Raw genomic sequence first — 576716 nt, 5'->3', positions numbered from 1 at the left:
TTTGTAATTTGCGTTTAATAATCATACCAGGAGGTACATACAAAGGCAGAGGAGACATGAGACACAGCAACCCAGCCAGCCTCCCTCCCCCTCCTGCTCCCTCTGCCTCACGGCCTTTCAGTGGAAATTAGGGGAGGCCTAAAAGAGACATCTCATTTCATGTGTGGGGTGGGACAGCACTAGCACCAAAGCACAGCGGCCCAGTGCTCCCTGTGAGGTAGGGTCAGTGCTGTATGCTGGGAGCCAGAATGGGAAATGGCTCCCTGGATCTGTGTTAAGCAGACATGAGGATTTATGGGCCAAGGAATTGGCTTGTACCCAGTGGATCTGTCTAAATGCCGAGGAGCAAAGGTCACTCTGTCTGATACAGACCGTGTGATTTTATTTGAAATTGAACTGAAATGGGCTCCCTTTTGTAACCTTCAATGGGCCTCGTTGGAGCCTTTGTTATCGTTTTTGCCCTCCTTGGTGTATTGCCTCTGAGGTCTTGGAATATAAGCAGTCCCTAGAAAACATGTATAACCCCATAAATGTCCCCTTTATAATTTCCCAACAGCTACTCCTTCCGACAACTGGCTAGTGAACACTATCCATGGGCCGGGTGCAGTGCTGAATGCCATAAAGTTTGGTGTATGCAGTGCAGCTGTAGCTGTGTCAGTCCCAGATCTGAAGAAGAGCTCTGTGTGGCTTGAAAGCTTGTCTCTTGAACAGAAGTTGGCCCAGTAAAAGATATTACCTCACCCACCTGGTCTCTCCAAAGTTTGGTAGCAAGACGTGGAGGTGGCAGAGAAGGGGTTAACCCTTTCTGTCTGGCTAGAGGGCAGAGCCCTGCTCCTGCTCTGTCCTGAGTCGGGTTTGCAGAGTAGCAGGACTGGGCCATTCACCCTGGGTACACTGTAAGAGATGTTTGGGGCTGATTCTGACTGTAAGCCCCAGGGAGAATCAGAGAATCATGGAAGATTAGTGTCGGAAGGGACCTCAAAAGGTCATCTAGTCCAACCCCCTGCTCAAAGCAGAACTAACCCGAACTAAATCACCCCAGCCAGGGCTTTGTCAAGCCAGGCCTTAAAAACCTCTAAGGATGGAGATTCCACCACCTCCCTAGGTAACCCATTCCAGTGCTTCACCACCTTCCTAGTGAAAAAGTTTTTACTAATATCCAACCTAGACCCCCCCTGCCCCTGCAACTTGAGACCATTGCTCCTTGTTCTGTCATCTGCCACCGCTGAGAACAGCCTAGCTCCATCCTCCCTGGAACCTCCTTTCCCTTTCAGGTATTTGAAGGCCGCTATCAAATATCACCTCACTCTTTTCTGCAGACTAAATAAGCACAGTTCCCTCAGCCTCTCCTCATGAGTCATGTGCCCCAACCCTCTAATCATTTTCATTGTCTTCTGCTGGACTTTCTCCAAATTGTCCACATCCTTCCTGTAGTGGAGGGCCCAAAACTGGACACAATATTCACGTGGCCTCACCAGTGCTGAAGACTGGAGCAAAGAGGAGAGAGGATCCTGTGCCTCCCTGGACCTTGACTGCAATAAGCTCTGCTCTTTTTGCTTTGAGCTTTGGCTAAGTGATGCCTTGTTTGGCCCTAAAAGGGACAAGACGTTCCCTCCACTTCCACTTTCCCTCTTACACTAAAGCCCTACGAAGATGTTTAATCCTGTGCTCAGGGTAGCCTGTGTCATTGCCACAGGAGGGTCAGTAGATGTGGTCGTTTGCCATGTATGGTTAGTAGGGGGCTGAAATTGAGGCTACTGAAAGGTTGGTATGAGGAGCCCTGCAGGTTGAGAGGTGTTTGGGAACCTTCAGCTGGTCTTATTGGCCACTTAACTGAGCAATCAAATGTCTCGGTTCCAGAGAGTGTTACCTTGTGTAAAGTGGCCCTGGATTGTTCCCCTGAGCTGCTAGATCCAGCCCTGGCAGCACAGTCCCTTGGGGTGGCTTGAGGCTTCCTGTACCTCCAGCTTCATCTCTGGAGTGACCAGCATCCACCTATGCACCCCTGCTGTCTGTGGGGCAGCATGGTCTAGCAGAGAGGACCCGAGAGAGGGAGCTGAAACTTGGGTTCTAACCCTAGTTCTGCCACTGACTCACTGTGTGGCTTCTTCTTTCTGTGCCTCGGTTGCCCTATCCCATCTCTAAAATGGAGCAACTATGCTGGTTTCTTCTATGGAAGAACACACATATATTATGGGGCAGTTGGAACTCACCCATACCTAAACCATGCCCACGAGATAGCCAGAATCCTTGCCCATCTCTCATCACAGAGCATCCAGAACCCATCTGTATCTTGGGGCTTCCTTGGGGTTAACTTAAAACAAAACCAGGTCTGAGGGAGACCTGCTTGAGTAAGAGCAGTCCATCCCTTCCTTGGACAGAGGAACATGCTGTCCCCAGACCCTTTGAGCAAATTCTTGGTGGTTCTGTTGTTCTCTGTTGTTGTTCCATTGGAAGGGCCAGGGTTCTGAATAGGAGGGAGCCAATTTTAGGGGAATGGCACACTCTGTCTCTTTCTCACTGGGGTCACCCTGTATCACACCAGGCCTGGTTCAAAGATCAGTGGATCCCTTGCCACCAGTTATCGGAACAGAAGAGATACAACTCCCCAACCCTTGTACTGCAGCTCCCTGCACACTTCACCCTGACCCTGTTGTATTCCCCTTTCCCCTGCATCCGCCACCCCTTCCTTCAGCCACTGTTGGCAGCTCATGATTTCACAGTTCTTGCCTGTGGCCAGGAAGAGCAGCATCTGTTGACTACATCTGGAGCTGCCATCCTGATTCCCATGGAGCCCAAGGGGTCTCTGTTAGAAGGACAGAGCTGCTGCTGTGAGAGCAGGGATTTGGGGTGGGGTAGAGATGTGCCTTGACTCTTAATTTCCAGAGGCTATTACAGTGAATGGTCCTTTTTGAATTTAAAATGCCAACATCTGGATATTTCCTTAACCTAGAGAATGCAGGTGAAATGTGACATTCTTTGGGTGACACATTGTTCCAAGGATTGGCAGGAAACACCCCCAGATGCATGAAGACTTGCAGGGAAGAGACCCTGGAAGAGATTATGAAAAACTGAATCCTCTACCACGTGGAGAGGGGCCAGGCACCTGTATAGCTATACGCAGACCCCACCTCACGGCAACCATCTTTCTGCCTGAGAGAGACTGTGAACAAGTCAGACTTTGTAAGCAAGCAACGTAGCTGCTTAATAGGCCAGAAGGGCCAATGTGGAGTACTATGAGGCAGTCTATCCTCTTCCTTCCAGCCTACATCCCTCGTGGGAGAGACACTGTACGCATCACACTGGGCCAGTCCCATCCGTTGTTCTTGCCATCTTTTCAGTGGGGCACAATTCTTGGAGTAAGGGACTGGGAATCATATTCCTAGGTTCTCTTTTCGTTTTCTTGCTGGGTGACTTTGGATCACTGCTCTCTGTGCCTTAAATTCCCCATCGATAAAATAGGAAGAATGATACTGATCCACTGCTAGGGGCCTGAGAAAGTTAGTGAGTGTCTGAAGAGTGCTTTGAGATCCTTGGGTGGAAGGTGCTATAGGTGGGCAAAGGATGGATCCCACAGCTTGCTGGGCCTCTTGCCCGAACACAGCTTTCACGTCCAGACTTGTGAACACAGAAAAATCATCCAACATCCTACAGGAGCGGAGGGTAGTCATCGCAAACAATGGGAAGAAACAGGGATGCCTATGCAAGATTTTGTGATGATATTAGTTCAAAGGAGCACATTAATGTGAGACCTCAAAACAGGGTCCCTCTGAGCCCATCTCTGGAGGCTACCTAGTGGGAATTAAAGACTCCAGGGCCTATGCGGAAATGTATCACAGAACGTGCTCTCCTGCTCTATAAAACCAGGTGTGATATCCCAGATGCAGAATGGCTGCCCTATTTGCCTGAATAGTATCCTCCTCTCTGAACCTCCTGCTACTGGGATCCATCTTGCTGCTGGGTGAAGGATGTTGAGACGTCCTGAATGTGACGTTCCCTCTCTGCCTCCTGGCCTCTGCATTTCTCCCCTTCATTTGTATTTGCATGAAATCAAGATCCATGTTTCCCTTTGGAGTCTGGCCTGCTTTGCTGGTTGCTGGGGAGAGGGTTGTGAAGAGTCTCATGTCGGGGGGAGTGAGCTGGCTGGGCAAGTGAAAGGAAGGAAACACAGATCCAGGTTTCATGCAAAAGTCCCTACCTGTAAGAACAAACAAACTAGGAACAGAAAGGCAGGCTAAAAGGACAGAAGCAGGATGGATTCTAGAGAGGAGAGGCTTGAAAGTTTTCCTGGGAACATTAGTGGGGGATCAAGGTGGCCTGAGCCTCTTGGCCAGGAAGAAGTAGGGACACAGAATCCTCTTGTCTATTAGCAGCATGTTCCCCATTGGCAGAGGAGCCACCTATTTATTAATTATTTGGATTGCAGTAGCGCTCACTGCCTCCGTACTTGCCAGACACAGCAAGACCCAGCCCCTGCCCTGGAGAGTGAGGCGGGGTGGGGGAAAGGATGCCATGTACAGCCGGAGGGCTCAGGAGGAGAAGAGGCACACAGCTCAGTAGTGAGAAGGCATTTATTTGGTTTTGCTTTTTTAAATTAACCACACTGACCTCCCCTCCCTCAGTCATTCAACCTGCTCATCTCCTCTCCGCACCCAAATCCTCACCTCCAGTGCCAGTGGGTCTACCCCTCCCTCTCCATACATGCAATGAAAACACACAGAATTTGGGGAAGAGGTGGATCTTGAAGAGGAATTTAAAGGAGCCTTGACTTGCTTTGGTAACCCTTTCAAAGATGCTGCCATGGACCTGATGTCTGGCTTTGCTGTGGTTGCGGTTTCCTTTGTGCCTTGTGGCCAAAGCTCATTTTTGTCTACAGGCTAAGATTAATCTGTGGTTTATTATGAGGTGAGAGAGAGACAGTATATCAGCAATGTACCCCCTCACTTCCATACATCGATCTCCCTCACACACATCCCCATCAATAAACACCCACCTCCGCCTCATCCTGGTACATTCATACACACACCTGTGCCCCTGGTACTTTCATATACATATGCATGCTTCATTCCCTTCTTTTCTCTTCTCTCCTCCTCCCATCTGTTTGCTGTATAACTCCTTGCTAAGTAACTTTCGCTCTGCAGCCCCCAGGGCTGGGTGCAGGGTCTTGCCCCCTCCTCTTTTCCAACAGTCCGGTGGGCTTTTGAACATGTGTTTCTGGGAGGCAGACACCAGCTGGCTGTGGGAGACATTTGCATATTCAGCGAAAAACTCCTGAGCTGAGCTGGGGATGTCTGGAGGAGCCTGTGGCAGGATGGAGGGGACAGGGAGGCTTTGGATAGCTAAAGGTCAAGTGGAACAGATTTCCAAAGGAATGGACAGATGGTGAAAGGAGAGGAGAGGTGGGGAGTGAATTCAAACTTTTTACATCAAATAAATAAATAGCTACATGTAAAAAGAGAATAAATGACCAATGAGCCAAGGGGCCTGACAGTCATGGTTCTTATTGGCAGCTTCCTTCATATCTCTTGTGTGTGGGCTGAGAGGAGGACTTCCCCCCCCAGTCACCACACCCACATCTGGGGAACAGGTGGGCTGGCTAGAGCTGCTGTGGGGAGAGCAGAGGGAGGGTCAGGTGAGGTTTTCTCAGCAGGATTTGTCTTATCACAGCGAGTGGCACTTGAACTCCCCCTCACAACAATGTGAAGTGGAAGAAATTCACCCACTAAGCCTGAAGTTAAATGGGGCCTCCCCATTGTGATTCTGGTAAGATCTCTAGTCAGCCCCCTGTCTCTTGTAATCCACCCTAACCTTTCCCTCATACTCAGTGCCCTCTGCTAGCAGGGGCAGCGTGGAAGAGATCCAGCCTATCTGATTTGCTCCTACTGAGGGGTGTGTCTTGCACCTCTCCCATCAGTGGAAGAGTTGCTCTTGGGTGATGTACCTACTCCTGGATCAGACTGTTCTGATTATTTTAGGGCAGCACCACGGCAGAGTTACCAACAGCTACCAGCAGAAAATTATTACAGCCCCCACATGAGAAAATAGCAACTTCAGTGGAAGGGAATGAAGATCCCAGACTCCAAAGGATGAAAGACCAAACCTGGTAGAGGGTATAAATTCCTTGAAGAGACTGCTGCTCAGAGTGGGATGAAGAAAAAGGGGGTGAAAATGAGCCATGGAAAATTAGGCTGAATATCAAGAAACATTTCCTCAGGATGAGATCTACAGGGCTATGGAATGCTCTCGTTGGTGATGCCTCGGTGTTGGGGACTGGAATGGGCAAAGTTTTGGGGAACAGACTAAGGAACCATCCCCAGAAGCTGACACAGGATTAACCTGAGGGCATTTGATGAGGCATTTCCATCTCTATCCTTTAAGCTTTGAAGAAGCAAACGGTGATCCTTGGGAGTGGAGTCAGAATAGGTCAGATTAATGTTGTGTCTGCAGAAAGGATCTGAACTCTCCCTTTGACAGGATCTGGCATGGTCCATGTCTCCATGTCTCTTCCTCAGCGCTCAGTGCCTTCCACTGCTGCCTATCTACTTTCCTGCTGCTACCTGTCCATAGCAATGCAGTGCAGGTATAACAAATAGAGTATAAAAACCCTACCTACCATATGCACATACCACCTAGAGCTAACAAGCTCTCCCCAGCCCCAAGCTGTCCATATTACATAACTGATTCCTTACTTTATATAGCTATTTAGGGAAGGGACTGTATGTAGGTGTGTTTTGTACAGCATCCAGCACAATGCCTCTCCCCACCTTGACTGCTATCACAACACAAATAGTCTCCCTTCTCCACTCCTTTCACCCTAATTGCCCACTTCCCACCCCCCAGTTGTTTTAAATTCATTTACCTGGACTTAAAAAAAACAATGTTTCTGTTTCTTGGTGACGTTAAGACATGACATATGAGAGAAACTGCATATCCCTATATTTAAGAGACTCCTGTATCCCTTTCCACTATCTCCACCCTTTCCCATTTTTATTGGGGACACTTGTTCCATCTCCACTTATGTTTAGATGGGGGGGAGGGGGCAGAGAATATACTTTATAAGGAATATTTAAGTCACATTTTAGGGTGCTAGGGAGAAAAATACACTTCGTAAATAAGAATTGCCATGTCAGGTGAGACAACAGACCCACCTAGTGCTAGTGTCCTGTCTCTGACAGTGGCCAATACATCAGGCATCAGAAGAAGGTGCAAGATCCTCTGTAATGGATAATTTTGGAGTAAGCTTCCCAAAGCAGAAACTTCTTCCTCACCACCACCAGTGGCTGCCTTATGCTCTGAAGCAAGAGGGTTCATAAATTATATGTTTTCTTTTAAATCTTCTCTGTTGTACCTGTGGATGTTCTCCTTATCCATACAAGTGTGTGATCTTTTCTGAAAGCCTGCTGAACTCTCGATGTATTGTCAGAGACTCCCAAAGATTAATTATGTGGTGTAAATACATGTTACCTTCCAGTTTCATTGCATATCCTTTTTTCTTGTATTATGAGAGAGGGTAAATAAAAATGCCCACTTTTTTATCATTTAGTAATGTGTTTGTTTATTTTTGGCTGTTGCTCATTTGTTGGTTTTTTTTATGCTAGTGCCCCAGTGTATCAAGTGTTTTCCAGAGAGAGAAAAGGGCACATTCACAGTTTGGAGGAGCTCAGAGGTCATGTGGAACATATCATTAGAATGATCAAGGTGATGGTTGGCTAAATCTAGGGGAAAGAAGCTTAATTTAATACAATTTTTAAAAATATTTCCCCCTTCAGGATAAATCAGGTAGATTCCTCATAAGCAACACAAGTGGGTCTTGAAGGTAGCAGAAGGAGAGCCAGTGCAGAGATTCAAAGATGTAGGTGGGGGATCAAAATGACATGCAAATATGTGTGCATTCATTCCTGTATTCATTACCTTGCATTAGTCAGCCTTGAATTTCACCTGCCATGATGCTGCCATTTACCTACCTTTGTCAGATGCCTCTCAAGCTCCTCTGTGTCACTGATCTTGATTTGCTTAAATATGGGTTATCTGTCTATCTTGCCTCACTGTTTACCTTGCAATTATTAACAAACATATTAAATACTGGTTTCAGTATAACATCATCAGACACCCCACTTTTCCCCTTTTGAAGATTGACCATTTATTCCTATTCTTTGATTTGTCTCAGAGTTTCTAATCCATGAAAGAAATTAATCCTGTGATGATTTAGTTTCTTAATAATCTCTGGAAAGGGACTTTGTAAAAAGCTTTTGAAAATCCAAGTGACTGTCATCTGGTTTTCTTTTCTTCACTATTTTGCGGAAGTGCTCAAAGAATTGTAGTAGATTAGGGAGGCATGATTTTCTTTTACAAAGCCCTACTGACTTGGCCCTAAATTCCACCCCTCTCTCCTATTCCAATTCAGCACCTCCGGTCTCTAGATTCTCAATGTGGGCTCTAATGTCCATGAGCTAATTACACTAGGGTACATATGTATACCACTTGGCACAGGGCAAATAGTTCTCTCTGTGCATTCTGCTATGCCTTCTGCACTCTGTGCAATAAATTCACTAGCCATCTCCCTCATGACTAATTAAGCTACTGCAGCTTCCATAGTTAAATAAGTTTTTTTTTTTTTACTCTGTGAGTGGATATTAGGCTGAAATAGGTTTTATCTTCAAGTTAGAAGTGCAGGCATTTTAGTTTCTTGAACAGACTTTGTTCAATAGCTCCACAATTAATTCAGCTGTCACCCAGTCACTAATAGTCCCATCTACTCCAAATTCACCTATGATCTCTCAACTCCCTTTATATTCTATCTAAATATCAGTGTGCTGAGCATATGAGAAATCTGCAGATAGGACATTGTCTTCTAATTTCTGTAAGGTACTAACCATGCCTATAACACTGAAGAAATAATAATAGTGATTAGAGTTGCTTGAATCCTAAACAGACTGAATTCCAAATATATTTTCAGATAAAGATGTCGAGTTTAGCCGTGGGATCCTATTATTTGTCATTTTGCAAGTATTCAGATGTCTGCCAGGGACTTTGTGAGAAAGTTTGCAAATCCACACAGATTCCTGACTTATAGCAGGAATGGTTCCTCCTTCAAATACCTGTGTTGTTTTGTTATTCACTGGTTCAAAAGCTTTGTCATCTCATCAGGAAGCAGAAACAAAGCCATGTGATTTAGGTGACCTGTGTGGCTGTTAAAAAGCTGCTATATTCACCCCAGAGGTAACTGCATTTCCACAGTGGGTGTATCATTTGGAAGGTGCTTTGGGATGCTTTTGGATGAAGGGGGCTATAGAAATGTAAGTTGTTCTTATTCCTCAACTGCTAGGGTTTAGTCAGGTATGTCAGTCAATCTGAATGTATCTACATTAGGCTGAATGCTGCCCTCAATTACATCCATAAGACCCTATTGACCTTAGTCAGGGGAAAAGAGAGCAGAATATGATTCCTACGCTTTGTATGTCAGTCTTCTTTTCTCATCCAAAAATGAACCCAGCTCCCCAAAACTATGCATTGCTCATAGGCTATAAGAAATCTGTCTAGTTCCCAATTTGACCCCCTGATTTCCTATCCCATAGCAGCTGCCACATGGCCAGCTCATATTTGTTTTATGAATCCCGTTTCCATGCATGTTTTTTGTCTGAGCTAGAATGGTTCCATAACCTTGTGGGACAAGGACATCAGCCTTGCTGCCAGTGCACATGCTCACTCACGCGCTCCTTCCCCCTCCCCCCTTACTCCCCAGTCCCCTTAGAAAATAAAACATTTCAGCAGAATGGCTGCCCCAATGGAAAGCTCCCTCTCCTGCCAGGGGCTTGCTGGCACTTGGACTAGCTTAGGAAAAAGAGACTGAAGGTAGAAGAGCTGCTCCTATTTGATTTACGTGTGCTGGCTGGGCACCGGGAGGGAAGACTGAGCAGAAGGAGGGTACTTAAGGAGATGCTAATTAAGTGATTATGCCTCATGCTGCCAAGGGGAGTTAAATAAGGAAGGAGAGCAATGAGGCCTCCTCTTCTCCAGGCCAGTTGGAGCCCTCTGGCTCCCAGCAATATTCTAGGTTTGAGAGCAGAAGTGCAGATATACCTGCCTGCTTTCCTACTCATGTACCTACCGATGTGCCCAGCTGTTTTTGTCACAGGTGCAGGGAGTGGCATGAAGTGGCATGAGCTTTTGCCTATCGATGCTCCCCTCAGACACATCTGCAGGTCTCATTTCACACCCAGATGTTTTATGTGGTTTCTCTGCTGCTATCTGTCTGTCTGAATTTAGAAACTCTTCTCTTGGCACTCCCTGGCATCAGGACCTACCTTGGGGGGGTGAGGGGGGGGGGGTTGTCAGAGAGTTTGGGAGGCAGGAGTTGTCAGATTCTAGAGTCTAGATTTGAAGCTATCTAGCCTCTGTTCTGTGCTTGTGCATGGGGTGTATGTATAGTCCTATCTGAATTTGTCTTTACCCACAATATCTACTTTAGTTTCCCTATTATCTTTATAGTGGACACAACCCTCTTTGTGGGCATAAATAGGCAGTGAGAGACCCAGTCAGTCGCCTGGTTCATAGCCACGAAACAGCCTGAATTGGGGCCCTTGAGTTTGGGGATGAATCCAGTAAGGACCAAAACTCTACTTAACTGTTCATCAAACCACATAGCCTCTTATAGTTGTGTCCTACCTGCCAAAAGTCTCAGGGTTGTGTAGAGGTGACGGGAAGCTGTACATGCCTTTTGGAGTGACTTTCCCGAGCCAGAAACTTTCTGTCCCTCTCTCCCGCCTCTAACCCTGTGAAGCTGGTTATCAATCAAATTCTCTTTCCAGTGAGACACAAGCTTTTCATTCAGGAATTAAAAATTGAGATAAATTAAAAACTAAGCTAACCACATGGCCCCCAGCACTGACAGTTAACACCCGCCCCCCACACACACACGTGCCAAACTCTAGCACCACCTTGTTATCATTGTGGTCTTTGAAGGTGAGCATAGACCAGAGTCAGCCAGAGAAGCGGCAGGATCTATACCAGCTTCACTCACATACAGTAGCTCTGCTGAGGCCCCTCAGACCTTCAGCTTTCTTTGCTTCAGCCACTGCTGGGGTCCTCCTGCTCCTGTGTCTTCATCTCCTGGCGGAGTGACAGGCTGGTTCTTTAGATAGTCTGGGGATCATCCCTCAGTTTTCTTTGGCTCAGAAAAAAGTGAGATTATTGCACTATTCAGAGCAACTCGGAGGTTACTTTGTGGCTGTGCAGGAAATGCAGTGGGGAAGGAGAGGCAGACACCCTCCAGCATCACTAGAGGTCTCTCTTTATCTGTGTGTGCTTGTCTGGAGGGCAATGGGAGAAAAATACACTCCCTTGGAATAACTTCTCCACCTGGCACTTGACATGTCACAGCCTCCCGGGTGTAGGAGCCTAGCTCCCCACTACCAGATGGACTCTCAAGGCTCAGTGAGCCAGGAGAGAATGTCTCAACCTGAGATTCTTATTCTGTATATACTTTCTTCATAATACCAAACACTTCTCTAGCAGCTTACAACACTAACAGCGCCTAGCAATAGGGAAGGATCATTATCCTTATTTTCCAGTTTGGGAAACTGAGGCATAAAGAGGGGAAGTGACCTGCCCAAGGCTGCAGTGAGAGCCAGTATCAGAGATAGTTAGAATTTAGGCTTTCCTGGCTCCCAGTCCTGTGCTCAGACTTAACTTCTCAGTCCTTCTACCTGTGCAATTACTGCATATCGGTTGGCTGCCAAATCCTCCTTCCTTGTGCCCTTTCTGCCTGTCCAGTACAGAAAGCACATCTTTGTGCTGGTGCAAATCAGAGACCTAGCTTCCAACACCTCACAGCTGAAGGAGGGGGAGCTGCACAACTGAAGCTGAGTACTACTATCTCCCCCACTTGTCCCGCTTCCATGCAATAATAGCCATCCAGCTCCCTGGGCAAACCATTCCTCTGCGGGCTGCCTGAGGACGGAAGTTGACCAAGAGAGCTGGGAGTGGGGATGGGTGGGAAACCATTTCCTGTGCATTTCATTAAGGGCACTGCAAAGACCCTCCCTCCAGCATCTTCCCTGCAATGAGTGGTGACAGGCAATGAGCCATGCTGGTTCCCCTTGAAATGAAATCCCTGAGCCCAGTATTCTGTATGGTGGATACCAACTGTCTCAACAAGGTGTGGGGGTGAAGTTTGCTCCTGTACTGTGACCACTGTGCACAGTCCGTGCTGTGGCAAAGCAGTCCTAAAGTGCCTTCTGGGGAATATCCCTTGCAGAGGGGGCCTCTCCAGCAGGCTGTCCCCGGCTGCCGAGATGGCCCATAAAAAGTGCTGCAGCCAGAGCACATGTTAGGACAATTCCTAAGGCTACTGTAACCTGTGCTGAGGTTGAACTGACCCCCCGCAGCCCTGGGATCGGGAGGCATATTACTTCCCACCTCGTTCCCTCTGCTGGGCTCAGTGCCAGAAAGCAGAGGTGAATTGGGCTCTCTCCAGGAGCTGCTGGGCCTGTCTCTCAGCTAATGTTCTCTGCATGCACAACTAAAAGCCATGGGAGACAGTACCGAGGTGCTTCGGCACTGCAGCCTCTCCCAGTGCTCAGCCTCTCGTACAGGAATCCCCCTTCCGCGCCCTCCTCCTGCTTTTGTGTGTGAAATTTAGCTGCTCATTAAAATTAAGAACTGATAGAACCATGCAGAATACAAGCAGGAGCTGTGGCATGTCTTCCCATAGAGCTCTGCCAGCACACCTCAAACCCTCTGCCTGCGGCATCTCCTGCAGCCCCAGCTCCACAAGGCTCTGCCAGTGGACCTCTGTCCAGCTCTGCAGCATCTCCTGCTATTCCAGCCATAGCCACCAACCCAATCCCAGAGCTCTGCCAAGTACCTCAGTCCCGGCTTGCAGTACTCCCTAGCAGAGACACATTCAGATGAGATATATAGATCTGCAGATCAAGCTCTTGGAGAAGGAGGGGGACTTTGGATGTACAGAGTTTGGATCCATTGCACAAAGGGTGCTGGGACCCACCATGGGAGCTGGAGAGGAGGAGGCAGCGTTGGCATGGAGTCAGGACTGCCATCATCATCATCTTGCTCAGAGGGCAGGGGATGGAACTCTCTGATGTGGTGTGGGAGGGCTTTTAGCTTTTTGGGGGCCCTTTGGCTGAATTAGATCCTGACCCCATTTAGTTTGAACCTACCACTGCCCCCTGCTATCCCCGCCCCAGGGCCTCTCCTGAGCAGAGAAGCTGACAATCAGGATATGACGTGTGATTTTTTGGGATGTGAATAAACCAAGCCGAGCCAGCAGTTCTCGCGTGATCCACTCAGGCTTTAAAGCCAGTGGTCTCCAGAGATGAAAGGCAGTTCACTAACCCATTGCTTCACCCTCCCATCCAGCCCTGCTCCCTCCACAATCTCCTTCGCTGCATCGTGAGCAGATGCTGTTCTGCACAGACCCAGGGAAACCCTGAGGATAATATTCTTAGAACTGGTGCCAGGTGGCAGTATCTCAAGGGTGAGATACACCCAGCACATGTTCATCTCCTGACCTGACTCTTCTTGGTAAGGCTTCACCGGGGGCTCCTCCAGGCCATGTAAGAATTGAATTACCTTTGCCCTAACTTTGCTTCCGTCATTGCCCACATATCTGGCCTACCTCGCAACCGGAGAGGGCCCTCCCTACGAGGAGCCCTGTGAAATCAGACAAGAGTGAAGTGCTCCCAGATCTGTGGGGGTTCTTGAGGGAACAGCACAGGGTGTGCCGGCAGCAAGGGTGGCAGAAAGCCAGTGTGATCGATTGAAGAAGATGAGGTCATTGCTTGGCTGAGAGGTGACATGCAGTGGCTGTGACAGGCGCCCCATGTCTGTGCTCTGACCTTGCCTTTTCACTTAAATGGGGAAGATGGAGGGGTCCAGGATGAGACTTGTCACATCTCTGCAGTCCATAGTGAAGTGGGGAGAACCTGGTGGTGGAGTCTTCTGAGACGGCAGCAGAATGGTGGCGAGTTCAGGGACGGTGGCATACATCCCCAACCCGTGACTTCCTCTTAGATGCCCTCTTCAGACAGTTTGCTTTTGAGGCAGCTCCCGAAAGAGGACAGAATCTGCTTCCAGTGTAATGTGGTTCTCCTTCCAGGATTGTGTGTCTGTCAGGGCAGCAGTAACGTCACCCCAAGAATCCACCGTCTTCTAAATAAACACTGAGAAATTAACCCGAGGAGGAGGCAGAGGAAGGAAGCCTCCTCCGCGCTCAGTGTTCTTGATCAACTACTCAGTTACATGCCTCCAGACAAAGGGCTTCTATTGACTGTATCCCTACAGCCAGAGCCCTTCAAAATCCATCAGTATTTGTTCTGAAAGCACCACGAGGATGTGTTGCTGAGCATGAGACAGTCTCTCTCCACCAGCTACTGAGCATCTGGCCTGTGCACAAACCCATACCAAAATGTACTTGACTACAAAGCTTGTGGTTTATCTCAAGCACATGGGGTGAAAGGCATAGTCAGAATATTAATTATGATGCAATGATCCTCCTGGCCCCAGCCCTTGAGCTGGGCTGAATCTAGTGATTTTGAAATGTGGATAATTTCTCCCACCCACCCAGCAAATTTGTTGTGAGCTGAAAGCCAAGGAGCATTTGATCTCAGGGCTCCCTAAGTGAAAGGTCAGGGCATTAACCCTTTGCAACATTACGGCCTGTTCCAAAAAACCTGGATACACAAATGATCCATGGTCGATTACCGGAAACATGGGGGTCAGTGAGATGTGTTCTGGGCTAGTCCAGGGGATGGAGAATCTGTTCCATGCACCAAGAAATTGCCTTCAGCTTCATTCATTTCATGAAAATGTTAAGACGTGATGTGTTCTTCGTTCATGCGTATTTATGTGGCTACGCATATAAAGGAGTGTGTGTATGAATTGAGCCATGCATCGTGCTAGATCAATGGTACAGGTATTGGAATGATGGCTGTGTGCACTCCCTAAAATGCAGGGAAGCCCAGAGTGTCCCAGTAGATGTTGGACTTTCTCGTGGTGAGATCGTGAGCATTTATTAATGAATACTTGTAAATTGTTCTAAGATCCTCAGATGGCAGGATTGTTGCCCTTATTACTTATTCTTTTGGGGACGAATTCCAAAGTCTTTATTTAGTTTTTGCCCAGTCCCGACTCAGAGGGAGTAAATATTAAGGACCTCAGGTTTTGGTGCATTATTATTATTATTAATATTTGTGATGAGTTGGACCTTTAAATCTCTCTGGCTCCAGGATGCTACTGGTTTGATATTTCAAGGGTGCTGAGCAGTGACAATTGATTTCAGTGGGATTTGTGGATGCTCAGCACTACTGACAGTCTGGTCATGCATGTTTTTGTTCTGGCTATACTGTATTTCTGTCTGTCCATGCATACATGTATGTGCATCTATCTGTGTGCATGTCTGCCTTTTTCTGTGTGCATGCGTATGTGCATGCATATCTGTGCATGCATGTCTGACTGCACATGTGGCCATGATTTCTGTCTGTGGGGAGCCGTGCCATGGCCATGAGTAGTTTGGAGCTGAGCTGCCGTGTTACACTGGTAATTACAGCAGATAAACTGCTCTGCTTGAGAGCTGCTGTCCCCAACTGGCTGCGAGGCAGGTGGCCCAGCTCCACTGCTGAAGTCTATTCATTTTAATAAGAGGGACACCCTGTGTTATTAAGAAGAGTGTTTATTACTGTCACTGTGTGCTGACAGCAGCTTCCATCATCGTTAAATGGCAGATGGGGGGGAGGAGGGTAGGGAGCTGCGTGCTCCAGTCTCAAAGGCTAAGACCCAGCTGGCAAGGAGGCAGGAGGCGTGGGGCTTTCCTGTGCAGGCCTAGAAGTGAAACAGTTCTGCTGAGTAGAGGGTCCCTTTCAGGGAGCAGAGTTGGCATGGGGAGGTTCTGGTGGAAACCACAAGAAGGCAGCCTTATTCAAACTCATTTCCTCTAGGCGCTGGGCAAGTGGTTTGGCCAGTGAGGCCCAAGCTGGCCAAGACATTCCTTGCGCTGGATTTGGACCTGATTGCTAAGTACCCATCTGCACAGGGGCTTTGCTGTGGTTAGGGGATTGGAGGTGACATGATGCGGAATGGGAGCTTGTTTGGGTGGGTGGGTTTGGCTCCTTCAGGTGAAGCCTCTATGGCCTTTCTGACACCCCTGACTACAGCTGGGCCTGGCCAGAGAGCCAGTGTCAGTTCTCCACCCATCAGCCTTTGTGAGAATGCTGAGCTGTTCTGTGTTGTGCTCGCTTCACCGCCCAGATTGCAGGGCCTCCCACGCTTTCCCTGTTGATCTTGATGGTCATAGAAACCTCTGCAGAAGTTGCAGTGAAATCAGGACCTGACTGAAATAGGCTACAGCCTGAGAGGACTTCACAAACCGCACCCCACCCACCCTGTTCCCTGCTTAAGAGTGCTTCTGGTTTTAACAAACTGCCGGTTGTCACAAGTGGCATGTCTAGGGCTGATCAGAAGATCAGCACAACACAAATCAGCATCACACAATTTACCATGCTAGCATTTTTCTACATGGGTGAGGCCCAGGATTAGAATAGCAGGGGCTGCTGCATGTCAGAGCGAGGTGCATCAGCAGAGCTGTAGGGAGATCGAGGAACCAGAAGAGCAGGGGGTGCTATAATCTAAGTAGGATGGCGGCGCATTGGTAGAGCTGTGTGAGGGGAGGTTTCCACAGCCCCTGTCTCTCCTAGGTGCTCTCAGCTTCTCAGTTTCATGATAAACCGTTGTTTTCAGACCCTGATACCGTTATGAAATATCCAGAATGGAAACTCTGCTGCTCACTGAGGTGGGGGGCTTTTATTGTTTTCAGTCAGATACCAAAGGACTGCACCTGAGAACTGGAGAGGGCTGCCTGTTGCCCTACACCTCACAGCCCTTGGGAAAGTCACCAGGTTTTCAGGCTTTCATCCAAAGAACCAAAGTTTCAGTATAGTTTTTATTTTTGGAGCAATTTAAAGGAAATAATGGTTTAAAAATTCCCCATGTTCCTCCCAGCTGCTTCCTTCCTCAGTTTCTCCTGCTTCCCTCTTGAACCCTCTCCTTCCCCTTCCTGTAGCCCACATCTCTTCACCCATTTCATCCTGAGCATTTGGGTTCTTTCTTCTCTCACTTTGGCTTTGATGGTTCCATGAGGAAGGGGTTACAATATTACTGGGTGCATCCCATGGCCACCCCAAAAGACAGATCTAATATAGAATCATAGGACTGGAAGGGATCTCAAGAGATCTTCTAGTCCAGTCTCCGGCACTCAAGGCAGGACTAAGTATTTTCCTGATAAATGTTTATCTAACCTGCTCTTAAAAATCTCTAATGACGGAGATTCCATCACCTCTTTAGGCAATTTATTCCAGTGCCCAACTATCCTGACAGTTGGGAAGTTTTTCCTAATGTCCAACCTAAACCGTCCTTGCCGCAGTTTAAGCCCACTGCTGCTTGTTCTATCCTCAGAAGTGAGTGAGAACAATTTTTTTCCCTCCTCCTTGTAACAATCTTATGTACTCGAAAACTGTTATCATGTCCCCTCTCAGTCTTTTCTTCTCCAGACTAAACCAACCCAATTTTTTCAATTTTCCCTCAGAGGTCATGTTTTCTAGACCTTTAATCATCTTCTCTGGACTTTCTCCAATTTGCCTAAATCTTTCCTGAAATGGGGCACCCAGAACTGGACACACTACTCCAATTGAGGCCTAATCAGCGTGGAGTAGAGCGGAAGAATTACTTCTTGTGTCTTGCTTACAACATTCCTGCTAACCCATCCCAGAACGATGTTTGCTTTTTTTTTGCAACAGTGTGACACTGTTGACCATATTTAGCTTGTGATCCATTCAGAGCCCCAGATCCCTTTCCGCAGTACTGCTTCCTAGGCAGTCATTTCCCATGTTGCATGTGTGCAACTGATTCTTCCTTCCTAAGTGGAGCACTTTGCATTTGTCCTTATACCTAGCACGTTCCTCTCCTCTGCACCTATGGAGGAAGGACAGCCTGCAGGGACAGGGGTGAGTTCCAATACCCCGATCTTATTGCTCACACCTTAGAAGCAAATGCCATAGCATACTGGAGTAATGCCTTTTCCTCCCTGCTACTGGAGTAACAACCATCTCCCCACCTTGCTGCCATTGGGGGAACAGCTCTGTCCCCATAGCTAGCAACAGTGTAATCTGAAGGGGCTTGAACCATTTATTACTGAAAATTATGATTGTCTTTATCTTCATAAAGGCAACTGCTGACTGACACAGCATGTGATTTACTCTAACTGGCAAGAGTTCAGGAAAGTGAGGGGGTGCATTGGCAGAAAAGGGTTGTGGGCTAGACAGGCTTGAAGAGATCAGAGTGTTGGCATGGCTCTCAGTGCTGGGGGATGCACAGAGCAGGAGGCTGAGAGGTCGCAGTAGTGCCAGTGGGGAAGTCTGAGCCCTGCGCTAAGGGAGAGTGCAGACAGGTTGTGGTCTTCAGATGGAAGAGTCCTGCCCTCCCTCGATCCTACAGTGAAGCTGAGAGTTGGCAGCCAAGGGCCTGACTCAACTCCCTTGTTCTGCATGTCTTGGTGCCCTGGATTAATGACAGAAGTTTCTGCTGGTCATATGCATCTGGTCTCTGAGCTGGGGACTGCCCCCCTGGTTGCTCTGCTGGCCCTAACCCTCCTCATTGGGCCTCTCCAACCATGCACGACATTAAGGCTCCTCTAGGTTTTTGCAGGTTTTGCAAGGTTGATTGGGACCAGCGCGAGTCACACTAGGCCACTTCCTCATCACCATAACTCTGGACTGAATAACAAGAGGCCAAGAATCTGCTAACGCAGGCCCCGGCAGAGCGCCCCATCATTCTCTTTTATTCGCCCCAGAGATTTATGCTGCTTACCTCCCTTCCCTTTGTCCACCAGCCGGGTCCTATAAGTCATGTCCCCAGCCTGACAGGTCACATGGCTTGTGCTGCTGCTCTGTCAGAATGAGTGATGCTGGGGGGTGATTAAAAGAGAGGAGGGGTGAGAGGTCAGCAGCAGCCGGCATGATGGGAGTGTGGAATGTAATTATCACTCCTGTGACATACTGCTGGGGGTTTTCATGGATCAACACATGGGCTGAAGTGTGGAAGGAAGCTGGGGGGGGGCAGCAGATGGACATAAGGAAATAGCAGAGGGCATGGTGGCTTTCATATGCAAGCTTGTGGGAGAGATCTGAGTGTAACCCCTCTCCCAAGACTCCTGAAGACTCCATAGGGCAGGATGGAGAGAGTGGGCACTAGGGATTCCCTGGAATCTCGGTTTCTTGACAGCACTTGCCATCAGATGCAGACAGGAGGCATAGCTCTATTTTGACAGGCTTCTGAAATGCAGTGTCCACATTTAAAGTGTTGGGCAGACCTTGACTTAGACCGCTGGCCACCAACCTCTCTGAACACGGGTGCAGGCGTGGAGAGGTTTCATCTGTTGCACTTGAACACTTGACAGGACCACTGTTTAGAAAAGAGAAATTAAAATGTTTAAAAATGAGAAAATTGGGTGCTGCACAGGGGGTTTGCAGGCTGACCCGTGGCTGGGGCCTCCCCAGGCTCTGCAATGTGTTGTCCTGCTCACGGTATCTGTATACACTAGAATCTTGTGCACAGAGCCGCTTGGGTAGAACAGTTCTGTCTCTTAGATGAGCTAGGTGGTCTGCATCTTTGGGTCCCCAGGAAGGGCAGTGTATCAAAGAGTGAAAGGGTTGTGTTTGAGTCCTTCTGACACTCTCTCTGTACATGAATCATTAGTAAGGGCTTCTCTAATATTTATCTCCAAGATGTTCCTTTTGGAGACGCAGGAGGTCTCACTTATGCCTCTGCCTTGAAAAGGCTTTTTTGCCTTCTGCAGATAGGGAGGAGACAGTTTCACCTCTTATGAATACAGTTTATATGATATAATAAACTTTGTGCTCAGGTCTTTGAGTACAGAATCTCTGTTGCTATGAGTAAAAACAATGGCATACCTGGACAGGAGCAAGGACTGAAGAAAAAGTGTGTGAAGTGAGGCTGAGGGAGCGAAATATATCTCTGGTCTAGAAAAGAGAAGTCCTGGGCAGGACAGGATTATAGTCTAGAAGTACCTGTTTGGGAACCATATAGATAAAGGAGAGGAGTTAGTCTTTGGTGATGGACAGATGAGGAGCATGGTGCTAAGGGAGGGAAAGGTAAAGATGAAATTAGGGAAAATGCCTTTGCAATAAGAATGGTTTGTGTCCTGGAATGTGGTCAGGTCCCCAGTGCTGCTGAGATTCAGATGGAGAGTAGAGAAGCATTGGTAGGAATGGTGCAGGGAGGAGCCTTTCAGAGGCTTCCAGAGGGTGACCCAGGCAGTCTTTTTCTTTCTGTCAAACTCATCTGTGGCACCCTGTAAAAACCTACAAGTCAGTCAGTCTCAATGGGCTCAGTTTGTACTCTCCTGGTTTCCAGCCCTTAAATGTGAATTTTTGAATTTCTTGTTTTCTATTTCCATTATTGTAGGTAGGCTTCTGTATTGTAGGTAGCAACAGGACGAGCAGTGGCGGAGGGGCGAGCGGGGGAGAAGAGGAGGGACACAAGGCCGAGCGGGGGGGGGGGAGGGAAGGGGGGAGGGAGAGGAGCAATGCAGCGAGAAGCGGGCCAGGCAGGGCCTGGAGCCTGAGTGGAGTGTGGGCAGGGCTGCGGGCGGAAGAGGCCCAGGCCCTTTTAAATTGCCTGGCCCCTGGGCAATTGCCCCCTTAGGCCCTGATGGTACCTTCCCCCATGAGCCATGCACTCTTTGGCTTTGGCCTGGAATCTAAGGCACCAGAAACTGTAATTTTGTGTCCCAATAATGCTTCAGCTTTTGGGCAATGTGATTCAGTGCCAAAGAGCAATCGCCATGAGCACAGATGCTAAAGAGACAATGTCAAGTGCTTGCTTTGTGGGACTCTATAAAACTGTAATAAACCTGAGAGAAGCTGGAGGGGGGGGGGGAGAGAGAATCACATTTCTCTGCCTGTTTCTTCAGAAAAGAAGCGCCAACTAGTGGAGACAGGAGAGAGAGAAACAGAAAATGGATAGAAAATAGGTGATCAAGAGTGAGATGAAGAGAAAGTCACCTGAGTGGAGGAAAGAGAGCTGGGTGAATACTCCAAAGCATTTTCTGCAAATATTAATTCCAATAAGAAGTTTAATTCTTTTCCCCTGAATTCCTTTCCCATAAATATTCTAGCTAAGCAGCTACTGGCAGGAATGTTTGCCGACATAATGAATTTTAAGTAAGTGTCAGGCTTCACTAAAAGGGAATCTTAAACTTGTAAACATGAGCATTTACACCAGAAACATTCTTCTAGGTAGGAGATATTCATCCTAAGAGGCCACAGACACTATACCATGTCACCTATGCACGACCAATCAAAACTAGCCAACTCAGTTTAAATTTCAGATATCTGATGCTCGCAACAAACTTCTCTTGGACAATCTCCAGGCCCAGATTCATTCTTTGAAGCTTTTTGGTGAATTCCAAATAACAAACTAATTCAAAAAAATTCTAAGCTGCTCATGAACAGCTTGTGAGAAGATAAACAGGTGAAATCCAGCAAATAGAGCATTTGCTAAGAACTATCTGCTCAGCGCTAGAAGATAAGGCTTTCAAGGGGAGAGGCTAGCTGGCGGAAATGGTTAGCAATATACTACTTAAGGATGTAAGGGGGGTGTGGATTTACTAAACACAGGCAATGGAGATTGGGGATGGGAGATGATGAGACGTGGTAAAAAGAGAGGGATAGGATCAAAATAGGCAGGGAGCATGAGAGCAACAGACAGAAGTGGGAGATAAGAGAGGAGTGGGGGGATTTGGAGGGAGGGGGAGAAAGCAAGCGAGGAGAAGACAGCGTGACTGCGTCTGATCTACACTGACGAGTACCAATGTTAACTGTCACCTCTCATCTCCAAACTAAATCACACCTGGAATTGGAGGCAGCGAGGAGCTGATAGAGTCAGCCTCAGAGAGCCGACAAGTCAATCAGAGCGGAGATGCTTGGAGAGACACCAGCTTTATAGGGCTCCGTGCCTTTATTCATCCTGGGATTTACACCTGTCAACTTCCCAGCAGGGAAGCAATGGAACTCACTTCGACACCACTTAAAATGGGACAACGGAGCCAGGTCTCTCTGGGACACAGACGTTACCACAATCATCCTGTGCTTTTCTCTTCCTCTGAGTTCACGTTTTATATTACAGGGAGCTCAGCTTCCTTAGCCAGAGAACCCAAAGGTTCCTGGATATCTTCCTGGAGCTGGGGAGTGAGGGAGAGGACTGCTCAGGTCTTAAACCCTGCAGAATTATTCTCAGCACAGCGGAAGTGCCCCAGATCAAAATTCTGAAGCAGAGAACTGAGTAGCTCCATGCTCTTCCTTGTTACTTATCAGAAATTCAGTGTGAGGTTAACCACTAATCTCACTGGCCTAAAGAAGGCATTGGGTTCTAGGTAGGCTGCATGAGCCCCTCCCATCCTACCATATACCATCTTACTTCCCGGGGTTGTCTTGTTAATTTATTAGAGGAGGTCAGTAAATGTCAGACTGAAAGACCAACCCCCTCCCAAATTCCTGCAGTTATTCATAAAGACCCTCCTTCCCTTTTAAAGGAGCCCCTAGATCAGAACTCTCCCTGCTGGCTAAGTCCTGGGTACCAAAGCTGGTGATACAGGCATTGAGCAGCCTGATCTCTTAATCCAGCTGTGTGTATTCATTTGAAACTGAAAGCAGCTCTTTTTTGTCGTCTGCTTCTCAGCATTAACTTCTCTTTGATGTAATTCATGCTTCCGATGCTCTCTCCCTTCATGGGGAAGATTAGTGTGAAATTGGCCTGCTCCTCCAGAGACTGCAGTGTTAAGCCTGCAACGCTTGGTCCTTATTGGAAATACTTAACCCGCATCGGGGGAGGCTGGCGGGGGAGGGGAGGGAGAGTGTAAGATTCCCATCCTTGACTCCACAAGGGTTTACTCCCAGTCTTCTTTTTGCTGGTTGGAGAGGGGAGAGAAGGAAATGGGAGCATGATCCTAGTGATGGAGGCATCCCGACATTATGGATATTTATTTATTTCGTAGATAATTTATTAATAGTATTTATTTCTTTATAGAAGGCATGGTATTTTAGAGAACAAATAAAGATGGTATCCCCAACCCCAAAGAGCATAACATCTCACTTAGAATGAAAACAGGAGAAGATGACAACACATGGGAGGGACTTTGTGGGAGAATGAGGTGAAAAGAAGCTCATAGTGTCTTGTCATCATGAGAGTTACAGAGTTTGTGGTGATGTGAGGGTTAATTGATCATGTTTTTGATAAGCCTCCTTAGAGAAGAGATTTTTGAGAGGGATTCGGAGATGGAGGCATGGCAGACAGAGTCAGGAAGGGAGTTCCAAACAGGCCTCTGCCTAGTATCCCCTTCCGGACTGTCAGTCATATCTCTACCTTCCCCTCCTCTAAGCTCCTTCTCAAAACTCATGTCATCAGGGAGGCCTATAAACTAAAGAGACTTTATCTGTGAACATCACATCACCATGAATTGCATGATTTTCAGGGTCATGTACAATTCACCCAAGAGACCATATGATCTTTCTCTTCTGTTCAAGTTTGTAAACTATGCCCATCATGGTGGTTTCTGAATACCTGTTTCCACCCTCATACTTCAATGCAGGGAAGTAGAGATCACTACTTCAGCAGATGCCTTCACTATTCTCCCATGAGGCATGTGATCATACAGCTGTCCAGTGGTTGTGACTGACAATTTTCTGAAGCAGAAAAATAGGTGTCAGGAAGTGTCAGGAATGAACTCTAGATTAAATTCCAAATTAATCTAGATTAGATTAAATGTAACTCCAACAGTGGCTCTTCCATGCCTTCCTCCTTGATTCAAACAAGGAGGTCATAAGGAACCCTCTTCCCCATGACTCTCAGAGACCTATATCACAATTGTCTGCTTTCTTCATTCATCTATGATCTCCACTTTCGCCTTTTTATCCCAGTCTGGGACTGGTGTTAATCTCTCTCCTGTATCTCTAGTCTCTGCTTTTGCCCCTTTACCCCCATCTGCCCATATTCTCTTATTCCCCCATTACTCCCTCAGTCACTGCTCCGCCTCCACCACCCACTCCCTCCTTTTCTGGCCCTGTTCTCTGCTATTCCCCCACATCTCCCCCAGTCTCAGCTCCCCTCACTAGCCCTTGTCTCCACTCTTCCTCTCCTTCCCTCCCATTTAGACCCTTGTTTCTGCTATTTTCTTCCTTGCCCCCTCCTCCCCCCCAGTCCTGGTCTTTTGCCCTCCTCTCACACACGCTCAGTGACATTATTCCCGGAAGGGCCTTGAGCACCTCCCTTGGTTTAGCCTTGTGCTTCCTCTTGCTCGGACGACCCCCTCCCTCTCTCAGGTCCGCAAATCACTCCTTCCCGTGTCAGCCAGCAAATTGGTTTATCCTCCCCCCATCCTGGCTTTCATTACTTCGCCGAAATGAAGCGATATCTCCTCGGTGGAGGCTTCCCGTCGCCGCAGCCGGTACCCAAATCATGAGAGCTGGCATAATAAATGAAGACAAAGTGCCGGCGGCCTGGGCCATCTCTCCCACTGCGCCACCAGCCGCTGCCAGCTTCATTATTCGCTTAAGTTGCCGGAGAAAATTACTTAACCCTGACCCGTGTATTAGGGGCCTGTATTAATGCTGCGACAGGCGTCTCTTACAGCAAAGAACAATTTATTAGAGCCGAAACAGGCTGCTTTTCTCTGTCATTTTTCCAATCTGAGCTTTGAACACACATCATTAAACTTGTCTGACTCTCTCCCTTGCTCCATCATTCCTTTTTTATTTTTTTAAACAGAAAACGCTGTAGAGAATGGAAATTGTTCTGAACCCACTAACCACGTGCCTCGGACTTTGCCCCCTTCACTCCCCACCATGTTCCCCTCCCCCTCCTGAATCTCCATCTTTCTCTGTCTAGTTCGCTCTCATTCCCCTTTCTTTGTAGCTTCCTTTCCTATTCTGAAATTCGCTCTTATTTTTTCATTTACTCCCTATCTCTCTGTTTGCTTGTCTGTCTGTCTCTCTCTTTAATTCACATGTTCTCTGTCTCTCTCTCTTACTCTGCCTAATTCCCCTTCTTTCTTTCTTTCTTTCTTTCTTTCTTCACAGGGTTGAAGCCTAGGGGAGAGATTCTGAGAACTGCACTCTCTCTGTTTCTTGTAAGTTCAGAGTCCTTCTCCATGTTTTTGCTCTCTAGGACACACAGATGTACCTGGAGATGATCATAGCATTTAGGAGTTGGCCTGTGAACTTTTTTTTTTTTTTTTTTTTTTTGGCATTCCCCCTCCATTTTGTTTCTTAAAAAAATTCTACATAACCAATTCCTTTGCATCTAGATCATGCCACTGTGCACAGAAGCAGCCTGATAAATGTGGGGAGACTCAGTGAGAGAATTATTGGGGGGGGGCCCCAAACTTAAGTAATGGGTGAGGGGAATCTTCTGATTACCCCCTATCTCCTCTATTGCAAGGAGAGTGCAGGCCAGCTGTTTGTGCTGGGGTCTGTACATAAAAAAATTCAAGGGAGGATTTTCCTAATAAGCAATTGAGCCTGGGGTCTGTTGAGCTCCATCCACCAAAGGATTTCTGTATAGTTTGGTGAGTTTTAATTATTTCTTCTCTTTTTCTCCAGTTATTTCTTATAGAATTCAGAGTAATCAGTGATAATATTATAACATAAAGGCTAGAAATGACCCTCATGTCCCTTTCCCTTAAACTCAGAGAGAGAATGCCGAGATACCACAGTGATAGATGCACTATAAATAGGCAGGCTGAGAGATTAGGTACATGATGTTGACCAAGGAAGTACAATAAAATAAAGAAGCACAGATCACTTTAATTCACTAGCCTGAAAGTTGTGTGTATTTGCTTGCGGATCACCCAGCAACACTTTTTTTATTCCCTTTTTCCATGCACCATTCTATCCATCTCCAGGCCATTTCCTTTATCTGTCTGTCTAGCTAACTGGTTTTATGTAGCACCCATCACTGTAATATTTACATTCTGTCTTCTCTCCTTTTGCTTTGTCTTTTTGAAGTTCTCTCCTTTCTTTGAACAGCAGCAACCCCTTTCCTCTCCTCTCCTTTCTCATTCACCTGCTTGCTTTCTCCTATGTTACATTCTCCCACCCCTTGCCTCTCTCCTCCAGTTCTGTCCCTCACATTCTCATCTTTCTTTCCCTCTTGTTCTCCTCAGATTCCAGTCATTCTTCCCATCTGTCTTTCAGTCTCTCCAATAATAATTAGCCCTTGTATAGTGCTTTACAAAAGTTAACTGATTAACACTCACAAACCCATGTGAGGTCTCTAATTAAGAATCATCCACATGAGGCAGAGAGGTTAAGGCCAAAGTTTTCAAAAGTGTCCACTTATTTTGATGCCTGGTTTGGAAACCTTGGGCCTGATATTTTCCCATTTGAAGGCAATTGAAGCTGTGAGTGCATAGCAATGGCTCACGTAGGGCACCCAAAAACTAAGGAAGCCAGAATCTGTGGCCACTTCTGAAAATTTAACTATATGTGACATGGCCAAGGTCACAGATGAAGTAAGTGTCAGAGCTGGAATTAGAATGATGTACTTATTCCACTGGACCATCTTGTCTTTCATACTATTGCACTCCCTCTCATCCCCCTTTTGTGGCCAGAGGCCACACTTTCTGTTTAGCCGAGGAGCTGGGAGGGAGCCTGTGGTGGCCTTAATACCATGACTGGCATCTCAGTGCTACAAATTAGTGTGGGGTCTCACTGGTCATTGATTGACCTGTGACAATAGGATTGCAAAATCCGGCCCTGAGGTCCTAGGGAGACAGGGACATGACTGACTTGTGACTCAAAAAAAAAAACCCCAAAATCACTGTGACCAACTTTCTTCCCCAATGATCCATTTACATTTTCTAGGTGATTCCTACAAGGAAATGGGCAAGCAACTTACTTCTTTAAGTTTAAATACACAAGGCCCCCAAAATCTGATTGGGGGCCCAGATGTGAAGAATTCATAGGACCCTCAGGCTCCCTTTGGGGCTCATACTGTTTGCTCACAGGGTGTTTTTCTCACCTTCATATTTTGGTGTAATTGTTTTGTGCAGACAGTTGAATTAAGGGAATTGGCAAGTTGCCATGGATCAAATAGGCCATGGAGACTGAACTCCTCTTCAAACTCAGGTGACAATGGCCTAGAACTTAGAGACGGCCTGTGCTCTTGGGGGTCCCGTTGTCAACTCATGACTAGGTCACTTATTTCTACTTTTGCAAGTCTCTGTGACCCCCCACTGTCGATGAGGCCCCCCCATCCTGGCTTTTTATGGTCCATTCTTATATCTGAATGAGTGGAGAGGTTGCTACAGTTCAACAAGTGATTGTGGGCATGTGAGATGTGGTTAAAGAGGTTGGCATTGTCTCTTTTGGGTGGGGCCGCTCATGTTACTTTGTACAGGGCTCTGCTGAACACAGGGCATGTCCATGAATATACTATGACCCTGAGCACTTTTGTCTGGCTCCGTTCTTCTGCATGATTAAAATGAAAAGCAGCCCATCGGTCTTCCAAAAATATTAATGTATTTACATTTGCTGTATATGAATGTCATACTGGATTGATAGCGCTGGAGTCTGAAGATGCTACTCAGACAAATGTCCCCTCGTCCTGTCAGTGTGCTCGGAGGGAAAAGAGGGGAATTCAGCCTCTGTGGCCTGTTCAATCTGTGGCTCTTCAGCTGAAACAATGGCTTCTCCGCTATAACCTTTCCTTTTCGACGTGGCCTTTGCTACCGGGGTTCCTGCCTTTCGTGGTGTATTGGAACCTGTGACAAAATTGTGATCTATCACTTTAAATGCTATGGGGTTTTCCCGGTCCTGCTTGCAGGCAAGTGGTTCTGTAAAGAAATGTCTGAGCTGGCTTATCAGCAGTTTCAAGACAACAAGTCTAAAGTAAAGTGGGGTCATGCATCTCTGGTTTAGGGAGAAGCCTGCTTCATCTCTCTGTTGTATCACTCTGAATTCTAAGAAATAAAGTCGGGTTATGTTGCAATCTTCCAGCTAAAGTATTTCATGGGTTTTTTTATATAATTTCTTTGTATGCTGTGAAACATAACACCTTTGTCATCTCAAGACTGGACTACTGCAATGTGCTCTGGTTAGGGCTACATCATATCCATTTGGGAGTTAAAGCTAGTACCTGAGCAAACCATCTTGTTGTGAGCATATTATGCCAGTGCTTTGTAATCTGCAATGGCTTTCTGTTTGCTTCTGTGTGGAGTTAATGTTTTAGTTTTGACCTATAAAGCCCTGATTGACCAGGGACCTTCCTATCTGCGACATGTCTCTCCCCTGTAGTATACTACAGCAGAGATGCTCATTCCAGAACCTCCCTCAATAATAGCAGAGAGGTGCTGCTGGCAGGGCATTTTCCACGAGGGCTCTTTCCTTTAGAATGCACTCACTTTGTTTGAAATAGCCCCAATTTGTTGACCTTCCAGGCTTTTGGAGAGGGAAATGATGTCATCAGTAGTGCCATATTAAGTGTCGGGATTAGATTTATAAATGAGGATATTTGACGCCAAACCCAGCAACTGACTCCATCAGCAATGGTTGGGTTTCAGCAGCTTTCTTGTTATGGGCATATTATTAGGATGGAAGAGCAATGAATTCTGAAGCATGTTTGCCAAGGAATAACAGTGCACGGCTGGTGATCATGTGGTCGCCAAAAACTTAAAAACATAAGAACAGCTATTCTGAGTCAGCCCAATGGTCCATGTAGCCCAGTATCCTATCTTCCTGTAGTGGCCAGTGCCAGATGCTTTAGAGGGAGTGAAAAGAACAGGGCAATTTATCATCCAACCCCAGCTTCTAGCAGTCAGAGGTTTAGGGAAACCCAGAGCATGGGGTTGTATCCCTGACCATCTTGGCTAATTTTTATCTCTTTTTTTTTTTTTAAACCAGTTATACTTCTGCCCTTCAGAACATTCCCTGGCAATGAGTTTCACAGGCTGACTGTGTGTTGTGTGGAAAAAATACTTCCTTACATTTTGTTTTAAACCTGCTGTCTGTTAATTTCATTGGGTGACCCTTGGTTCATGTGTTATGTGAAGGGGTAGATAACACTTCCTTATTCACTTTCTTCACACCATTAATGATTTTATAGACCTCTATCACAGTGTTTCTGAAATAGTGTTCCTTGGAACCCTGGGGTTCCGCGGGCTGAGTTGAAGGGTTCTGCGAAAAATCGGAACTGCGCCACCGAAATGAACAGAAATCATGCGCCGCCGAACAGCTGTCAGCGCGCCGCCAAAAAGCCGCGAGCGTGCCGCCGAACAGCTGTGATTGTGCCGCCAAACAGCTGATCGCGCCGCGGAAAACAGCTTAGAGAGCGCGCTGCCGAAACCAGCCTACATCGCGCTGCCGAAAAGGGGAAGATTTCCTGGACTTGTCAGCAGAGGGTATGGCATGGCCGCGCAATGGTGCCGTGGGGAAATATAATTGAGAAACACTGCTCTATCATATTGCCCTTAAATCATCTCTCTTCCAAGATGAACAGTCCCAGTTTTTTAATCTCTCCTCATATCCAGAAACTTTTCCATATCCCTAATCATTTTTGTTGACCTTCTCTGTACTTTTTCCAATTTTAATTTATCTTTTTTGAGATGGAGTGACCAGAATTGCACATAGTAGTCAAGGTGTGAGTGTACCATGGATTTATATAGCGGCATTATGATATTTTCTTTCTTATTATCTATCTCTTTCCTAGTGGTTCCTAATATTCTGTTAATTCTTTTGACTGCTGTTGCACATTGAGCAGATGTTTTCAGAGAAGTATCCACAATGATTCCAAGATATCATTCTTGAGTAGTAACAGCTAATTTAGACCCCATCATTTTGTATATATTCAATTATAATTATGTTTTGCAATGTGAATTACTTTGCCTTTATCAACCTTGATTTTCATCTGCCATTTTCTTGCCTAGTCTCTCAGGTTTGTGATATCCCTTTGTAACTATTCGCAGTCTGCTTTGGACTTAACTATCTTGAGTAATTTTGTATCATCTGCAAACTTTGCCACCTAACTGTTTACCCCTTTTTCCAGATCATTTATGAATATGTTGAACAGTACTGGTCCCAGTACTGATCCTTAGGGGACCCCTCTATTTATGCCTCTTCACTGTGAAAACTGACTATTTATTCCTGCCCTTTGTTTCCTATCTTTTCAACTGTTACTGATCCATGAAAAGACCTTCCCTCTTATCCCATGACTGCTTACTTTGCTTAAGAGCCTTTGGTGAGAGACCTTGTCAAAGACTTTCTGAAAGTCCAAGTACTCTACATCCACTGGATCACCCTTGTCCACATGCTTATTGACACCCTCAGGGAATTTTAAAAGATTGGTGAGGCATGATTTCCCTTTACAAAAACCATGTTGACTCTTCCCCAGTGTTTATCTATGTCTGATAATTCTGTATTTTAATATAGCTTCAATCAATTTGCCTGGTATTAAGTTGGGTTTACTCGCCTGTAATTGCAAGGATTGCCTCTGGAGCCTTTTTTAAAAATCAGCAGCACATTAGCTATCTCCCAATCATCTGGTTCAGAGGCTGATTTAAGTAACAGGTTACATATTGTGGCATGCTCTGCAATTTCAGTTAGTAGTTCTGCAATTTCATATTTGAGTTCCTTCAGAACTCTTAGGTAAAGACCATCTGGTCCTGGTGACTTATTATGGTTTAATTTATCAGTTTGTTCCAAAATTTCCTCTAATGACATCTCAATCAGGAACAGTTCCTCAGATTTGTCACCCAAAAAGAATGGCTCAGGTGTGGGAATCTTCCTCACATCCTCTGCAGTGAAGATTGATGCAAATAATTCATTTAATTCTCCACAATGGCCTTGTCTTCCTTGAGTGCACCTTTAGCACCTCGATTGTCCAGTGGCCCCACTGATTGATTGATTGTTCAGCAGGCTTTCTGCTTCTGATGTACTTAAAAAAATTGTTGCTGTTAGTTTTTGTGTCTTTTGCTAGTTGCTTTTCAAATTCTTTTTTGGCCTGCCTAATTATAGTTTTACAGTTGACTTGCCAGACTTTATGTTCCTTTCTATTTTCCTCAGCAGTATTTGACTTCCAATTTTTAAAGGACGTCTTTTTGTTTCTAACTGCCTCTTTTACCCAGTTTAGCCATGGTGGTGTTTTTTTTGTCCCCTTACTATTTTTTTTATTTGGGGTATACATATAGTTTAACCTTTTATTATAGTGTTTTTGAAAAGTTTCCATGCAGCTTGCAGGCATTTCACTTTTGTGACTGTTTCTTTTAATTTCCATTTAACTAGCCTCCTCATTTTTGTGTAGTTTCCCTTTTTTGAAGTTAAATGCTATTGTGGTGGATTTCTTTGGCATTTTCTCCCCTACAAGGATGTTAAATTTAATTACATTATGGTTGTTATTATTGAGTGATTCAGTTATATTCACCTTTTGGACCAGATCCTGTGCACCATTTAGGACTAAATCAAGAATTGCCACTCTCCTTGTGGGTTCCAGGACAAGCTGCTCCCAGAAGCCGTCATTAACTGTGTCTAGAAATTTTATCTCTGCATCCTGTCCTTAGATGATATGTTCCCAGTCAATATGGAGATAGTTGAAGTCCCCCATTATTATTGGGTTTTCTGGTTTTGTAGCCTCTCTAATCTCCCTGAGCATTTCACAATCAGTGTCACCATCCTGGTCAGTAGTACATTTCTACTGCTATACTCTTTATTATTCAAGCATGAAATTTCTGTCCATAGAAATTCTATGGTAGTGTTTGATTCATTTAAGATTTTTACTATATTTGACTCTGTGCTTTCTTTCACTTTTTATGGTGCCACTCCCCTACCAGCATGACCTTCTCTCTCATTCCTATATATTTTGTAAGCTGGTACTATCATGTCCCATTGATTATCATGGTTCCACCAAGTTTCTGTGATACCTATTATATCAATATCCTTATTTAATACCAAGAACTTAAATTCACCCATCTTAGTATTTAGACTTCTTGGTGCTTTGGTGTCATGAGTGCCAATGATGGACATAAACTGAATATCCACCAGACCACTTTAAAGGCCTAGCTAGAGGTTGATCTGAAAGGAGGTTATGTCCATTTGGGATTTGCCACGATGATGATGGTGATGATGTTACTTGAGGATTGACATTTAGGGAGGAGAATAGTTCTTACTATGTATTTATGCTGGGTGATTTCTGTAGTTATTGCTATATTTTGTGGAATTGCTGCTGTTTTTTCTATTTATACTGATTGTTTTTAAATGATTGCTAGGGCAACTAGAATATGAGAGGTATCTTTCACGAGTTCATATATATCTAAATAAATAAACAAGGGGGGACAATAAGTGGTAGTTTTACTAGGATTTTGTGTGTGTGTGAGAGGAGACATTGATGGAGTTAGGAAGAAACTTCTTTTGTGGGAAAGTTACTGCATAATTATTCATTAGCATCAGGTACTGTCCATTGCTAGGGACTAGGGTTGTTGACTAGATGGGGGTACTGATACAAACAGGTGTTGTAATTACTACGTTCCTATCCACTGAGAACTGAACTGAGAAGCCACCAAATTTAGAAAAGACATTAAATTAAATAAAAGTGATGATGCTTTCTTGTATTATCTATATGCTGTATGTCGGAAGCTCAATGTTCATTTTATTTCCCTCCAGTGTTGTTGTAATGTACATGTGCATTGGCTGAGTTTCTAAGGTTGCTCAGTCTTCTGAAAGGACAGGAAGATATTTCTTGCAGTGGCAGGAATCAAGGAGATTTTCTGGCTCCTTGTCAGAGAAGGAGTAGGTGTGAGCTGAGTGTCCTATGGGGGAAGTCAGTGCCTGAGGGACGGAGGTTTCAGGGCAAGGGGGTACGTGGTATATCAAGTGTCTCATGAGGAAGGAGAATGCATCGAGGGCTGAATGTCTCAAAGATAGGGGCCGACAGGGGGCCCCTTCTCAGCTGTGTGAGCGTGTGTGTGCTGGGGGTGGGGGGAGATCTTGTGGAAGAGAGCTAAGTATTTCATAGCAAGAGGGGTGCAGGGTGGAGCAGAAACTGGAGTGGCTAATCACACAAGACAGGCATATCTTTATGGAGAGAGCAGGCAGCCTGTGGTTTTCTTCTCTTCCCACTCTATGATTTGAAAGTTTCTGGGGTGGGATGGACATGGGATAGGGGTCTCCCCCAAAGCTCCCAGCTGGAGCAGAGCGGAGCCTCATGTGTTCTCCCTGTACTTTTATTTAGTTTCGATGACTTGAGTGGAGAGTATGTGTTTTTCAGTAGTTGCTAAGGAGCCAGCCTGTGAGAAAAGCTCTGCATGGCCATATATGAGAGACCCAGACAGGTGGGGGGAAGCCCCCGGTGTTGCTGTGCAGTGCCACTTGTGGTCATCAGGAGAAAGGCATTGAAGGGGTTCACATCTAAGCCATCTGCAGCGTGAAAGCCCTACTAGTTAACACAAGGTAAAACAAGTGCCCTCCCCTCCTCCCCCCACCAGCCATAAACACATAACCCCCTATACACACATATAATGATAATAATAACAACACTAAATTACATAATAATAATAAAAAATTACTCTTACCTGAGTAAGAAGGTAAGCCTACCTGGTGCAGCCGCCACCGCATGCCCCGTGTGGCCCTGCCCCTTCCCATCCCTCATGGACTGAGGGTAATGGAGGCGGGTTGGCCGGGACTGCTGCACGCCCCCACCAGTGCGGGGCTGCTCCTCTCTGGCCAGGTGCCCAGCCAGTGCGGGGCTGAGGGTGGCTGGAGTGGAGTTCGGGGCTGCTCCTCCACTCTGGCCGGCACGGATTTTGGGGAGGGCTGCACCAGGCCGGTGTGGAGCTTGTGGGGGGGCTGCTTTTCCACTCCAGCTGGCATGGAGCTTGAGGTCTAAATGACCTCAATATTACTGAAGCCCCATGGACTCCCTGGAATCTTTGGCGCCCCCCCAAGGGGGTCCTGCCCCCCAGTTTGGGAACCATTGCTGTAGGTCCCATATCCCCTCAATCTTATTGGCGAAGCCTACCCCGGGTTAGATAGCAGTAGGATGGAGAGCTAGGGATCTGATCCCTTTCAGAGTCCAGGAGGGTGTGAGGTCTGACTGGGTAAGAGATGGAGAGGGGTTGGGACTGACTGGTTTCAGGTACTTGCAAACCAGGCAACCTCCTCCTATACCATTTGTGAGGCACTTGGGATGGATTCTTTCAGTCTCCCATTTCTGCAGCTCTCCCAGCAGCGTCTTCTCAGGCCTTCCCAGCTCACCTCCACTGAGGCTTTGGGCAGTTAGTTCTGAGAGGAGAGCGGGGGGTGACTGAGGCGAGGGTGAGAGCGAATACAGTGGTTGGTGTGGCAGCTTTTCTGCTGGGAGTCCCTCCCGAGTTCCTGCCCACTCTCCTGCTCAGCCTGATAGCTCTTCCAAGTTCTCTAATCACCTTTCTGCTGTAATGAGCCTCTCATGCTGCTGATGGAAATCAGGGTATTTGGTTATGAAAGGGACACTGTTAATAACACGATCTCTCTCTCCCCACTCCATCCCCCTCCTTCCCCCCCCCCAGCTCTCCACACAATTCTCTCAATGAACGATAGGCAGAAATTAATTTTTCCCCCGGACTGAAACAGTTGCCGGGCGGAGGATTGTCAGCTCAGCTCCCGATAGGGACCTTTCCCAGCAGGGCCCAGAGAAAGGAGGAGAGACTGAGGCGATAAGCAGGGCCCTATCAGCAACCACAGGACACCGTAATACAAATGTTATCCTTAGAAATGTACTTAAAGAGGATATGTTTATAATTCGAAGGGGATTGTCGAGCCGCTCCCCTCCCCCTCCCAGCAGCTTTATGCTGCTGCCTCTTCCTTGCCTTGAAGCTCTCTGATGCCTACAAAGGACTTAGTGGTGGTGGCGGCCCCAGACGATCATGTCCCGTTGCTCCCCTGGCTCTGGTGCAGGGGAGGTTGGGGACATGCAGGCACAGTCCTCCTGGAAACTGCCAAAGAAGCTTCATCACCCCACCACCTGCCAATCAACGAAGGCCAGCTAAGGGGGAACAGAGTGCTAGCGGGATCTGCTCAAGGAGGAGGGACTTGCAGTTGATCCAGGGTCTAGTTCAGTCTCATGCAAAGGGATTGGAACCAGTTTAGTACGTTGTGTTGGGGAAAAGTGGTGGCAAGGATGACTTGTGTCCCATCTACTACATGGGGGCAGGGGAACGGAGGACAGGATATAGGCTGGCCCAGAAGGCAGGAGCCAGTTGGGTTCAATCCAGGGGCAGAATCCAGGCTTGTCTGGTTCAAGGGAGCATGTTCCAGTAAAACTTACAGGTCAGGGTACTCGCTCTGAGGGGAGGGGTCCAGTCTGGGTGCCCATATAGATATTTATTGTCCATGTAATAAATCTCTATGGACAAGGAGTAAGAGGGCAGCTTCTGTCAGAGCTCTAGCTGGGGGCCCAGGCTCAAACAACTGGTGCCAGGCAGAGGGGCCTGGCCCTGCTGTCAGTTAGACAATCAAGGCATTCTGTCGATGCCATCTTAAAAAGTCTCTCTCTTTGCCCCCAAATGTTGCCTTTTCCTGTAAGGACCATGTTTGCAAAGCCAGGGGACAGCCCAGTGTGACACATGCCATCAGATTCATGTAACACGGCCAGACCAATGGGCCGGGCTTTTCCAACAAGACGCTTGCAACCTGACAACCCAAGCCTCTTCTTCAGAAACTCCTCCAAGAAGGGAAAAGCTTCCCTTTCAGAAGAGAAAAGCTACAGTGTTGCCTTGTCCACTGAGCACTCCTTCACTCCCTCTCCCTTTCAACCCTGTCCTTCTCAATACCCAGGAAAGATTAACTCCTCTCCGCGTGGCAGAGAAAGTTATTATCATTAATGAAGAATTAAAAGAGAGCGATTAATAAAGAGCCCTTATCTGGTAGCGAGGAGGAGGCTGGACAATGGGAGGAAGATGGAGAAAATGAAAAACAATAAATATGAAGCGTAAAAGGAGACGAGCGCTGCTCCCACTTGTTAGATCGCAGCTGCATCTCCTGAGGGGGGAAGGCTCCAAATTGCTAATTACTGCCTCTGAAAAGACCTCGCTCTGATATGTTTGCCGCTGAAAGGCTCCCATTAATGAAGCAGCAATGATGCCGTTTCCCTTTGACTTGCCTTCAATTCCCTCTCTGAGCTTCCTCCCAAGCCGGGAACAATGAGGCCCTGGGAGCTGGCGGCTCCCACAGGCCTTGCAGAGACTAGGCCGGGGGCAGTGGAGTGAGGGGAGCCGAGCCGTCTGTGAAATATGGAGGGGGGAGATAAGGCAAAGACAGAGGAAAGAGGCTCACTCCCAGGAGCCCAGGGAAAATTTGCAGTTATTATGAAGGAGATGAGACAGATTAAAAGCCCTTGTGTTCTGCGCTGCCCTTTTATTTAGTGGCTTCATCTCCGAGATGAAAGAAGTTGGAAATGACTTTCTCCGCATTTTGCTGCAAGAAGCTTCACGGCACATTTTTTGACTTTATTCCTCCCTTTGTCTCTTGTCCCCTTTCCCTCTCTTTCCTTTAAGCCCTGGAAGGTTTTGCTGAGAAGCATCAAGGGGCCTTGCAGCACATTCACTAGGATAGAGTGATAACCCCTCTTCCCCACCTGTCTGATCACCTAGGACTGGACCACCCTGTATACTCAGTGGAAAGCTTGCTGGGCATATGGATAGAATGACTTGGCTGTCACGATCCAATGGTGCTCTCCCTCTTGCTCACCTTGGCAACACCCCCAGCAATTAATGCCCTCTCTTCCTGGCCCACTCCCAACAATATTGCTGCTAACAAAGGTGGAAGGGGGATGTTAAAGCAAATCTATTCCTGGATTGTATAAAATATTTGCACACACTGAGTCCAGAAAATGGTACCCGTTCTGCCAGGATAATAGTACTAAGCATGAATCTGTATAGCACATCACAAACGTTAATAGATGAAGGCTCCCAATGGCCCTGGAAGGGGGGATGTTAATATATCATTATTCTCCCCCTTCTCAGATGGGGAAACTAAGACATAGAGAGGTTAAGAAATTTGCCAGGAATATGGATGGAATCAAGGCACAACTGGGATTAAAACTCTTGGCTCCTAGCCCTGTACACAGTTCTTCTCACTCTCTGCAGAGGTACTTGGTAAAGCAGTACAGACCTATTGCAAGCTGACCAGCAAATAGGTTATGCCAGCAGGCTCTGCTCTAGTCTGCCCACTTCTTATTCCCACTTTTCCTGCTTTCCTCTGTACATTGCCAGCCTTGTTCCTGCTCCCAGGCAAACACCCAGATCAGCTCCTGCTATCACTGTTTCTTTCCCCTGCAAACTGCACCAAAATCTGCCATCCTTACTCAGGCAAAACTCCACTGACTCCAACTGGAACCTGCTCTGAGTGATGCTTCAGGATTTGGCCTGCTATAGCTAAAATGTATGCCCCTAATTAAATAGTTTGTTCATGAAGAGAGTGACAGTGAAATACTTTGGGGAAAAGGTACATGGAATAGAAAACATAGGAGAAACTACAGAAAGCATCTGCTATAGACTTAAACACCCCCAGGACATATGAACATAGGAATGGCTACACAATTGTCTGTCTAAATCCAGCATCCCATCTGTAACAGCAGCCAAGACCAGATACTTCAGAGGAAGGTGCAAGAAACTCTGAAGGGGATACTTTAACTACCTGAAAGGGGGTTCCAGGGAGAATGGAGCTAGGCTGTTCTCAATGGTGGTAGATGACAGACCAAGGTGCAATGGTCTCAAGTTGCAGTGGGGGAGGTCTAGGCTGGATATTGGGAAAAAGCTGTTTCACAAGGAGGGTGGTGAAGCACTGGAATGGGTTACCTAGGGAGGTGGTGGAATCTCCATCTTTAGAGGTTTTTAAGCTGCGGCTTGACAAAGCCCTGGCTGGGATGATTTAGCTGAGGTTAGTCCTGCTTTGAGCAAGGGGTTGGACTAGATGACCTCCTGAGGCCCCTTCCAACCCTAACGTTCTATGATTCTATGCTTCTACTTATGGAATAACCTGCCCTAAGGGATATTACTTCTGAAATAGGGTAGGTGGGTTGAATCAATAACTAAAACATGGACTTGATAGTGATTTACTATAAAAACAATCGTTCTTCAACAAGAAAAAGAAGGTAAAGAGCCTCACTATTAGGAAGTAATGAAAACTTTGTCACTGAAATGACTGCTGAAAAACAAGTAAGGGAATACTTAGGAAAATGGCTTGTATAGAAATCAGAGAGTCTAGATGACATTCATCCTGTGGTGGTGTGGGAATCAGCTAACAAACTCAATGAACTACCTGAACTTTCTGGAACATCATAAAAAACTAGGGAAGGTGCCAGAGGACTTTTTAAAAAAGCAAATGTAGTGTAATTCTTTAAAAAAAAAAAAAAGTGATCCTGACAATTACCACTCCTTGAGTCTAACTTTTGTTCCTGGTAAAATAATGGAATAAATAGTAAGAGAAGAGAAAAGTGTAAACCTCTAGAGGATAACAGAACTATGAGCAATAAGAAGCAGCATAGATTTATAAAGAACAAATCATGTCAGTCAAACCTGATTACTTTCTCTGATTAAATTTACAAAATTAATAGATGAAGAGAATGCCACAGATGTAATATATCTGGACTTAAGCAAAGCATTTGATACAGTGCCTTGTAAAACGTTACTTGAAAAATGAATTGATATTGGCTTGAATATTAGCACTGCCACATGGATTAAAAACCAGCAGACAGACTGTAAACAAAAGGGAATACAAAATGGCAAAGAACTGGGTTGTGGGGGTGCGGCAGTGGTGCTGGAGCAATTTTTATAGTCATGGTGCTAAAGGTGGAAACTGTGTGTTGGGTTGTTATTACTACTTCAAGGTCCAGCACCTATGTAGTTAAGCTTGCTTTTATTTAATGTCTTTATTGATGATCTGGATGAGAGGAAATTTAAGGAAATTTGCAGATGATACTAAATTGGGAGGAGCTGCAAACCCTAATGAGAAGAGAGAAAACTAATACTAAGCATCTGAGGTTAGAAATATGGGCAGGAAACAACAAAATTAAGTTTGACTTGGATATATGTAGCCAGAAATAGAATTTAGGAGTACTGGTGCCCAACTCACAAGCTGCATGTTTCCCATGATTAAAAACAAAAGAAAACAAACAACAAACGAATAAGCACCTGGTGCAAGCTGTGAACACAGAGCCTCCATTAGCAGCTAATGATCTGTAGAAACAGGAGCTGAAACTCCAGCAATGGGACCTACCGAAGCACAAATCTTCAGAAAATCAATACAGGAATGTCAGGCCTTCAATAGGGAAGATGTAACTTTCATTCAAACTGGGGCCAGAGGTCAGACAAGCTAGTTGCTGATATTTCCATAAATAAGAACTTCATAAACAGCTTATGGTGACTGATAATATACACCCACTAAATCAGAAGATGACTGAAGATTAGACACTGTGTCATGCACTGGGAGATACAGGCCGTTTCCCAGCTGGGTTTGAGAACCTACATATGCAGCCACTGTTCCTCTGACAACCCTGGATAAGGGTGGGGTACAGGACAGCCAATTAGAAGAGGTCAAAATAAAAGCTAATTGGCCCACTCTGGGGGAGGAGCAGTGGCTCTCCCTGAATGTGACCTAAGAAGTATGCCACTCCATAACAGCTGTAGATATTGATCTAATATGCCCAGCTTCCAGGCAATGTTGGGACAAGTGCTGTGGCATGAAAGTGTACTAAATGGTTGTAAGGAATGAGCTAGTGGATAGACAAATGTCAAACCAGTGGTGAAAGAGTTATTTCCATCTCATAACCTTCAACCACAGAATCACAGAACAAATCAATGTCCTACCTATACTGGAGAACCTCCAGGATCCAGCATTTTTCTCTGCCTTTCAGATTCTGTAATACTATACTCCAGCTGAGACTGCTGGATGCAGCTCCACCCAGTTTGTCTCCATTGTCAGCCTGGGTAGGGGGAGTAGTTCTGTCCCACTCCAATAGAGTAAAGACCCAATCCTGCACCCCTGAAGTTAGTGGAAAGACACTCATTCACTTTGTTGGGCATTGGATTGGTCTCTAAATGCATTGTCTCCACACTGCTTTGAAGGGAGTAAGGAAGGAGGGAGAAGTTTTGTTTAGGGTGCTCCAAAGAATAAATTAAAGAGTGAGGGGGTGAAATTAAGAAAAGGAAAATTTAGGCTGTACAGGAAAAGACATTTCCCAACAGTGAGGTTTATTTGGATGACTAGGCTGGGAGTTTTATGCTTTCCTCTGAAGCATCTGGTATTGGTCACTGTTTGAGACAGAACAGCAGATTAGACAAGCCACTTATCTGACCAGTCTGGCAATTCCTGTGTTAGTTCTCAAGGGAAATGGTAGAAGCCTCTCACTTGGAATATTTAAATCTGGACTGGACAAAATCCTGGAAAAATTAATATAGGGAACAATCCTACAGTGGTTTCCAAAGGAAGAGCTAGATGTTTTCTAGTAAATGCCAAAATGAACACAGGCCATGCAACATTATCTCTGCCCCATGTGCTTATGCAGTGTAATGCAGTGTGACGGGATCTACAGGCCCCACACTGAACCAGGACTGAGAATACAGCAATACAGGGCTAGGGAGGCATTGCCTCTCAACAGGTGCAGGGCATGATCCTATTGGAGGAACAGTTTAAAAGGACACTGGTAGCCCAGAAAAAGGGGTAGGGGGTGGGGAAGGAGTGGCATATGGCATCAGGAAGCAAGGCTGATGTTGTGGCAGGAGTGGCAGCAGCTTTATGATGGCAGCTGTAGCAGCAGGGACTCACTAGGCTCTCTCCCTTCCTCTGGGAGCTGAAAGCCCTAAAAGAGATTGACTGAACAGGCCCATCAGAGACTGGAGAGAGACTGCTAAGCAAGTGACCATGCGCCCAAACTGAGCAGCTCCAGTGTGGTAGGAAGTGACCCAAAGGAAAACATCATTTGGAGTAGTTCAATAACTGGGCTAGGTGTTTTGACAAATCCCTACGGCCCTGTGGTGGGACCTGGTGGTGTGGGTCTCCCTATTTTCTCTCTTCCCTGCTCCACTGTAGTGACAGAACCTTTGGGGAAGCGATTGGACTATGTGGGATGACTGTGGTCCCAGCCTTGGCCCTCTCTGGGATGAAACGGCTGGCAGAAGATATAAGGCCATGAGCTGAACATTAGACCAGCCTTCCATGTTATATGCAGTCTGTAATTACATGATCACATGGTATTTTTTTCCCTGCAGGACCCCATTCATTCAGTGTACAGGTTAGATAGTGAATGAGGCAGGAGTGTGTGGAGGTTGAATGGTGCGCATGGGACCATAATGTTGAGGGCATCTGCCTTACTGTACTGTACTATCTTACATGTGCATTGAACGGGGCAGATAAAATAGTCCATGGACATGTAGTTGAATGCTGTATGGTAATATGTAAACCATTTGAGCTTTGCCACTCCCTGACTTTTGAGTGCTGCACTCTCCCATGTAATGTAGTGTTCTTTTAACAGTTTTTTGGTATGTAACATATATTTGCAATACTGCTTTGGGAGGTAGCCACTGCCTGTTGTATGGGGGTGCCATCTCTATATATAGACAATGACAACTGGGCAGAGAGGACATACCTCCATTCAGTGGTGTGAAGGCTGATGCAATCCCATTTGTCCACATCAGGCCAAACACTACACTATGTAGATGTAGCATCCCCTGGGGGCAGGTCCTAGATGGGTCACATCCACCTCTGATAGAGATCCAAGGTCTCAATCACTTCAGTAACACTCACAAATTTTGTCATGCCAGCAAAGATTTTGGCTGGTCTCTGGCTTGCCTATCACCTTATCCTACGACGAGCTCCCTGGGATAGGAGGTGTACAGAGGCAAGGCTGGGGCTCAACAAATAATCTCAGCAGGGTAAAAATCCCACCCAACACTAGCTGTGCTTAAAGAGAGGTCCTTAGCTAGGGCTCTTGATGGGGGGGACACATGATAGAAAGCCCCCGAGCTCACTGCCTTCTTGTGAGGGAAGAAGGCAGTGGGTCCAGTTCCCTGGGCGCATGGACAGGCTGGGCTGGGAGCAGCTGGGAGCTTTGCAGGCTCACAGAAGAGGGTAAGACCACCAAGCCCACCGCTCTCTGTTTTGGCAGCACAAGAGAGAGGCCGAAGGGAACAGAGAACAGAGCGCGGCGCAAGCATCGCCCTGCCGCTCTGGGCTGCACAGACTAGAGCCCAGCCCTCCCTAAGCATGCGCGTGCACGCGGCTCGCTCTTCCGGGCCGGGGCCGTTCATTATTATTCATGCCCGCTCTCCTTTGCGGGGCGGAAGTGCGCGCGCGCGCTGAGGGGGGGGGGAGAGGCGCTGTGCGGGGCGGAAGTGGCCGTCGCGACCGGAAGTGCCTTTCCGAAAGGAGGAGGAGGAGGACCTCAGACGGGAAGCCGAGGCGAGGGCGAGGCGGCGGGCGCTGGGTGAGTGAGACCCGCCTAGGCCCAGCCCGGCGAGGGTCAGGGGGCGGCACGGTGGGTTTGTGCGAGAGCCTGACATGGGGGGCAGGGCTGTGGGGCCCAGGCAGGGAGGGCGCCGTGGGCTGGTTCCGGGCCGAAAGGTGACGGCCTGGGGCGGCGGGGGCGCGGCCTGGGCGGGTAGCCGAGGAAATGGAACCCGAGGCCCGTGGCGCCGGGCTGTGCTGGGGTCTGGTGACGCGGGATTTTACCTACTTCTCCTGGGCTAGAAGGGTGCCCAGAGCTTCCGTCCGTGCATGTTTCGCTGGGGCATCTCAGCGCCCAGGTCCTGACCCCACCTGCGGGAGGGCAACGCGAGGCTCAGTATCTTCTATTTCCTGAGGCAGCTCTGCCCTCAGTGGACCCAGATCTGTTGTAAACATAACCCGAAGACCCTTCCAGTTTTCTGTGCTTGGGGTCCAGCTGTTTGTTGCTGCGGTTAGGAAGTGTAGGCATCTGACCAGGGGTGGATAACAACAGGATCTTATTTTTGTAGCATCTCGCTCCAAAGTGCATTAGACCGACCACACGCTGTGTATGGAATGAGCAGTCGTCTGTGGGGTGGGACATCACAGCTGTTCGACAGTGCACAGCAACACTACACAGCCCTTTTGGGTTAGATGAAGAAGATTCGCATATGGAACTGAAATGGCTGAGGGGATGTAACAAGCTAGACTAATTACACAGATTGACATTTGGTCAAGACTCCAGGGGTTAACAACCTGATTTTTGTTCCCCCACTTCTTCCCCCCCCCCCCCCCCCCCCAAAAAAAAAAAAAAAAAAAAGCACCATGGAATCTTTATGACTGCAGTGGTATGGGACTTAGCTTTATTCTTCTTTGGAAAGACTGATCCTCAAGCAGCATAGAATCTTTAATATACCGTTGTGCCATTGGTCTGAGACAAGCATGCCACTTATTAAATCACTCATAGTACCTACCTGACTGTTAGAGGTCTCCCATTCATGTACTGAGCAGGCCAAATCCTGTTTTTTGCTTATAACAGCTGATGGTATGACATCACATGGTGTTCTGAATGCAGGCCATCTCACTGTTAGGCTGGATGCTGGGACATAGTGCTTCAAAGAAGAAAATGCAGTCTTATGTCCCTGTCAGGCATGAACTTGTCCCTAATTGCTATAGCATGAGGAACTTTTTGCTGCCTTGGCTGGGAAAGGGAAGGGGAAATGGTAGCCCTATTTTTAAAGGGAAGAGTGAGCTGCAGCACAAGGAGTTTGCATTAATCCTATTGCACAGGTCCCAGGTGAGTGTCTAACCAGATGCTGGTGTGAAGAAGACTCTAGTTTATGTTGGTCTAGTGACATGCTGTTACAGTGACATTGGTGGCTGATGCTAATGGTTTGTTTTCGTGTTTGGCAGACGTTGCCCATGGATGAGCTGGTGCATGACTTGGCCTCGGCCTTGGAGCAGACCTCAGAACAAAACAAGCTGGATGAGCTGTGGGAAGAGATGGCCTTGAGTCCACGGCAGCAGCGGCGGCAACTTCGCAAGAGGAGGGGGCGTAAGCGGCGCTCAGACTTCACGCACCAGGCGGAGCATGCTTGCTGCTACAGCGAGGCTTCGGAGTCGAGCCTGGATGAGCCCATTAAAGACTGTCGTGAGGTGTTGACTGCCAACTTCAGTGACTCTGATGACATGGCTGTGGCCAAACGCCACCCAGCTCTGAGTGCCACCCTAAAGAGCAAGCAGCATTCTTGGCATGAGTCGGACTCCTTCACAGAGAATGGGCCCTGCCGGCCCCTCAGGCGTCGCCGGAAGGTGAAACGTGTGACCTCAGAGGTAGCTGCTAGCCTCCAGCAGAAACTCAAGGTGTCAGAGTGGAACTATGAGAGGGGCTATAGGTTCAAGTCAGCCAAGAAGCAGCGTCTATCACGCTGGAAGGAGAATGCCCCTTGGACTTCATCCAGCCATGGCCTGTGTGAGTCAGCAGAGAACAGGCCCTTCTTCAGTAAAGGGGGGAGAAAGGAGAGGATGGAGTGTGAAGCGGACGAACAAAAACAGGGCTCTGATGAAAACATGTCTGAATGGTGAGCTCTGTAGGCCTTTCCTTCCCCCCACCAGACTCAGATTATCAACTTCCTTTACAGCTGGTGGCAAAGACTGTGCCCTGCTTTAGGTAGTTCTCGCTCAAACAAAGATGCTCCTTTTCCCTTAAAGATAAAAGAAGAAGAAAATCCCCAAACCTTTCCCAAGGTGCAAACCCTTCCCCGCAGTCTTCGCAAGCAACCCTTTGGTGCTAAACCAATTTGCATGTTGTACTCATGACCCAGTAATGCTGACAAACTGGTGCATCTCCACGTGTATGGTCTCAGCTGAAGGTTGGTGAGAGGGGTGGAATTAGAGGGAGAAATATGCATCACTCCTCCCTTTAGAACACCTCTGGCAGCAATGAGGGATCATTCCTTTGCCTCTCTTGCACTAAATACAGTGCTTCCGTACTAGAAGCAGCAGAGTGAAACTGGGTATGCTTATATCACTTTCACTCTTGTATGGATACTCCTTCTGATACCACTGAAGTGGTTTATACAGCTGCAGCTAGGGCATATTCTGAGGAATGTGTGAAAACTAGAGAGGGAGGAGAGAAAACAGTCAGGAGTATAGCCATAAATAGGCAAAGGTGATTGACAAAGCAAGTAGGACCAGAAAGCAGCATTGGTGATCTAGTGGCTGTTGTACATCAGTTTGGAATTGAACTGGGTTCCTCACTTCTCCTGCCAACAGAGATTGGGAGTACTGCAAAAGTAGCACACTCAGCCACTAGGGGAATAAATGCCTTGTATCATTCAGCGTTGACTTTCCCCACCCCCTCCTCCCTGGTTTAGCAAGGGCTAGCATCTCAGTGGAGCTAGAACACTTAGCACTTATATCACTTTCTAGAAACCTCATTTGCTTATGGTCTGATCCAAAGCTCAATGAATTTAATGGAAAGACTGCCATTGACTTAATAAGCTCTGGATCAGGACCTTATTGAGGAAGCAGTTTTGATGGATTACCAGTGGGGCTACATTCAGTCTTATACTGGAGAAAGGTTTGTTCCCATATCATGTCTTCAAAGTGGAATGCGCGGGATGAAGAATTTTGGAATATCCTCCCACACACTTACACAGTGGGATAGGAAACATCCCACATAATAGTGGAGGAGATGGAAACTGAAACGAAGAGGGGGAAGGAAAGATAGGTAGGAACATGGTGAGGGAGCGCAAATGATTGATCTAAAAGTGGTATGAGAGGGGAACCAAAGCCTGATCTCCAAAAGGAAGGGGAAACAAATGGATTAATTTAAGGGAGACCTTTGTGGTTTTTGGCTACCAGTGCAATGGTGGTTTAGTTGCAAAGGCACTTAAAAGTAAAACCTCTCCACCCAGTCTCCCTTTTAATGTTTTGGAATTCTCCCACACAGTGGGGCACTGATAAACAATAAATGGAGGCCCTGAACTTCTTACTTATTTAGCTAAGATGTATGCTGTCTGAATTGTCTGCTTAATGTGATTTACATAGTGCAGATCAAATCTGCATAGTCCAAAGGCCGCCTGAGACCATCCTTGAGTAACATACATGCTGCCTCAAATTCATGGATGACCTGCTGTCTGTCTAATCTTCCACACAGAATAATATCTAATAATAACTACTTTTGTGTCACTCAGTTTCAAATTGGATGTTGTACTAAGTTTACCAGCCAGTGATGAGGTGAGCCCCTCTTTCATCTTGCTGTATTCTGGGCTCATAGAATAACCAGTTACTTCCCCAGTTTGTAGTTTAGTTCCTTTTGAAAGGCAGCAGGTTTGGTGACAGCCTGTAGTGGCAGTCATGAGCCTGGCTGAACTGATGTATTAGAGGCTGATCTCTCAGGAAAGAAAAAATCCCCTTCTCCTGGAAGGCAAGTGACAGAGACAGAGTATTCAGCCTCCCCCTCCTTCTCTAGCCCGGGCTGACCTTCTGCAGCCCCTTGGTGCTTCTTGTTTTCTTATTTTTATAGAAAATCAATATCCCTCCTGACACAAACAATAGCTCAGGAGCAGGAATAAATGTCGGAAAGCTGAGATCTCTGTCCATCACCTCTCACTTTAACTCCCCCAAACTATTTAATTATAAGCGTGCTTTGCTCCAGGTGTTTGCGACAGTGAAATTGCTAAATGAGGACCATTTTAACCAAAGATTGGGTGATCAATAACACTCTATAGCAGTAGCTTGTCCGATCAATAGCATTCATTATTTCATGGTTAAGGTAAGTAGCCTTCTTTGCAAGTGGAGGTCATTAATCAGTGCTTACTGGACCTGAGGAAAGGCTTGTGTAGAGGATACTCTGTTTTCCGGGCCTGAAATATAAAAGGGGTGTAGGTAAGGATATCTTTCCATGAACCTTTGTGCTCATACAGCAAGTAGAATGCTGGGAGTAGTATGTATCTATAAAGCACTGCAGGGTTTTCCAATACTTCTAGGCACCTTGCTACGCCATTACTTTGATTAGGAACTTGGTTTAATAATCCTTTTCCTTTCTCATATTTCCTGGTCTTGTGCCTTAACTACTGTGCTTTTCTCATACAGCATGTAGGGGATGGATGGCAAAAACTTTATAAGAGGGTGGCCTAGAACTTGGTGTTAACTTGTGTGCGAGAATGTGGGAGGATCTGCAACCTTTTTCATTTGTATGTTTAAAACTACCCACTGAAAAATAGACTAATGCATTGATGAAGGTTCAGACTTTCAGGTATCCAGTGTAATGCAGTCTTAGCTAGTTTACATAACAGGTTTTTAAAAAAGGCAATAATGTGCTTCACAGCATGTGGTTATAGTGAGTACTTGCAGTTCATTGGGGATTAGGCGACACTCAGTGTCCCTTTGCCTTGTGCCCCATAAAGTTCCCTGCGTATACTGGTGTCTGGTATAACCACACACTGTGCTGTGTGATGTTGCTTCTCTAGGGATGCATGGAGGTCTTGTCTAACCACACTGTTGAGATTGTTTCAGATGCTGAGTTACAGCTAGAATTCACTTCTCCCATAAGGCCCAGATACTTTGTGGGGGGAGGGGAGGTAAGGAGGAAAGGGGTGTTGCTTTTGCTGAGAGATCTCAGAACAATGGAGGTATTGGATAATATGTCCTAGAAATGGTCGAATGAGCATGTAATTTTGCTGCACAATATTCAACTCTTTCAAGCCTGTTTACAGACAGTTAACAGTTTTCTACTCCAATTATTTTCCTGATAAATTCCTTGGTTTGAGAGTAAACTGTCTCCTGGAGCAGCTGCAGTGGCCAAGTTTAATCAGTGTAACTAACTGGTGGTTACTTACAGCAGCAGGCTCTTTTGTACTAGTGTATTTGGATAAGTAGTTAGGGAGTTGAGGCCTGGTTTTGACCTAAAACTTTGGTCTACCTACCTGTGTTGTTTTGGGGTGTGAAAAATTTCATGTCCTGCCCAATATAGTTAGGTCGACCTAACCCCTGCTGTAGATGCAAATAGGCTGGGAAGAATTCTTTCCATCAACCTAGGTACTGCCTCTCCTGGGCGTGAATTTACTACAACAACAGAAAATCCCCCCCTCCTCCCTTCTGTCACTGTAGTAAGTGTCTATGCTACAGTGATGCAGCTGTGGTGATGTAATGCTAAAAGTGTAGATGTACCCTTACAGTCCCTTATCCACCCAAAGAAAGGAGAAGGAATTGAAGAGAAAGCACTTATTTTCCTATGTGACCTTGTTGGAAAATGGGAGTCTTAAAAGAAAAAGTTGTGATACGGTTGTCAGTGGCCATCGGGTGACCCATGAAGGACATGAAATTAAGCATTTAGCTTAATTTCTGTTGCCTAGTCGTTATCAGAGAGGGAATAGCTGTAGAATGTGTCATCATTATGGTTGTTAGATTTGGTGCCCTGGCCTAATCCCATTTTGGATAATTACGTTCTGATAACCTAAAATTTCCCTTTTAACTGGATACATTCCTAAACTGTGTAATGTTGTAGTGAGCTGTCAGATAGCTGTCATGTTCTATGCCAGAGGCAGTCATGTCAGTGATGAATTGATTCCCATTTTATATGGTACATAAAGTATGTTTGGGGTCCTTTTGGGATGAAAGGTACTAGCAAAATGTAAGAGATTATTGTTGCATACCCATCAGGAGTTAACTGCGTATGTTCTTTGCAGTGAAACCAGCAGCGTATGCAGCAGCAGTGACACTGGCCTCTTCACCAATGACGAAGGCCGCCAAGGTAATCACTGTCTCGTGATTTCCCTCCTGTGCAGTTTGGGAATTTCTCTTCTACTATGCTTGTAAATGCAAATTCAAGGCAGTGAAGAACTAGTGATTGGAGGGGATCAGGATGGGATATGTGAGGAGGGCTAGTGGCTGGGGAAAGGGCTAGGAGTCTGAGGAATTGGCTCAGATCACAAAGGTGTTCTATGTGATTTCAGTAAAAAACATGGTTTTCTTATAGAAATACTGTGATAGTTATCAGATGTATAAAATCCAATGAAGGAAAGTGTGATTAAGGCAATATGTACGTTATTGGGTACTTGGGGACGACTACTCAGACTTCGCTGTTTAGTTTCAATGAGGTTGTCAGAATTCCATATCAAAAGAGGTCAATTGTTTGTATATTATTTGTATTATATTAGTGCTCACCGTCTGCTTGTCACTTTCCATCCATACAGAAACATACTGCTCCAAAGAATTCACAGTCTAAGATGACAAGCAACATATCAAGCCGGGTGGGGGTGCCACAACCAAAATATATGTATTGGGCAGGGGAGAGGCAGTTCTCAGAAGTTTGTGAACTCTCTCTTTTCAACTGAAGGCACAGGGTGTTGGTGTTGAATTTGTAACATAAACATTCTTTGTCCGAGATGATGATTAGGTATTGGATTTAAATTGATGTCAACCAAAGAAACAAACATAAATGTTTAAGCAGTGATTAAATATCCCTTCCCCTGTCGGTTGCTCAGGTTCCAGTCTCTTGAATCTTGTGATGTCATAATTTCATTAGTTCTCCAGTCTTTGACTATGTTTACATTGGAAAATGCATTATGTTAGAAAATGTGTTAATTGTGTTTTGGCTAACGTCAAATATGGCATAATACCTACTGTAGACAGGGACAGTTGTGTTAAAAATTACTTTTTTAAAATATGACTGTCTCTGTCAACACTAGTTGCCATGTCGTGTTTGACGTCATGTTAGCTAAAACATGTTAACGCATTTTCTAATGTTGCATTTTCCCAGGGTAGACAAAGCCTTAAATGATCAGGTGCCGTTTACATTCTAATGTGAAAAACAAACAAGGAAAAAATACTCTTTTTGGACAAACTCCTTCCAGAACTTATCAATCACAAAGAAGCAAAAGAAATGGCACCTTTAAATCTGATGTTTTGGCCCAATCCCAACTTAGTTAATTACATCCTGCTTCCCTAAATTTCCCATGTAGTTTCAACTGGATAAAGATTTCTTCCCTTTTTGTCCTTTAACTATTATGTTGTTGGAACAGTTGGAATTTTCTACCCCAGCGGCAGCTGCATTTCATTGGTGGAAGAGTGATCCCTGTGTATAGTTTGAATATAAGTTTATAAAATGCTTTGGGATCTTTCATGGTGAAAGGCACTGTAGGGCCAGCGGATGCTGATCTTTAGTGTCTGTCTAATGAAGCAAGTGGCTTTAAGGAAACTGCTTGAGATATGAGTTACTGAACCTATGCTTTAGTGTCCAAAGTAGCTGACATTTGTAGACCCATGATCTGTTTTCCAGTGTTTAGGGGAACAGTCCCTATTTATTTTTTTAACATAAGTTGGATGTAAATCTCCGAATCCATTTCTGAAGCCTCTGTCTAGAATATATATAACAAATATATATAAAAGCAAACATGAATGAATGAAATATTCTGATTCCAGGCCAAGGCCTGCTATTGTGGGTAGTTTCTAGGGCTGATTTTGCGGTCTGGGCTGCTTGCTTCATTTGCCGATTGGTTTTCCGAGTGGATGCAGGACTGGCTTATTGTCTCAGGATGATGTCTGGAGCTAGTGCTGCACTGAGCTGCCTGCTTTTTCTCTGCCTGCTCACCTGTTACTTTCCTGAGGAGAATTCCAGCCAGGCAGCTTTAATGGAATATTGTCTGGTGTAGTTCAGTTACCAGGACACTGTTGTGTTAATTACGCTATTTCTGCTTTATGGAGACTTTTGTGGTGGTTTAAGTTGTTGCTACCTCAGGCATGAGTGGTTTGTGGTCTTGACAAGTCCTGAGGAGTTTTCATAGAGTCAGATGTATGGCACAGGTAACACTCATTGACCCTTTCTGTGCTGTAAGCCACCAGCCATACCTAATGAAGCTGTGTGCTTTTTCTTGAAACTTCTATCCTCAGAGTGTGGCTTGTTCCCTCCGCCTGATGTACAGATTGGTAGCGTGTGCAGCATTTGCTCCCCTCTCCCATAAAAGAGACCTCAGAATGCAGGTAGCCCATAATACTTGTACCAGGCCACTACACTTTCACCTCCCCCGCAGTAATTACATTGGAGAAAGAGCTGCACCTGTACACAGCACTGAAATAATGGTAGAGCAGCCACAATAGAGCAACAAACCTGCCTCGGTCTCCTAAGCATGTCACTAAAGGGGCCTCATCCAACAGAGGGGCCTTCACACTGGGTGGTGCTACTTTCAGTGGAAAATGCTGCTTATGCCACTGTAGATTGAGCACAAGAATGATTGGAGCACTTGTTGAATTCCCCATAATTACCATACTATCAATGAAATGTAACACAAAAACAGCACTATAAAATGTCGGCGTAACTTCCAATGATCTTCAAGTAACTTTGGTGTTTTTGGATGTGGAACTTGTAACATTTTGAGAGCCCTCATAGGGATGTTGGAGTAACTCTGTGCTACTTCTCTAGGGGATGACGAGCAGAGTGATTGGTTCTATGAGGGAGAATGTGTCCCAGGATTCACTGTCCCCAACCTCTTGCCCAAGTGGGGAGCTGATCACCGGTCTGAGGTGGAGCGAATGGACTCTGGCATGGACAAACTCTCGGACTCTACATTCCTTTTGCCCTCACGACCTGCTCAGAGGGGTGAGCTCCACAGGGATTGGGATGGGGTCAGACGTGTGTGTGTGAACCTTCAGATGGCAGAGAGAGCAGATTTCATTAACAGAGAGGATCAGCTTTAGCTGATATTAAAGTTGACCTGTTTATAGATCTTTAAAATATGCTTGCTTCGGATTATTTTGTTGTGCCCTATCTTTAGAATGGTGTGATGTGGACACTCTGCATGTACCACTACAGTAAATGGAATTTTGATATTGTATTTGCTGTTATCTGTTAAACAAACAGAAGTCTAAATTAAAGATAGCTGCACCATCCACAAGAGGATGCTATGAAATGGTGTGTCATCCTTCATTTCAGCTGCCTAAGTTCTTTGGTCTCCTTTTTATAATATATAGATTTTTATCTGTAGCTCTTTGGTAAGTCTTATCATTATGCAGGAACTAAGTCACAGAAATTCTGATATGTCCAAGGTGTCACAGAGCCGAGCTGAGTGTAAACCCAGGTCTCATGACACTGAATCCCATACTCTTCTAAACACTGGACCACAAGGCCTCTCATCACTGTTTTGCCAGGAGCAGCCGCCTGCCTTCAGTACTCAGCCTTTTCCTTTTTTTGGTTTTCAGGGTTTCATGCCCGTCTGAACCGCCTTCCAGGAGCTGCTGCCCGCTGTCTCAGAAAGGGACGTAGAAGGCTCGTTGGCAAGGTATTGTCTCCTCCAAGAGGGTAATTCTGTGTGTACTGTGCTGGTCAGTCTGGAGCTACTGCTCTAAGACAGTAGGTGGATTATTTTCTGCAGAAGGACCCTGTGTGAATCTCTGTTTTGTGTACTACTTGCTTTGAAAAATAAGTTTGGTTGTCAGCCTGCTGTTAAGACTCTATAGACAAGTGAATTTTAAAAGAATATTTGAATGGAAGGGATAGTCGGTGCCAAAAGTAGAATGGAAGAAGGTGCGAAGATGAGTTGGGGGGAGGGGGAGGATACAAAGGGAGCTATTTGGCAGGAAATTTGACAGAGCATAGGGGAAAGTAACAGCAGTAATGTATCTAGGAGAGCTGTGCAGATTTAGAGTCTGAGAAGCAAGGACTGGGAGCTTAAACTTGATGTTAAAGGTGAAGAGAAGCCAGAGTTTTGAAAAGGGAAGCACCATGATCTGATTGGCATCTGAGAATAATTATTTTAGTGGCATCATTTTGGATGGCTGAAGGGACAGGAGGTCAGAGAGAAAGTTCCAATAATGAATGCAAGAAATGCCCAAAACCCTTGACCAGGATTACAGCAGTTGGGATGGACAGAAAAGAACATATCTTACATGGTGTTACAAAAGAAGAGAGGGTTTACCACAAGCCTGGTTGTGGTAGGGAGGAGAAAGCCACGTCATTGTTGGGACGGTGGGGAGGAAAGCAAAGCTATCAACCATGATGGAGTAAGGAGGCTTTTGGGGATGAAGGAAGGTGAGGGATTGGGTGTTTATTGGTGGGACTTATGCTTGGAGACTAGTTTTTATTCACTGGTGAAAGTCTAGTTTCCCTGCTAGCCTCCTGCCTAAGGATTGGGTGAAAGGGTAAGACATCCCAGCTGCAGAGAGGAAGCCTCTTCTTCCTCCCACTATGAGATGATAGCATCTCCCGTGATGTAGGTATGAATAAAGTGCAGTTCCTCTCCCTTCTCTATCAGTCACAATCAACAGCTCCTGTTCTTCCCTTCTTCTGCCCATTCACCTTTAGTGGTAGCCAGTATTTAAAATAAGAGTCCCCAGCTGGTGTGAAATCTTCTTTGAGCAGGGCTCTTCAGGCCATCTGCAAGGGTTTGGGCCTGTTGAAGACACCCCTAATGATCCCAAATGAGAAGGATAATATTTACTTGTTTAATTCATCTTCATCACCTTAAAGGGATCTTTGTCATTTCCAGCGGAGGTCACTGCTCCCCCTCCCCCATCTCTCTCTAAATTGTAATCATAAATAATGAGTTTCATTCAGAGCTCCCCGCCAGCGAGCTGCTAATTACCCAAAGTACGGCTTGTAATTTACACAGTAATAAACCGTAAATTTAAACATTACGGCACTTTAAGTTAATAATTTTCCTGCTGTAACAAATAGCCCATTTTTTTTCACCCCTACTGCTGCCACTGCCTCCCCTAAACCTCATGTTCGTTTGTGCCCAGGCAGTTTGGCATAAGCTCTGCAAAGTCTGACCTGTGAAGGCTTCTCCTCCCTCTCCCCCTCCCCCCATATCTGGAGCCTCTCCCCCCTGTTTTCCCAGAGTGAATTTGTTATGGCCAATTGCTATATGAAGATGAACAGCCTGATATTTAGAGCCTCCTGTGTGAATATGTACAGGCAACGAGCATGCACTTGTGAGAACCAAGCTCCCAAAGCAATTCCTCCCTTCTGGGATGTGCTTTTACTCAACAGCTGCAGGTGTCTTTACTAAATCTACTGTTTTCTGACAGTCCAGGCTCTCACTCTGAGCTCTTCAATTCCCCCCCTGTGCTGGTGAAATTCTTCCCCCCCCTCCCCCCCTCCCATTTTTTCTTTGTAATGCAGGCTGGCTTCAGTTTCATGAGAAAGAGGAGCTGAAGGTTCCACTTACTGGGAAGAGTAGGAACTCCTTGTCACCTGAGCTGAGTCTGCTGCCCACCTCACCCAGCAGCCTGGGGTAACTGTTTACAGGATCCCTGTGTCCCTGAGTGGATTCACAGTCCTCTCTGCCAGGGTCAGAGGGGTTATTCTGGGAAAACAGGAGCTTGAATATATTTGTGGGCTTTTTACCAAAGCTACTGGTGTCAATGCTGTCTGCTTCTTGGAGAAGGAGGGAAATGTCTCACATGAAGCTTTTGCCTATTTTTGTGTTTCAGGAGACCAGCATGAGCACCCTGGGCACTGAGAGGATGGGCCACATTGTTAGTGACCCACGTCAAAAAGAGTAAGGACCTGTCTGCTGCTGATTATGATCTAGCACTTTGAATAGGTGAAGGGGTGGGGGAACTGTGCAATACCTCGAGACTGCCCCTTTCCATCTGCTCATTGGGAGTGGACAGTGTGAGAACAAAATAACCTGTGGATTGGGAGATAGTTGGGTCCCAAACTGACTTGTTCCTCCCTTCCATCCTATTTGCATTTGCTCATATTCCTCCATTATAGGTCTGCCTAAGTATATGGCATCTGCTCACTATCCCTTTAATTACATTGAACCTTCCTCCTCCTTTGTCCGTTACAACATGCACTTGCAAAATCCATCAGTCCCCAGCACAGCCTGGAGAACGCTCTGTGATCATTGAATATCACTATGTACGGAGGAGCGCCATGGGAACAGAGCTGGGCAGCAGAAGTGGTGCTGACAGTACAGCAGCCAGTTTGCCTTCCTCATAGATGAAATGTTCTGTATTTCCCTCCCAGCTCCTCCTCATAACCATAATCAGTACCATGGATGATCAGGGTGGGTATCCCTGGAACTGCCACTGGTGGTTTGATAGGTAGGATGGCTCTTCCTGATCATGCTGCATTGGATCCAGTCTTCAGCGGCTATTGGCACCCAGATTCACTTCCTGCCTCCTTCGCTCCCTGTGTCTGAAACTTGTCATTTTTATTATGAGTCCTGTCAATGTTTAATCTCTCTCCCTTCTCTCTCCATCTGTTTTTTTCTCCCCTTCTCTCTATTCTTCCTAATCCTTTCCCTCCCTCCTTGCTCCTTCCTTTCTCTGTCTCCCCTTCCATCTTTCCTCCCTCTAGTTTCTGGTTACCATCGACAGGGAAGAGAGACCGCAACCAGGTAAGATGGCTCTGCTCTGCCCTTTTTTATTTTCTTATTTGGTTTCTTTCTCTCTAGAAAGAACAAAGTGCTGGCTTCTGATTTCCCCCACATTGTGGCCTGTGCACATGAGGTAAGGCAGCCCCAGCCCTTCATCATCTCACTCTGACATCTTCTAGGCTTCTAGCACATCCCACATGCCAGGCTGTTTGTACTGAGTAGCTCCCTAAGACCTCTGTCTTCTCCTGGAATCATCTGTCAATTGGGTTGTTTAACTTCCTCCCTGACAGTGAGTGGAGGGAGGGTCTCTTTGGCAGTAGGAACTCTGGCCTTGTAGAATTCACTGCAAGCCCCATGAATGGGATTTGTTCTCCTTTTAAGCCCTTCACTTTCATCCTGTTGGATCATGCTTTTCCTTGGTGGTCCTGCAGAGGAAGGAAAGCAGGTGGCTTGATTGTAGTTAAATAGCAACTAGATCAGGGACGTACTGGAAAGTGATGGGGAGGGAGAATAGTCACCCCTCTGCTCTCCATCACACCAACATAAGTTCACACTGTTAAATCTTCTCCAATAAGTGTATTATGTAGGTTAGATTCAGTGACAATTGGCTCATCTAACCAAAACAGAAGAGCCAGGTCTCTATGACTTTGCCAAGGCAAAGGGCTTCCTCAGGAGTACCAGTACTGTGTGGTTCTTCATAGCAATAGTGATGCCTCCTGTCCAGTGGTAAGAAACTCATTTTGTTTCACAGACACTGATGTTGAATGCCCCTTGTTTTTGAAATCAGGTTTTAGTTTTACTGTCTCAGGTGGCTCTGAGTGAGCATTCCATGTCTCCAGAGTGGTAGAACTACTGGTGAGTCCATAGTGTTAATGTCACTCCTCCCTCCCCTGCCTGTAAGAACTGCTCTCTCACATTCAAAATACTAGTGCTCTGAGTGAGTGTCAGCAGAGAGCCATGGAAAGGGCTCTTCTTATGATGAACTTAATAGCTACAAGTGATCATTGGAGGTTCCTCCCCACAGTACAGCTGTAATGTTGTTTGTCTGACAAGAGAATAATAGTCCATTTAAAGGAGAAGCTGTCTGATAATTGATGCTTCAGAGATTATAGCATCTCTCTAACCTATATCAAGCCCTTTGTTTATAAAAGATGGCACTGAGTTCTAGATTTCTGAGTGGTGGTGATAACCAAGGTCCTGAAGGATTATTAATTTATCCTTAATATCAGGAGCAAGAGAGCCTTGTTCTTTGAATAACGTCCCTATGGGTGCTCCATTTGAGGAGTACATGCGCTCTATGTGTCTTTAATCAGAGATTTTCAGCAGCAGTGCCCGTGTGGTCCATGCAGGCACCCTAGCTATCCTCATGCCCTATACCAAGGGTATATGGGTCTGTGACGAATGAGCCACCCTCAGTTCCTCTAGCAGAAAGCAAAGCTGCTACATGAGCTTCAGTTCACATCTTCTCAAGACACCGTGCTTTAGAGCACACCTCTAGGGCAGATGCTGCCTTTGGTTCTGCAGTTCTGCAAACAGTTCTAGATTGGGTTCTAAAGCTCTTACTTCCTTCAGTGGCTACTGATTGGGAGACACCTCAAGTGGAGCAACCATGGGGACACTACTCAAAGAAGAAGATGTTACTCATCTTGTAAAATATCTGGAGTTCTTGGAGGTGTGTCCCTATTGGTGCTCCACTACCTACCTTACTTCCTCTCTGCTTCAGCATCTTGTCTCTGAGACTTTTCAGTAGAGAAGGATCTGGTGGCAGTTTGGTTGTCACGGCCCTGTATGCCCTGGGTATGGGGCATTAAGATAGTAAGGGCACATGCCCAGAGCAAACAGGCACTGCTGCCAAAAATCTCTCGAAGGCACATGCATGCCTTTTGTGGAGACCCATGGGGGGCACATCTTAAAGAACTCCAGTTACTGTATGAGGTAAGTCACCTCTCCTTATTTTGGAATAGAGTGCCAGAGATGTATATAGCACCTCTGCCATGTTCATTGGCCAAACTGGACTGTCACTACGCAAAAGAATAAATGGACACAAATCAGACATAAAAAATGTTAACATCCATAAACCAGTCGGAGAGCACTTTAATCTCCCAGGACACTGTAGCTGACTTGAAAGTTGCTATACTTCTACAAAAAAACTTCAAAAACAGCCTTCAAAGAGAAACTGCAGAACTGGAACTCATATGCAAACTCGACACAATTAAACTGGGTCTAAATAGGGACTTGGAATGGTTATCTCATTACAAGAAGTAATTGTCACTGTTCACACATTCTTACCTCCTAATCAATGGTTGTAAATAGGCCTCAACTATTCTAACTGAATGGACTTTGCTCATACCTAACTTCCTCGTTGTTCCTTACCCTTAGATGTATATATATACTTCCTATCTGATTTCTATTCCTTACATCTGACGAAGTGGGTTACAGCCCACGAAAGCTTATGCCTGTAGAAATTAAATTTTATTCTTTAAAATGCTGCAGGACTCTCATTATAGCACTTTATAATGCACCTAGAAATGGGTTCCCTGTCCTGAAGAGCTTTCAGTCTAAGTTGAGAACAAATAGGAGGAGGAGATAATGATGGTGCATGTGGTCACTTGGGAGGTTAATGCCAGCATCCAGAGGGTAACTAGCAGGATGAATTCTGCAGTCTGTTTACAAAATGAATAAACATTGCTCCATGTTGTCATGTGGTTGATTGATGATTATTCATCCCTCCCTTAAAAAGAATAAAAAGATTTCCAGGGCTGTATCCTTCAAGATAAGCTGCCCTAAGTAGGGTTGATGGCTTCTAGGCTGTTCCAGTGTCTTCAGTGTGAACGAAGATCTTGGACTAGTCTAAAGACCAGAAGGAGAGGGTTGAACATCCCTGTCTCTGAAATTGATTTAAAAAAGATCCCTGATGTGAGAGACCCAACTGGGGGGAAGAGGGGAGAACAGTGGGGAATTCTCTTTGAACTGAGTCTTGAAATTGAGCTTTCAGGAGCATGGTTAGTCTTCTTGTAATGAATCTGCTCCATTGATCCAAGTGTCCAACATGAGGAGTAATTTTCTTAGCATCTTTACTTGTATTTAGGGAAGTGACCTCTATCCCTAGACCAAGGGCATGGGCAGGAAGCTCTCCCTGGAGGAGATGTACTCTGGTCATGGAGTGAAGCAGTTCCATACAAAGCTCTCTGAATATGCCCTTATTTATCCTGACACTTGCGTGCTGAGCCTGAGGAGCAGCACCGCAGTGGGGTTGTCACCTTGAAAGAGGGTAGTGGAGGGCACAAAATCAGATATCACTTGGCTCCATTATTTGATGATGTGTTGGAGAGAGTCTCTGAATTCCACATGAGCAGATGTAGGGAGTGGATTTGAGCAGCTGCAGCTGGAGAGTGTTCCTTTAAACACCCTGCTTAAATAATCTCTCTTGACTTTCCAGTTCAATCCGTTATCTCCTTTGTACTCTCTGGATGTTCTTGCTGATGCCTCCCACCGAAGATGCTCACCAGCACACTGCACTGCCAGGTAATTCCCTTGCTTTGCTCCTATTACAGGGATTGTCTTATTTCCTTTTCTTGGGCATATGTTTGGTTCTGTCAGTACTAGCAAGCCTGGAGGTTAATGCTCTTGGAAACTTGGGTTTCAATCCTGATAAAGTGTCCACATGCAATGAGTTTGGTCTCCACTCAGTGGCCAGTGAACATGTAGAGTAGTGAGCAATAGGGTGCTGGGGGACAGAACATGGTCTGGGTTTGAAATACTACCTGGACCTCTGCCACACAGTGCCCAGCAATACCAAGCTAGTGGGTTGCTATGGATCATATGCATATAGATGGCCATATTGTTGACTATTATTAGAATTGGAAACGAAACTGCAAAGAAGGTGGTGATAGTGTGATCCTGATCAGCCTTAAGATCCCTGAGTATTTAAAGTGGGTGCCCTGAACAGATAGCAGACTTGGAGGTAAACTGAGATGACTTTGTGACTGGTGATATCTCTGTGCTGTGGCATTATGATGAGAGACTTGGGTCAGGAATGACCAAGAATTCAGGCATGTTTGAGTTGGCATTGTTGTATTCAAGGGGCAAAGGTCATGTGCTGTACAAGTGCCTTCTGCCTGCCAGTGCTAAATCTGATCAAAATGCTGGCCTCTTAGAGGTCACTCTAGCACTCACAGCATTCGTGGCTGTTGAAGTGTAATGCACCTTTGTGCCCTTCTTACTGTGCATGGATGAAGCCTGACCAGGAGCTCTGCTTATGTTCTTAAAGAAGGATTTATTCTGAAGGAACTCTCCATACTTAAAGCTTCAGTTTCTTTTCAACTTGTTAATTAGTAAATAGAGCATGAAAAATATACTGGGGTTGTTTGTCTAAATGAAGGCTTGGCATCTTCCCAGCTCAGCCTCTCCTCCCACTGGCTTCTGCAGGGAATTTGTGATGTCGCACCATGATGTCATGCATGCGGGTCTGTGACTTCTGCATAGAACACAGCAGCTGGAGGAGCAGTGGCAGAATAAGAGTAAAAAGAATCCAAGGGATTACCAACCAGCAAACCTGCTCCTCTCAATGCTTTCACCTTCAAATTTGCCCCAGTATGGCAGAGTTGCACCCTTGTAAACTCCACCATGATGCTTGGAGCTGCATCTCTCCACAGTGTAGTGAGCAGATCCCTTCTGGTACACTGAGCATATATACAATGCTGAACAAGGGTTTTCTGAAGCAAATATGACCCTTGGGGTTTCTCATTTCTCCTACATAACTAATTTAGTAACCAATGGATGGGTGTGCGTGTATCCTGAGCCCTCTTCTTCGGAAACTGCTGCCCTATTTCGAAGAATAAACCTGGTGTCCTGGCCAAACTTTAATCCTGCTAATTGCCTCCTCTCTCAGTTCCTTCTGTAGCTTCAAGCAGATGCTGCATTTTTTTTACCCCTTCTTCTAATCTGTGGAGATGTGTTGTCAAGTACTGATAAACAAAGTGGTCTGTTCACCCCAAAGGTGGCTGTATTTCAGGGGCCTGCAAAGTGGATGAAGTGGTTCGAGTATATAGTGTGAAAAGTGCTTAAGAATTCTTTGGGATGAAAGATACAGTAGAAATGAAAATGCACTGGGCAGCCCCATGTACCTGGGTAAGACTGAACTCTTTAGTGGAAGGTGCTTTACTATACCTAAAGGTGTTGCTAAAAGTATAAAAATGCCAGCACATTTTCACAAACTCATAGAAATATTCCCACAACAAACAGTTGCTCTTTAAAGCCAAGTTCTCCTTTAACCCCTTACAGAGTCACCAAACAGGTCCATAAAGAACCTTCCTAAATCCTGTCAGGAGGGTCAGATAGTCCTGGGAACCTACTCATCCACTGCTCTTGTTATCAATATCTCCCAGTGTTCCAGGCTTGGAACCAGCTGATGATGTTAGTTCATACTTTTGTAAGCTCTAAATAACCCGCTTCTCTTCTTACACAGGCTTCATCTATGTATCTATTTGTCAAATGATGGTGGGAAAACATGGGGCATAGGAAGAAAGGTTAAAGATCATTTGATGTCTGGTTAGAAGTGAGCCTATCTTGAGGGTTTTGTAGGGATATACAGGATGCTCATTTTCAGCTCGGTGCTCACTGTGCCACTTAAAGTTGCTTCCCTCTACTCGATTTCTTATCTTTTACAACTGCAAGCTGCCTTTGGAAAGTCTTTTGCAAGGGTATCTGATAGAAGCACAGTTATCAGGTGGAGTTTGTCCTCTCTTCCCTCGTGGAAATGTTTTCTTTGCATCTCTGGTGGTTTCAGATGCAGTTGGTCTGGCAGTGCAGTGCAGTGAGTGTTTTGGAACCTAGTGCTTCATTTAAACAGAGCTGCTGGCCAGAATGCTGAGTGCAGAGCTATGGGCATGTAAGAAGGGCTTTTCAGTGTCAAGGAGAAGGTTCTGTGTGGAGGGTTTCTTGGGAAGATGCAGTTGAAAGGCTGCATAAATTGTACCATGACAAGATTTCCTTTCTTGCTTTATGTCTGCGATGAGGAGAGATTTTGTTCAAAGTGTCTGGGCAGCACTGGGAATTTCACACCCATCATTAGAAGCGGTTTTCTGTGTGTGTGGTGACTCTGTTATCATTAGTGGTATAATTTTATTTTGCAAAGCGAGGAGAGTTTTCTGCTTTCTTGCAGCTCTCCCCAGGGATAGCTGGTGTATTAATTTGCTGTATTGCCTCCTGGCTGTTCCCAGGCTGTTTTTCCTCTTCATCATGGAATTTTTAATGGCCCTGCTGCCTCTCGGGAGGTGTGCAAGGAAAAGTACCTCGGGGATCACTTCCCTTTTTTCACATGCCTATAATTACTCTCCTTTAAGAGCACAAAAGCGTTTACTAATCATGGCTTGTCTGTTAAGGTTTCCACTTGACAATGCAGCCTTTTAGCGGCAAGTGAGCAGAGGCTTGCATGGACAACCCAAGTATCCTATTCCCCCTCCCCTTCTCCTCCATCCCTTCCCTCTCAACCTATTTTTCTAGGCTGCCCCTAGAAACTGTATGGAGTAGTAGTGCTGAGCAGCTGCTGACTTGCTTCTCAAGCCTGGTTGGATACTGCAAATGGGCTAGGTTTGTAGAGGCTCAAGCAGAACCCTCAATTAGACATTAAAATGTTCCATGGCTCTGTCATTGGGAAGGTGCTTCTTGTTTGTTTTTGGCCTATTAGTCTGGTAGCATGATCTTCCCCTAGGGGGAGTCTGAGAATTTCAAAGCAGATTCAAGGCTCTGTTCCCCTTCCCTCTGGACCTTGGAGTCTGAATTATGGGTGGAGGGAAGACTGATTGCCTCCATTGCCATTTGTTGGCATTTGTTCCAAAATGAGTCTGGGGGTAGAAACTTATTTATTGTCCTTTCTGGAGGTCAGAAGAAGAAGGGAGGGATGATGTCTCCAGAGACATAGGGCATTTAGATTGAGTGTGGGGTGGGGGTACGAGGAACCTAAGTTAGGGAGACATCTGAGTTGTGCACCTGAATCCCCATTGGAAAGGGGGAAATGAGGCAGAGGGATCCCCTTTCTTTCCCATTTGGGATCTTTACTTGGGACACTGGAAGAAAGGCAGTTCACTTGTATGGCATCACACACAGTTCTCAGTAAAGAGTGGGATTTGCTACATCTTTACCAGTCCTTTCTTGGTGACTATGCTGCCATTGCATGAAGGTTAAGTGAGGAGTATAGTAAATGACCCATGAGGTTCACATGATTTCATAAGTCAACAATCTTACGGTAATTTCGGAACCTAAAAATGTGTTTCTTTAGGACCCGTGGGGACTCGGGGTGGCAGAAGAGGAGATGCTGCTGTGCAAAAGAAATGTGTGCACCGTGATGTGATAGCAAGAGACCATTGCATCCATAGGAGCTGTGTGTACTGATTGGATGAGCACCTTATAATGATTTACATATGTGATGTGCAGATCAGACTTCGGTGCCCAGCTGGTTGTGTCATTTCAAAGAGGAGGAGGAACTCTGCTCTCACTATCAATTTTTAACTTTGAAGCCACCATAAACAGCCTCAGGTTTTACCTCAGGGCTTAGAAAAGGAACCTTTTATTTGACCTGTTTGCTGATAATGCAGCAACACAACAGCAATAGCTGGGCTGTGTGTGTTGCTTTAGTAGCAGTAGCCTTGCTAGAAGGCTCTCTCTGAACATTTACTTTAACATGCGGTGATAGTAGCCCTTATTTGGAAGATGTTAGATTCATGGCCACTCCTAAAGCTCACAGTAACTTTCACTAGTCAGCAGGGAAACAGGGCAGTGTGGGGTTTTAGTGAGAGACTCGCATCTTGTTTGTTGTATGCACTCCAGCTTCCAAGAAAATTCTAGATTGGGCATCGTAATCAAAAAGAGCCCAGTTGTGAGGTCCTTTTGTGTGCCAGTGGGAATGCTTTACAGCAGCTATTGATCTGAAGAGCACTTCTTCTTGATTAAATTTTACTGTTTTTTTAAACCAAGTGTGCCAATCTGGCATGGCGAGTGCTCTGGAATGCCTGTGGTACCATCTTGTTTTCTGCAGTTGTGATGCTTTTGAGCCAATGTCTTGGGAAATTGGACATCAGTTTACAATCCAGGCTTAGCTTTAGTGACTGAGTTGTTTCAGTGGGCTAAATGAAATGAACATGGTGTTTCTCAGTCTACTTCTTATAGACAGATATCCCACATCACAAAAACTATCATTGCAATTGGTATGAATTGACCCCCTTCATAGAGAAGGAAAGGACTAAACTCCCCTCTTCATCCGAGTGATCATTTCTCCAGTTCAGGCTTGCTATACCTTGGTGGGGCAAAGGGGAGGAGGAGCTTGTGTTGTGCTGATCTTGGGATAAAATAGAGGATTTCAGGATCCCAGGCTGTCATTCACACTATTTATTAAAAAATACCCCACCAAAACAAAAATGCATCTAAGCAGGTGATGGCACAGTTAAACCATTCTGGGACACAGTAGACATAACAGCAAAACCTAACCTGCTGTCCATCAAATGTTCTTCCCTTTCTCCAGGCAGAACTTTATGCAGAGTTGTACACTCTGGCTTAATACATTAAGAACAAGGACAGCAGAGAACCAAATGCTCAAGAGAACTCCCCATCTTGTAGTAAAAGTACTGCTGTCTGTGGATAACCATAGATTTTTCACATAGGAATATATTCTTGCTATACCCACGTAGTTTCTCATCCATTCACTGTTGGTGATGAGAGGTTGACAGAGGAGTTGCCACATTTTTAGAGAGACAAGGTCGGTGAGGTAATATCTTTTTTTGGACCAACTTCTGTTGTTGAGAGACAGAAGCTTTTGAGCTTACACCTTTCTCAGGGTGGAATTTCACAGTTCTTCTACTCTAAGATAGGGTCCCTGGACTACAGCCTTCTGTGTACCTCCCATGATTGCTCAGCAGGCTCTACGGTGATTGGACCCTGCACGGCTATCCTTTGGGGCTCTATCCAGCAGATAATGACTAAACAGCCTTCTCCAAAACACAATATTCCAGCATGCTGTTAAAGAGATGATTTTAACACAAAAATAATCTATATACCTTTCTAGCTTACCTGAGTTTAGGCCCAACTCACTCAGATCCTCCCACATGGCCTGCCTCTGTCTCTGTCTGCTCCCATTGAGCAGCTCCTGACAACTCATTCTCATCCCTTCTCTTTGTAACTGTTTAGTGTCCTTCTGATCTTTAGGTTGCAGCCTTGGCAGGACAGCTGTATCTCCTGGCTGGAGCCTGTGCTATGGCCCCAGCTTTTGAATAGTCTGGGAGGTCCCCTTCAGTGCGCCAGACCCGTTAATGGTCCCACTGTTCCTCCAGAGTAAGCCACATGTCTTCACCATCTCCTTAGATTTAATCTCTGGGCCTTCAACACTCCTGCTTCACCCCGTGAGCTCTGTTCAGCAAGTCCCACTGAGACAGACCCCTAAAGGAGATTTGTACACTCTCTTAGGGAGCAATGCATTTCTGCAAGCATCTTCACTGACACTCAATGTTGTCAAACTGTCGGTTTTATTAGTCAACTGGAACACAGCACAGGAAGTCCTTGGTTATCATAGAGAAATGAAGGTTAAAACATAGTCCATTCTGGGTAGCCAGAGCCCAGCCAAGCTGTAATGAATCCCATTGTTCAAGCTCTGTCTGTCCCTGCATCTCACCTCCCTTGTCAGACTCCCCAGCATATGCTTAATTTCCACCTTGTCATCTCACTCCCCTCTCCCCCCAACCCCCGCTGCCTTTGTTCTCCAGCTGAGAAAATGCTTTTCAGCCTTCCTGCTGAGAGGTGGGGCAATCTCTGGTAGGTTTCTAGGTTGCTAGGTTTCAGTGTCCCAGGGATTAAATTTGCCATTGTCTTCATGGATTCTCCACTGATATGTGGATGGCCTCAGCCAGTCTCTTTCCAATGACCCACTTAGTCCCAGACAGCTAGGTGCCATTCACACCCATGTCTTACCTTTTCCCCCACACTAGGTAACAGTGCAGCGTATAGGGGAAACTGAGGCATACATAGGCTTCATACAAACATTACAAAAAAATTCCAAATGTGTAACAGCCTGTAAGTAGGATCTTTCAGGTTAATGGCTCAACCTGGTCTTCTGCTGTGTTTGGCAGGAGGTGACTTATCTGTACCAATTGATTGGCCTTCCTGTTTGCTTTTCTATGCATTCAGCTCCAATATAGCTACCCTGTAAACCTCTCCTTACAACAATCAGACAATCATATGAAATATATGGTATTTGAAGATTAATACAGAGCAACGCCACATCCTTCATAAGATGTCCTCTACATGCCTGCACTTTCTGTGCCATCCTAATGCACTTAAGGGGACAGATGCGCCCTACTATCCCAAAGTACGCCCCTGTATGCAGATTTACAGTGCCCCTATAGTGCATTGAGCATTTGAAATTGACACTTTCACCACCAGGTCAATCAAAGTTAGTGAGCAATCAGTAGGCTCCTGATTTAACTGACTGAGTGTGGGTGATCAGTAAGGGATAAACTTGAATAAAATACATATTATGGGATGATTTATGACCCCTGAGCCTTTGTAGTAGCAGTAGGGCTGCTGGACGCAGCATAGTTGATACTCAGATCTGACTAGGAAGCTTCTCTGCCTTTTGTTTTCACTACAGTTAGGGACTCTGAAACTTTCTTGCCCTCCATTTTTTTGTTTCTATTTCTTTGTAATTGTACCAAGATGCAGTTGGGATGTGAGCACAAACATGGGAGCTCCTGTATTCTAATCCAATTATAGCTTCCTTCAGTGGCCTGTGGCAAATCACTTGACATCTTTGCCTCAGTGGGGAAGATCATGCCCATCTCCTTCCTAGGAGTCTTGTGGGGATTAACTGGTTAATGTTGGTAGAGAGTTATAAAGTTGAAAAGGCTATAGAAGAGCTAGTTACTTATATAAACAAACTAGATGAGTTTATTTTGTAAATCATCTGGCTAGTAATCTCGTCCTCCGCTCCTTACTTTAAGAAAGAAGCAAAATAAAAATCTTGGGCTACAATTGGTTGTTTTTATCTGTTCTAGCTGTTTAGATGCTCAGAAACCCATGCCACAATTGTCAAATCTTGTGTGCAGTTACCATGAACGTGTGTGCAAATCAGATATTTGAGTGACTAGGGATCACGTATTTGTCCAGCTGTCCTTCCATGTGCACCAATACCCCATTTGCATGTGCTCACACACTAATTGTGTGAGCACATCTGAAACCTGTCCCATAAATCCAGATTTTCTGTAGACTTCTGTTTCCTGTACATACTCATGCAAATACTTGAGCCTGATCTGCACTTGCAAAACTGAGGGCATTTGAAAATTTGGTCTTTAGTGGAAGCTGACTTCCAGGCTTTAAAATAAAATCATCCCATTGGTAAAATGTCTTAGTATCTCCTCTGTGATAGATTTCATGTTGTACATAATGACCCCAGCTGCTTTTAAACTTTAATTGAGGATACAGAATGACAGATTTTGTTCCGCTGTGCTTTTTTATTCTTCAGTGTTCATGAATTTGAGACTCAACTGTCAAGAGCTAGGGATATTTCTACAGTTAGTAGCACACCCTGGTTAGCCCTGTGCTCTGAGTTCCCCACACTGTTGTGCTGATGCAGTTCAGGAGTGAAGTGTAGTATCCAGTCCTGGATTTCTATGAGCTCAGATTCTCAAATTGTGTGAACACATTATGAGCAAACATATTTCTAAATGAACAAACACTCAGTTGGAAATATGAAAGCATGAAACTCATTTCCTTGGTGACATACAAAAGACTGGAACCCATGACTCTAAGGGTGAAAAGCATAGTTATTAAACCACAAGAAAAAACAGTTATAGAAATACCAGCCATAAAAGTATGAGGATTAGAGAGAAATGGAAGTTTTTCTTCTATCTTAGGTACTTACTAGGCCCCTATTGTTGTGGTATCTGAACGCCTTGCAATCTTTTCTTCTCAACACTGCTGTGAGATAGGAAATGCTATTATTTCTATTGTACAGACAGGGAACTGAGGCACAGGGAGATTTAGGATGACTATACTACCCCACAGTTTGTATTATGGGGGGGTGTGGATAGCAGTGCACACCAAAGTGCTACACTCTAACTTCCCGTGTGCATGCTGTGGCTGTGAACTAAAATGTTCCTAATTTGCATTAACATAGTCCTTTGCATCAGTGGTTCTCAACCTTTTTGGGGTCAGGACCCATTAGTAAATGTTAATGTCCTGTTGTGACCTGGTAAATAGTCTGGGGGTGGAGACCATGTGGTGGCTTCGGTTGAGTCCTGCCTGGCACTCTCACCCCAGTGGTGGCTCCTGCAACTCCTGTGTTGTGGGGCTGTCTGGCTTGGCACTCAGCCCTGGGTGTTGTAACCTTCAGGGTTGCAGTGCTGCTCAGGTTTGGGCCTGCCCCCTCACTGGACCAAATTTGTGTGAGTGGAGTTATGACCTAGCTCATGGGGTTGCAGTGCCACTCACTCAAATTTGGCCTACCCGGACTCCTGTCGTCATGACAGCTGGGCCAAACTTAAGTGGGGCTGGGGCTCCAGAGGTTTCAATGCCTGGAGCAGGGAGGCGAGCCCAGCCTGCCCTGTGGGACAGGAGCCACAGGACCTGCCATGTGGACCTTTGAAACGTTACGTCGACCCAATTTTGGATTCTGACCCACGGGATGAGAAACCCTGCTCTATGTTATTGCCAGTTAGGAACCTTTTAGTTTACACCCGCAGCATCCAAATGGGGGAGCACTTTGCTATTTACGCCACTTCAGTCCGAACTGTGGGGCAGTGTAGACAAACCCTAAGTGATATAGGAAGTCTGTGGCAGAGCAGGAACTTGAATTCAATTTCACTGTTAAGTTATTTTTTCATATTCATTCGGGATGGTTTTGGGTGGGTCTCCTTGAACTACTGATGAGAATTTATTTTCTGAATTAAACTCCTTGATATTTCTTCTTATGAACAGAGGTCAGAGTAGGTGGGATAAACTAGGTGCCAGTATTCTGTTCAAGCTTCATCCACAATCCCAGGTCCACCATGCTCCACAATAGTAGAATGTTTCTTCTAAAGTGGCAAGCAGTTAAATTGGTGTCATTGAAACCATTGTCATTAGGCTTCAGAGTTAACCCTAGCTCATCTGGATGGGCAGTTCACGCTTTTAAACTGTTTCAACCTTTGCATTTGCTTAGTAAGGCTTTATTAGATATATGTACTAGCATAGACCAGGCTCTGGTGTTTTAAGTACAGTTGCATAGCACAGTGTTGAAAACACAGGAGCTGCACCAGCATAAGTACTAATGTATCTGTGCCAGAAAAGTAGTCTAGGCACACCCTAAGATAACTTTCCAAATGTGATCTCAATGCAGGGCTATTTTCATAACAGTTAAGGGCAAGAAAGCTTGCCTAACTTTTTAATAAAATCTTAAATTCTGCAGAAGGTGATAGCCCTTCCCCACTCCAGAAATGCTGATATTATATCCACTAAGAACATGCTCAGTCCTATCCCTGCCTATGCAATGATTTTATTATCTATGTCAGAGTCTTTGAAGAGCCTATATTTTCGGAAAATTTAATTGTTGCCCCAGCTCATGTCCTGGATCTGGTGTCTGAGTTTTAGACTGAAACAGAAAGGTTTGACCATAGGCTGTGAATGCAGTGGGGTATGTGAATGAGTTGTTGTTGCTTCTGGAGGCTGTCCCTTTACCTAGGCTGTAAGCAGATGGACAGGCGCTGGCAAGGGAGTGTTGAAGGCTTAGTGGTTGGTGTCTTTTTCCGAGAAGATATTAGGACAATCTTTTTAATATTTCAATTTCCTCCCCCTTTACAGACATACAAATATACATCTGGGACCACCCTGCTCAAGGGATATCAAGAGGAAACGAAAGCCAGCAGCAGCTGCAACCTCTTTTTCCAGCACTACTTCAGGTAACTTGATTTAACTCTAACAGCCGTATGTATGCACCGTCACTTGTCCTGAGGGGACAGTTCAGCATAGGTAAAGCACTCGGGCCAAGATTTTCAAAAGTGGTATTGATATTGAGTGCTTCAGTTTTTGGATCCCCCAGCTTGTGATGCCTTAAAGGGCCTTGATTTTTTTCAGGAAGCCTGAAGCATTCACCCTCTGAAAACCATGCCTTTTGAAGGTATTTTAAATTGGGCACCCAAAAATCACTAGTCACTTTAAAATCTTGACTTGGAGGCCTAAGGTAGGAGTTCCTAAATTGAGGACAGGGGGAAGACTGTCTGAAAATAGCACAGTATTTGCAGAAATACTATGGATTAAAGTTAAATGAAACGCAAGTAAGAAAGTGGTAGCGAGTTATGGCTATAAGTGGCTTGCATTTTGCACAGTAACAAAAAGAGTGGCCTAATGAATATATAAAGGTGCACCCATGGTGAGTTAGTATCATTCACATTGCAGGGTCTTGTAGTGGGAATATTCTGTGCTGCTGTAGCACAAGCCGTTATTTCCACTGTTCTAAAATTAAGCTTTGAAACCCCATAACTACCAGGAGGTGTGAGCCCCTGTACTTCTCATGTCCCTTTCACAATGGCTGGTATGAATTGGTGTTTTGCTTTGCTCTCTCAAGGAGGTCTCTGGATCCTTTGCTGCAAGAGTCTAATTCTTGCTAAGGTTAATGGTACCAATATGGATACTGAGTGATAAGCCAACTCCACGTGGAGGCATTTTCCACTGCACGTGGTAATGGCCCCTGTTCCCTTTCTTGCTCCAGGAATGTAACATCTAGAATATTGCATTTTTTCCAGGTAGATGATACCTCGGTAGTGACTATTTTTCAGGGTTTTGAAGGTGACTCAGGTGTGAGATGGGTGTAAGTTTGAGGATCAGATTGATTTTTTGGAGAGTGGGAAGGTACCTGTCTAGAGTGAGTCCACTCTTGGAAACTTTTTAATCCCAACATTTCATTTCCATGTGACCCTGTTCCTCCTGCTAGCTTGTGACTAAATTGTTGTGTCAGGAATCGGCAGCAAGGAGGTGGGCAGCCAAGGGTGAAGTGATTACAGATCCGGGAAACAAGGTCTGGGCAAGACCAGAGGAACTACCAGTGGATGAGTGGAATCATGTTGGGGCCTTTTCTGGGGATTGTGGGAGATTAAGAATAAAGGAACTGGAACTGGAAATCATGCAGTCAGTGCAGTTCAGGTTATATGTCTGTTCTCTGTGCCATCCAGAGGGGTCTCTGTGCTTGTTTCAAAGAGATGGAAAAGTGTGTAGCAGGTAAGCAAATGAAGAGTGTCAGTTTGCTTCTTCCTGGCAAAAGTCTATTTGCTAGTATTAATTCTTGGATTTGGCAGCTCCATTGGTGGCCTTGTATGTTATATGAGGATAATTTGATTCTTGTTGTGGAAGGGGTTATAGAAATGTATCTGAATAGCTAATTACGATCATTCTTGGGGGTATATAGAGTTCTTGATAGAAATTCTTGTCCCATCATTATTTCCTCTCTTTTGTCCTGCTGATTTCCAGGGTTCTTCCCATTCAGAATGCAATTTCTGTGGTGGATTGCTGCTGTTTCTATAGACTGAGCTTCCATTTCTGTGTCTGCTTTCATCAAGATAGATCCCAAAAAGGTTTTAAACAATTAAATCCAGCCTTGTGTTTATAAGATAATACAATGAGCCAATCACAGACTGACTCCCTCCCTCACGCACTCTCACTAGTTACTAAAATACTATTAACCAGGGTTTCCCCTTGCTTGGGTTAGTTTCTTCTCACTTTCTCTCACTGCAGATGTCTGTTCTCTTTGAGAATCCTATTCCTGCAATGAAAGATAAAGTGCTGGGGTGAATTAGAATTCAGGCCCATAAATGAGAATAGGGAACAGGCACATGTACAGAATGCTGGACTTCTCCTTTAAATAGCTCCTTGGCTGTGTCCAACTGCTCTCGTCTCACTTGTTGACCAGGTCCTGCTTCACTGAGCTCCTTTTTTGCAACCTGAGTGCCCCACGGAGGTGAAGGACACAGCCTGAGCTGGCTCCATCAGTCAGCAGAACAAATGGGCTTGCTCTGTCTAACATCGGGCCATCTCGGATTCCACCTCTTTTATAGAGATGAGTGATGAAGAGGGGCTTGTTCCGCTTTGCAGCTGTATTAATACACATCAGGGGCCAGCTCCTGGCACTAAATCACGCTACTGCATACATCTGTTATCGGACTCCTCACCAGCATGATGAACAAGACTGCAGATAGAGGCTTCCTCGTGTCATTCTTTATAGGATTTTCCTAAAAGAATAAATAGCTCAAATCTCTGCCAACACTCTCCCCTGTCATTGTGATGAATTTAGCTTCTTTCTTAAACATGCAGCTACAAATCTTCCCCCGTCGCACCCTCCCCCATCCACAGAAAGTTTTAAGTTGAATTTGACTGAATTCAGCTGATGTTGTTAAAAGCTGTGTGAGATGCGCAAACTCCCTTCCAGTGTCAGGAATGAAAGGAGAGACCTGGGACTCCATTTGTTTGGTAACCTAACAGGCTAGCTAAATTAGTTACCCCTTCTCTCCACACGCCTTTGCACCCCGATAAATATGGTCTGGTACTGCTTGTTCTGTCAGAGAGACCGTGCCTGGATGCATCCAAAAAGCTAAGGGGAGCATCCAAATCTAAATTGCATTCTCAGAGCAGGAAACCTCCAGTAACAGCACTGCTGCCTGAGGCCAACTGGACTAGTGACTGCTGCTAAAATAGATGTCACTGGAGAAGAGATATTTGGGCATTTTCCCCAGATCTATTGAGAACTAACAGCATGAAGGAATTCAGAAGGAGACTTCAGTGCCTCAGGAAGTGACTCTTATCTTCAGAAATGTGCTGGACAGTCCTTTTAACTCAGTTGCTCAGAGAGGCTGGGACTCAAAGCCGGCACTTTTCAGCTAGATAGCAGAGCAGCAGATGGGACATCTGTCATGTTTATAAAACACTTTCTGACTAGAGCGGGTAGCCATAGAAGTGAGGAAATGTTCATATTGCAGTGCATCAGACTGGATGTCCCAAGTGATCTTCTGTAATCTGGCTGAATGCAAAAAGGATGTGAACAATTCTCTTCTGTTGTGAATATTTATTTAAGTATTGACTGTGTACTTGGTGCTGTACAAAACACAGAAGCAGAAGGAAACTGTGATTGTCCTGAGAGACTTACTAATGAAATAATGTATCATGTAGTTAATTCCTCTAAACAATTCATCCTGTCAAGTTCTGTTAATGGCGACTGATTGACTCAGGAGATGGAGATTTTGAATGGGATATGGAATATTTTACTCTAAATTGCTAGCTGCAGTCCATCCAGACATTAGGTGACTGTTGAGGTTAAGTATGGAGTTTGACCTGTTCCAGTCTGGGCCAACTTGAAGAAGTATTTGGTTTAGGAGATTGCAAATGGATTTCAATCTAGTCTTGTCTTGCTCCATCTATGTAGCTTGTTGTGATACACTATCTAACTTACTGGGTCCATGCAGAGGTTCACAGTGCATTTGCTGTATCTGTACCATTCTCTATATCAACACCAGAACATCACTGCCTTTCCTTTGTGGCTCTTACCTTATAGAGCTCACGTGACGACTCCATCCGGTCCCTCATGCTAAAAGAGATGCACTTGCTTGGGATGCATTGTTCAAAGCTTATTTTCACCTTCTGTGGTGCTGATTAAATTATCCTCTTTCATCCAAGCTATGCAACATGAATTTTAAAACAAAACCTGCAGATTAAATGCTCTGGGTCAGGATTGCTCAACTTGGAGGTCAAAAACCGGTATCAGGGTTGTGACATTGTTTCCCTACCCATATTGCTAAATGGGAGAGGGTCCCAGTATGGAAAAGGGTGAGACCCACTGCTCTAGATCTTCTGGTAGCCACTAGAATAACATACAAAAATCTGTGATTTGTGCTTATGTTGCTATGAGGTTGCCAGTTTTAATTTTTTTCTCCTGTCCTCTGCCTCCACATTCTCCTTTTCTCCCTATTGTTTTGTGTTCCAGCAGCGTTACCTGTCCACATGGATGCAGCAGACTCATCCCTGCCAGCGACACTGTCCCAGAGGTCCCAGAGCTCTGACTGGATGGGCAGAACCCAGGCAGCAGAGAAATCCACTACTGTTGCCTCAGCTACTTTCTTTAAAACACCTCAAGAGAAGGGCTCTGGATACAGTTAGATGAAGGTGTCTTTACTCAGAGCTGGTTGGGTTTATGAAATGTTGGACTTCAAAGTGCATCAGCACCGAACGTCTCATTTGGCAATAACCATCTCGTCAGTGTTGGTGCATGATGCGTACTGTCATCCAGACTGAGCTGTGTGCCCCACACATCCCCAAATCATGTTAGTGAATCTGTGTAAAAAGTAACTGGTGATGTTGGGGCTGCAGCTTTTTTTAAATGTTCCTCCTATTGCTGTGAGTACTTACTACGCATTCATCTCCTGCCTCAGCGCCTGTTAGGATCTACTGGGATGTGTACAGAGCCTTGTGGGTTTGCAGGTGTTGGTCTTTGTTATGAAGCTGGTCACCAGTTGGGAATCTCGTTTATTGCAAATGGCTGAATATAACAGGATAAAGCCTTACTGCAGCTCTGGGGAGGCAAGAATCTGTCTTTGGCAAGCGTAAGGACAGAAACAAAGGCTAGCTAGGATCTCTGGTCAGGAGGAGGAGGAGGAGGGGAATAGAGAAGGCAAACAAGGTTTGAAATGTGGGACTTGAATTCTGTATTAGGAAAATGCCCACAGGCCTCTCACTAAGGGACTTGGGAGTCAAGATGTTGTTTCTAATGAAGCGAATGTGGTGCTTGTCTTGTCAGGAATTGCCAGTGGCTCACTATCGGCATGGTCCTTCAGTGCTTTTTGTCCTTGCTTGTTTGCAGTGTGTTTAGTCTTACCCTGTGATTTGCAGTATTTTTTCCTTATTCCCCCTCCTCTCCAGTTGTCCTGCTAGACTAGGGGTTGGCAGAACTAATTAGGTAAAATATGCAGACTGGAGTTATGAGTGCAAGCTTTGATCAAGTTGCCCTAAAATATCCTCTGAGAAGTCTTTGTTGGGGAGATGATAGAGAGGAAATATTGGAATACCATCCAGCTTCAGAAGCTACTGTAAGCAACCCCCAGGACACTTGAAATTGAAGTCCATGTGCCACTGTGTACTAAAAGCCATTTAGAGTATTATCTGAGTTCAAAGCTCTCTGTACAGATTGGACCAATTCCCCTGTCTCACGTTCTCCCTGTCTTCCTCAATGGTTAATGTTCTGAAGTATATATAAGTGGGGTTCCCCCCTGCCTCCAGAGTGTACATGGGTGGGGGTCTCCCTCTGTTACAGATTCTGCTCTGTTCTGTGGTATATATGGGAGGGGTTTGCCTTCTCCACCTTTCCTTACATCCCTAATTGCATTCGCTTTGCAGTATATCTGGGAAGGGTTCCTTTTCCCCCACAACCCTTTCCCTTTATCCCTGATTGCCCTTCACTGTGCAGTATTGATGAGAGAAAATCTCTCCTGATTTCTCTGTGTCTCTAGTCATACTCTGCTTATTTCTCTGTCTCTTGGATGACCTATCTACAGCTTCACTCTGGGCTACATATTTAGATGTGCCTGAGTAGTGTGTACAAATGGAACCATGACATGATCGCTTGGCAACTTCAGTAGCCTTATGAGCTCTTGAGTGTTTTCAAATACGTGGTCCTTGTCAGTGAAAACCTACTGCTTGGCTGAGTAGGTGGAGTTCCAGACAGGACCATCCATTTAAATGCAAAAATAAATTTTCAACATAGGGGCACAACTTGCACCCCTAGATGTAGATTATGGATTTGCATGTTTCACTTGCTTTGCTCTCTATGAACTGTAACTCAAATCATCGAGGGATAGATTTGAGTATGAGCCTGTCAGACAATGTTTTAATTGTTTTTAAGATTTTCTTTGTATTAAAATTTTAAAATTATATGGTGAGCCATGAAAACCCATAATATAACACAAAAAATAAGTTAGAAAATCAAACAAAACATTCTAGAACAATTTAAATCATGACTGATGAATAGTTACTTTAGACACATTGTCCATATCTTATCCACTAATACTCTTGGGAAGAGATTCTAATTGGATTTATGTTTTGTGTCCCAAGGAAACTCTCAGCTCTACCCCCATAAATTCCTCTGAAAAAATCTCATGCATTTTCCTGATGCATGTTGAAATTTCTTAGAGGGAAAGCTTTGTTATCCTGGTGCAGTAGCACAGAGGTCAAAGGCTAGTTTGGATTATCTGTGAGCAATTACAAAGGATTTGAGAAGAAAGAAGTGTTCATGAAATTAGTGTCATTATATTCTTATTTTTGTGCTTTGTACGGCACCAAGCTCATCTTTAGCACTTAACAAGTAATAAAAACAGTCCCTGCCGTGAAGAGCCTGCAATCTAAAATCTATACAGAGATGTGACACACCGGGAAAACATGATGAGGGCATAACTTGACTTTTTTATTATTATTTCACTCCTTGTGGGCAAAACAGGAAATAAGCTCCCTCCGAAGCTAATTTGCTTCTTGGTTACAAAGGCTGTTGTTTCAATGGAGAGATGAAAGGATATGGTAGACAATATGTATTTAATGCCAGGGTGAGCACAGGTATGGGACGTGTATTAAAGAGTGAAGGGCTGTGAGCGTTGGGGAGCTGAGAGTAGGTAATGTCACTCCTATTTCCTGCATTTGTTGATAATCCAATTGTGGGTTGCAGCTGCACCAGGTTCGCTGTGCAGTTGTCCCATGGTCCCTTATTTCAGTAGTATTAGGCACCTCAGTTCTATAAAAATCTTTCTTTCCTTGGGCAGTTGTATTCATCATTTTAAAGCACAAACCTAAAGTATGTCCTGGCTGCCTCATGAAAGAGAATTAGGCCAAGGGCCTATTGTGGTACTTGGTTGTCTCTTGGAAGAAGCTCAGATACTCCAGCAATGGGTGCCATTAGAAGAATTTAAACAGGAAGCCTATTCTAACTAAATACACTCTGAAATTGTAGACTTCTTTGAGTTTACTTCCACTGTTAGAGTGGAGACTATGTATCTATGTAATTCATAGATTCCAAGGCCAGAAGGGACCATTGTGATCATCTGATCTAGCCTCCTGTATAACAAAGGCCATAGAATTTCCTCAGAATAATTCCTAGAGCTGATCTATTTGAACAACATCCACTTTTGATTTTAAAATTGTCAATGATAGAGATTCCACTTTTGTAAATTGTTCCAGTGGTTAATTATTAACTCTTAAAAATTTACACCATATCACCTTATTTCTAGTCTGAATTTGTCTAGCTTCAGCTTCTAGCCAGTGGATCATGTTATACCTTTTTTGCAAGATTCAAGGAGCCCATTAAATGTTTGTTCCCCATGTAGATAATTAGACTGTAATCAAGTCATCCCTTAACCTTCTCTTCGTTAAGCTTACTAGATTGAGCTGCTTGAGACTTTCACTATAGGACATGTTTTCCTGTGCTTTTAATCATTCTCATGACTCTTGTCTGAGCCCTCCAGTTTATCAACATCCTTCTTGAATTGTGGACACTGGAACTGGACACACAGTATTCCAGCAGCGGTTGCATCAGTGTCAAATACAGAGGTAAAATGACCTCTTATTACTTAACAGTTTTCTGTTTATGCATCCTAAGATAATAATAGCATTACATTGGCCACAGTATCCCATTGGGAGCTCATGTTCAGCTGATTATCCAGCATGACCCCCCCCCAATCTTTTTCAGAGTAGCTGCTTCCCAGGAGAGAGTCCCACATCCTGTAAGTATGGCTGCCTTTTGTTCTAGATCTTTCCATTTAACCATATTAAAATGCATATTGTTTGTATGCGCCCAGTTTATCAAGTAATCCAGATTGGTGGAGTGATAAATAATGAAGACGACAGCAATTTGTGTCATCTGCAAACTTTATCAGTGATAAAAATGTTAAATAGCATAAGATGAAGAACTGTTCCCAGTGGAACCCCATTGGAAACACACCTTCTTGATGAAGATTCTCCATTTACAATTACAGTTTGAGACTTGTAAATTAGCCAGGTTTTAATCCATTTAATGAGTGCCATGTTAATTTTATATAGTACTACCAGTACATATTGATGTTACACAGAATCATAAACGTCAGAGATGGAAAAATTCTATTAAAACAGTGCTTCTCATCTTTTTCCGTACTGTGATCCCATGTTACAGCAGAAAACATTTAGTGATCTTCCTTCTAACCTTAGCAAAAGAAAACATGGTCATAATCCCCAAAACCTGTTTGCAACACCCACATTGAGAAACCATGTATTAAAATAGCACGTCTCTTTCACTGGTAATGCAGGATTTTTCCCTACAAAAACATTTTGGAGTGCTTTGTCCAGTTTAGCTTTAAATATATCCCTAGAGAAAGACCCTTCACAGCTTCTCTTGGTTGCAAATCTATTAATCAGCCTCATACATCTCACTAAGAGTTTTCCTAACCATCAGCTTAAATTTTCCCCATCTTAAATTCATCTCATTATTCCTGGTTCTATTCACTTGTATCACCCTACATAATTCCTCTCCCTTCTTGGTGCTAGTACCATTCACCACTAGTAGATTGTCATATGGAATCAGTAGCCTCATCTGAGGGGCCCAGGCTGCAACAAAGTTCTCTGAGGGCGGGGTGGAAAAAAATTATTCTCAGATTGTCCTGTTGATGTTAACAGAGCGACTCGTCTAAGTAAGGACTCTGGGATCACACTCCTTTAGATTGTAAGCTCCTCAGGGAAGGGTACTGACCTGTGTTCTTTTGTCTCCAAAAGATTGAGCCATACCTATGGCACTATTGAAATAATAACCATAGCAGATGCCTCCTTTGTAGGTAGCATCTCCTGCATTGGGATGTTTCCAAAAGGGCTGAAGGTCTCAACAATGTGAGTTCCTGCCACTGCCCTCCCTTCCCCACTTGTAGGCTAGAATCCAATTATGGGCTAGCCAGGTTCTGGGCAGGGGTTGCTGATTTTGTAGGAGATTCCACAAGCTTAGTTTGGGACAAGTGTGTTACATCTGTGCTGTAACTCCAGAAATTGGAGTGTTATGTGATTTTGTTTTTGTAAAAACCCTTTTAGAGATCAATAGCTTGCTTCAGATGTTAAATAAAGATTTTCAGTGTTTCTGTGATCCAGCTGATTTGTTTTGTTTCTCTTTCTCTGGGGCAGGTGTTCTCTTTCCTCCCCCTCAGAAATATAGTTTATTGTATGTCCAGGTTCCTTGTCCTCCTCCAATGAATGCTTTTTGTGGGAGGAAGGGTTCAAAGGTTTTTTTTAGAAGCAAGTGTCAGTAAAATAATAAAACGAGGAAACTTTCTGCAGTGCTGTGATCCTGCTTCCAGGGCAGCAGGAGCTGACCTCCTCCTCAGGCAGTTGGAGCTGAGTCCCAGCATTAGCCTAAGGCCTAGTCTACACTTAAAATGTAAATGGACATAGCTGTGATGCTTAGGGGTGTGAAAAATCCACACCCCTGAGCGCCATAGCTCTGCTGACCTATCTCATGTAGACACGGCTATGTCGATGAAAAATTGCTTCCATTGACCTAGCTATCATCGCTTGAGGAGGTGGTGCTCCTACAATGACAGAAAAACCTCTTCCATCCCCCCTGAAGGCTGAATCTACCCTATGGGGTTAGGCTGACAGCTATGGTGCCATAGCCTAGACATAGCCTTAGCTGCATCACTTTAACTCTGTTGGTAGTGATAAAATGATACAACTCTCAATGTGGATGTAGTTTTACTGGTATAAAGGTGCTTTTACCTGTATAGCTAATCCCTGTATAGGAAGGGGAATAACTATTGGTATGTCACCTTTATAGCAATATAAAGCTATCCACACTGGGGACTGTACCAGTATAATTTATTTCAATAAAAATTGACACCACTAACTGATATGGCTATACTGATAAACCTTTCAGTTGTAGACCAGGCCTTAGTGAAGCAGGAGCTCAAAAGATCAGAGTCTGTGTGTCTTTGAAGGGACCAGGAACACAGTTATGACTCGGGGGAATCGAGAGCTCAGCGCCAAGTCCCAGTGTTACACTTAGAAGGAGTTAGGTGACTGGAGGCATCTGGAAAGATGTGGGAGCTCCAGGAGCTGAATCTGGGCACAAATTTTTAGAGGGCTGAAAGAGCAGTTTGAACTGTAAAAACACAGCTTTACTGAACTAAGGAAAAGTCTGAAGGAGACCGAGCCTGGGGTAGTTTATAATGAAATCTGTAATGATTAAAGGAACTTCTTATCTGAGGATACTCTTGCACCTGTTCCATGGGCCCACACCAGCCTCACTGGGGCTTTAACCTTCAGTCCCCAACTTCAGATCTCTTTCCTTTTTCTTTGAACACTTGGGGTTATTTTATTTTGGTTTGGTTTTTTTTTTTTTTTTGGTCCCTTTGGAAATAAAGCTTAATTTAACCATAATGACCAGAGTCGGATGATGGATGTGAGTGGAAGAGAATTCTACAGCTGGGAGGAGCACATAGCTAAAACTTCAAAGCTAAAGGTCTTGAAATGATAGTCACTAGAAAACCACCATGAGCTGGTCTCACAGTCGTAATTGTGGAGAACAAGGAGGCCTCTTATTTAGAAAGGGGCAAGACCACTTGAAGTCTAGAAGAAGTGTCATCCTGCAACCAGTGTCTTATTGATATAGGTACTTGATGCCCCCATTGTATCTGAGTAGCTTAAGTACTGTGCAATTGATCAGTCAGTGAAAACTTTTTGGAGGTAGACGTTCTGAATGTTTGGTTAGCATGAGGAGGAGAGAATTTTGGCTGCTGTCTGGAAAATACGTGGACCACAAGCCCAGCTCTGCAGTAGTTCTGTCCTGTCACAGGAGGTACTATGTACGGTCAGCTGTGATGCACAGAGCAGAATTACAGATGTTTTTTCAGGACGATAGAACAGAAACTTAAAAAGAGAGAGTGAAGCATGGTAAAAGGGAATCAGGTATTACAAAGATACCAGAAGGTTTCCAGCTTAGTTAAGGACAGCCAGAAGAATGTGAAAAAGCTAAAGTAACCATTATAGCTGTCAAGCGATTAAAATAATTAATCATGATTAATTGCGCTGTTAATAATAGAATACCATTTATTTAAATATTTTTGGATGTTGTCTACATTTTCAAAAATACTGATTTCAATTACAACACAATATAAAGTGTACAGTGCTTACTTTTTTATTACAAATATCTGCACTGTAAAAAAGAAACAATAGTATTTCAATTCACCTTATACAAGTATTGTTGTGCAATCTCTTTATCACGAAAGTTGAACTTAAAAATGTAGAATTCTATTAAAAAAACCCAACCTGCACTCAAAAATAAAACAATGTAAAACTTTAGACCTACAAGTCCACTCAGTCCTACTACTTGTTCAGCCAATCACTAAGACAAACAAGTTTGTTTACACTTATGGGAAATAATGCTGCCTGCTTCTTATTTACAATGTCACCTGAAAGTGAGAACAGGTGTTGTAGAGGGCAAAGCAGGCTCTCTTCTTTCCTCGTGCCACCTGTTGACAGATGTTCCAGCACAGCAGTGGTCTGCCCCTTCATTGACTCAGGGCTGGTCTACACTGGCAGCAACGGTCAATGGGAAATACACAAGCTACATAACATAGCTTGCGTATCTCCCGGTTACGTACTTACGTTCACATACTGTGGCGGTTTCATGGCACTGCATCGATGGGAGACACCCTCCTGTCGATGCAGCTTTACTCCTTTCGGGAGGTGGACTGGGTGGACCAGATTGTGCTCTCCGTTCAATTGAGCGGGTCTACACAGACTCGTTCAATCGATGCTGCTGCATCAATGCCTGCCACCGTGGCAGTGAAGAAGACGTACCCTTAGCCCTCCAGCTAAGCCATGAATTGTGTCCACCCCTTTCAGGGTATACAAAGAGGATAACCTTAGTGTCATAAAAGGGGTTCCAGGCCACACTGGGCCAAGTTCCCAGAGTCATGACCCTCTAGATCAGTGGTTCTCAAATGGGGTTCCGCGGAACCCTAGCGGAAGGGTTCCGCGAAGAAGCTGTACTGTGCCGCCGAATGTTAAAAAAAAAAAATCTGGTGTCACCGAGCAGCTGTTCGCATGCTGCCAAACAGCTGATGGGGCCGCCGAAAACGGCCCTGAGAGCACGCCGCCAAAAAGAGGAAGATTTCCCTGACTTTTCGGTGGACGGTATGGCATGGGCGGGCAAGGGTTCTGAGGGTATGGCATGTGTGCGCAAGGGTTCCATAGGGGGAAAGAAATTGAGAAACACTGCTCTAGATTAGAGTCTTCCTAGTCCATATTTCTCTGTATCTGGTGTAGGCTTTTTGCTGTCAGTCCATCTGGGAGTTGGTAGGGGAACTCAGGTCCACCTTCTCCACCAGGTTCTAATCCAGGGCCATGTGGTGGGCAGCAAAGTCCTGCACCCCTAATAGGCTGTGCTGCTTCTCCCCTGGATTGCTCCCCACCAGTCTCCACTCACAGAAGGGCAAAGCAAAGACATATAAGCAAAATAAATCAAAGGATAAATCCCCAGACTTTGCAGGTATCCAGAGTCCTTTTTCCCTCAGCAGGTCAGGTAAGTTCTTGATGGTCCGGGGCCCCAGGCTGCTGGCCCTGCCATAACACTCCCTCTGAGGAGCTAAGGGTGTAGGTCTGCTCACCTTCCCTGACTGAAATTACTTTGCTCACCCATTCTCACCTCCTACTCAATGGTCGTCATTAGGTCTTAAGTACCGGACTCCACCTCCCCCATTGTTCTCAATGCACCTGGATATCCATAAGATACCTCTGTGTTACCTATTTTCTGTATTACTGCATCTGAAGAAAAGAGCTGAAGTCTCTCGAAAGCTTATGCCTGCAAATATTAAATTTGTTAGTCTTTAAAGTGCCACAGAACTCTTGTTGTTTTTGCTATTGAATTGCTTTGCTCCCCCTTTAAACTCCTCCTCCAGTGCATGCATACCTTGCAAGTGGGGCTGCCTAGGCCCAAAGTAGCTTTTTAACCCCTTCTTTTCCAGTGCAGGATTTGTACACCTCATCCTATCTCTTCATCTATTAATACAGTAAAACACACATAATGAAACAGAATTACTGCAATTCCCTGAGGCACCAGGAAGGATCAACACCCAGTTTTGCTAGGTGCTGTACCAAATGCAGACTAAAAGAACAGCTTCTGCCTTGGAGTGTTTACAGTTTATTAAAGGGTGAAGAAGGTATAAAGACAGAAGTGGGGAAAAGAAACGAAAGGGGCACTATGGCCGGTGTCACTGAATTATTGATTATTATAACTGAATGATTGTAGTATGTGCAGAGATGCACCTTACCAGCGCTTTGAACGAAGATGACACTGAGGCAATTGTCTGCTATCCTCCCAGCAACAGATGATCATGCCATCATGGACATTACTGACCCATGTACGCAGTGGATATGTGATAAAAAAGGAAATTGCCACAAGGGCAGCTAGAGATTTGGTTGGGTGCCACTAGTTTAGCCTTTTGTCCCTGGGCCTCTTACCCCCAGAGATGTAGGTACTTAAAATGGGGGAAGATAGGTGCCTCAAAACTATAATGGAATTATATGAGCTGGAAGGGGCCTGGCATTCGGTGCTTGAGGTATGGACAAAACTTGTTATAGGGGGACTGTCAAATGCGCAATGTTAACACCTGCCCCCAGTGTCACTGTGTCCTTGTATCTTTAATTTTGTCTCCTTTTTTGTTCCAGCTTAACTGTTTGGTCTGGGAGGCATATTGCCTTTGTATCACTGAGCATCTGTTTTTTTGTTTTTTTTAAAAAGGCCTCAGTGAGAGAATTAAAAAACTCAATCTGTTTACTTTAGTATTGAGGTTTAGAGGTGCCTAGATTACTGTATAGAAGTTCTTTCTTAGGGAGAAAAGGCTGCGTACTAACAGTCTCTCTAATCTAGCAGAGAAAGACATTACAAGAACCAATGGCTGGAAGTCAAAGCCAGACAAATTCCAGTTCTGAATTAGGCACAGTTTTTTAACAAGTGATGTTAATTAACCAATGGAACAACCTACCTCGGAAGTGGTGGATTCTCAGTCTCTTGATGTCTTCATATCTAGACTGGATGCCTTTCTTGAAGGTACACTTTAGTCTAATCCATGTTATTGGGCTCAACACAGGGGTAACTGGGTGAAATTTCATGATCTGCTTCATGACTAGATGGTCGAATAGTCCCTTTTGGCTTTCGAATGTCTGAAGGAGGTTGGCTTTTATCTTTCCATTCTGTTGGTGTTTGAGGGAAGAGAGCCAATGGAAAGTGGGTAGTGTTACACTTATTGGCAGTATAATCTGGGCAAAAAATCCAGAAGATCTGTGAAATGACTGAAGATGCTATTGTGTTGCCAAAGGGCTGCAAGCATGGAATCAGCAGTTGGTGAGACAAGGAAAGAGGCAAGAATTTTGCTCATGCAAATAAACATTCACCTTACGGGGGCGGGGGGTGGTACATACCCCACTTATATGTAACCCCACAGGACTGAAGACAGTGTGGCAATGTGGGACTGATATGCAATCTTGAGGCACCCAACTATTCCCCAGGTTAAAGATTCCTTCACAGTTAGGATGTCCCCCTCTTCCTGCTACACATAAATGCTGCAAGAATCCCTCTTGGTTCTATGCAGTATCTGTCAGTGTTGAGTCAACTTCATTAGTTCTTTAGCTCAGTTTTATAGTCTGTGCAGTTATTCCCTTGGGACCAAAGGAAGTAGGGACTCTCTGGGCTTGCTTGGCAGGATACCAGATAAAATAAAGTACTTATAGCTTCCTTGAATTTCAGCACCCATAATCGGGAATTGATTCCACTTCCCCTGATATGTCATGAGGGAAGATGCCTCCTCCATAGAAGTGCCCCACTAGTGGCCCCTGGTTTGATATGGAAAGGGAAGGGGCAGGTTTCTTCCTATGGAAGATCTCTGCTGCACCAAGCTTCTGAGAGATGATACGGAGAAAGAGAATGTTGTTCCCACTGGTAATGTGTTCTCTAATAGTGAAAGGGCAATGACCAGCTTTAAAATGCACCAAACTGCATCTTCTTGCATGTTTCAAAACACATGTAAAATTCCTGCATTGATGGGACAGTGCCTTATGCCACATGTCAACTGTCCCAAATCACAGGTCTTCAAAATGACACTGACATCTAGTGCTAGCAGCTGTCTTTGTTGCCCGGAATGGTGTATTCTAGTCCTCTGTATTGGAAGCTCTGCTATTAATACCATGAGCTGAGGCCATCTGCACTGAGCTGGCCCTTGAGCAGACCTAAAGTCTAGGAATTCCCACTTTCTCCTTGGTTGCAACACAGACTAAGCCAAAAGAAGGAAATGCTAGAAGAAACCTGATCATTCATCTGTCATGGATCTATCTAGAGAGAGCCCTGGGCCGGTTTCCCCCTCAGAAACCTTTATGGGGCCACTGTGTAGATATCACAAGTGATTTGTGAGGTCATGGAATTTCCCTAATAACAGAGCTTGGATTTCAGACTGCTGGGACTCTTTTTTTTTTGTTTGTTTGTTTGGTAAGGTTGTAAATAAGGAAAACTCTTGTTTGTGTCCCTTGGTGTAAAAACATGCTGTGTTCTCTCTGAGCCAGGCACCCATAGAATCTTTGTTTGGACTGTAGAAACCAGAAATAAAAGCAATATACTAAATAAAGAGTTTTATGTGATGTAACACAAACTGAGACCTGCAATGGAATAGGGAGGTTGACTGACATCTGAATGAACTCACGCAATCAGATCGCAATTACATGCATCTTTCCTTGCCTATCCACTTTCTCCTTATAGGTACGCATAATTAATAATAAAAGACAACTCAACTGAAAAGTCTGCAGGGGAGGTTACTCTTCTTTCACCATTCAAAGCACAACTTCTTGACTCCAAAAGGAGGGGTTTCCTGGGCCCACCCCCACTTTATTATGCCTATACCATTGCTCCTTATTTCACAGTGACCTTATCATTTGCTGGCTTGCCATGAATTCATTTCCTCGTTCGTGTTATGTATCCAGTTTAGAATTTGAAATGTGAAATCCAAGTGGCTCTCAAGTAGCCATTCACCCGAATCACCATGTTAAATCTGGCCCAAGTCAACAAGGGCCTTATCTGAAATCAGCTGGTCGTGTCATGTCAGTGTTTACTGGATATGCGCTTATTTCACCAAAACTAGTATCACCGTGAGCACTGAATAACTTGGTCTTCAGCAATTTCAGCAGCGAACACAAGATTCAAATGGCCATCGAGATTAAATTCCTCTCCCACACATGACGATGGTGTCTCAAAGTCAAGATTGAGCACATCTCTGTGGGGAGCCTTGTAGGAAACTCCCCTGTGCATCAACTGCTGTAGGTATAAATTATAAAACTTCAGATCTCAGATTGAACTAGCGCTTCTGAATAGCACAAAAATCATTAAGCACTTTACAAAAATGAGAAATATACTTTGAATAATATGATGTGTTCTTTCTGAAACTGAATCGATTAAAAAAGCTTCTGATATTTTTGTTTCTATCTGCAAACTGCACATCTTGTAAACAGGATGAGCAGCAGAGAAACAGCGTGGGTGTGACAGTGAAGTGGTCCTGAGGGAATGCATTGGCTAGAATGGGGCTTGCTGAGATTGCAGCATTCCTGCAGGGTACTTTTCTTAAGAATCCTATTTCTAAGAGTCCTTGTAAATTAAGAATTTCTCAGTTCATTTGTACTCAGTGGCTTGGGATGAACATTGGACATTCTTTTCTTGGCAAACAAAAAGAGAGAGCTAACTCTTAAAGCAATACATTCCTACATCGGGATTGGCTAGACTTGACAAATATTATAAATGAGGTGACAATAAAAGTATACTGTCAAACTTATAAAAATAAGTGATAGCTTGTTCCACCTCCCGCCCCCACATGTACTTCTATTTCTGAACGTTGACAGTGAAGTGTCTTGTTTGACAAACAGAGGTTTTCTTTAAATATAGAAGCAGCTTAGTGTGATCCACTTTATTTACTTTGGTTTTAAACCGGAAGCATTGAGGATGTCAGCTGGGTTGTGTTAACTGCTCTTAGAATAATGTTTAAATAGTTTGTGGCAGAGCCAGCAGTAGAGATGTCCTCACATTTTTGTGTGGGCCACAAAAATGGTGGCTTTCATTTATGTTTCGACATTTATCAACATCTTTTATAAATCATGTATTTTAATTATAAAATGCACCTATTATCACCTCTAGGCTCATGTGCACAACTAACAACATACATACAAATTGACCCAATGCCAACTCAAGGACTCAACACTTCCATTTAAACAGATTGGTATGTTAGATCCAGAGCAGTGTCAGGATACGCCACACCAGAGTCTAGCAATTTCACACTAGAGGCAAATAGTTCACAATAACTCTCTAGAGAGGGTTTCTAAATACCATAAATGGCAGTCAGCGAGTTAGCCAGCATTGGATATAAAAGTGATATTTCTAAAGGCAAGAACAAGAGCAGATCTCTTTAGGTATAGGTATTTGGAATGTGCAAATCACAAACATTTGACAGTTGTGAAGGCCAAGACTATAACAGAGCTCAAAAAAGAACTAGGTAAGTTCATGGAGGGTAGGTCCATCAATGGCTATTAGCCAGGATAGGCAGGGATTGCTGTTTAGAAGAGGCTGGGAATGGCCGACGGGATGGATCACTTGATTGCCTGTTCTGTTCATTCCATCTGAAGCACCTGGCATTGGCCACTGTCGGAAGATAGAATACTGGGCTAGATGGACCATTGGTCTGACCCAGTATGGCCATTCTTATGTTTGTATTTTAAAATAAAGTTACAGATTGGAAAGCCCCACCAAGGTAGGAGTCCTCTAGTTTCTTCTTACCTGGGGACCATGCATTTGTCCCCTACAATCTATTCCCTAGAGTTTTCTCGAGTCCAGTTTTACCATATGTTTCTCAACTTCTGGGGCCGGCATCACTTCCTATGGGAAAATTTAAAAGTCTCCCTTTCCCTCCCATCTGACCAAATCTAGGAATTAAGTGCCTTTAATACCAAGAACTACATGGTGAACTTCCTGGAAGTGAGACCAGTGCAGTGATGCAAAGGATACACAGAACCACAGCAAAAAAAACCCTTCCCTGTTAGCTCACCAAATCTAATTCCCTGCCAGTACAGGATTAAGATGTTTTAGGTGGAGCTGGCAGTGACACCTTTAGTTAAGATTGCCCAACACTTTCCATTATAAGAACCTGCCTTCAGTTGCTTATAATTTTTACTTTTACTGTTCACACTAAAATTTTCCATGCCAGATGTCTACCTCAGACTGATATTTTCTGGAAAGTTTCAGCAAGAATGGTTGAGCCATTTCCAAAGATGAGGTTAAGGGAAAATACTAAGTATTTTTGCCAGTAGTAAAACAATTCTTAGAATTGTTCCAGTGAGATGTTTTAGCATCTCCATGTATTGGAGCAGGGCCTTGAAATTTATCAGGAAGGTTGCCTTAGGGTCTTGCAAATACTTCTTTCTGTAAATATTCACACATTTGGCTTCTGAAAAAAATTGCTGCATGCACATGTTCCAGAGAGATTTGTTGGAGGCTGGCAGCTAAATTATTTGAAGATTTCATCTGCACTGAAACGTGCTCTAAAGCAGGGTGGCTGGGACTGAGCAGACCTTTACTTTTAATTACTCTTTCTAGCTGCCAGTATGGTGCCAGAAGCAGACCTGAGGAGAGAGTAGAAGTAGTTTGACTCTAATGCAGAGGAGTAGGGAGAAGAGGAGAAACGGGGCAGGCTGGGGAGGTATAGGGGCAGATGGGACAGGATGCAGAGGGAGGGGTCTATAATCACTAGGGAACACTTGCCTTCAGAACCTGGAACAGAACTCAGAGCTCCTTGTCAACTCTACACTTCTGTGATTCTTGAGTTCCAACATTCCTCTGATGTCTAGCAACCTATGGCAAAATGAGCCTTTCATCTCACTGTAGCAGCTGGGCCTCACAGAGGATAACTGCTGACTCAAATGGTAGATTGAAAGGTTCCAACACTGCACATGACCCACGCAGGGGTCAGTGTGATTCTGCATGACTGTCTTTTCAGTTTCCTTAAAAAACTTAAGAAATTACATTAAAAGAACATTAAGGCTACAAAGTCCAAGCACTGAAAAGTTGGGAAATGACAAATTAATGTTGCCTGTGTTGCTTTAATTTAGTCCCTTTGTGTGTATGTTATAATACAGCTTGTAATTTAATCACATCATATTTTTTCCATGGGACACCTGCTTCGTTCAGTACAGAGGGTGGATGGTGCTCACTGAACGACAGCTATTCAGTATTTCTTGTCCTCTTCATTAATCAGTATACAGTCCCATGCCTTATTTACTGCACACTATCCAAACCTTACTCTGAATAAAGAATTATTAATTTCCTGTGGCAGTCATCGTTAGAGTATCTGACTGCTTCACAAACGTTAATTAATTTATCTTCAGAAAAAACCCTGTGAGTTAAGGTGCTATTGTTATCCCCATTATATAGATGGGAGACTGAGGCACAAAAATATTAAAGCCAAAATTGTCAAATGTCTACTAATTTTGGGAGCCCAACCTGAGACACCGACGGCCTGATTTTTTTTCAGAGCATTTAGCATTTTTATAACCCTTTATATGGTTTGACTTCAGTTTCAGCTGTGAGTGATCAGCATTTCTGCAAATCGGACCACAGCATCTCAAATTGGGTACCAAGAAAATGAGGACCATCCAGTGGCCACCTATCAAAATTTTGGTTTAAGTGACTTGTCCAGCATCACATAGGAATTTTGTGGCACAGGCAGGGATAGAATCCAATTTCCACGTGAGCATTCAATTGCCTTAACCATGAGACTCCTTTTTTCTTCCGGCAGCCCCTGCCTCATTCACTACACACCCTCCAACTTCTGCAACAAATGAGGCAGGGTTCTACAGACAATAAATAGTCTCCTTCATTACACAACTCTGATTCGTCTCAGACCAAGTCCATTCTGTGTACTGAATGAGGCAGGAGTCTTGTGGAAAAATAGTATATGAGATCATACTTAAAGAGTATATCATAATACACGCACAAAGGGACTGAATTAAGGTTGCCAATTTTACAATTTAACCGTAAGTCTGGCATTTCCTAATTCTGAGCGCTTGTTTTTGCAACTATAACATTCTTTTAACATGGGGTTTTTTGTTACTGATTGTTTGGTGGTGGTTTTTTTTTTTTGGAGGTTTTTTTTTTTTGTATATATACATTTCTACATGTTGGGATTTCTTTACAGGTAATTTTGACCTCCTAAAAATGTTAATATTCCCTGGAAATAATGCTACATTTCCCTGAATTTCTGAAGAATTGAAAGCTGAGAAGCAGCCTAAATGCACAATATCAGAGACAATTTGCTGTTTAAACAGTTTGGCTGCTACTGAACCAGGAGAGGAAGAGTCGGTGAGTGTAATACTGCTAAGAGTGGATATATATCTATATCTATATATTTAGCGACACACCAGAGGCAGTGCCAGATTAATATTTTCTTGGTCTGGGCCAACACTCATTGTCATCCCGTCTCTCTTCCTCTGCAGAGCAAGCAGTAAAGCAGTATGGCTTTTTTTTTTTTTTTTTTTGCAATACAGAAAAACTCAGTTGGTATTTAACAAATAATAGACTGCCTACAGGCACCAAATTTAGCAAACAGACAAAACAAGAATCTGCATGAATATTTTGGGGACAGGGCCCAAGGGATCAGAGAGCAACCAGGAAAACACAGCAAAACACATGATTGAGTCACACAAAAAAGAAAGTGGAAAAGTACTATGGAAAATCATCTAAGTGTTTTGTTAACTTCCCACTCATTGTCCCATTCCCCCCTTTTGCCCTTCAACTCTTGGCCTATCGTAAGAACTGATAGACAGTTTTTAAAAATAAATAGTCTCCAGAGATTTTACGTGTCATGTCAGATACAGGTGTGAAGGATCAGTTTACAGTGCACCCTAAAATTTCTGATGAAAACTGACAATTCAATTCAGAAATGAAATATCAAAATATTTAGATGTTTACATCTAGCACCTGGATGTAGAGCAGATGCCCAGTGTCCCCCAGCTGTGCTCTACAATACATTGGGCCTGACTGTCTCCTGCCTCACTGTGTCGTCATTTATACCTGTGCTAAGTGGGTATAAGGCAGCACCCTTCTGATTGGGTAGCATTTTGCACTCACTCAGCCCAGGTGTAAATGATGGTACAAGACACATGGGAGTCGAGTCAGATTGTTTTTCAACCATGCTATTCACTGATTCTTATCTTACACCACTGTGAATCTGAAGTCCATGGAGTTACAGCTGTGTAAATCTAATGAGGAGCACAGAAGCCGGAAGAGGAGACTGTGGTAACTGAGGCTGTTTTGAGTGTTAGAGCGGAAGGGGATAGAAATGGGGAGAAGTGAGAAAAGTGCTTAGATAGGTTGTGAAGGAAGAGGAGATAGGGGGAGGAGAGGTGAAAGGAGTTGGAAATAACTTCAGGGTTGCTAGCCAGAATAAAGGGGAGGGATAGTGGAGTTGTCAGTTGTGATGGACAAAGGGGGAAGTAGAGTCTGTATAACTGAGGAGCCTGTACACACTCTGCCCTGCCCCTCCAGGAGTCCCTGGGGGGGAGGGGACAGGGGGAACGTGTGTAGAGGCTCCTCACACAGTTGTACAGTTGCTGAGGGAGAGCAGAGTCCATCCGTCAGTTAATGATAGTATAGCATCTGAAAGTATAAAACGTTATGTCCATGCTTGCTATTATGATGATGCCATAATGACTGCTGCAGTCCCTACCACTTCTGGCTCCTGCCCTTGGGGGCCACAGGAGAGGCTGCACTCAGAGCTGGCCAAGTTCTGCCCTTTCTGAGAGCAGATGTTCAGCCATCCAAACAGGTCAGGAAATGATTTGACAGGACCTGCAAGGGCTCGATTCAGTTTGGAAACCAAGTGAGTGGCAGATGCTGAGCAAGGCTTCCGTACCTGGCGCCTGTGTGAGTCGGGTCACTTGTCTGCTTGGAGCTATGTGGAGAAGCTATTCTTAGATGAGATGTAAAATTGAAATTAGTTGATTTTACCTCTTGGGGCCTGGATACCATCTCCTGCCACTTCCTTCCTGCTCCTTCCTTTCATCGAGGGGGAAGCATTAACTGGGAATAATCAATGCAGCTTCCTGGAGAGCTGTGTGAGTAAAAGGCCTGTCACGTTTCTCTGGTTAGTGGAACAGACATGGAGTGGGTGTCAGGAGGCCAGGTTCCTCTCCTGCCAGATGCCCATGCCCTGATAGGTCACAAACTATCCACAGACTTCACTGATACGCACCAAGCCTCCATTGTGTGTGGCCTTCAAGATTCTGAAAAGGCTGGGGCCTTGCTCTCCTCTGCGCTCTAGAGCAGGTTGATCACTGAGAGCCGCACTGATATCCTATGGTCTATCAGATAAAACTGGACAGCCCCCAAGCAAGAATAAACATGAATGCCAACCTCTATACTTTCCTAGGAGCTTGTATTGCCATTCCTTTCCTTTCCTTTCCTTTCCTTTCCCTTCTCTTGCCGCCCCCGCCCCCCTTATCCTGTGACTGTTCCTCCTCACTCACTGAAATCTCTGTGAACTTTTCCTCTATGGAAATCAGCCACACCTGTGAGGGGTTCTAATTGTCCCAGATGTTTTGGATAAGCACTCTCTTTCTCAGCCCTGAGCTGATTGGATGCAGCAAGCTGAGCCCTGCCACCATCAAAATTTTCCTGCTTCAATTATCACTCTGCTAGCCCAAAAGGGGATAAGCCTCTTTACCTCTGTCCAAGTGCTGCTTGGATTTTCTCGGTCTTTCCGTCTCTCACGGTGGCTACCCCTTTCATGCTTTCCCTTCATTCACAGTCAGGCCTGGCTGTTTAGAAGTAATCATTGTCAGCATTTGTCATTAATCTGTTTTCATTTTTATTTATTTAAAAAATAAAAGAAAGAGGGAGAGTGAGAAAGAAGGAAGCAGGAGCAGCAGCAAGGCGATTGCAGATGAATAATGAAAAGATTCATCACAGCCATACTGGGATATATATATTTTTTGCAGCCAAGCGAGACAGATTCCCATCACAGCTCGGGGACTCGTTCCACACAGCCACTCATCTTTCATGCAGGGGGAAGGGAAAGATGGAGACAGTATCATTATGGATGTAACTGGGCTCTGAAGTGACTGGTCAAGGTTGCTGCTTCAATCGCAACCCAAGCTGCTTGTGGGAATTTCCTCTACACTGTGTTGTTCCTTGGCAAAGTGGCTGCCTTTTGCAGCAGATTTTCTCTTGCAAGAGAGTGGCTGGAAGTTTGTTGGCAGGGGAGCTATTACATGGAGAACTTTCTCTGAATTCTCAGTTTGTTAGAGAAGGGTGAGATCTTGGATGATGGAGTAAAGAACAGTAAGCTTGCTTCCTTTGTTTCTTAAAGGTTGGCTAGCACATTAGGATATGCACAGGGCACTTCCCTCCACTTCTCGTATCTTATCTCCACCCCACATGTCCACTTTGCCAGTGATGCCAACCTCAGCAACACCATCTGTCCCTTTTTCCAATAAACATCTTTGTGCTCCCGCCCCCCCCCACCTCCCAGCATCTTCTATAGATGAAAAGCCCTCCCTGGGCTTCTTCTCATTTGTATCTCTCCTGAAGACATGCATCTTACAAGGCACTACAATAGAATGGCCGAAGGGTCTGTAAGGATAGGCACAGGTGGTTCTAGACCTTCCTCTGACTGAGGCTTTAAGACTCAGACTCTGGGGTTCATGTTTGGATCAGGGGTCTGCCACCTTGAAGGGACAGAGTAAAATCACCTTTGATTCGGAGCCCCCTGAATTGGGGAACTGGCAGCTTTTAGTAGCAGGGTCATCCTCTGTTGGTGAGTCCAATCCTGCTAGGCTTTAGAGGCTTTCCTACTCCTGAGAACAAGTTCCAGTGTATGAATCTATTGGTGGCAAGATGTCTTTGGGGCCGAGGCCTTCATCAGATGCTGCTCCCAAGCAGGAAATTGGTGATGGTGGGATGCCCTTGGTGCTGGAGGCTCTTGGTGCTAGAGGACTCTGTTGCTGCTGGGCTGATTGTGGATCCATCTCCCCTGTTAAGCCCGTCCTTTCTGGAGGCAATGGTTCTGCTTTCGTCCACCCTTAAATACAAGGGCAAAAAAACCTGGAGGGGGTCTGGTGTCCTGAATCCTGCACTGCAGCAGGAGAAATTGAACCTCCACAGATCCAGGGTGTATCCAAGAATATCAGAGGCATGGATTCCACCGGTCAGGTTCAAAAGCATCTCCATCTTTCTTGTGCCACTGATTTCGAGGCCTCCAGGAGAGTTGTCATCTTTAGAGCGTGTATCAGTCCCTCAGTGCTGGTACAGGTCTGTTTGCCTGAGAGTGCCCACTCCTCTGCACAAGGATTGAGTGTGTGTATTCCTCCAGAACTGGAGAGGAAGGTTCACTCCTGCTTTGGACTCTCTCTTCTAGGGAGTGCCTGGTCTGGCTTTAGAGCCATCCAGGATGGGTTTACAGGCTAATCTAGATAACTCTCAAAGGACGGGAGCTTCAGATTTCTTTACTCATCCTACTCCTTGATCTTTGGTGGGTTCTAGGCTAATTTAAGGGCCCAAGAGCTGGTTGTATCTTTCTGTTTGAGAAAGAGGCAATTAAGATTAAGTTCTTAGGACGTTCTGTTCTTTAGGTACTGTGGGGAGCCATATCATCAGTTATCACATCTTTGTGCAACAGCAATTCCAGTTGTTGGATCAGATGCTACTTCGGTTAGAGTACCTGAAGAGCTGAAGAAGGCAGCAAAGGACTTTGCCATAGAGGGCTGCATGATTGCCAGCTCTAAGGCTATTTCAACGTATCTAGAGGAAGAAGAGCTCAGCTTCATTCTTCTTTGGGTTCCAGACTCTTCATCTAGTACTCTCTATTCTCCTCTCCAGAATACCCAGCCTTGACAACAGCAGAGAAACCAGGGTAAAGAAAAATACTTCTTCCACTGCCCATCTCTTTTTTTCATCTGCCAAGCAGATGTGACATGTCCCTTGGAAGCTTAGATCTAGTGTGTTTCTATTACTTTGTCCTCCTTACCTTTCTTTCAGAAACAGTTTGGTCCATTCCCTTGTGGCATAGAGCGGAATTACAACAGATTGTTGGGTGTTGGAAATAATTTTGTTTGCATGTGCAATCCATTTCCACTCTCTGCCTCCTCCCGGTCCTCCATTCCCATCCCTTCTCAGTGATCCCTCTTGCTGCAGAAACGGATTCTCTGTTGAAGATGGGAGTTATCAAAGTGCCCCAGCAATCCAGAGGGAAGTGCTTCTATACAAGGCACCCATCACAGAGATCAAATCACTTGGTTTCTTTGTCTCCTTAATGTGAAGGATCACTTAGGTGTTCATTCCCCCCTCTTCATAGTTCAGTGAACTTTCAAATGTATTCTTCTGAAGGGTGCCCCCAGATAAAGCTCATTAGTCTGGAGGATAAGGTTCCATACTGATTCCTCCCTTGCTGGTGGTTGCTATTAAGCAAATGATCTCTTCCTGCTGCAACTTCCCTTACAAATGAATAGCCTGTTGAATCTTGGTGTGAGGTGTTGGCCTCTTTCCTTTGTCCAGAGAAACTTTATTTATCTACTCTCTCAACATGCTTGGTTTAAACACCTTTTGGTCATAGACTTTAAAGCATAATATCAGTGAGTATGCATAATTTCACATACAGCATAACATACATACATAACATTTTACAATGATATTAGTGACCAATGTGGTGGTAGTTTTCAAATGATATCTCACAAGGCATATTTTGAACAGAAATCATTTCAGTAGTGTGTAGGGAGTGAATACAGGGGTGCCTAGGGTCACAAAGAAATCCCTGAAAATGATATGAGCTATGTTTTTTCAGTCCCTGAGACTATGGATAGACTGCGGAAAGCCAGGCCTGTTACTGACTGAGAGGGTATCCTGTTTCTGACAAGACCAGATAGTTCCAAGAAGGTGTAAACTCCCTGTATGGATAAATATGCACCAACACATCTATGGGGGAGAAGCTTCCTTCCAATCCCAAAGAGTTAGTGGTTAGCTTATGAGGTCTTGCTCATGCCAAGTGCCATCTCCCCAACCACTCTACTTAGGTGACCTCTTTAGCAGTACATGTGATATGTTTGAGTTGCTTTTTCTGGGCTCAAAGTTACCAAGATTCTGTCCATGAAATAGTCACCTACTGCTCTGCAGAGATTTGGCCTAAGTATCTGGCCTTAAATCTCTGAGTCTGTATTCAGGGCTTCCATTATTTGGCCTCTATTCCATTCCCTTCCCTTCCCTCCTCCTTCTCCACCCTAGAGTAAAAATCCGAAGGTAGATGAAGGGGTGTTTTATTACTATTTTGGTGTGTTCTACAATAAAGTAGCATTTCCTGGATCCTGCTCTGCTCCCTTTTGCTAGTGCGGGTCCCAGAACTACCATACAAGATTAAATATGAAAGAAGAGAAGACCAATTCTCCAGCATAGGGGCATTGCTAAAATATTTCATCTTTAAATAATGAAGCTAGATTTTCTCCAGCCTTGATCAGTCTCTAAAATATTGCAGGTGATAAAATTATTGCTCCTGCTGAAGGCCTGCGCTACAGCATATAATCTTCTGCTGGAGCTTTCTCCTCCCAGCCGTGCAGGCTCTTCTCAATTGGAAATATTTAACACCCTATTAGTTTCTGATGTGTTCTTTAATATATTGGTGATTTCAGTGTTCCCTGCGGGGCCTCAAATTATGAGGATATAACTGGATGCAGGTTTGCATTAACCTGTACTGAAATGCTTCAGTCCATGTGATGCATATTAGAACTGCCACAATGTGAGTTTGCATGGAAACTTGCTTAGATTTCTGTTGGTGGTGGCTACTGTAGTGTTAAACATCTGAGACAGCAAGGGCTGTGTGAGGAGGATTCATTCAACAATCCAAAGAAAAACGATACTCAGTATTTGAGCTTTAACAAATGTTCTTTGTATTATACAGAACAATTCATGAGCCAGTATGGTGCCTTGAGCTGCTATGGCCTCATCATAAACCTTACCTCTGTATTACACTAATTCCCAGAGGCCCCAGACAGGATTGGAATCTCATTGTGCTGGATGCTGCACATGCATAAAATAACAGACCGTCCCAGCCCAACGGAATTTAGAATCTAAATAGGAACAAGATGTGTTGTGGGTGGAGAACACAACGGATGGAGGTGGGAAAAAACTTGGGTGATAGTGATAGGAACATGTGGTTGCATAGATTACAAAGCCTGCATTTAATTCTTTTTTTTGTTGTGTTTAATAATGAGATAACTGAAAAAGAGAGTGCTGAATTACTAATAGGCCACTTGTCTAGCCACTGTCATTGGGATAACATGGTAGAGGTGGTTCTTAGAAGAGATTTGAAGGAGGACAGAGTATTGGCTATGCAAATTGATTTGGGGAGGGCATGCAGCAAGGAAGAAGGTGTGAAGGTACTTGTGGGAGAAGTGTACATGTAAATGATGTTGGCTGCCATTGTTGGTGGAGTGAAGAAGATGGATCATAATGAGGGGAGATTAGAGGCAGATAAGCGGTGTGGAGATATACTGTGAAGGGTCTTGACTAAAAATGTGTGTTTGTTGCAGGGGAGAAAGGAAAACCCTGGAGGAGGGGATGTGACATGGTAAAAGGAACAGATTGTAGTCTTCTGAATAGACCTTTGGGAGCAAGGATGCAGAAGACGAGACCAGAGTGGAGGAGGTTGCAATAATTGAGATGCAAGAGGAAGAGGGCATGGGTGAGATGTTGATAGTCTGGGTGCAGAGAAAAGGCTGAATCTTGGAGATATTAGGAAGGAAAATATGGCATGATTTAGATACAGGGTGAATGAACTGTAGCTTCAGCCTATATGGGTTTCCTTCTCAGAAGCCGGATTACATTGGTGATGTCCTGCCTGCCCTTTCTCTGCTGAGGGCAATGTGCAGCTGACGCGGGACAGCAGCAGTTTGTCCCTCTCCTGAATCATCTTCTCTTCAGTGTGCTCTTTCTCGACTCCTGCTTGGGGGAGCAGGAGGAGACCTGGATAACAGGTTTGATGCACTTGTAAAATCCATGGCCCTTAAGACAGACATTTTGCTGGTAACAGTTGTAGGCTGTTGGGCATCGTCCTGCCCTTTATCATCTCACTGCCTTCCTGTTTTGTGCTTCCAATGTGCCTGGGCAACACACATGCTGTTCATGGGGGGATATTTTTCCCCCAAAGTGCCCCTGTAAAACCAATAAAGCAGGCTCCTTATTTATTTCCCCTTAGCCTCTGTGACAGAACTGGGTACAATATGCCCAGATTATACATCAGATGGTTTCTCCTGATGCTGATGCTGAAAACGATAGCTGGGACTTGAGAATCCAGCTGGGCTCTCTGCCTTTTATGTTAACTCAGAGAATAAAGATTCTATAATAGGAAGTTGACTGCTGATTTTTTCAGTAGTTGCAGGGGAGAATCAAATTCAGCTTGCTCAGCCATAGCTGTTTAGGGGCAACAGAGGTAACAATGTGTTGGTAAAGTCAAGAAGTGTGAAGTGGTGATGCCTGGGGATCAGAGAAGGGGCTAAGAAGAAGTTAAACTCAGGACTGCCATGTAAATAACCCCCACTCTCATGACAGAAGTTTCTTGTGTCCCAAGAGACAGCTGCGTTTAGTAATTAACCATCTCTTCCCTCCCTAAAGCAGCACCTGCTGGTATTCCCTTGGTTAAGGGCCTAGTGGTGGTTCTGGTTTCATGGGCTTTAGAGCTAGCTGAGTCTACTTTGCATTGGTCTAAGTTAATGTTGCAAACAATAGTGAAATCAGTTTAGCTGTTATCAACTTATGCAGTAATGCTGGCTAGCAGTGACAATTGAGCCAGTCCATAGAAATTACAGGTCCCAGCCTATAATGCCCCATCTTGAACTGAGTGGCCTCACCTGAAAACAAGATGGAGCATTGCAATTCTCGGACCTGTAGTCCTTATGGATTACACTTTCATATAGTGGCTGCCCCCTGCTCCACTTGGGCAGAACATTCTCACCATGCAAGTGTCCCAGACAAGGTACCAATGAAGAAAACTTAAGATATTTAAAAAATGAATGCACAACATTTAAAAGTAGTATTAGCATTTACATTTGCAAAATGGAGAGGGGAAGAAATGTAGCTGTTTCCCCACAATTGGTATTAATGGGAGTCGCTCCAGTTTCTTCCCCATCTTTTTATTACAATTCCTTAAAAGCCACGTTAATTGGATCTGTCCTTCTGTCTGAGAAGGATTAGAGATGCTTCAGAAATCACCAGAGGGATTAGCCAGAAAGAGGCCGTATATGGTTGGGATAAAGTCCCTGCCTCAGTGGATCCCTTTGCTCAATGGTTCTTAATCAGGGGAACTTATACCCCAGGGGATATGCAGAGGTCTTCCAGGGGGAACATCAACTCATCTAGATATTTGCTTAGTGTTTTACAACAGCCTGCATAAAAAGCACTAGTGAAGTCAGGACGAACTAAAATTTCATACCGACAATGACTTGTTTATACTGCCCTATATACCATACACTGAAATGAAAGTACAGTATTTATATTCCAGTGGATTTATTTTATAATTATATGGTAAAAATGAGAAAGTAAGCAATTTTTCAGGAATACCATGCTGTGACACTTTTGTATTTTTATGTCTGATTTTGTAAGCAAGTAGTTTTTAAGTGTGGTGACACTTGGGGGTATTCAAGATAAATTGGACTCCTGGAAGGGGTACAGTAGTCTGGGAAGTTTAAAAGCCACTGCCCTTGTTCACTTCTGCCCCAAGGAGCAAGGGATAGACTCCAGTCCTGAACTCTGCCCTCTAGACTGCCACTCCAGCCTTATATATTTTTCTTCAATGTAGGTTTTTTGGGCTGCTCTTGTAACAAAGTAGGGCCATCAGTGCACAGACACACAGTTGCCAGGGACAACAGAACCTGGGACCTTCAACACTCAAAGCCCCAGCCGCAGCCCCAGCCCCAGCCCTTGGAGCTAAATGAGTAACTCCCTTTTGCTGGTTGTTATCCTCACTGGGGCTAAAAAGTAGCAGGAGACATGATTCTGTGCATCAAGCCCATGTGTTTCTTTTCTTGTATTCTGCTGCACTGAGGAGGTCAATTCTGCAGGGGCCCCTGACTGGCCTCCTTGTTGGCAGTCTCATTTGAAAGGGCAAGATCTGAATAGGCTATGGAAACTGAACTCCAGGACAGGGCTGAGGCCTGTGGGTGGGGGTGGTATTGCTCTAGGTGTGTGTGCTAGATCTGATCTGGGGAGAAACAGAATTTCAATCTGGAATCTTTCACCAGCAAAAAATTTGCATGAAAACTAAAGAGGTTTTCTTTGCATCTTCTCTTCTGATTTAACTGGCACTCTTCCCAAATGAGGCTGGACTTGTCGCTAGGGCCCAGGACCGGAGGCTGGGATGAGCATGTGTGCACAAGGCATGCTGGTGTGTCCTCTGTCAGTTTCCATATTTCCGTGGTTCCCTCAGGTGTGTGGCTGGAGGGGTGGGAGAGCTGAGCTACTCGGTTTGACCTTGTGTTTTGTTTTGTTTTTTATTCTCTTTGCACGTGCCCCTAATTGATCTTGAGAAGAAGGGACAGTTAAAGAAGACGTTAAGGTGAAATGAAGCCATAACTGCGCCTGGAGACTTTTATTAAGTGTGGCAAAGTTCCCCGGGCAGCGTTGAAATTGTTTATTGATTTTGGTATGGCTGGGTGCTCTGGAGTAATCGCCCGCAGAACTGCGAGAGAGAGAGAGAGAGAGGGAGAGAGAGCATGAACTCCTGCTTCGTTTGGTCTCAGCTGTCTCCAGCACCTGGCTGCTCCCTCCTTTTCTGGGGTTTGCCTCTTTAACCTGTAAATAAACAGCCACAGCTGTCCCTAGTTAACTCTTGTGGTGTCCACCTCCTAACAGTGGGGGCTTGGTGCTACTTGATCGTGCTAATCCCACTGCCTGTGAATTGCCTTAAAAAGGGGCAAGGGGATGATTTTTGAAACATGGACAGACTTTGTTGTTGTTGCTTCAGTTGCCCTTCTGATTGGCTTTTGTCGAGAAGAATCCTGTGAAAGCCAGCTGAGTTCTTCCATTGTGAGTCTAGTTAACTGATGGAGGGGTCAGCTCTGTGACAGGGCAGATGGAAAACATGCTGCATATTTCATCATTAGCTTCAACAGGAAAGTCCTGGGCTAGTATTAAATTCCACCACTACTTCTTCCCTGCCTTCTTGCTCTTATCTGCTACCCTTCTGCATGGTAGCACTACAGCTGTGGCTGTTGTGGTGGTGGTGGGGGGCAGGGATGTGGCTGAGCAGCTGTCCATGGTACTGAAACCAAGGCACCTCTATGGTGGGTGCTCCAAGACCAGCAGACCCTCGGTCTTTCTCCGCCCTTCCCCCCTCACCCTCCTTGAGATGTCTTTAGTTTGGGGTGTGCTGCCTGGAGCATCAGATGCAGGACTAGGACTTCGTTCCTGGCAAGGAACCATGCTGCAGCCAGCTCATCATCCTTGTGCAAAAAAGAACTCCACATCCCTGTTATTGCAGTGGGGTACTCCACATCGCTGTCCTGGGGGAAGACAGCTCACATTCGGCTCACATAGAGGATATTGCATGCCACTGTCCTCACACTAATGATGCTTCACACCACCTTCATTGTATGATGACTATTTAGCTCTTTTGTCATTGCATGAGGGGTTTTACAGTATTGTGCTCAGACTAAAGAACTATCCCATGCATCTTTAACCATCTTCCTTCAGCTTTGATTAGGAAGGGAGGAGAGAGGGCAGGGTCCAGAAGGCACTTGAGTTTAGATTATTCCCCACATCCTCTGACTGAACCCAAGAAATATGCTGCAGTACCCCATCTCTCTGCAGGCAGAGTCCAGTTAATAAATGGAGAGGAATGGAGAGAGCTTTTTCTTCCTTCCCTTCATTCAGAGTTTTTATTCCCACTTGACCCTCCTGATGACATACATTGTCTTAGTCTCTTTCCCTCCTACCATGAGTTGATATCAGACCTCTTAGAATGGTGTGGACATTAGGTGAGAGCCATTCAGGTATACGTTTCTATGGGGAGAGGCAAATGGAACAAATCTCAAGTCTTGACCCTTCCCTGAGCAGTTCACTTGTAGGACTTCCTCTAGAACCTGCAAAGTTTTAGTACAATTATCCTATGAAACCAGGGGTGTTAAGAAAAGATGAGACAGACTGAGACACGTTCCTAGTAATCTGGACTCTCATCTGAGGAGAGGAATGGGATCCTGAAGCCAGAGGAAAGCTGAGACCCTTGAACTTCAAGTTTTATGTGCCATAAACCAAAGATTACAGGAATAAGTGTAGACCTTGTAAGGGTTGTAGGAATCTAATTTATATTCTTGATATCCAGTACATTTCTTTATACAAAAACAAGGGGGCTGTGTAATCAAAAAACTTTGTTCAATTAAAACTGTTTGCTACAGTAAGTAACATAAATGTTAGAAAAAATATATACCAAGTATTTTACAACAAATACAACCCCTAAGATTTAAAAAGTATGGCAATAGGATATAGCAATGTAGATAATTATTTGAATACCTTTAGACAATTCTTTGACAAAAATGACATGTGAACATTAGCATTAGAAACTCCAATAACAATCTTAACTCTGATTCTTTTTATCTTTTTGTTCTTGTGTAATACAATTGTTCAAAAGTTTATCTAATAAGTATGCTACAAAGACAATGAATACTTTTAATGTTGGCACATCTACATTTTGGCTTGAGAGTGTGCACGCGGTAAGGGGATTTGCATCTATATATACATTATCTTAACTTGTTATTGACATATTTTTTAATGGGTAGGGGCTTTTAAGTACAAAGCTTTTGTAAATATTACGGCATTGCAGTGCCAGATTTCATCAGGATTCCCCAAGGTTTTTGGTGAAATTTCCTGAAAGCCACCAGTTTTTCACTGGTACTTTAAAATAAGTGCATGTATATAATACATAATGTTAGTAATTGGCAGCACTGAAATTTTTTGAATGGATTAAAGGGATTTAGTCACTCCCTGTTTAAAAAATCTTCCCAAGTGTATCTCATCTAGTTTTGGTTAAAACTACAAAAAGTCCTTATAGCCCTGGTGAACCAACTGCCAACGCCTGCTGTTGATTTGTACCAAGACTAATTCTTACTTCTCTTGTTGCATGTACCAGGGATTCTGTAGCCTCCACCTGGGGAAGAACAGGCTGGTTTTAAATTCCTCAGTCCAACACCTCAGTCTGAAAGAGTTATTTTTAACCTATCCTGACCCCTGTTTGAACAAGAATAAAATAGGGATTGGGCAGAATATGACACAAATCAATAGGTTATCCCAACAGATGTGATCTTTGGTGCCAGTGTGGCTTGGACACTTGCTGCAGTAACAAAGATAAATGGTGATTTGTTAACGTTGTTATCTGGGGACTGGGTGACTCAGTGGATCAGGCTTTAATCACTGGGTCTCTGAGCTCTGAACACAGAGATGAAATCACAGCCTGATAGTGGGAAGAGAAGAAAGGTCCAGAGGGTTGTGTGTCTTTGGTTCAGTGCTAATCACACGGCTTGGCACAAAACAAACTACTACAGTCATTCAAAATAGAAAAGTCTCTCTGGTTCCAGCCCTTTCCAACAGGAATTGAATGCAGTATACCCTTCCCATTGCATCCCATCCCAGCCTCTCCCAGCAGGAAACAGGATAGGAATTGTAGCTGTAGGGAGCTCCCAACTACTCCAATCCCAGTCCCCCAGTTGCTTTTAGGGAATGGTATAGCAGGAGCACTGGTGGTGCTTTGCTAGCCTGTTTCTCCAAACAGGAGGCACACTTGAAAGAATTTGTAGTAGCTGTCAAGGTAAGGGAACTTAGATTGCTGCTTTATCAAATTTTTTGAAAGCAGCTTCCCATCTATTTTCTGGGAAGGGTGAAACTTGGTTTCTGTGGCTGTCTTCAGCCTTGATCAGTTTTGGAAGGAAAGATGGCAGAGTTATTCGAAGGAGCTGAGTTATAGGGAACAACAGGATTATCTGGAACAGCAATGAGCCAGTAATGTCCCCAGATCTCCACTCACCCTTGTTGTGCCCCTAACAGCCTCACCAGGTAGCCAGCTTTTAATAAGCCCTTGAAGGTGGACGGTCAGCCACCTTGACAGTGCATGCCCCAGCAAGCATATTACACATGGTGTGCTCCTCTCCACATGCTGCTCAGGGTGTGGAGGACCAAGGCTTTCTTGAGCATTTTCAAGATAAAGGAGGAAGAACGTCCACCTCTGTCCCTCTTCTTATTCCTCTTCCTAGTAAACCAAAGAAAAGATGTGGGGCAGTCTCCCAGTTCCAGGCAGTGACGTACACCAACATCCTTGCACTGGGGCGAAAGGAATAGAGTAACAATACTGAGCACTTCTACAGCATGATACGTGTTCGGAACCCTCTCCATCATTCATGGGCCTGCCCAGTGGCTCATGTGGGCCATGGCACTCACCCCTGCACAGTCCCTTTCATGCTTCCCTGCAGCCCTGCTGGATTCTTATGCACCTAGCATGGACCAAGCAGACTTTTGCCTGCAATGACTACTCCTGGACCCTGGGGTTGTTGTGGGGCAGGATATGAAGGCAGACAGGTGGCCTCTCTTCCTGCCTCCTTTCAGCTGCTCTCTAACCCCCTGCTGGTTCACGGGTGACAGTAGGGTCCCCTCTTCCAGGATGGCCTCTTTGAGCTGGCTGTCCAGGTGCTCAGCACGCACTGCCCACTGTCCTGTTGTATGGGCTCAGCATCTTCCTGCACGTCTCTGTTTTCTGCACGTTTCTGTTTTCTCACCCGTGAGGTGGAGGAGGGAGAGGCTGTCTCAGTCAGTGCTCTGCTAGCTGCGGAGGTGAGAGGCCAGTGGGGGCAGGACTAGGACAGAGGCTGGACTGGGGTGTAGGATAGCAGGGCTGGAGGGGGCAGACACAGAACGTGGGTGTCTGAATGGAGGGGCAGGGCTTAAATTCTCATAGAGTGTTTCCCAGAGCCCCCCACTTCCCTGTCCCATGGGAGGCGCTGGGGCTCAGGGCTTCTACCCCACAGTTTGAAAATATTTACCAGAGCTCCGCTCCAGGCAGTTCCAGCCGAATTTACAGCAGGGGTGGGAGTTGGGGCTAATGGGGAGCAGGGACAGAATGAGGGGAGGGGTGGCACATGGATTCCAGTCTGGGAGGAGAGACTTTGGGGTGTGGGAGCAAGTGTCCCTCCATTACAGACAGGCAGGACTTGGGAAAGTGGCCCGGGGAGAGTGGCGGGTGGGTTTCACTCTGCCTCAGGCTTGTTCAGGATTTATTGATTTCCTTTTTTGGGGTTTATTCTTAGCAATTTTTAAGTTTTACGTATATGCCCCAAAATTGGGGGTTTTCGGGGCTGTCTCTTTGTATATACTGTGATGAGCCATCTCTTCGTAATATTTCCTAGTGCAGTGGTGCACACGCTTTTCCAGTCTCCCCCTCCCCCCCACCCCATTAAAGGAATCTGTCTGCACCCCCACTCCATTACTGCACAGCCAAGGCTCCCTCAGCAGCAGGCAGCTTCTACCTTGCAGCGAGGCTGTACTGATAGGGCAGGGCCAGTATTTGCCCTTCTGCCCCTCCCCCCCAGGGGTTTTCAGGGTGGGGAAAGGTATGTTGATGGTCTCTTGGGGCGGAGCCAGTGCTGGGTATGGAGGCTGCCGGGAGTGGATATCGGCACAGCACACTGACCCACAAGCTGGATGGCCTGCTGAGATGAGTCAGGGGGTGGACTTGGAGGCAGTGCTCCTCTCCCCTCCTCCCCCAGTGGGCTGGCCTGGGCCCTGCTGTACATTGCTGCTCCTTTTTCCCGAACGTTCCTCCTCGCCCCCCTAGGGGGGCATGCCCCACAGTTTGCACAGCACTCTCCTAGTTCACTTTAATGCAGTACTGTGTCAAACAGCACAACATTAATGTGTCCTAGGAACCCTTAATGTGCACCAGAAGGGTCTACACAGCGGGGGTTAGTTAAACAGAAATAAAGCTCTTTGATGAGGCAGAGCTGATGTTTGATTTTGCTTGTTTGAAGCCCCTTACCCTTTACATCCAGCTCTATATTATGTATTTCTGGCTGCCCATCACTTAGAGATCTGCTTTCATTCCTGGGCATCTGTCCTGTCTGTCTCTTTCCTTCCTTAAGAAGGAAGCAAAACTTTATTCCAACCAAAAACATTTCATTACTGTCAAATGGATGCATTCACCCTGCCCTCTGCCTTGAGATAAACTCAGACCAAGACAAATAGGTCTCTTTTTTGCAGGTCTCTGCGTGCGTCTTTGGCCAGAGAATCCTGGAGCATCTGTCTCATTCTTCTCAAGATATATCTGTCAGCGTTGTGATTATTGATCAACAGTGTGCTTAAACGGAGCAATTGTAACCGAAGCTGCAGAGTTCCTTTGGATGTTGAGAGCTCTCTGCAGCTACTTCCTTCTTGCAAGAAATCTGGAAAGATAATTCCATCCTCAGCCCTGGGATTGGGGAGATAAGGGTGAGAGGAAAAGAGGTGGCTGGCTTGAGGGCAAGAGGGCAAGTTTCATCTGAGTGTCGGATGTTGCTTTGTTTTGTCAGCTCACCTGTCAGTGCAAGGGCCTCAGGTGAGCACTGCAGCCCTACCTGAAAGTAGCATTTCTCCTCTCTGATTTCACACAAGGCCAGGAGTGATTTGGTACTGCCTGCCCCCTCTAACCCGTACTTGGGAATGAGGGTGCTTTCCAGCAGGGTCATCCCTGGGCAGAGTAAATGCAGTCACCCTACTCCACAGGCATCCCTGCCCTCCAGCTGTCAGACCAAGCAAATATTTTCAATCTTAGTTGTCTTCAAAGATTTTTAAGTAGAAAAGCCCAGCTTCTCAAGCTCTACCTTTCTGTCCTCATTTCCAGTCTTTGCAGTAAGTGACACCAGGCTCCCTCCTCCAAGAGGTATGTGACAGGAGGTATTTTTTCCTGTCCCAAGTTGTATGGTAGGGATGGCGGGGTTAGGGTTTTGATTTCATGGAGGTATATAATAGGAAACTGAGATGGAAAAGAGTGATTAGGATATAAGGGGTGGGTGGAAGTGGAATGCACAAGCACATAGAGGGTCATGGCATCATAAGAAATGAACACCAGATATCAGTAAAGAACAAACCAAGCCAGGCACCAGATCACTTTTCGTTGCTGTTGACTAGTGGTTGAAAGGAGCAGGGGGTTGATGCTGTAGATGCATCTGAATTTTGTGAAACATTCGATACTGTTTTATAAAATCCTATTCTCATAATTAATTCAGATTAGAATGGATGGGAGCATGGGGACTGAGAAGTGGCCAAAAGTAATGGTGATCCTAAAAGAATCACAGGAATTAGTGATGAAAAGACCTGGTCCTCTAGCCCATCTCTACCATTGAAAGACTGTGATGGTAACATATTGAGTAGCAGGGAGGTGGCCAGTGAGGTGGGGCAGGGATTAGCGTTAGTCTTGGTGTGATTAATTCTCTTCATTAGTGATCTGGAAGAGGAGGTAAACAGTCCATTGATTAAATCTGCAGATGATACTAAATTGGGAGTGTTCCAAACAGCACTGGGGAGAGAGCAATAAGGCAAAGAGATTTAGAGATTAGAAACGTGGGCAGGACCTAAAACTACATTCAACATGGACAAATACAAGCTGGAGAAAATCAAGCTGAAACACAGATATTTTAATGTGGGGAGAAGCCTAAATCATAATGGCTGGTGAAAGAGACCTAGAGATGATAGAGAACAGCAAATGAGTTAAGAGCCTGCAATGTGACAAGGCTGGAAAACTTGGCTTTATGCTCACTGGAGAAAATGAGCCTAATCCAGTGCTCACTGAAGTCAATGGAGACTCCCCTTGGCTCTGATGAGTTTTGGATGGGCCTGTAGTGTCTAAAAGGAGATCTGGCTGAAGAGAATGGGGATAGGAGAAGGAAGACATTTCTGTCAGTTAATGTGGCTGGCAACCCAAAACCTAGGAGAAACAAACTAAATGGGGAAACTACTTATGAAAACAGAATTGAATCAGCAGCAGGTATGTTCCTCATTGGACGTAATAAATAATGGCTGTGCTGTGCCTTTCTTCAGTCCCTTCCATCCAAGGATCTCAGAAGAGCTGCTGTACAAATGTGGATGGTGTGATCCTCACAACCCCTTTGGGAGAAAGGTTTGTAATGAACCCTTGTGTGGTGATGGGAGAAACTGAGGCATCGAGAAATGACTTAGCTGATACCACTGATCTATTATATGACGGAGCTAGAATTCGGACTCTGATTCCTAGTCCCCTGCTCTAACCATTAGAGATGTTGCCTCCCACATTCTCTAATATTTTGCCCAGTTTAGTGTTAAATATCCTAAGATGAGTGACAGGGCTCCATGGCCTTCCACCAGGCAATGATTCCACCACCTGATCCATCTCGCTGTCAGGGAGTTTATCCTGAAATTCAGCCTAAAGTCTTCCTTTTTTTCTTTTCATCCCATTACTATAAGCTACACCCTTTCATACTACCCTAAATCCCTGGACTTTTCCTCCCTTAGCACACCTGGGGTGCATGGAAATGTCACCTTTTCGTACCAGTGGCTCATAACAGGCTGATCTGAGTGGGGTCCTTGGCATTTTTAAAATCCATTCCTCAGTTACAGGTCTTCCTTCCTCTGCTGGCCAGCCAAGTTTAACAGGTGGTTCAGCGACGCAGTGCTGTACTGCTCTGCATTGAGGCCTTGCAAGGAGAGGGGCAGTGACGCCAGCAGGGGTGCTGGGGTCATGAATGCAGTCCTCACGCAGTCTTCAGCGTACTTAGTTGTGGGTTTACTGATGAAAGGGGTAGATGTGAACACACTTGTACTATGCATTGCAGGGTGTCTTGATCTAACCTGCTGTAATTGTCCCCCTTCTGAGTGAAATAGTATGCATGCAAAGAAAGAGTTAAAGGTAAAATACATGAAAGCTTGTCACATAGTTAATATTAACCTGGAAGGTACTGGCCTAGAACTGCTTTAAAAATGAGCTCTGCATTACATCCTAATGGTAAATACTGTATACAGGAGGGCCAGCCACCAAAGTATGGAGCAGGCTATTGCTGGAATGTTTGAGAGGGACTATGACACTGAGTCTTGGGGAACCTCTGAAGTACAGTAGTCAGGTTTCAAGAAGGGTGGGTGGTGTGTGTGGGGGAGAAGGGCACCCATCTCTAGAGGTCAGGGGAGGGTAATGAGGAAAGGAATTTTATCACTTTTCCTTGATGGCTTTTTGTGCCCTGCAGTGCTTTCTGCCTGACCTCTGCAAGCTGAGTTCATATGGCCAGCTCGCTGCTACTGCCTCTGGATAACAAGGCAGGCTTATCTCACTGTGCTCGGCCACAGGTGAGGACTCCACAGGCAATCTCCTCATCCACAGAAGCAGAGGGAGGGAGGTTAAGTCAAACAGGGTGCAGAAGAGGTATAGTGAAAGGGAAGCCCTGCATTTCATCTCCCCCCAACCAAAAGATCTAAAATAAATTTAGGGAGATAGGAAAGGTCAGCTCAGTTCACACCAGTTATCCATCTACTTCAATATCATATCTCCAGTGGTGGCCTGTATCAGATGCTTCAAAATGGTCAGTTCTGGAATAATCAGCCCAAAAGGGGAGTTTCTTCTACACCTGTCAGTTAGTGGTTGACTTGTGGGCTCTGGAGCATCTAATGTAGCTGTAGCATATTCTCATTCTCATACAAGAACATCCAGAGTTTTAATAAGCTAATGTTAAAAACAAACATTTTGGGTGTGATGCAAAACGTCACATATCAGAGTTTAAGACAATCTCCAGCTTTTAGGGGTAGAATGAGATTTTTTGGGAGGGAGGGACACATCTGCCTTCTGTGGCAGGGGGGTTGCACCTTCCGCTGATGCATCAGATTCTGGCCACTGTCAGAGACAGGATACTGGACTGAATGGTGCAGGCTTCTAATTCAGTATGAAAATTCCTATGTTCCATTATGCATATGAGTGATTTTTTTTTTCAAATCCTGCTAAATTTGTGGCCTCAGTATTATATTGTGGCAGTGAGCGCCACAGGTCAATTATGCCTTGTGTAAAATTGCTTTTTCCACTCCCCATTTTAAAGTTTGTTCCTTTCAGAATCATTGACTGTCTCCTTGTTCTTGTATTGAGAGAGGGCAAAAGGTAGTCTGTCCAAGCCTCCAGTCATTTTCACTACCCGTCTCTGGACCCCTATTTCTGCTATGTCTTCTCTCAAACAGGGTGGCCAGGACTGAAGGGTTTTCCTCCAACCAGTTTCTCAGAGAGTTGGTGGGAGTTTAGCACTGAGGGATTTCTAAGGGGCTGGTTTTGTGGGACCTGAGAGGTCTTTGTGGGGCCTGTTTCTCTGGGAGTTGAGAACTGATGCACTTTCATGTCTCACATCATTTAACTTTAGTCTTTTCCCTTCGTTCTTGTGTTTCTGGTTCCCTTGCAGCACCCAGCCTTACAATGCTGCTGCTATTCTCTGCTGTCGGGCGCATGCTTCCCAGGTGCTTATATCCTCTGAGTCCTGCCTCTGAGGCCAGCCCCTTGATGACAGCTGCCTGGCTGGCCATCAAAGGCTTCATTTAGAGCTGGCCACAGAGCAGACAGAAGGCTGCAGTGTTAGACTCCGAAATCTGACACACCGTGGCCTAGCCAGTTTTCAGTGGTTCCTTGACAGCCTTTCAGCTCATGTCTGTCAGCCACCCTGCCAGGCACACAAGTTCACTTCCATCTTGGGGGAAGGAGAGAGAGAAAAGATATTTCACCGACTGCTGGGCACGTGGGGGGATGTAGTGAGATAAGGAAGGAGCACAAAGGCAGCTGAAATCCCCCAGCGGATATTGCGTTGCTGGCCAGACTGACAGGTTAAAAATACAGCTGGGACAAGTTTCCTCCTCCCTGCTCCCTCCTTCCCAGAGAGGTGCTTAGTGAGAACAGAGCTGCATCCAAATGGATCTTAGCCTAAATAACAGTGTTCAATCCAGCTCAGTCAGAGCCTGATGTGAGAACAGCTCAGAGGAGTTTGTTTCTGACTTTCTCCTGGGATCTATCAGATAAATGTTTTGTTTTTTTTTTTAAATCGTGGCAAACGAATGCTCTTGAATGAATAGAAACAGTGAAGAGTCTAGGGGTGAAATTTTAGCATTTTTCAAATCCATTGTAGTGAAGAGAGCCCCTGGCACCAGTTCAGATCCTTGTGTAGGAAGCTGTTTGCAAAGCACAAAGTTCACTCACAGCCAAAACCCATCAGTTTGCTCCCAGAGCTCAGGATGGCAAAACTCCTCTTAAGTGACTAGCCCACAAATAGCCTAAAATAATAATGTCCTGCATTTCCATTCCATCTTTTAACCCAAAACTCTTCAGAAACATAATGTATAAGCTATAGGGATCACTTCAGTCACCACTGAAATGCTGCCATCTCTGGTGTGAAAAGGGGGCAGCTGTTTAGCAGCCATGTAGAAATGACAACAATAAACAATAGACAACAATAAATTAGACAATAAACAGACAACAATAAACTAGAACCAACACCCTGTATTTTATGAAGAGTGCCACAGGATCTTTAATGGCCATGAGCAATCGAAAGCTCAGTCTTACATCTCATCGAAAAAACTATCTCTAGCAGGGTACCACCAGCACCAGTAGCTAAATACTGATTCAGAGATTTACCAGTGACACTTCCTGCAGGACCCTGAGGCTATGTCTACATTATGAGCTAGCAGTGTGATTTCCCCTGCTTAGCTGTGCTGAGTACAGACCTGTCTGAAACTGGTGGGTACGTATTCATCATGGCCAAGTCATGCTTCCACTGTTCCTAACTGTGCTACTGTGGCAATGCTATTTATATTCGTGCTAGCTCGATGAGAGCTGGTGTGAGTATGTATACATGAACAGGGGGATTGTACCCCTAACTCAAAGTGTAGATGTAGCCTGAGTTTTGCTTGAAAGTTTCTCATCCTAAACTTCATCCAGCCTAGCTTTGTTCATGACCTGTTATGTTAGCAACAAAAAGAAGGTCAGGGAAAGTGTGGGCCCCTTACAGAATGGGGGAGGCAACCTAGTGACAGATGATGTGGAAAAAGCTGAAGTACTCAATGCTTTTTTTGCCTTTGTCTTCACAGACTACTGCACTGGGCAGCACAGAATGAGGAGGAGGTGAGCAGCACTCAGTGCTGAAAGAACAGGTTCAGGACTATTTAGAAAGACTAGACATACACAAGTCCATGGGGCTGGATGCAGTGCATCTGAGGGTGCTGAGGGAGTTGGCTGGTGTGATTGCAGAGCCATTGGCCATTATCTTTGAAAACTTGTGGCGACTGGGGGAGGTCCTGGATGATTGGCCCATCTTCAAAAAAGGGAAAAAGGAGGAACCGGGGAATTACAGCCTGGTCAGCCTCACCTCAGTCCCCAGAAAAATCATGGAGCAGGTCCTCAAGGAATCCATTTTGAGGCACTTGGAAGAGAAAAAGGTGATCAGGAACAGTCAACATGGATTCACCAAGGGCAAGTCATGCCCAACCAACCCAATTGCCTTGTATGATGAGATGACTGGCTCTGTGGATGTGGGGAAAGCGGTGGATGTGATATACCTTGACTTTAGCAAAGCTTTTGATACAGTCTCCCACAGTATTTTTATCAGCAAGCTAAAGAAGTATAGGTTGGATGAAGGGACTATAAAATGGATAGAAAGCTGACTGGATCATCGGGCTCAATGGGTAGTGATCAACAGCTTGATGTCTAGTTGGCAGCTGATAACAAGTGGAGTGCCCCAGGGGTCAGTGCTGGGGCCGGTTTTGTTCAACATCTTCGGCAATGATCTGGAGAATGGGGTGGATTGTACCCTCAGCAAGTTTGCAGTTGACACTAAGATGCGGGGAGTGGTAGATACACTGGAGGGTAGGGATAGGATACAGAGTGACCTAGACAAATTAGAGGATTGGGCCAAAAGAATCTAATGAGATTCAACAAGGACAAGTTCAGAGTCCTACACTTAGGATGGAAGACTCCCATGCACTGCTACAGACTGGGGACTGACTGGCTAGGCAGCAGTTCTGCAGAAAAGGACCTGGGGATTACAGTGAACAAGAAGCTGGATATGAGTCAGTGTGCCCTGGTTGCCAAGAAGGCTAATAGCATATTGGGCTGCATTAGTAGGAGCATTGCCAGCAGATTGAGGGAAGTGATTATTTCCCTCTATTTGGCATTGGTGAGGCCGCATTTTGAGTATTGTGTCCAGTTTTGGGCTCCCCACTCCAGGAAGGATGTGGACAAATTGGAGAGAGTCCAGCGAAGGGCAGTGAAAATGATTAGGGAGATGGGGCATATGACTTATGAGGAGAGGTTGAGGAACTGTGCTTGTTTAGTTTGCAGAAGAGAAGAATGAGGGGGGATTTGAGAGCAGCCTTTAACTACCTGAAAGGGGGTTCCAGAGAGGATGGCGCTAGGCTGTTCTTAGTGGTAGTAGATGATAGAACAAGGAGCAATGGTCTCAAGTTGCAGTGGGGGAGGTCTAGGTTGAATATTAGTGAAAACTTTTTCACTAGGAGGGTGTTGAAGCACTGGAATGGGTTACCTAGGGAGGTGGTGAAATCTCCATCTTTAGAGGTTTTTAAGGTGCAGCATGACAAAGCCCTGGCTGGGATGATTTAGTTGCAGTTGGTACCTGCTTTAAGCAGGGATTTGAACTAGATGACTTTCTGAGATCCCTTTGAACCCTAAACATCTATGATTCTGTGATCTCTTGTGAGATTACAGTACAGGGTGGCTTGGCTGGAAGTTCATTGCCTAGTGTAGATTTTTCACCCTGAGAAGGATGTGATTACTTATTCACGACTTATTTATTTGGGGAATGATGAACAGCATAGGCAGCCTTTTGTTCTTCAAGTGCCGGTCCTTATATAGATTCCATACATGGGTATGTGGGTGTGCATGTGCGCCATGCAACAGAGCCTGGAATGTTTGTAGTAGTCTCCGTCAACCCACGTGCTGTGCGTGGTCCTCATGGTTGTATCCAAGGTCTTATGAGGCTGCGTGTGTCGACACCCCCTCAGTTCTTTCTTACTGCTGCATGGCCAGAGTCAGAACACCTCTCTTCTCACTTCAAAATCTGCATAGATAGAAAAAAAAATAAAAAGAGTTGATTCATAGTTGTATTGTACATACATTTGTTAGTTAGAAAGTTCTTAGTATAGTTAATCAATGTTGTCAGAGTACAATCAGGAGTCCCACCCATTCCAGTGGAATATGCCCTGACAGGTCAGGTTCAAGAACTGTGTTTCTTTCCTGCATTCCTTCTCGGTCAGCAATGAACATCAACACTGCCTCTACTGTTTGGGTGAGGCTCACGTTGTCGCTAGGTGTTCAGTCGGTTGCTCCTTCGCGGAATTGCAAGGTCAGAGATTTGAGACCGCGAAAACACCTCATGGAAGAGGCAATGTGTCTGCACGCACACTCCACAGTGGTTCTGATGGACCTGCCGGAATGCCTGGCCGAATTGATGGTGCTTTTTTGCCTCCCCAGTACATCACTGGTAGTACTGGCAACTTTGACAAAACCTCATAAGACCCATAAGAAGCATGGGCATGGGCACAAAGGGGACTCACCAAGCCAAGCAGCCCCCAAGCACAGCATTCCCTCCCCAAGCTGGAATACCAAGGTGCCTGTCCCAAAGAGATCTAAGACAAACAGGAAAACCAAGCATTTGGACAAACCACAGTTGGCAAGCACAACCAATGTGCCACTGGTCCCCTGTCCACTCCACCAGGTCCGTTAGGCTCCTTCTGGCTGGTGCCAAGCACACCCCCATTGTCCCACACGCTGGGCAAGCTGTCACCACTGACGCCGACAGCAGAGTTGTTTGAACCGATGGAGAGCTCTCTAACTCAGTCTGGAGTACTGGCAATAGAACAGCCTCTTTCCCCAGCAGATGGACCCCACTGCTCCTACAGGCACCACCCCAGCCAAGACCTAGAGACCCAACACATGTTATTTCAGCACCACCAGCTCCACCAGTACCAATGGCTCCACCCATCCTGGAACAATACTCAGACTTGGAGTGGTCATCAGATCCGGGACTGTCATTCTTCCCAGTGCACAGCTCATGGTACTGTCACCAGGTGTACCAATTGTATGGGCCCTCAGCTAAGCAAGGGCTTCATTACCTGGGCAGCCTACCACCACATCAGGGCCACCAGGCCTGGCCCTATTGGCACTACTGGGATCCATACTGTGACCAAGAAGCACCACCACCTCCGTATGGGCCTCCTGAATTCACTCCATCAGTCTATGAGGACCCACATGGCACCACTATGCCCCTGGAGCTGACGGAACTGATGGGACCGCTTGTACTGACTGGAGCGTCATCATCTCCAGATAAGGCACTTATTCCTCCCGCCTTCTCTCTACCTCATGACCTAGGGCAATACCAGGATCTGCTATAACAATGGCCAAGGCCCTTAGCCTCTCGGCAGAGGCTGTAAATGATCCCCAGAATGAGTTTCTGGCAAATCATACTTACAGGGTGGTTTTTGTCTCCCTGTATATGTCCTGTACGCCCTTCCACCTCTCCCAGCCTGCTACTCCTAGTCCTCCTCTCCCACTTGTCTCCCCATTTCCCTGCCCAATTCTTAAACTATGGCACTTGGTAACATTGCTTCTTGTACAGGTTTTGAGACTGCATAACACTCCTTATTCCAGGCATTCCTGCACATGCGTAACAGCCAAACTGTTCCACCCAAACACCTGAGATTGATCTTGAACTCTTCCTTCTCCCTCCCGCCCGCCCCCCATCCCACTGGCCTGCTCTGCAGAGGCTTATTACTCTATTCTGCGCGTAGCAGTACCTGTTTCAATCCCTGCAGGGAGGTTAATAGAGACCTACAGACTTGGTTGCCTTTGGCTTTTATAAAATAAAAACACAAACAGCACATAAGGAACATTCATTACTGAGCCCTGGGCCTTCGGCTGCTCATTGAATACACATCCCCCACCCCCAGCATCTCTCTCTCTCCCTCTCTTTTTTAATATGTTTTTTTTTAATTTGTTTTGATGAATGAGTGACAACCCTGACACCCGATTCGCTGAGATTAATAGAAACGACACAATATTTACGTCGCGCCGACGAGCAATTATCCTGCCATCTATCTTTGAGATTATCTTTCTGATTGAAAACTACTCATCCGTGTAATCGGAATTATTTGGAATTAGAAGGGAATTTATGGCTCCTCTCTCTCCCTCCTGTATGCCTCTGTTTCCATCTTGCTCTCTTCCCCCTCCTTTAAATGCGTTTTTGTTCTCCTTCCATCCTTCCCTTGGCCTCTTCTCCAGTCATTGTGGCTGGACCGTCATGTGGCACTTGAGCTAAAGGCTTCCCTGCACAAGGATGCCTGAGTGTTGTGATGCAAAGCAGGCGCAGCCTAGGTCAGCGAGAGAAGGCAGCCAGGGAAGCACTGGTGTGATAGGAGGAAGACAGAAAGGGTGGTGCAGGGGTTGGACCTCAGTGGGTGGAAATTGCAGTAGCAGAGAGGGAAGATGAGTGAGGTGGCACGTGGGTGTTAGAGAGGCCAGACTACATGAGCTGTTCTCAGGCTGGAGTTGGGGTGACTGCACAGGCAGTACCAGGATGGTGGGAATAGTGTTACTTCTCCCCTCCCCCCCCATGTGGCTATTGCTGTCTTTTCTTTCTGTTTCTATGGTGCGTCACACCTTAGTATCTAAGGATTGGCCCAGCTTATTGAGTGATAAATGATCCTCCCTTGATTTCTGATCTGAGTGTCTAACTCAAAATGATTCTCCATCTCATTGTGAATGCTTGAGACATTCAGTGCTATGTAGAGTCTCCTGTCTGGAGTGAACCTGTGTGGTGGGGCCATTTTGCAGTCTCTGCTGAGATCCTTGGCTCCTGGAGAGGGCTAATGTGATCTGGTGGCCTGTAGTGTATGTGCTGGGCTCTGGCAGCCTCTGGTCTGTTCTGGTGGCCTCCGGTACAATCCCATATATTGGTTAGAAATGGCATTTAGAAATTATTGTGCCTATGTTTTCTGTAGCACCAACAAAAGCCTTTCTATGTCAATAAGACTAGTGGGAATCCACAGTGAGTAACTGGATCTAAGTCCCACAGCTGGGGTTTCCCTCACCTTTGCTTTGTCTGCTTTTGTTTTCTTTTGTGGGTTGACATATAAAGGAGGTAATTGGCCTGTACTGTTTGTCTATGGCCATCACCAGAGTTGGAAGACATGACTGTTCTTCTCCTGGGTGAATCCAGGATGGGACATCTGAATTTCTCATATGTTCCCTCTCTCCTCTTCAATCCCATCATTCAGTGTAATCTTCAAAGAAGCTCTTCCTACCTCTGCCAGTGAAAATTGAGAGTGATCACTCCTATTAAATGATGGCATAGCCTGTAGCAAAAGTAAACACTATAGTGCAGTCTGCTTGGAGAACAGCATCTTGTTCTCCTCTAATCTCCGTGCATGGCCCAACACAGCAGCTTGTCTTTAAGGTAGGAAGAAGAAGCCTAGAATAGCAGGTAAAAAATCCTAGAGTACCTGAGAAATTTGCCAGTGGTTACGTACTATATGGTCATATCAGTAGCAAGTTTTCCCTGGTGTGATTGAAATAATGGCCAATCACTGTGCAGTCTGGGATGGATAAATCCATTCTCAGACTTTCCTTCACTGAAGTTGTTTCACAGCAGTGATGCTCATCACCTTATGGTCCCTGCTCCCTCAGCCTTCTGCAAATCTTCTGAGCTTCTATGATAAATGAAGTCTGAGGGATGGAATTTGTGCTTTTGGGCTGGGCTCATATGAGCAGTGTCTCTGTGACTGATGGGTGATGTCGTGTTGGAAACCAGTTCCCTGAATCTAGTGTGCAGTGGCACTGTCTTTACATGGCTGGCATGTTATGGGAGCTCTCGATAAACCATACAAAGCCTTCAGATTCTGTAATTAGTTTTGGTAGGGAGCTTCTGCAGGGAAGTTGCGTGGCTGTGCTTTTGGGGTGACCATGGAGGCTATGGTCATTGAAGTCTCTGCACAGATCTTTCCCCCCTCCCCCACCACATGTGAGTGTATGACTTTAAGAAGTCCTGTGTTTTGCTGAGCTCTCCTCCCCACTCCAAACATTTCATTATTTTCAGTGATCCTGTGGAAGTCGTTGTTTAGGCTCTGCCCAAATTCCGGTGTCCTGAATAGAAGAGAGGGCTCCCAGCTTCTACATTTTTTGAAGCCTCCTTTTCAGCTGCTCTCTCCTTGCATATTCCAGCCTCGTGCATCCTGCTCCCCATTCCTCTTGGCTTCAGTCGCTTACAGGGAAAGGGATCAGGAAGAATCAAATTAATTCTGCATGTAGCGTCACTGACTTCAGAGAGTGATGATTCCGCTCACTGTCCCTACAACAACTGGAGTTGTTTACCCTTCACCCACCTCTTCTGCTAATAATTCTTGGCACTTCCATTGTGCATTCAGTCTAGCTCTGAAAGTGCTTTTCATTGATAGGTCAAAATCATTACTGCCCAGTTGACAGACAGGGACACTAAGGCACAGAGCAATGATAGGATTTGCTCAGGGTGGCAAAGCCAAGTATCTTGTGCAAAACCTGTGTCTTGTGACTGCCACTCCTGGGCTGCAGCCACTAAATCTCTCTGATTCCTAACTGGCACCTAGACTGTATTGGTCAGACAGAGCCTGGACTTGGGTTCTCTGAGGCCCAACCGGACCTTGGACCTGGGCTCTCCGCAGCACAAAAGAAAAATCTGTTTCCGCTCTTGAGCCACTGTGGAGTTTTTTAAAAGACTACTATAATTTCCAGTCCCCCTCGTCTCCCACCTTTCAGTCCAGGATAAATAGTGACCCCACTGAGGTGAATGAAGAGGGTTTCTTAGCTTGCCCCTGAATCAGTGGATGAGGTGATGGTTTAAACTGTGGGCATCAAGCTTTACCAAGCCAAAGGCTGCATTTGTAACTTACTACAGCCCCAATGCCACACCTTGCAACATCAGGGCCAGTCAGATCTGCTAACTCCTCTGACTTCGCAGAGCCCATGGCTCAGGAGTCTGCACTAGCACATCTGATTGCTTGATGCCTTCATTAGCATAAAATGAAGCAGCTTGAATCCACTCCTTGTACTCTTCTTCAATACTGACGTGTAGGTCTCAGACCCTTCATGTCCTAGAATGCAACACTCCATCTTAAAGGTGACCTGCAAAGACTGGGGGAGGGGAGGGAAAGGGGTTGTACCATTTGCATCTTTATGATGACTGAAGGTATGAAAGGTGGGTTTTGTTTTCTTTTTTTAAACACACACACAGACTGGAGAGTTTTGTTTTCTGTTTGTTGCTTATATTAGGGATTCATGTGTTGTCAGACCTTGTTTTCCTGGAAGACTCTAGGGACAGTTGGAGTGCTGGTAGGATTATGACAATCCTGCATAGATTCCAGGGCCAGAAGGAACCCTTGTGATCATCTAGTCTGAGCTAGCTGTCTAACACAGGCCATAAAGCAGATCTTTTAGACAAACCTCCATTCTTGATTTTAAAATTGTCGGTGATGGGGAATCCACCACGACCCTTGATAAATTGTTCCAATGGTTAATTACGCTCACTGTTAAAAATTTACGCCTTATGTCCAGTCTGAATTTGTCTAGTTTCAGCTTCCAGCCACTGGATCGTGTTTATATCTTTCTGTGCTAGATTGAAGACACCATTATGAAATATTTTTTCCCCAGACTTACAGACTGTAGTCAAGTCACCCCTTAACATTCTCTTTGTTAAGCTAAATAGACTGAGCTCTTTAAGTCCATCGCTATAAGGTATGTTTCCTTATCCTTTGTGACAGGGCCAGACCTGACGGCTACAGGAGGGTGCTTCTCTCCTCTTCTCCCCCCCCCAAAAAAGGGTACAAATGCTTTATTTCAAAACAGAAGCATCTGGCTTCCCCTCCCCACATGCGGCCTCCTCTGGAAGGCATATATATTAGCCCCAGGCTCAACAATTCCTTGTTCCCTGGGTAATTCAGCCAGGGTTACTCCAGGTCAGTTAGGTCACCTGAAGCCAATTAAGGAGCTTGCCACAGCAGTTAAAGCCTCCATTTCAGGCAGACAGGGGCAGCTGAAAGGGAGTTGAGAGAAGGAGCGGCGGTAGCGGCAGCGCTTGATGCTATTGCTGCTGCCGCTGCCGCAGCCACAACAGCACCAAGGTACGGGATTTGGGGAGAGGCCTGTCTGGGCGGGGCTGAGGGTCTTGGCCCAGAAGCCTGAAGGAGGACCCGGCCACTCAGACAACTGAACGAAGAAGTTGAGGTGGGGGAACCTTTCCCAAACAGGGGAGGATCACAGAGATGGAGAGACTCAAGGCGAGGAAGGTGGAAAAACCCTCCTCCCTGGTTCCAGGAAGTGGACCACAAGCAAGGGAGCCATGGATAGGTGACCCAGGAAAAGTAGTAGTTTTCATGGTTTGAGTAGTTTGAGGCTACTCCTCGCAGGGTCCCTGGGTTGGGGCCTGAGGTAGTGGGCGGGACCGAGCCCTCCCACCCCCGCTCCCATCCAGCCACAGCACCGGCATAGCCGAAGAGAGCGCAGGACCTGCGGGGGCAGAACAGGCCTCCTCGCCACACCTTTTAATCATTCTCATGGCTCTTCTCTGAGCCCTCTCCAATTTATCAATATCCTTGAATTGTGGACACTGAACTGAATGCAGTATTCCAGCACTGGTTGCGCCAGTGCCAAATTCAGAGGTAAAATAACCTCTCTACTCCTACTGTTCCTCTGTTTGTGCATTAGCCCTTTTGGCTACAGTGTTGCACTGGGAGCTCATGTTCAGATGAACATCCACCGTGATCCCCAGATCTTTTTCGGAGTCACTGCTTCCCAGGATAGAGTCCCCCATCAAGTAAGTATGGCCTGCATCCTTTGTTCCTCATTGTATACATTTCCATTTAGTCATCTTAAAGTATATATTGTTTGCTTGCACCAGTTTACCAAGTGATCAAGATCACTCTGTATCGGTGTCCTGTCCTCTGTATTTACCACTCCTCCAATTTTTGTCATCTGCAAAGTTTCAGTGATAATTTCCTGTTTTAATCCAAGTCATTGATAAAAATGTTAAACAGTGTAAGGTGAAGAACCGATCCTGGTGAGACCCTCACTGGAAACACACCCATGCAGCTTCGCGTCAGTCTTGTCCAAAAACAGGCCTGACTTGTCAAAGGGGAGGTCCTGAATCAACTGCTGCACCTCCTGGGAGAGCCCTGAGGATTGCAGCCACGAGCACTGCCTCATGGTAATGGCAGAGGCCATGGCCCTGCTCGCCGAGTCTGCAGTGTCACTGGCGGTTTGAAGCGCCGCCCCAGCCACTGTGATCCCCTCGTCAAGGACCATGGTGAAGTCCACTGTCTGGTCTTGGGGCAACGCCTCAGCAAACCTCCTGAGGGAGTCCCAGAGGTTAAAGTTATACCTGCCCATCAGGGCCTGGTGGTTTGCAATTCTAAACTGCAGTGCCACAGTCGAATAAACCTGTCTCCCAAACAAGTCCAGTTTTTTGTTGCCTTGTTTTTGGAAGTGTACCCTTGATACCCCTGTCTGTCCCGCTGGTTGGCCACATCCACCACCAGGGTTCCCAGGGCCAGGTGGGTAAAGAGGAACTAAAACCCTTCACCCGGGATGTAGTATTTTTTCTCCGCCCCCTTAGACGTAGGAGCAACTGAGGCCGGGGTTTGCCACAGGGCCTTTTAAGGACCCTGTTGTGAATTGGTAGGGCTACCCTTGATGGGCCCTCTGCCCCCAGCACACTGAAGAGGGTATCCTCTTCCTCTGCTAGTTCCTTAACCTCAAGGTTCAAGTTAGAGGCCACCCTCTTAAGCAGCTCCTGGTGCATCCTGAAATCTCTCAGTGGCACCCTGTGGTCCCTGGAGGCTGCTTCATCTGGGGAGGAGGAGGACAACTGCTGCCTCTCATCCCCTTGGCGATGGGTCCCCGTGGAGGATCCCTCCCCTGGGTCCGATTCCTCGTCTGAGGAATGGCCCTTGCGATTCTTATCTGGTGAGGGGGGCACTGACTGGACCCCTGATGATGCGACGGACACTGTCCCTTGTCCCATTTGCACCTCCCATGGGCCCCAATAAGGCCATTGCCATTGACCCTGGGGCCAACCTGGAGCTGGCATCGGCACCGGCTGAGGAGCCTCGTGGAGGCGTCGGCTGGTCCCCCGAGAGTCCTTGCTTTTCCAGGATCCCAAGCCATTGGAGCGGTGGCGCCGAGCTCGCCTCTGGCCCTTGGTGCTGCTCCGTGCTGGGGACCGACCTTTCGACGACTCCGAGGTGCCGGACGAGGATCGCCTCCGCCTCCTCGAATGGTGCCGACGAGAGGAGGCTTGCCCTGAAGAGCTCGATGAGGATGCCCGCTGCCTCAGCACCAATGACTTCCGGCGTCACTTGTCTCTAGGGGAACAGGAGTGGTGCTGCTGGGAGCCTCGCGGTGCTGAACCTGACTCCGAAGACCAAGATCTGCATCACGCCAGGGTGGGCGAGCCCTTTGGTGCTGGGCTCCCCACCGGTGACCGGGTCCGGTGCCGCCTGGTCATGGAAGAACAGCTCAGTACCAGGTGTGGTAACCGGTGTGTTGCTCACCAGTGTTTATCAGTGTAGGCTGCGTGCATGTGTCCCTGTGTAGATGCTGTCCCAGCTTTGGCCAGGAAACTGAGACGGCTCTCACGATCGAATGAGTCGACACAACCACAGATTAGCTGAGCAACGAAGGCACCCAGGCCAGGTTTATTGCAGGAGGCACAATGAGAAATGACTTACAGAGTATCTCTGGGTCAGTTTCATATTGGCGGCGTTACAATGGTCTTGGCCCAATGGCGGGACTTTCCGTTATCCCCTAGACCGGACACCGGTATTTCCTCTGACACCCTCTTTTACACACTGTTACATACACTTCCGTTCTGCCCCCTTTGACATAGGTAATTGCCACCCTCTTGATGTAGTCTAATACCACCTTTTTCCGTTGATTGGCTGATTTGGGCACCGCCACTTCATGTATCATTTCTATCCATAAAAGTGTCATTTCAGAGAGTTAGTATCTTGGTACCTCCTATACCTGCTACATATTTTAGTAGTATTTTTGCAGTCTTACAATCTTGCAGTATCAGCACTTTCCTGTACCAGTTTCAGTTAAATATAAGGGGTCACTCAAGTTCTGTTCACTCGGCTTTTTCCATTTAGGCCTTAGCCTGTTTTACAGGCCTTAAGCTCTCACTTCTTACTACACCAGGGACTATGAGCGTGAACTGTCCCTGTGCCGCAAGGTGGCCCTCAAGTGGTGCTGCCTTGTCCGCGTTGCTTCCGGCATCAGGGACTGACTTCGGTGCTGCGGGGAGGATCGGCTCGATGAGTTAGACTCAGAGCTGCTGAGAGGGGAGCCTCCATGGTCTACCCTCGGTGACCATCTGGCGGGAGACTCTTCCACCCTTGCCGGGGGTCTCAAACAGCCTTTGGGGGGACCCAGCACAGGCTTGCCCCAGGACACTGGCCCTCTCTCCCTCGGCAGAGGGGGGGCGGAAACGTAGGCAAGGCCATCAGGGCTCTTGCCGCTTCACAAGCCTCTGGTGTCGATGGCACCTGCAGGGACACTCCCCCACTCACAGGAGTCGAGGGAGGCTCCCTGCTCAGAGATGCAAGCTCTATGGGCCGTGGCTGGTGCACCTCCGCACTCAACCCCGCCTGTACTGATGGTGCAGGGGAGTGTGTGCTCTCCGTGCGCTGCCTCGTCTTTTTCTTCAGCACTGGAGATGCCTCTCTGCGCCAGGTAGACTCCGGTGCCGGTGGTGTGCTCTGCACCGAGGAAACGCTCGGCGCCGAGGTGGATCGAGGCGGCTTGGAGGCCAGGCAGAGTGCCGCTTCCATCAGGATGGCTTTCAGCCTAATGTCCTGATCTTTCTGGGTCCTTGGCTTGAAAGCCTTACAAATTTTGCATTTTTCCCTCCGGTGCTGCTCTCCCAGCACTTGAGGCAGCGATCGTGAGGGTCACTAAGCAGAAAAGCCTTGCCACAAGAGGCGCAAGGCTTAAAGCCAGGTGACCTGGGCATGGCCCGGCCACCTTAAGCCCTTGAGGGCTTCTATTCTATCACTAAATTACTCTACTTAACAGTACTTAACACTTAACTAACTATGCAACAACAACAAAGTTCAACAAGGGGAATGGTACTTGTGAGAAGCAAGAGATGTTCCAGCAACCATCACGGGCGGAAAGGAGGAACTGAGGGGCTATAGGGTCAGCAGTGCCTCATATACCACAGCATGTGTGCGGGACTCCAGGGAGCACCAGAGCCGACTCTACAGGGTCTGCTGAGGGGAAAAACGTTCAAGGGCCACGCTTCGCTCCCTGGGCCTGTATATGCCCCAGGCTTCTAGGCAGCAGTCGCAGCCCCAGGCCCAACAACAACCTAGGCCACCACCTAGGCCCTTTCAGCCCAATAGGGGCAGGGACAGAAACAGGGTTCGGAAGTTGAAATCGGCCTCCTAGCTCGTCCCCAGCCTCCCAGCAAGGGCCCCCCAAGGGCTTGGGCAATAAGAGGGGGCAGTTTTGATGGTGCACCGGAGGGTGGCACTTCTACCGTCTCCCTGGATCCGCCCTGTCCTTTCTTGGACAGACCAAGGCCCTTCTACAGGGAATGGGCAAACATTACATCAGACCGTTGGGTCCTCGGAATAGTTCTCCGGGGATATGCCCTCCAATTCACATCTTCCCCCCTCCCTCCCCCTCCCGTCCCTCTTCAGGGACCCTTCTCTCGAGCAACTCCTCTTGCAGGTGGTAGTCATCCTCCTCGATCTGGGGGCAGTGGAGATGGTCCCCAAAAATGAAAAAGGGAGAGGATTCTATTCCAGGTATTTCCTCATCCCCAAGGCGAAGGGGGGTCTGAGATCCATATTAGACCTGCGCCAGCTAAACAAATACATCAGGCGACTCAGGTTTCACATGGTCTCCCTGGCCTCCATTATCCCTGCTTTGGATCCAGGAGATTGGTATGCCACCCTTGACCTGAAGGATGCATACTTCCATGTATCTATCCTTCCCAGCCACAGGCGCTTCCTTCGATTTACGGTGGCTGGTTCCCATTACCAGTTTGCAGCCCTGCCCTTTGGCCTCTCGTCGGCCCCCAGGGTATTCACCAAGTGTATGGCGGTAGTGGCTGCCCACCTGAGGCACAGAGGTGTGCAGATTTTCCCCTACCTGGACGACTGGCTAATCAAGGGCAGGTCCAGGTCCCACGTACAGGACAGTGTGACCCTCACCTGTGCCACATGCAGCAGGTTGGGTCTGCTCATAAATGAGCAGAAATCGACTCTATCCCCGGTGCAGCGCATAGAGTTCATTGGGGCCACCCTGGACACTTCCCAGGCCAGAGCCTTCCTCCCGCAACTTGGGTTCGAGGCTATGGCTGTGATTATTGCCCAGCTGCACTGGTGCCCCGCGACAATAGCCAGGCACTGCCTACAGCTGTTAGGACACATGGCAGCCTGCACATATGTAGTGCGGCTAGCTTGCCTCAAACTCAGGCCGCTATAGGCATGGTTGGCCTCAGCGTATGTGCCGAGCAGACACCCCTTGAACAGAGTGGTCATGGTGCCCCCCATCAGTCCTAGCTTTCCTGAACTGGTGGAGGACCTCTGAAGCAGTGTTGAGGGGCGTCCCTTTCAGGGATCTGGCCCCGTCGGTAACCCTAATTTCTGATGCCTTGGATGTGGGGTGGGGAGCCCACATCAGCACCAACCTGGGCGCTTGGGCTCTGGACGGGGGAGGAGAGGTGTCTGCACATAAATGTAAAAGCTCAGTGCCATCAGACTGGCATGTAAGGTGTTCCTCAGGTTCCTGACAGGCAGGGTGGTACAAGTGCTGACGGACAACACCGCAACCATGTTTTATATCAACAGGAAAGGGCATGCACGCTCCTTGGCCCTCTGCCAGGAAGCCATTCACCTGTGGGACTTCGCAGTGAGGCATGACTTTCACTTGTCTGCTTCTCACCTCCTGGGGGTGAGGAACGACGAGGCGGATTGCCTCAGCAGGTCGTTTCTACCCACCACGACTGGTCGTTGCACCTGGAGGTAGTGACTTCCATCTTCCGCAAGTGGGTGTTCCCCAACTGGGCTTGTTCGCGTTGTCCTGGAACAAGAAGTGCCCAAGGTTTTGCTTGCTCCAGGGTCGCGAGCCGGGCTCGATAGCTGACGCATTCCTCATCGAATGGAAGGGGACCCTCATGTACGCATTTTCCCCCCCCCCCCATTCCGCTCCTGCCCAAGGTCCTCTTGAAAATCAAGAGGGACAGGGCAGATGTGATATTCATCGCCCTGGCCTGGCCGAGACAGCATTGGTTCAGCATGCTGATGGACCTGTCGATCGCCCCATCCATGGAGCTCCCAAGATGACACGACCTACTTTCCCAGGACCAGGGTTGCCTGCTCCAACCGGACCTGGACTCCCTGCACCTCATAGCCTGGAGGCTCTGTGGCTGACGGAGGGGGAGAGATCCTGCTCGGCGCAGGTCCAACAAGTTCTGCTGGACAGCAGAAAACCTTCAACACAGGTTGTGTATCGGGCTAAGTGGAGGCGGTTTACCTGCTGGGTGGAATCCCGGGATATCCCGCCGAGCCTCTCACTCCAGGATCGCCTGGATAGGAATCTGCTCCAGCTGAAGCTCCAGGGTCTGGCACTGGCCTCCCTGAAGGTCCACCTGGCGGCCATCTCGGCATTCCATCAGCTGATGGAGGGGAGATCCCTGTTCTCCCACCCCATATCAGTCAGGTTCCTTAAGGCGGTGGAGAGGCTTTATCGTGCGTCCATGATCTGGTGCCTCCCTGGGATCTCAATCTGGTCCTCTCTAGACTTACGGGGTCCCCTTTGAGCCTCGTTCTCTCATGGAAGGTAGCCTTCCTGGTAGCCATTACCTCGGCTAGGAGGGTTTCCGAGATTAGAGCTTTGACCTCGGAGCCCCCCTATACCGTATTCTATAAGGATAAGGTGCAGTTGAGATCTCACCCAGCCTTCCTGACCAAGGTGGTCTCCCAGTTGCATTATAACCAAGATATTTTCCTCCCTGTGTTTTTTCCCAAACCACACGGTTTGGAGGAGTGGAGATGGCACTTGCTGGACGTGAGACGAGCCCTGGCCTACTACATTGACAGGACAAAGCCGTTCTGGAAATCGACGCAGCTCTTTGTTGCAGTGGCGGACTGGATGAAAGGCTCACCTGTCTCCACTCAGCACATCTCCGCGTGGATCACCTCCTGCATCAAGTGCTGCTATGAGCAGGCGAATGTGCCACTTTCAGATGTCATCACAGTGCACTTAACCAGAGCTCAGGCCTCATCTGTGGCCTTCCTGGAGAGGGTGCCCCTGCAGGACATCTGCAAAGCCGCCACCTGGTCGTTGGTGCATACCTTCACATCCCACTACGACATTATCCAGCAGGCAAGAGAGGACGCGGGATTCAAAAGAGCAGTGCTGAGGGCAGCTCACCGGTAACTCCTACCTACCTCCAAGGTATTGTTTTTAATCACCTATATTGGAATGGACATGAGCAATCACTCAAAGTAGAAAACAGGGTTACTTACCAGTAACTGTTGTTCTTCGAGATGTATTGCTCATATCCATTCCAATATAGGTGGGTGCACGCCACTGTGCACGGGTTCCTGGAACTTTTTCCCCTCAGCAGACCCCGTAGGGTCGGCTTTGGTGCCCCCTGGAGCCCCGCGCACATGCCACGGTATATGAGGCACTGCCGACCCTATGGCCCCTCAGTCCCTTCTTTCTGCCAACTCCGGCAGCGGGGTGGGGGTGGGTTGTGGAATGGACATGAGCAACACATTTTGAAGAACAACAGTTACTGGTAAGTAACCCTGTTTTACCATTAATGCCATGCTACTAGAACCTGATTAACAGAGAGGGGAAGTGATCTTTATTCACACAGCTAAAACTTTTTGGGTTTCGGGTGCTTTTGGTTAGTAACTTTTTATCTCAAATGCACTATGAATCATTGAGAAAAAAATTCCCTTTGCTAAGTATTCGACACCCAGTGCAACCAGGGAAGGACAGAGTTGACATTCTAGATATTTCAAAGGTAGAGGTTGAGATTTTTTTTTAAAGGAAACCTTTCAGAATGTTTTTATCCATTATAAATAAACAAACAGTTGCAAAAGCACTCTTCCCCACCCCTGTTTTGTTTAGTTTTTCTTTGCAGGTCACCATTTAGATGAGTGATTATAGCTTGGTTCTTGACAGATAAAAGGCTTTTCAGTTCACAAAACCCACAGACACCATCTCGACCACCCTGACCATGACTGATTGCCATCCCCACTCTCATATCTACCTGAAAACGCTTATTCTATAGCTCCAGGTGCATAGCTAGTGCTATGAGTATAGCGAATTATTTTAGTTATATTGAAAGGACGAATGGGGGGGGGGGGGGAGACTTTTTGAAACTGTGCCCAGTCCTCTGATCAGAAATGGCTGGGCCTGAAATGGAGACAGTGCAGAGGACATCACTGAATCAATCTGAGCAGCTGAGATATTTAAAATGGATCTAGGAGCATCTCTATCCTTTGGAACTGAGAACTTGGGATGGGACCCCATTCAGGTGAGCCCTAATAGGGGGAGAGAAGGGAAGCTATGTGGCTGCTTGAACAAGAGTCAAATACAGAAGATGACACACAGCTGGGCACTGAAGTAATTTAGCCTGAATTTCTTTACAAAGAGGTAGAAGTCAGACTAACAAGGCCTTAGGAGCCAGGGCAATGTAAACAGTTAATAATGGAATAAGACAGGAATTTGATAGAGAAATGTGCTGTGAGGTACAATTGTTAACTCAGCATGAAAGACGTGGGCTCAGATGGGAATCCCAGTTCCTTCTGCCCAGAAATTCCCTATATTGTTGTTAATTAGCATGGAAATATTTTCCTAGCTGCAGAAAGTATTGTTGAATTGCCAGTGGGATATTGGGAGTGGTTAGTCTATCAAGTAATTATTAATTAGGTTACTTCCCATTGCTGTTGACATGCTAGGGGATGATTGTGGGTCAAAATAAAAGGAGGGGGGAAGAGAGGGACTGGGGGAGGAAAGGGTGGTAGCATGGGATAAAAAGACTGGGGAGAACAGGGTATGGCAGGCTGAAGTGAGAGAGCTGAATTAAAAAAAGGCTCCTTGTGCACCAGGATGAGAAAAGCAGAATGAGAAACAAGATGCAAGCTAAGTCAAAAAGGAAAACTTCTAGGAAATCTAAATCACACCAGAATTGGCTGAACACAAATACTCAAGGGAATTGCTAATCCCATGGTGTTATGACTATTTCATGCCTTGCACCCTGTCTAGTCAGTTACACCTGAGCAAAGTGAGCACAAAACACTCCCGGTATCAGAAAGTGGTGTTTTATACTCACCTTACACATGTGTAAGGCAGAGGAGAATCTGGACATAAACTGCCCTGGACACAGGCTACCTTCCTTTGCTGACTGGTTCTTATATCTTCACTTGCCTTTTGAAATGGGAGCTAAATCTGCTTGGATTAGTAATATTAACTGGAACTTTCACCATAGCTCCCTGTATATCCTTGGTGGAAGTGCAGTCAAACGCTTCCCTATGGTTTCTGTCTCTGTGCTTTCAGTCACAACACTACACTGAGAATGGGGGATAGAGGACTATTTTCTCTCCCTTTCTAGCAATGGAAGAAAGTCACAAAATATAGTATCTGACGAAGTGGGTTTCTGCCCACGAAAGCTTATGCCCAAATAAATTAGTTAGTCTTTAAGGTACCACAGGACTCTCGTTGTTTTACAAAATATAGTGTTACACAGTGTACCAGCCCTGTTTATACTAATAAAAATGATTCCTGACCTAAACATGAGGATCGGGGTAGGAAAAGAAGCACAAAGAGGACCAGGAATGAGGAAGAGATGAAAAATGTCTCTGGCAACATGAGCTAGAATAAGTCAGGAATCTAGTCACAGAGGAGAAAGAAAACTGAGCAAGTGGGTTACCTAAAAATATCAATGCAGGCTCCCTCACAGACTGAGGACATTTGTGCAATTCACAGAAGGTATGTTCACGTGTTTTTAATACAAAGAAATAGCATCAGTGATGCCTTATAAAGTACCAGCACAGTAAAGTGTTATCTTGAAGTGTGGCGCAACAGAACACAGCTGCCATCAGTGTCTTCCTCAAGGAAACTTGTTGGGTGAGAAGATGGATTGTGAGCACACAAGGGACCCCCCCGCCATTCTCTTTGGAGTAAAAAAGTGTACAAGGGGGGGAAATCTTCTAGTTTGCACCTTTTCATCCCTTCAAAACCGTGTGAGTCTGCTAAGTGAGCAACAGCCAGCAGAGGTGGTTTGAGGTGGAAAGTCTCATATAAAAGAGGTAAAGTTTACCAAAATGCTGCGAAAGCACCTTCATTTATGGTTCCAACAGATAATCTGTAACCCCAGCAGATGTAACCTGAGATGCAAAAGATTGTTATGCATAGTACAGACATCTTGGCAGCTGATGTCATCAGCAAAAGCAGCTAGGCAGACTGAATGAGTGGAGAAGATGCATATGTAAGCAAGGTCTGAATGAGCCCTCCCCCACCAAGCTGGCTGGAGGGAGGGAAACAGGCATCAGGACCAGACTGTATTTGCATGAGCACACCACCCTGGTTAGGTGCTCAGCATGATGAGACTGCTTTGCCCAGATGATGCCTTTGGCTGGTGTTGGGTTGCAAATCACTCTAGTGTTAAATGCAATGGTAATGAGATGCCATTACTGTATGAGCAAAGGGCAGTAGAACTGTGCTTAGCCTGTTCTGATTGAAGGGTCATTATCATCTGAACTGAACTGGCTAAGCAAGGGGCTCTGTTGCCAGAGCCCTGTCAAGGTGGATGGGGGTGGGGACAGGTATTACTGCCTGGAAGTGTGGGTGCTGCCTAAGTAGTTGAAATCCCCCATCATTATTGAGTTTTTTTTATTTTTGTAGCCTCTCTAATCTCCCTGAGCAATTCACAGTCACTATCCCCATCCTGGTCAGGTGGTCGGTAGTATATCCCTATTGCTATGTTCTTATTATTCAAGCATGGAATTACTATCCATACAGATTTTATGGTACAGTTTGGCTCATTTAAGATTTTTATTTCATTTGACACTACGCTGTCTTTCACATTTAGGGCCACTTCCCCACCAGTACAACCTATTCCGTCCGGCCTAATATATTTTGTATCCTGGTATTAATGTGTCCTATTGATTATCCTCATTTCACCAAGTTTCTGTGATGTCTATTATATCAATAACCTCAGTAAACACTCAAGTTCACCCATTTTAGTATTTAGACTTCTAGCATTTGTAAATGAGCCCTTTAAAATTGTCACTTTTTAGCTGTCTGCCATTATGTGAATGGGACTCTTTCATTTGACTGTTTCTCATCAGATCCTACCTGTATTTTATCATCTTCCATCCTCACCTCCTTACAAGAATATAGAGAATCTCCATTACTAGATCCTCCCCTAAGGGATGTCTCTATCCAAACCGCATACTCCTCCGTACCTGTCGACTTTCCCCAGCCCTTATTTTAAAAACTGTTCTATGACCTTTTTTAATTTTACATGCCAGCAGTCCGGTTCCATTTAGATTTTAGGTGGAGCCCACCTTTACTGTATAGGCTCTCTTTTTCCTAAAGGCTCCCCAGTTCCTATTAAATCTAAACTCTTCCTCTGTACACCATTGTCTCATCCACACATTAAGACCCTGCAATTATGCCTGTCTAACTGGCCACTGGAAGCATTCCAGAGAATGCTATCATGGAAGTCCTGGATCATTAATGGAGATCATTAATGGAGTTATAAGAAAGGGATTATATTTCATTTCCCAAAGGCCTGTTTGTCAGAAATGCCTTGATGGATTAACCGCAATATTTAATCTTTTTAAAAATAATCTGACTAGAGATTGCAAATACAAAACTTCAGGTAGAAAGGATTTTTTCTAGAGAAAAACTGAAAACTAGGCTTAGAATTGCAAAAGTCTATACTCGATTGTATCCTCTTCTACCTGTTATGATATCTGCCTTTTTAGAGCTGGTCCACACACAATTTTTGTTTCACTTTAACTCTATTGTTTTAAAAACCAATATAGTTTGATTGGTTCAACCTGCAGTGTGGATGCAGTTATATCCATATAAAAGGTGCTTATACTAGCATAGCTTCTTTACAGGAATAAGCTGTACTCATATATGCATGTTTATCCATATTAGGATATTGAACTGCTTGAACTATATCAAAATAGCTGAAATAATTACATTGGTACAAAAACTGTGTGTAGACCTGGCCTTAAATTGTGAGTTCTTTGCAGCAGAGACTGTATCTTCGTAGGTGTAGGTACATTGCCTAGCATAAAGGGGCTCTGAGCCTGACCGGGGCCTCTGGCGATATATCTACACTGCGTTAAAAGACCCATAGTATGACCCCGACTGGCCTCACGGGGCTCAAGCTGCAGGGCTATAAAATTGCAGTTTACATTTTGTTTGGGCTCGGGTTAGAGCTTGGGCACTGGGACCCTCCCCCCCACGCAGGGTCTTGTCTGCACTATTTTTAGTCCTTTCACCTGAGCTCCATGAGCCCAAGTCAGCTGACCTGGGTGCTGAGACTAAGGGCTCTGAGCTTTTTATTACAGGGTAGACAAATTCCTTGGGTGTTATCATACAGTAACTATTATATAATAAGGGAAAGGGAATGACAGATGTAGCTAGGAGTCTTGGTAGTGCATCTATAATTAGTAGTAGTAACAATGTTAATCTACAAAGGACTTGTAAACATGAAGCGATTACTAGGAGATAAACATTAACTACATAATCACCTGTGTTATGTCAAGACCTTAATGATATTTTTTTTTTGTCAGGGAAGTTCCTTACTTTTTACTTGATCATAATACTCAAAAATGGCTGAATGATTTTTTTTTTTTTTTTTTTGTAAATTTTATTACGTAGAACACTGTGAGGTTGTCCATCACTGTGGCTCATTTTACACTGTTTAAAATGGGAGCACATAACTTTATCCAGATACAAAGAAGAAATGCATCATGGTCCCCCACAGCATCACAACGTTTAAAGACCATGATAGAGGGGGGGAAAACAAATTAAAGCCCACCATTGCTGGAAAGAGAGACATCTTCTAGCTACGGCCAAATCTGGGCTCAATTGTATTTCCAGCATGACAGAATTCCAGAGGCCACGGCTTGCTACTGAGAAGGATTTGCTTGAGCTTCACTCTAAGGCAAGAGATGTAAAGTACTTCTCAAGGACATTCTGGTGGGACAAGGGAGAGGAGGTGTCTTGGATAACCTGAGCTTAGATTATTTAGAGCTTTGTGGATGAGAACCAATGTCTTGCATTTTACCTGGAAATGGACTGGCAGCCAGTGAGAGACTGTAAGGAAGGTTTATTTTCTAAAAATAAACTTTAAAAAAAATTTTTTTAAGAAAAAGACATGGAAAGGGCCTTAAGTTTTGTAAGAACCTGTTTTGATCCAAAAAATTAAATTTTGAAAAATTTGACTAAGCAACATCCTTCTAAATTGTACATGACAAACAGACACCTACCCATGATTTAAAAAAAAACAAAAAAACCCAGACATAATGCTACAGGTTTAGTGCATGCTACCCTTAGGAGAGTGTACAAATACCTTCATCTGGTTTCTCCTCTCACTGAGACCCTCACCTGTTTTTATATTCTTGTGTCTTTCCCTGTCAGTGATGCGTGAAGCAGAAATATAGGCCCTTGTCAAGAAGATGGAGCAGAAGCTCAGTGTTGGAGCATGATGTCTGTGGATGTCACCTAAACAAACCAAGAGGGCTGAGATCTAGCTGAAGAGGGCAGGTTGAAGGTTGGGAACAAGTGAAGGTGACGATGGTCCTGCCATTCTGAAAGAAGCAGCCATGGCAATGGAGGAATAAATGGAGGAATTAGTCTGTGATGTACAAATCCTTAGTGAAAATGACTGTCCAAAAAAATGGATATATGGGGAATGTCAGCTGGGTGAGAACAAGAAGTCAGGCTTTGCTCACATACATATGTTTAATTTGGAGACACCGTTTGCAACACTGGATCTCACAGAGCGAAGCTGCCAGGCCATAGTGGCCTTAATTGCATGTGCAGGCTGAAATGGAGCCTTTCAGAAGATACATGTGATATACTCATGGTTCCCTTACTGATTGCTGTTGGTTGTCCATAGTCTTCTACTGATTTCTCTCCAGCACCACACACACACTTTTTTTTTTTTTTTTTTTGGGCAACTAAATCAATTTCACATTGTGGCCTTTAGCGAAGAAATAGGAATAGCATTATTCTCTATTAAATAGCTGTATGGAGAGAGCATTCTTTATGCCACTGAATCACAAACAAATTACATATTTGCTTAAGGTCTTTCTTTGAGAAGATATTGGCTCTCTTTTTTTCGTTTTAAACTTTTACCAGTTGTTTATGGTCCTATTCTTAACTGTTAATCTATCCCATCTCACTTCCCCTTCCTGTGCTTCAGTTTCCTCATTTGTAAAACAGCGATAATAAAAAGGGCCTAAGTTGTAGGGATGAGTAAAACTGAATCCATGAATTTTTGTGAAGAGCTTTGAGATCCTCATTCAGAAGGTGCTAGAGAAAGGTTGCTATATTAATTCTGTACATGCCTTTTAAAAGTTGTGTACAAGTCCCTTGGAGAATTGCCTCGTGTTCAGTGTGCCAGGGGAGAAGCTGTTTTGATTATCTGGGATCTTAAACCAATAGTCTTACTTCCTCTGGAATAGGCAGTCCTAGCTGGAACATGTGCATATGCATGCATGCACTGTGAGAATGACAGTGACACCTTGCTGGAGGGAGGGACTGGCAAACAGCTGAACCTTACCTTTAAACAGCAACAAGGCTATGGGCAAAAGCAATGGGAGGGACTGGTTATTCCAGGCTGGGATGGACTCAGCAGCAGAAAGAGTGCTGGAAAAAGTGACAAGAGACAGCAATGCAGCTAAAAAGAAAGAATCTGCCACTGAAACAAAAATCCTGCAATAAGCTTCCTAGGAGAGCTGTTTGCACAGGACTTTGGGTAAATTCACTTTAGAACTTTGCACTGTTAATGCTAGCAGATCTATGGTCTTTTGAAAGGGGGAAGATACAGCTGGCTATAGGCTTTGCTTTTACCACATTAGTGTTTCATTTGTGTGAGAATATGTGTGTCAAGTTCAGCTGTAGCTACCATCACCTAGTAGGCAGGGATCGCTACAGGGTCCTATTATCTTCCCTTCAATACCCTCAAACAATTAGGGTTCAGTTCAGCCCATCTGAGAGAGGCAGTCCCAGCATATCCTCACCTGTACACTAAACATGTTTTTTTGACAGTATCCAGTGCAGCTCTGTCTCTGTGGATTTGTGATACCTGTGGTGCTTTCTTTACCTGCTCTTGGCTTTAAGTTCCCTTTAACCAAGGTACAGGTGGTGAAAGGTAAACAGAACCCAGACAATGGCATGGGCAGCACATGCAACTTCCTAAGAGTCTGTGTGTGCTAAGCAAGTACGTGCTGCAGCTATTACCTTGTTTAGGATAAGCTCTCTTCTGGGTATCCAAGACCATGCATGACATGATAGAAAAGGGAGGTGCTTCTTGTTTACCAACCACATGGCAACTGCAGTGTGGACTCCCCCTAGGAATTTCCTATGCGCTTCCCCCATAGCAAATGCACTATGATCAGATTTAAACAAAGGTTTTGTTTAATGTGGATGAAAGATTTCACATGTGAATGGTTTCTTTGGGGGCAGGACTGCAATAACAAAGAATGCTAGAGATCTGGAGCGGAGTGCAGTGGTAGAGCTGTTTGAGGGACTCCAAGGCTGATTGAGATGAACTGGCAGAGCTGGAGTGTGGGAGGTACTCAAGCATCAGGACTGAAGCAGCAAAGGGTGCTGGAAGGATTGAGACACTAACAGAATTTGTGCAGGGAGATGGAAATCACTTCACTCACAACTGAAATGCAACCACCTCTAGGTTGGTGCATAAAAGCTGTTTACCCACTCACAGCAACCCTACACAAACATCTGGAAAAGGAAATACTATATAGAGCTGAAAATGCAAGTGGGAGTTTTCGGGAGGTAGAATTTATTTCCTGAAATAAAATCAGGCCAAGACACCAAGGTCAACACCTTAGTTGTTTGTAAAATGGGATCTTAAATACCAAAAAAATCAACTGGTTTGACTTATATCTCATCCAAGGACCAGCAGCTCAGAAGCACAGTTCCTCTGATGCCATGCTGAGATCATCGCTCACTTCAGCCTTGGAGGGAAGAGTGGCCTTTATTCAATCATTAACACCACTTCTTGTTCTGGGTGTTCTTTGGAGGACTCCCGGTACTGACTGGCAGGCTTGGCCCTGCTTGGTATGGGAGGTTGGGCAGTATCAGTTAGAGGAGGTCTGGGTGTGAATGCTTTCTTTGCCATATTGTTGGCCTTCAAGAAGAGAAAAATGCTCACTGTATGGAATATAGGATTCTCCTTTTCTTTAGTGAAATGCACTGAGTGTGACACTTCCTTGATTTTGATTAGGAGAGTGCAGCTTTAGCTCTGGATCAGAGACCCGAGAGAGGCTCTGCCTGGGAGGAAAGGGAGGATAATGGGAAGTTAGTGACTTTCCTAAGAGATGGGGCAGGGCAGGAAATTCTTGGCACTGGTTTAGAGGTGAGCTTTGTGCCCTTTGGCCTTCACAACAGACCTGCTTTAGATTCTTTCCTTTTCTTCTTTTGAATCCCAGGGAATTTGCGCTGGCGACTTCTCTCCTTCCATGGGTTCATCTGGTTATCACTGATCAGGGAGCTTGTCCTTTACATGGATAATGACTACGGAATTGGGCTCTCCCCAGGCAGACTTCAGAAAGCAGGTAAGGAATGTTGAGTCTCATTTATCTATTGATTTTCAAGCTTTGTGGAGCTGGGGGACTCCTCCTTTAACTGTTTATTCCTTTATTAATTAGAAATGGTGTTTGCAGCCAAGGAATGCCTGCTCTAGACCTCTCGTAGAAGGCGGATTTCATCCATTCCCTGTTGCTCTTTGCTTTTGGATCTCTTAAAAGTGACTGTGATTTTTTTTTTAAGAGTGTTTGTAGAGTGTGCAGGGAGGATCATTTTTATTTAAGTATAAACACCCAAGTTTGAATTTGGAAGTTTATTTTAATCTCTCAGGTGGGCTGAACCAAAGTCCAGATCAAAGGACCTTCATACTTTTTGGAAGTTTGGATCTGGAGCCAAATGTAATGGCTGGGCCCATCTGTGATTATGTTGTTTTTTGTTCTGATTGAGAACAGATTCCCTTAGAGCATGTCTAACAAAGAAAGCCAGACAAGGATACCACCATGTCCCTGGCTTTTCAGCTCCTCCTTTGACACTAGTACTGGTTTAAATCTCTTTATCTTCATCCACCTTCTGCTATCAAAGTTAGTATGGATATTATTACAATAGGTGTTTGCTATACAACTCTCTCTCCCTCCCCCTGCCCCCAAGGTTATTGAGAACATGAAACAGCATCCCTTGTCTCAAGCTGACCTTATATGAATCTGAAACATACCAGCAGGCTATTAAGTGCACAGTTAATGCTCTGTCTGCACAGTTACGTACTTGTTGTCGGTGCTATAAAATAAAAAACAAGTGTGGTAGGTGCTTTAAAAAAATACATAGACGTTGTTTTCCGTACATGATGGCAGGTGCCTTCCCCAAAGGAACAAACCTAGGGAGTTCACATTTAAAAAATCATGTAAACTCACTAACTTTTGTATGCAGAGGCAATGCTACAGAATTAAGTTTTTAGGAGGGATATTTAAATATATTGCAGTATATGATTGTCCTGCAGCTAATAAGCTTTAGGTAGAGCCTTATACATTTTATTTCTGTATAAATTAAAATGAATGTCCACTCCACTTAGTCTCTGAATACACGCCACTTAAGTACTAACGTAAGTACACTATACTGTGAGTACCTAACTGTGGGTCACTAATGTAATATTGGTGAATTCAACGGTAAATAAATTGATGATTGTATTGGTTGTGCCTGATCCACTCTTATTAAAGTCAATGGCAAAACTGCCATTGGACAGCCACAGTTAAAAATATTTGAGAATTAATCAAATAAATTGAAACTAAAAAAGGAATAAAAGTCAAAACTCCACTGAACCAATGGTGTTACTTTCTCTAGTGATATAAAGGACATTGCAAGATGCAAGACCACCTCATGATTCTAGAACTTGGAAAAGTGGTGGACACAGAGTTAAATGCATTTTATTCAGAAGATTTTTGCCCAATTGACTCTCTCTTTTTCATGCGCGTGCACACACACACATTTACACTTTTACCGCCCTTTCTCCCAAGCCTTTCACCCTTGAGCAGAAGTCAAGCCCTGGAAATTTCATCTACACCAATAATAGTTTGGGGCATTTATGAGCCTGTGAAGCAGGGGTTTACAGAGGAATCTGCTTTCAGCTTTAACTACAGTAGGTACTAATGACAGGCACCTTTTAATAACAATGCAACTGCAAATAACCAGTGAGAGAGATTGCTCAGCTACAGTCCCAGTTTTCCAGGATGCAATACTCCAGAAATACTGAGCATTTGAAGGAAAAAATATTAAACCTTTAGCCGGTCTACAAATAGCTTGTTTTAAAATACGTTTTAAGGTGATTTTTGCAATCTTCTGGCCTCCTTTCTGCAATGTGGTGTGGTGGGCATGAAGTCTCATGACCTCTCCTGTAGAATTCTTGTATTTTTGCCAGCAAGCTAAAGAAGTATGGGTTGGATGAATGGACTTTAAGGTGGATAGAAAGCTGGGTAGATCATCAGGCTCAACAGGTAGTGATCAACAGCTCAAAGTCTAGTTGGCAGCCAGTAACAAACGTAGTGTTCCAGGGGTCGGTCCTGTGGCCAGTTTTGTTCAGCATCTTCATTAATGATCTGGAAGATGAAGTGGATTGCACCCTCAGCAAGTTTGCAGTTGATGATAAACTGTGGGGGAGTGGTAGATACGCTGGAGGGTAGGGATAGGATACAGAGTGACCTAGACAAATTAGAGGATTGGGCCAAAAAAAATCTGAGGTTCAACAAGGACAAGTGCAGAGTCCTGCACTTAGGACAGAAGAATCCTATGCACTGCTACAGACTGGGGACCGACTGGCTAGGCATCAGTTCTGCAGAAAAGGACCTGGGGGTTACAGTGGACAAGAAGCCAGATATGAGTCAACGGTGTGCCCTTATTGCCAAGAAGGCTAACGACATATTGGGCTGCATTAGTAGAAGCATTGTTAGCAGATCAAGGGAAGTAATTATTCCCCTCAATTCGGCACTGGTGAGGCCACATTTGGAGTATTGTGTCTAGTTTTGGGCTCCCCTCTACAGGAAGCTGTGGACAAATTGGAGAGAGTCTCATGAAGGGCAACGAAAATGATTAGGGAGATGGGGTACGTGACTTATGAGGAGAGGTTGAGGGAACTGGGTTTGTTTAATCTGCAGAAGAAAAGGGTGAAGGGGGATTTGATAGCAGCCTTCAACTGCCTGAAGAGGGGTTCCAGGGAGGATGGAGTTAGGCTGTTCTCAGTGGTGGCAGATGGCAGAACAAGGAGCAATAGTCACAAGTTGCAGGGGGGCAGGAGGTCTAGGTTGGATATTAGTAAAATATTTTTCACTAGGAGGGTGGTGAAGCACTGAAATGGGTTGCTGAGGGAGGTGGTGGAATCTCCATCCTTAGTGGTTTTTAAGGCCTGGCTTGACAAAGCCATGGCTGGGATGATTCAATTGGGGTTGGTCCTGCTTTGAGCAGAGGGTTGGACTAGATGGCCTCCTGAGGTCCTTTCCAACCCTAATCTATGATTCTATAATTTTTTCCCCTATCCATGCATCTCTTTGAGACTGCCTGAAATCTCCTGGAATGAAGAGGTGCTTCCACAAAGGAGTTGACTGAGATAGGGCCATGAGAATGCTGTGTAAAGAATCTGCTTTAGGCTAAGGAGAGAGTCTCTTCTGGACCTCTGACTTCTCTATCTCCCAAAGTGTCACAACTAAATTCATGTGCTCTAGTTAAAGAGGAGATGAAGATTCAAAGAATTCTGGGCTCTGTTCAAGGCTATGCCACTGTGATGCTGAGAGAGTTTGCACAAATCTCGTATCTTTGTGCCTCGGATTCCCCCTTCCCAATATAGCATGGGGATAATAATACTGACCGACCTTGCATGGGGCTTAATTAAATAATGTTTGTAAAGGGTTTGGAGATAGGTGATATGGAAGGGCAAAGAATGAATTGGTGGCATTTATACTGACTCAATTCAGAATGCATTCAACTATACATATACTAAGGTCAAACTTTTCAAAAATGGCTACTGGATTTGGGTACCTCAGTGTTTGGGGAGTCTATCTTTGATGCACCTTGGCCTGATTTTCAGAAGTATTCAGCACTCAAAATTCCAGTTGAATTCTGTAACAGGGTGGCCTGCCCCCCTTTAAGGACCAGAGGGCTTGGGGACAGTCAGCCTTATTCAGTTAGTCCTGCCCTGTTATATCTCTCAGGATTGGATTTAAGAGGAAGGCAGCCCAGAAGTGTGTGTGGGAGGGGGAGGTTGGAGGGGAAAGCGGACCAGACACATTATCCTGTGGTGGGCAAGGAGTCTCGGTGGACACAAGAGGCAATCAGAGACTATAGCCTGTCTGAAATCCTGAGAAGAGAAAGTGTGCGCCAACCTGGGGGTGGTGAGAGTGAAACCCAGAAACTTGGTCAATGTTGATACAGTTTGAAGCTGGGACTAGCCTGCAAAGAAGGAAGCTAGCAGCTGAGCCTAGCTGGGCTGAAGATTTGATTATTTTGCTATTTTCTGTTGGACTTCAAGTGCAGGACTCTGAGGGCCTGGAGGGGGTTGGACTCTGTTAGATGGATTAGCTGGAGGCCCAGATCACTCCATTGGCCAGAGTGGGCCAGAGAAGACACTGGGAAAACTGAGGCAGAGCTGCCACAATACCACTTCCACCCACAAAGGAGTAGGTTGGGGTGGCACCCCGTGACAGTCAGTGGGAGCCAAGTACTCAACATCTTTTAAAAATCTGACCCCCAGGTCTCTCCCTTTTGGCACCCAAAATTAGAGCACACTCATTAAAATATGGTTGTATTTTTAATGACATTCAAGATTCGTTGTCCCTTCCGGTAGATATTGACCTGGGCTTGGTGTTCATCTCCGCAAAAGTCAAGAGGCCAAATTCAGCTGAAAGGCATGGGTGCATCTCCATTGAAATCAGTGGCACTATACTGGGGCTGAATCTGGCACACTGTTTGTTTATCATAGGATGATGGTAATGCTTAGTACAGAACTTCTCATCCATAGATATCAAAGTGCATACAAAGGAAGTTCAGCATCATCATCTCTGTCTTACAGATGGGGAAACTGAAGCACTGAGGTCAACTAGCACAAATTCACACAAGGCAGTGGCGCAGCTAGAAACAGAACCCAGATGTCCTGCCTCCAGCTCACTGCTTTGTCCACTAGACCACGCTGCAAGAATTAGAATATTAGGGAAATGATGTAACATAATTCTTACTTCATGAAAAACATGAAGGCTAAGTCATGCCCTCTTTATTCAAGGAAAAGGCCCATTGACTCCAAAGAATGCATTGCCTGTGTTGGGACTGAAGGATTTGGCCTTAAAATAGGAAAAACGCTGTCAGTTATTTACATGAGTAATCACCTGATGTAACCTGAAACTTGATCCATGCTGATGTATATCTCCGAGGCTTATTTTGGGAAATCTCCCACCATTGTACTAGCACTGGTGCAACTCTATGGAAATAGTGTAGGTGGGACACTAGTTTTTGAACATCATATTGCCTAACCCTGCTCAGAGCAAGTCTAGATAACATGGTGGTAAAAGTTTGAGTTCTGGTACCTTGTTTGCAACACCAGAGATGAACTGGTTCTTGTTATCACATTGGGGGAGATCCCCAAAATGTCCAGTGTAGAGGTCATTTTGCCCTCAGCTTTTCCTTCTGCTCTCTGTATCCCCCAATACTCAGCTGCAGTTACCATTCATTGGGCCGTACCTTTGAGTCCAATTGGTATGGAGAGCTACAAATTCTCCATGGAGGTCATTATTGATGCTAAGTCAGAGAAGGCTTTTAAAGTATAGTGCAAACAGCCACTTCCTACAAAAGCTTGAGACTTCAGCCAATCTGCTGTTGAGACTGATTTGGGAGCTAGTAGAAGTGTGAGAGGGAAAAACTCTGTTAAGTCCCATCTAGACCATCCCTATGCTTACCTATGGAGGCCAGGGCAAGATCGCTTGCTATAGTCTCACCCCATTCCTTGGAAGACAATTTCATCATCACTGGGAGGTTTTTCCAAATACTCAAATGATCAAACCCCCCTCCCAATTCCCCAAAGTTTAGTAACTAGTTACTCTGTGCTAACAGTCAACAGGGAATGCCTTGGTCTGGTCCTGATGTTAGCTGTCAGGGGGTGTCCTGATCAGATGGTTCATGTAGAATAGTAACTTTATTTTCATTGCAGAGTCCCTGGGGAGGCTGTCTAACCTTGCATATACTAACCCAGGAATCAGTCCCAGTGTATTCTGTAGTAGGAATGCAAAGTTTCAGGGAAAGAGTTTGGAATAAAACACACAATTCAGAACTGTACTCTGACTCCTCTGGTGTCCCCAGCTCACACTTTTTTTTTTTTTTCAACTTTAAGGTGTAAAAGAATCAAATCCAAGTCAGCATCTGTGCTTTTCCTTTTCTTCTGGTGCAGCGAATTTCTGTTCACTTGCTTTGCATGCCCGAAGTTGCTGTAATGCTGCTGTGGGGAGCTAATTGCTGTGCACTTTTTTTCCCCCTGTGCCCACGGGTGACTGTGGGGGACTCCTCCCTGGGTGTAGTGCAGAGGTGAAAGCCCAGCTTTTGCTGCTTTGCTTCAGACCTGTGATGTGTGTGTGGGTTTTTTTTTTTTTTTTTTTTGTCAGCTGCCTGTTATATCAATCACAGAGCTGGGATCTATTTATAGGTTGGGACTCGGAGTACTGTGTCCTAGTCACAAAGAGACGCAGAGGGGACTGTCGGCTGGTGCAGGCAGAACCAAAAGATATTTAATCAGCAATTAGAAACACCTGAGGGCAAGGGAAATTCTACTCCAGCCCTGAGCTTCATCTCTCAACCTGCAGCATGTAAGTACCTCACTTCTACCTTATATTGTATTTTGGATCCAAATGTCTCCCTGCACTAATTCTTTTATCTGGGCTTAAAATTATGGCAGCACCTCGATGTGGTTATAATATTTTTTTTCTATTTTCACACTGTCAAAGGAAGGTCAGAGTGACCCACAAGCAGGCCGGATGATTTCAGAACTTCATGTAAATCAGTCACTTTAACTATTCGGGTATTGGGGTTTTTTTCTTCTTAAAACAAACCAATGAAAGTTTGAACAGAATGGGATTGTTTTGGGAATGGAAATAGTCAGCTTTGCTGGTATTCTGAAAAGGCCACTGTATAATGTAACTCTGCTTAAGGGCTTGCCAAGGACAGGTGATCTTTCCCCAATGCTGGTATAAAAACTGCATACTTGGAAACTTGAGCAACCAATTACTAAAAGAACCAAACAACCCTTCTCCCAACACCCCTCCCCTCCAACCTCTCCCCCCTCCCCCTCCCCCCTGCCAGTTTTGGCTCACACCTTCTCTAGCACACACATGAAAATGAAATTTTGTTCTACTGAATGCGTTTGGCATTGAGCAGCTGATGTTTGTCTAGTTTTAAAGGTCCCCAAACAACTTAATTTCTAAAGCCTCTGCAGTGACAATAGAGGGGTATAGGACTTTGAGAAGTCTGCATAGTGATGATCAAAGGAGGAACTCATTGTGTCTGATTGATAATGAGGTGTTTGCTTTAAGGCATTCAAAATGCAAAATAACTTGTACAATGGTATGTATTTTGGTGTGGTTTCTGTTAAAGGAAAAAGGAGGAGGAGCTTTAATTAAAGGTTTAGAAATGAATCAAAGTAGTTTTTATTCATTATGTACATTTTTTTTTCCCCAAAACACTGAAATAATGTGTCTTGTTTCTTATTTTGGGCTCAAAGATTTGGCATTTTTGACTGTTTAGTTTTAATTTTATTTAAAGGATAGAACAATCTTTATTACAAATATGTGGCTTCTTTGAAATTTCTTCCATTTATAATGTCTCCCAGGAAAAAAACGGTCAAGATTATGATTTTTGGTTTTCCATGTATGGTGCATTTTTGGTTATATACTTTGGGAACAATGTATATTCTGGCAACTTTTGTTAGGAGGAATATTTTAACATTTTGAAAGCAATCAAAAATTGTTTAGTTTGAAATAATTGTGACTGAACAATGAAAATTTAAACAGAACAATGAGAGCTGCCTTTTGATTCAAGTATCAAGTACTAAGAAATAAACGATAGATGTTGTGGTGGGATTAACTGAGGGAAGGTGACAGACAGGCCAGATCTCATCATGTAGTAATATGTGGCTTTTTATTCAATGCTAATTTTACAATTCCCAAAGTCTTTGACTTGTGAGTGTATTTTTGTTTTCTTTTGGAACTTATTCCAAATTGTTTCTTGCAAAGTTTTTTAATCCTCCATGTAGTGACCTAAACTAATGAATTGGCATTGTGGATACGAAGGCACAGCTAGCTGGACAACATTGATAAACATGTTGATTTCTCCATAGTTTAGTAATGTTTAAAATGATCATTGCAACTCAAAGCTTCCGCCGAAAACGCAGACCAAATAGAATTCCCAGACAGACAATGCTCACTATATAAAGCTTTAGTTTTGACTGGTAAGATATTTTTCACTTTCTATTGCTCTTTAATTTTTTTTTTAAGCAACTTTTCGTTAAACCTTCTTATTCTTTGTTTGGCATGATGTTACATGTATCGTTTCGCTGTACATTTTCCGTTATAGTTGAATTATTCAAATGAGAGAGCAGAAATGGAAGAAATCAAAATTGTTGATTGTTAGTTAAACAAAGAAAGTACTGTGCAGCTGGTGTTGATCCTTTTTAAATTTTAAAAAAGCAACCTCTTTCTCCACCATGCACACAACAAAAATCCAACGTGCCTATGTTTAGGAGTGACAGCAAATATCCATGATTTAACAGCTTCTGCAGAGATCACAACATTCCTGAGCAATTATTCCCAATAAACCCTCTCTCTCTAGTCTTAAGGATTTTTAATATTTATTGGATGTGTCCATGAAACTGCTGGACTTTGCCCTTTCACTACAGTGGATCTTTTCCTGTGTAATCTGCAGAATCTTTGTTTTATTCTTGCATTTGGAAAAATTATCAAGCGCCTGCTGCCCTGTAGTTTGTAGATCAATAGGTTATGGGACATCTTCTTTCTCTTTTATCTCTATGCATGGTTAGATAAATGATTGGAAAAAACTTCGATGCATTGTGTGGAAGAAAGAAGCCTGTTATTATTTAGTTTCTGCTTCACTAACTATTAAATTTATGTGGACTAAGCACCCATAAAGCTCTTCTCCTCCAAACTGATTCCTTAAATGTAATTTGTCATGGTGCTCTGATTTTTTTGAGGAATGAAAAATCCTGCTCATTCCACCCTTTTCTGTTTATTTCTTTGACTGCAAAGTAATTGACACATACACAACAACAAAAAAGAGAATGCATACTTCCTGGGACTTTTGAATAAAACCTGTGCTAAATGGTCTGTACAAGTGTTGAAATGCGGCATACGCAGGTATGTACTTGTAAATCTCTGCGAATAGGGAATAGACACCTGAGGGAAAACACTGTCCGTAATAAAACAATTCTATGCTGTTAGGGTCCTTCCAAATAGCCCCATGGACAAAAGCCAGCAGCCAGTTAATAAAGATTATATAGCTATCGTTCTCTGTCTCCCTCCTTTTATCTTTTCACCTGTACATCTGTCCTTCTATTTCTCATCTCTCTATTTTTACATTTTATTATGCTCATGCTTGCTCTCCCGCTTTCTCTCTTTCTTTCCTGAAAACACATTTCTATCTGGCACAGAAAATAAACTCAGATTGCGGGTAGTTATGTTAATCTAATTCAATCCTCTGTGGGTTAGGAGTGAAATTCTAATAGTGGAGCTGTTGAGGGCTTTTTTGTTAATGGCTTGGGGATTACATTGAGTTAAAGGCTCATTTCCTAATCAAACAGAGAGGGAGAGAGTGACTCCGAATATTTATGAGTCTCCCAGTGCGAGTTAAACATTGAACTCCAAAAGGAGGATTTCAGAGCCACAGAAAGAGTTAAAACCCCTTAGGGCTGCTATGGGGAAAAAAATGAAATCAGTTAAGCCATCAGCATTTTCAACTGCTGTACAACTTCAATTCTGTAAGAAAAAATAATCATCTCACAAAGCTAAAATGGAAACTGTAGTGAGCTATTTAAAACAAAGTCAAGTGATGCTTCAGAACAGCTCTCCTGTAGGTAGGCAAAATACATGGAGTGCACGCAGAGGCCTAATAGAAACGCCAAATAAATTCTCCTCTAACATATAGTTGGGTGAGGGCGGGTGTCTGTGAGAAGGGACAAAGCTGCCTTTTTATCCATTTCCAGAAGACTCAATTGAATGTTTTAATGGATTAGTTTTGGTCCCATTTGTCTCTCTGCCAACCCTTTATTTTTAAAAAATGTGGATTGGTCAACTCCTAACTTGTGCCACCTTTACAGGCAGATTTGCCAGTGCGCCCCTTTCAGACAAGCAGGAGTCTTGGGTGGTATAGTATAGTTAAGGAATCAGTCTCTGGGATGATGGGTTCTGTACAAATACTTAGACAGAATCTCCTCCCACTGAAGAGAATAGAAAATAGTCCTGGAAAAAAGGAAAGAAGAGCACTGGCCTAAATTGGGTTTGAAAAAACCAAACCTGCAAAGATTGAGGGTATAAGAAATGAGCTGGTGCTGTGATCATCCTTCTTTGCTCCCTAATGCAGGGGTCTTTTAGCAGCAAGTGTGCTGCTTGGCACTGACTACCAAGTCACTTCCCCTCTCTATGCCTCCGTTTCCCTAGCTATAAAATAGGGATAATGATGCTGATCCATTATGAGAGATAGGTAGATGAAACCCCTTATTATATACATGTTTGTCCTATGACAAGCAGATAGATGTTGGGCTATGTTCAGCCCTGGTATAACTCTCTTGACCTCAGTGGAGTTGTGCCCACTTGTATGAGGTCTGAATTTGGCCTATTGCCTTTTGTTAAAATGAACCTCAAGCTTTATTAATCCAAGAGGTAAATGTTGACAAAAGTGAAGCCCATGTCGGTATCATAGTATTGGCACCCAGGGCAGATCATCTACAAAGTATTCCCTTTGCAACTTCGAGGCTGATTTTTCTGGCCAAGCTGTGCCCTGTAAAGTCTTACATATTCTTCTGTTCTCCCCATCACAGTCTCCTTGCTTCATGGCTGGTGCAGGGAGAGCTTCCCCCTTCTGTTTCAATCTATTTTAATCCCTGCCTGACAGTTTCTGTAAATGTGGGGGTTTACCCAGGTATCCTTTAGCCAAAATTTTCCCTCCTTTTCTCCCTCCACTGCTTTGTAGCATTCTGTGGATGGCTTTCTGCCCTCCACCCCAGAGATGGCTGCATTTCAGGGAAGTGTGTATGTATGCAGTTTGTGAAGAATTTAGGAATATGTATTGCCTTTCACCCTTAAGTGCTTCACAAAATACATACACGGCTCCACTGAAACCTTTACGGAACACACAGTGGCAGGCTTTGTGTGCCATATATGCTAGACTATTTTAAAAACAATTTTTGGGCCTTTTAAAAATAATTCTCCATATGTAAAGCCAAGTACTGTATTACCATGAGTCCCACTGTACCTGATTAAGAGGAAGTCATAACAGTAGGAAAATGTCACAATTTAACAGTCTGAAATCTCAAGCACTAGAAGAAAGCAGTGTGTGCCTCACTGTGTATCCCCTTCCAATGGGATACAACTCCTGTTTGGTTAAACATCATCCTCTGGATGCAGAACAGACCCTGGTTAGGCATCTTCTGAATCTCACATGTATCAGAGGAAAGTTTAATTGGCTCTTTATTTTCATTCATTAGGGGAGTTGCTGCCATTTCCCTTCCCTCGACTACTTGATCAACAGCTGTGAAAGCTACAGTCCAGGTATTTCATTGAGGAACTATGTGATGCTCTCAAAGCCAGGAGAGTGATACTCAAGATGAGAAGAACTTGACAAGCATTAGGGCCTGGACAGATACCCTGGCCCAGTAAAGCAGCCTCCCCTTTTCTGTTTGATCTTAATCCTCATTTCCTGCTGAGTCAACAAAACCCTCAGTCATCTCCTTCTCCAGATATGAATCCACAGGGCTCTTGAACTCTTTTATATTCTAGTTGCTTTCCCTTGTAGCTTTACATTGCACTTTTGCTCCCCTTGGAGAGTAGTTTCTTACCCATTTCCTTCCAGTTTCTCCCTTGTTGGAAGTGTTCCCATTGTCTAATCCTTTTAGCCAGGACCTCCTGAGTTCTAATACCATCTCTGGTACTGTCTCCCTTTTCAGCCTTTGAGTCCTTTCACTTCTGTGATCTAGTTTGCCCATCTATAAAATGGGGTTAATACTCTCCTACCTCCCAGGAAGGGTGTAAGGATGAACAAGGGCTTTGGATGTGTAACGCCCCATAGAAATGCTCAGCGTTGTTGTTATACTCTGAGTTCTCCCATACGTTCTGCCCATTATAACTTTTATCCCATTTTGTGTGGTGCAGAACACATGCTTTTTCCTCTCTGCCTGACCTTTTTTTCTTCCCACCTCCTCCCTTGCCACCTGGCAGTAAGCCTCAATTTTGGGTCTTTCTTTCTGAAGTGGCCCTGGTGCTGTGCCTTGCTGTAATGCTCACCCACTCCAGCTGTTGCTCCTGATGTCGTCTTTTATGGCATGTCAGCAGGAATTTTGGGAATGTCAGAGCAACAGTCGGACATAGGAGGGGATCTGAAACTATGGTTTCTCTGACGAAGTTAAATAGCAGCAATTTGAGAGCCTAGGCATCTCCTGGGGAATCAGGACCGGCTGAGGGAATTGATTACTTTGGCTTATTGATCCTTCAGGAAATAGTCAGTACTGAAGTGACAGTGGTGTTCTTACAACTTTAGGGGATTTCATACCAAAACCATCCTTCTGTTTGCTGAGATCAGTGAGGAGAAAGTGCTGCTTCTCTGCTGGCTCTCCCTAGGGATTCGTCTGTCTTTTTGTGAGGAAGCCTCACAGGTGAAATGTGAGTGCTTATAAAGTGAGGGGGAGGGGGGGAGAGCAAGGCATAGTAAATGATGGGCTGTGAAAGGTTGTCTCCCACAGCTTTGCTGAAGCATCTCAGTCCTTGTTCACACCCTGCACTGCCAGTGTGCTCCAGTTTTGACTTGCAGCCACCCCAGGTGCTCCTCCACCCAATTGCCTTTCATTTATAACCTAAAACAAGAGCTGGATTCTTGTCTTTAGAGTTGAAAGGCCATGCACTGATCATTGTACCCCTTTCTCCGCTATTCTCTCTTCTGTGTATGCACATGTACTGTCACCTTGTACCCCCTTTATGTATGAATGTTCTGCCAGGATTATAAAGAAACTCACTCAGATCTGACACAGCTGCCCATGGCTACATTGGAAGGTTGTATGTGCTATTTGCAGAGACGCTGAGTATTGCAGAATCCTGTACAAAAACTACTGCGTGCTTTAATTCAAAGTAAGATGCTTTTGTACTTTGTCATACCAACAGTTCAGTATACATTTTAAAAAAATCAATGTAATTGCCCTACATATTATATCTCTGTACTTCGCTGATTTTACAGTGTTGCCAGTTCTTCCGTATTGTTGCAATATTTGTTGTTTTACTTAAAGCCCCAACTCCTGGAGACAAGTGATTATGGTAAAATCTGTTTTTATTTAAAAAAAAAAAAATAGCTGTCGTTGTGGAGAAAAGCTTGAAAACCTGAATCTTAAAGGCTCAAACACCAAACGGCAACCCTCCCCAACATCTATTTAAAAAAATCTCATGCCAGTCTTGTGACTTTTTTTGGGGGGAGGCAGCAGCTTATGATATTTTGAATGTTTGGAGCTGGCAATACTGCATTTCTTAGAACACATGTTATAACCATGGTGCAGTGCTATGTTAAGCAATGAATGAGAAACACTGCTTGCTCCTTTGTATATTTAAAGATTCCTGTCTCATGGCTGAGGCCATTGGCACAAACCACAACGATTGATGTCATCATGTTTTTATTTATTTATTTATTCTTTTATATCAGGATCGGGGTCCCATTGCCCAGGGGACTGCACAAAGTCGTAATAAAAGACAGGGTCGAGGGTCTTACATTCTGATTTTAAGAGGAGACACAACCAGAGGGTACAATAAACGAAGAGCAGGAACAAGCGAAGGCCGATGAGGGGAACAGTGACAGGAAGACATGGTTATGTAGAATCACCTAGTTATTTTATTTCTAGTTCCTTTAGCACCTCTGCTCTTTGTGCTAAGAAAAGCGCTTTGCATGTTCTCTGTGTCCTTGTCCTGAACGCTTTCATGTGTCAACCCTGTTTTCCTATGCATCAGTGCTGCCTTTCCCCTTATTAACATCTCTGGCGAGAGTAGTACATAGGCCACCCCTTCGTATGCTAATAGCGGAATTACATGCACGTGGGATGTGCTGTTACACACAGTTGCAACACATTCATTCTAGGGCAAAGCCTTATCTCTACACTGGATTTTCTATACCGGTATAGTTAAAGCAGTGTACCTGCATCAGTGAAAACTCTTAGTAGAGATGTGCTGCAGCAGTAAAACAGTGACAGGGCCCCAGAGTGGGAATGGTGATGGTTATGCACAGACTGAGGTTTAAGCTGACTACACTTGTTCTCTCCCTGTGTCTTTTTTCTCCCCCCCCTAACAGCATGGGCTGAATCTATATGAGCTGTTGTAATGGTGTTTGGAGGGCACATGTATCCTGGAGGCCCCTCTATTGACATGTAGCCAGTTACTTACAGAAATGGCTCAGAAGCATGAAGGTGGTATGTTACAGCATCTCTGTTGAATCTCTGTCTGTTCCCAAGTGTGGGTTACATGGCAGCCATGGGCTTGCTTCAGTGAAAAATGTCCTGCTTCCACATTGCACCAGGCCACAGAAGGTTTGAAATTGAGGATTCAGTCACTTGATAGTTTTTCATCCTGTGGTCCAGGGGTACTGCTTTGCTGAATCACTCATCAGTGGAGGAATGTTGAATTAGCTGTGAACTACACAGTGTCAGCCAAGTGAGCCCTTATCCCTGGGAGGATCTTTCTTCCCTGTAACTTCAGGCATTACCTTCTGTTGCACGTTTCCTGCATGCAGGTGCCAGAGGGTGATGTGATTGTAAGTGACTCCTGCCTTGGTGGTGAAGCATAAAGATGTTCCTTTTAGCTGTAGCCCCACCCAGCGATCCCTTGCCACATGGAGGGGAAGTGGGATTCGAGGAGGGCAGATGAGCACAAGAGGTTCCACTCTTAAGAAGAGGAGACCCAGTAGGAGAGAAGTTGAAGACCATGAACATTCACAGCATCAGTGTTCACAGGAAGCAACCTCTTCCCCCCCCACGCCCTTTAGCATTTAGTGACTGCCTGTCTCTGTGTTGAAGATAGTTGCTCAGGGTCATGTGGTTTCCTCTTCCCCAGTGTAGCCAGCTGCCTTATTGCTATTAGCCTGTGTAAACTCAGAAGCTGAGTTCCTGCTCTTTTGCTGCTTACCATACATCTTCTGTAAAACAGGAGTGTCTTGGGGCAGCTGAAAAAATTTACCTTCACAGCCAAGGATTCAGCTGTGTGGTAAGAAGGTACCACTTCTATACTCCTTTTGGGGGCTGGAGTAGGAGGGGGAAGGGATGCCTGTTCTATACCCTCTTGGGGGATGGGGAAGAATAGTGGTGCTTCTGTGGCTATGAGGGGCAGCCAGGGTAGAGCTAGGAGGCATCTTTGTGAATGTGAAGGTCCCTCTCCTCCTTGTGGGGCAGGGCAGTCAGGATTGTGTTTCCACACTGTTCTCACCCCCTCCAAGTGTCACTCCACAAAAATGACATTGCTGAGGCTGCTGCATGGATCAGGTACCAGTGAGCCACTTTTCCAGTTTGTAGCATTTTTCAAGGTGGTCCTTCTGGGAGGGACATCACAGATCTGCTGCACTACACAGCAGGGTGTGGAGCGTTTTCCCAAATACTTGTGAGCTGTAAGCACCTAATTCTGCTACAGCCCTGGCCTTCGCTGTCCTCATCCCCTGCTGAGTGTGTGCATCAATAGCCCCATCTCTGACACTGGCTGAGCTCTTCATCTTCATCTTCAAATTGCTTTACAGACAGTGAGGGATGGGGGTGGTAAGTGTCAGCACAATAGCATACCCCCTCTCACTTCCTGGGACACCATAGGAGCTCCGCTGGGTCTTCCCTTTGTTGTTTTGTCGATAGAGCTAGAAACCAGCTGTGCTCCATGGTGTCCTACCTGTTTGATGCTGCACCTTTCTGCTTGGGAGTTAATGCTGCTTTCCCCAGGGTTGCTTATTATGTAGCTATAGGGTAGACTTGGCCACTGACAGCATGGCTTCTGAAGGAGGAGCTGGGTTGGACTGGGGTTGGCCAAGGTGAGAGAAGGGCTAGATGATAACTGCTCAATCTTCCAGGCTTTTCTGTCTGGATTATGGAGCTCAGGCCACAGGTTCTGTTCTGGATCTCGACTACTAAGACATTCGTCCTCCTTGATTGTTTGTTACACTCACCTTGTCTTGTTTCACATTTGGATTGTAAGCTCTCTAGCACTGGGACATTCTCTCTCTCTCTCTCTCTCCTTATGTGTCTGTACCAGTGGTTCTCAACCTATTTATCATTGTGGGCCATATATGCAATTTTCTGTCTGTTACGTGGGCTGCATCTACACAATATACATGTTACATGTATGACCCTGAGGATGTCACATGGGCCACAGTTGTGTGCTGATTGAGTCGAAAGTGGCCTGTGGGCCATGGTTGAGAACCACTGGTATGTACAGTGCTTAGCAGAGCTGGGCCCTGATCCTGATTGGAATAAAAAGCAGAATCTCTAATGGTGTGTGATCTCCTGTTTGGAGTTCTCAAAGACCTGATACGGCCATGGCAGGTCGGGAGTGGTAGGCGGACACACTACTATTTATTCTCCATAGCAGGCCACATCACAAATGTCTCCTTTTTACTGAGCCCAGCTGAAATGTAGGGTAAATATGAATAACTGCTGATTGTTGTAAAAACACACGTTTTTTAAAAGAGAAAGTGTTCTACGGGCATCTCTTAAAATGGAGCCAAATGGGAGTTTGTGCTGCTGCTTTCCAGTTCATCTGGGAGCTGCTGCATCTCTGTTAAAGGCACGTTTCTGAGAAGAGAGACCCCAAGCTGTTACTTTGTCAGTAGAAGCTTATTTCTGGAATGCAGCAGTATTTCACCTGTCTTGGAAACTTACAACACAAGCTCAGCTTCCTCCCTGTCTTGCTTGTATCTGTAGTGTTGTCCCAATACCTGGGGATAACCTGCTCCCAAATAACGAAGTCGAGGCAGGAGCAGATGGCTCTAGGATGGATGGTAACCTGCCTCCTTAAATCATCAGAACACCTTCACAAAGGGTCTTTGAAACTATTGATTGTAGGAGCAGTGAGTAAAAGAAGCCCTTTTCCAGTTTTCCAACTACTAATCTCTGGGGCATTGAAAACTGGACTAGACAAAACACTGTTACCTACTGAACATTTTCTAGTCTTGTATTGGAGGGGAGATGGAACTGGTTGATGCAATGGGTATTTTCCCATCTCTAACTCCTCTTGACTTTCCAAGTGTCTAAAAGTATGACAGTCAGAAGATGATCTGCTCTCACTCACCCTTATTAACAGGAAAATCTGAAGGATGAAGAGTTTGGCTTGATCTCTTCTGCTTTGAGAATTTCTGGGGAAAAAAGCCAGTACAGAATTGCTATGCTGAAACTCAAGGCAAGGAGACCAGAGACAAAGGAGGTTGTGGCTGTCAAGGAAGTGGAAGAGCATGGCTCTCTACCACGGTCCTAGGAGTTGGAGTTAAGAGGAAGAGAGGGATTTTAGAGTTATTACAGAGGGAGAAGTGATGGGATTTGACAAGAGCAAGATAAATCAGAGAGGGGTCACAGAACAGCAGTGTGGGTCAACTTGGGTGACAGGCAGGGCCGGGCAGTTGTTAGCAGCAATAGAGAAGGATCAAATGATAAGTTTTATATTCTTCATATGTTAGGCCAAACTCATCCTTGGCAAAATTCCACTGTAGTTATTGGGTTTAAATCAAGGGATGAGTTTTGCCCATTGGATGTAAGATGGTAGAGGGACATCCAGAACTTGTGAAATAACTGGAAAGGCAAGGACTCTCTTCTATGGGTGTGTCTACACTGCAGTCAGAGGTCTGATTTCAGCTTGTGGAGACATACCTGTGCCAACTTTAATCTAGCCAGCCTGGCTAAAAACAGCAGTGGAGACGGGCAGCGGAATCAGGGGAATAGTGCCCCTGCAATGGGAATATTGTGGGGGTCCTGCTCCCACATATACACATGCATGCCTGGAGGGGGGGGGGGAGAGCTGAGATGAGAGTGGGACCCGGAGGGGCTGCTGCGGGGCCTGGGATTGGGCTGGGGAATGGGGAAAGAGCCCAGAGGAGCTGTAACAGGCCTGTAAGTAGATAGGACCCCTAGAACTGTCCTCTTTAGTCTGGAGTTGCTGCCCAAATTTTTCCTCCTCCTCCCACTGCCAAGTTTCAGTACCTCCTCTCACTCCTTCGCCACCTCCCCCCAAGTGAAGATATGGTGGCCCAGACTTGACCTTGGGCTGTAGAAGCCTGCCCAAAATGGTGACATGCTCTCATTTCTAGCCCATGACACCCAGGACTATGGAGCCCCAGTCCCAGCTTGGGGCCTTTGAGTGCTACCATAATAAAAATATTAACTATTATAATAAGAAAGGTGAGAGTGGACAGATGGGAGAAGTTCTGGCCCAGAGAGGCAGGGATATGGAATTAACTGATTTACAGCTAGGGTCCTATGATAAAGCTGATGTTAATCTTCTGATAACTAAAAGGAAAAAAATCATGATAATTTTTTATTCTTAGTGGTAAAGTCACATTGACAACTGGAACGTGTTCTGAAAAGTTTGAGTAAACAGAGATTAAAAGCAGCTCTTTAAAAATGTTTTGCAGAGTCTCACCAGCCCAACGACATCACAAAATTCAAAACATGGATGAATTTTACTGACCAGTCTCATTGTTTTTTATCCATGTACTGCACAGCATTTAGCACTGTGATATCCAAATGCTTTAGAAATGCTGATAGATTAGACAGATATTCTCATTGGCATAAACAGGCAATTTTCCAGGGCAGAGATGGCAATTTCTTAAATATTTCACTATTACATGAAAACTAGACATGATTCTTCATAATTGAAGCTGATGGAAAAATAAAAGAGAGGATGGATAATATATTCTCCAACAGCCCTTGTCGTCGGTGAATCCTTTAACTGACTGAAGCCAAGATTCTGTATGGCTTGTACACATTGCACGCTCTCAGATGAGTGCTTTCTATAACAATTTCAAAGTGACAAAATGAATATAAATTCATAGGATTTTTTTTTTTTTTTTTTAAAGGCCAGAAGGGACCATTGTGGTACTTTAGACTGACCTCCTGCATCACACAGGCCATAGAATTTCATCCAGTAATTCCTGTATAACTTCTGGTTGTGCTAGAGCATATCTTCTGAAAAGGCATTTCATTTTGATTTAAAGACTCCAAGGATATGCCTACACTTTGAGCTGGGGCTGTGATTCCCAGCTCAAGGCGACATACTGATGCTACCTCTCATCAAGCTAGCGTGCTAAAAATAGTGTAGCCATGGCAGTGCAACTGGTGTGAAAGGCTAGCCACCCCGAATACCTGCATGGGGTCTTGGATGGGTACATACTCAGGGCAGCTAGAATGTCCTGCCATTTATGCTTTCATGGTTACATACTGTTTTTAGCACACTAGCTTGATGAGAGCTAGTGGTGATGTCTTCTTGAGCTGGGAATCACACCCCCAGCTCGAAACACAGACATACCTCAAATAATGGCGAATCCAGCATGTCCCTAGGTAAATTGTTCTAATGGTTAATTACCTTCCCTATAAAAAAAGCCTTTTTCTGTTAAAGTGCCCTCTACTATCAGCAATCTTTCCCCCATGTAGGTACTTATAGACGGTGATTAAGTCACCTCTTAGCCTTCTCTTTGATAAGCTAAATTGATTGAGTGTCTTAAATCTCTCACTGAATGGTGTTGGCTTCCAGCAAGTGTTGGCATGGTAAATGCCACTCTTTCCCCTTCATCCAATAATCTAGTGACCTCTTCATTCCTTTTTTGTCTAAAATGTGTCTTCAGTTACCTACACAAAAGAAGAAAAAATGTTTTAAAAATGGGCAGTACCCCAAATAAGAAAGCAGTTGAAGTTACTGACAGCTGTGCACTAATGAACCACATAATTTATAAAAGCCAAGAAATTGATTTTTTACCATCCAGCTTCTGCTTGCACCCTCATTCCTGCATCCTAGCGGTGATGCATGCTACCGTCATGTTGCCATGCAGAGAAAGTAAGTGTGTGCGCACGTGTGTGCACACTCACGGGGGGGGAGGGGAGGAGAGTAACTTTCTTTGGTACTGCATTAGGGCTAGTCAAAAACTCACTGTGTGTGTATGCACATTAATGACATCTATTGACCACCCTCCATTGCAGGCTCACTTACATTCATAATTTTATCATAAATTGACACTGTTATTCCTCTCTCTTTCTTAAATTACAGTTCATTAAGAGAGCAATTGTAAATATTCTACTAAAAAGCTGTCAGCTGATAAACATATTAAACTGATAGCGTTTCACATGTAACTGTGTCCTTTTAAAAGAAAACACTTAGGTCCTGAAATCAAAGTAGCCAAAATAATACATTTAAATGAACTGCATGCGTCAGATGTGTGGCTGTTGTGATGAAATATGCCTTTTTTTTGTACTTTCTTTGAATAATGTGGTTCTGTTTATGATGTGGCAGCATAAGATTTATAGAAACTGATTTTCAGTTGCAGGTAAATTGGCGTAATTCCACTAAAGTCAATGGAGCTACGCTGAGTTATACCAGTTTAGGATCCGTCCCTTTGTTTCCTATTCATTTCTTTGCCTTTAAGTGCTTAGGTTTTGTACATGATATAGATAACTACATTGGTGTCGACCTTAACTGTTTAATGGAGTTTTTTTCTTTCTTTTGAAATATGCATACACGTAGGGGAAATATTCCACTCGCAGATGGATAGGCGGAAAGCAGTAAAGAACTGAAAGGATCTTATGGTAGCAATGATAGTGTGTGGCAAATTGGATCTGAGCTGGCACTAAAAAAAATGTGTGTCAGTGTTGGGTCTTTGAATGGGATTTGTTTGAGTGCACAGAAGCAGCACGTCATGGAGCCAGTGATGTAAAGTATAGCTCTGGTGAGACTTCTAGTCTGTGCACTACAATAGCAGCAAGATAGAGGAATCTTGGAGGGTAGTTAAAGAACAAAAATTATAAGAGAACTGGAGGGATTGCTCTATGAGGAAAGATCAAAGCATTAAATATGTAGAGCTTGGCTAAATGATGACTAAGGGGGAAATGTGAAAACTACCTACAGCTATTTGAAGGATATAAATGCTAGAGCTGAGCAAACAGTGGGGGAAAACAGTCTGTGAATTTGAAAGTGGATTTTCAGTTCAACCATGTTTCTGACCTCTTTATGGTCATGTTCTGGTGCACTCAAGCCTTAGTGAATGAATTTTCACAAAAGACATTTATTTTAGCTCAAATGCTTGAATATTTGCAACAGTGAACTTTTAAACAAAATGCTTGCATTGTGTTTAGTTACATAAGTCACCTAATTGGGTCTAGTTTCTTTTACCAGGTGATTCATGAAATAACCAACAGAGCAAAAATTACTGCTATGATAGTTAAATATACAATTTTAAAATTGTGCTCTTGGTTAGTTGCATATGTGTTGTGGTATTGGTTTTGTAGTTGGATTGAATGGCTTTACATAACTGACAAACACAGAATGAGTTGCAAATATTTCAATCAACTTTTCACAAATCATCTAAAACCAAGAATTACTGACGAAATTTACCAATACTTTAGCATAACAAATAAAGAGGTGGCGATAGTCTGTTCTTTTGCTGACAGGCTGTTTTTTATTATAGACTAGTATTTTTTTTTATTTTTAACCATTGTCAAACTGATTAGAACAGAAAGCACTTGCTTTCTATCTATAATGATATTGCTATAGATGGTATATAAGAAGGGGTGTGTGTGTAATAAAAGGGACAACTTCACAATCTGTTCACAGACAATTCACAAACCAATAGAGGAGACATTATTTGTCACATTATTCCTTTAGCTTTAGCAATCACCAAGCAATCACCAAACTGTTGTTCATGGTCCAAGAAGCTTTAACTTACAGAATTGGGGTAACATTTAAGAGAAGGAAAATTCAGGCAGAATACTAGGAAAATTTCTTATTAGCGGTGAAGTAACATCCAGATAGAAGACCTATTTTCCATTTAAAATTAAATTGGATAAAACATTGGAAAACTAGCTGTAGGGTCCAGGGCTATATTGGGCAAGTGTCGGATGAATTATACCCGTGGCTCTCAACCTTTCCAGACTACTGTACCCCTTTCAGGAGTCTGATTTATCTTGCATACCCCCAAGTTTCACCTCACTTAAAAACTGCTTGCTTACAAAATCAGACATAAAATACAGAAGTGTCACAGTATATATTGTCACTATTATTGAAAAATTGCTTACTTTTTCATTTTTACCATATCATTAAAAGGTAATCAATTGGAATATAAATATTGTACTTACATTTCAGCATATAGTATATAGAACAGTATAAACAAGTCATTGTCTATACGTAATTTTAGTTTGTACTGACTTTGCTAGTGCTTTTTATGTAGCCTGTTGTAAAACCCGTCGACGGGTATGCATTTCCTGTCGGTGCAGCGCAGTGGAGACGACGCACTAAACAGAAGTTATGAAGTCGACAGGAGTTACACAAGCGGCTCTGTGTAGCTTGCATAACTCTCGTCGACTGCTGCTGAATTTCGCCAGCAGCATAGACCAGGCCTACATGTATTTCCCAGTTAATACAGGATTGATGTGTGCTGTCCAGCAAGTGATAGAAATACACATTGAGCCATGTAGATGCACATTTCAAGGAAATGCACTTCTGGAGCTGACCTGTGTGTGTGTGTGTGTGTGTGTGTGTGTGTGTGGCATGCACACACTGTATACAGAAACTACAGGCTTTGACCTATGCAAACACACATCAAATTATAGCCTCCCATAAACAAATTAGCATGCTTTAAAAGGTGAAAAGCGCTATAAAATTGTCTCATCTGTTGTTTATAGTGTGAGTAGAGGATGCATAACATTGCAGAGAAGCTCACATTCCTCTCTCTCCCTCTCGAAATGGACGTGTGCACCGTCCATTTCACCATTGTTCCTGCCAGCCCGGTCCCAGCAGGGGTTCCCTAATTAGCAATCTCTTCATTTCCAATCAAAGCACAAAGCGACCCCAAAAGCCTCTCTTTATGAGGGAGCTGAGCAGCGGCTGGGGACATGGAGTGGGATAATTGCCTTCGCCACTGGCAGCGGTAAGCAGCCTGGCTAATTCATTATTGTAATAACTTTGCTTGTCCTTGGGGAAGGGGGGGGAGGGGGCTAGGGTGGGGAGGACTGAGCCTGGCTGTGCTAGCTGAGGACAGGGGGAAAGGGAAGTCCAGCCATGGGTCAGGGAGGATGAAAACAATTGGCTGGGGAGAGAAGACTATTCCGGATGGGTTTTCTGTCCTCTAGCTTCCTAAGTAATGTCAGGAAATGATTAATTTGTGGCATGATGGCCAGTACTCACTGAGGTACAGTGTTATCAGAACCCCCTGAACTCGGCCCTTTGTAGCACTCACAGAGATCGCCACCCTAAACCGTATACAGCTTGAGTGGGGTGAGGATGCTGCGGAACCAGTTCTGATGGGAGAAAGGTCAGGAGATGCCTCTGAGCTCTGATAGGAACCTCAGGTGTTGAGACAGAACTAGACTGACTGACCTGCCCGCCTCCAGCTGTTTGTGGCACTCACCTAATCATAAGAATAAGTCTCTGCTCGTGTCAGGAAATCATCCTCCATTCTTCTCCAAAGGACACAGGACCTGGCTTGAGATGAGTTGCACACAGTGATGGGTTTTTTTAATCTTATCTATGATTTTTCTAGACTGTCTTTCACCATATTGTCTGTGACACCTCCTGTGGGCCACAACTTTGTCTTCAACGTACTGTGCCAACTTACAGTAGATACTGAGGGTCTGGTCCAATATGTAAAAAGTGAGCATCCGAGATGTGAACTCCAGGAGTGCAAACACCAGCCTTTTGCTGCAGGAGGCGCTATAGGCAATGGTACAGGAGTGGATGGCTGTGGGGAGCTGCCTTCTGTTGCATGAAGGACTTTCTCTCGTGTGTAGCCCTGCACAGTCAGTTGGGTGAGTTTTTTGACTTCCTAATGAAGCTTTAATTAGTGGCCCCTACTACAAACAGGATACTAGGGTTGATGGACCAGTGGCTTGAGCATGTATGGCAAATCCTGTCTTCCCCTAGGCCCTCTGATCCTTCCCTTTTACTCTTCCATGTGCCCTTCTATGCCAATGCCCAGCAATTGCGTGAGTAGCAAGGAATACACAATATTTATTGCTTTTATGACTCCTTCCTACTCACTCCCAGCTATTATTGTTTGTAGTATGGTAGTGCCTAGGGGCCCCAGTGAAGGATCAGGGCCTCATTGTGCCAGGCAATATACAAACAGACAGCCTCTACCCTGAAGCATTTACAGTCTAAGTAGAAACCAGGAGTGGCCGAACTGTGGCTCAGGAGCCACATGTGGCTCTTTTACAGTTAAAATGTGGTTCGCGGAGCCTTCTACACCCCACCCATTCTCTGCCTACCAGACTGGGGTGGGGAATTCGGGACTTCAGCCCCATGTCAGGGTGGTGGGACTCGGGGATTCTGCCATGCGGGAAGCACCTGCCGGGGCTTGGGGCTTCTGCCCTATGGGGCGTGCCTGCCAGGGCTTCAGCACTGCAGGGAGGGGGGTCTCGGAGCTTCTGCCCCATGGGAGGCACCTGCCAGGGCTCGGGGTTTCAGCAGGCATGCCCCGTGGGGCAGAAGCCCCAAGCCCCGCCACAGGGCTGGAGCCCTGAGGCCCGGTAGGTGCGCCCCAGCTCTCAAACTTCTGAAGATTATTGTATGCAGCTCAGAGAGTCAGTAAGTTTCACCATCCCTGAGCTAAACTATTGATCTGGGGAAAGGTGTCCCCTGGATTGGCCAAAGATGCTGGAGAGTGAATAGGCATTTGGCCAATCCACCCAATACACAGATTTTCCTGCATCAATAGCCAGCCCATTCCTGCACGAGCTGCTAGGTGTGTTGGTGGTGGGATGTACTGGCTGGGATCTAGCAGAAGACACCATCTCTGATGTCTCTGCTTATAGTATGTGCAGTTAGCCTCTTTGAGGCTGCTTTGCCTGCAGTTCCTGCCTGTTAAAATGAAAGCCATGGTAGCTCAATGAGTCTGGCAGATCTCAGACCTTAGTAAAGAGCAAAGCCCCTCCACTCTGTACTGGGAGAGGATGGAGATGGTGCTTATGGCTGAGAGGAAAGTATCTGCCTTTTGATTTCTGTGACCAGTGCACTTGTCTTGTCAGCCTTGTGCTGAGTGTTACCTAACAGTACGGATGACCTTGCTCAGGGAGTGGTAGGTTCAGAAGGTCCCATGGGCACGTACAATGAGCTGTGCCATCTCCAAACATCCCAGTACTGCTTGCTCAGCACTATGCAACCTGTAACTCCCATCCATTCAAAGATTGTTACGGCTACTCGTTTCCTATCCCCTCACTCTCTAGCTGTCGGGACTGAAGTATGGCCCCCAAAAGAAGGACATGGTCCTATATAGTAGAAACAGTAATGGGAGAATTGCACGGCTCTCACTACTTACGTTATCAGTGAACTGCAGGATAGATTAGCAGCACGCATGGATGCGACAAGTCAGCGTGGTTCCCAAATGAGCTAGCAATGAGAAGTGTCTCCATTCCTGATTCTCTAGGACCTTCCTTCTTTGCGAAGTGTCCTCTCCCTTCTTTAACTGAGGTTGACTTTCTCCATCAGCCAGACCTTTGAGAGCATACATAGCGATACAAATTAGTGGGATGAGCATTGTCTAGTGGTTAGAGCAAAAGACTAGGATTCAGGGCTCTGTTCTGCCACTGACTTGGTGTCTGACCTTGGGCAAGTCAATTCTTTCCTTGTGCCTTTCTTTCTTTGTAAAATGGGGATAATCTTGACCCACCTTCCAGGAGGATTATGAGGCTTGGTGGCCATGAAGCTCTTTGGGATCCTTTGGAAGATGAGTTAGACAGAGGCAATGTGAGATGTAAGAAGATATTTTGGATAAAGCCCAGTGGTGCAGCCTGACTGGATGCCAGGATGTTGGTAAATCTGGCCGAGAACTGATGAACAGAATCAATTTGGGCTGTTTGGAGTCTCAAGCTTCTCTTCCCCTTGCTTTAATCTTAGAGCCTAAACTGTTGCATTGTTAACAATCGCTTGTGAAGAGGCTGGAAATTGTCGCAACGGGCAGGAGAGGGAATATTAATGATCCAATTTCCAGGTGGGTTCCACTCCAAGGCCTTGCCAGGCGATGTGCATTTTTAATCATAACAAACCAGAATGAGAAGGAGTCATTTACAGTGAGGCAGCCCTGTGTGTGAAGCTGCAGAGTGTGATGTCATCTCACACCTCTGCCTGCAGCAGAGGAGACTGCGCTCACAGGGGCTGCTGTACAGGGTCTGGGATGGAGCACTTTCCAGGAGGAACCTGACAGCCCAAACTGGGGCAGGCCTATCACAAAAATGACACTACAATCCAAACTGGACCAGACACGTAACAGAAAGGGGATCTTTAATAGGAAAGGATCCCTGGGAAGAAACTTGGAAGAACCTTGGACCAGACTGAACCTCTGGGCAGAACCAGAGGGTCCCTTGATTTAGATTGCAGCCCTGGCCACTGTCTGGGGTCCCAAATTGGACCTGATCTGAAATGTGCAGAGCCATGAACCAGAACAGGCCCTCTCCCAGCAACCATATAGGACCAAGAATCATAAGTCCTCACCTCTTCCCCAACAATGAATGGAACAGAATCCAGAGTGAGCCAGCTCTCAAATTCCATGTCCTTCAGGAGCCCTTTCATCATGCTGGAGACCCTTGTTGCGCTCTCTGCCAGACCAGGGACCATCATGCTGCTTTGATGGAGGTCACGCCAGGCCCTTCCCAGCTCTGTCCACATAATTCCGGGAGAGTGGCTTCTCTGGGTTTCAGAGAGCACTAATTTTCAGGCTAACTCAACTACCCAGCAGGAACTTGCCCCATGACCAGTTTGTTTGACCCTTTCATTCCTAGAGGGGCAAGAATACTGAGGGAGTATAGGAGAGCCTTTGAGATTCCCTCCCCCTTCCACCAGGTGACTGAGCACTACCATTCTCCTTCCAGCCACAGAGGACTAGAATGGTTTTTCCTTTGGAGCCCACCATCATGTGCCTTGGGTGGCCAGAGGGAGTTGCTGTTGAGTGAGGTGGGCCATGCGCTGCACAGGACTTAAGTGCTCTCTTTCTGCTGGCTTAGCAATAGGGCTCACAGTTTTGTTCTTGGTGCATGTGTTTGTCAGAGGAGTTGTACATTCCCACTTGTCTGCTAGTGTTTTGGTGTCTGTATGCCAGGCCAGCGTCCCCTGGGATATCCTTTATTTTATCTTCCTACTGGGCTCCCATTCTGTCATTCTGCATGCTTCCATGTTCCCCGCTACATGCTCTTGCATGGGCTTACTGAGCATAAGCACCTTTTTCTCTGGGGTTAAATAGCTGGTAAATCTTGGCCACCTAGGACTTCAATTCAGTGGCTACATCATCCTTTGACCGCCCATCATAAGTGGGGACAGAACTTAGACCTTTCTGCTCCAAAAGCACAGGCCCTACCTCTGCAGCGAAAAAGGAATCTCCTTAGCTGTACCAGTGCAGGGTTTATGACACACACTGAAGCAGCGGCTATCATTCCATCCAGCAGAGGGCATTGTTATCATATAGACGCTTTCCAACACATTAAACACTTCTGTGGTTCAGAGGTTTCTCTAAGAAGGAGCACCCTTCTACTTCACTTCCACGCACCCACAGTTCTCCAGGTAGTAACAGGCCTTAACTCACACATCACGCTGGATGCTGAAAGCTGCCACTTTGTTGCCACTTCTTCATGCTAGTGGATCCAAGGCAGGGAGGAGGGTAATTGGTGTGTGCGTGTGTGCGCACGCCTCATGTGTCATTACTTGCTGAGTATGTGGCAGGGGAAAGAAAAATGGAAAGGGTAGTTGGGTTTTGACGTCCCTATGCCTCTACTTATTAATGAGCTGGTCCCAGGGAAGCAGCAGATGAGACAAGGTGGGGAGAGGAGAAAGTGATCTGGATAAGTGAAGAGGGCTGCTCTTCTGGTCATCATTCCTCTAAGCCACAACATGGATGGTCTTAGCTGGTGTGGTCCCTGCTGACCTAGTCAATCCCTTTTCTATGAGCTGGGGGCTAGAATCCTGTGCTACTCTGCTTCCTGCACAAAAGCCCTTTCTTTAGGAAAATGAAGTCCCGGAGGAGCCCTGGTATCTGCAAAAGCAGAACCTGGCAAAGCCACATGCGCCTGCCACTGTGCCAGGGGAAATGCCAGCAGCTAAAGCTTATAGAATTCTCTTCTGCTTTTGAATAAATGTTATAGCATTCACGTGAGAACTGCTTCCACCTGAGCAGAAAGTGAATGCACTGAAATGGCTGGGGCAAGGAGGTGCCCTGTAATATAACCACTACAGACACTGCCTCTGCCACGAGGGGCCTGGTTTGAGATGAGGTCAGGGTTTATACATGCTGTGTTCACACAGTGGGCCTATCCCTGAAACGGGCATCCCTTTACTTGGCTAAGCTGGCTCAGAGCCACCTTCACACCCAACCACCATTCTGCCTCCTACACAAAACACTTTGGGTTGAGGTGCTGAAAACCTACATTTCAAAACATTTGTGTGTGTGTGTGTGTGTGTGTGTGTGTGTGTGTGTGTGTGTCTAAAGGTGGGTAGATACTATGAGAAGACAAGCTTCCCCCTTTTAACAGGTGGATCTGATTAGAAAGAATGAGATGAACTGTTTTGAGTCCATATAGCTGCCAACCAGATGTGATTTTATGATCACTTTTTAAGCAAGATGGATACAGCTTGCTGAGTAGGCAGGCATTTATAATTGTCACCCAGGCAAATCTATTTACAACAGCTCTGTGTGTGTGTGTGTGTGTGTGTGTGTGTGTGTGTGTGTGTGTGTGTGTGTGTGTGTGTGTGTGTGTGTGTGTGTGTGTGTGTGTGTGTGTGTGTGTGTGGAGGGTATGCCTGTGTTTGTGCATGCTTGTGTATGCCTCTATTTCCATACTCTAGCTGCTTGCCTCTGATTTAAGGGCAGGTTTTATTCCCCAGCTGCCTCAGGGCTCCTCTTTTCTGATTGCATTAAACTCTCTGTAATTCTCCCCTCATTAATGATTGGCATATTTTTACCTCTCACTAAAGGAGCTTGGAGGCAACTCCCGAGGGGCTCTGCTCTCCAAATGAAACAATTTCATCCTGCTCCAGAAACACATTAAAAAGGGTTTGTCAGGATCTTATCGCTAGTTAAGGAAAGCTAATCAAATTACTTCTGTTTATTAGCTGCTGCAGCAATGTGTCATTCCATCAAGTACAGGTACTGGGACAGGCTGGGACTGTGCTGAGAACTCCCCACAGCCGCTGCCCCTGCCTTCAACCTCACAGTGCCTCCTGCTGGGCCTCAAATAGCTGTGAGCTCCTCCGAGCCCCGTGGTTCCCAACCTCTGGCCTGGGCCTGCGTGGGCTTTCAAAGTGGCCTGCTGCTCTCCTCCTCCTGGCTGCAAAAGGGAGCCATTGCCTAAGGCCCTAGGGCCAGGCGGAGCTCCCCCGGCTCCCCTCCCCCACTCCAGCAGAGAGCAAAGTGCTCTGCATGCGTCCCTAGGCTCTGGGATCCCTGCTGGACCCAAAGGGAGGGGAGCACTGATCTCCCATCCCCCTGGCAGCAGAAGGGAGCCACTGCCTAGGGACCCAGGTGGAGCACACGGGGCTACAGGATGCCAAGGGGATGGGAGATCAATGAAGAGGGAGGCAGCCTCCTTGCTAAACTTCTTCCATCTGGCTGTAGTGGGTGAGGAGGGGCCTGCTGGTGGAGACTGGTGGCCCTTCAGGGTTGTAAAAATGATATCAGTGGCCCTCAAGCCAAAAAGGTTGGGAACCAAATAGCCAGTGCTCCTGCCTCATATATCTTACAGCACCTCCTGTTGGAAGAGCAGGGATTAGAGTAGCTGAGAGCTTTGCACTCTCATCACTCCAGTTTCCTACTTCCGTGTTAGACCACCACTAGAGTCACTTATTTTGTCGTTTCTGTTCAAGATGTTCCCAGGTTTAGAGTATCGGGGAGAGACGTGGGGCAAGGTTGAGGTGGGTTGACAGAGCTCTGAGTGAGGAGCCCAGAACTAGAATAGCAGGGAGTGCTGCAGGTCAGGAGTGAGGGGTTTTGGCAGAGCTGTATGAACAGGAATAGCAGAGGTTACTATATTGCCAACCTCTAGCATTCAAAACCCAAGAGTCAGGCCTTGAAAGGTCACAAATGGGATAAAAATCATGAGATTTTTTTTTCAGAATAATAAAATTTTGTGTTCTATTTCTTTGTCTTCTGCCTCTTTGCACTATTAAGTATCACGTTTTCAAGCTTTTCTCTGCAACCAGGAAGTCTAGAAATTTACTTAAAAATATGAAAGCAGAAATTCTTGCATAATTGCATGAGTCTAGGAGCTTGTGTTTTAAGAAACCCTTCAAGTATTGTGAGATTTACAATAAAATCACAAGAGTTAGCCACACTGATGGGATACCCAAGATTGGCAGAACACGAGAGATGAATATGAAAGAATTCAGACTCCTACATATGCCCCACATGTTGTACACTCTTCTTTCTTTCTCTCTGTCATATGCACATACTCAGTACATTTGCACTTGTAACCAAATATATACACATGCACATTCTTGTATACAAATATTTCCTCCTCCTAGTGAGAGTGCACGGACGTACACACACACTCGTACCCCAAAATGCACATTTCTACATAAACCCCATGCACATGAGTTAAAACATCAAGAAAATACAAAACAACTTGAATTCACATTTTCTTATGATCTGGAAGCTGGGAGCAGTTTTTGCAACACACTTTACCTGGCTGCGCAAATGTTTTGAGCAAGCAGGCTAATTTTCAAGTGAAAAGGGGCCCATTTCCTTGTAAAAATGGCCCTGCATTAAAAAATAAACATGAAAATAGCCATTTTGCTGAGATGTGTGCATCAGTATAGTAGGGTAGAATTAATGATGATCATTTTGAATGGAAGAATTCACCATTTCATTCAATTCCATATGCCCAAAACACACTGAAATGGTAAAAATTATGCGCAAAACTTCCTCAAAAACTGCAGTTCACACACTTGTAATATAGACCTATGCCCTTGCCCATATATGTACGCATATACACACACACTCTGCCACTTGTGCATGCTCCTAGGTGTTGCTTTCTCACACATGCATGCACACAGGTTTTCCAGCTGAGTGCACTGAAGTTAAAGATGTTCCCATGCCCTGGCACTGTGGACACTGATGTTCTTGGCTTGGGTAGGTGAGGGAAGTGCAGATGACCGGCTGTTATAACTCAGGTTGAATTCACTAAAGGGTCTTACGAGTTGATCCTGAAGTGCTGCCAGTCAATGGGGCTCCATGTGCTGTTTAATAAGGTTATTGGAGACTCTTTCCCCATCAGCCTGTGCAGTAAGCCATGCTCCGGCATCCTCATTATACGGCGCAGTTCAAAAGGCAGCATGGAGTGGTCCGTCACGTTCCACAAAAGGCCGCATCGATTGGTCTGTCGGCGTGTTTCCTGGGGTCCTTTATATCTCTCTGCCTCGTCGTCCGTAATGAAGAGGCCAAGCACTGGGAGAGTCCCAGACTCCTGGCTGCTGGGATTTCTTCATCTTCTCATCAGGATTTTAATTAGACATGTCCGAGAGGGCGGGCGGGCAGGTGGGAGCTTTATCAGGCAGGAAAAAGACAGCAGCCCCCGGAGCATCTGCTTAGCAAAGGAGAAGGCCTTTTTCAGAAATCCTGGGAAAATCATGCCCCTTTTGCCATGCTGCTTTCCTGCCCATCTGGCTCCATTAGAAGGGCTGTGTGGCTTGGCAGATGGATATGGGAGATGGTAAGCGGCGGAGGGTCAGGTACCCAGGGAAGGATAACTACAAGTTATATTAGAGGGAAATAAAGGAAAGAATTCTTCCTGCCTCACTGCACAATAGCATTTAAAATAGGGCCCTGCCATTGTTATTCTGCCTGACATGAGGGGGGACCACATGCCTGCACTGCCTTGGAGGGGTCTGCTGGCTCCCGATTCACTTTAAGATTTGATGCAAACTCACTTTCTTTGGTTTTAAACCCTTCCAACTGACTTTGCAGGCCTATCTGCTGCTTTCCCTGCTACTCCTTTTCATTCAGCATAAACCTCTTCTCTGTCCCTTCCTATATATACTCTCTACTGCCAGTATGAGAGCCTTCTCCTCTGCAGCTGCTGACATCTAGAACAGGCTCCCTGCAGCCCTCCCTTATCTCCTCTCCATCTGTTTTTAAGTCCCATTTGCAGATGTCTTTTTTTCTCTCTGGTGTTTGGATCCCTCTCTCCCTCCAGCTGGTATTTCTTCTCTAACTCTGTAACATTTTGGTTTTCTGGATTGTCCTGTTCATTTGCTTTGTGTAATTACATCCTGACCTGTTGGTGTTGTCTCAGGGCCCAGATCTTCCAGTTTCATTGTGCTGAGCCAGACCTACCTTATGTACCTGGTGGTGCTGCTGTCTGGCTCCTCCAGCCCCAGAATGCAAGGTCAGCATGTATGGAACAATCCCAATGTGCCAGGTTAAATTGAGAACAGTGACAGTGTCTGTCTGAGCCACTTGTTGATGAGAGGCTCGGCTGAATCGCACCCGTTTGGAGCCATCTGATTGTTCTGAAAAACGTGCCACAGGCTCTGCTCCATTTGGATCCAATACAAGGCAGCCTAATGGTTGCAAGGGATCAAAATACTGCTGCCTTTTCCACACAGAGTGCAGTCTGTGCCAGGGCAGGCTTCCCATTGACCCAGACAGACCCCAGCTGATCTGCGCAGAGCAGAGCCTGAAGGATGTGCCCAGGATCAGCAAGGACTCAGTAATTGGGCTGTTGTTCTTTCATTTTGCTACGCAGTAGCAAGCAGATTATAGAGCCCACACGCTATAGATTTCCTGTCATCCCTCATGAATCAAGCTCAACTGTCTTATTTACTGTCAGCCAGCGCCTGTGAATAACATCACCCGGGGATACACTCTCACGCACTTGTGCAAACACACAGTACAGAGTGGTCAGATGCACCTTTGAGTTGTAATCCCCCTGTTCTCTCTCTCTCCCTTTCATAATGTCTTCCTCACAAGACTTTATCAAAGAGAACAGCTCCTTTTTCCCCCATCTGTATGAAATGGCCACTAACTTGCCTGTGACCAGGGCAAGTATTATAATGTTAAAAGCAAAATCTGTGATATCACAATAACATTGAGATCTAGATTGTAATTGCATGAAAGCCAGAGAATACAATTAAACTTCCTCCAGCCATTTTATCCCTGCCCCTGTGTGCCTGACCATTCCCAGACTTGCCATCCATGCAGCTACATATGACTTCATATTTCCTGGGAGCAACATTTCTTATGAAAACTGGTACGTTTTCATTGCTCATCAGAAAGGAAGGATGGAATTGTGGCTAAAGTAATTGTGGAAGTAAGGACTGTAGGCCTATTCTCAGGCTGTGCCCAGGGCTGGTGCTAGATATTTTGCTGATCTAGGCACTACTGTGATACAAATAATAGAGAATGATATTGACCCCCTAAAAGGGCTGCAAGGGTTTTCTTGAAAGTTTCTCAAAAATTCAACTCCAGGCTGCAAACAAACGTGAGAAATCTGATCCCAAGGGAGAATTGTTTTGGGAAGTGTCACCATCTCACCTATGACTATAATGGGAATGGAGAGCGCATACTGGCAAGAATAAATAAAAATGGCAAAATCTACTATCAACATTGCAGAATAGCGAGAAGGAAGTAGATAAGTAAACATTAACTGCGGATTAGCCTTGTGTGAGAGGAATTTATTCCAGCCAGAAATTGAGTTGAGGACCTTGTGCATCCAAAAGTGGTAGGACTATGTAGAGCTACAGGGGAGTCTGCTTCAGCTCTCATTAGTGGTCCTGTTGGTTGCAATTCCCTTTCCTATTACATGTGTTTTGTGCTGTGGTGATAGGTTTTGAAGACCTGAAGAAGGTCGACTTGTAGTCTCAGGATTTGTTGGTTCTTGTTGGGCAGATTAATAACTAGATAATTGAAATCTTGCACTGAAAATTGTATATGCTTACCTATTGAACTGGTGAGTCTGGGATAGGCACTAGATACATTAATATAGGTATATTAAATAAACAAGTAGTGGAGCCTGTAAGCTGGCATGTAGTACCTGAAGAACGCATATTTTACACACTCCTTTTTCCCTTGAAGGTCTGCTGTACAAATACTGACCAGGTCAAACACTGCTAAGTCTTACAAACTTTTAAACTATCCAACTACTGCACCTTCAACTGCAGCTTCTGTAAGTTATTTTTCTCAGGAGGCACTTATAGTTTGGGCTACTAGCACTGCCTTTTACTAAGGTTCCCCAGCACTTATCTTTATAAGACCCTATTTTCAGTGGCTTATAACTTTTGCCAACCAAATTCTTTGGCTGAAATTTTCCATGCTGGGTGCCTGCCTCAGGCTGAATATTTTTGAAAAAAACTCCACCAAAACAGTTGTTGTTTTTGCGAACAAAGCTAGGGAAAAATACATATTTTTGCTGCTGTTAAATATTCTGGCAATCTCTTCTTTGAAAAGCTCTATTTCCCCAATGCTTTGCAGCAGGGACTTGAAATTCGGCAGAGTTGGCCTTTGTGTCAGGTATGTGCTTTGTGCCATCCCCAGGGAAATTTGCCCAAATCTCACCAAGTTAGCTGCCTTTGAAAAAGTTTAGTTAGTACCTGCTCGGTAGACATGTCTTAGATTTACAGCCGCTAAATTCCCCAAAGATTCTGACTGTTCAGGGCTGAAAAAAACTTTCTTTGCAACTGCAGCTCTGGGCTCCTGTGGTGTGTGCTTAGTTCTGGTACCTGAACTAAGAACAGGGAACCTATCTTTCCTGTGCCTTCTATGAGCCCCGTTGCTGTTACCAGACAATGCGAAGAAGGAAACTGCCTGAATGCAGAGTCCAATAGGGGGCATTTGGGGGTGTGAGAGAATAGTTTGGTAGGTGGCAGTAGGTGGTAGGTAGCTGGTAGGTGGCAGTGATTAGGACTGGAGGCTGGCAGGCGGGACAGAGAAATTGGGACTAGGAGTTGGGGGGTGAGGAGAAGAACTGGGACTGTCAGAGCAAAGACACAGTATGTGATCGTGTAAATAAAGACTACCATAATCATAAAGCTGCATAGGCAACCTTAATTCTGGTAGTTTGTAACTTTTGTGTGCTTGACTTTGCAACCTTAATAATATAAAATAATGTTCTTTTAGTGTGTGTGTGTGTAATAGTACATAATTGAGTTTAATAGCTTAGGTGCTTTCTCTGCTTAGGTGTCTAAGAATTACGTTGCTCCCAATCTACTCCATTAGAATATGTGTTGCTGTTTCATGTAGTTGCATATCAGCTACTTGCATACCGCCAAATGCTAAGACCCTAACTCACAAGTCACACCATTGATGTACTACGCTGTGTGAGTAAGGGTGGCAGAATAAGGTTCGTAATTTGGCGACATGCAAACAGAATTGAGTACCACACATTGCTGCTTTTAAGAGGGTAATTACTCTTAATGAATTATTAGGGATACTTATGAGCTTTTGTTATAATAAAAATAGTTGTAACTGCATGCAGCAAAATGCAAGACCAATGAATGTCACTGGGACATATGAAAACCTGGAGATATGACCTAAAAATCTTCACTGTCATGTGGAGAAAAGTCTGGCAAACATTAATTTTCTTGGCGAGAATGCAGAACTGTTTAGCACTGAAAATGCCTAACTTTGTGTAATTGCATCTCTGCTTACTCGTTATGTATTTATTCAGGGATATTTGTCTCATAGATGTATATTGTAATAATAAAAGATAAAATAGATTAAAATCTATTGATGGAGGTGTCTTATACTGTGCTGATCATTGATTGAATCTAGCCTTTGCCGCTTTATGGTAGTTAACTTTAGTGTAGTGTTTGTGGTATTTCCTACACTTGCAATGGAGAATGTTGTCAATAGGCAGAAAGTGGAACTATTACAAGTAGAAAATATCAATATTTGAATTGTGCCCTCTTCCATTTGATTCTGTAGGTGATGTCAATTGTAAATGTTCTAGGCATCTTCTGTAAAAGGCACTCCTCCTGTGTCCTTCCTTCTCCCCTTCCATTGCTCATTGTCTTATGACTAACTTAGATTGTGTCATAGTTTAATAAGAACAGGAGCCTGTTAGCTATTATGTGTCTGTAAAGCACTAAGCACAATTCTAGGACTTAACTAGAGCTGCTTACATTTTTTAACATCAACTGGTCAATTTTTGGAAAGGGCAAGTTGCTATATGTGCTGAGTATCATTATTACTGAATGATAGAAAATGCTCTCTTCCCTCTCATACTTGTGGATAAATCAAATATGACTAAATTGATTTTTTTTTAATGTTCCTTAAAAATTTCTTGAGCACAGGAAATTCCAGGTTAACAGGCAGTTTTCTGAGAATGTCATAAGAAACTGAAAAGCCAAGTTAATTATGATGCCATTTGGAGATGCCATTTCCCTTGTTACTTGCATCATAACTGTGATATGGTAATGAATTCTGGTTGCTAGAGTGCATGATGACCAAACCAGTAGCTCTTCATCTCTGGAACAATGGGTTGAAACCTGGATTTGTCACACAAGAAATGAGTTTGGGAGTCTTTTGCTAATCGCAAACAGACCAGGGCCAAAGTTTTTGATAAACGTTTTTTGGTTAAAAAATGCTGTTTTAGAAACAGAATACGTTTTGTGAATTCATGTCAATTTCATCAAATTGTGTTGGTCAGAAAAAAAAATCAGAAAAAATTGAAATGTTTTGTTTCAACAGCTTTGGAATGAAACATTTCAATGTTTTGGTTCAAAATGAATTTTGTTTTAAGATTTTCTTTGGTTTTTATTTCATTTTATTAAAACATATTAAAATGGGTGAAATAGAAACAATACTATTTGATTTTTGTTTACGTAAAGTGTTTTGCAAACAAACTGAAAAATCCACTGTTTGTCCAGCCCTAATCTGAAGTGTCCTTATTACAAAATCATCACACTGGCTTCTGTAAATGGCACTCCGTTCTGGAGAGCCCTGGGACTGTTGCAGCTAGGGAGGATTGTGGTGCATTGGCAGAACTGCCTGTGGAAAGCTTGCATAATATCTGCCTGCACTGTGCTTGGGTCTCCCTTTTGTAACCTGCGACTCCCTCTCTTGTTAAAAATTCCCTTAAAGCCTTTTCCCCACTTCTCCTCCTTTCATCACTCGCACGTTATTTTCTTAAACTCGAAATAAATGAAAAGGTTCATTCAAGTTCTTCCTCAGGATAGAGTGTGAGGCGAAGGGAATAGAAATAGTGGTGCCAAGATGCTCCGTAAGTTAAAAGCTGCCGCTGAGCAGGAACTCTGGTGAGCGTCCCTGCAGGCAGGCAGACAGCTAGGCAGGGCATGATACTAACAAAGGAGAGAGGAAATAAACAGCAAAAAAATCTGTTCCTGAATTTGGTCTGATGGAAAGGAAAAGAAGTGAATGTCTTTGGGTGGGAACCACCACCCCACACTGGAGCATGAAATCTACAAGTTCCCTGAGGGATAAATAAAACCTGTTAATCAAAATAGTGTAGGGCCAGATCCTCAGCTGGTACAAATCAGTGTAGCTCCATTGACTTGAAAGAGCAATGCTGCTTCCCAGTGACTCAGGGTCTTGACCAGAATTTCTTGCCATTCTTTAGGGTCTTCCATGTATCGCTCTCAAAACATTTACAAACATAATCATCTTCCCCCTTCCTCTCCTACCTCCTCACAATAGGAAGCAGGTCAGTATTATCTTTCATTTTACAGATGGGGAAACTGAGGCACAAAGGAGACTGACTTGTTCAGGGGTCCTGACTGCCAGTGCTATCTCTAACCACTAGACCTGCTACCTTCCTTAATGAGCTACGGTTTTGGAAATGAGTGGCAGAACTCTCCATACCAGGGAAAGACGGCAAAGGCAAAAAGTTAATAAAGATGTGGGCACAAAATGCACGGTTGGGTCAGCACAGTGGACATAGCTTATTTTACACACACAAAGCTACACTTTCTGTACTGGCAAACCTGGTCACATCTGTCTTGAAATATTGCCCTCTGGCATCTCCCCCACTGTGGGGCACCCTGCCTTCTGGAGAACAGCATGGAGCGGGTAGACTAAGCCAATGCAATAGCTGCAGGGGACGAAGCGTTTCCTTGCCTCCATCCAGTTCCCTGTGGCAGCGTGGACATAAGGTTGGGCCTTGGGCATTGTGAAAACTGCATGTGCTCGGAGGCTGAGAGTCTTGCTCTTTACAGATCTGTCAAGCGGAAGATGTTTGTTTGCTGCTCTGGATCCAGGACCTAGGTGAAAAGAATAAAAGTGATTTTAACCTCCATTATGAGGAAATCGTCTGACTGAGAAGGAAACAGAGGACAAATGGGAACTTATGTTGGGGGGGCGGAGCGGGGACTTGATGGAAGGGGAGATACACAGGTTTGGATTCATTTATTATTAATCTTCTAATTTTTCTCTGCTCAGATTCCACAGCTGTTGGAAATAAAGATTTTTTTTTTTTGACTGTCTCAGTGAATCCGTGACATGGGATCGCTCTCTGTGTCATTTACTGTGTCTTTGAGATGGGCAGCGCCCTCTAGTGGTCAAAGATATCCCAACACCTCCTGTGTCTGGCCGCCACAGTCCTAGCAGGCAGGGTTTGGGCTGTGTTGAATGGAGGCTGCAGAGAGGCTCAGGTTAATTCCAGCTCGCTTTCAGGTCGCTGCTGTGAAAGCCGCAGCGCCTGGAGGAGAGGGAACAGAATCGGCCGGGGATGAAGGAGGGAAATGGAAGTTTGAGGAATACATTCGCTCCTTCTTTCTCAGACTTTTGGGCCTCTGAATTTGGAGCCGGCCCCTTTTCAAACCTCTCTGCCCCCTTGGAAATGGACGTTAGCCGCTGTGTGCTGTCTGTGCCACTTAGTCTGGCAGCAGCTCCTGTCCAATGCCCCCATAATCGATCGCAGTGGACACACAATTCCAGTTCAGTTTATGCTCGTCCCAGAAACTGCCTCCCGACATCCATTGCAAATGAGCACCAGAATCCAGTTTGGGTCCTCTTCTAAGGGAGCGCTGCATCCCAAATCTATCCTCTTCCTCCTCCCTCCCCCAAGGGCACCAATGTCCATTCCACAGCTCTCACCAACCCAGGCTTGGTTCTTTTCCTTCTCCCAAATGCCAGGGTCTGTACAGTCCATTGCAGGGAATGCAGGAATTCAAATCAGGTTTCCCTTCTCCTTCCCCTAAGTGGATTAACAGGTTGAGGGGATGTCTCTGCCTGCCTGACTCAATTTTCATTAGCTAACGTTTCACCAGCCGCAGTCACATCCTGGGCTGGATGGTTATGTTTTATAGGAGCAGATTCTGGCCCAGCCTCCATGCTAGCAAAGGGCATTGGTCCCCCTCTGAAGATTTTCTTGATAGCTGGGTTCTATAACCATTCCTAGGGTGGGGCCAGGGCCCCCAGGGACCATTCCCCAGAGGAGGAGCCACTCTACCTTCTTGTAATAGATTTTCCCTGTAAGAACTAATTCCTGCAAGACTCTGCTGGCTTGGTCTGGTACTTGGCCCCTTATTGCTCACAGTGACATGCTGATGTCATTGGAGACAGGAAAGTTTTCCTGATTTTTAGTGGTGGTTTTCTTGCTGATGCTCTAGGCTCTGATTATTAGGCTGTTACTTTTGGGCACCATTTCTCCAGCAAGTGTTTCTACTGTCGATTCTAATGTGGTGACTTCCACCCTATTGTGAGAAAGTGACTGCCTCTGCATGTGCTCTTCCCTACCCATCCCCTAGCTAATGCTGCCGTGTGGCTATGGTTATATCAGTGCAGCTGTCTTGTATGGACACTCCTATTTTGGTTTACCAGTGCCTTATATCAACTGAACTGATTTCAGTTCCTTACCAATTTGAGCTAAGGGCTTATCTGCATGAGTAGGTTGCACCAATGTAACTTAAACTGATTTTAATCTAATATAGTTGAACAGTGCAAACCCTTGTGTGGACACTCTTAGTTCCGTTTGAGTGGATTATTTTGGTTTATTAAGTCAGTTCTTACGTAAGCATGGTTTAAACTGAAATAAGAGTGTTCATATTGCCTTTTGTACCAGTTTAACTCATCCGTTTAAAATTGCACGTTACACTATACTGGTTCAAGCCTGTCTACATGAGAAAGTTGAGTGTCAGGAGAGTGACAAGGGACAGGAGCTTGGCTAATACTAAGTCCCACTGAAAGGCTACCAACCTGCTGCTGATCACTGTAGGTATCACAGCCCCTCCAGGGCAGAAGTCTCAGCCATTGTCGGGGGAGACTATACTCATTGGGGTGGTCAGAGGAACTGACAACAGTAAAGCCTCCTGGTTGTTAAATGGATGTTGCTGGGTGCAGTTTGGTCTGATTACATTTCTGCAAAAGTGAGGCTTTATAAACCTTAAGTCTAATATGAATGTTGTTGTGATCTTTTAAAAATTCCAACGGACAGAGTTTTTTAAACGAACATTCAGCTTCTGTTTTTACAACCCAAACATTGCAGCAAGGTGTTAGTGCATGGGAACCTGAACAGGTTAACTAGAAAATGGCCAGAAGCAAAAGCAAAGCTCTCTGTTTCTCTGTCCATCTGGAGAGAAAAACAAGAAGTAAACAAACAGCCTGACTGGAAACAGGATTTTAAAAAATTATTTAGGATTTTATAATCTAAAACCGTGTTAGTAAGAAAGATAAGGGATCAACCGAATATCCCTAACAATGTGTTTTAAACTACAAAATCTAATAACCCTCTCCCGCCTAGGAACTGGGAATGGGCTTGTTATGGCCATTTCCAAACCCACAGGTCGTGGTATTCAAGGCAGCGAGACTGTGGTGTTTCCGAGAATGAGCCTTGATTCTTCAGCACTCTAAGCTCAGCAGGGCAGGGACTGTCTCTGTATTGGTCTCTTGTCCAGTCCTGAGCAGGCTGTCATCATATAATGATGAGCACAAAGTGAGAAACAAGATTTATGTTCAGACAAAAACCCTGAAGATTTGGCTGGTCACTTCAGAAATCAATGGGAAGCAAAGGGATACCCCTTTGAAAGTATGAATAGAACAGATCTAATTGGATGTTGCCTCTGATTGAAATGGGGGGAGCTGCTGAAAGGTTTGTCTTCCCTTCCCCTTTCCCGTCACATTCCCTCTTGTGGCAGGCACAGAATTCTTTTTACTTCATTTCTCCCATCCAGTTCATTACTGTAATGAGATTGGGGGAGAAGCCCTGTTCCTTGAGGGCTCTGTGCGGGTGATTCCAAGATTCGTGGAGTCATTAGGACTCTTGGAGTTCATCAGACTCTCTACGCCCATCTTGGATCACCAGGTTTGATGATGATGATATCATCTCTTTCCTTTGGTGCTTTCCTTTTCAAGGCATTCCAAATATCCAAACTATCGAGATGATTTTGCCCATCATTGAAATGAAGGCAGCTCTGGAGTGGAATGCAATGACTTTTAACAGCACACGGCAACACTATACAATAGTTCAAGACAGGAAGTGAAGAAGAATGTTGTATCCAATGAAAAGTGCTGGTGAAACTTAGGGAGGCAGAAGACAATCACCAAGATTGAACAAGATGAGCTTTCCGCCCATCCTCATTTATTTTCCAGGTGTGTGTCTGACGTAGTAATTCACAGCCTTCCCCTTCTTCCTCAGTGCACTGGTATCTCCTTGCTAATGACTATAGGCAGCCATAAAGCAGGACAGCATAGTATATCCCGCTCACTGCTATGTTCAGGTCTCGGAATCTGATTGGCCAAGTCCAGCCTGGTGGCTGTTTTGAATCTCTGCTCCACTCTAGCACACCTCCCAATGGGAAATTCTGATGAAAACACCCATGCTGCATGATATTCTCAGAACCATGGTACATCCATGTCCCTGTGACTCTGCGGATGACATCAGAGCCAGATCGCCATGGGAATGCTGCATCCCTAAGACTCTGGTAGAGACATCAGAACTGTGTTGCTGTGGGGATTTTTGTATGTCTCTGTAGCTCTTTTTTTAAAAGTGAATTTATCAGTTTTGTGAAGGGTGCTGTGCCGGATATAAGCAGGAACTTGCTCAACTTAGGAAATAACTCTTCCTTAGCTGTTGATTTGGAGAAAGGGTAAGAAATTGCACCAACAATTTCAAAGTTTTCAGGGCAAGTGGAACTCCCAGTCCGTTTATTTATCTTTTTCCCTAGTGTTCCCAAATGTACCTTCCTGAGCAAACTTGTACCCTTGCCCTGACATTTTGGTACACATGACAAAATCTGGGCTATTTAAATATGGGTTGGATCTGGACAATGACCCGACCTGCTTTCTAAGCAGTAGGATCTGGTAGCTGATAGCTCCCTGAGTTGCTTTGCCAACTGTGGACTGATTTGAGTGTGTGTCAGGTCATCTTCCTCTTCTTGGAGTTCCCTCCATCACACATCTATTAAACACTTGTCAAGTCCCTGGAGACGCTTGCTCTGTATTTGAAGGGAAGCAGCTAAACCACAAGCAGAGAGAAAAGCCCTTATACTCCAGTACAGTTGCTCTAAAGGAACTTAATTGAAAGCTAGTCAGAGCCTGCTGGGCATGATGGGTGCCCAGAGCCCCAAGTGTGCTTCATCCCTCAGGAGGCCTGTTTGATGCTTTCAGTGTCCTTTGCTGCTTTCTCCCTAAGACTCTCGCACAGTCTATATCACATGGACACTCTGGACATGAATTGTGTTAACTTTCCTGAGACCCTAGCCTAGGAAAACCTCTGGAGGATTCCAAGCAACTCCCCATCCCTCCTAAACCTTCCCAAGTGGAAATGCTTGACCCTGGGGGAAAAGGAACTCCATAAATAAATAATCCCCTCTGTCTCTCCTGATCAGCCCAAGGACTTATGATTGCTCCTGGGTGCCTGAATTGCTTTGTTTCAAATGGCTTTTAAAGCAATTTTACCCTTCTCTGATGATCCAGCTCCTTCTCCTCTTGGAAGAGCACTTTGCTTCATTGAGGAGAGTGTTTTGGATCTTGTCAGCTGTTTTAACCTAGGTGTGGCTTTTTGGATGTGCGGGGAGGGTGAATATTTAATCAATTAAACCTTTCACTGCTGCTGGATCCTGTGTCTGCCTCACAACCCCTATCAATTTCCTATGGAAACTGGTAAGTAAAGTTGTGACTGGTAAATGCTTACGTTGACTATACACAGTGCTCCGCTTAATACTGAAGTTCACAGTACTGCCTCCCTCCCCATGTGTCCTGACCACTGCCAGTGGCCTAAATTCCCTAAATTCCTGAGCACGCCCCTTGTCTGTATGTGTTCAGTGTCCCCTTTTGGTTTCATTGAAGTTGGCATCCCAGCAGTGCATTTGCCAACCACCAAAGGAAATGTTTCCAGTAATGTTGGCTTAGCCCAGTAGCACCCAGGGAATGCAGAACCCTGGTGCCATGTCTCTCTTCCCTGGATATTGTAGCATGTAGCTAATTGTCACCCATCGTGCGAGAAACTTGCGGGGCACATCTGAGGCACTCAAGCACCTCACAAATATTTAATTAATCCATGCAGTGCTCTCTGATGGAAATGTCGTACACACTTTGTTGCTGGAGAGACTAAGGCACTGAGAAGTTAAATTATTTGTCCCAGGCCACACAGTGAGTTAATGGCAGATTTGAGAATAGAACCAAGGAGTCCAGCTCCTGGCTCTAATGATGAGACAACAAAAAATGTTTGTTTGAGTGGGCCTGCTCAGCTGAAATAATAACAATGCCTAGCTGTTATATAGCATTCTGCATCAGTAGATCTCAAAGTGCTTTACAAAGGAAGGCAGCATCATTAGCCCCATTTTACAGATGGGAAAACTGAAGCACAGAGAGGTGACATGATTTGCCCAGTCATCCAGCAGGCCAGTGGTAAATCTGGGAGAAGACCCAAGTCTCCTGAGGTCAATCCACGGTGCTATCCACTAGGCCACACTGAGTAAGCATTTGATAACGGACTAAAAAGCAGTTATTACTAGTATCTTATATTAATGTTATGTACTGTGTGTGTAAAATATGATATAGGTCACAGGAAGAAATGGTCCCTGCCTCAAAGAATTTGTAGTCTAATCCCAAGGAGTGTCTTCATTGGCTGCATTGGAATACAGGCAGTCTAGGTCGAGGTATGTTCCAGTAGAATGCATGTGCTCTGCTTCTAAATGTACTCTTTCTGTCCATGTAGGAAGAGTACACCTGTTATGCTGCTGAATGTGCTATCTTCAGATAGAACTCCCTTGCTGGGCTCTGTAGTACACCCCGTGTTGTGCTGCCGTATTGGGGGAATAGATGTGTTGTGCTTCCTGCCTGGTGAAATACCCCATATTGTGCTGTGAAATGATGCCAATGCATCTGGGTAGAATGCAGCTAACATGCTGCTGATTATAAAACAAAATGAGCTGAGCAGATTCTGCACTTTGGTCGTTAGCCCTGGTGCTATTGTGGCCACTGACCAAAACTTTTATTCTAACTGCTCAGCTTTGCTGATAAGATTAATGAGCCCTCCTGTGAAATGATCACTGACACTGAAAGGCAGGGTTTTCTCAGGGCGTTCCTGCCCAAGGATTTTTCCCTGGATGTACAGTCAGGAATCTCCAAGTCACCACAACGGGACTAGTTTGCCAAATCATAATTACATTTGAGGAGGTAATAAGTGACTCAACAAATCGTTTCTCTTCCATGCTGCTTATCCCCCCAGCTCTCTGAGCTCACAAGAAAGAGAGGGCTTACCAAAGAGAAGTGATGGCCACATGTTGTGGTGCTTCCCAGATCACTGTAGAAGCACCTGGTGATACCTTACACTTGGCTGGTGACCCATCCTTCTCTGCGGGGCTGCTGAATGTGCTAGCTATAGAACAACCTAACATTCATCACCCTACTGTGATAAGCATGTTATAAATGCCTAGACAGAGTCTATTGATTTCAGCTGAACATTAATATTTGATGGAAACACAGTGGGTACAGTAGAGGAAAGGCCAGGAGAGAGTTAATAGTCATTGATCATCACTGGGATAAAGGATTAATATCTTCCAAGAAAAATATGTCCCATATGAAAATGAACTAGAAGGGCAAAAATGGGCCATTCCACTGAAAGCACTAAGGAGGCCTGTGAGATGTACTGCTGGGATATTACAGCACCAAAGCTGCCCTGATAATAGACTAGATTGAGATTGCATTTTAATATAATCATTAAGATAAATGTGATTCTGTTCTAATAAAGCAAAGAGAATGATACTGGGGGGCGGGGAAGAGAGCTCCTAGTGAAGTCCCACTCCTGTTTGCTGAACTCCACATTGTCCATCTCATACTGTCAGAGCTTAGCCTTCTCTTTCTACAGTGGGAAAGCAACAGATCAGCATTAAAGTTTGTTGGCAGCTCTGCTTGGGGACTGGAGTAACAGAGAAAGCTGCTCATGACAGGGGTGCACTGGCAGAGCTGTAGGAAGAAAGCTTGTTTTACACTATGTCTGACTATAGCCAGAGCATTTAATCTCTTATTGTTATGAACTAGAATCTTTTGAGGCTTGGAGAAGTGGATTGGGATGCTGATCCTGGGGCAGCGTCACTTTGTTTCAACTTCTAGCCTGTTCTCAGCTGACCAGAACAGGTGTTCTGGAATTAAACTAGTTGTGCTTGTGCCATGCTGCTGAGTGTATTGATTACAAACATCACCCTGGAATCTCAGGCTTGGTTGATATGAGCCTTTGCACTTCCTTACTGTCGGTGAGCTCTCCAAGGTTTGGTCTCATGGGAGAGTGAATGGGAAAAGACAAAAGATCCTGGTGTTGGACACCTGACATAGATTGCAACTCATGTAAGCTGAAGAGCAATCTTCATACCCTTTTCCTATATCTTCAGAGGGCCCTAGGTTGACTGTAAGAGATCTCCAAACAGGACACTTCTTCATAATTGTCTTCTCTGGTAATTTTCATAATGCAATCAAGAGTGTGGTACCTATTCTGGGAACCAAACTGCTCATGATTGGCACATACTTTGTTTGATGTTGTCATAGAATATTTACTGAGTCGTCATACAGCCTGTGACCCTGCAGCCCCCTTGTTGTTGTTCCAGAGAAAGGGAGCCCATAGCGACTTGAGTTTTTTGCAGTCAGAAACATTGAAACTTGAAAAATTTTCCCTCCCTCTTCCCCATTCATCTGTCGATGGGAATTGGGGTGTGTTCCCTTGAGGATAGCAGCTACAGAGTGTTCCACTTCCTCAGGGCCCTTTGACTTTCTACATCAGACCTGTTAACATATCCCCTGCAGCGCATGTGGCAGTGACTTTTTAACTCTTTCCTTGCAACATAGCTGCAAATAACTATTACTCCTCTTGGCAACAAGCAGGCACTTCTTTTGGTCAGTTTAGTCGAGAGCCTGGCATCATAAATATTAGGTTCCTGAGGCCATTTTCTTTTAGACTAGTTAGGGTGCTGCTAAAGACAGAAACCTCCCCTGAACCAAGAGAATGAATGAGCATCCTGTTAACCTTCTCCCATCTCCCCTGAGCTTCCATTGCGGCCCTTTGCCTCTAACCCTTTGAACCATCATGCTGAAATAACAGAGCTGTAGGTGGCTAGATGTTGCCTGGCTCTATCTGCCGTCTGATTGGGTGAACCATCAGTCTGGGGAGGCTGTGCTTATGATGTCTCAGTGCTTTGTAATGGCAGTCTTGGTGACATCCCAAGTGAAGATATATCAAGGCCCCTTGATCCATTTCCTTTCCTTCCCTGCAGCTGAGCAAATGATGCTGGTGCTGCTGTCTGGACTCGGAGCAGTGTCTCAGAGGTCACAGGTGGAGAAGGCTCTGTCACAGCTCTGCAGGGATTTTGAGATAGGATGGGGAGAAGGGGAAGCATACTAATAGAAAATGTGTAACTGTCAGTTTGAATAAGATCACTCACCATTTAATGTCTCAGTCGTGTCCTGTCCTGCCAGAGCAGCCTCCTAAAGGGCTGAGTGTAATACAGTAAATGGGGGGAATCACAGGGGAGAAGATCACCAATAGGCCAAAGTTTAGAGCCAGACCACAGCTCTCATCTTAGCTTTGCCTGTGTAAAAGATCCATCTCTTTGCCTTTCTAGCTGGCTAGCTTTCTTTGTGGATGGCAGGTTGCTGTCTGCTGTAGTTTGAATGGACTTATGCAAAGATCTGCTAAAGAAATAGGCTGCTAAAAATACGATCAGAAATGCTGTGAAGTTCTGTTAAGTATTTCTGGACAAAAAATTCCATATCAAATGCCCCAACAAAGGCAATGATGTAGGAGGGAGCTGATCTTTCAAATCCTTCTTTTAGGTTTCCTTCCCCCTACCCCCACCCATTCTCTTTTAAAACCTCTTTCAGAGCTGGAAAATAAAGCCTCCTTCCCAGCTACCTTTTATTTTTTTTCCATTTGTCAAAATACTTCTTGCTCACCTCCTGCCCTGACCCCCTGTTTTGAATTCAGCAGAAGCTGACGTGCCTCTTTTTGGGATGCTTTTTTTGTACATACACTTGAATCAGGAGTGTCAGCTGGCACATGCACTGCTTTGGAAATAGAAATTGTCCTGCAATTAGTACTACAAACCCAAAAGCAGGAATAAAAAGGCAAAAATAGCATTGGCCCTACAAAAATAGGGACTCTTGTTTAGATTGCCTTCTGATTTCTCTGTGACCAGGAGTGGTTATTTTTATTTTATTTCAAGGCTGCTTAACACTTTTGTATCTAAGCAGGAGAGGGAAAAAAATCAGAACCTGATGACTATTCCCCCTCCCAATTCTACTAGCCTTAAGATAGGTCATATTTTTGAGGAGCAGAATTCTGCAGCTACAGCTGAGGACCAGGAATCAAGACACTTGGGCAAATCACTTAACCTCTCAGCACTTTGGCTTTCCCATCTATAGAAAGGTCAGCGTTCTCGTTCCCAATCTTGCAGGAGTCTGAGAGCTAACTAATGTTTGTGACACAAGTAGATTTTTGGATGAAAAGTTCTATATAAGTACATAATAATGGTAATGAACTGATTGGTGTACATATTACCATTAAAAAAAACACCCCCAGTAATAAAGAGTTAAGGTAAAGTGCAAATCCCACTGACACAAACCCTCCAAACCAAGGAGAGTATAATGAATTTGCACACACACACATTCTCCCTCCTACACATCACCATCCCCATCCTAAATGCACAGCACACACCATTCCCACTCATTGTCTCTACAGTAAACATGCAGCCTTAACTACAAGCATGGTAACAATGCATTTGGGATGGATGCAATTAACCAGTAAGGTTAATGATTTTGCTTGAGGAAAGGTCTTTATGAGGCTTGGTTCCTGTTAGGAAATTGTCTTTGAAGTGGCAGATAAACAGTTCGTACTGTGCAATATGTGTTCTCTGTGATCCATGCATAAAGTGTTTTACAAGGACAGTGATAGAGAAAGCAGAGTGGAGTAGGCCGTTTTCACTCTTTGGGAAAGGGTCGCAGTTGGGGATAGCTGATTGCTGCAGAAGGTGATAGAGTGGGAGTGGTGTACTCCTGCCAACAGCAAAGAGAGACTCCCCTTTAGCTCAAGTGGTTAGGACCTATGTTCAGGGCAAGAGGATCTAATTTTACCCACGCTGTCCCTGTGAAGTTGAGTGATCATGTTGTACACATGTGAGATCTGTGTAGCCCTGGTAGGCCATGTATTTATTACAATATTATTGTCATTGAATCATAGAAATGTAGGGCTGGAAGGGATCTCAAGAAGTCATCTAGTCCATCCTCCTGTGCTGATGCAGGATTAAGTAAACCTAGACCATCCTTTACAAGTGTTTGTCTAACCTGTTCTTAAAACACTCCAATGGTGGGGATTCCACACCCTTCCTAAGTAACTTGTTCCAGATAACCTGTTTGACAGTAGCATAAAAGAATTGTTTATCACATCAGAATGCTATATTTCAGGGGTGGCCAAATTTACTGTCCCCCCGAGACCCTCCTCCCCGTTGGGCAGAATCCTCTAGTCCCACCACCCTGCCGCAGGGCAGAAGCTCCGAGCTCTCCACCACAGTCTGGTAGGCAGAGAATCAGGGGGTGCATAGAGGGCTCCGTGAGCCGCACAACTGTAAAAGAGCCATATACGGCTCACGAACCACAGTTTGGCCACCCCTGCTATATTCTGCACCTTACTGGTGTCTCAGACACGTAGACATGTGCACATAAGTTACTATGCTCAGCTTTCCGAAGTTTTGCATCTCATATTTTCTGTGCAGATGCCACCTTACTGACTTTCCCGTGAGAATATCATGGGAGATCATACTGGAGACTTCTAGATTTTATTTTTGATGTGTTCCATCTGTTTGCATTCCCCTTATCCACAAAAAAACACATAATTTTATCAAAGAGGGAAATCAGGTTTGCTTGGCATGATTTGTAGGTTGCTGCTATATTAGACCAAATTAAATTTCTGTCATTCAATCAGTCAGCTTACTGGAAAGTTGACCATTATTCCATGATAAAAGTTAAAAAAGTAAAAATTAATCCATCAAAAAATAGCTTAGTCATTAAAGGACAGAAAATAAATCTCAAGAAAATCTCAGTGCACCAGCTCTCAGAAAGCTGGTAAAAGTACTGAAGATCTGTCATGATGTGAATTTGCTGGGTTTTTTTTCTGGGCAGGGAAACTGGCTGGCTCAGAGGATTGATATCAAACTATAGAATTATTTACCTATAGGACACTGACTCCACTCCATCCTATGAGTGAATGAAAGTCATTACCATCTGATAACTGTTGGTGGGCCATGTGTGATATTAACTGGAAAGAAACAAATCCAGATGCCCACATCATGAAAACCATCCCCATGCGTAGTGGCTCACTTGTTAGTATTCCCGGCAGAGTGGCCAAGGACTGATTGGGTGGTATTGTAACTGGATTTCTGTCTCTCTTCTAGAGGTGATCATCTCAGAGCAGGGTTAAGACAGGCTGACAAACCTAGCTTGTGCGCATAGAGGAAGCTTGCTCTGTGGCTGTCCCTGCTGAATCTGCCCTGGGGATAAACAGAGAATTTCAGCTTGGGTTGCCAATCCAGCACCTTTCACCAACCTCCATATTTATTTAGTGACTCCTTTATAAAGAACTTTTGACATGTCCCCAGGTGTTGTTTTCCTCTGTGAGGAGAGGAAGCCCAGCTGGCGGTTTTAGAAGCTAGAAAAGCTTTGTGAGCACTGTCAGATGTTGACTTTGTGAAAGCAAAATGAAGCTTCTTCTTTAGCTCCACGGAGAGCTTCTAGGGTTTGTGGCCTCTTCCCTAGAGACTTCAAGATAGCAGAGCCCATAGTGGCCATCCCTTCAGATTCCTGAGGAGGGGGGCAGGGCTCCACTCAGTAGCTAAATTTTAGCTACTCCAGATGCATGGAAACTGTCATTTGTCCATTTGCATCAGGTCTAAAGTGATTATAATTTTTGCACCAATAATGGGTCTGTCCAGCCACTTCTCAAATTCTCATCTCATCTTTGCCTGGGCAGTTCTCTGTCAGCAGGAGCCCATTAGCTGAGCTCAAAGCCCCATTGTGTTACTGATGTCGGTTAATTAGACCACAGAGAGCCTGTGCCAGCCAATTGGATGGCTCCCTGGCTGGTTCCCCTAGGCCTTGATAAAAGTTAAGACACAAAATGAAAACTTCAGCTACTGGGAAAGCAGCAGCTGCCTGAAAGGCCAGTCACCAACCGGACTGCTCATTGGCTGAAGCAGCACGCAATATGGCTGCTCACTAAACCAATCAGGATGCAGCAGGTGAGCAGTAGTCCACAATGGGAGACTCGGCTTCAGATGAAAAAGACCAGTCAGAAGCTTCAACCACCCTTGAAGCAATCTTGTCCATTCTGAGATTAGATAAAGGCCCCTCCAAGCTCCCTATCACAGGGCATATTCCAACATTACCCATATGCACTTCCTCCAACCCCTCCCATCATCCATTACTAACTGTGCAACATTGGGAATCGTCTTCAAGGGGAAACTGGATAGCCTCCTGCTTCTACTTCATCAGCAGCAGTTACTGAACAGTCTGCTCCATGCTCTGACCTCCAGGCATCCTGGTATTTACTCTCCACCTCTCCACTCAGGTCTCTTCCTTTGAGGCTCGCTAGATTGCCTGCCCCTCCATTCTGGTATAGTGGACCCCGGTAATCCTCCTGCTGGGCCCCACTGATCTGCGACTTTAAAATATTAAGGCATTCCAGAATGTGCTTGGTTTTGTGAAATCCTGTGGTAACATCCCTTTTCCCCTTCCAATAGGACCTGCTAATCCCATGGGCATAGAGGAATCTCTCACACAGTGTACTTCAGTGTTTTGCAGTCCTGTGGTGTACTCTAGGTCATATGCTCTACCACTTGAAAACAAGACTCATCAGAGAGGTTTCCGGTCTCCTGGACAACAGTGGAGAGAACAGGTAGCTCGTTCGACCTCAGAACAAGAAGGAGACTCACCAAAGCAGATGGCAGGCCATTGCATCTCTTTAAAATAGACCACATACCAGGTCAGGGACTTGGGTGGAGGATTGCAAGAAGTCTGGAGAAGGATGGTTAGGAGCACAAAGGTTTGGATCAATGTGTAAACATATCCATGCTGAATCACCATACCTTTTGCAATTCACCTATCATTGACAGTAGTGTCATATGCAACCATTGGATAAAATAATTAATTTTCCAACAATCATTTGGTCTAATAAAATTTAAGTACCACATAATAGAAAATTCTCAGAGGATCCAGGCTTCTGGCCTTGGAAATGAAACCTAAGCTTCACTTCTTCATTTATGTAGCAGTAAGAAAAGTTGATCTCTGATACTATACAATGTATTTTATTCTTTATTCTTCATCCTTTACTGCATTGTAGGAGCATACTGTACGATTTGCTGTAGTGGACCAGACAGTCTATATAGCTCAGTATCCCATCTCTGGCAGTGATAGGCCAAAACCTGATGTTCAGAGAACGGCCTGAACACCGCTCAATGCATATGGAATAAGAGGATAAAATCTACAGACAATCCCCTTACATTAGTAAGCATGAGATTTGATTTTCTCTTATCTCATTGTTTTGGACTATAAGAGTTGCAAATGCTATTAATGGTCAGAAAGTCCCAAAAATCCAGCTACATATTTTGGCCTCCTGCAGCAGCAAGTTCCACAAGTTAACAATATACTGCAGTATATACAATAGTATTTAATTTATTTTGTTTTACACTTATTGAATGTCCTGTTATTATATTGGGAAACGGGTAAAGCAGGGAACTATGGGCTTTCATGAGTGGAACCTTTATTAACCAAATTTCACTTATTTGAAAATCCTCATTATCCAAAACAGGGTTTTTTTCCCAGATCCCTTTTACTTACATGCTAAAGTCTTGGTGAACTGCAGAATTCAGACATAAGGATTTAGGTGCTTAAATCTTTATATGCTGAAGTATCACTTGTGTGCATAAAGATCATAGATGCATGTATGCATGTAAATGTTTATTCCAGTTCATATAAATCCTATGTCTCAGAATGGTCTATAATCTGAATGTAGTGGTGTTGTAGCCATGTTTGGCCCAGGATGTTAGAGAGATAAGGTGAGTGAGGTAATATATTTTATTGGACCAACTTCTATTGATGAGAGACAAGTTTTTGAGATCATACAGCTCTTCCATAATCTGAATGAATTTCATGTCACTTGTTATATTCTGCTGTAAGCATGTCATGCTCTCCAACATCTCAGTCGAGTCCCCTCTCTCTTCTCTTTTCCAAACTGAATCATCCTCACTTTTGCAATCTCTTTTTATATGTAAGTCCCAACGTATTATACCTCTAACCAGTCTTATCACTTTACTTTGACTTTTTAGTCTGTTTTATCTTAGGGTGAGTTGGTCAAAATCAAACACATGTCTCCAGGTGAAGGCACACTGTTATATGGTATTTTGATCACATTGGGGCAGATCCTCACCTGAGGTAGCTGTACTGACTTAATGTGGACTTCATTGGAGCGATGCTGATTTGTACCAGCTGAGGATTGGCCCATTATTTTATTCTTTCTTCAGTATCCTGCAAATACTGAGCCCATCAGCTTATATGAGAAATTTAGACTACTTTAGTCAATGTTCATTGCTGCATACTTAACTAAGTCAAATTTCACTTGCCATCGTGCTCTGTAGTCCTGCTTATTTGAAGAGTTCCAATCTGCTTAGTGCTTTACTTGGTGTATTACACCATAGCCTGCAGTTATGGACTCAGATTTAAATGCTGTGTTTTATAATGAAGCACGCTCCTGTTAGCCCTAACTTGGATTTTTTTTCCCTGGCACAGGAGAACAAGAGATTCTGCTGTCTGCAGATATATATTTTTTCCCCTTAAAAAATCTCTATTTTTCTTGATTATTTATTAAATTAATTTTGATTTCATTGAGTAGCAAAACTCCAAAGATTAAAAAAAAGTCGAAAGCAAGGCAGAGAGAAGTAAAAATAAGATTTGCATGTGTCTGGTTTGGAACATGGAAGATAGCAACAAATAAATAGATCCTGTATTACAACTTTGTACAAGAGGGACTGCCAGTGTGGGTCTGTATAGTGGGATCGTGTCTGAGAACTTGTGACTTTGTGTGAAAACAACGTGGTGTCGGAGTTAGGAGATCCCATTGATTCTAATGGTAGCCAATAAATGTGTGCAGAGCGTTGAAAATGTCTGTATGTGTGAGATGGAATGTATGTGATTGATAGTTTGAGACGGTTTGTGAGCACTTCTCTTTGAATGTATCAGTGTATTCTGGTGCGTTAACCTCTCAAGGTGTTTATGTGTACCTTTGGATGAGAGTTAAAGGGTTTGTAGCTGTAATGCATGCATTTATCCAGAAATGCATGCAATTACCCTGAAAGTCTGATTCTGATCTCACTTACACAGGTTATCAATCGTAGATGATTAGGGATGGAAGGAACCTCAGGAGGTCATCTTGTCCAACCCCCTGCTCAAAGCAGGACTAACCCCAACTAAATCATCCCAGCCACGGCTTTGTCAAGCCGGGCCTTTAAAAGCCTTTAAAGATGGAGATTCCATGGATTTCATTGAAGTTATTTCTGATTTATATTGGTATGCATTCAGAATCAAGCTCTATTCCTTTGTATGAAAAGGGTACATATGTATATTTCAGAATGAATGATTGTGTGTTTATTTGAGGGTTTGTATATGAAGGTCTGCATATATTAGAGTCTGTGTGTGTACTTGAGTGGGCTCTGTCACTGTGTCTATATATTGACGCGTGCCCAGCACTGAGCTGCGTATACGCATACCAGCATGCATGTATATCTGTTTAGCTGTGTGTGTATTTGTACAGATCTACAAATGGAGTGATGTGTTTGCACGTGACAGTGCATGTGTCTGTGTGCATAGATGTGTGTGAACTTGCATGAGTGCATGTCTAGGTGTGCATGTAGACTGCTGTGTGAATGTATTTGATAGTGTGTCTTGGTATGCACATGCACTGAAGTACATGTGTGGATGTGCATGTAGATTATAATAATATGTAAAGCACCTTTCACTTTAAGGTCCAAGTGATTTATGAACACTAAATGTATTTCATGACCAGCTCCTTCTGGAGGTACGGTGAGTTGGTAGGTAAGAGCCTGAAGTGGTGTGTGTGTGTGTGTGCACGCACACATACGGAGAGAGTCAACATGTCATGATGGTTTACATTTTAAGACTGAATCACGTGACAGTAATTAAGATTACTGTTATCATCGGTGTTTCTAAGGCATCTATCACTGTGATATTTGACTAACAGACATCATATCTTGGTGAGTACCAGTAAATCCAAGAAGTTCTGTCTCCCACATGTATTCAGACTGGTAGACACACACATTTGTATCAGCTCAAGTGAGACACTATTGCCATGACAAGCTATCCAAGTACTGCCAAAGTGTAAATAGAGAAAGACCCCCTCAGATTTCTGCTGGGGGTGGTTAAGGTCCACCCATTATCCGGCTACACATTGTTTTTGGGAGTTGATGCCCTGTGTCTGTTAGTAGTGTCCATTCGGGATTTGGTGTCATGCTGCTACTTAGCATGATATCCTCTCTGCTGTCTCTCTCCTTTCTCCCAGGGTCAGGGACAGTTTTTCCTCATAGCTTTCAGATGAAAAGCCTTTTGTGATTCCTGAAATCTTGAGGCAATGATCAAGATTTGCGTATACACAAGGTTTTGTTGCTGACCTCAAAGTGTTCCCCCGGCAGACACTTTAACAGTGACAGGCATTCAGAGGAACGTGCAGGCTGTGTCTGGAAACAAACAAACAAACAAAACAAAGGAGACCCACCAGCCAAGAGGTCCTGTCTCACTCAGTCCTGCCGCCAGTGGAATTCACATTGTAGAGGGCAAGGGGGACTGTAAGGACTGAAGGTCACTCACTGTCCCCCTGGTTTTGCCTAGCCAACTGTGGGATCACAAGCCCTATGGCTGTGTGATCAGCATTCTCTGCCTCTGATGCTATTAGCCCATGTGTGGGTATGTTAGTCTATTGAAGTCTCACTTGCTTATCCCTCCTCCCACCTTCCTCCTTCTCACCCCCCTCCGTGCCCAGTTCTGCTCTGTCACTTCAAGTCCAGCCCCTGAGTGGTAACCAATAGCAGCACTGCCATATTCATCAGTCTCTCAGTCTTAAAGCTACAGTGGGGTTAGTGGGATCTAAATCTCTTGTGCCTGTGTCTTCTCAGCTGTCTCCCTTCACTCTGCCTGCTTCAGTGTGTCTGGATGCGTGTGAGTGTGTGGATGTGCATATGTCTGTCTCTCTTTCTCTTACACCCTCTTTAATTGTCTCCTCTTTTTCTCCCACCCCCTTTCTTTCCTTCCTTGTCCCTTTGCTTGCAGTCTGGTCCCCTTTCTGTGGCTCCCTTTTTTCCCCTTCATTGTAATTTAGTTGCTTTTCTCTGCCATCTGGGAATGCTAAAACTGGACTGATGGACATTTCCGAACTTTGCATCTCAGACCCTCTCAGCTACCACAACCAGTAGGTGCCCTGTTTGTTTGGTTGGTTTGGTTTTGCCTGTGCTGGAAATGACAGGCTGGCACTGGTGCCAAGTGTGAGCCTGAGTATTATCTGACTTTGAGTTGGGAATGGGGAAATCAGTTTTTACTTTAGGTTCCTTTATTCCCCCCTTGAGAAGAAATTCTTCCACAGGTTTCCTATCTTTTGGACAAAGTACGTGGAGATGGGTAGGGGATTGTGTGTGCGAGATATCAATGTTTGGCTCCTGTCGGCGGCTTGGAGGGAAGCAAATCTCCATTTAGAACAGATGCAGACCAGAAAGTCATCTTAGGTGAAAGGAAAATCTCTCTAAGGAAACCTCTCCTCAGTTTGATTTGAGTTTAGTTTGTGCCAGTTTATTAATTTCCTCCTTGTAACTTCTTCCTTTAATTCTTCATCTCTGGGGAACACAGACTGATAAAACAGAAAATCTACAATGCACATTCTGCTTTCACAGATTTACTTTCTGTTTGTGCTCAGTACTATGCGCAATTTTTATTAGATGAACTAGTGGGTGGGTGTAACTAGATATATATACTGTCCGCACAAAGTAGATACATTAAAACACAGATATTGTACTGGCTTCACTTAGTTTAAAAAAAAGGCAAAAGCTTCCTCTGTGGAAAGCCAGCCTTCCTAGGCTTGTTCAGGGCAGCCAGTGCCGGGAAAGAGTGGAGGAGAGCTACTGAGCAGGCATCCCAAGCTGAACTGATGACAGATTCCTCGGCACCTGCTGGTGTTCTCATTCTTTGTGTTATGTCGGAACGTGCTTGGCAATGCTTTGTGTAAAATCACTTTAGCAAGTAAGTTGGATTTGATCCTTTTCGGGGAAGTTGGGAGACTGGTCAGAATCCTCTTGCTATTTGTGTTCAGTCCACTAGTACAATTCCTTTTTAAGTATGTTTCTGCTCTCCGATAAATCTCTCTCTAAGATGAGTGTCCTTTTGTGTATTTGCATATTAGTCCGTGTGTCACCTACAAGGGCTCCAGGGTGTCACCAGAGATGGAAGTAGTGTCACTTGGACTGATTCATTATTTGCTTAATAACTGCATCCTAGTTAGCATGAATTAAGAGAATTTAAAAAAAATTTGTCTTTTACCCTGATCTTCTCATTACAGCTCTCATCTCTCTCACATCATTTGACCTCTCTCCCCCTCTCCTTAACTTGTGCTCATTCCTTCAGTCCTTACCTTTGTTCCTCCTTCTCTTACTCCTTTGCTTCCAACAATGCTGTTACAATGAGATTTATTATTTTAAATAAAAATTAAGCCCTATGGCTTTTGTGACTGGTGCTTCACTTGTGGCTGTTACACTTTGAATTAAAAATAAATACATAGATTCGCAAAGGAAAAGTGGACTGCATCCCATTAGGTGTTTTTAATATAAAGTCGAAGTTTTAAAAGTGCACCGTAACCTCCATGAAAAATAGTGTGATCGTAGCTTGATAATTATCAACTGTCATGTCTGCTCTTGTTAACTTTTTCCTATTCATCCCTTCTACTTGTTGAATCCGGAAAAGCAATCCAGACAACACAAAAACAATAGAAGTAAATCACTCATTTGATTATTGTTAGTACCTTTTGCTACTTAATGGTCTCCCTGGACAGCCCCTGACAACAGTGTTTCCAATGCACTTCACCAGTGCTTGTGCCTGCCTTAACTTTGTCTTCTGATTAGATAAATGAAAGTAGCTAGAGAATATGCCAATGAGAGACCCATGGCTTCAAAATGGGCTACGGGTGCTACTCTTTGGTGGTGACAAACTCTCAGAATGATATCTATTTCCTTTTTCCTGAGCTTGCCTGGCTTCTAAGCTTATCTACAATTATTGGTTTTTTGGGGATGTGGGGTGGAGAGGAGGGAACTAAACTGGAAGAAATTAAAAAAAAAAACCTATTTTAAAAAAATTAAAGAAAAGTTAAAAGAGCACAAGCCATGGGGCAAGTGCTATTGAAGCCATGGCTTGACTTTCTCCAGATTCTGGATTAGAGGAGAGGGAATGTGTAACAAGCCTTAAAGATAATGTGTATAAATAAAAATGTATACAATGGCTAGGTTCTGCTTTGGTTTACACCCTGGTGTAACTGAGATCAGATTTCAGTGGGGTTGTGTGCATATAAGTCAGGGCAGAATTTGGCCCAATATACGTCCAGTGTGTGTAAATAGTACAAGTGCACTGTGTGGCAAGTGTACATTGTGAATGCAGGAGTATATATGTACATACGGCATATTGTAGTGTGTGTGTGTGTATGCTTATATCTATGTCTACTTGCGTAGCGTACTATCCTACATACAGTGACTTACTACTCTCAATAGTGGTTATGGAAATAATGTTGATAGTTTATTTTCTGTCAAAATTTGTTTGCAACATTTTTGGCAAATTGAACTTTAAATTGAATGTGAACTTTAAAATATTGAAAGCTGCTCCTTTATATTTTATATATTATATATGTATTTTAATAGAGATAAAATGTGTGTGTGTGGGAGGGGAGATAAGTGGGCATGGCACCTTGGGTGATCCATACAACACCCACAAGTTGTAGCTTACATAGTAGAGAGAGAGAGAGAGAGAGGAAAACTGTGACCCCTCCACTTTGGAGTCCAGGGAAAGATCTAAATGACACAAGTTCCAAATCCAGGATGAGTCCAGACAAGAACTAACTGAGCAGAGGAATTCAGCTCTTCTAATCCAACTCCATTATACTTTGAATTTCACCTTCCTTGAGCAGTAAAAGTTCCCTTTTCCTCTGCCTATGTGTGTGTCCTGACCTGCGAAATGACACAGGGACTCAGGGAGGATTCTGGTCATTGGTATGCGTTGTTTCCTGCAGTGCAGGATCTTGCAATGACTGTGAGAAAACACTTGTTCCTAATTTTGTGTGTGTGAGTGGTTGCTGCCTCCATGTACTGGTGTTTGGGAAAGTTCTTCTGTCTGTGGCAGGTGAAGCAGCTCTAAGGAGGAACCTTTTGCAAGGGTAGGATTAGCAAACTATAAAAGCTAACGATTTGAGTCGGCAGTTTATCTTGTAGGTCGGGGCAGGTGGAGTGAGCATATTTAGACTATCCTTACGATATCTATCTGAAGTACAGTGTGTATATATGTACATATGCATATTTAATGTATACAATATGCATACATATATAGGTGTATATATAAAATGCCTATGTTGTATCTCTGCTGTATGTAAACATAAGACTTTTTCATAAAACAGTAAAATCTGGCATTTTATCCTTTAATTTTAATTTCACTGTCCCAGATGAGAGAAGAGGTTCTTTTTCTGTTTTGTTTTAGTTACTGCCTGAGACGTTGATAGGACTGTAGAAAAATGTCATTGCCATTTCTAATTAATATCCTGTAAAGAGAATGACCAAGGTGTGTGTGTGTGTGTGTGTGTGTGTGATTGCATCCTACTAGATGTTATGTGCCTCAATATTTTTCTTTTGATGTAAAAGAGAGACACAAATCATTGCCCAATGATGATTATGAAAATTATTTTGCAATCAGCAAAAAAAGATAAAAAGGAATAAAGTATCTGTATGACCGTAGAAAAACAGATACAAAGAGATACTGTACTAGAATTGTGATCCAATGAAAGGACAAATTCAGGAACCTGAGAAAGAATTATGAAATCTGTTGTTTTGTTGATTCTAATTTACAGATTGTGGAAATGGGACTTTGTTTCTTGTAACCTCTGATATCTTCATAGTCTGTGAACAGAAGGAAATTGGTGTTAGAGGCTGACTGTAGCTGTGTACTCTGAGCACTTCTGAAGGTCTGCAATAAGCCCTGGTTGGGATGATATAGCTGTCCTGCTTTGAGCAGGGTTGGACTAGATGACCTCTGCCCTTCCAATAAGGAGTTCTATGATTCTATAAGGGTTTTTTTGGTTTTGGTATTATTTTACTATCAGAATAAATTGAGAAGTGTCTGTAGTGAAAAGGACTTAGTAACTGAGTTCCCTGAGCAGGTTTCCCATCACAGGATGGGATCCTGCTTTACTAAGCTTATCAAGAATCTGGCTGGCACTGGAATTTGGGAAATTATTTTATAGGATTTTTATTAACATCCCCTCCTCCTCCCAACTTCCACCTTTTTTTAAAAAAAATACTTTAATCATATTAATTATTGAGAGATATGGAAAGATCAATTTATTATAGAAAACCTAACCAAACAGAAATCTTTTCATTGTATTGATTTGAAGTAATCAATAAATATTGCATTTAGTCCAAGAGGGAAAAGACTTTGGAGGGATTGCATTCAGAGAAAGTTGCTGTGACAGAGATTTCATATCCCAGTCCCTTCTTCTCAGAGAGAACATTGCTCATACCTCTTGCCCCAACTCAGTGACTCCCAGCCCCATTTCTGCTGCATTACCTATGCCTGATTCCCATTGTTTTTAATTTCACGCTTCCCGAAATATCTTATGCTCTTTGAATAATTTTAGCCCATTAAGGAGCTTTGTGTGTAACACCAACAACTCTCTCCTAAAGACTTCATCTTTTGGGAGGATGGAAACTCTCCAAAGAAATGCAGTAAGGAAGAGGAGGGGAAAAGGGATAGATCTAAACCCAGCCGCACCTTATGGTCTCTATGGACTTTATTGGGAAACCTCTTCAAAGCATGTAAAATGTTTAGGATGCATTTAATTAGAGAAAGAAATAGAAATAGTGAAAGAAGAAGATGGCGTATGCTGGATATAAGAGCTGAATCCCTGCTCCCAAATTTTGTCCATTCTGTTCTGCGTCTGTCGATCCAGAAGTCGGGCAGTGCTAATGCCAACCAAATTGTGTGTGTGTGACTCTGTTGTAGACCTATGCAACTGGGCAAATTCTCTCCAGCAAGTCCATCTGTGTATCTCCTATAGTTATTTAACTTAATTTGGCAGCTGGGGAACACATAAGAGTTTTTTACATTTATTTTTAGTTTGTATGTGTAGGTAGGTAGGTCTAGCATCTGTGCAGTGCCTAGCAGCATGAGGTCACAAAACTTGACTAGGGTTCCTAGGCACCACCATCAAATAAATAATAATAATAATCAGAGGTTTCATAAGTAGCCATGAAGCTATCGGCCAGCTGTTTGTCTGAAGAGGCTGGTTGACAATGAAAACAGCAGCAGCAATCATATTTGTGTATTTTTTTGAGAGCAGGAAAAATCTTGCTCTATTTCTGCCCTCCAGGACTGGTTGCATTTAAGCAATAGGCGAGGTGATCTGCATGTGCAATTTGTGTGTTCTTTTGAGTTTGCAATGTGTTCTGACATCTGCAGGTGGAAATGTAACAAAACATACTTCTTTTTTATTAATAATAATAAATACTGAGTTGGAGAAATCTTAGGCAACTTCTGTGGAATTTATTGTTGAGGACCTAAATTTCAGTAAGTTCTTCTCTTACTATCAATTTCTGTACTTGTCATGTCACTTCTCTGTAAAACTCTGCCCTGCCTCTTCAGAGTATTAGAGATGCCCACAAACTGACCCTTGCAGCTGAAGCACAGTCTACTTTGTTGGTCATGCAGAGCTTGAGCGCCCTGCTTCTGGAAGCGACTGTCCGTGAGGAGAAACATGCCTGCTTGAGGTGGAACGCTCTGTACAATAATATATTTGTCATGTTTGTAATTGCAAATGTAATTAGCAAACAAGCTGGGGGATAGAGGACTTGAAACTTTCACTGCACATCATTCGACCCTGTGCTGGCTGGACAGGAGCTCGTGTATTGTTAACCCTCACCATTACTGCATACTGCTCCTTTCTGTCTTGCTGGGTTTACTGCTGCTAAATTTTCTTTTCCGTAAGTCTGACTTTGCTTTGACCGTGTGTGTGTGTAATTTATTTTATTGCAATTGCAAATGATTAAGGTCGTTTCACTGATATTTTCTATTCCCTACTACTGCTGACACCCGCTGGAAAGCATTCTGTGATGCCCTTTACGAAGAGCACTGTGTACAAACAAGTACTAGCACATTGCTCTGTTCAGTGCATTCCGATCACCGCAGGCAATGTTCCCATTCACTGCCCTCTTACACTTCGCAAAGGCAACTTGTGAAAAGCAGGTGGCAAGCTGTTATCACACAACCTGTGTTGGCTTTGTATCCCTGCTGAGCTGAATTTTTCTTGCTCTCCTCTTCTAAAAAGGGACCCTACTCAGCTCCGTTTCTTTCTATTGTGGGGTGGGGGGGGGGGGGGGAAGAGAGTACAGGAAATCTAATGCCATTTTTTGGGATCCCAGAAAATCCCACTCTAATCGTCCTTATTCTGACTTTGTCAGTCTGCAAAGAATATTCTTGGCCCATGAGGATGTTCTGAACAATAGAGCCACAATCCATTCAGAAGAGTCACTAACTTGTGTGTGTGGGGAAGAGTGTCCTTTGCTTTCTCATGCAAATTCTTTCATTAGTTTCTTTTCTGCCCCTTTCTGTGCTGGGGATTTAAGTTGCAGTAACATTCCATGACAGAACTGTTTTTGTTTTGTTTTTTAGTGTGAAAGGGAATGGATTGAGCATAGAGAGAGGCGGCCTGTCTTGTCCGATTCTGCACTGCCGGTGAGGTGTTCATTTCTAGGGCATCTCCCTGATTTTATGGGGGGTGGGAGAAAAGGGAAACCTGTTGGCAAGAACCCTTATCTCAGAGTCCTGACTTTCCTTTTCTGTCCAAGGAAATTATGTCCAATTTACCAATTTGTCCATTTTAACTCTCAAACACTTTCTTTAACATAAGAAAACTAGGCCATAGGATGGGTTAGAGAGAGCCAGGTACTTTAAATTGGATAACCTATGAAAGAGTCTCTTTTCAAAGTGCTGTTCATTCTGAACTGATTGTGCATTATTAAAATAACTGATTTATTTTTCTCCTTTTCTCCCAGTTTTTTCCCACATACATATAGTTTCACAAAGCATTATTTTTGAATTCCTTCTGTTTTTCTCCTGGCACTTTAAACTTCCCTTCAGTAATAATAAGCCTCAATCGCTGGTGATGGAGCCGTCACCGTGATCAGTACCAGTGAGTGTATTGTCTCTGCTCTTTTACTCAAGAGAGAGGTCAAAAGAACAACCTTAAAAAATGTTTAATTCTGTGATTACAATTTTTAATTTTGGAGATGATCATTTTAAAAGCATCTAGTTTTTTCTCCTCCGTAAAGATGTGGAGAAAAGTAAAGGACAGAAATATCGTTTTCTATCGATTGCTGCCAATAAATAAACATTTTTAAAATGTCTTTTAAATGTGAGGCAAAAACAATTAGAAAACATCCTTCCACTGATCTTCATATCAGTTCATAGAATTTAAATAATTAAACACACAAAAATAAGGACAACAAATAATTTTGCTTCACCTGATTTTATTTTTTAAAAGTTTTCCTTGCATTTTTTTTATTCATTCAATCTGTTTTAAAATATCAACAGCATTGTTTTGTTTGCTTGTATTTTAAAAAAATTCTTTATTGGATTTTTGCAGACCTAGAATTACAACAGTTAAGAACATAACCTTGTGACATTGAGTTTAGGGGCTCATATTATAACTGCTACTACACTATTGATATCTGGGGTTAGTCCAAATTTTTTTAAAGTGTGTGTGTGTATTCATACTTTGTCTGCTTTTTATTTTTAAAAATGATCCTTGAATGAAAGACTGTTTCTGAGAATTACCTTTGTCTTTCATTTGCTCCTCGTTTCTGAATTGGGTCTGATTTGTCTGATTTTTATTTTTTTTAACTGTCTAAAAAGGCAGGGGGAGGAAAAGGTGAGATGAATCTTTTTACAACCCTCAAGATTGCAGTCCCTCTCCAGACCCTTTTCAGCCTCTCTGGGCATTGCCCTACTACTCTCCCCACCCCTCTGACTTGCTGCTTCATTCAGCCTCTCAAATGTTTCTGTTTTTCTGCCGTTTCATTTTTGATTATTGGGAGGGAGTGGGGGAGCGGGCGCTGCGCTGTAGTGAGATGCTGGGCAGCTACTCGTGTGAAACCAAAGACCTTAATGCCTGTTGCCTGACACTCTTTAGCAGTCAGTTTGGTTATCGGATTCATCTGTAGTGCAAAGGTATCAGAAGGGAGCAAGGCACTCTGTACGCCTAACTGGATTATTAAGCAGTGACTTCCAGGCAATTGACTGTTGCCTGCAATGCAGTCTAACCTGGGACCAGGGACAGGGAGAGGAAGCACAGCCGTCTGATACAGTCAAAACTCACTTTCAATCCCTGTACCGGGGGTGGGCTGGGGGGGGGGGGGGGCATTTCAGCTTTAGAAAATATTTTACTTTCACTCCTTGTGGGCTTTTTTTGTCTTAATAGATCACAGCAAATGTGACCTTTTGAAAATGATGGTGATTCTACCTTATACAAATGATACCAGACAGTCGCCCATAGAATAATTGATGGAAATTGTGCTATTGCACCTTACACACTACACAGACTTAAAATGAGTAAATATGAGAAATTTTTTTGTTTTACTGTCACATACGTGTGTGTGTGTGTGTGTGTGTGTGTGTGTGTGTGTGTGTGTGTGTGTGTGTGTGTGTGTGTGAGAGAGAGAGAGAGAGAAAGAAAGAGAGACCTCAAGAAGAGCTCTGTGTAAGCTCAAAACCTTGTTTCTCTTGCCAACAGAAGTTGGTCTATTAAAATAATACCTCTCCCACCTTGTCTTTCTAATATCTTGGGACCAATATGGATACAACGGCATTGCATGTAATATATTATACATAAACAAGCACACATACCGTGTGCGTGTGTGTGTGTACTTCTCTATAAAACATGTACATATACTGTATATGTGAATATCTGTGTATATGTATTCTCTGATTGTAGTGTGTGTGAATACTGTCTAGGTATGTGTATATTTATACAGTATGTGTATGTAAAGTATATATAAAAAATACTTACCTTCCTCACAGGAGTGTTCTTCGGCTTAATTAATTAATGTTTCTAAAGCTTTTGAGATCCTTGATAAAAAGCGTTCTAGAAGTAAAAAGTAATTTTATGGTATCTAGATACACTGTACATAACATCTGTATTTATAGATTTTTGTTGTCTGAATTAGAGCAGATATAATTAGATAGTAGATAATAAGATTAGATATCATTGGATAGCTAAATGTGGTTAGATATTTTGTTTATAGATTCCCTCCACATCAGGGTTTCTGATTTTAAAGAAATGCAGTGATATTATCGTCTGTTAAAATGCAAGAAAGGATGAAAAGACAGATGTGCAAAATATGGAGCAAACCACAAAATACTTTTTGGATAAAGCTGGGGACTTGTGCCGAAGCCGGAAAAGTCAGTACTTTGGTGTTTTTCTTTGGGTTTAATCTTTGGCTACTGTGAGAACTTTTATTTTGTTTGGGGGAGAATTTTAAACATGGTGCTTATGGGAAGGCACAAAATGTAACATGCTTCCTACTGTGGAATCCGTCGCTTTTGAAAGAGTTATTTGGCGAAGGAATAATTCAAGTCACCCTGTCAAAGCAAACAGCATTTCTGACCATCCTGTTATAACTGCTAGAAGCCGCTTGTGATATAAATGAGAATTATTTGCTTTTGGTTCCAGTGATTACAGTTAAGAGGCCCTAAACAGTGCTCATTTCTCCCATTCCAATACAGATCCTGATTTCCCTAACATCCTTCATTTTTCCTCCATGTATATTTGTGTATATATACTCATTTTTTCCTTGAAATTTTCACCTAAGATGTTTATGAAAAAAATAGACACAACCTCTCTTTAATTGTTGGTTGAAGGGAAAAAAACCCTGCTTTTGGCTGTTCTGCTCTGTCGATGCAGAGCTCCTTTGCCTCAATCTGTGGAAAATGTTATAGATTCAATTTCCCTGTTGGACCAAGAGTTAAAAATTAATTCATGAATAATAAAAACCAATCAGTCTTGTTGAGTTTAAGGATTAGAAGAAAGGTTTTTGTACAGAAGCAGTTATATATCTTGGTGCTGATGTCGTTGAACTATTAAATATTGTCCTGGGCCGAGCTAGTTACCTGATAAAGGTACTTGATTTGCAAGTAGGATTGTTATCGTGATAATTAGCTGGATCCAAATTTCCAGCCTGCTGCCCACTCTCCTGAACCCTACAGGAGATCACTAGCTGGGAAGGGTCTATTTTTTCAAGAGCAAAGTTTTGAAGATGATGGACTAGGGAAAGTATGAATTGAATGAATTAAGAAAGGTCAAGTGGCTGGTGTCTATTACAATTATTTGTAAAGCCTGGGATTTTCAACAACCCTATTGGATTTAAGCATCCAAATCCCCTTGAACTTCAGTTAAGTTCCCACAGTGTGCTGTGCTCTGTACAATACACAGCTGTCAAGGCAATCCCTGCCCCGGGAAGTTTACAGTCCAGTAAACAGGCATAGAAAGAATAGACAAATTGGCAAAGTCAGAGAAAGGAGTTACTTTCCATAGTCCACCACCTTCAAAACTTTGCTCTTGAAAAGTGGAGCCTCCCCAGCTGGCGATTTCCTATAGCGTGCAGGTGGATGGGCAGCAGGCTGGAGATTTGGATCCAGTTAATTTATTTGCTTCAGGAAGACTAGAAAGGAAATATCTGTTTTATTTTTCAAAGGTTGGGTTCTAGGTTTGGGGAGAGTTTCTTTGCTGTTGAAAATAACTGATAAAGAGCAATGCATGCACACTTATTTTCCCAGAGCAGAGTCTTGCTGTGGTGGGGGTTGGGTGGGGGGTAATTGCATGTCTTGTGGGATTGTGTTGGAGCTCAATGCAAGAGTGAATAAGGCAGGCCAGGTACAGAAGCACCACATTGTCTTTGCACACCAAAAAGCGATTCACCCATAATCAGTTGAGAAGACATGCTTATGTGGGGGAAGACGGAAGACATGACCGCAGCCTTGGATAAGGCAGAGCAAAGGGACAGAAGCAGTTTAAGCTCTTCAAAAAGTCTGTCCCTGGAAGAGCTGTTCAAGATTAAATAGCACTTTGAGCTAAAAATGACTGTTCTGTTAACAGGAGTTTGAGACTACGCAATCACAACTATGGCTTCAAATAGCCACAGCACTTTCTGCTTTGGGAGGTCAGTATGGAAAAACTGCCATTGCAGAACATTTCTGAGGTTATGGGATCTGTCAGTCACCAGTTTGAATCTGAAGGAGACTTGATGTTAAATATGGGGAATAGGAGAGAGACCTGAGAAAGTCGTGTCATTTTTCTGAAACAAGAATGAATTTGCATCCCTTACTGGGAGACTGGTCAATGCCTATCATCTTTGCCTTAACCTGCCTTAAAATAGCTCTGACCATTACTCCAATCCATACATCAGATGAGAAAAAACAGAACTCTACAGCCCCCTGCAGGACTTGGCTGACGCTGTGTTGACACATAACTGACGAGTGTGGGTTCAGGGTTGACGAATTACTGAGAAGGGTTACAATCACAAATTACTTTTTACAAATGTAATCCTGGGAAATAATCAAATTACTTTGTGGTCTGAAAAGTAAATGCGGATTTCTTTCAGCCACTTGTCTTGGCAGTTCTTTAATTCCTGTCTCAAGCACAGAATCAGATGTTAGAGATGGAACTATTGGGCCATCCAGCCCATCTTCCAAGGCCAATGCAGCATTCTGTCCTACAGTGCATTTTCCAATGTTCTATCTAACCTGGCTGTAAGTGTCACAACTGAGGAGGCTTTCATCCCTTCCGTTTGGGGATGATTCAACAGCCTAAGGAGCACTCTCAGTAGAGAATACTTTTTCCTAATATTCAACATAAAAGTTTTCCTTCTTAATTTAATTCCATTCCTCCTGATTGTATCCTCTGCTATCATATTAAGCAATTTCTCTCCATCCTTGCCGTTTACTCTCTTCAAATATTTGTATACTGTTATCCCTGTAGTCATCTGTTGATCTCTCTTCATAAGTGAGTCCAGACAACCACCTGATCACTTTTGGGTGCTGAAAGCTCCATCCAGTTTTGTCAGTATCACTGTGATGAAATGATGCCCAGAAATTAACACAGTATTATAGGTAATATTACAACAGACCTATGTAGAGAATTTTCACTTCCCTGCTTCATGACATTGTAAGGCAATGCCCCTGGGTGAATGGTTGGCAGTGGCAATAAAACACAGGACTTCAGGATCTGAATTACTTAACTAGAAGACCCAGTTCTGTTTGCTCAGTGTCTGTAACAGGCTCTTTGTTGTCCAGACATTAAAGGGGGACTGAGAGGTTCATTGTGTAAGTTTGGTATACACATTCCCCATGACTTTTCCAAAATGCCATTCCGTGGAATAGGAAGTTTGTTAGCTAATCCCCTATCTGTCTTAGAATACATTTTGTCCAGAACAATTGATGAATGTATATTCGTAAGTATTCTTTTACCTTTTTATTAATAGCTGGTTTACCAGGGTGCTTCTTACTTCCAAAATGTTTGTTCCTCTTCTCTTTCCCTTTCTCGTTGAAGGTAGATTTTGAAAAACAGTAAACTAAACATTTTTGGCTTGCCACTAATCTAATCCCCCTTTTCAATCATTAATGGTCCTACTTCCCCCAAGTACTTCTACCATGGGGAATGATGCCCTGAATGTCATGATGAACCGTCTTAGTATGTAACTCTCATATAACACCAGTGTTAGGTATCAAAGCCCTAGTGTAACTCTTTCATGATGGACCATCAGACTAGACAAAAGAGCCTCAAGCTCAAGAAGGAATCTTTGGTGCCTTCTGAGATGGAAGGCCATACTAAATGACAGTGACATACAGTGATTCAAACACTTTTCCCCACAGAGAAGTAATCTAATTCGTACTTCACAACTTCTAGGAGAGACTAATGTGTAATTGATTCCATTTTACATCCAGTAATGAGTAATTTGTAATAGATTACTGCACGTTCTCAAAGTAACTAACAACCATGAGATGCTGTCAGTGCTACTATAGAAGGATGTTGTTGATAAGAATGTAAATGGGAGACTAAGAGGAGACGTCAGCAAATGAAGACACCATCTTCAAGTCTTTTGAGTTCTGCTCTAAGGACTAGCTTATGTCTGAAGAGGCTTTGGGCTGATTCTCATTTTCACTGGTGTAAATGAGGAGTTACTCAATTGAAATCAGTAGTTTCACCAATGTAAAACTGATGTGAGATCAATATTAGGCCATTCAGCTCCATATCATGGTAGGGAAAGATACACCTGGAATTGTTTAGAAAGATCTCCGTGAGAAGCAGACTAATGCTCTCACGGTATGGGGAAGACAGCAACTAGCATTCTACACTCTGCAAAACTCTGCCAGGTGCTCTTATTGACTCAGATCACCAGCTGCTTCTTTCAGAGTTCAGGTTTCATGCTTCTAATGCATGAAATGATTCCTTCAAGCCTTTGAGAATAATTTGGAGTATGTTGGAGGAAGCTACAGAGTGGTAATTGGGGATGAATTTGATGCATTGCTGAAATTTATAGAGGACAAAATGCCAAATGAGGTGTGAGAGGAGACAAAGTGTGAACTCACTGAAGTTGCAAAGAATATTATTGGGATAAAAACATGGCAGAGAGGAATAAAACAGAGCTCAGATAAAGCATTACGTCATGTGGAGAATCCCTGAGAGCTCCAGGCAGGAAGGTGCTCTGATGAGAGAGTGAGGAAGAAATCCATGTAGAGAGAGCTGACCCATGCAAAGGCTGTTGAAAGGGGATAACAAGTCATCTCTTTGTGGGAAGCTTCAATGAAAGAGGGACCTAACTCCAGGCTTCAAGCTCATGGTGGGATATATAATGTCACCAAACCGAGCAACAGTAAAGCCCTCACAACAGCACATGAAATCAAGAAAAAGTGGAAGAAGGATGATAAGAACCTCTGCCCCAAGCAAGCCCGATATCCCCAACTAGGGAGGAAATCCACAAGAACTCTCTGGTCCCTCAAAGTCTGAAACGGGCAACGTGTGAACAAGATCCACAAAGACAAAGTTAGGACGAGATGACAGCTCTGCTGCTGAAAAAGGGGTTAGTGCTTTACACAAGATTCACTGAGTCCACAAGGAAGCTGGCGAAGGCTGGATGACTGATACCAGGTAACAATCACTTCCTCCCCCCTCCTCCCACCCCTCCTTCCTCAGACAGGTGGTCTGAAGGAGAGCAGGAGTTACAGGACAACGCCACACATTTCTCATGTGAGCAGTATCCTCTGGCTGGTCACTCTAGGTACAATGTTTGAAGATGGAATGTGAACTGGAGGCAGAACCAGCAAGGGCAGAACCAAGGTCAGGGAGCCTGGGATCAGACCTGGAACCTAGACATAATGATTGAAAAAACAAAGGACATGAACCCAGTCATTGTGACTGTCTTATTCATGTAACCAGGGTATCTGGTTTTCGGTTGAAGCTGATAATCTCTGACAAACTCCCCATATTTCAGATTAGATTTTATAAAATACACACTAAAAACACCCAGGCTAGGGGCAGTTCATTCCAAGGAAAGGTGAGGTTTTGAATTTTTGTATATAGTGAGTTGGGGGGGAGGCGGAGGAGGAGGCGGGAAGGATTTTTTAAAATGCATATTAAAAAAACCTACTTTCACAAAAAACGAGTCAAGATTTCCCTAAAAATAATCATTCTGATCCAACAAAAATAACAGCACTAACCTTCATCCTATCCATCTCACAAGGAATTTCAATCCAATACATCATGTACAGCTGTGAGCCACTCTGCTGAAAATGGGCTTTCCTTCAGGTTTGAGGAACATGTCACAGTGAGAAAGTGGCAGCCAGGTCAGTGCGAGGCTTAGCACTGCAGAGAGGTTTCGCCACATCAATTAAGCTTTCATACAGTGCCCTTTATGCTTGATGACTCTGATGGTGCCAGCCCATTTGTGAAAGCAGTGGCTGCTACCTGCAACCTTCTTGATGAGCGACATTGGCAGCTGGACCTATGAGCAGCCAAAGGTGAATTGTACCTGAGAGAGCTGGTGAGACTTGGGAAGCAGGATAGTTCAAAGAGCAGAAGAGCCGTGGAACCACTGACAATGGAAAGAGATATACTGTCTGACTTCATGGAGCCTGAGGAATCGGGTCTATCCTCACCAGATCAGAAGGTTTAGTTCATCATGTTTTAGTGTTCTTTAAATTGGAGAGGACACACTTGCTGGAAGCTGATAGAAGCCCTGTATTGCACTGATGCTCCAGAGAAGTGGGAGGGAACAGGAACCATGTCCCAGTATGAGACTTAATGGGAACTGATGGGAGGCGGAGCACATGGCCTGCTGAGTCCTGGTTTGGCACTTGGAGGGAGCAGGCGCTCAGAACCATCCCTTTTTATCATTTTTGCCACTGAGATGGACAAAATAAAAATAGCCACAAGAGAACAGGTGGGGAGGAAAACTTACAATGAATCAATCCTAGAGAGAGCAACTTGATTAGCTTATCTGAGGGTTTTCTTTGACCTGCTCAGTGGACTCTCACTGACTCTTGTTGTGGCTTTAATTCTCTGTGCTCTGACCTAGTGCATAACCGTGCTTTGTGGGATTACTGAGCCCTCCAGTTGTTTCATTGCTTTTCACAGTGGTGAATAGCGGTAGCCAGCCTCGCTCTCACCTGGCCTTGTTGTTGATTTGAGATATTTTATACTGAAAACAGGGGGTGAGGTGAGAGCAGAACACGACAAAGATCCTCCCTGCTTAAAGGGTCATTAAAAGTGCCAGGCTGATTTGTGTTCTGGCCATTTACATTTGCAAAGGTGCTTGTCACAGGGCATGTGGACCTGTGCTGTAGGGTATGGGGGTTCTGTGATGAGTATTAATCTGCATATGTGTTTGATGAATGCTTTGTTTCATATCTTTGTGTTGGTGTTTAATTTAAATGTAGGAGTAGGCATGCTTGTGTACATACGGTGAGTAGTGGCATAGGTATCTCTTTGTTAGCGTTTAATGGATTTGAGTGCAGCAGTGCACATGTGTATTGTTTCATGCTTGTGAATGTGTCTTGTGCACACTTGCACTTCTCATGTCTTAAAAGAATTATATGTGGACAAGCATCAAGCACAAGTTACAGATGAGACCTCCTCAGTGTGGCCCTGCTATCTCAGTCCATGGAGGTGCTCCCAGCTCCATGCAGTTCCTATTATCTTGGCCAGAGGGAAGGCTCCTTTTGGGCTCGCCTGGTAAAGTTAGCACCTAAGGAGGCCCTGACTGCAGTGTGAATTGCAGTAATGTGCAGATGCTCCTGCTTGGGGACTCAGTCATCAAATGGGAAACTCGGGAACCAGAGGCGTCCATTTCATTGTCTGGACCCAGGCAGGAGATAGAATAGAATCATGGAATTATTTATTCTGTAGTGCCTACAAATGAGCTGAGTACTTCATAGACATAGGATGAGATAGGTGCTTGCTCCTCAGAGCTTACAATCTTAAAGGACAAAGAGCAAAGGAGGGATGGAGGAAAGGGAAATAGCAGCCTAGAAATTAGAGAAGGAAAAGCCTTCTGGGGTCCCATCCAGGCCATTTTGCTACCAGAGCAGGATTGTTCCCTACAGCACCTTTTCTAGAGTTTTGCTGTGCCTGGATTTAAAGGTGCAGAGTGATTAGGGCTCCCTGTGCTTTGTCTGCCTGTGTGCGAGCTCTGAGTAAGCAATAAATAGCTGTGCATGTGAATGAAAGAGCAAGGCACTCTTACTCCATGGGGAGTGAGGGATGAGGTGGCAATATGCACCCACAAGCCACTCTAGGTCCCTTTCCAATGTGGTATTCTCCTCAGCTGGGTGTGTATTTTGACATTTGTTCATCATTCTGAACGTGAGGGGACAGCCTCTGCTACCGACAGCACAGCTTCCAGAATGGAGTTAATATCGTTCTGTGATCAAAGGTCCAGTTAGTCTCCAAGAGACACCAACCAGCAGCACTCAGAAAAATTAACAACAATAAAAGTGCATTATAAAATTCATCAATCTTTTTATTTCCTGCATTGAAACGATGCTGCTCAGGGCACTCTGGTTACACAGAGGTCAGCACTTTCATTAGACCCCTCCTTCCCCAGCACATACACCCTTTCCCAGAGGTGCAGTAGAACTTTTCTATAGAACTGGGTGCAGGTGGAAGCTTGGCACAGGTGCATGGGGCCAGGAGTGATTGTTTAGTTCAAGATGTAGTGAAGAATCAGGCTGTTAGATCTGAGTGAAAATATTATACATTTCCCCGGTGTCAGTGCAGGCCATTTCTGATTTTAAAAATGAAATATGGCAGCTAATTAATCTAGATCACAGCTTAATCGCCTGTGGTGGGTTTTTAAAAAAACATTTTTTTGTGAATTTAGTGCTCATGAAAGTGAGGAACTGATATCATTGGGCAGACCAAGGCACAGTGTGGGCTAGCTACCTCCCCCCTGCCTCTGCCAGTGCACTTCCGTCCTGACCTGCATCAGCTTCTGCTGTTCAAAGCCTGAGCCCCAGGGCCCAAATCTATTTTTTTGGGGCCCAGTGCAAACTTGTAACACGGGCCCCCTCCCACACACACACCACAATCCCTCATCCCATATATACAATCTCATGAGCCATGAAAAATGTTTTCCTCATGGTAATGGGGCTCCGGGTCCTGGTAAAGTGTACCTTTTCCCCCCATATGTGGGGGTCCTGCTGAGCCCATCCCCATTTTATTAATGCACCCTAAACCTAGTGTGCAGCACACTTCCACAGTTCTGCCAATGAACTCTGGTCCAGGTCTGCAGCACCCCTGTACTTCATTAATCTAGTAATGAAGATTCCAAAGCACGGACTGATATTTGTGCAGATTTACGGAAAGAGGTTGTTGGCAAATATCCATGTACATATTTGTATTATGGTAGCACCCAGACGCCTCCTACCAGGACTGGGGCTCCGTTGTGCGGCATGCTGTTCAAACACATGGTCCGAGATGGTACCTGCCCTGCAGAGCTTACAATCTAAAACAAGAAGGAATTGACATAGAAAAGGGGAGCAGGTTGGAGCACAGATATCAAGTGACCGGGTGCCTGATAAGTGCACATCTTGTGAGATCCATTCTTTCCTCAGAGGACATCCCAAGTGTAAGTATGTGACGGAGTCCTCAGGAACAATGCTCTGGATCTGCTCTGGACGCAGCCAGTCAGGACTCTGGTGCTTCGGAGTTTGCCCTTAGGTCCCCACACACCAGCGCAGCCGCCTCCTGACTGTGACCTCAGAGGGTTCAGCACCCTTGTTCCATCCTAACTCCTCTGTGCGACCCCCTGGATGGAAAGGGCCAGGCACCCCACCTTGCAGTCAGACGCGATTCACAACCAGCATAGAAGTCAGAAGGTTTTATTAGTTCTCAGGATTACATCATAGACAGACTTTGTTAGCAGCTTAACTAGTAGTTACAGCAGCGACCAACTGTGGGGGTTCAGAGCCACAGAGAGATTAAGTCACCTGCCCAAGATCACACAGGAAACCTTCAATATTCTTGAAGGTCAAATTTTTTGCCATTTCTTCTCTAAAAATTTTGTCCTCAGGCTAAATTAATGACTTTTGGTGAGAAGGCACTAAGCAGCAAGTGAGAGTTTTGCACAGAAGTAACATCAGTGGGAGACTCCTGGGTAGGAGACAAATAAGGAACAAAGGGAAAAGAATCCTTCCATTAGGCCAGTAAGTGTGAACTCAGCTTCATGAATAATAACTTTATGGGTGGAGGTTGTGTTGCTATCTTCTGCTCTTACCTCTTAAGCAGCTTCCCTGGATGAAGAAAACAAAAGAGAATATTTGTTGGAATGAAAAGTCATTGGATTCCTTTCACTCCAGGATTGCTAGATGCCTTTTCTCACTAATTTTCATAGAATCATGGAAGTTAGAGCTGGAAAAGCCAAATAAGTTCCATCTAGTCCACCAGCACCCCAAGTCTATTCACTAGGGCTTAGCCCAGTCTTGTTTTTCTCTCCTCCTCTAACCTGGACAAGGTTTGAGTGACAATTCACTGAGCTTCAAAAATCAAATGTTCAAGATAAATGCTAACTAGCCATTGCCTTGACAAAGCAATTTCAGAGACGGAAACCCAGACTCCTCCCCATGGGACTGCATTAAAATGAAACAGTTTACTGTATGCCCCCAGGTTTCCTGGCAGGCCTGTTTTGTAAGAATTAATAACATGTAATGCTAAAGACCATATAAATATTACTGTTCTTCCTCCTCTTAAACACCCAACAGACTTGAGATACTATGAAGGTGGAGGCTGTACAGTAGTACAAGTAGTTTGTAGACAGATGGAATCGGGTCAGAAGATGGAAAAGAGAGAGATCATGAATAACACACGTCCTTACCTGAAGCCATCATAAATGACTTTTAGTACCCTTGGCTGCGCTTGGGTGTTTGCAGCTCTGCCTGTTACAATACAGCTAGGCTACAGTGAAACTGCTCTGTTCCACAAAGCTGTGAACTCTGAATTCTTTCCATTTCTCATGTACCCTGACCTTTTCAAACCATTTCATGAGACAGCCACATGACCCTCACTTGAGTCAATGGGAGAGTCCTGGCTCAAACATTGCCCAGCAAAATCTACCCCACTAGGGCTGTGTTTTCAGGCTTATTCTAGTCTGTCTGGTTCCCAGTCACTATAGTGAGATGCAGCTCTCTTCACCAATCAGAACTCTACTTGTACGGTAACCATCCACTATTCAAATCCATGCACTCTGATTAGCTGCTGTCCTCAGGGCTCACCTTCCATGTGCCCTCAACAAACAGCCACCTCATCATCTTGTTTCATCCAGATGTTTCTTATTCTGTCAATATTTTTATCCCCATGATGTCTTAAAAGCTTTCAGTCTTTAGACAGGCAAGTATAATCAGCTAATATAAAGGATATCAAGCACTATTGCTAAGTTTTATTAGTATATTGACAACAACATGTTAATACAAAGTTATTGGCTTTGGATTTTATTTAGCCTTATGATACAGCTATTACCTCGCAAAATGGAAGCACTTGTGTTATCAACTCAATAAGCAATACATTTTAAAGAAAAAAATTGGCAGAATGTGGTGTTCATATGATTGCAATAACTTTGTATGTACCACACAGTGCCAGTCAAGGTTTTCAAAATCACTCTACAAATTAAACACACATACAGGAATCAATTCACCCTCTACAGAAATGTAGCTACCTCTGAGGCAGAACACAGCAGCTATTTTATAGTGCACATCAACGCTGCACAACAATTTAAGATAGGAAGCGAAGAAGAATCTTGTGTCCAGTTGTATCTGCAGCAGAACATAAGGAGGGAGAATGTAATTACCCCAGTTGGAATTTGGTCAGGACACTGGTATTAATGCACCAACTGACTAATACCCCAATACAATGGGATACTTAAGGACACAGTAGTCCGAACCTTAGCTTCACATATCACATGAAAGACAAAGGCCTCTTGCTCAACCCTCAATAGCAGCACTCTGCTGTGGTTCAACTTTTTGAGAATGAAGATCTTCTGATTCACAGCACCACTTCTTGCACCACCCTGAAGTTTTCCTTGCAGGCCTCCCACTCAATACTAATCTGGCTGGACTCTGCATCTTAGATCAGGCAAAACCATAACCCATGGAAAGGATGACTGCAAGCTTAAGGATGGAGCAAATTATTTGTTTTTAATGATGGAACCATCATTGAACAATCCTATAGAATTTAATAGAAAATGATCCCCTTTCTGTATGATGTTTTTAAACCACCATACAGAATTTAATAGAGAACTTCTTATCACGTTGCCCTGCCCATCTTTTCTAGTCTATAGACTATGCCAGCGCTCTCCACCAATTTGTTGGCCCCTCACATAAATGTCTATGGCTTCTCCACACTGCTACTTTGTGACAAAGAGGAGATGCCCCAATGTTTCCTCCAAGTGCTGTGTGCGCACCTCAGCTTACCCGTGTGTTACTCATGTATTCTCTTCATACGTTATTCGTGTATTTTGGTGATGGGACTTGGTGTGTGATCATTGCAGAAACCACTAGAGGGTGGATGGGCCTTCCCCAGCCACACATATGCAGACCAAGGGCAGACCCCCCTCTGACCTATTGGGTCAAACCAGCTACAATAGGTTGTAACACCTTGCCCCAGAAAGAGACAAAGGACTGGGGAGGAGCTGGGGGGGGGGGGAGGGTCTGTCTGTTGGCTGGGAAGAGAGGGAGTAACCCCTGAGGGGTCGAGGGCAGTGGAAAATGAGGGTCATAATATTTCCTTTTTCCTATCATTTGTTTGTCTTCCTACATAGATTGTCCCTGCCCTAATAAGTACAATCTATTAGTAGGAGTATGTACCGTGCCTAGCACAGTGGGGCATCAAGGCACATCTGTCTCAATACTACTAATAATAATGATGATGCTTTTAATAAGAGACCTTTCTGCTCCATCCATAATCCTATAAATCAGATTGTTTTTCATTCCTGTTTTGTTAAGATTAGAGTTCCCAGATATGGATCCTGTGAAGGTTGGGCTCTGTAGCCTCAGGAATGCATTTCTGAATTCAAGGGGATAGCTTTCACATTGTAAACCTGCACATGTGCTATCTTGTCAGAGAAAATTTGGGCCAAAAAACAGAAGCTGCCCCTGCTTCTCTGAAAATGTCTTTGCAAGTATGGCCTGTATTTGAGTGTGTAATCCCGCCTCCCTCCTCCCACATGCACTGAGTCACTTGCACATGGAAGCACCTGATTTACACATCATATGACAAGGTGCAGACATGTCACAGTTTTTAAAAATACGTTCCTATCCTTTCCCTTCCTGCTAGTAGCTATACTAAAAATAACCAGGACCCTAGACTAAACTCTGTATGAACCTATGACTAGGACTGGAAGGGTGCAAACCCTTTTGGGATTGTTTGTTTCTTAAAGTTCTGGACAAATCTGTAGATCGAAGGAGCTATCAGACAATTTTTTTAAATTCAAGAAGCTGCTGGTCAGTTAACTATTATTATTATTTTGTGTTATGGTTACAATCTACTGGTCCTAAGCAGGATATAGGCCCTAAGGCACTGGGTGTTGCACAGACATAAGAGTCAGTCCCTGCTCCTGAGGCTTAGTCTACACTAGCAACTTATGTTGGTATATCTACGTCACTCGGGGTGTGGAAAATCCTGTGGTTATACCTACCTAACTCCTGGTGTAAACAGCACTATGTCAACAGGAGGGCTTGTCCCGTTAACACTGCTACCGCTTCTTGGGGAGGTGGAGTACTTCAGTTGCACCACTGCAGTCATTTAAATGTAGAGAGCCCTTGGAGTTTACAATCTAATATAACACAAGATCCAACAAAAGTATGTAACAGACAAAAAGGGGGAGGATAAGGATAATGATATGAACACACACTACATGGAAGGGTGGGTTTCATAGCACAGAGTAAAGTGACAGAGCTCAGTGCAGGCTGATGTCTTGCCAACTCCTGTGAGTTTTTTGATAGTCTTGCAATATTTGGTATCTTTTCTTAAAGCCCCAGCTCCTGGAGTCAATTTTGTGAGAATCTCCACTTTCATTTAAAAAAATAACTAAGGGCTGGCAGCGGCAGTTGATGGGAGATATGCAAGCTATATAACGTAGCTTGCGTATTTCCTGTCGACGTACTTACGTTGACGCACCGCGGTGTTTTCACGGCGCTGCATTGATGGGAGACGCCCTCCCTCCCGTTGACTCTGCCTTCCACCTTTCAGTGAAGTGGACTAATTGAGTCGACCGGAGAGTGCTCTCTGATCAATTGAGCAGTCTACACAGACCCATTCAATCGATGCCACTGCATTGATGCCTGCTGCCACAGTTGTGTAGACATACCCTAACTCTCTAGCTCTCATGAATGCAGAGAAAAGTTTGAAAACATGTCTCGAGAAACCCCTAAAGGCTCAGAAACAGAAAGGCAAATAAAAAGAGTGTCATGTTTATCATTATTTAAAATCTCATGATTTTGGGGAGCCTGATTCATGATTTTTGAATGCTTGAGTTGCCAGTAGTGAGGTGGTGTGGTATGGTATGGGACAGATCTGAGATGGGGAGTAACGGGTTAAAGTAACAGAGTGGGGTACTGAGTGAGTACTGCCGGACAGGCCTGAGCTGTGGGAGAAGCCCTGTGGGAGGGATATGTGCTGCACTCATCCAGAATTCCATTGACCCAAAGCCACTGGCTGCATTAACCATCTGTAACTAGAAAGCGGGAGGTGACTCTGCCAACGTTAGGCTCTTCATTGGCCCAAGCATTCAGGTGATGCATGAAGTGCTCCAAAAAGATTCTTGTGCTTGGCTGGGAGATTGAGAAGGCTGAAATCCCAAGAGTCAGTCCAGGATCTGCCCCTCCCAGGCAGGAGGGCAGCATGTTGCCTTCGTGCCCCAAACAGACTACTCCTTGCTCTTCCCCAGCTCTGGAATTGACTCTTCATTTTCTCTTGAGCTCTCCTCATGCGTGGGGTACATTCCTGGAAGAACTTTGCCTGTGACACAGCAGATGAACAAGCTCAGACTTAAGTCACCTCTCCTCCCTGGGATCAATACAGTGTTGGCGTGTGATGCTGGGGCTGGCATCACCTGCTCCTTTCAGGTCTGGCATTGATTAGCGGCAGCCTGCAAATAGAACGAGAGCGGTAATGCTGTGTGACCTCAGTAACCCCTCCTCTGGAGCCTGCTGGAGCCAAGGGGCTTCTCACTGCCATGGCAGCCAATAGAACCATTTCATTAGTCTGGAAAGGTTAATTGCATTGAAAACTGGCATCGTCCTCAGCGCGTGACCATCATAAAACTACACAGCAATGCAAGGGCTGGAACCTTCCCAGGGAAGGGGGAGCCCAGCTGAGCTCTGAGCATGAACCAGCTCCACCCAACTGCACTTCCAAACAGACTTAGTCAGACCCCAAATTGTCCCCTCTCATCTCCATTCCATTCCTCCTCCTGCTGCCCTTCCCCCTCTTCACTTCTGCTTTCCCTTTGTCTCCCATCCCTCTCTTGTCTGTCAGAGTGCATCCTGCTTTGGGGAGGTGTGTGTGTGGGGAGGAGGTCCTCAGTCGATGAATGCTAGTCCCCTGTTACGTATCAGTCTGTAGAGCGAGGTGGCCAAAGTGCAGATTGCTGGTCATGTGCAGCCTGCCGAATCCTGTCACACAGCTTAGAGCTGCTCAAATGGTTAATGCAGGTGTGTGGCCAATAGGGCTTACAGGTTACCCATAGCCGCTCAGCTCAAGATGGAACATTGCAGGCTGGGATCTGTAGTCTCTGTGAGCCGCAACTCTGTGCTTGTGATAAGGCAATTGCATTCTTCATACCAGTTAGGTGCAGAGCTCAGGCTTCTGGCAAGTTGTTGCTACAGCCCTGGGCTGGGCGTAGTTTGGGTTCCCCCTGCTGCAAAATGCCATATTTACATCTTGCATCCTTCCCAGTTCATATTACAGTCACCACCTATGCTGCAAACAATAGGACAAGATGATTTTTTTAAGAATGCCCTTCATCTCAGGCATGTTATTAAACATATAAAATAAAAATTATATATTTTGCAAGATGAAAATTCCTTCCAGAGAGAATTGTTAATTAATCTGCCCTGGGAAGCATGGATATTTGTTTACATGTCTGTCAGCTGTTGGTTAGAGGATCATATTTTGTGATCAGGATATTTTATGGGCCTTTTCTTCTATAAAAAGATTATGTGAAAAGAGCCGCCCAAATAAATCCAAAGTCTCAGGGAATTAAAAATAAAAAAAACAAAAAACTTCTCCAACCATTGGAATCCCCAAAGGCTTTGAGGATGTAGTCAGTATGTTTTCTAGTAGCCAACGAGAGTTCTTTTTGATGGAGGATGGTCTTGTTCTTAAGACATAGGGCTTGGAGTGGAGACGGGGGTTCTATTTCCTGTGTGACCTTGGGCAAATGCTTTCACCTCTCTGTGCCTCAGTTTCCTGACCTCTGTAATGAGGATAGGTCACTATCTGATTGATTGATTGATTGATCTTGTGTTTTGAGGTGTGATGCATAAATGTTTATAAAGTGCTTTGAGATCCTCCAGTGGAAGGTGCTAGAAAAGTGCAAAGGATTGTTGATCTGTTTAGAACAGTGAGCTTGGCACACCAGAGACTTCAGCGCAATCATGGATCGAGGTGCCTGGGCAATAGCGGGGCTATTTTCTCTCTAGCTTTAGCTATTTATATAAACTCTCCTCTTTTCCTTCTCTTTGCCTCCCCTTCCTAGTTTACATCCACTTGAGCTTTCCCACCTAACAGGAACTTCCCTCATCTCTCCGCATTTCTTCTGTGCCGCTTCTAACAATGCAGAACATAGACTGCAAGTGAGAAACATATTATTTAAAATACGAGGATTTCCACTCCTGGGCTGTGGGAGCGTAGAAGATGGGTATGTGGTGAGATGAAGTGTAAGGGCTGCCACTTTTTAAACAGCGCCCTCTGTGGTAGACTGTCACATCCTGAGGCTAGGATGCATGCACTGTGGCATCATGACTCAGTGTTGTGGTGTCCTGAAGTAGCCAGCGCCACATCAGATTTATTGTCTTGTAAGCGGCCACTGGACAGCTCTTTTGAAATTGAATCTCCCCGCCAGCCAGAAGCAGGATGGTTGATTCTCTGGGCTGCCTGCCTCCTGGAGATGCAGCAGTGTTGGAATTCAGCTGCCAGAGCTACAAGGATCCCCACTTTATTAGTTTCAGCCCCCTTCCTGGCACATATTAAGGCTCAGTAATTCCCAGGTCCCCATTGTTCTCCATCATGAAGAGGCGAATATGGCATGCAGGGACATCCTGCAGCAGCTTGAAAGGGAAGGAAGAGAAGAAAGAAAGAGAAATAGAAAGAAGAAAGAGCAAAGTGGAGGTCTGAAGGATGAAAACAAGAGAGAAGGATGGGGGGGACATCTTGTCAGTGTCAGGAGGGTTGTGTTTGTATTTTGAAATGCTGTTCCCATGTGCACTGGGCTTTCAGTGGGAAGGGCACAACAACGAGCTCTCTCTTTAATACAGTGTGTGTTTTATCTCCACGCACTTCTTGCAGACTTAGTTTAAAGATCTCAGCTCAATACCATTAGTGTATCTCTGCTGAAGGCCCTTTATAAAATTGATTAGAAAGTGGGCTTTTGCATGTGTGTGTGGGGGCTCTAATCTGATTTGAGTCCGAGATGGTATCTTTAATTCAGTGCATAGCAGCAACTAACTCACGAACTTCACCGAGAGTCAGGGCCCCTAATTTGGTTTGAGAATACATTAGCAAAACGAGCTCAGAAGGCCCCTTTTGGGAGGGGGTGCCGTAGCGGGATGGGGGATGGAATAACTTGATGGAGAAGAGTCGTGGATTTAACTAAGATCCTGGGCATGATATTCCTGCAGTGGTTCCCAGGGAAAAAAAAAAACAAAAAAAAGAGAGCAAGGCTGATTGATTGCTAGGCTTGCATAAATCATGGAGAACAAAGTGAACCTCAAAGCAGGCTTAACCCCTTCCACTCAAGGCAAACAAAGGCCTAAAGAGCTGTTCATTCAGCACTGTTTCCTCCTTCCACGCTCTTTTCCATCTGCATAGGTGCCCCAAACTGTCGCAATTGGTGTAGAATTGAAGCTACATGGCTGCAGTGACATATGATCCACAATGTCAAAACCCTTTGGGCTGTTCTGATCCAAAAAATCCAGCCAGGCCATTGCGGTTTTCCCTGTCATTCCCAACAACAAGGTACCCAAGACCCATTTCACTCAGTTAAGTAAGCCGGTGCTGTGGGATAACCAACTTAGGGGGGAAACTGACTGGCCATATGGTGACATTCTTGCACATGATAACTGCTTTATTGCTGACCTTTACTTTTAAATTGATTATTCATTGATTGTATGTGCCAGGGACTGTGTAACATTGCATACGTCCCAAAACCTATATTTCAGTTAAAGAGGGAAAAGGAAGTAAGCTTGATTATTCCCTTTCCCTTAAAAAAAAAAATCATGTTAATTTGAAAAATAAAATGTGTGCAATACGTAGGAAAGCAATTAAGTATTAAATTCTATAAGGTGATATAAAAATACCTAAGACAGACAAAAGTAAATATTTAATTTGAAAAGTTAATTACTAAACTATTAAATATAAAACCTATGGTATATTAATTTAGTTTAATAGCTGAGGTTTTACATACACAGGATATCAGGAAATTCCAAGTTCTGCTTCCTTTGGTAACCATACCGCAGTCCCCTTGCAATTAGATGATATTTTGCATTGCTAGGAGTGGTGATAACTTTAATGTTTTAGGGCCCCATGCCTAGCTGTTGTAAATCAGCCTAACTGCATTGACTTCAAGGGAGCAATGCCAATTCACACCAAGTGAGGATCTGGCCCTCAATGTGGCATAGGTGCCAAATTTTTGAACATAAGTGTCTAAATTATGCCTGCAAAATATTCACAGGCGAATGCATACAAGCATATGTATGCACAAAGATGTGTGCGCATAATGGCGCAAGCAGCTACATATTTGTGTGCAGCTAAGTCTGTTTTCATTTTTTAAACAAATAAGCATGTTTTCTGTGTAAACTGCATGTTCATGCAGGCACGGGCATTTTTTATGGGTGCAATTTAGGTGACTGTTTGAAAATATGGCCCTCTCTGTGCAATGTGTTGATTTTACACTTGTTTTGGGAAGTGTAATATTGAATTTTCTGACCTGAGTGCATGTAAAAGCTTAACCATAATGTTCCCCCTAGCCTATTTTCTTGCATTTGGATCCCTGGATTAAAAAAACAAAGATCAGAGCTATCATTGAGGGCATGGCACATTCAGTGACATTGCTCTTGTAGTTTGGAAAAGCCCTTTTCTCTGTGCTACTTGGAGATTACCTTTTGTGGGGACAGAGACTGATCTGCTATTTAAAAATGAGGGAAGTCCAAAAGTGATCCCTCAAAATCAGGAAGCTTCCTTGATACCTTGGGATGATCAGACTGTGGGATGTACCACTGTCACTTGAATAGAAACTGGATATGCTGCTTGATTCAAACATATCCAGCCCTGGCCACCATATTATTTAGCCTGACCCAAGTAACTCCATGCCCTCTGAATTGTATCCCCATATGATTAGTTGATTTCCCTGTTTTTACCTTTCCTGACAAACTGCTGAGGTCAGCTATTTTAGTTCAATTGCTTTGCTCCAATGCTCTTGAGTTCTATCCCAGCCTCCCTATCCAGTCAGCACTGCAGTGCAGAGAAATAATCCAATTTTACTTGATTATTAATAATTACTCTCTGCTGCTATTTTTTGAGTTGATTGATTAGAATAAACACTGATCCAGTGGGATACATATTTATCCCCTCCTCCACCCTCCCCTTCACTTCCATCCTCCCTGATCTTCAGGGGATAGAGACCCCACAGGCAGCGGGAGGGAAAAGTGGGCTACAGAGATATTTTAATATTTGGGCGAGACAGATGGAGGGTTCTTTCAACCCGACATAGTCTGAAACTCTATATAGCAGTTCGGCAGGATTGGAGGAACTTTAAAGCATTTGCAGATTTGCCAGAAACATAAACATCTCAGCTAACTTGCACACACAAAAATAGGAAAATTAACACTGATGGGACTAGCTGTTTGTGCTGGGTCAGAAGCAGCCACACCCAGGATTGCAACCCAATCCTCATAGCTCTCTTGCTGACCCGTTCTATGCTGTTTCAAAAGCTGTACCTTCACACGGGTTCACAGTAGGTGACTAGAGGAGAGCAATGCTGTAGTTGGTAACTCAGCAGTCTAAACAGGTGATTCACTAGGTAGCTGGTGTGACCTGCAATTTTTCTACTGAATAGTTGTTGTCACTGCATACTGGGATGCTCTCTTGTCAAGTGGCTGGTGATCTGCTCTGGTTAATTCATGTCTTCTTAGCTTGGTGAGTCACTTAAGTTACTTTTGTTTGAGGATATTGCTGTTTTTTGGGGGGGAGAAAGTTGCTTGGACGTGGACTGAATTTTCTGCATCTGAAAAGGCAGGACACTTCTCGAGGTATTTGTATGCTTGTTATGAATCCAAGTAAATAAAGGAGTTATTCATAAAGGGATCCTTTTAGGGTGGCTGTTGCTGCTGAAGATTTCTTATAAAGTGGTCTGCACAGAGCGGGTTAACTTGCTGAAGGCTAGCAAGAAATGGTCTCCCTGAGGTCATTGTGCTACTGGTTATCACCGAAGGACTGGGATATGTTAATTGACACACTGCTTCCAGTGATACTCAAAGGAGTCGTACTGTAGACACCCAGTTGGGTATCTAGTACCCTCAGCAATCCATGCAGCATGACTGACAATACAGTTTGTGAGCAATGTTTATTAGCACTACTAGTGACTTCTGAGAATGTCATATCATTGTGACAGGTCTGCTCACCTTCTTTCTTTCCTTCCTTCGAACAGCCTTGCCTTTGACCTAGGTACCTATTTCGAGAAGAGCTGGTTCAGCTCAGGCAGGGCAGGCAGGTAGACCTCCAGCACAGGGAGATAGACCTTGGAAATCTGACCCTCCAACCTAAGGGCACTGAGTGGCACTAGTTTTTACCATATCCATCCACATACATGTGTCCTGTATCCTCCAGTCCAATTCCCATTGTAGTCAATGAAATTCTCACTATTGATCTTTAATGGGAGCTGGATCGGGACCTAATACAGATGTGGGTATTTCTCTTACCTTATTTCGGATGGAATTTCAGTGGAGCTATAAACCATTTGGGTGTGATTTAAGTGGCAGATAGGATGTTGCTTATCACTTGAAACTGTTCTTCCGCAGCAGACTGTAAAATTCACTACACCTTCTGTGGCTCACATTAGAGCTACAGAAGCTGTGCTCCCTATCACGAATGGATGAGGAAGAAGTTCCATTCAAGCTCATATCAAAGGGAATAAAAGGTTCAGGTCACATTTTGCAAATCAGTATGAAGTCAGGATTCCTGAACCGCTGACCGGATACCAGCACTGAGTTCATCTTGTAGCAGGAGAATTGGTGTAAAGCTTACATGGTGCCATATGGAGAAACAGACCAGGATTTCTCCGTGAGTACTCAGCTTTCCAAACAGGTTGTTTGGTTGTAGCTGCACGATGCCCCCGACGTGTGGATAGTCCCTACAAGACTCTGAGTAATATAGGGTGACCATTACACATGAGTTAACAGCAGAGTATCCACTCCACTTTTGAATTTTCATGGTTCCTCTTTTAGCCTTAGAGCTTTTAAGGTTATTTCAATGTAGTTTGCATGTCTCTCTCCTTCTTCATCATTAGCCTCTCTATTTATATGGATAAGTGTCAAATAAAGGCCCTTTCCATATGCAATACATATGTAAAGAGGGAAACATGAAATGCTGAATCTTCTGTACTGCAGATCAGGACAGAACAAGGCAGGATTTGGATGCAGGACATGTCACAGGTAGATGAAGTTGGGATTAGAGCTGTGCAATTAATGGATTTTGCAGTTCACTGACAGTTCCGAAATATTGGGGGGAGAGGGGGAAAATCTTTTCAGGTTGATCCGAAAACTAATTGTTTTTAGTGATTTTAAAAAAAAGAATCACTTCAGGTCAAACTAAAAGTTTTGTTTGACCCAAAATGAAAGATTCGTTTAAATTCTGAGCAATTATTTAAAAATAAAATGGAAGGAAATTCCAAAAAGGAGAGTCCTTTCAACACAAAAAATCAAAATAATTTGTTTAGAAAATGTTAAAACAAAACATTTTGATTTCTTTGGCATTTTTTCCCCCTCTAGACTAACAATTTGGCAAAACTGACACAAAGCCATGAGCTAAATCAGCTGGAAGGAAGAATTTAATTAGAAAAATGTGACTGATTGTTGGGAATTGTTTAAGAACACTTTAGAAGATGCTCAAAAAAGCCACAATTGAAGAAGGCTGTATTGACAGGAAGAAAACTAATGTTGTGCCAATTTTAAAAAGAGTAAACAGAATGACCCAGGTAATTCTAGCCTAGGCCTGTTAGTCAGACATTGATCCCAGGCAAAATAATGGAGCACCTGATATGGGACTCAATTAATAAAGAATTAAAGGAGGGTAATATCATTAATGCCAATCAACATGGGTTTATGGAAAATGGATCCTGTTGAACTAACTTGATAGCTTTTTTTTATGAGATTACAAGCTTGGTTGATAAAAGTAATAGTGTTGATATAACAGACTTCTGTAAGGCATTTGACTTGGTATAGCATGACATTTTGATTAAAAAGTACTAGAATGATATAAAATTAACATGGCACACATGAAATATATTAAAAGATGGCTAACTGATAGGTTTCAAAACTTAACTATAAATGAGAAATCATTCAGCAGGTGTGTTTCTAGTGGTAGCCCACAGGTATCGGTTCTTGGCCCTACACTATTTAACATTTTTATCAGTGATCAAAGAGAACATAAAATCACTTCTGATGAAATTTGCAGATGACATAAAAATTGGGGGAATGGTAAACAATGGAGGACCAGTCACTGATACAGAGCAATCTGGATTGCTTGGTAAATTGGGCATAAGCAAATAATATGCATTTTAATACAGCTAAATGGAAATGTATGCATCTAGCAATAAAGAATGTAGGGCCTGCAGATGGGGGACTGTCTCCTGGGAAGCCATGGCTCTGAAAAAGATGTTGGTGTTGTGATGGACACTCGGCTGAACATGAACTCCCAACATGATGCTGTGGCCAAAAGGGCTAATGCCATTCTTGGATGCATAAACAGGGGAATATTTAGTAGGAGTAGAGGTTATTTTACCTCTCTATTTGGCAATGGTATGACTGCTGCTGGAATATTGTGTCCACTTCTGAGGGCTGCAGTTCAAGAAGCATGTTAATATATTGGAGAGGGTTCAGAGAAGAGCCACAAAAATGATTCAAGGATTAGAAAATATGCCTTATAGTGATAGACTCAAGGAGCTCAGTCTATTTATCTTAACAAAGAGAAGGTTAAAAGGTGACTTGATTACAGTCTATAAGTACTTACATGGGGAACAAATATTTAATAATGGGCTCTTCAGTCTACCAGAGAAAGGTATAACATGATCCAACGGCTAAAAGTTAAAGCTTAACAAATTCAGACTGGAAATAAGACATATATTTTTTAAGGGAAAATAATCACTGGAAGAATTTACCAAGGGTCGTGGTGGATTCTCCATTACTTAATTTTTAAATCAAGATTCTATCAAGAAGATATGCTCTAGGAATTACTTTGGGGAAGTTCTGTGGCCTGTGCTAGATGGGAGGTGAGACCAGATGAGCACAATAGCTCCTATGAATTTATAAAAGTCAATAAATGTTTGTGTCACCAAATCTACATTTTTTACCAAAAACGTTTTGTCTGAAAAATTTTGCCCAGCTCTAGTTGGGATGTAACAAAAGGAAGGATTGTATGGAGATGGGGGTCAGGAGATGGCTGGAGTTGGAAATGGGACCCAGAGAGATGGAGATAGTGTTAGAGTAATAAAGTTCTTGAGTCACAGGGAAGTGAGTTTAGTGTTCAGTGAGATGGGGGGGGGGGGGGGGGGACGGGCCACGGGCAGGTAGACGGAACACAGAGTTGGTAGGAATGATGCTAATACTCATTGTAACATGTTTGCAAAGTACATGTAAGGCTTCTGTTTGTCAAGGTTTATTAATTTCATTTTTTGGGGTTTATTTTTTAGCAATTTTTGAGTTTTATGTAGATGTCCAAAATTGGGGTTTTTCAGGGTTTTCTCTTCGTATATACTGTAATGAGTCATCTCTTTGTAATGTTCTCTAGTGCTCTTTAATGTAGTATGTTTCAAACAGTGCTATGTTAAAATGCCCTTGGGAACCTTTAGTGAGCACCAGCAGGATCTGCATGGACCCAGAAATGTGCAACATGTTAGTGTACTTTAGAAGTCACTCCCTGTTGTTCATATTACTGCTCCGTGTAGACGAGCCCTTGGATACAAGTAACCATTTCTGGATTTCACTGTTCTTTGTATCAGGATGTTTTATCAGTGTTTATTGGTAATAACCTAAAATCAGAAGCCTGACGTATATGTTGTGTTCCTCTCTGGTGTCTAGTTCACATAGAAGAAACCAGTTTACTACTGTCAGCTAGTGGAGTTACTCCTTCAGTTGAAATGGCAGAGATCTGTGCTTTGATGCTGAAGGAATGGGTTCAAATCGACACTCTGTGGAAGAGGTCATGATGTGAGCACTTAGATCAAATCTAGCCATCATTTTTAAAATACCCATTCTCATAATATCTACATGCTTCATAGCTTCCAAGCCCTGTACGAATATTAAGTGATTAACTGTGACCATATTCCTGGGAGATGGGTCAGTTCAGGAAATTGAGGCACAGGGTGTTGGAATGACTTGCCAAAGTCTGTAGAGGAGGGTGTCGGAGTTGGAATAAGAATTTGGGACTTCCTGGCTCAGAGTCCAGTGCTCAGTATCCTGTACCATGCTGCCTCGCTGTGGTGGTGGTGGTGATCAAGAGAGAGTGAGCTGAGGTATGCAATGGGTCTCAAGGGCATGCATGGGGTTAGGGAATACAGTGTGTTGGAGGAAGAAAAGCTTAGGGTGCAGAATGAGTCACACAGAGTCTGTTTGCAATAGATTGATGAGTCAGTAGAGGAGAGTCAAAGAGAGAATAAGACAGTATTAGGGTATGCATCTCTGAGGAGACAAGGCTTAAGAGTTTAGAACAGATTGGAAGGAGATGGGGCTGGGATACAGGCTTAGTCTCAAGAAGTCAGAGTTGGGCTATAGATCAGGTCAAAGATAGCTGGAGGTGGGCTAGACACTGTAGATGAGGCCAGAGGGTGTGGAGTTATAGATTCTCTGTCTTTACACATCACATTGATCTCATTCCAGTGTGTTATGCTGAGAGTTTCATTTATGTAATGTGGATGTTTTATATGGATTTGTTTATTTTTAATCTTTAGGTGGCCAGCAGTTTCCCACTTTGTCAGACAGGTAGACGCTTAGTTGGGCTGGGCTAGGAGGCAGAGTTCAGATCTGGTTAAATATTTTTGCAAAATGGCCCTTAGAAATTCATAACCTCCATAAAAATGGCAAATTCAAATATTCTGGACTGAGTCGGAAGCAGAATATATGGGGCCTGATTCTCCATCGCCCTGTACCTTGTGTTGCCATTTATGCAAAGTGGGTGTAAAATACTATGGCAGTATTACACACCATTTTTAAATGCATATAAATGACTACGTAAGGAGCCAGCTGAAGATATCAGCCTTGTTGTGATTTTGACTCTCCATAGCCAAATGTAGAATCCTGACTGAAGAGATGAGGTTAAATGTTTTATATTGCAAGCTTGTTTGCGCGTGCGTGTGTGAGAGAGACAGAGAATGCCTAGGGGGTAGTCCACAGAGCATGTTTCATGCTCCTCTGGTGTTGTGAAAAGTAGCAGTCTGTCAGCCAGTTAGGGCATGTAGGAGATGTTCTTGTGGCAGAGGAATGCTCCTCTTGCAGTGAGCATATTTATTACTTAACTCACTGTGAGAACCGCTTCTGTGCTATAAGAGGAGTGGTCTTCCATCCCTCCACTTGGGAAAACATCCCTGTGGCATTGAGGGATACGTTATCTAGTTGGTGCCAGAGGGAAGGCTCTTTCAACATCAGGGGACAACACGGCACTGGACAGAAGCTTTGTGTGGCAGATCCAACTGAGCAGCTGTAGGTCTCTGCAGAAAGAACTGTTTTGAAAACAAGAGGCAGCCATGTGATCAGAAAGTCCTGTTCCAGAGAAGGTTGTTGTTGAAAAAAACCCAATATAAGGCATCCCTTCTGTGAGGGAGCTCAGGGCTGACCCCCACATACACTCTCCCTTTGTGTGTTTTTATGAACAGCCTGTGTTAGTTTGGGGTTGGTATTTTTAGTTGTCATTACATTTTATTTGCATTTGATTTTTTAAAAAATAAGGGAAGATGTAAAAGAAAGTACTGGAGAAAGTGGATACTGACGCCTGCCATTTGCCAGGAATATGAAACTTTTGGAATCCTGACCCATGTTATATGATTTTAGCCAGGAAATAAAGATCAGTCTTTTACTAGCACTTCTATGGGCCATGCTGTTACTATGCCACCCTCAGAACTAGCCATGTTTTCTCATCTCTTCAAGGTTGCAGTCAGGAGTTAAGAGGATTCACCTCCCTCAAACTTGAGTGCAATGGCCTGTTTGTTAAGCCCCAAAATAGCCAGGAGAAAAATAATATCTTGGAAGCCACCACATCTGCCACTGATTGGTTTTCAGTTCACACTGCCAGCCTGCAATCACAAATTGATTTCCAATTCCCATATCGCTGAATTCTTGCATGCCTTAAACCTGGTGAGCTGAGTCCCGTCTGCAAGGTGGACCTTCAGAACCAGCCATTCAAGGGCTAGAGGAGACTTAGCCCCTGGAGATCTCCAGCTGGCAAATGCCTGACAAATTCTTGATGTAAATATGTTCATGCTCTGCTTATCCCTATCCCGTCTCCAGTCCCCCATATGCTTTCCTTTCTGCACGTGTCTGTTCCCCTTCAGCCCAGGACTGTCTGTCCATCTCCCTTTCTTTCTATGCACCTAATGGAGGGTGTTAATCCTGTTAGGTGCTTGCAGCAGGCGCTGCCGCGTTTGCTCGCAGCGCCTGTGCCAGGTCGAGTGTCATTGCCAGCAGCGCTCTTGGCGGGATGAAGGTTGCATTAGTGAACAGTAATTGAAATGCAAAATAACATTTTGATCGAGCGAGCAGGCTGTTTATTTATCAGATCAATAGCCAAAATGCCCCATCTGGAGAAGTCAGCGTGATAATAAGTGATAGCATTCCAAGGGCAAACGGAACGCGCGCAGCAGGGAGGACATGCCGTTAGGGTGGGCTGGGCTGTCTCTGAAACATGCTCCCCTATGGCTCCCCTTCTCCTTTCCCTGTAGAGGGCAGTCCCTGTCCTATCAGCAGCCACTCAGAGCTGCACCTTCTCTTTTTTGCCTCTCAGGAGACAGAACAAACATCTCTTAAATATCAGATCCAATGTAGTGCGGACATATGGAAAATCATGTGAGACATTTTCCCTTTCATGTCCCGGTAGACACAGGACTCTGACTCAGGGTGCTGCTCACAGATATTGTGGCCCTGGTAGGCAGCGATTTTCTTCTTTAGTTAGTACATTTTGTCCATTGTAAAGCTCTGTGTACAATTACGGTGCTATACAAATATTAAATCATAATTGGGTAATGCAAGGACACCTCACCAGGGTATCCAGGCACATGTACAGAGGAAGAGGGAGGAGAGTGTGTGTGTGTGTGTGTGTGAGATACATTTATAGTATACATGCCTGGTATACACATACCACATATACATATGCACGCACGCACACACGTAACATTACACACACCTCTCCCTCAGCACATCTGTATAATGTGGCCTGGATTCCATGGTGATGGATTAATTACAAATTCCTAATTATGATTTAATATTTATATCACATCAGTATATTCTATTTAGATATGCACATATAAGTATAGAATCTGATTTGTTACAGATTATTTTCTATCTGTTTCCTTCTCTTTCATTTATTTGGCTGACACGAAGTCAGATCAGTTGTTTTATTTGCTTCATGGAGCTGCCAAATGTTAAGAAAATCCGCCCAAATCTCTTTTTTTTTCTTTCTGTGCCCCTCCTGGCCTGAAGACCCAGCTGAGAACCACCTTCTCCCATATACCCTCAATGAAGTCCACCTGACAGACAGTGCCTACCCCAGGCAAGTACACAGTGGAAGTCTGTATCTGCCATATAAGCAGATGCAAATCTCCTCCTCCCTGGATTGCTGACGGCCTGTCCATCTGTGTTATTCTGTCTCTTTGTTCGCTTTTGTTTGTCTGTTAGCAGAAACATTGAAAAAGGAGAGCAGGAAGTGAAACTGACATTGAAGTAGTTGTGAGTTTGATGCGTTTCTCTTGAGTCGCTGAGGAAGAGCACAAGGCAGAGTGACAAATTCCAGGGAGGGGAGAGAGGATTCCAGCTTCTCAGTTGAAAGGATTGCTTTGATATTTTCACATTTGATTATTTTTATTTTCCATCCAGTGATGTCATGTATTTTGGGAAGGCACAGGGGGTAATTTAATGTTTGTTTTGTTTGGGATGGTTTTTGTGTGTGTTGGTGCTCACAGAAGTGAAAGGCACCTAGAACTGGTTAAAAACGAAGGCATGATGTAGGCATTTGCTGTGCATTTTTCCTTCATTCCACTGTCCCAAAGTACCTGAGACCTGGCTTTGGAGCCCCTTACTGTTCCAATCCAGGGTGCCACACAGGTCTGCTGATGAGCCTGATGAGCCTGCAGACCCATTCCAGTCCTGGACTCCATATTCTGTATAGATATGGACACAGACATGTATAGATGAAAAACAGTTACATAGATTAGATATAACACAAGTATAACTTGTAAAGCTCTGCAGAATCCTTTGAGATGAAAGATTCTCTATACATGTAATAAATTATCACTATAATAAAAGGACCTGTTCATTGCAAGGGTGAACTTTCATCAGTACCCTTAGTGGACTCTTACTAGCTGGGAACTTTGTCAATAACTTGGCATTCTCAGTACCAGATTATATAGTGTAAAAAGTGAAAAAAGGTAAAATGCTCCTGTCGTTCTTAGTGATACTTTCTGAACATCCAGTTTTGGCAGCTGGAATTAAAGGTATGTCTGTTTCATAGTCAGAAGATATTTCTACTCTTTTTTAAAATTTTTATTCTTCTAATCTTGGTATAATTTATATTTTAGGGGCCTGGAATATTGAAAATCTATTACATTCTTTCTGACGGTTTCCCAAGAGACTGAGTCTTTCATTGTCATTGGCCACTTCAAACTCGGTGACAAGGTGACTGCCCCATATCGCAGTTCTGCCAACATCCCTGTGATTCCTCAGTCAAACAGTGAGAAACACTTGCTGTATTTATGAGTGTACAGAGGAGAGAATGAATGCATGCTCCATAAAATTCCAGATTATGGAATTATTTAATAGAACAACAGTTTATCCTGACCTATGGCTCCTTCTCATCTCTTTGATCAGTCAGGCAAGAGTGCATTGCATGGTGTGACTGAATTTGGGCTAGGCTTGAGTGCAATGGAAGCTTCTTTGTCAGTATGAAGGAGGAGTGGATAGACAGACAGTTTGGAAAACTGGATGAATGAGGTGGATTTAAAATGAATTAGGGTTCAAAACTCAGACTGAAATTTGGGTCCAATGTAAATGGCTACTTCATGTAATAATGACGTGTGTGTTAAGGGAACTGTTGGATATCTACCAAAGGTAGGTTTTTAAAGGTTGAATAAAATTGCATTGGAAACCTTGGGGATATCTTACATTTGTGGCTGAAAAAAGGGCTGTATGTTAACAGTGGCCTCTGGTACACATAAGTACATTGGGTGTTTTAGGGGCATTCCACATTCCTCTCTAACTTTCAGTGTTGCTTGTGAGATTGAGAGACTGAGAGAGAGGGTGAAAGCCAGACACAGAGCAGGTAGGGGCCATGCAAGTGTACTTCACACAACTCTGCCAGTGGATCTCAGGCTTGGTCTACACTTACCAGGCGATTTGGCGTCAGTCAACGGGAGTTATGCAAACTACACAAAGTAGCTTGCGTAACTTCCGTCGACCGCTGTGCTTCTCTTCTGCTCACCGTCTTCACTGCACTGCGACCTGTCAATGCAGCGCTATGCCACTTGAGGAGGTGGTTTTAGTAGGTCGGCTTCTTGGTCGATTGAGCGGGTCTACACTGACCGCTCAATCGATCCAGATAAGTCGATCTGACGGCGGCGACTTTGCCACCGTCAGTGTAGATATACCCTCAGTCCTTATCTGTAATACCACCCCCACCTTCCACTTCTTTTCTAGACCTGGATTCACCCCACAGTCCTAAAGCTATACTTTAGCAGCATTTACTTTTCCTCCATTTCTGTCCCTGCAACTATGCCATCACTGTAGCATCCCTGCTTTCGTTCCTAATTCCCTACACCATTCTGCCAACAGCCCAGGAGTTCTGTGGAAGCCAGGCTATGCCAACACCTATACCCATGTTCACACACTCACCCTACTTTTGTGCCCTCTCAGATTTATTAATGCCTCCAGGAAAGTCAGAGATAAAAAGGCCTGATTGAAAAGCACTAATTGCCCATCGTTATTTTCCATACCATAATTTATGTGGAATGGGATTTCAATCACTTGTCCAGATCAGGCTGGTTTTGACTAATCTTTCTAATGATGGAGCTGCTTAATTATAGATTTCTCCAGGAGCTCTGGGTGGAGTCTAGGCCCAGCAGCTTGCCCCTTACTGGTTGAATTCCTCAGCTGGGTGGGGAGAGAAGATAGAGATGGGGTCTCTTGCTCCTGCTCTGGATTTTGGGAGGGTTTAATGGAGGGAAACTAAGAATGAAAAGAAAAAGAAATTGAACAACAAACCAAAGCCAGGGAATCCCCAAGCACGGTGAAGGTGAAGAAGAGGAGTGCTGGGTGGGGTTTCATAGAGTCATAGAACATCAGGGTTGGAAGGGACCTCAGGAGATTATCTAGTCCAACCCCCTGTTCAAAGCAGGACCAACCCCAACTAATCCATCCCAGCCAGGGCTTGTCAAGCTGCATCTTAAACACCTCTAAGGATGGAGAATCCACCACCTCCCTAGGTAACCCATTCCAGTGCTTCACCACCCTCCTAGTGAAAAAACTTTTTCTAACATCCAACCTAGATCTCCCCAGGCTTCCAATCCGACTATGTCTAAATAAAGCCAGAATCCATTTTTCAGCAAATAACTATTTAGAAGTTAATGCTCTGATCCCTTTTCACCTTTGTTTCGGGTTGTGTCCCTGATTTCTCTATTTTGTGTGGTATCTTTCATCCCAACTCCTCACCCAACCACTTCATGGCATTAAATAATCCCCTATGTGCTACTGTTCAACATGAAGCATAGGCAAGGCTGAGGAGAGATGCTTTCAAGGAAGACCTGAAATGTGACAAAGTCGGTGATGAGATAGGGAGGAACAAGAAGGCTGGTCCAGACTGAAAGACGTTGCAAAGGAGGAGGCTTTCTCCCGGACGGTGCTAAGATGGCACTGAGGGAAGGAGTGCTAGATGAGCTGAGGTAGCAAGGCAGAATGCTGAAATTAATGGGACCCCAAGGAAGTTGCTGGAGAATGCCATGTTTGCCTTGCTTTGCACAGCTGAGAATGTTGGAGCAGAATTCTGCACATGCCGGAGTTGAAAGGTTCCATTTTATTCTGTTAGGTTCTTATACAGCATTTATTACCATAGTATCCGAAGGACATTGGAAAGGACACTTCAGATACCAACGTGAAAAATATCTTGTAAATACCATAGATAAATAGGTTGTAGAGAAGGAGATTCCAAGAGGCAGAGCAAGAAGAGATGAAGGTCTGGCTGAGAATTTCAGCAGGGGCTGACCTGAGGCCTGGGGCATTACGTGAGCAATATTGTGGAGGTGCTGTGGTTAGATTTGTAGATTAGGAATGGTAGCAGAAGTTGCAGTGTAGTGAGAAACAGGCGGGCTGGAGATATGAAAAACAGGATTTTAGGAAAAAGATTGGGGTCTTTTTGGATAAATGATGATTGGCAAGTCAGTCTTGGTCTTTATTTTGTTGGGATTTCACCACTTGCTCTCTGTTAAAAGCATTAGCTCACATAATAAAGCAATTCACTTTGGAGGAAGTGCTTGCAATGCGCCAGAGGACAAAGTACCATCAGAAGTCGACTTGTTAATAAGAGAGTGAACTGATAATATGTGTCACAGCTCTAGATTAATTGTCTTAATTCATCTGTATAATTCTTCTTACAGTTTACAAACAAGAGAGTCCTCTTAAAGGTGAAGAGAAATTATGAGGAGGAGGATCTGGGGGGATAAAGGCTAGCAGGAAAACCAGAATGTCTCCTCATCTCAAAAAGTCTCTTGTTTTTTTAAAGACATCCAGACAGCTTGTGGGGCAGCTTTTGGCAGTGTGATCAGACATGGGCTACAGAGGGCTATGGATGTGTAGCTGGGATCTAGTTACATAGTGGATCACAGGAATAAAACGTTTCCTGGGCTGTACACAAGTGAATGTTATTTGTGCAAGACCCTGAATTTGAGCATCTATTCACCCATTTCCCAACTTGCAAGGAAGTGTGGATTTAAGCCTCTCCCTCTCCCCATGCCAGGAATCGATCTGTTCGATCCATGTGCAAGAACTGGGTCTCAGCCAACATCCCATATCAATAGACCTAATATAACCCAGTTCTCCTGTGGCCACCAGTGAGACTGTTCCCTGGAGACCTGTCTCAAGATAGACTTCTCAGGCTTGATGATTTTTACCCCAAATCAGGGCAAATTTAGCAGCCTTCTGCTGTGCTTTGTGTTTGAGCCCATAACAGATATCTGGTATTTGTGAGAGTACAAAAACTCCATGTAAAGACAAACCCCTGCAACCTGAAACCACAGGGATTTGCACTATTCTAGAGAAGAGGCGCAAGAGTCTCAGGACAAATAGAAACCCAGATAATCCGAAGGGAGGAGCTGCTGAGAAGCTGGAAAGAGCCTTAGAAAAGCATCTATAGTACAGGCTAAAAATATATATACATCAAATTTAAGTTTGTGACTCTCTTGGCCTTTAAAGCAATATAAGAAAAGTGCTAGAGTTTAAAAAAACCCAAGCTCCACATGCTGGAAACTCAAGAACTTCACAGTTAAGATCCAACTTCCAACACCATCTCTAACTTTGCCCCAAACCCTGCCCACTTATAGCCCAGAAGGTCTTCCCTGCTGCCCTACAAAACTGAAGTTTGCCCTGCTGAATGTATGAATTCCAACAGGATGCTCTTTAGTCGTATGGATGGGTTAACCTACACCCGCCATTCCAGCCTATGCCAGCTGCAGCAGGATCTCTACTATATAGTGGTAAAGTATCCAGGGCAGATCCTAGAAGCCTTGAGATTCAGACCTTGCACTGAGAAGGGCAATCAGATTTGTCAGGAGGTGATTCTCTGCCTTCTGCCAGTGCAACATGCAGGGCTCATAATGAGTGGTCAGAGGAAAAGGGAGGACTCTAGGTGTATCTGCCCTTCAGATAACATTGTCGTTTATTGGCAGACCTGAGAGAATGGAGTGCATGTGGCAATTACGAGCTGTCCAAGGTGATAAGATGCTGTCAAACAGGGTCTACACTCATGGCAGTTTTCCTCTCACCTTCCTTGCTCTCCATGACGTGAGCACTTTGCATATGCAGTCCAAAATCACATTGGCCATTGTTGCAGCCACATCACAATGCAGACTCCTTTCTGAACTGTGGCTGACTCTCTCCCCTTGGTCTCTCTCAGATATTCATCATCGATGAATGATGGATAGATGGATAGATTTCAAAGCCAGAAGGGACCATTATGATCATCTAGTCTGAGCGCCTGCAAACACAGGCCATAGAACTGCCCCAAAATAATTCCTAGAGCAGATCTTTTAGAAAAACATTGAATCTTGATTTAAAAATTGCCAGTGATAGAGAATCTACCACAACCCCTGAGGTGTTCCAGTGGTTAGTTACTTTCCTGGTTAAAAATGTACACCTTATTTCCAGTCTGAAATTGTCTAGCTTCAATTTCTAGCCATTGGATCGTGTGATACCTTTTTGTGCTAGATTGGAGAGCCCATTATTAAATATTGTTCCCTGTGTAGGTACTTATAGACTACAAATCAAATCACCCCTTAGCATGCTCTTTGTTAAGCAAAAGAGATTGAGCTCCTTGTATCTATTGCTATCATTCTCGTGGCTCTTCTCTGATCTGTCTCCAATTTATCAACATCCTTCTTGAATTGGGGACACCAGAACTGGACACACATTCCAGCAGCGGTCACAACAGTGCCAAATACAGAAGTAAAATAACCTCTTTACCCCTACTCAATATTCCCTTGCTTATGCATTCAAGGATTGCATAAGCCTTTCTGTGATAGCTGACATTCAGCTGATTATCCACCAGGACCCCCAAATCTTTTTCAGAATCACAGCTTCCTTGTGAGTAGAGCCTACATTCTTTGTTCCTAGATGTATACATTTCCATTTAACCGCATCAAAATGCATATTGTTTGCTTGCACACAGCTTACCAAGCGATCCTGATTGCTCTTTATCAGTGATCAGGCCTCTTCATAATTTACCACTCCAATTTTTATGTCACCTGCAAACTTTATCATAAGTGATTTTAGAACCGTTCTCCTTCAGATCATTGATAACAATGTTAAATAGTTTAGGGCCAAGAACTGATTCCTGCTGGAAACACATCCCCTTATGATGATTTCTCATTTACAATTATGTTCTGAAAACCAATTAGCCATCTTTTAATGCATTTCATGTGTGCCATACTAGTTTTATATTGTTCCAGTCTTTTAATCAAAATGTTATGCTGTATCAAGTCAAACGCCTTACGGAAGTCTAAATATTTTACATCACCATAATTATCTTTATCAACCAAATTTGTAATCTCATTTGAAAAAAAGATATCAGGTTAGTTTGACAGGGTCTATTTTCTATAAATCCAAGTTGACTGGCATTAATTATATTCTTGCTTCTGGGATTCAGATTCCTTTTCCCCCTCAAGTGTAGTTACTACTCATTTCCGAGCAGAATTTCATTTTGTTTTTTCTTGCTCATGTTAATCTCTCTAGGTCTGTTTGGATTATTTCTCTGTCCTCATGAGCATTTGCAACTCCTCTCAGACTAGCATCATCTGCAAATTTAGTAATGTTGAGGATTTTTTTCGTTATAAATCTGTTAGATTCTGTTAACATAGCTTTGAAAAGCAGCCACAACATCCTGAACCGTATCATTGTATATTAACTACATTTTTGCCTGAGAATTTCTTTATTTTTTACTAAGGTTGGAAAAAAGTATTTTTTCCTACTTGTATGTCTCACAAATGCCTGGACAGACTTTGGTTCAGTGCAGTTTCTGTTTAGTTGGTGGGGCTTGTGAGGCTGAAATTCTGCAGCCTTTGCTGGTGGAGTTTAAAACTTCTGTGCTGCTGTAAATGTGCTTTTCAGCTGGGTCACAAGTTGGTATGATCTGAACAGAATTATAGTGGAGGCCTCATAGACCTTCACCAGAAGAGCCTGTAACCCCTCTGAACACTTCACTTCGCCTCAGTTTGAGTCTTCACTAACGTGGTAAATTCCACGACCATAGCCAAAGGGCATGTGGACGTTAGAAGCTCTACTGGTATGTTGCTTGCAGGGGTTAGAAACTTTATGGCAGATTTTAGAGATTAAAAGAATCAAGATTTCACATAATTTAGAATCCAGATCCCACAGAGGGAACCAATGAAAAGGCCCCTTTTGGGCTTGTTGTTTTGCCAGAGAATCCAGAACAGAGAGAACTCTTCAAGTAGGCAGTACTCCTGACACCCCCACTGAGAGAACATTCCTTCCACTTCTCCCAGCCCCAGAAACATCTGCAATTTCTTATGGGAAATGATTCAGCGTTTGTCCCTTTTAACCAGGATTTAAATCCCGGTATTGGAAATCTTGACCACTTTGGGTCCGTTTATACATGACTTGGGCATGACCCAGGCCTGCTGATGGGCCTGGTCTATAGGTCAGAACTTCCAACAACTATGTGCTGCTCCCTTACGGGAAGTTGGAGTCTAGTGTTAGGCTTGGATGATGAGATGCCACTGCCTCTTCCCTGTTCACTTGTCCATGTGGTGACGACTCAGCCATTGCTTCCTGTAGTCTCCAACCAAGCCCCTGCCCTCTTGGGATAGAGTACAGCTGGCAGGCGGTGAAGAGTTGGGGTCAGCTTCTTGGTCGTGCTCCCATCAGTTTGTGCTGCTCAGATAGCAGAAAGTAGTTGGATTCTGTCCAAAAGTAGCTGACAGAAAATCCTGCTGGTGGATAGGAGCTCCCCTTTATTATGAAGCCAGCTATTGTGCCAGCTGTCTCACAGTGGCATAGGGTTTGTGCCGGGAGGCAGGGATATATCTCTGTTCCACTCATCCTCCACTGGCCCAAGAAAGTGTGTGTTACTGGAGATTATAAGATGTTGACCTTCTGCAGCAAGAAATCTGGTATCCCACAGCTGTGTGCGCGGGAGCAGGGGCGGAAATGGTGACCTCTTGCAGACATTACCGTGAATGATGTGTCAAAATTTGTGTGGGAGCTTTACCTGTATGTTTCCTGAGCTTCTGCCATTTACATACAGTATTACTTTTGAACTAGAAAATTCTGTTATGAGTGTGTTAAACGGAAGTATTCACTACCTTAATTTTATAGAGATTAATACTTTGCCATTCTCTAACACTCTCTGTCCAACAGCCTTTCCAGCGCCTAACATTGCTGATGTTCTTAAGAGTGTGTTGAGCTATTAGCAATCCAGCCATTTCAGGGAAGAGGGGGAGGATGAAAGGCAGGGGAAAAGCTAGTGGAGAACTGGAAGAACTCATAACTGCCATTCCATTAATATAACATCACTGCCTAGGAAGATAAGGCAACAAATATTAATGGTTGATATCTGTAAGCTTCTAGAGCCCTCATCTAAACCTGTGCAGCTCCATCTGAAGTCAACGGGATTTGTGCATGCATGTCTGAGGGCAGGATTGGACGTGTAGAGGCTAACAGCATCATGAGCAATAAACAACAATGGGTTTATGAAACGAGTACAACAAACAACAACCTTTCGTGATACAATTAGATAATTAGTGGGCAAAGGCAATAGGGTGGATAGACTGTCTTTGATTTTACATAGGCTTTTGACAAGGAGCCATGCAAGATCTTATTAGGGAAATTAGATCAAATTGGTTTGGATGCAAATCCTGTGAAATGGATTGCAGGCTGATTGACAGGCTGTAAAGAGAGGGGTGAGAGAGGTTCTTTATCACGCCAAGGCTGAAATGTCCAAAAGGTCCTGCAGGAGTCAGTGTTGGGTCCATTTTTCTTTAAAAACATCACAAGTGACCTGGAAGAGTATATGAAAGGCACACATCATATTCAGACAGTCCCCAAGCTGGAAGGTCCTGGAAACAAGTACCAATCAAGTGAAGGATAGAGAGAAAAACACCAAGCTGAGTTAGCGGAGTTTGATACAATGGATGGAAATTAGAAACATGAGGCTGAGAATGGCAGAGAATCCCCAAATCAAGTGTTAATGGGAGCAAGGTGGCTAAAGCTGTTCTCTTCAGAAAGACTAGGGTGGTTACCATGTGATAGGAGCCTGCAATGAGATCCAACAGCTAGAAAAGACTATGCTGTACTGCTCCATATATATCAAGGCCTCATGGGCAAGGAAGGAGATAGTCCCTGTCCATACAACCCTGGCACAATAAGTTCTGCACACAGTTTTAGGCACCTCGCTACAGGAAAGACATAGGCAAGTTGGAGAGAATCCAGAGAAGGGCAACAGAGATGCTAATAGGATTAGAGGGAATGACCTGTGATGAGGAAAGGTGAAAAGAACGAAATGTTTAGAACCTCTAAGCCTGTTACATAGCACAGAAATAGTAACAGAGCTTCCGTGCCAGCTCGGAGAGAATTGGATCAAGTCTCTCTCCTTTTACATTCCCAATAAGGTAACCAGAGCCAAGCAAATGGCTGCTGGGCACTTTGTGAGCTTCTTGCAGGACAGGTGGAAACGTTTTGCAGTTATTTCTGCAGCTCAGTATGTTGCCCAGTTGTGTTGACTTTCCCAAAACTTTCCTCATTTTGTGCATTTTGCTGCCATCACTTTGGGTCAGTTTAAAAATAACAAACACGCATGGTCAACAAAGGGATTTTTTGTTAGGAGTGTTCCTGGAACCTATGGAAGGCCAGAATTTGTCCGGCTTTGCTCAGCACACGGAGCTTCTTGGGAGACCCCAGAACAGTGTTAACCCTTGGCTGTGATGGGATGCACAAATTGTGCCATAGAGCAGAAAATAAAAATATAGGCTCACTGATGAACAAAGATGTACTGATTGCCAGTTCTGTTCCTTAATGGGATGTGAAATCTTTTACTTTAGGTCACTGATTCAAATCTGGCCTGGTCAGTAATCACTAGTCATTACTTATTACCATCTATTGGCTAGTCGGTGTTCCACGTGAAATGGGTTGGGAAGGCTTCAGTCTAGTCCCTAGAGGACTGGTGTCAATATCTCTGAAACCACCATCACAGGTGGCTCTATATGACTCCCATGTGTTGGTCTCAGCACTGAGTCAGAGGACTGAACTGGGCCAAGGAGACAGCTCCCCTCACACTACTCCAGCACAAGAAGAGGGCACATTGATGGGTCAGCATGCAGGGAAGCCCATTGTGCTTCTATTCATGGCCTGCCTATGCTGGAGATAAATTCAGGCCTTCAGTCTCCACAGTTGTCAGTCCTTTAAATACACGTTTGACTATAAGGGATTATGATTTTGAGAAGTGGCTGCAAACTAAGTCACCTCTGGTCTGGGTTGCGATTGGCCCAGACATGGGTGTTCCTAGATGAAACCTCACTTAAAAGCCATTTTTAATAAACAAAGATTTAGTATGGGAATAAAGTAGAAGATGCTTCCAGAAATGTTCCTGAATCTCAGCCCGAGAGAATGTATCTGGATTTTCCTGAACCACTAAGTGGGGACCACACTAGTTACTGTTCCCATAACCACCCCTAACAGTCACAACTCTGTGCCTTCTAATAGGGGTTTGCTTTATATTTTTTAAAGCTACAGTATCAGGGTATTTTCCAACTGTTTCATTAGCCCTTGATGCTGTCCATCTTCCATTGGGGGTGTCTGTTGCCTGCCCATGAAGTATGCTAGCCTGGTTGTATTTCATTTCTGTGATTGGTTTATATTCTCCCAGATCCTTAATTTATCCATTTTCAATATCCTTTTCCCAAGTCATTTAGGTCCAATTTACCTTTTGCTCTCTCTCCCCTTCCCCTTGATCACATGAATTCCAGGCTTCTTAAAGGAAAGAGGCCAGGATTCTAATTCACCTGTTTGAATGTGGAAATGTGGTTCACATTCCAATCTGATCTTTTTTGTAATCCCTGACATAGCGTGGGGACCTTGGACCGATGCTGTGCATATAGGCCTCTGTCCAGTGTTGTGACACAGCCTGTTCTCACCTGTGAGCTCCTTTGTGCAATAAATGGCCACCAATATTGTTTTATGGTGGCTCTGCCTTCCATTGTGACCCTAATCTGATGTTATTGTGCCAACATCTCTTTAGATCAGGGCTGCATCTGGACTCTTTAGGCAGTGGTGGTCAGATAGAGTGAAGCCGGCAGCCTTCAGCCATGTGACCACAGCTTTCATCTTTAATACAGAGATGTGGCCATGGAGGCTAGAGGTGGGTCTCTGTGTGCAAAGCTATGTTTTGACCAAAACAGCCAGGCAGTATTGCGTGCTGAGATCTGTAGTTGCTGTAACTGCACCTCTCTATTAAAGATGAATGCAGCTGCAGTCAGCTAAATTTTTGCAAACTGTTGGTGGATCTTAGTCCATTGTAGCCCTCTGCTGCATGACACTTAGGTTGTCCTTAACTCTTCAGATCTTGTCTCTGAGTGGGACCAGGAGTTGGGCTCCTCTTTAGTAACCCTAGTAACCATAAGGTCAGGGATAGGAGATGCCCTGCCCACACTCTTGAGGTCAGCAGTCTCAATAAGTAACAGAGAGTTGTTGGCAGATCTAGTCTGTGGGGAAGTATGAAGCCAAACATATTGGGTTAAACAGAGAGTAGAGGAGAGAAAATTAGAAGAGTCTTGGATAGAATGACGTTATGAAGATACAGGCTCGTGACGCTGCTGCATCTGCAGTGTGTAGCTGCACATCTGCAAATACACAGACACGATGCACATATAATATATATATATATATATATATATATATATATATATATATATAGGAATAAATACACACCCACTCATGCATACTCTAATTTTTGTACATGAGAGAAGCTCTGTCCTGTTGTCTCTGATGGGTTTGACCTGACAGCAGGATGGTGGTGCATTTACCAGGTAAATGGGTTGAAATTAAAAACAGATTGATAGAATACCTAGATGATCAGGGTATGGCAATCAAGAATCAGTAGAGTTTTCATGAAGGAAAACCATGTATCACTGATCAATTAGAATTCTTTGGGCATGTCAACAAAATAGTGCATACAGGAAAACCAGTTGTTATCATTTAATTGGATTTTCAAAAAGCTTTTGACAAATTCCTTCATGAGAGGGGAAACTCAATAGTCCTGGGATGAGAAGTTAAGTACTAGTATGGATTAAAAAGTGTCTAAGAGGCAGAAAACAAAGGGTAAGAATAACTGGTTGATTTCAGCGTGGCAAAGGAAGGTTAACAGTGGGGGTTCATACTTGGATTGTTTAAAGGGGAGAGCAGCGATGTGGCAAAATTTGCATATGACACAAAGTTAGTTATTTAGATTATTCAGGACCAGAGAAGACTGATGAACTCCATAGGGTCCTAACAAAGCTGGGTAAATGGGCAGCACAATGGCAGATGAAATTCATTGTTGACAAATGTAGGATAATGTATGTTGGAAGGAATAATTCAATTTTTCATACACGTTGATGAATGTAGACATAAATCTTGGTGGGCATGAGTAAACTTGCAAATAGCTTGATTTGAGTGCAAGGTTAAATTGTAAACAAGGGTATGACACGCTGTATGCTGGAAACGGCATTTTTGGGCTATTTGAGATAAGTGGGAACACCCTGAATTGATAAACTTGAAATGTAGGTCAGATGAAGACATAAAGTGATAGGTCCTTACTTGACCTGTATGAGGGCCAAACCAATGAGATCAAGAAAATGGACGCTAGTAGCAAGGAAAATGTATATAAACTGTTGTGTGTGTGTGTGTGACATGATTTGGAATTGTGGTATCACCCTGTATCTAGACCCCCTGTGGCTGGCCCTGGCCATCATGGGCAGAGGCTACATGCCTAACAAAGTGACTTGAGTGATGAGGGGGAGTTGAACTGAGTTTTTGGATCCCAGAGATCTGGATGAAGTGTCCTTCCAGAACTATGAGGTGTTCTGGATAAACTGAGTGGAAAAGGTCTTGGAGGGAATCCCAACAGTGGGATTATAAATTAACTGTAATAACTCCAAAAAAAGACTTAAGCATCATTGTGGACAACTCAGTGAAAGTCTCTGCTCAATATATAGCAATGGTTTAAAAAAAACCCAAACAACGGTAGGAGGTATAAGAAATAACACTGAAAATATTATGATGTCAGTATATGAATTTGAGTCCCATTGTTACCTAGAACACTGGGCCAGATCCTCAGGTGGAGAATTGATTTCAAGGTAGTTATGCTGATTTACATCAGCTGAGGATCTGTTCCATTGCATTCAGTTCTAGTCACCCTATCTAAAAACAGATAGAGTAGAAATGGAGGCGGTTCAGAGGTGGCTGATGAGACCGATGGAAGGCCTGGTAAGACTTATGTATGAGGAAAGATTGAAAAGATAGTGAGGAGATGAATTAGTGGGGACAGGACAAAAGTACACCAAGTAATGAATGGCATAGCAAAGGTAGATAGGGCACTCTTCTTCACCCTCTCATAGCACAAGAATAAAGGGGCTATCAGTGACACTGAAAGGCAGCAAATTTAATACTGAAAAAAGGAAATACTTTTTCACAAAGTGCTTAATTAACCTGTGGAACTCACTGTCACAAGACATCATTGAGGCCAACAGTTTAGTGGGATTCAAATAAAGATTATATATATATATATATATATATATATATATATATATATATATATATGTGGATAATGAAAATATCCATAGTTACTATAGATGAGGATTTAAAAATAAATAAATAAATAAAAGATTTATATCTCTTCCAAACTGTTCTGCTTCTGGGAATAAGCCAATCTCTAATCGATGACAATTAGGGACAAACCTTGCCAATGGACAGGTTAGTCCAGAAATGCCCACATCACGATTTCTTGCACTCTCATCTGATGCATCTGGTACTGGTCCCTGTAAGAGACAGGACCCTGGACTAGATGGAGCACTAGTCTCATCTGATATGGCAATTCCTGTGCATCTTTCAGCAAAAAGTCCCTGCCATTAAAATGAGAAGATATGAGGGAATTGGAGGAGGTTTTTAGAAACTGCCATGTGTCATCTTCTGAAGTGTCTCTTCTAGAGAGGATTCCTAGGTGTTTAACCAAAGAAAAAAGTGGGCACAATAACACACTTTACTTTATTGCAAGGGAATTTACAAACTGAGGGAGTCCTCTCTTGCTCATGCCCTAGTATGGAATCTGCTAGTAAACTCTGTTTGCCTAGAGCAATGGCAGGGAATCCCAGATTGACAGATCCTGCATCTTGTCTGATACCACTACAGACCTGCTGAGTTCAGGATCTTTACCTGTCCTCCATCGTAGCGACCTCTTGCTCTGGATGGACTAAACCCAGCTGGCACCAATAATAACATTGCTGCTTCAACAGATTGTTCACTGAAATGTGGGATTGTCTGAAAAGGTGACATACAAAAAATACCATGGTGCTTGCCCATTGCTTGGGTCAGAGGAGAGTAGAGAGGCAGCTCTTAACAAATAGGATTGATGTCCTTTAGGAAGTCAAATGGAGTGGTTTGAACTAGATCAAAGGTGGGAATGGGATGGACTTTGTGGTGACTGCACCATGCCTGATATTTCTATGGACTGATAGGTTTCTGGGCTCTCTTCCTGCAGGCTGCTTGGCAGAATGTCCACAGAGGAGCGGCATCTCACCTCCAGCTGCGGATCCTTCATCAAGACTGAGCCGTCCAGCCCATCTTCCGGCATTGATGCCATCAGCCATCACAGTCCCAGCGGCTCCTCTGACGCTAGTGGTGGCTATGGCATCGCCATGGGTGGCCACCCTAATGGCCTGGACTCGCCACCCATGTTCAGCGTTGCGGGGATTGGTGGCGGGTCCTGCCGTAAGCGCTATGACGACTGTGCCAGCGCCATCATGGAGGACTCGCCCACCAAGTGCGAGTACATGCTCAATGCCATCCCCAAGAGGCTGTGCCTGGTGTGCGGGGACATTGCGTCTGGCTATCACTATGGTGTGGCTTCCTGCGAGGCGTGCAAAGCCTTCTTCAAAAGAACAATTCAAGGTACAGTACGGTGGGAGAGGGAGCTCAAACATTCACGCTGTGGGTGGTTGGGTGTCTGTGGTTGCTTCGTACTCCCGTGTCACTTTAGAGGAGAGAAGGAAAAACAACAGAAATACATATAACCTACTCTCTGCTCCCCAGCAAAGCCTCCTCCACCACCCCTGCCAAACAAAACTGGATGTCAACCCAAACCCCTTATACCTTGTGATCATGGGAAGCTTTGCTAGGTTCCCAGCCTGGCGTCAGCATCATGACACATGGCAAAGCTGTTTTTAAAATGTTGCTGTAGGAAATGTAATGCCAGGGAGTTCTCCAGTTTTGCAGGGAAGAGGCAGCATCCCACCCCACTCTTTGAGTGACCTACTGATGTGTGGCTGGCAGGGGGAGGGTATTGGTTTGGCACAGGCTCACCTGGAGAGCAGATGCCCTGCCTGTTGAGGGCATCCGGAGTAGGCTGGGTGCTTGTTAGTAATGTGATGTACCTTGAGGGGAAAATGACATTACTCCAAGAAAAGAGGTTTTCACACAAACCTGTCAATCCTAATTTGCATCAGTAAGTTCAGAAACACCGTAGGCCTCATGGAGATGCCGTACAGCGCACACGGATGTGGAGACATGCTAGTGCCCTTCCCTTCTCAGCAGCACAGCATATAGTCCTGAAGATTTAGGCTGAAATTTTCAGATGCCTCGAGGGGTTGGGCACCCAATTTCTTTTGTCTCAATTGAAGTTGCAAATTTCTTAAGTGGTTTTGAGAATTTCAGCTTTGGCATTTCAGCATAAACAGCAAAGCGTGCGCCACAATCGCCAAATATGTGCATGCTTGCAGACACAGAGACACAAACATATAGCCAGTTATACCTGCATGCGTACCTACATGTGCACACATACATACACCTATTATACACACCTCACCCCCCCACACACACAGAGGTACACACAAGAATTGTACATACATGCAGGAGCAGTGACACATATTAACAAAGGCACATGTGTATACATGTACACTGATGTACCATGCAAATACAGACAACTGCACACATGCTTACAGGCAGGCTGGATACACACAGATACCTGCATGTCCATTCATACACGTGCACCAGTGTAAGCACACATGCACAGGTACGCTGTGCATACATTCCCCTTTCCCTCCAATTGCAAAGATGAACGGCATCATTTGCCACGCAATGGAAAATGTATTGAATTTACCCCAAAGACTCCCTTGACTCCTATGAAATGAATTAAATGTGTGTGGGGGAAGGGCACTTGTTTTATTTGTACTCAGTGATTGGTTCCCTCATACCTAATTACACCCTATTGCTGGGGATGCTGGAATCTGGAGTGGACAAAGCAGTGCAGGGAACAATAATCCTCCATGGGTCTCTGTGGATAGACTGTTTCCATCTCTAATCTCCCCGATTCCAAGCATGTCTCCTTACTGTTACACTCCATGGATATAAACACTCTCCACTGCCCCAGCCAAACATGCCCCCTCTCACTCTGCCTGGCTCGTCCTCTCTCATTACGCCATATAGAAAACGTACCACTGTAGAATGCCCAGCTGTTCGTATGCAATATTTCTGTGTCTTGTCATTGCAGAGTTGCCATGGGTTGAATATGACCTTTTACCTCCACTCTCACTTGTCAGCGCTGAGAGTTGTCCCTCTCATGATCCATTCTTGGTAGTTCAGTTCTGAACATTTGGGCAGCCAGTGCTAAACAAGGGACACAGGTTAATGCTCTAGGGGAGTAAAAGGTTAACCCTGTAGGGGAGCCGCAGTGGGGAACCAGCGGAGAAGGCAGTCTTCATCTTACCCTGGTAAACTACAAGACAAAATAGATCAGGAGAGATGGAGAAAGACCCAGCAGCTGTGGAGAGTTCAGCAAGAATCAGAGAGAGAAAGTGAAGGGGGAAGAGACACAGTAATCAGAGACTCCACCAGCCTGTGTCAGTTGTCAGCTGATTTCATTCTACAGCACAGAGAGACCCCCTGGAGTGCAGCAGCCTAGCTCACTGCTCCCTAATTGATTGCCTGTTAACATGTAACAGATGGGGAGAAGGAATAAGGGGGGATTTCTCTCACCCTGTCATCAGCCCATCTCAAGCAGCTTCACCTCCCTGTCTTCACCGGCCGGCCTGGCAGTTAGGGCACCAAAATTCCCTTATTCATCTGAGCCGCAGAGCTCGATCGGATGCAGTTGAGACCGAGGCTTTTATTCCATCGTGAAGATAAGGGGCAGAGGCAGAGAAGGGGATCAGGTAGAAAGTGGGGCCTAGGTTCCTGTTTGGGAGCCAGGGCAACATGCAGATTGCAGGCTCAAACAAGGCATTGTTGCAGGACATGAGAGCTCACTTTCCTTTTGAGCAAGTGTGACTTGCCCTACGTACAGGGCAGTAGGAGGAAGGAGATAGCGAGAGAGAGAGAGAGAGAGAGAGAGATCAGTAGCAACAGCAAACAGACAACAGGTTTCCAAAAGCCTTTCATCCTGCAGGTTTATTTCATCCACTAGGTTTGATAACAAATGAGGGAATTTAAATCACCATCCAGCCTTCTTAACATATGTGTGTCTGTGTGCACGTGTGTGATGTATGTTTTGGTCTAACCTACTACGTCGCCTGCTAGCACAGATCATCTTTTCTGTGGCTGTGATGTCAGAGTGAGGTGCTGTCTGGTAGTTCAAGCACAGAATTGGGACTGGGGATGCAGATAGCACAGTGATGTGCATGGTAAAAGAATCTAGATAGACAGATACTGTAAGTAGATTCTATTCTCAATTCTGACACTTGACCCCCCTATGGCCTTGGACAAATCACTTCAGCCTTCTATGACTTAGTTTCCCAATCTGCAAAATTAATTACTTCATTACAAGCATTTCTAACCTGTCTGCTTTACACACTTTACATGGGGGAGTGAAAATACCAAAAGGCTACTGTACTGTGCTCTGCGTGGTGCTACATCCTGATTCCTCTGAACAGTGAGATTTAGTGCAGAATGTGGCCTCTGATTGCAAAGCAGAGTTTCATGCTGAGAGCACATGACACTGGCGCTCTCTAGTTGCACTGACTCCCTGTTGATTTCAGAGCGGAGTTGAAAGCTGCAGACCCCTAAATGGTTTGGGACTGGATTACTTGTGATACCTTCTCTCCCCGTATGATACTGCCACAGCTGTGATCAGACGAGATGCCCAAGCTGAAGATCCCTTGATTTAAAAGACTGGCAGAGCGTTTTCTGTGAAAGCTTTGGAACACCCTTCTCCCTCCTAAACACATTGCAAAGTCCATCTCTTTCAGGCTTGGGCAGGTGATGGGCTGAGGGATAGGAAGGGCAAGGCTCGTGGCTATGGGGTTATCATCAGAGAGCTGGTCAGGAATTTCCCATCTGAATGATTTTTCCAACAGAAAATGCAGTTTACCTCAAACAAAATTTTCCTACAAAAATATTTTGTTTTGCTGGAAATTTATTTTTTCCATTGGGAAAATCTAAATGAAATCTTTCATTTAGGGTAACAAAATATTAAACTGAACTTCCCAATCAGTGCATTGCCAAATAGGAACTGTAGTTCAGGTCCTCATCCTCTCATGTGAGCTGGGCTCCCCAAAGATCTACATGTCCAATAATGGAACACAGATTTCCCTCTGACTGAGTTGTGTGGTGCATCATGGGAGCAACATGACTGTGGGTGCATTGTGGGAGATGTAGTCCAGCCACATAACCTGGCACATAGGGGAATATGGGGGTATTAGACTCTCAGACTACAGCTTGCATGAGGCAGTGGGCCACGGTTAGAATATGCAGTTTATTATTGAGCTGACTCAAAGCCTTTTGGGTGAGTTCGATAAACTGAAATGAAACATGTTGAAATGCCTGAATTTGGAAAACAAGATGGAAATTCCAAATTTTGCTCAGCTTGAGTCATTAATGTATTAGTTTGAGCTTGCATTTTGATATGTTTGATTTTTTTTCAAACAATAAAAAACGTAGGGTTCTGGATAGGCAATAAAGCAAATATAAATTGTTATGTTCCCCTACCCATGAAATCAGTGTGTATTGTACTCTGGGCCTCCTACCCTGAAATCTAGCCAGAGTACTAAATGACAAGACATACCAGAACCTACAGCTAGTGAAGACTGAGACAAAGAGATGCATTTCACATTATATTTTACTTGATCAGGCACATCTCTGAAAGTGAATTCCAGAGAGGAGAGTCCACTCGTCTGAACACCCTGGCCTTGGATCCTGTAAGCATCAGCCTCAGGATAAATATCTGAATATAGCTGCTAGGGCAGGACATAGCAGGACAGACAATTTCTGGGGAAAAAAAGTTGGGCTTTACACCAGTTAGGGCTTCAAATGTGGATAATGCTAATTACCTGTCTCACAGGGGTGGTAACAAAGTGCTTGTAACATCCATGGCCCTCTTGGGCTCTGTGGTTGTTGCTATGCTGCTCAGAGTGGCCCCCTGGGAACTTCATAGCAGCATCAGGGATAGAATCCAGATCCTCCCATTCCAAAAATCCAAGACATTGGTATGTGAGCGAAAGGAAAATTTCTTCTAACAGTTGGCAGTATAGGGTTTATGACACACAATTGAGCAGTTCTGCTTCCATCCCATAGAGAGCAGTGGTATGTGTGCATACGCATGCACACGCTAGCCCTCTTGTAGTCTTATCCCCAGAGATGTATATGTTCTTTCTCGGCTGCAAGGTCACATGTGAGAAACAGGATTTTTTTCTGAAAGCTCAGATAAACCTTTACGTTACAATTGATAAAATTGCAATGTGCTCATGAACTAATGTCGGCTATGCAGTGATTTGCTGAGTTATATCTGATGTCACAGTCCCTCCACTCATAATGAGATGTTCACAGCTGCCTTGAAATCAGACAGTATCTCAGATCTACCCCTGGTTTTCCTTTTTCTTTGAGAACCAGAATCATGCAGAATGGTTCCATGCAGAAGGATATCTTCCATGGCACTTTACTAAAAATGTATTTTCCTTGTTAAAATCCTGTGAGAGCATTAAAATATAAACAAAGCAGAGAAGTGCTGGTGACTCAAGCTTTGCATCTGTGGTTACTGTCATCAGGCACCCTTGATGGTGTCATCAGCCTTGCAAGTCACAGTTCTCTGTTTAGAATCTCACCCTTCCCTGCCATGAAACCTGGACAAAATAAATTCTTGGTTAACCAAAGTCCTACTGCTCATCATCATCTGCTTTTTCAAAATCTCATTGTCCCAAAGCTATGCCCACACACCCTCTTGTGTTTGCCAAGATTTTCAAAAATAGGATCTAAACTTTAGGTTCCTAAATCCATATTTAGGCACCTAATAAGTGGCAGCTGGGAACTGTAATGTGCTCAGCACTTTTGAAAATCAGGCCACTTATTTGGATGCCTAAATATGAATTTAGGAGACTAATTTCAGGCTCCTATTTTTGAAAATTATGGTTAACGAGTATATTCGCTCTCTCTCACACTCTCTCTCACCTCACTTGAATATGGCTGAAGGGATTTCCCTCAGATTTTCACAAAATATTCCCACTTGGGCTGGGACCAGAATATAAAGTTTCAGCCCAAACAAGGAATGTAGCAGAAAATTATGATGTGTAAAAACTGGAGGTTAACATGGAATCAACGCTTCAAACTGTTACTTGCACATAGTATCAGCGTTAATGTAAATCTGAGCGAGTTACTGGGAAGAGGGCACCACTGAATGACAGCTTTACTGGGACAGGGTGCCATTGGATCATCTACAGGCTTTTTTGTGGTGGACGACCTTGATTGATCCAAGTGAACAAGTTCAGGAACCAAACTAGAACCCGACATAAAAAGTAATCAGGTAAAACACTGATGGCAGTGGGAATGACAGTGTCACCTGAGTTATTTGCTTGTTGAATAGTCCAGTTTTCTTCCCACTGGACTGTCCAAATTTTGGGAAATCAGGGAGTTAGCCTGTATGGCTTTGTGCAGTCCCGATCATGCAGAGCTGCTAACCTGTAGATGCAGTATTCTGTGTTTGACATGTTGCTCTTTGAAGAAAATAATTTGTTTGACAAAGGAATCTCTTCAATGTAGGCCCTTTTGCAGGTATTTCTGATTAAAGAAAGAAAATGAGAGGAAGTTTCTCTAATGTTATGAGAAATGGAATAAAGGAAGAACAAGTGTTGTGATCCAAAATGGACGTCAGACTGATCCTGATGGGAAATCCTCTTCCCTCTTACCATACCCCATGGGGGGAGAGCAGGTTAGATAAACGCCTGTCAGGGAAGTCTGGATAATACTTAGTCCTGCCTTGAGTGCAGGAGACTATACTAGAAGATCGCTTAAGGTCCCTTCCAATCCTATGCTTTTATGGGACCGAAAGAGTGGCATCATGCCACATAGTGAGTCTATGTCAGAGCCAGGAACTGAACCAGAGTCCTGCTCTAATCACTAGACAACACTGCCTCTTCGATTCGTAAGTCATTTCTGATGTGAATAATGTGCAGATCCCACTAGATTTGTTTGGATCAGAGGTAAATACTGGTCTAAAGTGAGGAAAGCCGGTGAGGGACAGTTCAGAACATAGTTTCTTCGGAGCTTAGATTAACCCATCTTTTACTCTTTCCTTCTGGCTCATATAATATTGAACACACATGGTGTGTACACAGACTCATCACAGATTCATACGCATGCACATACAGATTCACATGCAGGAACAAACACGCACCCCTGCAGCTGTTCATTGACACGCACAGCCTCCTCCGCTGGCTGTCGCAGAGAATCGAGTTCTTTTAGCCTTCTTTCCCCAGCGCACCCAGCCTGTGGTGACTGAGCTGGCAGCGTGACTGCCAGCCAGCGGGAGGCTGCTGGAATTCCGATGAGTTAATCTCATCACTTTATCACAGGGCACTTACAGAAATTACAAGCCAGCGCTAGCAGCTCAGCTGTGCTGGCAGCTGGCCCCAGGACCCATAAAAGAAATTGAGAGGGGGAAAAAAAAAGTCAAAGAACTTTGCTTAAGTTTTGAAGACAGTTGCTTTTTTTGGATGAGTTTTGCTTGGCTAACACTGACTGCGTCTTTCTCTCCTCTGTGGTGTCCTCCTCACTTCCCCCAAAAAGGAAGAGCTGTGTCAGGCAAAGGTATCTTCCTCTGCTGTAGTACTCTGTCCTGTTTGCAGCAGATAACACATTTTGGGCCGAGTGATATTTGGTGTAATTCCACAGAAGTAAATCGCGTTTTACACCAGGATGAATTGGTGTGAAGAGACATAGTGGGCCTGATTCTCCATTGGCTAGCACATTTGCACCTGTACAAAGTGAGTATAAAATACTGTTTTGGTTTGATACTTTGCACCGGTGTAGATGACAACACAAGGTTTTCGGCAGGGAAGAAAGGGGCACAGAAGCATGGACAGAATTAAAAGGGAAGCCAGGAACTGAAGGATCCGCTATGGAAAGGACCAATGCATTCCCGTCCTGAAGGGTCGGTCTGAGAGAGAAACAGCTTTCTTTTGCTGTGCTGTGGCTGTTGTACTGATGGTTTGGAGCCACCGGCTCTTGCATGTAGACTAGCATTTACAGACTGGTGCTCTGCCTGACCGTGTCAGAGCTTACTCAGGACACCTGCATGGGACAGTCCCGGTTTCATGCATGACAATTGGCTCCTCAAAGTGGGGGTGATATGAAGCAGTGGGTTCTTTGCCTTAATCCATCTGTGATGACCTTGAGCTGCAACGTGATGAGCCCTTGCCAGCCACTGATGCAAAGGTGTAAGGACGCACAACCTTTGATGTAAGGATGCACAACCCTCATAGCGCATAGTGCAGTGCTGCTGCATCATGAGGTGATGCTGAAATCCCATAAAACTATGGTGCTGTGGGCCTCTTAGCAGGGGGCGGGGGGCTTCTTTGCGGGAGTTTGGGGTCTTGCTTGTGAAAAAGAGGCTTGGAAAATAGGAAAGCCTCCAAAAGAATGAATCTCCCACATTCTTCTCCTTTGCGGTGTCACTGCTGCATTTCGTCATATGTAGGACACAGCAGCTGTACAACCCTGAGGGCAGGGGCTCTGCTCTCTCTGGCCTGTGGCTCACTGGATGTACAGGAACAGGAGTGGGAGTTCATTTATTACCTTGGGACCAAGCCTGAATCTCAATTTCCAGCTCTTAGAGATATTTGATACTTAGCTGTCTATTGAAATTCAGGTGCTGTACAATGCTGAGGTATAGATTGAATGGAAGTGGCTCATACAGCTCTCTCTGCTTCCGCACAGTGTCTGTGTCTCAGATCCAACTGTGCGATGGCAGGGCTGCGGACACACAGAAGGGCAATGGCTGAGAATTTAACACTGACGCTGGAGATCACTGTCAGGGTGCAGGTCTTATGAGACATGAATCTGAAGGAGAAAGCTCTACATACTGCATGTAGACAGCAGGTCTTTGTGCCATTGGGGCTTACACTGCTCCTGGCCCCATGTCACCAAACTACAGCTGAAATTCTCCCATGCAGCATTGTCAGATAAACAGCTGGTGGAGCCTTCAGTTTTAATTTCCCTTCTCTGCTCATCTTTAGCACTTTTCAACTCAGGTTTTCAATGGGCTTTACAGGTGTTGGTTTAACTAAACTTCACCCCCCCCTGCCCCAGCCACATGTGATAGGTGGGTATTAGAGCATTCCCATTATACAGAGGGTGAAGGGACTTGTCAAAGGTCACACAAGTCCACTGCAAAACTAGGAACAGAACCCAGGAGTCCTAACTCCCAGTCTTCTGGTCCAACCCCACTAAATCAAACTCTCCCTCCCTGATGTGGTTATCGAATCCAGGAGTCATGACTCCCTGGCCCCTCTGCTCTAACACTCAATCAATACTCCTTCCCAGGGCTACGAATGGAGCCCAGGAGTTCTAAATCTCAATTTCCGCTCTAGCCTACCGGAGCAAACTCCCCCCCAAAACTGAGTATAGAGCCTGGGAGTCCTGATGCAAAGCTGCCTGCCTTAACCACTAGACCCGCCTTCCTTAGATACATTACTGCTGTCGATATATCACTATCAAGCTTAGATTTCCAACCCCTTCTCTTCACCCCTTATATCTTCTGTAGAGTGGCTGGCAAGAGGTGAGAGAGCCCCGTTTGTTACTGTCTGCAACAGTAGAGTTAAAAAAATTGTTCTGCAACACTGTGATCTGGCATTGTCACACTTACATCCTCATGTCAGACCATTGTATCCATGTCAGATGTTGCATTCTTGCCTCATGATAGTGTACCATGTGGCCGGAAATAAATTTGGGATGCTTTCTTTGCCCTTGGGCCTTGCAAGTGGTGAACCAGACCCCCTGGCTGTTGGAGTGGGAGGTGATTCTAAAAGAAGGTGAACCTGGAAACATGGGGGCTCTGCGTGCTGAGTTAAAGGGCTAGGGGTAGGAACTGATGGAGTCAATGAGAGGCAATGTCCCTCAAATGCAGTAAGAAGCCTCCACCCGTCTTTGAAGCAGAGTCCTCAGGAGAGGGCCCTGTTTGTAGCAATACCAGGTTTTGTTTTCATTAAGAAACCGGAGTCTCTGGCCAGGTTTGCTGAGAGCCGTGCGCCTTTTGCCAAGTCCAGTGGCCAGGTTTTGGGAGATCTGGGTTCAGTTTATAATTTCCAAGGGAAACCATTGGCAATGTGTTTCTCCTTGTGATTTTGACCCCAAAGCAGGAAAAATTCAGTACTTTTGGATGAATTTGACTTTGTGTTTGGGGTTCATTTGAATGCCAAATAAATTCAAAGTCAAGATCAGGGACACCAGTGCTACATACAATGCCACAAGAAAGGTTTGCATTATCCTTCCATTCACCAAACCTGGGATATTCCCCAGGAACGTCCCACTCCAGACTGAGCACTTCCCTGCCCCTGCCACCCCCATTGTAATGTGCCAGATCATAAATCCTGGGAGTTGGCCTGTGAGAGACAGTGAAGAGGAAAGTCCCTTCCCCTGCTCCTCAGAAACAAAAGGGGGGAAAGATCAGCAAGAGTCCCAAAGCCCTGAGGGAAATGCAATCATCATGTGAAAGGCTGAGACTAGGACAACAAACAGAACCGTCTCCATGGGCTGAGCTCCCAGTGACAAGGTCAGAGGCAGTGCTAGCCCACTGGGGGCCCTAACCAGGAATAATTCCCATCCCACCCCCCCAACACTTACTAAAAAAGAGAATAGGAGGCTCCCTTTAGCTACTCAGGGCCACAAGCAATTGCTTAGTCTGCTTATGCCTACTACTTGCTCTGGACAGGGCTATAAATAGTAAGGGATATGTGCCAGTAGCAATGCAAGGTGTGTTGGTTAGACTGGTAAGCAGTGCATCTCAGAGACACTACATGGCTGAAGGCCCAGCTCCCACAGTCTGTCCTCCAGCTGGGCTTCTACTCTAACTCCACCTGCAAGTATGGCTTTTTATTTAATGTTTTCATTTTGCTTTTCTAACAAAGGAGCCCAGCCCATGTGGTGACCCTCTACCATTCTCACCAGTGGAGTCTTCATTGACCGGTCACAGTCCCCTAGTGTGTGAATGAATGAATGGACGGCACGCAGGTGGACAGTATTACCCAGTGCAGGCAGGAGGCATGGTACTCTGACCGTGATAGTGATTCCTGCTGTTAGAGGGAACAAGGCCTCCTGAGTGACCATCTCTGTGTTTGATTGCAGGGAACATTGAATACAGCTGCCCAGCCACCAATGAGTGTGAGATCACGAAACGGAGGCGCAAGTCCTGTCAGGCCTGTCGCTTCATGAAATGCCTCAAAGTGGGGATGCTGAAAGAAGGTAAGAGAGAAAGTACTAGGGACTCGGGACCACTCCTGCCTCTAGGTCTAGGCCAGGCCTTGTAGCAGCCTCAAGATTGACTGCACGGAGGCCCTTCCTGGCTTTCCCAAGTGCAGCCCTTACAAAGAACTCAGGAGGGACAGTGATCTGTTTCTGCTAAGTGGGAAGATGCAGCTCTTTGAGGGTTAGTTTCACTCTCCAAAGGGCAGTGTCCTTATAATATTCTGTATGGAGCTGCAAGTCTGGCAATCAGCCACAGCCTACCCCATGAGAGTGTACATTCTGCTTGTAAAGGAACCCCCACTTGGGGCACATGTGCCCCCAGCTGACTCGGCTGTGTCACTGTAGCAGTACCTGTACAACTGGAGGGGAGAGGGAATTATGACTGTTAATAATGACTAGGCTGGGTTGTTTTCAGGGGAGGTGCAGCTGGCGTGCAGATGTGTCCCAAAGCGCAGGGAGGGTCTGACAGCTATTCCATCCCGAGGGAAGGCTTTAAGAAAGTGGTGGGGGAGAGACCTTTTCCCTGAGCAGGTGCGTCCCTCTGCCCTGCATGCTCAGCTTCCCTCGTCTCTCTCAACCTATTGAACTGCGCAGTGTTCTCTGAACAGCACTTGGCTCCTTTCTTGTGTTGCTCTTTCCCTTCATCTTCATCCATTCAAGGGGAGCTACTGGGAATTCAGTGGCAATTAAACACATTCTTATGGATTGACTTTAAAGCTTCATTTCCCTGAGTTCCCTTTGGGAGAGAAGGGGAGGGAGAGGCATTGTTTGTAACTCTCTGCATTGCTGTACCTGGGAAAGCACAGTGGCTTCAGCCTAACCACAGTGAATGGCAATCGTCTGCGCAGGTCCAGTATGCATGAGCCAAGGATGCCAGCACACTGCTCGCTTCCAGCCACGCCATCTTATCAGCCAGTGATGAATTGTAAACTCTTGCCAGGAGGTTGTGTTGCTTTGCTCTGAGGTGCTGCTCATCTCTTGGGAGAAAGGCTGAGGGCAGCCAGTGCTGTTAGGAATGTAGATTAGATTTTAAACCCTTGCCTGTTCTTTGATGGATGTGTAATGTCTGTGGCTAGATGTCTTCCTACCATAGCTCTCCAGTTACTGACTTTGTGAGGGTGTGACCAGCATACGGTTTGACCTTTCATGGCCTTGCCTTAGAAGGTGATGGAGTCTGAAGGGTCTATCAGTCTAAGAGGATTTTACCTACTTTTGGTGTAGGGGTTGAGTCCCCTGATACCTGGTCCTCTGCATTCAGTATTGCAGAGTATGAAGTATCCTCTGGTCTCTTGTGCTACTTCATGTTATTGACACTTATTTAGTCTCATGTCTTATAATAACAAACAGCTTAGGGGGCAGAGTTTCTTACTGTTCTTCTTATAGGGACTGGAACTGCATCATTAGAGTCAATGGGAGTTTTGCTACTGACATCCGTGGATCTATGACTGGGCCGATAATATTTTAGATTTAGATATATAAAATAAAGGTAGCTCAACAGTAATATAATGTATGTGTGTATAATAATATACACTAGGGAGGAGGAGACTGGTTGAGTGATCTGAAAACAGATCTGGTATCCAGGACTCCTGGTTTCTACTCCTAGTTTTGACACAGACCTGCTGGGAACGTTGGGGCATTCTCTTCCACTCCGTTCATCAGTTTCCCCATCTATAAAATGAGGATCCTACTGACTTGCTTTGCAGGGGGATTGTGTGGATTGATTAGTTAACTTATGTAAGGCCCTGTGGTAATACAATGTATTATTATACAGAATTCAGTCAATACATATTTTTAAAAGCAAAATCCAAAAAGGGAAGAAAATGGTTTTATGGTACTTGGTCTCCACAGAGTCAGGAGTTTTTGGAAAGAGCAATCTATAATTGTTTGACTTTCTGCTCAAAAATACAGAATTGACAGGGGATTTTAAATTATAAAAGGTTCATTGGTCGTTCCCATCTCTGATTGCCGTGATTCTATTAGATCATCCACTCCATCTCCCAGCCAGTGCAGGATTGTTCCCTTCTGTACATTTTCTAGTGCTTTGACCAGTCTAGTTTTTAAAGTCCCAAGTGATAGGGCTTCCCTGGGGAGACTGCTCTGCGCTCTCAAAGAGCTCACTGTGACCAAGTGTATCCAGAAAATCAATCTAAGTTTCCTTCCTTTTAACAATTTCATCTAATTACTCCTGGTTCTCCCCACTCCCTCATAGCACACCAAGTAACACCTCTCTCTCCCCTTTCAAAAGACTGTGAACATGTTTCTCCACCCAGCTGCCAGGAAATCAGGTACTAGAGACTACAGATCGTCTAATGGCTAAAGCAAAAGGCCAGGGAATCAGGATCCTGGGGTTCTATTCTTTGATGCCGCTTGGGCTAGTTATTTACTGTAACGGTTCAGTGTAAAGACACTGACCTTCCTCGCAGGAGGGGTGGGAGGCGGCATTGGTTGATATTTAGGTGCTTTGAAATCTTTGGGCAGTAGGTACTAGCAAAGGGGAAAGAATTATTTTTAATTTAATGTATTGTATTACATATTTATACCCACCTACCTGTTGGGAGTTTGGGTTAAGCCTTAACCTCAAAGAGAGGGTTTGTCTGGGGACAATACAGATGACACAAACAAAGCTGGTAACAATTCCGAGCCTGCTCCTACTCCTCTTGGGCTCCATGGCATGATTTCTGTGGGAGCAGGCTCAGGTCTCCATTGGAATTTGTGGGTATGAGCAAGAGTACACATGCTCCTCCCACTTCCACCCCGCATCACGTGAAGACAGAAGGATCCAGTAGGATGCATTGATATGCCTGTGCCCCTTTAAGACCCAGCAAGACTATCTCTCGGGTTTGTTATGGTAGAAAGTGAATGAGAAACAGGCAGGAAAGGAGCCGAGCGAGAGATCAATAGGTGTCTCAGATATCCGGCCACTTTCTTTAAGAGAGCTCTGATCAATGTGCTGCAACACAGGCACTGGAGCTTTGACATCTCAGGTTCTCCCAGCGTGGGAGACTTGCTAGAGCGAGTACAGCCTGGGCAGAACATACTGCAGAGCGCATCTGGCTCCTGTCTCTAAAGCATTTGCTTTTTTGGCTTTCTCGCCTGTGACTCTCACTGTCTCTTTCCATCTAGAGCTTACCCCAGTTAGCGCTCATTGGCCTCCTTTTGGCGGTCTCAGCAGAGAGGCCCAGGGCCTGTGTGGACCTGAAATTCCACCTAACCACCAGAGCTGGTGCCGCTAGAGAAAGGCACGTCGCCTGGGAAATCTGTGCTATTTGTTCTGTGTCCCTACCTGACTGACATCGGGACAGTGGTTGGGAACCTTTCACCATCTCCATCATGCTCCCCTGTGCAGGGCCAGGCACAATCCTGGTCCATGTGTTCCCACTGTGTAAAGGCTGGGAAATCTAGAGCTAACTGGTACAGATTCCTGTGTGCCCCACACAGGACAGTGGAACTGAGCCTGTGAAGGGAGAGCACATGCTGCATCTTGCAGAGAGGGGTTGCTCTGATCTGTGCGCCCCCATCAGCATTGTCTGTCAGACCCACAATTGCTGGAGTGTAGCTCCTCCTTATCCCATTCCAACACAGGCAATGGTTAAAGCTACACTCCTGCCCTAAGTGCTTATACTTTGCTACCTTCTGATCATGGATTTGAGGATCTCTGGAGTGCTGCAGATATGACTCTTCTAATCCCTGTCTATGCCGTCTCAGTGGTGGGGAGAATAAGCCTTTTGCCACTCATCCCTCAGTCAGTTGTTGCATTTCTCTTTTCTAATAGTTTTTCAGTCATGCTTCTGGTTTCTTTGCCTAAAAGTGGCGTGGGTTGTAATTTCAGACAAGGAGGGGTTTGTGTAAATAGGTTCAGAGAAAGGGGGATTGGTTCCAGATGGAAGCTGGTTGGATAAGGTCTTCCAGCCCAACTTCTCCATCTTTCTGACACTGCACTGAGGTCATCATGCTGTGTTTGTTACCTCATAGAGTATTGCTATGGAAATGAGTGTGGTTTTCCCTGAAGGAGCCAACAGGAGAAGAGGATGCCAATCCTTTGTTTAAACACAAACAGCGTGAGCAGTTACCAGACATGGGAAGGGGGATGATGTATGACCAGTCAGAAGCAGCTGGATGTTAAGTTCCCCCTGGGAAAATCCTTCTTTGAGGGGAAAGGGAGTGGGAGGGGGCCTGTTTACTGGGATGACTGGAAGCCTCACCACAGACAAGTGAGCAAAGTGAAGGAGAGGAGAGACATTGCCAGAAGTACTGAGGTCACAATAAAGACACCCTCCAGCCCCACACTGGGCAAGATCACACGCAGCTTTTTGAGCAAAAGTGGCCCTAGGGGTTCTTTGACACAAGCCTTTCCTTCCTCCTTGTGTGGGCATTCGGCCCTTTGTGGTATCCTGCTGAGGCCTTTCCCCACAGGGAATGCTTGCCTTGTTCATGAAGCTGCGTACACCGCAGGCGGCTACCACTGCTCACAGTTTTGCGTCGGCGCCTCTTCTTCCCTTTGCAGCTTGGCACACTCCTGGCACGCTACCAAGGCTCAACCCAGTCAGTCACTTTTTGCTTTGGAAGAGAAACTGTTTAATCTTCTCAAAGCTCCGTCCTTTCAGCACCTGCTCCCTCGATACTGCTTTCAGCTCCACTGCAGAGGACTGCAGTTCTGCAGCAGCATTTCACAGGTCTAACAGGAACTAGAGCAAATCTGAAGGGGAAAAGGCTCTGAAGTCAGGGGTGCCAGATTCCCTCACACAGCACATGGGTGTCATCATGTGTGTGCATGTGTGGGGCAGGGGTCACTAAAGTGCATAACCCTCTCATAATCCTGCCATGCTGTTCTGGCTGGCTGGCTATGGAGACCACCACCTGCATTCTTGCTGTTTTCTTTCTCAAGTGAAGCAGTAAGAATGTGTTTTATGTTGCTGAGACTCCTCTCCTTTGAGTCCCCACTCACTATACGGACTGGGAGCAAATCTCTGAAATAAGCCAGTGGCCCCCATCCAGTTCCTAGTGGACTGGCAAAACCTGCCATTACAGTCGGTACTAATTGGCTCCTGCACTGGCACTTTCAGCAAAGAGGCTAAATATTGATTGAGCTATGGAGCTAGGATTCCTCTCATTCTAGAGATGGCCCCAGAAGGCCATGGGTGGGGATTAGCACCATCACTGCTCATGCTGTACCCATTATTCTGTGGTTAAATAGAGGCGCTTTGCTCTCCACAGATGTTAATTACATACATTTCACCAGCCTCAAATTTGCTAAAAACACTGGGTGTACAGGGCTGAGAGTGAGTTGCTCAGGAGGGCAGTTTCTGAAGCTGCTAGTTCAGGAAGAATGATTCCATAAAAGGGTCTGAAATCTGTTCCAACTAACCTCCTACCAGCATGGGGTTTATCAGATGCCCCTTCTAATCTGGTGCTTCCAGGGCCACTGCAGAAATCTATATGCTGTCTCACCTGGCAGGTATAGTATGAAGGAAACGTTCCCCTCAGGCAAAGGACTGTTCAGCTATTCCATAAAACAGACTACAACTTAAAATTTTCCCAGATTTTCCAGCATTTTACCCATAAAGGTAATAATGGCAGGAATGGGAATTTCCATCTTAGGGCAAGAGCTGTACCTCTGTGAAGATTCTCCACACTTAGAATGTCTGGAAAGGAAAGTGCTCTTCCTGCAGTGCTATTGGTGTAGAAAAGTATTTGGATTCGGAGGATTCCCCCAGTGACTGTGCAACTTGTGTTTGTTAGTGAGATGGGATGAGGTAAGGCTAACAAATGCAAAAAAGGTTCTTTTCATAGAGGAAAGAAGAGGCTGGAGCAGGAGCCGGAGCAGAAGTGGGACCCTCATCAACAATAAGAGACTCACAGAAGACTCTCTGACATGGCAGGAAGGGGATATGATTTATTTCCTCTCTACAGATGTCCATTCTTCCAAGAACCAGAGAGTTCACGGTGTAGGAATCCCAGATACTGAGATTCCAGAATGAGCCCTTCCTTTGTTACCTTTTGCTACTTGTCACGCTAGTGCATTTCCAAAGGACATGATAGAAAGAATTTGGATGCGCTGTTGAATGTTAACATATTTTCTGTTTCAAATCCCACAAGCTCTTGGACGCCTGTGTGGCTAATCTAATCTGTTTGTGGTGCACTCATCACCTGAGTACCAACACTGTGGGCCAGATAATGAAATGAACTGTGAATGGGAAATAAACAGTGACCACAGAATTCACCCAACTATCCTTTTTTGTTAACTGAGTGCATTCCCAGCACATTTCCAAGTGCTATGGGAATGTCTCAGTCCTAGAACCTTCCAACCTTATACCAACTCGATCTTTGTCTTTTGCAAGCCTCTGCCTATCAGTGTGTTTGGGAGAGATCACTGTTCCATTCTAGCAAGCTGAAGACCTGAGATTCAACAGGGAAATCAAATTCACCGGTTACCCTATACAACTGTCCCTTGCAACTTGACCTTTCTTTTTGTGAACCCAGTCTGTGAGCTGTGAAGTCCTGTAGACAATTGCACTTTACTCAGGTTTAGCCTCAATTCTGCTTTATCCCCTCAACCAACTGCACACAGTGGCAGGTACCTCCCAGTGTTTGTAACAGAAATTAATTCACTTCTCACCCGTGGCCAACTCTGGTTTCTCGGGATGTGAACAGAATATGGTGATCTGGTAACTAAACAGGAGATGGGCAGGCACCAGTAATCTCAATCCACTTCCATTTAATGACCCCAGATTCATTCTGCACAAAACCTCAGCAAGCTGGATAAACAGTAGAGCTCGCTTTCAGCAGAGTAACCAAATCTGGGGTGTCTCTTTTCCGTTTAAATTTCAGAACCTCTCAGTAGAGAAAAGTGTTTCCAGAAACCGCCCTCCTCCACCTCCTGCCCCCACCCTTATTTTCAGACCATGTGTTTCCTAAATGATATTTGATTTCAGTGAAAGCTCAGCTGAAATCCATGCGATATGCTTGGGCTCTCTCTGTGCTTCCTGGGAAGGATGAGGACTCCTCCGGGGATTCTGGGTAATTGGGTTAGTGGCCAGCTCATGTCAGGAAATTAAAAGGCAGCCCCGATCAGGTTGCTGCTGCATGGGATTTAATGGTTTTGTATTTATAGAGTATTCTGCCTCTAGCCTAGGCTAGAAATATCCCTTTTCTGAGCATCCAAATGAAGAAAGAGGATGAAAACAAATTTTCTTTCTCTAAAATACCCCTGTGTTTAAAAACAGACAAATAAACTCTATGCCCTTTAGAGCAGGAGCCATGTGCAGTAACACTTTAATATCTGTCATCCACACCGTCTACCTACCATTTTAGGGATATAGAATTTGCCATATTGGAGCACACCATTGGTCCATCCAATATCCTGCCTGTTGGCATATCTGAGCAGACTGTTGGGTTACCTAGTCTATTTTCCCCCACTCTGTCTGGGTCATTGAGCTGTCTAGTTTGGTATCTAGCTTGCTGCCATATTGGATTGGACATTGCCACCATTAAACCTGGTGTCCTGCCTCTACTACTAGTGTATAGCTCTAGTTTCAGAAAAAGAGCTTCAGGTCTGCACCAGGCACCCCACAAGGAGCATTTATTTTATGGGCCTTTGGAGTGTTTAATACACGTAAGTCCCATTTCCCCCCATCTGCTCTGACCACATCAGGAGGGATTCTAATCAGTACTTCCATAAAATGGACATTGGGAAAGGAGAAATCTGACATGCTGGTGAAGGTCCCAGCTGTGCACAGATGTCCAAGTCCAAACCCAGGTGGTTACATGTTGTTAGCCAACTCTAACCCTGTAACTAAAACCCTTTTATGAAAACAAAAGTGCAGTTCAAGCAGGGGTAGGATTGTGCTAGATACCTGCTCTTCTTAGCCAGTTAAAGGCACGGGGGTAAAATTTTCAAAAGTGCCTAACTTCCATTTTCAAAACACTCCAAAGCCTGTGTCCCATTTTCTTTCAAAATGTGTAAGGCCCAGATTTTTAAAGGAACTTGGTGCCTAAGTCCAACATTAGCTGCCACTGACATTTTCAAAGCTGTTGCCAAATCCCCTAGGCGTCTGAGTCCCTAGGCTAAGATCCCACCAGTCAGCGTTTGCAAAGCTGCCTAAGTGCTGATGCCATCCCAGTGGCTAACAAGCTGTTTGGAGCCTTCACTCAAGCCAAACCCCATAGCTAGGTTCTCAGACTCAGGGGGAATGCCCATCTTGCATCAGGGTATGATCCCAGGGGCATGTGCAGAGCATGCCTGACACCTGTTACAGCCACCACTCCAGGAGGCCAGAGGTAGGCCACCAATAGGTGGTGGGGAAGCTGGGGGCATAGGCAAATGCAGGATGAGCAAGAGTGAGGTATTGAGTGAGAGCAAGAGAGAGAAAGCAACAGATGTTTTTGGCTTCTAGGGTAGGGAGTACTGTGAGAGTAGGAGGCTAAGAGGCCTGGGTCAGCACTCTGTTCACTGCGGCGCCAGTGGGTGGGGCAGATCTGAAAGCCTAAGAAAGCCATTAGGCAGTGCCTACAAAGAGGCACAGGAAGGCAGTGGAAAAGGGGCAGTATGGGGAGGAGAGGGATTGTTTTTCTCTACCTGTTACAGGAGCTGGGTCCCATGGGACTTCTAGGCCAGAGCTGTATATGTTGTGAAGGTGTTGGGAACCCACCGTGTAAATAAATTGCACAAGGTGTTTAAGCAGCACAACGGTCGCTGAGTAGTTCGTGGACTGCAGTGGAGGCAAGAGCTTGAAGGCCCTAATACAAGTACCTGTACCTCAGCAGCTCACCTGGCTCAGGTACCTACTGCCAGGAGCTGGTGGGTGGCTGAGGATCCCAAGTGGAAGGAGGCTTATTGGCCAGGCACACCAGCTCAGCCACTTAGGGGGCCTAAACTTCTCTCCTCTCCCCACCCCCTCTTCTTGGCATTTTACTCCTGACTAGCTTAGGCAGGTCCCCATTCAGCTGGCTGACTTCTGAAAAGCCCTTCCTTAGGTACTTAAATCTCCCCCTGAATTGTGTGGGGAGCCTGGGCACCTCGCTCAGGACTGAAGATGCCACCTGGAGGTTAGGCAGTGCAATGCTGAGGGCAGCAATGACTAGGTACTTGAAGGATCCAGGCCAAAAATCTCTTTTGAAAATGGGATTTAGGTTCCTAAGTCATTTGGAAGCTGCTGAAAAAATTATCCTTGATCTTTAGTGTCGTTCCTCCCAATATACCTGAGCTATGCACGTTCTGATATCTGCTACTGTACACAGACATCTTGCCGTCTGCAATTTCCTCTTCTGAGGCATTCATTCCCTTCCTCCGTGGTGCGTGCTACCCTGAGGCATGCGTTATCTAGCAGAACCACACACCTTATGATTAGCATTTATAGTATAGTAGCACACAGAGGGTCCAGTCGTGATCAGGGCCCAGTTGTGCTAGGTGCTGTGAAAAGCCTAGAAAGAAAGACAGACTCCCTGCCCCGATGTGCTTACAATTTAAGAAGGCAGATGCCATATAAAGGTTGGAGGGGAGAGGGTTACAATCAAATATAGATTATTTGTATAGGCAAAGATATATTTGCATATGAGAGAGAGCGAGCGCGCATGCGTAAGGGGCAGTGAGGAATAAGCTGCAGCGATGTCTGCGTGAGAAGCTGACAATTGTACAGCTGAAGCTGGCATCAGCGGAGGAGGTGAAAGGTGATCCTGCAAGGTGCCTGCTCATACTCGATACTGCCTGCCTCAGGGCAAGGAGGCCCAGCAGATTGTGTGCTTATACCACGTATTGCAAGCCTAGGGGGCAACAACAGCATGTTCCTAGTGTTCCTAGGCATGTGATATCCAGTGTGACTGTCCACCTTTCCATGCATCACTGCGCTAGACCTGCAGCATGTGGCGGCTGAGCGTGCTGCTGTTGACATATAAACAAACACATGGACAACAGGGCACCAACTGCTCTTTCAGCAGGTGGGGGCTAGGCCAAGCTCGTCCTCCAAGACCCTTTATGCCTGCAGTGTCCTGTCGCAGTCAGTGCAGCCTACTCACTCTGTACTGCTTGACCAAGTAACCTTTCACCCACCACCCTGCCTCTAATTTTGGTGGCTGCTGACCAGTAAATATAGTGAGCCAAAATCAACTCTGTTCCACTGGTGCAACCTCACTGAGTCCAGGCAGCCTTTGCCCCAGCACACCTGGGCAGCAGCAGAGGAGAATTCTTACCCACTGGTCAGATGACTCAACTGATTTATTCCCAGGAACAGGGAACTATAATCAGAGTTAATTAGGTGCAGTAGGCATGTGCCTAGGGGCACCTAAACAGTGGCGGATGATTGCACGGGCCAATGGAACTCTGACCCCGCCTCCTGCTCCTCCTCCTCCTCTCTCCTGGGGTCCCGCCGCTCTGCTCCTCCTCTTCCCCCTGCGACCCTACCCTTCTCCAGGCCAGAAGCTGGTGCCCCAGAGTGAACATATTCCCCAGCCCCTCCCCTCCCCTCCCAACCAAACCCTGCGCAAAGCTGTCCCAGCCAGCCCCTCTCCTCTGTCCCCCCCTTCCCCAATGCCGAAAACACACAGGTCAGGTGGTGGCGGGAGGGCATTGAAGATGCTGTGCTTAGGGCTGTGTGAGGCGTAAATCCGGCCCTCACTATAACCCAGCCTGCAGTGTGGCTGCCACCTGCCCTGATCTGGACTGTCCTATGGCTCTTGGAGCAGATGCTTGGCCAATACCACTGCACCAGGTGCATTTCAGCATGGCTCTTGTCAGCAAAGGCAGGATTTCACCCGCTAGACTGATAGCATAACCAGAAATGGCAACAGCTTATATGGGGAGAGATACAGAGGGGAGATGACAGAAGCAAGGGGCAGAGGCAAACTGCTCTGTGAGATGATCATTTAGAGCTCAGACTGATTGTTGTATTTCTGTTTCATGGGTGGTTGGTGGGGCAGAGGGTGTTTGATTATTTATCTGTTTGTTGCCACGTGATTGTGTGTGGAAGAGGGAGCGAATGGGGGCAGGAGAGGACGTTCGCTGGATCAAAATATCTGTCAAAAATTCCTTTGCGCGCTCCTTCTATGTGCTGCCCAGCCAACCAGAAGATAAAGCCAGATGCTAGTTGGTGGCCCGGAAGCACTCCACACTGCTCGGGAGGGGGGTGCAAAGGTGGCCCTGGGGCACTCCCAGTCTTTGCTAAGCTGCACCCCAGCCAGGTGTCCCTCTGCAGTCTGAGGGCTGCTCTCTGCTGTGCTCGCTGCTTTTGCCGCACCCCCCCCCCCCCCAAGAGGCCATGCCAGCAGGGGCTCATTGATGGGAAGAGCTGCACCAGATCCTCCAGGGGCTGGGTAAGGCAGCTTTAGGCAGCTGTACCAAGTTGCCCTAATACAGCCAAGAATAATGGGTATCAATGTCGGGAACTTTTTCCCATGGTGCCTTCTACACCTGGAACCTTAGACCCATAGAAGATAGAGCTGGAAGAGCCTTATTAGGGCCCATCCTGTCCACTCCCCTCCCCATGGGCCAATGAAGGGTTTTTCTCGGCAGTACATTTTTTTTAACTGTTGTGTCAAGTCTAATTACGATATCCTTCTTCGCCAGTGTCCTCTTTAAAACACTTCTCTTGTGGCCGCGCTCTGCACCCCAGCACATCCCACTGTCACGTTCACCTGTGGGTAAAGGCAAAACACACAGCAAATGGTCGAAGGAAAAGCACAGCAGTACGCCTTGGGAACAATGCTTCCCCAGGAGCGCTTCCCCTTCTTCTCTGGTTACCACTGCCCGACTACAGCCCTTGCAGCCTCCATTGTCTGTGATTAGTTGTCTAATTTAGACTGCAAGCTGCTTAGGCCAGGGACCTTCCACTTATCTCCCTGCAGAGTGCCACACACAGCTGTGGCATTGTACGAATAACAGTGGTAGAGGTGCACTGGAGTAGAAACTGTACCTCAGATTCCAGTTAGCCTGGGAAAGCAGGCTCTGGGCTCTGCATCCAGGGAACAGCCATGCTGGTGAGAACACTAGGACATCACTTCCTGGCCTACACATTCCTCTTAGTGCTCCATTTAATTGTGTTCTTTTCAGTCTAGGTACCAATCATCTCATCAGACCCACTTGGCTTAACGCTGCCGTTAGCCCTTCTGGCTGGGATAGATCTCTCTGTTACTATCAATTCATGAGCATGTGATAGGACTCTATAGAAAGTGATGTGAGGCTAGTAATTCGATGCGACAGCTGATATTGGCCTAGGCTGCATTTCCCATTGGCCAGAGCTCAGCTTCTCAGAGCTTTTAAGAGTATTTTTAGTCCCCAGAATATAAAAGAGAAACTAAACCTGATTTCCTGTGCTGCTGCATCTGCACACTCGGCTATTTTTACTTCCGACAGACTAGGCGTGGGTCCAGCTTTTAAAAAAAACACTGGAATTATTTTACTTCCATTAAGAAAAAAACCCAAAAGCCTGATGTTATCAAGTCAGCGAGGGGACATCTGATCCCGAACTCGTCAGGCAGATGTCTCTCCGAGGGGCACGTCAGAGAATTGCAGGGAGCTTGAACAGATCAGCAGATTGGCTCTCGCACTGCAGCGGCTTGGCACTGGCATCAGCTCCCGGAACATGAGTGGCACCGACAGGCTGGTTAGAAAACTGACAGCCCTAACCTGGGCAGAATGCTGGGTTGAAAAGGGCCAGGCAAACACACAATCCAGGGCCTTCACTTTCCTCCATTGTGGGACCCACTTTGAGCTAGGGTAGGTAGGCGGAACTAATACCATACACCTCAAATCAAAGAAAGCCAGACAAATGTGGCAGACGCTGTGGGCAGAAGGGAGTCTCCAGATATGTCGGCAAACACGTCGGTTTCCCTCAGAGGTGACAGGACTGGCGTGTGGCACTCCCTTGTTACAGCACAAGTGGATCTGTGGGATTGTTTCCATTTTTAGCACAGAAAGCTTTCCTGTCAGAAGGAACATCTGCCCTAAAACTGGTATAGCCCAGGCAGGCTTCTCCCAAACTTTTCCATGCCAGTGTATCTTGCACCTCATGTGGAGGGACTCCCATAGGTGTGAGGAAGGAATTTGATTTCTGAAACCCATTCTGTCTGTGTCTCTCTGCTGAAGCTGCCAACATGGAGGCTGGCAAGTGCCAGGTGAGAGTGGTGATTTAATGATGCGTAGTACACCTGTCCTGCTAGGAACTGGCCTGTGGCGGCCCCTGTGCAAAGTGAGTTGGCACATTATATAGCAGCTGGAGGGTAACACATTTCCATTGCTCCCATCCTGGGATGAGTTGAAGGCAGCAAATAATGCAGAGGTGTGTCCACTAAAGGCTTGGCTGCATCCCACAAAGTATCTTCATACCAGGTGTCACACCCTGCAGTTCAACCTCAAAGGAGTTAAGCAGAATATTTAATCACTGTGATTTAGGATTGACATCTGTCTGTATCTTTCAAGGCCCTGCACACCTGATGTTCTGGCATGTGTATGCCACTCATCTCACTTTGTTCCCCACACCCTGCTTGTTCTACTCATGCCTGACAATTTGTCTCCCTTTATGTTTTTCTCCCATTCTCATTTCCTCTGCCTTCTGCCGGGCTACTCCAGGCTTGGCACTGCCTCTCTAGCACCACCCATCCTGCTTTGGGCTTGCCACTGCCTCTCTGACTGCACCCAGGGCTGCTCCAGGCCTGGCACTGCTTCTCTGACCCTACCCACCACACTTCCACTCTTTTTCTCATGTCTCTCTTGGAAACCCATTCTAATGCTCTTCCTCTCTCAACCTCACTCCCTTGTAAGAGGCATTAACAAAATCAGACAATAAACAAAACAAAACAAACTGCAAAGTAACAAAACCCAGGGATCTGAAAAGTGCAGGAGAGAAGCGTTCTTGTTATCAGCTCTGCCCCTTCCTGTGTCTGTATTGGGAGTTTTTAGCCTGTAAGCTCTCTGGGGCAGGGTTCTTCTCTTGTTATTTGTCTCTCAGGTATCTTGCATGCTACACCCAGGATAAATAAGAAGGTACATAACAAATGAATTGAAATGCATTTAGCTGCTTGTCACTCCTAGAAATTGCTCTCATTAGTGATTGGGAAATGGCTGAGACGTTTTGCATGTGGGTCGGTCTATGCACTGTCTCTTTAAGGCTAAGGCTGCTGCTGCTGAGGCAGAACAATGGTTGTGACCTTATTTAAAGTGTTTGCCTCAAGGAGTGTCACACAGGATGGGGAACAAGAGGAAAATACAGTCTCGGTCAAAATTAACAAGCCAAAGTCCTTGGATGGAGAGGCCTGTATCCACTCAGCCAGGGAAGGAGGGATGGAGGGTAAATCTCCTTGTGTCTCTTTCTTATCTCTTTTAATGCACTTAAGTCTTCTGTGTCCCTGTAATCTGATTGAGGATCCGTAATACCTCTGCAACCTGTACAGCCATTCCACCAGCCAAATGCTGGGGACGATGCGCCTGTCTGCGTGTCTCCTTGGTAAAAGCAAAGCAACTCCCTCCTCTGTTTTTTTCCTTTCGCTTCATCAAAATGTGCAGAGAGTGCACTCTGGGGAATTGCAGATTGGTACCTAGCTTCCTCTACTAAGCGGATAGGTGATTCCACCCTCTAATATCATATCTGCCCATCAGCACATTGAAGAAACAGGAGCTGTGAGCCTCCTCTAGTAAGGGGGAATGGGAAACTGTGGTTCCTTTAGAAAGACCTGCTTGGGGCAGGCAACTCACTGTCCTATTCGTGATGCTTGTCACTTTCACAGCCTTTCCCCCATTCTCCTGCTGACTCAACGCTTTCTGGGGAGGCATTTTTTCCTCATTGACTAACTTGAGGCGCTGCTCATTCAGCACAGCAGGTGGTGGCCTCATGGGTTCCTGTCTTTTGAAATCAGAACACATTTATCTCCATAGAGAAGTCACAGGATAGAAGCCAGTCTTGGGGTCTGCTGGCTAATATAGAACTCTGGGTTTGTACTCATACAAGTTTGCCATTCCTCCTGGGTCTCCTTAATAGAGGCTCCCTGGGGCCAAATTCTGCTGCTTTCTTTTTCTCTTTTCTCCCTGGAACATGATGGGATTTCAGAGGAGGCGCCTTCCAGCCAGGCTCCCTGGTGCTGAGAAGGGACATAAAAAACACTGGGTAAAATTTTCAGAGATGCCCCTGTGATGTAGGAGCCAGGTCCCGTTGATTCTCTGTGAGTTCAGTGAGTCTCTTCACTGGATCAGTGACCAGCTTAGAAAATGTGCTAGTTGCAGCAAATTCCCTCAATTTGCTCGGACTCCACACATTTAACTTCCTGGGCTTTCTTCTGTCTGTCTGTCTAGCCATCTATCCTCCCACCCCCTGCTCAGCACTGGCACCTGAGCCCCTGAATACCCTGACTTTACTTACTGGAAAAAATACTATTTGAACTCATTGCGGCTGATTGGCTCCTGCCTTGCACTTTGGGTAAGATTCTCCAGTCCACATAGGCTGCTTTGTGCTATATAAGTTTGCACCATGTAAGCAGCACAGAATGGCCTTAAAAGAGAGATGCATCAGTGGAACTCTCTGTTGGTTGAAAGCTCTGCTGCCACCTACACCAGTCAGCTCCAACACCCTATGCACAAAGAGGGAAGGGATGTATTGGGGCATTTGTGAGGTGTGTGGTGGTGCAAAGCTGCACCATACCTGCGCCTCTCCGGCCATTGGCCCTTACATCAGTAGTGGAAATTAGAGTTAGCCCTGTGCTGTTCTAACTTCTGCTGGAGCCAGGTGGCTGAAGATCAGCCTTAACCAGCTCTGTGCAGCCACCATTCTCCACTACATCCAGACACAGCTCAGACATCATCACGGTCCTTGTGTCATCATTTACATCTGCGTAAAGTGGGTATAAAATGCTGCCGATTCAGAGTGATCACATGACACCTACTGTGCGCCCCTCTGCACTCATGTAAATGACAATATGAAGGGGAAGGCATTGGAGAGCGAGGCCTAACATCTCAATTCAAATTAATAGTTCCATTGCCCAGACTAATGGCTTAAAAACTATAGTTTTAGGGCTTGATTCTCCACCATGCTGGGAATGTGCAGAGAGGGGCTGACAAGGAGCTGATATCATCCTGATTCTCAGCAGCCCAGCCTCAGCAGCCCAGTTGTTAGCCCTGTGCATGGAGAATTTTATTGGAGTGTGTAGGTGTATTCATACTGTTGATAGTATTGGTACTGATGCACACAGATGTTCATAGTAAGTGATGGTAGGGCTAGGATCCAGGTATAACTGCTCATATTGGTAAGGAGTATTATTGCAACTGGTACTGATTTGACATAATGCCCCTGTTAGTGTAACAGCATTGGTTAATGAACAAAGTGCTGGTTTGAAATGAATAATTTACTTGTCAGATTAGGTCTCTTTCTGCTGTAAAATATCAGTGAGCAGACTGCAGTTTCCTCAAAGGTACGTGTTATTCAGAATTTAATTCATCTATCACTCTCTTGTTTTTATTTTTCACTCTCTGACTTGATCACCAAATATTTGTTACTTACTATAACTGGTCAGATAAATCACATGGAGTTGTTTCTGTTTTCTGATTGGATGAGATCAGCACTCAAATATTACTGGTGTGAATACTTGCACCTGCAAATTTAAAATTCAATTTCCATGTATATTCACAATGACTTTCAATGGCTGAACATGCTGTTCATGTATCGATTATTGATCCTGCAATGCTGTTTGTAGAAATATAGTGATTTTGGTGTTGTATTTGATGCTTTGCTGTTTAACTCATTGTATTTAAGGTGCTGTTGCTACAATTCTTTGATGTCATCCTAGTTCAGTTTTATTGTTGCCTTACTATGGCAGAGGTTGAAACATCTTGTTTCTGTTTATATTTAGCTCTACTTTCATTATACTTGCCTTGCTCGATGATATATCTTGGTTCTATTCATATTTCATAATCTATTTGTTATGGGCAGCTTTCCTCAAATATAGACAGTGCAAGGTCACAGAACATTTAACTTTTCATTTTTAAGAACAATCTAAAGGGTTTTTTCATAAACGCAGGTTCGATTGTCATTTCTGAGACTTCTTTTTTAAAAACATGATCATCCAGAGGGCACTGAAATCTGAAGCCCTCAATTTATCCACCAAAGAGACAATGATTCAAGAGTTGGGGTGAGTTGGTTTTTGTCTTCATTAATGTTTTCTGGATAGGTAACTATCCCAATGATATTGTCAGAGCAGGAGGCTGTCCAGCTAGCATTGTTGGGACAGCTGTGCTGGATTCAGTGGACAGACCAGGTGGCCTGATCAGGAAAATTCTGCTGGGTAAGGGAGAATATCCAGGCCTCTCTTACAAAATTTGTAGCAGTGAAATTCCAGGATTCACTATGGCACTGCTAGGGGATCATGAGTTTCTTTCCTCTCTTATCCACAGGCGTTCGTCTGGATCGAGTCCGCGGAGGACGCCAGAAGTATAAGAGAAGACTGGACTCTGAAAGCAGTACTTATCTGAGCTTGCAGATTCCTCCTCCAGCCAAAAAGCCATGTATGTACAAGCTTCATGTTGTATTCCTTAATGCCAGTAGAGCTTCTTTTTGTATTGGTGCCGTGGATGCACAAATAATGTTGTGGAGTTGTTGTCCCCATCTGTTTCTATTATAACCCATCATTGTCAGATATCTGTTTTTCCTGTGAGTAGAGTGTGTGTGTGGAATAGTGTCATCTGAGGCTATGGCCCACTGATGATACTACATCCTTCGGATCATCACAGAGCTTTCTCAGAGAGAGATCGTAAGCACTAAATCAGCCCCACAATCTGATCTCACTTTACCATATCACCACATTGTTTTCTGAACTTCTCAAAATCCCATAACACTCATCGGAGACGTCTCTCACCCTGTGATATCCCCATGGGATCTACCTGCTATAACTGAGCAATATCTTACAATCGGCCCTTGCCTTTGTGAGACTTCAACAGGCATTGGCTCAGTGCTGAATAATCACAGATTCTAGTTTCCAGTCTTTACGCTAACTGCAGTGTAGTCTCCCTCCTGCTGTGAACAAAACACATTTCTGAGATCCCAAATCGCAAGTCCCCTGGTACCAGAACTCCCATTGGTTGTGTGTCCTGCCAAGTGTTATCTGAAAACTCCTGCATATACACCATCTCCTGAAAGGTACAGTAGTAACTTCCCCTTTGACATTTGCAGTGACAAAGATCGTCTCCCACTTGCTGGTGGCAGAGCCAGAGAAGATTTATGCCATGCCTGACCCTACCATGCCAGAGAGTGACATCAAAGCGCTGACAACCCTCTGTGACTTAGCAGACAGGGAACTGGTGGTGATCATTGGATGGGCAAAGCACATCCCAGGTAATGAGGGAGAAGTTAGGGGAAGGGGCGTTAGTGTGAAAGACGAGGGGAAGTGATTATTTATCTCTGTGGGCATCACGTTATCTTGGCATTCTCTGATGGGTTGAATCTACTTCAAGAAAAAGCTGCTCATGGTGAAGATCCCATTGGCAATGAGTTCTAATTCATGATTTATTTGTGTAAATTAATTATCGTATACACTTGGTTTCCTGGGATTATGTGGTACTTATCGATGATATCGTACAGCAGTCAGTAGTGCCTGTGACTTGAGGGGATTATGTGGTACAGGGGCAGACCTTTGGAGATTTTGCATGACATGTTGCATTGGCTCAGGACAATCTGAATCCATTTTGTCTAAACATAACCATGGCAATTGGATATTGTATCTAATGGAAATGTAGGTTGTCATATTCCCCTATTGCCACTAGGGGGCAGGAGCTGTGCTGCAGCAGCACCACAGAACAGGGAAGTAAGTCACTGTCCGTCTGAAGGGGAAGCTTTCCTCTCCATAGGGGATGTCCCACAGAACAAGGCCCAGTCTTGAAGGAGACTGATTTAGGAGCTGCTTTGGAGCTCCTGTTTCCTGTGTTGATGGAGGCTGGGAACACTTTGACTGTGATGTGAGTGACCTCTGAGGGGAAGCTGACTGCAGCACGTGCAGGACTTCCATCCTGTTCATTCAGCACAGCAGCATCATTCCACGTGTCTGTAGAGTGTAAGCACTGTAGCAACAAGTCCCAGATTGAAGGAGTGGCCATCTCCCTTGTTCAGATACTGGGCGGCTCCCATGTGATTCCTGCCATCGGATGAGTTGCATTCTGAGTCCAGGGCTTGACCTTATGTCAAGCTCCGTAACATAAAGTATCAAAGAGAGATGCCCCAGCACCTTGGAGAGAAGTTCTGATTGGGTAGCAAGAGTGCAGGGGCTAGTGGGGAGGGATTTCAGAAATATCCCGAGGGCTCACTTCCCTGCGTTGCAGAAGACTGCTTCACATAGACATGCAGCATGAATAATCTGATACAGCAGTCTCATCCCCTCCCCCTTCTTCCCTCCAGCCCTGAGGAACACTTTGTACTCAGCTACTGGATCTAATCTGCTGCCAAACCTTGCACACGTTACTCCAGCTTCAGCAGCGCAGGCTCACACTCTCCCATCCCACATCTTGGTTCATCAGTTCCTTGCTTCAGCCATGCAGCGTGTTTCCATGAAAGGTTTTAGACCCCGTCTGATCATTTGGGAGTATCTGCCATAATTCACTTGTCGTAGTCTGGCAGACGTTGGGCTCACACAATGACTTCTCCTGCAGCTTGTCCTTTTCTCTTTTTGGCGGCTGCTGCTCCTCCTTGTTCTGAGGGACTATTTCCCTGTAAAATTTGTCACTATTGGGTTCTAAGGTTGGTGGCTTCCCTTGAGAAGACTTCCTGGGCTGCTTGAAGTGGGGACTCTTAGACACCTTGGCCTAGATCCACAAAGGGATTTAGGTGCCTAACACGCAGATTTAGACATCACTGTGATCCACAAAACCCCCACTTCAACTGCCATCCAACCCTATATATGCCTAAACTCACTTGGCACCTCCATTTCCACTGTTTAAGTTCCCTAGACCCCTAAGTTTCTGCCTCTGGGCATGTGCATCAGGCAGGGGTCCAGATACCTCTCATATGCCTAACCCCCAGCAAAATCCTCAAGCCAGGAGAAGACAGGTATTCCCCCGCCTGTCTCCCTCAGGGCCCAGTCCAGTAGGTGTACTCAGAGCATGCTGAATGCTACACAGACTCGCTGGGGGGGGCTCCCTTAATATCCAGTGGTTAGGATGCTCACCTGGAGACCCCCATTTAACTCCACCACTGTCCAGTGAGAAGGGCTTTGAACAGGGGTTTCCCCAGCTCTCAGGTGAGTGCCCAAACCACTGGGCTATCGGATATTCTGATGTGCATCTCTGTCTCTCTTGCTGAGGCCATTCCACTTTCATTAAAAAAATAAATATGAATTGGGCTTTAGAGAGTGAGGATAGTCCAGGGGCTAGGACACGCACCTGAGAGGTGGGAAGCCCCTCTTCCAATCCCTTCTCCCCATCAGGCAGAGATGGGAGATTCCAGTTCAGTTCCCCCATGTCCCAGGTGAGTACTCCAGCCACTGGGCTAAAGGTTGTAAGAGAGGCCAGCATGGCCACCAGCTCCTCACAAGGAACGCCTTAGGCACCTAAGCCGCCTGCCTGCAGGCAGCTGGTCTTGGCTGTGGATTGCAAGCAGAGATAAGCACTTCCCTGCAGCCTGGATTTAAGTATCTATCTCCAAGGGGCGGGGGGCAAGGATTAGGAAACACCCCTCTTGCTGTTATCACCCCCTGGCACATTTACATGGCTCTACGCCTAGCATGCAGGCTTTCGTGGATCCTATTCTTAGGCACTTACCCCTTCTCATTCATTGTACAGGCTTTGTGGATCCCATTGTTGTTCCAGTGATTTGCTAGACACCTTTGAGTTAGCTGTTTTGTAGAGCCACACCTTTGACTGTGAAGTTTGGAGAAATAGATCTTTCCACGGACAGTATTTCTGAGCAGAGGTTAATGCCAGGAGTGCCCTTCTTAAAGGAGATCTGCAGTATCAGGGATTACACCACTCACTAGTTGTGGAATCCACCTCTGGCTGATTCAGCACAAACAGGGTTATGTTGCTGATGGAGGAATCTCAGCCTGGATTGCTCCATTAACCCAGCAGCAGGGTTAATGCCATTAACAGAAAGGGCATTTAATAAATGCAACTAAGGGTATGTCTACACAGCAAAAAACCCCACGCCAGTGTCTCAGAGCTTGGGTGAACTGATTCAGGCTCGCGCTTGTAGCCTGATCTATAGCATATACATTGATTATATTGATTACTTTGAGGATTGATAGGTTCTTGTCCAAAGATCAGGCCCAGTCATGGGCAGCACGTGACTTCTGCTTTTGGGGAAGCTCTGGGGCATTGGCATTTGGACTGTGGCCCTGTCCCTCTGCTCTGTCCTGTCCCCTGAGGCCCTGCCCATGCTCAACCCCAGGTCTCTCACCCTCAAGTCCCTCCCTACCGCTCATGCCTAAACTTCTCCTGCTCGGTGGGGATCCAGTGGGCATGCTGGCAGCAGTGGGTGGGTGGCTGGACGCTCCTCCAGCAGCTGCTATCTTGTGCTGGACACCCAGGCTGCTCCGCCACATTAGAGGTCCTGCTCCGCTCCCACAGCTCTGCAGCCAACTTAACTTCCCAGCAGCCAGGCAACTTCCCCATCTCCCCCAGCCCGCAATGAAGAAGGCAAGCGGCTCTCCCCACCCCAGGAGAGATCACCTCCTCATTTCCCTGACTGCCACATCGCTCCGGGACTTGGCTCCCCCTGGTGCTGCCCTGAGTTGGGATCTAGCATCCCCTTCTCCCAGGATCAGATCTTCACCCCCTCCCACCTGCCGCTCACACCTGCCGCCGGGGGAGAGGGCAAAGAGGAGCGAGCTGCAGGCGGGAAGGGGGCAAAGTGGAGGAAGGCCTGGGGAGGAGCAGGGGTGGAGTGCGAGCAGGGCAGAGGGGGAGCTTCCGGCAGCAGCTGCTTAGGGACCCTTAACCACCCCAGGCCTCTTATACCCACTGCCTATGGGCCAGTATTATTCAAATTATTATATAATTGGGAACTCCGATGTGCACAGCTGCAACACTCACACCATAGGAACTCTTCTGTATGCACAAATTATTTATTAATACATATAGCACAGTCACAAACATCCCAACTCAGTAAGGTAGATAGACTCCACAATGTACATCTGAATATTCATATACTCACACCATCCCTTGCAGAACAGCCTGAAAGGATAGCCACTGTCTTCTTCATCACCATCTCCTTCCTTCTCATCATCTGTGGCCATCATTCTGACACTTCCCCTGGGATACATCTCTCTCTCCTACAGCCCACAGGCTGGGATGCCACTTTTATAATATGTTACACTGATGCTACCATGTCTAATGCATAGTTGGTAGGGGTTTCTCCCCTCTTCCTTATTTGTATTTCCTAATGCTGAGGTGTCCTCTTTCTGTGGGTTAGTATGTTAATGATTTCAACTTATCATCGTTGCCATGACATTCTGGTGGCTGGATGTTCTTTCCAAAAGCTGGTGTTAGCTCATGTTTTTGTGGTTGGCTGATGTCATTATGGACAAAATTCCCCCTCACTCTTCATTTCCAGTTCCTCAAAACTTAGGGGTTATTGTTGGGCCATTTGTCTGTGCCAGAGTTCACAGGCCTCAAGCCTTATGCTAACTGCTCAAGCTAATGTCTTATAGCATGCGGGCCTGTAGGTTCCTTGCATTACTGCTGAATATAATAATATTGATAAACTTGATATAATAAAGGCAAGGCAATGACTATAATAAAGGCAAGCTAGCCCCATGGGCTTCAAGCTACAGGACTAAAAATAGCAATGTAGATGTTCTTGCTCAGGCTAGGGCCTAGGCGGGTCTCAGAGTCCAGGCTCCAGCCCCAGCAGCAGAAACATCTACACTGCTATTTTTATCCTGTAGTGCAAGCCCGGGTCAGTTGATCTGTGCTGAGACTCCCTGCCATCGATTTTTTTGCTGGACAGATGTACTCAAGAAGTTGGGCACAGGTTACTGTCACTGTGGCTATTACTTACCAAACACCAAGGTGCTGCAGCCCATTGTCACTGCTGTGCACTGAGGATGCCCTACAGTAGCTCAGGGATCATCTGCTTACCTCTGTGATGAACATAGGCTGTTCCACCTCGATTTTCATTTTGGAAACAAATGCACTTTCCATTTTAGCACTGCTGCTGCTCTCCTAGAAGTGGGATTTAGGAGCAAGGTGGCTGCTACTCTGTAAAAGGGGCTGTTTTTAATTCCAGAAGGATATGGTCCTCCTGCAACCTTTTCGATTATCTCTCTGTATTTCCCTTTCCTGCCAAAAACCCCCATATGGCAACCCAATCAACACAGCTCTTGGGCTGGCCAGAGGGGCTCAGTCCAGATCACCAGTAATAAACGAATCATATTGTTTTTAGAGCAAAGTGCTCTGGGGGCTTTATACAAGAGATTTTAATACATAATAAAATACAATACCCTTTTTTTTTTAAAAATCCCACCTTTCAGAAATGAATAAAACACACTGAGCAAGTCGACAGCCTGGGAAAGGAGAATGACTCAAACGGGGGTCAGTGCTGTTTGTTCCTTTGAGTTTGCCCAGCCCGAATCCCAGACACCAAGGATCTCACACATCAGGGATATCAGATGCTCAGGTTCCCACACAACTGAGATCTTAGTCACGTGGGGCTTGATTTCCAAGGGCACTTAGGCTGAGCATTTGCAGGGCCTGACTTCTAGGCACCCTACCACCCACCCAGTGGAATTCACAGCCCCGAGTTAGGCACCTGGGCCTGGGGAGAGTCAAGAGCTAAAAAAGGAATTCATAGAAGCCAGCATGCTGAGGAGGGAGCTGCCTAAGCTACCCCTGAGAGGGAGTCAGGCACTCAAGTTGAGGCTGGTCAGAGGAACCTTCCTCCACTTGGGATGCACAGCTGTGAGCCCTCTTCTAGATTTAGGTTTCTATACCAGGTCAGTCCTTTTTCAAGACAAACTGAGGAGGTGGAGCCAGCGCCCCCACCTTATACCCAAGGGCCCAGCAGTTAAGAGCACTCACCTGGCTGTGGGACACCCAGGTTCAAATCTCTTCTCTGCCTGACATGGAGGAGGGACTTGACGTTGGCATCCCATTTCTGAGGTGAATCTCCAAAGCAGTGGGCTACAGGGTACTCTGGCCTGGGTCTTCCTCAGTCTCTCTTGTTGATGCTGTTCCATTTTGTATAAAATACTTAAATGGACATTGGGCCAAGGGGAAGGGGCCCTAAAAGGTATTTTTTCCTGCAACAGCCCAGCAGACTCCCTTTTATAAACAGCTTGCTTTAGGATGTTATCTCCCACTGGCAAATTCAGGCAATTGCATTCTAGCACGTGGCTCACAGGTTAGGAGAGCACTATACCAGAAGGTCCTTAAGTAATCTTTTTCGTTAACATCATTCAGTAGTTTTGAATTGGTCACAAGATTGTCTTATTGGGGCACTGCTGATCCTTCAAAATAATGGAGTTCCCTTCAAGTGCAGGGATATACAATGGTGGTTATTTTACCAGAAATTGTTTGTCAGCGGTAACCTTCAAGGGAAGCACATAGTAGATAAAAGGCTTCCCCCGAGAAGCCTGCTCTGGATCAGAGGAGACTGTGGGTACATCTGTGCTAAAAAAGTCCAGCAACAGCAGCTCTCAGAGTCAAGTGACTTGGGTTCACACTACAGGCTTAAAATTAGCAGTACAGACGTTCCCGCTTGGGCTGCAGCCCAGGCTCTGAGATGCTTTGCCCCAAGCTCCAGCCTGAGCAGGGACACCTAGACTGCTATTTTTAGCCTCGTCGCATGAGCACCCATGAGACTTGCTGCCGCAGTTTTTTCTGCAGTGTAGACACACCCTGTGGATCACTTCCTAGTATTCTGCAGCTTTAATGTCCGCATTTGGGAACTGTTGGCATCAAACTCAGAGTTCCTCAGTTGCCTGGCCAGGCTTACAGCCAATTGGCTTTTGGACTGTTTCAGACACCAGAGTGTTTGGTATCTACCTCGATAAGGAAGGAGAGACAATTGCCATGTATTTTCTTTGAGCCTCTGGCAGCTGTTACTGCAGTGGTTTTATACTATCTCTGGCAGAGCTGTTGTTCAGCCTACTTTCAGACGCAGAATGACTTACCTGAAACTCGACTTTTGCAGTCATTCAGTTGCTCGCAATGGCTGAGAAAAAAACCAGATGTTTGGCAAAACGGCAATTGGCAGTAGGGCTCATGACATCAAACTGACCTCTTAGTTCTCAGACCAAAAGGTCTGAGATGGAGAGGGTTTGGCTGTCATCTTTCCATAGCAGTGATTTGTCCCAGTTGTGACTGTACTTTTTGTTTTGGAGTTTTAGTCCATAGAGTGAGAAAGTCTGAGCCTGACTTGCCAACTCAGTGGGTGGGGCACACGTAGGAGGGTTTAAGTCCCTGCTCCAATAACTGTTTAAGTTGCTCATTGCCCCCAGGACGTGGGCAGCTTTGTGCATGCGCACTGGCAGAAATCTAGATGCCACAGGGACTTTATCAGTGGAAACATGGTGCCTATAGGGTAAGGCAGCTGCTGGTAATAGGGATTTTGAGGATCTAAATGGTGGACTTAAGCATCTGAGCCCCCCTTGTGAATATATGCCCTGGCTCTCAGACACTGAGAACAAGGCAAAAAGAATAAAAATTGTGTTAAATTAGAATGTGTTTTTAAAAACCCAGGCTCCGCAATGAGCCCAGCACTTCAGGATACCAGGTCCCAGTGCAAACTCTTGCTTTTTAATGTCAGCAAAATGAAAGTGATTAAGCGTAAAGCCACTCTCCTGCAGTCAGGAACAGGAGAACATGATTTAAAAGTGTTCAGCAAGCATTATTAGCTCAATGTCCTCCTCAGCCAGCTTGGAGTCCTTCCCCTCTGGAGCAGCCTCTCCTTCCTTTTTGCCTCCCACCCACCCCCTCTGTTAATCGCCTTTGTATTTCATCTACCTTTTACACATGCTTTTGTGCAGGAAGAGGAGACTTCTCTTGAGGGGCAACAACAGAGGCTGTCCCCAGGTAGCTGTTGTACTGTTCTCACTGGGAAGATGATAGCACCAGCACAGAATGAAATATGGCAAGTGGAGTGACAGCAGCTGTGTCTGGAGTGGCCTCAGATCCTATAATTACAGCTCCCTTTATTACCTCTGCTAATGGCCCTCCAGGATGACAGAAATGATAATAAATTAACGGATTATGAACTCCACTTGCCACAAATTATGTGTGTGGGTTTTTAAAAAAATTCTGGGAGCTCACCCTGCCAAATCAGTGAAATAAAAAAACCCAAATGTCACTACATCAGCGAGGGCAAATAAAGGAGTTTTTCACAGGGGATGTGGCAACCTGCAACGGCAATAGAGTGGAAGGAATGTGTGTGTGGCTGTGTGCTAGAGGTGACCAGATACGGTGCTGGAATATAGCAGAGGGAATGCAGCTGCGACGCAGCATGGTAGATTCCTGAATGCTTCAGTACCAAGGCACAAAACATAGTTGTGCGTGGAAGTTGAGTGCTCAGCACCCACCAGGATCAGGCCCTAATATAGTAGTTCTGAGAGAATCGTGTCTCACTGCGGAAGGTGCCCTAGTGTTGTAATCTAGTGGATGAGATTTACCTTTCATTGCTGGGTCCTTGTGAATGCTGTGCTGGAAAATAGCACAGATAATGCAGTCGTCGTATTGCTGGAAGTTCTTAGGTGTTGTGTCATTAATGCAGTTGGGATCTGTGCATTAGACTTGGCCCAGGTGAAACCAATATACACCCCTCCATGCACCAATTGCAGCATCAGTGCCCCAGGCTGTGTAATCTTTGGGGCTGTATCTTCCTGGTTGTCCATTCAGTGCCCTGCACAACAGAGCCATGATCTTTCTACTGTAAAACAAATAAATAAAATTGGAGAACTGGGGGCCCTAGCCTTTCAAGCCAGAAGCTGGCCCCCACTGTCGCTCCTTTGTGCCAGTCTGCTGGTGCAAAGCTGGCTACCTGAGAATTCCCCTGCCAGAGAGGTATCTCCAGGTGGTATAGGGCCAGTGTGGTGGCTCTGCACCACCAATGCTGTCTGCCCTGGTCTAGGGGGCTTTGCTAGGGCAAAGGATGCATGACCAACAATCCCTAACTGCCATAACTATCCCTTGGGAGCCACTGTAGCTGGGCGGACGTTAGAGCAGCCCTAAATATTGCTCTAACTTGCACCAGGGATTGAAACGGCCCCTAGCCAGCTGCAGGATGGTGGGGGTTACAAAGGTGGCATAAAACAGTTTCTTCTCCCTGGGCCGAGCACAGCTCTGCCAGATCTGAGGATCTAGCCCTATATCTGTATTTTGCATGCAGTGGGATTTTGTCTATGCACTGTCTCTTAGCATACCTGCCTCCCTAGTCTTGTTCCTTCATTGGTATAGGAGGAAACTGGTGAATTTAATGGGAATATAAATTAGGTCTTTATAGCCAGTAACTCTCCCAATTTTATCCCAACTGACAGAGATTCTGGAGAATGGACAGGAACGGGAGAGCTGGTTGAAGCTGGATGTAGAGTTCCTGCTGGCCCCCTAACCTCACACTGCTACTAACTAGTTCCAGTAGAACAAGAAGCTTCCTTCTTTCTGGGGACAGTCTCACTTACTGCTTCTAGTTCTTACTACAAATCTCTACCTAAACTCCACGTTCTGATCTCAGTAACACCAGCATAAATTCAGAGTCCACTTCCACTGAGGTCCATGGAGTTACTCCATTTATACCAGTGTGAGATCAGAATCTGGTTCATTAGCGCCCAGATCCCCAGTGGTGAGACACGAAGACACACAGGTGCCACAGGGCTACACACAATTCGTTTCCATCCAGCATACTTTCTAGTAGTTTTCCAAAACTTTCTGCAGCTGAATGCCATTTGTACAGGCAATAAAGGAGGTGCTGTATGTTACAATATAACGGCAGTATAGGGAGCAGGCCAGATTCTGCTCTTACGCGGGTGCCTACTGCAGTCAGTGGCGAGCATGCCTGTGTGAGAGTGGGATTTGGACCCACGTCTGTAGATGGGATGGGAGTGAGAGTGCAGAGTCATACTTTGGAGAAAACGACTGAGCACAGGCGGCAGAAATTAACTGTTTTGTTAGGAATCAGAGCCCAGGAGGAGGCGGGATTTCAAGGTGTTTTGAAGAGGAAGTTTGGTGCAGGAGCAAAGGGGGTTGTTCCAGATGGGGCTGGCACAGTGGGAAAAGGATGTAGTGCCTCCTGAGGCATGTCAAGGAGCCAGAATGGGGGGATTTGGGGAGAAGTAAGTCAAGCTGGAGAATTTTAGTAGGGAGTCCTGGATGGTATAATGGAAAGACGCAGGCAGGCTGGTGATTAATAAGGGGAAGGAGGAGTTCATGGAGCTGGATGGTCTGAGGGTTGCTCTGTGAGGCCAGAGGAAGCAAGGCAATGCACAAGTTCCATAGAGAGCGGGATGGATTTGGTACACACACCTCTAAGACCACACGCTATGCACACAAATAACTTGGAAGAACTGATTGACGCTATCCAGAAAGAAAAGCAGGAGGGAGTTCTGTGTGTTTGGACCCCATTACCATAATAGCTGAGCACCTCAAAATCTTCACCATGTTTATTGTCATTTATGTTAGCTGCCCGAGAAGGGGCTGTGGACAAAAGAAGAGGCAGGTCCCAGAGAAACAGATTTAAAAAAAAAAAAAAAAGGGAACCCACGTTACGTTCTGTTCTGTTCTGTTGGCTGTGACAGCCTGTAGAATGGGGCACACAAATTTTGCTGATATGAACACTTAATCCTCCAGGAGGTCCACACCTTCATGGCCAAGCACAGCTGTGTCAAGAACACAGCAGGTCCTTCCTATACAAACATTCAGGGCAAGAAACAAGCCTGGATTGTTATCTGGAGAGAAGCTCGTAACAATGGGGATTGTGCCCAAGCATCTCTTGCACAGCGATGATAGACCAGACGCTGTTGGGTAGATAGATTGAATAGCTGAGTGCTAACTCCTTTCACTCTCTATTCCAACTCATCTCCCTGGTGGTCTTTAGCTGTTCCCTTATGGCACTCCTCCCCAATGGATTATCGATTCCTCCCCCCACCCACTGCTGCCCCCAGACCTCACACATACAACACGTGACAGCTGATTGGTATCTGTTAATTAATGTGGCCTGGGGCCTCTTTTCTATTCAGGGGCCTGATAAGAGAAATTGGATGTCCAAGGACTGCCATGCCATTATCGCCCTTTGCTTCCCCTGGCAACACAAACACAAAACATGGCATAGTGATAAATAAATAAGACTAACCCATCCTTCTACCTTCACTTCCTTGGGCTAAGATAGCTCAGATAGAAAAATAGAACCCACAGTCGGTCAATACAGCAATCACCAGCTCTTTTGTTAATTGCTGACTTGATAACAAGAGAAAGCAAATGATCATTGCAGTGGCTGGTTACCTGGGCCCAGACACAGCGACGTGAGCGGTGAAGGCTGTGGGAATAAAGGGCATCTTGCTGAGCACAGTTCGTAGCCTGCAGGGCTGTGGAGTCTCGGAGGCAGAGGCTAATGAGCTCAGACAGGGCTACAGGAGGAACGTGATCCAGGGGCACAGACAAAAAGAGAAGACACTGCATGAGTTATGGAGAGAAAAACTGAAAAAAATCAGTGTTGGAGAGAAAGGCGAGAGCCTGAAAGTGAGGGAGGGGAGAGACTGCTGCACCAAGTCGTAGATGTTCCGGCTACTTAGAAATACCCAGGTCTTCCCATTGCAACTCTCTTCTGTGAAACTGCAGTGCCAGGACATGCTGCCAGTGTTGCCTAAGTGTAAACAAAGCTGGACACCCAGCTCAGGTCTCTGTTGGGGCGGGCACTTCACACTGTGTTTGCTGACAAATGGACACAGGGCATCCATGTCCATTCAGGATCCAGCGTCAGGCTGCTACAGAGCCACAGGCCAGCTCCCTCCTTTCTCTTAGGGTTCAGCAGAGATTTTCCTCATTGCTTTTCTGATGCAAAGCTTCCTATGATTTCTGATCATTTCAGGACGTATTTGTCTCAGACCTCCTTGTATTCAGACACTGGAGCAGAGAGTGCCTCTCATCTTAGGCTTAGTACACACTTACCAGGAAATTCGACGGCAGTCGACAGGAGTTACGCAAGCTACACAGAGTAGCTTGTGTAACTCCCGTCGACTTCTTAACTTCCCTTTAGCGTGCCGTCTCCACTGTGCTGCGCCGATGGGAAATGTGTTCCCGTCGACACAGCGCTACGCCTTTGTAAGAGGTGGTTTAATTGAATTGACTTCCGGATCGACTGAGCGAGTCTTCATTGCTGCTCAATTGCTCTGGATAGATCGATCTGATGGAGGCGAATTTGCTGCCATCAGTGTGTACATACCATTAGTCACTCATCTGTCACATGGGGTCTCACTCTCTTTCGGTGTGAACAGTGCCTTGTGCCTTCCAGTTTATGGTCATTTCAGCTGCATTCGGGGAGGGTCTGCCTCATCTCTGCAGTGAGCTATCTGGTCATGTGGCAGGTCTGTGCAGGGAGCCGGACCGTCTTGCTGCTTGGTTTGTTCATAGCGACTCATCTGTTGGTATTTTAGGTTTTGGGCTAGCATCCTGAGCCTTTTTTGATATTGGGCGGGGTGCTTTGCCCCACTGATTAAACCGCTGGAGTTGCTGAGTGTGGGGAGTGGTGATGTACAGAAGTTAATCACGTTTTCACATGGATTAACTTTTGATCCTTCAGTGCTCTACAGTGGAGGCATATTTGCCACTTCGGCTGAGGTGACATTTTGATCATGTTTAGCATCTTCTCTTCCTACCCCATCAGGAGCACACTGACTCCCTTTGCCGTGCTTCCCTGTCCTTTGTCGTACTGGGACAGCAAAAGCCAGCAGAGCTCCTTGGGGAGAGAATGGGTTGCATTACAGAAAATACAGCAGGAGAAACAGGGAAATAAAGTACAAAGCAGTGCTGTGGGGGAAATGGGGTCAGGGTGTATCCCCTATGGTGCTGCCTGAGGACTGGACTGTATTCAAGGCAGTGCTGCAAGCAGAAATGGGGAGCAAGAAGGTTGAATCCCAGGCCAGGCTGTGGGTGGACTGGGGAGCAGAGAGGGGAGTGAATTCCATGCGTGTCAGACACTACATGATGAGGGCCATGTAAATACCAAGACAGTTAGGGTATGTCTACACAGCCCACAGCAGCAAGCCTCCCAGCCCGGCTCAAAAAACTCTGGTTCTCAATGTCGCACTAAAAATAGCTGCGTAGACATTGCAGTTCAGGCTCTGAAGCCTCGGACGTGCGGGGGGGGCGTCGGCGTCAGAGCTCTGTCCCGGGCTGTAACTTCAGAGCACGGTCTACACAGCAGTTTTTCAGTGTGAGCACAAGCCCCGCAAACGAAAGTCTATTGCCCCGGATGGGGAGGGTCACTGCCACAGGCTTTGTAGCTAGGCCCAGTGACCGCATGTACTGTGTGGGAAGATAGAGTGACTCTCAGAAAAACTGGGGAGCTATGGGGGATACAGCCTTTACAGCCCAGCCCTGTTTGACCCTGCTCGTCTTTTGCCCTGTCAGGTTTCTCTAATCTCTCCCTGGGGGATCAGATGAGCCTCCTGCAGAGTGCCTGGATGGAGATCCTCATCCTGGGCATTGTGTACCGCTCACTGCCCTACGAGGACAAGCTGGTCTATGCCGAAGACTATGTCATGGACGAGGAGCACTCGCGCCTGACAGGGCTGCTGGAACTCCACCTGGCCATCCTGCAGCTGGTGCGCCGCTACAAGAAGCTGAAGGTGGAGAAGGAGGAGTTTGTCACACTCAAGGCCCTGGCCCTTGCCAACTCAGGTAAAGCCATGGACTGGTGTGAGGGCTCAGGGAGCCAAGGCCAACGTGGATCTAGCACCTGCCCGTACTGACCAAAATTCATCATTCTTGGATGCGCCTGAGGGGGTCAGAGGGCCAGTGCCTAGCTATGCTCTGGCTCTTGCTAACACTGAGTCTCTGCAGCAGATCTAACACAACACCCACTCTCCCCTGCTGTTTTTCTTTCAGTTTACAGGTAAATTTAGTACCTGGTGGAAATGTGGGCCCTGTTTCCAGGTGTCTGGAAATAGGGTAAAGACCCTTTTATCTCTTAAAATGCTGCTCCCAATATGGGCCCTGGTTGGAGAGGAATGACTAGCTGGGGCAAGTGGAGTTGAGATATGAGCCCTTTCACTCCTGGGTCCCCTGCTCCACTCTGGCCTCAAGTTTGTTGGCTGGCTTTTGGAGGCAGAAGAACTGAATATGGAGCCTTTGCCTAGTGTACTCGATCCAGTCAGACCCAGGTCAGGGGGAAAGGCTGGCTCAGGGGCATTAGGGAATGGTCCCAGTTCCTATTCAAGCCCAGGTCAGGGGGAACTGGCTGGCTCTTGGAAAATGGGATTCAGCACTTTGTGTTTCTAAGACCCTGTTTGAATGGGGCCCAGCTCAGTGGTGACTAGAGAGAAGTCAGACTGTAAAATCAAAATTTTACACCTGACCCCAACGTGTGGGGTGCTGGCCAGTGTGACGTTAGCTGAGGATTCCCATCCTGGGTCCAGTGGACAAGTGTCCACAACATCAAAACCACCCCTGCAGTTAGCACTAACTGTCCCCTTGTTAGCAGCCTCATCAGCAAAGCCAAGATCCGAACAGGCCATGGAAAATGAACTCCTGTTTAAGCACAAAATGGGGAGAGCAGAGTGAGGCACACTGGGATTAGGGGCTGAGCGAGCCTGCCCCAAATCACAACAGATATTGTGTGCTATGTTAATACTGCACGTGCAGCTGAAAAGGTCGCTGCTCACACATCAGGCCACCAGGGAACAGTGAAAGTCGTCAGCGCTAAAGCTACTACACGATGAGACTTGCCTGCCTGTGCTTTCAGAGATTCATAGAGTTTAAGGCCAGAAGGGACCATTAAATCATCTAGTCTGACCTCCTGTATAACACAGGCCATTTCATTTCACCCAGTTACTCTGTATCGAGCTCAATGACTGTGTTTGTAACTGTCTAAAGCAGGCGTCCCCAAACTTTTAGCTGTGAGGGCCACATCCCTCAGTCTTTCTCTTATGGTGGGCCAGAGTGGCTGGGGCTAGGAAAGAGGAGCAGCTGCCATGCAGTGCTGCTTCGGGCCAGGAGGGGCATGCTGCGCCTACGTGGGAGAAGGGCGGGGGGAAATGGTGGGGCTGGGATGGGAGAGCAGCTGCCGTGCGGCACTGCTTGGGGCCGGGGGCGGTGTGGCTCCTACAAGGACACTGCTAGGCCCATGTAGGAGAGAGGTGGGGCTGTGGGTGGGGAAAGCGGACGCCGCGCGCGCTGCTGGAGCCAGGAGCGGCACACTGGGCCTGGGAGAGGGGGAAGCAGGCCGGTCAAAATGTGTCAGCAGGTCAGATGCAGCCCGCGGGCCGTAGTTTGGGGACCCTTGGTCTAAAGCATAGCTTCCAGAAAGGCATCCAGACTTGAAGAGATCAAGAAATGGAGAATCCACCACTTCCCTGGGTAGTTTGTTCCTTGGTTAATCACCCTCACGGGTAACAGTTTGTGCTTAATTTCTAATTTGAATTTGTCGGGCTTCAGCTTCCAGCTATTGGTTCCAGTTGTGCCGTTCTCCGCTAGAGCCCTTTAGTACCTGGTAGTTTCTCCCCATGAAGGTACTCGTACACCGTAATCAAGTCATCTCCCAAACTTCTTTTTGATAAACTAAACCAATCAAGCTCCTTAATCTCTCACTGTAAGGAGTTTTCTTCAGCTCTTGAATAATTTTCCAGCTCTTTTCTACACCCTCTTCAATTTCTCAATATTCTTTTTAAAATGTGGACACTAGAACTGTGCACATTATTCCAGTCTCGGTTTCACCAATGCTGTATACAGAGGTAAAAATCACTCTCCTACTCACTGCTCCCATTTATAAGATCACGTTCCCTTTTTACCAGAGCTTTGCTCTAGCAGCTCATGTTGAACTGCTTGTCCACTATGACCATCTAAGTTATTTTCAGAGTCACTGCTTTCCAGGATAAAATCCCGCATTCTGGAGGTATTGTCTGCATTCTTTGTTCCTAGATGTACATTTGGCTGTGTTAAAATGCATTTTGTTGCAGTGGGCCCAGCCATCCAAATGATCCAGATGGCACTGTATGATCAGCCTGTCCTCATCGTTATATACCACTCTGACAATCTTTGTGTCACCCACAAGTTGTATCAGCAGTGATCTTATGTTTAACTTCCAGACCACTAATGAAAATGTTGAATAGTGTCAGGCCTAGTATCAATCCCTCCAGAACCCCACTAGAAACAACTCCTTTTGGTGATGATTCCCCCCTGATGATTACTTTTTGAGCTTTGTCAGTTAGCCCAGTTAGCTTGCTTTATTGGTATTGTATAGTGCTAATTTTTTAATCAATGTTGTGTGGTACTAAGTCAAACACCTTACAAAAGTCTACATCTATTATATCTATGCACTTACCTTTATAAATCAAAACTGCAATTTCACCAAAGAATGAAATCAGGTTCCTATGACATGATCTATTCTCCATAAAAAACGTGTTGATAGTCAAATGTTATATTCCTATTCTTTATTAATGGAACCCTGTATCAGCTTCTCCATTATTTTCCTGGGATTGAATTTAGGATAACTGGCCTATAATTTCTGGGGCCATCCAGCGTGCCCTTTTTGAATATTGGCACATTAGCATTCTTCCAGTCTTCTGGACTCTCCCTGGTATTCCAAGATTTAGTAAAAAACTATCAATGAGCCAGTAACTCCACAGAGCCAAGTCTTTTAGGACTCTTGGTTACAAGTTATCTGGGCCTATTGATTTTAAAAAAGTTTATGCCTAGTAGATGATATCTAACATCCTCCTCAGTTAGTTACTCATAGACTAGAAAATAGTTCATCATCCTCATACAATATGATTACAACATTCTGCTTCTTTCCAAATATAGATCAGAAATATTTATTGAATACTTCTGCCTTTTCTGCCCCATTATTAATAAGTGTACAATTGCCATCTAATAATGGAGTACCAGTGCTAGAATTTCTTTTGTTCCTAACATACTTTAAAAATCCCTCATTATTGTCCTTAGCCTGCCAACCATGGATTTTCCCTGATTAGCTTCCCTTATCAATTTTGTGCACTTCATAACTTCTAATTTATATCAACTGCCATCCATTTCTCCCTTTTTCTGTTTGTTATATATTGCTTTTTTATTTCTAATTGCTGCCTTCACTTTGCATTAGACCAGAATGAGCTTTTAAGCACAGTTGTCCTCTTTCTTGATTGTGGAATTGTGGCTTTTTGGCCATCTAATAAAGTCTTTCTAAAGAAATAGCCTCCAACCTAAAAGAAAGATTCCTGAATTACACAGGGAGCAGAAACCAGAGAGGTGGGGGAAGCTACAGACCCTAACAGCTACCCAGCTAGGCTAAAGTGCTAAGGGGTGGGAAAGAAAGAGGTTGTCATAAGGTGGCACCAGGAGTACCACGAGAGCCTAGTTTTTGGACTGTGTTCAAAGTGGGGACACATGAGCTCTGTACCTTGATGCCATTAGGGTTTTTGCAGTAGACACTATAGTTCTCGGTGTTGCTCTCTCTTGACCATGTTCATTGACCCATGTCCTGAGGCATTAACAGGGCAGTGCCCAGGTCAGGATATGGTGGAGCAGACAGTCTGTAATGGAAGGGGAGCGTTATAGAGCTGTGACAGAACAATGTTTACCATAAAATAAAGCAACCAACTCTCAGCATCCACTTTGTGGTTCTGCTTCTGACTCCATGAATCAGGGAAAACAAGGGTAAAGGTCAGAAACCACTGGGCCAAATCCTGCTCTCAGCTGCAACTCTTTGACTTCAGTGGGCTGGTGCAGTACAGCTGCAAGCAGAATTTGTTTCCACTAATTAAGAACCTTTTACTGCTCAGCTATTTCTTGCTCAAATGTCTGAAAGTCAGAGTGGGAGATCTCCCTGCATGCTTCTGGGTTTTTTCTGTGGAAAAAATAGGATGTGATCATGTAACTAAAAACTATATCATAATCTATACGCATAGAGGGATGAATTAAGGTTGCTCAGCTGACCTTAAACCTGGCATTTTCTAACTTTTTAGTACTTGACTTAATGTCAACCTTACTGTCCTTTTACTGTAGATTTTCCCTCCATTAATACATTGTGGACTCAATTTCCAGCAGCCTAGGGACACTCTCACACAAAGGCAGGGGCACCTATAAATGCTTGCATGCAAATAGCTGACACTTGCACCTCTGTGTCAGTCCCCAACTCAAGGGATCATGAGCTAATTCAATTTACACTAACTAGAAGGATAAACAAAATAGGTCTACAACTAAGGAACTTGATTTCAAAAGGGCAAACTTTAAAAAATAAAGGCTTTAGTTAGGGAAGTGGACTCAACTGAAGAACTCAAGGATCTGAATGTGGAGGAGGTTTGGAATTACTTTGTCAAAGTTGCAGAAGCTATCTGCTACCTGCATCTTAAGCACAAGGAAAAAAATCATAGGGAAGGGCTGCAGACCAAACTGGATGAGCAAGGGTAATGTGGAGCTGATATAGTGGCAGGATGGCTAATGGGAATGAGGATATGGAAGTAGAAATTACTATATCCCAGGTGGAAGTCAAACAGCTTAATGGGACAAATGAGGGGGCCTGGATAATCTCCATCCAAGAATATTGAAGGAATTGGCATATGAAATTGCAAAATCACTAGCAAAGATTTTTAATAAATCTGTTAACTTTGGGTGGGGGGTCATACCCCATGACTGAAGAACTGCAAATATTTTTAGGCAAGGAGAAAAAAAGTGATCTGGGAAACCACAGGCCCATTAATTTGACCTCAATAGGGTGCAAGTTCTTGGAACAAATTTTGAAAGAGAAAGTCGTTAAGGACATAGAGGTAAATGGTAATTTGGGTAAAATACAACATGGTTTTACAAAAGGTAGATGATGCCAGATGAACCTCATTTCTTTCTTGGAGAAGATAATTGATTTTTTTAGACAAAGGCAAAGCAGTAGATGTAATCTACTGGATTTCAGTAAGGCACTTGGTACAGTTCCAGAGATTCATTTAAACTCCACTAGTGAGGGGCTCTCTGCAGTTTAGCCCCAAGCCCTAGTTAGTAAGGGTGTCTCATCCCATCTATACCTTATCCCTTTATACCCTGCAGCCGCTCATAGTGCTGAGGTGATTTGAGCCCAGTTCTGCAGCAAGGGTTGAACTGTGCAGCACATTCTGTGATGGTGGAACGTGGAGAGCCCTGCTCCGAAGGAGCCCCACAGTGCCATCTCAAACCAAACTTTTGTTGTTAGGAGAGGCAACAGGGCCTGTCTTCAGCCACTTTATTGACAGGCTGGCTGTCCATTATCACATGTGCATGCTGTCCCCCAGCCAGGGAATTCTGCAGAAGTGCAGGCATGGCTTCTGCTGAATGCACTCAGCACAGGTTAGGAGGGAGTCCTTAGATTACCAGGCCGTATGCCCCTCTGGGCCACAGCCTGGCAGCCTCCCTGGTGCTCTGGCAGCTGTAAAAATTCATAGCCATTGATTTTGTAATTAAGTTTATCAATGCCATCAACACTGGCTTGCTGATGGATTGCTGGCAACGTAATCCTGCAATGTTATTTTATTATTTGCAGTCAGCTGCGGATTTGGGGTTCTTCTCAGGATAGAAAAGGGCAATAGACAGAGTGGGCGTGGGGTGCGACTCGGTCTTTATAAAAGAAACAGAGAGAGAGAGGAAACTGGACATACACTGCTATTGGGGCTCTTCAGCCTTTAAAAATCAGATGGCAAAAAGCAGCACAGTTACAGTGGCTCACCCATCACGCAGCAGCACCACCACTCCAAGAGCAGTTGGTATATAAGGCACTGCCAGGGACATGCATATACCTGATCCACTGTCCTGAAGGGAATGACCACAGGATGTGTGCGCAAGTGCTTAGAGCTAGTGATAGGGAGTCAGGGCTGGTGTTCTCATTTGAAGCTGACTCGCTGCACCTTTGAACAAGTCACTTAGCTGCTCTGTGCCTCAGTTTCCCCACCTGTAACCCATCTCCCTCTCAGCAGGGGTTGAGGCTTATCTGCAAAGCACATTGAGACCCCCAGCCCAAGAAAGGGAAAGTACTAGTGTTAACCAGTCACCTCAAGGGCAAAAGCATATACTAAAGCGTGGTGTTAGCAGCTGCCCATGTCCCTCAGATGGTCTGTGGGGCTGCAGCCCAGCCACTCCAATCACACTGCTCAGCAATCAGGGGTGGAGCCACAAAGCAGCTGTAGAGAGAGGATGGGTTAAAAGTCAGTCCGTGACCCTCTGCTCCACCACCTCCTGAGCTGGGTGGGGCCCTGCCAGTACTCCAGGAAGTGGACCAGTAAGCATGCTCACGAGGCACTTGGCCACCTAGAAAAAGCCCTATTCACACCGAGCTACAGCACCACTGTGATCTCCACAGCCCCTCGCAGTGGCATACCGTGGGTCCAGAGGGCCAAGCCTGCATTTGCACCCACCTCTCGTGCCCCCCCCCTCAGGGCAGGAGGGGTCCCAGCGCACCCCAGATGCCTCGGGGAGGGGGGGGTCTGTAACTGTGGGGTTGGGACACAAGGCCTGGGGGGTAGGGGGGGAGCCAAAATGCAGGCTTGGCTCTACCTCCACGCACTTACCCGCCACTCGATGCGTAGGAGGCGGGGGAGCACTGGAGGGGCCAGCACGCCATTCCTCCCCCGTTGCACATTGTGAAGGGCTGGTCCAGTGTCCCCTGCAGGTCGGTGGCTGGGGGCTGGGCCCCCCACTCTCTCCCTCGATATGCCACTGGGCCCTCGTGTTACACTGGTCCCATGGGCCACCCTGCAGTAGCCTCAGAGACTGCGCTCTCCCTCCCCAGAACGACAGGTCCTGTGTATAGCTGCCCCTGATTCTATGTCAGTGGTGTCACTTTTTTGTGCTCCAAGCGCTCTTCCCCTTTGAGTGGGGAGGCTGAAGCAGGCAATGCTCCCTCCTTGCCAGGTCCCAGAGGTGCTACAGTGGTACCCACTGCATGAGGGCTAGGCCAGGGCTCTGGGAACAGCAGGGGTAGTTTATATTTCACTGACAGACATTATTATGGTGCTGCCAGCACCGGTGCTTAATTGGTGCCAGGGCCTGCAGTTCATAGCCCAGGCACCTTTGCGCGCCCAGCCAGCCACCGTTGCTCTCCGGCCACTCATCTTGAACCCTGGCACCTTTCATAACAAATTAAGCACTGTCCAGCACCCACTGTGGTATATTGATGCAATACAGTGTGTGCCCCCCCCAGTCACCTCACAGAGGACGTTACTGTGCTCAAGGCACACGCGAGGTAGTAGATGGGGGACAATAGGGTTGCTGTTGATTATGGATGGCTGTGTGTTGCTGCTTGGAATTCATTGCACTGAGGCAGACATCCCAGTAGACGGGTTTGATGCTGATTAAAGGTCTCTGTGTGTGTGGGGGGGAGGGGGGATGTAGGATGGGGTGAAGGAGAAAGCAGGTTCCAGGCTTTGCCAGGGAGGGAAGGAAGCGATCGGCCCCTCCAAGCAAAGCTGAGGGAATCATCAAGGAAAGAGGGAGACAACCTACAAAGACACTGCATAGGGCCTGCACTGGGGCAGCTTGGCCAAAGCCAATCTCTCCCCCTTTTGTTGCTTGGCCCTGCCTTTTTGTTTGTCAGCATGGCAACTCCTGGGGCTCAGCAGCCACTAGGCAGGCAGTGGTTGTATCACCACCTGCTGACACTTCCTTGGTGGTACTTAAGGGCAGCATGAATGGCCTGTATGCTCTGTTTGTGGCAGAGCATGGACCTAGTCTGCAGAAATCGGGGGGGGAGGGGGCCCAGCCTTGCCCAGACCTCCTCACTCTGATGGGTGAGTGCAAATAACTTTGAAAGACAAGCGCCAAAAACATTCTGGCAGCTGCGGTTTATCTTAAACTACAGATAAACAAAGGCCAACTAAGGTATCATGGGCAACAAACCTGGACACGTGGCCAGGGGCAGCCTGGCTGGGACCGAGTGGGGCTCTTCTGTCCCACTACCACCTCATGCAGCTACAGAGTAATCCGTTCATACTGATGACACTCTACGGAAGTGTTAATTACACCGAGTGAGTCCGTTCCTGATCGATGGCCCAGCAGCAGCCCCTCACACTTCACGCCACTCCCCCTCAGGAACACAGAGGGCTGGAAGCCATGTGAATAGCCAAGTACCCATCCTAAGCCCAAGCCAGCTTCATTCTTCCACAGAGGCCTTGCCCACCTGTAGAAGCAGTATGGTTAGAATGCAATTCAGCAGCCACCCTTCGCAACCCTACGGCCCCTGAGCACCCACTGCCACTGCGCCGCAAAGCCCGGCACACTGAGCCGGACTAGTGGCACGCCCTCACCGCTCCCAGCAGCAGCCCAGCTCACATAGGCCCTGGTGCTTCTGACACATGAGCTATTTTCCAGAAGCCGCAGCATTGACAAAACCTTAGCTTCAGATTCAAAATGCATTTCTGGTTTTTGAAGGTTACTCTTTGCTACCCTCCCTCCCCCAGATTCCATGCACATAGAGGACATGGAGGCAGTGCAGAAACTCCAGGATCTTCTCCATGAAGCCCTGCAGGACTACGAGCTGAGTCAGCGCCACGAGGAGCCGCGGCGGGCGGGCAAGCTGCTGCTGACCTTGCCCCTCCTGCGGCAGACGGCTGCCAAAGCTGTGCAGCACTTCTACAGCATCAAACTGCAGGGCAAGGTCCCCATGCACAAACTCTTCCTAGAAATGCTAGAGGCCAAGGTCTGATGGCCCCGGTGCCAGCCTGCAGCAGCCGGGGAGCAAACTAGAAACAAAACGGAGACACAGAGCAATCCAAACAGCAGCAATGGTCGGCTTTTATCTCCACTCATTTATTATGGAAGAATTATTTAATGTCCAGCTGTCGGCCTGCTTGCCTGCCTGCCTGCAGAATCTCGTGTACTGAGGGGAAGGCTCTTGTAATCAGTCACCTGTTTCTGTTTTTGTTTTCTCTGTAGGACGTACCAGAGCGTGCTCTTGCACTTGCAGAGGGGGCTGGAGGGAATGGTGGCCCCTGAGCAGTTATGCTCTCTGCCCTCTCCAGGGCAGCCTGTTCCCCAGCTCCCTCCACCCACTCTGGAGGGGGCATGGGGATTGAAGCAGGACCGAGGAAGAATAGAGGCAATAGACTTTGTCTGCTGGTGTTGTGAAGAGGGAGGCAGAGAGGGCGACTCCTGTTGTTTGTCACCTTGTTCCAGCTCACAGGCCCATGGGGCAGGTGCTTGTGTGGAGAAGAGCCTCATGGGACCTCTTCACTCCAAAACATTGCCTCCTACACTCCTCTGGCTTCACGTAACACGTGTACATACAGCTCCCCCTTCCTATTGGGAAAAATGCTCCTGCCAATGTAAGATATTCTGCAATCTTGTACAGTGCATCATTACACCTGGCTCTTCCACTCCCGGGGCCATCCCACATTCCCACGGGCGAGGCACGTGGCAGGATACGTGTCTCAGGGAGCACGACTCTCCTCTCTTGAAGGGATGAGCCGACATTTTGCTCCGGTGCTGGATTCACATGATAGTCTCTGCATCCTCACACATGGTGCTAATTAAAATCCCTCCACCATTCTCACCCTGCAGTGCATCAAATCTGCCTCGTCAACTCGGAAATAGCCCTTGCCCCATTCATGTGACACAAATACCTGTCTGCAATAACTGGGCCCAATTGTAAATACCTCCCTCCCACAACCAGGGCATTGCCCATCCAACTTTGAGCGAATGGCTGTTTGCCGTCAGAGATGCTTAGACTTAACTCCACACCCAAGTTGGGAACAAAGGGAATTGTCTTTTGGAAAAAATACATACCCCAGGCCTGGGAAGCTGCTAGTTGGTGCCAACTTGAAACACACTCAGATGGAGTCATTTAATCCCTGACTCCTACGTACCATTTGCCACGTCCCTGGTATCCCCGCCACCCTGAAAATAATAAACGACCCACCTCAGCCTGACCTATGACCTAGTGAGGCCTCATGGGGCTGGCTCCAGAAGAAAGTATTTCTTTTCAGGAAACTTCCATGGGGAAGGTGTGTGCGCCTCGCTTCCAGGGGCTGTCCCACTCCCCATTGGGTGTCTGAAAAAAACAAGGGAAGGCAATTCAGTGACTCTCTCTTCTAGGCACTTGTTCAAAGCCAACCTGACTCAGTAATGGCTGTGGCACCAGAGCAGTGGCTTGGGGCTGGGGGGAAAAGTCTTGATTAACTTGTGCATCCTAAAACTACCAGCACCACTGGCACTACTTGACCCCTTGCTGGCAGTCTCAGGAGAAAGCCTATAAACTGAGAGAGCAGGTCACCCCCTAGAAGTGGTACCTCTGAGGCCAGGGTTAGGCACATCAGTAGGGTGGAGCTTGATCTCCATGAGAGCAGAAGGCAGCAGTGTTCAGGGCTGTCATTCACACTTTCACCAGTGCTGCACGCTTTCCATTTCTGGATCAACCCCATTAAAGAGCAGACACAACAACCCAATAAGAGATGTGTACAGGTGGGAGAGGTGACACCCACCTCCTCAAGGCCAAGAATGGACAGGAGGCTTGTGCTTTGAACAGACTCCAGTGCGGCTCACCAGCCACTCGGGAGATAGAGACTATTGCTTGTATAAAACAGCCCCATAATGCTCCGTGATGCTGAGGGGGTGTTGGGAAACGTGTTGCCAGCCTGTAGCTATCTCTGAGCACGTGTTGTACCTTGGCAGCTGTGTCTGACTGTGTAGCATCCGGTAATTTTACTCACAAGCTGGGCAAGGCTCGCCTAAGCACTACAGCCAACACCCTGGATTCACTGCCTGTCAATGCCGCTTCCACCCTGAGCACCGCAGCCAGCTGCATTGACCCCTGTTCTCAGGGGCACGACCAGGCCTCTTTCCTGTGCAGAGCACACTGGTGCACACCTGGATGTATAGGCCACAGCCATAGGTCCCTGGCAGGAGTCTTGGCTCTTTGTTGCAAAAAGGGCTCTTCCCACACGGCTACTGGTGGGACAGGTTTTGACTCGCTAAGGGGAGGCTGAGCCCCACAGGAGGAGAAAGACGAGAGGAAGGAGGGTGCTGCTGAATCTAGTTCCCATCCCACTGAGGCTGCTGGCTAGCTCAGATTGTGAATACTTTAGTGATGTGATTCCTGTAGCAATAGGGGAGTGTGATGCTCTTGAAGGTGCTTTCTCCGGGTACTGCCGCGCGCTTCACCCCCCTCCCCCCAACATGCTACCAGTGGAGATAAGCAGAGCATAAAGGAGGTTGAATGTGAGAACTCTGCCCTGGGAGGAGCTGCAGGATCCTGTTTCTCCATTTTATCTGCATAACCTTTGTGCCCATCAGGTCACCTCACCCCCAGACCTTGGACCAAGCCATATAAGCATCTCTATGGGCTGGAAAAACCAATCAATGTATTAATGAATCGCTTTTCCTCTAAACAAGGAGTGTGATCTCTCCCCAGGAACTGCAAAGGAACTCAGGCCTGGAACAAATTCCAACAGCCCTGCACCTCCTTTAACTAGGAAACAAGGTCAGAGCTCTTTAGCCCTTGAGATAGTCCTAGGAAACCTACGCCCAGGCTTATTCTAACCAGCCAATGTATCCCCACGCCAGCAGCACTCAGAGACTATTGGGGATGGGAAACCCAGGAGAGTGAGACATTGGCGTTTGGTTTATGGGCTTGTCACACTTCAGCCCTCTGACACTTTGAGATAGACTGTGGGGATGCAGTGACTGCTCAGGCTATTGTATGCGCCGCAACGTCTCACTCACATGGTCTGGGCTGTAGCAATCTCGCCTTTATTAGGGAAGAGGTTCTAGGACAGATTCCCTGGGATCCCTGTAGAGAATTCATACCTAATGTAAGAGTCACTGACACAGTCCTGGATTACTGTAACTTCGCCTGGTGTAGGAGATCTAAAGCTTGGGCTACACGTGGTTACTGACCACCTGAGATTAGTTTAAAACAAGACACAGAGGTAAGTGCCTCAACAAGTGTGCAAAAGCATGCAGCTGAGTCCAGCATTCATTCACCCTAAAAAGAGAACTCTATCACACAGCTCCTGGTCGCGACCATGCCGCTCACACAGCAAAACTTTGCATATGCAGCTAAACTAAACAGCTGCCAGCTGCTACACAAGGTAGCCCTACTAAAGAGGGGACAACACCTCTTAAACAGTTACATTCCTCTTGGCAAACAGGTCTCTGGCCTCTAGTGCAAAACACATTTCACAGGGATCAATTCAGATAAAGGGTGAAACACTGCATGGAACTATGTTTCTGGGAAAACATGGGCATTACCTTACAGTGAAACTGTGAAGAAACATGGAACCACAACCTGACAGTATAGTTCATACCAAATAGGGGGCATTATTCTCTGTCCATAACCTGACGGCATCATAATTTTTGAACTATTACAAACATATTTTAAAATCATGCTGCACCAGAAACATGCAAGCAACTATTAAAGGAAAAGTCACTGAGATAGACCCCAGAATGTAATTGGTTGAGCCTTTTATTTATTTATTTTTGGTCAACCAGAGCTGAGAAAGAGCTTCCACCTTGTAGCCATATGCTACGACCAGACACAACGTCAAAGGCCACCTCCTTTCAGTGGCTGGGTTATATGGGGAAGCCGGAGAGAGAGAGAGAGGCTGTGAGAATGATGCAGGGAGTTATAGTCAGTGCAATAAACAGTATCTATTTTACTCAACTATTATCTGCTCCTGAAAAACTGTTCAATAAATAAATTGTATTCTTGTGGTACAGGGCATTTCAAACAAGACAAGAAATAAAACACAGACATGTACAAACTAACCCAGACAAGGTGCTATTTATTGGGTTTCTGAAACGCTCCCCACTGAGGGCAGGTGGTGTTTTGCTGTGTGCTGCAGGGTAACCCTGCCCATTTCACTTTGTACCGAGCACTATGATAAAGTATTTAGAAAATCCTGCCCTATGAGGAAAAGTTAAAACAAAACTGGGCCCGTTTAATCTTGAGAAAAGAAGATTATGGGGGCAACCTGATAACAGTCTTCAAACATGTGAAGGGCTATTATACAAGGACTGTGATCAATTGTTCTCCAGGTCCACTGAAGGTAGGTCAAGTAGTAATGGGCTTAATCTGCAGCAAGGGAGATTTAGTAGGAAAAAACCTAACTATAAATGTAGTTAAGCACTGGAAAAGGCTTCCAAAGGAGGCTGTGGAATCCCCCTCGTTGGAAGTTTTTAAGAACAAGTTGTCCAAACCCGTTGGGATGGTCTAGGTTTGCTTGGGCCTACCATAGTGCAGGGGGCTGAACTTGCTGACTTCTTGGGGTTCCCGCCAGCCCCACATTTCTGTGATTGTGACAAATTCTCTTGATACCAGGTAAATAAACCTAGCAGTTAGCTGACTTGCTGGGAAATGGTGATGTAGGCACTGTACTTTGGCAGGATCCATCCCTGTTTTTGCACCTTTGTCCCTGCAGCCTGAGCTCCACTTTCATAGGGCACAAAAATAAGCAAGTGATGAAGAAGCCTGTAGCTGTTCCAGTGAAACAGCGAGACTCTAATCTTAAAATACACAATAGGCCTAAACCCAGCCGTGACATACAGGATGATGTAAGTTGCATACAGCTCTAAGTTGCTCAGAAAATGAATGTGAGCAGTCACTTAGTGTAACTTGCCCTGATCTGGCATTCACAGGATGTGCAAAGTACATCTCACACACCGAGCAGGTGGAGGAAGTGTGGTTCACTGAGTGAGGCGGAGAAATGGGAGTCGACAAACCTGAGTTCCTCTACCCCCAGCACTGGGACCCGGGGCCTGTCAATTCCCCTCTCTGTGTTATCCACTCCATGCTGAGTGCCATATACAACTTGTGCGGTGTGATACTCAAAGGGTGACATTCAGCAGCACTGGGGGCCAGCTCTGTAGCTCCTCCTCCTAGTCCCCCAGGACCAACATGGCACCTGGAGTCAGGCACATAAGGGTACGTTGACACGGCAGCTGAGTGCAAGCCTCAGCATAGGTAGATGGACTCGAGCTAGCATGACAAACAGCAGCTCACTCTCAAGCCCACCTGACCCTGTATCTGAGCTCTGGCGGCTAGTTCCAGTCTCTGCTGGAGCTGCAACGTCCACATTGCTATTCTCAAAGCCCTTGCTCAAGCCTCACTAGTGCGAGTCTGTTGACCTGGGCTGGGAGGCTCGCTCCCTGCTGCAGTGTAGACATACTCCATGAGGCCTCTCTGCCTTCACAAGGCTGGCCCGTAATCCACAGAGAGGAGGAAGAGGAGGAGGCGGAGGAGAAGACGACACTTTTGGTGGCTAGGGGAGGAAGGGGGCAGGCTCTGAACAGGATTAGTGCTGAAAGAAGGTGACCGAGGTTGATCAGACGAGTACTGAGAGTAAACCCAGATCCCTCACCTAGTCATGCTGTGCCAGGCTCTGCCACACCCCGAAATCAATCCCTCTTTCAAACTCTATCCCCCCCGCCCTCCCATGGGTGATCTCTGCATCCCCTCATTACCCTGTGGGCAGGGAATAGCTCCTGTTTCCCACCCCGTGCTCAGTGGGAAGTCAATACGTGTGTCTCACTGTTGAGTGCACGATCAGACGTGGAAGTGCACTGATCTTAGTGGATGTGCCTGCTGAGTGCCAGCCTGAGAGATGAAAAGCCCTGTGTCACTATTATTTATTTTAGAAGGGTGACAGGAGTGGGGCAATACATCAGGAAGAGCAGTTACAGGGAGGGTGCAATGTAAAGCAGCCCTTGCTGCTGCCGTCGCACAGCATAATTCACACTAATTCGACCAGAAGTCTCCCAACTGTGGGGCGCACCCCTCTAAGAGGCTGGGGAGGAACATTCGGGGAGCACAGGAGGGTCCAGGCCAGCCCCCATGGAGTGCAGGGAGGAAGTGCCACCCAGCTCTGCTCTGGCCCGAGCTCTGCTCCTGTCCTGCCCCTCCAGTCATGGCCGCAGCCCCACTCCCAGCCTTGGCCCCATTGCAGTCCCCTGACTGTGGCCCCATTCCTAGCTCGGGAGGTGGTGGTGGAGCACAGACGATGGTGAGGGTGGGGATCACTGGGTAAAAGGTTTGGAGACCACTACATGAGACTCTATGTACTCAAGCAATGGAAACAACAGGACATTTAAGCCCATTTTCTGAGCAGTTTACTGTACCTCACATATAAAACTTGCACCATTCTTTCCCGCTACTGTATTTGGTCCATAGGCTTTTCCATAGGTCCCAGTTTCTATAAGATCAGCCATATAGGTTAAATATAGTGCCTGGATGTGTTAAATTGGACTTTTCAGAAAGGTAATGGAGTCAGGGTTCTGGGGAATTGCCCATGTGACAGCTACAGCTGTCTAATTCATGGAGATCATGGAGAAGTTTATGGGGGTTCAGTACCTTCAGACACTCAACATCCTCAGAGCTTTTTGTAAAGAGTAAGGGCTGATCCAGACAGGGAGTTACTTATTCCTAATTAACTCCCTGGGTAGATGATCTTAGGACTTGTCTACATGGCAAGTTCCTGTGTGGCACGCCATGGTGTGACTCTGTAGTGCACCAGCTTGCCATGTAGTAACATCCCATGTCGACCTTACTACCAATGAAGAGCAGCGTGCTAAGCACACTCTGGGACTTTCCCCATACTGTAGCAGTGTCCACATGGAACATTACTGCATGGCAAGACGGTGCACTGGAGCTTCACACAGTGGCCTGTCATATGGTAACTTGCCATGTGAACAACCCTCATAGCATCCAAAGAGGGTGTAAATCAGGAAGAGCTATTCCACTTTAAATTTACACCCTATCTTAATCTGAATTAACTTCCCTTTGTAGACAAGCCCTAAAGTGCCAACTGTTCCATTATTTTTAAAGTGGCAACATCCTTCTCTAAATTTGCTGGTCACTCCTGCTCTCTACAACCGCAGATTTCAGCCTTTATCCACTATTGTTCAACCAGTGAGAAATGGCACTTTCCAAGGCAAAACACAGCGTGAGACTATAACAGAAGATCCACTAAATGTGTGGGATTGAGAATAAATCCCAAACACTGTTGGCAAATAATGAGGAAAACCTGAGGCCCCAAATTTAAAATCTTCATGGAACAGCACCAAAGGAAGTGCTACAGAAAGAACACTTAGTTTCTAAGAAAGGCTTAGTGGGTTTCTTGCTGTGCCAGACATATGTATTTTTAAACAGCCACCCTGCCTCACTGGTGCATCCCTCATTTGTATGTACTGTATATCTGTCCATATGTGTATGTTCATAAAGCCCCTAATGTTAAAAATTTCCTTAGTGGTGTCTCCTGGCTACATGTACCCTAAAATATAACAAACAAAAATGTGATGGGCATTATCTTTAAATATTTTTTCAACACAGCTAAGCTACCGCACAAAGTTTCAAAGCAAATATTTGGCCACCTACTGAAAACCTCAATGTTAAACTGTGTTCTTCAGTAACAGTAAATGACAGAGTTGTGACTCACTCCACACACTGTGTCCAAACGCTTCATCGTCCAAGGAAATTCTCTCCCGTTGCCAGTGATCTGTAAATGACACCATCCAAACAACTAGAAAACTAGCCCTGGGGAATAAACTGAAACCCAGTTACTGGGATGGGAGGGAGAAACCTACCAGTAAACTAGGGGTGGCTAAGAGATGTTGACAAACAAGATCATCTATATGGTGGCTTTAATGAAACACAATGGGCATGATCCAGAGGCCTGGGCAGCCAGAGGAGAGATTTCCATCGACTGTAAACATCTTTAAATCAGGCCCAGTGTGATTGTGGTCTTTATATGCAGTTAGCTCACAGAGCAGGGAGGGGATATTTATTTGCTTCCCACTGGGCTCTGGTGAAACCAAACCAAACCTAGAAGACAGCGTTCAGTTGACTCATAGACTCTAAGTTCAGAAGGGACCTTCGGGATCATCCTGTAGTCTGACCTCCCGCACATTGCAGGCCATGGAACCTCTCCCACCCACTTCTGAAATAGACCCCAACACCTCTGACTGAGTTACTGAAGTCCTCAAATCATGGTTTAAAGACTTCAGGTTACAGAGAACTCACTATTTACGCTACTGTAGTTTAAACCTGCAAGTGACCCGAGAGTCTCTGCCAATCTGACCTGCGGGGAAATTCCTTCCCAACGCCAAATATGGGAATCAGTTAGACCTTGAGCATGTGGGCAAGACCCACCAGGCTGATACCTGGGAAATAATTCTCTGTAATAACTCAGAGCTCTCCCCATCTCATGTCCCGTCTCCAGCCGCTGGGGATTTTTACCACTGGCAGTCGCCAATGAGCCACATACCATCCCCTCCATTAACTTATCAAGCTCAGTTTTGAAGCCAGAACTAGGAGCTCCAACACTAGCGTGGCATGAAGGCACTCAGCAGCTCCCATTGTGACCCCCCCGGTCAGATTTCCAGAGGAGCTCAGCATCCAAAGTACTGAGCTCTTTTGCAAATCTGATCACTTTGTATGTGCCTAAATGGGAGCTGAGCGCTTGAAAAACTGACCCAAATGGATGGTGTTGAGCAATGAGCACATATGAATACCTGGTCCATAATGGCCCCTTAGAGACCACTTTAATGTTGAGGATTGCCAGGATGCAGGACTTTCCAGCCCCACCTCTTCATGGTCCCAGTATATCCTCTATTCTGAATATGTGTTAGGAAAATGAATGGTGCAGAGCCAATTGCCAGATGCTTTGCACTGTCTGAGCTAGGTACTTTACAGACAGGTATGAAAACAAGGTCCCTCCCCAGAAGAGTTTACAGAGAAGATAGATATTTTAGTCATTCTTTCGTGCACAGTATTGTATGCAGTTAGCATGAATCTTCAAAGCAGTTTACAGACAAGAAATAATTAATACCCTGCTTAGATTGGTGATTTTTTTCTCATTTAAAGGAACAGTAAAGAAAGAAACTTTAAAGAAACTCCTTCCTTTTTTAACCACTTAGCCCTTGTCTTAATAGATTCCTTTTCCACCTGAAACTGACAGAATTATAAATGCACCTTGCCCTTTAGCTGGTAATTTCTCTTTACTACATTATAAATGAAATGTTTTGGAAATGCCAAGTTTTTAAAGTATTTATTGATGCTGCTGTCTCTCTCGTAAACTCTATTTTTTTTTTATTAGAAATCTCACTTTTTGTAAATTCCAGAATCAAAATTCTCTTTTCCAAAACATTTGCAATTAAAACATTTATCTTTTTACAACATAATCTCTGAGCCAAATGCATTAATGGAATGACTGGAGATACATGTGGGATGTATCTAGCACTCTGATTTCAATGAATTGGCATTACATTTTCAATAAGCTTTATCATACATGCCCAACATGGCTACAAGTGTAGAGTAATAAAGGTAGAGCAATGATCAGATAAGCAGAACCTAAAATAGAGCAAACGGAAACCAATTTACCTACATTGCCAGGAAATCAACACAAAATCAGGCCTGGATTTAATAGATCAGTTAAACCCAAACCATATAAATCATGTTTTTGAGGAGGTTTAATTTACACCACCTGTCAATTAAATTGATTGCAATACATAGGTTATGAATGCTCTTATTGAGATGAGAAATATTATATTTGGAAGGAAAACAATCCATCTGAAGCAAAATTATAATCACCTCCAATAATTACATTTTCAGAGTTGTAAAATTCATTTCCACTGCAACACTGAAATCAGTCAACTCTGCACATAATTTTCTAATACCATTTACAGTATTAAACCCAGACTCATTAACCAAAACATAAACAACCATTTTACCAGCAGTTAATGCCACTGCTAAACAATGATCCCCTGGATCTGATTTAAAAGACAATGTAATCTCACCGGAATACAATGACCAACCCTGCTGAGCAAATGTAATCAGGGCTAAAAAGCAATGATTTATCTCCCATTGGTTTCTTCAGAGCTTGAAAACATTCTCCCCCCCCAAAAAAAAAAAAAAAAAAGCACAAAACCCACACATGACTATACAGTGGGAGTAATTCTATTCCCAGCTCTCTCATTATCTCTCTGTGCTTCAGGCCTGGTCTACACTGGAGAGTTTTGTCGACAAAACAGTGCTGGTGTACACAATGCAATCATCCCCTGCTGATAAAACTGCCCTGTTTTTTCAACAAAATAAAACCACCTCCAGGAGAGATGTAGGGCTTTTATTGGCTTAGTTAGGGGACACAGTGTCAATGTATACACTTAGTCTCCTTACATGGTGGTGGGGCTGCCATTCTTGTCAATTTCACCTGAAACTGACAAAAAGAAACCAAGCCCCAGCTGCTCCAAGCCCCAGCTGGGGCCAGCCTGCACCTTCTCCCACCACTCACCACAGGGGTGGCCTTGTCAATTTCATGACTGAGCTGTGAAATTGACATGGTTGTTGGCTCCTGCAGCTGTACCCTCCTGGCAGGGAGGGGAGAAGCCCTGGACAGTTTCTCCACAAGCTCCTGCTGTGAGTGGGGCTGAATGGGGCAGCCTTGTCAATTTCATGGCTGAGCCATGAGATTGACAAGGCTGCAGCAGGTGGGGGAAAGAGGGAGGCAATAAGCTGGGGCAGCTGGACCACACTCCCCAGGGGTGAGAAGCCTCGGGCTGCTTCCCTTTGGGAACAGGAGTGGGGAAGGCCCTGGAGGCTTCCCCTGGTTCCTGGTGGGGAATGGGGCTGGCTCCTGGCAGGGAACAGGAAGGGGAGCCTGCCTGGAACCAGCCTGTGGGCCTCCCGGCAGGGAGCTGAGACAGAGGGCTCTGAGCTCCCCACACTGCCCCTCTTAGGTAAGTGGAAGTGCTGGTGAGGGGACACATCACCTACCCAAGGAGTCAAAAGTCAATATATGTTATGTGAACTTATTTTTTTATTGTAACAAGGCCTCAGTTTTTCAGTGGGGGATAATACTAGGCAATAGAGGTGTTACAACCCTGCATGAGTTCCCCCTGGTGGATGCTCACCAGGATGGATCCCCTGTGCCCTCAGGCTTGCTAGGGGTGGGCAGAGTCTAAGAACTGGCTCTGGGCCTCTAGGCACATTCTTAAGATGCAGATCCTTTCGCTAGCTCCCCTTCTGAGGTATGGGACTCTGCAGTCCAACTGTCTAGGGCCTGAAACTAGTAACAGCTTTCCCACGTCTCCCTAATGGATACAGTATTTTGTTCTATCAGAGTTTCACTGAAGCTGTGGACACTCTGGAATGCTATTTGACCCTTTGGGGCTACATGACAATTAAAGCTAGTTACACACAGACTTTGCACAGGAATTTCTAAACCCATCACACTTTACTCATGGACAAGCACAAAAGATATACAGATCTATGGAAAAACAACAAAACCTGCATGGAAATCCCTGATTCAGCTTCCTTGCAGCTACAGGTGAGGGGTGATAAGGATTTGGTCAGATACGGAAGATGAGGATTAGGTCAGTGTTTTTCAGGGTTCCAGGACCTTCCTATCTTTATCATCATCTTCCTCACTCTGCCCAGACTTGATGCCTTCTGGCGTCTCTGGGCAACAGCTAGGTCATTATTCTAGAGGCAAGGGTGCCATTTAAGGGGTGGGGAGGCTTCTCCCCCTCCCCGAGTTTCAGCACATGTCCCAGCCCCAAGTGGGAGCTCTTAACTGCAGCACAGTCTGAGTATGAAATGTGAGTTCTGCAGAGGAGAGGTGCTTCTCCCAACTTGTGCCTCTGGGGCACGGAATCAGCATTTTGTTTATAAACAGAGACAGGGTGATTAAGATAAAAAAGGGCTGGTAATTAAATCAAGGATCTGGAAGTCATTAGATGAGCCTCTAAAACAGGAATCCCTCTGGGGGAGGGATTTGAAGACAGAACACAGGGGACTCAGAAGAAATACAGCCAAGGTTACATTCAGAAAAGAGAGATATGTGAAGAGGATAGGTGAAAACAAAGGGCCAAAACCAAGGGAAGGGATAGCATGTGGCACCATCATTGCAGTATCTGAGTAACTCACAATATATCATCTATTTCTCCTCATAGGCCGTCTGTGAGGTACAGCACTGCTGTTATCCCCATTGTACATATGGCACACTGAGGCAAGAGAGACTAAGGGCCAAATTTGTAAAGGTATTTAGGCACCTAGTGAGATTTTCAAAAGCACTTAGAAGGTTAGGTGCTTTGTAAACCCCACTAGATGCCTGACTGCATCTTCGGGTGCCCAAAAACCTCTGAAACTCTCTCCCTAAGGCACTGGCCTGAGATCATACAGGATGTTCAGAGGGGGAAGTAGAACCCAGGTGTCTGAGGGCTAGCTCCCTATCCACTGGACCAGCCTATCTCTCTGCTGCATGCTGCAAAAAAAGAGGAGTCTGATACATGGGAGCAAAACCAAGACGACCAGTTCTCCGAGACTCCAGCAAATGGCAACTGGGAAGGACGTCCTGGTTGGCAGCATGAAAAGCAGCACAGAGGTCAGGAAGGATGAAGAAAGAGAGAGAATGAGAGTTAGATGAGAGGAGATCACTTAACCCCCAAAGAGTGGCAAGCTCTGCCCCAGGCTGGGCTATAGAGCAATGGCTGCTGTACAATTTTACATTTTAACTGAAAGCCATTTTGTTTTGTCATTTTTTGTTCTGAGTTTGAGAAAAGGAAGGAATGAGAAAGTGTTGTATGAGTATCAGATGTTTTTATGCCTCAAATTCTTAATATTTCAGCTGTATTCAGGCCAATAAAGTTTGCAGATGACACAAAGTTGGGAAGTATTGCCAATACAAGGAAGGATAGGGATGTCATACAGGAAAATCTGGATGACCTTGTAAACTGGAGTAATAGAAATAGGATGAAATTTAATAGTGGAAAGTGCAAGGTCATGCATTTAGGGACTAACAACAAGAATTTCTGTTATAAATTGGGGACGCATCAGCTGGAAGTGACAGAGGAGGAGAAGGACCTGGGCGTATTGGCTGATCACAGGTTGACTATGAGCCACCAATGTGATGTGGCCGTGAAAAAAGCTAATGCAGTCCTTGGATGCATCAGACGAGGTATTTCCAGTAGAGATAGGGAGGTGTTAGTACCATTATACAAGGCGCTGGTGAGACCTCATCTGGAATACTGTGTGCAGTTCTGGTCCCCCATGTTTAAGAAAGATGAATTGAAACTTGAACAGTTGCAGAGAAGCACTACTAGGATGATCCATGGAATGGAAAACCTGCCTATGAGAGGAGACTCAAAGAGCTTGGCTTATTTAGCCTAACCAAAAGAAGGTTGAGGGGAGATATGATTGCTCTCTATAAATACATCAGAGGGATAAATACCAGGGAGGGAGAGGAATTATTTAAGTTCAGTGCCAACGTGGACACACAATGTGGACAAACTAATGGATATAAATTGGCCATCAGGAAGTTTACACTTGAAATTAGACACAGGTTTCTAACCATCAGAGGAGTGACGCTCTGGAATAGCCTTCCAAGGGGAGCAATGGGGGCAAAAAACCTAGCTGGCTTGAAAACTGAGCTTGATAAATTTATGGAGGGGATGGTATGATGAGACAACCTAGTTTGGCAATTGACTGATCTTTGATTACTGAGGGTAGATATGCCAATGGCCTGTGATGGGATGTTTGATGAAGTGGGTTCTGAGTTATTACAGAGAATTATTTCCTGGGTGTCTGGCTGGTGAGTCTTGCCCCCATGCTCAGGGTTTAACTGATCACCATATTTGGGGTCAGAAAGGAATTTTCCCCCAGGGCAGATTGGCAAAGGCTCTGGGGATTTTTCACTTTCCTCTGTAGCATGGGGCACAGCTCACTTGCTGGTGGATTCTCTGTACCTTAAAGTCTTTAAACCATGATTTGAGGACTTTAATAACTCAGTCATAAGTTAGAGGTTTATTACAGGAGTGGGTGGGTGCGGTTCTGTGGCCTGCATTGTACAGGAAGTCAGCCTAGATGATCATATTGGTCCCTTCTGAACTTAGAGTCTATAAGTCTATAATTCCAGAACAAAGAACAGAAATTGCATCCACAGCGTCCATAAAGTTGACTAATATTGTCATGATCTGTATTATTCACTGGGCACCATCTATGTACTCAGCAATGATCAGCATATGCCAGAAAACAGTCCCTGAGCCAATGCATATAAAATGTGTAGCCATGGATAAGATGGCTCAGATATTTAAGTATGAAGTGTATTGTTATTGAGCACGTTAATATCTCTGAGCGGAGGTGCTGACGGCACTAGAAGTTTTACCTGATTAAGGGCTGGAAGATTTAACCTTCCAATGTTTTTCCAAGAGTAAGAGCTGCCCAAAGCTCCTGTGCCTGTTTATTTTCCTTTCCTGCTTTCTCCCGACATATCTCAAAAGACTCAATTTTTTCCTCAACTTTAAAATGTGGAGTTTTCTTGGTATTTGGTTTTAAATATTTTCCTGTGAGAACTGCAACTCAATCACTGTAGTGTTGTGTTTAAGAGTCTTTTGGAAAGTAACTAGCCTTTAAACAGAAGTGAAAGCAGTATTGCCAACTCTACTCTCATTACTTTGTCATAAGTCTCATGGTAATTATTGTTTTCCTTTAAGCCTCAGCTTGAGGAGTCAAGTGGACACGTGATGATTTCAATCTTCATTCTTAAATTAAACATAAGTTCTTAGCCCTGGTGACTGTGGAGAAAATGTGAAAATGTGACTCCAGTGCACCCTAAAGGCTCAAAAAGCAGAAGGCAAATAAAAAAAGAACACCAAATCTACTGTTTTTACATAATCTCATGATTTTTAAGCCAATCTAATGATTTTTAGTGGGCATTTTTGAACATTTGGGGTTGGCAATACTATGAAAGTGACTTGAAAGAGTCAGTTTCACTCCTGTTTAAAGTCAGTTTTTAATCTATTATTTGTAGTACAGTAGAAACTCAGAGTTAGGAACACCAGAATTATGAACTGACCAGTCAACCACACACCTCATTTGAAGCTGGAAGTACACAATCAGGCAGCAGCAGAGACCAAAATAAATAAATAAAAGCAAATACAGTACAGAGTTGTGTTAAATGTAAATTACTAAAAAAAAGGAAGGGGAAGTTTAAAAAAAGATTTGACAAGGTAAGGGAACTGTTTCTGTGCTTGTTTCATTTAAATTAACACACAGTAAAATTTCAAAGCTGTATTAAGTCAATGTTCAATTGTAAACTTTTGAAAGAACAACTGTAACGTTTTGTTCAGAGTTACAAACATTTCAGAGTTACGAACAACCTCCATTTTCCAGGTGTTTGTAAATCTGAGGTTCTACTGTATGGTAACACCCCGTTAACCCTAGGCAGGTGCAGTATAAACTCACGGGGCCTTGCCCTAGTAGGGCATTTCCAAAAGCTAAATGATCTATTCCAAGCTTGGTGAACTGCAAAAAGTAAGTAGCCTAAATGATAGAAAGTAATCTAGATTTCTCTGAAATTGTTGTCTTCAAGAGTAAGAATATACATTAAAATTTGAAAGCTAACCAGTGTCCCTTAAATGACTTGACACAAGATGTCAGAACATGTTAGTATTAGAGCTGAATGGTTCTAATATTTATTTATTTTTCTTTCTCTATATAGGAATTAGATCGAAATTAGCTGACAGGAGCATTGTAAATTATTATCTGCAAATAACTAGAGTTTTCAGGTGGCTAACTAGTCCCTGGAATCACAGTTAAGGTTGCCCCCCAAAAAATCTGAAATGGCATCTCTTTCTAGGGGTCTTCCATTTGACCATCCAGGTTAAAATCTTTTGATTGTGGTCCATTGTCAACCCTCTGCTAACACCTCCTGGATTCCCAGTCCAAAACGGAGGGCAAAAGGCAACAGTGAAGGCATGATACAGTTTTAGAATCAAAAGGTACGGTGTTCACAAAACAAAGTGGAGTTTGCAGATTGAGACAGATACAGGCAAACATATGCTAATCTGGCACAAAAGGGTTAAGCTTTAGCAAGAAATGTAAAGTTGCCACTCATCCTGCAGGACACTATGTGGGGCTACACTTCCTGTTGAGTCTCACAGACGCACATACACAGACTGGACCCAGCTGCAGGACTGAGAGGAAGATAACAGTCAGGCCAACTCACAACTGTATCTGAGCAGTATGTAATTTAACAGTTATTTCTTGCTGGTAGTTAGATAAATCAGGTGTCCTAAAACCTGCCTCAGCTATCAATGAAAAAACACGTGGAACCAGATGTAAAAAGCATGGAATGCTGGTAAATTGCAACTAGACTGCAAATACTTAATCAAAGTAAGTGAGATGAATGTCATCAGTAAGAATGGCTGCTGTGAACCATGTGCAAGTGCAACATGTATATCTCCTTGCAGCCCTTGTAGGGGATGCTGAGGAAACCTGGAAAAGTTCAAATAGCAACTTCAGTTGTAAATGAAAGCCAGAAGGGTTGATAAAATGGAAGATAAGCCAAATGTAGTGCACTGTTTTTAATAATGGCTGTTCTGAAGTGTGGCATATCCACAATGCATTTCCATACTGAGGAAAATTAGGAAAGGAGAGGAAGTTGTGAAGAAGCAATAATAAATTTAAGAATAATTGTACCCCTAGAAAAAAAAATGTTCCCTGTGAATATTATATTTTCCAGATAATGACTCAAAAAGGCAAAGAAAATACACACCAAAAAAGGAACAAAATCAGCAATGTAGCAACTGTCAGGAGGATACTGAAGGTCAAACATTTGGGCTAACAGAAATAATAATAAGCCCACCCTCTTTGTAGAAATGTGCAGATAAAGCAGGAAAACAGATAGGCTAAAGGCAGAATGTGAGAATCCCTCAACTAAAGATGAGCTCTTCATAAACACGAGAAAGACAGATTCTGCCAACTCAAAATAATAGTTACCAAAGATATGCACAAATGGTCTACATACAAAATAGACCCAGAAGCACAAGTGAATGTAATAAACTGTAACAGAGCAATACAAAGAAAATATTTAGCTTGAAATGTCAAAGGATGAGACTGAAATCCCACAGAGAGGAACAAACGCCAAACCTCGGAGAGTGAGTCAACTGTCACTAAAGTACAAAAGCTAACCAAGGCAACAGGTTTGTTGGAATACATCAAGGACAGCAACCAGTCGGACTTGCACACATGTGACATGCTTGGCTTCGTCATGAGTGTGAATGCCACACAGACAAGTCAGAACAACAATTCTGGTAATGAGCCTGAACCAAGAAGTGCCTGTATTCCATGAAGATGTGTCCACAGGAAAGGGATGTCTCCCAGCAACAAACAAGATGCAGACAGTGTCATTTGTAGAATAGAAGAGCCAACAGATGGGGTTCGGTCCTTAGTAATTGTAGAGGGGAAAAAAAGAATACAGAATGAGGTTGTGCATTGACACCCCTAACCCACAGAAGCTGAACGCAAACACTAAACTAGAACATTTCTACATGCCTACAAAGAACTAAATATTTGCTGATGTGGCAGGAACCATGTTCTTCAGAAGATTTGCTGCACTGGCAGGGTTTTGACACATTTCCTTGGACACAGAAAGCGCCAAGATTTGCACTTTCAAAACATTCTTTGGCAGAACCTGCTTTTTGAGATTGCCTTTTAGAATACAGTCAGCAACACCAGAAGCATTTCACCACACAATGTCCCAGATGCTAGGTGGTCTCACAGGAATGAGTGTGTGTGTAGATAACCCAGCAGTTTGGTGCAGCACTTCTACTCAACATCAGGCATGAGTGGGAAAACTCCTGGGAGCTGTAAAAAATCTTAAATGGAACAGGGCTAAGAGTAAATTTCAGACAACTGAAATAATTTACTTAGAAGAGATACTGACCACAAGGGTAATGTCTGATGATTCTAAGACTCAAGTGACAAAAATATGCAGAGGCCCAAAGATTAAAAAAAAAAAGTAGAAGCAGCAAGGCATGTTGAATTATGTCAGTAAATTCACATCCAACTATACTGCTTGGGCAATTCATCTAGGAAAATTCATTCATAAACATTCAGAATGGACATGGAGGCCAAAGCATGAAATACTTAAAATATTGGAAGCCTGTACTGAACTCAGCACCAGTGCTGTTACTTTTTGCCCTACTCCACTGAAAGGAATCAAGCTCTCCACAAGATGCTTCAAAAGGAAGGTGGAGAGCTGTACTGCTACAGAGATGTGAGAATGAATGGCTGGCCATAACAGAGAGCTGTGACAGCAGCCAAGAAAATATATGTACAAATGTAAAGAGATGCTAGGCCTTGTCAATGGCTGTTTAGGGTTTCATAATTTTCTCTTTAATCCTTGCATCGCAGCTGAAACTGATCATAAAGTGGTCTAGATGAAAATTACTATAAGGTGGGTTCATAACTGATAGAAAAAACATACTCAGACAGCAGTTATCAATGGTTCACTGTCAAACTGTGAGGCCATGCCTAGTAGAGTCCCACGGGAATCTGTCTTGGGTCTGGTACTAATTCAGTAGTTTCATTAACAACTAGGATAATGGAGAGGAGAGCAAACATTGGTGGATGACATCAAGCTGGGGGGCACTGCAAGCACTTTGGAGGACAATATTAGAATTCAAAATTGCCTGAATAAACTGGAGAACTGGTCTGAAGTCAGCATGATGAAGTTCAATAAAGACAAGTGCAAAGTGCTATACTTAGAAAGGAAAAACCAAATGCACGAATATAAAATGGGAAATAACTGGGTAGGCAGCAATACTGCTGAAAAAGATATGGGGGTTATAATAGACCCCAAATTGAATGAGCCAACAATGGGATGCAATTGCAAAAAAGGCAAATGTCTTTCTGGGGTGTATTAACAGAAGTGTCATATGGAAGGGAATTGTTCTGGTGTACTCTACTTTCCATCTGTGTATTCCCAATTTAAGAGAGTGAGCTTTCACCGATTATGGCAGTACCCATGAAAGTACAAAACTAGGATTTCCTACAGTGATGAGAAGGAAACCACTGGGAAGAATTCACGAAGAGCACTTTGGGATGATAAAGTCCAAAAGAAGAGCTGGAAAAGTCCAATTCGGGTTAGAGAGAAACAGTGATATTGATGAAATGGTGAGCTAGTGTGGGACCCACCAGAAGTGCACAGATGCACAACACAAAGAACCTGATACCCAATGAACAACCAACATTTCCAGGGGACATACCTGAAACTAATTTGTTTAGCCAAGGAAAACATGACCACTTACTCATAATTAAGGCTGCGAGTCTGTCACAGAGATTGCGGAAACCACGGATTCTGCGACCTCTGTGACTTCCGCTGTTGCAACACCGGTGCGGCTGATCTCGGGCCCAAACTGGCCCCTTGGACAGCCGCACCGGCCGCTGCTGGAGTGGCCCCATGGCCAGCCACACTGGCTGCCCAAGCAGCAGCCAGTGTGACTGGCCACAGTGTCCACCCAAGCAGCGGTCCAAGGGGATCCCCAGGGAGCTATGGGGCAGCAGCGGTCCTGGAGGCAGCCTGAGCAGTGGCCAGAGCAGCAGCCCCAGAGGCCATCAGAGAGCGGAGCACAGGGGCTTCGGAGCAGCGGGCAGCCAGGGGCAAATCCGCCCCTGCCGCTGGAGCAAGGGCCAACTGTCAGCCCCTGGGGCCCCCCAAACCATGGCGCCCCGAGAGCAGCTAAGATTTAGTCAGAGGTATTTATAGTAAAAGTCTTGGACAAGTCACAGGCCACGAATTTTTGTTTATTGCCCGTGACCTGTCCATGACTTTTACTAAAAATACCCATGACTAAATCTTAGCCTTACTCAGAACGGACTGTTCTAGAACCCTCCAGAAGGATGACACTTGCAGATACCACAGCTTTAGCTGTTAAATCCACCTTTTCACATAACTTAGACCCTGTCTACACTTACCTCCGGGATTCGGTGACAGTCGATGGGAGTTACGCAAGCTATGCAAAAAACTTGCGTAACTCCTGTTGACTTCTCTGCTTCTTTTCTGTGCACTGTCTTCACTGCACTGCGCTGACGGGAACCGCGTTCCTGTCGACGCAGCGCTATGCCACTTGTGAAGGTGGTCTCAGTACGTCGATTTCTGGATCGACTGATCGGGTCTTCACTGACCACTCAGTCGATCCAGAGAAATCGATCTAACAGTGGCGACTTTGCCGCCATCAGTGTAGCCGTAGTCAGAGACTCAAAGAAACAACAGACATTTGACCACGGCTCAAGAACAGGGAATTTCTGGATTTTTCTAAAACGTATGGATTTCAGCATAAGACATCTAGCCCTAGTGACATGCAAGCAAATGGACTAGCAGAATGTAGGGTCCATCTAGTGAGAAACTTGGTCAAAGTGATGTAAGAGAAGATCCATATTTAGCATTACTCCGCTTCAGAGCAACAGCAACACTGCTGCAATGTGGAAAATCACTGGTGGAATTGCTGTAACTGACACATGAAACATACTCAGTTACCATAGATGAGACAAAAAAACTGAAGTATGACAAATAACTCTGATCTTGTCCAAGAAAATGGGCAAGGCAAAACAATTACAAGTTATAACAGAGGCATAAGTTCTTCACCACAGACTAAAAATAAAGATTAGAATGTGGAAAGATGGTTGTTGACCTGAACACGTTACAGCGATTAAAGAAATGACACCACTTTCATATTTACTGATCAAAGCAAGTGGGATTGTTTTATAAATGAATCAAACATCTGCTAAAGGTGCCCGAAAATGGGAATGTGAGAGAAAACGAGCAGTTAACAGAGAAGAATGAAAGGAAAACAGATGCAATGAAGGAATACTTCATGGATTGATCCTGTTTTGGACTAGGCGAAAGAGACCACGCTGTCTGGCAATACCACTGGCCATCATACTGCCCAGTACTGTCTCATTGTTTCCTTATGCTCCCTGTGCCTGCACCCCTCTGCTGTCTATCGTCAGTTCTTTGAGGCAGGAACTGCCTTCTTGTTGTGTTTGTACAGCACCTAGCACAGTGGTCCAGGACTGGGGCTCCTAAGCACTACTGCAATGCAAGTAAACAAACAAATAAATAAATAATGGACATGCCTAAATATACTTTGCTTTACTGCAGAACTGTAGACCTGTTGAAATGTCGCAACACACTGAGACCTCTCAAACACAAATGAAAAGATGTTAAATCACTGTATTTGTTAGAATTCGTTCACCCCAGGGATTTAGAAACCAGCTGTTCAGAAACCAGTTTTTTAAAAGGCAAGGTTTCTTATATATTAAGGTTAAGCATTAGTAGGGAGTTTAAAGTTGCGACACATCAGGCAGGACACTGTGCTGTTCCAACACACTCACAGAGACAGAGAATACAGCCAGGCTAGACTACAGCAACAGAAGTGCTGTGTTTCTAACTTACTCCTTGTTATTTAGTTAAATAGATAAGTTATTCTAAAACCTGCCTCAGTCACCAATGAAATACTGCAGCAAGAACGAATACTGTCGCCTCCTTGGTGCCACATGCACACATGGCTGGTTTCATGCACCCACCCACAGGTCACTAAAGCAGGTGCCTTTTTCACTTACTCTAGCTACTATGTTTTGGTGGCATGAATGGTTTACCTGGCAGTTCTGCAATATTCTTTTTAAAAAATCACAACAACCAAGGAAAGGAATTGCAACAGAATCTGTCTTGATCATTTATTTGACTCAATGAGATTCTGAGGTGATATCCTTGGGAGGAAGAGGCTGACACAGTTTAAAATGCTGCTGTAGGAGATGAGCAGTGTTGGATGGATGTCCTTCAGGAAGGTGTTCTGGTGACCTCCCAGTTGCGATTGAGAAATGAGATAGTCTCTCTCAGATACATCAGGTAACTGGCTACCCAGCAAATCTGGAACACACAGTGCCTCAGAAACAAAAGATAGAGGGAAAAATATGACATAATGATAGCACATAAGGGAAAAAAGGAGGCTTCAGCAGTTCCTCAGAATCTCAGCATCTCAAACTTGTCTGAGGATTCAACCCCCTTCTGAAGTTAACTCTCCATTTCTCAATGATTAATACACAGCAGATTAAAGAATATTCACCCTCTCTTGCTCTCCTTCCTACACCCACCTTCCTAACGGTGACTTTTGGGGATCACCCAGACCGGTCAGGAGTTCTGTCACCACCTGCCTTGTAACTTTGGGTGCCTTAATGTTATGTTGTTTGAGAACCAGAAGCCAGCCAACAAGCATAAGGTCTCATCCTAGCTTCCACCAGCCTAATTACTCCTTGCAGGGTGATCTCAATAGCCCTTCCAGTCCTGAGTCTCCCTAAATGCATCTACACCGAATTCTTAACTTCCAGACACTCAGACTTTTCCCTCTGGGTCATCACCCCTGAAGGCGTGAAATAGGCACCCAATTATCAGTTAACTCTGGGGGACACACTCAACGCTGTTTGCACAACAGAAACCTGATTGGGGTAAAAATAAACAAAAAGGGTATCTAATAGAAAAATCACAAATTCCAAATAGATGAAATAGTAAGGGAAAGCAAACACATACAAGTTACACAGAAAAACATAAAAAGTTGCAACCTAAAGTTTTACACTCCTACAATAGCTAAATTCCCTTTTCTAGTACCAGTTATCTATTGCCTCTGAACAGTTTCCCAGTGATCCCTCCCTCTATAAAGTTAGGAAGTTAGTAAAGTAAAGTTAGGAACTCAGGAATGGACTAATGTAAAGAAATCATTTAGCTTTACCGCAATGTCCTTCTCCTCCTCCCACTACTCTCGGCTAGTCTAGTGGAGTCCTGCTGATCCACTCTTTTGCAGGCTTCCTGCTTCTGTGATATTTTAATAATTTGTTGTTTCTTTTTATGCCTTTCACTATGTGCTCATGAAACTCCCTCTGAGTCCTCCTTAACTTCCATCATACACTAATCTAATACTGAACTAACAAAAGATGCAGATAAAAAAAGCATATCTTTATTTCTTCAAATAATATATTAATTACCATCACAAAGGATCCTGGGCCCTGTCCAAAAAAGTCAATAGCTGAAAATCAAATTATGCTCAGTGCCCTAGAGCTATCAAACCTCCAGCATCAGACCCTTCCCCTGCCTCAATCTCAATGGAAGGGAAATGGAAATTATAGGAGGTTAATTGGAGAAACTGATTCAAATAGGACTTTACCAGAAGTTCTGAAAAGAGCCCCAGAGGAGACTGTAGGAACATTTTCAGGGAAGGAGCTCCCCAGATTACAGCCTATACACTGCCTGATCCAGACGGAGCTTCAGGATGCAGAGTAAATCCAGCTGATCTGTTTCTTTGGCCGGACGCAAGGCAAGAGATGGTCCTGCAAGTGTCTCAGTCCTGGAAGCCAACTATCAATCAAATACCTAATGCCCCCCAAAAAAGTCTGCAGGACCATTTCCCCCTTCTCTCCCAAACAACATAAAAGGCCACCAAATGCCTGTCTGAATGCAACAGAACTCGACACAGGCAACATGTGATTTACAAAACTATACTTGTCATGGTTGCAAAATTAATAAAATGTAGTTAGAGATGAAGGACCAGCTTCCTGACGAGGCTCTGCCAGCTGATACGGATCCAGATGGCCTGAGCCCATGGAATGAGGGGTCTGGCTCTGTACAGGCATGAGGCTTTTAGAATCAAAATGGACAGCATGCAAAGCCTCAGCGGCCCCATGAGAATAGTAGCCACGAACACTTAGAATTAGTGAGCGAAAAGGGTGGAAATCGTGCTTTCGCCCCGAGCCTCAGCAGAGCTTTTCCAGGTCTCCCCCGGGACTGGTGCCTAATGGGCCTTTGTGAATTTCATTTGGAGAAAATTAAACTCTTGCATCACTGCAAATCAAGGGAGGGAATAGCACCTGTCAGGGACAAAGGATGAAATATCTGTCGCCATATTACATTCTCTATTTTGTCATTTTGTTGGTTTGCGGGTAATACAATACAGATTATTAATATTTATTTATCCCTGGCATTGATCTCAACACTATAAAGACAGTGGATGACCTGGTCTTTGCCTCAAAGAACTTTGCAATCTAAAATTGTAGACAAATCCTCTGTGTGGCTTTTTGTTGCTACTCATGGGCAGTTTCTCTCCAGTCAAAACTGCTTTTGCTGTGCGAGGAAGGAAATGTTTAGGAAATTTTGAAGGAAAAAAAAAAAGTCTGAAACCTGAGCTGGAAGGACCACCTGAAAGAACGTGAGAGGAGTTTTTTCCCCAAGAACCATTCAATCCTTGGCCTCTCTGCTGAGACTTGGAAAAAGATGGTTACTTGCCTTGTAACTGTTGATGAGTTCCAGGGGGTTGCTGTGTTAGTCTGTTTTTAGCAAAATAGTGAGAATCCTGTGGCACCTTGAAGACTAACAAATTTATTTGGGCATAAGCTTCGTGGGCAGAAACCCACTTCGTCAGATCCACAGGACTCTCGCTGTCTTGTAACTGTTGTTCTTCGAGATGTGTTGCTTATGTCCATTCCATTCTAGGTGTGTGTGCACACCTCTGTGCACGGTTACTGGGAATTTTTTCCCTTAGTAGTACCCATAGGGCTGGCTCCAGTGTCCCCTGGAGTCCCGCACACATGCCGCAGTTTATTAGGCGCCGCCGGCCCTACGCCCCCTCAGTTCCTTCTTGCTGTCAATTCTGACAGCGGAGACAGGGGGCGGGTCATGGAATGGATGTGAGCAACACATCTCGAAGAACAGCAGTTACAAGGTAAGTAACCGTCTTTTCTTTGAGTGCTTGAGCAAGAGACTGCTCCAGCGTTGTGAATCAAACACCTCCAGAATGATATCCGCCTTGTCCCGCTATCTTCAACAGGACCTTGTGAATTAGCGGTAATGGTGAAAAGGCATACATAAGGGCCCCTGACCACAGAAGAAGGAAGGCATCAAACAGCACCCTTTTGCCCATCCCATGAATGGTGCAAAACTGTTCAGCTTGGAAGCAAAGAGGTCCATGTGGGGAAACCCCCACCTCTGGAAGATCATGTCGATCACCTTTAGGTGAAGTGACAATTTGTGGCAGGGTAAGAAGGACCTGCTGAGGCAGTCTGCTGTAGCATTCTTGACATCGGGAAGGTGGGAAGCCACCAGGTGTATATTGCGTCATATCGCCAAGTCCCATAGGCACACTGCCTCCTAGCACAGGGCTGAGGAGAGGGCCCCACCCTGCTTGTTGATGTAATATATCATGGCTGTGTTGTCTGTCAAAACCTGGACCACCCTGCCCTTCCAAAGGGGCAGGAATACACCGCATGCTAGCCGTACTGCCCTGAGCTCCCTGATGTTTATGTGCAACCCTTGGTTCTTTTCTGACCAGGTCCCTTGAGTACTGTGGTTGGAGCTGATATGCATCCTCCAACCCCAGGTCCAAAGCATCTGAGATCAGGGTGACTGAGTGAACCAGCTCTTCAAAGGGAATCCCCCACATGACCGCCATGGGGTCTAACCACCAAACTAGGGAGGAAAGGACTTGCAGGGGCACTGTGACCACCCTGTCCAGGGAGTGTCTCCTCGGGGCGTACACCGAGGCCAGCCATGCCTGGAGCGGTCTGAGTCTTAGACGCATGTGGCGTACCACGTATGTACAGGCTGCCATGTGGCCCAGCAGCTGCAAACAGGTCCGGGCCTGTAAGGGGATGGGCATGAAGGCTCCTGATCAGACTCGTCATGGCTTTGACCTGAGGCTGCATCAGCAAAGCTCTGGCTTGTGTGGAGACGAGAATAGCCCCAATGAATTCTATTCTCTGCACTGGTACTAGTGTATACTTTTGCTCATTCACCATTAGGCCTAGGTGATGACAGGCGGCCCGCACTAGGTTGAGACTGATCTGGACCTGAGACTGGGACCTGCCGCTGATCAGCCAGTTGTCCAGATATGGATAAATTTGCACGCCCTGCCATCTGAGATGTGCGGCTACAACCACCATGAACTTTGTGAATACCCGTGGGGCGGAAGACAGGCCAAACGGGAAGGCTGTAAATTGGAAATAGGAATGACCCACCACAAATCGGAGAAACCGTCTGTGCCTGGGAAATATTGCAATATGAAAATATGCGTCCTTCCGGTAGTGGGTGGCATACCAGTCTCCAGGGAGGGAATCATGGAGGCTAGGGAGACCATGTGGAACTTGAGCCTTTTGAGGTACTGCGCAGGTCTAGAATGGGTCTGAGGCCCCCTTTTGCCTTGGGGATGAGGAAGTGCAGGGGATAGAACCCCTTTTCCCCTCCTGTCCAGTGGAACTTCCTCCACCACCTCCACTTTGAGAAGGCTCTCTACCTCTTGCACAAGGAGTTGCTTGTGAGAGGGGTCCCTGAAAAGAGTGGGGGACAGGGGGTTGTGAGGGCAGGGTAAGAAAACTGCAGGGTGTAGCCCCTTGCAATGATCCCAAGGACCCAATGGTCTGAAGTAATGCGAGCCCATTCAGGAAGGAAGGGGGCAAGGCAGTTCAGGAATTGCAGGGAAAGATGATCCTGGCCAGAAGCTGGTAAGCCGTCCTTGGGCACACCAGAGCGCCGGGAGGAGCCCTGTTGTTGGGCTGAGGAGGAGGACAGGGCTGGTCAGAGCCTTCTGAAGCTGCTGTCCCTGTCTCTCCTCCTGTAGGCACTGAAACGTGGGGCCTGGTATCTGGGCTGCTGCTGCTGAGGGCAAAACTGCCTTCTTGAGGCCTGAGGCATATAGAGGCCCAGCGAATGTAGGGTGGCCCTAGAGTCCTTCAATCCATGAAATTTAGATCCATCTGGTCCGAAAAAAGTGCTCTCCCATCAAATGGAAGGTCCTGGATGGATTGCTGCACTTCTTGGGACAGACCAGACGACTGCAGCCATGAGCACCGCCGCATGGCTACCGCCGAAGCCATAGCTCTCGCTGCTGAGTCTGCTGCGTCTGAGGCTGCCTGCAGGGTGGCCCTGGCCACCATCCTGCCTTCCTCCAGGATTGTTGTAAGGTCCGTTGCCTGCTCCTGGGATAATGCCTCACCAGAGCGCTTAAGAGGGTCCCAGAGATTGTAATTGTATCTCCCTAACAGTGCTTGCTGGTTGGCAATTCTAAATTGAAGGCTAGCCGTGGAATGAACCTTCCTGCCGAATAAGTCCAGCTTCTTGTACTCTTTACTTTTTGGCATGGAGCTGGACTGCCCTTGCCTGTCCTGCTCATTTGCAGCTGCCACCACTAAGGAACCTGGCGATGGGTGCGTGAAGAGATACTCAAATCCCTTTGCAGGGACGTAGTATTTCTTTTCCGCTCTTTTGGAGGTTGGTGGCAGCGATGACAGGGTTTGCCAGAGGCCCTCAACCAGCTTGAGAACCCCTTCGTGAACTGGCAGGGCGACCTGGACTGGCGCCGTGGCTGCCAGGACATCAAACAGGCCACCCTCTTAAGGAGCTCTTGGTGGGCTCTAAAATCATCCAATGGGACGGACAGGCTAGCAGCAGTTGCCTTGTCCGGAGATGAGGAGGACAACTACACTGGCACGGGGGATGGTGGCATCTCTTCCTGTGGGGCCACCGAGGTGACGTCCCCTCCAGGGGATCTCAGTCCACCTCCGACCCCGAGTCCCGGGCCCCTTCTAGTGCTGCTGGGGCCGCCAATCGTTTTCCCGACGACCGGTAGGGCTGTGTACCTGGAACCACAAGGAACCCCCATGGGTTCCAATACGGCCATTGCGCAGGCCATTGCCCCTGGGGCCAATCCAGTGGTGAAGAACCTGGGCCTAAGTCCCGAGTTTTTGGGTCACGGCAGTGACTGGAGCAGGCAGCAGAACTGTCCTCCTCTGAGGAGTAAGAGTCACTAGTCGAGGATCACGGTGGGGCTCTTGCCGACTCCCTCCTACTGTCCCATGGCGATTCCTGCCGGTGCCTGGGAGATGTTGACCGGCGCCTCGACCCCTTACACCCATTGCGGCCAGCAGCCCGACAGCTTGCATGTGGCGTCGGGTAACAAAGCCTTGAGGACCAGTAACTGGATTGCCCAGAGCGGTACTGCAGAGACTCACGCCGGGAAGCAGAAGAGCACTCCGGTGCTGGGGGCTGAGGTGGTGCCAGCCGTTTCTCTGTGAGTCTCTTGCCAATGGCAACCAGCTTTGACGCCTGCCCGCCGTGGGGGAGTCCCTCGGTGCCAGGGAATGGGAACGACATTGGTCCCTCGGGTATCTCAGTGCTGGAGAGCGAGTTTGATGCCGCGAGCTCCTCCGTGCCGGTGATCAAAATCGTCCACGCTCCTTTGTTGGAGGCTGCCATGTGTGGTGCCCCTCAGTCAGCGGCGATCGACCCGGTACCAGTGACCCCGGGGATCTGCAACTCGACAGCAGCAGAAACCTCCTCGGCAACCTGTCCTGAGGCAACGCCCTTCGAGATGCAACCAGTGAGGGGGTCCCATCACGGGCTTCCCCTTTGAGATCAGAGCCTTATCCCTTCCCGGCACTGGGGTAGGCTTAGGGGTGGGCGGCAGAGGAAGAGCCATCAAGTCTCTCGCCACTTGAAGCACCTCTGGTGTCGACGGCACCATAAGCTGGAGGGGCCCAATTCTGCTCCCCGGAGTCAGGGGTGGCTCCCTCATAGGGCTCAGAGCCCGTGCCCCGGCACAGTTGACTGGAACAATGTAGGGCCCTCGCTCGACCCCGCCTCCCTGCTTTTCTTTGGTGTGGGGAAGTGATCTTTGTCTGGGTGCTGCTTCTTCTGCCTCTTTTGTGGTGGAGAAGAAGGGTGGTGCCGCGATGTTTCCAGTGCCAGTGGGGCACTCTGCACCGATGACGTGCTCAGCACCAATGTGGAACATGGCAGCTCCAAGGCTGGTCTCAACACTGCTTGCATGAGAAGGGCTTTCAGGTGGATCTCCCTCTCCTTCTGAGTCCTTGGCCTGAAGCCCTTGCAAATCTTGCACTTGTCCTCCTGGTGCGATTCCCCCAGACACTTCAAACAACTTTCATGGGGATCGCTGAGTGGGAAGGGTTTGCCGCAAACTGTGCAGGGCTTGAAGCCTGGAGAGTAGGGCATACCCCGCTCTCAAGCAGAAGTCCCTAACAGGACTAACACTTAACACTAACTGACTAGCTAACTACAGTACTTAACTAACAAAGAACTACTTAATTAACCTAATCTCTAACTATAAGAACAGGGGCACTGAAGTACTTGAGATAGCAAACCAAAGCCAGGTTCTAGCAACCGTCAGTGGGGGAGGAAGAAACTGAGGGGGCATAGGGCCGGCAGCGCCTCATATACTGCAGCATGTGTGCGGGGCTCCAGGGGGCGCCGGAGCTGGCCATACAGATACTGCTAAGGGGAGAAAATTTCCAGTAACCATGCATGGAGGCGCACACACACCTAGAATGGAATAGACATGAGCAAACACTCGAAGAAGAACCAACTGGTACCATCTGTGGGGCTGCGTGGACAACTACCCACCAAACACAAGACTGTGTGCACCAACTCATTTCGTAAGCCACCAGACAACAATGTTTGTTTCTCTCTACCAGCCTAGGGCTGGACTGGAACTAGTGATCTCAAGGTGAAAGGCTTCCTACCCCACTCACAATTCCTCCTTGGAGAGGAGAAAAGAACCTTTAAGAAAGGAAGACAAGACCTTCCCTGGCACTGGAAATTCCCCTGAGTGACGGGGAGCAGTTCTACAGCAATTGCTTTGTTTAAAATGCAAAATGTGGATGTGTTTAGAGGATGTATCAGCATCAATCATTGTATGTAAATGCCAACCATGGGGAAGAGCTTCCCCTGTAAGTCACTCCTCGCTGCCCTAATCGAGTTAATGCTAGTGGCTGAGGGCAGTCTGAATGCTGATGGGCTGCTGATAGCGCTGTCCCGGGAGAAGATTAATAAAAGGCTGCAGAAAGCGATCAGGCCCAGCTGGAACACAGAGCTGAAGGGGCACAGACATCTCTTCCACTCTAGCAATCACAACCCACAACTACACCACTTCATCCTGCAGAAGGAAAGCAAAGCTTGCGAACCACTCCTCCAGCCCACGACGCACGCAGAGAAGAATGACAGTGAAGCTCATGTAGAGTGAGCTTGGATATAAAGAACTATTTATAGTGCAGTGAAATGAGATCCTGAGTTGTTCCAGGGGGTTTGCATTCCACACAGGCTCTGCCAACACTGTTCCCACCATTGCTAATACTAGCTCAGCTGAATTGGCATTAGCAACATTAGGGGCCCTAGGGCAAAGGCCCTGCCAGATGCTGACACAACGTTCAGCATGGCGTCAATTGACAGAGAACGCGGCGCTGGAATCGGTGTCAGCAACAGGGAGTCTGCCTTCTAACAGGTGTAGACAAGGCCTTGGTATGAGCGTTCCAGCTACAAGTGGCTTCCGCTGTTAAGTGTGGCACTTTGCACTCCCCTAGCAGATATGAACGCAAGCTGTCCTAATGATGTTCGTTAACATCAGCCCCCCACCCCACCACATCAGCCAGAGCAGGAAAGAGCGGCAAAGGAGGAGTGCAGGTGTTCTTGGCTCCTTTTGCAGCAGCAGAAGGTGAGATGAAGGTAATGAGGCTGGTCAGGTTGCTTTAAAGATCTTTGCATCCTCCCCTTCATAACTCCACTGTTGCCTACACTTTTGCTCCCATTTCCTCCTACTCTCCCCCTCACTCCATATGTACCTCTGAAGCCTCCCACCTTATCACCTCCTCACTAATTTCTCCCACTTTCAGCATCACACCTTTTTCCATGCCAGCCCCTACTCTTGGGACAGCTCCAAGTTTTCATGCCATGAGGGGCTTCCCTCTCCTCCACTGAATTCCTCCTTCACACATACTTCTTTTGCAAAGCTACTTTCATTGATCTCCTCTTCCACTACATCTGCCCTCCTCAGAGCCTGAATTATTGTCCCATGTCTCCTGTATGTCTGAGTTGCACTGGCAGCCTGGCAGCTCTTCAGAGAGCAGGAATCTTGTCTTTTATGTGTCTATAAAGAGCTCTAAACATTTATGATACTCTATAAATAAGGTTAATAAGAAGTCTGCTGCCGGCAGCTTCAACAGATGCATAGGGAAATTATGATGCCTGGCCCAGAAGAGGAGAAAACTGAGCAGTGAGATCATTCTGCTTACTGTGAAGATTTTTTTGTGTGTGTGCCAAAAACAGGCTGCCCTTTATATAGAGGCCAGTCCCCATCAAAACTACATTGACACCTGGGACATAAAAGCAAAGTCTGTGTTAGGGAGCATTAGCAGCTGATCCAGATGGAATGTTTTTTAATGCTGCACTTCTGGTTTGCGTCTTGCATTGAAAGAAAGAGAGCTCAGGTAAGATACAATGTCTGGTAACTTCCAATCAACACACAGAATCATTAAAATGTGGGGCTAGAGGAGACCTTGAGAAGGCATCAGGTCCAGCCTCCTGCACTGAGGCAGGACCAAGTAAACCTAGAACATCCCTGACAGGCATTGGTCCAACCTGTTCTTAAAAATCTCCAATGATGGAGATTCCACAACTTCCTTTGAAAGCCTGTTCCAGAGTTTAAGTATCCTTACAGTTAGACAGTGTCTCTCAATATTTATCCTAAACTTCACTTGCTGCAGATTAAGTCCATTCCAGTCCAAGTCTCCACATGGAGGCCAATCTATCATAGACCTCTTTATTACAGCCCTTAACATATTTGCAGACTGTTAACAGGTCCCTTCTCTTCAGCCTTCTTTTCTCAAGACTAAATATTCTGGGATATTTTTAGCCTGTCCTCATAGGTCACATTTTCTAAGCCTTTTAGCTCTCCCCTCTGGACTCTCCATCATTTGTTTGTCATTTTTACTATGTGTGGTGCCAAGAAGTGGACACAGTTTTCCAACTGAGGCCTCCCCAGTGCCCAGTACAGCAGAACAATTACCTCCTGTGTCTTACATACAAAATTCCTGCTAATACACCACAGAAATGGAGGAGCAAAGGCATCACAGTGTTGTTCATTTGTATTCAATTTGTGATCCACCATAACCCTCAGATCCTGTTCAGCAATACAACCATCTAGTCAGTTATTCCTCATTTTGTAGTTGTGCATTTGATTTTTCCTTCCCAAGTGAATTACTCTGCACTTATCTTTATTGAATTTCATCTTGTTAAATTCAGACCAATTCTCCAAATTGTCAAGGTCGTTTAGAAATTAATTCTTACCGTCTTCCTAAGTGCTTGCAACCCCTCCCAGCTTGGTGTCATTTGCAAATTTGATAAGCATACTCCACTCCATTATCCAAATCATTAATGAAAATATTGAATAGTACTGGACCCAGGACATGTGAAGAACAACTTCTGGACTCCTGAAAAACAGGCTGGTTCTGGGGTTTGGGAATGGGATATGAATCCTCTGCCCCTAGGTCACTAACTCTCATTGATAGTGATAAAGAGTTGCTGTCCCCTACCTGAAATGAGTTATGCTGCTCTGAACCCAGTTCTTAGAGGGGAAGGTACCCACAAGAACCATCGGCACAACTGACAGTAACTGGTAGCCTTTGCAGGCAGTTTTGTCCAAGGCATCAAGGAATGAGAGGGCCATGAACTCCCTTCTCACTGCCATGAGCAGTGTCTCCAGGGCATTGTGGATGCACATCAGCAGGACAGCGTGGGATACACCCTGTGGAGTGAACACAATACTCCCAGTAACACAATACAGTATTCCTCATGCTACTGTGGCAGGAGCACGCAGGATGGAGAATGACAGGAGAAGTAGATCCATCCAGCACTATCCATGTTTCCATATTAATTTATGGGGTTCTCACACTCTGCAGCTCCACAATGCACCTGTACTATCTTCTGATTTTTAAATTAAAACATTGCCATAGCAGATGAGGGCAAGAGATATTACCCAGTCCCTATGTTATTTTCCCCTACCAACCAGGATGCCCCAGAAATACCCTTTTTTTCTCTAGTTTATCTAAAGTGATGCTAGGGAATTAATGAGCTATTGGTCTGCAGTTAAAGAGTATTTCTTGGGGAGTGTGTGGAAGCTGGGGGCAGGAAACTCTTCTCCCAGTTATGTCCCTCCCTGGCATATCCCCCATCCATGCACATATTTGTTTCAACCCAGTGCTATACCATATGCCCTCGAGTGAATATACCCAGCCAGGAGGTGGAAGACCAGAGAAGGCCCCAGCTGCCATTTCTTTCACTTTAAATTGAATACTGATGGCCTTACTCAGACATGAGCTTCAATAGGTGTTTCCCTGAGTAAGGACTGAGTAAAATATTGGCTCTTAGCAGCAGCTCTTCTTCCTTGAATCAGGTCCATCTCACTCCTCCAAAACCAGAGTCCTGACCTGTATAAGCCACCGCTCTTGGCCCTGGGGATTTGAGGGAGGAACACAGAGTAGAAAGGACATCACTTCCAGGCCTGATTTCTTCACCTCTACTAGTGGAAAGAGTGTTTCCTTCTTGGATACAAGACATCTCAATGCTGGGGAGGCAGGGAAGCAGAATAGCAGGATTGCGGGGTGGGGGGACTGCAAGCGGACAGTTCTGGCTTTACAAGAGGATGATAAATGATAACAGCACTAGGAACAAAACCAAACATCCTTCATGCTGTCAGAGCAATGAAGCCAGCACATAACAAGACATGGGCACAGGGCACAGCAGCGCTTTCCAGAGAGGCGCACAACTATCAAGTTACTTCTGCTCTGAATCAACAGACCAATTCATCTTCCTTGGGTTCCCATGGAACAGGGGCAGGGGCAGGTGGGGGGTGCAGCTTCTCTCTGGTTATTTCAGCGCTGCAGCCTCTCCACAGTGTATTGGACGCATCATCTCTTTGCAGGGTCGGGTCAGTCCTGGGAGTTGGTGCTGAAGGTTCCAGACATGGAGCTTCTAGGAGGGACTAAGTGTGCCGGTTAGGAAGGCACTGCGGGCTCTTGTGCCCCTCTCTGTCCCATGGCAGTCAGCAAGGGCATTGAGGGGACACCACCGGGAGAGAGATTTCACAGAATAAGTTCAGTGCACAAGGAGGAGGAAGATCCAAGGACACCTGACCCACCAGAATGTATTTTCACCCCCAGCTGAACTGATCACATCAAACACAAAACCCAGGGTCTCCCCTGACTCCCATCACAACTCAGTGGCTGTTAGTGGATGAGCAGGGCTGGTGGGTACATGTTATTGGTGCTGGAAGCCCATTTTTCTCATCGAGGGACATGGAGAAGTTGTTTAGGCTCAAATTCCAACCGCCCTTAACAGCACAATACTTAGCATTTTTCATCTTACAAACATAGTTAATCTTCACCTAGCCTGGAGAAGACAAAGGTGACTATCATTACCCTCCTTTTGCACATGGGCAAACTGAGGCAGGAAGGGGAAAGTGACCTGGCCAGAGTCACAGACAGCAGGAGTTAGAGCCTGAGATTTTCTAGTATCCAGTACTCCATTTTGCTCACAATCTCTCTCCTTTTTGCCCACACTGTCTCTCTCAAAATAGTTTACAACCTCTTACAGTATGTGCTGCCAGCCTTTCCACAGACTGTACCTCTACCTCCCCTGGTGACAGGCACATGCCCAGCCTCTCCCCACAGGTCACCAAAGTGTGGGAAGGCTCGGGGATACTAGCAATGGTGCTGTGCCCAAAGCTATAGGCACTGCTGGCTGCCATCCCGCACTTTTGGGGTTGGGGGGCAGGGAGCATGGGGAGACTGAAGCGGATAGAATTTAATGACTGAAGGTATTCACTGCTCATGTGGCTCCATCAGGAACACCAGTGACAAGAGAGAGCTCATGAATATTAAATGAACACAGCCTTTGGATTCAGGCATGAATGAGATTTGCTCAATGACAAAATAGAAAGATTATTCAGGCCCAGAAAATGGAAATCCAGCCTAAGCGAAGCCAGTAAAAAGGAGCATAAGTAGTAAAAGGTAAGGTGGACATTAGAATGTCAGGGGGATTCTGAAGCAATTAACCAAACTCATACAAATATAAGACATTTTAAAGTATATTGGAAGCAGGAAGCCCACGAGAGATTTTGTGGCTCTGCTGGATTACCAGAAGAAAGGGTAATAATTAAGGAGGATAAGGACGATGCAGAGAAGCTAAATGATTTCTTCAGCGCACCGGATATTGGGCAGATGCATATCCCAGAATCACTCTTTTCAGGTAATAAAGAGGTGGTGCTGGAACAGATCAATCAGTTAAAGAGCAAGACGTCCACAGGACTGGATGTCATTCACTCAAGAGTCCTGAAGGAGATTAAGAATGGAGCAGTTGAGCTGCTAACACAAAACACATTATCTAAATAAAATTAGCTATTATATAGAAAGACTGGGGGTAGCAAATGTTGACCACTCACACCATGTTTTTGCTGCTGTAACTTGGACTTGGGAGTTACTATAAGTGACAAAGATCAGGCCCAGGCACAGAGGAGAGATTTCCCAGAATGCTATTAGGTGTTTAGAGTAGCTATGCATTTCCCCTCATACTCATATATACTCATTTCTCCAGAAACAACAAAACCACTCACAGCCCCATTACTCTTCGTTAGCCTGATTAGAATTCTTCAGAGTGATCATATTACTCCAGTATTTTCAGTAATGATCAAGAACATTGGGGAAGTCTCCATAGCCACGGACCTTCAACTTTAGGTTAATTTTGCCCATTCTGGGCCTGGTCCTTTACTTAGAATTATAAAATCATAGGGTTAGAAGGGACTGCAAGGGTCATCTAGTCTAACCGCCTGCCAAGATGCAGGATTTGTTGTGTCAAAACCATCCAAGACAGATGGCTACCCAGCCTCCTTTTGAAAACTCCAGTGAAGAAGCTTCCACAACCTCCCTAGGCAGTCTGTTCCATTGTCCTACTGTTCTTACAGTGAGGAAGTTTCCTGAGATTTAATCTAAATTTGCTATGTTGTAGTTTGAACCCACTGCCTCTTGTCCTGCCCTCTGTGACAAAAAGAGAACAGCTTTTCTCCATCTTTTTATGGCAGCCTTTTAAGTATCTGAAGACCGCTATCATATTCCCTCTTAATCTCCTCTTTTCCAAACTAAACATACCCAGTTCCTTTAGCTTTTGCTCATGTGGCTTGCATTCCATCCCTTTAATCATCTTTGTTACCCACCGCTGGATCCTTTCCAGTTTCTCTACATCTTTTCTATACGATGCTGACCAAAACTGTACACAGTACTCCAGCTGAGGCCTAACTAGCACCGAGTACAGTGGTACTATCACCTGCTGTGATTTACATGCTATGCCTCTGTTAATATAACCTAAAATTGCATTTACTTTTTTTGCCACAGCATCGCATAGCTGACTCATCTTGATATTGTGATCCACCACAACTCCCAGATCCTTCCCAGCAGTGCTGCTGCAAAGCCAGTTTTCCCCTATTCTGTATTTGTGCATTTGTTTTTTCTCCCCAGAGTGTAGTACCTTACATCTCTCTCTGTTGAATTTCATTTTTTTTCTGGTCTATAGCCATGTTCTCCAATTTAATCAAGATCCCTCTGAATTTTAGCTCTATCCTCCAAAGTATTGGCAACCACCTCTAACTTTGTGTCATCTGCAAACTTGATCAGTGTGCTCTCTATTCATACATCCCGGTCATTAATAAAGAAGTTAAACACCAACGGACCCAGAAGAGATCCTTGTGGAATCTCACTTGAGAACTCCTTCCAATCTAACATAATTCCATTAATAGTTACTTTTAGTTTGCGGTATTATGTATCCATTTAGTGATAGTTCTGTCGAGCCTGCATTTCTCCAGCTTATATATCAGAATGTCATGTGGGACTGTGTCAAAAGCCTTGCTGAAGTCCAGGTATATTATGTTCACCGCATTTCCCCATCCACCAAGTCAGTTACCCTGTCAAAGTAGGAAATCAAGCTGGTTTGGCATGATTTGTTCTTGCTTAATCCATGCTGGCTGCTTGTGATTACCCCTTCACCCTCCAGGTAGTCACAAACTGAACGTTTGATACATTCCTCTAGTAGCTTCCCTACACTCCACTTGCTGCTGTTATACCACATGCCAGCTACGCTCCCCTGCATCCCTCAGGCCCTGGCTTTTCCACCTTATTGCTGACACAATAGCTCCCAGATATTACTAAACCAGAGCAGAGAAGTAGGAGCTTCTGATATCCTCCCATGTCCCACAGAACAAGCTTAAGGCTGTAGCACAGAATCCTGCACATGCTCCAGTTTGTGAGGTATCATTGCAAATGTGCTGTAAATTCTCCTCTTGGCCAGGATAGAGATCTCAGGCCAGTCCCTGAGTTAAAAAAAACAAAACCAGAAGTAAGAGAGACATCAGAGGCTAGGGAAAAGTCTTTTCAGCTTGGAAGTTAAAAGGACTTGCCAGGAGAATACAAGAGGAAAGAAGCCATGATGGAGACAAAGGAGTTTGACTGAGAGCTCTAGGAGCGGGTTGATACACAAAAGCATCATATTTGTCAGAAGTCTGGGGGTGAAGCAGTTTATGAAAGTCAGAGCTCTCGTAGCTGGATCTGGGTCAAGGGGAATGGTGCAGTTTTGTGTGAACTTCCACAATACTGCACTGCCAATGTCCCTCAATCCTGACCCACAGCACCCCTCTATTCCAGTCTTTGTGTTCCTGTCCACAGTCCACTATAGCCCTTCAGTCCTGGTCTGCAGTCCGTCCCCCCGGCTGTTCCAGTCCTGGTCTCCTCAGAAAGCTCTGTTAATGCACCTCAAGTCCTGCCCCACAGCACCCCTTCCCAGTCCACTCCACTTTTCTACACCCACCCATTCAGCTTTTCCAACATCTATCTACTTTTCATCAGTTTTCTGGGCCTTCCTTGCCTTACAAAGGTGTTTTAAGAATTCATATACAACAACTTCCTAGAATTTACAAGTCACTAAGAAGAAATTCCCCCCCCCCCCAAAAAAAACAAAACAAAACCCCACCCAACCCCCCCAAAAAAAACAATTGAGAAAGAAGAAATAAAATGCTGTCCTTGACCTAAGCTTTTACAGACGAAGTCTGAGCCAGGATGGAACTAATATCCTAGCTAAGTATGGGCTCATTTTATGGTAGCCTTACTTCTAACCCGTAAGCGCCCAGCATGTGACTCACTGGCCAAACATAGCCCACAGACCTGAATGATGCATCTCAGTGCCCTCTTTATCTTTCATATAAAGAAGAAACCCATGGAAACTACAGGTACCACCATGCACTACTCATCTAGATCCTGGCAGCTAGACCCTACATGGAGCACTGTATGCTGGGAGATGTAGTCTTCATGGGCCATACCTCCATCCTGAAGGAGAAGAGTGCTGCAAGCTGCTCCCTGAATGGCCAGATGACTGACTCACTGCTTCAACTACCTGGGAGCTCAACAACACAGGACAGCCTGATGCACACACAGACACCCTTGTCACCTGCTGTCCCACTGTACAAGTTTCCTGGACTCTCGTGGACATTCTCCATGATAGGTGCATTTGCACCCCAGAGGAGCACATACAGGGTTAACTTTCTTGAATTCCTGCCAGGAGACAAATGGTTTGTGTTGAGGAACTGCAGCTGGGAGGGAAGAAAAAAAAGCCCCTTTTTTATTATTCCGAGGTGCATTTTAATTTGCACAAGCGACATTGTGTCTGTGATGGATTACACAGAGGGAAACATTACAGCCCAGCAAGCTCGGCCAGGGGAAAAAAAAGAAGGGAGATATGGAGAGGATTAAAAATAACCTATTGCAATGCTGAATTCTGATAAGGGGTCCCAGCTGCTTTCAGAATGGGACTAGGTGGAGTTCAGAGTGTGAGTGAAAGAGAAAGGGACCCGGGCTGGGATAGGGGCAGGGACAACAGAGTACTCTACTCCTGTCCCCTCTCCTCGTCTAACCTACTGCTGCTCCCTTCTCCCTCAATACCCTGCCTCCCCTTCTGCCCATGTATCCTCCTTTTGCTCCCCCTGTTGCCATTAATAATATTTTGACATTCAAAGACCCTCAAAGTGCTTTGAAACGTTAATGAATTAAGCCTCACAATCACCCTGCATTGAGGGGTCAGTATCTTTATCCCCACTGTGGTCAGGAGACCATTACCAGACTTTGGGGTTGGAAGAAACCCCAACCCATTCATATACCTGACAGCACAAGGGAAAGATGCTGTCTTGTTACTGCCACTGGTATTAGTGTGATTGTCACTTTGTGTAATCGTCTCTTTCACACCTCCCAAGAGCCCCCCAGGATGAGTCTGCACAGAGCCAGATGTGCATAAGCAGAGGTGGGTACAAAGCACACATTCTCAGCTACTTGTCTTATCTCTACCTTCTCCCCGGAACCAGGCTGAAACCAGTGATGAAACAGCTACTTCCAAAACACAGGACGATGCACTAGAGAAACAGTAATGCTTTTTGTAGCACAAAAGCAGCAGTGTTCAACTCCATGTATAGTGAGGCCCAGTGGAGATACTGCTTCTATGAGACTATTTCAGAAAAATAAGAAACTGTTAAAACTTCACCCACAACAATGCAGGTGCATACTTTGTGTGTGGAATCACATTAATGGTGCTCTTGTTCTGCCCATGTTCGCTTCTAAAACGCTGTGATCCTATATTAAAAACTGAACTTACCTTTGTGGGCCTATGCAGATATAACTTCCTGAAAGACTGGCTCATACCTAGAGAGGCTTACACACCATAGAATGTCACCCCACATCAAGCCATCTAGTCCAGTATCCTGTCTCCAGCAATGCACTGCAGTACAGTATCCCTTCTGGAATATATCTCAACAACTGCAGAATGCTGAGTATTTGGAGAGTGGGGTGGAAGTACCTTCTTAGCTTCTGCAGGCTTTTGTAGCATAATGAGCCCATGGCCACCTGAGACTTCAGTTGTCATTATGCAACACAACATGGCCACTTGGAATTTCACAATAACAGCAGGGAAAGAACTCAGATCCTTCTGCTCTAAAAGCACAGACTCCTACCACTTGAGCATGGGAGAATCTCAATTAACCATTAGCTGTATATGGCCTCTGACACACCATTAAACAATTCTGATTCCATTCAGTAGAGAGGAGAATGACATTTACACCCTAGCCAATTCATGACAATATGTGTATTGTATCGCCACAGAGCATCTCCACAGGGTGATACAGAATGGAATTAAGGAAGATGCATTTTGGAAAGAGATTGGGAGCCTTTGACAACAACAAGAAACACAGCTCAATAAGCACCTTTAGAAACACACTAAGTAGCAATGAAAGTCTAGGAGGTAAACTGAATTAGATACACATGGTGTTAAACCAAGCTAACAAATTCTTTGCATTGTGTATTGTACAGAGGATTTTGAAGTGATGACAGTAAAGATTTATGTTTTAATTTATACAGTGCATCTTATTATAAAAACTCAGGGCACGTCTACAAGACTGGGGGAAAAAAAAGAAAATCCTCCTAGAATATTGACAATAAACAAACACATAAATAGAAAGAACAGGCCTGCCTCCAAAACAAAACTAAGCCTTGATTCAGAGTGGTGCTGAGCACCTGCAACTAGCAGTGATTTCAATAGGAGGTGTGCCTGCTCAACATGCCTTTTGATCAAAATCGAAATACCAATCCCCACGGACACCTACTCAGGGAAAAGTTGGAAGGAAGAGAGGAGCCCTGAGAATTCCCTGAAGATCAATGAAATTGGGCTCTATTGGGCCAACTATATTCTAGAGCAGCGGTTCTCAACCTTTTTTTCCCCGAGTACCACTCGGGTCAGGTACAGTCAGGTCAGGTACTACTTGACCTGACTGTACCTGACCCGAGTATCACTTGGGAAAAAAAGGGGGGGGGGACTTTCAGCGGCGGCGGGGTTTCACAGCAGGCTCCATGGCGGGAACAATGCCCTCCGCCGAAACCCTGCCGCCGTTTCCCCTTTTCGGCGGCAGAGTTTCAGCAGGGTGGGAGGGAGGGCCCTTCCGGCTGCGGCAGATTCGGTACACGTACCACCAGTTGAGAACCGCTGTTTTAGAGTTTCTGCTGACAACACTTGTCCCTCAAGGCATTTAAATAGGTCTATTTATATATGCACACAAAAACACACCTACCCCCACACCCATATATAAAATGGCAGCACAGCTGGGACTCCACGTTTAGGATCTCTCCGTGATTCCAGATCAAATGTCTTCAGTTTATAAGTACACTTATATTTTTACTAACTGCCACCAACACAAACTCCTCTTGGGCATCGAGAGTCAAACTGAGTTCTTTGCATCTCATACGTCATTGGCATAAAAGGTTCTGAGGCCAAAGTTTGCTCCCGGTGACACTCATGTAACCCAGCTGCCATCAGTGGATATTCACAGAAATACCTGACTGGACTCATTCAATTGGCAGAGAATGGAAGGAACAGAATCTATAATCCTTTTATAGCTGTGCTGACTCTAGAGCACCATGGAGACTGGGAGATTTGTGCCCCTGTAGATTGTGGGCTACAGGGACTCAAACAGCTGACTCCTGCCTGGAACTCTCCTTCCAGGAGACCAGGAAGAGACAATTATCTGAATTAACTCTGTCACCCAGTACTTCACCAATCACACAGGTGATCAGGGCTGAAAAGTACTGTCTCCTTATAGGTGGGCAGACACCCTGGCTTGGATAAAGGAGAGGGAATTATTGAGATGGGAAAGCTGAAATGAAGGGATTTGGTTCTGTTAAAAAGAAGCTCTGAAAAACTACACAAAGAGGACTCTGGGGATATGTCTACACTGCAATATAAGCCCATGCTCAGACTCAGGCTTGAGCTCAAACCCTCATTCTGTCTAGGACCTTGTAAGAGTAGGGGGTTCAATCCCAAGTCAAGCTGGGATCCAGGTCCAAGCCCTATTGCTTTGCAATGTAGCTGCAGGGCTCCACCCCACCCCCCAACTTGGGACATAGGAGTCAAAGTAACCCACAATTCCATGGACCACCTTCCTTTGTCCTCTTTCCTCCAAGAATCACCAATTGACTCCAGGGAAAAAGAAGCAATACCCCTTGTTGTAGATCTGCAGCTCAGTGAATCAACATTTAACACTTCCATTTTATTCTGACCACCAAGCTGCACACACACCATCAGAGAAGCTTCTGTGTTTGCTGTGGACACCAACTAGAAGTTGTTCTTTGCAAAGCGTGCTGCTTCATGGTTTCGGAGCACAGCCAAATTGATTAATCATGGGTGCAAGGTCAGCAAAACAGTGGATTTTAGTAAGACTGCCACGAATGACCACACATACCAAGCAAACCGCAAAGAAACAGGCAGCAATGGAAATGTATTGAACTGGTGACCAATGCAGGGAGTGGATTAGGCAGCTCAAATCTGAGTACCAGAAAACCAGGAACCAGAACCACATCTTGGGCAACTGGCTGACATCATGCCTATTTTATGACAAGTCTGACCAATCGTGGGGTACTGTGTCAAGCACAGAGCCAACAGCAATGCACAAGGACCTGGTCAGTCATGATGGCCATCTACTGGCCCCAGAATCCAGCATGAAACTGATGGGGCCAGCATCAGGTGCTGAATGAGGCTAGCAAAGTGACTCTGTGGCTGATACTGGTCCTAGAGAAGGTTTTGCCACAAGAGCAGCTGCAGCATATCCTGAGGCCATATTCAGATGAGCTTTTTGATGCCCCCCTTTTCAAAGTCCTTTGGTCTTCCAGACGACCCTTCAGGTGTTCAGTTGTATGGGAGTGTCTGATGTCACGCTACCCCTTATATAGTCTGTTTTAGCTTGCTGGAACAATCAGGCTTGTGACATGTGGGTCATCTTCATTGTTTAGTCCAGCCCCATTGTGAACATGCTTCCTACAGTGAAGCTTTCACTGTACACAATTCCTGTTAGTGGAATCTATTCCTGAGTGGGTGAGCGATAGCCATTAACGTTGTCTGCTACTCCATTGTTGCACCTGAAAGGCTGTTTGTGGGATTTTCCCACCTTGCAACATGTTCTAATAGCATGTTCAACAATGTTTCATAACTTATCATACAATGGTAGCACATACAGTCCAACAAGATTTTAATGTTTAGCAGATCAAGGCTTTTAAAATACCACATAGGGCAAACCTTCTTGTAATGGGATTGCACTGACTGTTCTTGCACCTCCTGCTGGTTAGTCTGGGGAATCAGCTTTGTGGGTCCCAGAGCCCAGCGGAGTTGTGTCTCGTCTGCTGTTCTGTCCCCACCTTAGGACCCAAGTCTCTCCAAAGCCGATGGCGTCCACTTCATGACACAGCCCTCTGGCCATGCCACAATCTGTACTCTCTCACCTTCCAGGGGATTCAGCAGTTCCACTCTAGCCACTTCCCTCAGTGGCAGCTGCAGTCCACTATCCGGCCCTTACCTCAGGGCTCTCAGCTGCTCCTTCTCCGAAGCTAGCCACTGCTCTGTCCACGGTGCTTACCTTCCTCGGCCTGCAGGGCAGCCAGCCTTTCCTCCCCAAGCTCCTGGGAGTGACTGCCCTGTCTGTTCTCTGCTGGCTGCCTATATAGGGCCTCCTCAGCCCTGATTGGCTGCTCCTAGTGTAGAGTCCCGAGGGCTTTATTCACCAGTTCCAGGCTAGTGTGCAGCTGCTGCGCCATCACACTTGTACAGAACATATAATTACAAGACATTGCTGAATCTGGGGTTTTGGGGGTGTTGTTCTCAGACACAGGGTGTCACAATAAACTTACACTGCCATCCCTGTAAGTATGCCACTCTAAGCACTCCACAGTGCCTGAGAACAGTGAACTGGGCGAGGAGGGGAAGTGTCTTCTATTTACACATCGAGGCCATTTCAGTTAAATGTAGTCGATGCAGTGTATAGGTGACAAAATCATTTATCTTAAATATGGCTGGGGTTTTAAATTTTGTACAGAAATGTGCCTGCGGGAAAGGTAAGGGGGATGGCAGTGGAGTTGTGTGTGTTTGCATGCTGTCATAACAGGCTAAGCCAGTGGTTCCCAACCTTTTTGGTTTGAGGGCCACAGATATAATTTCTACAACCCTGAAGGGCCACCAATCTCTGCCAGCAGCCCTCCCTCCCCCCATTCCCACTGCAGCTAGATAGGAGGCATCGTCCTTGCTGAACTCCTTCCAACTTAATTTCCATCCCCCTGGCTGCAGTAGGGAAACTGCACACATCCTATAGCCCCGTGCACTCCACCTAGGTCCCTAGGCAGTGGCTCTCTTCTGTAGCCAGGGAGCCTGGAAATCAGTACTCCCCTTCCTCTGGCTGCAGCAGGAACCCCAGCACCTATGGACCCAGGCAGAGTGTTTTGTCATGCTCCCTGCTACAGCCAGGGGGAGGAAAATGCTGATCTCCCATCCCCTTGGCGGCAGCAAGGAGCCTGCACCGATCTTGTAGCCCTGTGGCAATGAGCTCCGCCTGGGCCCTTCGGCGGCGGCTCCCTTCTGCAGTTAGCGGGAGGGAAGCAGCAGGCCACTCTGAAAGACCCTATGGGCCACTTCTGGCCCCCAGAGCCATGGGTTGGGAACCACTGGGCCAAGCCATGTGGAAGCTAACACAGCATCCTAGTGATTCCCCCCTGAATTCTGACCCCACCCCAAGTACTGATAGCTGCAGACCTTTTCTGTAGCAGGAACTCCTGATAGATAGTCATGTTTCAGGGAAGAGAATATTTTCCAGGGCCCCCTCAGTAGCTGACCAGCCCACGCCACTCATAGATGTGATGTTCAGTCAGTATATATTTGAATGCTTCAGTGACATATGTTGCTGGTTTCCCACAAGCAGCTTGATTAAACACTTCTCTTTGCCAATTGGGCACCACAAGTACAGTTATGCCCTCCAAAATGTGGAATGCCTGAAATAAGAGAGAAACTTTTGTAGCATGGCCCCCGACTGCCCCTTGTCCCAAACGCAAGTTGTTCTACAATTTTTAGGAGGGGAAAAAAAAAAAGCTTTGATTTTTAACTTACCATTGTCTCTGAACATCTTTCACTGCAACTAACCAGGCAGTGTCCAGGGAGTGTCTGTGGTCTGAGGAATCCCTCTCACATATATTGAAGTTCCGTTTTAAAAAGTAACATCTTACATTCTTGAAATTCCACAAGGATTTTTTCTGTATTCCTGCACTGAGCTATTTGAGAAAATAACCCTCTGTTTTGTCCTATTCCAGGCCCCTTGATCTCCTCTACAGGCTGAAGTACCTCCACAGCTCACTCACATGCAGTAAGCCTGGTCCAGAGTACCTTCACAGACTGATCCGTGAAGAAGCATTACATGATGAATGTATGGTTGAAGTTCTGGACGGGGCTAACAAGCAGATCCAGTACCCAAGACAGAGGGACTTACAACTAGAGGAAAGGTGTGGCGAGAGGCAAGGCTCAGGCTGGCTGCGGAGGACAGGGTTGCAGCATGGGGGCAGGTATGTGCTTTGCAGTTCCTGAACAGGAATGGTGGCTAAGAAAAGAGGACAGAGCTCAGCAGAAAGAACGGTGTGAGTGGCTGCTATCACTAATGGCTACATTTTTCATCTCATTTTTCAGAGCAGAACTGCACTTTGGTACCATAAAGCAAAGCTCACTTGAGTCAGGAAATGCCAGTGTTACAGCTGCAAGTGTCATGTCACAATGGTAAAGAATCTCAGAAATTTACTTTATTCTAATGCTGAACAAGCAACTTTATTAAAATAAGAAACAATTTTATATCTACAGCCTCTCTCTCTGTGCCTCACTACACAGCTTCTCACCAGAGCCCTCCACAATCCCCCTTCTTGCCACAAATTTAAAGAAACAATACATACATCTTTACAGCGCACACGACCTTAACTTTGCTCCCAGTGTGGATAAAATTCATTCATATGAACTAAACCGTTTGCAAGAAAATTACAAGCAACAAATGACATTTGGAAAATCCAATATCAGTTTATCTGCAAACAGAATAATTTGAACGACTCAAATTACAAGCCTGACACCTTTCACCAGTGCTAAATTCACTTAAAAACAAACCAGTCTAACACTGTCAGCCAGGGATTCTGAAATGAGTTCAACTCCCCCCTCTCCCACTTAATCCCAAACCTTGCTGGCTTCTTCCCCAGCCAAGTAAGATAAAGACTCTGGCAAGCAACCGGTGCAGCCTAATTGGTTTCCTGCTGTGACGGACATACGAGGGGGATCGGCTAAAGAGCCCCTGAGATAACCTTCCCACTGAGATTTGTTTTAGAGACACAGAATGAATGTGGCAGGAAACATTAGTGCAGCCTGGAGATCTCTTGATAGGAGAGGGTTCCTCTCTTGCAATGATGATATTACGGCACTGGGTCCCCTCAGCAGGGCCCAGCCTATTCCTCTTATCCTTTATTTTTCCTTTTTAAATTTAGTTTTATTCCAATGATTACTACCTCCCAATAAAGCCAGGAGGGGCAGATACAGTAAGAGGGACTAACTTTTGGGTGTGAAAAAGAGAAGCATCTCCTGAAAAATCGCCCTTTGAACAGCTGTCAGACTGGGACAGAAACACCATTAGGGATGTATTCTGTTAGGGGACTGACTGGCTTAGGAAACAGGAAATTGGCCGCTGAGCTGCTCATCTGTAAATCACACATCTCAGTTGGCATCAATTGACCCATTAGGCTCAACTGGCTCAGCAGGGAGGCCAAGGGTTGATTGGAAACGGAACCTTTTCTTACTTTCCAGAGGAAGTCCCTCCTCTGCAAGGTCAGCGCATGCTGTCGGGGCAATGTGTGTGCATGAGTGGGGAAAGCTGGCACTGGCACTGCCCTTGCTGTAGCTGCTGTGAGAATAAAGCCTCAGGCACAGTCTCTCCAGAGCAATCAAATCCTGCATCAAACGTATAAACACACACAGAACTGTGAGGGTTTTCAGAAAATTATTTCATCCAGTATCCAACCGCAGCAGGTGAGTTACATCTCTGAGCAACGAGCCTGAGTCTAGCCTGACCTAAATGTTCTCTCCTCTTGTCCCTTCCTCCTCAGGATTGTTCCTGACACTCCTCTGGATGGCCGCCAACTCAGCATGTACAGGGACTGCTTCGCATCAGAAGTTTCCTGAGGATATTCTGCATGTGCGTATCACACCACCAACACAGGGGAACAATGGCCAGGGAAGGAGCGAAAGGCAGGCACACACTGGGTCAATTCTGAGCCACATGAAGGATAAGCCAGCGCCAGAGAATCCTATAGTCAATGGGTATAAAGGAGCCCTTACTGTCTGGTGTGTGGAGTGTTCACTTCCAGAGGCGCATCTGAGGGGAGCAGAGCATCCCTGTGCAAGAAGGAGCAGAATCTGTGGTTCTGACGCCCCTAACGACGTGCCAATTCTCACACGTTAAGATGTAGCGGAGCTAACAATGGTTCCAAGAACCTTAAACTCTTAAGCACAACTAAGTCAGGTGCCTGAAGTCCTCAAGCCTTCATGTTGCTCTGACATTAGAGGTTCACATTTGATTCATACTATACACACACAAAAACTACTTGAAAATAATGATATTTAGGTGGCGAAGTCAAACACTAAAAAATTAGGAAATGCCAGATTCATGATTGCCTTTGCAACTTTAATTCTGCCTCTTGTGTGTCCAACCTGTGCACTGAACAAGGCAGGGGGTCCTATGGAACAAGCAGTATATGCCTTTGTCATTAAAGACAATCATGAGGCATATGCACAGGGGGCCAAATTAAGGTTGCACAGGCGTCAGTAAACCTGGCCTTTCCCAATTTTCAAATGCTTAACTTTGCAACTTCAATCATGTGCTTTTACTGTAGAATTTTTAATGTAATTTCCTAGGTTTGTTTGTTTTTTTTTAAAAGAAAAAAATAAAAGCCAAATTCTACAATGTACAACTGCAGCATGCCCCCACTTCATGCATCAGCAGCAGGGTTGCTGTAAAATAACAGGGAATTCTGGGGAAAGTTGCTAGTATTAAACCACATATTTAGGATTTTTCCAAATATGAGACAACAGAGCAGGAGGGTGGAGCCTGTCATTTAGAATCACAGAATCATAGAGTTGGAAAGGACCTCAGGAGGTCATCTAGTCCAACTCCCTGCTCAAAGCAGGACTAACCTCAGTTAAATAATCCCAGCGAGGGTTTTGTCAAGCCGCAGCTTAAAAACCTCTAATGATGGAGATTCCACCACCTCCCTAGGTAACCCATTCCAGTGCTTCACCATCCTCCTAGTGAAAATTTTTTCCTAATGTCCAACCTAGACCTCCCCAACTGCAACTTGAGACCGTTGCTCCTTGTTCTGTCATCTGTCACCACCGAGAACAGCCTAGCCCCATCCTCCCTGGAACCTTTCAGGTAGTTAAAGGCTGCTATAAAATCCCCCCCCATTCTTCTCTTTTGCAGGCTAAATAAGCCTCGTTCCCTCAGCCTCTCCTCATACGTCTTGTACTCCAGCCCCCTAATCATTTTTGTTGCCCTCCGCTGGACTCTCTCCAACTTCTCCACATCCTTTTTTTAGTGGGGGGCCCAAAACTGGACACAATACTCCAAATGAGGCCTCACCAATGCCGAATAGAGGGGAATAATCACTTCCCGCGATCTGCTGGCAATGCTCCTACTAATGCAGCCCAATATGCTATTAGCCTTCTTGGCAACCAGGGCACACTGCTGGCTCATATCCAGCTTTTTATCCACTGTAACCCCCAGGTCCTTTTCTGCAGAACTGCTGCCTAGCTCGTTGGTCCCCAGTCTGTAGCTGTGCATGGGATTCTTCCTTCCTAAGTGCAGGACTCTGCACTTGTCCTTGTTGAACCTCATCAGATTTCTTTTGGCCCAATCCTCCAGTTTGTTTAGGTCCTTCTGTATCCTATCCCTACCTTGCAGGGTATCTACCACTCCCCCCAGCTTAGTGTCATCCGCAAACTTGCTGAGGGTGCAATCTACCCCATCTTCCAGATCATTAATGAAGATATTGAACAAAACCGGCCTCAAGACCGACCCCTGGGGCACTCCACTTGTGACCAGCTGCCAGCTAGACATGGAGCCATTGACCACTACTTGTTGAGCCCTATGCTCTAGGCAGTTCTCTATCCATTTTATAGTCCATTCATCCAACCCATACTTCTTCCACTTGCTGATAAGAAAACTGTGAGAGACCATATCAAAAGCTTTGCTAAAGTCAAGGTATATCACGTCCACCGCTTTCCCCATATCCACAGAGCCAGTCACCTATTCATAGAAAGCAATCAGGTTGGTCAGGCATGACTTTCCCTTGGTGAATCAATGTTTCAGGTAGACCAGGTTCTCAGGAGCACTCAGCCAGGAGATTTCTCTATTTTCCAGCCCCCTTTTTCTTTTGGAAAGAAAAATGTTTAAAGAAAAATAAATTAAGCCTCAAAAATCCTTGCCTTAAAGAGATATGCTGGTCTCCCCTACTTCTGAAAACAACAAGTGGGCCACACTATCCCAATTCCTAATGGCCACAGGAAGGGTCTCAATTACTTATACTCAAAGGACAGGTTAGGAATTACTTCCCCACCTTTGACTGGGCATTACCTGACTTTGGTGAGGACCAGTCAGAGGCTTTACATAAAACACAGTCAAGTTAAAAATAACTGAAGAGGTCCCAAACCATTTGGGTGTCCATGCAATTGATCATCCTCATTTTTGAGGAGTAAGAAGTGAGACATGTTTGCTGACTGCCTTCTTGTGGGCTTCCAGTCATTCCCCAGCCTCTAAGAAGGCTGCTTGGCATTGATTTCTGTTCCACTCCATGGGAAGTTTGTTGGGTTTAAAACTCCTTCCTTGTGATTCATATGGTTTCCTTTCCCGTTCTTGTCCAGCAGCCTCTCCTGATTGGCCCTGCCCCATAAGAGGGGATCACATCTGCCCTCTCCAGGTCTTGCTGAGAAGGGGAAACCCTGACAACTTGTGCTTCCTACACTTTTTATTTGGATTTTGTTTCTGCTTTCATATTGACACCCTGGTGAATGTTTGAAAACACCGCATCCTTCCTTCCACATTTGATCCTTTTCTCTATGGCAAATATGGATTTTATAAAAGAATCTCCCTTCCGTTTTGAATGAAGCTGAAAGGTTGTCAAAATACTGAGTGCCTCATCCTGCCAAAACCCTGGTCTGTGAGCCAGCAACATTTGCAGCCTGTGGTGTGGAGCAGTTAGCACATTGTGACTGCAGACCCAATAGGACAATGAAATGAGGGATCTAGTAGACTGTGGAACGGTCCCTCCTCGGGAAAGTGGGGGAAGCTTCATGTATTGAAACATTTAAAATTAAACTGGATGTTGACCTGGACTTGTTCAGTGCAACATCATCCATAGGCTGAGGGAAGGAATTGGAGGACACAGGCTAATTTCCAGTAGCTATGAGAGTCTTCCTTATAAAATGTGTGCATCCTGTGAAGCAGAATGCATGGAACTCTTGTTTAAAGCACCAGTGACTTCAGGAAAGCAAGCAGGGCTATTGCTAGTGCAACATGCTGTCATTCAGGTGCCAAACCTCAGGTCCTTGGAGACACTGTAGAGGGAATGTACACAACCCCCATGTGTCACGGTCCAATGAGCTCCTCTGGCCATTCTGGCATTGACAGGACGCAGCAAGAGACGCCTCCCACCCTCCTTGGTCAGAGAATGGAATGCAATGATGACATAGGGCCTTTAAAGGACAGGAGTTAAAAGGTGAAAACAAGGATCCCAGAGGCCTCCCCACACAAAGGGGTCACAGAAAACATGTGGCCAGATAGATGTGGAAAAGGGAGCATTTTCTTTGCACATCTGCTCCCATGTAAAGTCCTCATTCAACGAGCAGAACTCTAATTAACTCATGTTTATATTTCACAGTGGCACATTTAGAGAAGAGCACTCCTAGGACAGAGATGGCAATACCCATTGCAGTGTGTGCTGAAGCGCCCCTCGCTCATGAGTTCTGGCATCAGCGATTCCTCTGTGTGATTTATCACCAGGTAATCCATCTTCTCCATCCATTATCCAGCTCAAAAATCAGCTCTGGGCAATGGCTTTCTCAGCAGCAAAGCAACCGGAGCTGTCTCTTTGCCTATCCTGTTTTCTGTATGGCAGGGGAATCTCCTTTTTCAGATTCAATCAGTTTCAGGCATTTTGGTTTTAATGTCTTACAGGAATTACTAACTCTTTGTACTTAGAGCTAGGTTGTATACTTCTTATTCAGGTTAGTGAACACTTACCCACAGGAGCAGCCCCATTCATTTCATTGGGACAACTCATGTAAGCACTCACCGACATAAAGAAGGGTGCACACGTTAGCCCTTCAAAACCTTTTTGGTTTTCTCTACACTGCATAAATATCACCTAATTAACCCTTCAAACACCATGTTATTGTCCATACCTTGTTGATGGAGAGACAGGCAGTTTTTATGGTGTCTTACCTATCAAGCATTTGTAACGCACCCATCACTGTGGTTTCCAGGCACCACCCTTCTGGAATGTGGCATCTACCTCGCCCCTCCCCCCAAGGAATTTCAGCAGCTCTTGTATTCCCATATACTTTACCTTGTTGGTATCCTTACTTGAAAATCACATTGCCCGCATGCTGAACTAGTGAACAGAACATGTAGTTATGTGAAACGTGCAGACTAGAACATACACAAATATGACTCAATTAATATAGAGTAGTTTCTGCTATGAAACAAAATATACAGGCAAGACAATGTTTCAAGACACATTTATTCTTCTAGTGTTTTAAAATACATTTGTTGAGATTTTTTTCTGTGTGATTTGAAATCAGACTCATCCAGTGCCTAAATGATATGGTGATTCTCACTGTATTAAGGCCTTCTGTACAACACAAAAAGTTTGTGGTAAAGATATACCTGCAAACACTCCTAGTGTAGATGCAGCTTATATTGTCAAAAGAGGGCAGGTACAGCTTATACCACTTAAGTGAAATAAGCTACCGGCAAAAACTCTTTTCTGGCAATATAACAGTGTTTAGGCTATGGTTTCTGCTGGTAGAGAAATATCATTAAAAAACTCACACTCCTAATGAGTATTGCTACACTGGCAAAAGTTGCTGGTACAGACCTGTCCTAAATTATCTGTATTAGGGCAGGGACAGGTTCTTATTGTTTGTACATCACTTAGTACTAAGACACCTGCAAAAGAAGCAATGTATTGCCACGTAGATTACAATTCCTGCAGCTACAGTCCGTGTAGCATAGAAACTAACCCTTTTGAACAACTATGTTTTACAGAAACTGAAAATACAATATACAGTATCTGGTTCAAAGACAAACAAATTGTCAGGCTCTCTTCAGGGTGAAAAACCACCTTTCACAAACAAACAATTTAGGTCTGGTATAGATTTGATGGATCTGGAATCTGCTGTGCGCCTAGAAAAAGGACGCAAAAATTCATAGACTCCACATTGGCAGAAATAACTAATTCCCATATCCCTCCTGCAATCCAGCTAGCTTCCCAGTTGGGAAGTGCTGAAAAGAGATCCCTGCCCTACCCTTCTTCATATTTAAAATAAATAAATAAATCAGAAAGAAAGAAACTTGGGGGAGAAGGGAGGGAGAGAGGAAGAAAAAGCACTTGTAAAATTAAAAGGCAGGGCCCCATCAGATTGTGTCGGGCAGGGGAAAGCGTGTCGTAGGAAGGAGTAATTGGCAATCGGAGCAGAAGTGAAGAAGGGGATGATTTATGGGAGCATGGAGACAGGGGTGGAATAATTTTTGGAGCAGAACGGGGAACTTACTGAACGCCTGAAACTCAGCTACTTATCCACTCGTTCTCGTGATAAATTAGCTCTTGTTTAAAGTAACCGGAGCTCCATTTTTCATTCTGATTACTACACTTGATATCTCTCTCTCTCCCTCTGTTTCTCTCTGACCACTGCCCCTTAGCAGGTTCTCTGAGCTGAGGCAATGGGTTTATGGAAACTCTTCACCCCTCCATCACACAGCACTCCCACCCCCCATACAATTATTGTAAGGTTATCTCTTTAAACATCTCTGTGGAACACAGAACTACTTAAACTCTTCCTCAAGGTGGACCTGAGAGCATATGGCAGGGTAGCCAAACTGTGGCTCATGAGGCGCAGGGGGCTCTTTTACAGTTAAAGTGAGGCTCACACCCTATTTGACTGGGGTGAGGCACTCAAAGCTTCTGCCCTGTGGCAGGTAGTGGGGCTGGAGGATTCTGCCCAGCAGGGAGAGGGTTCTTGGAGGGAGGGAGGGAGGGGGTGTCAATAAATTTGGCCATCCCTGGCACACGGGATGTGGCTTTCCCTATCCATTTGCAGTGTGTGTATAGGGTGATGTGTGCCTGTGTTAACATGTAGAACACCTACTGGTATGAGATGGTGTGTAACATTACAAGGTGTATATTCCAGTGCATATCAGTTATTAATGATCCGTTTTATGGCACTACCTAGAGGTTCCAGTCAGGCTCGGGCCTCACTGTGCCTGTGCACCATATAGACACATACAAAGACTCAGTCCCTGCCCAAAGAGCTTCCAGTCCAATTTTGAACAAGATACAACAGGTGGGAGTAACAAACAACTGGAGGAAACAGAAGAGAGGGGATAGGGTTAACACAATAGGATCATATAGTTACATAAACTCCCCATTAGCATAACTAGATGGATTAGAGCCAAAGACATTTACCAATATGTTTTTAATAAATATCCTTACTGGCATTCACAGAGCCAGTTAGTTTCCTAAAGATACCACAGTAGAGGTGGGTCTTGAGGAAGGATTTGAAGGAGGAGACAGAAATGGCTCTACAGGTCAGTTTGGAGAGGATATTCCATGAATAGGGGGGCAGTGTGGGAAAAAGCCGAACGGTGTTTGTCTGTCAGCTTCTCCCACAGTCGAGGCTGACATCATTAGCAGAGTAGAGAAGACATCAGGCAATGTGATAAGATATAAGAATAGATCAGCGGGGAGTTGATTTATTATTTGTTTAGCTGTGTAACATACAAGACAATGGTGGTACTCAATGATTTTGAAGGGTAGCAAAAACTCAAAACTGATGAAAAGAAATACCTTTTCCACGCACTGCACGCAATTGGCCAGTGGAACTCACTGCCACAAGTTTAACTGAAGTCAAAAGTTTAGCAAAATTTTTTAAAGGATCAGACCTTTACATGGATAACAAAAATCTCTAGAGCTATTACTAGTAAAAAAACTAAAAAAAAAAAACAAATCCAGAGTTTTTGAAGCAGTATCCACTGTGAAGCACCAGGGCATAGGCCAATTTTTAATTATTGGGAGTTAGAAGGAAACTATCCCTACAAGCAGGTTATTCCATAACTGTTTCCTGCAGGAATCCTTGCATTTCCTCTGAAGTAGCTGGTACTAGCCACGGTCAATGATAGGATATCGGACTAAATGGACCATTGGTCTGATCCAGTATGGCTGCTCCTATGTTCCTACATGGTGCTGTACAGTTACAAAGCAATGACAAACGAACAAACAGGTTTTCTGCCCTGCAGGGCTTGCAACATTTGGGCATACATAACCGGACACAATAATGTCTATTGGACTGCATGCGTGGCTCTAACAGTGACTGCGTTCTTGTGGAGCAGCTGCAGTCTGGTAAATGCTGGTGAGCCCGTCTGCCTGAATGGGCGTAGGTGGATGTACTGGTTGGGAATGTATGTCACATCTCTTCATCTGGGCTCAGTTTAAAGTCCTGAGAATGCACAGAATGACTCCAGAAGCACAAACACCATTTAACAACTATGAACCACACACTGTGTTCTTCAAACAACTTACTACCAACATCTCAATTGGTTCAGTTACTTATATGAAAATTAAAGATACTCTACTATTGTACTTAGCATTTGTAGAGTACTTTACACCTTCAAAGTTTTGCAAACCTTGCCTCTAATTTTGAGAAGGATCTCGACTCAGTGTTTGCAACCACATTTTGTGGTTGCAGATAAATGTGGGCACCAAATTGAAGGCTACTACTGAAAATTCATGGCCATTTTACCTAATTAATCTTCACAACCTTTCAGGAGCTAGGTAAAACCCTGTGACCTACCTTTAGAGATAAAGAGTTTCTTCAATGGAAATTTAACAGAAAACATTTTAAGGGCTAAAGGTATTTTAAACAGTCTGCCCTCACCCACACCACATGCATCTGTGAATATTCAAGCCAAGAGCAGGTGTTCTTTTACTGGGAGTCCTTTCAAAATTATATTTACAATTCTTTTTTAAAAAATTGAGTGAATTTTGAGCTCATACGAATGATGAGCTAATCATGGGGGCAAGAGTTCAGTGCAGAATGGGCAGTAGCCGTGCCCACAACTGACATACAGCTATGCCAATGCACCTCATTTCTCACTAGTAGTAACCCTTCCTATTCTACTCTCTCAGTGCCTCTCAACCCTGCCTGGCAGCGTCCTCTGCTAGTCCAGTCCTGATCCACTCCTACACACAGCTCTGTCAAATCATGCTGAATTGTGTGGTGATTGTGTGAATTTCCACATAAATCAGAGCTAAATTCATGTCTCCAGAGCTGATAGGTCAGCATATGCACATAACATCCTCTTCCCCACTTCAGGAAACAAAGAATATGTATTAATGTACTTTTTCAGAATCCTTATTTATACGACTGAATTGCAATATATCCCATTTTCATAAGGGGCCTTGCATGTCTTCCTTAGAAGTGTAATGCTCTTAAAAGTCCAAGGAGAGCATCTGAAGATATACTGCTCCTTGGTACCCATGCTCCATGAATCTCAGCAAGAGGTATTCTTCTAATGAGTAATTATAACTGGATTTGCTTGCACCAGTAAAGAGATAAAATACAGTACAGTGCCTTGATAGCATCAAGAATGGATGAAACCAGGAAGATTTTAAAGCATTATTGAAGTAAGGTTTTTGACAAAGTCCCACATGACAATCTCATAAGCCATCTAGGAAAATGAGTCCAGATGAAATTACTATAAGGTGGACGTACAACTGGCTGAAAGACCGTACTCAAAGAGTAGTTATCAATGTTTTGTGGTCAAACAGGGATGATGTATCTAATGGGATCCTGCAGGAGTCGGTCCTGAGTCCGACACTATTCAATACTTTCATTAATGACTTGGATAATGGAATGGAGAGTATGCTTATGAAATTCACAAATGACACCAAACGGGGAGGAGTTGCATGCACTTTGGAGGACAGGATTAGAATTCAAAATAACCATGACAAATTACAGAATTGTTCTGAAATCAACAAGATGAAATTCAATAAAGATAAGTGCAAAGTACTACACTTATGAAGAAAAAAAATGCTCAGTTAAAAAATGGAGACTAATTGATTAGGTGGTAGTACTGCTGAAAAGGATCTGGGGGTTATAGTGGATCACAAATTGAACACAAGTCAACAATTTGAGGCAGCTGCAAAAAAGGCTAATAACAGTCTGGTGTGTACAAACAGGAGTGTCACAGGTAAGACACAAGAGGTAACTTTCCCACTGAACTCAGCACCGGTGAGGCCTCAGCTGGACTACTGTGACCAGTTTTGCGTGTCACACTTTAGGAAAGATGTGGACAAATTGGAAAGAGTCCAGAGGAGAGCAACAAAAATGATAAAAGATTTAGAAAACCTGACCTATGGTGGTAAGTGTGTGGTAAGTGATTGCAGAGGTGGGCCCTATCCTAAGACATCAGCAAGAGAGGACAACAAGAAAGGCAATTTGGGAGGGTGAGCTGCGGGAAATAAGGATGAAGACAATAAGATCTTGCAGTTTCTTTTAGGTGTGTTACATAACTCCTATAACCTTGGAGGATCCTGAAGGGAAGGAGAGGGAGGGGGAAGGTTCAGGGTTGCTAATATATTTTTATTATATATTTTATTATATTAGGTAGAGGGCAGGCCAATCACTATGACCAGACAAGGACAATGAGATTAGCCTTACTGCAGTGAGGGGCAGTGCCTGGACTCCAGACAGCTTATCTATCCATCTAATTCCAGATAGCCCTTACCTTATCTGCAGGTAGGCGCCAGTTCCATCTCTCTTTCTCAAACCTTTGATATCAAGAGACTAAACGTTCTAACCAGGATTGCTAAAAGCCAGATGGATAAAGCAGGTGAAATCTCTAGAAGGTTTGCTTTTATAAAATGCAATTTTAATACAGGAGCAACTGGGATGGCATCAGCAAGGAAGAGTTAAATCTGAGAAGTCAGTTGATGAATCCAGCTTGAACATCTTGTCCTGTTTTTTTTTAAACCTACCCGGCTAAACTGGGCCTGTTTGCAGGCCATGACATACACGGCTAACAGGATTTTCAACACATGATCTCTTGGAGCTATGAATTTTGCTCAGAATCATTGGAACTGGGGGATCAGGGAACAGAAAGGGTGGAAATCAATTAGATGAAACTTCACTTCCAAATAATCCAACGTGGGACGCTGGTATCAGAAAGTGGAAAGGGATCAAGGAGATAATCTCTCTTTCCCTCTCATTGTTCAGTGCTGCTGCATATTGCTGCCATCCACCCAGGAAGTAACTGCACTGTAAAGGAGGTGTCTAGCCACAGTCTGTAACATGCTTTGGGATACTTCAACCTGAGAGGCCCTAACAAAATGTACACTAGCATCCCTGGGGGAGAGAGATCGGTCTTTTGTCCAGAGGCAAACAGGAGTCTTTTTCCCATTTTCAAATCTGAACAAACCCAAATGGCGGGAGGGCAATGGAAGAAGACCCACATTTTCAGTCCCCAGAAAATACCATGTTGCTTAGCTGAATAGCTTTTTGTTTTTGACCACCCGCTGGCAGGCTTAGCATTCGAGATACAACACTTGAAGGCACACACAGGCCAAAACTAGACACTCCATTTCAGGTATGACAAGACACAATCTTGGAGAATATAGTGTAAGCAAAAACCCTGGCTTGACCCCCAGAAGATGAGAACTAACAGAGATGGAGAAATCCTAACCATGTGATTTATACAAACCACCATTAACTTTTGAGGATGGATAAATCAGGACTTGATTCCAAACCTTTAGTTTTGCAAAACAATCCCCCCACTTCAGGAATGAACCTTACTAGAGAGCCTCTGCAGAGCCAAGTGCAGCTCCAGAAGGTCTCCAGACAGAGAGAGTGGTCCTTGGTTACTAGGTAATGATCCTTTTACCTGTGAGTGCATTTTAAATGGGATCATTGCTGTGGCAGCCTCCAACAAGTAGAGAGATACCATTTGCTCATATCTTAGTAAAACCACATAATCAACATGCTCTTTGACAGACAATTTTCCTTTGTTGTGACTACAACAGTGATATAATTTGCAGAACTGACTGCTGTGGAGACTGAAGCCTGGATTTCCCCAGAACAGACATAACACAGCCAACAGAAAAGCCAGCTTCTTTTCACTTCTCCCCACCAAAACGCTTCAACACCTAACTCAGTGGCCTTTACAATCTGTTCCGAGAAAGTCAGCAGGGAAGCCAGTTAAGTGCAACTATGATGGTGATTTTCCATGGACATGGCACTGATCCAATAAGAATTGAACTGGAATCCAAACTCATTTCACACAGGCCAAACAGCCATCAGACCGTCATGACTTACCACTACAGGAACTGTTGACCTAACGGTAAAAAGATGCATGTCCTATTCCCAATCCTTTGAGTCACTCTAATATTTTAATGTGCTAATGTATGTGCTAATGTTGCCCAGTGGTCAGTGTGTGCTGTGTATACCTCTGCACCCAATCCACAGTGGATGAGAGTCTGTTACAGCCCCCAGCTACACATCCAGGCACTTTAGCTCAAGTTGTAGAGACTCACACTTTTAGCTCTGCAAATCCCTGGTGGCGGCCAAGATGATAGCTGTCATGGTAGTGTAATGGGGGACAACTCTGCCCTGCTTACTCCAGCACTCTAGAAGGTGTGGAGAGAGAGAGAGAGAGAGAGAGAGAGTGTCCAGGCAAGCACATAACCACACTAGCCGTGAACTGCTTCTGAGAAAATAAGAACAATCCTTCCCCACACAGGAAAAAAATGGTTTTCAGAACCCAAACAAACAAAGCTCTGTGGCTCCAACATGTTTGGCTAAGTCAGTTTCCACTTCTGGTTTCTGACTAGCAAAAACAACCAGAGATGCCAAGTACCATAGGAATGGCTGTTCCGGCAGGATTATCATGGCACTTATTTCAGATCCAAGGGAGCAGGGTACATATCTGAGCCTTTGGAAGTTTAACTGAACCCAAACACAAAGTTTCCACAGCTTCATCCATCCCAACTCAACTCCTGGGCCTAGCTGAGCTCCAAACAACTTGTACGTTAATTTGGGGGCTGCAGAATGAGGGGACCAGGTACTGGGTAGAGGGGAAAGAATTCCAGGAACACAATGGATTTTTTTTTTTTTAAAGAGCCATCATTACACCTCTCCATGCCCCCTCCCCTGGCAAAGGTGAACTGCATATCTTTAGTTAATAATTAACTTGTCATGAGCTCCATCAATATCCCATCATCCAAGTGACAGAGGGAAGGGAGGCGATGGGGGAGGTGATCAGCACGACGTACCAGTTCTGCCCGCAGCCCGCGATCTCGTCTCGGCCATAATAAATAGGATGAAATGCGCTCCTGATAAATGCCCGTGTCATGGAGAGATTTTACCTTCACTCAGAAACAATGTAATATCTCAGCTATTACCCAAAATAATTTATCAATGTGTAATAGCTTTGTGCAGAGCTCAGATAGGAGGGGAGCAGCGCTGCCCGAGATGGATGGATCCTACCTTCTGCTTTTAATTTTTAATGCTTGTAGGCAGCTTCACATTAAAGGCCAGGTGTCATATATAGACTTAATGTAAGAACGGAGTTCATGAATTCTAATCAGGAGAGAATCACCCTCTCTCTCTTCTCACTTTAGTCACCTTTTTTTTATTTATCAAATTTTCCTCTCCTCTCATTCTCTTCTTTGCCTCTAACTTGCAGGCCGCTTTCCGCCTTTCCTTCGTCTGTATTTTGCTCCTTGACTCCATATTCAGATAGCTCTCTGCCACTTCAGGTCCAAGAGCTGCCCTACAGCTGTTGCCATTCTCCCCAGCTCCTTGTGTCCTCGTTTACACCTGGACAAAGTGAGTGCACAGCACACCCCAAATCAGAAGAGTAGCATTTTACACCTGGATAAAATGGGCGTCAATGCCAACAAGGTGATTAACATTGAGAAGTCAGGCCGTCAGGCTGCAAGCCACTGAAATTCACAGAAGAATTTAAATAAGGTGCTGGCCTAACTAGATTTGTGGGAGAAGCTGAGTTCCAAGGGCCAAGGCCAAAAGCAAGTGATGCCAGCAGTGAAACAGCCAAGATCCAGCCATGAGAAAAGGGATTCAAATAATACAGCATCCGAGGGTTTTACTCTCCTAGGATTTAAATCTCCTGGTATGTGTGTGTGTCAGTCCACAAAGGGACCCTTCCCAACTTTCAGGGAAATGCTGCAAAGCCATGCCATGCCTGCTGACTGCCTCTAGGAACAGAGAAATTGTGGCACTGGTGTCCCATCACTGATGGTCGTCAGTATGAGGAGCATTGTCAGCAGATGTAAAATCCCTATTATGCTGCTGGTGGACTGAGACCGCAGCCTATCATGCTGACCAATACTGTCTCATTGCTTCTTTGTATTCCCGAGTCTCTGTGTATCCATTTGTCATCTCTTGTCTTATACCTCAACTGTAAACTGGAAGGGCCATAATCCTAAATGTTGGTTCCATTATCTCCAGTTGCCCCCAAATCATTAAGTCACAGGAGCTGAATGAGCCTGGGTTGATTCTGCAGGTATTGAAAACTTATCTCATCTCACGAACATAGACAGCATTAACTGGCCGTCTTGTTGGTTGCTTCAACTAAGAAGCCAAAGACTGAATGGCTCCTGGAGGCTAAACACCCCGTCACTCCTAAAAATGACACCTACGGTAAGTCTACACTACAGTTAGACACCCGCGGCTGCCCTGGGGCCAGCTGACTCAGGCCCACGCTGTGGGGCTATTTCATTGTGATGTAGATGTTCGGGCGGGGGCTGCAGCCTGAACTCTGGAACCCTCTTACCTTGCAGGGTCCAAAGCCTGAGCTCCAATCTGAGCCCGGATGTCTACACTGCAAAAAACAGCCCCTCAGCCTGAGCCTGGCAAGCCCCTATCAGCTGGCATGAGCCAGCCATGGGTGTCTATCTGCAGTGTAGACATACCCCTAGAGGTCAAGACTGAAGCCACTAACAAGGTAGTTATTATTTATTATTTGGATTGCAGTCGTGCCTAGGAGCTGTAGTCATGGACCAGGAGCCCATAGTGCTAGGCACTGCACAAATACAGCACAAAAAGAGGGTCCCTGCCCCCAAAGAGCTCACACTCCAAGTAAGTAGAGGATGCTTCCACCAATGCTGCTTGGGCTATCCCTGTTATGTGCAGAAACAGTGGGCAACAACCTGGAGCGCTTGAAATGCTGGCAGGTTATTTCTCTTTTCCTCACTCTTCATGTTTGTCTTTTTAGGATGTAAGCTATTTGGGACATAAACTGTCTCTTCATATATTTCTGTACAGCACCCAGCACATTCTTGGTTGCTGGAACACCCATTAGTCAACAACCACAGGGCTGGCACTCTGTACTATTCACCAGCACAACGTTCATTAAAAAACAAAATTCTCCAAAGGAAAAAAATCCCTTCCTGCTTCAGCAAGGGCTGTTCCAGTGCAAACCAAATAGGACCTTGTCTTCCACTGATACTTCACCTTGCTCCTATACCCAGCTACGCAGATTACACACTCTTGGAGCCCAGGGCCTGTCCTCCTTTCAAACCATCATAATTCCCAGAACCTCATCAGTTTCACAGTTCTTCTCTCTAGTTGCCTGATGCTCCCTCTAGGGGGAGAAAAGGGGACATCCTCGCCTAATAAATCTAATTCTGAGTACAGGAAAACCAGTTTATAATTCTGCACCCCTATTTAGTGCTAAAAAAAAGAATCATATACAACAGAAAATGAAAAGCTTGGTCTGCGCAGCAGCTGCAGGGATTTCAGGGTAAGCCAACGCCAGTCTTCTGGGCAACAGACCTAGAGATTTCAGTGTCAGAGAGAATGTCATGCTGCCTCAGGCAGCAGCTCCAGAGGCTTAAGGGCAAAAATGTAGTACTGGGCCACTACTAGAGAATGTCAGGATAATAAAGAATGAACAATTGGCTCCAGGCAGCAACTCTGGAAACTTCAAGCATGACAATTCCTACATGTTCTGTGAATGCGTTTCAAAGCTTCCCTGAACACTGGTGCTCACTGTGTAGATTTTGCACCCCTGCCACTCCCCGTATCCTAGTGATATATGCTGCACATGGAAGCAAGACACCAGCAGCAGCCCCAGGGTACACTCTGTGATCTATACTTATCTAAACTAATACGGAAGAAAGACCTTGTTTGAAGACAGAGAGAAAAATAGTGTTACCCTCCCTGAACACTACTCACTTAGTGGCTTTGGCTTGGCTCCAAGCCAGCTGGACTGCAGCATGCCCTTGTCTGTGCTGAATGAAAGTCCGCTGCTGGCTCCCACATAGTCTCAGGCAGGCCGTGATTCCAAGAGTTACACTGAGATCACCACACTCATCTCATCTATGGCTGGAGACCATTCCCAGTCCCTGGGGGCTGCAGTAGGGAGAAGGGAGGGCCATCCTCCAGGTAACACTCCTTGGCATCACACAGCCGGAGCCTAATCAGGGTCTATTGCTGTCTCATTCCATCGCTAACACTGTGACTCTAACTGCCGTGTACTACAAATTAATTCATTCCTTCAGGCCTTGCTGTTCAGTAACTGGCTGTCACAGCAATCTCCCAAGGAGCTAATTGAGAGTTGTGATCCGTGCAGTATTTCCATTAGTGCTGTAATGACAAGCAGACACACACACACACACACACACACAGACGCTCACGCACAGCACAGGTTCCTCCATCCCCACAAAGGGAAGAAGATAACGGGCAAGCACCATCTGAAGTGTTAAGCACCAGCTGGGAAAAAAGAAAAGCAGCAGAGGCAGTGGCAGCTTCAGTGACTCAACAGATCAGGGTCACCCAAACTTTGCCTCACTGAGAGCCGAATCAGGAACTTGCTAGAAGCCTGCACACAGGACTTAATTTGCATTAGTAGAGCAGATCCCAGGCACCCTCCACTTCAATACAGTGGTGCAACTCCTAGACTACATATTCCAGCTGGCAATTCACCTCAGTCCAAATGACCTTCCCCACTGGGACCTGTACTCTCTCTGGGCCATGCCTCCTCTACATGGCAGTTGTGGGCTACATTGCAGGACTAGGGAATAATCAGATGGCAGTATCACAGATAGTCTTATGAGTGCTGCTTATCTCACTGCATAGAAAGGGTTAATTCTGGATAAATGGCTTTTGTCAGTTGTTAAGAAATTGTGCATCTCACCAGTGAAGTATATTTACTGCCTTAGTCTCTCTCTGACTGATTTTCTTGTAAGCAGCTGATGCCTACAGCCATATTTCATAAACTTCTGGGAGCTGAGATTTCCTGTAGGAAAATTAAATTGATAATGCCCCCCTATCACTGCAGTATTCACCATAATCCCAACACCACCCATCCCTTCTCATCCCCCTGTGGGGGGGGGGTGCGCCCCACACTTTAGGGAAAGCTGGCCTATAGGATATGAACCTAGCAAGCAAACAAAAATATTGCAGCATAGAACAGTGGGTCTGCAACCTCACTTTGTCAGACTGCAGACTGGAAGTGCCTGGTGAAAATGGGAAAGGCAGTTGTGAGTACTGCAAACTGACAATTCACTATAGCTGGTCAAAACATGGGAACAAAATTTCATGAAAACGTTCTTTCGGTTTTCCTTGAACTTTCCCAACTAGGTCTAGTATTAACTCTTCTTTCTCTAAGGCCTTGGCTACACAAGAAAAGTGTACCTAATGAACTAAATTGGTTTAGAAACAAGTTTAGTTAAATTAATGCAAACTCTTTTTTTTTTTTTTTTTTTTGGGGGGGGGGAGGGAGGAGGACGACTCTTCGGTTTAAGTGGCTTATTCATTATGGAACTGCAACCAGCACCTCCATCAATAAGGTGGAATTTCTTTTTGCCTTAAAGCAGGGATTCAACCTCTGTTATATATGAAAAACCACAAATACAGTTACTAGTCATTGAGTTAAAGTTAAATAATTCATTCTACATTAGGAAATTTTGAGTTGGTACTGGTCTTTTCTTTTTCCAGAATTATCTCAATAACAGAACAGACTCTTCAAACTTTCCCTCTGACTAAAATTCATTAAAATCTTGTGCACAGTCTGTATTTGAAGAAAATAAGTCATAATTACCTCCCATTATTAACAAATGCTATATCCAGCTGTTATTATATAGGTTACAGACAGATCACTCTTAAACTAGGTTTACTGGCCATCAGAGGTAACTCAGCCATTCACTGTGTACTGAGGCACGAGCGATGGGGAACCCTGAAAGTGCAGGCACACTGGAACTCAAGATTGGCCTCCTCTCGCTCAGCCCCAGTCTCTAACAGTCTAACCCAATAATTCAAATGCAAATAAAGGCCCAGATTCACCAGTTCCTTTGACAGTTCTGCACTGCTCTGGCAATGCAAAGCAATTGTAAACTCGGCTTAACTGGGTGGTGAATTCCGGTAGCTTTGTGCTGCTCTAGTATAAAAGGAAATCTGCCCTTAACAGTTACATTTTTAACAATTGAAGCTTGATACCACATATCTTCATATCATTAGAAATACTACATAGTAGCATTCACTATTTTTAGTGTTCAGGTATGAAATTTTTATTTAAAAAATAACACAACAATAAGTGCACAGGTAAGGCACCCAGACATTATTAACTCTGCCCTGTAATAACGCCATGAAAAGAAACAATATGGGGGGAAGGGGGGGAATATCTTTAAAAACCAATTTAATCTAATCCGGGCCTACAAAAAATAAAATGCCTTAATTATAATCATATAGTTGTTGTATAATGTCACTACAGGGTATAGTTATGGTTGCTTGGGTGCCTTAAGTGTGCACTTCCATACCATAACATGTTTGGACTTCTTTTAGATGTAACCTTAAATCTGAATATTCTGTGTGCATTCTGCTTGATTTAGGAATAACTGCAATACCCTTTAATTTTTTTTTTTAAACCTTAAGCTTCTGATGTGAATGCTCAACCTTATCTCCGTCTTCATGTCTTTTTTTTTTTTTAATCTTGTAATATCAATTTAACTTAAATTGGTAAGGAATCGATGTAAGCTAAATTAATGTAAGGCACTCTCTTAAACTGAAATAGTAGTGTCCACACAAGAGTATTGCACCAGTGTATGAAATCAGTTACTTAACCTCCCCATACAAGCTGCAAAGTCTTCTCCCCACCCTGTGTAAGAGCCTTTATCACTCTCCTCAATCAAATACTCCTTTCTTTTCTCTATTGGCAACTCCACCTACTCTGACTGAACTCAAAAGAGCAAATCAGCTCTTTGCTAAAGAACCTAACCATGCAAGTATGATGAGCCCAGATAATTCTGCATCTTCATGGCACTCTTCACCTTTTATCACCTTCTCCAGCCTCAGTAGGGTTAACAACTGAATTTCCAAAGTCCAAGAGCAAAAAAATGCAATACAACTCATGCAATGTAATAACTGCCCTCAGGTTCTGAACAGCTGTGCGAAACTCACCAGTCCTTTTCATTTTATTCTGCAGCTGCTGCTGGGCAAATCTCAGCATAGCAATACAGGAAATGAAGCTGATAGTCTGCAGACTCAGGAATATCACACTGCATTGAAGAGCACTCTTAACTTCCTGAAAAACCACGTAGCTGCTGGTGAAATGGCAGGATCCACATTTTACCTTGAGCAACAAAGACTTGGCAAGAATACACAGGCATTGTCTACATGAGAAAGTTGTACCAGTTTAACTTAAATTGGTTTTGTAACTGACTTAAATTAAACCTGTGCAAACCCCTCAACAGATACTCTTATTTCAACATAAGGCACTCTTATTTTGCTTTAGCTCAAACCTGTTTTCTATCCATGTAAATTAAACTGAAATAAGCCACTCTTAAATTGAACTAAGAGTATCTGCAGAAGGATTACCTCCAGTGTGACTGCATTGGTTTAAAAAAAAATAAAAATCACACCATCAACTAAGCCAATACAAATATCTAATATAGACAAGGCCTTAGAAGCACTTCTGTTGTGTTTTACATTCAGTGATGAAAGCCTCATTACGCCTCTATGAGGTTATCAAGTATCATCCCTATTTTAAAGAGGGGGAAACAGAGGCACAAAGAAAAGAAGTTACTTGCCCAAGGTGACACAGGGAGTCAGTAGCAGAGCTGGGCCTGGAACATGGGAGTTCCTGGTTCTCAGTCCTACGCTCAGACTACTAGATCAGGAGGCCTCTCCAAACCAGCATTATGTCTCAAGCAACAGCTTTACAGTTTCTCCTGAGGTGAGTTTTGTATCTGGTTACAAAACAAATACAAGGACCTCTGTCACTCACCAGGATTGTGCCTGAAGTTTCCCCCTCTTTTATTTGGCTTTTTTTTTTCCTTTCTTCCTCCACCCCCCTTAAAGTCACAGTGCATTTCCCTTTCTCTGTGGTTGGCCTAGAGGATTTTACAGCTGTTCGACTCTGTCCAAAATACCTGTTTTAACCTGGCTCAGTTTTTACTGCTCATACCTGAGAAGTTGAGTTATCCCTTGTCGCGCCCTTCCACACCTTCTGCCCTCTTTTCCTCTGTCCCAGCACAGCTTACAATGTACAGTCCAGTAAAGCCAGGTCTACACTACACATTTTTGCTGGCATAGCGATGCTGGTCAGGAGCCTGGAGTGGCGTGATCTATGACGTGATCCCTGATGGACAGAGCTCTTCAACAAAAGCTCCAAGTGTAGGTGCAGCTACACCAGCAGAGCTGCACTTTTACTGTGGTATAACTTGCTTCATTCAGGGAGGAGGGGGAATTGGTGATGAGGGTGCTGACGTAAGCTATACTGGCAAATGCGCAGTTTTGCTGGCATAAAATGTGTCCACACTAGGAGTGTTTTGCTGGTGTTGTACACTAGTATAGAGATATACCGGCACAGCCTTCCAAGTGTGGACCTGGCTCAAGAGTGGCATTAACCTCCACAGAGACTGGAGGTTCATCAGGTGACATTTCCGATGGTTACACAAACACATTAACGTTAAGTACCAAAAATGGGCTTGCACTGTACAACCTTCTAAAAAGATACAGTCCTTAGGCGCTTACAATCTAAAGAAAGATGAAATACAATACATGCACATTCAATACACACAGGCCCCAGGTAATAGGATAGATTTTTTATTTAGTTGATCATCTAAGCAGTTAATATTGTCCCATTTATTTTTCCCAGGATATTACACCTGCATGTATGCAAAAGAGAGAAAAGAAAAAAGTTCTGAACTAGCATCCACTGGTATGAACAAAGTCATGAACAACAAATGCTTTGCTATCAGTTGAATTCTAACCCCAGTCCAGCATTAAAACGCTCAGCCTGAACTAATTACTCAGGATTTGGCCACCTGAGACAGAATAATAAATAATAATATTAATAATTAATAATAATACTTAGCACTTATATAGCACTTTACATTTTCAAAGCGCTGTACAAACATTCACTAATTAATCAATTAATCAAGAAGCTATAAAATTAACTACATTAACTAATCAATTAATCAAGAAGCCATTAAATTCTGACTGAGAGGCTATCGATTATTGCTGGAAATAACAATGTAATTACAATGTTGCGGCACAAACATAAGAAATCTGGACCTAGGAAATAAAAGTTAAACTATTCATGTGTTCAAAATGTGGCTGGATTAGAGATGTGCCATAGAATCAATGATGGGGAATCTGAAAGGATCCAAAGTTTGGATTAGCTGCTATAAATGTGAATGTTTATTTGAACTTCTGAAGCCTCACAATAGACCCCCAATCCCAACACTTAGAGAACAAGATGGATGATTATAACCCGTGAATGTCTATGTAAGCCTGACTGCAAGGAATCCCTGACTTGAAGGAAGCAGAGTGCTCAAAGTCCCTTGGGGCAGGGACTTTTCGTTTTTTTTGTTCTGTGCTTGTACTGTGCAGTGCCTAGCACAAGGGGTCCCTCATTCATGATTAGGGTTACTAGTTGCTATGGCAATAATAATCAAGCCCTAAGAGGAACAGACATGAAGATGAGCTAAAGGATCTATCTCAGTGTTTCTCACACTTTTTGTACTGGTGATTCCTTTCATATAATAAGCCTCTGAGTGCGACCCCCTCATCCCTGTAGGCACCTGCCCCTGGCCCCCCTGGGCACCTCACTCCCCCTTTGCCCCTTACCCCTGCGGGCTCCCCATTCCCCCTTCACCCCTAACCACTGCACTGTGCCCTCTTCAACCCTAACCCCTGTAGCCCACTCCTGCACCCACCTGGGGAAACAGACCAGCATGCACAGAGCAGCTGATATTGCTGCTCCATGCACCCCTAGGGAGCTGTGAGGGGGGAAAGAGGAGCAACGTCAGGGCTCCCTGCATCCAGGTCATTTTCCCCACTTGGGCTGCGTAAGGGGAGGGCAGAGAATAGCAGCGCCTGATGCCCACCTCATAGCACAGCCCAGTGGGGAGAGTGACCTGGACGGAGGGAGCCCTGGCATTGCTTCACGATCCCCCTCCTCCGCCCAGTCTCCTGGGGGGCGCGGAGGAATGCTGGAGGAGGGATAGCAGTATCGGTGTATCACTGCTCATCCCCTCCCCCCATGTTCCTCCTCCGGGAGGAAGCAGGGAGGCTCACAGCCCCATGCCTGGCTGGTGTCGGGGCTCAGAGCTCACAACCCTCACATAACCACATCAGGGGTCGCGACCCCCAGTTTGAGAACCAATGACCTATCTGACCTACCATCCCTGGTATCAGCTGCCATATTTACTGTCCGCTTTCTGCAACCAGCTGGAATGAGAAGTAAAACTGGTGAGTTTTGCAACTAAATTTAACAGCATCCCCACGGAGGTTAATTAATGGCCTGCTCAGTGTGTGCTACTCACCCTGTGACAGTGCCTAAGCTACAGCCTAAGAAGAGTTGGTAAATGTCTGGCTGCTGGCTTGTAGCAGATCCCTCAAAAGCCAGGAGAGGAAGGGCTGCATTCCAACTGGCATGAAATGGAACGAATTGCAGGCACTCTCCTCTTTACCCCTGAGAAATAGACTGTGGAATCGACAGGCCAATGCATACTATGCTCCAGCTTCATCTGAAGACAGGTCACTTGAAGAATGGTATGCTATTCACCCCAGGCATTTAGACCATGCTCACCATTTAGTAACTGAGCATCTTACTCAATTATAAAATACAGGAGATCTACAACTAGCCCCGAGTTTCCTCTTATCTCACCTGCCCCAGAATTGGGTATGGTGCCAAGGTCTCAGGAGGACTTCAATTATCTGATCCTTCTCATTGTAGTCTGATTTTTCTTTACTCCATTCTGACAGCAGGTAGAGTGGTAGATTTCCCCCCCCACCCCCCCGTGTAATGTTTGTCAGTGTTATGAGGAAGCATTGGTAAAAGGGGGGTCTGACATTCTGTCCTGAAGATAACCACCCTTCATCCTGAACTCTTGTGCACAGGATTTCCAGAGCCATGGATTGGCTCCTGCTAACTCTGTCTCGTATTCTTACAAGTCCTTAGCCTTCCTAGTTAAAACTGGATTGCAAAAGCCTTGCAAAGTCTTGGTCATAGAAGCAGAGTCTGAGATAGCTCAGTCCCAGCCCCCTCAGCTTTAGTGGAACATACTAGGACATGTAGCATCTATGAGCTGCACTTCTGTATTAAAGATGAAGATGGCTGCAGGCTGGGACACAGAAAGTGCAGACCATATCTGGCCTGCAGTCCTCCACTAAGAAACTGAATGACTAGTGTGAAGAGCAGACAGGAGGTTACCTGCCATTCCTTTCCTGAGCTGTCGTTCTGTGCGTCATGTTTAATGGGATCATACTTTTACTTGCCTACTGTCTTATGCCATTCCCCCCTTATATTTTATTAATTTTCAATCTCTCTTCTATAATAGTGAACAAACAAAGGAGAGAGCAGAATATTATATTTCATAACACCAAAAGAGCTTGAGACACAAACCCATTCTCAACACAATCAGAAATCATACTAAATATTGCCTTCCCTCACAAGACAGTGGACTTTTTGTTCAAGTCCATAGACAGCCTTCAGCTGACACTAGATCTCATAGTACAGTGCATAGGAGTTTCCCCATGCTTTATCCTTCCTAACTGGCACAAAATGGAGCAGATTGCAGCAGTCCTCATCTTCTATAAGGGTTAACAGCCAAAAGAGACTACAGGTCTCAGCGTCCCATTCTCTATTTGAGCCAAGCTTCCTTCTGGTTGGATCATGATGGAGAACGGCATTGTGGGACCTGTAGTTTTATACAGACCATACCTACGTATTAAAGATAAGAGTGACCAAGGCGAGGACTGCAAGCCACATTTTGCCTGTGGGCTGCATCCTGATGTGATAACTGGAATGGGGTCTGAATTACTTGCAGAAGGTGCCGCTTGATCTCCAGACGTACAGCCTGAAAAATTCAGCGGAAAACTGAACCAGATGGAACAAAAGGCAATTCTGAAAAGAATATATATAGTCTTCTTAGCAAGCTCCTATTAGATGTGTATATGGCTGGTATACCATCTGGGAAGGATCTGTCCTTTAGTTCCTTTCTCTCCCCACTCTCTCTCCCGTACAGCCCTGGTTGGACTTTGCTGCTCAGGAAAATCCCATGCTCCCCAGTTCTAAGATCACTATTTATATTGGACATCCATTAATTGCATTGCTTGGAATGATTTGCTATGAGTTCTCTTTATGCTAGCTGCTTTATGTCGTGATCTGATGATTGATTGGGCCTGGTGAGCAATCATGAGCCTCAGCCTATTGCTGCTAGCTTGATAGAGTGTATATCTCTATTTCACATTCAATAATGATGAATGGTCATGACTTACATTTATATAGTGCCTTTCATCCAGAAAGATCCCAAAGCGCTTTACAAATTGATTTACTGTGCAAACTGTGGGGTTTATTCTCCGCTTCATAAGCTCATATAAATCCCATTGAGTTACTTGCACTTCATCATGGTACTCGGTACTGCCCAAACAAAACACAAGGGCTCTTTAAAATACACCTAGGAGACAGCCAGGGGAGCAGTTATAAAAATATGCAAGTGTTCAGGGCTTCTGTTTTGTGCATCATCCAAAAGGCAGCAGCTCAGTGTCCCCTGGGACTGGGAAAATGCCACCATGAACCACCAATAGGACTTCCTGCTGCAACCTATTTCTTGAAGGTCTCCCATCCAAGTATTGACCGTGCCTGATTCTACTTAGCATGCTGATAAGATCACACCCCAAAGTGGTGGCTCCTGCATACAATCAGAGTAGCAGGTACTTTCTCCTCTTAAAAATCTTATTATGCAGAAAGATGCCACTGGCTGCATGTTAGGAGTCACTGATGTACAATCCAGGGTGAAATTCTACAGAACAAGTTAAAGATGCCATGCAGTAACCACATCCAGATAGTCATTGGGAGCACTGACGGGTTAAAGAACTCTCTCTTTTGTCTGCAAGTTGAAACTCTGAGGTTCCTTTGTGTCACAAAACATATGCACAAAAGGAGGACAGATGCCTAGGCTCACCTTTCCAAGCCCTAGTCTCACTGAGCAATCTTTTACTAGGGCTTTCACAGGTTGAAAGGCAGGAACTGAGTCAGGGTACATCTACATTACAAGTGGCACAACAGTACAGGCGCAGCTACGCTGCAGTAGCGCAGACACCTGCTACAGTGATGGAAGAGGGTTTTCCATCTTGTAGTTAATCCACTGCTCAAGGTAGCTAAATTGACAGAAGAATTCTTCCATCGACCTAGCTGTGGGTATAGCAGGGCTTAAGTCAGCTTAAGTCCATCTCTCAGGGATGTGAATTTTTCATACTCCTGAGCAACACTGCTAGCTTCATCTACATTTTAGGCAGACCAGGGCGTAGGAAGAGGGGCAGAGAGCATGTTAACCAGAGAGAAACTTGTGTGAGGCCCTAGACAGATCGAGAGTACAAGGTGCTTCTGGAGACAGGGCAGAGGTGCTTTAAATGAGCTTTCTGCTGAGGGAGTCACTGTGTTGCCATTTGTTACCACACTTATTCGAAGAAACAGGAATGTGCATTTTTGATAAATAACCAAATTACACTATGTTAACAATTTTTCTCTCCATATAGGAAACTGACTCACGAGGCTCCAAATTCAGCTAGCCCTTGGCAAAGGGGTAACCATATAATGACAAAAATATTGCCCAAGATCTCTGAATCTTCATGTGATCGTTAAATTCACCTGCTGGTGCCATCTAACCAAAGCTCTTCTCTGATGGACACCTTCAGAACCAGAAGCAATTTCTGCCACTGAACTGAAGGATGAATGACTTGATAAAGGGGCTCATCACTTGTACAAAACACAAATGACCTTGTCAGTAGTTTTGCATATTCCCAGCTATTCAGTCAAATATCTGTGTTGGAATAAAAGCATTCCTGCTTCATTAATTTTAAAAAACCCAGTGAATTTGGTGCTGGTGAAAGTGAGGAGCTGATAGTGTTTGGTTAATGCCAAGCATAACGTGGATGTGACCTATGCAAACTTCCCACCTGCATCTTTGCCCCTGTATCAGGTCTACAGCATCTGCTGCTGTTCCAGTCCTGATCCTCTTTTGATCACAGATGCATTCAAGTCAAGTTATGCAAATGCTTGTGTGGTGTAAAAACATCTCCTGGCTTAAGACAACCCAACTCATTTCACTTGTGACCAAGGAGCAATAGTTTCCAGGTGCCATGAGATAAAAGGAATTGACCCACTGTTAAAACTGCATGTGCCTGGTTCCCAAACCATCTCTTTTCCTCCCTAATCTGTTATTGAGACCATGCTCAGATATCACAGTGATGTTTACTATGTACAGACTGTTGCCAAGTTTATCATTACTGTGGGATTGAGGAGGAGGAAGAGATAGGCTAAAACCAAGACTGAAAATGAGGCTGAAAATGCAAGTATCTTGAAAATTACAGGAGCTATATTGACAAAGACAGTTTGAAGGACCCTATCAAATTCTAAGCACATTCTAGAAAAAGGCAGATTACATGGGAAATGTGGCTGGACTCCGAGAGACTAACTTGGCAGATATAAAGAAACAGATGCAATAGGATGCAGAGCCCTATCTACATCTCAGTAGGCAAAGGGTTAACTCTTTGTGCAGATCTCCCTCAAGTGTACCATAATAAAGCCAGGCTGGCTACTGAAGGAGCAATCAGGCATTCAAAGAAATTCTAGAAAAGCTACTGGAATGTAGGAGTACCCAGTGGGTAGAGGTCCATGCCCTGTAGCTAAAAGACTGGATCATAGCCCAATCTTGGCTTTTTCTGTTTGAACCTATGTTTATGTAAAACCCCTTTGTTTCTTTCCTTATAACCTGGATCAGGAATAAAAAATGGGGAGGGGGGAGGGAGGGGAAGGGAACCACCACTCACTTGTTTAAGACCTTTGGGCAATGTTTAATTGTAACTAAACACCATGGAATTTCTGCTAAAAAAACCCAACCTGCACCAAAAGGGCATTAAGCTTGCAAACTCAAAAAAGTAAGAAATGCCAGAATTAAGATTGCCCGTGCAATCTTAATTCAGTCCCCTTGTGCATATGCATTGTGATACCGTCTTTAAATTGCATAATCACAAACTATTTTTCTCTGGAACCCCTGTCTCACTCAGTGAATGGGTAGTTATTCAACATTTCTTTTTATCCTCCTCATTCAGTGTGCAGTTCTAGGCCTCATTTAAAACGCACACAATCCAAACCCTTCACTGAATATAAAAGTATTAATTTCTTCCCAGGTGTTTCTATCATAGTGTCTGAGTGCTTCACAAACATTAGTGAATTTATCTTCACAACATCCCTGTGATATTAAGTGGTAGAAAGTCTTACTTAGCACCTGCAGGCCTATGATGGAGCATACTCAATCACTATAAGAAAGACACGTGAGAAGTGCAATGCATATGCAGGTGCTGTGAGAGGCTGAAGCATGCTCAATGCACACAGACTCTTCAGAGAATTTAGCTTCCCAAACTTACCGAGGTGCTATAGAGCACATGCAGACAGATTTTTTTCATAGGGATGTCAAATGGCACATCCATGACCACACTGCAACCCTCTGGCCAATTTCAAATGCATGGAGGGAGGCATTAAAGCTTCACAACAACAACGCTGTAAGAATTTTTTTAACATTGGTTTTTCTCTAATCTCATTCTCTGAAACACCTGAAATATTTTAGCTGAAACTGTACAGAAAAATTCAGCCAGAGGCAGACACCTGGCATGGAATATTTCAGTTAAAATTTGGCAAAGTAAAAAGCAACTGAAAACAGGGTCTTAAGTGGGAAGTGTCCGGTAACCTTCAGCAGAGGTGGCTCTACTAGCTCTGCCTATAGTTATTTTTTGGAGCATCCAAAGCATGCAAGATGTCTTACAAACAAATACAGAAACAATAAAGTGCACAAGAAACACACTTACTTACAGTACTGCAGGCTGGGAACAGGCTGCTTTATTCAGCTACATAACAGAGTGGGGGAACACACATTAATTATCAAGAAGTAAGGGAGGAGTGGAGCATAGCCCCAACCCATAATAATCTAAGTAATCCAGTTAACCCTTTGATGACCACTTTACTACATCCCTCCCCTCTTAATTTACAGCCTGGATTAGTCTTTTAAATAACATGGGGCTCTTCTCTCTCAGAGAATACTAGGGTGGCACCTCTCTGCAACAGCTTGAGCTCCTCAGGGAGCAGAGACCCTCTTCCCTCAGTCCCCTGGTCCAGCAAAACTGTAAATACCCGTCTCAGGCATTCCTGGCAAAACTGCATCCTCTCCTGGCCTCAATTCCTCCAGATGGTCATCACCCAAAGGCAAAAAGCTCTGGTGCTTGTATGTCACTCTGCAAGCGGACATGACCCTGATGTGATTTTATGACTTACCCATCACTTAAACAGATTTTAAATGACCAAGTTCCAGCTTGCTCTGGGATAGTACCTAGAATCCACGCTGGCCAACAAGCACTGAAACTTTTGGTATAAACCAGCTTCTTTGGGCCCAGCTCTCTGTCTTTAGCATGATAGTCATGGGTTTTTGAAAAACTTGTTTCCTTTACACTCCCCCTTCCATGGTAGGATGGATGAAGTCCAAATGAGTCTTTACCTCCCATTTCATCAACATCTGGGCCAGGTTAACACTCCGTGTTGTTTATGGAGCAGTTCTGCATTTCAAAAGAAATCAAGGGAGCTTGGGAACATCATCCACGTTTGGCCACTGTACGTAGCTCTGAGCCAAAGATTTCATGTGTGAAATGCTAGGCTTTTCTTCAGATAACTGTCAGGACTGTACTCCATCCTTGTGGAGGACTCTTGTGCCCCACAATATACATCCATTCCCTATTACTCAGTCAGTACTCCTAATCCTAAATGGACAGGACTCTTCCCCTTACTGCACAGCTGGCCAAATCAGAGAAAGCACCAGTGCTTCAGGACAAGATAGGAACCTGTCTAGTCCATTTCCTTATCTGGGAAGCCTTCACTTGAGGTCTTGCATAATCTCTCCTGGAAGGTCCATCAAACCAGATTGTTCTGATAATGGCAATCGACTGAGTGCATCTTTTTTGGCATGCTAGTGCCCCGTCTTTTAGGCTATCCTATAGTTATAAGCGACTAAGGTCAATGCTATAGCCAGGCAGATGAGGGTATGCTGGCCAACTTATTTTCACTGAAGAGGCCACAGAGCCATACCACAATCACAGTTCTGAATCTGGACATAGATTTCCTGCTGTTGGACCCAGACCACAGATTCCATGACCTGACCAAGTTGTTGCAGCTGGATGGCCCCAGATCGAGATCATCAGCATAATTCTCATAAGCCACCAAACAGCAGTCTGATGGTGACAAACATGGGTCTGTCCCAAGTCTGTACCTGGAATGCTGAGTGTGGTTCCAAGCCTCTGGAGTTACCTAATTCTGTTGCTTAAAGCAGCACACACTAAGAAGAAAGCAAAGTGACAGCGCCCCATCTCACACAGGGGCCATCACAGACTTGAGATGAAACAAGCTCCCTATTTTCAGAAACCCTAGAAGCTACCAAGCACAGTGAAAGTGTGCCACACAAAGAGACAATGACAGATCTGGCTTTTCAGCATTTGGCTGGCAGGATTTTGCACCTGCGAAAATGGGAAACATCTTCAAGACTGCAGAGCAGGTGATAGGGAAATGTCATCAAATTAATTAGAGATGCTGTATCTGAGTCTAGTTCCTAGCAGGACAGCTGTCTGCTTCACATAAACTACCAGCAGAAATGCCAATAATTGCCCCCTCATACTGGCACTCAGCAGAAAAGCCAAAAACTGAATGGATTCCAGAGACTGAACTCTTTTCACCCTTGGGAGGATCTATTTCACTCTCACATTGGATTGCGTCCCATTAACCGGGGGTGGTGTGTCTGGGAAGTCTGCACTGCCCTGGCCAAGCTGTATTTATCCTAGGGATAAACAGAGGATTCTGACAGCCTCCAGAGCTGTCAATCCAGCCTCTTTCACAAGCACTGAATTCACACAAACTAACATAGTAAAAAAGAGGAAGAAAACACCAACATGCTTTCACAAACTTTCTAAAGAGAAAAAAAACTCACATTTTCTAAGCAAAACACCAAAACCTTTAGTTATTGCATATGTAAGAGAGAGAGAGAGAGACAAAGAATGGATCTGTTTATTTTTTTTACCCTTTTGCCAATCACCTTGTTGTTAATCCCCCATCTCCACCCTTCATGTCCTTCTCAATCTCCCGCCTCCAGCCCTCAGTTTCATGGTGCTCCTGGTCACTTTGTCAAGTGGACAGAGGGACATGCATGTAAATTCATCCACCATAAAATAAGAGTTCCTTGTGTAAAGGTGTTCCTTGTGTAAAGCCAGTGATCATAGAATCATAGAATATTAGAGTTGGAAGGGACCTCAGGAGGTCATCTAGTCCAACCCCCTGCTCAAAGCAGGACTAACTTCAGCTATATCATCCCAGCCAGGGCTTTGTCAAGCCTCAGCTTAAAAACCTCTAAAGATGGAGATTCCACCACCTCTCTAGGTAACCCATTCCAGTGCTTCACCACCCTCCTAGTGAAAAACCTTTTCCTAATGTCCAACCTAGACCTCCCCCACTGCAACTTGAGACCACTGCTCCTTGTTCTGTCATCTGCCACCACCGAGAACAGCCTCACCCCATCCTCCCTGGAACCCCCTTTCAGGTAGTTAAAGGCCGCTATCAAATCCCCCCTCTTTCTTCTCTTTTGCAGACTAAACAAGCCCAGTTCCCTCAGCCTCTCCTCATAAGTCCTGTGGCTCCAGCCCCCTAATCATTTTTGTTGCCCTCCGCTGTACTCTCTCCAACTTGTCCACATCCTTTTTGTAGTGGGGGGCCCAAAACTGGACACAATATTCTAAATGCGGCCTCACCAATGCCGAATAGAGGGGAATAATCACTTCCCGCATCCTGCTGGCAATGCCCCTCCTAATGCAGCCCAATATGCTATTAGCCTTCTTGACAACCAGGGCACACTGCTGACTCATATCCAGCTTTTTATCCACTGTTACCCCCAGGTCCTTTTCTGCAGAGCTGCTGCCTAGATCGTCGGTCCCCAGTCTATAGCTGTGCATGGGATTCTTCCTTCCTAAGTGGAGGACTCTGCACTTGTCCTTGTTGAACCTCATCAGATTTCTTTTGGCCCAATCCTCCAGTTTGTTTAGGTCACTCTGTATCCTATTCCTACCTTCCAGGGTATCTACCACTCCCCCCAGCTTAGTGTCATCCGGAAACTTGCTGAGGGTGCAATCTACCCCATTCTCCAGATCATTAATGAAGATGTTGAACAAAACCGGCCCCAGGACCGACCCCTGGGGCACTCCGCTTGTGACCGATTGCCAGCTAGACATTGAGCCATTGATCACTACTCGTTGAGCCCTATGCTCTAGCCAGTTCTCTATCCATTTTATATTCCATTCATCCAACCCATACTTCTTTAACTTGCTGATAAGAATACTGTGAGAGACAGTATCAAAAGCTTTGCTAAAGTCAAGGTATATCACGTCCACCGCTTTCCCCACATCCACAGAGCCAGTCACCTCTTCACAGAAAGCAATCAGGTTGGTCAGGCATGACTTTCCCTTGGTGAATCCGTGTTGACTGTGCCTGATCACCCTCCTCTCTTCCAAGTGCCTTAAGATGGATTCCTTAAGGACCTGCTCCATGATTTTTCCAGGGATTGAGGTGAGGCTGACCAGTCTGTAGTTCCCTGGATCCTCTTTCCTCCCTTTTTTGAAGATGAGCACTATATTTGCTTTTTTCCAGTCCTCAGGGACCTCCCCTGTTGCCACGAGCTTTCAAAGATAATAGCCAATGGCTCTGAAATCACCTCAGCCAACTCCCTCAGCACCCTCGGGTGCATCGCATCTGGCTCCATGGACTTGTGTATGTCCAATCCTTCTAAATAGTCTTGGACCCGTTCCTTCAGCACTGCGGGATGTTCGCCTCCTTCCCGTTCTGTGCCACCCAGTGCAGCAGTCTGGGAGCTGATCTTGTCTGTGAAGACAGAGGCAAAAAAGGCATTGAGTACCTCTGCTTTCTCCACATCCTCCGTCACTAGGTCGCCTCCCTCATTCTCTAAGGGGCCCACACTTTCCCTAATCTTCCTCTTGTTGGCAACATGCCTGTAGAAACTCTTCTTGTTCCCCTTCACGTCCCTTGCTAGCTGCAACTCCAATTGCGCTTTGGCCTTCTTGATTTAATTCCTGCATGTTCGAGCAGCGTTTTTATAATCCTCCCTAGTCATCTGACCAAGCTTCCACTTCTTGTAAGCTTCTTTTTTCGTTTAAGTTCGCCAAGGACATCTTTGTTAAGCCAAGCTGGACACCTACCATATTTGCTATTCTTTCTGTACATCGGGATGGTTTGCTCCTGTGCCCTCAATAAGGTCTCTTTAAAATACAGCCAGCTCTCTTGGGTTCCTTTCCCCCTCATATTAGCCTCCCAGGGGATCCTGCCCATCAGCTCCCTGAGGTAGTCAAAGTCCGCTTTTCTGAAGTCCATGGTCCGTATCCTGCTGTTCTCCTTTCTTCCTTTTGTCAGGATCCTGAACTCGACCATCTCATGGTCACTGCTGCCTAGGTTGCCACCCACTTCTACTTCCCCTACCAAATCTTCCCTGTTTATGAGCAGCAGGTCAAGAGAAGCACGGCCCCTAGTTGGTTGCTCCAGCACTTACACCAGGAAATTGTCTGCGACACCCTCCAAAAACTTCCTGGATTGTTTGTGCTCTGCTGTATTGCTCTTTCAGCAGATGTCAGGGTGGTTGAAGTCTCCCATGAGAATCAGGTCCTGTGAACTGGAAACTTTCCCTAGTTGAGTAAAGAAAGCCTCATCTACCTCATCCTCCTGGTCTGGTGGTCTGTAACAGACACCCACCACGACATCACGCTTATTGTTCTTGCTTCTAAGCTTAACCCAGAGACACTCAACTGACTTATCTCCAGTTTCATACTGGAGCTCAGAGCAGTCATAGTGCTCTCTTACATACAGTGCAACTCCTCCACCCTTTCGCCCCTGCCTGTCCTTCCTGAACAGTTTATACCCATCCATGACAGTGCTCCAATCGTGAGAGTTATTCCACCAAGTCTCAGTTATTCCAATCATGTCGTAGTTTCTTGACTGTGCCAGGACTTCCAGTTCCTCCTGCTTGTTTCCCAGGCTTCTTGCATTTGTGTACAGGCACAAACTTCACAGATGTTCATCTTAGCCAGTCTACGACTTTGCCTGTCCCAGTCAGTTTACGCTGCCTCCCATTCAGCTAGGTGTGTTCCATTCCCCAGTGCCGCTTGAGAGCTGCTCATGACTGTGTGACAGGAGTTTAGATCAGCCCAGGCTTCATGGTGGGTTAGAGCCTTCCCAGCTGAGTGGGGGGTGGGCAGTGACATAGCACAAAGTCCCGGGGCTGTGGAGTGCCATTTAAATTGGGGGGGGCATGTGAGGGGTGGGGTGTCCAGTCCTGCCGTGGGAGTGGGAAGCCCTGGAGGGGAAGGTGGTGCAGAGCGAGCCAGACCCACATCACCTCACAGTGACTTCTGTCCTGTGGGGCTGGTCTAGTTCCCTGTGACTCTGGCAGGTGGAGCCTTCCCCACACGCTGCCCTGGCCCATCCCCTTCCTGGCCTCCTGGTGCCATGGGATCGCCTGCCCCAAGCTGAGCTGTGGTGGGTCCTCCTGCCTACTCCCCACCAGCCTAAGACAGAGTCCTTGCACAGAGGATCATCACTAAAGCAGGGAGGGGAGCCTAGAGCATAAACTTCAATGCACAAATCAGGGCCTGCAAACAAATTGCTTTACAGGACCCTATTACAAAAAAAGAAAACATTGCTGTGGGGTTTTTCCCTCCCCAAGCAAACACATGTCTGAAAGTGAGAGTCCTGCCTATATTGGAAACCACAATCCCCTCCAGCCTCCCAATGTGGAGGAGCATGCTGAATCTCCCCATCCCCCTGCAGCTTTTCCTCCATCTCTCCCTCCCACCGTAGATATACAAGGCTATGTTGATGAGCTGTTCAGCTTAGTGTGAAATGTGTTACATTTTCCCCCCAGCTGCTTCCTGATTGCAGTATTTACTTTTAATCTCCTCTGCCTCAATGCCCGATAAAAACTTTGTCACATTAGATGGTGACAGATGGGAAAGAGAAGGGAGGGGGGATCACTGCAAGGGAACGTCCTGGCTTCCCAATAATTTTTCACAACGCCAATTATGTCCTTCAGTGCTTCCCGGCATGTGCACCCATGTCAGCAGAGAAGGAAATAGAAAGGCATAAATAAAGACAAAACCAGGCGCTGCGTGGCTTTAATCTGCAGCATAACATTTCTCATTTGGGTGAAATATTGTTGGATTCTCTCCCTGTGCTGGAGAGAGACACACACACTACGTTCAGGACTGCCTGCCCTGTGCTTGGAAAGCATTGTACCCTTGCAAGTGGCTCACCAGTATCGTGAGAAGCAGGGTATGCATGTGCCGTGCCTTGCCTTCCATAGCCGTTCCTTTTCCAGTGAGCCAAACTCTGAGATTCTTAGGCAGTCTCTCATTCATTAAAGAGGAAGCCGCAAGATTAGCTGCATCTAGACTAGCATAAGAATTCCTAGAAAGCTTAAAGTCAGTCCCCAAGAACATATTGCGTTGCTAGAGGGTGTTGGTGGCTGCTATCAAGCGGGTCTTTGATCTACGGGCAATCACAGATCTCACTGATGCAGATGGGCATGCTAGCTCCCTTTCATTCAGGCTGAATGTAAAAACAATTAAGCTGTTTTATGGAGTAAAACAGATGAAACAAGTGAAGCCACCGTCCAAGGTGCTGGGCTACATGGGAGGACCTGAGCAAAAACCACCTCAAGAAGAACAAAAGGGACTGACTGAAAATGCAGGGGCTGGGGCATTGATTGGTGGGACTGGGTGCGTCTGTGCAGGTTGGAAGCAGAAAGGAACCAGAAAGCAAGGAGAGCCAGAGAAGCAGGGGTAGCATGACCCTGAGAGGAAGCAAAGAGAGAAATGCTTGGGGCACAGGACTGGCCGGAAAGCAGGCTTAGATTTTTGAATAAGGAAACTGCCTCCTGTTTGTTCTTGTTGTATTCATGGAAACAGGACTTTATTTACAAAGAACGCACACAATCCAGGTTCAATCAAAGGAACACCTGACCATCAGTATCGCCTCCAAATGGAAACAACCCAGCAAGGCCCTGGGCCAAGGGAGTAACAGTATCACCATAAACCCTGGCTTATGACAGCAGCACAGTGCAAGAGAAGTAGACACATCAAGTATCTGTAAAAGCAAATGATACATGGCATGGATGACACAGTGGGTTTGTATAGTGGCTGCTCACTTCTTCACACCAATGTTCAAATCCTGGCCCCATCGCACAAGAGATGAGAGCTTGGTGGTTCTCATTCTAGACGCAAAACCTCACCACAGTCTGACAGGATGGCCAAGCTTTACCCAAGAAAGGTGCAGTAATGAAATAGCAGGAATTGCTATAGGTCAGGATTAAGGTGCAACAACTGAATTATTGGTAGGAGGGGGTGTCAAGGACTGGAATAGCAAGGGGTGGATCACATCAAAGAATAACGCATAGTCTCCTGACACTAACCAATGTATTATAAGGTGGAAGATACCAGCATGTACTGAACCAGTGAAAAACTGGGCATCAGCCAAGAAGCAAAATTACTGCTTCAGCCAGGAAATGAATGGAAGCGAGGGGTCTGTGTGCACCGACAGGGCTAGAGGTACTGATGGAGGACAGGGAAGGCAAGGGTTTGTAAGCCACATGAATGATGATCAATATTCTGGGGAGAAGTCAAGTGAGCTGTGTGCACGAGCAGGCAGACGGGCAGGTACCGGCAGAGGGGAAATAGTTAGGGCAAAATGTGTGGCCAGTTAGTTAAAACCCTTTTGCTGTAGGGTCACTCTGTAAGAAATACCCTGGCAACAAAGCTGTCCTGAAGCCAGGATTCACTTTCCCCTGTGGCTTGAGACACGGACTCCTTGTGACTACAGAAGGCCAGATTTCAGTAGAAGCATTTATATTTATGTACCTGTCAGTATGGACATGAGCATGCGTATGTGCAAGTGTATTTATGGACAGGTTTACAGACCAAATTATGTCAGGGAAACTCCACCTGGCTGTGCAGAGCGAATATGGGCATGGATGGATGTTGAAGCAGCAGTAAAAATGTCTCCTCCCCTGTGGGCAGAGTCACCAGCCAGTGAGGAAAGATGCATCTCTTGGGAGCTCTTACAGGGCAAAGAAAATAAAATACCCCCAGGCCAGCTAAGAGTCAACAAGTGCAGGTACAAAAACTGCCTAAAGCCACAAAAGACAAAGACTGCAAAGCAAAAAGGAAGACAATGCAATGGGACTTAACAATTAGAGGGCCAGGAGAGAAGGACATAGGTCTATCCAAGGCATTTTAAGCGCCTATCATAACCTTTTAAAAACACAAAATCTGTGGGGCAGGAACTATGTTTTTGCACAGGGCTGAGCCTGATTGGAGCCTCTGGGTGTACTGGTTATACAGCTAGTAAGTAACGGTGCCATCTATGCAAGGAGAGGAATGAAGTACAACCTCTACAGTAGGAACAATAGGCCACAGAGGGGTTGTTACAGGGATTTCATCCTAAAATCATTCAGTTGGCAGTGCCCAAATGGCAATCGAGGTTCTAGATGCAGTGTGCAATAACTTGCTCTGGCAGATGAAAACTGCCATTTTGATAAGGCTGAGGACTAGGTAGCCAGGACAGAAATGCTGTCACAGCTCATAAGAAATAATTGCTCCAGAGGGGGGGGAAAATCAAATCTGGGTCTCCCACTTCCCATGTGAGTGCACTAGTCACTGGGCTGAAAGTTATAGGAGGGGGAGGGGAGTGGGTGTAAATCTATCCATTCATTTGCTCTGCTTCGATTTTTTAAATGCTCAGCAAGGAAACAAAATATTTTGTTTGATCTGAAAAGAAGTTTTTTTTCTCACTTTTTTCAATGTACCAAAAATTCTGAAAAACGTTGGTTTCCGTTGAGGTTGAACTGAATTTCTTTTCCTGATTTTCTGGAACTGACAGCAGTCCGCACAGCTCTCCTGGTAATATCTTAGCACCCTCATTTCGCAGGTGTAAATGAAGACAAAGGTGAAAGGCGGGGAGAATCAAATCCAACACATTTTAACAACTACATGTGTGCTCAGCTCAGTCTGACAGAAACCTCAGACTGGGATTTTCAAAGGGGTCTGGGGTAGTTAGGCACACAAATCCCATGGACTTCCCTAAGGTCCTTTTCAGAATTCCAGCCTTCGTTCACACAAGGCTCAGAGGCCTCACACACATACTCACTCCCACAGGCACATTACATTGATTTACTGGCATAGTCACTCTCCTTCTAGTAACTTGATGCCTTCCTTACACCTATGGCATAAGCAGTTTGAAGGGGCTGGTAACATTTTACTCAACTGGTAACTTCCAGCTATTTAATGATATTGCACATACTAATCAGTGTCCAGATATACTTTCCATGTTGACCATATATTATGTTTACTTATTAAGTGTCAACACTGTGCTCTGTACAAGAATCAGAAGAAGGGAACACTGTCCCTACCTTGAGCAGCTAATTTACAGTCTAACAATACCACGTAAACCATCTAGTTATGGCAAGCACCACACAAATAGAGTGTAAATGCATGGTAATTTCTTCTGAACCAGAGGGCAGGTCAGTGTGCTGTACATGGGAATTACTGGACCTACTACTCAGTAACCTGTATCGACAACTGTTAGGCTCCTGCAGAGTCCTTATCCTATTAAATTACAAAGTTTACTAAAGGGTAATTACAAGATATTTGTGCTGCTGTCATTGAAAATACTACATGTTTCCTTAAAAGCCAGCCAATCATTCCTGGAAAACTCAGACAAATATATTTAGAAACAATTACATCAACATTTTTTGTATTTTCCATTCCCGGTTCTTTGTTATATTAGGATATATACATGACAACAGGATCTTTGTTCTATTCCAAAGAGACTTAATATGGATAAATGTGGCAATACACTTGGGGAGAAATAATACCACAAAGAGACAGAAGCCAAGAGGGAGCTGGTTGAAGAGCAGTGATCCAGAGAAGGACCTACAGGTCAGAGCAGATACCAAATTAAACAGGCATGTGCAGCGTGATGCTATTACCAGTGCTATTTTGGGATGTAACTATAGGGCTATCCTTTGTGAGAGTGAGAGGAGGTGACCATTCCTCTTTGTTCAGCCTTAGGGAGAGTGCATAGGAGTCTTGTGCTCAGTTCTGGCCTCTGCCTACAGCAGGCACATAGGAAGACTGGAGAGAGTCCAAAGAAAGGCACCAAAAATGCTCAAGGAATTAGACAGCATATCCCAAAACTGTTCCGCCTGGGAGAGAGGAAGAAAAGACAGCAGCTGAGAACACATACTGAAAACCTGAGGCCAGGACAGTTATGAAAGGATGGAGAGAAGTTATTCCAGAGTAATGGCCTGAACCTAAACAAAGAGATTTCAAGCAGACAACTCCTGACAGGGAGCTATGACACACAAAGGCCCAGCACAAAGGCCTGACTGTTCCCCTTGAAGTCAAACACCACAATTGACTTCAATGGGAGGAGGATCTGTTAGAGAGGGAACCTAGACTACCAGCCCTGAGATGTTGTGGCCGGGAACCACTCTCACAAACAATGAGAAAATCCCTCTTTGCAGAAGTTTTGAAAGTGAGTTTCAGCCCCGTGGCTTTGTTTGCAGCAAGTTGGGGAGTCAATGTGAGCCTCTGCTGGGAGTCAGGTAGGGGGCCTTGAGCTTGTCAGGGCTCATGAAGGGGAGGGGGCAGGTTTCAGAAAGATTATCTCACAGTCCAAACTCGTTAATGAAAGAAATAAATTAACCAAGCTCATTTTTCAGGGAATTCTTGTGTAAACTGGAAATTTTCCAGTCTGTGAATCCAGCGCTGGGCTAGCCAATAAATCACAGAAAGCAGGTTGTCTGTATAGCGAGAGCAGCCACGTTCAGAGACGGGGAGGGTGGCGGGGGAAGGAACTCGGCATATGTTCGTGAGAAAAAACGACAGAAGCAAGACGAATACCTCCCTCACCCACCGTTGAAAAAAATAAATAAAAGGCTTGGCCTCAGGCGCTGGAACATACGCCATCTCCAAAGAGCCCCCCAAACCAGGGGAAGGCACCTGAAACAGGTCAGCTTTTAATTGAATAGAATATTAATTACCGCGTGCACCATTAACGGTTTGTGGGATTTGACTAATTAATGTAATAGTTTCTGAGTCACGCTCATTAAATATGAAAATTACGCCGGTGAAAGGTATCGGTTTCATTATCAATCTTGTATGGACAGGAGAGAGGGGGGAGGAAGGGCTGAGGGGAGAGTTTCCCACCCTGACTTACTGCATTATCAGTTCCTTCCTCTTAGAGCTTGTTGGTATGGGGAGGAAGAGCAAAAGTGGAAAGAAAAGCACTGAAGAAGAAAGGAAGATGGCAGGGCCAGTGAGGAAGGAAAAGAGAAAGAGAGGGAGCATGGTCTAGTAGTTGAAGTCAGAGAGAGTCAGGACACAGGGGTTCCTTTTGCTCTGGAATGGAGCAAGGTTTATTGGTTGGGGCTGGAAGGAGCTAGGACTGCTGAGTTCTAACCCTGACTCTACCACTGAGTTGTTGTGTGACCCTGGTCACTTCATGTCTATGCCTCAGTTTCTCCATCCCCTAAAATATGGGTAAAAACACCAACCCACTTCTCACAGGGTGGAGGGAGGCTTAATTCACCAGTGTTCCTAAAGTGCTCTGGGATCCTTGGGTGAAAGATACTGGGTAGGGACAAAATGTTAACTTGCTATTAAAAACCAGCACTGGGCAGCAATTAAGGGGTGGGGGCCCTTGGGCTGTACTGACCCATGGGAACCTAGAAGCATGTACCCCTCCCACATGGGGCTGGCTGAGCTGCAGAAACAGCATGTCCAGCCTTGCAGGCAGAGCTGGGGTGGGAGGTGGATCTCCCACTAGTCTGCATAAGCTCCCTTCAGCCAGCCTAGGAGAAGCTTTGACGAGCTCCAAAGGGAGTCGCAACCAGTTCTTCATGGCCGGAATTGGTCACCCACGTGTGGGACCTTAGTGGAGGGAGGGAAGAGGGGAATGGGGAGATTCCAGACCCCAACCTCCCCCCAAAAATGACAAAAATGGAGCATAACGAAGAGGCAGCTTTCTAGGTGGAAAACAGAATACAAACATGACAGAGACAGCCAGAGGATAGAGCTCAGGAGTGACATAAAAGCCTAACATGACTTAAGGGGACATTTTTCAAGCACCATGGAGGGAGTTAGGGGCACCATCCTTGTTAACAACAGTGAATAAATGCTGCACAGAGAGCCCTGAGGGAGTGAGAGGAGTAGAGACGATGCCAGCTCTATTATTTTTATTGCAGGTCTTTTGGATGATTCCTGAAGTATTTGGCATGTGCTTCTGGAGGTGGCTTCATGCCAAAGCTGCAGGCCCAGGTATTCACACTGTATCCACCCCTTTTTCCTGGCTGGTAGGGCCCTGCAAAGGGGAGAAACTGGAAAGTGGGGGGAGAGAAAGGAAGCCAATGAAAAGAAGAACAAAAGACAGAGTTTTCCTTTAAAAGGAAAAAGGAAGAGAAAAGATATAAAGTAAATGGAAGACCTGGAAAAACAAGGTTACTTACCAGTAGCTGTTGTTCTTCCAGATGTGTTGCTCATATGCATTCCAATTTAGGTGTGTGCGCGCCCCGTGCACAGATTCCCGGAACCTTTTTCCCTAGCAAGCCCCGCAGGGCCAGCTCAGGCGCCCCCTGGAGTGCCGCGCTCATGTCGCGGTATAAAGGGCGCTGCTGGCCCCGCGGGCCCCCAGTCCCTTCTTTCTGCTGACTCCGACAGCGGGGATGGGGGGTGGGTTTGGAATGGATATGAGCAACACATCTCGAAGAACAACAGTTACTGGTAAGTAACCTTGTTTTCTCTCTTCGAGTGATTGCTCATATGCATTCCAATTTAGGTGATTGAGTAGCCATACCCTTGGAGGCGGGTAGGAGTCACTGACGAGCGGCTCTGCTCAGCACAGCCCTGCCAACCGCTGCGTCTTCTCTCGCCTGTTGAACAATGGCGTAGTGGGTCGTGAACGTATGAACTGACGACCAGGTGGCTGCCCTACAGATATCCTGCAGTGGCACGTTCTCTAGGAAGGCAGCCGAAGAGGCCTGTGCCCTGGTCGAATGCGCCGTTACCACTCCAGGTAGTGGCACTTTCGCTTGCTCGTAACAGAGCTTAATACATGATGTGATCCAAGAGGAGATTCGCTGGGTGGAGACCGGGGAGCCTTTCATCCGGTCGGCCACTGCTACAAACAGCTGTGTCGATTTACGGAAGGGTCTGGTTCTCTCCATGTAGTGTGCCAGGGCCCGCCTGACATCCAACAAATGCCATCTCCGTTCCTCGACCGAACTATGTGGTTTCGGGAAAAACACAGGGAGGAAAATATCTTGGTTACAGTGGAATTGGGACACCACCTTGGGACGGAAGGCTGGGTGAGGCCTCATCCTGACCTTATCCTTGTAAAAAACAGTATGGGGGACTCCAAAGTTAGTGCTCTTAACTCAGAGACCCTCCTGGCGGAAGTGATGGCCACCAGGAATGCTACCTTCCAGGAGAGGAGGAGCAGGGAGCAAGTAGCCATGGGCTCAAAGGGGGGTCCTGTCAACATGGTGAGGACCAGGTTTAAATCCCAGGGGGGGACGGGGTCTCGAACCTGTGGAAACACTCTCTCCACCCCTTTCAGGAATCTAACTGACATGGGGTGGGAAAACAACAACCGTCCCTGCATCAGCTGGTGAAAAGCCGAAATAGGCACCAGGTGTACCTTCAAAGAGGCCAAGGCCAGGCCTTGGAGTTTAAGACTTAGAAGGTATTCTAGAACCACCTGTATGGGAGAGCAGGTAGGAATAACATCCCTGGTCTCCACCCAAGTCGTAAAGCGCCTCCACTTCGCCCAGTATGTAACCTGCGTGGAGGGTTTTCTACTACTGAGTAGAATCTGTTGGACCTGCAAGGAACAGGCCCTTTCACCCTCCGTCAGCCAGAGAGTCTCCAAGCTGTCAGATGGAGGGAGTCCAGGTCCGGGAACAGAAGGCGCCCCTGGTCCTGGGAGAGCAAGTCGTACTGGGTGGGGAGTGTGATTGGCGTGGCAATGGATAGGTCGAGCAGTGTACTGTACCAGAACTGCCTCGGCCACGCTGGGGCAATCAAGATGACCTCCGCCTTGTCCCTCTTGATCTTGAGGAGGACTTGAGGGAGGAGAGGGATGGGGGAAAGGCGTACATCAGGGACCCCAACCATTCTATTAAGAACGCGTCGGACAGGGAGCCCGGCTCGCGACCTCTGAGTGAGCAGTATCTCGGGCACTTCTTGTTGCGCGAGGATGCGAAGAGGTCCAGAAGGGGAGTGCCCCACACACGGAAGATTGAAGTCGCTACCTCGTGGTGAAGCGACCACTCGTGCCGGGGAGAAAACGACCTGCTTAAGCGATCTGCCTCGTCGTTCCTGATCCCCGGGAGGTGATAGGCAAAGATATGAAAATCGTGTCTCACTGCAAATTCCCATAGACTCATAGCCTCCTGGCACAGGGCCGAGGAGCGCACTCCCCCCTGCCTGTTCATGTAGAACATGGCTGCTGTATTGTCCGTGAGGACCCGGATCCCCTCGCCCCTCAGGAATCTGAGGAAGGTTTTGCAGGCCAACCGGACTGCTCTGAGCTTTCGGACGTTGATATGTAGAGCTCTCTCCTCCGGTGACCATAACCCTTGGGTACTCAAGCCTCCACTGATGTGGGCTCCCCATCCCATATCCGAGGCGTCCGTGATAAGGGTCACGGATGGAGTCAGGTCTCTGAACGGAACTCCCTTGAGCACCTCTCTCGGGTCCCTCCACCAGTTGAGGGAGGACAGCACCTGTGGGGGAACCGTGACCACCTTAGTCAGTGAGTGTCTAGAGGGTGCATAGACAGACGCTAGCCATGCTTGTAAGGGCCATAGCTTAAGGCGAGCCAGCCTCACCACGTACGTGGAGGCTGCCATATGCCCCAACAGCTGTAAACAGCGTCTGGCCGTCGTCATGGGAGACGTTTGTAAGTCTATGATCAGGGATCCCATTGCCTCGAAACGCGGCCAAGGTAGGAACGCTCTGGCCTGTATGGCATCCAGGGAGGCCCCTATAAAGTCTATACGCTGCACAGGGGGAAGCGTGGACTTCTGCTCGTTAATGAGCAGGCCCAGTTTGGTGCATGTGGCGCAAACCAGCTCCAGGCTGTGCTGCACCTGCTCACACGATCTACCCTTGATGAGCCAGTCATCCAAGTAAGGGAAGATTTGAACCCTCTTACGGCGTAAGTGGGCTGCCACTACCGCCATACACTTGGTGAAAACTCTTGGGGCTGAGGACAGGCCAAAGAGTAGTGCCGCGAATAGGCAGTGGCCTCCCTGTACCCTGAATCTCAAGAATCTCCTATGTCCCGGCAAAATGGAGATATGGAAATAAGCATCCTTTAAATCGAGGGCAGCATACAGGTCCCCTGGGTCTAGGGCCGGGATTATGGAGGCAAGGGATACCATGCGGAACCTAGTCCGTCTGATATATTTATTCAGATGACGGAGATCCAAGATCAGTCTCAGACCCCCCTTGGCCTTGAGGATCAGGAATTATCTAGAGTAAAAACCCCTTCCCCTTTCCGTCTGTGGAACCTCCTCTACCGCACCAAGCTCCAGGAGAGAGTGGACCTCCTGTAGTAGGAGCTGTTTGTGAGTGGGGTCCCTCATAATTGACAGGGTAGGAGGAGACCCCGGAGGAGAAGCCGTAAACTGCAGGGCGTATCCCCTGAGGACGACTCCCAGGACCCAACGGTCCGTCGTGATTTCCTCCCAAGCATGATAGAATGGCCGAAGCCTATTCGCGAAGGGTTGGTTATGACCCAGGGGGAAGGAAAAAGCGCCACCCTCATAATCGCTGTCAAAAGCATTTATTACCATTCGCGTCGCCGGTTTTTCCACCCTGTTGCGCCTGCGCAGAGGAGCCTCGCCGATCCCGGCGGTTAGGCCCTCGAAAGAGGTCCCGTCCCCTCCCCTGCTGAGTGGGTCTAGGGGCTGGCCTGGGCGGGGGAGGTGGCTGGCGCTGAGGCTGTGGGCAAGACTAGCGTCTTGCTGCTTGAGGGGTGTACAGCCCTAGGGTCCTCAAGGTGGACCTAGAATCTTTGAGGGCATGCAACTTCTCATCCGTCCTCTCCGAAAAGAGGGCGGATCCCTCAAAGGGGAGGTCCTGAATGGCCTGCTGGACCTCCACTGACAACCCCGACGCCTGTAGCCAAGAACAGCGGCGCATAACTATGGCCGAAGCCATCGCCCTGCTGGCGGTGTCAGCCGCATCACTGGCCGCCTGCAAAGCCGCCTGGGCCATGGCCTCTCCTTCCTGTGCCACCGTGGCCAGGTCCGCTGCCTGGTCCGGGGGAAGGGCAGCAACCAACCGCTGTAGTGAGGCCCATAGATTCTGGTTATATTTGCCCAAGAGGGCCTGGTGGTTAGCCACCCTCAATTGAAGTGCCCCCATGGAATACACCTTGCGGCCAAACAAATCCAATTTCCTCCCCTTCTTATCTTTAGAGGTACTCCCCTGGCCGCCCTGGCGATCCCTTTGATTCGCCGCATCGACTACCAGGGTCCCAGGAGCCGGGTGGCTGTAGAGAAATTCAAAATTCTCTTTAGGTACGTAATATTTTCTTTCTGTTCCCTTGGATGTTGCGGAAACAGAGGAAGGAGTCTGCCATAGGGCCTTGGCAATACTCATGACCCTGTCATGAACGGAGAGGGCCACCCGTGAAGGGCCTGAGGACCCTGAAGGGCCAAACAATGGGTCTTCCTCCTCGGACATCTCCTTAAGTGGTAGCCCCAGGTTATTCGCCACCCGCTTAAGGAGTTCTTGGTGCGCCCTAAAATCAAAGAGGGGCGTCTTATGGTTCCTGGAGGTGCCTTCATCAGGGGATGAAGAGGAGGACAAGGGGAGAGGCCCTGTAGATGGGCTTTCCTCCGGGTCTGATTCCCCATCAGAGGGAATGGGTGGTGGCAACTGTGAAGGTGGAGGAGGAGGCCGCACCACCCCGGAGTGGAGCGAGTCAGCACCCTGAGTCTGCTGAGTTGCCCATGGACCCCAGTACGGCCAGTGCCAAGGTCCCTGCTGCCACCCTGGTACAGGCAACTGCACAGCATCCCCCTTGTGATCCTGGCGCCCAGAGTCCCAAGACCGTCTCTTATGACGCCTTTGCGGGGAGCGACTCCATGAAGAGGAGGAAGAGTAGCACCGGTGCCTACGATGCCTACTGGATGAAGACCGACTAGACGAACTAGTGGATTTTCTTCGTCTGCGGCCGGACCGCTTATGTCTGCGTTTCCCGCCACGGGAGCGGGAGCAGTGGCTTCTACGGCTACGCGTTGAGGATCTCGACCGTGGACATTGCGCTACTTCCAGCGCGAAGCTCGGTGCCGAGGCCGTCAGGACAAGTACGTGCCTCGGTGCCGATAGGCTCGGTGCCGCGTACGACGGTGCCGTCAGGCTCAGTGCCGCGTACGACGGTGCCGTCAGGCTCGGTGCCGTCTGAGGCGGTGCCGTCGGTGGCGGTACCGGTGGGGTTGGTGCTGGAAACCCTGGAGTCAGAGGCATGGACGGTGTCGACCACATCAGGGAAGTCTGCTGCCCCGGTGGATCTGGCAGCATCGACCGTCCCGGAGCCGGTGCCCCCACGGTAGAGAATGGTACCGATGCGGTCGGTGCCATCTTGGAGGGGGTGTCCCAAACCTTGCTACGGCGCTGCGCCTCTCCGCTCTCGAGAGGGCTCGAGTCCGACCCCTGAGTGGTACTGTAGTCAACTCTGACAGCCGAGCGCCCGCTTTTTGTGCCTCTAGACCGCCCCCGGTGCCGCGGTGCCGAGGCGCTCGACGACCTAGAGTCGGAGCTCGGAGGGGATGCGCTCTCCGCCCTCCGTGACCATCTGGGTGAGGGTTGAGAACGTTGGTTCCTCCACCCACCGGGGCCACCCAGCGCGGGTTTGCCCCGAGACGCCGGTCCCGCGCCCCTCGGCCGAGGGGGGGACAGAGGCGTGGGCAAGGTCATGAGGGCCCTTGCTGCATCAAACACCTCCGGCGTCGACGGTCCTTGTAGAGGCTCTCCCCCACCTTTTAGAGTCGGGGGAGGCTCCCTACGAGGATACACCAGTGCCGGAGGAACCTCCACGGCACGTGGCTGGGGTGTCTCCTTCTCCTCTCCTTGCTTCCGGGAGGAGTCTTTGGAGACGGTGCCGGCGGTCTTGATCTTCTTCGGCACCGAAACCTTCGGTGCCGCAGTTGGTGCCGGCGGTGCACTCTGCATCGAGCGTAGACTCGGTGCCGGTGACCTGGACGGCTCAGATGCCGGTCGGAGCGCAGCTTCCATGAGAAGTGACTTCAGCCTCACATCCCGTTCTTTTTGGGTGCGGGGCTTAAAGGACTTGCAGATCCTGCATTTCTCTCGTCGATGCTGCTCTCCGAGGCAACGGAGGCAGCGATCGTGGGGGTCACTGACAGGAAACTGCTTCGCACAGAGGGAACAGCTCTTGAAGCCCGCGGAGCCAGGCATGGCTCCGGTCAAAAGCCCCTAAGGGCCCTTGAACACAAAGTCAGTGGCTTCAACTAACTGTCCTTGTCTTTGAATAACAATAGTTCTTCTAAACAACTGATCTTCTAATCGATGCAATAGCTAGGGACTGCTGCTTGCAACGGCAAGTGGCAGAAGTTCCAGCAACCGTCAGAGGCGGAAAGAAGGAACTGGGGTCCTGCGGGGCCAGCAGCGCCCTTTATACCGCGACATGAGCGCGGCACTCCAGGGGGCGCCTGAGCTGGCCCTGTGGGGCTTGCTAGGGAAAAAGGTTCCGGGAATCTGTGCACGGGGCGCGCACACACCTAAACTGGAATGCATATGAGCGATCACTCGAAGAGAGAAGAAAGATTCTAAAGAAGTTAAAATAAGGAAACCCCAAAAGGGAGTGGGGTAGAAATGCAGAAAGTGGGAAAATCAAGAGAGACCTGGGGTCATTTTAAGTAGCTGCCTTCTGGGCAGCAGCAACTAATCAGAAAACAGGGGCTGGATGGCTGGATCCACTCAGAGTGGGTGGAGAGACCCACATCTAGTTATAGACATTATATATGAGACATTATATAGCATGGGTAGCCCGAGCATGGTCCACAAACCAAACACAGCTCACAAGTTTCTGCAATGCAGCCCAGTGGCTCCCTCATCTCTAACATAGATGCGTGACCTACAGATCTTAACATGCAACACTCCATCTTGAATAAGCAGCCAGGCAAGGGCCTGTAACCTCCAGGGACCACCCACATCTTGGTGTGAAAGAGAAGGGCAGCTACAACCTGTTAATTTTATACAGATTCCATGTGGCTTTTGGGCTCCTTGTACGTTGCCAGTGATCAGCCTTTGGGTGGCCAAAGTCTGGGATCCCCTGGTATAATGTATAGCTAGGCCTTAGTTTAAGGAGAAGTCAGTTCTCCGTGTTAACATCTGTAACAAAAGCAAGTTAAACTCATTCACATTTTCATGGCCATGTTTGTCAGAAGGACAATTAACTGTTCTTTATTTACAGATTTAGGACAACTTCCCCCTATGAATTTCCACCCTGAACCATAGATCTCCTGTTCAGAACCAACTCACCACATAGAGGGCATCTTTTGGAACAAACAGGCTTCAGATCAGACCCGTAATTCACTACACTCCTTCCTGGTCTCATTTGAAAGATGGCTTTTGAATTTACTAGCCAACTTCACCAAAACGTCACCAGACTTTCGTTTTGGATGTCAACTATTCAGAGCTACAGTCATGAATCTTGATCAGCTCACACTTCAAGTATTACCATGTAAACACAAAACCACCCAAATTTGAACTTTGACCTTTATGACCTTAAAGGGCACCTAGGTCATCACTTAAGTGTATTTTAACCAAGAAAACTGAGCAAGTATGGTACAAACACCAATGTTGTTAGCGACAGCCTTTTGAAGGGTGTACTACCAACAGCTAGTATTAAATCATAGCTGAGTTAGGAGGCACATGCAAGGAAGACAAGGGTTTTTTCAGTTAAGACAGGAAATGAGGTGGAGGACTTGTGAAAGATAGCACAGGAAATGGTAATTCATGGTTCCCTGCCATTGCTTTGGCCGAGTGATAGGGCAGGGCTGAGGCACCTCTAGAAATTAAAAAGGAGTTTGATTTTCACGGCTCATACACTCCTTGGCTTCTCTGGTGAAACTGTCAAGAGGGTCAGTCACAAGATTTTGGATTTAGATATTTGCCCACTAGGAACTGGACAAGACTCCTCCACCCTGTTATCAGATGGTAACAACTTTTGATCATAATCAAACCAGATACCCTAGAGACAAATGGGAGGCTGTCTCCCTCCCCTTAGAGGTAAGGGTACCAGCTGGATGTTAACTGTGGGCCCAAAAAACAAAGAGTTGAGCTTCTGAGGCACAAGATCTCAGATCACTGAGCTGCAATACCAGCTCATACTTACTCTCAGAGTTTTCTTGGTTCTCATCCTCTGTACACTGCACTACCTTGGTCTTTTTTAACCTCCTTGTGCTCATGGAATTCCTCCCCAATCACGGTCACATGCACGCAGATCTGTGGAGGGAGAGTGGAACAGGCTGTCCTCTTCTAAGTCCTCACCAAACCCCAGAACACCCCAAACAGAGAATTCTGGCCTCAGACATCTCATGTCAGGTTTTCACACTAAGCCAAGCAAATGGTAGGGACAGGACTTTGGATGTTCACTTGGTGCTGTCTGAATAGCCAAGTAGCAGAGACCTGATCAACAAAGCTCATCATAGTTATACATCTCTCTACAGTTCTCAGTACTGTGCCAGTAATAGTACAGGATGCTGAAAGGATTGAGTGCTGTAGCCAATGTAACATGCTGTCATCAGATGTATAGCTAATTTCGTATAGCACAGATCTATCCTGTGAATAAAAGCATAATATTCTCAGTGAACACAGCATCTTAAGCTTTCAACTTCAGTGATTGGAAAAGGGTTAAAAGTAAAAACAATCAGCTTCATACTCAGCTGTTAGAGTGAAGCTGTAGAGTGTGCAGCAAACAATTATGAAAGCTACTTAATACTTAGCCAGAGAGAGATGCCGAAAGCTGTAGAAAATAATGCATTTTAATACTTAATGCTAGTAGCTGTGGTCATATACCAGTGCTCTAGGGCAGAATTACAGAGCAAGAGTAGGTCCGTGTAGAATAGCTAGGAAAAAATATAAAAATAAAAACATTTACTAGATAAGCCCAGGAGAACTGACTGTAAGACTCAACACTGGGTAGAGTTTTGCCTTTGAAACACTTCAGTGATGTTTAGCTGAAAAGCTAAACAATAAGAAATGACAAAACATAGAAGTCAGTGAGTAGGTGTTCTGTGTTTCTCTCTGTGATCAAGACTATTAGTATTTATTAATAACAAATCAGCACTTATAGTGCTTCTCATCAGGAAATCTAATCTTCATTTTACAGGTAGGGTAACTGAGGCACAAGGACATGAAATGATCTGCCAAAATCACACAAGAGTCAGTGGCAAAGCCAGAATTCAGCCCCTATCTCCTGACACCCACCCACTCTGTTGTTTTTACTCCTACAGTATTTATTTTCTGTCACATTTTCCCCAGACACTGCACTTATTTAACAACCACAGCACAAGTTATGTTAGGAATGTTAGGTACAGCTCCCGATTGGGTAAGAAAAACCAGTCCTTACCAATGCACATTGTCATCATCTCTGGTGTTCAGGTCAAATGAAGACCAACAGCCTGTATTATTTGTTATTTCTGTAATGCCATATACATGGATGGTGCTTTGCAAATAGATACAAGACAAAGTTATTATCCCCCCCCCCAAAAGTTAAGGCCCTATGCTAACAATCTCATGCAGAGTTTTCATGAAAGTCAGCTCTGCATGTCAAGGGTTTAAGGATCTACCTTAAACTACCCAGATCAGATTAGCTCAAACCATCCTTGCAGGGACCCATTTATTCACTCATTCTACAGAGGATAACTCACTTATTTAGCTGCTCCAGTTTACGCCCACTCTTGGTCCATGCAAGAGTCCCGGTCAGTTCCCTCCTCTGTTCAGGAGGTTGCAGCCCTTCTCCTGGAGCTGGGCTGTACTTCACACAATGCCACTGTCCCTCTCCTTAGGACAGGAGCCTCCTTACTCTACTCCTTGGAGCTAGAGATTTACATTAGGAAAGCTGTAGAGTCTCAGTCAGCCTCTCTTCCAGCTGGCCCTTTCCACAATCAGTCCCTCTACCCTCAGGCTGGGAGGGTTCAGCGGGCAAACCCTGCTGCTGTCTTCTGCCGGCTGACTCAGGGCCCTTCAGGAGCCTTCTCACTCTCTGCAGTTTATACAGGCATCAGCCCGTGTGATATGCTGGCCGCTTCTTCCAGCTCATCCTTTATTGGCTGGGTGAAAGGAGAGCCCTGCCCCACACTCACTACAAGAACCCAGGACCCAGCCCCTTACAGACACAGTACCAGGATGCCTTCTAAATGCTACTTCTTCCCAGGACCCCTTTCCTATTTCCTCAGACCTTCTATATCAGACCCTCACAATCTCTTAAAGGGCCATGCCATGTGGCCGGCAGGACTGACCAGTAGGCACTATTCTGTCACACAGGCATCCATAGCCAACAAAAGCAGTGACTGTGTGGGAGATGGGTAGGACAAAAGCGTTCAACTTTATGATACTGAGGTTTGGCGCTCATCCTGTTTAAAAAAAACAAACAGTACATTATAAAATTACATAGTGCTTCCTCACCACACACGGGCAATAACCACGTAATAAACTGCAGAGCCTTTGTAAGCTCCTTGGGGCATGGACTATATCTTCCAATGGGTTTGTTCAACATAACAGGGCCCTCAATGATCCTGCCCAGGTGCTACCATGTTACCTATAAAAAGAATGTGAAAATGGCACTGCCATGCACCTCTAGGGGCATGGCGCACTAACCCATCACTACTGGGACTACATTCAACACTCCAAGCCTCTCCACAGCTTCAAAACCCTGCCATGTCCTTTCTTGGATCTGATAGACATCTACAAGTATAACAGGTTTTCACATCTGCACACAAACAAGATCAATTGAAAGAGAAGTCACCCCGGCCCATTGCCTTGTCCAATGCTGGATTCTTCCCTACAGAACATTTTCTAGTGCTTTGTCCAGCCTAGTTTTAAAATGTCCTAAGCAATGGGGTTCACACCATTACCCTCAGGAAACTATTCCCTGGCTATCAGGGAGATCGGTTAGTAAGGCTCTTTTGATATTCAACCTACATTTTGCCATTACTCCTAGTTACAACTCCCAGTGACCACCCAAAAAAGTGTCGTTTGTTCCTTCATCTTTATACTATTAACATACTTGCAGACCTTTATGCCATCTCCTACTCAATCTGAACATATTTAGCTCTTGAAATCTCTCCTATAAGTCCATGTCTCCAGCCCCATGATCAGGTCTATTGACTTTCTTCATTTTGACATGCACACCTTTCCGACCTGCAAGTGGACATCTTGCTATTGCCAGAGATTGATGCTACATGGAGTTCAGGTGCAGGTGGAGAAGAATTTCTGAACTTCGAGCTAAACTTACCAGGCTATCAGATGAGAAAATAGTCATAGATGTCCCTATTTTCCTACTCGTATCAAAAAGACCCTGAGAATTCCCCCACAGCTCACAATGTGCAGATGACACTGATCCCAAAATAAAAGAGTTGCTGCTTTTCCAGTGCTGTGCAGCAGTTTAGACTCTTGTGCTCTCACAGGCATCAGGGAGCTGTAAACCAGTAATTTTATAGGCAAGGCAAAGTTTTGTAGATGAAGGTTGGCACAAACTGACACAGCCATTTCAAAAAGAGGCCCAGGGGTATTAACATCTCTGCATTGAGACAGAAATGTGCTTTGTGTGCATTTGGGGGCACAGAATTGTGTCCTGTTCCTTTACTCTTTATTTACAAACTCTTTGGGGATTCATTCCACAAATGAACAGACCAGCCACACCCAGCAGTTTGCTAATTCTGAAGGACGCAGAGTCTGACAGAAAAACCCTTCCTGCCTTATTTACTACTGATCTCTATTTAATAGAATCTGTAACAGTTTATACTACTCATCTCTGTAATATCTGAACACCTACCTTTATCTCCACTCTTCATACTTACCCTGTGCTGTGCTTTGTCTTGGCTATATTAGATTGTAGACAATACAGGGTAGGGATTACGTAGTTTCTGGGTTTTGTAGAGAACTGTGTATTTTGTGTGATGCTTATTAAATAGTTAAATAATGCTTATGAATTAATTATTCTCTATAATATAGCAGCTACTGTAACTGCTGAAGCTCAACAGGTTGACAGATCCAGTGCCACAATACAGATGTATTCTCCAATGAAGAGTATCAGACATACCTTCAAGGATATGAGGAATTGGATACAGACAGGAGGATTGGGGGGAAGGAGTGGATTGGAGTTGCTGTAAACAGAAGAGTATTGCACCTCAACCACCACACCCCAGGGCTGAGAAAGTGACCTCTAGTGGCCTCTAGCACCTTTAGCCTAAATCTTTGGAGTTGTAATCCACTTTCTCAGTTTGTGGGGCAAGAGTTTTTCCACTGGCAGCTTAAAAAACCTTTCCACACTATCTATATTATTAGTTTTATATAATTAACGTACAGAGACTAGAAGGCATGAGAGGGAAGGACTATTTCAAGCAACAGAAATATGTAACAATCCTCTAGCCAAGCCGGGATTGGAGCATTTAATCACTATGGATTGGGTTTTCCACAGAAAGAACTGGAGTATTTATTGGGTACTACTGACATAGTCACAGACAGCCAATAGGAAAGCTTTGTCCATGTCCCCTATTCCAGGTTCACTTGCTCATATCAAGTGAAAGGAGTGCTATCTGATTTCTGTCACATGAAGCTCCAGTTCTCTCTCATTACAGTCCTAGCCTGTTGGCTACAGCACAGAAACGCATGGCAAGTGCCCTACTGCGATTCCATTACTGCCGCGCCCAAGCATGTTAGGAAAACACTGCAGAGCACTATCTACCCAGTTCAGGGTGATCAAGCTTTCATAGTAAAAGACAGGACACCGGTTCCTCAGGGAAGGGCATGGAAGTGTTCAGGGAGTGGAAAAGAGAGAGAAAATGGAGTCCACAACTCAGTCACGTAACCTTTTACTCCTTTGGCCCCCTTTCGGTATAAAACCTGAGCCAAATGCCTGAGAGAGGCCAGGTGGAAACAGACAGTACTTACCCATGCTGTGTTCCTTTTGCTGTATTTCCTATTTGCATCTGCTGGCTCAGGCTTTTTAAAATAGCCTTCTTTTCTAAGCTCTGGCTTATTTCTTGCCTTTAACCTCCTCCTTCCAGGCTTTCTATTATTCTACTTTCTCCTTTCCTTTTCTCCTCTTCGTTCTTCTGATCTGTAGCAGGGTTGCTGTTTACTGAGCACCCTATTTTCACCTTCTTTGTGGACCCTTAGAAACTCCCCATGCCTGTCTCGAGACTACCACCAACCATTGCCTGGGGCTGGGCTAATCGTTGAAATCAGTTCAAAATAGTCCTCAAAGTCCTGAACATAAAGTCCATTTCAGCAACACAAAACTTCCTACTCATCTCTGACTCTTCTGCAGCACACAGAACTCTGATTCTGCCCCAGACTGCTCCTCGTGGAGCTGCCAGTCCTGCCATTCCTAGCAGGGGCCCTGGCTCCCTTCTCCCTGTCAGTGCATCCCTGTTTTGAGGGAGAAGACAACATATATACTGCCCTCCTTCAGAGAGCTTCTCCCCGATTGGCTGAGAGAGAGAGGGCCTTGCCCCCATCCTATGCTACAGGGCTCCTGGTCCCAGGCCCTTAAAGGGACAGTGTCTTGGTTTTCCCCATCTGACCACTAATGCCCCAAGACCACTTCTTTTCTTTCTGCTACCAGGCCATTTCCAGGGCCTCTGTTTATTCCAACGTCCTGGAACAGACTCTCTGGTCCCCTGTAATCTTAAAGGGCCAGTATATCTTGTTACATGATCATTTTTCTCTTCTGCTCATTTCTTCTCTCTCTTTTCCTCCTTTAGTTTGCTCCTGATTTCCTCCTTCATACCCAGCTCTCAGGTCTCCCATCCTCTCTCACACCCTTATCTTTCCTTCACCCTACCAGACTGCATTTTGGCCCCATCCTCCACAGTAGGGTATCAGAGAGTGAGTCTCTGACTCTATGCAGGGATGGGCTGGCATGAGGATTTGGGTATAGCGGCAGTCTCTCAGAGCAACATTCCCTACAGAGCCTGCTGCTAGGATTGGTGTGCTGAGACCTCAGCCAGAACCAACACTTCTACTGCATTCCCTATAGCACCTCCTGCTGGAAGAGAATAGGACTGCAGTAGCTGGGAGCTCCCTCACAGCCTGCACTCCCGCCCCATTCCCTACAGTGCCTCCTGCTGGAGCAAGCTGAGCTGCCCTCAGCTGGAGCTTTACATCATTATCTACTTGGATGTTTCCTGAGAGAGACACGGTTTAGAAAGAAGACAGACAGCACTCCCTAACAGGATAGATAGTTACTTGTTAACCCCAACAGGAAGTGGTTAGTGCCCATTCCCTGAAGGTCACCCTAGGTATTTCCACCCAGAGGACTATAAACATCTCCATTTATAATGCGGTGAGAGGTTCTTTGGGACTGACATTCATGTGTCATGTAAGTATTCTATGACATTCCATCAGGGCATGTGTGTGTGTGTGTGTGTGTGTGTGTGTGTGTAGAGGCAGGGGAGAGGGGGAGGCAAGTGAAAAAGAAGAAGTTAATTTCAACTGGATTTTTGGGACCTCTATAACATGCAAGATTATGTGGGGGAGAAGAGGCTGGAATGAGAGAGATCATCCAAGCTTCCAGGAGCCGCAGGATGTATTCATTTTCTAAGATGCAGTTACAGTTGTTTCTTGACATTAGGCCACAGTTTCTACCCAGGCTGCTTCCCCATCAAAAGAAATCTAAATGTTTCTACTTGTGGAATCTCCTCCCAGTTCTTTTAGTCCAGGGAGTAATGATGCCATAGAAATAGTAGCCTTCTACCAAAGTCCCAAATTGGACTAAGTTTCCATCCCCTCCATGTATGGAGGAGACAATATGCATCTGATTATTTCTGTAACACTGCAGGGGAGCCCAGAAGGTAGTGGCAGAGGTGGAATTTTATTACTGGAAGCCCATTTCAAAACAAGAGCTAAAATTGCATAACAGGAGCACCACTCTCCAGTGGAAATAAAGCTACTGGGAATGACACCCCTCACTCCCAAAATGGCAGCCCCTGTGCAGCTAGGACAAATCCCACAGCACTCTTTCTGACAAACCACAACATAACCTTCCTGCCACCATGCAGTTCTCCAGAGACATGTGGATCACTTTTATGTACGAGCCCCCATTCCCCCAGCTGTGACTTCAAACCCCAGCTCGCTTGGTGCTTGGATTCCATGGAGAGTGTTTGCTGAAGAAAGTTCGTAGCCAGCCCAGCCCTGGTTGAGCTTTGGCATCCCCATCAAATCTCTCTGCTCTCCATTTGTCAATTTTAAGTGATCATTTCTATTCAATCTGATACATATTATAAAAATATAAACAAATGCTTCTTGCTGTATCGGGGCTGGGATCACTTTCCTTTATAGCCTTCATTTATTACGTGTGGACAGATGGCCGTTCCATGGAATTCCAAAGAGGCTATCATCTGGACGATCACCAGGAAACACACTTGCATTTACATTCTGTCCAAACAGATGGGGTAGGAGGCCCGTGATTTATGTCAAAACTTCAGCGTGCTCTGAAATTTCTTCTTCCTTCATTTCTCCCCTCCCCCACTCACATCTTCAGAGTAACTAAGAATCCCAGAATCTCATCAACCTGGCTCATCAGGGCAATCACAAGACACTGGACTAGGCAACTTTTAATTTAACTGAGATTTTTGGAGAGAAAGTGGAAAATTCTATTTTCTTCCCAGTTAGTTTTTTCTCTCTCTCTCTCTCACACACACACACACCAGGGACAGCAGCTCAGCTTCATTAATCAAGACCAGTTTGAAAGAATGTGTCTGTATCATCTAATACTAGATAATGATCCTATAGTGCCTTTCATCTCAACAAATCACAAAAAACTGTGTAGAAAAATCACTACCTAATAATGAAATGCAGCCACCTCTGGGATGGAATGTGGCAGTTGTTTAACAGTCCACACAGCAACAGTTTAAGGCAGAAAGTGAATAATAATATTGTATCTAACTAGAAGTGCAAAGATAATTTACAGAAGTAGAATATAATTAGCATGGTTAGAATCTGACAAAGACAAAAGGATTAATGTCAACTCTTACATAAAAATCTCATGACATTTTTAATGGCCACACGTAGATGGGGTCTTGGTTTTATATTTCCTCTGAAAAATGGTGCTCCTGGCAGCACACCACTCTCAAGCACTATGACAGGACATTTGTTCAGTATGGACTCAAAAGAAAAACACCACTTATTGAAACACCAGCACCACTGCTACAGGACCCTGGGTTTTCTTGAAGAGACTCCTATCTAAGTAGTATAAACTAGCTCTGACCTTGCTTAGTTTGGGACATCTAACAGGACTGGAGCCTTATATGCACTGACTGAAAGGGAGAGAAGGGAACAGTGGAGCATAAGGATGCTGTTGGATCCCATCCCAGACCAGGGCTCCCATTCCAGTGGGCATGGCTCAAAGATTTTTCCCCCAAGAAATAGCATTACCAAGCTGTTGTTCAGCATTTCCCCTCACTTAGATTTATAAGCAAGGTGGCCTAGTGGTTAGAGTACAGAATTAGCAATCAGGATTCCTGAGGTCTCACTCTAGTTCTGCCCTTGACTTTATCTGCAATTTTAGGCCTGTCACTTAATCTTTGTGCCCTGATTTCCCCACCTGTAAACTGAGTATAACACCTGCTTATTTCCAGAGTATGTTATGAAGTTACATTATTAATGTTGGCAAAGTGCTTTCTGAACCTCTGATTAAGGCGGCCATCAACATGCTAATTATCACCCTGTCATGAAGGACAATCTTATAAGAGATGTGATAAAGCTGGAAAAAGATGAGATGTCTCTTCCCCACCCTGCTGCATGCAGATGACTCCTCTCCCCTTTACAGATCCAACTGGTAATTTGGATGGTACCATTTCAGCTGACAATACATTGTCAGCACAGGTGTCCAGTGTTGGAATTTCATCGCAAGGGTACCAATTCCCCTGCCCATGATTGCAGAGCTGCCCTTTGATTTTTGGGTGATCCTGTGAAATAAGCTTCCAGGGCAACATGCAGTGTAACCAGCTGCTGTCCTGTGAACACCCCGCTACACACGGGAGCAGCTTTACAACTGTGGGGAGGCACAGAAAGGCGATTCTTAAAAGACCTTGTTTGAGTAGAGGGAGAGGAAAATCTTCAGCTTGCCTGCAACCGCCTGTGCTACAGGCCAAGCGTTGGGCTCTGCGCATAGGTGGCAACACTTAGACTTTTTCCAAGGCACAGTTCTATAAAGAAGCTGGGAGCTGCTGAGCTCCATCCCCCGGAAGGTTTTGGGTGCATTCTGGTGAATTTTCGCACAGATATAGTAACACTTTACAAATATAAACTGATCAGTCAGCACCACCCCCAGCAAGATGGTCAGTGTGATCCCTATAGGTGGGGAAAGCTAAGGCAGGGAATAAGTAACCTGGCCATGCTACAGATGGAGTCATTAGAGCACAGGAGTCATTTGCTTTCAGTCTCATCCTTCACCGATTCACCAGGCTGCCTCTCACACTCTTGAGCTGACCATCTTTTGTGACCAAAGGCTCTACTAGCTCTTCAGCAGAGGAACCTGCTCAGCCACAGGCAGCTATGTAGGATACAGAACACAGTGGGCCAGAGTCAGCCTGAGTGAAGCAACCCTCAGTTGTAACTTGCTATAAGCCACCATACCCCAAATCCCCCCAAATGGAGGGACCCATGGCTGTGGGATACACAAATCCTACAGGCCAGACTGACAGGCTGTAAGGGACAGGAGTGTAAGAACAGTGAATTACCTGTGATCTTGAGGATAAATCACTGAAAGCCTCAACACTGGCCATCAGTCTAGAATTGAGATTATCTCCATAGCATAAAAGGCTAGAAACATACATGTTAACTGAAAGCAGAGTTTCTTCTTTGCATCTATAGGTCTCATGAATCAGAAGCTTTGGGCTCTGCAGCCCCCACAAGATTGGCCTTGCATGGGGGCAGTTCCACAAGGAGCTCAGGTATATGAGAACATCCAAGCCTGTGTTACAAGCTTTATAAAGGACAGGGCAATTCCTCTGGGTTCGGGCACCTCAGATCTTTTGGTTAAAAACATTAGTGAAGACTTAGGTGATGAAAATATCTCCAGTGTAGCAGCTGCTCCCCCTGCTTTTTAATAAAGCATTGGCCTATCTTGCCCCGGCCCCAGCCTGAATTCAGAGGACGCAAGCAGCAAACAATGGACCCCTGTGGGTGTGTGGGGTGACCACAGGGAACATCCAGCTGTAATTAACCTAAGTATTGAAAGGAACCTGACTGTAATTAACCTAAACCTAACCCTGAATAGAAATTAGTCCTGGTAATTGACAAACGGTGAAGTGGAGTTACCAGGCAGTGATGCGTGGAATCCACCGATGTCTCTCTCTCTCCGGGGTCCTCCGTACCAGCAATAATGAAGTAGCATCTCTTTTGTAACAGATTCTTTCAACTAGACTATGTGCATGTCCATATACACTCACTTTGTGCATCTCTGCCCAACTCAAGGACGTTAGAAGGGGGAGATCAAAAAAGGAGACTCCAATCTGGAGTCAGGAGTCCTCACAAAAAAGGTCACACCCACATGCTGGTAGTCCAGAAGGGTCACCTATGGGCCTAACATAGATTAATTTACAGTTCCCTGATTGATTGTCAAAACCTCTCATCATCATATTCCACTGTGGAGTCCTCTAACATTCTAGCCTCCCCCCCACACATTGCCTATGCATGTTGCTCTTTCATTTCTCTCTTAGAGGGAATTTTGGTGCTAACCTAACATACCAGCTCAAACCTAAAAATGCATAGCCAGAAGCAGAATAGAAGATAGGGAGCTAACAATCAAAGCAGAGAAAAAACAGTTACTAGCCTTTTATAACTGTTGTTCTTTGAGATGTGTTGCTCGTGTGCATTCCATGTTAGGTGTGTGCATGCTGCATGCATCATTGCCAGAGATTTTTCCCTCAGTGGTATCCATCAGGCCGGCTCTAGTGCCTTCTGGCACCACACACCCATTGCAATGGTATAAGGGGTGTTGCCGGCCACACACCCTCTCAGTTCCTTCTTGCCGGTTAACTCTGACAAAGGGGTAGGAGAGTAAGTCATGGAATAGACATGAGCAACACATCTCGAAGAACAGAAGTTACAAAAGGTTAGTAACCATTTTTTCTTTGAGTGCTTGCTCATGTCCATTCCATGCTACGTGACTCACAAGCCAAACCTCAGGAGGCAGGCTCGGAGTTCATGGAAATGCTGATTGTGATTGCAACACCACTCTCCTGAATCTGGCATTGTCCTGGGCCTGTTGGGTGATGGCATAGTGAGATGTGAAAATATGCACTGAAGATCAGGTTGCAGCCCTGCAGATGTCATGGATTGGGACCTGTGCAAGAAACGCTGCTGACGAAGCCTGGGCTCTTGTGGAGTGAGCGATTAAGATGACGGAGGCGGGACATTCGCTGGCTCATAGCAAGCTCGCATACAGGCAGTTATCCAGTATGAGATCCTCTGGGCTGACACAGGTAGCCCTCTCATCCTTTCCGCTATTGCAACGAAGAGTTGTGTGGTTTTGTAGAAGGATTTAGTCCTCTGAATATAGAAGGCGAGGGAACACCTGACATCCAGTGAGTGAAGATGCTGTTCCTCAGAGCTCTTGTGAGGCTTTGGGAAGAAGATGGGCAGGAAAATGGACTGCTATGGAACTGGGACACTATCTTTGGCAGGAAGTCCAGGTGGGGGTGCAGTTGGACCTTGTCCTTGAAGAACATTGTCTAAGGTGGTCCTGGCGTAAGGGCCTTGATTTCAGAGACCTTCCTGGTTGAAGTGGCAACTATCAGGAAGGCAACCTTCCAAGAGAGAAGCAGTAGGGGGCACAATGCTAGTGGCTTGGAGTGGGGCCCGTGAGTCTCAACAGAACCAGGTGTACGTCCCATGGGGGGATTGGCTCACAGACCTGAAGATAGAGCTTCTCCAGCCCCTTGAGAAACCATACCATCATCTCATGGGAGAACACTGATCTGCTGTTCACCAGTGGGTGGAAGGCTGAGATAGCTGTCAAGTGCACCTTGATAGATGCAAGGGCCAGTCCCTCTTGCTTTAATGGAGCAAGTAGTCCTAGATAGACTGAAGGGAAGATTGAGATGGGGAAAGAGCTCATTGAGATGCCCATATCAAGAAGCATTTCCATGTGGCTAAGTAGGTAGCTCTTGTGGACAGCAAGACCTAGCAAGACCTACTGGACCTGTTCCAAGCAAACCTGTTCTTCTGGGTTCAGCCATGTAGCACCCATGCAGTCAGGTGCAAGGAGGCAAGGTTTGGGTGAAGCAACCAGCCATGGTCTTGTGAGATTAGGTCTAGACAAAGTGGAAGTGAGAGTGGAGCTGACAGGTCCAGGAGTGTGCCAAACTAGGGCTATTAGAATAACTCTTGCCTTGTCCCATTTGACTTTTAGGAGGACCCTGTGAACCAGAGGGATTGGGGGAAAGGTGTAGAACAGGAGATTTGTCCATGGGAGCAGGAAAGCATCGCATAGAGAGCCCGGATTGTGCCCACGTAGCAAGAAAAATTGATAACATTTCCTGTTTTGCTTGGTTGCAAACAGGTCAACCTGAAGAGGCCGGCACATCTGAAAGATGAACCCGGTGACCTCTGGGTGAAGGGACCACTTGTGGTGAGAGAAAAAGGACCTGCTGAGACAATCTGCCAGTACATTCTGGATTCCTGGGAGATATGACGCCTCGAGATGAATGGAGTGCTTCGCACAGAACTCCTGTAGACAGATGGCCTCTTGTCACAGGGCTGAAGATCAAGCCCCTCCTTGCCTGTTGATATAGAACACAGCCACAGTATTGTCTGTCAGGACTTGCACCACATTGCCTGAGATCTGGGGAAGGAACACTTGGCATGCTAATGTGCAGGGAGAGTTCCTCTCAGGACCAGAAGCCCTGAGTTTTGAGGTTGTTGAAATAAACTCTCCAACCTAGGTCTGACATGTCAGAGGCTAGAGCTACTGATGGCTGAGGGGTGACAAATGACACCCTCCTCATTACCAATCTTAAGTCTTTTCACCAGTCCAGAGAGGTGAGGACTGGGGAGGAATCATGAGCACTGAGTCCAAGTGGTGTCTGCTCGGGGAGTATACTGATGTTAGCCACATCTGGAGGGGCCTGAGGTGCAGCTTTGCGTGCTGAACCATCTAAGTACATGCCACCACGTGCCCCAATAGCTCGAGGCAAACCTGAGCTGTCATAATTGGGTGGACCATGACATTGGATATCAGGCCCGACATGGTTCTGAATTGGGCCTCCAGCAGGAAGACCCTGGCTGGGGCAAGTTGAGTACTGCCACAATACATTCTATTCTCTAAAACAGGACCAGAATTGACTTTTGATAGTTTATCAGCAGGCCCAGTGCTCAGAAGGCGGCTTGGATCATGCTGATGCTGTTTTGTACTTGAGCCTGTGACCAACCCTTGATCAGCCAGTCGTTGAGGTATGGGTAGACCTGGACGCCTGGCTGTCTGTGGAAGGCTGCTACTACCACCATGCATTTCGTGAAAACTCAGGGGGGTGCTGATAGGCCAAAGGGAAGAGCAGTGAATTGGTAGTGGCATTGATTCACAATAAACCTGAGAAATCTTCTGTGGCCACAGAAGATAGAAATGTGAAAGTATGAATCCTTTAAGTTGAGGACGGTGTACCAGGCCCCTGGATCCAGAAAGGGAATGATGGAGGCAAGAGAGACCATGCAGAAACTTTGTTCCTTGAGGTATCTGCTGAGGCGAGGCAGATCCAGAATGGGCCGGAGGCTTCATTTGGCCTTTGGGATTAGGAAATATCAGGAGTAAAACCTTTTTCCTCTTACGTCTTGCAGAACCTTCTCCACAGCCCCCATTCATAGTAGGGATTGCACCTCTTGGATGAGGGATTGCTTGTGAGATGGGTCCCTGAAGAGGGATGGGGATCAGGACTGAATTAACTCGCCTGTGGGTCTGGGGCTATTAGATTTTGTGGGGATCCAGAAAATAAAGTCTGTATAAAGTCTTTTTCCTAATTTAAAACAAAATTATCACAATTATGGCATCGAGGCTATTAATGCTATACTAAACTTGCCTTTTAATTAACATAAAGTCATTAAATGGTTACATTTCAGTCTTAAAACATGTAGAACAGGGGCTGGCAACCTATGGCACGCGTGCCAAACGTGTCATGCGAGATGATTTTGAATAGCATTCACACTCACTCTGGGCCCATGTCACGTGGGAGAGGGGCCTGGAGGGGGCAGCAGCCACCGCATGGCACTGCTTCGGGCCAGGAGCGGCTCCTGGCCAGGGTGCTGGGCCCATGTCACATGGGAGAGGGGTAGGGATTTATTTTTGCAGGGCCCCCTGTTAGCCCGAGGCCCTGGGCTGCAGCCTCTAAAGCCCCTGCATTAATCCGGCCCTGATGGGGATGGGGGTGAGAGAGACGGCTGGATAAAAACTGAAGGGTATATCCAATTGTCACTGTGTTGAGAACCCAACAATCTGATGCTATGCATGACCATGCTGGGCTGAAGTGGGACAGACAGTCCAAAAATAAAAGGAGAGACCGATCCGAAGTGGTGACTGGTATGTCGCCCTCGGGCGCACCTCTGAGACCCCACCTTGGAGGATGAGGTGGACAGGAGTGGTTGGCACGGTTTGTAACCTCTCCCTTTTCTTTTGTAGAGCTCCTGTCTTGGAAGCGCCAAGAAATGAGGGGGTTGCTGGGGCCTGAAGTGCTTCCTGGAAGCAGACGGAACACAGAGACCCAGTGACCTGAGTGTGACTCTAGAGTCCTTCAGGCCATGAAGTCTTGTCTCCGTCTGCTCCGAGAATAGAGAGGAGCTTTTGAAGGAGAGGTCCTGGGTGGATTGTTGGACCTTGTGGGGAAGCCTTCAGGACTGAAACCTCATAGTGACCACTAAGCCATTGTCCTGGCTGCTGAGTGGGCTGCATCCAGAGCCATCTAGAGAGAGGCAGAGGCAGAGAGTCTTTGAATTTAACCAAAGAGTCCCACAGATTATAATCGTATCTCCCCAGCAGAGCTTGCTGGTTGGAGATACGCAGTTGAAGGCTACCCATCAAATAAACCTTTCTTCTGAAAAGGTCCAGTCTCTTGGCATCTTTTTGTTTAGGGGTAGTGCTCGAATGGCCCTGCCTGTCCCTCTCATTTGCTGGAGACACGACCAGGGACCCTGGAGAGGGTGCGAATACAAGTATTCGAACCTGCTCACTGGCACATAATACGTCTACTCTGCCGTCTTTGAGATGGGGGGCAGAGAAGAAGGGATTTGCCACAGGGCCTTGACTGGACCCATCACAGCCTCATTGATGGGTAAGGCCACCTGGGAAGGAGCTGCTGCAGCCAGAAAATCAATAAGGTTATGTGATGTCTCTTTAAGATCCTCAATTTCCAGACCCAGGTTCGCAGCCACATGCTTCAAAAGAGCCGGCTATTAGGAAGCAAGCTATTAGGTCCTGTGACAGCCTTGTCCAGGGAGGAGGCTTGTACTGAAGGAGGATGTCCTTCCTCTTCCTCAGCTTCAACGACGTCCACTGGAGCCATCTCCTGAACATCGGTACCAGAGTCAGTACCAGAGTTGGAGTCTGTTGCCAAGCAGAAAGGATCAGTAGCCTGCCTTTCAGAAACCACTGAGTAGGAGTGATGGGAGGGAAAACTGGTACCAAAGGAAACCCCCAGGGGTTCCAGTAAGGTCACTTCATCAGCCAGTGATCCGCTGGCCAGGTGCTGGCAGGAGGACTGGCACCAAAGTCCGATGGCGCATAGGCTGGGTACCAGTGGAGACCCTTAGGTTGCACGTAAGATTTTCCTTCAGATTCAGAAGCGGAGTCCTCTCTTGGAGACCATGGCAGAGCAGTACCCGTTTCTGCCCCCACATGGTGCTGGGGATCCGGGTACCAGTGGCGGACCAGAGATGACTAGGGCACTGGGAGCAAGGATGGTTTGCCTCTAGAGGGTCCTGGGAAGGAGCTCGATATTCCTTGTTTCTTCCTGCTGCTGGTCATCGGAGTTGGCAGGTGTCCCACTGGAGTAGGCAGCACTGGGAGAGATAGTTGGTCCCTGGCCACTTAGAAAGCCTCTGGGGTTGACAGGACAGACAAGCCTCTGCTGCAGTGGTGACTTCCAGCAGTCAGCGAAGGATCCCACACCAGACTCAACACTCTAAGCAGAATCTATGGAGCCATCACGGGGGTGGGGATGGAAGGGTGGACTGGCATGGGTCCTACTGTGTTGCCTTCTCCCCGCTTGTGTCTGTTCTGCACCAGTGAGCACCCTCTGATGGTGCACTTCTTCTTGCACTTCTTCTTTGGCACTGGAGATGGCAAATGGTGCTGGGAACTGCTCTGTGCCGGAGGGGCACTTTGCACAGACGCCAAAGCACTTGGTGCTGAATCAGAGCAGCCCAGCTCTGGGCCCGAATCAGAGCACCCTTATCTGAGGGTGGCTTCCATGAGGACAGCCTTCAGCCTAATGTCTCTGTCTTTTTTAGTGTGGGGTCTAACGTCCTGACAGATCTGGCACTTGTCCTTCAAGTAAATTTCCTGCAAGCACTTCAAGCAGCTGGAGTGACGGTCACTCACTGGCATAGGTTTGCCACAAGAAGCACAAAGTTTGAAGCCTGGGGACCAGGGCATGCCTGGCTCCTGGGGCGAAGATGTCCCTCAATGACAGGCACTAACTATGTAAACTTGCACTAATTACAATCACAGTTTACATTAAAACTATGATAAACTACAAAACTAAGAGTTAGCGTCCAAAAAGCACTGGGAAGAAAACCTTGCCAAACAAGAAGGATCATTCTAGCAACCATCACAGTTGGATCATAGTTCCAATACCGGTGCATGAGTGTGTAGCGCCAGAGGGTGCGAGTGCCAGCCCAACAGATACCACTGAGGGAAAAACCTCTGGCAACAGTGCACATGCACATAACACGAAATGGACACGAGCAAGCACTTGAAGATGAACCACATTTTCCATTAGTTTCCCTATAATGCCCCTATATTTCCCTATAGCGTCGCCCTGGAAAATGTCCTTTCACTCCCCTCAATGCACAAGTTTCCACATCCTCTTTTCATGACCATTTTGAGGCACGATCCTGTCCTCTTACTACTGCCTGTCCATAGAAAACTCTTCTGAACATTAGTGCATCTCAGGGAAAAGTAGTCTCCATCCATTACATAGAGACAGCTATACAAGATCTATCTATATGTATTTATACTAGGTCCATCTAGGCCAGTATCACGTTTCCAACAGCGGTCAGTATGACTCAGGAAGCTGCAACAAATCCAAATTATGGGAAAGTTCTTTCAGCCCTCATAGATGGAGGTTACTATATCCTGATACATGAACATTAATATTCCTTGCAAAACTTCTCTGTTTTAAAAAATATTTACTACAACAACTCTGGATATTCTCATTATACATATAGTTATCCAATCTTTTTGAAATTCTGCTGAGCTCTTGGCCTCAGTGATTTCTTGTGGCGATGAGTTCCACAGGATGCGTGATTTGTGAAAAAATATCTTCTTTCACCAGTTTTGACTCTGCCAGCTTTCACTTTCATTGAATTTCCCCTTGTCTTTGTATTTTGAGACAGGAAGAATAAGATTTCCTGACTTACCTTCTCTAGATCATTTGTTATTTTATATACTTTTATCAGGTTCCCTTTTATTCCTCTCCTTTCTAAGGTAAACAATCCCAATCTTTGCAATTTCTCTTCATATGAAAATGTTTCCATGATCTAATCAGTCTTGTCAATGATACTGCTTGAAAATGTTCTGTTGAAACTGTTCTTTTCAAACAGCAGATTAGGTTTAGGTTTTCAACACAATGAATTTTTTTTCCAAAAAGTGTCTATTTTCTGCATGAAATATTGAAGCATCATAAAAAAGAGAAAATTCTGCCATAGTACCTCTTGGGAGTTGTAGTTCAATTTCCTCATGTCCCACTATACTCTATGGCCCAGACTCCAGGCAGACTACATCTCCTATTATGCAGCATGGGCAGGATACCCATGATGCAACTGCCATCTGAACTACAAGCTCTCATGAGGCATTATGGCAACATTTCTGAAATAAATTAGTTCATTTTTGGTGAAAATATTTACATTTTCAAATTTTTCCTGGAAAGTCGAACTTTTCCATGGAAACTTCAAACATGTTTTTTTTTTCACTTTTGCCATAACATTCTGTAGGAAGAAAGGCTATTTTCCAAACAGCTCTACCCACCATCCCTTCCTGAACCCCCTATATTTCTGCTATATTCTTTTTGACTTGAGAGACCAGAACTATACGTTACTCAAAAAAGCTAGGATGTGGGCAGAATAAAACAAGGAATCTAAAATAGAATCAGCTGGGTAAATAAAATCTGAGAATTTGTGACTCTTACAAGCTAATGTTTAGGTTCACAAATCTACGTCAAGTTTCCAATCCTTCCACTCCCCCACTCTAATTTTAAACCAATGATCTTCTTAAGGATGATTCAATTTATTGTTGTATAAAACATGTTTTTCTAGCTACAGTACAGCCTGAATTAAGTATTAAAAATAACCCCTTCAAACTGGTCAGATACAAATAGACACTCTTTAGTGAATAGACTATTTGTCATTGGAGCTTTTCCCCTCCCTCTCTTTTCATAGTGTTTCCTTTGTGGAACATGAGCCCATAACGGTTGCATTCAAGTGGAGTTTTTGAACACTTTTGGAGTTTTTAAGAGGTCTTAAGGGCAGGATTGCCAACTTCTGCCATTTTTTCATGAATCTGTCTATATTTGGTGCTCTTCTTAAAGATCCAGGTGCTGGAGTCATGAGATAATGTGAGAATTTCAGCTTTCATTAAAAAAAAAAAAAAAAAAAAAAGGTTTTGAGTCCTCCTATTTACAGAAAAAAGCTTGAAAACATGAAGCATGAAGGCTCAAAAAATCAGAAAGCAAATAAACAGAGCCACACATTTGTTTTTAAAAATTTCATGATTGTTAAGCTATTGATTTTTTTTTGGCCCTGACTTATTATTTTGGAATGCTTGAGGTTCAAAATATTGCCAAAAAATGCTTTCACTCCTGCCTGCTCCAAATAACACCCACCCCCCAACCAATTATTTCAGTTCTATAGTTGAGGGCAGAAGAGCGGTAGCCATCATAGTAATGTGGTACCCTGGTTGTCATTATATGGCAGGATCATCCAGAAGGGGACCGACTTTATCCCTTACTTTTCTCCTGAACAAAGTTGGGGGGGAGAAAGTGGGGGTGTAAGAAGGAGGGAGTGAACATGTCCACAGAGGTCTCCATCTAATTTGTAATTGACAGAGATATAAATGCAACATTATTCACTTCAAATAGGCCACCTGGATTAGATGAAAGTTAATTAAAACAATCCCTCATTTCTCACTGTTTAAAACTTTTAAAGATTTTCTAGAGAAGGGATAAGATAGGACTTTTTATTACTCTTAGATGATGTTGGGAAGGCCCATAAATACATCTCTTCTTCCTGCGATTCCATTCATCTTGCTGCCTCTCCTACTCCTCTTTGCCAATAATCAGATCCCAGTAAACAACCTCAAGTGAAATTTGCAACTGTCAGATAAACATTAAAAATGCTTCCCTTGTCCTTTCCCATTGATAGTCCCATTAATATTGTAATGGAACAAAAAGTTATGAAAATGAATGCATGCTGGTTTTGGAAGTGAATGATGCAGACTGCTGCTGGGAAATATATACACATGCATATGCATGAACAAAGATATACAGTGTGCCCACATAGATATGTGCATACACACATATATGCTAGAAAATAGACACACAGGACCCAGTTCTGATCTCACACTTGTACACCCTGGGAGTAGGTCCACTGATTTTACCACCAGTATAAAAATCAGTATAAATGAAATCTGAGTCAAGCCTATAGTATTTAGATTTTTAAATGGGAAAAAACAACAATACCATTTTGTTGTTTTATCATTGATTTTCTCTATCATTATCTATTTTTAGTGAGTGAGTGGTTGGAATTATAATCAACTCCTCCACAATTAGGATTTCCTGACAATGTACATATCTTGGATTGTGCACATAAATCCTTTGCTAATAAAAGCAGATGACTATATGGAATTCTGCACCTCAAATTTGAGTTCTAGTAACTGGCATTAGAAGTAAAATAATGAGTCATGAATATCCAGATCAAGCTCCTCTACCTTTGAATACATTAGGACTTATGCAGTTGTCAAGCACCCACAGCTGACACATATGGTGTTCCACCAGTTTCAGTCTCTGATGCTTGGTCTACACTTACCCCGGCGATTCGGCGGCAGTCGACGGGAGTTACGCAAACTACGCAGAAAAGTTGCGTAACTCCCGTCGACTGCTGTCCTTCTCTTCTGCGCGCCGTCTTCACTGCACTTATGGGGGTGGATTAACAGCGTTGACTTCTGAATCGACTGAGCCGGTCTTCACTGACCACTCAGTCGATCCAGATAACTCAATATGATGACGGCGACTTTGCCGCTGTCAGTATAGACATATCCTAAGTCTCAGGAAAGAATCAACTCTTAGTTCCCAATCCTACAAGGAGAATGTGTGGGTGGGCCTGTCTGCTTATGAAAACCCCGACTGGAGTCAGAGGCAGTACTGGAAACTCCAGCCTTTCAAAATTCCTGAGTCAGGCTCCAAACAATTATGAGATCAGCTTCAAAACCATGAGATTTAAAAAAAATAAAATTTGGAACTTCAATTGCCTTCTGATTTCTAAGCCTTTAAGGTCTGCATTGTCAAGCTTTTCTCCACAACTATGGTGGCTAGAAACTTTTATTTAAAAAAAGTTATTACTTGAAAATCTCATGACATCAGGGGCTAGCACTTTAAGAAAAAGACCAAATATAGTGACACTTGTGATAAAGTCATGAGGGTTGCCAACATGCCTGTGTAGTTCTCCTTGTGGGACTTGGGCCTTCATTTTCTTAAGACAAACCAGAATACATCCCAGCCCATGTTCCAATTCCCAGTTTAAGAGTTTCATCAGCTCCCTCTACGATCTCAGTCTGTGTCTAGACCTTACCTGCTTGCCTATTCCTCAAGTTCCTGAAACTTACAATCCTAGAGTTCTCCATTTCCCAAATCTGGAGGTTCTTCTCAACCACAAGCCTTGGATGCCTTGATCTCTGTGTGCAAACAAAGTGATGCTAGGCTGGTGAGACCAAGTGGTTCTTTCAGGTCCTCATTCTCTGTTCAAGCTGACTCAGTTTGCACAGGAACTGTTCCCAAGTTCACATATGCTTAAATTATGCAAGGTTTCAAACACAGGAAACATGAAGGCACTGCAATGATTTTAGTTAACATCTAATACAGTGCAGGTACTTGTTACAAGAGGACTGTCTGACAATTAATTTCCAGGTTCCCTCTGAACTGGAATCTTGAAATGTGGTACATTTATTTGTTATAAATCACTGAGTATAGTGGAAAGCTGGCCTTTGATCTTTCCACCAGAGGTCACAGAAAGGTCATTAGTCTTTATCAGATTTTATCTGCTCTGGTGCCTCTGAACTACAATATTGAAATTTAGTTCACTTCACTCATTCATTCTGAATTGCTGATGACAGAAAAATCTCAAATTCAAAGTTCAATATTTCAATCATAGCTCAGTAGAAGGTAATCAGTCAAACAAGTTATAAAATTTATATTAAAATCTCTTCTATGTGGCAGTCAAGATAGGTATGAGGCTTCCATTCTGGAGAATTAAACTCATTTGAGATAATCAGTTTAATAGTTTTCAGCCAAAGAAAATTGTTGAAGGTGTGTGCATACACTGGAGTAACCAAGGTTGATAGCCACAACAAGCCAAAGAGTGCACTTGTTTGTCAACTTGTAATTCTGTATGGTTACTTAAAATGCAAATATAACAACAAGAGCTGGTCACTTTTTTTAACTGATGAATTTTCTGCATGAAAAGCTTTTAAACAATATTTCATCATGCACCTCAATGACTCTGTGGAATCAAGTTTCAAAGTCCAGCTGTTGCAGTTAAGAGAGAGTATAGCAATCACAAAACTCTGCGTTCCAACATGGAGAGTAACCTTCTAGCCTCTACAGACACCACACACAACAACAGTTACTCCAGAACCCTTCAATTGCACAAGTGGCTATGTTTTAATTCTATGTTTGTACACTGCCTAGCACAATGACGTTCTAGCCCATTACTGAGGCTCCTAAGCACGATGATACTACTAATTAATAAGAAATAATAATAATAAATTTCATTGGTGGGAGCAGTCCTTCTTGAGAAAGGTTTAAAAAGCACTTTAAGATCCTTCAAGATAAATTACGTATTTGTTAACAAGGCAACTTCGTGATTTGGATGTTGAAAGTTTTTATAAGAACACCTTGTTCTGAAGATCAGGGTTCATTCATTTAAATTAATGACTGCCTTTTCGACATTTAAACTCTTTATTTTCACTTTCTACATAACTGGAACTGAATGGGCAGTTATCACTTTCAACAGAAAGGTAGAGCCAGAGAGTACGTGTCATAGCTGTAAACTTTCCCAAAGCAATTAGATTAACATCTCATCGGGTGGAGTTAGGGAGAATCAACACTATGGGCAGGTGGTTGAACTTGGCGACCTATGCATTACCTTCCTCCCTTCTACAGTCATCCAGGGCATTTTAGTCTCTGCACATCCCCCAGCCACTGGGCACTGGAAGGCAAAGGAAGCTAAAGCTTTAATGGGATGAAATATCAGGCTTTTTTTCCTCTTTTTTTAAGAGAAGAAAAGAAAATGGATATTTTTAACTTTTATCTCAGAGTTAGTTAATTTTCACACTTAACTGCTGAACTGGCTAAATTCTTTTCTTTTCTTAAGGACCTTTATAAATTTCATCATTAATAAAATCAGACATTCAATTAGCAGGGAATTTCTGATTGCTAACTGCGATTTCTCCCCCAATAGTTTCTCTTTTTCATTCTTTCCAGCTTCTCTTTTTATTTTCCCCTTCTATCCCGACTCTTCCCTCCACCCCTGAAAAAATAGGGGAAAGTGAAAACTGATTCCATTAACCTCTGTCATTACCTAAATCCATCTCTTAATTAGTATGAGTTAATATGATTAATCAAAATAATGAGACAAACCTATTAAATTAGGGTGTTTAAATTACAAATGGAAGTGGTACAGGCAAAAGGGCCGATAACGAATAGCTGTAGATGGAGATGGGGTTAGCTCTTAAAATGATATGTGACGATCAAATTGATAGAATGCAGGCTGGGGGAAAACCAGCTAATCCTTATGAAAGTAGCATCCTACACACACACACTGTGATGTGGTTTAGATGTCCCCATTACTATTTTATAGGATCAGATATTAGGATAATATTTGAAACATTTGCATGCTGGGATGTATGTATGTAAGGATATGACCACCATGACAGCTCCCACTTAGCATCCATAAAACTAGGCTGTCCAAACTTTGCCCAACATGGAGTCTGACATAGGAATTGGCTGGGAACTCAGAGGCCTATCCAATTGTACAAAAGGTGCAGCCCAGGAAGAGTATAAGTCCCAGCTTATGATGCTCCATCTTGATGCACACAAAAGAGATGTATGACCTGAACAAAGGTCTTCAACAAAAGGATTCCCAAGTTCTAACACAAGCTTTCTCTGTGATCTTAGGCAAATCTCGTAGGCCTCTCTGCCTTGCGTTCTGAATTTACAAAATGGAGCTAATCTTATATCACACAGAATAGGAATATATTAAATTCCATGTTCTCACTGAGTAGAATCTCAAAATTTGGTGTGCTCATTTATTATGGGCCACTGAGTAGAGGGCAAATTATCCCGGTGCTGACCTTTCCACCAGAGGTTACCCAAAAGTCAGACTTTCTTATTTCAATAGTTCAAACGTCCTTTCGAGCTACAGTCTTGAAATTTGGTTCATTCATTTTTTAATGGATCACTGATTAGAGGAAAATGTTTTTAAAAAAAGACTTTTCTATCATAAGTCACCGTAAGGTTAGTCTAACAATTAACAAAAGTGACAGGCATTACTTTGGTTGATGCTTATGTTGGGTGTGAAACCTCCAATATGGAGAATACATTCACATGAGACCATCAGTTCTATTTCAGCCAAGAAAATTGTCAATGGAAACACATCTGCCACAGGCCAAATGCCGATTGCCAAATCTAACCAGAATGCGGGCTGCTACCAGAATAGTCAAAGACCGAACAGAAGAGGGTTGTTTTATTAATAAATATTTTTCAAACACCTACAATACTCTAGGTGCCACACAGAAAAAACCCAAGGGTCATTCTCTACCCAGAAGAAACATGCATTCTCAAGTTAATGCAACCCAAGAAGCGAGGGTCGTGCACATTCAGAAGGAGATGGAGAGGAAAGAGGGGGACAATGACAAGATCCCTGAGACTTGGTCCAGTTGTTGTGTTTAAAATTTCTAGTTATCCTCCTCCTTCACATCTCACTGGCTTCATGGCAGAAATGAGTGTTTAGGAGGAATAGGAATGAGTTAAGAGAGTCAGGTTGGTTAACATGCTTGGAGAGGGCATTCTAAGCATGCAGGACAGTATGGAAGGAGACATAAAGACTCTTGTGAGGAGGAGGAAGAGAAGGAGGAGGAGATGAAAGGAGTATGGAGGCAGGTGTCATTCGTAAAGAAGAGAGGACAAGGGGAGTATGAAGGGAACCCCGGTCAGAGATGTAAGGCCTTGAATAGAGTTATTGTACAACATGCAGGCCAGCCCTTGAAGAAATGATCAGGAGTCACCAGAAAACATTCCACAACTGGCATAACTCTGGTACAGGGTGTTTTTCAATTAAAGGTAGTTACTTATGTGTTCACTTCACCAACAACCCTCCTCCCATTGAACTGATCTGATGCTCATATTCCTTTGTATAGCTAATGCGCTCTTCTTGTTCCCTTTGGATGTCAACTCAGTCATAGCCACAAGGTGTTGCTCTATTTTGATATCCTTGACACGGCTCTATGAATTAGCAGCCAAGTGCTGTAGACAGTCCTAAACCATGGTGATGGAAAAGAGCTGGGTTAGATTGCTACACCCCTTCTACATGACAAGTTGCCCTTTGGCTACATCTGAACCAACCGTAGACTCCACCCTCTACCAAATCTTTACAGAACCTCTCTTCCACCAGGTGCCGAACAAGCCACTCAAGCCAGGCAGCCCCCTGCTGGGGTAACTCAAGTGGAGGCAGTAGAGATGAAGGATTTTTGTTGTTTACATTATAAATATTTGGTGTTTCTCCCCCGTTGCACAAATAAAATTCAGAACCACAGACTTTCTGAGCTTTCTCTGTCAAAAGTGCTTATACAGCTCTCTATCAACATAATATCGGAATAGAATCATAGAATCATAGAAGATTAGAGTTGGAAGGGACCTCAGGAGGTCATCTAGTCCAACCCCTCTGCTCAACGCAGGACTAACCTCAGCTAAATCATCTCAGCCAGGGCTTTGTCAAGCTGCACCTTAAAAGCCTCTAAAGATGGAGATTCCACCACCTCCCGAGGTAACCCATTCCAGTGCTTCACCACCCTCCTAGTGAAAAACGTTTTCCTAATATCCAACCTAGACCTTCCCCACTGCAACTTGAGACCATTGCTCCTTGTTCTGTCATCTACTACCATCGAGAACAGCCTAGCTCCATCCTCCCTGGAACCCCCTTTCAGGTAGTTGAAGGCTGCTATCAAATCCCCCCTCATTCTTCTCTTTTGCAGACTAAACAAGCCCAGTTCCCTCAATCTCTTCTCATATGTCTTGTGCTCCAGCCCCCTAATCATTTTTGTTGCCCTCTGCAGGACTCTCTCCAACTTGTCCACATCCTTTTTGTAGTGGGGGGCCCAAAACTGGACACAGTACTCCAAATGCGGCCTCACCAATGCTGAATAGAGGGGAATAATCACTTCCCGTGATCTGCTGGCAATGCTCCTACTAATGCAGCCCAATATGTTATTAGCCTTCTTGACAACCAGGGCACACTGCTGACTCATATCCTGCTTCTTATCCACTGTAACCCCCAGGTCCTTTTCTGCAGAACTGCTGCCTCTCTCGTCGGTCCCCAGTCTGTAGCTGTGCATGGGATTTTTCCATCCTAAGTGCAGGACTCTGAACATGTCCTTGTTGAACCTCATCAGATTTCTTTTGGCCCAATCCTCCAATTTGTCTAGGTCACTCTGCATCCTATCCCTACCTTGCAGGGTATCTACCACTCCCCCAAACTTGCTGAGGGTGCAATCTACCCCATCCTCTAGATCATTAATGAAGATGTTGAACAAAACTGGCCCCAGGACTGACCCCTGGGACACTCCACTTGTGACCGGCTGCCAGCTAGACATGGAGCCATTGATCACTATCCATTGAGCCCAATGATCTAGCCAACTCTCTATCCATTTTATAGTCCATTCATCCAACCCATACTTCTTTAACTTGCTGATAAAAATAATGTGGGAGACTGTATCAAAAACTTTTCTAAAGTCAAGGTATATCACGTCCACCGCTTTCCCCACGTTCACAGAGCCAGTCACCTCTTCATAGAAGGCAATCAGGTTGGTTAGGCATGACTCCTATGGAGAAGCAGCATTGTTTAGTAGCTAAGGCATTGAATGGAGAATCAGGAGAGCCCAGTTCTAACCCTATTTCCAGGATGACAACTATACATCATGGAAAGTGATGAGTTTCTCTTAAAAAAAAAATTTAAAAAATCAGTCTCCTTAGGAACAGTGCCCCAGGCATTTAAATCTGTTATTTTACTGTTTCCCTGTGGAAAATGATTTGTATTAATGTATTGAATTGTTTATTCAAGTTACACTAATAGAGGTAAATATCGGAGTTCCATAACCCTTGGTTTAAAAATATTTATTCTTATTCATTTGGATATTCTTGTTATCCATAGAAATGGCCAGTCCTCCTCAGAATCCTGCTAAGATATTAGCCTCTCACTATTGCCCCAGTCTGGACAGGGGCCTCTGCATGCTACTGCAATACAAATAAATGGTTGGGGTTTTAGAATACAAGTACAGCCATAATGGGTCAGACCAATGCTCCATCTAGCCCAGTATCTAGTCTTCTGACAGCAGCCAGTGCCAGATGCTTCAGAGGGAATGAATAAAACAGGGCAATTTAATCAAGTGTTCCAACCTCTGTCATCCAGTCCCAGCTTCTGGCAGTTGGAAGTTTAGGGACATCTGGAGCATAGGGTTGTGTCCTTGACCATCTTGGCTAATAGCCATTGATGAACCTATTCTCCAGGAACTTATCTAGTTCTTTTTTTAACCCCATTATAGTCTCCAACTTCACAACATCCTCTGGCAAGAGGTTCCATAGGTTGACTGTGCGTTGTGTGAAGAAATACTTCCTTTTGCTTGTTTTAAACCTGCTGTCTATTAATTTCATTTGGTGACCCCTAGTTTTTGTGTTATGTGAAGGGGTAAATAACATTTCCTTATTGACTTTCTCCACACCATTCATGATTTTATAGACTTCTAAAATATCCCCCCCTCCCCACACACACACAGTTGTCCCTTTTCTAAGATGAACAGTCTCAGTCTTTTTAATCTCTACTTGTATGGAAGCTGTTCCATACCCCTAATCATTTTTATTGCCCTTCTTTGTATCTTTCCAAATTCCAATATATCTTTTTTGAAATTGGGAGGGGGACGGTAAGAACTGCATGGAATATTCAAAGCATGGGCGTACCATGGATTTATATAGTAACATTATGACATTTTCTGTTTTATTATCTATCCCTTTCCTAATGGTTTTTAACATTCCGTTCGCTTTTTTGACTGCCACTGCACATTGAGGAGATGTTTTCAGAGAACTATCCACAATCCATTTCTTGAGTGGTAACAGCTAATTTATTTTGTAACATCATTTTGTATGTAGTTGGGATTATGTTTTCAAATGTGCATTGCTTTGCATTTATCAACATAGAATTTCATCTGCCATTTCGTTGCCCTGTCACCCAGTTTAATAAGAACCCTTTGTAATGCTTCACAATCAGCTTTGAACTTAACTATTTTAGTAATTTTGAATTATTTGCAACTTTTGCCGCCTCACTGTTTACCTCCTTTTCCAGATAATTTACGAATATGTTGAACAGCATAGGTTCCAGTACAGAGCCCTGGGAACCCCACTAATTACTTCTCACCTTAGTGAAAACTGGCTATTTATTCCAGGCCTTTGTTTCCTATCTTTTAACCAGTTACTGATCCAGAAGAGGACCTTCCCTCTTATCCCACGACTGCTTAGTTTGCTTCAAAGTCTTTGGTGAGGGACCTTGTCAAAGGCTTTCTGAAAATCCAAGTGCACTATATCGACTGGATCACCCTTGTCCACATGCTTGTTAACACCCTCAAAGAATTCTAACAGACTAGTGAAGCACAATTGCTCTTTACAAAAGCCATGTTGACTCTTCCCCTATGTAATAGTAAGTATTTATCAGTAGGTTTGATAATTCTGCTTTTTACTACAGTTTCAATGAATTTGCCTGATACTGAAGTTAAGTTTACTAGCCTGTAATTGTCAGGATTACCTCTGGAGCCTTTAAAAAAAAAAATAAAAATAAAAAATAAGGCATTACATTAGCTACCCTCCAGTCATCAGTACAGAGATTGATTTAAGATAGGTCACATACCACTGTTGTTAGTTCTTACAATTTCATGTTTGAGTTCCTTCAGAACTCTTGGATGAATACTATCTGGCCCTGGTGATGTATTACGGTTAAATTTATAAATTTGTTCCAAAATCTCTTCTAATGACAGCTCAATTTGGGACAGTTCCTCAGATTCGTCACCTAAAAAGAATGACTCGGGTGCAGGATCTCCCGCACATCCTCTGCAGCAAAGACTGATGCAAAGAATTCATTTAGCTTCTTTGCTACACCCTTTGTTTTTGTTTGCTAGTCTTGTTTAAATAGATCTAGTATGCCTAAGCAAGAGCACTTGAAAAGTGTGACCAGAAAGGCTAGGATTGCTATGGAGCAGGCTTGAGACTTTCCACTATCCAAAGATACTGGCCCCTTTGGACTAATAATGCCATTGGCTAGTGCCTTCATTGTTTTACCCTATTGACCAGATTAACTGCTAGTGAAGCAATCAATCCATAAATCTGTTGCAGATTGAGCTCTTTCACCAATTCACAGATAAAAGACTTTAGGGAGAAATCCTGCTTTACTCCATTCATAAGACGTTACTGTGAAAATATTGTAAGTAGTTTATGAGGTGGTATAGAAAGCATTGAAACAGATCTAGTTTATTTCATATATGGGGAACAAGGAAAGAGGTTGCCACAACTCCTCATTGTGCACCATTCCAAAGCACAGGTTCAAATATTGAGCGGCTTCTGTGTATCCTGTGAATGATTTCATACTTTTTTTAGACTTTGAAAAATCAGAACTTTTAAAAAGTCACTTGTAAAAGTAAAGTGGAGAACAGAAGGTGAAGAGCCACCCCCTATAGCTTGGAATTCAAAGAAGTCTGAGCCAGAGTTATAAAAGGATGAGGAGGTGAAATTAGCCTCCACTTACTAGCAATATTCTTTGAGGTTGTCTGAACAGTCCTTTAAATTCTGAAAAGTGACTTTGCAAAATCCAGTACGTGTTTGGTCTATGTTTATTTATTGGCTCTGTTACTCCATATCCAATGTGCTCAGTTTATGAGTAAAGACGCTTTATCTAACTGCCAGGCCTGCAAGCTTGCCTAGAATCCATATGTCAAGCTGGGTTCTTTCCACCTCACCCATCAGCAACAACAAAGATTCTGAAGTCAAAAGGCAGTTAACAATTCTGTTGATGTGTGAGCCAGAACAGAATCCAGGCTCCTGTAGTTGTGCTGGCTCTGTGGCACTCGCTGGAATAAAAAGCAATAAGTCTGTCTTTAGCCTGCAATGTTGGGAGAAGTTACCATGATATTTGCAGGGAAGGAAAAAGGATTCAGGTTAGAGAGTCACTTTTGCTGCTCTGGAAGGGCCACATCTGTGGGTGAGATGGGAGTTTAGCCTCCATCTATCTAAACATTCACACTGCAAATCACAATTGGAACATCTAATTACATAGAATCATAGAATCATAGAATATTAGAGTTGGAAGGGACCTCAGGAGGTCATCTAGTCCAACCCCCTGCTCAAAGCAGGACTAACCTCAGCTATATCATCCCAGCCAGGGCTTTGTCAAGCCTCAGCTTAAAAACCTCTAAAGATGGAGATTCCACCACCTCTCTAGGTAACCCATTCCAGTGCTTCACCACCCTCCTAGTGAAAAACTTTTTCCTAATGTCCAACCTAGACCTCCCGCCCTGCAACTTGAGACCACTGCTCCTTGTTCTGTCATCTGCCACCACCGAGAACAGCCTCACCCCATCCTCCCTGGAACCCCCTTTCAGGTAGTTAAAGGCCGCTATCAAATCCCCCTCATTCTTCTCTTTTGCAGACTAAACAAGCCCAGTTCCCTCAGCCTCTCCTCATAAGTCCTGTGCTCCAGCCCCCTAATCATTTTTGTTGCCCTCTGCAGGACTCTCTCCAACTTGTCCACATCCTTTTTGTAGTGGGGGGCCCAAAACTGGACACAATATTCTAAATGCGGCCTCACCAATGCCGAACAGAGGGGAATAATCACTTCCCGTGACCTGCTGGCAATGCCCCTCCTAATGCAGCCCAATATGCTATTAGCCTTCTTGGCAACCAGGGCACACTGCTGACTCACATCCAGCTTTTTATCCACTGTTACCCTCAGGTCCTTTTCTGCAGAGCTGCTGCCTAGCTCGTCGGTCCCCAGTCTATAGCTGTGCATGGGATTCTTCCTTCCTAAGTGGAGGACTCTGCACTTTTCTTTGTTGAACCTCATTAGATTACTTTTGGCCCAATCCTCCAGTTTGTTTAGGTCACTTTGTATCCGATTGCTACCTTCCAGGGTATCTACCACTCCCCCCAGCTTAGCGTCATCCGCAAACTTGCTGAGGGTGCAATCTACCCCATCCTCCAGATCATTAATAAAGATGTTGACCAAAACCGGCCCCAGGACCGACCCCTGGGGAACTCCGCTTGTGACAGGTTGCCAGCTAGACATGGAGCCATTGATCACTACTCGCTGAGCCCTATGCTCTAGCCAGTTCTCTATCCATTTTATAGTCCATTCATCCAACCCAGACTTCTTTAACTTGCTGATAATGATGGTCCATTCAGTCTGGTCCTCTTTGCCATGACTACTATTGAGGGGGACTGCTGGTGCCAATTGTGCTGGTATTTTTACTGATCCAGACACTGTCTGCTGGAACAGAACTGAGCCTACACATGCATTCCACAGAGGCTAAACAGCCATTACAGGTTAATTTCCAAGCCCAATGGGGCTGGATGTACACCAGCTTCTTAGAAGTTAAAGGCTTTTTATCCCGATGAGAGGAAGCCACGCGTCGGGGAGGAACAAATCCCTGCCCTTGCTATATATTTAGCAAAAAAGAAAAAATGTATCCTAGGAAATAGAATGCAGCAAGTAATAGAGATCCCATTCTAAACCTCTTTTGATTGGCACTGGTTAGTGGCCCTCACTAGCTGAACCTGTTCAGGAGAGCTGGCTTTATATCAAAAGTAAATATCCCAGGAGGTGCCCAGACACCACCCAAATGAGTGCACTAAAAGAACCTAGACAAAGTAGAAAATGCACTAGGAGGTACAGTCCTGAATTTCAAATCTGCATGTGAAATCAGTATAACATGACAACAGGCAGTTTTTATCATCCACCCCAGGTAAAAGAATCGGGTGAAGAGGTATCTGGGCAGGACACACAGTCAGAAACACATTCCATTCAGACAAGCTTTCGCACTCATTGCAGAACACAGTTAACACAAACCAACCCACCCAGAGCAAGGGCCCCAAATAAACCTTTCCCTGTGGCAGCCCTAGTTAGCCCCAGGTAAGGAGAAACCCCAGGAAAGGAGAAGCCCCAGGTAAGGTAAGGAGCCCTAATTCGCCCCAGGTAAGGAGAAGCCCCAGGTAAGGAGAAGCCAGGTAAGATTAGGAAAACAGAGGGCTGCACAGCAGTGATGAGCGTGTTAGTGCTCAGGCAGCAGATGAGTATCTAATTATCCCTACAAGGTAACTTCTCCTGACTCTCACCTGCTTGGCCATGGGCTCCATTACCAACAACCTGAGCCGTCCACACATCTGTTATGGGCCCAATGACAGGGATTTGAGAAAAGCCTTGGTCAGGGAAGGCTCCCAGCAGACTCTGTCCCACTTCAATAGATGCAGCATCTTCCTTGTTCCCCTACAAATTACTTGTACGAACACTGGACAGTGTATAGCTCTGAGCAGCCATGGCTAGGCCACTCCTCCCATTGACTCCAGCCCCAGCACTGACCAAGAAGAAGAAGCTGCTGCTACCTTGAGCTAGGATAGTTTAGGACGAGAAAGATGGGCCAACGGGAGCTGGATGGTCAGAGAAAGGCTTTTAAAAGTTAACGTTATTAAATCAGTACTAATACCATTACACCAGGAAGAAAGGAAGGGCAAAGGGAAAGGAAGGGTCACAAGGTCAGTGACCCCAGGTTATGACTGGCCAGCCTCTGTTGTGGGAATAGGGGATTACCGCCAAGGAGCAGTACTGAAAGCCACAGCAGCAGCTATGAAGCCCTCAGCGATGAACCAGGTGTGTGGGGAGCACAGAATGGGAGGAGGGTTCCTCTTTAGTATAAGCTCGCTAAGAGATGGTAACAAGAAGATGGTGCAGGCAGTATTACAGTGAAAGTGGCTTGCTGTCACAACCAGTAGCTTGTACTCCAAAGGTCTTTGCTCATTTACAGGCTTTTCCATGGGGCAAGCGCCTCACATACAGTCATTTATTTTCCCCACCCCACAAGGTATTTTGGGATGGTATCCCCATTTTGCAGATGGGGAACTGAGGCACAAAAGTGTCTTGTCCAGAGTCACAGCAAGTCTGCATCAGTCAGGAATATATCCAGGAGTCCCCACTGCTGTAAGTACTAGATCAATCTGTCAAGGCTGTGTTTCACCAACTTCCTGAAACACATGCAGACCAGCCTGCACTGGGCCACTGAACAGGTCTGGAGCAAGTCTGCACAGTAACTTTCTATGCAGACACTCCTCATCTCTTGGAAAGAAGTATTTTTTTTATACTCATGTTCTCAGGGACAGAGAGCTGGCCCTTCCTCTGCCCTCCGCATCCCCACTGCCCAGCAGCTCCTCAGCCAGCTTTTTCCCCATTCCCAAAGACAACCTCTGGTCTCACTTCTACTGGAAGTTTTCCATCCCTCCCGTCACACCCTTTCCTTGTCTCTGCCCCATCTCTCTCCCCCTTTCAGAGTTATCCATCTGTCTGCCTCCCATCTGTCTCAGTTACTGCTCATACGAAGTCCCTGCACACCCAAATCTGTCCCTAGCTCCACATTCCCAAGGGACTTTGCTTCCCAAGGAATGAGGAAGGGGAGCTTCTGCTTGAACCTCCAGGTCAGCTGAGACTGCCTGAGCAAACTCACTGACCTAGCGTTCCCCCCTTCAGTACACTCACCTCCCTCTGAACAGCCAGCAGCATTGCCCCTGCCTGCCAGCTGGGGGAAAGACACCTATAGCAGAAGGTAGAAGGTGGGCAGCTAAGAAAAGTGAGACTCAGGCCTGCTCTACACCTAAAACTCAGGTCGACCTAGCTACATTGCTCAGGGGTGTGCAAAGTTTCCCACACTATAGCTGCAGCTAGATCAATGGATGAATTCTTCTACACCCGCCTCCCAAGGGGATGGATTTACAAGAGCGATGGAAAAATCTCTTCCATCACTGTAGCAAATGCATATGCTACAGTGGTGGAGGTGCACCGCTGCAGCTGTGCTGCTGTAGTGTAGACACGGGCTCTGTGTGGAGGCCAGTGAGCTATAGGATAGGATGGAGATGCAGGAGACATTGTCCAAAATCCAGAGGTTGGGCAGGTCTGAGATATAAACAATGCTGTTTGCAGAAGCACTCTTTGCCATTGCTCTTTAACATCCACAGCCAGTGATCAGCAAACTGACTATAGCTATAGATCTGCAAACTATTTATAAGATGGCATGTACCTTACACACAGTCTGAACATGAAGGACATGAACAATGCCCAGGCAGCCAGGATTTTGTCCACATGCTGCAGCATACCTCAGCAAGTAGGCTGCACAAGAGCCTGGGGGCCTAGGATTTGCAGCTTGGAAAGTCTCTTCCCACTATGTGCTAGACTACCTGGGTCTTCTACCACCTGAGCCGCCTGCCCTCAAGAGAAACTAAACCGGTTTAAAAGCAAAAATGAAGAGAAAAAATACAGAGCCAGAGGAGAGAGAAGGGATTTAACACCTGAAGCTTTGCAAACCTTCACCAGTGTATAGAGCAGAAAGCTGGGAGCTGGTAAACCAATGTGCCCTTGAGTAATCGCTTCCCCTTCTCTGTGTCTCAGGGTCTTGGGGATTTAGAATTCTGAGCCACCCCACAGGAGAGCTGCAAGGCTTAAATCAAGGCTATTTATAAAGTGCTTTGGGATCCTCGGAGGGAAGGCACTGCATAACTGCAGAGTATTGACAGCAGGGGCTTGTATTCCACAGCAGCAGAGTTTGCCACACAATTCACCCCCTGGCTGCAGAATTGTGCTCTGGAATCTAACCTTCCATTAAAAATAATTATTTCTAGCTTTTATGGTTGTGGAGAAAACCCCAAAAACATGAAATCAGTGCATCGTCACCTGCCTGCATCTGCACAGAGAACACAAAAACAATAGCTTAGAGAGTTGTGGCTGTCCCATTCATCTCAGTCAAGGCCATGGGGATTCTGCAATTCTGTGGCTGCGTAATTTGGTGATTTCCCCAAGACATCATGGATTGTAGTAACTGTGCCATGAAATTTACCATTTTGCTACAGCCAGGTGCCTGACATTTTGTTTTGCATCTGTCACCCTGCTCTGCTGGGACCTTTTGCTCTGCAGCTCTCCCCACACGGGGTATTAACTGGATTACAGGGCAAGCTCCCTGTATTGTTCCATGGAGCTAGGAAGCAGGGAGGTGGGGAGCAAGAGCTCCAGTCAAGCTTGCAGCCAGGGAGAAGGGGAGACAAGTGCAGGTCATCTAAGCTGTTCTCCTGTTCTCCAGGCTGCCAAGGTCCTGGGAATCAGGGAAATAAGATGCTGAAACCAGCTATGAGCTTATCCTTTTGCCTGACACATATGGGGAGAAGGAGTTTCTAGGCTGGGTTGTCTGAACAACATGACAGGAGCCAAACCCTGGGGTGCGGAGTCAAGGTGTAAAAACAAAAAAACCCAACCAAACCCATTCATCCTTGAAAATCATTCATACGTTTTATGACAAGGCATCTTTTCAACTCTGAGCTACAGCTGCACATGTGGAGATGGGAACAAAGGGTATTTCACAACAATAGAATAAGTTAATGTTGCAGCAGAATTTAGGAACTGCTGTTGCAGAATCTGGTCCCATCGTGCTGCAGGGTATGCAAGGTCTGCCTTATTATACAGGCTTCTTGTAGTCTCTCCTCTAGTTTGGGAGATGGAGCCTACACTGCTTTCTGGGTTCCTACTTCATTGACAAGGTCAAAGGGGAAAGACTCTATCCAAACATTCCCCCACTCCAATTCCCACCTGCAGCTTGCTCAATAGCTACCACCACTCAGCAATTTATTCTGCCTCACCAGCTGTTGTGGGCTTAGCTCTTCCCACCAGGCAGAATAAGAGCTCCCCTCCTTAGAGATACAATCGTCTTTATTGGGATTCAATTGGCACATTCATTTTTTTTAAAAATATGTTATTTTCAAAACTTCTTTATTGTACTAGTAATACTGTGTGTACTGAAGGGCACAGACTCTAACTTTGCAGAAAACATTCATAGTCTAATCAGAAAAAAAGTGCTAGAAAAACACTGATTTAAGATGATAGATGCTGTGTAGACTGTCTGCACATAACATGTGGAAGACATGTTGGGCCACATTTCTCTGTAGCACTGACACCAGTGGAGATCACAGAGGATGAACTTGCACCAGTATCTGCAATATATGTATGTTTATGAACGGAGGATCCTATACAAACCATTTGCATGGAGTGGCTGTTTTACTCCATGGAAAGCCTACATTGCTCTTTGCTACTCTTGTAACAGGGAGGTTTGTTTTCCTCCTCCAGATTTCTGACCAATGATTTTTAATCATGGCATTGAAGGGTGATGGTGCATAAGGACTCAACACAGGGCAGGAGGCTGAGGTATCTTGAAAGGAAACAGTACATTGGAACATAGACAATACTGATCAAACAGCAGTACTGTACTCATCGGTTTAATTGTAGAAGGTTTGATGGGGATAATCTAGTTTCTCTCCTACCTGGTAAATTACCAAAAGCAGATAATACACCTTCAAGTAAAAGATAGGCTTCATTAGATCAAGGCAAAGCTGCACAGAACAAAGAATAAGCAATAACTGGGGACAGATAGGAACTAATCACATAATGGTAGGTGCCAAGAACCCATGACTGGGCCATTACAGCAGCTGCTGGTGGTTTATAGAGTCACTTCCATCCTTTGGCAGCATCTATCTTTAAGGTGCCCAACACCAAGAAATCTAATCACCAATAGGGGTGTAATTAGTGACAGAGGAGATACCCGTTTTACACAGCCCTCCTATGTGGAATCTAATTACACTCCCCACATGGAATACTAACCAGTAAAATGTCTATTGAGAGTGTGGATTGTGTAGTACCAGCCAGTGTCCTCTTCCATCACACCTCCCCATGCTGCGAACCCAATGGTCTCTCTCACCTCTTGAGTGAAGCATAATGGAATGCTATGGCCAGAAATGTGATGCTTTGGTGCCCCCAAGTGGATAAATGATTAAATAGCAGGTTCTGTTCTCTCTAGGCCTAAAATAGCAGATCCTTTTGGCCCCTAATTTTGGATATTATAGCAATTTGTTTACTGGCCCAGCTGGAAAGTCTCACATTCTTTACAGCTCCTGGTCTCCTTTTTCCTGAAGGAGCAATATACAGCTGCAAACTTACTCTATGCTTCCAAAGAGGCCAGTGAGAGTAAAAGTGCCAATAAATATGGTTCCCTTATTGTTTTATCTAAGAGTCATCTCCGTCTTTCTCTGGTCTTTCAATAACCTCTTCCACGGTCATCTCAATTCCCCATAATATCTAACCAGGCAATGTGAAGTGGGAATTCTTGGCTCACATCATTTCAAAGCTCACATTCTCAAGTGAATATTTGTGCGGGTGAAGTCTGACGGGAACTTATGTTCTGCCATCAAACTGTTTCCATTTTACAAATGGTTCAAAGTGATGTGGAAATGGGAGAAGATACGGGGATGTCCTTATTTGTTTCATGAGTTATATTGAAGGTTTGAAAGGTTGCCCGCCACTCCTCAAGAAAAACAAAGCGTGGATGGGTTTTGCTTGTTCTGCATTATATTATAAATTCAGGTCTCCCATACCCTGGAAGATTCTCTGGAGGACTAGAGAACTACCAGGGTTATGATAGATATACTAAAGAAATGAAACCTGAGAAGCTGAGACTGGAAGTGATTTTTTTATTCAAGGTGTTTAAAACTCTTTTATTTGGTAACGCGCTTGGGAGAAAGGGATTCAACTTCTCTGCCTTTTATTGAAAAGGCAGAGAAAATCTCCCAGTCCACATCCTGAATCATCCAAGGAACCTTTCTGCAAAAGCCAAAAATTGGCAAACAAGACTTGAAATTCATGATATTTCTAGTGGTGGGAAAAGATTGAAGGTATTTTTGTGGGTGGGAGGAGAAAATACTCAAGCATTATACATGATAAAAAAATGCAAGTGTGTACAAGCTTAATTTCCTTTAAACCCACCTTTAATCTCAGATCTGAAAAAGGGTTTAGAGGAAACAGCACATTAGTGAAATTCACAGAAGATACTAAATTGTAAGGAACTGAAGACTTAAACTGAGATGATCCAAAGGTATTTAGAAAAATTAAAAGCCGGGAGCAGGAAATAAAGCAAGGAAAAAAGTCAACAGCAACTGATGTTCAGTGGGAGAAAGAAGCCTGAAATCAGTAATACTTAGTCACCTCTGCGCAAGAATGGACAAAGGAGTGAAGTTAGCTGCAGGTCTGCAGTACAACAGAGTGACCAAAAAGCAAGGACATTTGAGACTGCCTGGCTGCAGAGGCATCACACCATAGAGCAGGGAGGTGATAAGTCGTCTCTCCATGACTCTGCTGGGACTACATCTGGTATAGCAAATTCACTTCTGGGCATTTCAGCAAAGGACGGAATAGAGGGAAGAGCTACAAAATTGGTTAAGAGCTTGGTGGGACTAATTTACAAGGAAAGATGAAAAGAGCTAAATCTGGCCGACTGGACTACGACTAAAGGGGAACATGGTAGGTCTAATAGTCCAGAGGGGAGGAATTTAGGGTAGTGCAAGCAGGTAAAGCTAGGAGGAATGAAGTGAAATTAAGCAAAGGAAAACTCATGCTGCATATTAGGAAAAGCTTCCCAAGCAGTGAAATCTAGGATGTGAAACGGTCTCCCCAGGGTGTGAAATAGTTTCACCAAGGTGAGACACCACACATGAACACTGGAAAAAGCAATGGAGAGACTATAAGGAACAATCCTGCACTGGCCCCCGAGTCAGGTTATTGGATTTCTAGTTGAGGGATAAAATTTACAAGAGTGCCTAAGTCCCCTTTTCCAGAGTGACTTTACAATGGTATCTTGGCACATAAAGGTGGAAGTAAGCACCTAGTGGGGTTTACACAATGCCTACATATAGTCATTAAATGTGGTGGTTAGGCCCAAAGGAGTCGAATGCCTGGTCTACACTTAGGCACTTAGGTAAAGTTTTTGAGAGTAACTAAGACCTAGCCTCTCTTCCATCTCTTGGACATCCCTACAGAGCAAGATACTGTGTGGTGCTCCTCCAACGGACATGCAGAAAAAGCAGTTTTCACACAGCACAAAATATAAAACCCAAAGGCAGGCATTTCATTTGTGCACCTCATCTTCCCCCAGGCAGGAAATGAGGTATGTGTAGAGGGGCTTTTATCAGCCTCACAGACTGGATGAATGAATCCAGTGACAGACAGTTTCCTTAGGGCTGGGCTGACTCAGTAAGATAATCCAAACCTGTTCCTGTCCCCACCTCCTTTAGAATACTAGGATGAGTACAGAGGGAACTAACTGTACTCAGAACAAAGCTTGCAGGGGTGGCCAATGATTATCCCGTTGCTGCAGGAGTTCATGTGTTGGGCTCCAAAGGAGTCAAAATAAGACATAGCCCTTTGCACAGCCTTTCCCTCAGAATCAGTTCAGCTGATAATTCCTCTGCCTCCCTTCAAGTCTCCTGCTTGAGAAAGGAGAAAGACCCATCAAGGGAGATGCAGAGAAAGAGTCCTTTCCAGAACACTGCTGATGCTTTTCATTCTTGTGTTTGGTATCTATGTATCACAGCAATTAGTGCACTAGAAACATGGAAATAAAGGCATGTTTGGATTGTTTCCTCTGAAGGGGAAAGCAGCTGTTTTTGGGTGCAGCTCCTCTACCTGGGTTTTCACAGTACACATACCACTGGGTACCCGGGATCCAGAATCCCAGTCCTGGATCAGCAACCCAAGAGATACACACAGAATTTTATACCAAACAGGTCTCCCGGAGCCTAATTTTCATACTCCATTGGGAACATAAGCAGGACTCACTTGGCAAAAGAGCTGAAGAACGATCAAGCCGAAGCGTCTAACTTCCAGCAATTTTATGAAGTTTAAATATCTGATTGGCTTAAATTTGTGCATTAGATTTAAAACATTCAGCAAATTCAATCTCAGTGCACATGATAGCTGGAATCTGCAAAGTCTCCCTTTCCCCCTAGTCCTTTGAACCCACAGCCTGAGGCCATCTTCATTTTACACCCACCAAGAGGCCACAAGCTCATACAGTACAGACACATTTTACGGAGATACCTCTGACACCCTCCCCTCCTACATGTTATTGCCTTATTCTTGATCACTAAACATCCCTGCGGGAACTACAACTCCTCACACAGAAGACTCACTTTAGGAAAAGAGTGCACTTCAAGCTTCTTTTTAAACAGGAAGTTTAGTAGGTGGGAGCAAAGAGCTGGCACCATAGGGACCATCCAGCTCTCTGCTGACCACCAGCAAGTGCTCCCCCAGAGAACTGGTTACTGTCTACTGCCTTACACAATCTAAACAGCCACGCCCAGAGAAGCTCTACCGAATGGCAATGGTAATCTAACGTTCCCTCCCTTGGGTGGACTCTCCACCCCATGCCGGCCTCCTGTAGTGTTGGTCAAAGGTATCAGAGGCCTTTATTCTTCAGTGTGTTAGTCTGTTACCAGATCTTGCATATCCAGGAAGTGGTGGTGTAAGCTTTCCCACACCAATCTGCCCTGAAGGGACCCACTCCAGAGGGAGACAAGGTTAGTCCCTATGTTAATTCAATGGTTGGCCATCTCTGCCAACAAGAACAGTTAGTGCCAGTTGTGTTGATCACGCAAACACCTTTCCACTAAGACGTGAACCGAAACCCACCTCAATAATTTCACACAGGCCACCACATAGTCAGATAGGAACAATTTAGTTACTAGTGACCTGGGCTGTATTTGAATCAGGGACATTGCACTGAAAGGCAACATATCCCGGTACCAACCTGCTGAGCTAGCAGATAACTTTCCTCAGTGGGAATCATCCCTTCAGCAAGAGAATCATCTCTGTCCCCACAATCCAATTCCTCTGCCAAACAACAATGGCTCTTTAACAAAGATAAGTCAGACACCAGTTTTGCTTCCTCTAGGGAGCTTGGGTAAGAAGAGAAGTCAGCACTGCCTGGGTACTGCCTAGCAGCACTGGAGCCCAGCTGGACAGCTGGAGGGGCAAATCCTCAAGCAAATTATAAATGGTGCCACTCAGCAAGAAGACAAGGATTAGAGAGATCCATAAATTAGCATAAAAATTAGCGAGTAAGACAGGAGGTCATCGATTACTACTCAGTGTATGCAGATTAGCAGAGCAGATCGGAGGAGACCAAGAGCCCATTTAAAAGAAAGGTCTCTGGTATGGGACCAAAATGGAAAGGTGTGAAGAGAATTTGTTCTGTCTGGGATTCCTGTGATGCAGCTGTTCTGAACAACATCTGTCTTTTAATAACTGACAGTGCCAAGTGTTGCTTTTCACCATATGCATATGGCATATTTGTTATTCAGAACAGAAGGAAGTCATAACTGTGCCAACACAGACTGGCTAAAGGAGACAAGTGTTGGACCACATTAACAGAGAAGCCTGAACATTAAGGAGCCAGTCTGAGCCAATTTTTGACTGTTGGCACCTAGGGAAAATTTTTAACTACACTCAGTTCTGCTCTTGATAGCCTGACCTAGAAACAGTAGTGGCAAACTTTTCAGAGGGGAGGAAAGAGCAGGAAACTAATATTTGCAAACAATCCCTACACCATTCATCAGTTACAGTCGGACCTTCCTGGAATGGAAGTAAAGTGGACAGAGATATTTGGTAGCACCCCAACCAGAATGTGAAGGGTGAGCATTGGCCAAATCCTAGGGAGAGAGTTACACTCTTCGTAATGGTGAGATACCAACACTGATTTTCTAGCTGGAATTTGAGCCAGGGAGAAATCCACAGGCAAACCAAAGTTCTGCATAGTTTTTTTGTTTTTTGTTTTGTTTTTAAAGGAATAAAAAAGAAATGATGTTCTCTCCTTTGTCCCTTCTAGACAAAACCATGAATCTGACCAGGGACTGATTTTTCTGATCACTGGTTCAGCATAGAGCAGTGGTTCTCAACCCAGGGGCTGCTTGTAGCCCAATCAGCATACAGCTGCGGCCCATGTGACATCCTCAGGGCCGTACAGGTAGTATATATATTGTGTGGATGAGGCCCACATAACAGAGAGTTGCATATGCAGCCCACAAAGGTAAATAGGTTGAAAACTACTGGCATAGAGGTATGGAAATGTTTACTGGCTTCTTTGTTCCACTGCTGCAGTTACCTTTAAAACTGTATGTCTCTACCACTTGATTTTAGCACTGATCTTTCTGTCAGCTAGAGTTCAAGATTATTGTTTTATGTCATTTGAAAGCTGGTATTCTAGGCTTCCAGATAGTATAAAAATGACTTCTCAGTGTTATTACTGATCACTAAAAATCCCATCATAATTCACAGAGAAAAATATGGTAATTAGAAATTTTTAAAGACCAGATACAGTATTTTGCAAAGCATCAGACACCAAAGCACATCAAGAATATTTAAGTCATTCACTTCTAGACCTGTCTTATGAAACGTAGGCGTTCCAACTGGTAAAATCTTGGCATCTGTTTCTAGCCCTGGAAGTTCACAAGCTACTGGGACTCAAACCGTCAGACCTACATTGGTTCTGGGTCTAGCAGCATTATTTTAGCACCAGTCCAGGATTTAGTATCATAGATCTAAGATGCCAGACTAGCAGCATATTCAGACTCCTGTGTGACACAGGTGGAAATGTGTCATTACCATTTTTATGGCTAACTGACAGTTTTCTATTGGCAGAAACAGCTTCTTTTTTCACACACTCAAAGGACTGGCAGTGAAAAGAGTTTTGCTTTTCTTATGATCTCATGATTTTTAGGAGAGAGGAATGTGAACAGCAACTCAAATAGTGCCATCAAAGCAGTAAGAATGATGTTTGTTTGGCAAAAAAATCCTAGTCGCTTCTGTTGGTATCTCAGTAACAGTGTCATTCTTCTCTGTTTCTATCTGGTTTAGATATCAAGGGAGAAATCTTGACCCCATTGAAGTGAACCGCAAAAGTCCCTTTGTCTTCAATGGGGCCAAGATTTCAAGCCAAGTTCTCTGGGACAGGGACTGAATATTACATGTTTTATGCAGTGCCAAGCATGCTGTTGGCACTAAACAGCAGTAATAAAATGAATGTGTTTTCTTGTCCCAGAGCCATCAGAGACAACAAGTGTATGGAAGAACAATACATAAAGAGTAGCTATTGTCCATAAATGCTGAATTTAACGCCATTCTTTATACTAGGTCATGAAAGCAAAACGTCTAACAGCACTGGCTTGTGCCAGGCATAATGGTGTTCTCAACAGGCAGTTTCCATTTATGGAATTCACTCCTTCAGAAATCACTAACAGGAAACCTGGATGCTCAGCATCTCTGAAAAATCTGGCCACTTACTTAGGAGCCTTAATGAACTGAACACCAGGCTTTAAGGACCCAAAACATTTTGGCCCAAGCACTCAGAAACGTGCAAGGCACTATTGAGACACAGCACACATTCCTCAGACTGAAAAGCTTATAGTCCAAGGCTCTGATCCCACCCAGCAATCCACGTGGACCAACTTCTCCACCCAGAGGACGTCTTGTCTGGCATGATTTGTTGTAAAAACGTCTATATTAGTGGCTCATGATTCTGTTACACTCGATGTATCAGATATTCATCGTCCCCCCAATCTGATTCATTTGTCTCCAATGTGAATCACGAGCACCTTCAGATAGGGACCGCTGTGCTCCAGATTATCCTGTTATGTGTACACTGATAATGTTCAACGGGGAAAGAGAAAAAATAGTATTTATTTCAGTAATTTTACTAGTAATTTAATTATTTAAGATAATTGTCAAGATCCCTCCTCTGTCCTTTTTGAAGACCACACTGAATAGCTATTTTTATAAAGTCCTCCTCACTTTTTATCCATATTTCTTTTTGGTTCCTTGTTCAAGATCAATTTTATAGATCAGTTCAGAAGCTCAGCAGTTTTACAGTTCTCAACCGATTTCACCCTTCTCTTTTATTAGTGTTCCTGTTTCTTCCCACTTGCTCCCACGATACTGGGAAAACCCTTATTTTCCTTAAACCTTTCCACTAAAATTATTGTACTTCATTCTGCAAGTTTACTACCCTTCTCTTTTCACTAGAGGTTTTGATTGTACCTTCATTTGGTCTCCACACATGCCTATTCTACCCTCAACCCTTTTTTAATTTTAAATTTCAACTTTGTGAGCAGGCCTGTGTTTGCCACTTTGTGTTCCCTGCATTCTGATTTCTAAGTGGAAATCTGATCTGTTGCATCTTAATTTTGTTGTCCTTTAGGATTCTCCAGCCTTGTACATAAGAGAATGTGAGTGCTTCCACCCATGGTGCCAGGCTCACTAGTTTTCTCAGTCCCCCACTGTGCTTTCTAGAAAACAATCCCTTTGTACTGTGGCAGGGATGTGCATCCATAGATTGGGGTGCAGCAAGAACATCTTTAGCAGTTTTTTAAGACCCACAGGTTTTGTCCTATTGTAGAAACTGGAGGGAGTCTGCCCAAAAAGTTTTGTTAATCATTTCTTAAAGGAATTAGCCATACAGCCAGATGCAACCCAAGACCAGAAATTGCAGGGTACAGTTAGACTTGACGCAAGGCCAGAAAGTTGTGACTATGGTCAGGTCTATTCATATTTGACAGGCTGTTGTGAGGTCCTTCTCCACCTTCCACACTGATTGATGTGCATTCGCTATTTCCCACAAGAGCAGAGGCTCCCATGGTGCAGTCGTTTGGGTTTTACTCCATTTTGGAGAGATGCCACACTAAAGGAACATTCTTTCCGCTGTGTACACCCAACACAGGCTTCAACAAGAGAACAGGGCACCACTCTCGTCCCTTATCACAATGCAAGGGGTGAGAAAGATGAATGAATCACTCCAGAATCACTCTGCTTGGGACAGATTCTGTCCATGTTCCTGGGAAGGCATGATTTCTCTTTCTCCTGGCTTTCTGGGGAGCAAGGAAAGTACACCCAGCCTAGTCATGTCACTGACCATTATTTATTCCACCCCCCCCCCGAAATACAGTCAATAATTACTGATTGATTAAATGCATCTGTGAGCTCCTTCTTCATGAATACGGCTTGGGACAGGCCAGTTAGTATTCCTGAAACACAATGTCCCAAGGGGAGGGGGGGGAAAAAATCAATGGTTGTGACCTTTGTGACCTCTGCTGAGGACACTGCTTATTTGCATGCTGCATTTGAAATTTCATTTTGTAGTGAAGTTATTTTTTTTTAAATATTATGTGAAGACATGGGGCTATTATGAGCTGGGTTTGCTTTTGTTAGTTTCCCCTGGGAAAATTCAGGTTGGGCTACCACATTCTTAATCATTACTCATGTTCAGGCTCAATATTAATCACGTAGGGCTTTGGCTGGAGATCATATTTCTCCTTGATAATACTTTATGTTTCTATAGAGACAAGAGCTCTTTAAACTATGGGAAAAACTACGCCCTCCATGGAAGTAAATCACTGAGGGGGGCTGCAATCAGTACAGCTCTTTGGGGCAGGGACAATCTTTTTGGTCTGTGTTTGTATAACGCTTAATGCAATGGGGTCCTGGTCCTGACAGCATAAACAACAACAGCTTCTAACTCATTGCATTTCTGGTTATCTTGTTGGAGGATTACCTTCCATCTTAGAACAAGCAGGAGCCGCAGCCTTAAGAGATCTATTATGACATAAGGGAATTGTGAGAGCTTGTTGTCAGGAGCATTACACAGCACAGAGGGGGTTCCATGCAGAATGCTGACAAGTTCAAGGGCTGTGTGTGTGGAAGATGATGCCATGAAGACAGGTCCTCCTTCAGTTCCCACCCTCCTACTGCCAGCAGATCAGCTCCCTTTTGAAGAGTCACAGTGCCATAAACTCTCAGAAGAGGCTTCTGCATGTGTTCTGAACAAGTCTGACTGCTTCTGGTCTTATTAGGCATGGATACCAGACAAGTTCAGGGATCCACCCACCCAATAACAGGAGCGACCTCTGCAGTGGAATTTGGCAGTTGTTTAACAGCTGTACAGCAACCAGAAACAAACTATGTTACGACAAAGTGATATAATTCTGTTTCCAACTGAAGTTGCAAGAGGAATATTAGGGAGGCAGAATGCAATTACCCAGATTGAAAATCGGTCCTCAAGTCTCTGCTCCATCACTCCATCCCAAGACTAGGGAATTGGGCACTCACCCTGTTAAATGCTTGCAAGTTAGAAACAGTTCCCAGTGAAGCATTCTGGAATTCATTGCCCAAGTTGTTCTCTTAGTGCTTCTGTCCCTGCCCCTCTTCTACAAACAACATCTTTTCCCACTAGGTTTTGCAGGAGCTTCATCATATTCTCAGACATTAGACCCAAGCATCAGATGGATATGTAGTGGCAGCATTGTCTAGTGGCGAGAGGCCTCTACTCTGCCTGTGTCTCCATGACCCAGGGAATATTAGCATGTGCCCATACAATTACCCATTCTCCAAAGTCTACAGCATTGTGTGCTACATGTCAGAGAGCAGAAACCAACTCGCTAGCCTCTTTGGCCCAGAGAGAGGAAGTGCCAAAATTCCCTCTATGAAGAGCTCAGCATGGAAGTGCTGTTACTAGGCTCATGCTGTAAGTAACACAAAGTATGGCAAACTCAGATTTTCCTCCCAAACACAGACGCGCGCAAAGGGCCACCTTGGAGCAGCAGCATAGTAGATAGCTTACAAAGGTACGCGTGTCCAGACTTGAACACACTCGGAGAGTAGATTAGTCATTTTAGAGAGAACAAAACTCCACAGAGAAAGACAGAGTACTGCAAGGAATTTCTGAATATCGAAAAAACCAAAAGGGCCTATGAGCAGGAACCTTTCCCTTCTAGAGAACTAGCTCCATTCTGACCCGGGTTAGAAGACTGAATAGTTCAGAGGATTAGGAAGAGGATACAGTGTCTGCCACTTTTAGCTGACTGCTTCCAGTCTGGCCCAAGCTGGTAATAATTAAATGTTACTAAACATCTGATAGTTGCCTGGGATCCCCTATATGAAATGAGTTGGCAGGCCCCAGCATAATATCTTTAAGAACAGATGTCTATCACACAGCCACCATCCAGGTGGCAAACTTCAAAAGACCAAATGGGCCATGATGACTCAATTCCCTCATCACCACTAGATGGCACCTCTCCTGCTCAGAGTTGAAGTACCATGGCCAGGTGGTGTGGGGCACAAGGGGTAACTTCCCCTGCCATTGCCCATGCTGTTGCTGTTCTGACAATAACTAGAGTATACAGATTTCCAGAAGGCTCATTCTGGTACCTCTTGCCTGCATTCAATTTACTCTAAAAAGGGAAGGGCAAAAAACCTACCCCACAACCACTTGGAATATGGAAAAGCTGCTACAGTATTTTAAAAGTTTCCCACTGTTATTTAAGATCTACCATCACTGTGTGGAAATTAGTATCATTTCCATTGCCCTCACTGTGGAGGTCACCTGCCCGTTATCTTTTAATTAACAGTACCTGATTAGGAGATCTGCAAGGTCACCCTAAGGAATAGGTTATTACCAGCAATCACAATGGTTGGCAAATTGGCAGAAGACATGTGACTAAGTGTCCTAACCCCTCTCCCACCATGCCCATCCCACAGTCACACACACCCCCTCCACTTCATCTGAAATTCAAGGACGTTATGTCACATAACCAATCTTCCTCAGGACCGACTGCTAACGATGTCCCATAAAACACAGCCTTCACATGACAGGTATGTGCAAGAGCGGCTTCCTGAAAGCAAAGCTCAGCTCCTACTGCAGAGAGAGCAGCTGCCTGCAGGCCCTGGGGGGTCCCAATTTGAGTTTTAGATGTAGTGGTGGTGGTGACAGTGTGCAAACATAATAGGCTAAGCCCTTTCCAAGTGGCGGGCACTACATGACGAACACCAGTTACCTCAGGAGGACTTCTTCCTAGATTCTTTCCAGACAGCATAATCTATTTTCGGTTTAGACTAGATTTGTAGCATGTGGCGCCAAATGCCCCTCTGCATCTGTAGTGAGTAGTATCTCACTGATGACCTTTCTGGAGCATGTGCCACAGCTTTACTCTTCTAGAGAGCTCACTATCCTTCACATGCTTTTTGATTGTGTTAGCCACACACACACACGTACTCCACTTCCAATCAGATGGACTAGTCCCTCTTTACTTCTAGGAGATGTTTTAAAAAGGCAGGATCCTTTCCCTACAAGACTACTATAACACCTTGCACATGGCATGTGCTATAAGAACACAACATTCTATTCTATTTTGTGACGATCAGACTGAAAAATATTTATGGAATAAAATCCTGGCCTGGATATCACTGGACGGTGACTAAGATCAGAAAGTGCCATTAGTATCCAGAGTTCATATTTAACTGTAAAGGAACTGAGCATCACTGTGAAGAGCTTAATGAAATACTCTGCTCAGTTTACAGCAGTAATGAAAAAAGCAGACAAAAAACGTTTTAGCAAGATTATTCATAGAAATGTCTAAAATTTTTAGAATGAAAACACCCATAGTTACTTTAGATAGGATTTAAAAGATATAACGGTAGTTTATGCATAGGGCTTTACATAACAACTGAACAGGAGTAGGCAGGTTATTTCATAGTTGTCCATTATGGAGATTGTAGTTCCTTCCTCTGACATATCTGGTTCTGGCCACTGTTAGAGACAAGATACTGAACTAGATGGACCACTAACCTTATCCAGTGTGGCAACTCCTACATACAAAAGCTATTTGGTAATTGAGAGCATTCTTATATTTCTCCATAAAATATACTAGTGCAGAAGGCTAAGTCATAAGTACTTCAGTCAAGATTTGCCTTACTCAGCTGGATGTCTGTCCCAGAGGGCACCAGAGGATTTCCCAGGTGCACAAAGTCTCAGAGAAATTATGAATGACCCCACTGAACATATGATGTACAGAATCATAGTGAGAAGCCGACTGCAAAATGGTTTGAAACATCTAAAGCTTCCAACACAGTTCACTGTTTCCTGCAGTGCTAAGAGGGCTAGAGGGAAACTCTCATCCATGACCAAGACTTTAATTCAGGTAAAAATAAAAGCATGAATCTAGTCTGTCGGAGGGAGATTCACTGGCCAGTGTACCTCCTTATGGCTGGGTGTGGCATAGCAGGTTCTCCTCCTCTGGTGACCTCTGTGAACAGCTGCTCCTTCTTGTGACCTGGCACTCCAGCCAAGTCACATTCAGCCCCACACTTTTCAGGGTAACAGGGTCCACAAAACAGCAATCCAATGACCTGAGGCCAGGTCATCGGCCCAACTATGGGCTCAATGGGCCTTACACACTTTAAATCAGAGAGCTTTCAAACCACCTTCACTAGGCCGCTCTCAGCCCTCCCTCTAATCTGGGTTCCAAGTCAGGGACCCTACAGCAGGCAGCTAAGGTTTACTTCCTCAAACTCCTTCCCACATCTCTGGACTTCTTCCTACCTCAGCCAGTCTCTAGGTCCTTTCCTCCAGCCCCTTCCTGGGCTCATTCCTCCACTTTTCCCAGGGTCCGCAGAGTTCTGACTGACTGTTGTGCCAAGCGGCACCTCCAAGGGCTTTCTCCCTGGAGGACTGGCTCCCATCTGCCTCTCCCAAGGCTCTCAGTGTGTCTATGTCTTTCCTCTGGAAACCTAACCCCCTGGCTGCCTCCCTGAGCTCTTGCCTTTTTGTCAAGGCTCATTCCCCCTGTGGCTTTCCAGTGTCTCTCCTAGCACTTTGCCAGAGCTCCCTTCTTGCGATTCTCTCCCTCCTTTCCCCCTGGGCTTCCCACCTCCTTCTACAGCCCTGAAGTCCTTCCTTTATTAGTCACCTCACTCCTCTCAGCTGGGACTCATCCTAAATTGGGGCTGGCCCACCCTCCAGGAGCAACTAGATGCACTAATTGCCCCTTGGCTCTTCTTAATTCTTTCTACTAGTGCAGGATATACAACCACGGTTGACCCTAGACCAAATGGCACTCCAAGTGAGGAACATCTTCAGCACCCCCCATTTGTTAAACTTTTAAATACCTTATTTTTTACAGCATTTGTAGCCCATTTCACAACTTTTTAAGGATTTGCATGCATGACTTTCCCAGTCATACAAGACGATAAATTTGCAGACTAGGATCTGTAAATCTAGGAGGTTTGAGGAAAATGTAATTCTCGGAAAGTCTGGAAGGTTCCATAAGATTCTACGGCACTCCAGAACATTCTAGGAGGCTAGTGAAAAATGAATCCACATACGGAATACCTGAAACATTTTACTTCAAACAAACATTCTATTTTCCCTTTTGTCTCTAACAACAAAAACAGCACCTCGAGCCCAGCACCCCCTAAGTCTGGCATGCCAGGGTCACCTGCCTCTAAATCCAGCCCTGCATACAACCCCATTGCACATATTATTATATTAATTATTATTACTACTACACACCCAAATTAATTTACTTCTAGTGAATTGTATCACACCGACAGTCCTGGAGAGTGAAGTGCCACATTTATCCACAGAAAAAGGATTTCTTCACCCACAAAACTTCCTGCCATTGTACCAATACAATCCTTGCTCTCAAGGACCTTTGCTGGGAGGAGAGTGGCTCTTCGTGACTACTACTGAAGCCACCAAAGGGGCAATTAGTGCCACTCCTGACAGGAGATTGTGGAATGCTGACATCTGTCTCAGTAGGAATGACAGTGACATTCAGGTCATTTCATAGAGGCCAAAGAACAGCCAACAGATGGTAACAATTTTCAGTCACTAGGGCCCTGGCTTGCATTTCCTTCTAGATCACAAGTCTCCAATAGGCCATTTCCGTAAGCCAGCCAGTCCTCTCAGACTTTTTAAATCTTGCCTCTTTTAAAATCTGAATAAACTGCATATTTGGAGACAGTTATTTTAGAAGTTGCTTAATACAAATAGACCTAGAAAGGAATTGATTCAAGGATAGATTCAATGAGGTGCCAAACACCCTCAATTCCCCTCAACTTCAGCAGGAGTGAGAACACTGAGCATCACCCAGGATGAGGCTTTGTAGTCCAGTGGCTAGGAGGTGTGTTGGACACAGCCACAGAAGCTCAACTAACATACAGACTCAGGTTTTCAATGAGGTTCCTGCTCTTTACCAGCAGAGTCTGACAGAAATACAAGATTGAATGACTCAAAATCCTGATGATTCAGCTTCAGACCAAAATCCAGATGATTTGTTGTCCCCACCCGCCCATCTTGTGCACCACCAGTCAAATCCTGTTTGCGCACGCATGCACTCTATGCACTGCATGCTAAAACAAGCATACTGCCTCTCAAGAATGTCCCAATCCACAGAGCAAAATAACGGTACAGAACCGTCTCGGATTTCTGGCAACCTGCTCCCAGCACAAGCAAATCAAAACCTGCTATTTAACAGGGTGAGGGGATGAATTAACATAGACACCTTTCCACATAGCAATTAGCAAATGAAATCAAAACAAAAGGAATCGTCCCCCATTAATCTTTCCCTGCCAAAGAGCACCCGACTGCCATATTATCCACAGCAATTAGCCAAATAATAGGAGCGCAAGAGATTTATCTTGAAGCAGGAGTAAGGGAGGGCACGATTAATGTACTGCACATTGAGAGTGCAGGCAAAAGCTGGTGATCCCACTTTGCAGGGCTGTTTGAGGAACCACAGGCCAATGCTTATACATCCAAAAATTCCCTTTGTGGAGGATGAGCCCTTCCATCCCGCATCCTCATCTTCAGAGCACGTCAGAGAATTCACACACTGCCAGGGAATAGGAAGTCCCAATATTTCATACCAACAATGTCAAATATAACAAGTGTTTAGACAGTCAGTCACAAATAACATGGCCTGTGGTCTTGCTGTGACCACTCCTCTTTCAATCTGAATTACCCAGTAGAGTGGAGAAAATGAACAGGCAAAGTAGAAAAAAAAAACCACTAAGGAGACATAATCTTTGTTCTGTTCATTCATATCATGGCACCACAAGGCCAAACGCCTCTGAGTATTTAAACAACATTACAGAAAGCTGCCAGACAGAGCAATATGCTCAATCACTCGATGAGTCTGGAACAGAAGAGAAAAGGAATACAGGTGGTCTTCCCCCAGTGTATACCCACAGTGTATACCCACATCAGAATAGACGGAAAAGCCAGGAAATACACAAGAGATCCCTAGCTTGAACAATGTAAGAGAGGACAACTAAAAGCAGAGTTTGAAACTTACGGGCCCTTGCCAATCTGTGCTGTCTCCTGTTGTTTCAAAGCTTTATCATGGGATGTACCGGAGTTAAATCCCTCTAATTTAAGAGTAATCAAACTAAGCACAGGGGATGGAACTTCAAAGACCTACTGAAGGGACATTTTCAGCTCTTATGGAACATATAAAAATTGAAGAGTCAAAAGCCTGCACATTACCAAAAGATTTACAAGATTTCAAGCTGGCATGGAGACATCTGGTCTGTGGATGTCAGTTTTACCAGATGAGCAAAGAGTGAACCTGGCCTGTTCAAACTGGTCTCTCATGGATGTTGCTCTTTGCAGGTTTTTCAGTTTGCCAGCCAGAGAATAGTAAAACTGGAAATTCTGCAAGTTTTTTCACACTGAGGTTGCTACTCAAATGGTATGTGGCTCAGAGATCAGAGCCTGACTCCAGAGACTCCTGGAAAGACACCTAACATTACTCCATTGAGTCAGTTCACAGGCTCCATTGGCTGCCATACGCCTGCATCTTGTCAACGCTTTTGAGTTTTATATTGTGTCTCCTCACTGGTAAAGCAGCACAAAGAGACAAGGAAACTGAAGCAGAGTGAAATCATAAACGCTTACTGGAAAATCCATCCAGGGTCTTTCATTTGCTACCAATTTAATCTTCTTTTGGAAGCTCTGGGGAGGTCAGTGGTAGTTTTCACGTTCCCTCCAATCCAGTAGCCTGCCTCTAACAGTAGGCAATACCTCATCCTTCTGAAGGGGAATGAGAATGCACCTGGCCAACTAATGCAGTGTTTGGGTGAAGGAGATTGTTTCCTGCCCCTGCCTGTGGTTGGCTTCTGTGCTGAAGTTTTAATAAAACCCACCAAGTTCATCCTGGGGCGAAAAGCTTGAAAGATACTGTATTCAAAAATACTTTCTCCCATTGCTTTTCTTTCCTCTTTTCATCCTCCTCCTCTTCTCCTTCCACCCATTCCCTTCCTTCTTATCTCCTGGATGGTCTGAGAATATGAATGAAGCTATTGCCCTCTGTAGCTCTATGCCTCAAGCTGCACAGAAGGGGCTATATTCACTCCTAGAATTTACTGTGTATCTCCTCTATGTGCCTGGTATACTAAAGAGTGAATAGCTGGGATGGTGAGAAGGTGGCAGGAGTAAACAGAGAGAAACTGGCTCTAATGAGCTATTCCCCCAACTCAGCAGTTCACGACAGGGGCTCAAATTCTCCCAAGTTCCTCTGATGCAACCTGATGATGTGTCAGGTGATATGAAAGGATAATTTTCCCCGAAGTCTCACCAATCAGGGTACTTTTCCATTGGATGAGCTGCTCTAGTCATTTTTTCAGCTCACAGAGTTTCCTTTGTCATCTTTCACATGGAGCATCTCTTTCCCTTTATTTTGCAACTAAATGATTTACTGTTTCAAGTAAAGCCCCAGACACTGATGTTTGATTCTTCCAGAGATCTGCTTTTGAGAGTTAAACAATAGGACAGAATGGAGAACTTTGTGCTGGTCTCTTGTCCCCTCCACCCAGAGATGTCCTCTACAAAGCCCCATAAGAGAATGGATCTGGTATTGCGTATTGCTCTTTGACAGTATTTGCACTGCCATGATGTCTCAAAGATGGATGTTTTTCAGCCTGCACATGATCATTCAGAATGTCACTCAATGCTGCCACTGGAAGATTGGGCTGGCAGTAGCTATTGGGAGCATCACAAATGGTAGCAGCGTGAGCATTAGACTATGCTTTTTGAACAGGTACTTCCTACTTTTTACTGTAGAATCTGCCTCTTCATAGCAAACTCTGCATGAAGTGTCAATTGCACAGAAATCCATAGGGATCCCCAAGAGACAAAGTCCTGTTCCAAATAGGAAACAATCTACCTATGGATTTACAATACAGCCCTCATGCCAGTGTTCATTCTGAGGAGGATCAGAGGAGAGAAAAGGAGAATAATGTACAGCCAGTATGTCTGTCCCATCACGTTACAGAAAGATCAGAGGGGAAAAGTTGGACTTGAGCTGGTCAGGTATTAGTTGCATATAATATAGCCAACAAATGTAGCCATTTTTCTGTTCATCAATTATCTGCAAAGAGATTTTTTTCAAAAGATTTACTCTATTTGTAATTGTTTGAATAACTGACGCCAATTCTGAGCCATTGGGTTGTTTGCGAACTGCTCACTTTAGCCATTTGTTATGTTTGGTGCATGACTGATTACTTAAGTCACGGGATAATTTTGCTCCCTGAATGCTTGACTGAAACTTTTCCAGCACGATAATAGCAAGTACCCTGAGGATCTATAAATACAGGGGTTAGCTCAAACAGCCATTCCCCAATCAGCAGCTTGTTCTCAGGAATATTTATGAATAAAATGGGGATATGAATGTGTGAATAAAATGAACGTGGTGGAAGATAACAGTTATTTAGAATCTGAACAAATTGTTTGATCAATGCTCAGAATAGTCAGCCAGCTCTAGATAAATCGACTAAGTCAATAAGCCTCTAAGCACCCAAGATGCCCCCAGGCAGAGGGAACACTTTACATTAGTTAGACTGGAAGAAAATAAAGAGATGAAAACGTAATCCCAACTATACATGTAAAATGAGTGGGTCTAAATTAGCTGTTATCACTCAAGAAAGAGATCTTGAAGTCATTGTGGATAGATCTCTGAAAACATCCACTGAATGTGCAGTGGGAGTCAAAAAAGCTAATTGAATGTTGGGAATCATTAGGAAAGGGATAGATAATAAGACAGAAAATATTGTATTGCCTCTTTATAAATCCATGTTATTCCACATCTTCAATACTGCATGCAGATCTGGTCGCCACATCTCAAAAAAATATATATTAGAATTTGAAGAGATACAGAAAAGAGCAACAAAAATGATTAGGGGTAGGGGAACAGCTTCCATATGAGGAGAGATTATTTAGACTGGGACTTTTCAGCTTGGAAAAGAGACAACTAAAGGGGGATAAGATAGACATGTATAAAATCACGACTGGTGTGGAGAAAGTAAATAAGGAAGTGTTATTTATTGCTTCTCATAACACAAGAACTAGGGGTCACCAAATGAAAATAGGCGGCAGGTTTAAAAATGAACAAAAGGAAGAATTTCTTCACACAATGCAGTCAACCTTTGGAACCCTTTGCCAGAAGATGTTGTGAAGGCCAAGATTATAACAGGGTTCAAAAAAGAACTAGATAAGTTCATGGAGAACAGGTCCATCAATGGCTACTAACCAGGATGGGCAGGAACGCAAAACCATGCTCTGAAGTGTCCCTAGCCTCTGTTTGCCAGAAGCTGGTAATGGGTGACAGGATATATCATTTGATGCTCACCTGTTCTATTCACTCCCTCTGAACCACTTGGCACTGGCCACTGTCAGAAGACAGGCTATTGGGTTAGATGGACCATTGGTCTGACCCCGTATGGCCGTTCTTATGATGTTTAAAGAGGAAGCTGTGATCCTAGATGCTCTGAGCATCTCAAAACAAAGAGCAATAGGAAGCAGCATGTTCTCATAAGGATTGACAGTTGAGATTCTGCTTAGAAAATTGTGACAAATCCAGTAATGTGTGAGGGGGATATTTTTTAACCGTGTCAACACACAGATGAATGGATTTGTAGAGAGATGGAGAAAGAAGTTGGTAAACTCAAGCCAAATACACAGACAGAGAAACTGCCTTGTAAAGCATAACTGAGAGCAACTTAGCAGGGCTTGGTGTTGGGAGCTGAACTTGCAGCACTGACAAGACTGACTTTAAGGCGACCTTCAGTGGAGAGCCTTAGCAGTGTATGCTGGGCAATCGCTGGTAAATCTTTATTAATTTTAATTGGCGGCACCCATTTATAAGAACCATTAAAAAGGATAAATTGAGCCCATCCGGCGTAATGTCTTTTGTTAATTAGTTTGTCAGCACTGTTTTAATATCCCCTAATGACTTCATATTTCAGGCCTGACATTAAAGGAGACGCTGTGAGAAAGGAAATGGTCTTATCACAGTGTACATTTTTTCTTTTTTTGAACAAAAAGTGTCCTTCCAGGGCTGACCAAGGTTAGGTGTCATTTAACTCAGAGAGACAGGTACTATAGAATTTTGAGGGGCCCTACCATGCTACCCACACTTCTCCCTGATGCTCTCCAGTATGGCATCCATTCCTCCACCTTCCCCAGGCTGCACTGAGACCCAAGCAGCTGGAGAGAATTCAGGGTCATGGATTTTGAGAAATCTCATCCTCCACTGCATAGCATGGAGTTGTCTCCATTCACCAAGTACAGTGTTGCTGCCTCTGCCTCTCTGGTAGGAAAGCTTGGAAAAGCCCAACATAAAATTGAATTACTGGGCACCCCCTAAACGCAGCTTGATTAAAAGACATGAAGTCCAAGGTGTAGTGCACATTCCTCCTAGCACCTCTACATACCCTCATGGAATAAAGTCTTTCACAGAAGAGAAGCCAGCAGGGTACACTTGGTCCTCCTGGTTAAGTTTTGTAAACAATCCTGACCTGCAGAGGAACCTGAAGGAGAATGTGGCATCCTTTGAGTGCGCTGCCTGTGATAAGCAACAGGAACAGCAGGGAGCACACCTTTGGATTATTGTTCCAACTGGTTCTTGATTTCCCCTCCTCCCCATCTTCTACAAGGACTCTGCATACCAAATGCGAGCTGCAAAGCTGGGAAATGGAGAGTTTGGGTTCAGTTGCGAGTCTTGAGGAGGGGAGGGGGGAAAAATCAGACGTGGATTTTCCACATTCCAATAAGAAAAGTATTTTGTATTCCCATATCTCAGATAACACCTCAAAATATTTTGCTAAATTAATATAAGCCAAAAAAAACAAACACATTAGCACAAAATATACAACCCACCCCCTGCGCAGAAGCACACTTTATGCTACAATTTGCTCCAAGGGTAGAGTGGATAAAATACAAGTCCAAAGAAAAAGCGAAGACATCCATCAAAGTAAAAAATCCATGGGATTCTACTTCTGACCTATACATCTCTTTATGATTTGGGGCCTGGCCATCTTAGAAACCACCTCTCTCCTCATGCTTCTGGTCAACAGCGGATGTGCTTGAGCTGGTGACCATTAGACTCGTGCACCAAGGGAACAACATCCTCATTGCAGGGCCCTCACCTTTGGAAATCCTGTCCCCAGTCTTCTGAGAGGGTAGAGACCCCTAATATTGTTGACATTATGTCAGTGTAAATGCTTTTCTTGTAGCATGGATCTTTCTGGAGTTTTTCCATATGTGGCTGAAGATTGCAATAGGTGCACAATAAAAAGACATGTCCATTGTAGACTGATTTGCTGTCTGGTGTCTCAGCCTCTATTGTCAGATTAGTTATTAAAAGGGAAAGTGAAAGAGCCTTTCAGATAACAGGGTCTGATTCTACCCTCCATTACAAAGCTGTATAAATCCGGAATGACTCCATTACCCTTAGTGAAGTTCCTTTTCATTTACACAAGTGTAACAGAGTGACATTAACCGATAAATGGCATTACCTATTCACTGAAACCACTGTAACCAAGTAAATCGCTCTGTTGATAAATAACAAGCAACAAATCTAGACTTCTGTTAACATCTGCATGTGCGCTACTTTAACGGGTGTTTAGAGCACCTCTGGACATGATACAAATACATAAAGTTATAACTATAGAGATTAATAATCTCCAATGTATTCAGTTTATTTAATCCTGAGTCCACTGAAGTCAGTGACAAGTCTCCCATTGACTTCAGTGGGGCTGGGAATTCACCCTTTTTCATTAACATTTGATGTTAATAACTTGATCGTTGAATCCCCTGACGAACTCATAGTGATCACAGAAGAGCCCTATCATGTCTCATCCAGTCCAAAGCAAGATTGTTCCTTATTTTATATTTTGCCCAGGTTTGCACATTCGTAAGGGATTTGTAAGACGAGGCATCATGTCAGGTATAAACAACTGCAAACACATGGGTTAGGCTTCTGAGCATGCCCAGTGTGAACTGGACATCTCCAAAAGGCTCAGCTTTCAATCTGAGCTAGCTGCCTGTGTAGTTAAAAGAAGCACTAAGTCTTCCTTACAGCTAGTCTGTCTCAAGTGCTTATTAACACTACAGAATTCAGTTTATTATGCCGGAGTTTTTCATAACACCACTAACCTAATTAGTGGCGACTCTGCATCTTAAGGCTTCTGAAAATATGAATTTTCATAATTATCTTCTATTTTTACAATATCTTCCATCCAAGAGGCACCCAAAGCACTTTATAAACAAATCATTTCATACACCAGTGAAATGCAGCAATGTCTGGAGTGGAACTTAGCAGCTGTGCACAGTAATACAGGAAGAAGTGAAGAAAAATCCCATATCCAACTGAAACTACAGGGAAAATGTAGGGAGGCAGAACAAAATTACCGAAGTCTGATTTTGGCCAGGACACTGGCATTAACACTAGGACTATTTGTGAAAATAGCCACCGCTCCTTTAATTATCACAAGTAGTCAATGACCTCAGCGATGCCTAATCTGAATGAAGGCACTTCCAACAAAGGCAGTGTCTGAAAACATCATGCCGTGGAGCCTGGCAGCTACCCCTCCCTGCAGCACATCATGTCCATCATGTCAGCACAGACGCAGAAGGAAGAGCATTCCCCAGCACCTGTGACAGAGCCACACACTTTTCAGTTAGTTGGGTTTAATGCTAATCTTAAAGATAACTGAACGGAGAGGTGGCCTTCAAATAACCAACCACACCCCTCTCAGAAAACTCCTTAAGGCTTCTGGCTCTGTACAAGTTCACTCCAGCAGCTGCCAGCTAATGCGTGCTCTGACACAGCACATGCTGAGATGTGAAAGTTTATTGGAAGCTGGAGTTTATTCTAATCATTACACAGGGTGGATAAAAATGCACATTTTTTAGAAAATAATTTTTTTTAAATTTAAATCTTATACATTTTTCTTTTAAAAAATAAACCTGTTTAAAATTAAATTTGAAATTATGATCACCTATGTTAAGGCCTAAATTTACTATAATCCTACTAAAATCATTTAAATAAATACCAAATATGCTGCATCAATGAGCCCTCTGCAAATTTTAATAAGTTAAAGGATGCTGTATTTTTAAATACATTTTTAATTACATTGAGAATCAGGGGGAAAACATCTCTCTCTTTGAGGTCAGCTCAAGTTTTATAAATTCACAATGTCATTAAGTAACCATATTATTTTCAGTCAATGGATCAAATAGAAGTATATTCAGTTTCTGTTGTGGAGAAAAGCTTTTGCCTTATTTACTTTGGGTTTCAGTTTAGCTAGCAGGTGCAAAGAGAATATTTTCTTCACTTGGACGAGTTCATTCAAAGTTGAGAAAATGACTGGGAGATGAAGCAGCAGCCAATTAATACTAAAAACTTGAAGGACATTGGGTCAAATTTTCAGCACTTAACGATGCAGACAGGTGAGAATTTCATAACTCCTAACTCCTATTAATTTCACTTTTCAAAATATCACTTCGCACCTCTCTGAATTCTTAGGCATTTCAATACTTTTCAAAATCTGGCCCGTGGTGACCAAAAACCGTTAATATGTCCATTGTTCAATAAGGCAGTTAATTTTAAATGCAAAACATATTTTGATAAACAAACTTTTCCCTTATGTATTCAGTGCATTTAAGGTATACTTATTTAATAAAAGCAATTTTAAATGCTGTTTCTGTGCATTTTAATAGCATTTTAATATCCATCCAAATACAGCTTGACACAAACTCCTGAGTTAAAAAAAACACCCTAGTAAATAAAAAATGCATCATTCACCATTTTCAAACAAAAAATATAAAAATTACAAATCTGAATAAATGTGTGTTAAGCTATTTAACTTTAAATAAATGTGTACATATCTAGTGTATCCTCTTGATTAACAAAAAGTGGTACCAAATGTAATGTAAAGATTTTATTTGGTTGTCAATCAACATGTTTTAGTAGTTATACTAATAGATAAAAATAAAACTTTCTTTAGGAAAATAACTGAAAAGGACAAAAGGAAAACATTAAAGTAAATTACTTAAGTCAAGGTTTCCTGCTTGCTGATATAAATCATGAGTAAGATCAGCATTTTAAATCAATCTACTATCACATGAACTTATTTGGAAATGGCCCCAATTTGGATGAAAGTTCTTCTGTTTCACAGGTCAAGTAAAGACAGGCCCATTTTTCTGAAGAATTGACTTTGCAGCTAGAACCCAGCATTTGCATTTGATGCAGAAAAGGCCATTTTGTGATGTTATCATGGTCAATGAAAAAATGAGGGTGAAAAACACAGAATAAAAAGACAACAATTCTCACATTAACCCATCTAAAATGTGATTTGCTATTGTCATGCAGTTCTAAAGCCCAACCATAGCTCAGACGGCAAATTGCTCAGCCCTTCTGCTCGATGCTTGCCATCAGCAGGTGTTCAATGTGTATCGAAGAGAAGAATACATGGCACTTATAATGGTAAGTCTCAAAGCACTTTACAAAGACAGGGATAATGATATTAACCTATTTCACAAATGAGGAAATTGGTCAAAGAGAGGGGAAGTGATTTGACCAAGGTCACAGAATAAGTTAATGACAGAGTCAGAATACAAGTCTGCTTATTTTTACCTTACAGATATCAGGAATATCCAGTCTTGTCTTCTCTGTTTTTGCAGGAGAACCAGAGCATTGCAGTGGGAAATTTCTGTCCTGTCAAGTGAGAGTTGAGAAATGTAAAAAATCTATCACAAAGAGAGCTTTCTCCTAACTGTTTATCAGCTATTTAAGTTCTAGGTGTATATAAAACCCACACATCTAGAGTGCTACAACTAAAAGTCCCTTCTCTGGCTTCACTCACGTTACTTGCAATCTCATACCTCTGCTGGTTCTCTACAGAACCTTTTGTTTATTAAATGGAAGACAGGACTGAATTTCTAGTGTGAAAATTTTTTTTAAATGTAATGCTTTCATGACTTCTTTATACATCACAGAGCAAGTGAGAACAAAAAAAGTCCCATTTATGTCATCTACAAACTATCTCACAAAAGCAAAACTATGCAAAGAGCCGAGCAAATCAGACAAATTTAATTTGTTTGCAAATTCTTCTGCAAACACAGCTTACAATTTTCTCAACTTTGTTATGCAATCAGAATAATTCACTGAATAATTAGGGTGAATACGTCTTGATCTGTAGACTGCATAAGTACAGTAGTTCATTAAATGTATTTGGTAGGAAATGACATTTTTGGTTTGGAACAGTTTTGATTGGACACAGTTATCAATTGTTTCCATTTTCTCTCTTAACAAGCTCAATTTAAGAGCAGGTTTTATTCACATTTACGAGTTCAAAAGTTCACTTTCTGTGACTATTCTCTGCCTAGAATTTGCTGTTTGTTACTACTCCTGCCAGCAAACTCATCCATTAAAATATCATGGAAAGCAAACCACGGGCAGATACAAGTTAAGCAAATTCATTTGACTTCAGCTCAACTGTCACATAAAAATCTTTTCAGTATTTGCCCAGATTTACGTGCAAAGATTAGAGGGATTTTATCCCTATGTAATCATTTTTGACAAAGAAACAAGACAAGATGGAACAATTTAGTTTAGCCTAGTCTAGCTACACTTCTAGACTGAGCACTGTGACACAAATTGCCACTAGATGGCAGAATGAGTCCCTATCTTTAATTTTGACTGGATGGAAGAAAATCAGAGGTCAGTATATTTGAATGGCCCCCTTGAGAAGCTGCTGCACATTGAGGGGTGTAAATATTGCTGAGTCCTGGTCCTTCACTGGGAAAGTTCTGTCCACCATGCTCTCCAGATTACATCATGAGGTGGATAGCAGGCCAGGCTCAAGTTTCACAACAACCAGTAGGGCAGACAGCAGCTGGCCTATAGAAAGACTAGCCACAGGTAGTTTAAGATGTTTGTAGCCAATATATAGTTTTACACATGCACTTTACCAGAGATGGACCTACAGTAAACCCCAGATCCAAATGCCCTATTGCTGTGGGGGAGATGGATGGCACAGAAATCTAGGTCAGAATCCAAACTGTCATCCCAATTTGCGGCTCTCATAGGGTAAGATTGGGGCTTTAAAACCTTGCCTGTGCAGAGACACCCTGGTGCTGCAGCAGTGCCACACTTCCACCTTTATTAGGATGCAGCATACAATCACCTGGCAGTGGCCCAGCTCCACTTACTGGAGCTGGCAGAGAGGGGAGAACACGGTGTCTCTTTCTCTCCTTCCTCTGCAGGGATTCTAGTGCTTTGGAAATGCAAGCACCAAAACACCTGGTCCACACACAGAGTGCAAGAAGGTGAGCTGGCTCTCTGTCCTCCAACAGGACGAGACCCAACCTAAATACATGACCCAGGCTTAGGGGACTATTTTGTGCTTCAAATAGTGGTTTCAATAAAACTTGAGACAGAATGCCTTAAAGAGAGAGTATACAACACCCCCCTCACCCCCAATGGTTTTGAAACCTAATTCCCCAGACTCTGCAGGTGCATTTTACTGTAGAAACTGCACCTCAGGCCTTTTGTATTTGAAATTTTGAGCTTGAAAAACAACAGTCAGGTAACATTTCCCTAGGTGGTCACTACTTCCTTCATCTGAATGGAACAAAGGAAGTTACTAATCTAAACAGCCTAATAGCCTTTAACCAAGGCAGGATTCTCACTGATCTAAAGTGTCCTGCTGACATTCTGTTTATTGTGTAAAATGTTGTTAGGCATCACATTTTCTAGCTGTGCATGGAGGCTAACTATATTCAAGTATCATAATTGACTGAGTTTATACCCAGACTGGTTATCCTTACAGCCTGAGCGTTTTCTGTTGAGGACAACTGTGAGCTGATGGAGAGGATCAGCTTATTCGGCTACAAAAAGCCTTTTGCTAAATTAGATTTTCATCCAAAGCTTTCTTCCTGACCACCACCCTCTATCTTAGCACTGCTCCCAAGTAACATTTCTAGAGTTTCCTGGATTCCCCCTGAAATCTGGATTGCACCTCCAATCCCCACCTCAGATTTGTTACTCCCCACTCAGCCTGGAATTAACTCTTTGCTTCCTGGACACCAAGCAGTGCAGCTGACCCATGGCATAGCCACCATGAATAAAAATTAAAGTATGCCAGTAAAAAATCATGCATATTGTTGCAGCTGATATTTGTGTTGGGGGTCAGCCTCTCTGACTTGAAGCAGCTGGAATCATGGAAGTTCAGCAGGTGTTTCATAGACGCATAGGCAGGATTAAGTATACCTAGCCCATCCCTGACAGGTGTTTGTCCAACCTGTTCTTTAAAGCGTCCAAAGAAGGGGAATCCACCACCTCTCTTGGAAGCCTGTTTCACTGCTTAACTATCCTTATAGTTAGAAAGTTTTCCTAATATCGAACCTAAAAAAATCTTCCAGTTGTTGCAGATGAAGCCCATTACTTCTTGTCTGACCTTCGGTGGACATGAAGAACAGTCGATTATTGTCCTCTTTATAACAGCCCTTAACAGATTCGAAGACTGAGCAGGGACCTCATGAGTTCTGTTTTCTCAAGACTCAACATGCCCAGTTTTTTCTAACCTTCCCTCATCGGTCAGGTTTTCTAAACCTTTCATCATTATTGTTGCTCTCCTCTGAACTCCTCCAATTTATCCACATCTTTCCTAAAGTGTGGTGTCCAGAAATGGGCACAATACTCCAGCTGAGGCCTCACCCGTTGCAAATAGAGTGGGACAATTACCACCCATGTCTTACATACAACACTCCTGGTAATGCACCCCAGAATATTAGCCTTTTTTGCAACAGCATCACATTGCTGACTCATTCAATTTGTGATCTACGATAGCCCCCTTTTCAGCCAGTTAATTTCCCTCTTTTGCAGTTGTGTATTTGATTTTTAATTCCTAACTGTAGTACTTTGCACTTATTTTTATTGAATTTCATCTTTTTGATTTCAGACCAATTCTCCAATTTGTCAAGCTTGTTTTAAATTCTAATCCTATTTTACAAAGTGCATGCAACTCCTCCCAGCATGATGTCATCTGCAAATTTTATAAGCACACTCTCCACTCTATTATCCAAGTCATTAATGAAAATATCAACTGATACCACACCCAGGACAGATCCCGGCGGAACCCCACTAATTACGTCCTCTCTGTTTGACTAGGAACCATTGATAATTCTTTGAGTATATTTTTTCAGACAGTTGTGCACCCACCTATAGTAATTTCATCTAGATCACATTTCCCTTGCTTACGAGAATATCATGTGGGACTGTGTCAAAAGCCTTACTAAAATGAAGATATAATCATGTCTACTACTTCCCCCTCTATCCACTAGGCAAGTAGCCCTCTCAAAAGAAGGAAATTAGGTTAGTTTGACATCATTTGTTCTCAACAAATCTATGTTGGCTATTACTTATCACCCTGTTATACGCTAGGTGCATACAAATTGATTGTTTAATAATTTGTTCCAGTATCTTTCCAGATATCAAAGTTAAGCAAACTGATCTATCATTCTTCAAGTGCTCTTTGTTCCCCTTTTTTAAAGATAGGTAGTATGATTCCCCTTCTCCAGTCTTCTGGGACCTCACACATCATCCATGAATTCTTGAAGATAATCACCCAAAGTCCAAAATTGCTTCAACTAGTTCCTTAAGTTCGCTAAGGTGAATTTCATCAGATCCTGCCAATTTGAATACGTGTAACTTATCTAAATAGTCTTTAGCCTATTCTTTTCCTGTTCTGGTTTGTGTTCCTTCCCACTTGTTGTTAATATTAATTGTGTTAAGCTACTGGCTACAATTAACTTTTTAGCGAAGACTGAAGCAAAATGGACATTAAACACCTTAGTGTTCTTGATGTCAGTTATTTCGCTCTCCTTACCCACTAAACAGAGGACCGACACTTTCCTTCATCTTTCTCTTGCTCCTAATATATTTATAGTACCTCTTCTTATTGCCTTTTATGTCCTTTGCTAGGTGTAACTCACTTTGTGCCTTAGCCTTTCTGATTTTGTCCCTGAATGCTTGTGCTATTCTTTTGTACTCCTTCTTAGCAATTTATCTATGTTTCCACTTTTTATAGAATTCCTTTTTTGATTTGCAGGTCATTAAAGAGCTCCTGCTGGAACCATATTGGCCTTTTGCTATTCTTCCTAGCCTTCCTTCACATTGCACCTTTAATATAGTTTCTGAGAAACTGCCAGCTCTCCTGAATCATTTTTCCATTCGATTTTCTTCCCGTGGAACCTTACCTATCAGTTCTGAGTTTGTTAAGATCTGCTTTTCTGAAGTCTATTGTCCTTATTCTGCTGCTCTCACTCCTTCCTTTCCTGAGACTGATGAAGTCTATCGCTTCATGATTGCTTTCACCCAAATTGCCTTTCACCTTCAGATTCACAACCAATTCCTCCATTTATCAGAATCAAGTATAAAATAGCTGTCCCCGTTTGCTTCCTCCACCGTCTGAATGCTTCTCCTTCTGAAATGTCTCCATTGCAGTCAAGTTTAGTGCAGCTCTATATGACGGGTTATGCAAGTTATTTAATTAGCTAATTATATACTTACAAATAGTTTGCAGACATCCATAAACTTCAACGAATGGTCAATATGCCCTGTCTCAAGCCACCTAAGGGCAGTGGTGGGAATAAGGCATGGACCTGTGCAAAATTTGGCAGCTATGATTTGGGTGGCTAAGCTGGGGGAATTTATAGCAATTGGGTAGTATCTCTTTAAAACCCTTTAGCAGCTCTCACTCTCTTCTATGATCCAGAAGCCTCTGCAGCCCGGCAGTGTGCACCTGCAGCAAGTCCTTGCACCCTGCATGGAGTTAATAAACACAGGTATTTGGAGCCCACTGGACCCGTGATTCCTTCATATTAGATTGGTTGTGTAAGAGCAAACAAGATCCAAGTAGGCAGAAGGAGCGTGCTCGATAGAGAGGTGGGTGCTGGAGGGTGCCTGGGTCTCCCCAGTAAGCTGAGGGTGCAAAGGGGCTCTTGGCTGGCTGAGGTAAGAGGGGTGCTGAGTGCTGCTTCAGAATGGTGGATTGTGTCTCAGTTGAAGTCTTTAAACTATGATTTGAGGACTTCAGTAACTCAGCCAGAGGTCAGGGGTCTATTGGAGGAGTGGGTGGGTGAGGTTCTGTGCCCTGCACTGTGCAGGAGGTCAGACTAAGGCCAGAAGGGACCATCCTGATCATCTAAAGTCTATGAGAAAGTAGCTGGGGTTTCAATGAAGGATGCTGGGACAGAGACTGGGCTTCTCTTGCCCTTCATTCCCACCAGTCACTTACTGCTGCCTGCTCTGATGCCACTGGGGGTGGGAGCAGAGAGAGGGCAGAGGCACTGCCTGAAAGGCAGGGGTCACCATAGTCTCTGCCTTCAGCCCTGTTAGAGGAGTGACCTCCCAGCTAGGCTGCCAAATACCTGAGCCTCAGGCAAGACACTGACAGAAAAAAATTCTAGGACTGCCAGCCAGCCTTCACCAGACTCGCTCAGGCTATTTGTACCCTCACGCTGTTGGCCAAAATCTTGTTTTTGAAATATATGTAAGAACAGAGCCACAAACGCCCCCACTTCCTACCAAAAGGCACATCAGTCTGAATCAAAAGCTAAAACCTCAAACTGACTCTTACTGTTCTACCCTCTTAAATGTTAATTCAAGTCTGTCTGCACTTTGTATAATTTTAAGATTGTTTGTAAATGTCTGTACTATGTCCACTGGCCAGTTTATCTGTTAATTTTACCTGCTTCCAATATATTTGTAAAAATCCTATTCTAAATACAAAAGCCACACTGTGCAATGTGATGTATCTATCTAATTGTGAAAGACACTGTCAAAAATGAAATAAGGTTTGCTCTAAACAGCTAGGAGTTGGCCCTGAGTGATTGAAGTGTGAATGGCCGAGCAATTGAGTTGGGTGTAGACAAAAAGAGTGATTGAACAATTGGTCTGAGTAAGGGATATTGAAACAGACATGAAGAAAACACCAGCCTCACCTAAAACGCTTGAGGGAAGAAGAAAGAAGCAAAGATGATCAAATGGCCGAAGAGGAACCCACCCTGATGACTTTGGAGCCAGCCCATTTCAAAGGACAAAATCTGATCAGGCTTGCAAGAATGTGGGTGATTGAGAGTCACACCAAGAATGCAGTTACAGCATGACAATGCAAAACCCATAGACTTACATGGGGTCCTTTCCCTATAAAATGGGACAAGAAGATGAAGGCTGGAGGTTCGGGTCTACAACATCACATCAGCCAGGAGTACCGATGCACATCGGCAGAACCTTGCTCCTCATCCTCATGCTCTAGTCACCTGGCCAGTGACTATCATGAGCACCAAGAGGCTGGTAACTATGACATCTGGAAGATCCCTATCTATGTTTGTCTGTCTCCCTGTCTGTGTATGCCTGTCAGTGTGTCTGAGTGTGAATGAAAGCATCAATTGAAACATGTGTCTCTGTAATTGTAGTATTGATATAATGTTAATACTGTTTTCCTAGTGTTTACATTATTATTAATGCTATTTCACTAAGTAAAACACAATATTAATGTTATTACAGTGTTGATACTTTTCTTTTCTTTAATACTATCTACAGAAGTTTCTGTGTTCACAATAAACGTGGCTTGTTGCCTTATCCCCTAATAAGATCCTGTAATATTTGTTATTTGGGTAACAACGCAGCCTAGCGCCATGGCTCTCACTGTGGTTAATGCCTGTTGCTGCAGAACACAATGAAGAGGATGAAGGCTCTGGCACAGATAGTGGTGCTGGGTGGAGGGGCTGGTGCTAGATGAGTCTTGGCATTTAACCTTTAAAATAGAGATGGGGCTGAGCTGCAAAACCCAGATCCAACTCTGACCTTCTTCAGAGCCAGGGTGTCCTGATCTGGGGTTGTTTTCAGGTCCAGCTGCTTTTTGAAGATTTGGAGGGGAAGGGTGGTGTCTGTCAATATTTCTTTGACATACATTTTTCCAAATGTTGAGGATGATGGGAGTGGAACAAGGGGCACAGATGTCCACCCACATTGCTTAGCACAGAATATATTGTGGAGAGAACAGATTTCCATTCCCAGGTGTTTGTGAAGGTGGAAATAACCTTATAAAATAGGAGTCTGCAGCCTTCCTAATGTTTTATCCTAAGGGAGAACCACTATGAGATACTGATGGAAAGCAAACACTGACAGAGATCCAAGTTTCCAGGTGGCTCATTCTTAGCACCGCTGAGATAAGAGTCATTGATAACACACATCAGGTGACAATGTGCAAGTGAAGCCATATGCCTCAATGAGGTGTATGTTGCTACATGACTGGAGCATGCCTTGACTGTCCTAGGGGGGCACTAGGCTTTAGTACATCAACTAAGTGCATGTGTGTCTGTGATCATAAGTCCCTCTAGCACTCAGATACCTGGAGTCTGCTGCTATTTACCAACAGTTAATGGAGTTAATCCCTCAACTCAAGTGACAGGGTTTGTGTAGCTGGTACTGAAAGTCCTGGGTTCTATCCCTGCTGCTGACCTGTGCTGGTTCATAATAAACCACAAGGGGGGTTGTAAAGACTAAAATTGGCCAAGCCCATTCACAAATGAGCCTGATGAGATCAATGGCATTGCAGTAGGGATGAATTTGGCTGAATATGTTTTAAATCACCATGCAGGGCAATTTTGAGTATTAACCATTATTTATTTTGAACAAAATAAGCAGCTTTGTTATGTATTATTATGCAACCCCTTCCCCTCCACCACCAGAGGCACCCTTCTCCTAAACAAGCTAATCCATTCAGGGCAGTGACTATTTCTACTTCTGGGGTTAGCATTGGGCCACGTAGATTATGCTTATATTATAACAGTTATTTGTTCCCTAGATAACTATTGTGGAGGAGGGTCACAGCTTTCATTTGACAATGCTCCCCTGTTACAGGACCTCTTCCAGAGCAATGTCTACTTGACCAGATTTTTCAGAAAAGAGTTAATCACATATGACAGGACAAGGAAACACTGCCAAAGAACTGTGCCTGTTTCCCACAGCTGTCCAGATTAGAGGAGTTTGGCATCCACGTGGACTTTAGGAGACAGAAGTGCAGAGTCAGGAAGGAAGAAAGGAAACATGCTAGTTGTGGCACTGATATTTACTTCCGTGGTATAGCCCATCCCCGCATGGTGAATATTTGTCTGATGACTTAAAGTGGTTCTGCAGCACTTATTCCCCAGGCCCAGAGGCATAAAGACAGCATGCTCAGCCCTGTGAAAGGAAACGAAAACTTGCTTTCGCTGTAGTGTCCCACTACAAAACAATTAAACAGCAGTGATAGACTGCGGAGCAAGTCCCATGCAATCATTGGGCCGGCAAGAAGGGCAGGGGTAATGAAGAGCCTGAGGAGACATGGGGTAATTCTTGAAAGAGGGACATACTTTTGGAGTTTAATGTATTCACCCTGTATCATATTCTATTTGAAAGCTTATTTTATGTACATTTAGATGGTGTGATATGAAGCTGTTAAATGATGCCCTAAGCCTGGTGGTGAGGTGAAACAATGGCACCCTGTCAAGGGCTTCTACTCACCCCAGGTGTACCTCCTTGTGGCTAGATCTAGGAATTAGCTTTTGCATCTTAAGGCACCTCTCTTGTTGGCTGTTCATGCTGTGGTCCCTCCCTCTCTCTCTTTGCAGTTCCCTGTTCATGAGCCAGACCCCCCAAACAGTATCAAAGTGCCACCCAACAAGCTAGCTGAATGCTGCATCAAACACTCTTCCATTCCTGCTCTAGGTCCTGTGGCACTTGCTCTTGACTAGCAGGGATGGGTCTAGGTTCCCCTAACTCCAGCTTCCAGCCCAGGCGGCTTTTGATTAGCAATTCAGATCCCATCACTCAGTGCATGTTGCTGCCTCTTGAGATTCTGTCGTACCTCACCAGAGCTTCCTCTGCTCCCCTTGGCTACTTCAACCCTCTTGGCCTTTTATCAGATACCAAAGCGCAGGGCTTACTCTCCCCTCTCCTCCCCCAACTCTCCTCCTTGTCTCTCACCACTACCCTTTCCCTCTAAAGTGACTACAAGCCCCTTCCCTGGAAATCTTCACACACTTATTTTCCAGTTTTATAATCCTAGCCTGTTCCTCCCACAGCTGAGGTTCATTGGCAATTATGTCTCATCAAGCCCTACCTCCCCTTCACCTGCAGCATATAAATGAAGTGGCCCTTTGCAGCCCACATCACCCCATGCAAGCCCTGAGTAGGTTAAACATCTCAACACACACCCTCCCTGGGAAAGTGAGGTTTTTGCAGTTCCAGCAACACTGCAACAAGACTATAGCGTTTATTGGTTAAATACATTTCAGCACCTTAGTGAGGTGTGTGTCATTTAGTAGCGGATGACACTAAGCTGGGGGGAGTGGTAGATACCCTGGAAGGTAGGAATAGGATACAGAAGGACCTAAACAAACTGGAGGATTGGGCCAAAAGAAATCTAATGAGGTTCAACAAAGAAAAGTGCAGAGTCCTCCACTTAGGAAGGAAGAATCCCATGCACAGCTACAGACTGGGGACCGACGAGATAGGCAGCAGTTCTGCAGAAAAGGACCTAGAGGTAACAGTGGATAAAAAGCTGGGTATGAGTCAGCAGTGTGGCCTGGTTGCCAAGAAGGCTAATAGCATATTGGGCTGCATTAGGAGGAGCACTGCCAGCAGGTCGCGGGAAGTGATTATTCCCCTTTATTCAGCATTGGTGAGGTCACATTTAGAGTATTGTGTCCAGTTTTGGGCCCCCCACTACAAAAAGGATGTGGACAAGTTGGAGAGAGTCAGTGGAAGGGCAACAAAAATGATTAGGGTGCTGGAGCACAGGACTTATGAGGAGAGGCTAAGGAAACTGGGCTTGTTTAGTCTGCAAAAAAGAAGAATGAGGGGGGATTTGATAGCAGCTTTAACTACCTGAAAGGGGGTTCCAGGGAGGATGGAACTAGACTGTTCTCAGTGGTGGCAGATGACAGAACAAGGAGCAATGGTCTCAAGTTGCAGTTGGGGAGGTCTAGGTTGGACATTAGGAAAAAGTTTTTCACTAGGAGGATGGTGAAGCACTAGAATGGGTTACCTAGGGAGGTGGTGGAATCTCCATCTTTAGAGATTTTTAAGCTGAGGCTTGACAAAGCCCTGGCTGGGATGATGTAGCTGAGGTTAGTCCTGCTTTGAGCAGAGGGTTGGACTAGATGACCTCTGAGGTCCCTTCCAACTCTAATATTCTATGATTCTATAAAGCAAGTCTTTTGGTAAATGATGGTTATAGGATTCACATGGGCAAGTTTTCCCCCCCAGAAATGATTAAGCTGTTTACATATGGAAAAAAAAGCCAATGTTTTGCAGTATACTAACCTGAAATGTTTTCACATCACATTCTTAATCCTCAAGATACCTCACCAGTGACAACAGTTTTCTATATTGTCAATTGAAGTTTGCTGAACAGATCCGTCTCACACTGAAGGTTGTGCACCAGTAGCAGCAGATTATCTGCCCAGTGGGTAGATATAAATGTATGTGAATTCCTAATGTAATGCTTCTCCATTTGGAAGCATCTGTATATACAATGAAGCATCTAGTCTGCATGGTAGAAGGTTTTAATTTGTAATTGCCTATGCATGCAGTACTAGCCTTTGAATTAAAAAGCTAGTTTCTAGAATAGGTCAGTGATACTTATGCACAGATTAGTGTTCGAGATGACAATACACAGCTCCATAGGGGGCTATGAAGCGTTCACTAAAACAAAAAAGGCAACTGAGATACTAATATAGGTCTATTTATATCTAATTTAGCACAAGTCTATATTTGTACAAAGTGAAAAATGATGGTAGTGGTGGTACTGCACATACTATACCTTGGGAATTTTATTTCTCTATGGAAGTTGCAGTATATGAAGACAGATGATACAAGCCACTTAAAGCTTACATCAAACAGAAAGACCCGCCACAACTTTGAAGAGTTATTTGTCAAGAAAAGAAAAGAAAAAAAAGCCACACTATCAACAGCCACCAGTGCTGGACAGAATTCTGTGATTCAGGCAGCAGAAGCCATGACAGATTAACTGAATTGGTGGCTAATGGATGAGTTCTCATTTAGAGGATGTGCCACCCATGCATAGCACAGAGATTGCTTTCAGAAATACACAAGCAAGTTGAATTTGGCACGGCAGTTGTATTGACCCCAGAAAAGAAAAACCTCTGAATCTGATCAGAGAGCATCATGTTCACATGCTTCTATATCCACCAGCATAAGACATCCTCCAAGAATTGGTACTGTTGCAGTCTTTGCTTGAGAAAGACAAACCAGACAAGAAACTTCATAAGTTAAAATCATGAGAGCAACCGATATGAGAGGGGCACCACTTTGAAGAGGGGATGCTGACATGTTGCATAGAATATCTGTGGAAGACTTGATCACTAAGGATGCAGTTTATCCCTCAATATGCCTTTCTTCTTACTTGAGTAAAACAAATCAAAGCCAAGCCATCTAATGTAATGTCATAAGATATTGTTGCAGTGTATTTTATCAGCTAATTGTCTCTCTCTTCAATGATCTTATGTGCAACAAAAAGGCTCTTCCTTCTGTCCAAGCTGCTACAGAGACACAAAGCTCTACTTCCCTCACATGTACGAACTGCAAGCTATTCCAGAAGCAAGTTACAGGCAAGATTAGAAAACACTACAATTGCATTCCATGCGCAGCATGGACAAGACAAATCTACCATTGTTTATGCAGCACAACAACATTAGTGATGCTATCTAGTTGCTAGTAATCTGCAGCAGGAACTTAAATTATCTGAATGTTATGTGAACATTCTTTTGGCAAGTGAGCCTAATGAACAGCTTTCAAATGAACAAGTGGTCTGGTATATTGCTGCTTCAATCCAAAATAGCCAAAATGAAAACCTCAGATTGTTATCCCAAGCCAATTTACAGAGGTCAACTACTTTTGTGTCTCACTTGGTGCAGTTTGTCCTTTGGTTGACAGATGAAGAGGCATCTAATTCAGCCAGCAATGAGTATCATCCTTCAGATGAGTCAAAGAAGATACCTCAGTTGTGAAGTGCATAGTATTTAACAGTTGCAAAATTGTCACACCACTGTATATGAACCTTGCTGTATTGCTACACCAGGAATTCGGGTCTTGCAACTTAATTGACATACTACATCTTCATGGATTCCACAACAGTTATGCTGAGCTGAGGTGGCTCAGTAGTAATGCTGCAAAAACTGAAGTAGAAAGACTCCATGGAGGTGTAGTCATTCCAAATGGAATTACACCCATGAAGTAGATAACAGACGTTTTGTACCCATTGATGGAAAGAATACTTTCCCTTCAAGGGCTTGAGGGGTATTTCAGGAACAGACTGCAGATAGTCCAGCATCACAAGAAATATCACTGAAATATGAGTGGAGGGGGAGAGTCACACTCTTCCCAGGCAATCAGTCTCTTATAGAATCATAGAATATTAGAGTTGGAAGGGACCTCAGGAGATCATCTAGTCCAACCCCCTGCTCAAAGCAGGACTAACCTCAGCTATATCATCCCAACCAGGGCTTTGTCAAGCCTCAGCTTAAAAACCTCTAATGATGGAGATTCCACCACCTCTCTAGGTAACCCATTCTAGTGCTTCACCACCCTCCTAGTAAAAAACTTTTTCCTAATGTCCAACCTAGACCTCCCGCCCTGCAACTTGAGACCGTTGCTCCTTGTTCTGTCATCTGCCACCACCGAGAACAGCCTAGCCCCATCCTCCCTGGAACCCCCTTTCAGGTAGTTAAAGGCCGCTATCAAATCCCCCTCTTTCTTCTCTTTTGCAGACTAAACAAGCCCAGTTCCCTCAGCCTCTCCTCATAAGTCCTGTGCTCCAGCACCCTAATCATTTTTGTTGCCCTCCGCTGCACTCTCTCCAACTTGTCCACATCCTTTTTGTAGTGGGGGGCCCAAAACTGGACACAATATTCTAAATGCGGCCTCACCAATGCCCAATAGAGGGGAATAATCACTTCCCTCGGTCTGCTGGCAATGCCCCTCCTAATGCAGCCCAATATGCCATTAGCCTTCTTGACAACCAGGGCACACTGCTGACTCATATCCAGCTTTTTATCCACCATTACCCCCAGGTCCCTTTCTGCAGAGCTGCTGCCCAGCTTGTCGGTCCCCAGTCTATAGCTGTGCATGGGATTCTTCCTTCCTAAGTGGAGGACTCTGCACTTATCTTTGTTGAACCTCATTAGATTTCTTTTGGCCCAATCCTCCAGTTTGTTTAGGTCCTTCTGTATCCTATCCCTACCTTGCAGGGTATCTACCACTCCCCCCAGCTTAGTGTCGTCCGCAAATTTGCTGAGGGTGCAATCCACCCCATCCTCCAGATCATTAATAAAGATGTTGAACAAAACCGGCCACAGGACCGACCCCTGGGGAACTCCGCTTGTGACCGGTTGCCAGCTAGACACGTAGCCATTGATCACTACTCATTGAGCCCTATGCTCTAGCCAGTTCTCTATCCATTTTATAGTCCATTCATCCAACCCATACTTCTTTAACTTGCTGATAAGAATACTGTGAGAGACCGTATCAAAAGCTTTGCTAAAGTCAAGGTATATCACATCCACCACCTTCCCTACATCCATAGAGCCAGTCACCTCATCATAGAAAGAAATCAGGTTAGTCAGGCATGACTTTTCCTTGGTGAATCTGTGTTGACTGTTCCCGATCACCTTCCTCTCTTCCAAGTGCCTTAAAATGGATTCCTTAAGGACATGCTCCATTATTTTTCCAGGGATTGAGGTGAGGCTGACCGGTCTGTAGTTCCCTGGATCCTCTTTCCTCCCTTTTTTGAAGATGGGCACTATATTTGCTTTTTTCCAGTCCTCAGGGACCTCCCCCTGTTGCCACGAGCTTTCAAAGATAATAGCCAATGGCTCTGAAATCACCTCAGCCAACTCCCTCAGCACCCTCGGGTGCATTGCATCCGGCCCTATGGACTTGTGAATGTCCAATCATTCTAAATAGTCTTGAACCCGTTCCTTCAGCACTGCGGGATGTTCGCCTCCTTCCCGTTCTGTGCCACCCAGCACAGCAGTCTGGGAGCTGATCTTGTCTGTGAAGACAGAGGCAAAAAAGGCATTGAGTACCTCAGCTTTCTCCACATCCTCCGTCACTAGGTCGCCTCCCTCATTCTCTAAGGGGCCCACACTTTCCCAAACCTTCCTCTTGTTGGCAACATGCCTGTAGAAACCCTTCTTGTTCCCCTTCACTTCCCTTGCTAGCTGCAACTCCAATTGCGCTTTGGCCTTCCTGATTTCATTCCTTATGCAGTGTGCAGCATTTGAAAAGCCTAAAACACATCCAGAACTGACTCAGAACTGAAAGAGTATTTTGGGGGGGGGAGGGGGGGATATCAGCTGTCTGTAGTCAGCACCTTTCCTGCACAGAACCGTGTACACATGTCAAGGCAAAGACAACTGTGGTAACCCACACACAGTTGAGAGATCATAATGATGAACTTGATATTGACTAGAAATGTCACCAGCAGTCCAGTGCTATTAAGTTTCAATGATACCTGTTCAAGTTTTCATTAGATTTTGTTTTACTCTTTAGATTGTTGTTGTGATGCTTTGAGGTCAAAGAAATCCAATGTTAAGTCTTGAAATAATACTTGGAATCATTAAACTAATAGAAATAAATGCAAATATTTCAAAGTGGTCATTTTAATGTGTTGATGGTGTCATTGTTTCCGTTTCTATGGTAACAGCATCACTTGACAGCTCCACATCATGCCTCTTCTTAAAGTAAACATAATAAGCTTTCAAATGATATGTGATGTGCATGTGTGTAGAGAGGGTACATTGAGTCTGCTGTTTGTCTAGAGGGGAAGGTTGAAAGCATGAAGTGGGGGAATCCTCAGAACTCCTAGAGGATTCTGTAGAACTAAGCCCCGTCTCCCACAAATAAAATAGAGCTAAAGAAGATGGCAAGTCACTGCAGTCACTCATACAGCAAAGGTGGCTTCTCCTTTGTGCTAGAAACCATCACGCGGAGCTATAAAGGAGATTCTAGTATAAGAATGAACACAAAGGTAGGAGCCTGGGCAAGGAAGCTTGTTCTGCTGCTTTGGCCAGTCCAGGTTAAAATGTCTATTGAGAGGATTTGCATGCTCTCCCTTGGAGAGCAATCCTCAGCTTCATTGATCTCACTTCTAGTAAGTAAATTAATCTAAACCAGCCTGAATTATTCCACTCAGACTGCATCCGTGCTGGGCACTTGGACGTCAATGGGGAGATTCCTCTAACTGCTTCTTATTCACATGGAAGATAAAAACAGCTTCCTTGCACACCCCACACTGAAGATTAAAATTCTTTGGAAGTGAATTTGCAGATAGTTCATCTTCCTTGTCTCTTTGTGCTGCTTGTCTTACATGGAGACCACATGCAAAACTCTCACACTTCACTGAGATGTAGTAATGTGACAGCTCACTCTGGTTGTGAACTCATTCCTAACTAGATCTAGTTGAATGATGAAATTAAGTTGCTCACAGTTTATTTAGACAGCTGACATGAATAAACCCCTTCCAATAAGTGATTTAATTAGCATTATTTATGTGGATAACAACGGAAAATATTAATAAAATATTTATGGAGCAAGAATACACTCACCTTCATTGAATCAACTGTTTGGTGATTATTGCTCAAATCTGCTCCAATGATAAAACACACTTTGCATTATGGAGAATCTTTAGCACTAACAACTACCCAAAACCAGCAGAGCAGTGATTGTGGATTGCTTTGTAAATTAAAACTACATGTAGTTAAATTGAAGCACTTTGCTACAGTTCATCCAATATATTAATATCGATCTGCTTGTAAGAAAAAGCGATCAGCTTAACTTGTTTCTCTGAAACTGTAGCTTTAGATTCTAAGATACAGTTCTATTGCTTTTAACAGAAGCTACTCTCCATGTGTATGTATGAATGGGAGACTAGCAACAACAGGCATTTGCTAACATGTTATTCCACCAAAACTTCATTCAACTGTCATGTATTGTTCTATATTTTTGCATCCTCAATGAGGATTCTCAAGGTAACTGTGCACAAATAGAAGCCTTTAGTAATTCTGCAGCCCACTGGTTGCAGCATATCTTCCATATATACACACACACACAGGCGGAAAAAAAAATTTATATTATAGAAAATTGGCTAAATTAATTGTTTGGAAGTTGCAATAAAATCTGTCCAGACATTTTTAATTTACCAGAGATAAAGAACCGTGTATGTTGCTGGTTATGAAAACTTTTGAGGCTTTGTTTGGTTAACTCAAACAGTTTAGATTTGAAACTTCAAGCTTGAAATATTCTGGTGCAGAATTCTGCTTTGGGTATGGGAAGGGAAAACATAAGAGAAAGGAAGTTAATGGGTCCTGGGCACCTGCAGAATATTATTTCCCTTGCTCATTTACAGAAAGAAAAAAAACAAGTTAAACAGTTAAGTGTTCAGTTCTCCTTAGTCTACAAAACTATTGCTTGATCGTTTCAGTGCCTATTGCTGCACTTTGACTCTTGTTGAAAGTGACTCAAAAATAAGAGTTGACAGCAGCAAGCTGAAGATGCATGAGAAGGGAGACAGTATGCCTTTAACTCAGCTGTAGAATTCTCAGCTTTACAGCAACATGAAAGCGTGACGTAGACCGAGACAGATACCCAATTATCGCTGTCCACCCTGCACGCTTCCTTTGGCAGCATGTAGAGCACGTACTCAGGTAGCCCCTAGCACAGGTGTAAGTACCCGTGTAGACAGTGAGGCCTGGTTCAGAGTATGGACCCATCTCCTTCAGGGGTGCATGCACCCGAGTACATGCCCTATATGGTTCTCTACTCACCCAAGCTGTGCCTTCTAGTCTGCTGTGCTAGTTTTAGCTGTACAGCTACTAGAATCTTTCCCCACTGCAGGGAAAGACTCCAGCAGTGAGGGAAGGCAGCAGAGAAAGACTCTGACGGCTCCCCACTGCTGAAGTCCTTCCCCTCTGCAGGGGAAGACTGGTAGCAAGAACTAGACTGGCATACTGAACTTTTCCCTGCTGCCTCCCCTGCCGGAGCCTTTCACTGGCATGTGTCTCTACACATTGCAGTGTGGACACAGCTTCTTTTTCACTGTGGCAAGTAGATTCACATAACCTATATGCCTCCAAAAGTGATGTGAAGTGTAGACATAGCCACATACAACCATATATGCAATTGTCATCTGCCTTCATGGGTCATTTCTGAGTGTCTCATGTCCATTCAACGTGCATTCTCTTTTTAGTCCATAGATAATTGGAATGCCAGCAACATGATTAGGGAGGCAAATGAAATTGGACTGTGCATCTGGAAAACTTTCTCCCAGATAGGACCTTCCCAGCAGACAAAGTAGAGCAGTCCCTAATCCATCCAGTTCCCTCACCCAGAGAGTGGGGGTGGAGGGTTCTAAGTTGATCCAACGACAAACCTCCTAACTTCTTCACAAAGTACTCCAGAGCTTCTGCATGGGTGGGTGGGTGGGCAGGTCCAATTTGGGTTTCCGTGGGACTGACTAGCATTAACTCAAGTGCCATAGGCATGACTGACAAGTGTCAGCAAAGCTGCTGTCACAGGAGCTTAAGGTCAATGCTCTAGCACAGGGATTCACAAGCCTTTTCATAGTATGGACCGCACATTAGAGGACTGTCTCATTAACCCATTCACCATCCCAAAACATCCCTTCAGCTGCTATGGCTCAGCCCGTCCTAAACGCAGCCAGCATTGAAGCCAACAAGTCAAGGAGCTGAACCAGTGAAGGACAAGATACCTGCGCTCTCTGGTGCCTGGAGGTACCATATTGCCAGAGAGCAGTACACCGTCTAAAGAGAGACACCATCTTTGTCATTAGGCAGTGGAGTCTCTCTGCACTCTCTCAGCAGTGGAAGCCTTCCAGCTTGTATATCTCCTCATTTGAAACTCACCTCCCTCCTCCCCTTGGGTCTAAAACAGCTTGAATTTATTGACCTTGAAGGTGCAGCACAAACTCAGCTATTTGCTGGGAATTTTGGGGAAAAGGAAGAGGGATGATAGACCCCACTCCAAGTTTACTTGGTTGGGCTTCAGCATGGGGCAGGGGAGGGAGATGGACTGGATGACACCTCAAGGTCCCTTCCAGCCCTACATTTCTGCGATTTTTTAAGATAGTTAATTTTGGCTTGGGGCTGGAGCTATTTTACAGGAGTGTGATTTCACAGGCACTTAGTATAGGGGATAGGCACCTTTTATTTGTAAATATCAATGAAAATAAACATCCCCCTACATTCCAGATCCACAAATTATGGTGACAGGAAGCCAGTTGGAGCACAACAACATGAACGTGCTTATCCTCCAGTTAAAAAAAAAAAAAAGTCTCCAGCCTGCAGCAGAAGACAAAAGACTGTCAGCAAAAACAGAAGTCCTAAGGTAGCTGGAAACCCAAGACTGGTAAGAGATCCTAACCTGGGGAATTTGAGGAAGATTGTGGTGGGGATGTTCTGTTTTAAGTCACGTACCCTTGATGCTAACCTCATTTAAACTTTGGAGGATCCTTTTAAAACCTAGGAAATCAGACAAAGTTTGGGTTAAAAGTTATGGTTGTGACAGAACATACCCCCATGTTCACACTATTGTAATAATTTTTGTACAAGGCATGTCTTGTGAGGTATCATTTAAAAACTCAGTTTGCTGATCAAATAATATAAAGCTGCTATGTGTATTTGCCATGATATGTGAAGTGATAAGCTGAAATCATGACTAAAAGTTAGGACTTGTCAAATAATTGCAGTTCATGCATGTGATTAATGCAAAAACAAGTCACAATCGTACTTTTAATTGCACTGTTAATAACACCCATTTAAATTATGAATGTTTTTCTACATTTTTAAATATTGATTTCAATTACAACACAATACCAAGTGTACAGTGCTCACATTATTTTTATTTCAAATATTTATACTGTAAAAACAAAAATTAATATTTTTCAATTCACCTCATACAAGTACTATAGTGCAATCTCTTTATCATGAAAGTGCAACTTACAAATGCAGAATTTTTAACATAATTACACTCAAAAAAACAACGCCATGTAGAAGTTTAGAGCCTATGAGTTGAAGCATGAAGGGGCGTCAGCATATCTGGCACATAAATACCTTGCAACAGTGCCATGCGAATGCCTGTTCTCACTTTCAGGTGACACTGTAAATAAGCGAGTAGCATTATCACCTGTAAATGTAAACAAACTTGTTTATGTTAGTGATTGGCTGAACAAGAAGAAGGACTGAATGAACTTGTCTGAGGTGAATTTCTTTTATTTATCTTTTTTACAGTACAAATATTTGAAAAAACATGAGTACTGTACACTTGATATTGTGTTGTAATTGAAATCAATATTTATAAATAAAATCAGAAAAACATTTCTAATAAATTTAAATTGGCATTAACAGTGCGATTAAAAAAGGTGCTTTTAATTGCACTTTTAATCTTGCAATTAAAGATTAATTTTTTTTTCAGTTGTTTGACAGCCCTACCAAAAGTATGTTTTCCAGATGCTTCTGGAGAGTGGCCAAACCAGTTCCTCAGCCAAAGGGTGAGCTGATGCCTCAGTCAGGTGTAAACAAGATTGATGGACTGTTATCTGTAAGTGGCTATTCTTTAGCTGGAAAGGGGGCAGGGACAAAAAATAAATAAATAAATCTACATTTTAGCAGAACAACAGCACGGGAGTTTCCTTCCACAAAGACTGCTCCTCATCTTGCTCCCAGCTGGACAGGCTTCTCAAAGTGGGCACATGAGTATAAAAAGAAGGAGCAGACACCCCAAGGCACCCCTCTCTCCCTGCCCATCACATTCACTGCACCCAAAGAGAAAGGAAGCAGCCATTGGACTCTCTGGGGGAGGAGTCCTGAACTAAAAAGTTTGGTCAGTAAAACTTCTAAAAGCACGTGGTAAGAAAACTTTGCTTTGAATCCAATGTAGTTTGTTAAGTTAGACACTAGTAAGCATTTTATCTTTATTTTTCTTGTAACCATTTCTGAGTTTTGTGCCGCATTACTTGAACTCAAAAATCTTTGTAGTTAATAAGCTTGTTTTATTGATTTATCTAATCCAGTGTGTTAAAGCTGAAATTTCTGTGGTAACAAGGTGTGTGCATATTATTCCCTTAAAGGAATAAGGGACTCAATATATCTGTACTGTGCAGGGGAAGGCTAGGCAGTACAGGACATATGTTTGTGGAGGAAGATCTGGGACTGGGGGTCACCCTGCAGCATAACAAAGGCTGGTAAGAGCCAAGGTGTGGCTGGCTGGTTGGAGCACACACACACAGACACATCTGGGAGTGACCTTACACAGTGAAGGCTGTTTCTGAGCAGTCCAGGCTGGAGGCAACAGCAGCAAGGCATTGTAAAGGGCACCCCAAGTTACAGGACAGGAGTGACAAAGCTACTAGTCTGGATTGTACCCAGTGATGTCACAGGTTGAAAGAGTTTTAGTTGAATCCAATACATACACAAAACAAGACTACACTTTCCTTACCAAAAAGCCTCCACTTTAAAAAGAAACCCCAAGTGTGAGAATGTCTGGAAATGGACAATTAAGAGTTCCAGCTGGCTTCCCATTGCCATTAAATCAATCACACACGATCACTTCACCCTGCATATGTTGTTCATCCTGCCTTAACTCTGCCCCTAAAACTTGCAAAAATATTCAAAGGTCAAACTAGCAAATTGCTAGGAAGAGATCATGCCTCTTCCACCTTTCTCCATGGCTTAGGATGCTATGAGCAAATCAAGCCTGTGCTCAAGTCCCTCCGCTGGCTCCATGTTAGGTTTTGATGCCAGTTTAAGGCCTTGGTCCTAAACCTCAAAGCATTTCATGGAACAACGTAGCCGGGGATTGAGGACCAAATGATGATCTTTGAACCACCATGACAGGCGCACTGCTTTGGAACAATGCACAAACCTCAAGGCAAAAAACATGAGAACTGGCGACTGAACAGTCTCAGTTGAGAGGCTCTATGGAACAAACTTTCAGAGGAGATCAGGTGATTAGAGTCTGACCAGCTTTAGAAAACACTGCAAAATCTTCCTCTTTGAAAAAGGTCCTTCCACCATAGGAAGGACACAACACTGACATACCTTTCTTCTCAAAATAAAACCAACCAACCACAAATTAAAAAAAAAACAAAACCCCAAAACAAATTAACCTAACACAAGCAGAAAAGTCAATTAAATATAAACAAAAGCCTTACCTGAACCAAAGATTTTAGCCAAAACTGGGAGAAATGCCAGAAACTCCATAAAGTCTACTAGGGACTTTACTATTGCCATCCATTTTTCATGGAAGGCATTCAACATTAAATGGACCAATCATTTCAAAGCTATTTATAAAATTATTATTCTACTCCACTGAGAATGTAGAGAGTTCTGACATAACTTGATGTACTCTGGATCTATGTTCCTTTCAAAAGCTTTCCTATACACATGCTATCATCAGTATACACCCAACCGCATATGTCCATCACAGAAACAAAAAGGACAAAGTTAAGATTGAACAGGTAATAAAGAGGAGCGAGCTGGCATAGAGATGAAGGGGCTGGCTGGATTCCTTAACTGTTCACCTACAATGTTAGAATGTCTGGAAATTGTTTTTATATGAGGCCTAGGATATTTGTAAGCAGAACGCAATATCAATGCTGGGTGTTAGCAGGACTTCATTTAAAAAAAAAAAAATACATTCTCTGCCTTAAAAAAAAAAAAAATTTAAAACAGAAAGGGGATGTGTTTTGGGGCAAGCGGGGGAAGAAATGGCTACGGCCTTGCAAACAATTAAATTCTAAATCTCAACCAGACTTTCACTGTCCAGAAAGGTCAGAACAATTACAACAATGGAGCTTGGATCAAGCACCCTTACCCAGAGTGAAACAACAAAACAACGATGTACTAAATCACTCTTCCAGGAAGTTGTTCCCCAATGTCCAATTACAGGCGAGATCCAACTATTTAGATTTAATCACATTTGCCCAACCTACAGCAACAAATTTGCCATCAAAACAGTTATGGTCATGGGTCAGCAGTGGTGATGCATAAGAACCAGCTCTACTATATCTGCATCAATAGCAAGAACCAAGATGTCACCTGAATTTAACCAACTACATGCAAACCAGTGAACTGGCAAATGCTGCCTATGACGACTGCTTCTCACACAGTTCTGCCCACTACCAAAATTTCAGCTTCTCCGTGGATGAAGGCCTTTAACACATTTATACCACCACCACCAAAAAAAGGGATGGTAACATTGTTCTGGCCAAAACTGATCAGTGCATATCCAAGCTATCCAGCGTCCAACAGACAAACCCATTTCACCCAGCAACAAGCTTGTGGCAGGCAGAATGTTATATGCAACAAGGATGCTGACTACCAAAAAGGAAGAAATATGCTGCACATTCAACACCAGAAAGGCACAGAGTGACATCCCATCACATGTGAAAAGCAGTAGGAGTGTATGATCAGTTTGCATTACAACTGACTGACCAGAAACTTTACATGCAAAACAGCAATTACACGGTCCTCTGCAGTGTTCATTTTCACAGTAAGGCATAAGTTAGACACCCTAGAGGATGGCTATGGGTGTTCCAAGTTTCCTAAAACAAAGGCTACTGCAATTCAACTTGATGTGCAACAAACATCCTAGGGATCTGTTGCAAAGACTTAAAATAACAAAAACCAGAGTCAAATGGAAGGTGCTCAAGTGTAATTGTATTGGGATCATCATGGCTACTTTATTCACTCAAGACTGTTCTATCTTTTGATAGACAACAAATAAATAATACACTGATTGTTTATCTGCCCTTGGCACTGCTGGTGTGGGACTCAGAGCTGTGTCTGCATGGGAGTGTGTGTGTGTTTTATAGAAGCGTTGAGAACTTGCACAATAGGAATGAGACCATTGCTGGAAACAAACCATCACCGATCCCAGTTGAGCACCCTTCCTTGGCCACTCGTTAGACTGCTGTGAGGCAACCCAGATCCTGCGTCCTTGAGTGTTTTAAACTTTCTTGGATTTTAGCAGGGTACAGTGTTGTTTCCTTCCTTGGCCTCTCAGGCACTTTTCCTGGGCACCACCTCTGTCTGCCAACCCCTCCTGAAAATGGAGCCCCTCAACCCACTTGCCTTAGGCCTCTAGGATCAGTGGTGACCCCAAAAATATCCCAATAGCTTAAACACCCTTTTGGGGTGTCCTTACCTTTAGGGTACCCCCTCATACCCAGACACAAGTCCACAGGGGACCCTGCCTCATGCATCCACACTGCTGGCCATTTTCCCAGCCAGAGACTACTCCTAGCTAGTGACTTTTCCAAACTCCTTCTCCAAGTCTTCCACAGCTCAGCCCTCTGGGCAAGCCTCACAACAGCGCAGGCCACTTCCTGGGCTCAGCTTCACAAACAGAAGGTCCTTTACCCTTCCTGGGCTCAGCTTTAATTAATTCCCCTTTGACAGGGTACCAGCCTTCCAGGCTTTTCTCTGCTGGAAGTCTAAGAACACTTAAACTCACCTGGTGCCCCCTGGACTTCTATCTCATTTTCTGGTCCTCAAAGCTCCTAGCTCAGGGCTCCTCTCCACTTTAAGCCCCCACCAGTTAAGCTGCTCCTATGGTGCTGCTTTCTAGCCCCCAACTGATTCTAAACTACTGAACCACCCTACAGAGAAGGAATACTCCTAACTTCCACTTCAGTGAGAGCCCAGCTCTATTTAAGTAACAGCTGGGAGCAGGGGAGTGGAGGGGAGAGACATCAGACATTCTAATTAAGCCCCATTATATACAGCTGGGGTCACTAATTAGTTCTGATGTGGCCAGCTCATCAGTGAGACTGAGGAATAAGTCATGGGCAAGACTGAGCCCGGTATGCCTGAAGGAACAATTATATTGTTCTGATAAAAGAGTGGCCAGCTTCCCAGACTCAGCCAGTGCCTTTAATGCAGAAGATCATTACTTTAAAATCTCATGGGCTGATTCTCCTCTCACACCAATTTTACACTGGTTTAACTCCACTATCATTAATGGAGACGCTCCTGATTTGCACCACCATAGGAGGAGGAGAACACCCAGTACCTTCTTTTGTGGCTCCTAGAGCTGGATGAATAATTTGCTATACTTGTATTCAACAAATGTAACCCTTCTGCTCCATGGACAAATAAACTGTTTTAACAAGTGCTTGCTATTCAAAATCTGTTAAAATGACCCAAAATCCCTCTGACATTAACTAAAAAGCACCTATCAGATCAATCAAAGGGGGAGAGAGGCTTAACTCTGCCAATGTGTTTTTAAAAAAATCACAGTGGTACAAAAAAGATGGCCATTAATCCACTCCATGGGCACTCATCCTGTGAGCCTGACTCACATAACTGATATTTCATGCAAGTGCTGTAATTGGTTTCAATGGGACACCTTGTGTGAGTATGGATTACTCATGAGATATCAAGGTTATCATATTGGGACACTTATGGACTGATCCAGCACCCACTGAAGTTGGTGAAAAGACTCCCCTTGATTTCAGTGAGCAATGGATTGGGCCCCTCACATTGAGAACAAGTTACAGTCACATAGATGCACATGTAAATACTATGCATTTCATGTTTCCAAATTAACAATTTATGTAACAAAGTTACTGTGCTTAGAAAACCCACATCTTAAAAAAACTGAGTCTTCAGTTAAAATGTTATTTCCACCTTAACATACAGTTTTCAAAGCTGGAAATCTATCAAAGGTATAGACAGCTGTATAAAGGCCTTCAAAAGCAAATGCTTCAGGAAAAAGGTAGGCATTAAATTGAATGAATTTATAACAAATGCCAAGATTCATCCAGAGTTCATCTACTCCTCATCTCCAAAGTTATTTAGGAAAGAAAATGAAAATATCTGAGATTCATTAAAAATTATTCCAGAGTGTCTACGATTGCCGATATGCCATTGGGCAACTGGATGAATACTTAAAAGGGGCTGACTGAAAGAATCTTTCCACATTAGAGATGGAGAATTTATGGGCGTTAACAACATAGAGGGAGTGCAAAGAGCCGCCAAGCATAGACTGGGATGTCGGACCCTGGTTCATTCTCTAAACCACATCTGATAGCACAGGATTCAGAATAAGGGAATATATACAAAATAAACAAAGTAACACTGCTGATATATAACTGACACACAGAAGTATAAACCTATACTACTTGTTTCAATTGTTAACTTTGATACAGATTAAAAAAGACAGAGGTCAATGAACAATAGCTTTAGTTTTTTAACTAATTTGTTCACAATATTACTTCACGTAATAACCATTATAAACAATCCGTAGAAATTAAAAGAAGCAATATTCATCAAGATGTAAATGGAATTAAGAAATTGCTACATGAGCCTATTTAAAAAGATGCAGGGTGAAATCCTGACTCTATTTAAATCTTCCATTGACTCCAGTGGGGCTAGGATTTCACACATAAGGTCAGAGTTAAGGATTTTCTTTTTCTTCTGAATGATCTTTATAGAATTTTAATACATATAAGAGGTTTTGGTTTGTATTTTAACAAGCCATACTCTTTAATTTTAATGAGTTTTGTTTGGTTGCTTTTGATGGCCTTTTTATTAATTTTACCTATTTATTTTTTGATTAATGGATTAGCAACTTTAACTTAACAATGCCCCCCTTTTTTAATTAATTAGTGGGTGAAATTCACAGTCATGCAGAGGGCCAGCAAAAGCCTTTGCATCACTTAAGTCCCATGTAAGTCTTATCTGAGGACTTAAGCAGTGCACAGACTTTGTACTGAGCCACTCCACAAGTTTGACTTTCACCCTAATTCCAAACACTCTCCCTGTATTTGAGGGAGGAGAAAGTATTAAGTAAATGCAAAGCATTATTTTTCCATCATTACACAAAACAGAATGCTCTTTCAGTATCTCATTGTCTTAGCCATGGTATTTCTGATGAGTTCAGCTGCTGCCAGAACACTGAAGTCAGTAGTCAGCTTCTGTTATGAGCAACCTGCAACAGGCATAACAGTGTTCAGGCACAAGAAAATACAGTCTGTGCAGACTTAAGTAGCAATGTAAGTCATGGTCCTTTGTTATAGCACCATTCTTCAGCCCATGCTGCTGCAGGTGACTGGCACACTCAGCACCATGTACTTCGCTTCCCACCACCATGCAAAGTGCTATGCTGGGGCATCCCCTTAAAACACTGTATTCCTGATGTTGCAAAATGAAGAAGTCATGGGTATAACTGCCCCCGAAGTTGCTCTAATACCAAGGACCACCGCAATCCCAATTCACCTCCAGAATCTGGGAGCTGCCAAGGCAGAATAAAACCATCTTGCCTCTCCATCCCCATGCCAAACTCAGCTCAGCCCAGCCACGTTACAGAATTAGGGCCATTTTTTCGGCGTCTGTTAACCATTTCCACAATAGCCACTAGAGGGCCTCATAGGCAGCTGTGAGTACAATATTTTAAAGCTAACAGCACAGAGGTAGTGATTCAGAAGCAGGATTTATGGCTTCCAGCTCAAGGTTTTAATACTTTAGTCAAAACAGACAATACATCAGGAGCAAGGACATGCTTTCTGGATGGTCATGGATAGCAGGAACCTGAACAAGACCCTAACACTTCAGTCACTGTTGTTTGGAATCTGGGATTGCATTTCAACCTACATATGCCTTTTGCATTGTCTTAATAGAAAGAATAAAAGTTTCCCATTCAACACTAATTTTAGACCGGACCAGTGCTGGGTTTAGATGGTTTTAAATTGTTGATTCATTGGGATGAGGGAATGACAGTCATTCTACATGTTGCACCTCTAGTCAGCATCTGTTTCTGTCATTATATAAATTCTCCTTTACACCTCATCAATCTAGACTTTAGTGTCATGTCAATGAAACAGCTCAGGGATTTTTTTTGGCAATGCATTAAAGTTCCAGTCATCTTGGGATGTGTTAAATAGTCTCCAAGACCATCAGTCATCAGAGGCTCAAAATTAATTTAAAATATTTGAATGAAAAATAATTTTGCTTCAATTCAAACCCACAGGGGCTCCCATCCCAATGATTTCAGTGGCAAATCGAAATGCATGTTAAAGGACTCATTTCCAAAGGGGGCTGCAGCCCTGACATAAAATTGGCTTCTGCCATTTCATGGGCACAAACCATTTGTATCTGCCAGGGACAGAATGTGTGTGTGTAAGCATCATTTGGACATGCAGCAGGTTATCAAGTTTTGTCTCATATGCGCAAAACGACAGGTGCAAATTCAGAGACAGAATAGGTGAGTATTTTGCAAAGTTTGGGGATTTCCACCACTGCCACCAAGGACCAACCAAGAGAGAAGAGGCACAGAAAATGTCTCAATTAAGATGTGTAGGCCTTTAACATCACCTGATAGGGATGAACGAGGCAATGGAACATGACTGATTACATTTTCCTGAAGGGAATTCAGCATTCAAAAGTGTGGGCTGGACAGATTAGAGAACTGCGACAGATACCATTTTTGAACATTTCGCCCTAAGTGTTGACTGTGGCGTGATCTCAGACAAATGGCTGCACAGACTGAAATGTCCCCCTTACCCTAATTCTGCTTGGAGCCCATTCTGCTTTGCATGAGGATCACCCACAATTCCCAGTGGCACATCGAATAATCCACTACAATCAGCTGCATGTCTCATTTCTCTCAGTCCCACACATCCCCCACTGAGGCTAAACAAGGGCCCTTTGTAAAGGGTGTAAAATGTAGGAATTTTAAGATGTCCTTTGGGAGGTTCATCAACAACTTGTGTGTGTCATTTCTTTTTCTCAGTGATTACATTACAAAAGAGGTTTTTTTCTTGATACTGGACGCTTCATAAAGGGCTAATATAACTGGGCAAGGAGAAACACGACCAGCAGTCACTGCCCAGAGCAGAAATAGCATGTGAGTTGCAGCTCAGGTCACAGAGTTGCTATGCCAGAGCTGTGTGAGATCAGGAACTAACCACCACATCCATTCCACTGTGCATAGATAGCCCCAAGTGCAAACATTGCTGAATTATGAGGTGTTTCAAATCAGCAGCTGGATTGTCTGTCTTGGGCCAATCTCTAGTTTTTAAATTTATCATGATATTTACACCCCCAAATGTGTACTTTCATGGGAATAAGGGTAACCATGGCACTCTTCCTGCAGTGACATCTTGTTTTTCATGTCCTAACATTTAGAAACCAGCTCCTTTCCAGAGAAGACCAGGGAAAACAAAAGTTCAGGCTCCCAGTGCTTACCAAGGATCAGCAATACATAAAGACAAACCAGGGAGACTCAACTTTAGGAGAACATAACTGCACAGAAACAGGTCAGTTACTTCTTTATGGGAGCCCCTCCCTCCATTATTTTATTAGCAGTTTTTAGTGTTATCTTCCTCCTATATTATAAAAGACAATAAATAGGAGCAGCCAGTTTACCTTCTCTAGCCCATTGATTGTTTTCTCTATTATGTCCTGTTTTCATAGATTCCGAGGCCAGAAGGGACCATTGTGATCATCTGGTCTGACCTCCTGCACAACACAGGCCATAGAACTGCCCCAACTAATTCCTAGAGCACACCTTTTTTTTTTTAAAGTCTCATCTTGATTTAATTAGTTTTAATTTTAAAAGTTTTATTAATCTACTCTCTAAAATAAACAATCCAAATCTCTTCAATTGCTTCTTATACAGAAATTTTCTCAAGCCTCTAATAATTTTTACTACCCATCTCTGAAATTCCTTGTTTTTCTTTTTTGAGGCAGGGGGCCAAGAACTAAGTGCAGTATCCAAAGTGAAGGCATATTGTGTGAGCATATAATTGTCAATGTTATTTTTCATCCCATTCCTCCTACAGCATAACATTTCGTTTACTTTTTTGAGCAGACACTTTCATTGACTTGTTCACAGTAACATCCAAGTCTCTTCCTCTAGTGGTTGCAGTCAAGTCAGAACCCAGCAATGGGTATGAATAACTAACTCATTTTTATTCCTTCAATGAACATCACCTTGCATTCCTCAACACAGTAAATCTGCCATCAAGCTATTCATTCGCCCAGCTTTGTTAAACTACTCCAACACTCTTAACAGCCACCTCTAGCCTTGAATTACTTAAATAAATTTGTGTTATCAACAAGTTTAGCCACCTCACCATTTCAGAAATATTAAACAACATGCTATGAGTCCTTGTGGCACCCCCACTATTAACCTTGTGCCATGTTGATGTTTAACCATTTATCTTTTGTTTTCTGTCTCTTTGCCAGGTTCTAATACATGACAATTTTATCTCTTAGGCTGTGAATTTTTATTTTCCTTAATAGCCTCTTGTGAGACAATTTGTCTAAGGCTATCTGAAAAGCCAAACAAATTACATCTCCTTTATGCATTATTTTGCTTACTCACTTGAAGAATACTTGTAGATAAAAGGGGCACAACTTTCCTTTAGATGGGGTATACTGTTTTCTAACTATCATGTCACGATCATCTAGTTCTTTATAATTCTATTTTAATTATAGTTTCAATTAATTTACCAGGGACTGAACAAAGGGTCTGTGATTCCCAGGATCACAGCTAGCACTTTTTTGGGAGAAAAGGGGGTGGAAGGGGTTACACCATTTGCTTTCCTCCAGCAAAGCACCCGATTTTAATAACAGCACAGATTTTTGTTGGCAGCTCAGCCACTCCATTCTAAATTCCTACATACAGAATCATAGAAATGTAGGGCAGGGAGGGGAACCTCAAGAGGTCATTTACTTCATCTCCCCATGCTAAGGCGCAGGAGGATTAAGTATATCTAGACCATCCCTGGCAGTTGTTTGTCTAACCTGTTCTGAAAAACCTCCCTCAGTAACCTGTTCCCAAGGCTGGCTCTAGAGCCAGGTTAGAAAGGTGGCTGCCCTGGGTGCCAACTTCCAGGGGGTGCTGGACTGTTGCACCACTTGGCTTTTTCCCTCGGTCGATGACTGGCTGGCAAGTTGTTCGCGGCCCTGTTGGCTGGTGTTGGTTCAGTTTTCGCTCTGCTGGGGATGGGGATTTTATACCTTGGCTGGCAACATGGTTATGGCCACTCCTACCTGTGGCTGTGATTAACTAGCCTCATCGTTAGCTTGTGTCCAACCCAGATCTCCCTGGCTGCAGACTAGGCCGATGACTTCTTGTCCTACCCGTGGTGGACATGGCGGAACGACTGATCACCGACGCTGTCCTCTTTCAACCCGCCCTGGACGTGTTTGCAGAGGGTTAGCAGCCCCCCTCCCGCAGCTTCCTCCCCTAGACTAAACAGTCCCAGTTCTTCTCATCTTCCCCCCAGCGACGTTTTCCAAAGCTCCAGTGCGGGAGGGGGATGCCTGCCAGCCTTCCCCATCAGTGAGCTGCAGCAGGGCCTCTGCTGCGGTCCCCTATCACCCCCACAGACTAGCTTGCTCTGTGGCTGGGGTCTCTTCCCATTTGCCTCTGCCAGGCGACAAAGCAAAGCGGCCACCCTCCACTGTCCTTATTCTCCTTAACTGCCCCCTAGCTGCCCACCCAGACCTGCGCCCGCCATTCTCTCACAGGCTCCCCTTTCCCGCCCGCAGCTCCGCTCCCCTCACGAGAGCTTCGCCCGGCCGCGCTCGCTTGTCCCTTTAACCGGGCGGGGCCGCCGGGGGCAGGGGCGCATGCGCAGGGACGGGGAGCGTCCGGCTCCGGGGGAGCCCTGGCATGGAGCGGAGCCGGCGGCGGCAGCAGCAGCGATCGGTGCAGCCCGCGGGCGTCTGATCCCAGCGCCGGCGCGGGGCCGGGGCAGCAGGACGGGAGGTGCCGCCTGGGCTCCGGACGCGGCAGTCCCGGGACGACCCCGCCCAGCAGCCAGCCCAGCCCCGGACGGGGTCTTTGTTACTCCGCATGCAGCAGCTGCCGCCGGCGCCTCCTGCCCAGCCGGCGGGCCTTTGTCTCCCGCCTCCCCGCCGCAGCGCGAGTCCCTCCTGCCCCCCGGCCTCTGTCTGCAGCCTCAGCAGGAGCCAGCCCCGGGTCTGCGCTTCCTTGTCCCCCAGCAGCGGGGCCGGGGCTCCGCCGGCTCTGGCCGCCGGCTCCTGTTGCATTGTGACCCCCCGTGAGCTCAGCAGCCCCCGCCCCGCCGCCCGCGGCGTGTCGCGCTGGACTGGAAGCAGAGATGGCATTTGAAGGGGCCCTAGCAGCCGGACTTGCCCCTGGGCCGGCTCGCTCCTGCCGCCCCTAGGAGCAGACAAAGGCTGCGCTCCGATTGCCTTGTTTGGGGCCATTCGCTTTTGTCCGGGTCTAACAGTCTGATTGCCTCAGGGGGGTTGCGGGTCCCCCGGCGCCTGGCAGGCAGCGACGCTAGCAGGTTCATTTTCCTCCAGCCAGACACACACGTTGAGGCGCCGGGAGTTGTATTAGCCTGTGCCGTCAGCTTTGCTCTCCCCTGCCCCTTCGCTGTGCTGTGCCCGGCTGTAGCACTTCATCCATCTGCTGCTCCGCTTCGTTCTACTTGGCGATCTCTTACCACCAGAGCGGTGGAGCCTGTCTTTTTTTTTTTTTTTTTTTTTTTTTTTTGGTGGCCTGATCTGCATATACAGCCCCCTGCTGTCCTTCCTGGTTTGTAGCTGGACCTTGTCATTGTTCAGAGGCAGTGCTGGCTCTGCTGCTTGCTCAAGGGTGACCACGTTTCTCAAAAGCCTGATCTATAGTATGTCTCCAGGCCACCTCATTTGCTTTATCTGGGCCCTCCTTTGATTCTTCCTTTCTGGTTTGACCTGAGGAAACCGAACAGTCCTCCTGTTGGGTAGAATATACCGTGATATTGCACTCATTCTTATGTGACTGAGCCACACCCTTTTCCCCTTAAAGGGCTTCTGCACTCCGGCTGCCATGTGCTGCTCTGTCTCTGGCAGGCTGAGGGGAGCGCTGGGTATTGTGCTGTAAGCCACCAAATTGCAAAGGGGCTGGGATGCCGGGGGGCAAGCCGGGGGGCAGTGGCACTGCTGCCGCCAGGCGCTGTGAGGCCAGTGAAGAGGCAACGCAGAGAGAGGAGGAGCAGGAAGAGGATGGTGATGAAGATCTGCGAGACGGTGGAGTTCCTTTCTTTGTGAACCGAGGAGGGCTACCCATCGATGAGCCCACCTGGGAGAGAATGTGGAGACACGTGGCCAAGATCCACCCTGAGGGAGAAGTCGTGGCGCAAAGGATTCGAGGAGCCACTGACTTACCCAAGGTGAGAATTCTTGAAAGATCCTAATACATCAAATGGCATGGCTTCAGACAGTTGTGCCCCCCCCGGCCCTGCCCCACCCCCCCGAGAATGGCAGAGAATCTGGGATTATTTTGTATAACATGGAAAATTCAGCTCAATGATCCTGAAGTGGGGGTTTCACTCAAAGGAAACACAGCCATAAAGGTGTAAACAAGTACTGGGATTCCATATTTTGGGGGGAGTCTTATCCTGCCCGGTTTGGGATTTGGTCTTTGATTTAATAGCATTTTCCCATTTAAGTGCTCTGATACTACTTGTGGTGATGCAAAAAGCCCCATGTATGGTAACCTTAGAGCAAAGGGGGAAAAGCCCTGAGACTGAGTACAGAACTGGGATTTAGCTTCAGAGGCAACCTGCCTTGCCTGAAAGAGGGGTTGACAGTGCTCCAGCTACATTCAGGAGCTTTGTGTATTGAGCTGGATTGCTTTGTTCTTAAAAGATTGTAATTAAAAATAATCCAGAAGAGCAACCCGCTAAAAGTACAAGGTGATGTGACCTGTGTTAGGTGAATAAAGAAACTGAATATGTGCATCTTGGAGAAAAGGGGAGTAAAGCTGGGATTTATAACTGGTTAAATACTTGAGATGGGAAAAGGACTGAATGATCATAAACAGGAACAAGCTATAGGCTATAAAAGGAAATACCTAGGTTGGACATGAGGGACGGTATTCCCCACAACAAGGGGAATTTTTGCATGAGAAGGTGGCTCTGATACAAGAGACTTAAGAGCAGATTAGAGAACACTTGTAGAATTTTTGTAGAGGAGACTTTGCTGCCAACATGGGGTCAGACTAGATGACCTCAAAGGGCTTTTCTGGCGCTCCTGCTGAGCATCCTGCGAAAAGGGGAACCTAAGATAATACAACTTAATCTCGATGCTGTATCAAGTCCTTTGCATGTGGGCCTCAAATCTTTGTAAATGTTGCCATTTTGTATGTGCATGGCTTCTGGTATATATTTAGATCCTCAGGTTAAAAGTGCTTTCCAAATGCTCATTGTCTCTTAACTGTCCTTTGAAGTAGATATGTTTGTTCCCATTTTACAAATAGAGACAACTGAGTCAAAAAAGATGATGTGACTTGCCTAGGCTCTCACCACTAGTCTGTGGTAGAGCCAGTAATGCAACTTCAGAGCCCAGGTTTCCAGTCCCCTATTCGAACCACAAGACATACTCCAACCCTTTTTTCTCTCCTGTCTCTCTTAAACATGGCCTGGATCAGCACTGAGGGTGCCTTTTTGACAGAAACTTAGTTAGGTTCTGCCTAAAGCAAAAGTGACTGATTTGGGAAGGGGAGGAGAGGGAGGCTGAGTGAAACAGACTCAGTGTAGTCTCCGTTGCAGTCATACTTCGAAGAACTCCCGCTAGTTTCCATTGTTAGGTGCAACTGTATTCCGCAACATCAGTGCCCATGGGCTACAGCCAGTGGAGGTAAGTGGCATGGGCTCTCTCAACAATACCAAGTTTAAAGCTGGGCCAAGCATTTATTTTTAGTAGCCTGGTTTGTGCACTGTATTCAGTGAGGCTGGTGCGAAAAACATTCTACCATCTGGGTGCTACTCATCAGTCTCTCAGCAACTCACAGGGAACACAGAGGGGAGAATGGGGTAGGGGGGATCGGGGCAAGGGAATGGAAAGAGCCCATCCTTGCCTGTAGTGATGTTTCCATGTCTCTGAACAGCATTTGTATCGAAATGCACAGAAACGGGTCTAGTTTCTTTGAAAAACTGATGCACCAGATTAGAATCCTGGCAATAATATTCTGCAGGAAAGTATATTTAGTAAGTGTATGCTGCAGGGCTGGCTCCTGTGAGAGGCTGATGCCCATTAGATTCTTGAGGCTGATTGGGTCTTGGTAGGTATGTAGGAGTTCCTGTAGCAGATTAGACCAGTGGTATAACTAATCCAAGATCCTATCTTGGATGAGGGTCAATACAAGACGCCTACGGGTCGAACTGGGGAAAACTTTGGTACTGTTCCAAGTTCTGTCCACAAAATAAGCTCCATCTCCTTGAGACACTATAATGAGATGTACTTGCAGTATGTTGTGCAGGTGTTTAAAAACATCACATGTGATCTGCCAGGCTTCTCTCTCCCACAGTGGCATGCTGAGCTCTGCAAGGCTTGTTAGGCTTGGCTCTTTGATTGGGGGAGGGAGAAACTGGTGTTACACGCAAGCGCCACTGGAATGAGCTGTCTCACACTATAGGCTGTGTAGATTTTCATAATATGATTCCCCTTTCCCTGTCTTATATGACTTGATCAGTAGTGACATAGTTAGCAATGACACTTAACTCAGATACACAATGCTGATCATTTAACACTCACTGAGATGAAGAGTAGATCCCTCTCTTATATTGGTTCAGGCTCTTAGCAGATTCAGACAGGCACCTCTGCCTTAGAGACTTTATTATTTAAAAATGAAAGCTGAGATTCTAGCTCACGAAAGGAGTGGCAGTGGCAGGATACCATACTGCTTGTGTGTGACTCCTGTAGATATGGGGATGAAGATGCAGGGGGCAGGAAAGGAATAACCTGCCAACAGGGGAAGTTTCCTAATAACCCCTGTCAGTTTGCAATTGGCTTGTGCCCTGAAGCAGGTACAAATTTCTGGGAAGCTCTTCAGTCCGTAATTTGTAGATGAGCTAATTATCCATATAAATATCTAGATATTGGCTCTTGCTAAGTTCATGTTAATGTGGCAGGGGAGGCTGTTCCACTGCTGGCCAGCATTATCACCCAGTGCAAAGAGCATAGTTGCCTCCTGCTCATTGGTGCTGCACATCCATGAACACATCCGGGGCTGTCTTTGTCCAGGTGTGTAATCTGGTATTGTCTATAGGAGGATTCCCAAACTGTTGCTTCATGCTGCTGTTTCGCTGGGCTGTACCAGACTGTCACCTGCGGGCAAGGGCCCTTTCCCACTCCAGTTGGAGAGATGCAAGTAAACTTCATCCACACCTGATACATACTGTACGTCCCTGTGGATGACGCATAAGAGGTGTAATGTGAAGGTTCTGACGACTTAAATGCTTCCTGAGTGAAACGGCCTTAAAACTGACATTTTTCTCACTCCCTCATATTAGTGGCCCTTGTATCATGGCATGTGTGGTTAAAGATCACATGACTCTAGAGCAATCTGGAGTACTTAGGTACAATGAGGTGAATTATTGATGGATGGAGTCCAACAGCAGTAAAACTTGAAGTATTCTTAAAATCAAGTTTGTTTCACAGCTGTGGCTGTTTACTCCTTGCATTTCAGTGAAAGTAGCCTGTTTGCTTTCACTTCTGTCTCTAGTCAGTTTCATTTCCAGCTCTCTCATTCCTAGCCCACAGCTGCTGTGTCTTATGCCTGACACTGCAGGGGACCATGCGAATCCCAACAGTTGTTTTTGCTGAATTAATTACAATTAAATAGTGGAAAAACTTTTCTCCATTGGGTCTGGCAAAACTGTTTTTATTTGCAAAACCTAAATGAGGCTGTAATAACTTGACACTTCTCCCACTTTTAATGTCAGGCACCTGGGCCCCAAAATGTGGTTTTAAACAAACATACAGCCTTTACCAAATCTAACATGGGTAGAAAGATTCTGGGAGTTTTCCCCCATTCAAATTGTGTGTTTTTGTGTGTTTCCCCTGCTGTATTGGGATCCCAAATATATCAGAGTTGGATTAGTAGAGAAATTAACTAGTCCAGTTTTGCTATCCCAAATAGAGTGAAAGGCAGTAGTGAAAAGGGTTTCAGTGACTGCATGTGGTGACAAATGAGGAAGGCATTTTTATGATTTTTCTCGTGACAAGGGCCTCTTCAAGCCAGGAAACAGGCCTTCTCTAACTGCAAGAGGTCAGTGATCTTCCCTACAAGGTAATCCTTAGTGATTTGCTTGCAGTTTGATCTGAGGGGGGACTTTGGTCTTAGCTTTGCTAAGCATTGTGATGTGGAAGTCATACTACGGCACTATCTCTGTGGTCTTGCTTCTTCTAGCCAATCTATTCAATTTCTCTTCCATTGCAGACTGTGTTGGGAACAAGTGCTGAAACATCTGTTACTTTCCTTAGGAGCCTTCTGTTTGCCATACTAGCCGAAATGGGATAAAGTGAGCAAGGCCTCAAACTCACTAGTTAATAATAACGGTTTTATAGTTCTCTAGCTGTATATCTTGGAGTGTTTTATGAAGGAAATTAAGTATAATCCCCACTGTGATGGGGGAAACTGATGAGTGTGACACAGTGACCCCTTGGTGCCAACAGGCAGAGGGGCTGCATGGGGTTTTGCAGGTATCCCTAGAATCAGATATATGGATAATAGTTCACCTAAGGGTGGCACGTGAGGTCTCTATTGACGACCAAGAGCCCACCAGTTACCATAATCATTGTGAAATGTATGTACAGATAATATTTTACAAATATTGTATCTATACTGAAAATGATGTTCTTAAGGTCATGAAGGTAAGGCAGATCACCAGGAGGTGACACATCCTCCTGCCTGAAAGGAACACGTTCAAGGCAACAAACGCTTATCTCAGTGTCTGGTCATGTGTATTGTCTACCTCACAGTGGAGGTCTGTTGTCCACTGAGCCAGGTGCCAGTCGAAAAGTTGCAAAATCTACAAGAAAAAACAAAACTGGATGGTGGGTGCCCTGTTTATGAATGAAGACAAAAGATGGGACTTGCGTATCTTGGGAAGCAAAGTAACACACTGGATCCTTCACTTAGGAGACAGGCCGAGTGTGTGTGTTTGTCTCATGAATGAGGGGTCACAGCCAAGCCTAGCCGTAAAAGACTGTTTGGACTTTGGGTGAGCATTGCTCTGCAAGACATGAGTATCTGGTTTAAGTCTAGTTCTAGAATGTGTGTTATGATTTTATTTTATATGTAACAGTTTGTTTCTACTACTACTTGCTATTACTTGAATCTCTGTGCTCTGTTAAATGAATTTTTATATCTGATTTCACTAACCATATCTAAATGCTGTGTGTTAAGCAGAGCAGTGATCTGAGGTGGAACTGCTAAGCTGGGGTATAATGTTTCTCTGGAACCAATGTATCTGTGCATACTGTGAGTGTCTAGTGGATCGGGGCTGCTCAGGGGCACTGGGATTAGAGCAGCAGGTTAGCAGGCTTACTCCATCTACTGCTAACCTGTAGATAGAGAGTGGGACCTGCATAAGCCTAGAAGGGAGTGCTGGTGTTGCCCCTGGCTGGTGGTGGTTGAGAGCTGACCCCGGGCAGGTATAGATAAAGCTTCCTAGTGAAGTGCCTCACAACACTGGGTACCCCCAGGAAGCATCACAATGTGGCACAGAAAGCTGACGTGACTTGCCCAAGTTGTCGTCAGCAGGTCAGAGGCAGAGCTAGAAAAAGGGCCCGAATCTCTTGACTTGAAGTGCACTCCCCTACCTCCTGGATTATGCTGCCTTTCACCATATCATTCCTACCTTCTCTCACTTGGTAGGTCAGGGCAGCCTTTCAGAGTAATCCACTGGCTTTCCAGTTATTCCACTGAGGAAATGGGCAGTGGTGCCACTCTATTCAGTTTCCTTCAGCTTCTAAAGGCCAAGCTGGTGACAACATTGGTACAGTGCAGCTGGCAGTTGCTGGCCTTGCTCTTTTTGGTAGAAGAGGTGGTGGTGTGTCTGTCTGCAGAGCTGATGTAGCGTCTGTGGCTCCATGGGTGGTGAAGTACAAAGGGAGAGAGCATGTCTGCCTATGCATTTGTAAAGATCTTGCATTCCAAAGGCAGAGGTATACAGGTGGAAACAGACAGATTTGTATCCAGTGAGTGATGATGGGGGGACACCCAGCAAAAGAAGCTGGTTTTTAGCATATATGACTGGTAGGCTGGGATGTGCGTGCTTGAGCTTTAGTTATGGTGGGGAGGGGGAGGCTGGTTTTTCTTAATAAATCTGCTATCTGAATAACTTCAGTACTCTGCTGGCGGCAGCAGCAGCAGTGTCTGAGTAGCTAGAGCTTGGCTACTACGATAGGACCATATAAGTACTTGGAGAGAAACAGCTTTTTGTAAAGTTACATTATCAAACACCTCCTCCCTGAGGGAGCAGCAGGTCTGTTTGTGCCTCTCTTCCATCTGTTTTGCTTTCATTCTTCTTGACTCATTTTATGCATGGAAATCTCAGATCTTCACCAGGCCACCTTCCCAAGGCTGACTGACTACTGATGGGGTTGGGACTCAGCTGTGTCTGGCAGGAGTTTAATACAATATACCAGTGTGTACAAGTCTGGGAGTGCTGTGATGTAATCCAACCATACAGTAAGGGGAGACGAGATTGAGATAGGAAGCCTGCCTTGCAGAGCATGTGTTCTGGTGACTGGAGCAGCGGGCCCCAGGAAACCTGCATTGCTATCCCACCAAATTGCTGGGTGACCATGGGCAAGGCATCCCACCTCTGTTCCCTTCTGTGTTTAAAATAAATTTCCATTCACTTTCTTGAGGACTGTGAAGATAAGTTTGTCTGTACTCTTTGAGATCTGTGAATGGAGGATGCTGGAGAATGCCAAAGTATTATCACCACCCATCCAGTCAGCACAAGGATGAGAGGGTCAGATTTCTTATCCCTTCCCTTCTCTCACTCCTCCCCACTTCTTCTCCAGCGAAATAATGGAGACCTGACACCAAGGAAACCATAGCCCAGTCTGGGCTGCAATCCCAGATCTGAGAGCCAGAACACACTGTACTTCATCAGCTTAATTACTTAAGGTGCTGCTTCTACATTAACTAGTCCTCCAGTGAAGTGGTTTCCATTACACTGTCTCTGGGGTATTGCATATTCCCCAGAGGGAAAGGGGATCTGAGAGCAAGGAGCAGTTTCCAGCAGCAGAGAGAGGAGTAACTAAAAGGAACCAGTAAAGTGTGCTGTTAATGTGTATCTAACCAGAACCCTGCTTTAGCCCAGGGAGTTAATTTTAGCTGTTTATCTCTACATAAACACAGCACAGAAGTCACCCACTGAAGAAATGAAATAAGGCTAAATGCTGGGCCTGCCCTGGTTTTACCTCTTTCATTGGTTCTGCTTGGGAATAATTTCCTGTGACTCAGTATGTTAACTCATAGCTTCTAAATCAACATAGCTTGCATTAGTTTCAGAGACAGCCAGATTCTCTAAAGAATGATGCACGGGGCTTCATGTCCCCCCGGGATAGGAGCACACTCTTTTGGGGATCTAGCATCTGCTGCTTCCCATTCCTTGCAGTGGCTCCTACTGGGAGAGGTTGCGATAGAAGGAGCTGGTGTTTCTGCGCATTCCCAGTGGGGGACTGAAGTGAGGTTTTTGCTCACAAAGGGCACTGGAGACAGCAGCTGGCACCACACTTCATTGGTTTTTATGTCTAGTTCCAGTTTGTCTCCCTGAGAGGGGCTGGGAAATGGGCACCAGTAACAAAATAGCTTCTTTATCAAACTGACTTATTGGAAAAATATTAAGACTGGACAATAAAAAAACAAAAAAAAATATGCATGAGAAAATAAAGATTTAAAACACTTTGCAGCTCCCTGATGTGTAAATACTGCCAGTGCTGGGAGTTGCACGCAACAAACAGCCTCTCCCCTGAGCCACTTGCTGTCTAAAGACAGATACCAAATACAATAGAAGGACCAGAGGGAGGGCACTGTGTCTAACTTTTTGTTATACAAGGGGTGGGTAACAGCATGTTCCCTGAAGAACGGAACTGACAAAACCGCCTTAGTAATCTTCCTTAGCAGGCTCAGGGAAGTTGTGGTACAGAGTTCTTCCTGTCATAGTCACACCAAATCTGCTTTTCCGTTATCTTTCATTGAACGAGTGTCTCCCTGCCAATGCAAGTTCATTCCCAATTTGTTTCTATTGTTCATAGTGCCAAGAGGTGGGGCTTTCACCCCTTCCCTTGAGTCTGTTCCATGACTTGATACTTCTTGCTGTTGCAGATTTCTTACTGAGATTGTCTACATTTTCATTCTATGCCTCCATCTCATACCCATGTACCACTCTGAGCTCCTCTTCCTCCTTTGTATTTATGCTTTTTAGATATTTGTAGACTATTTTGTGTCTATCCTTGGTGGTCACTTCACTAAGTTCTGCAGACTTTTTCTTCTAGTTTTTCATTTTAAAAATCAATCCCTCCATCTCTCTGACAACTCTGTGTTGCTCTTTCTCTGAATTCCCTCCAGTTTATCAACTTGGGGAGAGAAGAATGAAGTGACTATCGACTCAAGGAATATCTCAGGTGGACAGCAAAAAGGGATTAGATCCTTGGGCTACAGAAGAATGCATTTTCTATGGTGATGTGCCAGTGCATTCAGCAAAGGGGCTGGCAGGTTCAGGAGACGTCTGCCTTGTGACTCACTCTGCTTTCCCCGTTCAGATTCCCATACCGAGTGTGCCTGCGCTCCAGCCGTCCACCCCCATCCCTGAGCGCCTGGAAGCCATACAGCGCTACATCAGGGAGCTTCAGTATCCTTTACTGTTATCATGGACACCAAGGAACGATGATCCAGGAAGGGGGAGCAAGGAGACCTTCCCCTAGCTGACAATAAGAGAACAGCTGACTCTGCTTCAGCCAGAAGGGGAAATGAAACTTTTTTCCTAAAAGCAGGAAACTGAAGTTGCAACAGTGAGTGGTTTTGCTGTTTCATTCTAATTCTGCCCAACTGTGTCTCCTTTGGTTACACCCTTTGTCACAGCTGCATGTGCGTGAGCAGGGCCAAGCTAATGTGTGGTAGGTTTTCCTTCAGCCAGACACGTTGAATTCAAGTGGCTGTTCCTTTTACAACATCCTACATGAAGGCTCTTGTAGTTGCTGGGCCTGCCTAACTCTGCAGGGAGGGCCTGGGACAGATTAGAACCTGGGATTAAGAGATGCTAATCTCCTCTGCCAAGCTTGGGTGAGCTGGTAGTGGGGAATTTGGGCTTCATGCTGAGTCATATTACTGGGTGCTCTCTGCTCTGTGGGTGGCCAGAACAAGATAGTCACTCCTGCTTTTGTGAGTCAGGTGGATGACCAACTCTGAAGCACATATTAGCTGCCTGTATGTGTATGGCCTGGGAACAAGACTCCTACATACCCTTGCACGTCTATATGCTGGGATGGGGGGAGGATGAGGGCATGTGCAACACAAGTGCATTTTTATCTTGCTGATGGAATAAGAAGCCATCTCAGTTTCAATCTTGACTCAGGGTGGCAAGGGAGTCTGCCAGCACCTTTTTTTTTTTTTTTTTTTGCTAATCCTGGGGCTGTGCTGCTCTTGGGATGGGTCCCAGACAGCATGAGAACAAGATAGCTTTGGCATTGTTAATCTGGTCATTATCACCTGCAAGCAGCAGCAAAAGAGGGATGGTTTAAACCCTGTTCTGTTCTGGGAGCCTGTGCTATTGGAGAGGAGGCTGACCAGAAAAAAATGTGCTGTCAGCAGGGACATTTGGGAATAGGGAGGGAAATAGATTGGCTTGGGGGGAGGCAGGAAATGGAATGGCAAAGAATGCAAGTGGGAGGAATAACCAAATGGAAATGCATGCTTTCTCTTTGCTGGTATTTTGCTTGCTGGATCCTGATGTCCCTGTGAGAACAGTAACTCATACCTTGATGGTACAAAGAGATTCCTCCAGGCAGATTGCCAGAAGTGGGCAACTCTAGCTTCTCATCTCTCTTCCAAGCTGCATGGCCCCTTAACCTTTTTCCTCCAGGTACAATCACACTGGGACACAGTTCTTTGAAATTAAGAAGAGCAGACCTCTGACCGGGTAAGTGATGTCAGCCTTTCCCATGCTCCTGCCTTCCTGTTGGGGAGCTTGCCACCTCTGCTACCTGCTCCCCCGGTAGTGAGTCTGGCCAAGAGTACAGGCTGAATTCTAGGGGTTTTGTTCAGTGTCACAGTGCTGTCCTTTCTGAGGAGGTTTAGCACAAGAGCTGGACTCTGCTCAGTGTGCAGTTGGTCAGAGACACAACTTAGCCTTATTCAAGCATGAGGGCTGGATTTGTTGCCAAGAGTCAGTAAACTGTTTGCCAGAAGTGTCCAGTCTCTGAGCACCTCTAATTTATAATCTAGATCATGGACTTCCAGTGGATTTTCTGTAAAGTAAAACAATGCCCTGCCTTAAACAAGCTCTCCAAAGGCCAAATGTCTCTGCAATTCTAGCTGTCCAGAGTCCTCGAGTGTGTTTGGTGCAGAGTGTGAACTTGCTAGACTCTTTTGGTGACTGACACTCTGTAAAGAAAAACAAATGTGTAGGGAAGAATGGCGGTGGTGGACACTCCCAGACTGCTGTGCCTTGTAAACCCCCAAGCATGTACACAGGATGAAGTCAATCATCTTTGTGCACCAGGGTTCCACATACACAATTGGGGACCTCTTAGTTTGCTAACCAAACCCTTGTGCCAACGTTAATATTGCTGGCCCAAGCCAGCAGGTGTGGGTGGGTATTTGGGCATTCCAAAGGTCTTACGATGGGACCAGGCAGAGTCTGCTCTGCCACCTGTGACCAATGCAGGGAAGCTAGGATTGAGCAGTACTTCTGCAGCCCTTCCCTGCCTTCAGATGTGGTAAAGCAAATGTTTCTTTGGAACTTGGCCTCCTAGCTGAGGCTTCTTATCTTGGTTGGATGGGTATAAATCCAGAGGAACTTCATCGAGATGAAAGGGAATGCCTCCAGAGTTGCTGGGAGTAGAGTCTGGCATAACGTGTAGATCCCGTTTGGCTCAGTGAGGGGAAACTCCATAGCAGCAGTGTTGGAGGGGAATGGCAAAAGATGGAGTTTGAATTTAATTTATTCCTGAAAGGTTTTCTCCTCTCCCTTCTATCTTAATGGTGCTTTTCTTCCTCTCTCCTTGCAACCTGCCCTGCATATACACCACATGAGGACTGAACTCACCAGCCCTGCTCAATGCAAACCCCTTTAATTCTCCTCGTCTGTCTCTTCCCCCTTGTGCTGTCTAATAGGCTGATGGACCTGGCCAAAGAAATGACCAAAGAGGCCCTGCCAATCAAATGCCTGGAAGCTGTGATCCTGGGAATGTATCTTTTCCTCTTAGAAACATGCACGTGCACCCACCCTAATGCATTCTCCCCCTGCTCCCTTATGCCTTTCCCATGCTACTGGTGCATTGCAAGGGGCCAAGCAGAGTACCTGAGTAGCAGGGCTAGTTCTTTAGGGTCATTTTTCTCCCACTCCTTAAAATTTAGTGTTTGTTCCTTTTGAACATAACTGGGGGAGCGAGAGGAGGATATGGGGATTAAACAGGAAAGAAATAGCATCAGGTCAGAAACTCCCTTGTACATAGTGGGGATGCTTCACTCACTGTAAGTCACTTTGCACTTTCTTCTTTGCAGTGCAGGCAGACATGGAAGGGAACCTGTCAGACTCTCTCCCTGATGTCTGCCCCTCTAGCACAGTGACTACTACCCCAGCTGCAGGCTTGGGTCATGCTTGCTTTTAGTCCCAGACTTGTGCCAACCCTTCCATCCTCTCAAATCCTGGGAAGCACATCTCCTCTAGGACCTTCCAGGCTGAGTCAAACTGGAGCCATGTCTCTTTAAAGATTGGAATTGCCTCAGTGATGGGGAAACATTTGAAAGCTAAGCTGATTGGCCTGTGGGTTTTGGAAAGTTAGTTGTCTTCAGATGCAGTATTTTTATGAAATGCCAGTCGGGAAACCTCAATGGCACAGGAGAAGGTGCACTGGGTCTAATCCCTCCTAGGCTGATAGTGAGGATCACTTTAGCTAACTTATCCAGTGGCCTCTGTGTGAAATGAGATGGTGGCCCTGCTCCTCCCAGCTCCTCCCAGGACAGGTGTACACACCACAAAAGTGCCATTTATAACTGGCTTCCGTTTGTTAGCTGCCTTGCTGGAGAAGTGAAGGCCTGAGTGGAGACAGAGCATCCTGCTGATCCTAGGGCAAGGTCGAGTTGTCTCGTGGTGGGCTGGAGCTGTACCTGCTCTGGCGATAGATGGGATTTGGTCTCCATGGCTATCAATCTGGTACTTGTCACCAGCAGTGTATCTGCTTTCCAATCTAGTCTGGCTGAGATGTTTTGGGGGATGGGGAGGAAGAAGTTACTGCTTTTCTTGGCGTCGCTAATTTCCTGAATGGGTTGACATTGCCAGTTACCTCACCAACAACATGCCCACACTGGAACGTTTCCCCATCAGCTTCAAAACTCACTTCTCAGGGAACTACTTCCGCCACATTGTGCTGGGGGTGAACTTTGGGGGCCGCTATGGGGCACTGGGCATCAGCCGGCGTGAGGAGCTCATGTACAAGGCGCCCACCTTCCGCACACTGAGTGAGCTGATCTTCGACTATGAGGAGGCATACCGCCGCTGCTGGCACGCCCTCAAAAAAGTGAAGCTGGGCCACTGTGTGTCCCATGACCCACACAGCGTGGAGCAGATTGAGTGGAAGCACTCCATCTTGGACCTTGACAAATTGGGTCGTGAGGACTTCCGCAAGGAGCTTGAGAGACATGCCCGGGACATGAGGCTGAAGGTGAGAAACTGGGAGGTGCTGGCGAAACCTGCCTGCTGCTCTCCGAGGCTGTGAGTGTGAATTTTGTTCTTGGTACCCAAGCCTTAGCATTTAATTGGATCCTGGCACTAGTATGCTGGGAGGTACGGATCCTGCTGAGTTGGGGAGGAGGAGGAGGAAAGGGGTGGGAGTAAGGATTCTCCTCTCTGTAGATCCTGGCGTCAGTGGGGCACAGACCTCTCTCCACTTGACAGGTGTAGATGCTGTGTCTCAGGATACAGCTCTTGCCCAAGAACTGGGAATATGAATCCTGTGCCCTCATGTATGTTCTGGTGGGCACTTAACACATGAGCCAAGGTATGTACTTGCTCAGAAATTCTGGGTGGAAAGGTGTGTTTGAGGCTCTCTACAGGCAGGGTACAGTACAGCAGAGATACATAATGTCCATCACCTTCTCTTTTCTTGCTTTTAATTTTCTTCATCTTACTGTTGCCCCTTTCCAGACAATGAAGTGCCTTGGGCCTTGTGTTCTCCAGCCACTGTTAGCCCTGGCTCATCTCCCATCTTGCTTGCTGTTTTTCCTCCTGCAGATCGGCAAAGGAACAGGGCCACCATCTCCCACCAAGGATAGGAAGAAAGATGTGTCCTCCCCACAGCGGGGCCAGTCCAGTCCGCACCGCCGCAACAGCCGTGGGGAGAGGCGGTGAGTGGGGTTGGCGGATGGCTTGTTTGGAAAATCTTTCTCAGTTCTGCTATAGGATTTCCATTCCATCCCCTCACACCCTTGGATAAAGCAGATTTCTGAGAACGTTCTTGGCATTCTCCATAACTGGGGAGATGTCTCTCATCTGCACTGATGTCCCTCCTCACTTTCTCTCCCCTTCAGCTCTGGAACTACTTTCTCCTGCTCCCTGAGACGCTGATTTCATAACATGAGTCGCTCCTTTTCCACTTTCAAATGATAGCTGGAATTTGGGGTGGGCTGCAGGTAGAGGAGGGTGACCCCATCTAATGTCTAATGTAGGGTGGGTCACAAATAAGACCCGCAAAAGAAAAGTCTGAACTGCTATCATTGGTCAGTGATACCTGGTATGCCTTTGAGGCTGCTTTCAGGCCTACCCCAAATCTGTCTTCCCAGGAAAATAACTCAAGTGGAGGTGCTGGGCTTCTCACTCTATATTCCATCCTCTTGGGGGAGTTAGTGGGGTGAAGAAGAGCCCCCCGTCCCTCCAGCAGTATGGGATCTGGTGAAGGGGATGAAACTCCCCTTCTTGTGCTGGCACCTCACATATAGACTCTAAGGTCAGAAGGGGCCAATATGATCATCTAGTCTGACCTCCTGCACAATGCAGGCCACAGAACCTCATCCATCCACTCCTGTAATAGACCCCTGACCTATGACTGAGTTATTGAAGTCCTCGAATAATGGTTTAAAGACTTTAAGGTACAGAGACTCCACCAGCAAGTGAACTGTGCCCCGTTCTACAGAGGAAGGTGAAAAACCCCCAGAGCCTTTGCCAATCTGCCCTGGGGGAAAATTCCTTCCTGACCCCAAATATGGCGATCAGTTAAACCCTGAGCATGGGGGCAAGACTCACCAGCCAGACACCCAAGAAAGAATTCTCTGTAATACCTCAGAACCCACCCCATCTAGCATCCCATCACAGGCCATTGGCATTGGCACCTCTCAATCTGTGTGGGTTACCCTGTCAGAGGAGAAGTTGAGAATGCACCTGAATATCTACTTCCCTCTTTCTTCATAGGCTGTCTGGTGAGAAGAAGCCTGCCGAATCCAAAGCCATGCCAGACCTCAATGGGTACCAAATCCGGGTGTGAAGACCGCCATGCCTTGTGCCTGGCTCCATGGACTCCTTGCTGGCCACATTTGAGACCTGGATCCACCTGTAGCAAGCTCGACATGGGGAAGTGGGATTGGAGGGCTGGTCTTCCAACGTATTTCTGTCAAGCCTACCCCAGAGCTGTATCCTTGGGTCACAGACAATTCACCTGTCTGTCTTCTCAGGAAGGGCACTTTTTAAACAAGTTTTTAAGAGAACAGATCTGCCCGTTTGATGAGAAAGTGCTGCAGGGTGCTTAGGGAGGCTCCTGCTGCCATGCGGTGAGGGGTGGAGCAAGTCAGGCCAGCAGAGTTCAGGCTTTGCATGGAATCCTTTGGGCTGACAAAGAACACAAGCGGGGCATTTTATCCACAGTGCCTCTTCCTATTTTATGCTGAAGGTCTCAAGCCAGCTCAAAGCTCCTGGGCATTAAGGAGGGTATTGGAATGGAAAGGCCCCTGCCTCTGGTGGAGGAAGGATTTCTGCTTTTGTAACTTCTGTATATTTTGCTACTGTCATTCTTGTTGGGGAGGGAGGGAGTGAAATACACAATCACCTTCCCCATTCCCTGTGCCTGCGGAGAGGAGGAATAAGCCCTGGATTAATTAATACTTGCATCACTAATGAAAATGCAACTTGTCAGTGGTGACGAGGGCCTCTTACACAGTTAACCCACCATGCTAACACTCTATCAGTCTGCAGCCTATCCCCATATGTGTCACTGACTCCGTGAGGGGTGTGTCTCTCCTTTCCTGTGAGATGCTGTGGATGCTTCCCTTCGTGGCAGGCTGTTTGGGAAATTTCCATGTGGTTGTAATGTGGAAACAGGCTGCTGGACAGCTCTCTATGTGGTGATGGATGCCTCGTCAGTGGGATGGTTGGAAATCTGTGCCGCCTCCACTCCCTTCTCAATGGTGGTTACCAGAAGCTGCTGGGGAAAGCTTTGGCCCCTGAGGTGCAAGCTCCACCAGGAAGCAAGTGAATCTGATGCACATGAGCAGCCTTCACAAGCATCTTCTCTCCAGGATGGAAAGAGCTTCACTTTGTCCTTACTGGGTTGTAGCATTAGTAGCGTGGGAACCCTTCCCATCCTGGCCACTTGCTTAACCCTGGAATATTCAAGGCACCACCACCACCTCAAATTCCCACTTTAGCTCGTGCACTTATGAAGCTACTATTATGGCACCTTGCACTTCCCCCTCACAGAATGTGGCTCCATATCTTCCATTGAGGAAGTGCTCCCTTTCCGGGATGCTCAGAGCCACTGGGGAATTTTTGGAACAAGCACTAAACCACCAGGGTCCAGGCTCCAGCACAGTGTTCTGCTCAAAGGGCCAGGTTGCTAGGGAATCCTTAAGCAAAATAAGGTGGTGGTTTGTGGTCATGTTGCCCTGCTCACGCCCATCCCATGTCTATAGGTGCCTAGTGCTTGTTGACGTGCCCCTAAAAATGAGGCATACTGCCACTATGAAAACACAGGGCACCACTGTCACAGCAAATCCCCTGTGGTACCCCTGAGGATGCTTTCAGGAAACAAATGCTATTGAGGGTTGGGTGGCGTAATGTTTCTCAGTTTGAAATCCCATGGAGTGCTGTACTGTTGCTGCAGAGTAACAGCTCCCAGCCTTTTCATGCATTGGTCTACCACACCTTTCATTCAAAGGTGATGGTTTTGGAGCAACCCAAGGGCTGGGTCGGTAAGCGGGGAAGAAATAAATGAGCTGTGCTGCCACCCCAAGAGTCCAACCAGAGGCTTATGCCCAAGTTAAACCTAGGGCACCAGCCCAATCCAGACTGAAATGTCTGTTGGGAATCACTGCTCCAGGGTATCCCATCTCTCCTAATGTTTCAGTCTGGCCCATTTTGTCTGCAGCTGTCCATCCCTGTCCTAGGAGCATGGTTATGTACCTATCCTCCTCCTGTTTGTTCCTACAGATATGGCATTCAACAACAATTATGGTAATTTTACCATTCTCCAGCAAGAGAGGCTGGCCCTTCCACCTGACTAGAGCCTTGACAGCTCACAAATTTCCCTTCAAAAGAGAGGTATAGCTGAGCAATCAATGTGCCGTAGGTCAGAACTAAGGAGCATTGGCAGATGTGCAGGGGGGGCCTTGAACTTGGCACACCAGGAGCGCTGCAGCTCATGGCAGAGTTGATTCAGAGAGGGAGGTGGGTAGCAAGGGGTGAGTGGGTCAAGCCTGAGCTTTGTTGACAGAGCTAGGGGCTGGTGAAATGTTTAACATTAGGTCCTGTTACACTACAAAAAGTGTTGAAACATTTATGAAATCTGGCTGTATCCAGATCACATTAGAACACTCCTGTATTCTTTCTTGCCTGAGTGCATGGTGGAAGCATGATTCTGCCCAGTTATCTACCATAGTTACAGCCTTTGTCAGAACATGGGTGGGCCGCAGCTATTTCAGTAGTGTAAAAGGAGGCCTTACTTCAAGTAATAGTATACAAAGCTCTTCCGCCAGTTAAAGCAGTATTGGCCCTTAAAGTACTGTTCTGCAGAGATCTAACTGATCCCTTACAGGTACCTAATCAGAGTCTTTCACCACCAGCTCGTTACTCTGTGCTTATCACTGCAGTTTGTCTGTTCAGGCACCTTTTTAACTCTCTCCCCTTTCTGCAGCATGGTGTATGACCAGGAAGAAAGATTGAATAGGGAGATGGCGTAACTTGCTGCTTACCCAGAATGACGTGGGTTAATCTTGAAGAATTTAACAAAAACAAACAAGATGTCAATCTCCAGAACATAAATAATGAAATAGTGATTGAAGTAGGGAGATGGGAACAGAAGTCTCCCACCTCCCAGGGCCCTAGCCACTGGACTACTGACCACTGGTCATTCCCTCTCTCATTCTGCCCCAGTGATTGTTTTAAGTATTTAGCCACCATGGAACAGCTTCAAGAGAAGAGAGTGAGGGAGCCCCACATCAGAATACCCAATGGTGCCCTGGTTAGAGCACTCCCCTGAGAGGGGGGAGACCTTTTCTTTCCCTTGGGGGGGGGGGGAGGAGGGACGTGGAATTGAATCTGGGTCTCCCACATCCCAGGTGAGTGCTGTAACCACTGGGCAAAAAGTTATAAGGTAGGCAGCTCCTGCCATTTTGTGTGGAGCAAGGCAGGTGCCTAACTCATTCTCTCAAGAAATACCTTAAACACATAAGCTGTCTGACTCCAAGTGGCTGATTCCCATTTGTGGATCAGCTACCCATGGGGTAGCTTAGGCAGCTCCCGGTCTAGCACGTTAGCTCTTGTGGATTGCATTCTAAGGCCCCTATTTCTCCCCATTTGTTGTATAGGTGCCTAGGCACCTAACTTGGCTTTGTGTATTGCAGTGGTATGCCTGTGATTTTTCTAGGTGCCTAAAAGTGAGGCTCTGTGACACTCAGAGTAGCAAGTCCCTTCATAGATCTCACCCTTGATTCCCTGTAGATGGACAGAAGCCAAGTGCAATTGAGAAGAGTCAGAGGCATGCTAATGATTCTTTTGCAGAAGCAGGGCAAAGGCAAGCTCAGTGACAGGAAAAGAGCTTCACAGTATAGAATGGATGAAACAAACCGTTTTGTCCTACCCTGTAATTTAAACTGGCTTGTTCCTGCAGAATGTAACTGAGACCAATAGTATAGAAAATTAAGTGTACGTCTAAAAGAATGAGTGGCAGGTAGATGTTTTTTCTAAGGTCTCTTACTCCTCATCCTTCAGTGCATTCACCAGCGGGGGCCGGACAAGAACATCCTCTTTCACAGTGTAGCTGCACATTTAAATCCATCAGGAGGGTTTAAATTCTTCTGAAGCATCTGTTACTGACTCTTTTAAAGGAGTAGATGTTGCATTGGTCTGTTCCTATGCAGATCCACAGTGAGTGTGGTCTATATACCTTGATAATGTACTGCTTATATCTCAGCAGTAATGGCCCTCCTTCCTTATTCTTCTAGTAAGTGATAGGCTACATCAGGAGTTTCATTTGTGTGTGTTGCAATGGCTGCTATTCTTAGGATGGGCCATGGGAGACAACCCCCAGGCTGAGGAAAAAGACATCCTATACCAGTTCCAGAGGGGTAGCCGTGTTAGTCTGTATACAGCAAAAACAAAGTGCTACAGAACTCACATCCTATACTAGTTACAAAAATCCCGTTAAATTCTACACACACCCCCACCCCCCCGCGGGAACAGTGATAGAAGAAAGAGAATACTATCTACCCATGTTCCCCAAAGGAGTGTTCTCCAGGGCAGAGGTGGCTTTAATAGGTGCAGTGGTGTAACAGGTTTGGTGGTCTCATGGATGGTCCTAGCCACAAAAGCTGGAATCATACTGCAGATCATAGACTATCACAGCTGTGGTCAAGGCCCTCCCTTGGAAAAAGCTGAGTGAATTAGTCAGACCATGGCTGTATCTTCCACAAGCCCTCTCAGTGGACTAAACCTTATGTTGTTCTGGTGCTGCCTGCATGCTAGATTTGGAACCACCACTGCTTAGTGCTTTTGTATCTCCTATTCAGGGGGCAGTGCAGGGAGATTGGAAATGACCTGGTCATTTTTTTTCTCCCCCTCTTTGCTTTCTCTCTCTTCACTCTGTAATGGTGACTATAGCAAGATGTGAGCCAGTTCAGTATAAATGCCACCTTCCCTGCTGAGGTGGCAAAGATCACTGTAGCAGAGAGCAGAAGGTTGCTGCCCCAGGAGCAAAGAGTATTGGTGCAGTCCAGCCACTGCCATGATAAACTTTGGGTACATAACTAGTGAATTAAGGTTATTAAGTTAAGTAGCAATTCTGTCTTTTTCTCTCCTCTGCCTATGCTGCTCGCTCTGGTCGATTTCCTTCAACCCCCAAAAGTAGTAGCCTGGCTGCTAGACTCAAAGATGGGACCATGTTGTAGCTTATGGCTGAAGTTGGGCCTTTCCAATCCCAAACCTCTGTTTTTATTTAAAAAAAAAAAAAGTGAGTTTAGCTAGCACAGGGGTTCCCAAATTGGGGGTCGGGACCCCTCAAGGGGTCGCAAGGTTACTATGGGGGAGGTTATGAGCTGTCAGCCCCCACGCATGCTGTGGCTGTGAGCCTCATGCATGGCTGACAGCCAGAGCCCTTCAGAGTTGGGTGGCCAGAGAGCAGCAGCTGCTGGCTAGGTGTTCTGAAGGCAGGCTGCCCCCGCAGCAGCACAGAAGTAAGGGTGGTGTGGAATGGCATGAGGAGTCCCAGCCTGAAATATTTTCAAAGGAGGTCCCAACAAAAAAAGTTTGAGAATCCCTGGTTTAGAGTTATTCAAATGAATGAAGGCAATGGAGCTGGGTCAAGCCTTAATGTTTCTAGAGCAAAACGTGACCTGGGTGGAGACCAGGGCACAGGGTTTTGTCCAGCACTAGCTTGGAGTCCTTTTAGTAAGGTCTTATAAAAACATCACTAGTGGGGTTTTTTTTAATGTGTTTAAATCCCTCCTCTTCAGTCTCTCCTCTTGTTTCCTAGTCCATGCAGCTCTGAAAGCCTGGGGGAGGAAACGCCTCCATACATGGCTAGACCATACCTGCATTATGTATGTGGTCAAGCAGGACTACAGGGAGAGAGGGCCTTTAACAAGAGCTGAATTCCTGTTAGCATGACAATTTTTAAAATACGAATGCTGGGTTCAAAATGCAGCTCTTCCTAACAACACCCTTATGGTTCTGGTGTAGACGGCCTCTTCTTCCACACCCTTCAACAACTTAATTCTACAACTGTCTTAAAACGAATGATACATCAAGCAGAGACCAAGGTGTTCCTTCCCTACGGTGCTCTGGCATGGTATAAATATACCAGGCTGACAGTTGAAAAGCGGGCTCATGTCTCCATCGGAGTCTATGCAATACTTGAGTCTCAGGAGACTCCACTGTTGCTCCGAAACCACTCTGCAGTAGCTTAGTGCATTTCATTACTTGGCATAGCTGGGGGATGTGTAATGCTTTGTGTTCAGGTGTGATTATCCTACCCCTTGTGCTACCCATTGTGTATGTACAGTATATCTCTATAGTGTATGCTATACCCTGCCTGCTAGAGTAGATGACTCCAGAGCCTTGTCTGGGATGTAGTTTGTGTTTAGCACATAAAGGAGCAGTAAGTTATTTGCACAGTAGCAAAAGAAGGAGTGGTGAGTTGTTTGCTGTTACCAGAGCTGCTTTACGTGAAGAATGTTGTCACAGTATTTCAGGTAAAACCCTGAACCAGCCTCTGACCCCATAAATCACCTGAAAGGCTAGTTCACACATGGTATGCTATAAATTGGAACATGAGCCTCCCTAAAATAGTCACTTATAAAGGCCAAGAAACCACAGCATAGAAAAGAATTCTACATTGCTAAGGGACACAAATCCAGACTAGATGGGAAGTAGTCCAACTCCAGAAGTTCTTGCTACTGACTTGGGCCAGTTGCTTTAGCCACTTGTTCCTTGTGATTGAAGTAGCCAGAGCCCCCCATCGATCCAGGGGACAATTGTAGCAGGACCTGGTCTTTTCCCTCTGTCTTACTCGTAAGTCTGCTTGATTGAAAGAGCACCATGTGCTCTAATAGTCTTGCACTGTTCCCCTGTCTTAATGTATAGAATCTGCACAGGAGGGAGTCTATGATCCAACTCAAGTCAGCAACTGTTCTAGCGTGGCTCCTGCTCTGCCAAAACAAGGTGGAGACTCTTTCTATGCAGCCAAGCTAAACTCCATAGGGAGTTTAAAATGCTTGGTGGTTTCCTCAACAGATGTTTATTCATATCACAACCACTCTCCCTCAGGGCGGAGCCTAGGCACTATCTGCTTAGGAGCAACCCAGCTTAGGCCAAGAAGGCAACTGAATCTCCTATACTTCTGCAGAGCAGAGTTTTCCCTCCAGCCTCCAGGTCAGGGCTGAGATGGTGCTAGTGGGACTTGCATAGTCCCTTCCATACACATCAGTATTTATCCTGTTTCTGTTACTATATGGTGCAACAGAACCATTTACATTTTATCTCTGATACTGCTCAGAACTAACCAAGAAATGAAGGGTTTCTTTCTTTATGGACTGTTTCAAATGTGTTTGTTTTGTAATTAACCAGTTGTGGGTTTGTGTTCTTGTGCAGCCAACACAGAACCTGTATCTAGATTTAGTTCTTACTGCACCTGTGTATCACATCAGTATTTCCTCGTCCTTTTACACTAGAAAATAAAGTTCCCATCTGCATAGCTCTTGCCTTGTGCAGAGAACAAAATGAAAACTGCCCCTGTTTTCATTGTTGCTGATCAGTAAAACCAAAGCACTGGTGCTGTTTAAACTTTTCTTGGTCTGGCTATACGGTGAAGCTAGCTCTCTGGAAAAGACATGCTGCGTCCCAATCAAGCACCAAAAGGGATAGATACAGGTGGGCTTTTCTAGGGAAGGGCAAAGAACCCCAGAAGACCATCCTTCTCATTCATCTTCTGGGTTGGTCAATATGTCTATGCCAGCCAAAGCCCACTTAGAGCAGGAATGAAATACATGGCTTGCACCAGATGAAAGGAGCTGAGCAGCTAGGCTCTCTTCATACTACTAACAATCAAGCTGAAGCCCACTGTTCACAATGACATGGTGGTCAAAAGGGTACCGTAGCCTAGCAGCAAAACTTTCCTCCCTTGGGTAAGACAGGCCTTTCTTTAACCAACCTTCAACAGCTGATCCAGCCAGCTCTCCTCACAAGAACAGCAGGTGCTGACCAAACTTGAAGCTCTAAAGTACAGTCCAGGGCTTTCTGAAGCATACGTCCTCACCAACTCAGTCCATCTGGTAATTTTCTTAAAGCACAAGGTAACCTAATAACAGCCAGATGGAAAATTGTCCCTTCCCCATGGAAGGAGGATCCAGCTTTATTTAGTATGTTTCATACAGAGCGTATAGCTTAACTGTAGGGAGCTGAGTAACAGCAAGCAGTACATGAGCACATAGACATGTAGAGAAGAAGGCTTACAGCTGGTACAGGAATGAAAGAGGAAGAAATACCGCATGAGTCCTCCTGCTTCGTGCCCAGCAAGGTAAGATGGAACTTGCAACAGTCCCTTTAAGCTGAAATAAGCTCTGCCTCAATGAGCAAGCCTTACTACAATATTAAATGGTAATGGTAACAAGCCCCCTGCCTAGCCATGGCTGTGTCCTTCCTCCCCAAGGAGACCTCACCATAAACCTTCAGGCTCATGCTGTTAGCACAGGAGGGGTGTATAGCAAACTCACTGCCAGACATCTCTTGCTTCCTGTATTGAATAGAAGTACTACAACATTCCCCTCCCCCATCAAAACTAAATTCAAGATTCACAAGAGCTTAAGAGAAAAGACGTTTCAAAAGCAGAGCTGGGAGTTGCTGTAAATACCATCTACAGGGCCATTTCACCTGACGCTGTCAATACCCATTCCTCTCTTGGTGAAGCACGCCCCACCCCCAATCTTTTTGAAACTGTTACTAGTGATACTTGAACATTGGTTAATTTTTACAGCCACCCTAAGTCAGGCTGAATGTTAGTTTTCAGAAAGGAAGAACAAGGAAGATGCTTGCCCAAGGCCATACAGCTGGGATTAAACCATGGGGGTTCCCAGTCCCTTACACAAAGTGACCCCCTTCAACTCACAAGCTACCATTACTAGTTCCTAGCTTCATTTCTGCAGTTCTAGGGTTCTCACATTTCACACCAAAGTATTTGGTCATAAAGGGAAAGCATTTTCTGTATAAGCCCCTCCTGGGGTACAGCAAAAAAACAAAAACAAAAAAACAAGTCAGTCAAACTAAGAGCTAATAAAATCAAGACCAAAAAGAGCAGCAGCAGCTCCCACCTCAGCCAAGCCAGGGCTGCAAACTCCCCATCTCTCTCCTGTACTCCCTAGAGACATATAAAACCCACAGGCAGCAAGTAAAACAAAACTTCAAAGGGGCACTGCTAAACCAGTATGCACAGTCACCACTTCTGAGTTTCTTTAAAATGGTTTCCCATTGGTAAGGAGTGTCCTGCACCAGATTCTAAACAAGTTTATTTAAATCATTGCTCTGTCCCCAAAATGTATCTGTGGGAATGGGAGGATAGTTCTCGGTGATGGCTGCTCACTAAAACCCATGGTGCAAGCTTCCATTGCTGGCTGTGCAGCAGCTACTGCATGTGCAGCTTTGCCATCAGCTGAGGGTGCCCTTAACCGGTCAAGTAAGCCATAAGGCAGCGACACTGGGTTCTGCTCTTGCAGTCCCTTCTCACTCTGCTGTATAAAAGAATAACCCAAAAGAAACAAAACTGATTTGATCTAAGTCCCGTACTACTGCTTATCTGCATTCTCTTCCCAGGGAAACTCATTTCTTTACCTCAATTCAAAGGAATCCCTGCAGCCCCAATGCACTGGTGATTGCTTTGGGAGACTAGGTCATTCACTAGAGAGGGAACAGCTGGGGGCGTTGTGGTGAGGCACATGCCTGTTCTTTACACTAAGTTAAACTTTTTTTTTTGGAAAGGCCTTTACTAGTGTAAAACCAGTCAGCCATAGCAGAAGTCTAGAGAAAGACTGTTAGTGGGAATTGGGAGTAATATGTTGCCTCCACTGTATCAGAAAAAGGCTGTGGAAAATATGGCCCTGGAGCAGCGTCTGTCATGGAAACCATTACCTGTCCCCATATTTTTAAAGTGTGTGTGTCTTTTCCTTACAGAGTTCCTTCCCATTTGCTCAACACTCTACTTTCCTCTTCTCTTGACAAAGAAATCAAGGATGGGGTTTAGAGTTGTTACACTGTTTGCTTGCAGCCATGGCCCTGATAGCCCAAGCTGAGTATTTTAAGAGACTCTTCTTACACCAATAACCCAGGAACTTCTTATGAACACAAAAACTCTCCCATAATTTCTAACTGCTTAAATCCAGCTGCTGCAGAAACACACCCCTGTCCTGAGCAGCTGACAGCACTTGGCAGTCCTGTCAACACCTGTGAATGCTGCTGCCAGGCCAGGTACCTAAAAGACAAGGGGTAGAGAATGAAAGATCCCAAGCAGCAGCCAGTGCTCAGTTAATTGTTCCCCCATTTCTCTCCTTTCCCTTTTATGTTGTCTGTCTCTCTCTTTCAAAAACAATATGGCCATAGCACTTGGTTTAGAAGGCATATCACTTGGTGAAGGGATCAGAGATTTGGCTTTTTGGGTAGGTGAAAGAATCCAGCTTTTACTATCAAAATTGGACATGTTCAGAATATACTAAAAACTGCTGTACAATCGAAATGGTTATCTAGCAAATGCAGTCAGCCACCGTGAACATGCCTCCCTGGCCACGATGGTTTCCTGCAGCTGAACTAGCTCATAACAAGAAACATGCAGGCTCACCCAAAACTCTTTAGTCTTCAGAGAGAAAAGGGCCTTGACATTTTCAGCACTGTAGCACATCAAGGACCACAGCAGAACTCTCTTGATCCCCTCCTCCTCACTTTCAACAAATGGAAGGTATTCCTATCCTTCTACTTCCTGCCATGATTTTATTTCCATAGTTTGATTTCCAGGCCCATTCATAATCCAGCAAAAAACTATGCAGAGCGAATGTTAATGTTGCCTGGTTAAGCATTTGGGTCAAGAAGAGCTTAAGTTAAGGCTATATATGGAACCTTAAAACTGTCTGCTGTAACAAACTACTCATTACAATACGATCTTTAAATATCTCCCCACATGCTAGTCTCAAATAATACCGTATAATGCTATTTCCACCCCCTACATCTGTATAGGTGTTGTCTTCTAGTGACACTATATATAACTTAACATATGTTTTATACACATCCAGAATCCCCCGCGAAATCCCGCCGCCAAAAGGGCTGATGCCGCGCCACCGAAAAGGGGAAAATGGCCCGAATTTTTTGGCGGAGGGTATTGCATGGCCCCTGTGAACTGCAGGCTATGTGAATTTGGCCCATCACCATCAGCGAGTTTGACACCCCTGCCTTAAAGGGATGGCAAAGAATAAAAACCATCCAGAATGTACTACAATTTGGCTGGGACACCAATGAAATACTGTTCACCTATGGGGCACACTCAGTGGGGCTCCCACAAGCCGTCTCTCCCCTGTGTATCTTAGGGGACTCCCTATGAAAGTCCTAAACTCTGTAGGAGAGGGAACAGAAAATATGCAGCTCCCTTAACACTTTACTATGCAGTGAATGAGGCAGGGCTCCACACATTCATTCAATGTACAGGGCACACTAATCTTCTTTCCAAGTGTTGGTGTATTTATTTAAAAAAAAAAAAAAAAAAAAGTGAATTGGCACTGCAATTGCTCTAAATGATACTTTCAGCAAAACACACAAAGGCACTTCTCAATAAGGGCTACTTCCATGCAAATTTTAAACTTTCTACCTTCAGAAATTTCAGTGTTAGAGCTGTCCAAAGAAGGCTGCACAAGACCACAAATCTTTTTGCCTCAAAATTTAGAGTCCCCCTTGGGTTGTGGCCAGTATTAGAAACATTTCAGTGTGGTTATAACTTTTTTATTTAAAAAAAGATTAAGACAGTTAAATAGTTGGTCAGATTCTTATATCAGTTACACTGGTTAAAATCTGGATTTCCAGAGTTCACTGAAGGCAGTGGAATTACTCCAGATATATACTCTTGTAATCTATTAGAATCTAAGACAGCGTCTTTGAAGTAAATCTCTGCAACCTTAGCTTTACCTGTGACTACCCACTTCAATTTTAAGTTACAATATTTTGCACTTTGTCCCATTAGTTTTGAATGCTGAAGTTTTCCAGTGGGTTTCTCCCTAAGTACCACCTTGCAGTTTTTCCCCTTTTGTGTGTTTCCAGCCTGTGAGTGTGTTAGTGCAGAGTGGGCCACTTTCAGGCTCAGGCTCCCCTAGGACTTTGAGCCAGTCAGGCATAGGAATGAAGGCTCACAGGGAAAGGGTTACATAAAACTGTTTGTTTGTAAATAGAGAAACCTCATTTATAAAGAAGTTAAATGAAGATGATTAGAGCAATTAATGCAACCATTAGACCAATCAGCTATGGGAATTTGTTCACGACTACATTTACCCCATCAAACCCCTCCCCCCCCAAAGCAATGTAAGTTGGGGCAAGAGGTACATTATAAATACACAAAAGTGACCACAACTATGGCCTAGGGGTTCTCACAACAAATTTTTGGTGGCCTCAGAGTGCAGCCACCAATTCTTGCTGGTGGCTGCTCTGACAAATTTTCCTAAAATATTCCTCCACCCATCCCCCTGAACCCCACTGCCTTCCCCAAACCTTTCTTCCTCTCTCCCCCCACCGCCTTCCTATCCCCCCACTGGCCCCAGGCCCTGCTGCTTCTCCCCCATATTGTCCCGAGCTTCCTTCCTTGGCCTCACACTCCAGCCCCACCCTGCTCCATGCTTCTTGACCCAGTAAGATCCTGCCAAAGCCCCATCACCCCAGACTGAAGTCCAGAGATGAAGCTGGGTGGGAGGGCTTAAACCCAAAGCCAAAGACCCAAAGACTGGGGGGCAGCTGAAGACTGCTGCCAGAGCCTTGCAGTTGAAGCCCGAGGGGAGGGGGGGAAATTGAAGCCCAAACCCTGCCCCCAGGGGTGGGGGACTGGAGTCTGCCCCCAGACCCCTGTGCCTGAAGTGGGGAGGGGGGAGAGAAGAGGGGAAGGGCTGGTGCCCAGCCCTGGGAGGGTGGGCCGGGAACTCATCTGCTACCTGTGGGGTCAAAAGTTCCTTCCCTGTAGCACACACACACCAGCCCTAGATGTCTGCAGGAGGCTCTGGTGGCCGCATTTGAGAAACGCTGGCCTAAATCCACAAAGGGACTTAGGTACTGCAACACCTAATTTTTAGAAACCTAGAAAATCACTGAACAACAATGGGATCCACAAACCCTTAGTCAGGCACCCTATACAACAAATAGGGAGAGACAGGCCATAAGAATTGATCCACAAAAGCCAGCACGCTACACAAGGGGCTCCCTAAGGCAGCCAATGGGAGATGCTGATGAGTGTGTCCTAAACCCTGCCCCTCTCACAGAGTTTAGCACCTAAATCTAGGGCACAGGGAGGCACCTACCTCTGCTAGCAATCCACAGCTGGGAAGTCTCCTGAAGTCAGGCATCTTAGGAGGTGCCTAAACTGTTTCTTGTGAGAACGAGTTAAGCTGGTGCCTAATTCTACACTGAACAACTAGGGAGGGGAGGGAAGAAGGGAAAGAGGAGGCAGCCCCAACTTCCCTTATAACCTTTAGCCCAGTGGTCAGGGTATTCACCTGGGATGTGGCAGACCCATGTTCAATTCCCTCCCCTAGCTTATGAAGAGAAAGGATTTGAACAGGGATCTTCCACCTCTCAGCTAAATGCTCTGGACTGTGGAATGATTCTCAGGCCTGGTCCCCACTAGAGAGTTCTGTCAGTTCTCTGGCCTAATTAATATTTAATTAAAGTGGATCGACTTCAATAGGAGAGATCGGAATATTCCAATAGTTCAGCGATTAGGACACTGTTCCTCAGTGTGAATCGCCCTGGGCTCAAGTGTGAGATAGCACCCACTCAGGCAGCAGTTCACTTGTCTTTTGTTTTTTGAGGTGGATTCCAGGGTCATTAGGACGGGAAGTCTTCAGTCATTTGGGTAAAGTTGTTATTTTTACTTTTTTGAACATTTGAGGCTGGTACCTTTTTTTGTTTCTTTTTGGTTTTATATACTATACTATTTGTAACCTGGGAAGTGGGTGGGCGCAAGCTAAAGGCCCCTCCCCTAGCCCAAGGGGAGGAGTTTGCCTCTGCCGGCGCCCTGGGACTGGTGCCCAGTCACCCAGCAGCGGCAGCAAAGCCAGGCGCCGGGGGCAGGGTCGGATCATCGGGGTGGGAGCATCCAGGGAGGGGGTCCCGGCCCCAGGCATACCCACCATCCTGAGCGTGGGTAGGAGCAGGTTTGCGGGGGGGGATGGAAGGGGGAGGGGAAGGGATGGGGGGGCAACCGCTCCTCCCCACTAGGCTGAGAGCAGGGGAGGAGGGCGCCAACAGAAGAGATATGGGGAGGCCAATCTAGACGGGGACACAGGGGCAATGCACTCACCGGCCCCAAGTGGAACACCAGCTCCTCTAGCTGCACGGGGGAGGGGCAGAGATTAAACTAATGTAGGGGGTGTGGTGTGCTTGGGGGGGTCAACTAAAAAAGGGCAGGGCAACTAAAGGGGGGCCATGAGTGCCAGGGCAGGGCAGTAGCACAGGGGTCGTGGGGGCGGGGCATCAGGGAGGCAGCTGCGGGCAGGGGAAGGGTGGTAGGTTTGGGGCCGGAGTGGGGCTGGGGAGGCTCAGGGGCAAACTTCCAAGGTCGGGTGAGGCAGGGAGCAAACCAGTGGCAGAAAGAGGTGCCTGAGGAACTTCTACAATGGAAGTTTCATCACTGAGTTTAGGCACCTGCAGGGGTAGGCAGCAGCCAAGAAGTGGCATTGTGGATTGCAATGGTGCCTAAAACTGGGACTTAAGTGCCTAAGTCCTTTTGTGGATCTTCCTACTCCCCCACAACAGACTTTTGGACAGCATGCACAGATGAACAATAGAATCCTACTCACCCACTTCCAACATCATGATAACAATGGGGTCAGTCACACACATGCAGGCATCATTCCCAACAGCTTGGGGTGTGAGGAAAAAGACACACAAGTGCAGTTCTCCCCTACCCCACAGTAAAGACAACAAGGGGACACAATAAAGAAGGTCTGACTGAGACAACCTGAAGGTTGGACAGAGGCTCTAGGAACCAGCAACAGCTTATCCTGCTTTCAGAAGAAAGGTTCAGGAGTTGAGCTCTCTTTGTTTAAAGCTATTTACAACAGCCCAAGCGGGCTATGCCAGAACGACATCAGGGGTTGAGGCTTCTGGTGGCCTATTTGATGTGAATGCCTGGTTTACACAGATTACAAGCTAGACCCAACCTCTCCCCTCTCCTTGCCACAACCGTTGCACGGCTAATACCCAAACCCACTCCCCTCTTCCACACAACTAGCTAACAAAACCTCATAGTTCAACAGAAGTGTAACCAGACCCCTAAGGGAAGGGGGCTCTGCCCTCAGGAGACCCAGCAGCCACTTTTACTGAGCAATTATTCTGAAATTATAAAATTTTATTTTTCAGGTAAGATATTTAAGAAAGTAACACTTAAAACACTGAAACCTCGCCAATGCATTATTCAAAACAACCCAGTTAAAGTTATTTCAAGCTTCTCACCTCCCAAAAGCTGGCTGAGATGGGGTCAGGAGATTTCTCAGCCCCAGAAGTGGAGTTTAAGGGTGGAGAACTCTTCTGCTAACATTCTTTTCATAACTCATTGATAAATACTGAGCACCAACAGTCAGGCCAAGCTGTGGAATCTGACCTGTGGGGTCCAGCACCAACCCCCCCCCCCCCCCCCAAAAAAAAAAAAAAAAAAAGAACTAGTAACAAGCCACTGCTGACCAGTAATTATATCAACACATGACAATGAGGCTACAATAGGATCGAAGTACTGAAGGTTTGGCTCCAAACCCACAGGCCTCCAAGTCACAGACAGAGAAGCAGCTCCTATCAGCTCACCTATCTTTATAGGGTAGACTGTAGAACAGGGCAATGATGTACAAACAAAACAACGTTTGGCTAGTGGAACACTGCGGTGCTGGTTATTGACCTCTGGGCTGCAAAATGTAGTAGTCAAGGCTCAGAACAGATCATATGAACTGCCTACTAAAAGGAAGAGAAAACAGCTATTCCTTCCCTCTTTAGCATTGTTCTGGAGCACCTAGCACAGCCCCTCAGCACTCTCATTTTATCAGCCTAGAATTGTCCAACGTTCCTCCTGCATGAAATCCCTAGGAAGGGCCTAGGCAAATTCTTCTCTATCACTTATAGGTGCAAAAGAGGAACAAGGGACTCTTCCAAGATAGTCAGTAAGGGAGCCTTTCCAAGGATCTCAGATTTCTGCTGTGGCAGTTCCACGATCCCCTATGATGGTTCTGCAGAACTAGCACCTCCATATCACATTCAATGTCACAGTGTCAGACATTATTGGTACAGTGGTCTCATAACAACAGAAAGTTCCTTATGGTAAGTTCTTTAAACTTCAAACTCTCACTCTGCTGATGTGTGTGCTGGGTTCAGAGCTGGGTGAACCTGATAGAAACTCTCTTTGGGTATCACTAGATAAAGGCTACTTCAATTCCATTTCCAAGCCATCATCAAGCCTACTCCTGTCTATGTTACAGGTGGCACAAGGGCTGCTTGGGTTAATCCAAGGGGAATAACTAAGAAATTAAAAAGAATCACTATTTTGGTGTGGCAGAAGATGGTTGTGAGCACCCCACATTCGTCTCGAAACTGCACCTTATCTTGCCCAGCTCACTGAGGAATGGTGCACAGAGACAAGTAAACAAGAGGGAATCATGTTGACTCCTATAGCGTAAGAACATCACTGCTAGAATATCTGCCAGATGTAGCAGGACCAAACAGGTAAGGAAGTTAATTGCCAGGGTCCCTTTAAGAGATGGTGCAGCCAGAGAACAACTGGGCATCAGCCAACACTGAAGTCCCATGGAGTAGCAATGCAGGGAAGGACTCAAACTTCCTGGCCCCCTTATGCTCCTGTTACATGGGGGAGTGGAAAGGAAGTTTCCTATAAGCCAACTGGGGCTCTGAATGCACAATTTCTGTATTCTGCATTCAGCCCAGCTCATCTGAGGGGACCCAGACAATCCCCCTCTCTCAGGCACTGGAGATCTCTAAGCCAAAGCTAGCTAGCAGACAGAGGTGATCAGATGAGCAAAAGGGATTGGGTAAGCCATTCGCCAACCACAGGACATCTTCAGAGAGCAGAGAGAGGCGGCCAAGCAGTTTCAGGGCTCCATCTCGATATAGCCTGCGACCTGGCAAGGGAACGGGAAGAACATGTCAGATGGAGACTGGGGCTTCATGCTCAAACACTTTGCACAAACACAGAGCAGAAAACATATGCTACACAGTCAGGAAACAAAGGTGTGTCCACACAGACAACCTATACAAAACAACGTCCCTCTTCATGCCTGGATACCATAGCAACAGGTACCCTAAATGCTTCCGATATATGGATTAATGCATGCACCAGCACACACAGGAGCTCCAGCACACACTGTAGTCATCAAGCAGCTGTTCACAAGGAAGCTCTAGCTAGTTGCACTCAAATTCCCAGAGATGAATTAGGCTCTACTTGAAGAGACTTGTGTACCATTGGCTGTGAAAGTTACATGCCTTAACCGTGTCAGCCCACTGGCTTGGCGGAAACAAACTTTGAATTGAGGGGAGACTTCACCCCCAAAGAGACACTCCACCCCCAAAGAGCTAGGTCTCAGCTGAGGGAGTGAGGGCTGGATGCAATTACTTGCACACCTTCATCAACACAACTCTTGCCTCAAATAGTGTGACGCTTGGAGGGGGTATCACTGGGAGGCAAAGTGAGATGCCTCCTACAGGTGGACTATGCTGCCTCTACAAACTACCAGGCCAGGGGACCCCAGATCTCAATGCCAACTGCCTGTGGGGATGGGTCCAGGGCATATGCTAGGTGAACTCAAGGCAAAGTGTTGGGCAACAAGAAAGTAAGATTCCATTCTACTTTGACTTCCCCTTAAAGACTATGGCCTGGACAGGCAGAAGTGTTGTATCTCCTCAACAGCATGAAATAAAGATCTTGTCACCCCAGCTAGGGAGGAAGGCATTTCTCCAAAGTATATAACTCAGCCCTTACAGGGCACAGATCCCAGAAATTGCATGCTGCCAAACCCAGCAGCCACTCCTGGCATGGTGGAGATACACTCCCCACCGTGCAGAGCTCCATTTTGCTGTACCACACAGCTCCCTCTTAGCAAGGTGGGATAAGCTTTCAGGAGGCCCTGTGTTGTCGCACTCACCCCCTTTCTTCCCATTTTCAATGGGCTCTGCCGAGTAGAAGATATAATCAACTGTAGCTCCAAGGCCCATGGGCATGGTTGTGACCTCAGTGCGACCACTCTGGGTCAAGAAGTGGCTATAGGCAGAGGTCAGATTAAGCCCATGCTGGATAACGCCTGGAGACCTGCAGAGAAGAAACAGCCCCCACATTCCCTCACATGGGAGAGGGGATGCAAAGCTCAGTGCTGGAATCTAAGCCACCTTCTTGAGGCAGCTGTTTATAGATTATTTCTATACATAATTTTTTAATACATTTTAATGCTCATATCCACGAGGGACTGTTAATGCCAATTCTACTAAGACATTGAGTGGATAAGGGCAGAGGCCCCCAAACAGTGCAGCACGCCCCTCTAGGGGGGTGCAGAAGGGCCCGGCCAGCTCCCATGAGGGGCAGGGAGGGAATGCCACCCTGCTCTGGCCCCACCCCCTAGCCATGGTTCTGGCCTCGGTTCCCAGCTTGACCCCCAACCCCACTCCCAGCCCTGGCCGCAGGGTGCCGCGGCCCCACCTCCAGCACCCAGCCACTGTTCCCCGCTTGGGCCCCAGCTGCTGTGGTCCCTCTCTCCGTCTTGGCCACCGCAGCCCCGCTCGGCCCCCAGCCTCAGCCACCAGGGGCCTGCTCCCAGCCTCAGTCCCCAGCTCATCTAGGGCTGTGGTCTCAGCCCCTGGCCGCTGTTCTCGACTCAGCCTTTGGCCACCGCACCCCTGCTTCCAGCCTCAGCACCTGACTGTGGCCTGCTCCCAACCATGGCCCTGCTCCCTGGCCCAGCTGGGAGGGAAGTAGGAGGAGGGTCATGTGGAAGACAGAGGTAAAGGGGGGTGTGAGCTAAAAATTTTGGGGACCACTGGGATAGGGGCTGGAGATGCTCCCACACCAACACACAGTTCTGCCAACACACTGCATTCCTGACCTGTAGCACCAACCCAGAGTTGACATGGCAGCTCCCAGCTGGCAATGCAGCCTGGTGTGGATCTGACCAGGTGTAGACAGATTTTTCTGTCGGATACTCTCCCACCCCAGTGAGTTTTTTTCCTAGCCTGGGAGAAGGGATCATGGAATTATTTCAACCTTTGCATTAATTTAGCTTCCCGTGCCCATTTTCCAACCACCCCACCATAGCCACTCCAAGGAGGGATGCCACTAGCTTCATGGGGCCCAGCTGAAGTATTCATCCTTCCACATTACCTTGGGAAGAAGAGCTCTGGATCGGGATCATTCACTATGGAGAGATGCTTTGGCCAATGTGCAGGACGGTCTAAAAAGGAGCAAAGAGATTCCAGTTGGACATGCCACTGGGCCTGGAGCAGTTTGCTCATTCTGAATTTGAAAGCTCCTCCCAGGACCCAAAAGGTCTCTTATTCCTGCCCCAAGAGTCCCTCCGTATGCTAAAGATGACCTCATGGACCAGCACCCTCAGGAGTGACAATACATGCTAGGAAGTCAGGGCAAGATTCCAAAGCTGAATGAAAAGTGCTCCGGTCTCCCCCAACCCCCCAAAAAATCAGTGGGCCAATCCCAGTAACAAATCAGTGTAACCAACTTATTCGGGTCAATCAGCTCCTGTGCCTAGAGCTGTGGACATTATCATTGCCCAGCAGCTGAACCAGTGGGCCTCTACTAAACCTCTACTGTCAGAGAAACTCAGAGAGGCACACAATTGGGATCATGAAATGGGTTGCCTGCCCAGAAGAGGTGGGGAATGGGGAGAACAGAACCAAACATGTCAAAGGACCCAGAGATGAGGAGAGGTTCTGCTTCTCTAGTAGCAGATCTAGTGCCAATATGTAGTCACCCCCTGATGCCAATTCACATTAGCACTGAAGCAGCTCAGGTGCCACCATAGCAGGTTCATACTTCTTCCAGTGGAACTGGAGGCACAGAAAGAATAGAAAAATACTTACCCCTCTCCAGAACAAATGGGAGGATAGAAAATGGACTGAACTCTCTCTGCCATTCCTCCACACAGGGAGTAAAACACAAAAGTCAGCAAATCAAGACTTGCTATACACGAAGCAGGTCAATAATTGAGAGCTGCCGCTGAGCCCTTATCAAATCCACTTGTGATCACAGAAATATGACGCAATTGCAGGCTCCCACCTGCCCCAATCCCTGCCTTTTCTAGAGCTCATCCAGCCTACAATAAGCCAAGTCTGGTCTCTACTTGTTGACTTCAAGTCTTGCCAAAGGCAACTCATGCGTGCAGAAAAGATGTTGAAGTGGGGAAAACTTGCCCCAGTACCTGGTTTAACATCTGTCACACCCTCCAGCAGAATCAGATGTGCAGGTCGTTCACAGGCAGCATCACAGAAACGGAACTGCAGCAGGAAGTCCCGGCTGTACTTGCGTCTGTCTGCAGAGCAGAGCCAGTTCAAAGGAAGGAAATAACCAATATGTCAGCTATCTCTTTAGGTTTCCATGCCAAAACCACCACCAGAGTACATGAATGCCATGGTGATGGGCATGACACAAGAACCTGAATATAGAACAGAATAGACATTGTGATCGAAGAGGCAAAGACTGTCTAGACTGCAGCCCAGCAACTACACTACCTATTGCTGATGCGCCCATCTGTGTGGTATCTGGGAGCACCACAAATTCAGAGCTTCCCCTTCCCAGCTAATGGTATACAGTGGCAAGAAACCAGTCCATTTCTAAGAAAGGCATTTGGGGTGTTTATGACTCATATGTTTGCAAAAACCCGCCTGAAGAAGGAAAAAGAGATATGGGTTCAGCCTGGTTTCTAGGGAGTTCATTTATATCCATTGAGCTTCCGCTAAGAACGCCCTGGCCTGGGCTCCATATGCTGAAGCATCTCTGGAGAGCAGAGTGAGAGGCTAAGTGGGCTTTACAGAACATAGCGCTTTGAAGAGAAAGACAAGGCCCTTCAAGCTTATCCCATATATGACCAGGATATGAAGTACCGGGTGACATTCAGCTTCCAGCAGTGCAGGAAGATGGCAGAAAGCCAGGCTGAGATGAGTTATGGGGCATACAAATGATACACTTCAAATCAGGTACTCTGAGAGAAGAGAATCCTTGTCAAGGAGAGTGCCTGGTGCAGCACATTCCCCAGCCCTGCCTCAGGGGTTGTGCCAATGTCCTGCCAAGAGTGGAGACTGCAGATCAATGAGAAGGAGCAAGAGCCACCCAATAACCATCATCGAACGTTCACACCACAGCTCACCTGATTTCTTTGGCTGGCAGAGAGTGATATATTGGCAGTTGTCCGTTATACCCAGACAGCTGTGCCAGAGTGGGGTCTGCAGCTTCCGCTGGTGTAGCTGCTGGGAGAAGTCTTCCTGTCCAGAAACCTGCATAAAGGCAACAGGGTAGAAGTGAGGGGAACAAAGCACCAAGAGGAAATGGTTAAAGCAAGGCCAGCAACATGCACAAAGCAGAAACCTCATGATGAGACAGGCACAACACAATCAAAGAGAACAAATACCAGCACCCAGACAGAGCCAAAACACCGGCATAACCGCTTACACAGAATAAGTATCATGTAAATCTGCAATGCAGCTACAAGCTGGGGAACATGGAACTAGTAAAAGCGGGGGGAAAGAAAAAGGACATTTCTGTTGAAAATATTTTTCTCAGACCATTTTGAAAGCCAGTGCTTGAGTGTGAGCTGGTGTGTTTGGATGCACCACCACAGAAAATACATGTAGAGGAGAAGTGCTCGCATGTGTGTATATTTCAGGAACAGAACTAGTTTTAGGCCCAACATTTAGATAATATTTCCATGAATATGGATTTGACCTCCCCCTACATTAACTATCACCCAAGTACAACAGAGATGGATGCGTGGAGAATCATGAACTAATCAGTCCAGTTTCACCATCTGAGCTAACACAAACAAACAAGCAGCATCAGTGGTGAAAAGGAAACAAGGTTTTAAAAATTCTCTTTGCTTCACTAACCTCCACTGGTGTTAGGAACACAGGACAAGATTTACTATATGCCTATGAATTTGATGCTGAGTAGGGTTCATTCTTTATAAGAGGAAGTAGCCTTATAACAGTGATCAGAGACACAATTACATAGAAACTCCATTCCCTGCATTCCAAAGCGCTGTTCCATGCCATTCCCTATCTGCACCTACCTTCCAGGCTGGCATCCCATGGTAGGAGAGCTGACCATTCCGGATGAACTTGTACAACGGGGAGTCAGGCACAGCGTTCAGGTCTCCACACAAGATGATAGGACAGTAACTGCCCTCAATAGTTTTCGCAACCTTGTCAACCTCCGCTAGGAGCAAGGCCATCTGTGCAAGTTTGATATCTCCTCGGCGGGGATTATATAGCACATGAGTGTTAGCCACACACAGGGGGCTGGTTGCCTTCTGTCCTATACCCTCTGGGAGTAGAGGCTGCAGCAGCAGAACCAATCCCACATTGTCTCTGTTGAGGATGTCCAGGCCAGGCCGGAAGTATTCTACAGGACTGGCACTAATCAGCTGGAACCTGCTGTGCTTGTAGCAAACTGCGCAGCCATCTGTCTTTTTTCCTGTTCTCCGTTTGTATAAGCACACAAAGCCTGTAAAGAAACCACCACCCATCAAGAGGGCCCAAATAGCTAGGAGCCTGGGCTCCCCTTTAGTTAAATGGAGCAAAGCACATGAAATCTGTGTTGCACGATTTAAACAACACAACAAATGGAACTCCCACTACTTGCTTTGGGAGACTGTCCCACAGCCCAGCAGACTTCACCGGCAGGAAGACTTCCCTGATACCCAGTTTAAATTTTTCTCTTGCTCACTTTCAGCCCATACCTTCTAATTATACCCCCAGGGATGCTCTAATCAATCTCTCTTCCGCTGGCTCATGCCCTTGTAGGCAGTTCTGTCCTGCTAGCCATCATTTACCATCAAGTCTCTTTTTTCTCTTCATATAAGCCAGACTCCTGATGAGTCTTGTTGCTCTCATCTGCCAATCTAGGGAAGAACTGGTCACAGCAGGAACAGGACAACAATTGAAGGGGTGCAGACAGCTTCAGAAATGTAGCCATCAAAACCTGGGGTAGGGACTACTTCTGTAAACAGACAGCATAGCTCTGGAGACATCAGTATGGAGTATTCTCAGCCAGTCTCAATCAAACCTGGAGCTCCGGACATAGAGAAAAGATTGGGACATACCCATCATCCTGAACGTTGGCTCTAGCTGTTCCCAGTAGTGATTCTCCTGCACCTCCTGGAGACACAGAACCTGGAAGGAAAGCAATAGACCTACCGCACTCTACCATTGCTTGGCAACAGCTATGTTGTGTTTTGTTTTTAAAGAGTTGGGATGGTGGGAGAAGACAGGGAAAAACAGTTTCCCACACTTTAACCCCTTCACCCAGAAAGGCTGTCTAAGCAACTTTCCCTCCAGCTAGAGCATGCAGAACAACTTCTGGAGCACATACTTCTCATTCAGTTACCCAGTGGGGAAACAAAAGTGAAACAAGATTCACTTCTGATCCTCAATGGCAAGCACACTTCTTCCTCAGCAAGGTAAGCTAGCCTAGGGAACACAGAAGCAAGGAACAGGAAGTCTACCCCCGTGCAGGCCTCATCTCTAGGCTTGTTCCAGATTGCCCTACAGGCTCTGCCTCCTCCCCAAGAGCTGCACCAGGCTGTCTTGCCCCCACTTCTATTAGATAAAGTTGAGCCCCTCCAATCAAAGAATGATTGTATGCACACAGACTGCAACCTTGTAAGGTTATAGGAGGCTGTGAGCCCATAACCAGGGACTCTAATAGCCCCAGAGACACTGACTTTACACCCCAAAAACTCTGGTGACAGCTGACATGAAAGGGCCTGGGTAATACTCACATCAGGGTCCCAGTGCTGGATCTCCTGCAAGAGGTTTGGGAGACGATAGCTCCAGTCCAGGATATCTGGTTGGCAATGCAGGTAGAGATCAGGGCCTTGCTCCACCAGATCCTGGGCCAGAATGTTGTAAGACATGACTCGGAATTCAAACAGAGGCCCATTCTCTGAGCCCAGCTCTGGAACAGCAGGCTGTGCAGAGAGATCCTCCCATTCCCTCCATAAAATCTCTATATGTAAGAGAGAGGAAGACAGGTCAGATCTATGCTGCTGGGTATCCCTCCCTATATCCCATTCCCTGGGATGGCCCTGCTGGCGGGGACATAAGGATTGGCTGTTCTTTTGTTCCCTGAATCTGGCACTAAATAGACCTTTGGATGATTGTCTTTGATTAATCTGAATAGCTGTCAATAGAGATGGGATGGCAGGGTCCTAGTGGGGAGAAAAATGTTTTGGAAAAGCTCAACCATTCTTTGGAGGCCATCTCCAATATGAAGTAGGCACCTATATTAACCCCACAGGCATTGTGATTAGCAACACTAGCCACTCCAATAATGCCAGAAACCCCTGGCCTTTCTGTCAGGAAAGATTACTTTTATCATTTTCATTACCAGATGCAATCAGCGTGGTATTGAAAGATGCAACCTATGTCTAACAGACAGCAAGTTCAGACATACCCAGCTCACCCAGGAGTTAGTATCCACATGCAGGGAGATCAGGTTTTGTTAGGATACCTAATCCCAATTTAGCACAGCAGGCTCAGAATCAAACAGGGTTGTATTATTACTGACCGTGGTAAGGTTTCTCTTCTGGAAAAGGCTGGAACTGTCCTGTGTCATAAAAGGGCCAGGCTATGGCCTCCACTGGCACCACCTCTGTGTCATGCACAAAGTTCCAGCCCAGCCCAGCAGTATCTTCATTCTCCCTTTCCAGGGCTGGAGAGGTGCAGCCACCAATCTGGTGATCTGTCTGTGTCCTTAAAGCTGCCCAGGCTGCACTGTCCACCAGAGCCACACTTTCCTCTTCTGGTAATTTTGCCAGTATGACTGCAGCATGTTCCTTTGGTCCCAGAGACATTAAGGTATGTAGCTCATCAGGCTGTTGATCACTGCACCATGTGACCTCTGAAGCCACATTCAAATCGCTGAGGCTGGTCATCAGTAAATCTGAGCCTTCCAGCCAGTCACTAGTCAGTGTGGCTGACACTTTCCCCACTGCTGGAGCACTCTCACCACTGTGTAGCCCACCAGCACCTTCCTCCAGCTGCTGCTGCAGCAGGGCTTCCTGCTCTTCTGGGACCGGCCTCCCACTGGGCACAGAAGGGAAGCCCCCTACCTGGGCGGTCGGGCTCTTCGCAAGAAGCACATTCTTTCGACACGTAAAGAAAGCATCTGCCAAAAAGACAATACCAGACACTGGTTAAAATCCACGGCTCTCTTCACTTATTGGCTCATTTCAGCTAGAGAAATCAGTTACTATTTGGTGCAACAGAACCATATGAATGCATCAACAGCACTGAGTGGCTTCTCAAAAAAGATGCACAGTTATAGTTCTGAGTAACTAAAGCTGCCTCTTAGGTATGCTGGGCCATATTCTGACTTTGGTTATGCCGGTACAATCCACTGACTTCAGCAAAGTGGTGCTGATTTAACTGACAGTAAAATTTAGACTGGTTTTATGTTATTATTTATACAGTGCAATAGGTGGTCAGCTGAACAGCACCTAAGTTATAGTACTTTGGCACCTTTCAGCCAAACACAAATACATTTAGCCACATGGGGCAGAGACCTCAGGAAGGAAGTTCTAGCAGCTGACTTTTGGAATGGGTGTATTTTCAGGAAATGAACAAGGGGTCCTCAGCTGACAGCATGTTTAGTTATCAGGAATTCCCATAATTGCATAGACCCAATACAGAAGAACCATTCTGTATTGAATTGTCTTTTCAAATGCAGGTAAGTAAAGGAGTGGGGAGACCAATACAGGAAGCACAAACAGAGAAGTTAAAGATGGAAAAGCCCCATTAGGGAAAACACCACCATGAAAGAAACCCCCGTTTGAGAATAGGAAGACCAAATATTCATCCAGTGGGTGTGAATGACATCTGTAATGGGCCAAAATACTACAATGCATGTTCAACACCAGAACATACTAATTTTACTGGAGGAAAGAAAGTGAGGGAGAGTAGAAATTTTCCTTTTATACCATTCAAGATGATAAAAGCATTCATGTTCTTGCTAATATCTCTGTGCAATCGTATCCCCATTACTGATTAGCAGATTGTGTTCTCTGCAAATCATTCTTCTCCTGTTCCTTGCTCACTCTGTACACCTTGTAAGGGAGGGTCACCCTAGATAACAGCATGCATGGGTCAGCAATATCACTGCAGGCTTTTACTGGCATTTTCTAAGTCAAAGTATTTTGTATGGGTTAAAAGTGAAGCACTGACACAGAGAGACATATTCCCCATATCAGTATATAGAAGCATTTCTAATATGTGCAACACTTCAGTATTTAGGCAGTGGACGCCATTAGAACTGCTAGTAACAATAAGAACTAAGTATTATAATAATGTACAAATGTTTAAGTCTGATTTCAGAAAGGTCATCTTGGCATTCAGTCACTCCTAAGTAGGTCATAAAGATCATTATGAATGTTCATTGATGCTGTGAGGATCTGGCAGGGCCCATCTCTCTTGGGCCTTGTCTACACTAACACTTATACCGGCACAACTTTTGTCACTCACAGAAGGTAAAAACACCACACCCCACCACTTGTTTAGGTGGTTTTATTCTGTCGACGGGAGAGCTAAAGCTCTCTCTCCTGTTGACATAACATGGCTACACAAGTGCTTATGGTGGAAAAACTTATGTTGCTCAGAGGTGTTTTTTCACACCCCTGAGTGACAAAAGTTTTGCTGGCATAAGTGCTAGTGTAGACAAGGCCTTCGGATACACTCTGCAATCCTGTTTAGAAACCTAGCTATACATGTGTTACTAGAGACAGTAAAGAGGAGGCATCCATTTCTCCCAGTATCTGCTTACAAACCAATCAGTATGTACCAAGCAATAGCAGAGTGGGGGATTTCCTTTAAGCTGTGAGGAACTCCACCCAATATTTGTCACCACTATCAGCAGTATATGTCCCATCCTCACATCCTGCTCCTCTGCCATCCTTAGTTTGAAACAGTTTGATTCTATTGATCTTTAGAAGAGAGAATTAAGAGGGTGATGAGTGTGTGTATTTTCATTATTAGTCTTTTACCGGGATATTTCCGGTTGGAGATTGAGAAGAGGGAATAGTTGAGAAATGAACGGAACTGCAAATCAGGGTTTGTCTACACATAAAAGCTATTCCAAAAGAAGACAAGAGTGTGAATTTACAATGGATTAGGTATTTCACAATGACTGCATGTATAGACAAGTGCTTATAAAAATGTATTATTATTCTCAAGGCACTTTGTTTCAGATGCACCCTTTTATTTTATTTTGAGGGGGAGTGTGTATACACTGAAAGAATTATTTTATTTCTAAGGACATTCCCCTCAAAATGGTTTGCTTTAAATAAGTTTTCCAAAAATGAAGACCATGCTACTGCTAGTAGTCAGTACTAGCCTACAGGAGCCTGTCTCCCCAGTAGACCTGCTGCTGCTTATTTTTGTAGCCATCAGGACTGGGGTTTCCTGACAGGGTCTGGAGAAGCTGCTCTTCACTGTATGCAATGGTCAAGGGTGGGGTTCTCTTGCAGAACCTGGAGGAGATGGTCTCACCTGACCACTCCACCAAGCCTCCACTCTCTCCTTTAAACCCTCCTCTGATGAGCTATCAAACTAAATGACAGAATCTTTACTCCTTTAAAACAGAGAGAAAGTGAGTAACTGTTCAGCCAGACTTGAGAACTCAGCTTCAGATGCCTCTCAGCCCTGCCTCCATCTGCCTAGAACCCAAACTCCTCAGGGCAGAGACCTTGTCTTCTGATGTGAAAGTGCTTAGGTCACTGCTCGGCAATGCTTAAATTAGAGGGCCGGGTCGGGGGGCTGGGCAACGGGCCTCCTCTCTAGGTGTAGGGAGCTACCTCACTTCTATTGAATGACCCCATCTAGTCTCACTACTGTTTACATTAAAGGAAGATACTGACATTCAGGCCCCCCTACTTTTTTACCCCCATAATTTGAGCACTGCTGCTAGACCTAAACAAACAACAATCAGGCCTAGGTCTATCCAAAAGAGCCTGGGGGACGCTGGTGAGCGCTAGGGGAGGCACCCAACAGGGCCTGGCAGAGCTGGTCTCCGCAGGATACAGCGCTGAGAGCTGCGTGTCCCCTGGGAAGGCCTGTCGCCCGGGCCCGGGAGCTGAGGGGGTCAGTCTGCGGGAGGAGCGGGCCTGTCACCCAGGACCGGGGTCTCTACTTGCTCCACGGCCGCCGGGCAGGGCCCGTGCTCTCTCTGGCTGCACCCCTCCGCCCCCGAGGTCGGCGCTGCACAGGCCGTGACCGTGAGAGGGACCTGGGGGGGGGGGGTCTGCCCCTTCGCCCAGCGGCGCCCGACCGGGGGTTGGTACCTCGGAGGGCCCGCAGGAGCCGCGCCGCGGGCAGCAGCAGGTAGCAGAGCACAGTCCCGATCATGCCGCCCGGCCCGATCCGCCCCCAGCCTCCGCCCCGCCCGCGCGTCAGCCCGGCTCCGCCTCTGCCTCAGCAACAAATTTATGGGCGGCAGCAGCCGGCAGCCCGGGCCCGGCGCTGAGACAGCGCTGCCCGCGCCTCAAGCAGGGACTCGGTCAGGTCAGCCCGGCCCTGCGCGCGCCGTGGGGCTGAGCCCGGCGGGGACTGGGCGACTAGACGAGGCCAGAACTCAGGAGCTCCCCGGCCCGGCCCGCCCCCGCCCATGCTGCCCACCGCAGGTCCCGCCCCCACACGTGTATGATCCTGCGCTCTGTGTCTGTGAGATGTTTGATCACGTCTGGGTTGGAGCCCATCGCACTCAGAGCTGTGAGTGGTGTCTAGTGGAGGAAATCAGCAGGAGCGGTGTATATGAAACCCGTCTGGGCTGTGTTGTACATTGTCTTAATAGTGCTGGATATTTATCAAAATTGGGCCTAATCCAGAATTCCATCAACTCCAAATGAGCCCTCAATTCACACATTTAACCACCTTTTCCACTCACATTGGCTAATGTGTTAGAAAAGATTGTAATATCCGGCTGCAGAAACATTCTCTAATGCCATCTAATCCATCCTATAATGTGTGTGCAGAACAACACATCCAGAACATGATGATGCACTGAAGAACATTCTTCAATGTTCCCATATTAAACAGGGACAAAATCAATTTTTTTAAACCCACTTAAAAGTCTTTGGCCATGTATTTCAAACAACAGTAATCCCATATCCTTCAAAAGTCAAAACAATAAAGCAAATAGGACAATTCTGCAAATATCAAGTCATTTTAGGCATGAACAGTTACTGATCATGCAGCCTTCCTAACTTTGCAAGTGTAATTGTGCCTCTTCCAGATCTTATGAAATATTATACAAAGTCTTTGTGGACTGAAGCATAGTCTGAAATAGGTCATGTCATCATATGTAGCCTTGATGAACATATAAGCATACTGTCCTCCAATCCCTCCTTTAATAAAAGACTGACTGAAGCCCTCTAAACTCAGAGCTATATAGAATCAAACAGACCCAGCTGGTCATTATCACATTGTAGCCCTTGAAAATTGAAGCCTGTCACATATTGAAACCAGATAGTTTCATCTGGAAAGAGAAGGGTTTGAACATTTTGCTACATTCATCATTCTGACCATATTAAAAATCTGAAACCAAACCGTCAGGTAAAATTGAGCACCAATATGCCCGGTTACTCTAAGTATACTGTTGATGTCCTGTAGTAATACACAGAACTGGAAAGACTATATCTGCTGACTGTATCCCCAGACATCGCTTAAAAACAATTTCATCACCTGCAAATGAGCACATTAATCATCTTTGTCGAAACAACTCTGAAACTTCTAGCCATAGAGGACATTGCTGACATGTTAACAGAGCCTATACTGACTGCTGCAAGACAGTGCATAAGACAAAATGATTGGTGATCGGTAGATTATTTTCAAAATAATATAGTTTTGTTTCAAAACCACAGAACAAAAATTACCATGCATGAATCTACCTAAAGTTCTTATATGGCCCCCATTGCCATCTCAGCACCTCACAGTCTTTACTGTATCACAACACTGCTGTGAGGAAGGGACATTACTATTATCCCCATTTTACAGATGGAGAACTGAGGCACAGACAGACTAAGTGACTTGTCTAGGGTCATATAGGAAGTCTGTGGCAGAGCAGGTAACTGAACTCAGGTCTCAGGCTAGCATCTTAACCACTGGACTATTCTTTCCTCTTTGTTCAGCTAACGAAATGGAAGGTGATAATACTAATAGCCCAGAGGACACAGGCCATTGAAACAGCAAATGATAGTTACTTGGGCATTTTTAAAACAAAGTCAATTTTTGAGAGAAGGGATATAGTATCCAAGAAACAACCAACATTGGGGCAATGACACTAAAATATGTGAGGACTGTTAACTAGTGCCATGAAAAATATTAATTAGTACCAGAAGCAAGCAAATGTCTGAGCTACCAACATCGTAATGCCTGCATTAGAAAAATGATTAAAAAACTTTGGCAACAAAATCAAAACAGATAATGGGCCTCCATTTCAAGGTCATAACTTCCATTGGCTTATGCAACATTTTATTCTCTGACCAACAGTATAACCCTGTTATGAACTCTGAAACCTGGAATGGTTGAGAGATTTATGTAAAATCTGGGTAAACAAAATCACCAAAGGGTCAAAGATACCCGGTTCTTTGGGGCAGGGACTTTTTCTTTTATATTTATACAGCATTTAGCACTTTGTGTGTGCTATATACATTGTGAAACTTCTATCAGCACCTATGTTTATTGGCTACCTCCTGTAGTGGAAGACTGCCCCTAAATGTACTGAGTCATAGTTCTCCTCACTTTTATCAGAAAGCCCCCTATGTTAAGAAAATGATTTTTGTTCGCCTTTTGAGTGGTCACTTAACACTGTGGATAAATAATTAATAAGCACTGATCCAATTCCTTTGACAATTCAATGGAGCCTCAACTTTGACATCAACAATTAAAGTTGCTTGGATAAATAATAAATACCTGAGTTTGGGGCCCTTTTAGGTGCTTATATCTTTACAGAGCACATCTATATACAGTAGGCAAGATGCAATTAGGCAAGATACAGTAGACAAGATGCAGTTACTCAAACTGGAATCTATTCAGGACATGGGGAATAATAAACCAACTTTTGCAAAAAAAATATAGTGAGTTCTTTAAGAACTACAGATGGTCAGACTGAATTTCTCATCTGAAAATGTACCAGTCTAAGTCATTGATTCACTAGTGACTCTGAGGGATAAGCACCTCTTACCAGCTCACTAGTACCACTTCCTGAAACACTTAAGGGTCTCCTACCCAAATACTGACCAGTTCTGATCCTACTTAGTGAGAGCTGATGCACCCAAAGACTGATGTGATATGACTGCAGGATATCTCATTGTAAGTTTCATCTATCTTGAGTCACAATGTCTAGATGAGGTCATGGAATACTTGAGAAGAAATGATTGAGGCCTTGCAAAAACTTCCTACAAGACCCAGGCAGTCCCTATGACTGGAAATGTGATCTTCCTATTCAGAAACAGTATAAATCAAGATTACAAATCTTATAGGTGACACCCTTGCTCCTGGAGGTTTTCTGTGATTGATTATTAGAATTAGGTGGCTGTGGTAAGGGTTTTGTGTGAGGAAGTCATAGGGTCTCAGTCAGAGATGATTGTAAACTACTAATTCGCAGAACAGAAAAAGCAAAGTAACAAGCAGCACTCTCAGTGTGGTGACAAGGACACAGCATGGAGCATGAGTTTTCTGACTCTGAGGAAGATGAAGGTAGGATATTTAGTTATTAATAAATCATTTTAAAAAGAATCTAAGGAAAACCAACAGAACCCTAACAGGTGTTACCACTGCTATAAGAGGGCTCCATATACATGTAAGATTCCCACTCCCCACCCAAACTGATCAATTAGGTAGCTATTGGGGAGAAATGTAGAGCCTGCTGAGGTAAACAGGGATGTATAGTGCCTATAACTGAAGTAGAAAGATAGGAGCTGACAAACCAATGGCCCATCTAGTCTGGGATCTTGGTTCCAGCCATGGTTAAGGTCTGATATTTCAGAGGAAAATAAAAAGCTCTATAACAGGTTTGGGGAAGAGCCAGGTCTTAGGAGTTACTGAGCACCCTCAACTACCATTGACTTCAATAACCGATGTTCTTATGTAGGGTTCTCAACACCTTGCAGGATGAGGCCTTAGTGGTGCAGTCACTGTCACCAAATGTGACATGGCAGGACAGGTTACTTTTCTGACCCTCCTGTTGGCCATCATGCTTATACCCTGAAGCACAAAGGTCCATATCCCTTTGTAGTATTTCTGACCCAAATTCCTAGCTAAGTATAGTTGCTCCTATTTCATTTCTTCAGTAAGACTCAAACTTGGATGACTTTTGGTCACACTATAATGAAGTTTTGGCTTTATAACTTAATTGCTTTTTAAAAAATCATGTGATGTAACTATTTACTTAAAAATCATGAAACCTTTCATTTTGATAATTCAGCAAGTATATTAATTGTTTGCTAATTTCACTATTTGCAGATAACTCTTAATTCTACATAATGGAATATTACTGTATGTGATCACCTACCACAGTTGCTTTTCCAAAAAAATCAATACTCAGTATACTGAAATCGTTCGGTTTGTGTCATCTAGCTTTGTGTAGCATTGAAAACTAGACTATAGTTTTGTTCTTTTACTATCTATTACAACTTTTTATTTTGTATGTTGTTTTATTGCATGCAATACAACTAAAAGTAATCATATCATTTCATGTTTTAAAATATCAATTTCTAATTTCAACAAGGAGAGAGAACAAAAAGGGAATTGAGAACAATCTTGTCTGGTTCCTCTTTGTAGATGAAATTCTTCGATGTATTCCCCATTAATTTTTATCCTAGTGGAGAGAGAGTCACTTATCCACGTGTTTATATTGCCTTCAAAACCCATCATTGGTAGTAGTGTTTTTTAGGAAAGGTGACTCTACTTTCTCAAAGGCCTTATCAACAGCTAGTGATAGAAGTAAACCTTTTTTAAAATTCTGTATATTATTTATTTATTTGTATCCTCATAGTTGCCTAGGACCTCCAGTCATGAACCAGGACCCCATTGTGCTAGGTGCTATACAAACACAGAACAAAAAGATGGTTCCTGTCCCAAAGAGCTTACCATTTAAGTATGAATTATTCCTTTGATTTGTCTACTGTCCATGTGGCACAATTAAAAGAGGTACCAAACAAAAGGGATGGGCCTAGAATAGAATAAGCGGTGTTGAGGATGGGTAAAAGAAAGGACCTGCAAGATGACTGGAGTCACCACTTACCCTGTCACCACTTACCCTGCCACAGAAACTGAAATTTCATCTCACTAGCATGGCTGAAGTATACTGATAAGGATAGTGGGGGGGCAGGGTTGCCATAATGCTACCCTGGCAGTACCAGTTGTCTGGATAAATAAAGGACATGAGTGTCTAAAACTGTCAATTTGGCATCTTTCACTACATTTTCTTTATTAATAATAATAATAATAATAATTAATAATTATGCTAAACAATCTGTTCCATCTGGTATTTAGCTGTGACACTGAGTACCTTTCCTAGACCTGAAGAGCTCTGCATAGCTCAAAAGCATGTCTCTTTCACCAACAGAAGTTGGTCCAATAGAAGATATTACCTCACCCACCTTGTCTCTTTAATAATGAAGATATTAATATATTGAGTGCATAATTTAATTTTATAAAATGTTATACTTCTAAAAACCCTTGCCTTTGCTTTTCTTGAACACCATTGTAGATATACTTCTAAATTCTACAGTGCCACAGGTGTGCATGGCTTTTCATAGACAAAAGACAGGTCTCTGCCCAAAGGAGCTCAAATCTGGAGACCTTACTTCACAGGGATTACTTAAGTGGGAAAGGATTGGGTGCTATGATGGACACAAAACAGCAAGGGATGTCATAGGGTGGTGGGAGTTTGCTAAGATTAGTGTTACAAAAAGATATTATAAATTTCAGGGCAGAGGCTTTATCATTATCATTATGCCTAACACAATGTATCCGTGATCCTGAGAGGGACCCTGGGCACTGCCACAATACAAATAAATAATAGCAATGAAACGTCACAAGAGAAACTATTGTATGTCCCCAGCTAGTCACTTCTGTTTGGTGTGTCTTTTGAGTTGTCTATACAGGGTGTAGAGAGAACTTTTTTCTTTCTTTGCCCCCTTCTCATTTTAAAAAACAAAGTTAGCAAATGACTCATTTGAACAAGTAGAGTATGGCAAAAGAGCCAGGGTCTTAGGGGGAAGGTCAGGGCTGGAGGGCTAACTGAAAGGAGTGAGTGAGATCCCCTGTCACCTGCCCCAGTTGGCAGTCATTCTCTTACATACATCTGTGGCCAGACAGCTAAACTGTGGATTCTGTGTCAGGCTTTAATATTGAATAACATCCAAGAAGAGGACAAAATTACAGGTCAATAACCCAGTCAGTAAAGGAAAGTAAGAAGTCGGAGGAAAGGGCAGGAAAGGGGTAACAGTGAAAAAAGAGAAAAATAAACAGTAATGCTACTTTTCGTTCCACTTGTCAGCCAGGACTGGGTGGTGACATTACTTACCCTTTTTGGCTTTTGTATCATTTTATTCCCCACATAGGGCAGTTTTCCAATCTCTCTTTCTCCCTGACTGTAAAATAAATTATGAATTGGAGGTGAGAGAGGCTGTATCACATCCATTGGGATCTGGTTACAAGTCTTGCTCCTGAGTGACAGCTCAATCCTGGTGTACAGTGGCATTCAAACCATTTCTCTTCTGCCTTACTTGAAGTACACCACAAAGCACTCTCAGACTGATAGCAAAAGCAACAGGCAGAATTTCCAGTCAATGGCTGAGAGAAAGCCACCCCGGAAAGGAAAACTGTCAAGTAACTGGAATGGTTTTGGCTTGAGCGTTAACAGAAGGGGTGGGAAGATCTGATTGCCAGTGACTGGTGGTTTCAGAAATTAGAGAGAGGGAAGAAGCAGGTCACCAGAATCAGTAAATGACTAGCGTGAGAGAACAAATAGCCCTCCATAAACTTGGGCTGCCGGCTTACTGCAGAGTTTGCTTCAAAAGATGCCAAGACATTGGGTGTCCAGGCACCTCCAACTTCTCAGGTGAGAACATCCATACACCAGTGACAGCTTCCAAGTGAGTATAATGCAGTGGAGGGATGCACATAGAGTTGGGTCTGGGGAAGAAAGTATGTGAAACATTTTTAAGGGGACCCTGGGATTCAGTGAAGAAAGAAAAAGGTTCTCTCTGTAGTGTGTTGTGGGATGTTGATTCACAGAATCAAGCAGATGAGTTTCATTCCAGACCAGAGTGAGGAGATGTCTGAGGGCAGCCTGTCTGTGGAATCCCAGTTGCTTGCTGACCACTCCAACAGCCCAGCAGAGGAGAAGACGAGAGCAGATAGCCCCGAGACAGACCTAGAGATTGAAGGTGAGCATTTGCTGGCCACACTTCCAACTAAATGCTTTCCTTCACAGTCAGTACAGCACCTATTAACAAGAGATTAATACAAGAGGTGGATCCCCTGAGCAAGGGATCCAGGATAGCACCCTAGTAAGAATCTCCCAGCATCCTTTCTATTTTCTAGCAGTGTGGATAGAAAAAGAGTGGACTTCTCAGCAAGGGCTCTGTTTCTAGACCAAGCTGGTGGAGCCCCTCTTATCTTTAGTATCATTCTCTAGCTAGTGGATTTAGTCCTCTGGCTAGTTAATGTCTGCTCACTTTTTTATATATGGCAAAGGTGTCTAGGATCGGCCCTTTGTTAATGTACTATACATTGAAAGAAAGAAAATTAAAAACCAGAAGAATGTAAGTAAAAGGAGACGTTTGAGAATGGCCTCAAATATAACTGGCAAAAGTATCTTAACCAGAGTGGAATTTGTGCTGAGGTTAAACCATTGCATGAATGTTGTAATATGCGGAATACAACCTCTAATACTGGATTTGATGAAGAAAGTCCAAATGACAGGTTTTTATGGAAATGAAGCCATCAGCTGTCCTGGTCTGTTCTACTGCAGCTGTGTCAGTAACTTCCAGTGGCCACAATAATGAAAATGCAGAGTTTCCTTCTGTCATTTGTAAGTGTGGCAGGGCGGAGGGTGGTAAACCTCTCTGTTGCCCCTAACCGAGGGGGGTATGCTGATGCAGTGCAGGCCAGCAGAGACAGGAATTATAAGGGGGGTAGAGAGCAGCTGGCTGCACTGATTAGGCTGAGCCAGAGCCCTGACTAAGAGTCAAAGGGGGAACAGCTGGTGACCTGGCCAGGTAGGGTATATAGGCCAGTGCAGGGTGGGGGATGATTATGAATCAGTCTGCTTACTGACTAGTAGGGGTGAGCAACCTTAAGCCTCCAAATGCCTAGTGTGCCTGTGGCAGAAACTGGCAATGGACTGTGTGCATAGTAAATAAATGAGTATGGGTGACTGCAAATGAGAAGGCTGGGAGTCCTTTGTATCTGGGGAAGCAGAAACAGGGGGCCTGGTGATGTAAACTGTTACAGTAAGCCAAAGTGCTGTGGGCTGACCAGCATTCTCTGGTACCATCAGCCATGGGCTTCATTTAAGATAAATAAAATAAGGCTTCCTTGCCTGATGTCAGAAGTGCACATTTAGATCAGGAATGATTGTCACATTCCAGGTTGCTGAAGTTAGATATGAGAAACAAAAGCATGTTTCTGATAGTCAAATGTAGAAGGAGGGGATACAGGATAAGTTTTCTTAGAAAGCTGGTGTCCTTAAGAACGAGGTCTTATTCTCATCCTGTGGAATTCCATTTGCCCTCAGCTTAGCTGAACAAGGCAAAATTAGACATAGGCTAGCCATGAAAAGCTCAGCCCATGAAGCTAGCATAGCCTGTTGACTGAAAGGTTGAATTTGACTCATGAGCACAAAAAGCATAGGTGGCTGCTTGGCTCCCTGCAAGCTTGGCAACTCTTGGGCTGCCCCAGTTTCCCCCATCATCACAGCTGAGGGGGAGAGAACTTCCCACATGATCCTAATCTCTCCTTCCATCAAACTGCAAGGCCAGCGCTGAGCAAAAGGGAGAAATACATAGAGATTCTTACTAGATTGACTCTTCTGGGGGGTTGCTAGGCTCATGTCTTCCAGCCCTTCCTCATCAGTGACCTCTGGACCCCAGCAAAGAATCAACCAGTTCCCTCTGCAGGTGAAGAAATAGCCACAAGGAGGAGGGAAGAGAGACGAGACACTGAGTACACTGCTCACAAGCCCTCTTTGTTTCTGTAGATACCGAAAGGTCCTTTGCAAGCGTGAAGGGTGCGGAGCTATATCTGGAGGCTTGTAAGCTGGTGGGGGTGGTGCCTGTCTCTTACTTCCTTCGGAACATGGAAGAGCCTTACATGAATCTGAACCATCATGGACTAGGACCCAAGGGTGCCAAAGCCATTGCCATCGCGCTGGTGGTGAGTACCTGATCAAGGATGCAGCTAATGGTGTCAACTCAAAGGCAACAGGCTTACTGCGCCCTTCTCAGTTTTGGAGGCTATTATTGAGTGAGTGTGGGGCGGGGTGGGTAAATCTATATTATCCTTGTCGGTGCCCTGAAACACCCCACCATTTCTAACCCTCAATACATAACATAAGAACGGCCATACGAGGTCAGACCAATGGTCCATCTAGCCCACTGTCTTCTGACAGTGGCCAATGCCAGGTGCTTCAGAGGGAATGAACAGAACAGGCAATCTGTCATCCACTCCCAGCTTCAAGTAAACAGAGGTGTGAGACACTCAGAGCGTGGTGTTGCATCTCTGACCATCATTGCTAATAGCCTTTGATGGGCCTATCCTCCATGAACTTATCTAGTTTGTTTTTGAACCCTGTTATAGTTTTGGCCTTCACAACATCCTCTGGCAGCAAGTTCCACAGGTTGACTGTGCATTATGCAAAGTACTTCCTTTTGTTTGTTTTAAACCTGATGCCTATTCATTTCATTTGGTGACCCTTGGTTCTTGTGTTATGTGAAGGAGAAAATAACATTTCCTTATTCACTCCACACCAGTCAAGATTTTATAGACCTCTATCATATTCCCTCTTAGCCATCTACCATTTATTCCTATCATTTGTTTCCTATCTTTTAACCAGTTACTGATCCAGGAGAGGACCTTCCCTCTTATCCCATGACTGCTTACTTTGCTTATGAGCCTTTGGTGAGGAACCTTGTCAAAGGCCTTCTGAAAGGCTAAGTACACTATATCCATTGGAACACCCTTGTCCACATGTTTATTGACCCCCTCAAAGAATTCTAATAGATCAGTGAGGCATGATTTCCCTTTACAAAAGCCATGTTGACTCTTCCCCAACAAATCATGTTCATCTATGTGTCTGATAATTCTGTTCTTTACTATAGATTCAACCAATTTGCCTGGCACTGCAGTTAGGCTTACTGGCTTGTAATTGCCAGGATCACCTCTGGAGCCTTTTTTTTAAAATTGGAGTCACATTAGCTATCCTCCAGTCATCTGGTACAGAAGCTGATTTAAAGGATGGGTTACATACCACAGTTAGTAGTTCTGCAATTTTATATTTGAGTTCCTTCAGAACTCTTGGGTGAATACCGTTTGGTCCTGGTGACTTATTACAGTTTAATTTATCAATTTAATTTATCAAAGCTGTTGCAGCCACTAACCTTCCAAACAAAATAAGGAACTTCCCTGCTGACTTTCCAGCACTCCTACCAGCCCAGGTAGTAAGAGAGAAAGATTGGTACCCCAACCCTGGCTCACTGCTAACCACTGGGCAGGCAGGCCCAGAGAGCCTAAGATTGAGACTGGGAATTGAATCTGGTTCTCTCATAATAGCAGTGCAGAGCATTAGCCACTTGGAAGCTACACCATTTAACCAAGTCTCTTTCATGTCCCAATCCCCTGAGCCCCAGCTCTGTCCTTTTTCACAATTCCTGTAGTGCCTTATGTTGAAAGTATATAGGGACAGGGTAAATTACACCAAGGACATTGCCCATTTTACTAACTTTCCAGCAATTCTCTGTCTCTCTCTGTCTTGTGTCTGTTTTAGTCCAACACAACCATCACGCATCTGGAGCTGGAAGATAACTGGATCCTGGCTGAAGGCGTCACATGTCTAGTGCAGATGCTGCGAGAGAACTGCTACATTCAAGAGCTGGTATCCAATCTTCCTCCTTGTTCTAACACACTGGAACATGGCAACATAGGATGTGACATACAAGCTCCCATCATTAGTCATCTCATCCAGTATCCTGCCTTACTGGGTCAGACCATTGATCTTTCAGGTCTAGTATTCCCACCTTGTGTTATACCAAATCATACCATTGTTTTATATAAAAAATGCAGTGTATCTGTCTCAGATTTTCTGCACAAAATATGTGAGGAAATTTTGAATTTTCTGAGGAGTTTCAAGAAAATCAGTTAATTAGTTTCCAAGTTCTAATTGTCTCCTCACAAAAAAAATTCACATCATAATTTTTTGTGCCCCTCTAGCTTAAAAAGTACAAACTACAGAAAAACAAAAATGTGCACATAGTGAGAGCATGATGGGCTCCCTGGGGCTATGGAATTATTTAGTTAATTTACAGAAACATAAAATGATTTCCTCCTTGATCATAAACAAATCCTTCTATAGTATGGTTAGCCAATGGAGAAAATTTCTGTGTCAGAGACTTTCATGCTCCAACATGGTACGTGGAAGCTCTTCTGAACAGATTGTGAGAGGAATACAACATTACTTTTTATATATGCCCTCAATAATGTTTTCTGTATCCAAAACTGAGGGCATAGGGAAAGGATTTTGTAAGGCCTTAGACTTCGTGTTGCGTCAAAAATGATCTTTGACAAAGTAACTGTTGATTCATTGAAAATCAAGACCTCAGTGAAGTTGACGACTCTGGAGTTTTGCTCCTGTTACTAAGGAGCTGGGAATGCGTATGCAAATATCAGTAAAGAAGGAAACCTCTGGTTTTAATTACTGTCCAGGAATGACCCTGCCTGACTAGTGCCTCTGTCCTGCTGGTCTAGTATTCTCTTGGCCTTTCCTGCACATTCAGTCACAAGCAACACTAAAAGCTGTTCCATTTTGGCAGAGTTTCCTTTCACATGCTTAATTCTTCTCTTTCAGAATATCTCCAATAACCACCTAGACACAGAAGGAGCAGAAGCCATCTCCAGGATGTTCCTGGATAATATTTCTAGTCTCCGGGCTGTTCAGCTTTCAGGTAGGTCTATGCATTTTAGGAAGATGGTGGGAGGGAGGGAAGTATGATATGATAGCATTTTACATTTCTATAGCTCTTCTCAGGCCAGGTTCTACTTTCAGTTATGTACTCTGGTGTAAATCCAGAGTAACTGCATTGAAGTCAAGATTTATACCAAGATACGGATCTGGCCCTGTATACATACAGCACCTCTGAAATACAGTTGCCTCTGAGCAATTTAGGTGTGGCCCTCAGTTAGGCAATGTCTGAGTGCTCTGTGGGTCCTAAGACAACACTAGTAAGAAGGTCAAAAGAAGTGGGGGAGGGTGGGAAGATAACCTCTGGCAGCTCTATTTGTTCTGCATCAGTATGGGATGCCATTCCAGCCAGCCCAGGAGGCTCTCCCAGACACAGTGCAATGTCACAAAGGAGACCTTTGGGCTCTGTTTACATAAGCTTCTCCTCTGCAGGAAACAACTTTAGGGAGGAAACTGCACAGTACTTCGTGGAGGCACTAGTGGTGAGTAACTTGCCAGGCAGAGATGAGGTGGAGGGGAGACTGGGCCCAGCAGGGAGCGAGTTTCTGCACAGGACCATTCACAGTCCTATGTGTATTAAGGACTATCCCCATTTTAAAGCCCTTACTTACTTGATTTGATTCCCACCTAGTAGTGCCCACATGATTTCCTGACATAATTCTGATGCGTGCTTGTCACTCGCTTTAGAAAAGAGACAGGCTAGGAGGACATGGAGAAGTGTGTATAGGTTTAATGTTTTCTCAGGACAGCTGTTGGGGTCTGGCTAGGAGATGAACCATCTAGAGTGTGTAACGGGAGTACAGAAAGGGATTTTGGGATGCAAAGCTTTCAAGAAACTAAGTTGTCCGATTCAAATCATTATGAAAGTCACAAGTGAAAAGAAGCTTAGTACCTTTCTCAGTTTAGTCTCTAGCACAAAAATCATTACATACTTTGGCATCACTGGCCGGGTTTCTGCTCTAGTGGGGGCCAGGATCTGAATTTGTAACATGAAGTGCAATAGGTCAGGAATGAGATGCATTGGTAGGGGTGGACTATGGGGACACTACTGGAATAGCAGGGTGTGCTGAAGAACAAGACTGAGGTCTATGAGCAGAGGTGTGAAAGTGAAGTTTGCACAGCATTTGTCAATACTGTGCCTAGCTGCAGAAAGTCTCTTTGGCGCCTCTGTTTCATGAGGAAAAAAGTACAATGTTAAAAGGCTGGCACACCTGCTTTGTTCTGGAAATCATAATCCCCTATCTCCATGCTGACAAACTGCTGTGCACTAGAGTAGCTGAGAACCTATGTTTCATTCTTTTCTGGGGTCTTGGGATGGCAGCTGGTTGCAGCTGGATGGAAGATCTGATTCTCTCTGCACCATTTCTCTCCATAGGGCAATTACCGAGTGAAAGAGCTGGACCTCAGCCACAATGAGTTTTCTGAGAAGGGAGGAGAGCATCTGGGACAGATGTTAGGTAACTGCACTCATTACTTCCACAGAGCCAGCTGCAGTCAATGCAGGCATCCTTTCCCTAAGAGACCTATGGGGACTAGTCCTCATGCAGAAGTGAATCCACCATTTTTCTCACACTTTTCTACAGCAAGAAGGTTGTGGGGCCTGATGGCTACTGTAAAGGACTCTGAGCCAGGGCTTTAACCCTCCTGGCTGGGCCACTGAATCACCCCTAACTCCATGTCACTTTGGTGACTCTTTCAACTTCCTTGGGGTTGAGACTTCTCAATCTACCAAAACCCAGATCTCAGGTGCTAAAAGTGTCATAGGGAAAGACCTTTACAAATCTGTCTCTCTCCCCCTCCCCCATTTCTTGCCTGCTTATCACAGTGGCCTCTTGGCAGCAAATATATGCTTGTTAACGACACAGTGCTCCCTCAAACAATACCTTCCTTTAGTTCAAATAACACTTTCATTTTCCTGATTCTGATTCTGTGTTTCCACCATCATGGATTTACTGTTAGGATCAGCCCAAGTCTTTAGAAGTCAGATACATTCAATCCTGTGATGAGTGACAAGGGAGTGTGTTTGTGCCTCAGTTAATCCAGTGGGAAAACAGGGTCTAAAGATAAACACAGACCCTTACAAAGCAGGTAGAGGCTGTGTCTGAGCCCAGCTCTCCTGTAAGAATACATTTCCTTCCTTCCAGCTCAACTGAGGCACAAAATGAAGAGATCTTTTGCAAAACCCTTTTTTAATAAATATTTTTTTAATTGGACAATCCTCGCAGCTGCTGGGATCCAAACTGCTGTCCATAGAGAATCATAATAAAATTTGATAGGAATGTGTTGGCAGCTAGACTGTCGCCCGAATCAGAGGTCATTTCCCAACACCGTAGCAGGCCTCCTCTCTCTCTAATGAATTCACACACACCGTAACCCTACCCTGAGTAAAACTGCCTCCATGTGCCATGCTTTGCAGCTGGACTGGCACAGGCACACATACAGCTGTATATATCTGGCACCAAGGGTTGAATTTTTATTTGCTTGCTAATCAGCTGTAGGCCAAATGAGTCTTGCTTTTTTGAGTGTGTTAGGGTGAGATTCTCCCTCCACCTGTTACAGAAAGAGAGCGTCCGCTGGTATTAACCATCTCCTTTCCCTCATCCCTCCAGTGTAATATGCTCTTTGCATAAGCCAGAGAAACTGTGTTCTTCTGCCTCCCTGAGCTGGAAATTACACCTCCAGCTTGAAGTGGAAACATACCCTGAATCACCAATATATTCTCTGCCCTTCAGGGTCTCTGGGGAGCAAGGAGAGTTTGGCTAAAGTTAAAACAGAGGCGGGTTTCACCTGCTGCAAGTCAGTTCATGTTGTTGATGGATCTGCAACAACCCTTTGTCTTGGTCTCTTAACCATTGTTTGGTGGAGGAGCTCTGGAACTTGAGCTGCTCTTCAGTGGCATCTCTGCTTTTCTCATCAGGTAGATAGTCCTCACACTGTTGCTTGGGGTGCCCAGCTCCAAGAAACATCTGGAGCATGGGGTATTTCAAGCTCTCCCATTGTACAGTGCACCCTTGGGGCTGATAGGCCCAGCTACAAAGTCAGAGAGCTCCCCTACATACTGTCACAGTTCAGGGCAATTACACCTGTATTTCCCCTCAGTGGTCCAACAAGGGCACCCACTCCCAGGCTTCTAGCTCTCCTGCTGTTGCCTTTCTTGTATCTCACTCCGTTCTGACCGAGGTACTTCCAGGCAGAGCCAGACTGCCCAAGACACCTGCTTGTTTTCTCTTCCGAGATGGTTAATGATGTGACTGCCCACAACTATAAGTTACCCACACAGTTCTTTCTAAGCAAACCTATTTGATTCTTAAGGTCAAAGCATTACAGAGACAACATATTAAAAACAATAAAAGAACCTACACACATGAGAATAATTTTATCAGAGATCACCCCAACCCTTACACTGGCTCTGGCTGGAGCCAGACCTTCAATCCCCACCAGGGGTTTCCTTGTGGTTTCAAATTCATCACAGCTTCAGCTCAGAGCAAGCACACTCATAACATGCTTTTGATACAGTCTCTCACAGTATTCTTATCAGCAAGTTAAAGAAGTATGGGTTGGATGAATGGACTATAAAATGGATAGAGAACTGGCTAGAGCATAGGGCTCAACGAGTACTGATCAATGGCACCTTGTCTAGCTGGCAGCCGGTCACAAGCAGAGTGCCCCAGGAGTCGGTCCTGGGGTCGGTGTTGTTCAACATCTTCATTAATGACCTGGAGGATGGGGTAGATTGCACCCTCAGCAAGTTTGCAGATGACACTAAGCTGGGGGGAGTGGTAGATACCCTGGAAGGTAGGGATAGGATACAGAAGGTCCTAAACAAACTGGAGGATTGAGCCACAATAAATCTGATGAGGTTCAACAAGGACAAGTGCAGAGTCCCACACTTAGGACAGAAGAATCCCATGCACAACTACAGACTGGGGACCAACGAGCTAGGCGGCAGTTCTGCAGAAAAGGACCTGGGGGTAACAGTGGATAAGAAGCTGGATATGAGTCAGCAGGGTGCCCTGGTTGTCAAGAAGGCTAATAGCATATTGGGCTGCATTAGTAGGAGCATTGCCAGCAGGTCGCGGGAAGTGATTATTCCCCTCTATTCGGCATTGGTGTGGCCATATTTGGAGTATTGTGTCCAGTTTTGGGTCCCCCACTACAAAAAGGATGTGGAGAAGTTGGAGAGAGTCCAGCGGAGGGCAACAAAAATGATTAGGGGGCTGGAGCACAAGACTTATGGGGAGAGGCTGAAGGAACTAGGCTTGTTTAGTCTGCAGAAGAGAAGAATGAGGGGGATTTGATAGCAGCCTTTAACTACCTGAAAGGGGGTTCCAGGGAGGATGGAGTTAGGCTGTTCTCAGTGGTGGCAGATGACAGAACAAGGAGCAGTGGTCTCAAGTTGCAGTGGGGGAGGTCTAGGTTGGACATTAGGAAAAGGTTTTTCACTAGGAGGGTGGTGAAGCACTGGAATGGGTTGCCTAGAGAGGTGGTGGAATCTCCATCTTTAGAGGTTTTTAAGCTGCGTCTTGACAAAACCCTGGCTGGGATGATATAGCTGAGGTTAGTCCTGCTTTGAGCAGGGGGTTGGACTAGATGACCTCCTGAGGTCCCTTCCAACTCTATGATTCTATGTGTAGTCCACCCTTTATACAGTTCAAGGGTCTTTGATCTGGGATTTCCAGGAACAAGTAATTAATAGACAATGGATTTTCCTTCCCAGACCTGGAATCAAAAGGGTGCATTTTAAGCAGGTCATTTGCATTCCCCTTAACCCCAGATACTTCCTAGGAAATCCACTTTACATATATTATTCGAAAAACCCTTTGAAGTTCCTAATACCTTCCAGAGATGGCATTAGTCTGTCTCCTAGAGAAGTTACAGACAATTCCCCACTGACACATGCACAACTGCATATTTCATACAATGGACTACAAAGGTATTGAACCTAATTTAATAAGTCTTTAATTTAAATCAATAAAGTTCATTCATGACATTGCAGGAAATTGTCAGTCTGTCTCACACCCTCTACAGGAGGAGTACTTGGTGCTCAGGCAACTATCAGATTTCCACGTGAGGAACGGACAGTGAACCCTGGCATCACTATCATGCGTCAGCAATGGGGGTGTTATTAGTGAGATAGCAGCAGTAGTATCCAGTGTGGAATCAATACTGAGGGTAGCAGCAGCAGGTTGTTTCTCTAATATAGGCTGTGTATTCCTTTAAGATAACAGAATCATAGAAGATTAGGGTTTGATCAGGAGGTCATCTAGTTCAACCCCCTGCTCAAAGCAGGACTAACCCCAACTAAATTATCCCAGCCAGAGCTTTGTCAAGCTGGGCCTTAATAACCTCTAAGGATGGAGATTCCACCACCTCCTTAGGTAACCTATCCCAGTGCTTCACCACCCTCCTAGTGAAAAAGTTTTTCCTAATATCCAACCTAGACCTCCCCCATTGCAACTTGTGACCATTGCTCCTTGTTCTGTCATCTGCCACCAACTGTGAACAGCCTAGCTCCATCCTCCCTGGAACCCCCTTTCAGTTAATTGAAGGGTTCTATCAAAGATTCTGAATAGTGTCTGTGGCTTGTTTCTGCAGTCTAGTATCTTGGGAGGTGGGGAAATGGAGAGTCTTTTGTATGAATGTATTTGCACGTATTGTGCGTGTACCTGTGTGCAGCTCTGTATGTAGTAAATGCAGGGAGGGGGGGTGTGAGGGAGAGTGGTAGAGAAGCTGAGCGGGTCTGTCTGGAAGCATGCATACCTTGTGTATCTATTGATATTATTTATCTCTATGTGTCGTGTTGTAAGGTGTATGGCTGTGATTGCCTCACGTCTCTCCACTCCTTCAAGAACGTGAATCTCTTGTGCCTTTTAAAATGCATTTCTGTTCAGTCTCCCGCTTCTTCAGCTAACACTTCTCTTCCTCAGCCAACAATGAAGTACTGGAGTTTCTCAACCTGAGCTGGAACCACCTGCGGATGAAGGGGGCTGTGGCACTGGGCGCTGGTCTCAGAGTAAGCCCCCTCCTGAATAGTGATATGCCTGACGCTGATTGTTAGCTGCACTTGGGAGGTTGGCATGTCCTGGCTGAAACACTGGTCTGACCTTGCTCTGCTAATGGTTCTTTTATATCATGCAAGCTCATCACTAGCCAGTCAATTCCTGTGTTCACCAATAACCCACACCCCTCTAATTTTGCAAAGGGGTCAACTTTAGGCACCACTCAAAACCAAGCAACAGAGAAACAACAGATACTCCCATCCATACCCTCCTCTGACAATAATTTGTATTATAAAGGGGTCCTTCCCCATGACACACACTCCCGGTGATCCCTCATCTAGGCTTCTCATCTGTCAAGCTTTAGTTCACTTTAGATTAATCTGCTTCAGATATCCTTCTTCTTTGGGCAGAGATATAGATTCCCCTCCCTAACCACATGCTTAAGCATCAACCATCCCTGAGCCAAAGTCAGTCTGATGATGATGTAGTGGCTAACATAATTCATGGACGAGTGTTCAGGCACAGCACCTCCCTCACCAATGAGCTGCTTCATGAGTACTGCTTTGTCTTTTCAAGATCACCTATTTTCAGACTAGTGTGTAAAGGACTATGCTCTCTAGAGTAAAGGGCATCACTGAGAAAAAGCCCTTAGTGGGGAGTCTCAGCTGGTAATGATAGTGCAGTGCTGAGAGGAAGCTCACGTCACTGAGATCTGGGCTGGATTTGGTAGCTCACACAAATGTAGACCTAGATGGCACTGATAGTCAGTGCCGGAAGGAAGTTCACACTAGTGGGCTCTGGGTTGGCACTGGTTAGCTCACACAGGTGCAGTCCCAGCTGGGGAGAATTTTGCATCATGGTGCTCAGGGCTGGCACTGGTAGGTCACATCTGTGAGGAAGCTCACACTGTTGGAGGTCCAGCTGGCATTTGCTAGGTACTACTGTGAGGCTGCTGGCATGGGTGGAATCCTATCTGGCAAAGACAACTGTGAATAAGCAGGAAGAGCTCTTAAGTCCCTAGTTGTTTCAGCATCTTAGTCATGAGAGGAGGCTTCATAGGAGGAATAGATTGATGCATCAGCTGGATTTGCAATGGCTATGATGCCAGTGATGATCTCTCTTCTCTCTCTGGAGGTCAATGGAACACTGAAGATACTTGATCTCTCCTGGAATGGCTTTGGGAATGATGGGGCTCTGGCCCTTGGGGAAGCTCTCAAACTCAACAACACTCTGATCCAGCTGGACATCAGCAGCAACCATATCAACAATGAAGGGGCTGGGAAGCTGTCCAGGGGGTTAGAGGTCAATGGAAACCTAAAAATCCTAAAGGTAAAAACAAAGCCTTAACTGGGCTAGCAGTAAGGGAGGGGAGCGGAAAACCCTGAGCCAGGGGGCGAGGAAAACTCTGAGCTGAGCTGCCTAAGCTGAAACAGGGAGAGCAATTTGTTCTGTGCTGAGCAAAAGGCAGGCAGAGGATGAGGAGAAGGAGGTGAACAGAATGTATTCCTGTAATTGGCTTTGCAGAGTTTAATGGGAAGGTGACGAGATGGACAGATAATGAAGACAAACCTATTGAAAGTGAACAGTTGGTCCATGACCTTCCTAAAGTCTAGATTGAGGGAGAAAGGGATACGCCCACACTCAAGGGCAGACAGTGAAATTCTCCTCCTAATCTGTTTCCATTTGTCTTCCACCACAGCTGTCCCATAATCCCCTAACTGTAGAGGGTGCCGTAGCGCTTGTCACATCCATCAGGAAGAATCCAAAATCCAAGATGGAAGAGATCAACATCTCAGTAAGATGGTGTTAGGGTTGGTAGAGTCCCAAAATATATACATTAGAACCTTTTGAAGCTACCTGAATTCTAGAGCTAAACCCTTTCTGAACTCTTTGAGGTCTTGTAAGAGGTTGGGTCATCCCTCCTGGTCCGAAGCACGCTAACATAGTATCAAGCCACAGCTCAACCAGACTACTGTCTGGTTCCCCTGGGTTACTTCCTGTCTCCCTTCCCTGGGGTATCTTGACCTCAGGATCATCATCCATCTCCCCAGGATAAAAAGCAAGTGGTAGCTCCAACAGCTCCTCAGTGTCCCAGGCAGCTTCAGCAGCTCCTCCAGGTCTTTGGCACTGCAGCGGTTGGGCTTGGGCACCAATGACCGGGGAGAGACATCCTCCTCCTCTGGCACCTGCAGCCCAACTGAACTAGAGGGCTCACCTTTTATACTTCCCTTTCCTGTCCTGCCTTTCTGCTTCTGGTGGGGTGGGCATGGGTGTTCTGGCTCCGCCCATCAGGCGGTGGGTCGGGGGTTTTCCCTGTCCATCTCTGAGGGAGGCCACACTCACTCACTACAGGTCTGTCTTCTGAGTTACCTGTATCAAGTCTATTCTAGTGACAAAAAGTTACTATTTAACAGCTCTTTAATGGCATGAGTGGAAGTTGAGGTCTCAATCTAGTTCCTGGTAGATAGGTATCCATATCACTGTCACAGCTAGCACTAACTGGTAATCTTGATTGCTTCACCATGGAGGCTGAGCTCCCTTCTCATGCCACAGTATGACTCTCCAGAGCAGTGTAGAATATGTGTTCAGATACTATGGTGATTGCTATGTAGAAAGGGGTGTTTCAAGTTCCTGAGTAACTTTTTTATTCCAAAAATTACTAACATATTACAACCTAGAGAAACAAGAAACAGTAGGACAAATCTTAATAATTGTCTCTCTTAATGCCTTTTCAGGGATGTGATTCTCACTATTTTAGTCACATATGGTTCCTTGCCAGGTCTTAGGAGACATCACAATTAAAGAGAAGCAAAATAATCTCCATGAGTATTTTATTATTAAAGAAAGAAAAAAAATTAAAAATAAAACGGAACACAAACAAACAATAAACAATAGTTACTTCAGTTACAATCTATGCTTTTTTATCTCAAGGGTGGGTCCTCCTCTAAGGAGAAACTCTTCTTTATGTAAGCTAAGACCAAACGATACTATTCCCCAAATCAGTAATGAGTCCTAAATATATTACAGGTAACTAAAACAGTTTATAAATGGACAAAAGAATTTCATTCAAGGGTAGGTGACTCCTATCTGGTTTATCATGGATAACATAAACCAATTATAAATGGAAAAAGGTGAGTAATCTTAACTAAGTCATATGAAACAAAAAACAATATTTAAGCTCAGTTACTTAAAAGAAGCCATTCAATGAGAGGTTTTGAGACAAGCAATTCATAAATATTAAGAATCTTAAATCCAAATTAAATCCCACATCTTCTCGCTATTTATCAAGGTGAACTGATGTCTCCTCTCCAGGACTTCATAGTCTGTTTAACAGAAGAAGCAGTTTATATCTTAAATTACTTTTTCAATATCTCATTAAAATAATTACAAGAAACATTGAAATCTAGTTTTCAATAGTTTTTCAATATCTCATTAAAATAATTACAAGAAACATTGAAATCTAATCCCTTGGCAGTGCTTTGGCAAATTCATCTCACCAGTGCTGCCGTAGACACTATTGTGTCATTTTGCAGAAATAGTGCTGAACTGGAAGGTTGCTGCTGCTTGATGATGAGTTTTAGTTTCTTTCTTTTTCTCAGCTGTCTATTACAGCTACTGCTTGCTTACAGTGGTGAGATGAACAGCTGAGCCTAGATGAGGGTGCTGTGAGGAGTGCTGCTGTTGAAACTCAGAGATGAGAGCAGAGTATTATTACTTGCTTACTCAGTTTGGAGAGATTTATACTCCTCTCCCTCTGTAGTATCCCTGAAGAAGGAAGGCATACCTCATTCAAGGCTTGGCTGGGCTCAAATATCAACTGCTGTCACCTTTCATTGGCTTAACACGTTCATGGAACAGTTTTAGTAGCATCTTCAGCTGATGAATTTGCAGTCTATGAATGCATATGCAGCAGATGGTAACTGACTTTGTCCTTGTGGTGGGAACTTCTCAGACCATATTTAAAATTTAGAGTTTTATCTCTTTCCTTCTTTCAGTCTCATAAGAGTCTGAAACAGAATTTCATCTCTTATTGAATGAGCACAAACACCCCTGTTTCCTATATAAAAGGTCTTTCAATTCTTCAAATACTTCTTTTAAACTTTTTTAATTCAAATAGTCATCAAAGAAGACACTGTCTCCTCTTCTTGACTAATTAATTCCCCAATTAACATCACTATTTTATATTTAAATGGCTTCCTACATTAGTTACCAGTTACGACATCAAATGACCTTGCTATATATGTTCACAAAATATTTAATTATTCCTATAGCAATGACATCAGAAAGATATTATATGAGGCTTGCATTTAGATACAAATATTTGCAAATATACATGTAAAAATAATCGTATGCCATCTTAAGTATTCAAGGAATAAACAAAGGTTTTCACCTTTAAATGGAAACATGGAGTGAGACGTAACCAAAAGTCTTCTACACAACATTTCCCAGTCATAAGTGTTTTCCTTATCACTTGAAGAAAGATGACTTAGAATGTCTATAAGAGAAGTCATTTTAATCAGGAATGTTTTCTAGAATCCTTTGTGTGGGATTGAAACCAAGAGCTGGTTTTCCTTGCAGAGGAAAGGGGTGGAAAGGCCTATTTTTATGACTTCTTAGATTATCACTTGATAACACATCCTAAGCATCACTTCTCCTTACAGTCTGCCACTTACAGCATTTACAACTTGCAAGTAAAGACTCCTCTCAAATATTCTATACCCTGCATGAATCACAATAACTAACACTTATATCCATGTTTCAAAACATATGATAAGAGAAAATAGTATATAATACTAAAGCAAAATAGAAGGTATCAGGCTGAATTTCAGAGTCTTTGTAACTTCACTTGGGCTAATAAACATGGTGTTAGCTTCCTTGATGCTTTGAAAGCCTGTCACATTGACAGAAAGCAGAGACCTCCAGGAACTTCCTTAACTAGCTTGATGTTTTATATAATCAAATAAGCAACTAACAAGCATTTGAGAAATCATATTCTCCAAGTATCGTGTGTATGAACATAATTTTAAGTGTTTCTTAAAAATTTCAGTAAAGGCAAAGACAAGCTTGTAATAACCTAACATAATAAAAATAAATTATAATGATTTCATTAATAACTATTTTTGCATCACCCCTACAGATAACTGTAAAAGTTAATGAATGAATATTGTATTACTGCTGTCCTTGCTGTACCTAGTCTGGGGATAGCTGACTTAGGTTTGATTTTCAGAAATGCTGAGCCCCCACTACTACATTCAAAATCAATGGGATCTGCTCCTATTGCTCAGCACCTCTGAAAACCAAAGTCTTAATCTGCAAATACTACTGAGCTGGAACTTTTCACCAGCACTACATAATGAAACAGGGTTTTACCAAAAGCACTGAAAAATCTAGGTTTTAGATAAAACTCAAGCCTCCTCCCAGATTCTTCTGTCTCTGTAGGGTGGACTGTAAAGAGGCACCCCTTTGACTTTAGAGCACAGTTTTAATATTTTTTTTCATTTCTGCAGAAAGCCAAGCAATAATGAGTAGATCATATGTTGACCAAGTGGGGAAGGGGGGACTATCTCCTAGTAATCTTCTGATGACTGACTATTTGAGGAAGGGGGGAAATGTGTTTCAGCTTGATAGGCCTTGGTCTTGTGTCAAACTGAAGTAAATTTTGCATATCAGATGTGGCGATGGATGGTGAGGATAAAGAAAGAGGAACATAGGTGCAGAGGCTGAAGCACGGAAGAGCCATGGGCCTCCCAGTGGGACCCAGGGCCGTATTATCCATTAGGCACAATAGGCACAGTGCCTAGGGTCTACAAAACTTTCAGGGCCTACGAAAAATTTTGTGAACTAAAATAAAATTTATCCAAAAATTTGGTCTTAAAATGGCCCTGGTGGGACCCACTAACATGAAGCAAAGTGTGGGTAGGAGGGCCCGTACGAGGCATGGGGAGAATGGTTAATATTGACATAAGGTGGGATTCATTAATACAGGAGGTTTCTTGCTTTCATTAAACCCCCAGGCGGGCTGGACAGTATGGCTGGGATGCCTGTGCTGAGTGCAGTGTCCTCTTTCCCCTGCATTAGAATGTGCTCGTGAATAGAAGCTTCCTCAGGCTGCTGGATGTGGTGTGTCAGATGCACCCTGAATTAGATGTCATCTATGGCGGGGTTGGAGGCTTCATCTCCAAGAAGCCTGAAGAACGTCCAGACCCCATGAAGCTGCTTCAGGTGAGCAGTCCAGATTGGTTCCATAGTCTCACCACACCCACTGCACAAACTCCGGGCTACTGCAGAGAGGGATAAACTTCCTTCTCAACAGAAAATTCAGCCAGTCAGAACCCTCCAAGAGAGGCCACGCAGTCTCCTTTTGTACTGTGAAAAATGGAGTGTTCCACATTCACACATTTTATTCCATGTAGAATTACTTAGCCAATCTTTCTGGTTTTTAGGGGAAACAAATGCCTAGGCATTGGATGGCACACAGGGGTCTGAATAGGCTACAAACTCTTTTTAACCTGAGGTCTGATGGTTTGGATCTGGTTCAGGCCAGTAGTGACTAAAAGTCATTAGTCATAATAATTCTGTGTCTTTGTATGACAGTTTTCACCCAAGGATTTCAAAGCACTTTACAAAAGTGGGTCAGTATTATCTCTGTTTTACAGATGTGGAAACTGAGGCACGAGGAAGTGAAGTGATTTGCCCAATTTAACACAGCAAGTCAGTGGCAGAGTTGAGACTATAACCCAGCTCTTCTGATTCCCAGGCCTGTGCTATAATCACTTGACAGTACTGCTCCCATGTCCAACTGAAAGGTGTTTGATGAGCTATGTGAAACAAGCTGGTGGATCTCAATTCAGATCATCACAAAACCCCTGTCCCAGTTGACCATAATAGGACCCCTTGTCCTCAGTCAGAATATAGTTCTATATATATATCATTTGTAAAGCACTTGGGGAGTCTTCAAGATGAAATAAGCTATATAAATACAAGATATTATATTAATTATTAACAAATATTGTCAGAAACTGAATACAACTGCCTCTTTTAAAGGCCTGTAATTTCTATAAGTGACAGCAGGTGGCGCTATCTCCCTTGCTGGGACAGAAGAGAGTCACAATCAGATCAGGTGATCTGGATAAAACTTTTTGCCTGAACAGACTGCTACTACTAACCTGACTGCATTCCTTAGTGACTAAGCAGAATATTAGCCAATTAGCCTCTGCAGAATTGTATATGTGGCTTTGAATAGGTTTGTTGGGATCTGTAAAAGGTGCTAGGAGCCCTAACAGCCTGGGGGCACTTGGAACAGTTGCTTGCACTTAGGGTGATCAGATAGCAAGTGTGAAAAATTGGGACAGGGTGGGGAGTGATAGGTGTAAGAGAAAGCCCTTAATATCAGGATTGTCCCTATAAAATCAGGACATCGGATCATCCTAGTTGCACTGCAAGTGGAAAAGGTGGTGAGAGCCATAGAGAACTGTCACTGTGTGTACAGACCTTGGTGGCCAACAGAGACCTGGGATGAGCATGAACAGCAAAGAAGACATGAGTTTTCAATGGAATATGGTATCAAAAATAGACAAAGCTGTTTTGGTTTACATGTGCAGAAGCACCACAACTTACAATAAGAAAATGCTAGTTCCTCTCTACATGGCATCAGGAATATTGCATTCAGGTCTGGACCTCTTGGGACTAGAAAGACATTATCATACTGGAGGATGTTCATAGAAGGATAATAAAAATAATGAGGTGCCTGGAGGGGAGGGACTGATTTAGGAGGATAGATCCAAAGAACTAAATATTTATTGTTTGATGAGACAATGACCGTGGGGTGGGAACATGATAATCATATATAAATATTTGAAAAATAAAGAGCAAGGAGGCAGAAAAATTATTTAGGGCTGTTCCAATGTGGTCTAGGTAGGAAGAATGGGATGAACCTGAACAAAGGAAAATTTAGTCTGAAAATCAGGACTGGGGGGTCCATAAGGTGCTCAGATACCACAATAATGAGCACAGTATAAAAACCTACAAAGATACCAGACTGCAGAATAGTCTCCCTAGGGAAGTGATGGAGGCAGTTACTGAACACTATTTCAGTTTTATCTTTGTTTCTCTGCTTCTCCTAGAACTACTTGGATGAACACAAGTTAAGACTCTGGGATTTCTTTAAGAACATGGACAAAAATGGAAGTATGAAGATCCCTGTGGCAGAGTTCCGGAAAGCCATGATGCAGGTGTGCTTCAGAAACAGTGTCGAGTAATGTTCTCAGGGCAGGTTATTGTTATAAGGAAGCTCACATTGCTGAAGACCCCCGCTGGCACTGGTTGAGCTCTGCTGTGAGGAAGCTCACACCACTAGATTAAATCCACATATGCTGTGAGAAACACTTCCCCCGGATAAGGCTCAAAGGAAATGCCATGAGACCTAATATCTGGTGTATATAGCAAAATAATCATGGATTCATCCTGGAATAACATTAACCATGTAAAATCACAGCATTCCAATTCCCACCTATCCTGGTTCATCCAGGGTACTTAAACATGGATGATGAAAGGAGACTGATTGTGTGGAATATGTCTATTGGATCTTTATAGATGATCTCTGCTCAGTGCTATGGGAAAAAGCAGAGCCACTTTTGTCCCTGCCAACACAGCCTGAAGTTGGCCCCAACTAGGGTGATCAGTTCACCCTACTCACACCAGCTCACACCACATGTGAGCAAGAGTCACCAGTGCAACGAAAATAAGAAAATGAGAAAGAAAGCAAGTGCAGGAGATGCTTCACTCTCCTATAATCCACCATCCCTGTTTACATCCTGACAAACAATGGGTGTCCAAACAACTGCATTTTTTCTTGAATCCTAGGTAAGGTGGATTCTGCCACCTGGTGAAATTCTTCCCTCCCTTTCTACTTACTTCAGGCTACATACCTAGTTATTAAATAATGAACGCCTTCCATGCTGGAAAAAGAGTTGTTTGTGCAAAGAAGCCAGGCTCTGTGGCACCACTTGTATTTCAGCCACTGGGAGTCACAAAAGGGGAGATAATCACAAGTCTCCTTTCTCCCTTCTCCCACTAGCAATCAAGAATTCCACTGGATCGAGCCCAGGTTAGGGAACTGGTGCATAAACTGGACCGGTACCGGACAGGGATGGTGGATTACAGGTAAGTGAAGCATCTCCTGCACTTGCTTTCTCTCTCGTTTTCTTTTTTTCTTTATTTGTCTCAGTTCTGACTGACACTGAATGAACCTATGCTAGTTTGCTCTAGTAGGAGGGGACAGAGCTGGAGCACCTGGCGTTGGTCACTCAGGGATCCATCTCACTGTGACACGATTACACACTGCCTTTTCGAGTAGCCTAGAGGTGAGATTACCAGCTGTATGTGTAGCAGCCCTTGTGATCCAGGCCATGTGTTCTGTATTTTTCTGCACTATTCTCATATACCACAAAATCCCTCATGTTTCCTGAGCCTGCCGTGAAAGGGCATGAATCTCATGGCTGAATGTCATTTTCACCGCTGCTCATGTTGCTGTGTGACAGTGCTAGACTCTGCAGGTGTCATGTCAGCATCACTCTCCACTCTAAAACCCTGGAGGTGATTCCTGAAAGGTAACAAATCTCTGCTTTCAGACCCTCTATTCCATCCTGAGGGACCTCCATTTCTTTTCTTCCCTCTATGATCCTTCTTCTGAGGGGCCCCTGTTTTCCACACAAACCTGCTCTCAGACGACGGTGCCTTCCACCATTTTGAATAAATATCAGCCTATAGCAGTAACGTGGAAGTTCTGAGGGTCTGAGTGGTCGGACGTAAATTCCTCCAAGTCTGTTAGGAGCTGTAGGCCAAACCACATGTCACAGGAACGGAAATTGCCCCTAGATTTGCAGTCAGGGCTCAGAAGTGACTGATGATCACAAAGCTCTGATGATTTTGCCTGAATATCCCACCCTTCAAACACCTCTGTGGATTTTAAATATTTCATATGTTAGTCTAGATTTAAGGTCTGAAGCAGATGAGCCAGTTTTGCAAATGTTAATCTATTCCTATCCAGCTGGGTCTGTTTCAGTGCTATAGCAAGTGCCATAGCGTTACGGTCACACATCTAGCCAAGAGACGGGACAAGTCTAACTTTGATGTCCAGGTCGCTCCCACCTCAGACAGTTTTTTCATGGCCTTCTCAGTGTCTTTCAGGCATCTGGGAGGAGGGAGGAGGTTCATTAAACTGGTTTTAAATACTGATGGTCTCTTCTTTCACCTTTTAAATCAGTTATTTAAAAGAGAAGCAGCCAGTACAGAAGCCTAAAGAAGATGAACTAGAGGAACCTTAGGAGAAAAGCCAGGAGGCGGGTCAGCTGATGAAAGGTGGAAGGATAAGTGCTGGAAAGAAGCTAAAACAAAGTGACCTATGGCTCGGAGAAGTAGAGGGCTGGGGGACTTTTGACAGTCAAGGCTATTGAATCTAGAAAATAAAGCTTACATTCCCCTATATGTCTGGGACAGGTTTGTGAGGGCTGTAGTATAGTCCTGTTGACTAGAGAGAGAGAGACAATAGTCCTATGAGAGGCCAGGTACCAGTGCATCTTGTTCCACACACTGGGAGTGTTGCACTTATTTGCAGAGAGGGAGAAGGAGAAGGAAGGCAGTAATGGGAGAGTCAGTTGGAGTTATATGCTACTATTGCCTCTTTCTGGAGCAGTGTGGTCAAGGTCTAAATGAAGTCCTGTGCAGATACCATCAGACAGATCTTAGCAGCCTTGATAGAGAGACTTTGAAGGAAGGAGTAGAATTAAAAAGTAGAGCAACCACACTTAATGCTTCCAAAAGAGTTAAGAAAAATAAGAGTTTTAACAAATAGATGCAGGGGGAAAGATGTACTAGAAAGGAGTGGGATGAAATCCATGACAGACCTAGAATTGCTGAGATACTGAGTGCTTTTCAAATTCTGTCTTTAACAAGAAATGTAAAGATGTTTGACAATTACTAAGAAGTAATGGAGACTTTGTAAATATGGCTACTGATAAACAGGTAATACTTTGGAAAATATGAACATGTAAAAATTAGCAGCTCCAAATAAGATGCACTCAAGGATGTTTGGGGAATTGCTAAAAATTGACTGTACTGCTAACAAATCTTGGACAACCGAGGAAATGCTTTACTAGAGAATTGGAAAAAAGTTGTGGGGAAACAATCTACATAAAAGGAATGAAGAGTGATCCTGGCACTTACTATCTGGTAAGTCTAACTTCAGTCCCCAGCAAAATTCCCATCCAAATACTCCATTGACTCCAAGGTTGCTCAAGTGTATTTCCTTACAATAATGCAAACTTTTACAAGCAAGGAAGCCATAAATTGAGGCAACAGTCACATTCAACACAAGACCGATCTCCAAGCATTAGCTCACTATCATCTTATTTTGATTACTTTTCCAGAATTTATCTCTGTGTTCTCAATCTCTCTCTCCTCCAGTTAATTCTGTCCTTTCTCTTACCAGATACAGGTACCTTTATCTTGCAGGCATCTCTAGCAGATGCCTTTTTCTGAGCTGAATGCTCCTCTGATGCCATCGCCTCTCCCTCATACCCTAGTTTAAATACTCCCCTCAAATCTTGTTATGTGGAGGCAATGTACTGAATGCTGGAAAGATAAGATGTAAGGACACTGGATTGAAGATAGGCATTTATTTGTGTGGACACTGAGTGGGATGAATAGTGGAAGGATGATGGGGGGGAGGGGAAATTAATATGTTTAATTAAAAAAACATAAGAATGGCCATACTGGGTCAGACCAATGATCCATCTAGCCCAATATCCTGTCTTCCCAAAGCAGCCAATACCAAGTGCATCAGAGGGAATAAACAGAACAGGTCAATTATTGAGTGACACTATTGTCCACTCCCAGCTTCTGGCAGTCAGAAGCAAGGGACATCCAGAGCATGGGATTGCATCCCTGACCACTGACCCTGACCAGAATACCCATTATTGGACCTATCCTCCATGAACTTATCTAATTCTTTTTTGAACTCACTTATAGTTTTGGCTTTCACAACATCCACTGACAATGAGTTCCACAGATTGACTGCATTGTGTACTGCCTTTTGTTTGTTTTAAGCCTTAATTTCAATGGGTTACCCCTGGTGCTTGCGTGACAACAACCAGCTTGTAGCTAATGAACTGAAAGCCTCATCTCACCAGATCTCTGCTTATATTTGGTATCTCTGTCTCTCATCCTTTGTTTGTCTTTGATTTGCAGATCATATATTTTTCAGGACAGGGACAGTCTTCCTCTGTATTTGGAAAGCACTGACCATATGGTGGATGCTACTACAAACTAAATAATGAATAATAATAGAGAGAAACTTGAGGGAAATAAAAAATATGCAACCAACATGATTAGCAGCTGGAGAAAATTGATTTATGAGGAAAAATTAGAAGCTAAATAGGAAATTTGGCTAAGATATGACTAAGATTGACATGATGACAGTCTACAAGTACCTGTGGGATGTAAAAATGGAGAGAGAGGAATTATTTAGGGTGCTCCAAGGGGGTATGACTAGGAGTTGTGGGATAAAGGTAAAGAAATGCTATTTATAGTGTTAGAGGTGAGTGTTATAGGCACTATTCAGCGTGGTCAGTAGGGGGCATATAACAAGAAACTAGAGTTTGGTAAACAGGAAATAAAGACAGTCTTGCATTCACCCCAACTATGGTGTCCTGGGCCTCTATAATTTCTACAGCAACCACCATACCACCTAATAAATATTTAAAAGAGAGTTAGACGTAGTGCCTGAAACTATATCAACCCCTGAGAGCCCTTTTTTACTGTCAGTAGTTTTACAACACTTTTTCTATTTTTAAGGGAAAAAATTCTCTCCTTTGCTGTTGTGTGAAAGATCTGCACAAATGACAAGGCAAACTGACTAAGCACCCAATCCTTCAAGCAGTTACTGCCAGGCCTAGTGCATGGTAACATGAGTAGATCACTGAAATCAGGGGGCCTGAGTCTCTGTTACCCGACACTTTTATCATCATCATCATCATCATCTTCATGCCAGGAAGTCCCAGTCACAAACAAGGACCGCACTGCATTAGGTGCTGTACAAACACAGAACAAAGTGACAATCCCTGATGAAAAGAGTTTATAATCTATGTAGTCATTTACAGCAATGCAAACAGAATGCGAAGTGAGGGAGGGGAGTTGTTAGAATGATAGCATTGTGATTTAATAGTATTTTACACCCACTCTGCATTCAGTTTACACAGGTATAAATGATTACATAGATACAGGCAGCAAAGAAAAAGGTCCCATGGAACTACTCGTAGTAGTGATCACTAGGCCTGGCAGTAAGTGCCTGCAGGATCAGGCCCTGATTGACTATACAGAGAATCAGTGAAACTGATTGTACCCTCAGTGCAATCAAATGCACAAAATAAACAATCTGAAATCACAGAGAAAGTACTTTTTTTACTCTAATTAAAACTGTTTCAGACAGAAGGTGTGGTTTTTATTTCTATTTTTAAAATGGATGTTTCTTCTTAAAAGGAAACTATATGGTGATTAGCAGGAAACATTTCCTAAGGATGAGAGTTCAGATTATGGTGCAGTCTCCTTACCAAGAGAAGGCCCAGGTCCATCTCTTGGGCTGTTTAGAACTAGGTCTGAATGAAGCTCTAGAGCAGAAAGTCTTCAGGGAAGAATCCTGCTCTGACCCCAGTAGGATTGACTAGATGGGACATGATAAATCATTTCCATCTCTAACTTCTCTGAGCAAAGATGATCCTCAGGACTATGATGGGGTGCAATATTTGTGGGCAGATGGAACTATAGGAATTGGGAAAGGGATTTATCACAATCTCTGCTAATTTTTTGCATTTGTGGCCCATCTGGGGGATGGAGTCTTTAGAACAGTTTTACCAGTTTTCACTTTCTTCTGGATGTCTCTGCGTTAAATTAAATTTTCAGCTTCACATTACAAGTTTATCTAAAGCATAAAAACTTGCCCAGAAAATTGTCTGGGTGTAAAGTGTGTCTTAGTATGAACAGGTTGACATCACCGCCCATGCTCTGATACTATCAACCTGCTCATCCAGAGTGTCTTTCACTTACTTTCACTCACTACCTGCTGCAGAGACCATCCATAATAGAGCTGTTCGAATAATTGATTTGTCAGTTTGGTGAGCAAACCAGGAAAAAAATAATTTTGTGTTGACCCAAATCCAAGATAGAGACCATCAGTGCCCAGAGCCTCCTGCCTGAGGTCAGAAAAGAGAATGGACCCAGGCAATAGGGAGCAGCAAGTTACCCTGATTAACCATAGAGTTCTGCTTTCTGAGGGAACAGGTGGAGGGCCTACAACCACAGTAACCTTCAGTTTATTTCCCATTTTCTCTGTCCCTCCCTTCTTCACTATCTGTTGCTACATAGAGGCCTGGTGGACACACAGAAGCAGATGATAATAGACCAGCGGTGGCAGCTGAGGAGGGAAGAGTCACGGCAGAAGAAGGAGAAGCACGTGAGTGAGCAAGTGCTGCGGACATTCAAGAGTGCTCTGAAAATGGTCAGACCACACGGTTCTCTGATAAGGTCCTCTGGCCAGAAGCCACTGGCACTGCCTGAGTCTGACCCTGCCCACTTCTCAACCACTTCTCTCAACTCATGGTGCCAACCAGCCACCACTAGGGCATCCACATGCAGACAGAACTCTGCTGAGCCAGCATTCAATGAGCAGAAGGGCCCCTCCAACCATTGGCTGTCCCAGAGTGAACCACATTCAGACTCATGGGACATGCCAGCCTCTGACTTGGAAGTGAAATACTACTCCCAGCCCAATCTCAGCATCTCAGAAGCCCAAACCCACTCCCAGTACAGCACAGCAACCTCTGATCTGGAAACGTACTCCAAGGCCCAGTCTAGTGATATGGCCACTTCCTACAGGATGATGGCGCTAGGGATCAGAAGTTTTGCTCACAAGTCCCACTACCTGGCCAGGAACTGCCATGCTGTCCCATCACCACAGAAGCATGGGCACAGTGCTAAATCACCCAAATGACTAGATGACTGAGGTGATGGGAACTGACCAGCTCAAGAAGGGGTCAGGGAAGGTCTGATGAGGGACTCAGAGAGTGATAGTACATGGGGATGTATGTGGCTTATTTCCCGGTAACAAACCCATCCCCTTACGTCTATCCCCTTTTCACTGAAGTGGGTCTGTGCTATAGATATGCCCTTTCTGGCCAAATGCAGGCCACTAAAATTCACAGCTCTCACACACCCAGATGCGGGGAAACAATACCTGGCACCATACAGGACACTGGGACTCCACTGTCTTGCTCATGGTCACCTGGTAGCTGCAGTGGTGATAAAGCAAAGGTGAACCTGGTGTTCAGGCAGTCAGATACCACCAGGATGAGCACAGTGTAAGAGCTCTGATGAACAGGATAGATGGACTAGGTAAGCATGCTTCACTATCTCAAGTGCTGGGTCAGCTGTTGGTACCCTAGCTTTGCTTTCCTAGTTAGGGTGTTGTAGCTACAGTGCCGTGGGTACAGTACTCCCTGGGTTAGAGTGCTAGATGGGTAGGAGGGTCCTGGGTGTGCTCCCTTTGAGTGCTAGGTGATTTGGGTACCTCAAGTGGTTGTGCTTGTTGGCTGGGATGTGGGTGCCCTGCATGTGCTTGGTTGGTGGGGATGAGGATACCTTCGATATGCTCCTCTTATTCCCCGATTCTTCAGAACACTCCTCCTGGATGTAACAATGAGTAATGGGATGAAGTCAAGAAAAAGAAAATTTAAGTTAAATAGCAGGACAAACTTCCTGACAGTGAAATGTATTAATGATTTTCAACCTTGGGGCCAAGACCCAAGGTGAGGCCAAAAGATGCTTTTAGTGTGATGGGTGTCACAAAACTATCTGCAAAATTTAAATTGGCATTAGAAAACTGGTCTGTAGCCTTTGTGGTTGCAAGAAACATGCTGGTCAGACCAGTGGTCCATTTAGCACAGTATCCTGTCTTCGGAAGTGGCTGGTGCCAGATGCTTCAGAGGGGATGAACAGAACAAGGCAATTATTGAGTGATCCATCGCCTGTCGTCCACTCCCGGCTTCTGGCAGTTAGAGACTTAGGACATCCAGAGCATGGGATTGCATCCCTGATCATCTTGGCTAATAGTCAGTGATAGACCTGTCCTCTATCATTTGAATGTAAATTGCTGCAGTAGCTGGATTTATTGAATATGCAGCTTGTTCCCACAAAAATATTTTAATTTAACCCTTTTATAAATATATGTACCTGCACAAGCTTCACTAATTTCGGGTCCGGTCCTGCCCCCATGGCAAAACTTCTGTTGACTTCAGAGGTACTCGGATTAGGCCCTTAAGTCAATGGCATTTCCCATAGTCCTCGTGTGTAAGTCTTTGCACAATCAAGCCTTAATATGTATTTTTTGTAAAAACACCAAACTTTTGGTCAAACTTTGAAAAAAGTTTGAAATAATTGTACTTATTTCTATGTGGATTTTTACACCTATTTTGACTTTTGCGCAAGTATCTATTTTTGTCCATGGCGTATGCTACAATGAATTTAATAAATAATGATACAGCTTTTATTGGTCTTTTGGAATGAAACAATATAAAGGATTAGCATCATAGAGTTTAAGGCCAGAAGGGACCACCAGATCATCTAAATTCTGGGATATGGGCTCACAGGAAATAAAATAAAGGGATGGTTTGGAGGCCAGAGTTGGGAAATAGTTGAGAAACCTTGTATTGGGCTCTAGAATTGTTCCTTCAAGGGAAGTGACAGAAATCTCAGAATCTGGGATTTTTTAAGAGAGATTAGACAGAGTCTGGAGAATAGGGTGTAAGGAACATTTCTGTTCTTACTCAAGCAGGGAGTGGGTGGTGGTGAAGAATTGGTGTAATGGAAAGATGGGGCCTACTAGGTAATAATCATCTCTGATTTCTGATACATTTCAAAGCGAGGAAGTGGCAAAAAGAGGAGCTTTGAGCCAGGACATTTTAGTTTATGTTATTGAAAAACATTTCCTGTTATCTTGTGATATTTAATAAATATGTAAAACAACTGATGATGTTGTTCAGGGGCCTGATGTCTTGAGCTTCATTTCTGCAAACACAACGAGATTGTCAGAATTATGCATGTTATTACCTATGTAGTCCTCTATCCCTCCCAGCCCTCTGTGTGTGTGTGTGTGTGTGTACATATATATTTATGTATACATTTAAACACACAATGGGCCAGATTCTCCTTTTACTTAAACCTATTTTATTTGTTTTACTCCTCTGAAAAATGCACTGACTTTAATGGAGTTTCTCTTGATTTACATCTGTGTAAATGAGGAGAATCAGGCCCAATGTATATAAAATATGGGTACACAATAAATGAAAGCTTAGAAGGACTAGATGTGATTTCAGTGTACAAATTGCACCAGTCTGAGTACTCTCTTAACACATGTACAAATGAGTCTGTTTCTCCTTTTACCCAGTGAAATTTCCACCATTAATACCGGAATTTACAAAGAAGGAAAGTTAAACATGTTGGGCCTCAGAGCTACCTGGTTTCTAGAGACTTCAATGAGTGTCCTGAGGCAGGAACACTTGCAGGATCAAGACCTGTTTAGAAATATTTCACTTGAGGCCTAATAAGAGCCCTCAGAATAGTAGGCAAGAATGGGGGCCAGTGAAGGAGGAGGAGGAGAATCGTGGTGATGGGACAAGACAAATAAGGTGCTGTCTTTATTTCAGTACATGAAATATCAGGAAAGATGGTTATTATGATTTTATTACTGAATCTGTTATGAGATTTGGCTGTTTTGGTAAATAACAAGTAGTATCTGAATTTTAATTTGACTTTCTTGCAAGTGCAAATATTTAAACTAATTTACAAAAATTAAAAAACAAACAATTGAAAATAAAGATCTATTGTTTTCGATAGAAATTAATACCTAAATCCTGCTTCCAGCCAGAACTCTGTCTATATTGTATGGAACAGAGTGAGAGGCTTTGAGCAATGAGGCAGTAAAAGGGTAAGTGTTTACAACTGGCATGTGTCTGACAGCTTATTGATTTGTATAGAAAATCCCTTTGGTCGTTTCCCTTTCCTGACTTCAGTCTAAGTCTGTCTGTCCTTCTTTATGGCATGTCTACACCCAAAAGTTGTGTTGTTTTAACTATAGCTGTATAGTTAAAGCAGTACAACACCCCCACCCCCATCTCCTGAGAAGGGGGGAAAGCTGTACAGGTATGAGGCACCTTTATACCTTCATACCAGTATAACTGTGTCCACACCCGGGATGTACCGACATAACTGTTTTGATAAAAAAATAATCCCACCCCAGTCTGAAACAGTTACACCTGTTCAAAACCTGTCTGTCAATCAGGCCTGAAACTGTGAGCTTTTTGGGGCAGGGGCGATCTCTTCTTGTATGGATGGAAAGCAGCTAGGACATCATGAGTGCTACAGTAAACCACAATAATAAAAGCCAGAATGGAAGGCCTAAACCTTGGGGTCCTGCCTGCTAATGCCTAGAGAGACTCAGACTGTTTTGCAGGAGTTTTTACACCATATACGGTGACAGTTTCCTGTCCTGGCCTCTAGATGTCACATCAGTATCAAAAGTCAGAAGAAGCCATGGGCTGTCTCATGCCTCACCATTGTAATGGGAGAGATGAGTTGATGTCAGTAGTAATTACCTGATACTAGCACCAAAAACTTTGTGCATGTAACTTGGGCTCTTTTTGGAGACTAGACCCTTCTAGAACAATCTCCTGCCCAGGGCATGTTCTCAGATACCCTTGTGAATCTCCTTTGTTCTTTTCTTCCTGTAAAACATTGCCAAAGTGACCCCTCCCTTCCTCTAAGGAGAGCTATCAGTGGCAGCAACACATTTCTAGGTGTCAGCTAGAAGGGCCCAGTCACCTTGTGGCTGATCTTGCTGCCTTAAGTGTGAAAGACCAAGTTTGGCTCTCAAGGTGGCCTGAAATGGGGGAGCAGTGACCAGCCTATTCAAAGTCCTCCTTTCTATCAGTCCCTTTGCGCAGAGCCCCATCAGCAGTGCAAACAGCATTACTGAAAGGTTTGCAGCATTAAACAGCCCACTGATACAGGAACACAAAGCTGTGGTAGGAAAGGTAAAAGGTAGAATATGAAGCAAATGTGTGTGAAAGAGGACTAGAGGGGACATATATGCAAGAGAGAGTACCTGTACAGAGTGTGAACAACTGTACATGTGAGAGTAAGAGGCAACTATGTGAGTGAATGAATGTGTGAATAGTGAGGCCCTAGCTGCACTGTGAGCAATGTAAAGAGAAGTTCAGACAAAGCACAAATCTGGAAAAGTTCTGGCCTACTGATACCACAATTTTCTGACCTCTTTCTAAGCTGTGGTAGAAATAGCTCATACACATATGGTGTCTAAGAATGTAACTCTAAATAAATGGGTGCTACAGAAGAAAGTTTTGGATTTTGAAGAAATAAGTTCAGTAGTAGAATTATAACGTATTTTGAAAAAATTAGAGATGGAAAGTCGTATCAGGTGGGCTCATCCATCCTCTGTTCAGTTTCCTTACAGTAACTACCAAATAAAGAATAAACCCTTTAATCACCACAAAGTGTATGTTGTTTTGGTGGAGCCATTGGGTCAACATAGCGAAGGCTGTGTTCTGTTTTGCACTTAAAGTGGGGGTTCAACCTATTTGTTTTATATATATATAAAAACACTGTGTAGCTGCTCAAATTTGCAGCACAGCTGAGGAAAGCTTGAATTTTCTGAGTTTCAAAAAAATCAGTTAATTGGTTTCTGTGTTCTAATTGTTTAAATATTGGCCCCAAAATGTTCGCAATTTGAATCTCATGATTTTTGGGACCCTCTAGCTCAAAAACAACAAACTGTACGTACAGACAACATACATCGTGAGAGTTTGGTGGGCTCTCTGGAATTATGTACTTTTTTTTTTATAAATTAACAATAACCAAAAAAAAATTATAAGCCCTCTTTCTCACAACTAAATTCTTATGTGCTGTTGTTATCCAGCAGGGAACCAGATTTATGACAATCAGGATTCTCTACAAAGACTGAAGATCCAGAGCTTCATTAAACTGTTTAGCTGGTTCAGACTCTTCAATTTGTGAACTGTTTCACACAGGTCCTAGTCTTTGACTCATTCCCCAAATGCAGAATCATAGAAATGTAGGACTGGAAGGGACCATGAGAGGCCATCTAGTCCAGCCCCCTGTGCTAAGGCGGACCAAGTACACTTAGACCATTCCTGGCAGGTGTTTGTCTAACCTGTTCTTAAAAGCCTCCAATGATGGGGATTCCACAACCTCCTTGGAAGCCTATTCCAGTGATTAACTACCCCTACAGATAGAAAGCTTTTCATAATATCTACCCTAAATGTCCCTTGCTGCAGGTTAAACCCATTGCTTCTTGTCTGACCTTCAGTGGACATGGAGAACAATTCATCACCGTCCTCTTTATAATAGTCCTTACTATATTTAAAGACTGAGTGCGGTTCTGATAACAATCTTCTTTTCTCAAGACTAAGCATGCCCAATTTTTTTAACCTTTTCTCACAGATCACGTTTTCTAAACCTTTTATCATTTTTGTTGCTCTCCTCTGAATCTTCTCCAATTTGTCCATATCTTTTCTAAAGTGTGGAGCCCAGAATTGGACCCAGTACTCCAACTGAGGCTTCACCAGTGCCAAGTACAGCAGTACAATTACCTTCCATGTGTAACATATGACACTCTTGTTAATACACCCCAGAATTATATTAGACTTTTTTGCAACTGCATTATATTGTTGCCTCTTATTCAATTTCTGATCCACTATAACCCCCAGATCTTTTTCTGCAGTATTACTGCCTAGCCATTTATTCCCATTTTAAGGTTGGGCGTTTGATTTTCCTTCCTCGGTGTAGTACTTTGCACTTGTCTTTTTTGAATTTCATATTGTTGATTTTTGACCAATTCTCCAATTTGTCAAGATTGTTTTGAATTCCAATCCTGTCCTCCAAAGTGCTTGCAATCCCACCCACCTTGGTGTCATCAACAAATTTTATCAGCATACTCTTCAATACATTATTCAAGTCACCAATGAAAATATTGAATAGTATTAGATCTAAGACAGACCTGTGGGACCCCACTAGATACATCCTCCCAGTTTGACAGTGAGCCATTGATATCTACTCTTTCAGTACAGTCTTTCAACCAGTTGTACCTTATAGTACCTTATAGTAAATTCATCCAGACCACATTTCCCTAGTTTGCTTATGAGAATGTCATGTGGGACTGTGTCAAAAGCCTTACCAAAATCAAGGTATATCATGACTACAGCTTTCTCTCTATCCACTAGACCAGTAACCTGTCAAAGAAGGAAATTAGGTTGGTTTGGCATGATTTGTTCTTGACAAATCCATGCTGGCTGTTCCTTATAATCCTATTATCTTCAAGGTGCTTGCAACCTGATTGTTTAATAATTTGTTCCAGTGTCTTTCCAGATACTGAAAATAGGCTGGTCTATAATTCCCTGGGTCCTCTTTGTTCCCTCTTTTAAAGACAGATGCTATGTTTGCCCTTCTCCAGTCCTCTGGGACCTCACCTGTCCTCCATGAGTTCTCAAAGATAATTGCTAATGGTTCCGGGATTGCTTCAGCTAGTTCCTTAAGAACCCTAGGAAGAATTTCCTCTGTCCCTGTCAACTTGAATATATCTAACTTATTTTCTTTCCCTATTTCGCCTTGTGTTCTCCCTTATTGTTAATATTATGTTAAGTGTCTGGTCACAATCAACCTTTTTAGTGAAGACTGAAGCAAAATAGACATTAAACACCTCAGGCTTCTTGATGTCATCCGATATTAGCCCTCCTTCCCCACTAAGTAGAGGACCTACATTTTCCTTCATCTTTCTCTTGATCCTAATGTATTTATAGAACCTTTTCTTATTGCCTTCTATGTCTCTTGCTAATCATAACTCATTTTGTGCCTTATCCTTTCTAATTTTGTCCCTATATGCTCGTGCTAGACTTTTGTACTCATCCTTAGCAATCTGTCCAGGTAAGCAATCTGTCCAAGTTTTCACTTTTTATAGGATTCCTTTTTTATTTGAGTTAAAGAGTTAACATTAAAGAGTTCCTGATGGATCCATATTGTCCTCTTACTATTTTTCCTATCTTTCCTTCATATCAGGATAGTTTGCTGTTGCACCTTAAATATTGTTTCTCTGAGAAACTGCCAGTTCTCCTGAATTACTTTTTCCTTTAGATTTTCTTCCCATGGGACTTTACCTACCAGTTCTGTGAGTTTGTTAAGGTCTGCTTTTTTTGAAGTCCATTATCATTATTCTGCTCCTCTCATTCCTTTCTCTCCTTAGAATTATAAAATCTATAGTTTCATGATCACTTTCACCCAAGTTGCCTTTCACCTTCAGATTCTCACCCAGTTCCTCCCTGTCAGCCAGAATCAAGTCTAAAATGGCTGTCCCCCTGGTTACTTCCTCCATCTTCTGAAAGAAAAAGTTGTCCCCAGTACATTCCAAGAATTTATTGGACATTTGATATTTTAACATATTATTATTCCAACAGATGTTTGAGTAGTTAAAATCCCCCATTACTACCAGATCTTGTGTTTTGGATATTCTGTTATTTGTTCTAGAAATGCCTCATCCATCTCCTCTTTTTGATTTGGTGGTCTGTAGTAGACCCATACCATGACATCACCCCTGTTTTTCTCCCATTTTATCTTCACCTAGAGACTTTCAGCTGGTCTGCCACCCACCTCCTTCTGGACCTCAGAATAAATGTATATATTCCTGATGCATAATGCACCACCTCCTCCCTTTTTTTTTCTGCCTGTCTTGCTTGAACAAGCTATATCCCTCTATACCAACATTCCAGCCATGAGCTTTATCCCATGAAGTCTCTGTGATGCCAATTAAGTCATAATTTAGCGTATGTAGTAATACTAATATGTAGTAATACTTAATGTAGTAATGTATTATGTAGTAATAATTTTCCATTATCTCTCACCAACATCTAGCCCTCTGTGGGCTTTTTTTATACCTATCTGTGGTGTTTTGTCACCTGTCCCCTTTGAATCTAGTCTGAAGTTTATACCTAGTATACTGTGTGTATATCTCTTTGTCTTTCTTTCTTGGAGTGTGCAGAAGGATCTATACTGTTTCAACCCCTAGCTTCACACAGCGACTCTGGATGAGATTTGTCTGCTGTCCTTCCATTTCCAGGTGGCAGAGGGCACTCTACTCTAACAAGTACATTCCTGGCACATTCCAGGGAAAGCTCCTACACAAGTGCACACACGCATGCACACACATACACACACACACACACATAACAAAAAGGCCCAACTCAAAACAAACTGCACTGAGAAAAGGTTTTTTTTAAAACCCTTAAAATCCAGCCAGGCGACAGGCTTGTGAGCCAAAGAGGGCGCGTGAGGCCCCAGGGCTGCCAGCGAGACAGAGCACCGGCTGGAAGGCTAAGCTTGAACTTTGCAGGGCTGTTCCTTTGCAGTGGGACCACCCCCATGCTCCCATGTATTGCTGGGCGGTCTAGTTCCAATTCCACATTGTTTTGCTGTGCAGTGGAAAAGCCACAACGCAAGGTTCTCTCTGGGGGATGGAGACAGACACAGGCGGAGTCAGATCTCAAGTACTTGAACCTTTAACTTCCTTTTCCGTAATTTGGAACATACTTGTTCCCCTTCCAGACCCATTTTTTTAATTCCTTCCTTCAGGCTGTGAAATACGAGTTGTTGTTTTTTTTAAAGCCCTGCTGCTTATTGGAGGCTCCAAAACAAAACTGGGAAAAACAGCCCTCCCCGTCCACCTCCAACACAACTGCTCAGGGTGATCAGATTTCCCTCCACCCAGGGATGTGACTACTTCAGTCACAGGTGTTGAACACAGTTGGCTTCACCTGAAACAAGATAAAAAATAATGTCTCATCTCCAAAAGGAAAGCACCTCTTTTTGATTTGCAGCATGTTGGTGCTGTTCAGAGGGGAAGGAACCAAAAGCAGCTCCTGCAGGCACTTAAAGAACTTGGGGCACCTGCTTTAGTGCTGGGATATAAAACAGTTTGTTTGCCCTTACACATTTTCTGGCCTCTTCTCTTGAGTAAATGCTCCCCCCCACCCCATTATCGCACCCATCCATTTTCAACCCCCTTCAACTCATCCACACAACCCCTATGTTTCCAGTGAAACTGAGGCCAATATAACTTTCTCTTGTTTACCTCTATCAGTATAACCACAGACATCAACTCTAGGATTAGTCTTATTTAACTGCTGCTGTACAATCTGTAGGGGGGGAATGCCCCCTTGTTTATGGCGGGCCCTACAAATATGGTGGATAGGTATCTAGATGAAAATTGGTGATGCAGTGGATTCAGAAAGACAGAGAAAAGAACCCTATCAAGTTAGAATCCCGAGGATCTTCTTAGTAGATTTGCACCACCATGGTGCTGGACTACCTGATGGTAATGGCCTCTCTCGCTTCCCCATTGTCTCTGTTCTATCACCCAGGCCATAATGGGCATTGCTGCAACCCCTCTCTCAGCATAATTCAGAAAAGGGCCAGTACAAGAGGAAAGTCATTGTGTTTCAATGGAAATAAAAGTTACCAGTGAAGTTGCTGGGATGTGTGAGGGGAAATCATGTTCCCCAGAACTGACACTATCATGCTTTGGGTGAGGACACCACATGAACTTATACCCAGTCAGACTCTTAAGAGGAGTTCCTGAGGGAGCAGTGGCAGAAGGAGACCTCTGCCCTCCTCACTACAGACCCCTCCAAACCAGACAAACATGTATGGGAGGGGGAATGCTCCAATTTTGGTGTCCATTGTCATGAATCTTAATGACGTGCTAATATAGCATCGTGTATGTGTGTTTGTGAGTACATGCATGTGGATATGCATGTTTGTGTGCATCTGTGTGTGTATGTCTTAAGGAAGCTCTGAAGTGTCCCAGGAGGGAGTTAAGTGCATGTGTGTATTACTGGAGGAAGCTGCATTAATGTGTCACTATGGGGCAATATCTGTGTGTCTGGGGAAGGGAGCTGTGTGTTGGAGGAGACAGGGTATGAAGCTGTGCTGGAGAAACATCCCTTTTGTGTCATACCCTTCCCATTCCACATCCACACACACACACACATCCTGTGGAGAGCTAGGATATGAGGTGGAATTGACAGGGCCATTCTACTTCCTCTGGTGTGGCTAGGGGCAGAAAAGCCAGGGGCAGGATCTCCTATTTTCCCTGGCAGGGAGACAGACAGAGGTGGTGGACTTGCCTTCTTTCTCTTTTTGCCCTCCTCAAGGGGTGGGGGAGCAGGCCAAGGGAGAGATTTTCTTGTGAAAAGGAGGTGGTGGATAGGGGACTCCCAGTTAGGAGACACCTCTTCTTCACCTTTTGGTGATACTGTTCCACCCACTCACACAAAGCCCCCAAAACTCCCCATCCAGGCACCAGCTCTTCATGCTTCTCCCACTTCACAGCCCCCTGCCAGAAGGGTCCTCCTTTCACCAAACAGAGTGAAGGGGGAGCTCTGAAGGATCAGTACCCTCACAAGTCAGAGAGAGGGAATGGGGTCTGCCTCTCTGCTTTTAGCAGATATGGAGCTTTGCTCCCCACACTCAGACCTGCTGTAACGCATCCCCCAAACACCAGCTAAATCACCAAAGTAAAATTGTTTTGTCTCTTATGATTCAAGAGTTTCTGGAGAAAGGGCGAATCCAGACCTGGGTTTCTTGTTGCTATTGCTCAGAAACAAATCAAGTCTGTTAAGGGAATTTTCATTCTATTGCAGACACAGAGACAAGTTATAAAAGTTACACAGAAAACAAGGTGTATCAGCAGAGCCACCAGTGCTACTTGTGTGGAGGGTGTGAGAGGGCATGTCCAGAGCACTGGTGATCCTTTGCCAGTATTAGTAGCCCTTAAATTGGCATAAATTAAAGCTGTAAGCCTCCTTTGCCTTCGGCCTTTCAGGTCTTATGCGGAGCAGAATTTGGCTGGATCTAAAGAGCTGAGCCAATTTCTATAGGTATATAGATAGTTTTTATTATATAAATATCAGCTATCCTCAGGGCCCAAGCATAATTTTTTCAGGCCTAGTACAAACTTGTAACACGGGCCCCCACCCACACACATACCACAATCCCTCATCCCATACATATAATCTTATAAACCACGAAAATTTTTTTCCTCATGGTAATGGGGGTTTCAGCCTGGACTGGGGCCCCGGTAAAGTGTACCCTTCCCTTCCCCCCCCCCCATGTGGGGGCCCTGGCTATCGCTACTGCCACTCCATTTAGCCACATAGGTTGGTTATTTCCTTGTAGAATTAAGTCTTGGGGAGGAACTCGAAGGAGGAGATGGTAGTGGCTTTATGGATCAGTTCAGGAAAAGCATAGAGACAGCATAGAAGAAAGTGCAAAGATAGTTTTGGAAGAAGAAAACAACTGGTGGACAAGGATGGCTTAACTGGCAGAGCAGATGGGGTGGAGGGCAATGTCATGAGACAACAGCATATAAGCAGTGAGGGGCAGAGCCGTAAATGGCCTTGAAGTGAGGATAAGAAGCTTGAACTTAATGTGACAGGAGCTGGGGGGGGGGGGGACACGACACGGGACTGATAGTGGAGGGATTTAAAGATGGGGGTAATCAGAGCAATGGGCAAGAGAGCTGATCTTGGTAGCTGCACTTTGAATGGACTGGAGAGATTTGAGGCAGGTGTTGAGAAGGTGGAGGCTGAAGTAATCAGGATAGTAGGTGATGACAGCAATAACAAGGAGACCGTCATCACGAGCAGGTTGGCATCTAGTTGTATCCCACCATAACATGCAGTGTTTCCATGTTCCTGAAGCACAAAGAAAGAGTATTCTGTATAGGAGGGATCCTTCCTAACCCCTACACAACAGGGAAGAAGGATATCTCGTGGTTAAGGCAGAGCACCAGGAATCAGGAACTCCTAAATTCTTTGACACTGACTTGCACTGACCTTGAGCAAATCTCGCTCTCTGATCTTCAGTTTCCCCCTTAGTAAAATGGGGTGAATGACACTGACATAAGTTGTGAGAGGCAATTTATGAATGTCTATATAGTGCTTTGAGATCCTCAGAGGAAAGGGGCTAGGAAAGGGCGAAAGACTGATATTCCATTTTGAAAAGGCTTTTGTCTGTGCAAGAGAAGGGGCCTGATGAGGGAATCTCACTCCAATTCCATTGGCAGCATATTCCAGCAGCCTTCAGATCTTTCTTAATCCCAGTCATGGGGCCAGGAGAAAACAAGATGAGTCCATGGTTCAGTTTGCTCTGATAGGACTGGGCTCTGCTTGAAAATACTAGGAAACCTCCTGAGTCAGCAGCTCACTTGGAATAGCCTAGATTCCCAGACACAGTAACTTGATTCCACTCCTGGCTCAGGGCAGCCGCTAGCTGAAAGGCAAAATTAAACCCCCTCTTGGCCCATTAATGAGGCCTATTCTGAGTTCAGGAGAAACTAGTCTGACTGATGAACTCCCTTGGCTCAGGGGCTGCTGGGAGAGTTATTCTTTCTTTATTCAGCAGATGGAATTATGTTAATGGAGAGCATATGGGAGGAGAGGGAATGCTGTGGAGATGACTGGAGTACAGCCAGACTGCATCAAAAACCCAAGAAACCTACCCTCCATCCAGGCAATACAGAAGCAAGCCATGGAGAGACAGATGAGAAGTCCAGCTGTGATATGGGGGAGTTGGGAAATAGCATCTCAGCCCTCCCCATATCTGCCACCTCCCCCTACAAACACACCATTGGAGTCAGTTTTATCACAGAATCATAAAGTTAAAGAATGTAGATTGTAAATTCTTCTAAGCAGCGAATGTGCTTTAGCTAGGGGCCTGATCCTGGGAGTCTTGCTATGGAATTCAATGGAAGCAGAAACAGGCCCTGTCTCTAAAGTCCTGCGTAATTTTTGGTGCTATATAAAGGATTAACTACGACTATCATAAAAGTTAGAGATGGAAAATCCCTATTAACTTCTCCAGTCCATCTTCCATGGCCAACCCAGAATAGTTGCCTATTGTATATTTCCTAGTCAAGTTTGAAAAGGAGCTCCCAGTTTATTACTTCCTGCTGTAATTTAAACATGAGTCTCTGGCACGATTAATATATTATTTATTGAACGATTGCTTTGATATAGAAAGCAAGGGTGGACAAGGTGCATCAAAGGCAAGCTGCCCTCACCTTAAAAATGGAGGGGTGACTTGTGAAGAGTTTACAAATCCCAGCATGCAGTATTTCAGCTTGAGCTGAGGGGCTTTGCATTAAAGATGAGGGCAACTGGAATCAATCCCAGTTATAAAAATTAGGTGTTACTTTTCAGCTCATGCCAAATTGCTAATGCAGGTCTAAGCTAAGCAGAGTTTGGACACCCCTTGATGCTCAGTCTGGCACCATTCACCAGTACTGAATTAACTAAGGGGTATGTCTTCACTGCAACGTTAGCTCAGAGGATCGGCATTTGAGTCTGAATGCCCATGTTAGCCTTGTGATGGCTCTCTGATCCTCAACCACCTAGCCCTTGATGGAAATTAGAGCAAAAAGGGACTATTCAGTTTACACTATTGGCATAAGCTCTGTACTAGATCTTACACCTGTAGAGGTTCAGGTTTATTGGGGTGCTCAATTCCACCTGCCCACCCTTCACTGCCCCCCTGCTGAAGGTGGAGGACAGCTAGCATAGAGGAGATAGCAATGTCACCTGAGCCGACTTACATTGGCAGAGATTCCCCCTATACTGGAGGAATTTTCCTGTGGGAATCTCCAGCCAGTTTAAGTTCACTTTATGCTGCATAAGTAACATAAAGTGAACTTGGCAGACAGAGACCAGAAAATCCAGCCCAAAGTGCCTTAGGGGATACAGAGAATATGGTACAAATGAAACTGCAACAATGTCTCTTCTAATTCTTGTAATCTGTCACCTAGATACTACAGTGATAGGTGCATTAAAATTCACAGACAAATTAGATGTGATTAAATCAAACTAGTGATGGCCCAAATACCAGGAGATTCAGAGGTTCAGAGACTAGAAATGCATCTAAAATTTAGTGACTGCATCTCCAAATCTCTTTTATCTGGGAATCGGGCCTCTCACCAGACTAGGTTTTTTCCTGAGATTTCTAATTCTTTGCAGTTTCCTGCAGTCAGAAATACTACAAGAAAAGCCTCCTTCAGGGTATTTTGATAATTTCCCATCTGGTCCCAGCTGAAACATAGAAGCCCAGACTATGACAGTGGGAGGAAAAAATGGCAGAGTTTAGTTAAATCTCAATAATGGTTCTATGGGGAGAGACAGGATGAGTCTGGAACCTTTTATTTTGTCACCAATTCAGATCTGCTTAGGGCAGAAGTGACTGAGATTTGATGGCTGATTATTGGCTTACTTGAAATGAGTTATAGGGTCTCCATCCAGTTCCCAGTGTACAAGTGTCTGTAGTATTTTAAGTAACTGGGATCTGCATGAATGAGAACAACTATGCAATGGCTGGGAGACAGCACATATTGCAAACTTGCCCTCCTGCTACTTGCACTGTCCCTGTTCTGTAGGGATTAGATATATACACGGGCCTGCAGACTCCAGTGTTCTCAATCTGACCATTCTCTAGAGCTATAGTAATTGAAAAAAGAAATGATTTGGTTTTCATTTGAGGAAAAGGTTTAGGATGGCAAGTCAACAGGATGGCCTCTTCACTCCCAAAAAGGATGCTAATTTATTGGTGACTTCACATTTTTAACTAGCATTCCAATTTACTTCACAACACTTCAAACATACAAAAGCTCAGTAAATCTCTAGAGCACACAGTATAAAGTGTTCATACAGGCTGGAAAATTGTAATTCTGGATCTGAACAATTCATGCTGATGGTCAGACATGTCAAGCTTTAGAGAATCCACCTTTTCAACCATCCCCAAAAGGCAGTAAATCTAGATTATGTACTGAAAGTGCTCAGGGAGTCTGGGAATTTATGCCAGAGAAATGTTGGAATTTTTTACTGACCTACATCCATTTTTTTACCGACAGTTAATTTTTTATTGGTAAATACTGGCAGTTGGCTTTGGGGCTGTTCTGTTTCTGTGACCTGGATTGCCCACTCCTTGTTAAAATGGAGTCTGAACAATTCAATGTGCATGGTGCCATAGGCAGAAGACTGCTGAAAACTCAAAAGAATTTGGATGGCCTTGGATGAGCACAGTCAGTACTAAACTTTTTGAAATTCAGTAGAAAACATGCAATGGGCACAGGCAGTTTCTCAGAATGTTTCAGTATTGCAGTCTGAGTGAGCTCTACCCAATGAATCTGTATTCCAGTGCCCCAGCATGGTCCTAGGGGATGCTGTGCTTGGAGTTGATGTGAGTGACTTGTAAGGAATACTCTTCCCTCTGAGTCAGTATGAATCCCAAACATCCAGTGTGGTATAAGCTGGTGCAGCACAGGTGTAAAATTGAGCTTCCAACTATAATTTAGTAATACTCGGTGGTCATAGGTGTAGTTTGACTTCTGTATTTGTAGGTGCAGCTCCAGTCAGGCCAATGGGGCTGCGTATTGAGGGACAAATTCTGTGCTGGCCCAAGACTTGCAGTTTGGAGGGGCCACACCCCCCTGTCACGCACAAACTATGCCCATGTCAGTGGTCCTCTTCACAGATGGAGGGGTTCCGTGAGCACATTTTCTTTAGATCTGGAACTCACATGAAATGGCCAAATTCCTTCTGGACTAGCACTGAAATAACATGAAACTATATAAGGCACAAAATTTTGATGTTACATACTAAATCAGACCCAGATTCACTGAAAGAGAGAGAACTTTCAGTAAACTTTGGCTCAGTTTCAAGCATGTAACAGAACCTGAATCAAATGCAAATTTCATGTAGTTTCAGGTTTTGTTACAAATATTTCATGGTGCTTTAGTCTCACCTTTCTCTGGGCTCTTAAATGTTGCCTGTAACTTTCCCAACAGTCAGGGTGCTAACTGTGGACTCCTCTCTGAGAAGTATGCACCTTCTGTGCAAACCAGGTATGGCCCATGGCATCTGCTAAGGACACCCTTACTATATTGCAAAGGTATTATGTTCTAACGATCACAAAAAGTGTCCCTTCTGCTCAGAAAAAGGGAAAACATAACAGGAGCTAAAGGTACTTTCCTGCTGGAAGAGCATAAACTAGCTATCTCAGCTTGTCTCTCCAAGATTTAAAAGACCAGCTACTATGCCAGACAAGCATGCTGAGAAAGGCTTTTGTCTTACTGCATTGCCCTTCCTCCACTTCTCCACCTAGCTAATGATACCAGTCCACCCTTAATTGCCTGTCTGTGAGTCTGTCTGACAGATGCCTTCGAGCTTTCTCCCATGCCACTCTTTAGCATGAAAACCCTTCCCTTGACTAGTCTATGAAGCCACTACCACAAACCTGTCCTCCTTCAAAGATTTCCTCAAGACCCCTATCTGCCATGGTGCCTCCAGGAATTAGATATCAATTACCAACTGATAATAGGTAGCCAGGATGGCAGTAGGGATTTCCCATATTTATTTCATATAATTATTCATATCTTATAATTATACTGAAATGACTCAAAACTGTCTAATTGTGCACAACTCTATGTAACTACACATTCCAATCACTGTTACCCTATTCCCACTTCCTCCAACATTGCTACTCTCATCAATGGTATCTTGTCCTAAATTGGATTGTAAATCCTTCAAGGCAGGGATCATGCCTTCCTGTCCATTTGTGCAGTATCTAGCACAAGAGGCCGACAATCCTGAATGGGGCCTCCGGGCACTACTGTAATTAATAAATAAATATCGGTTGGACAGAGTTTGAAGAGTTCAATAGGGCTAAGCAGTCATGGAAGTAGTAGCTCCTTGGAAAAGGACAGAATTCCTGCCTTTCTAAGAGCCAGGGATCTAGGTGGAAGACATGCAAAGGGTTTCAGAGCTGGAGATTGGTGGTATTGGAATAGCTCTGTCCTTTCTGCAGGCAGCTTGGCCTAGTAAATAGAACAGGAGTCAAGAGACCTGTTTTCTACTTGCAGCTCTATTACTGACTCGCTTTACAGCCCCAGTCAAGTTACTTCACTTCTGGGCCTCTGTTTCCCCATTTGTAAAATGGAATAGGGATAG

The 576716-nt window shown here is 45.0% G+C and overlaps 5 protein-coding genes and 1 long non-coding RNA gene across 11 annotated transcripts; 4 read left to right on the top strand and 2 right to left on the bottom strand.

Moving 5' to 3' along the window:
• The first annotated feature begins 42477 nt into the window (after positions 1-42477).
• Positions 42478-78497, top strand: GPATCH2L (G-patch domain containing 2 like). 2 transcript variants are annotated; one of them, XM_067532835.1, is made up of 10 exons: positions 42478-42531; positions 43944-44611; positions 48725-48789; positions 51457-51633; positions 52233-52312; positions 54465-54532; positions 55436-55490; positions 58797-58882; positions 69179-69276; positions 73344-78497. In XM_067532835.1, exons 2-10 carry the CDS (start codon positions 43953-43955, stop codon positions 73514-73516), a joined length of 1461 nt encoding a protein of 486 aa, XP_067388936.1. In that variant the 5' UTR covers positions 42478-42531; positions 43944-43952; the 3' UTR covers positions 73517-78497. The 2 variants fall into 2 exon arrangements, with proteins under 2 accessions (XP_067388936.1, XP_067388945.1); XM_067532844.1 differs by lacking the exon at positions 55436-55490 and adding an exon at positions 55339-55378.
• Positions 78498-142279: 63782 nt separating this feature from the next.
• ESRRB (estrogen related receptor beta) lies at positions 142280-299698 on the top strand. 4 transcript variants are annotated; one of them, XM_067532786.1, is made up of 9 exons: positions 142562-142658; positions 159811-160075; positions 198649-198711; positions 243722-244131; positions 254785-254901; positions 272270-272380; positions 273045-273206; positions 286412-286681; positions 295408-299698. In XM_067532786.1, exons 2-9 carry the CDS (start codon positions 159990-159992, stop codon positions 295650-295652), a joined length of 1464 nt encoding a protein of 487 aa, XP_067388887.1. In that variant the 5' UTR covers positions 142562-142658; positions 159811-159989; the 3' UTR covers positions 295653-299698. The 4 variants fall into 4 exon arrangements, with proteins under 4 accessions (XP_067388896.1, XP_067388887.1, XP_067388905.1 ...); XM_067532804.1 differs by lacking the exon at positions 159811-160075 and having other exon boundaries at positions 142597-142658; XM_067532795.1 differs by lacking the exons at positions 159811-160075; positions 198649-198711 and having other exon boundaries at positions 142280-142658.
• LOC137143178 (uncharacterized) lies at positions 294825-475469 on the bottom strand. 2 transcript variants are annotated; one of them, XR_010917117.1, is made up of 4 exons: positions 475341-475469; positions 451374-451454; positions 296865-296996; positions 294825-295127 (listed from the first exon to the last, which is right to left on the bottom strand). It is a non-coding gene; the product is annotated as an uncharacterized lncRNA (long non-coding RNA). The 2 variants fall into 2 exon arrangements; XR_010917118.1 differs by lacking the exons at positions 294825-295127; positions 296865-296996; positions 475341-475469 and adding exons at positions 317452-317662; positions 475032-475219.
• Positions 475470-482521: 7052 nt separating this feature from the next.
• Positions 482522-501724, top strand: VASH1 (vasohibin 1). Its single transcript, XM_067532777.1, has 7 exons — positions 482522-484020; positions 492416-492504; positions 493735-493791; positions 494988-495062; positions 496156-496537; positions 497107-497219; positions 498280-501724. Exons 1-7 carry the CDS (start codon positions 483757-483759, stop codon positions 498350-498352), a joined length of 1053 nt encoding a protein of 350 aa, XP_067388878.1. The 5' UTR covers positions 482522-483756; the 3' UTR covers positions 498353-501724.
• An 11079-nt stretch (positions 501725-512803) lies between these two features.
• On the bottom strand, positions 512804-526805 carry ANGEL1 (angel homolog 1). Its single transcript, XM_067532766.1, has 10 exons — positions 526629-526805; positions 522863-523462; positions 522075-522301; positions 521397-521466; positions 520365-520798; positions 519447-519573; positions 518502-518612; positions 517448-517517; positions 516222-516385; positions 512804-515201 (listed from the first exon to the last, which is right to left on the bottom strand). The coding sequence occupies exons 1-10, from the start codon at positions 526690-526692 to the stop codon at positions 515041-515043; spliced, it is 2028 nt and encodes a 675-aa protein (XP_067388867.1). The 5' UTR covers positions 526693-526805; the 3' UTR covers positions 512804-515040.
• Positions 526806-533575: 6770 nt separating this feature from the next.
• LRRC74A (leucine rich repeat containing 74A) lies at positions 533576-559573 on the top strand. Its single transcript, XM_067532220.1, has 13 exons — positions 533576-533741; positions 535556-535731; positions 537341-537448; positions 538418-538514; positions 538964-539013; positions 539907-539988; positions 544459-544544; positions 545665-545859; positions 546230-546325; positions 550609-550752; positions 552654-552761; positions 553607-553692; positions 558949-559573. Exons 1-13 carry the CDS (start codon positions 533576-533578, stop codon positions 559571-559573), a joined length of 2019 nt encoding a protein of 672 aa, XP_067388321.1.
• The last annotated feature ends 17143 nt before the right edge of the window (positions 559574-576716 follow it).

Source organism: Emydura macquarii, unplaced genomic scaffold (assembly GCF_026122565.2).
Source record: "Emydura macquarii macquarii isolate MOO-44397 ecotype Brisbane River unplaced genomic scaffold, CSIRO-AGI_Emac_v2 contig_374, whole genome shotgun sequence".
NCBI classification, from domain to species: domain Eukaryota; kingdom Metazoa; phylum Chordata; order Testudines; family Chelidae; genus Emydura; species Emydura macquarii.
Note: the sequence above shows the minus strand (reverse complement) of the source record. Positions and strands in the feature narration are given on the sequence as shown.

Coding starts and splice junctions, on each gene's coding strand:
- GPATCH2L (XM_067532835.1), top strand. CDS start 43,953: ATGGATGAGCTGGTGCATGACTTGGCCTCGGCCTTGGAGCAGACCTCA. Junction 55,491..58,796: donor TTGTGGCCTGTGCACATGAG/GTAAGGCAGCCC, acceptor TTGACTTTCCAG/TTCAATCCGTTATCTCCTTT. Junction 69,277..73,343: donor TTTTTCCAGCACTACTTCAG/GTAACTTGATTT, acceptor TTTGTGTTCCAG/CAGCGTTACCTGTCCACATG.
- ESRRB (XM_067532786.1), top strand. CDS start 159,990: ATGGTACAGGAGTGGATGGCTGTGGGGAGCTGCCTTCTGTTGCATGAA. Junction 198,712..243,721: donor TGTCCGATTCTGCACTGCCG/GTGAGGTGTTCA, acceptor CTCTTCCTGCAG/GCTGCTTGGCAGAATGTCCA. Junction 273,207..286,411: donor ATGGGCAAAGCACATCCCAG/GTAATGAGGGAG, acceptor TTGCCCTGTCAG/GTTTCTCTAATCTCTCCCTG.
- VASH1 (XM_067532777.1), top strand. CDS start 483,757: ATGCCGGGGGGCAAGCCGGGGGGCAGTGGCACTGCTGCCGCCAGGCGC. Junction 492,505..493,734: donor CGCTACATCAGGGAGCTTCA/GTATCCTTTACT, acceptor TTTTTCCTCCAG/GTACAATCACACTGGGACAC. Junction 493,792..494,987: donor AAGAGCAGACCTCTGACCGG/GTAAGTGATGTC, acceptor GCTGTCTAATAG/GCTGATGGACCTGGCCAAAG.
- ANGEL1 (XM_067532766.1), bottom strand. CDS start 526,692: ATGATCGGGACTGTGCTCTGCTACCTGCTGCTGCCCGCGGCGCGGCTC. Junction 520,799..521,396: donor GCCAACGTTCAGGATGATGG/GTATGTCCCAAT, acceptor GTTTCTTTACAG/GCTTTGTGTGCTTATACAAA. Junction 516,386..517,447: donor CCAGAGCTCTTCTTCCCAAG/GTAATGTGGAAG, acceptor TCTTCTCTGCAG/GTCTCCAGGCGTTATCCAGC.
- LRRC74A (XM_067532220.1), top strand. CDS start 533,576: ATGTTGATTCACAGAATCAAGCAGATGAGTTTCATTCCAGACCAGAGT. Junction 535,732..537,340: donor CCATTGCCATCGCGCTGGTG/GTGAGTACCTGA, acceptor TGTCTGTTTTAG/TCCAACACAACCATCACGCA. Junction 539,014..539,906: donor ACTTCGTGGAGGCACTAGTG/GTGAGTAACTTG, acceptor TTCTCTCCATAG/GGCAATTACCGAGTGAAAGA.